Here is a 576,716-nt window from a genome sequence, read left to right as displayed (position 1 = left end):
CACATCTCTATCCTGGGACCGGCCCACCAGGCCAGCCAGTATATTAACCGAAAGGGCTACTTTTCAATGGTGCTGCAAGCACTTGTGGACCATAGGGGACGTTTTACCAACATCTACGTCGGGTGGCTGGGCAAGGTTCATGACGCGCGTGTGTTCAGGAACTCTGGTCTGTTTAGACGCCTCCAGGCAGGTAGTTTCTTCCCGGACCACAAAATAAGTGTTGGGGATGTGGAGATGCCTACAGTGATCCTCGGGGACCCAGCCTACCCGCTAATGCCCTGGCTCATGAAGCCCTATACAGGCGCCCTGGACAGTGACAAGGAGCTCTTCAACTACCGGCTGAGCAAGTGCAGAATGGTGATGGAGTGTGCTTTCGGACGTCTCAAGGGGAGATGGAGGAGCTTACTGACTCGCTCGGATCTCAGCGAAACCAATATCCCCATTGTTATTGCAGCTTGCTGTGTGCTCCACAATCTCTGTGAGAGCAAGGGGGAGACCTTTATGGCGGGATGGGAGGTTGAGGCAAATCGCCTGGCTGCTGATTATGCTCAGCCAGACACCCGTGCGATTAGAAGAGCCCAGCGGGAAGCACTGTGCATCTGGGAGGCTTTGAAAGCTAGGTTCCTCAGAGAGCAGGGTAACCTATGACTGTCCAGTCTCTTTACAGAGAAGCTGAACCTGCCCCTGTTTCACGTACTATTCACTTTTTTCAGCTGTTACATACCCCGTTCCCCAGGTTTCCCCCCTTCCAACAGACCTTTAAAAATAAATTTATTGGAACATTTTTAATTCACAAAGTTTTCTTTACTAACGAATTCGCGTTAAAGGGTTCAAACAGGGATGCAGACTGTGGTGGGTACGGTGTGCAGTGATGTACAGACCGCTTCTACACTCGAGGACTGACAGGCTCCTGCTCCTACAGCGGTCTCTGGGGGGAGGACGGTTACAGGAGGGTGTGCAGGAAGGGGTGGGTTTTCAGGGTGAGGGGTGTGTGGGAAGGGTGAGTAGGTGTAGGGGGATGATGGCTCTGGCTGGGGCTCAGGGCATCGGAGAGGTTCATGGCTACGGTGGAAGGGCATGGTATGGGCAGCCTGCCTTGCCATTTGTGGATGCCAGGCGCTCGGACCCTGGGGCAGCATACACCTCCCAGACTGACCTGGGGCAGCAGACACCTCCCACAGTGACCCGGGTGCCTAGTGACTGCACTCTGTGTGTGACTGCTGTTGATCCTGCCCCCATGTCTGTACCCTGTTAATGGTGGCTGTCCTATGCAATTAACAAACCCCTCCCCCCCCTTCACACAAAGTCTTCTGCAAAGAAACATGACGGAAACAGTAATGAATAGCAAACTATTTTTAATACTCAACTACACAGTTGGGAGATGAAACTGGGATTTGGGATCGGGTGAGCCAGGAAGGGAAGCAATTCTCATACTTTAGGGAATGAGAGCTGTTTGGTACATGAGCGCTCTGCTGGGGTGGAGTGACAGTTTTCACGGCCCCTACCGCCCCTCCTTCTTGTGATTTTGGGTGAGGGGGGGACAGGACTTTGTGGCGGGGGAGGGCAGTTGCAGATACAGTTCAGGGGGGCTCTCTGCTCCTGCCTGCGGTCCTGCAGAACATCCACAAGGCGCCGGAGCGTGTCCGTTTGCTCCCTCATTAGTCCAAGCAGCGTTTGAGTCACCTGCTGGTCTTCCTGCCGCCACCTGTCCTCCCGTTCACTGTGTGAGCGTTGCTGCTGAGAGAGGGTCTCCCTCCACTGGCTCTGCTGGGCCGCCTCGGCTCTGGAGCAGGCCATCAGTTCAGCGAACATCTCGCCCCGAGTCTTTTTCTTTCGCCGCCTAATCTGCGCCAGCCTCTGTGAGGGGGATGCCACGGCAGTTCGGGAAAGAGCCGCAGCTGTGTGATGGGAAAAAGGAAGTGATTTCCTTGCAAAGATACATGTTTGCGAACACTGAACACAGTCTACTCAATTTCTGTGAACAAGACCATACAGGGCACCTAATCTCATGTGCTCTCAGGACAAGTTCGAATTTTCGGCATTCGCTTTAATTGCCTGGGGTCTTGCACTGGAGATCGGACAAGCGGGGCAGGACAGCAGAATCCGTGTAGCAGCCAGGCCTGGTAAGCCGTAAACTTTAGGCTGCTTAACAGTTAACGGATAGCAGTGCCCTCCTGCTGCAGGCAATCTGGAAAGCATAAAGTCTGACCCTGTTCCAGCCCCTCGCGGCTGTCCCCGGGAAAGATCCCTGTATGCTTTTCCTCTGCAGCCTCCACCACGTGGCTGTTAAACGACGGTCATTGTTATGCAAAGGAAAAGTCAAGCATTCACAATAGTAACATTAAAGTAATTCCCCTAATTAGATGCAGCAGTCGCCGAGCGAGATCACCCTGACGCGGGTCAGCAGGAGAAACAGAGAGCGCATGCTGCATGAATCCCTGCACAGACCAGGGCCCTATGCTGCCATGCTGGTCGAGGCAATGCTCCCACTATACCTCAGGATGGCCTGGCACGGAAGAGTGTGCTTCCACGGAGCACCCAATAAGGCACCTCTCCCCAGGAACCTCCTGCGGAGGCTTTTCGAGTACCTCTCCGAGAGCTTCGTGGAACTGTCCCAAGAGGATTTCTATTCGATCCCTATATGCATTCACCTTCTTTTCATATAGTTTTTATTCCTGTTTTTTAAAAAATAAATGTTTACATGTTTATAGCACTTACCAACTGATCTTTCCCCTGATTCAGAGTCCGGGTTAACGGCCGGGGAGGGTTGGTAGGGGATCTCTGTGAGGGTGATGAAGAGATCCTGGCTGTTGGGGAAAGCAATATTGTAAGCGCTGTCGCCTGCCTCGTCCTCCACAAACCCTTCCTCATCTTCCCCATCGGCGAACATCGCCGAGGAACTGCCTGTCGACACTATCCCATCCTCAGAGTCCACGGTCACTGGTGGGGCAGTGGTGGCAGACCCACCGAGAATGGCATGCAGTGCCTCGTAGAAGCGGCATGTCTGGGGCTGGGCTCCGGAGCGTCCATTTGCCGCTTTGATTTTTTGGTAGCCTTGTCTCAGGTCCTTGATTTTCACACGGCACTGCGTTGCATCCCGGCTGTATCCTCTGAGTGCCGTGGCTTTGGAGACCTTCTCGTAGGTCTTTACATTCCGTTTTTTGGAGCGCAGCTCCGAAAGCACAGACTCATCGCCCCACACAGCGATCAGATCCAAGACTTCCCGGTCAGTCCATGCTGGGGCCCTCTTTCTACTCTCAGATTGCATGGACTCCTCTGCTGGAGAGCTCTGCATCGCTGCCAGTGCTGCTGAGCTCGCCCCGATGTCCAACCAGGAATTGAGATTCAAACTGGCCAGACAGGAAAAGGAATTCAAATTTTCCCAGGGCTTTTCCTGTATCAGAACATCTGAGCTCGGACTGCTGTCCAGAGCGTCAACACAGTGGTGCACTGTGGGATAGCTCCCGGAGCTACTAAGTTCGATTTGCATCCACACCTAGCCTAATTTGACATAGCCATGTCGAATTTAGCGCTACTCCCCTTGTCGGGGTGGAGTACCGAATTCGAACTAAAGAGCCCTCTAGGTCGAATTAAATGGCTTCCTGGTGGACGGGTGCTCAGTTAATTTGAATTAACGCTGCTAAATTCGAATTAAAGTCCTAGTGTAGACCAGGCCTTAGTATCGCCACTTCTTACTGTCTGCACTTTTTAAAAAAAGTTCTTACCTGAGTTATTTTTCTCTTAAATTCTTCTCTATAAGCATTATATTATTGATTCCCACTGTTTAAAATTGCTTACCACATATTCAGACATCTGATTATTTTTGTTGCGTCTTCCTAATCCCCTGGTCTATGTGTAAATTCCTCCATATTTCTGCCTCATGGCTCCACTCTGCTAATTTAAACATTCTGGCCACAGCTCTAAAGAGACAGATTAGGAGTCTGAATGCATGGCTGAAAAATTAATGTAGGTTAAACTGCTTTGGGCTGTTCTGGTTTTGGGAGGTCTTATTGGAACAGATAAGATATACATGAACTGGTAAGATGCTAGGATATTTTCGTAGACAGATGACTACCTAGACTTGTGCAAAATAGAGTAAATATTTCTGGAAATAAACCCCTCAAGAGACGGAGATTCAGCTTCATTTGGAATCATTTCTAATTTCTTAAGTCAGTACAGTGTATAGCTAGCTCTGAGGACACCTGCCAGAAATGTGTTGACCCATTATGTGAAGTCTTCTATCTAGGAATACACCTGGCCACAAATTATAGTCCAAATTTAGCCCTGGTATAACTCCAATCCATAGGAGGAATAAATCTGAAACTGTATATTCTGCTTCACATTTGCCGTGTCCCATTAATTGGGGTTGTCATAGGTTTATTCCCCACTTGGGACTTTAGCGTCCACAAGATGGGGACCTGCATGGGCTCCTCTAAACTTAAATCCTAGTTTAGATCTGATAATGCTGCCACCAGCTAGAAATTCCAGTGTCTAGCACACTCCCTGTTCCCCCAAAACCTTTCCCTGGGGAACACAGATCCAAACTCCTTGGATCTTAACACAAAGGGAAATAAACCATTCCCCCAACCTTCTTCCCCCTCCCTTAGTCGTTGGGAGAGATTACCTTGATTCAACTCCTTGAATCTAAACAAAGAGGGATCCACCTCCCCCACCCCCACCTGTCCCTGGTGAGTCAAACTAATCCCCTGAGGTTTCAAACAAGGGAAAAATCAAACAGGTTCTTAAAAAGAAAACTTTTAATTAAAGAAAAAAAAAAGTTAAAATTTTGCTCTGTAAAATCCGGATGGAAGTTTACAGGGTATACAGCTTATAAAAACTAGAGAAAGCTAGCATCAGTACAAATACAGCAACCAAAATTAAAATATTTCTCCAGCAAAACACACATTTGCAAATACAGAAATTAATTAGAAGACTAATCCGCCTTTCTAATACTCACTATATTGAATAGAAGAGAATACTTCAGGAAACTTGGAGAGCCTGGAGATACGTCTGGCCCCTCTTAGAGAACACCCCCCAAACAAAGAACACAAACAAAGACTTCCCTCCACAGAGATTTGAAATTATCTTGTCCCTTGATTGGTCCTCTGGTCAGGTGTCCGTCAGGTTACTGAGCTTGTTAACCCTTTACAGGTAAAAGAGACCTTAACCCTTAACTATGTGTTTATGACAGGGGTCAGTGGCTTTTGTTCTTCATCTACAAGCATTCCTATCGAGTGCATCTTCCAAGCTGACACTAACCTTCTTTGTGTCCTCCTTCAGCATCTTGAACCACATTTTTCCTCAATCCTCCTCATGGTCTTTTTCCTGTGGCTGCTAGGATATCCCACATCTTGTCATATCACATGACACAACCATCTCAGCTGATACTCCCTCAGAGTCATGACTCAGACCATTTCATCGCAAAGTCCATCAGCTCTCATCTTACCCAGCATCTACCTGAGCAGTCTCATTTCCTCACTATGAAGTAGCTGTTCTTCTTTCTTCTTCATTGGCCAGCATTCTGACCATATATCATGGCTGGCCTAATCATGGTCTTATATACTTTGTTCAGTTCGTGTAAAGCTTCTGCCCAGTGGAGTCAGCAGCAAATGGGCTGGGTTCAATATCCAGGGGTTCCTCTTAACAACATAAAACAAAACCAGCTCAAACCCCCATCCAGTAATCTGGGAAAATTTACCACCACCCCTAGGTACCTCCAAGAGGCAATATTCCCCACTTGAAAACACTGAGTCTGTGCATAACAAACAAAAAAAATTATTCAACGGAGAACAAGCATTAAACCACAACTACATTAAAAAGCATGTGACCATAAGCAAACCAGACCCCACAGTGCACTAGGCAGTGTCTTTTGCCTCAGTTTCCCACCTTGCAGTGGGAAAGTCTGACAAATGAATGTCCCCTTACCACATCACAGTCCCTCGCCCTCTGCTGCACCCCAATCACAGCTGGCTGTCCTTGCTTAGCAAAGACCTTGAGTTCAGAGATGTGTTTACAAGGAAATGTCTTTGCAACAGGCTCACAGCTGCATCTGCTGTTGTTTCACTGGCTGCTGCAGCCACTGTCTCTCTGCCACCACTAGCCACTGTCTTTCTGTCACTGCTCTTTACCACCACTAGCCACCACTGCTTTAGATACCTCAATAAGCACAGCATCTGTTCCCACTACCTTCCAACTTTTCATCATCTTTAGCGCTGTCTGCATCTCCATGCCGGTGATAGGTCTTGTTGCTTCCACATATTCACTTCAGCAGTTTCCTCAGATTCTCTTCACTGAGCAGTTTTTCACAAAACCACTGCCATCTCCTAATGATTTCACTATCTTCCACTAGTACTCTTCTGTTTTCAACTTTGACACACTTCACGGTTCCAAAGTCCTCAGCACTTTTTTGTCTGATCTTGGCTAATGTGCACATTTCTTTCCCCCCCTTTCTTTGTAAGTAGTGCTGCATACAAGGCTTTAAGTACCTGATCGTCTGCAATTGCTCGTTTCACCTTTTTCTTTATCAGCTTGTATTCCTCATACCTTTCCACAATCCACACTTTCTGCCATTGCTTGCTGTTGCTTCTTTACTACCTCCTGCACATTGCTGGACCACCACCACATATCCATGCCATGAAATTTCCGTCCTTTCGTTTGGCCACAGAAAACTTTTGCATTTTCTGTAATGTTTGAATATTTTCCTGTAAGCCTCACTGGCATCATTTTGGTTGGTTTGGTCATTGTCCGACCTCCACAGAAACTCATACTCAAATCTCAGAATAACTTCCCTATCCACAAGCCTCCACTACTTTATCCTTTGTTCCACAACTTGTCTTTTGTCCCCCGCTAGCCTGGTCACCCAGAAGTCTATTACAAGCAAGCTATGTAGCTCCACAATCTGCTCTCCCAGAATCACTTTACAGTTTCTCACATTTTTAGATGCATGCATACAGATAGGATGAATATATTCAGTAGAATATAGCCTTTGCAAATATATGTTACATGGCTTATCTAGCATAAAACATATTCCAGTTATGTCATATTTACACTCATAAGCATATTTCTATAAAACGTTATGGGGTGCAACATCACACACGTCTGTTGAGATCTGCGCCAATAATCAGGCACTTTGTTTGTGGTACTTCATTTATCACTTGGTCTAGCATTATCTGGAATGCCTCCTTCTCTTTTTGTTGAACAACCAGACTGTGACACATATCTGCATATAATCTGCATATGCATATATGCAAATTACAATGCATATTGAATATGTAAAATGTAAAATGAAAACTACTCATTAAACCATCATAATCTTAAATTACTGAGTTCAACACACTTACTACTAGAAGCCTTATTATTTTTAAGGGCAAGCTCTTTTCCAATGGCATGCATTTCTCGATGCTGCACGTTTTTATTAAGGAAAATAAATGGTAACTTTTTCTGGATGGTAACTTTTTTTTCAATTCAAACAAGAACTTGTTTCATGTTTCGGGGTCCACCCATACCCATAAGATGTTCTGTCCCTGCCTGCCCTGTAACTTTGAGACCCTTTGTTCTGTGCAGATATGGTTCACTTCCCTGACAGAAGCCAACAAGCATAAGGTGTCACACTGGCACTCACCAATTTAGTTACTCTTTGCAGGGTGACACCATCAATGCTTCCATTTCCAAGTCTCCCCAAATATATCATCCCGAGTTCTTAACTACCAACACTCAGACTGTTTCTTTCTAGTTCATCACCCCCAGAGGGTTGAAGCCAGCCTCCCACAGTTATTAGTTCACTTTTGCATACACTCGCCACACAGTTTGCACACCAGAGACCTGCTTAGGATAAAACTAACCAAAAAGTTTATTGACTACAAAAAACAGAGATTCAAAGATGACATAGTAAGGGGAATGCAAACATATACAAGTTACACACAAAATAAACATAAACCTCAGGCTTTACACTTTCACACTAGATACAATCCCTTTTTTCTAATGTATTTATTTAGTGTTTGCTTATTCACAGAGACAAGCAATAGCATTCTCAGTGGCCAAATGGAGCCCTCGAAGCCCACCCTTGAATTTGGTTAGTGGGCATTCCTCACCAATGTGTATCATTGTTTGATCTGCAACAACACCTGCATCTTGGATTATCTCTGTGACAGGTCTGGGCCCTTTGGGGTGTCACCTGATGTGCTGGGGTTTAACTGAGTTAGCCTATTCTACCAGCCTGGGTCACCTTTATCTGGCCTTGCTGGGTTAGGCTCACAAGTTTCTTCCAGCCAAACACACAGGAAGGGACACACTCAGCTTCACAGAGAGACAGAGATACATTCTAGAAAGATTTCAGCCTTATGGGCTTGCTCCAACATTCTGGTGCCCACTCCTTTTAAGGGTACAAACCCAAAGGTTTTATGAAATTCGCTCGTCCCTCAAAGTGGAGGGAGATATGCACAACTTCTCTCCCACCCACCCCCAGTTAGAAATTAAAGAAACTGGGTTTAATAATAAACTAAACAAATTTTATTAACTACAAAAGGTGAAATTTAAGTGTATATAAGAGATAACAGACAGAACAAAGCAGATTACTGATCAAATAAAGCAAAATACACAAGCGAGGCTCAATATACTTAAGAAACAGGTTACAAAATGTAATTTCTTACCCTAAATGTTATTTTAGGCAGGTTTCAAAGTTTCTGTGGTTCAGAGTTAGTGTTATACTTCTTTTCAGACTGGACCCCTGTCTCAGTCTGGACTCCCCACTCCCCTGCCTTCCCTTCAGATGGCTTTAGCAGTCTTTCTTCTTAGGCAAAGAGGAGGAGCCCTGTTTGCCTTCCATGCCTTGTGATGAAAAGCATGTAGCTGGTGAGCGAAAAAGGTCACTGAACAAGGGCAAGCTTGTGTTGACACATATCTTCTCAAGCAGTTGCTAGCTGCAATGTACTTCCTGATGTAAGGGGGGAGCAATATGGCTCAGAACTGGAAACCATGGAAGATGAGTCGATCAGTGAGTTCCTGTGATGATGTGCTTTATTGAGTTCAGTTGCACGTAAACAAGTGCTCCATACTGGCACACAGTTCTCTGCTATTGAGTACAAGATGGCAAGGGCTGAGGACCTTAGGGTTGGAGCATCCACTCCCCATAGAGAACATATCAGTTTGCTGAGAAGGCTGTTGCGTGTCTTGACCTTTGCTATCTTGTTCAGCTGGCTTTTGTTTGTCAATGTTCGGTTGAGGGTCACACCTAAGTAAACTGGGTATGTTTCATGCTACAGCCTTTACCATTCATTATGATGTTTAGTTCCCTTTTAGTATTGGCATGGCAGAGGAGGAATGTGCTAGAGACTGTCTTGCTGATGCTAGCCTGAAAGTGCCATGTCTTGCAGTAGTCGGCCAGCGTTGTAGCGTCATCACTCAGGGTCTTCTCCAGCTCAGAGGAACTGGGAGCCTGTAGCCCACAGCAAATTTGTCTGCATAGATGAACTTCCATGACTGGGTTGGTGACAGGTTCTTGATGTAAAGACTGACCAAGTTTGGGGCTAGAACAGACCCCTGGGGTAACCCATTCATCTATTTTTCCAAGCACTTGTTTTCTCATCCACATGCACCCTGAACCATCTCTCCCTCCGAGTAGCAATTGGATGGCACCAGAAACCCATGGTGGGAGGACACTTGATATTTTAGCAAGTGGACCCGTGTGCCATACCATATCATACTCTGCAGTGAGGTCAAGGAAAATAACTCCTGTTTTCAGGTTTCTTTGAAAACCGTTTTCAATTAATGTGGTCAGTGCAAGTATTTGGTCGTATGTGCTTCGACCTTGTTGAGAGTCTCCTTGTTTGACATTCAATATATTTTCCAACTCTGGTGTTATTTGCTGTAAAATTAAGTGCTCTAGAACTTTTTCTAATGACACACACTTTTCTAATAAGAGTTACCTACTGCATTAAAACAGTTTCCTAGCATACTCCCTAGTTATAGTACAGATTCAGTGTTTACGGATAGACTGTCTTCCAACTTCTGGATGATCTTCAGTTCAAACCCCTTCCATTTTAAAAGTTTCCAGGTTGTTTTTTTCTTCAGTCGCTATAGAAATTCAAAGTGGGGACAACTCCTTCCCTTCTTAGTTTTCAGAGCGTGGGCTTTTCTTTTCAGTTTCAAGCTGTTCCAATTTGCTTTGATGGTTCCTCATTGTTTTTTCCTGGGCTTGGTGCTTGAAGCCAGTCTCCTTTAGTTGGGGAGGTTGCCCTGCCCTGCCTGATTGCTTCGTCACCCTCTTGAGAGGGGATGCTGAAGTCACACCGCAGTTACAATTACAATTTTTTATACATATGCACACAAACCTTCATAATCATAACCTATATACATGCCTTATAATGAGTTCAGTGTGTTACAAGCTTTCATAAAGGATCTTACTCAATACACTCTTACAGTGAAATAACACAGTATACTTTCAGTGATTTAACTGCTTATTTGGGGGGGATTCAAATCTTCTGTTCTCCCCTTGAGATGTCTGTACCCTGATTGTCACAGTTGCTATACATGATATGCTAACCTTGCTTTGTGACTTTTAACATACCTTATACTTTTCCCCAAAAATCTATGTGAGGCTCTCTCCATGATGGCCAAATTTCCACTGTGATGTTATATACCCTATAGCTTTTAAGCATAACTACTTTACATACCAAATTAACCCTTTGCATAAACAGGTCACTTATATCAATGGAGTTGATATATCAATAAGTGTTGTTGTGCTCAGTAGTGCAAGGCCTAACTGATTTAGGTGCCTAAATGTCATTTTCAAAAGATATTTAGCTATTTAGGAGTTGAAATCCCATTGATACTCAATAGAATTCAGGCTCTAAGTGCTTACGTCACTTCTGAAAATGAGAGGCTCCTAAATCAGTTAGGGACAGCTACACTTAAATACCTTTCAAATCTGGGCATAATTGCCTAAACTATGAGCCTTTTATCTTCTTACTTTTGTATAGTGTGACAAGTTGACTCTCAAGATATGCTACTCATTTTGTTATCACGGTGCTGTATAAGCCAACACTACATTTACATATACTCTCCTTTGACTGTTTGTCCTGGAATTAACACATCCAGCACTGCTTACAAATCATATTACTCTCCATTATAGGAACACAATCCCTCAGATTTGCAATATCTTGAAGCCTGTATAAAAAGCTGAGACAAGAAAGATAAATACAATGTAAAAAGAACCAATGAGTCTGTATGCCCCACTGCCTATGCACAGATTCAGCTGCAGCCCAATTAAACGCAAGAGTTCACAGGTAACGTTACAGGACTGACCTTAACAGACAATTCTATTTACAACTCTTTGAATATGGTTTTAAAGCTTGTTTTTTACATCAGCAAAAGCAAACTAAGCCAAGATATAGTAGGTAACAGAAAAATGAGACAATAAAAAACCCACAATCAGCATCAACAAATTCAATAAGCCTCTGGTGATCATAGGAGATTAATTATTCCCCATCCACTCAAAGATTTTCACTTTCAAAACAAAAATGTCATTAATTTTTTAAGAAATCCTATTTCTTATTAGGGTCTGTTAGTATTATTTGACTTTTTTTTCTAAAATGTTATGCATAAAGAATATTGAATATATGCCAGTTTCAGCATCAGGAATGACCACCTCATCTTCCATGACAGAAAACTCAGACAAAACAGAAGTACAACTACTCTCCACTGAGTGGTACATCAAAAACTGATTTAAACACACACTTCATTAATGTTCTCATTAGTGTCTGTTCTCATAGACATTTCCCTTAGTTTCTTCTGAGTTTCCCTGATTTTGGTCTCTTTTCCAGTATCAATGACCATGCCAAATTCAGCATCATCACTTGAACATATCAATATTTACTTAACTCAAAAAGCCCTTTAGTTAGCTTGGGTTGGATTTTAAGGGTTTAGAACTCAGTCCAGAAGGCATGTAAAAGTTCAGGTTCTTTTCTTAAGCATCTTTGGAAAAAAATGGAGATTGTAAAACTGGGCTGGAAAGAGTTTTTCCTTATAAGGAAGAACCATGGAATGGAGGGCCAGCACAAGCCCTCTGTACCAAATAAACCCGAGGGTGCATTCGATGTACATGACTGCCTGCATTCTTGTCATGCCATGGAAGGGTATAAGGAAGGAGACACAAATCCATGCTGGCATGGGTCCAGCGGTCCCCTTACCTTTTTAACGCAGGCAGAGGAGATACAAATTCTATTCAAATCTATTGGCTGAAATACTGTCCACAGTGGAAAGCTTCATACTCTGATCCTGAGCTGAGAGATGATTTTCATCTCATTTGATTTACACTCCACCTGCATAAAAGCAGGATACTTGCCCTTTCTGAGTTGCAGTGGATTTCCCCACCAAGAACGCTTTTCACAAACGACTTTCAGCAGATCCGCTTCCATGCCTGAGCACTGAACATTGGAGATGTAGAAAAATAAAATTTAAGAGGAGGAAAAGAAAGTTAACCCCAAATCATAGCTAGTTAAGGTTCAGGACAAGTTTTGAGTGTAACAGGGCTGGACTTGCATGACAGTGAGATGTGCTGAGAAATTAAGCTCAAATGGGAGAGCTTTCAGACAAATGCATAATGAGAACCAATGCCTAGAAGCTGAAGTTAGACAAATTCAACCTTGAAATAAGATGCAACTTCCTAGCAATGAGGGTAATTAAACACTGGAATAGTTTATCAATGGGTTCAATATCACTTGGCGTCTTTAAAATGAGATTAAATATATTTCTAAAATATATGCTTTCATTCAGCTTCTGGGAAAAAAATTCCATGGTCTGTATTTGCAGGGGGTCTGGCTTCATGTTGTGGTGGTCTCTTCTTGCCTTAGACTCTATGAATCCATCTATACATTCCTTCTCTTCTTGGATCATGAAGAGAACAGGAAGCTGTGCATTGCCTTGCAACATGTACCTCGCTGCATTAAGACAATGACTATAATGAAATCTCATGTTTCAGGTCTAAAACCAGTCACCTAAAGGGGTCAGAAGGATTTTTTTCCCCTATGGACGGTTAGCAAGATATATTCTGGATTTTTCCCCCTTCCCCTGAACCATCAGGGATTGGCTACAGCTGAATATAGGACACTGGACTGGATAGACCATTGCTTTGCAGTAGTACAGAGAATCTTTATTATTAGATGTCTCTCTGGTGAGTCTTGCTCACATGCTCACATGCTGATCACTAGATTGAGGGTCAGGCATGAATTTCCCCCCAGGTCAGATTGGCAGAGACTTTGACGGGATTGGGGGTGGGAGGTGGACTTTCTTCTACACCAGGGGTAGGCAACCTGCGGCACACAAGCTGATTTTCAGTGGCACTCACACTGCCTGAGTCCTGGCCACCGGTCCTGGGGGCTCTGCATTTTAATTTAATTATAAATGAAGCATCTTTAACATTTTAAAAACTTTATTTACTTTACATACAACAATAGTTTAGTTATATATTATAGACTTATAGAAAGAGACTTTCTAAAAATGTTAATATGTATTACTGGCACGCGAAACCTTAAATTAGAGTGAATAAATGAAGACTTGGCACACCACTTCTGAAAGGTTGCCGATCCCTGTTCTACACCATGGAGCTTGGATCACCTACTAGGATCATCTGGGCATATCTCATGTAATCAATTCCCTTACACTGCAGAGGGATTGGACATTGGTGGCATTTCGCTCCCTCCTGTTCTCTGCCCATGACTGACCAAGTGATCTCTCTCCTGCCATCCATCTCCATCCTCTGACGAACAGAGGCTAGGGACACCATTCTTACCCATCCTAGCTAATAGCCATTTATGGACTTAGCCACCATGAATTTATCCAGTCCCCTTTTAAACATTGTTATAGTCCTAGCCTTCACAACCTCCTCAGGTAAGGAGTTCCACAAGTTGACTGTGCGCTGCGTGAAGAAGAACTTCCTTTTATTTGTTTTAAACCTGCTGCCTATTAATTTCATTTGGTGACCCCTAGTTCTTGTATTATGGGAATAAGTAAATAACTTTTCCTTATCCACTTTCTCAACATCACTCATGATTTTATATACCTCTATCATATCCCCCCCCTTAGTCTTCTCTTTTCCAAGCTGAAGAGTCCTAGCCTCTTTAATCTTTCCTCGTATGGGACCTTCTCTAACCCCCTAATCATTTTAGTTGCTCTTTTCTGAACCTTTTCTAGTGCTAGAATATCTTTTTTGAGGTGAGGAGACCACATCTGTACACAGTATTCGAGATGTGGGCATGCCATGGATTTATATAAGGGCAATAATATATTCTCAGTCTTATTCTCTATCCCCTTTTTAATGATTCCTAACATCCTGTTTGCTTTTTTGACCGCCTTTCCACACTGCGTGGATATCTTCAGAGAACTATCCACAATGACTCCAAGATCTTTTTCCTGACTCATTGTAGCTAAATTAGCCCCCATCGTCTCCAAACATGTGACATTTATAACAGTGATGTTATAAATTAAGTACCGAGGTTGAAAAAAACCCAGAATAAATAGCCCCAAACAATCTAGTTCAATCAAATCCTAAAAATACACTCAGTACTGATGAACCAATGACTTTTATAAGGTATAATTAAGCTTGAAGAAAGACTTGAAAACTATGATATATATATTTAAGTATTTCACTGGCTATAGAATTTAAAGAAAAACTTTTGTTTCTAAAATTTAAAATGATCTTCTTACTTGGAATTTAACAGCTAGGAAAAATAGAATCATTTCATACTAAGCAGTCCAGTCATTTAACAGAAAACATCCTATACGTAACATGTAGTCAGAATAAGTTGAACTATGTACTGAGATTTCATAACAACTACAAAGGGTAGGAATATTTATCCCCAGAGTTGCTCTCCTTTTAGATCAAATGTTCCAGGGATTGAACAAGTTCTTGAATCTTCTTCAATTTGTAATAGGTTTAAAATGTGTTCTTAGTACAAGAGATATTTCTCTACTATATTTCCTCAACTTGTATTATTTATTCAGAAGATGACTGCTGTCCATTTCTGTACCTGTGTAATACAAATATTTTCTAATGACTAGTTTTATTTCCTGAAATGCATTTGCAGAAAATTGTTGATATATTTCCTTTTTTTTTTAAATTAAGTGTAACATCTTTCAATGCACATCATCATATCAAGCTCTAAGCTTACAGTTGCTAGCAGTTAGGCCTTGGGTGAGACATTTAAACCAGCAGATACAGGATCTTGAGTCATTAAGAGATACATAGAGTTTAAGACCAGAAGGGACAATTAGATAATCTAGTCTGATCTTCATATTACAGGGCATTTAATTTCACTCACTTACCCCATAATGAGCCCAGTAACTTGTGTTTGGCTAAAGCATGTCTTCCAGAAGAGTATCAATCTTGATCTGAAAACACCAAGAAAGGGAAAAATCACCACTTCCTTTGGTAGCTTGTTTCAGTGGTTAATCACCCTCACTGTAAAAAATTGATGCCTAATTTCTAATTTGAATCTGTTAGGTTTCAGCTTCCAGCCATGGTTCTTGTTATGCCTTTCTTGGCTAGATGAAAGAGTCCTTTAGCACCTCCCTATTCCAACCCACAGCTCTCCTATTTATACAGCCAAGGATGCATTAGCCTTTTTTGTCATAGCATTGCACTGGGAGCTTATGTTGAGTTGCAGTTCATGAAAGCACTCCCTACCCCCAGTCTCCGATGTGCAAGATTACTACTACTCTGCATTATGGATCATAATATTACACTCAGGAAAGAAAAGTTATTGATTGGGGATGGAAAGTGGGCTTGTTAGTTACCATGAAAGGTTCTGTCTTCCATTTATCCACAAACAGGCCAGAAAAGGTAAAAGCAGTGAACCTTCTGTATATCAACCTGCCCCAACCGTGTCATGGAGGGATCACCTCTAGGATAAGAGAAAGGTTCAGTCTTCATGGTCCATCCAATCTTTGGCCTCGATGCAGAGATTAATAACAAAGGTGCATATTTGTAATATGGACACAGGTATTAGCAAAAAGACTAGCTACCCAATTACTGTTGACCTGAGCTATAGAATCATAGAATATTGGGGTTGGAAGAGACCTCAGGAGGTGATCTAGTCCAATCCCCTGCTCAAAGCAGGACCAACACCAACTAAATCATTCCAGCCAGGGCTTTGTCAAGCCGGGCCTTAAAAAGCTATACTAAGACGTTAAAGGCCCATAACCAATTCCTATTCCCTAGCCATATAAATCTGCAAATCCAACTCTTATGATGATTTTTCTCACAGCTTTTACCTATTATCTTTCCTTTTAGGATAAGAGTTTTGACAACTGGTAGCCAAACCTGACAGCAAACAGTGTAAAGTTTTCTTTGTACTAGGCTTCTGTGTGGAGGCAAGGATCTGTTCTTCAGTAAGTTCATTACTGTCACAATGGTATTTTGGAAAAGCTTTTGGAGAGCTGAAAACTGTTTGATCTTCTCAGTCACAGACTTTGGAGACATGACAACACAGCTAACATACGTATATAAGGCCTTGATTTCTAGCTTTGGACAATTTAATATGCAATACTCAGCTTTTATTTTGGCTGCCTTTAAGGATTAGTGAAACTCTTCCACCCAGGGTGGTACCCTGTTTCTGGTGGTGACCAATACCAGTACTTCAGAGGAACGTGCATGAACGTCATATTGTTCAGTTATGGAATACCCATGTTTCTTCCTAACACTTGTCAGTCAGAGGTTGGCTTATACCCTGAAACATATACCCCATCTGATTTGCCCTAAATTAAGCAACAGAGCCTTATAAGGCGGCCAGGGAAGCCAGGAGCGAAGAGTCTCTCTCTAGCTGTAGAGGAAGAAGGGCCTGGCTGCAGGGAGCTGGACACAAGGTACCTGAATGAAGCAGGGCTGGGGAAAGGCAGAGGAGCTGGGGAGCTCCAGCTTGGAAAGCCCCAGGGTGTGGCCTAGCAGAAGGCAACAGGTACTGGGGGTTGCAGTGGGCAGCCCAGGGGTAGGCCAAGGCAGCAGGTCCAAACTCAACCTTGCCAGTGATGAGTAGGCTGATACTGCAGTCTCCCCCAGGGCATGGGGGCTAGACAATGACTGGCAGTAGCCATTACTGAGGCAAGGTGGGGATAGAGGGTGAGGGTTCCCCTGGGAGGGGGAGACCCTAAGACTGAGGGGTTACTGCCAGGGGGCAGCATCCCAGGTAACAGGGCACTGGGGTCCATGGAGGGACATGGGGCCAGAGGACAGGTGGATCACCGGCTTGCAGAGAGTGCTCCGGATGCTGGAACGAGCTAAATCCCAGAGAGACCAGCAGGAGGCACCACAGGGGTGAGCCCGATCGTCTACAACACACATTTCTCACCACTTTTGACAGTATCGGATTACTTGCCAACATGGTAACAAAGCAAATACATTTTTGGGAACTGTTTATCTGAATAGTTATGGAATCATTTTGTTTAAACATAAGCCTCAACAAGTAGTGCCAAATACACATTGCTTTAGGATTGCTACAGCCATCTACACTCCACTATGGCTTTCTGTTGCACATAAATTCGGATTGGCAGAAGAAGGTACGGAAGGGATGTACACAAGTAATGACTACCAACACCGCACAGTTCCTCCCTTACATTTAATGGTCACATAGGGTGTGAAATGCTCAATTCTGGCAGTTTGTTTGTAGAGTTTTGTTAAGTCTGGCACTGCTCTGTTCAAATTTTGGGTGCTTGTGTACGTCATGTTCTGCAAAGCACTCTACTCAAGAAAGCATACAAGATTTCAATCACGTTTTTCCCCTTCATGAGATCAAAACCAGGAATATCTGATTTGGCCTAGCACCCACAAATGTTGATGGTTATCCAGACCTTTTTCAGACTTCTTGTGTTTGCAAGACTGAACTGGAATCGCCTAAGATTCAGTTCTCTTTCAAGTTTTCCATCATTTCTGCTTCCAGTTAGGCTACAAATATAATGAGCTGCATCTATTTTTATAGCATCATGGCCTTTCTGCTTCCGATTATGGCTGGAATCAAGAAGTATAGAAGTAAACAAAACAAAACTTTGATTAAAGCTATTTTTCATTTAACAAAACTTTTTCAAACTAGATGGAGCTGTGAACATTGTCCCAGTTGGTTATTTGTCCAAACCAGTTCACACACCCATAATAAACTCACTGGAGAGGAATTTCTAAATTTCTGTCAAAAATGACTAGTAGTGCTGTCTCATATATACGCAGAAAGACTATATCAAATACTAACCCTTCTCTGTGGTGCAATGGGCCTCAGACATAGTGGAACTGGTGTGATTTTTTGGCACATAATGGGAAAGGATTTGTATAGGCTGTATATAAGGTGTCTGCACTCCCTGTATCACAGATAACAATTCTGCTGGGTCCTCCCATACTCATTTTGCCCAGTGGAGATTTGCATCTGGGCTGGAGTCAGTTGGGAGATGAGTGTTAGGAAAGGAACATTGGAACATTGGAAACCTCTGTGGGGGACCACAAAATTTGAAACCTAGATATGAATTTGAATGTGAGCACAATCTTATATTCTAGAAAGTTTGAGAGATGTGTTAGGGAACAAACAATTCACTAATTATATTGAAAGGTAAAGTTATTTGCCTTTACTTTCCTGTTAGAGGTACCATAAGACAGTATATAACATTAGGCATGGGATTCTGGACTAATTTTGCTGGTGAAAGAACTGGCAAATGTAGAAGCTATAGTCTGCAACTAGGTAACACAGTGGTAGCATACACCAAACTGCACTGAGAAGGCATGCAAAATGTGTATTATTTAAACCCAATGCGCAGGTAATTAGAAACAGTGTTGCATGTTATCACTTGTTGATATTCAAGTGAGAATGAACAAAGATGTTGCATTTATTAGGTGGATCTAGCCATTCTAGCGTAACATTATGTCTCAAAGTGGGGCAAATCAAACATGCTAAATTCATAGAGAAGAGAGTTGTACAAAAAGTTGAGGTCTTTATTTTCCTATAATGAAATAGTGCTAAATTACTATTTTAAGGATGCCATAAAGAGGCATGTCAAAAATTTAGGGGCATTTGAGGTATTTCCTCCAAATATCAAAGAGGATATATTTAAGAGGGTCGGCTTCCCTGTCTATTTTTTCAGTGTGCTTCACACCCAGCAAGGCAGTCAGCAGTGAAAGTAATGGTTACATATGTCTTTGCCTACTAAAAACTCTACACAAGCCAAAGCAGGAGACACCTGATAAAATGGAATGCAACCAAGCTTCAGAGTTTGTGCCACCTGTGGAAATTCCCACCTGCTTATTGTTTGTAACATTTTTCAGGATGTCTGAGAATCTTCAGCCTTGGACTGTTTTCAAGGGAGTCCTACTTGTTATCTTAAGAGAAAAAATGCTAGGAACTTGCATATGGATTGTGCCATATACAGTGTATTTCACTGATTATCTCTATTGGCATAGGAGACAAGGTATGGGGGAAGAAAGGAATGAGCTGTTATCCTGTTTTATAATTCAGAAGCATAAGCAGCTGGTGAAAATATTATTTGGAGCAAGCAGAGTCCACCCCTCACCCGCCCCTGCAGTGGCAGCTCCTGTCCCATGGGGCTGGGTCCAGTTCACCACTCCGGCCCATTGTCGCTCACTGCTCACAGATTTGGAGGAGCCTACCGTAGTGTCACTTTGACACTCACATCTGCAGGCAGTCTCCCCACCCCGCAATGTGACAACAACCCATCCATTTTCTGGTCCTGGTGCCACTGGACACAGGGCCTCCCCGTTCCCCACCATCACCTCAAGATATCCCCACTTCCCCCAGTTAACTCTTTCCCCACAGCACCTCAGGATCTCCCCTGGGACTCCCTTGCCCCACTCAACCCCCTCAGGATCTCTCCCCCACCTCCTGGGACTCCCCTTCTCTCTCAATCCCCCCTGGACTCCCTTTCTTCTTACCCATATCTACTCAGGATCTTCCCCCTCCCCTTGCAATCCCCTTCTCCCCCCATCCCCTCAGGATCTCCCTCTTTCCCCCAGAAATCCTCTCCCCATCCCAGCAAACTCATCCTGATCCCCAATGTGGGGTGGGCTCTACTCTCTGCTCTGTCTCAGCCCCATCTCTTCCCCTGGAACCACCCCCTAGGATATCCACTCGGACAGGATTCTCCTGCTCACCTGCTGGGACTCCCAGGACACCACAGCTCCTCTTCCTCTGTGGCTTACTCCAGACGTGGTTACTGAGCCTCCGCGCCCAACAGAGCTTCCCACAACTGGCACTTTTCAAACTTCAACCTTCCCAAGAAGTGCCACTTATGAGCGCAGAGGCAGTGCCCTGTGCTGGGACTGAGGAATCTAGCTCCACCTGCCAGGAATCCAGCACACAGACAGGGCCCTTTCACCCCTATCCTCATTCCTGTCTCTGGTGCCGCTGGACATGGGGCTTTGCTTGCTGAGTTGACACATGGGCGTGTGGTATGATGGCTCAGACAATGACAAGGCAGAGACAGAATGGGGGAGGCGGAATTCTGAGCTCCCTCTACTCCTAACCCTGCTGCCTATGTTCAGAAGAATGAAATCACAGCCCTGATCTCCAGGAAAAGATCCTCAGTCAATTGACACAACGTGTAGGAATTCTTCACACTTACAACTGTGCCTGGCAACCCTCACTTAGAATGGAACATTACTCCCAGATGGAGAATTCTGCTTAGTAGATGGGTTCATGTTCATCTGGGTTGCATGACAATCATATGCAAATGAAACTACAACTTTTACTTTCCAATTATAGTTCATTATTAATATTACATTGGACAAGGAGGATGGGATTTGGACACCAGAGTTTAGTTGCTTACCAATCAAACATTTAACTGTAAAACAAAAATAAATGAAGGCATTGGAACCATCTTCTGTGGCCCATTGTTACGTGTAGAAATATCTTAGTCTGTCAATGTGATTTCATAGCAGGATGAAAAATGTCAAAAGTGAGGATGACAAATCAGTCTAGTGAGGAAAAATGACTCTCAGACAAGAGATGTCATTTGTCATGATTGCCATTTGACTGCACTTTCCCGTCTTCTCTTTCATATGAATGTTACTTTGCCATTAATTTTAAATTATTTTAAATCAACGATAGGCTGAACATGAAAAGGAAAAGTCTTTGAAAAGTTTTGTAATAAGTTGAAATATTTTAAAAGGCAAACCTACTGGAAGCTACACGAACATTATATAGGTGGTTATCATCATGAATTGTTAACTTAGAAAATATTATAGTTCTTCAGTTCAAAAGTCCATTTTTTCTAAAAATACAGGCAACAGCATGGCTTTTGTTCAAAACTGACACAGCTGAGCACAGCTCTCTGAGCCACAGCATAATACGGGTGGTAATTAAGCCACAGCTTCAAGGTTGCATGGGCACAAGACAATTCAGCCTAATGAAGTATCGATCGGCTGCAGTCGAGGTAAAACAAGTTGACATTCATTTAGAGGTAGCAATGCGAATATACCACAATGCCACCAAAGAAATAAGGAAAAAAACCCAATGAGACTGAATTTTAATCTTGCAAACACAATTAAGAATCTTATTTACAGCATATTGCTATCACTTAAACTAGAGCTAATTGCATACTTACTGCCCTGACATAGGATTCTTAAATCAGCAGAAATTATATTCATAGGCTGATGGCAGAAAAGCACACAAAGTTCACTGTTTCAGTAAAACCAATCTTAATACTTCAGAATCCCTACTGCTGAAAAATACTTAGCATTAAATTTAGTTATTGCACAATTGAGTTTATTTTAAGATGCTATGATAAACCACTCTGCAACAGAAGAGTTTAAATTACATTAGAAACTTTTGTAGACAATGGTTTTGTCTCATAACAAAATAATTAGACATTTCTGTATGCTAACTATATTATGCTAATATTCAATTTCTTTCATTTTTTAAGCTTAAAGAATTTTTATTATTTTGTAAAAGAGAAATAAAGAGAAATATATATATACATATATAATTGGTACATGCAAAGCCATGCAAATAATACACAAATGTACATATTTACATTATTGTAAGAATTTCATTCCTAACTGCGACATCCAATTTTCTGAAAAGACATTAGGTATTATTCACAAGTAACATAACATGATTGCAGAATTTTCAAGATTAATAGAAATACAATTCTCAGCGAAACAAAAGGATTTATTTTTGGTCCTATTACTGAATATTCATCAGTCTCAAGATGAAGATGTGGAACTAGACAGCTTTGCTGAAGTATGTTTAATTAAAAAAATCCTGAAATGATTCTTATACACGTCAATTGTTAGAATGGCATTAATAAGTACTTAAAAGAACCCAATGAATTATGTTATATGTAATAAAATCAGTTAAAAACAGGAGGTCCTTAAAAACCAAGATTGCTGACAAGTCCGATTATTGGTTGCAAAAGAAATACAAATGTATACTACAGCAGCTTTAACAATTTCTTTAATTTTATATGGTTTATTTTAGTTTTAAATAATTCATAAACCAGCATGGACAGTTGAAGATAGTCATTGACAATAATCAGAAACCCATTTTTAAATATTGTTTCTAAAAGTATTATTTTTGACAAAAAGAGAAACTTCATAAACTACTGTAGATATCGTCAGATTTAAGAAGACTAAAGCTTTAAATCTTGCAAACAGACATTGAGAAATTGTTACAAATGTGTATGTGAAACTTGCACATGTCATTCTACCAAAGCACTCTCTGTGTAGCTGAAATACAAATGTATGAGGACTTTTCATCTTCCAAAAGTGCAAACATTTTACAGCTTGCACCAATCACATTTTCTCATGAAAAATACCCCCCCAAATGACTAAGAAAGTGCTAATGTGCCTAATTGCATTGTTGACCCCCTCCGGCAGACAGACATTTCTTTAAAAAGTAACTCATTAAAACACTCTGATTGCCAGATGTTGGGATTCACATCAATTGCCCTACTTGTGTATTGAATGAAAACAGTATGATTATGGAAGTAAGTCTTTTAACATATTTTAGTAATTAATTGATTACCATACAAAAATGAGGGAAGTGACATCTGTAAATTGGAATGTATTTATTGCTTTTGGATTTTGAAAGGTGTTGTACATTTCCTTACTTAGAACATTCTATGGATGCTCAGGCAGTCTACAGCCCAATCTTGATTAAACAGTACTTTAATCTAAACAAATGAATTCCACAGAAACAAAACTACATTTTTTACTATAAAAAAAATCTAAGCATACTAGTGTACATCCTTACAGCAACACCTTGCACTGAAAGTTGTGTTATTTCCTGGTAATGGAGCACCGATCACAAATCTGATCACACCTTTTTTATCCAGCTATCATTGTCTCTTATGGAGGCAAGATAGATTCAAATTGGTGGAAAATTTTGTAGGAAGTCATATATAATCTTACTAAAGGTATGTTGTTAAGACATTTCATTAGAGTAAAGTAAAAGACTGTATTCTGATTAAATTTCATCTGGCCTTCTGAAAGAAGATTATCTCACTCCACAATGCCAGAAATAAAAACCCAGCTTCCCACTTGAAAGTTGTGTAGCTGCTCATATGTAAATTAGATTTCGCCTCTTTCCCCCACACAGCTCCTTATCTTAGCTGACCATCTCTAACATGTTGTATTAATTTAGATGGAATAAATGGGCCAGAGGTGTTAACATAACCCAGTCACTGTCCAACATTAAACAGTATTTAACAAGGTTCGGAGTTTGGCATACAGCGACCTCAGCCTGCTTAGTAACATGGCAAACACATCATTAAACATCCTTTTAACCTTTATTAAAGATAAAGGAAAGAAGAAAAAACAGTTAATACATTTGAAATGTAAAGTAGTAAATAAGGCTTTCGTTTTAACAACATCCCTAGTTCCCTTTTCCTTTAGATGGAGAGAGTTTTAGAAGGAAAAACCACCCTGTTTGACAGTCTCTTAGATGATTTCACAGATGGTAATAAATGTCCTTTCTGGGTAAAAGAGAAGTTTGTTGAGATGAGCTGGAGCTGTTGCTGTAGCAATTGTTAATGGTCCTTTTTGGGAAAAGAAAAGAAGTTAGTTGAGATAGTTGTTGTTCTTGCTGCTACTGTTGAAGTCTGATTCCACTTCACCTCAGGGGGTGTTTTGGATTCAGTAGGGAGGAAATATCATCTGGAGCTCTCTCTCTGGCTGCTCTGGTCAAGACATCACTCAGGATTAGGAGGATGAAGGCCTGGAGTCTGAGGAAATGGTGGGGGTTGCAGCCATGATGCAGAAGCTTGCTGCAGTAGCCTCTGACTTGTTCCTATTCAACCCCCCCAAAAAATATCTTTCTTTGAAGATCCAAAAGGGAAGTGATGGGTGGAATAGCCCATGCCTTCATTATTTTGTCCACCAAACGGGTCTAATATCCGAGACACCAAATTTGGTTCATTGCTTTCCACATCTTCTGTTTTTACCAGGCATGATTTCCATACAGTCCTTGAATCACATCAACACGACCTTTTTGTTTGGACTAATTTAATCTGTCTGATTCCCGTACACTTCTTTATAACATTCATTACTGAAAGCAACTTGATTTATTTTCCATTAACATTTGTTATTATAGGTGACTGTAACATCTTCTGAACTTTCATATATTTTTTATAATTGACCTCATAATTAGGGTACATTTGTAGCCCAATTATCACAATACCACTCACCACCTGCTAGAGCGACTCACCAAAGGGAAGTAGTGAATAGGACTTTTGCTCACTTGTCATTTTGTTAAAACAAGAAAACAAATATTTAATTGAAATGAAAACTCTTCCCACCCTGCCTCTCTATTGTGGAGCAGTGGTGAGAGGGGTTCAAACCATTATTACTGCAGCGAAGATACCATCTCTTTCCCCAACTGATCTCCTAAACAGAGTTCATCCCAAGGAGGCATCTATTTTGTGTTTCATGACTCCTTTACAATTCTTTCCTTGTTGGCATGCTATCACTAAGCTATTCTTATGTAAAGATATTGGGGAAAGCACTGATCACTCTCAAGGTAGTCTAACTATTTCCATTAGCCCAATTTCTATAATTGGTCTGGATGGAATAATAGATTCCACTTCAGGGAAGGGGTTTTGTTGGGGTAATTGCTTAAAGAACAACTAGCATCACATAGTACCTTTGAGATGTTTCTACCTCCTTCAGAACAAGGAGTAGCTTCCACGTGTTTATAGCTCAGATCCCATAGAGCTGATCTGGGCAGAGGTCATAGCCTCAGTTTTGGAACCAGATGGAATTAGGCAGGGTTACAGGACTATTTTGAGGATTTGAGCTCAAAGTAGCAAGTAGATTTTGATCAATAGTTCATATTCACACACCTATATTTCTACAACAGAGTGTTCCTAACTGCCTCCAGAAAAACCTCATATTTTCACTGCATTGTTTCATAGTATAGAAATAAATGGCTGATGAAGCACAACGTGTTGAAATATGTTTATTTCAACACATTGTGCATCATCAGCTATTTATTTCAATGCTTTGTAATGTCATCAGCATTTTGACTGATAGCCTTTTTTCAATTCTGCAGTTGTATAAACAGTAGATACCGTACAATAACTTAATTCTAGATAGGGTATTAATCTTCACTAGCGCAGGGATGAGTTGTCACAACGCACTTGTGTTTGTGCCATCTTTGTGTTATGATGTCATCTCTTCTGAAAATAAATGTAGATCAATGATAAAATCGGTTGCCAGTTTGAGCGTAATGTAATTTTATAGCCTAATTATGAACTTCATCAAAACAGTCAGAGATCAGTTATTAGGAAACTTGTGAAGTCTCAGTTACCAGGTACACTGTTGTCTCCATAGCTAACTCCTATTCACAACTCCATACCAGACTGTTTAGTCTTCACAATATCCCCTTTTAAAATGAAAACAAAATAAAAAACCTGACTCTTCAGAAAGAATACAATCACAAAAATATGAACAGTGATGAGTGACTGTTTATTTAGGAAACTTTTTTATTTTATTTTCAGCAAATTTACAAATTTACAATTTCTCTTCCCAATTTCAGCAATTTACAAATTTACAATCTCTCTTACTATGAAGTGTTCTTATTTCTTAAGAATATGACAGGATTCGATTTTCTATATAAAACCTGAAATTATTATACAACAAAACAATTATTTGGAAGTGCCTTTATTCTATTAAACAAATAGAATGTATTTCCTCTCTTTTGCTCACACAATGAATATATTTAGTATGCAAGATTGATTATAAATTAGGCCTACATTTTTAACAATTTACAAGCATTAGATTGTCACTCATTATCAGGTTTTACTTAACTAACTATGATTATTTCAGAAAAGTCTTTATACTCTTAATTTTTAATATTAATTACTCTTCTAAATTATCTAACATGAAAACGCCCTTGCTATTTGTAAATAATCAACCCATAGGCATTACTCTCTGAAAATAATCTAAATTAACTTCAGTGGTGATTTCTTCCAATCTGAAAATGTGAGGCAAAGTATTATTCTTTTCCAGAAATATTAATAATGGGGTCTTTCAAGTCCTTTGCTCAGAAAAGTAACACTAGTGTGTTTTATACTTATTCTCCCTAAATTACTTCCCTGCAAAATAAAGTGCTACAACTCAAATTTAAGTTTTTTGTTTTTTAAAGTGACAGTAGTGTAGGCTTATTTGGTTGCTAAAAGTTAAGCCATATCCTATCTATTATGTATACCATCCATTACAAATATAACTGACAGCTGGCGATTCTAGTGATGATGTATGTCACAGTATAGAATGCAGTTCAGTCTTCTGAAACTGTAACAGTGTTACTATTTATTTAAGATTCTTATATTCCCCCCCATTACCATAACATTTGAGTGCCTAACAACCTTAGTATTTATGTGAGATAGGAAAGTAATATTATCCCATGTAACAGCTGGAGGGCTGAATTACAAAGAGATTAAGTGATTTGACCAAGGTCAGAGGGGAAGTCTGTAGCAGAGCAGGATATTGACTCCGGGTTACCCAAGCCTCAGGCTCTCACCCTAACCAAAGGGTCATGTTTCTCAGATCTTACAGGGTTTGCACTAGAAAAAGTCACTATAAGTTAATCTTCAAACAGCAGTTTCCTGTGTGGTGTACAAAGCTGGTCTCCTAGGCTTTGACACCCATCAGGGGAGGTCTTCCTTCACCTATCCCCTTCCCTATTCCTTAGAACGAGGTCTGATACCAGACCCCATATAATTCTAGAAATCCAAACACAATTAAGAGGCACGTTAAACTGTGCATGACATGGAAATGCCCATCTCTATTTGCAAGGTAGGAACCAATTCAATTTATATCTTCATCCCAGGCCCTGTAGGTGGGTGTGGCAGTAAATAATAATACCACAACCTGTCTCTTATATAGCACTTTTCATCAGTAGATCTCAAAGTACAAAGGAGGTCCGTATTATTATCCCCAGTCGTCGCTTCACAACTTTTTGGTGAGCTATGTGAAATGAATTGATAGTTTCTGTTCAGATACTAGAGGACTAATGTCCAAATCACATAAGCCTTGATCAAAAACACAATTTGCCATCTTTGTTATAAGTTTTAATACTGGTAGTCAAGGAATAAATGGACCTGGATATGAATTACTTATTCACTCCAAGAGATTTGGGCTTTAGAACAGACTTGAGGCACAATCAAGGAGTAATGTGAGAAAGCTTGCATGGTGCCTTCCATGCAAACCACAAAACAATAGACTTCATTGTATTATCACTACATTAGTTTAAAAATTAGTTTGGCTGCTAGTTAGTCCTAAATGAAAACCTTTTTCGCTTTATGTTAGCATGATATTGAAAGAATGAAATATAGTTACCAAATATGGACAATATGAACTTAATTTTTTTTCTAATGTATAGTGCCAGCCTCACTCATGTGAATTTACAACTGTCACAAGTGCATCACAATGTGAACCCAAGTCTATGTCAAAATGCAACTGCAAAGACATTTATATTACGGTCTATGGTCAACACATTGCAATATCAAATTATGGTGAAAATTGTTTCAGTGTTTCCTCCATCACCAAGTTATAATATCAAGTTGATGACACAGTGAGGTAAATATAAATCTTCATAGACCTGATGTTCAGACAGTGGGAATAGAATCTTGCAATCCAACCTAATGGGACCCAACTACAAGTGTCAGGTCTCGGTAGAGTCAACTGGGAAAACAACCTTGGGCTCAAATCAGCTCCCCTCCTCCTGCCCATGTGATTGGCAGGTGCCCAACTTCTGCCAGCTGCCACCATCTCACTCCACTGGATGTGCTGTGGTTTGAGTGTGCCAAGAGATACCATGCCTCTCTCCCTGCAGCACACACACACAGCCCAGCATGAGCATCAACCATCAGAAGCAGGACATACAGCTACCACCATGCCAACCCCAAGAGCAAGAGGAGGAGAGCCGACCCCATGGGCAGGAGGTGGTGCTGACACTGACTCGGGTTCAGGTGGAAGGGTAGGGGTCAGGTTTGGTTGGATCATAGAATGATTTGACCTTCTTGGGCTCAGCTCTGGTAGGCTTGAAATCTGGGGATCAGGCTTAAAAATTAGCCCTGAGCAGACCTCTACATGGCAAGTGTTTGGAGACTCTGTTGTCAATATGATGGGCAAACAAAGTGGATGGAAAACCACTAAACTTTTATTAAGATGCCAAAACAATGGCTAAGATGACATCAGTGGAAAGCCTTTAAAGTATGTTTTCATGGCAAATGAATTAGAAAGCTTATCAATGAATTTTTCAGTAACATGAATAAACAACAACAAAAGAAATACTAAACAAAAAGCTACTCAATCCATCAGCCTCTCAGACATCGTTACAGCCTTTTCTTTTTCTTAGCCTCTCCTCCAACTGAAATCTGTTGCCTTAGAACTTGTCTACACAGGATCTTAGCGTGCAGCGAGCCAGGGCATGAAACTACAGTGCACTAGCTTGCCAGATAGTAATGTCCTGTGTAGAGAAGCCCGTAATAGTCCCCAACTTCAACTGCATTCTTTCCACTACACAATACCATGGAGTGCTCCTTCTATTGCTCAGTCCTTTCTCCCAATCCCAGGCTCTAGCTCTTCCCTTGCATCTATTTCTTTTACAGAGACTCAAAGAGTAATTATCAACTCTTTGCTCTCAAACTGGGGGACATATCTACAGGGGTCCTGCAAGGATCTGTCTTGGTCTAGTACTAGTCAATATTTTAATTACTGATTTGATAATGGAGTGGATGCTTATAAAATTTGCAGAAGACACCAAGCTTGGAGGGGATGTTAGCACTTTGTAGGAGGACAGGATTCTAATTCAAAATCACCTTGACAAATAAGAGAATTGGTCTGAAATCAACAAGATGAAATTAAATAAAGACAAATGCAAAGTCCTATACTTAGGAAGGACAACTCAAATGCACAGTTACAAAATGAGAAGCAACTGACTAGGCAGCAGCAGCACTGCTGAAAAGGATCTGGGGCTTTTAATTGATCACAAATTGAATATAAGTCAACAATGTGATGTAGTTGTGACAACAGCTAATATCATTATTGGATGATGGATCATTCTTTAGGAAAGTTATGGCTACATTGGAGAGAGTCCAGAAGAGAGCAACAAAAATGATAAAAGGTTTAGAAAACCTGGTCTATGAGGAAAGATTAAAAAACTGGTCATATTTATACTCCAAACATGGTGTCTATCTGCCAAAGCCTTCTTGATTCACTTGCTTTTATTGGGAATTTCAATATACTCTCTACCACCCAGGCTCACAACCTCCTTGTTTTTAAATATTTGCTCCTTCTTCATCTCTGACATAAGGCTGTTGTAAAATTCTACCACTTTTTCCTTCTTCTCATGCTCCCAAATTCATCTTTTCCTCTCCATCCCTATCACAAAAAATATAGTCCATGCAGTGGTCACTTCTTGACTACCTCCTTCTTGCTGACCTTCATGCATCTTAGCTCTGATTTCCTCCTGCACTGATTTCTACCTCCTATATTTCTTCCAAACTGCCATATTAAATGTGATTGCTTCCTTCTCCCATTTATGCCTTCTTCCAGGTTGCCCTTTAAACCTAAAATTCATTCCCCTTTGTTCATTTAAGTCCCTTTAAGAACAAACCTCTCCCACAAAGTTGTACATTTGAGTATCATTGAGCAACACTATTTAAAACAAAACAAAAACCAAACCCTATAACACTTTGGATAACCATATGGTGTTTTATGTGACTGAAATACACTACCTGGAATTATATTATATTGTGCATAGTAAATTGGAGTGGAAGGCCCTACCTCTAAGTTTGTACAACACTGTTCACACTGATGATATTCAGAAAATAATAACAAGAATTAGAATATTAAAGTTGAAGCCAAAACATACACAAAAATGAAATTTTGACTTACAACCAGTTAGAAATTCTTAATTCTACTTAACTCTGTGCCTATAAATTGTGGAACATGTACTTTATAAGAGCAGCATAATATTAACGTTACATAGTAGGATAATATTTCCAGTGATGATGTAGCCATGTTGGTCTCAGGATATTGGAGGGAAAAGGAGGGTGCAGTAATATCTTTTATTGGACCAACTCCTTCTGGTGAACAAGACAAGCTTTTGAGCTACACAGAGTTCTGTGTAGAAGAAGAGCTCTGTGTAGTTTGAGAATTTGTCTCTTTCAATAGTAGAAGTTGGTCCAATAAAAGATATTACCTCACCCACCTTTTCCCTATAGTAGGATAATGTTTATTTTAAAGATATGTGCAAATAAATATACTCTCCTCGTGTGAGGTATATTTTTAAAATGTATTTACAAAGAATCATCCATGGTCTTCAAAAGAGCTTAAGGAATGGATAAGCCACATGGGATCATCTGTTTGACTCAATACCAGTAAACGGGTACATCACTGAGAGACTTTCCTATTATGATGGCTACAGGGCATGTTCCTTTTCTCTTTTTTCACACATTTTAATCCTTCTCTTTTCTGAGTGGCCTTTTCTAAATTAAAAGCTGATATTTAAAATCATAACATTGTTACAGTTTTCTAAATTAAGAATTTACAAAGACTTATATTTTTCCACTTGTTTAAAGCTGGCATTCATCAGAACAGCGTGAACAACAATATTATCTTCACTGAAGCAGATCATTCACACTTGTTCTTAAATAATAAATTATATTGATGCAATTTATCCAGAACAAGTGTGATAAATATTTTAATCTAATGCTAATACCAATCAACAGGGATGTTGAATGCAAATGCAATGGAATATATTTATCATGATTTTCTCATTTTAGAACCTACTTCTCTCACTTCCCCAGAACTGGTATTTACATCTACACTGACAGATAAGAGCAATGGCAAAACACTATTGTGGACTCTCTTCCACCATGTCCACAATGCACCAGTTCAGTTGCACTAGGTCAATAAAGATTCCCCTCTTTGACTTTTTACCTCTTCAGTAGCCATAAAGAAAATACATAATTTTATTGGGTTATGGTAAGCCTTAAATTTACCAGTACACAGTTGTAACTCTCAGAAGTAAAAGAAACTTGAAATCAATGTTGTAAGAGCACTCAAGGAGGATTTTTGTTTGCAGTGTTTTTCAAAGCATAGCACAAAAACATTACCAAAGGCATTTCGATCTGCAATCCAAAGGAATGCTGCTATGATACCTGAATTTAGTATCACATATTATGGTTTATATAAATTATGCTTTGTTGCTTTCACCAACAAAGAAGCAACCACTAGTTTAAAAAAAAAGTTAATAAAGTTCCCTAAATTCACTTATTAAGAAAGAAATGCATGTGTGATTAAGTCCGTGTCCATATGATCAGCTTTGACACTTTGGGCTAATTTTTTAAAACATTTTGTACCAAAGGAACATCTCAAATTTAAACGAAATAATCACACACATATAGCCATGGCCCATGATGTTAGATGTGAACATCCTGGCACACAGTGAATAGATGAATGTATATGCATCCAAAATTAAAAGACAATATATGTTTAAAAAGGATGAAAGAGGTTTTTATTGTTTAATATCTATATACAATAAACGTCCATTGGTCTAGATTGGGGCTTTATTGTACAAGGTGCTGTACAAACAGAGCTTGACTGTGAGTAAGATTACATAGGTGAGAAAGGAGCAGTAAGAACCTGCTTTACAGCTTTGTGTGGGCTACCCAGACCTGGGGTATTCCCACTGACTTCATCCCCTGAAGCAGTGGGTAGGAAGTGGTCAGGGAGGACAGAGGAATAAATGGAGCCTTGCCTCCACTCCCTCATTACCCTGGCCAGCACAACAGAGTTGGTAAAGGGGCATTGTAATATTTTGTCAATATAGCAAATTACTGCCTCCTTCACACTCCCCACCACTTCAAGGCAGAAGCAGGGATAGAATTCTGCCTTTCAGGAGTGTCTCTGAGGCACAATAATGCTAAGAGATTCTCCTTGAGTGGTACAGTTTACTTATCATTCCTTGGTCAGGACTGTATCTAAAGGCACAATCTTGTCCATAAAGGAAAATAGGGTTGCCATCCTGAACAGTTTACAATCTAAGAAAAGACAATATATAATATTACAATTATAAAATATAATATTTAATACCATTATGTAATGGTCACATGTAGTATTTAATGCCCTGGAACATAACTGAGTTCAAGTACACTACATCCGATTAACAAGGCAAGGGTGTCAAAATCCTTGGGGCAAGAATTGAATGGTAGGGTTGGTAAATCATTTTCCTCCTGTTATCTCTTGTCAGTCTGTCAGTTCAACAATGACATTTTCATGGTCTTTCTTTTTGTGGATTCTGGGGTGACTCTGAAGTCCGAAGTGTGACACGCATGCTCATGAACAGATCGGGCAGACAAAGTAATTGCTGAGCATCTTGGTAGCTATAGCAGTAGTATGGTGCTTTTCCCTTGCAGCTAACAGTCGATTATTTGTGTCCTCTTGAAAGGCTCGGAGTGTTGTATGTCACCAAGCTGATCTATTTGATGCAGCCTTCTTGAGATCATCCGGTTTTATTGCACCAAAGTTTATGCATTGTTGATGCTGTCCTTGTAGCCTTGATCCGGCGTCCATGTACCCATTCTCCACAGAATATTTTTCTGGGGAGTCGATGTTCAAGCATCCTAATGATCTGTCCAACCTAGCGTAGCTGGGCTTTTATCAGCATGACTTCAATGCTTGTGATTTTTGACTTTTGGAGAACCTTCAGGTTGGCAACTTTGTCTTGTCAGTGGATCCCCATAATGGCACGCAGAGACCACATATGAAAGGTCTCTTGCTCTTTGATATGCCATTTGCATGGCGTCCGGGTCTCACAGCCATAGAGGAGAGATGTGAACACAAAAGCTTTGTAAAGTTTTATTTTTGTTAAGAGGGTTATGTTGTAGGATTTCAGGACTTGGTTGCATACCTTTCCTAGCGACTGAGAATACCTCCTGATATACCATTACTTACAATACTTTACAGATGTATTCACCTTCATCTGAAACATCTGAACTAAATGGACAACTGGTCGGTGTGATCCAGAGAACCCTGGGTACCAGCTGGCAGAGAGTACACAGAGTATAGGGCTTTACTGGGAGCCCCTGGGTCGGATATATGCATAATAGTTCACTGAAGGGTGGAGTATAAGATGTGTAACGAAGGCCAGTAGTCCAACGGTTAAAATAATCTTTGTAAACTGTATGCAATGGATAATATTTAAGGACTTATGTATCTACACTGAAAATTATGTTAAAGTTTTGGAGTTAAGGCAGGTCACCAGAAGGTGACATACCTCAAAAATTTTCCTTTGAGGCAGGAGGTAACAGACACCAACCTCCCTGTCTGGCCACTTGGATATAGTGCACTTTAAGCCTATTTTCATACTAAGCCAGTTGCAAAATGAGAGCGTTACAAGATGAATCAAACATCTACTAGCCCATGGCAAGTAGAGTTTGGGAGCTGACCCCTAGCAAGCACAGACAAGGCTTCCTCATGCTAAGGGTGGTGGTAGCTAAGGTTCCTCACAACCCTGAGTATCCCCAGGAAGTGTCACAGTCGGTTTCAATCATAAGGCAATTTTTACGCTCCCAAATACTTTAAGGTTCATAACACTTTTAGTAACAAGTTTAAAATATATCAAGCCACAAAAGTGTATACAGATAGTATTCCAAGAAAACCTCTGTCTTATTTAGCCATATAAAAACAAAAGAAAAATAGAAAAAAAATAGACAGAGAGACTCATCAGTCTACCTGAACTAGTCCTCTGGTCCAAGAAGAAATAATTGCTTTTCACTGGATATACTGATAAATATTAATACCCCCTTTTCCACATTCATCCACCCCAAACCCATTTGCCAGCTGCAGGTGGCTTTCCCTATTTAAAATCTCTGGGTATGTCTACACTGCAGCTGGGAGCCTGCTTCCTAGCATGGTTACACTCTGCTTGAACTAGCACACTAAAAATCACAATGTAGCTCAGGGTATTATGGGTGTCAGCTTGAGTAGCTGTCTGAATACCAACCCACCTGGACCTCCATGATATGAACTCAAGAAGCTAGCCTGAGCCGCCACCTGTGCTACCCCCGGTATTTTTATGTGCTATCTCAAGCAGAGCTAGCACGGGTACATCTACCCAAGCTGGGAATCACACCTCCCAGCTCAAATATAGCCAAAGCTGTTTACATACCCTTTGGGAAGCTCCAACCATGGTGCACTTAGATACCAACATAAAACACTATATAAATCCTAAGGTAGGTAGATAAAAGTCAGATGATATTAGTAAGATTTCGTTATTAGTTCAGGCTGTGATTTGCAAAACAGCACCAGGCAGTTAGGTGCCCACATCCCATTGGCTGTTAGTGGGAACTGGGCAACTAAAACCCTTACATGTTTTGAAAATCATAGCTTTAATTTAAAATTCTCATTGCCACTTTAAGAGTATGACAGGGGCATTTTCATTAGATTCAAAGGCAGCTACTCCACCCTCCACTGCAGTCAAATATACTCCTTTGTGAACGTAATGCAGGCACTGCAATACATTCCCGTCTGTGAATAATTAATGACTCTTGCTCTCACCACTTGATTTCAAATCATTTGACTTGTATGCAATACGCTGAGTCAGTTTCATATCTCCAAGTCTTAAATACAGGTGTCCAATCATCAAGTTGTTGTTGCTGGGCACGGGGGCTGGGTGGGAGTGATGGTGGGCTGTGTGTGTATGTGCGTGTGTGTTTAAGCCTGACTGGCGTTGTGTTTGGGAAGGTGTAGTTGTTACTCAAGTTAGTTATTTACAACATGCTCAATAAAGACTGAGTCTGTCAACTGGAAGTCAGCTAAGAGGTTGCCATTCAGTGACAATGCAGGCTTCTCTTGTCTAACATTCTGGAAAGGTAAACACGATAGCACTGAGCTAAACTGATTAGAAATTCTTCCGTGACAGGTTAGACCAAACTTTTTCCCATGAGAGAAAAAGTTGGACTAGATTGGAACTGTTCTGAAAGGAATGGTACAAAATGAGAGTGCCCAGGAAGGAGTCTATAGCGGGACTACACTAGACTCAACCAGGAAGAAGAAACTAAAGTAAACCAAAAACAGTTTTAAGAGAAGACCAGATTAAGAGGAGAATGGAAGAAAATAGCTCTAGGTCAACCCAGATAAACATTTTCTGGGTTACCTATACATCAATGGGTACACTATTTGGAGAAGTGTCCGTGCATTGTGTGCAAGCATGATACTGAGTTAAAAAGATTGCTCCTAAGGGTTCTAGTAAAATGTTTAAAGTCTATTTTGAAATTGTGTCTTGACGGATATTTACTGAATAAACATTTTATCGGTTATTAAACCTATAAAGGGGTTAGCTGAGTTTTTGGTTTCAGAAATATTTGTTCATTTTAGGGGGGTATGGCACCAGTATAAGATGTCTTCTTATATAAATGACATGCGGTGCAAAATGTCAGTCTGATTTACTCGCTGTATTTCAATCAACCAAACAGGGTTATTTAAGAGCCATTTGTGAACAAATGAAGGTCAGATTCTGATCTCAGTTACACCAGTGTAAAACTGGAGTCACTCTAGTGACTTTAGGGACTTCTATCCCCAGTATTTTTTTAAGTAAAATATTTTTGCAGAGCATCCTAAATTTTTAAATTATCTTTTACATTATCTCAACGTTTTTAGCATTACACTTTGTCATTCAGTAAACAGTTAAATCACTACAACTTGCAATTACTGTACTTGTCAGATATTGCTCTTACCAATACCAATTCCTTCTAAACCACTTACATTAACTTGTTGACATATAAAGTCTATTATACCTGAACCAAATAAAAGAATTAACAAAACGTATCAGCCATTATCTATAACACATTTTAAGCATCAGAGAAGGGAAAGATTCTATACATAGCAATATTAGGCTGGGGTAAAATTCAGCATTTGTTCAATTGCCTTTGTGAAAATATGGGCAAATATTACTAATAACTGAATAATAGTCATATTTAAGAGCCCTAACATTTTCATGACATTCAGATACCCTGGATATGAGTATCATTTGATATAAAAATGTGACTAACCAAGGATTTGTTCTAAAATCTTTGAAATGTGTGTTTTTAATCGAGTGTCATCTTAGAAAATAAATCTATTTATGTGTAAGTATAATTTGTTCATGTATATGTTTTATAATAAGTGGGAATTTTTGTAACCATAGGGTGGAATCCTAGCCCTACTGAAGTCTGAGAGAATTTTGCCAGTTATTTCAATGGGGCTAGGATTTCACCAATAGTGCCTTAGTTGTCAAGATAAAGTATTCTTTTCATTTTTGATGTTTAAGGATTATATAATTTGAACATTTCATATAGGGTGGAATTCTGCTCCCTTTACAAGTCTATTGTGCTACTTGTATGAGTAAACGAAGCAGAATTTCTCCATACTTTGTTTTAATTCTGATAATTTAGCATATAATGAAGTTAAGAGTGGGGTGTATATATATACATATATATATATATATGGGCTGTCAAGCGATTAAAAAATAATCGTGATTAATTTTGCAATTAAAAAAAATTAAGCATGATTAATTGCACTGTTAAACAATAATAGAATAATAGAATAATAGAATAATTGCACTATTAAACAATAATAGAATAATAGAATATTTATTTAAATATTTGTGGATGTTTCTACATTTCCAAATATATTGATTTCAAATAAAACACAGAATAAAAAGTGTGGCGTGCTCACTTTATATTTATTTTTTATTACAAGTAGTTGTACTGTAAAAAAAATAAAATAAATAGTACTTTTCAATTCACCTAATACAGGTAATGTAGTGTAATCTCTTTATCATGAAAGTTGAATTTACAAATGTAGAATTATGTAGAAAAAAACTGCATTCAAAAGTAGAAAATGTAAAATTTTAGAGCTTGCAAGTCCATTCAGTCCTACTTCTTGTTCAGCCAATCGCTCAGACAAACAAGTTTGTTTACATTTGCAGGAGATAATGCTGCCTGCTTCTTGTTTTCAATGTCACCATTCCAAGGGACATGCGTCCATGCTGATGGATTCTGCTCGATAACAATCCAAAGCAGTGTGGACCGACATATGTTCATTTTCATTATCTGAGTCAGATGCCACCAGCAGAAGGCTGATTTTCTTTGTTGGTGGCTTGGGTTCTGTAGTTTCTGCACTGGAGTGTTGCCCTTTTAAGACTTCTGAAAGCATGCTCCACACCTCATCCCTCTCTGATTTTGGAAGGCACTTCAGATTCTTTAGAAATCTCACATTGGTATCTTCTTTGCATTTTGTCAAATCTGCAGTGAAAATGTTCTTAAAATGATCAACATGTGCTGGGTCATCATCCGAGACAGTTATAATATGAAATATATGGCAAAATGCGGGTAAAACAGGACAGGGGACATACAGTTCTCCCCCAAGGAATTCAGTCACAAATTTAATTAACTAATTATTTTTTTAACAAGTGTCATCAGCATGGAAGCATGTCCTCTGGAATGGTGGCCGAAGCATGAAGGGGAATATGAATGTTTAGCATATCTGGCACTTAAATACCTTGCAATTCTGGCTACAAAAGTGCCATGCAAATGCCTGGTCTCACTTTCCGGTGACATTGTAAATAAGAAGAGGACAGCATTATCTCATCTAAATGTAAACAAATGTGTTTGTCTTAGTGATTGGCTGAACAAGAAGTAGGACCAAGTGGGCTTGTAGGCTCTGAAGTTTTACATTGTTTTGAGTGCAGTTATGTATCAACAAAAAAATCTACTTTTGTAAATTGCACTTTCCTGACAAAGAGATTGCACTATGGAACTTGTCTGAGGTGAATGGAAAATACTATTTCTTTTATCATTTTTACAGAGCATATATTTGTAATAAAAATAGTATACACTTTTATTTCAATTACAACACAAAATACAATATATATGAAAATGTAGAAAAGCATCCAAATGATTTAATAAATTTCAATTGGTATTAAAGTGTGATTGAAATGTGATTAATCACAATTAATTTTTGAGTTAATCACATGAGTTAACTAATTAATATATATATACATATAAAATAAAGCAGTTTTTGGTAAAAGGATAAAGTTATAAAAATGTTTCCATTGTGGTATATGAATAAAGAAGGTGCATACAGTGTAATTACCAAAATTTCGTAACTCAGATGCTAGTATCACAATTGCTGCTAATGCTCCTATTCATGTGTGTGTATGTTTCTGCCAGATTATAATGGCTGCCACATTTAATTCCTGTATTCACACTCTTTATTACTAATGAGTAATTAAACACAAGCTCTTTGGGATATCCATTTACATGAAATGGACCCCAGAGGTGCAAGTTGTTGCTGTTAAAGATCAACTGAAGAAACAGAACATGTGTAAGATTTTTGTCTTGGATGATTTTACTGCCTATGTTCTAGCTGCTTTTTTTCTTCACTAACTTCTCTAGAAATTAATGCCGTCCTAAATATATCACTCTTTTAGAATTTAAATTCAGACTTTTGCTTTCATCTAGAGTGATACATGTTTAACTTCAGAATTATATGAGAGGCTACATATAATTACCATCTTTGAAAATTTAATTTTTCTAATGTTCCTCTATAGACGGCTTTCTTGGTGATGAAAGGACACAGAAGATATGTACTTAACCAGTTTATTTAAACTTGAACAAGCATTGTCTTTGAATAACTTGCTTCACAGCAATCATCAATCAAAAAATGAACTTAACTGGTGTACGCAGCTCCAATACCATGAAAAAAAATTGTGGAGATTCAGTCACTAAAAGTATAGAACTTTGATTCAAAGCAAATGCATAAGATAGTGCATGCAGAAAAAGCATTTTTGTGAACGCTATGATTCTATTGTGTGCTTTTAATGATTTTTTCAGTTTTTCAAAGTCATTTTTGCAAAGTTACACTGTTCAAAGAAAAAATCATTAATTGCACAAATTAATTCAGAATAAATGAAATCTTCATACAAGCAACAGTGAATCTTAAAACATAACAAATGAAAGTCAACGACAATAGTAAGAAACTCATTGTCTGCATTATAGCATATAAATATTTTGACTAAAATTTTTCCGGTGCTGTGTTTGTGGCCTTCGAAAAGGAAGAAGAGACTTTAAATGTATTGCTCAGAATCCAGTCTCCACAACCTCAAAGCGGCTTTGTCTGAAATGATGGGGATGGAGGGGAAATGGTAATAGCTTCTTTAAAAGTACCCATTCACTCAGGAGTTGGGAGGAAGGTTGTGGGGGAGAGGGCAAGCACCACCTGAGCTGGTGAGCAGACACACTCAGCTAGTCATTCCTTAGGTTGTCTGATAAACTGGAACCAGAAGTGGACTTGGGGAAGGAATCCCCCAAAGAAACTGGGGAATGGACTGGGGCTTTTGATGTCTGATACAGTGAGGAGAAGACAACCCTTCCTCTTCAGCCTCTTAACACTCTCACTAAGGGGAGAGCAGTACGGTTCCAGTAATAGGCTAGGACCAGCTCTGGATGGATGGGGGCCTGAGAGCAGTGGAAGGAATTCTGACCTACACTGTCCAAATTATTACTGCTTAGGTCCCAGATGAGTTAAGTGATAAAACTGCAGTCTAATTAAACCATATTTTTTGCATCTTGTTTTGCTGGGACAAAGGCCCCCTTATCAGGACTGTAGCAAACTGATTGTTCTGCAGGGAGCTGTACACTGAATTCTACCTCATGATAGAGAATAAGGCACAAAGTTGGTGATTTGTGGCAGGGGATGAATTTGAATATAAAAAGAGGGAGAAATACTTCCTGAATGATTTGATTTAGGTCTGTGATTAACTAATAGAGCTATATGTATTATAAATCCCCCAAATTAAGGCTAATCATTTGGGAAAGTGGCAGAAGTGATACTACTACGTGGAGGAACAAAAAAGTGGCCATGAACACTTTAAAAGTCAGATAAATTACATGCTCATTTGTAACTTTTTTCTAAACACCAGAAGGAAGCCAATGGAAGGAATTATTACTTTTTGTGCTGAACATTTCTTTATATTTTTTCCTCCAAGGAGAATATTTATTATGGATAGAATATTATCATCCTATATAGTTCTCAACTAACAAGTGGTCTTGGGCTTTATGCAGGCAATGTTGACAAGTTTTATCCACAGGGACATCCTGTGTTACAGAAAAAAAATATTTCTAAAGGCCTTATCCTGCCATCAATCTAGGCATGGGGAACTCTGCATAAAGTTGAATGCAGGATACAGTGTAGGGTTATGCATTGAAATTCAAAAACCTTGAAATTAGAGAGTTCACATATTCTGAATTCATAAAATTTCTCATTTCATGTTGGGGGGGTTGCTCAAATTAGGGCCACTTCTAAGTGGATCAGAGGCTATTTTCATTCAAAAATGGTTCGATATCTGAGCAAACTTTTGGAAATTTTTATTTTGTAATTTGATTTACATGTAGATATGTCTTAGAATTAAAACATGGGAAATCTAAATTCACAAGTTTTAATACTAAATCAGCCATATAATACAAAGTTCTTGAAAGGGGACATTTCTGGACTATAAACTGCCTATGGAACAAAATAGCCACTTTTGTGGTGTGGGAGGGTTCCCCTTGGCTTTTTTGCAAATTAATAATATAGTCAAAATGTAAAGGGGCTGAATCTTTTTAATGCACATGATTTTAGGTTTCAAATAATAAGACTTCACAATCAATGAGTTTTCTGTCCTCTATTCTGAATGTACATTCTTTGTCTCATTATGAAGTATTAAGAAATGTTTGGATATGCAAATTGTTTGATTGAGTGGATATTTCTTATGCTCATTTTGACTGCATTTACAATAAAACAAGGGATGTTCACTAATATACTGAGCAGTCCAGGAGAGGTGATCAAAAGTTTACCAACTTAAAAGGAGGGGTTTTTTTCCTCTGAAATTCTCTAGCTGTCCATTTGAGTATGTGTATAAACGGTTCTATGAGTTTTCTCTATTGAATTTCATAGTTAAGGCATCAGAACAGCAGTTTTTCATGTTCATCTAGCCTGAAAGTGGTAACCTAGGAGCAGTTTATGAATTTTAAGCAAATTTGGAATCTTTAAGTCTCAACCTTCTGTAATCAAGTTTTGCCTGTACTGTACTGTAATCTCTTGCCTTTGTTTTGGTCAGCACAATACTCAACAGAAGAAAATATCTGTGTATGTAAATGCAGCTAAAGTCTCATGTATTTTAAAGCTATTTGTGAATTGTACATTGAGGTTATTCCACAATATACCTTGCCCACCCTCCCCCCACCCTGGCAGCTCTTCTTGCTTATTTTCTTTTTTAAAGTGCCTTTGTTCTTAATGTGTGTTTGTCTCCCTTTGGTTGTGACATTCCTTCTAACTATAAGTTTCCCTTAATTGGCAGGTTTGCATTTGAGTTTCCTATGTTGAATGACCCCTTGTTTCTCATTCTGCAGTGTCAGGAAGCAGAAATGTCATTGCTGATTAGGGGCCTGAACCCTCTGCTCCTCCTTTTCATACAGTAGGCAATCTTGTTCTCTACACACTCTAGCTGCAGGGTCAGCCTTAAGGGAACTCTAAACAAGTGTCCACATGGGACACCAAAGTGGAAGGGGCACTGATAGGGGCAAGTGTTCTTTGAGCTCATTTGTCTCTCACAAAAAGCCACTTCTGTCCCTTTAAATGTAAAATGTCCACTGGCATTGCTCAGGTGTCTACATTTTAACCACATGGAAACAGTTCTGTGCCTCTGGCTTACTGCACTTGTACATCAGTGACGATAATATCATCTCTGCCTAACAATGTGACACTGAGATGTACTTCTAATGGTATCTTTTCTCTGAACAGAAATACTAAAGCTTTCATTTTGGGGTTTGAAAAATCTCTGCTACAACAACTCTGACCCCATTCAGGGCACTATTACCTAGTCTTGCTTGGGGCACCAGAAGCTCTAAAAATGGTTTTGTGTAGTTGTGGTTGAAAATTTCTCTGCTGGATGTACAGATTGCATCCTATCTCACAATCATGTGGAAACCTCTGCTTCTTCCACTTTCACTCCTCAGCTAGGGAAGTAAAATAATAAACCAAGGGGTTGAGAGGAGAAGGGGGTAGGTTACAGAAAAGAAGAATAGCAGATAAGTCCTCCAAGTGACAATTTACACAAAATTCAAATTCCTCCCCAAACCAAAGACCAGTGCAAAATGGCCAGAAACTAAATAAGGAAAAAACGGCCATCCCCCAATTTTCACAGCCCAAAAGAAATCTAAGGTCAGAACAAAAATACATTCTCAGCAAAGTCAAACTTGAAGTACATAATTTGGTTAGAGGCTGTGGAATATAGATTTAGTGTTGATTCTAATTATCTACATTTCAACAAAAAATAAAATACATGCAATATAAAACCACAATTTTTTTAAAAAAGTTCCATTTGCATGTTTTATTATAGCTGTTTGTGTCTTTGTGTATATTTATATTCTTCTTCAAATCTGATGCTGATATTGAGAACATATAATACATTTAATTTAGACTTCAGGTGTCTGGCCTTGGACAGGGCAAAGAATTAACTTATAGTGAGAAAGTTTCTAAGCATGCCTTCAGGTCACCAGTCATACTCTAGTGCTTTTTTATGGTGGAGTTTTCTAAAGAACTAATAAAAATTACATGTTTTAGTGATCTAAAAAGCCTTCTCACTTCCTTCGGTGGTAAGATAAAAGAGATCAAGAGTGAAGTGAAAGGATTATCTATAGTTTATGCTATTTTAGCCAATATAAATGTAAACAGTTAATGGGTACAAACACTCTTAGTAAAAGTCAACAGAACTCTATCTCAGTTTCATGAACCAATCACATCTTTTGGAGGACACATAAAACTGAAGCCTTCCTGACAACTTGTCATTAAAGATCCCATGGCACTTTTCACAAGAGCAGGGCTATTAACCCTGGTATTCTGGCCAAATTCCAAATTACTTTCCGGCTACCTAATTGCCAACTGGAGAAATTATTCTCCATTCCCCTCACAATCCTGTTGCATAGTGTTTCTGGCACAGAACTGCTTGTACCCAAGAGATGGCAATATTTCAATGGAGCTTAAAGGATCTCCTTACATGGTAAGGTGATTTGGGATTAACAAAATGGTCCTTTGGAATAAATGCTAAAATAATGCAAAATCTATAACTATAAAGCAGCATGTCACAAAAGACATAGTAGTTTCCAAATCAAAAGACGTCAGTTATTTGCAGACCCTGCTTTTCATATGAATTTTGTTGCCATTTGGGATAAGTGGGCCTTATAAAGAAAGTTGTGATACTTACTACCAAAATTCATCATCAATGCATACGAAATGACATGAGTTAGGCAATTATAAAACATTCCCAATGGTATGCAAGAAAGTCTTGTTTTAGGTACTTAAATTATCAACGGAATAGTTTTCTAAAGAAAAGCATTAATATACTACACATTTCATTATGCGGTTTTCTAATGTAAGAAATAGTAGATTTTCAAAAATGTTGTTTTTTCCACTGAAGAATGGAGTTCAAATTCTAGTGCAGGTCAAAACTGAAAGTATATTGATGACCTATTGCTATTTAACAATCTTATTTTCATCCTGGATCTTCTTGGCGAAACAAGAAGAACATGTCTGAACATGGCTTGTTTGTCCATTAAACTCAGCCTGGTCGTGTCCCAGAATACAGTATCCTACATCTAATCAGTGGCTGGCTCTAGGTCAGGCTGATCTTCCTCTTGTAATATTCATTGTGGCTGATAGTCTCTGCTTAAAAGAGGTTCAGTATTGCCTTAACAAGTGGTATTAGAAACCAAGATCGGTTACTGGCAATTCAAAATTCCAACTGTTGAAGCTCTTTGTATGTCTTAAGCCAGTACTATTAGCAACTCACTTTCATGAAGTATTCTTTTTCTACTAATCATACATAATGGGGTACAATGTCATCAAAATTCATTGAGATTACATGGATTCAGAGCAGTGTAACTGACATCTAAAAAAAGTAATTGTCAATGGAGATTCATCATCAAATGGGGACGTTAGTGGGATTCCCCAGGGATCAGTATTAGGATATTCAATATCTTTATCAATAATCTGGACGTAACTATAAAATCACTGCTGATAAAATTTGCAGATGACACAAAGTGGTACATAATGATGAGGACAGGGCAGAGCAATCTGGATTGGTTAGTAAATTGGGCCCATTTAAACAAAACGCATTTGAGTACAGCCAAAAGCAAATTATACATCCAGGAACAAGGAAATCAGGACATACTACAGAATTGGGAACTGAAAGCAGTGACTCTGAAAATATTTAGGGGCCATAGCAAATATGCAGCTCAATATGAGCTCCCAGTGTGATGCTGCGGCAGCAAGGACTAACAGGATCCTTGGATGTATAAACTGGGGAGCAATCAGTTGGAGTAAGGAGGTAATTTTACCTGCGCAAGTGGCATTGGTGAGAATGATACCAGAGTAATGTGAATCATTTCTGTGGGTACTCTTGGGCTCAAGCACCCACGGAAAAGAAATAGGTTCTCAGCACCCAGCACACACAGCTGTTTGGTGGGGGGCACCAGGTGGTGCTTGTGGGGGAGGGTGAAGACCAGCTTTCTTGGCCCCTGAACCCGGCAGCTGAGGCAGCAGCAGTCCGCCCCGCACCTGGGCTCTGCTGCCCAGGATAGGGGCCGAGAGAGCTGGAGACCCCTCTGCCTCCTCAGCATGCTCAGCCCTTCCCCACCACTGCCTCACAGCCAGGCTCTCTCAGGCAGAAGCGGCTGCGTCCCATTTCCCACCTGGCTATCGGGGAGAGCAGCCAAACACGCCCGGGGGCAGGTGCAGAAACAGAAGGACAGAGACCCCCTCCCTCCCTGCCCCCAGCAGGACAATCGGGGGGGCACTTGACCCCCACACCCTTCCCACATGTCACCTCTGCCAGAGAGCAGTGAGCGGCCAGCGTGAGGAGGGCTTCAGGGTAGGGGGCAGAGCAGGGGCAGGAAAAGGCAGAGCGAGGGCTGGGCCTCAAGGGAAGGGACAGAGTGGGGGTGGGGCCTCAGAGGGAGTGGGGATGGAGCACCCATTGGGAAAAATAGAAGTCAGCACCTGTGCTGTGTATAGTAATTTTTTTAAAGAATGATGAAAATTTGGAGATGGTGCAGAAAAGAGGCATAAAAATGATTTTATGCCTTAAAGAGCTCAAACTGTTTAGCTTATCAGAAAGAAGATTGAGCTGTAACTTGATTAAAGTGTACAAGTATCTTCACAGGGGGAAAATACTGAGAACTAACAGGGACTTTAATCTAACAGCGAGCAGCATAATAAGAACAAATAGCTATAAATGAAAGCCAGATTCATTTAAATGAGAAATAAGGCTTTTTTTTTTATAAGTGAGGCTAATTACCTATTGGAATAAACTGCCAAATGAAGTGATGGATTCTCCACCCCTTGATGTTTTCAAGTCAAGACTGGATGCTTTTCTGGAAGATATGCTTTAGTCATATGTAAGTTGGTGGGCTCACTGCAGGGTGACTGGGTGAAATTAATTCTATAGCATATGTTATACAAGAAGTCAGACTAAATGAGCTAATGGTCCTTTCAGGCCTTAACAATCAATTAATTTAGTAGCAGATTTCTGATTAATGTCCCTAGCAATCTCCACCTGCTATATGACATCTTCAAATCATACCTATTCTGAGGTGTCTCCGGAGTAAGTGGGCAATCCCTTTGAGAAATCATTGATTTGGGAGATACCAAAATATGAGATTTAAAAACATCAGGGACTAGAAAACAGTTTTTTAAATGAAACCTCATTGATGAAATTTCAAAGAAGGGTGTGGATGGACAGAGTAATTGGGATGGCAGTATGGAATATGAAAAGGACATGTGTAGTCTGTGAGGGAGAAGGAGAAGAGATAGGAAAGATGAAAGAGAAAGACCTTTAAGAACAGCATCCAAACTTTTGGGAATTTCTCCAAAGTAAACTTCTGGCCCCTTTAAATTTTACCCATCAGGAGTTTGAACTGGTGTTAAAGAATCAGACCATGTGATTTAAATAACCCAGAGCTTTTAAAAAGTAATTTATGCTAATTATGTTTGTGGACTCATTTTTGTTGCATGTCTACATACTCACCATCTGTTTATCATTTAGGATGTGTTAGCAAGATATGAAAGCTCATTGTATAGTTTCCCACAGCATGTAACAGATCAGTGCAGTAAAGTACAATAGAAAAAAACTACTTGATCCCTCATTAGAAAATAAGTTATATTGCCCCCCTACATTTGCTTTACGCGTAAGATACTATAAGAGAGCTCATAAAAATGTACCCACACAAAAATCACATAGTTAAATGTGATCCAATACATACACTGCTACCTAAGGCTCCTTGCAATAATTCCGTTAGTCTGTAGATAGGATCTTTATAAATCCATCTCTGGCATTTCTCCAGCAGTGTCATAAAACTCCTGGAATCTCCCCTTTTCTGCATTTCCTTTAAGTGTTTCTTGTCATTTAAATGTTGGTCTTAAATCCTTCCAGGTACTATCAATAATTCACACAATAAGAAGTCATTTATATTCAGGTGAATATTCCCACTTGATGCATCTTTGTGAATTAGGTCGCTGTTTGTCTTATTGATAGTCTCTAAAACTGAGGGAAATGCAGACAACTTAAGTTTTAGCAAACTGATCATTTCTCAATTTGCAATCTATACGCTGAGATATTGGCACAGTGTTGACCATCTATTGTATTTATTATACTATGTATACTATTATTAGGTATTTATTTACCTTTCTCCTTGATTTTTTCTTTCTCTCTCCTCTAAATCTTAATTTCTCATTAGTAAGGCTGACACCAATATTCTATCTCACATTTTGTTTGACTTTCATAACCTTAACTACCCACGTCTTGGTATGTAAACAGTTTTGTAGCCATGATTCTGGATCTGAAAAGTATGGTAGCCATTATCTCCACAATTAAAATCTTTTGTTTAACATGCTTGTAAAATAAACTTGTGGCTAGTCTACATAGAGGACAACATTTTGTTATTGCTGTAAGTGAATGGAATTACTCCTTTAGCTCAAGAAGTAGAAGTCTGTACTCAGGTGCCACTGATGACTTGTGGAGAAGATTAATTTTGTTATATGGTGATTCTTTTTATATGTACTTTACCAAAAGCTACCAATAAAACAATTTGGTTTAAAAAATCCAGCTTTGTTCCGGTTTTGAAAAAAACCGCTTTGTTCCGGTTTTGAAAAAAACTGCTGCTCTGGGTCCAGCACCCAGTGCATTATCTTGCGCACCCCTAGTTAAAATGTTATAACTAATTGGAGGAGGATAGCTTGTTTTGAACAGATTAATAAAAAAATGTACAACACAAAACTCTCTCTCTCTCTCTCTCTCTCTGTGTATGGGTTATAAAATTTGTACAGATCTCTCCTTTTTGCAGAAAAAAAAGATCCACAAGTTCTACATACACAAGTTATTAGTTACATGCAGTCAGGTTAAACCATTCATCATTATGAATACTATTTCTCACACTACCACTTAGGTGACTAAAGACTGAGTAAAGGCCTTCAGGATTTGCTGCATCATTGTAAGTTTTATTTTCTGTACATGTTTCTAGCTCTTTTTGTTTAAAAAATAGGCTTCATAATGTAGATCATTGTATTTTTTGAGTTAGCAGCCAAAAATATTAAAATATTAGCAACAAGAGAGATGCAAATATCCTCCACTAATTTTAATGAGGGTCTTAACTTTGAAGCCTAATTGCAAGCACTTAAATACAAAGTACTATTAACCACTTCACTGCCAGACAATATATATCTCAGGCAAAGCTCGCCCAGTGTGTTTGGATTTTCTAGACACAAGGTGGGTGAGGTAATATTATTTTATTGGACCAACTTCTGTTGGTGAGAGACAAGCTTTTGATTTTCCAGCATATCTCAATAACCAAGTAATCTGAATGGGCATCACATAGAAATATGAAAAACTGATGCCATAACATATTCATGTCATACAACAAGCCAGAATTAACATGATCTGTTTCGGTTCTGACCTAAGACCAATTAAAAACCAACACACACATACAAAAACATACCTCACCATGGACTCACGTTGAAAAAATCAGAACTGTGTTTTCTAACCTACATCTACATATAAGATATCAGTTATTTGCAATAATGTCCAGTTAAACCTGTCTGCATTTAATTAGTAACTCTTACAAGGGTTAAAACTTATTTTTCTGCAAAACCAGTCTTTCCAATTAAGCTAATTGATGATTGACTGAATAGCACTGAGTAAAATCCTCAAGCCCAGTTCCGGTAACCTGACTCATATAGGGTCTGGATCCATATTCTACTCAATCCAATGGGCTTTATATCAGGCCCTTGGAACAGTAGCTCATTTCCAAAGTATCCATTGAAATTTATGATTTAGTATTAAGATTTTAAAAAGATACCCTGCAACCACCTGGAAAAAGATGCAGCTTATTGGGTAGTGTTGCTGAGGTGAGTGAGTGCATTTGGGGGGAAGGAAGAATTAGGGATCCCAGAAAATCAGAGCTCGATCACTACAAATATAAATTAATGTTCTTGTACATTTTAAATGATTTGTATTAATTTCCATTAATTGACTCTAAACACAGTCCTTCATCAAGAAGGATTTCAATGCACTTTACAAACTTTAAGAATTGTTTAATCCATCACTGAAATGATATCACTGATGGGGTGGAATGGAGATACAATTTAACTGCATACAGGATCATCACACACAGTGTAACACCGTTGTGATGGGGTTTACGAACCTCACACTGGAGAGCAAGGAGTTAAGGAACAGCTCAGGGCCCAGGTAGCCCCACCAAGACACAGCTGCATAGCCGGAACAAACTGGAGGCTGGGCTTTAAAAATGGGAGCAGAGCTGTTCAGAGGCAGGCAGTGGAAGAGAACAGACTGTTTCTCTGTGGGGAAAATACTGCCCAGGAACTCATTGCCTGGGACCTGACAACACAGACCTGTGCAAACCCAGAAAGGAGAATCAGGGGACAGAGTATGTGAGTCAGAGACTTGATTAGAGTGATCTACTCTGGGAAGCTGAAGGAGACTGGGGTAGGAAGCAGTTTCTGGGGGCAGAAGCTTAGCACTCCTAGGTATGGAGTGTAGCTGCTCACCATTAGCCCCTCGTCCAGAGTCCAGAGAAGAAGGTGGGTCCAGGCTCCCTTACCCACTCTGAGAGGACAATACAACAAGAGCCTTCACCTCCAGTGAGAGGCCAGCAAGAAAAGACTGTGTAGTAGGGTTCAGCCCTCAGAACCCCTATGCTGAAAGGGAGGAATGGAAATCCTTGGGGTAGAGTCGCTGACAGACAGGACTGTTCTTCATCGGGGAGACAATCCGCCAACCCCCTCCTGACCACTATGTAGCACTGTCTACACAGTGCACCCTCTACAAACTTATTAAAACTGAAGGGGGAATTAAGTGGGCAAAATATAATTAACCAGACTAGAATTGGCCAAGGACACCAGGAATAATACTTGAACTAACAGATTAGTGGTGGGGGGAATAAGTATTTGATCCTCCAGTGACTTGGGTGACAAATTTTAAAGCTTGAATATTGAATAATAATAGTGCACACTTTGCACACAATCAGCAGACTGCCATAATTTGTTCACCTGTGATATCTGCTGAATATTTTCATGTACTGAATGAATTAAGAAATGCTGTGAATGGTTTTGTGGATGCTTCATAAAGCCAAATTTCACTGAATTTTGTATTTAAGCCTGTATTATTCAGCCTGATTTAGCTAACACCTCTAATTTTCTGAAGAGTCCCTGAGGCTCTCTAATTGCCAGAACTGGTCAGGACCTTGCTTGGGAGACTTTTGTGAGATATGGGCAGGAAGAAGGCTGTTCATGGCAGACAAGGACAAGGCAGCACGAACAATACAAAATGCATTGAAAATGATAAAAAAAGAGAGGCAGATGTATCTAGGCAACCTTACATTAGTGAAAATAATGGTTGTAAAATAATAGAGATAATGGAAGGAGAGAAATGAAACACAGAGGGGCAAATATGGGTCCCTTATGCAAAAGCTAAGAAAACTGGCTTGATGTAGGGAATATCAAGGATGAAAGAAACAGTATTCTCTCCCCAACGCAGGCCAAAGAGCAGTAGCATAACTACTCCACAGTCGCAAATACAGCCTATGGGCTTCATCTCCTAGGAGAGTTTGCACGTCAGACCCACAGATCAACTCAAACCTCTGCTCTGGCCTGCCCCAATCTTCCTTCTTCCATTTTGCTGTAAAGAAAATAGTTGAATATTCTTCTGTGGCATACCAGGGAGGCTCACGCTTTGTCTTGACCATCTGTACAGCAGAACCATAGAAGTTCTGCTTCATAAAAGGCCTATTCCTGTTTTGGGAGCCACGAGGAAAGAATCACGATGAGTGGAAATTATACGAAATATGCAAGTCTGTTAATTAGTTCTGTGTTTTGTTAAATACTATCTAAAAGTATAAAATGTTAATAGGGTAACCTGAATTCTTATAGATAAATATCTATTCATTATTTGTATTTTAGTAGCACCCACTATATGCTGGGCACTGCTCAGACATATAAGTAGACAAGGGTCAGGAAGAGAGATAAAATTAAAAATGTCACCACACATATATTACATATTGAAGAATAAATACACACCAACTACAACAAATGGCCCCTCTCTGCCTTATTGGTTGGCTAATTTGTAAACATCACAAAAAGAAATATGTCATGAGGAGATAGAATATTAGAGTTGGAAGGGATCTCAGGAGGTCATCTAGTCCCCAGATTTTTACCCCAATTCCACAAATGGTCCCCTCAAGGATTGAACTCACAACTCTGGGCTTAGCAGACCAATGCTCAAACCACTGAGCAATCCCTCCCTAGCTGAAGTAGGAGAGGGTAGTGGCCTTTTGGATCAATTCAAGGAGAGCAATTTTTTCTTAAGGGACAACATGGAAGAAGGCACAAAGATGATTACCAAAGGAGCAGCAAGCTTTCAGCTGGCCAAGTGGAGAGATGATGCAATAAGAGATGAATAAATACGCGGGCTGGATGGGGGTGGGCAGAACTGGGAAGACGCTTGATGTTTACAAGAAACTGGAACTTTATATTGTGAAGAAGGGGGAGCCATTACAGGGGTAGTGCTACTTTTATATGATTCCATTGCAAATTTAGTTTCAGTCTAAGGTATTGTGACAGGATATCACAAATCCTGGCCAGTCAGAATGTAGTCTTTGCTAGTGCTATTAAAGTTATTTGCTATGCATGTACTCCATAGCTCATTCAGAGTAGTAACAGTTGAACTGATCTCCTTTTCTATATACCGGTACTTAAATTGCTCAATATATTTAGTATGCCTCTGCATATTGTAAAGTAACAACACTGTTTTTTTTCTGAGCTGTATGGTTTAAAGCAGGGGTGGGCAAACTTTATGGTCCAAGGGCCACATCTGGGTATGGAAATTGTATGGCAGGCCAAGAATACTCATGAAATTGGGGGTTGGGGTGTGGGAGAGGATGAGGGCTGGGGATGTGGGCTCTGGGTTGGGGCCAGAAATGAGGAGTTCAGGGTGTTGGTAGGGGGCTCCGGACTGGGGTAGCAGGTTGGGTGTGTGTGGGGGGGGTGAGGACTCTGGGTTGGGGCTGGGAATGAGGGGTTGTGAGTGTAGGAGGGTGCACCATGCTGGGACTGAGGGGTTCAGTGGGTGGGAGGAGGATCAGGGCTGAGGCAGGGGGTTGGGGCACAGGAGGAAGTCAGGGGTTCAGGCTCTGGGTGGCGCTTACCTCAAGCAGCTCCCAGAAGCAGCAGCATGTCCCCACTCCGACTCCTATGCGGAGGCACGGCCAGGTGGCTCTGTGCGCTGTCCTGTCTGCAGGCGCCATCCAGCAGCTTCCATTGGCCATGGTTCCTGGCCAATGGGAGCTGCGGGGGCAGCGCATGCAGCAGGGGCAGTGTGTGGAGACCTTGGCTGCCCCTACGCATAGGAGCGGGAGGAGGGACATGCTGCTGCTTCTGGGAGCTGCATGGAGTGGGGAAAGCCCCCGATCTCGCTCCCCAGCTGGAGTGCCAGATCGGGGCAAGCCCTGGACCCTGGCTCCCTGACAGGAGCTCGAAGGCTGGATTAAAATGTCTGAAGGGCCAGATGTGGCCCCCAGGCAATAGTTTGCCCACTTCTGGTTTAAAGCATATATAAAAGCAAAGGCTCTCACACATTGTCCCACAAATGATGACGAGTTGAGAGTGCTAATCCGGGAGCAAATGATTTTCTCTCAAATCAAAATTCCAATGTTTCACTTCTCTTTTAAACTCCTAATCTGATTTAAACAGCTTCACTGGCATTACTCTTTTCCTGCAAACATATGCCCTTAGAGCAACAAAGACTAACCCTGCTTTCTTACAGGGGACTGATCACATCACCTCTGTAATTTTCATAGCCTCTGCCCCAGAGAGGAGAAAACTAGCAATTTCTCCTAAACTCAGATCTCTCATGCTGTTTAGATGGGCTAACAAATACTATGTCTCGGATAATGAAGACATCACCCTGGATTTTCTACATTCAAGCAGCTGACCCCATCCCAAAAGGAAACAACATGAGAGGGAAAGTTCTGGGTCTGATTCTAAACTGCATTAATAACATATACAGTTTATTATTGAGCAGCTAAATATAATTCAAGACAAGGAATAATTCTGAATAATGAAAGTTTCAAATAATTTAGGGAATTTTCTGCGTAATTAATAAACAATGGAAGGCACGAACCAAGAATTGTACAAGTATACAGAAAAAACAAAATAATATACTGACTTTTATCTTCCTGCCTGTTTATCTATCTCAGAGTTTTGTATTATCTGAGCACCTTCCATGCAGCAGCAAAGTCCCAAGAGGACTTCTTGAAGTTTCTAGCTTTTTTCCTTCCCCTGTGCTCTCCCGACCTTGGTCTTTTACTCTTGATCGACTCGCTCTCTCCCTCATTATTACAAAAGTGTGATATCTTTTAAGTGTCCCACTGACTTTCAGTGAGATTTAAGTTCCTAAGTGCCTAAATCACTTTTGAAAATGAGACATGCTCCTAAGCCAGGTTGGCATTACAATGCTAAACAGAGCAACACCTACTAAAAATCTGCACCTTAGTCTCCCTGTGCCTGAGTTCCTCATCTAAAAGATTAGTCTAAAAGTACTTCCCAAGGAGTGCTGTCAGGATAAACACCTGAAGTGTGCGCAGTTACTACAGTAATGGGGGGCCAGTACCTAAGCAGATAGATTAGTGGGTTGTTAAACTTACATTAGCAATGGTTCCAACATGTCGGAATCTATCCTTTTACAGGACGGGGCTAGACAATCCCGGGGGCACTGGGTTTCTGGCAAGAGTTCTTTAGATGACATTTCCCCTCATTCAGAAACCCACCTATCCTGGGCTCTGTGTAGTGGGTCATCCGTTGGCCTCTGCCAGTTATTTCCTGTGAGCTCCATTGTGTCCAAAGTCCACATTAGCAATTCCAGGTAGAATTGGAGGCAGCTGGTCACAACTCTGCGTGGCAACTGTGATTTAGTCAGATCACCCATGAACATCTCTTGGTGGGAACACTGGACGCAACTCTTTTGGATAATTTATTTTAAAAAAAACTGAAGTTCAGCTATATTGATTTTCTTACAACTTTGCTACTTGCTACTCAGATTCATAGCTCTGACTTGACATCTTCCTTCAGACATGTAAAATATCCTTGCTAATCTTGACTGATAGGCCCAATTACAATGGTAAGATAACTCTATTATTAAGAAGAACTCTAATATAATAAATCAAACTATAAATAACCTTAAAGGACTTTTCAACACAGAGCTGTACTTAACATATGCTTTATTAAGCAGAGTTTATAAATTATACATTCTCTCTCTCATTCTCAACATCTCTATTCCACCTGATGAGCCCCATTTCAAACAATACTATAAAATCAAAAACCTCTTAGAATATATAAAAAACCGTAATAGATATTACATTCAAATTCCCTTTAGAAGTTTAAATTTTAATTACCTTCCAAATACTAAGTTATTCAATAATTCACACATTCCACATCATTCCCAGGTTTACCTAGCATATTATAACTAGTTTGTTTTCATTCCAGTTTATTTCCCCCTGCAACTAAATATGAGGTTAAAATCACTCATCCTTTTTCAATAGTAATTTGTATTTTTAAGAGTGTATGTCCTTTCTTGTGATTAAAAATTAGCTTTAACTAAAGCCTCAAATGTCATCCCCTCATCCATGCATGTCAAAGGAAAGAGAGGTTTCCATTCTGAATCCCTGGATCTGAATTACCCCTGTGGTTTTGACTCCTGCTTCCCAGATGAGGTCCTATCTATCTAGATTTTTATATCTGTCCCATTGCCATGGCATCAGAGCATCTTATGTATTTATTAAAGTGAACACAAAAAGTGCTGTTTATCCCTTTCTATCCCTCAGCCAGTGGGAATTGGTTGGTTTGGTTTCTGGCTTTGGTAAAGCTGAGGAAAGTGGGACTCAGTTTGTTCTAACAGCACTGAGATTCATGGTCATTCCAATCTATTCCAGATGTGAGTTTCAGTTGGGGCCAGCTGACAAGAAAACTTTGTCTGCTGTATAAATGCTTATGATCAGGCAAGAAAAAGCAGTCTGTCAGGTAACTTGGATCAGTCCTATGGAATTTGATGCAATATTCAGTGGAGAACAATTTGGTGAGGTGCTCTCCAAAGATTGATTTCAAGCTCTCAGACGGACCTCCAAGAGAAGACTGACAGAGTAGGTAGAGTAGCAAGGTGCGTAGGACTTAATATCCATGCCAGTAAGAGCAAAATAATGAAAGTAAAAACAGCCAGCTCGATGAAGACAGCGTTATGTGATGTAGAATTGGAGGAGGTGAACGACTTCAAATATCTTGGTAGTTACATATCGGCTGATGGCAATATTCAGAAGGAGATATCTACCAGAATCGGTCTTGCAGCAAATGCATTCTATAGACTTCAGAATATTTGGAGGTCAACCATCTTGCAAATGAAAACCAAGGTAGAGATCTACACGTTGAACGTCTGCTCTGTGTTGCTCTATGCGGTGGAAACATGGAGGACCAACAAGAAGATAGAAAGTCGGCTTCGGGGCTTTGAAGGAAGGTGTCTTAGGTGAATTCTTAACATACATTGGCCGCAGCGTATCACCAATGTTGAAGTGAGCCGATTAACGGGCATCAACAATATAGTGGATGAAGCCAAACAACGAAGTTGGAGGTGGCTGGGGCATGTGTTGAGAATGGATGCTGATAGACACCCTCGTATGGCCCTACGATGGACACCACAAGGAAGAAGGAGGAGAGGTAGACCATTGGGGACGTGGTGAAGGACCATTGAAGAGGAAATGAAAGGTATGGGAATGAAGTGGGATGAAATCTGCTGTCTCGCTCAAGAACAAAATGAATGGAGGAGAGTGGTTGGCGCCTTATGCTCCACAGGGAGTGAATAAGAAGAAGAAGAAGAAGCTCTTACAAGGCTTGTGTTGTTCAGCTGATGAGTTGCTGTGTACTTAACTAGTGGGCGCTTTTGTTAAGTTTGTCGAATTCATGCCTGATTATGGTTTCTTAGCATAGGATCAAGTCCAAAATGGCCAAAAAAAAATCTTACAAAATTTTCACCATGCAAGATGAAAATATTTTTGTGGAATCATCTTTTTTCTGGTCAAAATTTTGACAGTGACACTGAACTCTAGTCTAAGTATAAATCTGAACATTGCTTTCTTGTCCTTCTCTATTATTAGTGGCTCCTTTACAGAAACACCGTGTTTTGCTACAGATCCTATCTGTTCATACACTTACAGCATAGCAGTTATACATGCCAATGGAAGTTGAAGAACGGGCTCTGCTAATTATCAGAAGTCTGATGTATACAACATAAAAATAAGATTAAAGATGGGCAAACCTCCAACAGTGGGAATTTACTTATTTGGTAGCAATGAAAGGGTTTTGAGATGCAGAAGGACTGTTCCAGCACGGTTCACTGGGCATAACAAAGAACAATAAGCTTCCTCCATATAATTGCATATGCTGCTATTCAAAAATTGCTACTTTCTGATCTGGAGCATGGTAAATTATGGTGGAAGTGCAATGCTCTCTAGTACAGAAGCTGTATATTTTGCTGGATATGAGAGAGAATGATGTGGTTTTGCTGAGTGATTAAAGTAGATGAAAAGTCCTTGTGTGACAGTGGTGCCAACCAAGGGATGTCTGTTGGAAAGCAAGTTTCTAAAAGTAGTTGGAACCAAAGGTAGCCTTGACATTTTTTAAGACTGAAGACATTGGCTGTATTTGTGTTGTGAGTACAATGCAGTTACCCAAAGATAGACCAGAACATTAAATGAAATATACTCTACTAAACAGTTTTGAGTACCAGCATAAAACAGCATAACTAAAAAAAAAATTTAAACATCAAGAATAGTTTGTTTATTATTGGGAAAGTATTCTTGTCAATTCTTATTTAATATGAACAAGTTTTTATATCCCCAGTTAGAGCACCTTATGACAGGTGCTTGTCACCTGTTGCTAAATGGATTCTTAGCAGGGCTGGCCTTACCATGAGGCGAACTGAGGCAGCCACCTCAGGTGCCAGACTGTGGGAGGAGGGTGCCACTAGGACCCAGAGTGTAGAGAATTGTGTCTGCTGCTGGTGCATATGTATTCTTTCTGCTCTAGATGCACAGAGATGGTGGAGTGCTGTGCTGGAGGAAGGAGGGCACAAGAGACATAACAGGCAGGTGACAAGGTCAGAGGTAATAACAGAAAGCAGCAGGAGCTGCAGGGAGAGAGGAGGAGGAGGAGGAGCCTCTTATGTACCTCTCTAGCACCCCCAGGAGCCTGGACTGATTAACACCAGCTTCTCAGGGAGCTTCCTGTTTCCTGATGCTTCCCTGAACCCACTTGAGGAGAATGGGCAGTCAACTGAAGTAGTAGGAGCCATTTAGGCCCTTAAGATGCTGATATCTTCCCTCACTCAGGCCCTGCTACCTGCTTATTTGCCCCCTTCAACTGAGTGTTGAGAGCCACTATAGCTGGCACAGAACAGCAGTCATGGGTGAAAGAAGAAGATGACATTTTGATTATGAGGCACAAGATAATCCCATAAGAGACCCCAAACAACAATTCAAAGTTGAATTCTTTAATCATGTGCTAAATTGTGCAATACAGTTAGTTGAAGAATGTTTCATGCAGCTCAAGGAATGCAGCAGGATATTTGGGATGTTGTATGATATTCCAAAACTCCTCACTATACCTGAAGACGACCTACACACCAGCAATGCAGAGCACTAGAGACAGTGTTGACATATGATGACATGTGCAATATTGATGCGAATGATTTAGGTGATGAACTGAAAGCCCTTTCAAGGTACATTTCAGTGGGATCAACTCCAAAGTCTGTTCTGGAATATATGTGCACGAATAAGATGACCACCCTCTTTCCAAATGCTTTTGTTGCTCTGCGCATACTTCTAACACTTCCTGTAACAGTTGCCAGTGGAGAACGTAGCTTCTGCCAGGTGAAGTTAATAAAAACACATCTATGCTCCACAATGACCCAGGAGAGGCTGGTTGGGCTTGCAACCATCCCCATAGAGCATGAAGGTCCAAACGGTGGACCTTCAGCAGGAAGCAGTTCAAATCTTTACAACCAAGAAGGCATGGAAAGCACCACTTTGATTATTCAAACAGATAAAAATGCCAGTGTTTCCTATGCAAACAAGAAACCTTACATTTGCTGTTCAGGTGTTTGAAAGTTAAGAGTTACTTAAAGTTTTTGAACAAGGCATTTTAAGTTGTTAGTTCTCCTTTACTGGGATAGGTAGCAGAGCAGTACCATGAGAGGAGTATAACAAGAAGAAGGCAGAATTGAGACCTTTCAAATTTTTGGCCCAAGTGAGCGGGCATGAGGGCGTCATTTGAGCTCCCCGCCTCAGGTGCCAAAATGTTATGGGCCAGCCCTGAGTCCATACTAACTAAAGAACAAAAGTCAGCTGGATGAGGTAGTTGAGCCAGAGCATAAAGGAGAATACAGTGAACAAAAAGCACATAGAACTAGTATCACTACTTTCTTTTTGTCAACCAGAACTATTTTTCTCAGAACATACATGGATTGCACTGACTTCAAGTTACAGTTAAACTTTTGCAAATACATTAATTTTCTATAGAGATGGCAGATTTTGACATTTTTAAATAACTGACAGATAATATCAATGCTTATTTTAAGTTTTTGCCCAATTTTTGCCAATTTAATTTAAATGTCACATTTAAAGTTGTAGGTTTAATCTTTTTTTTTCAATTTTTATCTATTTAAATTTTCAGAATTATGGGGAGGTCTGACAGTAAAGGGGGTCATATAATAATAGTTTAATGAGATTCAAAAAGTTAAAGCTTTTTAACCATTAAAAGAGAAACTGTATATTTTCACGTGATAGGGACAAAGTAAATATGCTTAAATCAAACTAATAAGTTCTCAAGCAGCATTTTTCTTATAGCACAGCTACACTAGAGAGTTTACAGTGGTGCAGCTGCACCGAGGCTGCATCTGTAAGCTCTCTGAGGTAGCCACTCTAAGCCGACAGGAGAGAGCTCCAAACCAGCACTTATGTCGGTGTAACTTACATTGTTTTGGGCAGGTGATCTATTCACACCCCTGAGAGACATAAATTATGCTGACATAAGTTGTAGTGGAGATAATAGCCTATCTATAAATTTCACTTATCATTGATGGAAATATTTTTTCATCAGTTCATGTGTGTATGGTGAAATTGATGTTTACTGACATTTCCTGATTAAAATTGAATCCTTCCAAGGCTAATTATCCAGTTAAATAATTTACCATTATATGGTCCTGTGCAAACAAGATAATAAAAAAGACACTTGTATGTTTTCCTTGAGTGAAGGAACCTAATTCTTAACTAGAGACACCTTTTTAATTCAACAAAGAATCCATTCCACAAAAGAACTATTTTAAAAAAAAAAATCTGATTTATTTTTTGTAACGAAGGCTTTATTTGTAATGTGTGAAGGTTACAATTCTATCTATGGCACTTATATGGCCCATTACCCATAGTGCCTGAACTTGGTCCAGGTTCATCCTTTCTATAGCTCCTAGTCAGCCTATCACAGCTAGGGGGCAAGCTGCACTTTAGTCTCTCTGGAGTCCCCCTTCAGGCCTGGCTTCCTGTACCTCACTCTGGGTGGAATCGTGTGTTCCAACCACTCTTAGATCTGTTTACGAATCATGTTAATTCAGCAAGCCCAGCAAGTTTTGGTACCTGTAAGTCCTTCGTCTCCAGGGATCTGTGACAACAGCTATATAAAGTGACTCAAAAACAGTATCTCTAAAAGAAACTAGCATTTAATTCCTAAAGGGAATGCAGCATTTAGGAAAATGGGTTAACACAATAAAGAGTCCGATACACATATTTCCTCTTACCTACGCCTTGATCTTTCCTTGCAAACATTTCTATGTTCCCCTCAGCCCAGCTAATCCCCATCTCTGGCTAGAAGCAGACTGTCCTGTTCACAGCATTTGCTCCCTGTCTTTTCATGCAAACCTGTCAGCTCTGTCTCCCCAGGCAGACCTCTGGCCGCTCACTCATTTGCCACACTCTTCTATGCCCAGGGTTCCTTTAATGCTAGGTTTTGGTTGGTAATAATATATCTCACCAGATTAGCTGGAGCCAGACAGGGGTTATCCCCAATAATAGCTTCTACCTTGTTTCTTCAAAGACCCTTATCATTCCTTATGCTAGTATTGCCATGGTTTTATGTCCCCCTTGCAGCCTCCTTTGATTTAATTCTATTCATTCAGATAGGTAATATCACACAGAGACACTGAGGTGCATGTGACATTTCTAACAAATAATACACATAAGCTTCCTCATTCTCCACAGTGACCAGGAAAAAGAGAAGAAAGGTTCAAAAGTTAGAGTAAATTAAAACATTGAATTACTAACAGAGATATGAGGGTATCTGGGGAAGATCTCATAGAAGTTATGCAATCATAGAAAGAAGGCTCCCCTTGTGTATAAGTAAGTTGATAGAAAGTTGAATAGTATGAAAGAAGGATGTGCTCATACCCCTTCCACCATATCATAAGCAACATGTTTTTTAGACATTAGGGGGAGGACAGTACCCTGCCTCAAGGAACTCATTGTCTAAGGTAAGACTTTTGAGTCAACTGTAGATCAGAGTGGAAGGGCAGAGAATTTCAGGCTGATAATGGCTACATATATATGTGTCTGATTGTATTTTGATAGTAGACCAGGACTAGGAGACATATCAGCACCATTTCTCCCACAAATAGGATCAAAGTATGTGGGGCTGGAGAAAAGCCCTATGAGTCAGTTTTAGGGCTCCTAAGACACAGTACTTCCAAGAAGCTGTGAATCAGGTCACATCTGCAGGGCGCTTCAAGCTCACGTGTAGCTGAAGTAGTAGCTACAATTTCAAACACAGTTTGGCTGGTCAGATACATCAAACTATGCCAAATCTATTTTCAAAAAATCACATTTGAACCTAGATTATATGTAACAAATGTTCTGGGGTTGTTGTTTTTTTGAAAATGGGTTTAAAACATTAGGTTCTATCAATGGCAGTCAAGGCAGTCAAACTATGTTTGAGACCAGTTTAGCTGGACATACATTGCAAGAGTGTTCAAACTTGTTTTCTAAATATGGTTTAAAGTCCAATATACCAAAGGTGTTCCAAACTGTCCTGGACCAGCACTATTAGACATTTTCTTTAGAACTTATAAATGATGATGCTACAAGGGGACTTCACCACTTATTTTGAAACAGGAATCTATTTCATGCCATCAATGTTTTTCATTCCAGTGGAACAATTTAGCACTGTTCTCTCTTAGATCATTATTTTAGTCAAGGACTGTTTCTGGATTTTACAAGTGACCTGAATAAGGGGAGAGCAAAATATTGAGCACTGTACATAGAAAAGGCCATACTGGGTCAGACCAAAGGTCTATCTAGCCCAGTATCCTGGGCTAGATAGACCTTCAGACAGTGGCCAATGCCAGGTGCTTCAGTGAGAATGAATAGAACAGGTAATCATCAAGTGATCTATTCCCTATCACCCATTCCTAGCTTCTGGCAAACAGGTAGGCTAGGGACATCATCCCTGCCCATCCTGGCTAGTAGCCATTGATGGCCCTATCCTCCATAAATTTATCTAGTTTTTTTTTGTTGAACCCTGTTATAGTCTTGGCCTTTACAATAGCCTCCGGCAAAGAGTTCCACAGGTTGTCTGTGCATTGTGTGAAGAAATACTTCCTTCTGTTTGTTTTAAACCTGCTACCTATTAATTTCATTCAGTGACCCCTAGATCTTGTGTTATGAGAAGGGGTAAATAGTTATGAGAAGGAGTAAATAAACACACACCCTGCCCCCATACAGGTATGCATTCATGATGTTTACATTGATTGTTTTCAAGAACAGAATCTGTTTAGAGAGCTTTTATGATAATCCTGAAAAATCATAACATTTAAAAACTATCTGGAGATTTTTGTGGTGAGAATTTTAGAGAGCAGAATGTGCGCACATAGACAATGATAGTTGAAATAAATTCATTTCATTTGTCCTATTTCTGGAATGAAAGAGGTTTGCATTTTACACAATTTTACACCATTAGTCAGTGTCCATGATTTTATCCAAATGACAGTCTGTTAATAGAATCCTTTTTTGTAAATAAGTAATAAGAGTCAGATTACTGTATACAAGTTACTGGGCCCAAATCATGAAATCAAGAAATGTATTTGTGAAAAATGCAAACATAAGATCATTCTGATACTTAGTTTTGAAGAGCAGGTGTGCTACAGATTGCTTTTCCTTTACAAAGTGGACATGTTTGAGGAAGAGTGCACATTTAGTTTTTCTTCCATTAGAAAAAACAGTTCAGTGTACTGCCCTGCACAGGGTAAGCACTTACCTTCTATATTTGAATATAAATCAGGAAAGGAAAATAGTGTGATATTCAGAACTAGTGCAGAAATTATGGGACTTAATATAGGGTATGTCTACACTTCAGGCTTGATTAGAGCTAGTGTGGGTGTGTACCTTCAAGCTGGAATTTACATGCAAAGAGCAGCCCAGGATAGACAGGTATGGCAGAGCCTTGTTTGTGCCCTAAACAACGTTTAACAGAATAGGAGGGCATCCAATTCAGATTATACCACTTCCTAAAGCTCAATAGGAAAATGTTATCTCCTGACAGACAAGATGCCAAAACTCCATTTTAATCCTCAGAGACTGGACCTCTGTTATTCAGAAGAGCCAGTGATTGTTATTTAGTGCCAGAATCACAAAATGATTCTAGTAAGTCAGGTTCACCACACATACTGTGCAGAGAGAGTTAAAGTTGGATACTGAAATGATTAACAGCTGAGCAAACGTACTAAAATAAAGGAGAGAACCTAATTTATTTCAGAACTTTTATGAAAATAAAGGAGAAGACAGCAACTTGGTCTTATGCCTGTCAAAAACTTTGAGACTATTAGGAATATAAGCTAGATCCTCAGATGGTGTAAATCTGTGCAGTTCTATTGATTTCAACAAAGCTACATTGATTTACCCCAACAAAGTATCTGGCCCTATGTATTTTGCATGACTATGACAGGATAATATAACATTCAAGGATTACCTCCAGTTTGGAAACTCTGTTTCACAATTTCAGTATTCTTGTTCACAATGAGAAAGTTAATAATGGGTTCAGCACCGATACTTTCTTGTCTCATGCAAAGCTGCTCCTAGAATGCTGAGTCACTTTTTTGGCTGAGTTCTTGATGAATGCAATAGTTTCTGCAATTGTACCACAACAAATACAAACTGCAATAATCTCACCGAATTTACAATCATGAAGTTTAAACAGTGACTTGAACAATGATCTTATAGTGCAACTAGGTAGATAATGGCTGAACTCGAAAAATACATCCACTCATTACAGTAGTTCCATCAAAGCCTACACCTACAAGTCCACTGAGATCACCTCCTATGGTATGCACCTCATTCAATATTTTTGCTGTGTTGCCTGTTTCCACCATAATAGTAATTTCTGTAAACTGAAGAAATACATCAGCAATTTTGCAAACTGAATGCTGGTGAGGTTTTCATATGTGTCTGTTATTTCCTAACCACTCCAATGTATTGCACATTTTTGGGACCATATTTTACATGATTTTTCAATTCCTTGTTATCAATGTAGACACTTGCACGCGCACACACACATGCACACGCACACACACACAAAAACTCACACGGGATTCCATCTTTCTGAACTGATTCATTCTCTATGGCAGGACTATTATCTTTGTGATCACAAAATGGTGCTCCACAGCATGCGACAGAAACTATTGCCCATATGATTTTATGATGATCTTTCTATTCCACTCAATTTCTTAACAATTGATTTGGCTACGGTGACCAAAAATATAATTGATTAGTAACCATCAGAGGCAGTGCTAGCCCATTGAGGGCCCTAAGCAGGAATATTTTTGCCCCCTCCCCTCGTGACGGGGTGAACTCCCCCCACACTGGATGGGTTAATTCCTCACTGTGGGTAGAGGAAGCCACGCCCCCACATCCCTACTGGGCATGCTCCAGGTGTAGCACCAGTATAAGAGGGAGCAGCCCAGCTCAGTCTGGGCTGACTGCCGGAGAGGAAAGATGCTTCTTGACTACTCTAGCCCAGAAACCACTGGAGACCCGGACTGCGGAAGCCAGGGGTGCCGAGACCCAAGCAGACACCCAGCTACCTGTGGACGCCCCAGGGAGGTGTGAGCTACAGGGGAGTTGCATCGGCCGAGGAACCTGGAGACCCTGAAGACACACAGACCTCTACCACGAGTATGACATAGGAAGCAGCACGGGGGGGCTACCCATTGTCCCAATGATGGTCAGCGTGTTGCGGACGGATCCCCACTGACCCAGTGATGGACTCACTCGCCACTGATAGGGCTCTGGGCTGGGACCCAGTGGAGCAGGAAGACCTGGGTGCCCCTACCCTGGCCCTCCCCCACATGGTGGCTCACACATCCCAACAGGACAGTAAACCATACAGCTCCATCTCAAGGGGCTATTCTGTTGACTCCAGACACTAGGCCATACAACCCTGCCCCAGAGGGCAAGTCTATTGACTCTGGCCTCTACGCCATACTGCTCTGCAAATCCAGGGTGTCTCTAAAGACTCAGGCTGCTAGGCCTCATTGTCCCATGGAGACTAGCTACCCCATTGACGTAGGTCACGAGACCCTACTGACCTGTGGATCAGGGTGATTATATTGACTCTACATAGAAGCACTTGGAGGAGAGGAAGGTGATCAGGAACAGTCAACATGGATTCACCAAGGGCAAGTCATACCTGACCAACCTGATTGCCTTCTATGATGAGATAACTGTGGATATGAGGAAAGCAGAGGATGTGATATATCTTGACTTTAGCAAAGCTTTTGATATGGTCTCCCACAGTATTCTTGCCAGCAAGTTAAAAAAGTATGGATTGGATGAATGGACTATAAGGTGGATAGGAAGCTGTCTAGATTGTCAGGCTCAAAGGGTAGTGAGCAATTGCTCAATATATAGTTAGCAGCCAGTATCAATGGCGTGCCCGAGGTGCTGGTCCTGGGACCGGTTTTGTTCAACATCTTTATTAATGATCTGGATGATGGGATGGATTGCACCCTCAGCAAGTTTGCAGATGACACTAAGATGCGGGGAGTGGTAGATATGCTGGAAGGTAGGGATAGGGTCCATAGTGACATAGACAAATTGGAGGATTGGGCCAAAAGAAATCTGATGAGATTCAACAAGGACAAGTGCAGAGTCCTGCACTTAGGACAGAAGAATCCCATGCACCACTACAGGCTGGGGACCGACTGGCTAAGCAGCAGTTCTGCAGAAAAGGACCTGGGGATTACAGTGGATGAGAAGCTGGATATGAGTCAGCAGTGTGTCCTTGTTGCCAAGAAGGCTAACGGCATATTGGGCTGCATTAGTAGGAGCATTGCCAGCAGATCGAGGGAAGTGATTTTTCCCCTCTAGCTGGCACTGGTGAGGCCATATCTGGAGTATTGCATCCAGTTTTGGGCCCCCCACTACAGAAAGGATGTGGAGAAATAGGAAAGAGTCCAGCAGAGGGCAACGAAAATGAACAGGGGGCTGTGACTTATGAGGAGAGGCTGAGGGAACTGGGCTTGTTTAGTCTGCAGAAGAGAAGAGTAAGGGGGGATTTGATAGCAGCCTTCAACTACCTGAAGGGGAGTTCCAAAGAGAATGGAACTCGATGGTTCTCAATGGTGGCAGATGACAGAACAAGGAATAATGGTCCCAAGTTGCAGTGGGGGAGGTATAGGTTGGATATTAGGAAACACTATTTTACTAGGAGGGTGGTGAAGCACTAGAATGGGTTACCTAGGGAGGTGGTGGAATCTCCATCCTTAGAAGTTTTTAAGGCCCGGCTTGACAAACCCCTGGCTGGGATGGTTTAGTTGGTGTTAGTCCTGCTTTGAGCAGGGGGTTGGACTAGATGACCTCCTGAGGTCTCTTCCAACCCTAATCTTCTATGATTCTATGACTCTGGGCATTTGGCCTTACAGCCCGGCAGATCAGGGCAACTCTACTAACTTTAGCCCTTAGGTCTCACTGTCTAGAAACAGAGGGCAGCTCAAAGAACTGGTTGAGCTTACCCTGCCCTGGATGGGTTCTCCCCACCCCATCACAACCCCCGCTCCCTCAAAACATATTTAAAAAGTGGATAGGGGGACCCTTGAGCTGCTTGGGGCCCTGTGCAGTTGCTTAGTCTTCTTATGCCTAGCACCTGCTCTGATGACCACCATGAGTTTATTTGCTAGATCTTGTTCTTTTTGCGATGTTCTGCGCGGTTCTAATTCAGACACAGGGAGAACATAGAGGGAAACCCACAGGGTTTTTCAGTGACATACAGAAAGGGAAACAGGAGGTATAGAAATTCTTGTTTCTTATCCAGAAGCTACTAAGGTCCAGAGTTTGTGAGCCCTAACAGTAGAATAAAGCTCAATTATATTTTTCAAATATTGCAATATTTACTTACCGTACATCTCTAATTGCTCCCCATTGCCAATGGAAAATACAAAACGTGTAATAAATTTAGTAAACGACACTCAATACATCTCAATGGCAGTGGATTAAAAAGCATCATATTTTTCAACAATAAATGGTAGTGTAAAGGTATAGCAAATTTAGAAATTAGCATTAGGACTGAATATTGTGTTGCTAGAATCATTTCAGGTGTGCTGAGTGGTAGCTTTTTTTATGTGTGTATATATATACACACACACTCTAGCCTCATGAATTGGTTAGGTGACTAATTCAAGAGCATATTGACTGTACTGATAAATCTGTGCATTTAAAATATTTGTAATTAGAAATACAATTATTCTTTAGTGACAGGGATATATTTCTAGCTAATGCTGAGTATGTTATTTACCAGAGAACACTTCAGGTACTTTGTTAAATGGTTGTACATTTGGGATTTTTCCGACAGAGTTCTACACAAAAGTGAAACAATCCTGTTTAGAGTACCAAAGCATCAATGTCTAGCACAGCAGTTACAGTGTGTATATTACATTATTATGAAATGTATATTTAGCAGTTTATTAGATAACAATATTTCCACATCAAAAGATTAAGACCACTGGGTTATGTCCTTGCCATAACTTTTCCCTGAACTCCAAGAATCATAAGGAAGGGGAATAACATGTCATCACTTTACAATTCATATTGTAATTTGCCTTCTGGAAGAGACCTTTTTATTTTCTTGGGAAAAAAATCATACCACGTCATTTAGCCTGTAACAGTTACATGTCTGTTCTTCCCTGTGACAGTTGCCTGCAGGGTGAAGAGCCTCAATAGACCTAGGATTGAGAACACATTACTCATGGGAATAAAGAGAGGGGGGATGATCACAAAGAACTTAATCAAAAAAATTATTAATGTGCTGTTCCTAGCCAGTCTAGAATTGTAAATGTTAATATTTAAAGTTTAGAATTATAGTCAAACACAAACTTTACATCTAAAAAGGTATCAACAAACATAACCGTGGGAGAAGACATTATCACCAAGGCCCCTTGTACAATGTGTCACATTAAACCAAATTTATTCATCCAGCCACCCATTTGCAATTTATGCAGTAGAAAGGTGGTGCATTATGAGGCAATGTTAATTGATTGCAAAGTCATTCCATAAGCTGTGTAGCTTCAAAACTGAGGCACCTAGAATGAGAGACAATTGTCCTTCACACATTACCCCATCCCATATTAGATTCAGTTCAAGGTGTAGTCCTCATATTCAAAGTCTTTAATGCACTTTGGCCTGACTACCTACAGACTATTTCCCCTTCTGCATCAATCCAAGATTGATGGAAGCAGTGGAGTCCAAACTAAGTGTAATAGGAAGCTTGGACCTAGAAACCACAGCCACTTGAATTTAATATAGTAAATAAGGAATGGTTTAGAATAATAGAAATTGGAGCTGGAACAGACTCATTGGAAGAATGGAATGAAGCAGATGTGATAAATCTAGACTTTGGTAAAGCATTTGATACAGTCTCTGATGAAAAAAATTCTAATTGACTTAGATGTGGGCACTTTCATTCGTTGTGACCTAGACATAAGTTTATTTAGTAGCAGGCCCACCAACAGGAATTCCAGGCCCCAGGGCCGTCCTTGGGGGGAGGGGGAGGGCAGAGCCCAGGGCAGAAGTGACAAATCTGTCATTTCTGGAACCTCTGGTCTCTTCTGGGACCAACCCTGCACCAGCTCTCAGGGACCCCCAAAGCACAGGGCCCAGCCCCGGAGTGGCTGCGTGCGCCTAGGAGCCCTGCGACCCACCCAGGTGATTTAAAAGGGCCCAGGGCTCCTGGCCACCACTGCCACTACCGTGGCAGCGGCCGGGACCTCTGGCCCTTTTAAATCACCCGAGCCCCCTTGGCAATTGCCCCCCACCCCATCGGCAGCCCAGTTTCGTAGAAACCTAACCTAGTACATGCAGGAGATACCTAAGCTGGTACATGCACCAAAAAATCCCCATATTTTGGCCACCTTTCTGTGGATTGTGTGCCTGAAGCAGTGCAGCTGGGCTCTGCACAGCAATCAACGCAGCAGCATTCTGGAAGCAGTTGCTACTCCCTCTCAGTCAGACTCAGCTGAGCAGTGTGGAGGGTGACATGCCATCCGCTTCCCAATGAGAAGTGCAGATCATGCAGCAATGACAGTTCCTGACCACAACCTACCTCAGCATAATAGTCTGAGGAGAAACCTTGTCAGGGTGATCAAGGGTGCAGTGAGATGATTTTTGGACAGCCACTGGTGTGAGAGAGACAAGGTGTAAAAGTGATCCTAAGAGTCAACAACAGCAGAGAAGACATTGGAGGGAGAGAAGAGGAGATATTCAATAGTTTCATTTCAGTTTATTTCCCTCTGGTCCAGGAACCATCACTGAAAAGCAGTGTTGTACTGAGTGGTGGTGCTTCCCATTTTCTTGAAAATGTTTTAAAAATTATAGATATCTAGTAGGGTGGAATCAGATAAGGTGATAACACACAAACAGAAACAACTGATTCTATGAGAGCAATCAAAACTGGGATCTGACTCATCAATTGCAATTCATAAGTTATAAGGCAGCTTTGTGCAAGACCACCTAGTAGTCTGTCAAGCATAATTCTTGGACAGGAAATGTAAAAGCTGTAGGAACTCCTGTTTGAACACTCCTAGTCTAGTATTTAACTTTAAAATCTCATCTGATGACACTATGAACATAAACAATTTGCAGTAGGTAAATACCCATACATTCTATGTGATGTATGAATTATTTGTGTTTAACTAATCTTTTCTTTCATCTTTTTCAGTAATCTTAGATATTACTTGCAACACCAATGGGTCCACTCTTTCAAATGGAAGTATGATTTTCAGATTGTTGATACCCATTTGAACAGAGGGTGCTGAAGTGAAGAGCGTCACACACTATATAAGGGGGGGAAGGACCATGTATTCCTGGTCCACATCAGAGAAGCTGTCATGATGAAGAAAGCTATATCTGGCCTCCTCACCTCAAAACCACCCAGAGGAAGGAGGATAGCTTGAGGCCTTCTCATTAGGGGGAAGAAGGGTTAGAAGGGACATACAGCTAACCGGCTTCCTTCTAAGAAAGAGAGATTGAGATTGCAGTCAGGAGAGTTGGATTGCTTTCAAGTCAGATAAACAGCTAACATTTTGTATTATTGAAAAAATAACTTTATATGTTGTAAACAAACATGCATTTATCTATTTTACCAAGGACAGCTCTGATTATTAAAAGTGAAATAATATTAAATGTTCATTTTCTTGTCATTTATGCTCTTTTGGGGCAATCAATCAATGGAGTGGGTTTCTTTTCAGATTTTACAAATTTAAATTTTAGGCCACCTTGAAGATGACGTTAGCCCTTTAGTCAAACCCAGTCTTTTCTGGTCTCTCCCACAAATCTTCAAGATCTGGCAAAATAGCAACCAAGATTGGAGGGAAACCATGATGGTCAGTGCCACTTTGCAGTCTACCAACAAGGTCCACTGTAGAATACTGAAGAAAAAAAACAAAAACAAAAAAAAAACCCCACACAACCATCTCATGTTTCATGCTCTCTGGAGCGGCTGACGACCAAGAATGCCAACATGAGGGCAGACTGCCAAATAGGTGGCATATATTATAATTAAATTTCACCAACTCAGCAACAAATGTGAACTCCTGGACCTCTATAACAGTCTTACCATGGAGTCAAGACAGTCACTTTGGGGTCTCCAATCTTAACACCCAGGCAAGCTGGATTTAGTGATAAATGGTCACTTAGTGATAAATGAGGTCACCAAAAATCACAAAATATTCAGGTTGCTTCCAGGCCCAAGAGACCAGTTGCTTACCCACGATCAATTTGTACCTTAGATCTGACACCAAAGACAATGCCTGTAGCCAATCCTGTAATAAACTAACTAAAGGTTTATTAACTAGGAAACAGAAATATGCACAAAATGATTTACAGTCTGTAATTCAAAAGGTCAGAGAGATTTAGTAATCTGTCAGCAAGGAATGTCTTTTCAGTGCTTAAACTAGGTGGACCCTGGGGATCTTCTGCTTTTTTATTTCTTAGCTACACCCTTGCAGGAGTCCAAACAGCAGAGAGATGAAGAATCTTCATGTTAGCTCTTTTTATTTCCCTCTTCCAGCATTCAAACCAATTGGACAAGGCTTTCTGCAACTCATAGTTTTGTTTGACAAGGTAACAAACCTTACGAATAGGAGGGAAGTGGTAGATGTGGTATATTTTGACTTTAGTAAGGCTTTTGACACTATGTCGCAGGACCTTCTCATAAACAAACTGGGGAAATGCAACCTAGATGGAGCTATATAAGGTGGGTGCATAACTGGTTGGAAAATCATTCCCAGAGATTAGTTATCAGTGGTTCACCATCAAGCTGGAAGGGCATACTAAGTGGGGTCCAGCAGGGATCAGTTCTGGATCTGGTTCTGTTCTATATCTTCATAAATGATTTGGATAATGGCATAAAGAGTACACTTATTAAGTTTGCGGAAAATACCAAGCTGGGAGGGCTTGGCAAGTGCTTTGGAAAGTAGGATTAAAATTCAAAATGATCTGGATGAACTGGAGAAATGGCCTGAAGTAAATAGGATGAAATTCAATAAGGACAAATGCAAAATACTCCACTTAGGAAGGAACAATCAGTTGCACACATACAAAAAGGGAAATGACTGCCTAGGAAGGAGTACTGCACAAAGGGATCTGGGGTTTATAGTGGATCACAAGCTAAATACAACTCAACAGTGCAACACTGTTGCAAAAAAAGTAAACATAATTCTGGGATATATGAGCAGGAGTGTTGTTAGCAAGACAAGATAAGTAATTCTTCCGTTCTACTCCACTCTGATTAGTCCTCAAATGGAGTATTTTTTCCAGTTCTGGGTACCATATTTCAGGAAAGATGGGAACAAATTGGAGAAAGTCCAGAGAAGAGCAACAAAAATGATTAAAGATCTAGAAAATATGACTGATGAGGGAAGATTGACAAAATTGAGTTTGTTTAGTCTGGAGAAGAGAAGACTGAGATGGGACATGATAATAGTTTCAAGTACATAGAAGGTTGTTACAAAGAGGAGGAGGAGGGAGATACATTGTTGTCCTTAACCTCTGAGGATAGGACAAGAAGCAATGGGACAAGTTTAGATTGGACATTAGGAAAAACTTCCTAACTGTCAGAGTAGTTAAGCACTGGAATAAATTACCTAGGGAGTTCGTGGCAGGTTAGACAAACACCTGTCAGGGATGCTCTAGATAATACTTAGTCCTGCCATGAGTGCAGGGGACTGGACTAGATGACCTCTAGAGGTCCCTTCCAGTTCTACGATTCTATGATTCCATATACTTCTCCATGTTTGAATGTGGCAATTAAAGTTTTGTCCTATGATAGACCACTTAACTTATGATAGTCCTCCATTGTTGGGCAGGGGTGGAGAGGGGTACTCTTCCCATCTGAGTTCACCAGCTCAGAGCAGGCATTTTTACAATTATGAAACAAACATTTTACCTTGTAGTATGGATTACAGACATTACCAGTGAGATTAATGCATGCAGCAACTACCAAGCATTTCATAGAGTCTAAATTCTAAATACATTCTTATAAGACTAATACTGATTTTGAACAGAACTAACATAGGTGAGCTGGTTTGATTTCCGGCTAGTAGTTTGTCAGTTAGTTAGTTAGTTCTGAGTTAATGTGGCCTTGGCCAGAGCTGGCATTTGGTTTACTAGCATTACACCATGTTAAGCTCAAAGTGCTGCTTCACATACATCTCCTGCTGAACCGTGAGGTAAATACTGGCTGCAGGAATCAAAATAATAGCTGTGTAGAGAATTATTCACTTTGCCACTAGGCAAGATACTTAGATACATTCCTATATCCAATAGTTTTATGCTGTCTTCAATAAAAATATATCAAAATTAATCAAAGCTTTCCTGCTCTAACAGAAGACTCACAGCTTTTTCAAATCCCCAATATAAATTTCTTTGACACTTGACTTTTTTTTTTTTAAGACCAAAAGGCCATCACTATACTAAGCTGCTTAGAGATAAGGAGGTATTAAAAATAGAGTTCCATGACCTGTAGGTCATTAATTGATTGTTAGACCAAAAATGAATCTGTGAATAACTACTTTGATTCTCTGTATCATCACAAAAGCATCCTTCCCACATAACGAGTATATTGATAGGAAAGTTTTCATAGATGTTTTATCACTCTTTTTACCCAAGCACTACAGGTTTTGGTCTACCACGAGGTACAGTTCACTAACATATCTTGTATCAATGCTCTGACCTTTTACTGTGACTTCCAGCTCCAGGAAGAACTCAGACTTACAATACGTTTGAATTTGAGAGAGGTTATTTTCCAGATCTCTCTTGTTGCTGTTTGGAGGTCAATTGGTTGCAGTGGGGAGAGGTATAAGATGTTTCTAATCATGCTTAGAGCATTGTATGCTGTTAGAGGGCAGTGATATTAAAAAGGAATGTAGAGAAACAGATAAAATGTAATGAAAGTTGTACAGCATAAAGATTTTAACTAAATGTCTACTACTTCTGGACTATTGAAATGGCTTAACAAGCTATGGATTGACCTGTGGAAACTGATGTTCCAAAGGACTGAGATTGACAGTTGGGTTGGGAACGGTAACCCTGTTAACCCAATGAAATTCTGAATTCTGAAGCACACAGCAGAGAATCAGTCCTTCTCATTTTCCTGGGCGGAGGTAGGAAAAAAGAGAGCACCCATGTTTGAGCAACCTTGACCGTTAAGGCAACATATAAAATTGGTGCATAATGATTAACATTGCTGAAATCTACCACTGAGGAAAATCTACAGTAGATATAAGGTGTAATGGGATGATGCCCCTTACTATGAGCACTAGTGCTGAGCAGCTTATACAAGATGAAAAGCAATACGAAAAAATAGCTACACACAGATTTATACAGGAATTCGAGGCATGAAGATTTGTGGAGTGACAAGTTCAACAAAATAAATATTAACACTAGGTGAATAGTGCACAAAGTTTTCAGCAAATACTCATTTACTTTTAAGCACACTCACACTGATTGTGTTTTTCCCCGTTTTGTGTTTTGTTTTCATGAATGTTCTAACAAGTGTACTGGCAGGAATAGTGACAGTGAATTTGAAGTGAATTTTGAACTTGTCAATGCAAGCATTCACCCCAGCAATCAGATTAAACTCTTCTAAGCAGGGAGCCGATGTATACTATGTTACCTATCAGTCCAATCAAAACTAATTATCATTCAAATGTCAATATCAGTTATAGTGTGCTCTATGTATACAAACAAGAGACCAAGAGTTATTCACTAAAATTATTCAGGGATTGAATGTGACATTTAAGAACAGCCCACAGTAAGGAATCTCTCGAGGAGCACTGGGGAGAAGTTCAGGAAGTGGAAAGTAAGCTCTGCCCCAAAGAGGTGGAATAACAGATATGGGGCAGATCCTCCAATGGTGAAACCAATGGAGCTATGTCAATTTACACCAGCAGAGGATATGCCCCATGGAGTCTCTGTGTACCTCTGTGCACTTTAAAAGGCATTCTGATCTCAAATGCACAGAAGCTGTGCACCCATTACTTTACTCCTTTGGGTGGAGTTTACTCTCCCCAGCAGCTGGACAGCTCTGCTGGGTTGTGCATACATGTTAGGTGGAGGAGCCAGAACACAGGGCTTCATTTCTGCCTACTTTTATGTGGGGCATAACAGGTGCTAGAGGAGGAATAGAAGGCTCCTTACATCTTCCATCCATACTGCACACCTTCATAAAGGTCAGACACAATCTGGATCTTAGTGAATAATTTCAAACAAATACATCTGAGAAATTCATAAGATGTTCCCCAACAATTCACAATAGAAAAAAAGGGGCAAAATTTATCAGATAAATTATTAACTGATAATTTTTCACTTGGCTCTAACAACATATTTTAATTTATATTTTAAAAACATTGTTTAGAAAGAATTTTTCCTTGAAATTTAGTCCACAGTTCAATGCACTATAGAGATTATACTTTTCAAAGTCAACTTGACACCGTTAAGGGCCTTCTTTAAACTATGATAGATTTTATTCTTAGACTCATAGAATCACCTCCTGCCCTTTATTTTCTATGATAACTTTGCTAATCATCTGGTCATATGTTATTTTATGTATTAAAAGACTGAAAGAAAGTAGGCATTAAGCAGCTCCGCCTTCTTATCTTGCCAGCTCACTATCTCCATTGAGCAGTGGACCCAGACCATCCCTGATCTTTCTTTCATGTCTGACATATTTGTAGAACTTCTTCTTGCTGTCTCTAACATTTGTTGCCAGCTGTTACTCATTACTTGTCTTGGATTTCCTGATTTTTGTCCCTACACACTTGCACTATTCCCATGTGGACTTCCTTGGTGACATGTCCCTTCTTCCATTTCCTGTATGTATCCCTTTAGATTTTAGATAAATTCCTCGTGGAGCCACATTGGTCTCCTGTGGTGGTTCCTATCTTTACTCTGCATTGGAATAGCTTGATGTTGAACCTCTAGTATTCTTCAAGTTATATCATTACTGCAAAGAAAAACTGGAACTATTGACAGCTCTATCCATATCAGAGATCACAATTCTAATCTACATGGCAAAATATTTCTTTGATTTATTAATCTTTTATGAGCAATTTAGTTGTATTGCCATACACACAATTAAAACAAAACAAAAACAATCCATGTTAACTTAATATCTCTAAAAATGACATAAGTAACAGTTCCTTTATCTAATGGGGTGGAGGAACTAAACAGACCCTCCATACTCAACCCCTTCCTCAAAGAGAGCCTGAATAGAGTGATAAGTCTTTCATTATGCCCAAAAGTTTGGGCTCTTTTCACCAACCCCTGAAGGGAAGGTTGGCTCAATTGCCCCAGTTACCTCAACTGCTGGAAGACAATACTAAGAGCAGCAGTTTGTAAAATTTGCAGGGACAAACCATAAAGTTTTATAGATCAAAATCAAACCCTAAATTGCACCCCTAAATTAAATATGCAAGCAAGCAGCTGCATTCTACACCAGCAAAAGTTCACAAGTGGTCTTCAGGTACACAATCAACATAACATATTGCAAGAAGCTAATCTGGACAGATAAAGTACAGATAACTGTCCACATCTGAGAATAGTTTCCACCTCCTATCCATATAAAATAGGAATAAAGAAGATAAGAAAAGGAAAAAGACCCATAAGCAAATTAAGTTGGGGAGGACCTCAGGGATAGAGACAGCTGGAGGACTGAAGAGAGAAGTGTCACAATGTCATGAGAGTATCAGAGGGGTAGCCGTGTTAGTCTGGATCTGTAAAAGCAGAAAAGAGTCCTGTGGCACCTTATAGACTAACAGACATATAGAAGCATGTCTGGAGAGGAAGGCAGGTGGGCAGGAGATCAAGCAGGGGAGGCTGGTACAGGAAACCAAGCCATGGGGGCAGGCTGTGGTAGATAAGAAGTTGCTACTATATGCCAGATGGACAGTAGCCATGGTTACTCTGAAAGGGTACAAACTCTAGAATTAATTCTCCTGTTAAAATAATAGGGAGGGGAAATGGGCAACCTTCAACAATGTTTCTATTTATGCCTCAGTGGTTTCAGGTAAGCAATGTCCTGGTCAGACACTAGTATTTCAGATCATTCATACTGATACAGAGGTTCAGAATGAAAAACAAAGGAGACCAGAAGTTCAATATGCAAGACACAGGAGACCAAAAGCAGAAGAATTTGGTGAAAATGTTTGGAATGCCAAACCTAGAAGGAATGGTCTGCTTTTCCCCCTGGCACATTTTTTTTCCAATCCAGAACTATTTAAATTCCAAACAATATGACCTGACCCTTCCCTATTGAACAAAAGAAAAGAAAGAAAGAAAGCCTACCTTAGGTAATGGATGCCAGAAAGGGCCCTTGTTCAGGCAGCACTATCTACCTATGTTTGATTTTCCCCATCTCTTTTCTGTTTTTGCTCCTTTGTTATATCTCCTCCACTGTTTTTCTCCTCTGTCTCTCCACTGAACCCTAACTGGTCCCACTTTACAGCATCCACTACCCTCTCCTCCTTGCTTTTGCTATCTCTAATTCTACCCCACTCTCCAATATCTCTGCCTTTCTCCCCAACCTAGCCTCTAGCTTTTTCCCTTTATTCTCTCCTTTCCTCTGAACAGCTCCCTAGCAACCATAGGGAAAGGGAAGATTCCATCTCCTCTACTTTTCTTTTCCTCCAGAGGTTCTGGAGCTACCTACCCCTGCATTGTCTGTCACTTCCTCTGGCCTTTCAACTCTCTCCTCCTATCCATTTTTTCCTGTCGCCAGGTGGGTTTTGATCCCTCCCCATCCATCCTACCTCTCTTCCAGCAACTAGCCCAGGGGTCTGCAACCCGCGGCTCTGGAGCCGCATGCGGCTCTTCAGCCTCCTTGTTGTGGCTCCCTTCGGCCTTGTCAAAAGAAAAAAAAAATAATAATGGTTATTTATTAATTTAATTTTTATTTATATATTATTTTATTTTTGTTTATTTTGTTGCACAGTTATCTTGGAGTTCGAGGTGATACTTTAACACTGAATTTTTTAAAAAAAGTTTTTATAATTTGTCAATTAAAATATGCGTCACATCCACGTCTATAGCCCTTGCCTTTATCTGCAGGTGGCTTCTTGAGTGTGCGACCCCCGCGGTAAGCTAACCATGAATACATCCCAAAAAAGAAAAATCTCAGAAGAAAATAGAGAGTTTAATTCTGCATGGACAGATTCCTTTGCCTTCACTGCCAACAATGCTGACTTACCTGTGTGCTTGATATGTGGTGAGAAATTAGCAAACAAAAAATGTAACGTTGAAAGACATTTTCAAAACAAGCACTCAGCATTTTCTGAAAAGTACCCAACTGAAGATGGGCGAAAGAGAGCGATTTTGGAACTACTACGGAAAGTTGAGCAGAGCAAACATACTTTCAAGAAGTGGATCAACTCTCCAAACTCAACTACAGCTGCTAGTTTTGTGGCAGCTCATGAGATCGTAAGGAGGGGGAAGCCATTCACAGACGGAGAATACATGAAAGAATCGTTCATAAAAATATCAGAGCATCTATTCTCTGAATTCAAAAACAAACAGGAAATTATTCAGAAAATTAAAGAAATGCCTCTCTCTGCAAAGACCGTCAAGGACAGGACCATTAAAATGGCAACAAACATCACCAGTAAGCAAATTGATGACATCAATTCAGCTCAAGCATATTCAATTGCCTGTGAGAGTCAAGTGATGTAAACGATATTGAGCAGACAGCACTGTTATGCAGATATGTGAACTCTGATGGGCCGCAGGAAGAACTGATTGAACTCATACCGCTAAAGGGCCAAACGTGGGGACAGGACATTTGTGAGACTGTTTTGAGTAGTATAAAAGCCAAAGGAATAAACACCACTCACCTGGTGTCAGTGTCTACTGATGGTGCACCCAGTATGAGAGGAGCACAGAAGGGCTTTGTGAATTTACTTCAAAAGTCGCTGGATCGAGAGCTGATGACGTTTCACTGCATCTTGCACCAAGAAGCACTGTGCGCTCAAACATTCCCCCCTGAATGCGTGGAAGTGATGAACCTCGTTATTAAGATAGTGAACAAAATAATTGCAAACAGGTTAAACCGACAGTTTTGTTCATGGTTAGATGAAGTCGAGAGCACATATTTGGATCTCCTGCTGCACAACAGAGTTCGGTGGCTGTCAAGGGGAGATGTGCCGAAATGCTTCGCTGCTTGTCTGGAACATGTGAAAACTTTCTTGGAAAGCAAAGGCCTCAACTATCCCGGACTGGGAGATCTCGATTGGCTGGAAAAGTTTTATTTCATGGTGGATATGACAAGTCACTTAAACACGCTGAATAAAAATCTCCAGGGAAAGGGAAGCACGGCCCTGCAGTTGCTGGAGGATGTTCTGGCGTTTGAGTGCAAGATGACAGTGTTTGCCAGAGATGTACAGAGAGGTACGCTCTCTCACTTCCCCTCCCTGAGAGAGTTCAAAGAAGAGAACAATCACATAAATTGTGATTTACACCGTGCAATTATGGCAATGCAAGCTGCATTTGGAGAAAGATTCAGCGAGTTCAGAAAGGAAAAAAAAACACTCTGTCCTTCCCTATCACACTGCTGGACATCGACCCATCCCTGCTGAACATATCCGCATTCACAGGGATAAGTCAGCCCGATCTTGAAATTGAACTGGCCGACATAGCGGATAAAGACTTATGGGTGTCCAAGTTCAAAAGCCTGACAGCGGATCTCGAAGAAGTCGCCCGTCAGAAGGCCACTCTCGCTAAAGAGCACAAATGGAATGATATTGAAAACCTCCCCAAACCCGACAAACTTGTTTTTGAAACATGGAGTGCCATTCCCGACACGTATATGAACATGAAAAAGTATGCATTTGGAGTCCTGTCCATCTTTGGCTCAACATACTTATGCGAGCAAGTTTTCTCAAGCATGAACTTCATAAAGTCCAAATATCGCTCCCGCCTCACAAATGAGAGCCTACAGTCCTGTGTGAAGATCAAAGTCACATCTTACAACCCCGACATAGGGAAGCTCAGCATCAAGCTTCAGAAACAGAAGTCACATTAAACAGGTGAGAACACTAGCATTTAATAGGCTATTATTATTCAGAAAAAAACATTTATTTCAGACCCGGAGCTGATGTAGTTTTTTATTGTATGTTCAGGTGCTTCGGTTGATTGCTGGCCGAGAAAGAAACCCGAAGAAGATGAGAGCACACTGAAATGGACTTGTCAAAAAACGTTCCTAATTTTATGTTTACTTTTTTAAAACTGCTAAGCTGCAACTGTATTTTTTTATATTAAAGTGGGCTACGTTTTATTTTAATTTTACACAAATACGGGAAGGACTCAAAAAGGCCTGCATAGTTAAGTGTTTAATTTATTTCAAAGTAGGCCTACACATGCACACTGCACTTCTGTTTGTTATATTCTGTTGTTGTAACAGGTAAAATTAAAAAAAGATTAAAACTTTTAAAAGTTTATAAGCAGTGTTATGTTTTGCGGCTCCAGACTATTTTTCTTGAGTGGAAGAGGGGGCAAAATGGCTCTTTTGATAGTAAAGGTTGCCGACCCCTGAACTAGCTCCTACCAAACATCCTTAATCTACCAACTAGGTTCATCCCTCACCTCTCTTTTTCTGGAAGCTAGGGACACCCCTATTTCCCCATACAATCAGGGGCTACCCCAGCAATGCCTTCTTTCCTCTCCCCAAGTCCCAGTGATAGAACATGCATTCTTCTGTCTCTAGTCTTCATATGACCAAGAACCTTCCCCCTCCTCTCACAGGCCCCTTAACTCTTTGGTGCTGTGTGTTGCTGCTGTTGGACAGGAGACAGGAAGTTGACATCTGGGGGTAGGCTGCAGCTAAGAGAAGCATATGCTGCAAGCTTTCAGCCCTCCCAGCAACCGCTGGACTCTATCCCCTAAGCCCTGAACCCACCAAACCGTACTCCACCATGTGAGGGTCGTCCTAGCCCCATTATTCAGCCCGCTTATTCATGCCCATGACTATCTGTAACCCGTTTGTATGAGTGATGTACCCTCACTGTTTACTGTCTGTACCTTGAACTCACCCACCGTATACCCCGCATTGGGGACATGACAGACTGTATATGGTATATGCTGCCTAACACCAAAATGTTAACATCCCCCTACAACCTGTATGTTACCCCCAATGACACAAGAACTGATGCTTCAAACACTTTGTATCATTTATTTTTTAAATATTCTCTAGTGGAGGAGAGCTGAGGCAGGAAAGTTGCCCCCACTCCACCAGGTTTCTGTGATGTCTATTATAACAATATCCTCCTTTAACACAAGGCACTCTAGTTCACCCATCTTATTATTTAGATTTCTAGCATTTGTGTACAAGCACTTTTAAAACTTGTCATTGTTTATTTGTCTGCCCTTTTCTGATGTGTCAGATTCTTTTTTATGTGAATGTTTCTCATCTGATCTGGCCCTTACATTATCCTCTTCTATCCTCTGCTCCTAACTAGAACCTAGAGAATCTCTATCAATAGACTCTCCTCTAAGAGAAGTCTCTGTCCGATCCACGTGCTCTGCTGCAGTAATCGGCTTTCCCCCATCTCTTAGTTTAAAAACTGCTCTGCAACCTTTTTAATGGTTGATACCACAACCAGTGTTTTACCCAAAGACTGCAAAAATCAAAAAGTTCCAAATTTTAAGTCCTGACCTAATTGTCTCCACACACCTCTGAGACAACCAATAAAGAAACTAACCAAATCTAATTAGCCAAAATTTCACACTTCTCCTACAAAGTCACTCATGTACATAAATGTTTACAGGACTGAGCCCTGCATCATAATTATAATTAGTATTAATAACAATGGTGAGACAAGGTGGGTGAGGTAATATCTTTTATTGGATCAGCTTGTGTTGGTGAGAGACAGGGCCGGCTCCAGACCCCAGCGCGCCAAGCGCACACGTGGGGCGGCATTTTAACGGGAGGGCAGCAGGCAGGTCCAGCGGACCTTCCGCAGTCATGCCTGCGGGAGGTCCAACGGAGCCGCGGGACAACCGGACCTCCTGCAGGCATGACTGCGGCGGGTGCGCTGGTCCCGCGGCTCGTGTGGACCTCCCGCAGGCGTGCCTGCGGAAGCTCCACCGTAGGCACGGGACCAGCGGCACGTCTGCGGGAGGTCCCGCGAAGGCGCAGGACTGGCGCCCGGCCGCGCGAGCGGCGCGGCGCGCCGCCTTCTTGGGGCGGTGGAATTCGTAGAGCCGCCCCTGGTGAGAGAGACAAGCTTTCAAGCCACACAGAGCTCTTCTTCAGGTCTGTGAAACTTACTCAGAGTGTCACAGCTAAATACAAGATGGAACAGATTGTTTAGCATAATTTGACACATATTTTAACCCCTCCATCATAGGGAGGAAAGGAAAGAGGGGTGAAGCAGCTACGGGGGTTGTTAGTGGGTTATAGATTGTTGTAATAAGCCATAAATCCAGTGTCTCTATTCAGTCCATAATTTTTAAAAAGGAAAGATTTTTTTCAGAATGGGGTCCCCATTGAGGATTGGTTGTAGTATGATAATACCCCGTACGGATTCCAGCATAGGGTAGTCGGTGACAACTAGGAGTGTGTGTGGTCAGAGGGGGTTTTATTTATGTTCTCTTTAATCCTTATGGCAGTGATAGTCAGCATTAGAACTGGATGCATATTTTTAAATTAATTTGCTTCAGCCATGTTCACACATTTTGGGTTCATTTTACTGGAAAAAAGCAGAAAGCAAACTTCAAAGTTGCAGTGTGAATATTTGTAGAAACTGAATTTTAAATCTTGACACACAGCTATTCATGACATTAAGGGGACAGGAACAGCACCAGATGGGCACAATACATCATTGCAAGTCATTACAAATTTAGGCATACCAAATATTCATATTCCACATTTCATATTCCATTACTTTTTGCTTGGTCAAACACATAAGAAAAATAGCTTTGCTTGGTTTTTTGTGAAGCTATTACTATGAATAAAAGGGCTCACAAAACACTAAAAAGCCCAAACATTACTTTTAAGGATGTTTTATTTTCACTTGACAAAAATATTGCTTATACATTTTTGAAGTGGATTAACACATGACTTCATTCTGCTTCTACTCCTCTTTGGAGGGTAATCACAGGGTCCAGATGCCAAGCTATCTTTCAGTTTCCTTCTGAATTAAATTAGATTTTGATTTGAGAAACATGACATTATCTCTTTGAACATAAGGAACTGCACAAATCCTTCATAAGACCTATGTAAAACTCCTTTTATGATTAAGAAGGGGCAATTTTCTCCTGTCCATACTTCTTAGAGAGAAATGTGTGTTGCCCTTTGAGGAACTTGCATTCTGGTGCATATTCTGCTGCATTTGTGAATCAGTAGTGAAACATGTAATCGATTTGCTATTCAAAATAATAATTAATTTGAGTAAGTTTTGTGTAGGCGCCCATTGTAATAAAGACATGATGCAACTGTTACAGCCAAGGTGCCATAATAAGAATATGGTACATATGGCTAAGCCTGTGACATTCCTCGTAAGATAACCTAAGGTTCAAAAGCTAACATGAATTAATTTAACATTACTTTGGGGATGGGGGGGGGAGAAATTATATGAAAATGAATACTAAAGGTTACACAATGAAGCTATCCACAATTGGAAAAAAGAGAACAAAGGTAGGATGTGCATCCATAACTCCATCCCCTTGTGCATACACATTACAGTACAGACATTAATTACATAACATATTATTCCTCAAATGGATTGCTTTTCTACAACCATAGAAAGACATTTGAAATATCTTGTGGGTTTTTAATCATTCTTTCATATTTACACTAAGTTCACTATCATCCTTGTACAGCTTATCTTTTGTTTCCAACTTCTTAAGTGAAAAAAATCTACTTTTTAATAAAATATCATACATTTTACTTGTGGGCAGGGACTGTTTTCATTATTTGTATGTAAAGGGCCAAGCAGAATGGACTCCTAATCTTGGATTTGGGCCTCAAGGCACTACCACAATATACATAAATTAATAAAAATAATATAAGATTTTCCTCGACTGAATATAGATACATCTCAGTGATTGATTCTTGTAATAGGACAAATCTTAGCTCAGAGTAAAACTGTACCCTTGTAGAGTTGTATTTTATTTTTTCTTTGTTATACACCTTGTTTTGTTCTTATCTTTCATGTGAGCTGAGGTCAAACCTCTTTAATATAGTTCAAACACTGTTTCAAAGAATATTGTATATAATTGCCTTAAAATATTATTTATATTTTTAACTCAAGTTACCTAAATTGAACATTTACAATTTTCTGCATAGAAATCTAGATTTTTTTCCCTAACCATTACACCCTATTAGAACAATTTTTGGCTGTTAGACAGTTCTTTTCATCTGTTTTACAACTTTAGCTGATATGAAGGCAGTCAATGTGGGCTATAATTATGAATGTAAAACAATTATGAGATAGCTTTTAGCAGATCGCATCCTTCTAATAATGCCACATCCATTGCTCAATACAGCAGCAGTAGAGATGAGGGATGAAAACAAAAAGCAACACTGAGCACTGGACTTTGTTACTTATGATCCAGTAAAGGTGAAATAAGCTGAGAAGAGCAGGTCTCCAGATTTATCAGACAGCAGGCATGCTTCCAAGAATAGATTATGGGACATTGATTGTCTGTGAGACTTATTGTTTTCTTTGGGATCCTTGGACACACTTCTGGGTAGTGGCTGGCCCTGCTCACAGTTTCTTCCAAATACCCATCTCATTTGAGTGAAGCTCTTCTACTTGTTGCTAATAAGAGTAACTGAAAATCCTAGAAATCAGGAGGGGCTGCTGTTTAAGGAAAGACAGAGAGACGGAAAGGTAACCCTGAAGGGACTAGGAGCAGGGACAAGAGGGCGGGCTTCAGAGAAGTCCTGAAGACCAGAAGCACCTTTTGTGTCATTGGAACTTTTGTTTGGACTTGTTACCACAAAAGGAGATTGAACTCAGAGTGACCCATGAAACCCCCAGAGAGGCAGAAAGCCCTGGAGAGGAGGAAACTGGGGTAGGGAATGCCTACAGTGCCACACTCAGCCAGCAGGGAGGCACCACAGGGCAGTCATACCCTGTGACACCTATAAAGAGGAGTACTAAAATCTTTTTTATCAATGCAACTATTTCCTTTGGGGCAAATCAAGTCTCCCTTCTGTGATTGCAGAGTACCTGTGGCAACAGAACTGATGTAGTTTCAATGCACATGGGTGTGAGGAAAGCCAATATGGGGAATGTACCTCTTGTTTAACATGGACCCCAGCTGTGTATAAGCACACTGTATGGCAGTGTGGAGAATGGGATAGGTGGTGGCATGGTAGAGGCAGGACATGGGGCAAACAAGTATGTGTTGCTGTGTAGATCCTCCTGTCCTCTTGCCAGAGATGATGGAGCCCTGGAAAGCTACTTCAATAACTGGGCTGCAGCAGTTTTTTGTGAAGTAGCTCTGCAGCCTTGGGGACAATTCCTCCGTTCTTGATGTAACCCTTCTGCCCCTCTGAGTTGGCAGCAACAAGGGCCGGGTTCAGTATCCAGGGGTTCCATTTCAATAACACAATACAAAACCGGCTCGAGCCCCCACCTAGTGACCTGGGACAATTACATACCACCCCCCCGGGTGCCTCTAGGAGGCAATACTTCCCCACTCGCAAGCATGGAGTCCGAATGTAGCAAAATCCTTTTAATAAAGGAGGGAAACAATGCGGCATTACATTGGGGAAACACCACAAACAGGATTATAACACAAACCATGAGCAAAAGACCCACCTCCAAGTACGCTTGGCAATGTCCTTTTCCCCTCAGGGTCTTAAGTCCAAATCACCCCAAAGTCCAACAACCCAAAAGTCTCTGTCCCTGGTCAGTGCCACCCCAGTGTTCAAAAGTTCATCTGCAGAGTTTTAAACCCCCCCCCCAGCTTGGGTGGAATGGGGGGGGCACACAGGGTGTTAAGGGGCACCTTACGTGAGTGAGGCTGGCTGCCCCGCCTCTCCGTGGAGGTCTGCTGCAGCCTTCACCACGAATGGCTCTGCTCCACCAGCCGCTCCGCTCACTGTTCCATGGGCTGCTCCAACCATCCCACAAACTGCTCCGCTCTGCTAGCCATCCTATGAACCACTCCAGCTGTCCCTGCAAACTGCTCAGCTCCACTCCACTGCACTGGCTCACTGCTCCAACCGTCCTGCAAGCTGCTCTGCCAGCTGCTTAGCAGTATATCTTCAGGCTCCCCCACAAGTTAACACAGCACTCAGTGATCTCAGCTCAGTGGTTTTAGCTCTTTTCGTGATTTCAGCTTTTAGTAATTTCAGCTTGTAGTAGGGGAGCCCCAGTGCTGGTGCACTATTGGCCCAAAGTGAATTCACCTCAGCAGTCTCTAGCTAGACTCCTAATAGAATCAAAATTAGCTCTGCTATTTGACAGTGGAGAGAGAAAAGGAGGTGCAATTGGTGTGCTAGGCCCTCCAGAGGGGCCCATACCATCAGGTACACACACCTGTCCCCAACCTCTCTCAATTCACTGGGTTTTGGCACCCATGTCCCTTGTCTAGAGAGTGCTCTTTACTTGATGGTGAGATTCTCTGTCATAAGGCAGTTTCATGGTTCCTCATTCACATAATCAAGGTGACAACACTTTATTCCTCCTGCCCCAATAACAAAGAAATTGGGGATCCCACAGCTGTCAAAGTAACCATTTTAGGCTGCCATGGGCTATGCTAGGTGGAGTGGGCGTGCCTATGCAAACACTATCAGTCCCTGAAACTCTTTTCCACATTCACCATAATTCACCACCATATGTCAGGGTAGAGCTCATCCTGACTCTGCTTAAATTGACATCCTGTGGAGATACCCAGCTAACAGTCCACTACCTGGGCTAGGACTGGATCCCTGGATTTGTCATTGATATTCATTGTCAAATACCAATACATTGCACAGACTGTTCTTTTTCTGAGTGATAAATATCAGAACCCTGATTTAACAGGACTGCCAAAATATTCAGCACAATACATAATTTACAGTTTTAATATACCATTTGACTCCCACACCTCCTGGGCTACTAGCACATAAAAGCAACCATTTAAAGTTTTAAATTAAAAGCCAATTAATTCAGATAGGCAAGCGGCAATAATTTTGTTCTAGTATTTAGGTAATAAAATATAGTAAGTAGAGAACTGAAAATATTGGGCCAGATTAGAATATTGGATATCAGGCCACAGAATATGAAATCCAGTTCAAGGCCAAAGTCTTTATTTTTAAGGTGATCAGTGGCCTGGGCTCAAGATATCTAAAAGATTATCTAGAGCTCTGCGATGAAGATAGTGGTCAACTACTTCACTCTTCAAACACAATGAAATATTCTACAATAAGGGTGCAAAAGACAGAGCATCCCAGGTGGATGATGCCTTGGATATCCTGAATGACTTGATCTCTGCAGTAGATACCATCAAGTAACCATGGCACCAGAGGACCAGGAGATGATGGCATTTATCTGCCCCTTGGGGTTTTACCAATTTAATTGCCTACCCAAGGGAGTATCTGGGACTCTGGCCACATTTCAGTGACTCATAGAGTGAGTGGTAGGGAACATGCTCCTGTTAGAATGTTTGGTCTACCTGGATGACATCATGGTGTTGGGCGCATTTTAGAACACAAGGCTCCACAGTGTGAAGTCCTGAATTGTTTGTAGGAGGCTGGCCTCAAGTAATTCCTAGACAAGTGCATCTTCTTTCAGACGTCCATATGGTATGTGGGACACAGTGTCTGCAGATGGTATAACAAAGGACCTAGAGAAGGTGAAGGTGATAACCAACTGACCGAGGCCCATGACCCTCAAGGAATTACAGCTGTTTCTGGGATTCTGCAGTGATTACTGCAGGTTCATAAAGAATTTTCCACACATTGTGCTTGCGCTCACAGAGCTCACCAAGACCTACTCACCAACAAACAAGAAGAGGCGGAATCTACCCTACCAACAATACTTTAATGTGGATGAACCTTTCAGAAAGCAGTGGACTGTCGAGTGTGAAGAATCTTTCCATAAAATCATTCAGCAGCTCACACAAGAACTGGTGTACGCTGATCCCACCCAGCCATATGAGCTCTATGTCGATGCAAGCCACACTGGGCTAGGAACCATCCTTTATCAAGAGTGTGAGGGCAAACTCTGACCAGCAGCTTTTGCAAGTCGAGGCCTCATGCTCTTTGAGAGAAACTACCCTGCTCATCAAGTGGAGTTCCTGTCATTAAAGTGGGCTATGACAGAGATTCGATGACTACCTCTATGGGACCAAGTTCATTGTAAAGACTGATAACCCTTTGATGTATGTGAACACAACAGTGAAATTGTTCATAGAAGGTGGTTAGCACCATTCTGTGCCTATGATTTCATCCTGCAGTACCAACCCAAGCAAACAAACATGGAGGTGGATGCCTTGTCTCATTGGCTTCACACTAAGGACTTATCACCCAATCATGGGATGAATGTGGAGACCCTTGAATTAGAGCTTTATGCCAACAGGTATCCATGTGAAAGAAAAATCCACAGCCAACAGAGAGTGAGCGACTGAATGTCTAGGGAGACTACTAGAAGCCATACCCATAATCTATTCAAGTTTTACTAGAGTACAGGACCCTCAGCTGTCCAGATTAAAGGACTGAGAAGTGGAGCACACCCAGCGAGCCAATCCACAGTTGAATGATGTCCTTTAACATTGGAAAGGGGAAAGGACCCCAAAGATATCCGACCGAATCACCAAGAGGAGACCCTTTTACTAAAGGAATGGGACTGCCTATTGGTTCAGAATGAATGACTTTAATATGGCAGAAGCATCCCCAGATGCCTTACCCAAAGCAGTTTGTGCTACTGCAGAAGTACTAGCGAGATGTGTTGGAGGCCTGCCACGATCAAATGGGGCACCTGTGATTACAGTGGTTGGAGGCTCTAGATGGGGGATGGCATCACCCACTATGTTCACACCTGCACCAGATGTACCCGATGAAAGACTTTGTCTAAGCTGGCAGTTCCTCTCATCAGCATCACAACTTTGGCACCCGTGGAGCTTGTCCTTATGGACTTTCTGTCAGCGCCTGATCACCAGGGTATATTTGGTGGTTATTGACCATTTCACTCATTATGCCCAGGCTTATCCCACCAAAGATCAGAAAGTGTCCACAGTTTCCCAGAAGTTCTATGTTCACTATGGGTTGCCCACAAGACTGCACTCAGTTCAGGGATAGGATTTTGAGAGTTGATTAATAAAAGAACTGTGCAAGATCATGGGGATCAAAAAGTCATACCACACTTTATCATCCACATGGGGATCTGCTGCCAGAATGATTCAATCACATGCTGCTCGACACACTAGGAAACCTGGAGCCTCAGCAGAAGAAATACTAGAGCCAGCAGGTGGAGCCCTTGGTACGTGCTTATAACTGCACTCAACATGATGCATCGTACATGCTGATGGTCGGCTGAGAAGCTCGGCTGCTGGTCGATCTGTTTTGGAGTGTCTTCAGAGGAGGCACTCTCATAAACTTATTTGCTTAAGGGATCAACTGCAGGAGGCATATCAGATAGCAATGCAAGCCTCATGTCACCAGAATCAAAAGAACAAAACTCGATATGACCAGCAAGTGAGTCAACAGGACCTCCAAATTTGCAATTGAGTTTGGGAGGGATAGAGCCTGACTAGGGACACCCCACGACAGGAGCCAGGAGCACCATGCCAGGACAGGAGCAGCAATGTGCTAGGACTGAAGAAGCACTGTGTCAGAGAGGACTCACCCAAGAAGGATAAACCGGAGCTGGACCCAGTATCACTGTTGCCCAGAGCTGCATGGGGCCATGAGTACTGGGGCTTGTGACCTTGCATTGGGAATAAGGAAGAAGGCTGTAGTTAGCTAAGTGGGAAGGTTGTCACTCTGTGTGGGTTTGCAGAGAGTGGCAGAAGAGGGGACCAGATGGGTTTGTTGGGGAAAGTTCACTGGTGCCAAAGATGACCAGGAGCACTTAAGAGTCACTGCCAGACTGGAACTCTGCCCAGGATTTCTGAACTCTGAGTGTGGACACATTACTCAGTGTCCGCCCTTTCATATTATGGTAGCACTGGGCCTATGGGTCCTTGTGATGTAACTCTGTTTTATTGCTCCCCCTGTCTTGTCCCCTGTTGTTTTTCTCTATTCATCACTCTGTAAATAAATATTTCCCTTTCCTATATTCATTGTCCTATTCCGGTATGTGTGTGTTTACTCCAGGGGGTGTGGAACAGGTGCCACTGGGATGGAAGGGAGCTTTCCTGCTTCATCCTTCATATTTCTTTTCTTGGTCAGAGCTTCTTGCAGAGCAGACTCCATCCTGGCCATGAGGGTGCTAAAGTTACACGCATAAATAAACAAACAAAATATCCTACCAAAACAAAACACTCAGTGTGCACCCTTCTCCCTCTAGGAAGAAGATGAGAGAGCAAGCAACACATGACAGATGTTAGTCATTTTTTAATGTACTACTGGAAGGAACGCAGTACGGTGATGAGGATAGTATAAGAATAAGATTTAAGGAATAGATTTCCTGTAAAAGGGGGCAGGACATGGTATAGAGATTTAGAGCTCCCAAACTCTTCTCCACTTTGAGAATCTTGGTTACTCTCAGCTATAAAGTAGGTTTATAGTGCATGTTATAACCTAAGCTGATCTTTCACCGTAATAGGGGACATTAGGGCACAGGAGGCTTATGTAGTTGTCCTGGGCTTAGGACACACAGTACCCACATGCAGGAAGTTAAGTCACAACATGTGAAACTACAGAAATTGAGCACTCATCTTGAGTCCAATGATATCTATAAAATCAGTATGTAAATCTGAAAGAATCTAAGTGTTGGTGACCAAGAGGTTACACATAGTAGATCTTCCCAAGCTTCTATCTATACACAGTCCAACCGATTTATAATTCATTTCACCAGTTTTCTTTAACACTTGCTGCTACAGGATAACACAGTAGATTTAAGCAACTAGAACTAGTCAAAAATAAAAAATATATACTTTGTGAAAAATCAGAATTTGGGGGGGAGAGGGTAAGGGGGGATTGAAATTTTCAACATTTGCTGACCAAATATACAGCTGGCTGAAAAATGGAAAACCATTTTCACTGAAAATGTTCTCCAGTGCTGTTATTATTTCTATCACCATAGCGTCTAAAAGCCCCAGTCAACCTTTGGGCTCCATTTTAGTTTAGTTTCAAGACAGACTGCACTTTTAGCATATGGTCTGCTGCCAATGTTCAAGTGACTTCACTGTCTTGCCTTAAATAAAATACGTCATTAACCAGGCTTCTTTTTACTTTCTAAATGACCTAGAATACTACAAATACTATGGTAATGGTATTTAAGGGCTCGTCTATATGGAGAGTCATTGTGTGGCGAGCTGGGGTGTAAACGTGCAGCATGTTCACTTGCTGTGCGGACCCTGCTGCCGCGCACTAACAGTTCCACAGTGTGCTTTGATCTACTCCCTTTTCAAGGAACAGAATGGTTAGCGCACATTAAAACAGTTCATATGGTCACTTATTGTGTGACAGTCTAGTGAACTCTATATTCCAGCTTGTCATGCACTGTCTGTTTGACAAATCTTAAAGCAGTGGTGGGCAACCTGCGGACCACATGCGGCCTGTCAGGGTAATCCACTGGCAGGCCGCGAGAGAGTGTTTACATTGACCATCTGCAGGCACGGTCACCCGCAGTTCCCAGTGGCCGCAGTTCAACATTACCGGTCAATGGGAGCTGCGGGAAGCGGCAGCCACTACGTCCCTGTGGCCCGCGCCGCTTCCTGCAGCTCCCATTGGCTGGGAATGGAGAACCGTGGCCACTGGAAGCTGCGGGTGGCCATCCTGCAGACGGTTAATGTAAACACTTCTCGTGGCCTGCAATTGGATTACCCAATTCTGCCGCATGCGGCCCACGGGTTGCCCACCACTGCCTTAAAGCAATCAGCAGGTTTTCAGACCAACCAGACTATCACTCTTAATCTTAATTCATCATCATAAAAAAAAAACATCATGGCAACAAAAAGCTATTGTTTTAATTTTCACTCTACATTTAAGAATGAAGTATGCCCAGAATATTTTTTTCCATTTTAATTAGAAAGGTGGCTAATTTGATTTGTACATTCTATAGCACACCTTTCCAAACACAGACAAAAAGGATTTGTAGAATACTTTATAAAAAATGGCTTCATACCCATTGACTGTAGTTATTTGCCTATTGCCATAATTTTATATTTACCTCTGTTTCGAGAAAACATTTTGAATATTGGTTCTACCTGATCTACAATAAGCTCTTAAGAACTATTATCCCTAGAAAACTCCTCAAGTTATTTTTAGTTAAATTGACAGTGATTTATACAATAATTCAAAATGGCTATCATCTCTTCTCTTCCTCTTATTTAATTAGCTGAATGCTGAATATATTTAAAGAGGCCTGAAGAACTTTCTGTAATGTAGCACATGAATTAACTGAATTCATATTTTTTTGCAGAAACAGTTTAACAGAACTCTTGATCCTATTCAGAAAACCTGACTCCTACAGCACAGAAATACATGCAGGGCTGGATACTGTTCTCCATTACACTCCAGAGTTACTGCATGGACTTAAATCGGTACTTCAGTTGAGTTATTATTGATTTACAGGCGTTCAAAGCAGATCAAAACCTGTCCATAAAGCCTGTTATTGGATGGCTTCACATTTATTATAAATATACAAATAGAGATCAGAATTCTACTAAAAATTGGAAAATGGCTAAAAAGTTGTGTGTGTGGTTGAAAAAATCCCATAACTTCCACTGATGTGAATAATCCTTACTCACTTGAGTTGACCCATGGAAATCAATATGCCTATCTGAATGGATAACGGTTGCATAATCGGGCCCTAAAATTGTATGAGGACGGAGAGAAGACAGCAAGATCATATGCTATTTTGTATTGTTTACATGTATGTAACTTAATATTCCTGCATTTGTAATGTAACCTTTTAAGTTAGTTATTAATGTTATGGCCCGAATTAATTAACATAAACTTTGTACTTTTATTCTAGCAATAAAAAGCTTTAATCTAAAATAAATAAATACAAAATCTGAAAACGGAACGACCTACATCAGTACCATCTACACAAACTCACACCAGCACAACAGAAAGGAACAACATCAGTGAACAGGATATATTCACTGAAGAAAAAAACAATATAATCCCTAATTATTGGATTTCCAAGCCTTCATTAAATCTTTAAGTCTTAATGAGAATTAACTAAGTTGTTGTGCATTATCCAGTATATTTGAGGCTGAGCTGTCAGCAATGTATCAAGTGTATTTATTCCTCTCACCACCCAAGACAAATGATATTTTCTTTTATGTGAAAGGGATTGGAAGATTGTCTTTTGATTATTATTATTTCTTTAACTTTTACCACTTAGAGTGGAAATACCCATGAAGCTTAAATAAAATTCAGCATCTATTCTTACTACTTGTATTACCATGGCACCGAGGAGTGCCAGTCATGGACATGACCCTGGTGCACTAGGTGCTGTACAAATGCAGCACAAAATGAGAACCCCAGCCCCAAACCGCAGACAGTCTTTCTGGGGTGAAACCCTGGCACCATTGAAGTCAATAGCAAAGCTCCCACTAATTTCAATGGGGTAAGGATTTCATCCCTAGTGTTATGGCCAGAACACTTCCAAACTATCTACTTTTAAATACAAATGCAATCTTTTTGGATAGATGAGTGAGTATTATAGCAAAGCAATAGTTCCACTGAATTTCAACAGGAGCTGGGTATTTAAATCTCCCCTCTTCCTTTGGAAATCTATCCTCCACCCCTGGAGTCTTTAGAAGTGACTATTATTGTGGCCACTATCTTGGCTTTGTTCCTAAACTGTGATCCCACAGATGTTTTTAAAGCTTTGTTCTCATTTACCAAGGGATATTTGTGTACTTTCACTGACCAGAGATTGTAACAGGGACCTGAGAGAAAACAATGCCAGCACCTCCTAGTGGCAGATGTCCAGTGCAGGTGCTCCATAGGAAAGGTATACAGTGATCAGATAAATGGCTTGGACAAGGACTTAAAAAGATGTTCAGTAACGGAGCGAACAGGGGGTGGTTGTGCTCCTATGATTGGTATGGCAGGGAGCCAACCCCTCATTCTTATAGCCCACCTTAGCCCTCCTTCTTTGGGGGTGGGAGGGATGGTAAGGTCCCAACAATAAATTTGCTGGAGGGACTTGGATAGAAAAAGAGGGGGAGTTGGTAAAAGCCCCCTGGGTATGGTAAGATCTCAGCAATACATTTGCTGGAGGGACTTGGATGAAAAAAAAGGGGGGTCTGGTAACTCCCCCCCAGGTAATTACATAAAAAATGGGGTTACCTGCACTGTACACTTTTATCTGCCGGGTAGTCCCAGACATCTAATAATGAAGTTGCAGCCTGATTAAACCCATGTTAGATGTCTCCTGTCCTTCTTTTGGTACAGCCATACAATCTCCTTTGTGCCTTTGGAAATCTACCCGCCACCCCGTCAGGCTCCCTTCTTTTGACCCTCTGACCACACTCCTGTCCTTGTTCTTTTATTAGTTGTCCCCTGAACTCAGTTGGGTTTTGAGGTCCTGGAGATCCTCCCGTTAGGCTGGGGGTGGGGATCCTTTAGAAGTGGGTGGGCGCCCGCCCACTTCCTGGAACCCAATAGGTACAATGAACTATACGCCCAACTGGTGCTTTAACAATATTCAGAAGATACATGAGTGGGACCACTTAAGTCTTTAGACATGACTATTATGGTGGCCACTATCTTGGCTTTGCTCCTAAACTGTGAACCCACAGCTGCTTTTAAAGCTTTGTTCTCCTTTACAAAGGGATATTTGTTTACTTTCACTGATCAGAGATCGTAACTGGAACCTGAGAGAAAACAATGCCTTGCAAAAAAATATCAGTCGACCATTCTGGAAGGTATGGGACCAATACAAAAGTATACAATTCTTTCTAGGGCCTGAGATGCATCCAATTCATAGCACACATAGGCAGCTCCAAGAAACTGCTTTTCAGATCTTCAAAAAAATATGAATTTTATTCCTCAATGTCATTAATCTTTCTTTAGCAATGGAAGTTTCTTTCAATTGGTAATATCTTGGGCCTTCACATGCTCTGTTTTGGATAAAACTAGCAATTAGGAACCCTCACTTTTTATTCAACAATGTTTATTTACAGAGAAGACCAAATTCACTCTGTCATATGTAAGTTCAGATCCTATTAAATGAGCGGATGCCATATCTACTTATGCAAGTTCTACATACATATTATTTATTATTATTAGTGCCACAACCAACTCATTAGTCTGAACAGACTTGTGAAAGTTTCAACTGACAGTTGAAAGAGACTTTTCCCTTTAGCTGTATTGAGTTTGCCAGACAAAATATTACATATTAAGCATAAACTAAATTTCCTTCTCTATGAGATTGACAGCCCTTTAACAGTCACTGGAAACCTAAACTGTAATATATCACATCTTTCAAAAACTAAGAATTCAAAAGATAGGATTCCTTTCTTTCTTTAGATTGTATGCTCTGGAGCAGGGACTGTCGTTCTTTCATATGAATATGCAAAAACCTAGCACAATGGAATCTCTACACATTACCACAATACAAATAAATTAATAGTGAATTTTAAAAGATAATTTTGCCAAAAGTTTCTTAATAAGAAGAAAACTGATAAGATACACCAATTGCTTCTCTAAGCCAGAAACAAACCTTGGCTTCTATAGTATGCCATGTGAACCAGAGAAAAATATATCAAAGGAATAGCATGCCAAAAAACCAAACTCCATTTTTTACTCTAGTATTCAAGGCAGAAAGAAATTGATATCCTTACAAGTTGCCACAAAGAATTATCTCAAATCATGTTCTAAAAACACTTCCCTCCTTTTAAAGGTTCTCTTCAAAGCACAGCCAGATTTTCTATTTAAACATCCCATAGATATGATGTTACTCCAAATCAATTCTAATTCTTTATACCATATCCAGTCAATGCTATGTTTACCCTGGAGGTATATAACTTACTATATCTCCTTAGCCGGTAACCTATACACTTCAGAAAAGTCCTTATGTATGAAGATATTTTATTGGGTCTCTCAAACTATTTTCTCCATTGATTAATCATTCACTGAAAGCAATTTTTGGAAATATCTGCAGTAAAGGCACAAAGTCCCCAGTAAGTATTAAGTTTCCAACCTCTAATTGAGGAATTGAACAAATCTTTCATATTAAGTAGGATATAGTTTCTGACCTGAAAAACCCGTTAAGTCCTTCCTGCCTTCTCTTCTGAAATGCTCCCTTCTTTCGTATTAGAAAGTAGCATACACAAACTCCACAATTCCATTTTATAGTGAGAGTTATTTGGACATGAATGACCATCTTGATTGGGACTGACATCCAATAGTTCACTCTTGGACTTTTGAATTCTTTCTCTTAGTATGAGCTGCTCACATCTAGCCCACACTAGCAGCCCAATATTTTCTTGTAGTAACGCTGCTCTCTTCTCTTTATCCAGCATTACTGGGTTTGATCAATCTTAATATCAAGCAGAAAAAGAGAGAGAAAGGATAATGTTCCAATTCCAGATTCAGCGGTTTCTGAAAATGAAGTTGGCAAAGAAGCTATCTGCAATATTAGCTTCCACAGGAGGTGAGAAGTGTGAACACTTTCTGTAGCTGATTTTATCTTTTTGGGCCTTTGTGGTGTCCATTATAATGGGAGCTGATGGTGCTGGAAGAAAATAGCTTTTATTGCTGCAAGCTGACTTGCTGCCAGAAATTCTTCAACCTCTGGGCCCTGCAGTCAATCAGCCACTTGAATAGACTGGACTTACAATCTTAGGAAAATTTTGCCTGAAGGCACAATAAAAATAATACTAATAAAAACCCACCACCTCTGAAACAGTAAAAAGACTTTGGAATTGCTTCCCCTGCTGGAGACAGAAAAATTGAATAAAGCTTTCCAGCAAGCTTTTTGGACACAGTACAGACAGACTCTACCTCAACAACCCAGAGATGTTTGAACCTAGGTTTTGGTTACTGCCCTTTTCCAATACATTGTGAAAAGATGAGATAAATAGAGACCCTCTAGGATGGAAATCAGAGTAGGTGACCTAATCCACTGCCTTTACAAATGAGAGGATTATTCTCCTGCTTGTTGGATCTCAGTCAATAACTACTGTTTCTGAACTTCAACGTCTTTCTGCTCACACAACCGTTTTCTTCTCCCTACTCCCCAAAAATTCCTTTGCAGTCAGGGTCGGCTCCAGACCCCAGCGCGCCAAGCGCGTGCTTGGGGCGGCGTGCCGCGGGAGGGCGGCAGACGGCTCCGGTGGACCTCCCGCAGACGTGCCTGTGGATGGTCCGTTGGTCCCGCGGCTTCGGTGGAGCATCCGCAGGCGTGCCGCTGGACCAGCAGACCCTCCGCAGGCACGTCTGCAGGAGGTCCACCAGAGCCGTGGGACCAGCGATCGCCAGAGCGCCCCCCGCGGCGTGCTGCCCTGCTTGGGGCGGCGCAATTCCTAGAGCCGCCCCTGTTTGCAGTGTCTGTTTGGTCACCAAGGTGGATCTGGCAGCTGGACCCCATGTTTACCGTTTCTTGTGTTCTTCCATTGTCAGCATCTTTTCTTCCAGGGAGTGTTTCATCTGTCAGTGCACAAGCATTGTCAGAAGCATTCTGGATGTCCTCAAGAACTGGAGGGCCAGTTACCTTGGAAGTTTTGCTGTTGAGTTTCATTGGGGCAAAGATTATACCCCTCTGTATTTTGCTAGTAGTACTGGACTTGTCGATGTCAATGGGGTTACCCAGGTGCTGAAATTTAGGCATGTGCGAAAAGTACCTTGATGAATTTGGTGCTTCTACCTCTGGCAATATTGGGGTCATATTGTGTTTCATGTTTGAGTAGTTACTCAATGATGCTACTCTGAGCTGTTCTGACTATGAAGTGAATCAATCTCACTGGAATATAGTTTCATTTAAATAAATGTTTTAATGATCTATACCAGTGTGGTTCTCAACCTGCGACCTGTCAACCACTTGTGGCCCAATCAACACACAGCTGTAGCCCATGTGACATCCTCTGGGTTACACAGGCAGTATATATACTGCATGGATGAGGTCCACATAACATATAGAGAGCTGCATATGCAGCCCACAATGCTAAATAGGTTGAGAACCATATGCTTATTTTTAAAGAAAATAATGAAATATTTATTATTGCTATGAGCCTACAATAATTAGGGCCACTATTTAACTGCAGATTACAGTTAACACCAGAGGTGCCAGTTAAAGAGTATTCTGCTGTATTTTACTAATGTAGCACAGAAATATAACATACAGTATTTAGAAGCTAACTTCAAGGCACAGCCCACTACAAGCTACACGCAAACATCCCAGCACAAAAAGATTACATTGTAAAAACACTTGAAAAGAATGCTGATCAAATAATATAATCGTTCTTTTGGAAATTCTCATTCCGTACCACAGTTCCACGTAACTACGTGTGTGTGTGTGTGTGTGTGTGTGTGCGCGCGCGTGTGTGTGTGTGTGTGTGAGAGAGAGAGAGAGAGAGAGTGTGCGAGAGAGAGAAGAAAATGATTTAATGAGTAATTATTTCCTTCAACTACAGACAGTCTAGTAACTGCAAGGTAAATTACCTATTATGATATACAGAATACACTGCAGATTTTTTTCTAAGCAAGTTCTATTCTGTAAGACACCTCTCTCCTCTCAAACTTCAGTACACAACTACATTTTCAGAAGTAACATCATTATCTCAAAGCAACCCTGACAGGGCATTTTACCCAGTAAGGTCAATTATTTACAGTGAAGCTCAACTAATATAGCATACCATCTGCCATTATCTAATTTCAATGGAAAATAATTATTTTCTATTTTAATTTAATTAATGGATACAAAACCAACACATTCTTGGTTTATGCATAACTTGAAACATCCTTTTACAAACCTTATTTTCAAAATAATACAATTATCAAGAACTGGAGAAAATATATCAATGCTTATAGGAACCTTAATCACATATTAATATATGTTGTAAGAGTATTAAACATTTTGCATCAGGAGATATTTTGTGTTTTAAACACAAACCAAAGAAATATGGAGTTGCTTTGTAATAATGGAATATTTTGCACCTACTAAAGTAAAATACAGTTTCCCATTTATATTTTGTAATGACTTGACATGTTTGTATTGTTCCCAGATTTCATAATATATTTTCACTCAGGTGCTTTTAAAAACGATTCTTTTGAAATAAGCAAGACACCGATACGTCGTATATAGGTTTAATTCACAAAAGAAAGTAAGCATAAATAAAGACTGCCCTGTAGACCAGTCCCAGAATAGAATAATATGGGTGACAAATGTTTTACTCACCAGAAGCTGTGGAATAAAACACAACAGATCACAACAGAAAGATTCAGCTTGTTTAGGTGCTACATCAGCTTGGACCTCTCACCTGTCAGTGATTCAATGCACTGTCAGAAAAAGAGCTTCATGGCACATGACTTAAGCTGACAATGAATCCCTGTGTAACAACTTCAACTCTCTAAGAGCAAGCAAGAATGGGACTCTTATTTCCTACCTAAATATTCTACTCAATTAAAGATGAAGTCAAATACAGAGAACTCTGACTGCAAGACTACCTATTACTACACTCCTTCTATTATAAGCCATTATGCTTTGCTCAAAACTTACAAACATGAGCTTTAAAATGCACACAACTAATTTTAGCACATAAACTCCTTTAGTTCAAGGAGGCTTAAAAGTATATATATTCTGTGTGAAGCCTTCTGTACACTGAACTGTTTAATATATTTGCCAAAAGCAACAGCTGCTTTTATATATGCTTTTATTTCAGTCTGTTTTAGTCTGTCTCCTCTATTATTCTGTGCAAATTTGCCAGAATAGATTTCACTGGTCAGTTAACACAAAGTAAAAGTAATATTTGCATAAGGAGAAAAATTAGTGAAAGCATGAAAATCCAAAGATAACACAAGCACTCTGTCCTGAACTCCACTAATGTCAACTTTTACTCTACCTGACTGCATAATAAACTCCTCCCCCGCCCCTTTTTTTTTAAAAAGTTTTGAAGGTATGACACTGAAAATTGTTTCCAAAAGTCAGCTCAAGGTTTGGTAACCATGAAGGTTGTTTGCAGCACACCCTAAGGTGTATTGCTAATCAATTTGAAAGTATGATTAACCCATGTGACAAGTATAGTATTTTTCAGTGCCACTGAGACCTACCAGACAAAATCCTGAATCCTCCCTGCCACTTTCCACATTTAAGAACTTTGGGTTCTTAATGGACCGAATGGAGGCAAAATACTCAGTGACTTCATTGAGAATTTTGCTTGCTTATTGACTGTACCAAAAGAGTTGTGTTCAATTGTGCCAGTTGATTTCAGCTAGAGGCCAGTAGGATTAAATATAAAGTTATTTATAAATAAATGGATGCCTAAAGTTAGAATGCCTAAGTTCACATTGGGGCATCAGATATTCAGAAGTGCTGATTACTCACCAGTTCTTACTGAAAACCAGGCTACTTATTTAGGTGCTTAACTGCAGGCACTCATTCTTTGAAAACTAGGCCCCTGAAAGGCAGGTACAAGAATTTGCTCTGTTAGAGGAGTCAATCCAAGATAATGACCATAGACAATGTAGCAGGAATTCTTTGAGCTACACATGCCATGATCTCAAAGATTCACCAAATTGTCAGCGTATTCTGCAGAACATACTATATATTATTGCACCTGTGCAAGGGTGCAATTTTGACATAACTGATGACTGTGCAATTTTGACATAACTATTCAACCCTAGAGATCCAATTGTTGTTTCTGGGTCTCCATTGTGAGAAGTAAGAAACAGGGTGAAGTTTAAACACTGTTTTGTTGTGCTTTTATTAAGACAAAAATCTATAAAAAATGACCCATTTCTTTAAGGCTCAAACACAGGAAAAATAGTATTTTCTTTGGCTATGGTGTAAAGTAAAAGTATACCATATAGCTTCCTTCAGAACAAGTTAAAGAAAAGAGTAGCGTGTGACATTCTCCAGATTGTACAAAAGAATAAAGAAATCATATTATCTATTCTCATTCACTGGATTCAGCTCCAACACACTCCAGCTTCCCAAAGAAGTAAGAACATAGCTTCAACAACTCCTCACAATTTTGACCAACTCCATCCCAAACTCTGCTTTCTAAGCAAGAGAAAGAAAAATATCCATCTTGGAAGTATTTGCTCATTATTTCCTTTAGTGTTAACAATGGAGGGCTTTTTGTCCATAGCTGGCACCCCCACAATTTCTCCAACATGGGACAAGCCCTCTAGCTGTTTCCTCCTTGCAGATTCATAAATGGCTCCTGCTGGCTTCTTTGGGGATGGGGCACATTCACTCCATAACAGGCTCTTATATCAGAAGTTTCCTTAATTTGAGACAGGGCTCTTTTTAAAAACATATGAACTGCAGTAACATATGCAAGAAATTTCACACATTGCGGGTATGTTTCCAGTTATGTGACAGAGGGTGAATCTTTCAAAGGAATAAGAAATGCAAAAAAGTGTAGCAATTTCAAGAAAAAGATTACATAAAAGTAAAAAGGAAGTGCTTTTTGTAGAAAAAATAAGCATAACAAAGTTGACCCAGGGCACCTCTAATTTATGGAGTGAAAATGGGACTCACACAAACTATCTTATACAACCATAACACTGGAGACCCATACATACAGTTAGGGAATCAATAACAGCACTATGTACTGAACAGGTATTTTCATAACTATATTACATGTATATCTTGTTTCAGTTTAGCATTACTATACATACAACTGAGCAACATCAGTTCTAAAATATATATACATTGGATCAGGATATGGGAAGTGGAAGTGGAAACAGAAGATTGTGAAATTGCCTTGAAAACACTTCTTCAAAGTAAACTTGATACAGTGGGCTGCATTAGTGACATTACTTTTAAATATGTAAACACTGAGGCATTGGTACCTAACACCTCATCACTATTATTGAAAAATGCAATAAATATTCACAAACTTGCCCACACACACATATGTACACATATGCAAAATAACAGAAGAGAAATTTAAATAACATGATTAAGTTGCAAAAAGGACATAAAATTAGAAATTATTAATGGAATACTGTGTACTTTTTTATAGTATGAGAAGTATGGAATTAAACATAACAGTTCATCTCTTCTGAACCTAGCATGGGTAATTTAAACTTGTTTTTATGGATTGAAGTTCAGATTTGACTTGGTTCCTGATGAAATTTTCCTTCTAGCATAATGAAACAGTGTTCTGGTTTCCACTTGCATTTTGTGTTGAACAGATGGATTTTTTAAATTATGTGTGTCTTTTTTTTTTTAAATAAAAAGGAACGATTACTCTACAACCAACTATGAAATGGCTTTTAAAGTATGCTTGGGACAAAACCCCAGCTACAATACTCTCACTTTAAAACAACAACATTGTGGTTCAATGGGACCAAGTAGTTTATTTTTTCAAATACCATCAAGAGCTACAAAATCCTAACAAACACTGAGAATTTGCTTATGAGTTATGGGTCCCATGTCATTTTGTATTAGATACCATTTAAATATGCTTTGTTAATAAAAAACAAATCTGCCAACCAGTCATTGGCATACCTCAAAAAAATCAAATTCAAGATGGCCATCACAAGCTTGTTCAGTCACTTAAAAATAACCTAATTAAGTATAACACTAATACACTAATACACTTCAGATTTAACTCGTCCTTTTGAAGTCTCATTGAAGGATTTGATCCTGAGATCAAGTAAGTTCCTTCAGTGCCCTTTGACCTTATTCAAGTTCATTGTACTTCACTGGACCAGCCCTTTACTGTATAATGTTAGAGACAGTATGTTCTATTCTGAAGTTCAGTGAATACATGTACTTCCTTAGATATACTTCATTTTAACATAGCTAAGTAGGTGAATTCTCTGTGTGGTATTTCTCATGTATTAAATGTGACAACATAATGATATGACAGTGCTGTCATTCTAAAATTATGTTAGACCAACTCCTGTGGGAGCTGCAGCTTACCATACTAGCTTGTGGCCTTTTCCTTGCATTTATGCTCTTTCAACAAGATGAGTACCAGCAGCTGTTTTGTTCTGAAATTTTTAAGGTTTAGTTTCCTACAACAAAATATATTTATCATTATTCAAATGGACTTTTGTAACAGGATCAAAATTTGACCTGGGCATTGCTCTTCTTTTGGTGGGCTTTCAGACCTCTTGTGCTGTCCAGTCTTGTGCCAGCTCTGTATCTGCTATAATTTGAAACTGACTGCAGCATGCATGACCTCTCATTGCCACTCATTTTATACACAATATCAGCTATAACCGGTGAAGTATATTGTTATGGATTGAGGTAAATGTTGTTGTGGGTCAGGTGTATATAAATAAATGTAAAGAAGCCATTGTAATCAGGTGGCTGCGAGAACAGCAGTAGCACCCAAAACATAGGCAACATGGAAGAGCTGAAAAGAGGCTGAATCATGTGGTTTTACATGCAGGGGTTTGGTGAAATTGTTTTGGACTGTTTGAGACAGAGAGTTTATCTTCACTACAGAGGGTAAATCAACCTAAATTACACTAATCTAGCTATATGAATAATGTAGCTGGAATCAATGTAGTTTAGGTCGACTTACCCCGGTGTCTTCACTGCGCTGCGCCAATGAGAGATGCTCTCTGGTCGACTTACCTTAATCTTCTCAGGGAGGTGAAGTACCAGGGTCGACCGGAGAGCGCTCTGCCATCGATATAGTGAGTCCTCATTAGACCTCCTTGATCGACACTTGCTGCATTGATTGCAGCTGCATCAATCTCTCTGGTAGTGAAGAAAAGCCCAGAGAGACAGCACATGGTGAAGCACCAAAGGACAAACTGAAACAGTGAGAGAAAGCAAATCAGACAGTAACAGAAGGCTGGTAACATGGCCCAGAGAAAAAACTAAAAGAAAAAAGCTGTTTGAGTACAGAGTGCTGGCTGGAAAGGCAGGCTTGGAACACTGGATACAGGAACTGTCTCCTCCTGTTTGTTTCCTATTTTGTTCATGGAAATAGGATTTTGTACATTTTTTTGTAAATAAAAAAATTTCATCAAAGAAATGCCTGACTCCATCACCAGTGTCTCTTTTTAACTGGAACAACCAAAGAGACCCCAAATTTTTGGCTAGCTCATGTTAAAAGGGGTAACAATACAGTACCTGTTGGGATTGACCAAAGCCCATTAATTTCAGTGAAAGGATTTTCACTGACTTCAAAGGATATGGTTGATTCTTACCGAGCCACTTCAAACACATGTCCTTGTCAAAGGTACTACAGAATTATTTAAATTCACAATAAAATCCTAGTTAAATGAATTCCTCTTCCAATGTTGTAAAATATTTTTCTTGGTTAGGAACTATATATAGACAACTGTGTAATTAAAAAAACAAACAAACTAGAAATAGGAGGTTTACAATGAAAATTTGCATTGACATTTAATTCTAGACATTTAATTCTTAATTCTTGAATGGTGGTGCCATCAGTCACATACAGTATACTATAACATTCTTTATATAATTTCAGTCAAACAACATGAAGGTAAAGGTTTACACACATTTACAGTATCAAAGAAGCCATATTTTATTATAATTACATAGCTATAAAATAAATACATACAATTTAATAAGCACGGATTTTTCAAAATGTTTTCTTCAACTTGCTTGTTGAAACACATAATGTATGACTGTCTTTCACTGCATGACAAGGCAAACTTCATAACATCTTTGATACCATTTTAACTTCATTCTAATTCTGTTTGAAGCTAAATGTTGAGTCATGTTTGTTTCAGAGCTGAACTCTTTTTAAAGATGACTACCCTTTAACAGCTTACTGACATATCTGGCAGAATCACAGGGATTCACACAGCATTATCACTGGGTAGATGTATTTTAAATTAAGAAATCAGCATGGTTAAATGATAGGAAAATCATTTGTAAATTGGCTTCTCTTCCTCCACACGTAAATTACACAAATCTGACCTCACCATAAGAACAGCAGGCTGATAGAAGTGAACTAATTGTTTTATATTGGCCTACTAAGCTCATATACCAGATCCTGAACTAGCAGCATCCTCACACTAAGGTTCCATCAACAGCATGGGGGAAAATGATTTTATTAAACAGCTTTTTAAACACAGTTGCAGAGGGTGCAGACTAATATAGTTTAAACCTATTTTTCCTAGTCAGTATGGTTATCTCTCCATTGTGGAAAGGACTCCACCAGCTAAGTTTATTCTTTGAATAACGCTTGAACAACTCAGTACTTCTTTCAGAACTTATGAAAATGCTTTCATAGAAGAATCATAGAATCATAGAAGATTAGGGTTGGAAAAGACCTCAGGAGGTCACCTAGTTCAACCTCCTGCTCAAAGCAGGACCAATCCCCAACTAAATCATCCCAACCGGGGCTTTGTCAAGCTGGGCCTTAAAAACCTCTAAGGATGGAGATTCCACTACTTGCTTCGGTAGCCCATTCCAGTGCTTCATCATGCTCTTAGTGAAATAGTATTTCCTAATATCCAACCTAGACCTCCCCCACTGCAACTTGACACCATTGCTCTGTCATCTGCCACCACTGAGAACAGCCAAGCTCCATCCTCTTTGGAACCCCCCTTCAGGTAGTTGAAGGCTGCTATCAAATCTACCCTCACTCTTCTCTTCTGCAGACTAAACAATCCCAGTCAGGGGCAGCTCTAGGTATTTTGCTGCCCCAAGCACGGCAGGCAAGCTGTCTTTGGCGGCTTGCCTGAGGGAGGTCCCCAGTCCCGCGGATTCGGTGGCACGCCTGTGGGAGGTCCACCAAATCCGCGGGACCAGCGGACCCTCCGCAGGCATGCCACCAAAGGCAATCTGCCTGCCGCCCTCGCAGCGACCGGCAGAGCATCCCCCGTGGCTTGCCGTCCCAGGCACGCGCTTGGCGTGCTGGTGCCTGGAACCATCCCTGATCCCAGTTCCCTCAGCCTCTCCTCATAAGTCATGTGCCCCAGCCCCCTGATCATTTTCATTGCCCTCTGCTGGACTCTCCCCAATTTGTCAAAATCCTTTCTGTAGTGGGGGGCCCAAAACTGGATGCAGTATTCCAGATGTGGCCTCACCAGTGCCGAATAGAAGGGAAAATCACTTCCCTCGATCTGCTGGCAATGCTCCTACTAATGCAGCCCAATATGCCATTAGCCTTCTTGGCAACAAGAGTACACTGCTGACTCATATTCAGCTTCTCATCCACTGCAATCCCCAGGTCCTTTTCTGCATAACTGCTGCTTAGCCAGTCGGTCCCCAGCCTGTAGCAGTGCATGGGATTCTTCCATCCTAAGTGCAGGACTCTGCATGTGTCCCTGTTGAACCTCATCAGATTTATTTTGGTCCAATCCTCCAATTTGTCTAGGTCACACTGGACCCTCTCCCTATGCTCCAGTGTATCTACCTCTCCCCCCAGCTTAGTGTCATCTGCAAAATTGCTGAGGGTGCAATCCATCCCATCATCCAGCTCATTAATAAAGATGTTGAACAAAACCAGCCCAAGGACCAACACCTGGGGCACGCCACTTGATACTGGCTGCTAACTATACATTGAGCCATTGCTCACTACCCTTTGAGCCCGACAATCTAGACAGCTTCCTATCCACCTTATAGTCCATTCATCCAATCTATACTTTTTTAACTTGCTGGCAAGAATACTGTGGGAGACCATATCAAAAGCTTTGCTAAAGTCAAGATATATCACATCCACTGCTTTCCCCATATTGACAGAGCCAGTTATCTCATCATAGAAGACAATCAGGTTGGTCAGACATAACTTGCCCTTGGTGAATCCATGTTGACTGTTCCTGATCACCTTCCTCCCTTCCAAGTGCTTCAAAATGGTTTCCTTGAGGACCTGCTCCATGATTTTTTCAGGGACTGACATGAGGCTGACCAGTCTGTAGTTCTCCAGCTTCTCTTTCTTCCCTTTTTTAAAGATGGGCATTATATTTGGCACTATATAGGGGGACTTTACTATATGGGCACTTTACCGAAGGCCCTGACAACACAAAGGTTTGAATCATGCTAGCAACAAATGTGTTCAAAAATGGTTCTCAAATATTATTTGAAAACCATCATTACAGCCTTATTCCAACAGTGCGATTTCTACAATAGATTCCCTGTTCAGTATGGTCAGCAATTGTTCTAGATTAAAACTGAGCAGCTGATTTTAGTGTGTTTTCTGAATATGACATGTAACCACTGAGGTACATCTACACTAGGAAAATTAGTACCTGGTTTGCCTAAAGCAGTCATCAATGACAGCTGCACTGGTAGTAAATCAGGTGGCATAACATTCATATGAAACTCTGCTCAGACACCTCTACAGTAGCATTCAGCATGGCCCCACAAGACATTCAGGCAGTGAACAGGTTGAAAATAGCTTGTTCCACCATATAGAAGGATGAACTGAGGCAGTTCAAAATACCTGTGAATTTTCACCACGATCTAACTAATATTGTTAATGTATAGGTTTGACTGTTCCCAATTCCTCTTTTTGGATCTACAGCCACAGAATCTACTCATCAGCATACAGCAGGCAAATGAGCAGCAGGGTTTTGATGCTGCCGGATATGGTTTAACTGACATAGTGAGCAGGACCAGCTCACTCCAACACAGCCAAGTATGAAAGACTAGGTCTTTGCAAAGGTTTAATTATCAACAGGAAGGGTGACAATTTTATGGGGAACACAGGTTGTTTTGCTGATTCAAATAAAGAGAGACCTCTAGCTATTGTGGCCCAGGTACATGAGTATTGTCCTGGTATTGTCCAACTTGCTCCCACAAGTGTCAAGAAGTGCAGGCAAATCTGGCAAGCCAATATCATGGCAGCGGGTTAGGCTAGATGACCTTTGTATTCCCTTCTATGATTCTAAGGTAGGTATCTCCAAGAGCAGTTAATATGGAGGTAGCAAAGTTGTTGCTTGCTCACAAACACTAGTAAGATACTGAGTCACCACCAGGTTGTTTACAACCACCTACAGTTATTTAGAGAGTACGGTGCTCGTTAACGTCACAGCTGGACTGATTTTTTTAAGCACACTTGTACTTAGTTAAATAGTCTTGGATTACAAGTTAGATTTTGTAATGTTTTGATATTTCTGTGGCAGAAGTTCCATGTAGTAGAGGTTGCTGTCGTGTCCTGCTTTCCTATAACTTTTGCACAGGTTTGGGAACAGGACTACTAAACATGGCAGTGGAGCACATAAAGTCCAAACTAGTGCCCTGAGTGGGAATCTTTCAGTTGACTTTAATGGCCTTTGGATCAGGCTCAGAGTCTGAGAAAGGGTGTAATATCATCAGTATTGCCATCCCCAAGAGTTCAAAAATCACAAGTCAGGATGCAAAAAAGCATGAGATGGGCTTAAATAAAAGGTTTAAAAAATACATTTGGTGTATTTTCATTTGCCGTCTGGTTTCTGAGCCTTTATGGAGCACTCGCTTTCTGTTTTTAAGCTTTTCTCTGCATCCAGGTGGACTAGGAAAATTACTTTTTTTTTCATGAAAGCTGAGAGTCTCACGCAATCTCTTGATTCCAGCACCTTTATGAAAACCACAAAATATCATGATATTCCCTGAGAGTTGGCCATAAAGGTAAACAGCTCCCAATAATAAAGTATGTTTCTTCCCAATATTGGTATGGTTTGCAGCTCAGAGATCATATCTGCAGAGAATCTGAGGCACGTGCCTGATGCCCTCAGGCTTTATGGTTACTTACTACTGCAGGGATTAACAGCTGTTGAATAACATTGCTGTTTGAGCTATTATGTTTCAGTAAAAATTGCAACCTTGGTCTTTAAACCAATCGTTAGTGAATTGTGTTTTCTTTCTGCACCATCCAGAGTGGCATCAGCAAGCACACCGTACTTAGCATTTATAAAGTCCTTTACTGTTGTTTTCTAAAGCAGAACCTATACATACATTAACTAATTATATGATCTCTTTAAATGCACTAGCCCAAATTCCACCCTCAAATACACATGAAGAACTTCCATTGATTGCAATCTTTGTAGATTCAATGGGAGTTGAGCCCAATCCTTGTATCTGAGGGCAATATGTGACCCCCGGTATCCATTAAGTAAGCTCAGACTGTATAGCTCTTTATCCAGTTAAAAAAAAGAGAGAAGTGGATGGAAAAAGACAGAAAAAAATATTTCTGATGAGCAAATAAGGGACACATCAGAAGCCTGAAATACAATGTAAAGAAAGTACTCAACTATTACTGATTTAAAGTTATGCCAATAGTACAAATTGTCAACACTTTAAAATATAATCCTTACATGTCTTACATTTTAATACAAGAAACATGGGATAAAAGCAGGGGTTTAATTTCCTTTTTTTAAACAAAAGATAATGAATTGTCTTGATGCATTGAAGTCTGATTCTGTTTGTTCTGTATTATTAAACAATCTCATTGTAACTATTCAAAAATTAAAATCCAATGACAAATTTAACTGTTTCATATACAGTAAAACCTACCTTAAGTTTTCACTGAAGGGCCTGACAAAAATTGGTTGTTTAGCAGAGATGAGCCTCTAACAGAGGTGGAACTGAGTTTTACCCAGTACACTCAGGGACAGTTTGGGTGATTATTTAAGAGAGAAGATTACCTAATAAGCATGACTTTGGGTACAGGTTTCATTGGAACACAAGGGGTATGGTTTACATAACACAGTATAATAATCTAAAAAATTAAATAAACAGAGAATAACTACATTCTGAGCACTTCATTTGTGTTTCAAATACTGAAATATTTTGAGTTATACATAGATAATTAGAAACATGGACTTGGTCTTACAAACTGCTGGAAATATTCATTATTCACTTGCTTTAATTTAAAGAAGGTAGATGGTGTTTTGGTCCTCAGTTACTGTCACTTTGGCATAAGGTCACTCACAGAAAGAAGGTGGAAACCAAGTAGCTTGCCACACAGTGTTACAATCTAACAACAGTGCACATGGCAGCCTGCTGCTGTTCCTCCTGCATGGAAATGATAAGCCATTTATTTAATATTGCTGGGATTAGTAATACATGTAAAATTACATATATGCATACATATTTGCCAAACTGGATTTGGCTTTAAGTGGCTTAAAAATCTCCATGCAGGAAGAACAGTTCAGATCTGCCAAACCAACTTCCATGTACATTGTAATGTGTTACTTTAAGAAGAGATGGCCGTTATTAGCATGAAAACTTAACAGTGGTACTTAACATCGGCCCAAAAAATAAAGAAGGAGTGGGTCAGTTGATTCATCTATTGGAGTAGAGGTGCCTATCATCTCACTCCACTGGGCTCATAGGCATTAGACATGAAAAAATCATGATTAGGCTATGTAGTTCACTTTGATGACTATGCAAGATTGTTCCCTGTGATGCAATTTCTATAATTTGGAAAGTTTGGATATAAATATTGCATATAGAATTGGTCTCCAGTCACTTTCCTTGAGAAATGATTCCACTGTCAATTTTTTTTCCTAACTGTTCCCCTTTCTCAATTCATCTTCTCACACCTTGTTTATAACCCTGTTCATTGACTCAGACTTTAAGACTAGAAGGGACCATCATGATCATCTAATGACTAGATTCTAGTCTGACCTCTGGCACATTGCAGGACACAGAACCTCACCCATGTGCTCCTGTAGTATACCCATAACCTCCACTGAGTTACTGAAGTCCTCAAATCTTGATTTAAAGACTTCAAGTTACAGAGAATCCACCATTTGCTTTAGTTCAAACCAGCAAGTGACCCATGCCCCACACTGCAGAGGAAGGGAAAAAATAAACCCATCGTGTCTGCCACTCTAACCTGGGGGAAAATTCCTTCCCCACCCCAAATACAGCAATCAGTTACACCATGAACATATTGGTGAGACCTACCAGCCAGACTTCTGGGAAAGAATTCTCTGTTACTCAGAGCCATTCCTCATCTAGTGTCCCATCTCCTCTTATATAAAATAATGTATCTCCCTCAACTGTGTTTAAGCCCCCACCAATATTTGTAATTTTTAATGCAGAAAAATGTCAGTAGAACAAACCAAATATATAGCAGAGCAAATTTAATTATTTTCCATCATTTTTGTTTAGGAAAAATTATTTATAATTTAAAAGACCATAATATAATATATGTGGCCTTAGTTTAATATTTTATGTTTCCAAAGGCAAGTATGTATTTTCAAAGAAACATCCTTGTACTATAGTATTTTCAATAGAATTACTGTCTGAAGTTTGTTTTCACACAAAATATGTTATTCTTTTTGAGTTAATGGATAAGTTTGCTCATCTCTTTCTTTATTATAAGGCAAAGATAAATAAGTCTTTTTCACTCAATCTGCTGAGATAACTTGTGCCCATGCCGAAAGGTGATCTGTTCTAATCAACTTCGCGGAGTCTGATGGAATTACACTGAACATATTTCATACCTGACACAACTACAGAATGATACAGTTCAGGACAAACATTGGTGACCTGAATAATACATGACAGACAGATGACCGGGTGAGAAAAGTAATTTTTCACCTACACCACTTGAGTTTCTTTATTAAAGGCTGAGACATATTTGATGGAAAGAAGGCTGCTTTGCCAGCTAAAAGCTGGTGTGTTTTATTAATAGCTCAGTCAGTATTCCCTGGCCATTTTACTACTTGAAACATTATTTTGACAATAAAATACTACATGTATCTAGTTTGCATGGAAAGGCAACATTTAAAGACATTCCATAAGAATATTAAGTCACCAATAATCAAACGTTATAAATTCATCATAGAATATAAAAAATATTAAATACTAAACAGACAAAGATTGAGGAAATAGAGGTTTAATTAGTTAACAGTTTATTCTTAATAGCTGGATGATTTAACACTGGCATTATAAATTCTCATGGGGAAATGAAGGATCCTGGAAATAAAACATCTACATAATCATGATATAATACAATTAATAGCTATACATGGGTATAAATTATTTTTCCATGAGCTTACAACTAGTTATAATACATTAAAATGTATGTTAACTTTAATAAAAGGCAAGCAAATTTGGTCATAGCTATGAGATATTATTTTATGTCATTTTGTTAAACAGTATTTTGACAAAGAAGGTTAAGTATAGGACAAAATAATATCCTGGATGCTGACCTGTGTAAATGTGGATTGCTTCAAGGTATTTCTAGCCTCCTAAACCATACCAAGTTTTACTCTTGCTAAGATGTTTCCTCTGCAGACTGTGTCCAGGACAAATAGCTTTCTACAAATTCATAATATGTTACACCCATGAATCCAAGGCACAAAGAAAGAACATATGCTCATAATGTATTAATGCGACTTGTTCTATCAATTTAATAACAGAAACCCTTCCTTCAGCACAACAGCTACTAATACCTTTCAACAAGCTTATTTTCTTTCATGCAGAAAGAATTCTTAAAATTTATTTTACATGAGGTCTTAGCAGTTTGCTAAGACTTTCTACTCACAGCAACAGAAAAAGATACAGTATTTATCTGAACTATGTCTCTTCTCTTACTGAAGGCAGTTCAATCCACATGTTATATTGAAAATACTCTGAATACTGCTATAAGTTATAATTTGTGTATGATGAACATGTATATGGTTAGCAAGCATCATTACATGTTCACATGTTCATAATTATTATTTTTAATAAAGTCCCTTGATAGAGGGAAAATTTAGCAAGAATTTACCTGGGAAAAATAAATGTAGAAATTAGTATATTAAAAGTATTTTCGAGTGTGCACTGTCTGATATTGGATATCTCTTTGCTAACATTAGATGCTTCACAAATCTATACAATCATTTAGGTACAGCTTTAAAGGTATACTGCTTAATCAGCTTTACAAAAAAAATTAAACCCCACTGTAATCGAAAATTGTTCCAAATCTGCAAATGGCTTTAAAATCCTCTGCTTCACAAAGCATTAAAAATAAAAAATAATAATAATGCAAACACCATTTTTACTTAGGAAGATTAGCCTTTTAAGTCCCTGGGTCTTGGCTTTTCAGGCATTTCATCAATAGCGAGTAGAGCAACCACAAAGAAATGGGTTCCTATTGCATTATGAAACATGTTAATGGAATCTCTCTCATATCCCAACAACAATAGAGATTACCCTTTATGATGGGGAGCCTCCATATCTCTGATGGAGACCTGAGAATCCTTTAATGTGGATCAGACAGGGCTCCCTTTGGGCATAACGGCCCCTTCTTAATCAACAATAGGGATCTCTGTCGTAAGACACAGATATGTTCTCCCACATCTAGGGTCTGACCATACTTCTGCAATATTTGACATTCCAGGAAGATAGAAAGCAGTAATGGGACACAAAACTCTATTTCCTTCATGGCAGTAAAATTTTTTATTTTATTTTTAAGAGCATAAACTCTTTGGAGCAAGAACTGTGTTTGGATGAATGTCTGGCAACAACCTCGATACACAGCTCAGCCCCAATAGAGGGAAGACATATTGCAACACTGAGTGGGTATGGGTTACGTGGACACTACCAGAAACACAATATAATGGCAGAATAGATCATTGCTACTCAGGACTGCACTACTAAGGATTTGTTCCCCTACATGGGGAACACAAGTCTAGATATTGTTTATGGGAGTTAGACTTTCTCATTTCACGGTAAAAAATGTATTTTAGGCACCTCCCCCACCCATTTCTTCCTTGGAATCTGAACTCCCTCTGCTAGAGTGCTGCAGCAGCCCTGCTTGTTCTGCCTTTCAATAAAGCAGATTTAAGCTTGCTACTATTCCAAGTGTTGAGCTTTGGCCTGTAAGCATTTCCTCTCACAAACTGCTAGGAACTTCAAAAGAATTGGATTTCAGTACATGGAACCTGCTGACTTTCCTTTTAGGGCAACCTCAGGATCCTCATTCCTGCTGGCTCCCTCAGGCTGTGTGTCAAGGTGGCCTAGACCAACCTATTAAACCTTCCAGCGATTTCCCTCAGCAATGCAGCAAAGCAGTCTAGGCCTTATAACTACACTACCTGTACCAACAGATCATCTAAACAGTTATCTTGCAGAAAAAGTAAACCTGAATTTTTCTCCTCCATGTGTACAGAATAGCAGTTTAGCTTAACAAGCCTCATTAGCTGGTCTGCTAGCTGTTGTGTTGTGGTGCAAACCAGAACAAGGGCCACAGAGAGGCTATGTGGCTTCAACAAGACTAAATAGTTTATTAATAACTGGAAAGTGACACAATCAGTCGGTACTATTTCCGGGTGTAGTGAGACCTTCAATTAACTCTTTCAATGCCTCACAACACATCTTCCGTCTTTGAAAAGTCCAATGAGGCCTAGCCATAAATTCAAAGTGGAGGAAAACGTAGACTACATGAACCTCTGGGTCTATGCAGAGCATTCTTGTTTTTCATATTCAGTGGGCTCTCTACCAACCTATTATTTCTTACTTTTCTTTGATTTTAGACTTGTTCTTTCCCTCCTCAGTTTTAGATTTAGCCTCTCTCTTCCATTGGAAATTAGATATTTTTGCCCAAAGTCCAAATATTCATCAGCAAAATGTCAAGCAATGAATAAAGGAAGCCATTTGCAGTGCATAACAACAAGTTGAATTGGTCCTTCGGAACCCAGGAACTACACTACATATTCCTGAGTACCATCTATTGGCACGTTAACTATTAACTATTGATGTACAAAGACAGAGCTCTCTCATAACAAAAACTCCTTGGATGTGAAATGTCAACCATCTATATCAGACCAGTGGAGAAAATCAGATGCTCCTATTCTTCCTTTATGAGGGTTTTTTAAAAAAATGCTTGCCTCTCAACTGATACAATCCAACATGCCAACCAAGCAAGGCAGTCAATAAGAGCAGGTGCACAAGGAACACCAAAGTACATTCTGCAAGCAGTTCATCAAAATTCTGGGCCAAGAAGAATAATCCTTTGTTCAATCAGATTTAAAATTATTTCACTAAGAGCATCAAGAATGAAACTCTCTCCTTTGCTGATACAGCCTATGGTCTGTTGAGCTGCCCTCAATCTAAACAAAGCAAGCAAATAAAATTAAAATTACAAAAAGGAAGTGAATAAAGTAAATTCAATTTTCATTTCTCCTGCAGGGATTCATGTTACCTGTATTTGATGTTTCTTCCCTTCTAAGGAATTAGCTTTTCCTTTTTTCTCCTTCCCATGAGTAATGTCCAGACTAGTGGATGCCCATGTATGAGAAAGAAAATTAGTTTCCTCACCTGTAATTTAAACGTCTACAAGTGAAAGGTATCCACTGGTCTGGAAAAACTCTCCCTTCAGTACATATCAAAATGCTCTTGATAATATTTTTGCTACATGTTGTAACCTAAAATTCTAATAATGCTATCACCTGCACTGTTATTAAAGTATTCTTCCAAACTGTCATCATCTGATGACAGAATGGAGTACTTTAGACACCCAGCAGAGGGAGAGTCAACTCTAAGCAAGTGTTTTTCAACATTTTTTCATTTGCGGACCCCTAAAAATTTTTGAATGGAAGTGCAGACCCCTTTGGAAATCTTAGACATAGTCTGTGGACCCCAGGGGTCCATGGACCACAGGTTGAAAAGTACTGTTCTATGGGAATGACAATCTTTCGCAGACCACTTAGACACGGTCTGTGGACCTCCAGGCATCCGCAGATCACAAGTTGAAAACCACTGCCCTAAGGAGTACAGGGGAAAAGAGTCTTCTTTATTTTGGAATAAGCAGTTGTAACCCCCAAACCGGCATACCTAAAGTTAGCCCCCAATTCCACATTTACGGATCTAAAAGTGGCCTGGATTTTCAAAAGTGTTGAGGCTACATAATTCCCAGGGAAATCAAATGGAAGCAGTGGGTGCTCAGAACCTTGGAAAAAATCAAGATTTTTTATTTAGCTATCTAAATAGGAAATTAGATGACTAATCACACATGCTTCAGGCTAAATTGTGCTCTTTGATGCACTCATATTAAGCTCCCACTAAAATCAATATGAACCTTACAAATGTACCTAATGGAAAAATTTGGCCCTTTTAAAATACTACTATCTCTTGAACTACAGTTCAGAATGTTCTTTCTCCTTTTCACAACAATTAAAAATTCCAAAATGTATAACTATACTTTTTATATTTGTATTTCTAAATAAAAGTCATAGTGAAAAGGCAAAAGTGATAATTATTTATATTTCAATAGCACACCAAATGAAGGAGGCACAGTAAAAATATATAGAAAGAACAATCCCTTTTCTAAAGATTTTACACTCTAAAAAGGCAAAGACAGCTAACTTATCTTCCTCTGATCATGTCCTTCCTCTCTTCTTCTTCCTCGACTTTTCACAGTCTTCTGAGAGAATTCTTTTTCTTGTGTTAATCCCATCAAATGGGGTCCATCCTCTGAGTCCTCTCCCTCCAAAGTGCTCTGTTCAAAACTATATTCTCTATCACATCACATGCTAACATGTTTTCCTTTATGATATTCCACCACTTCTTGGGATCACCTCTCTTTTCCTTCCCTTCCCTTCCTTGATCAGTTGGACTCTTCACCCGCATAGTTGTCAGGACTGCACTTTACATGACCAAACCATCTGAGCCTGCACTCCCCCATTTTTTCTTTTATGGATGTTACTTTGAGTATGCCTCTAACATTCCTCAGATGACCGTTCTTGCTTACACCACTCATCCATCTCAACATTTACATTTCTGCAGAACAGGGCTTATGTATCCTCTCTGTTGCCCAGTACTCAGCGCCATACATTGAAATTGGATGGACCATCTTTTTATAGACTTTCTCTTTTAATCTTACTGGTATCTTCCTATCACAGACTACACCATCTCTCTATCTCTCTCCATTAGAGCAAGGTATTTGTTAGCCTAGCTCTAATTACATCCTTCACTTTCCAATTTTCCTTGATTCCGGAAGTTTGCATTTTCAGTATGGCCTGCCCATCTAGTTTCAAGGATAATTCTTCAGTGATCACACTATTAAAATTGCATACAACATTCTCTGTTTTCCCTCTGCTTATTTTGAGCCCATGTCTCTCCAACACATCTCTCCATTTATCAAGATCCACTTCTAGACTATCTTTTTCCTCACTGCATAGAACGACAGAATCTGAAAACACCATGCACCAAGGAGTCTCCTGTATGTTTCTTACCCTCAGAATACAAGCATGTCATGGTCTCCTCTGTACTTGAAAAAGCCACCCTTAAGCCCAACTGCATCTCACTTCTTCCCTTCAGAACTAAACTCACTAATATGGAGGTTAGACAGGGCTAAGTCTTTTGGCTGCTGACCTGTTTTTTCTTTATACTCTCTCTCTGGATAATCTCATCCACTCATATAGCTTTAAGATCTTTATACCTCTCCTGACCTCTCCCCTTCAACCATATCCCACATCTATGCCTGTCCTCTCTTAAACCTTTTTCTGGATGTCTCACTATCAACAAAATTAATGTAACCAAAATTTAGCTTCTGATCTTTCCTCCGAAAACCTCTTCACTTCCTTCAATCGCTGTCACAGTTAACCAGCAATTAACCAGGTTGCTGTCACAGTTAACCAGCAACCTCCCAATTACTCAGGCCCATACAGTGGATCATCTTCAATTCTGGCCTCCTTTCCCTGCACCTCAAAGCTGTGTCCCTCTTTTGCCATTTTTTCTCTATAACGTTTCTAAAATCATATTTTCTGTTGGGGAAACAGAACTACCTTACCTTAGTTCTCTCACTTTCTCCTGGTTAGTAAAGGGAATGCCCTATGTATATATTGGGGTGACAAATGTGCCATGCTCCTCTGACACTATTGGCGGGTTCATCTAGCACAGGGAATCCCAAAATGGCTCCCCTTCACTCCTCCTAGAGGTACCTATGGGGTTTTCTGGGCCTGGGACTGCCAGTATTTACAAGTACAAAGTACTTTTCAGCTGCCTCACCCACCCTTTTCTTTAGAAAAGGTCACTGGAATTCCTGGCACGCTGAAGGCTTATCCAATCACTGGAGTGGTCCTGTTGGCAACTGGTTCAGGGTGCTGTCCAGATCAACTTCAAATTTACGTGTGTATTTATAAATTTTATATATTTGGTTATATTCATCTCCCCAACCCTTCATACATTACGTAGCTCCTTAGATTGCAAACTCTTCAGGGCAGGAACAGCATGTTTAGACAGCATCTAACACAATATATTAAACATTTAATTTAAAGTATATAATTAAAATATTAAATTAAAAATAATAAATATGAGTGGGGAGTAGCAATCGGTATCGCCAGGGAAACCACCCTGGACATCCTCATTTCAGAACAAATTATTATTCTGAGCTATTTTACTGTTATCAGACAGGAGCAACATCAGGATTTTTATTTTTAAATTTATTTTAAATTTATTTTTATTTTTAGTCTTTAAAAAGAATCCTTTTAATTTCTGGTCAGATATTGTTTGACTACATGGGAACCTGCATTGCTATAGTACTTAAAATATAATTGTACACATAGTACAAGGGATTTTTCCCCACAGTATGGGAAAGATGGACAATGCCAACATTCATTCCACTCATGAACTGGTAATATTCCTGTTCAGGGAAATATTTTCTTAATTTTATGAGCTGTAGCAACATTGTTAATTCAGATCTGGTTCTTGAGTTTGCAGGATAAGTGGTCGCCTCAGACCAATACTGTATGCTGTAGGTTGAGTAAATGAGCAAACAGCCTTGATACCACACTATATGATACCTGCCAGTTTTCAGTTTTTCCATATGATACGTGGCTTGTAGGAGTATTTCTAGTCACAGTATAAAATCTTGTATTTATCTCAATTTGTGTTTATCACCTCCTTTTCTGCTGTCTCTTAATTTTCATGTACTTCCTGGATATCAAGCACACCCAGAAGAAATGCAAGCTCTTTAGCTTGCAGGAGTAAAGTTCTAATGGAGAGGTGTAAATCCTTCTGTTCCACATATTTTTTAAAGGGGTCAGCCAACACTCACAATTTTCCAAGAGCACTCCCTCCAACTACTGTGTACACTACATAAGGGAGTAGAGCCAGTTTTAGCCACTTATAAAACTAAATGTATTTGTGGAGAGGCCAACTACAATAATTAACTGTGTGAACTACAGGAACCTTCAGAAATCCAGTGGTGAAGCAGCTGGGTTTGTGCTGCTTTTCCACTTAAATGTAAGGAGAACTAGTATGACTATTATTATTTGCACCATGATCTTGCAGAACTTTCCTGTATATCTTTTCTTTATTTAAAAAGGTCCAAGGGTGAGTCAGTGGTCCCTGTTAAGAACAAGTATTCCCATCTTCCTTTTAGAAAAGTATTACTGGTTACAACATTTTTATAAGTGTTCTCCCTTTATCCTCTGATATTCTTTAGATTCCTGTGGAATGATGGCAACATATCTTTATCTTCAAATTGAAAGGACCACTGACTCTTTGGCAAAACCGCAAATATCTAGGGATGGCTCACCACAGTGTATTCTTATAGTTATCATAGTTTAAGTCAGCGAGAAAACAATAAGTAAAATCTTCTGACAAGGGCGATGGAAAAGAACTATATCAACACAGAAGGCACAGCTGCTATGTGATCACAGTCCCTTGAGGAGTCTAATTTATGCTGACATTATATGCCCTATCTTGGCCCTAATAAGTCTGAAAATGCTGCTATGCCCAGCTACTTAAAAGGCACTTTTCCCTCCACCAAAACTAGGCCAAATTCAGAGAAGATTAAGATGAGTCAGGGAAGATTAAGATCTCAGAGGGAATATACTGATGGTGAAAATGGTGACTTGGTGTGGGGTCCTTCCAAGAGTCAAAGAAGCTATTTCATAGGTCCAAAACACCAACGTGGGTGACTATAGTGGGGACCATGAACTACCTATAATCATTTGGAAATAACAGTGACCAATTTTCAGCATTTCCAGTGGGTTCCCATTTCCAACACTTTCTCCATAGGAAAGTTGCTGCTCACTCTGTTTTAATTTTAGGAAAAAATGTGTGATATTTGCCACAGTGACACCATAAAATCCAGGAGCCATAGTGGGAGTTGCTGAGGAAGGAACTCATGCCTAATTAGACATAGGAAAATGAACACCTTCTCTCCTTTTCCTCTTTGCAACAGACGTTAGCATAGCTTCCACACCACTGCATACAAGGGCAGTAAAAGGAGGCTCTTTTCCTGCCTTCCTCACTCCTCCATCACAAGGCTTAGGATGGTGACTACCTCTTTCCCCACCCTACATTCTTGCCTCTGCTGAGAACTGCTGAGTTAAGAGCAGTAGCTGCTTCTCTCTCCCCTTTTTCCCCTATTGTTTCTGACCTACCTCAGGTTAAGGGGAGCAGATCTTTCCCTTAATCTTCAAAATGCCCAAAGGAGAGAAAGAGAGAAGGGAGGGGGGTCAAACGAGGCATATTCATCATGTATGCAAATTAGGACACATTATTTGTATGCCCCTCCCACCCAGATATCTGGCTTTACAGCTTTAATAAGTGTGAGGATTGTAGCCATAGTGGCTTTTGCTGTATTTTTGGTTTGGTTTAGGAAGATAAAATTTCTCAGTAATGTTAGGAGCACATATAAGCACATCAGAAATAATTAAACTAAGACACTAATGTTGAAACTGACATTAGTTCAACATCAATACCTTGACCTGTGTTATGCAGGAGGTCAAACTAAATTATTTTAATGGTTCCTTCTGGTGTTAAAATCTATGAATCTATAAAAAAAATTGTTAGGAACAACATAGGGAACAAAGAATGTTGGAGCTCTTTATTCTAGTTACAGTGGTAAAAAAAATTACACAATTTGATATTTTTCTATTTTTCCTCCAGTTTAGTATTGTTTGGGAGTTCATCATCAAGAGCCAGATTTTCAAAAGAGCTCAGCACATAACAGCTGCTATTTAGGCAGCTAGATAAGTGGACGGATTTTCAAAATAGCTGGGGTCCTCTACTTTGGCACCTAAATGAAGTGACCAGATTTTCTAAACTACTCAGGACCCCATATAAAAGCTCTCATTGACCATGGATCCAGGACATAAACAAAACTATCAGGACTTGTGAGGGTATAATTTCTGTGTTTATCGGAAATGTGAGAGGAGGAGGTACAGACTAGGATTCAAACTCTCAGAGACTCCCAGAGACATGATGGGGAGGGAGGAATAGGAATTTATTGTGGACTAAAGAGACAAGTAGAGCTTGGGGACTTGTTGAGTGGCTTGGCTATACAATGACCACTATTAAATAGCCAAAATTACAACAGATCATAGAACCATAGAAACGCAACACTGGAAGGGACCTTGAGAGGTCATCTAGTGCAGCTCCTACTGCTGAGGCAGGACCAAGTATCCCTAGTCTCTCCCTGACAAGTGTTTTAAACCTGTTTTTTTAAAAAACCCTCCAATGATGGGGATCCACAATATTGATTGGTAGCCTATTCCAGTACTTAAATATAGTTACTAAGATTTTCCTCATATCTAACCTAAATCTCCCTTGCTGAAGATTAAGCCCATTACTTCTTGTCCTACCATCAGTGAACCCAGGGCAGTGGTTTTCAACCTTTTTTCATTTGCGGACCCCTACAAAATTTCGAAGGGAGGTGTGGACCTCTTTGGAAATCTTAGACATAGTCTGTGAATCTCCAGGCATCTGCAACCACAGGTTGAAAACCACTGACACAGAGAAAAATTGATCACAATCCACTTTATAAAAGCCTTTAACACAGAGGTCCCCAAAGCGGGCATAATGATCGGGGGGGGGGGGGGTTGCAAGGCCTGGGCCAGCCCCCATGGGTCGTAAAGGGAGCACCATCCAGCCCCAGCCTTGCTCTGGCCCCGCCCCCAGCCACAGCCCAGCTCCACACCTGGCCATGGGCCTGGCTGCTGGCCCCCACTGTGGCCTGTCTGCAGCTCTATTCCCAGGCCTGAACCCTGCCTTAGCCCCTGGCTCTGTTCCCAGCCCCAGACCCACCCCCAGCTGTGACCCCAGCCTCGGACTCCTTACCCTTGTCTGCAAATCATTTGTGGTCCTATCCTATGGACTTTCTTCAATTTGTCCACATCCTTCTTAAAGTATGGCACCCAGAACTGGACAGAGTACACCAGCTGAGGCCTCACTGGTGCTGAGTAGAGCAGGACAATTATCTCCAATATCTTAGGCTACGTCTATACTACCCGCCCAGGTCGGCGGGTAGCGTTCGACTTCTCGGAGTTCGATATATCGCGTCTCATCTAGACGCAATATATCGAACTCCGAACGCGCTCCCGTCGACTCCGGAACTCCACCACCGCGAACGGCGGTGGCGGAGTCGACGGGGGAGCTGCGGACTTCGATCCTGCGGCATCTGGACGGGTGAGTAGTTCGAACTAAGGTAGTTTGAGTTCAGCTACGCTATTCGCGTAGCTGAACTTGCGTACCTTAGTTCGACCCCACCCCCAGTGTAGACCAGGCCTTACATATGACACACCTATTAATATACCCCAGAATTATATCAGCAATTGCATCACATTGTTGACACATATCCAATTTGTGATTTCACTATAACCCCCAGATCCTTTTCAGCAGTAATACTGCTTAGCCAGTTATTTCCCATTTTGTAGCTGTGCATTTGTTTTTTCCTTCCTAAGTGTAGTACTTTGCACTTGTCTTTATTAAATTTCATCTTGTTGATTTCAGACCATTCTCCAATTTGTTGAGTGTTTTGAATTCTAATCTTGTCCTAGAAAATGTTTGCACTTTGTGTCATCCACAGATTTTATAAGTATACTCTCCACTTCTTTAGCCAAGTTATTAATGAAAATATTTAATAGTACCAGACCCAGGATAGACTCTTGTTGACCCAATTAGATACATCCTCCCAGTTTGACAGCGAACCATTGATAACTACTCTTTGGGTATGTTTTTTCAATCAGCTATGCACCCATTTTATAGTAATTTCATCTACCACATGTCCCTAGTTTATGAGAATGTCATGTAAGACATGTCAACAGCTTTGCGAAAATAAATATAAACATGACTACTGCTTCCCTACTGTCCATGGGGCTATAAAAGAAGGAAATTAGGTTGGTTTGGTATGATTTGTTCTTGACAAATCTGTGTTGGCTGCTACTTATCACTCTATTGTCCTCTAGGTGCTTATAAATTGATTGTTTAATAATTTGTTCCTACATCTCTCCACATACTGAAGTTATGCTGACTGGTGTATAATTCCCAGGGTCCTTTTTGTTCTCATTTTTAAAGAGAGGTACTATGTTTGTCCTTTTCTAGTCTTCTGGCACCTCACCCATCCTCCATGAGTCCATCCTCCAGGAATTCTCAAAGATAATCGCTAATGGTGCTGAGATTTCTTCAACTAGTTCCTTAGGGTGAATTTCTTTTGGCCCTGCTGACTTGAATACAGCTAACTTAGCTAAATATTTTTTAACGTATTCTTCCCCTGATCTGGTCTATGTTTCTTCCCTCTTGTTATTAATATCAATTGTGTTAAGCATCTGGTCACAACTGTTTTAGTGAAGATTGAGGCAAAATGGGCATTCACTACCTGAGTCCTCTTGATGTCATCCATTATTAACTCTCCTTCCCTGCTAAATAGTGGGGTTGCACTTTCCTTCATCTTTTTCTTGCTCCTAATGTATTTATTGCCTCTTCTTATTGCTTTTTATTTACTTGCTTGGAATAATTCATTTTGTGCTATAGTCCTTCTGATTTTGTCCCTACATACTTGTGCTATACTTTTGTACTCATCCTTAAAAATGTGTCCATGTTTCCACTTTTTGTAGGATTCTTTTTAATTTTATGGTAATTAGGGATGCCACAGAGTTATAACCATTATTCCTATTCCAATCGTCGGGTGAAATTGTAGCACCTCACTGTGATAACCTTTGACAAATACTGACTTTCAACAGTGGCCACTTCAAGCTATGTTAGTGATTGGGCTGAAGAACTACTATTTAGGGGACTTCTGGTGGAAGGGATGTGTCATACTAGCATGTAGAGGTTAGAATGGGAATGGTTTTGGAGCAGATCATTGGCTTTTCTGACTATAGTGTATATATTTCCAACTGAAGATCATTCATATCCCTGTTAGCAGTCAAAAACATACTTAACATTAGCAGGTTACAATACATTCTATCATTAACAATTACACCTTGGGAATCATAGCAGCAATTGATTAAAGGAGAGCAAGGAAATACATTATTTGAGCCTGATGAATGATGATAGCCCTATGATCACAGGGGAAGTGGAACCAGAAAGAAAAGAAGCTGCCGCTATACATTAAACTGAGTCATATATTTATGTACAGAATTCTAATAAAGTGCTTTCATGTAAATTTAAAAATCATTAAAATAAAAAAGAATACCTTCTAAATTTTTAAACTAAAACCACAGGCAAGGTGGGTGAGGTAATATATTTTACTTGACCAACTTCTGTTGGGAAGAGAAAGAAGCTTTCGAACCACATACAGCTCTTCTTCAGGTCTGGAATATTCCCTCACCCACCTTCTCTCTCTAGTATCCTGGGACCGATACCGCTAAAACACTACAAACTAAAACCAGTCAATGAAAGATTTAAAAAGGGGTAAAAGTGGTGTAGGAAGAAAAATAAAATAAAATAAAATAAAATACGACAGCTTCAGAATAAAAAAAACTGCAGATTTTTTTTTAAAGTAAGAAAAATTAAATGAAACAGATTTCAGAAGAGACTGAGCTCTAGGGCCTTGGTCCCACCACAGCAAAGGCCCAAATGACTATCAGCTGAAGACTTGATTTCAGGATCATTAAACAGTGGGCAGTGTTTGAACACAGATACCCATCAGGCAGAGGCCCCAGGAATAGGTCTCAAATCCAGACAGAGCCTGCACTGCTAAGTGCTTTAAAAATCAACAGTGACTTCTCAAAATGAATCCACCACTTTATAGTCAGCCAATGTAAAGAATGCAGGGCAGCTGTAATATGATCACAGCAGAGCCAGCTAGTGAGCAAACGTGCTGCTGCATTCAGAACAAGCTGCAAGCAGCAGAGAAGACAAAGATGAATTTGATTTGAAACCAAATTTCAGCTTTAAGATTTTAAGCTGTTACTGTAACAAAGTTAGTTAAGGAATTTAGATCATATGACACAGAATTGAACAGTGTCCCTTTAAGACTGATTACAAATTAACAACATGATGCATTTTGATTTTCTTCCTAAAGTCTGTCAGGGGTTAATGTAGAAAATTACATTGTGTAATGTCCTGGGTATAATATTTGTTCATAATAGTCTCCATATTACAAGCTCGATCCTATCTTTTTGTGTTGGTAGGGGAAAAGATAATATGGTGCCCCTTCCCTGTGAGCAGTAGGAAACAGGGCTGGCTGATGTACCAACTGGAATTGCCACAACCCAAAAGGAGAATGAACTTCCAAGTAGAGGTATGACCAGTCCCTTCGTTCGTATGATCTAGCTGGCAGCCAGCCATGCCACAGTCTCACACTGCTCCTTTTGAAACATAGAGTTACGTATGAAAAGCAATATATCTCCTGGGCATGCCTCATGGAATCCTAGCCTACATGATTCCCAGAGCAAAGGCTGTATCTGCTAGCAAACCTGGACCTGTGATTTAAATCCTTTACGGTGATGATCAGGAATGTCAGAATTTGATAGGAGTTGGTACTACTTTTTAATTGAATATGATCTCTCAAGTTGGCACCTGGGAAAAATTCACAAGGTGTTGGCATTGTAATGTCAGAGGTAGCTCTCACTTCTCCTTTTCTTTCCCTTTCTCCTTTTCACTTCACCACAGTGCTGTTACTCTACAAACAACTAATTGTTGAGGGATATGATTGAAATATCACCGGGGGGTGGGAGTGGTCAGGCAAACTAGACTATCACACTAGAAAAGAAGAGAGAGGCAGGCTGAGGGAGATTCTTTAGGAAGTGCTATATTGTTTGACTCTGAGATATAATAATATTATACTCTCTGGCTGAGAGGGCAATTGTTAATCTGTGATTTGTACTTTTTAATTAATTTTACTTTTATTGCCAGAAGAAAAGGATAGCCATTTTAAAAGTGATTTATATTAATTCTGTATGTTACAGAGGTTTCTCATGCACAAAAGATTTCACTCCTATGAATTATTGTTCTGCCCATTCCTCTCAAAAGATTCAGGATAAAAGTGGTAAATTAATAATATCCCACCTTCACTCATCATAAGGGACAGAGTGCTTTTGCTGGATCTTATATGACATATTAGGTTGGGGGAAGAGATTCAGAATAAACTAATATAAGGTAAAAAGCAACAGAGTCCTGTGGCACCTTATAGACTAACAGACGTATTGGAGCATAAGCTTTTGTGATAGTCTATAAGGTGCCACAGGACTCTTTGTTGCTTTTTACAGATCCAGACTAACACAGCTACCCCTCTGATACTTAATATAAGGTAAATCCTTCCTAACTTTATTTAACTTTTACCAATAGTCTTCAGTTTAGACAACCAAACCAGGCAAAAGTATACTCACACAAAAGTATTGTCATCAATAACAATAATAGCAACAATATTATCTTCAGACCTAAAAACTGTTGAAGGCAAAATAGCTCAAATGATTCTTAAAGCCTTTCAGGCACATCTGAATCAAATAAGGTAATTATTCTTTAAAATGCTTACACAAAGTCTGATTTGCATGCTAGTAATTGCTATGCCTTGTGGCATCTAGCAATTGACACAGCAATGATTTTAATTATTGTAATTTCATCAGTATAAATACTTCAAAGTTATGCAAATAGTACCTCATAATCCACATAGACAGTTCGGAGTATTTGATTTACTAGTCTTGTAAGTCTCTTTGTCTATGCAGTTTACTCTCAGATGTGACTATGCATTGCAATTGAAGCCTTTCACTCACATCAAAGCTCTAAATCATAACAAGATGAGCTAATTTTACAAAGACTGACACTTCAAACATTAACTTGCAAATACAATTATAAGATGAAATACAAAAAGGACTTTACTTGGATATCATCTGGCATGGATACCTGCAGCTAATCATGTCTAATGTTTTCTATGACACTGGTAAGCAATGATACCGCATGGTCAAATGTCTCAGAGTGAACAAGTGCAAAAGGCCACTCTTGCTTCTGAAATAAATGTCTACAAATACGGTAACATATTTGTGTTTTCTGCTGTTCAAATTTTGCTATATTTTCAATGTTAAAAAGGGTGGTAAGCTTTTTTTTTTAAACAACATAGGAAAAATGTTCTAAAGAATAACAGTTTCCTTCACTACCATAATATGATTTGGAAAAAATGCACTACAGATGACCCTATTTCCCAGTGGCAATGCAAGTGTACTTTACTGTAAATCTGTAATTTGTCAAAATTTTATGCTATCTCTGGGAGGAAAAAAAGCAGTATTATTATTTAATATTTAATAGCTATTAGTTGTGTAAGCTAAATTTTCATTTTTCATGCACAAAAAATATACAGAGCTATGTAGCTGGTGTTTTGTGCTAGATAGATGCTGTAAATTGATATAATGTCATTGACTTCTATGAAACTCTCACTGTTACCACCAGCTGAGACTCTGGCCCTTAAATATCAAGCCCTCATTGTGCAGGCAAATTAAAACACAACAGGTAATTGTAGCATAAAACTAAAATGCATAGCAAAATATCATTGATTAACAAATTTAAACTTTTTAGAATAGTGTTGCTGCTTCTGACCCAAGTGCCTAGCCAAAAATGCAGGATCTTTGTAGGTTGCTGCAGTTTGGAAGAGAAATTAGTGATGGTTTGTTATTTCGCTGATGCAGTTTTGTTTATTTACAAAGGACGTACAAAGACCTGTATCTCTGAATGCAGAAGGAATTGAACAGCAGGAAACAGCTTCTTTTGCACACAGCGCAAGGATCACTCTTTTCAGCTTGAACCTCTGGGTCAAAAACCTCTCCCCAGACTTCTCCCAATGTTAGCCACCAGGCATTTAGTGATTCCTTCAGGATTTCTCTCTCTCCTTCTGTCTTTCCTAGATTTTTGTCCGTTATGCCTTCACTCACACACACACACACACACACACACACACACACACACACCCCTTCCCAAAACAATATTCAGCAAAAGCTCTTGGAATGATTAACATACATTTTGTGTCTCCAGTGGGGGATTATTCTTACAGTTATGTTATGGGGCAAATTCATACCTATCAACCTTAGTGAGATTTTAGGTTTCTCCCCTCACTTACATTAATTTTACTAAAGCATCTCTATTGTGTTCAGCTATTTCTGATTTAGCCCACTGTTCAGTGAGAGGAAAGACAGGTCCGTTGTTTTTATTTGGTTTACTTTACAACCTTTTCTGAAGGGTGGAAATAGTGACAATCTGGATGAGACTGCCGACAAATATAATACTACAGAGGTGCCCAATATTCAGAGACACCATGGAGCAGCATGATGTCATTCCCTGTCTTCTGCTTTGGCAAACAGTCTAGGAAAAGGAACTCTGTACTAATGGCAGCAGATATGTTAACAAGGAAGGTTTAATGTAGCCTTTACAAACTAGGACTTTAGCTGTGGATCCAGAAGCATGCCAGGTGGGTACACCATATTAAAAATCCAAAGAGGCCCTTTGAGCATCTGTGGGCTGCCTACCAGGTGGCTTTTTCCCCCCTTTTGGTTAGGTCCCATAAATGTTAGACAGCCATTCAATGGTTGTACATTTCACAAAAGTCCTAATGTGTGCTATTAGAGAATATAAAAAAATCTTACTGAAAAACTACTGTACAGTATGCATATTTCCTAAGAATTTAGAAAGCAGTCTGTTTCTGGAATGCATTCATTTACACATTCAAATATAAATTGTGCTCTCACATATTTCTCAGGCAGAGTGAAGAGAAAGTTGACACAGGAAAAAACGATGTCAACATGAAGCCAACGTGTAGCCTACATAGCTTAAAGCAGGAAGACTTGCAAATCCATATAATACAAGGAAAGGAATCACTTGAAAGAAAACATACACTGCTAGAAAAGAAGACAGCAGCATGAACAGTGAAATAAATTCCATACAACAAACAATGAAATACAGAGAGATAGCATCAGTGAACCACATTGCACAGGAGCACAGTGACAGAAGTGACATAACAATGGAATCACATGCAGGAAACTGAAAACATTACAAAAAAAAGCAGAATTAGTTTTACATGTTCCACTAGCAAGGTTGTATTTTTTTTCCAAAATAATTTCTCTAAAGAAATGCTTCCATTTACCAGTAGCACATTTCTACCACTTTTGTGTTCTTCAAGTTGATGGGTGAATAAAAATGATTTAATATACACAGACTGATTTTAGTGACAAAAATAAATCCCCATGTTCCTTCCTGGCTGTTTGTCACATGCCATAAAATACTTACAAATGGTACAGATAGTTGATTGTCCAATTTTGTCCTATAAATGAGATATCTATTTAGATCCAAATTTCAAGCAGGCCTCCAATCTCTAAGAGAGAGCACCATATTTTGCACTTTCGCATGTGTAAATCCCCATTTGTATGTAGTGAATTTTGCACATGCATAAATCAGAGTACTGTTGAAAATTTGGTCTTTTAATCAAAACTTTAGAGGCACTTAGCACGTACAACCGCCACTAACTTTAGCTGGAACTTTGTGTCCCCAAAACTTCTGAATCCCAGATCACTTACTTGGAAGCCAAAATGTGGTTTGGTGCATAGCTTTCAACAGATAAGGTTTAAAATATTTGGTTCAAGAGTTGACATAGCAGAAACCACCACAATAATGTCAAAAATTGTAGAGGTGTAAAGATTGAACTATTTTTTTCATCTGTAGAGTGGACCTATCAAATTCTAATTTAATACACAATATGGGAATCTTGTACTATCACTGTCTTTGCAGTACTTCATGTTTCTAGGGCTGCCATCCTGGCACCTTTCCAAGACCTGGTTCAGTTAATATTTCTGAAATATTTTCAGCAAATGTGGTTGTTTTGAGAAATTCATATGTAGAATATAATGAGTAATTTAAGAATCTTAAATTAAGTCTACAAGATGCATACATATAACTTAAGATCATAGATACATAGGGCTGGAAGGGCCCTTTAGAAGTCATCAAGTCCAGTCCCCTGTGCTGCAGGCCCAAGTTAACTTAGACCATCCCTGACAGGTGTTTGTCCAACTGTAACACTGACATACCCTGGTCGTCGGTGGGCAAGATCGAACCTGGGGCCTTGGGAGCTTAGTGCATGAGCCTCTACTGTATGAGCTAAAAGCCATATGCATGTTAGTTAAGGCTGTAGAGCAGACTCATTAATTATCTCCTCCTCCTCCTCCACCATCATTCCCCACAGGTGTGTGAGTTACACAACCTGTTTTTAAAAACCTCCAATGATGGGGATTCCACAATCTTCTTGTAAGCCTATCCCAGAGCTTAAAGACCCTTACAGTTAGAAAGTGTTTCCTAATACCTAACCTAAATCTCCCTTGCTGCAGATTAAGCCCGTTACTCCTTGTCTTGCCTTCAGTGGACATGGAGAACAATTGATCATAGTCCTATTGATAACAGGTCTTAACATATTTGAAGACTTATCAGGTCCCTCCAATTTCTTCACGTCTTTCCTAAAGTCTGGTGCCCAGAACTGGACAGAGTATTCCAGTGCTGAGTAGAGAGGGGCAATTACCTCCCATGTCTGCTAATACGCCCCAGAATTATATTAGCCTTTTTCGCAGCTGCATCACCTTGATGACACATATCCAATTTGTGATTTCACTACAGCCCCCAGGTCCTTTTCTGCAGTACTACTACCGAGCTAGTTATTCCCCATTTTGTAGCTGTGCATTTGATTTTTACTTCCTAAGTGTAGTACTTTTCACTTGAATTTGTTGAATTTCATCTTGTTAAATTCAGATCAACTCTCCAACTTGTCAAGGTCATTTTGAATTCTAATCCTGTCTTCCAAAGTGCCTACGCTCCTCCCATCTTGGTATCATCTGCAAATTGTATAAGCACACTCTCCACTTCATTATCCAAGTTATTAATGAAAATACTGAATAGTATCGGACACAAGACTGATCCCTGAAGGTCCCCACTAGATACACTCTCCCAGTTTCATATAAAACCATTGATAACTACTCTGAATATTGTCTTTAAACCAGTGTTGCACCTATCTTATAGTAATTTAAACTAGAGCCCGTTTCCCTACTCTGCTTATGAGAATGACATGTGGGACTGTGTCAAAAGCATTATTAAAATCAAGAAATATCACATGTACTGCTCCATTCCCCACCCCACCCCCAGTCCATTAGGTCAGTAACCCTGTCAAAGAAGGAAATAAGGCTGGTTTGGCATGATTTGTTCTTACAAATCCATGCTGGCTCCCTATTATCCTCCAGGTGCTTACAAGCTGATTGTTTAATAATTTGTTCCAGTATCTTTCCAGATATCAAAGTTAGACTGACTGGTCTATAATTCCCTAGATTCTCTTTGTTCCCCTTTTTTAAAGATAGGTACTCTGTTTGACCTTCTCCAGACTTCTGGGACCTCACCCAATGTATGAATTGACAAGAGAGATAAAAATCCCAATAAAATTCATGTTTCATTTTTAACCTCCTGACTTCTCTTTCTGTTAATTAATGCTGGGACCCACTCCAAAACCATTTAGACAACTTTAATTTGGTAATAAATTAAATCATCTCTACTATTGCTGGGGACACAATATGTCTTTGTAGTCTGAGTACTTTATGTCTCAGAAATATAGTTAATTTTTCTCCTAACCATTAAAGGCAACTTGGAGTGTGATTAAAATAACATGTAACATTAAATTTGAATTAAACACAGGGGTAATTATATGGGCATGTGTTTGGAGCAACAAAATTAACTAGAGTGTGCACAAAAATGTTTATATTATAAAACTAGAGTAAACATAAAAATAAAACAATGTGTGGAAAACAGGATGCACCTCAAATCAGCATATTTCTCATGTTATACCATACAGTGCCTTGGAACTTGGGAGGGCAGTTAGAGTTATTTGGACTGCATGTGCATAACAATGCTTTACAGACACTTAAAAGACACTATCCTGCAGCAAGGGTGAGGACCTTGAATTCAAAGTGTAAATAATGACAGAGCTAAACATTGCAGCAGTATCTTATGAACAGGAACAGACAAAGAGGTTCAGACTAACTTAGGATCAGTGTAAACCAATTCATTTTAAAAATCAAAGAAATCTATTTGCCCCATTTTCTATTCCTTGACTCCCAACAAATCTTATGCCTTCACTGAAATCCACTCCAGTGTACAAAAAGATCAAGCAGTTTCTGCATGCCATTAAATCTTGTGATATTCTGGGGTTGACTTGGATCAGAAGTGGGCAATGCATTCTGGGGCATCTCTGACACTTACCAACCTATATATGTGAAGTGGATGATCACTATTTTAATATTAGAATATCATATCAAAAGCTATGGCAAGGTTAAAAAAGAAAAATGAGGAAAGGCAATTTTGTCTCACCTGAAAACCCAAACTGAGAAAGCAACAATACTCATGAGAAAAGCAAGTTGCAGTTCCACATGTGAATATTTTATAAAAGACACACTAACATGATTTAAATTTTTAAATTTTAAATCTCTGAAAAATATATATATATATATCAGCTGAAGAATTCCCTCCCCACTCTATCACCTGGAACAGGCAAGTATAAAAGTAACATTGCTTTGCTATCATGCATATAATGGACAAAGATATTACCATATTACCTTTAGGAGCTGAATCCCAGATTGAGTCTGTGACCATGGGATTATGAAAAGCTTGGGTTCCTGGAATTTTTCAGTCAGTAGTAGATTCTGTGGATAAAGGATAGGAGGCAATGACACAATATTACTGCTGCGGAATTTACTCAGATTGGCCATAGAATTAGCTTACTCTTGCCACAGAAATTGTTCAGGAATTCTGCACCCAAGTCAGTCAGTCAAGTATTCCAAATGTTCATATTAGAATATCTATTTCTCAGGATGTGTATGTGGCACATGACACAATATATTTACAATTGATTGTAATTAAAATATGTATGACTGAGCTTGATATTGACAGCTAGCTATCTCTGCCGAAAATTAAGGCAATTCATGGTATTAGGCTAAAAAAATCCATCATCATAGATTCCCCATGAAAAGACTAGGTGGTGTCAGTCCAGTTCCTAGCAAACTGGTATCACACTATTGCTATTTTTGTCACAGTCTCAGCAAAGGCAAGAAATCCTTAGCATCCATGAATTACTATTCACCCCAGCAGTGGCCTCCTTATTAAGGGACAATATGGGGAACGTGGCATTTCTCCTGCTGTACCTAGCTCCATTTCAAAGTTTAAAAAAATGCAAATTCAAACTGAAAAGTTTAGTTTCAAATGTATTTTCTTCAATGTATACAGCACACGGGCAGAAGTTTTTCTCACCATGCAAACTTTCAGACTGCTGTGTGGAGCTAAATGGGTGCAGCTTCCTCTTGAGTGCAGCAGAATTCAAAGGGCCTTGACTATATTGTACATGTATTTCATGTCATAAACATATGAAACATTTAAAGTCTAGTATTAAATATGAAACAACATTTCCTGGCACAGAAAGAACAAAGGTGCGGGAGAGCAGTTTCTAAAAAAAGCTTTTAAATAATGCTGTTAAGAAACGTCCCAACATTATTAAAAATCCTGTCTTAAAGTAGTTCCTCTCCATGATATTCTCTTTGTTGTAGATGTGCATTTATGGTTGAATCAGGGATTGTCGGCTGCTTCAAAAAAAAAAAAGTTGTAACTATTTAAGCTGCCACATTATTCCTTTAAAATATTCATGTGGATGGAAGAAATGGGGACAGTTTAAGGGTCAAACAGTTGCTAATGGATTTTAATGCTATTTTAAAATCACATAGTATTGTATACTGAAGTCGTATTAAGCGAGTTTAGATTTTCAAAGAGTTGAAAATATCATTCCTGTAAGAGTTACCTCCCCATTGTTTTAATTATATAGATTCAGAGGGAGAGGAGGAAAAGAAACACTCTCTCTCTCTCTCTAGCCCAGCAGGAAGAGCACTCCCTTGGCACATGGAAGATTCAGGTCATGTCCCTGCCCTGGGTTACTGGCAATTCTGGGTGTCTCTCTTAAAATTCCATCCTTGAGGTGAGAGATCTTCCCCAAAGTTTTGATGAAACCTATTTGTTTCCACAAAAACGTTTTTTCTTAATGAAAAAACATTTCCCTGAAAATTTCCTAACATCCACCTCGCAAACATTCAACACAATACCAACAGGCAGCCCATCTCCCCCAAACCAACCATTTCCCCACACAGCCTATAGCTTTGGATTGTAATGAGGAGAGAAAGAGATTCCTGACAAGGTCAACAATCTCTCAGGGATAAAGTGGATAATGTGCCCACTGAACATGCTGCAAAGCCTGGGAGGGAGAGGAATGGGCCTGCTGTCTTTCTCCTTAATAATCTGAGAGGTTCAAATTACATTTAAGTAGTAAATACATGACATACACTCAAATACAACTGTAAAAAACTGGTAATGAAAGTGAGGAAGAAACATGAATTCATGGTTTCCTTTTGAATTTCAGGCAGCAAAGATAGTTTTTCCACCTTTAATTTAAAAATAACATTCATTCAGACTCCAGTGACTCCTGGGAGTTGTAGTACAACTTCATTCCAGGCAAACCACTATTTCAAACCCCATCAGGGATTGTGGAGACTCCAGATGAACAAGGTAGGGCATAAGGTTCAGTGGAAGCATGTCCCCAGTGGAGTATTAAGTCCCATAGGAAGTGGTTTTCTTTTGTTTTTGTTTTTTCTTAGCAACAGCCTGTGAAATCAACAAAGCCTCCCCAGCCTGGTTGCATGCAATATTTCTCAGCATAGCAGAAATGGACTCTCAGACAAGAATTCACCATGTCAGAATTGCCCTGGGACAAATTCATAAGTTTCATTAAATTTTGCACATTCTCTTATTGTATACTTCCCTTTCTTTCTTTTTTTCCCTCCTCCAAAAGCCATGTTTGAGAGTGGGAGTGACACAAGTAAGTCTTCCCGTAAATTTATGAGTATACCTGAAAACTCAAAACAATATTATTGTTTTGTATCCTTTATTGGAGTATTAGCTCCTCTTCTGGATGTGTGTTGAATACCCATTAGCATTAAAAAGTTACACACGCTCAGTGAGAAGAGAACTGATCCTAATAAAGCTGTGCATTTATAAGGATGTGACAAATATCAGAAAGGAAAAAAAAAACCTGAATGATGTAATCGTCAATAAAATCTATTCCTGCCATGGTGACAAATATAAAGCCACTGAAAAGTATTCTTTGTAGTCATATTTTCAGTCAACAGCAACAGAAGCAATCCTCTGAAGTTTAAGGAAAAAGTAATACCTTTTAAAACTTTCCAAAAACTTTCCACACAACGTAGACTAGGGAAACTGAATGATGTCAGGTTGCCCTTCTCAAGCACCTCCTACACAAGCCCACATACACAGGGTTCAGGAGCAGTACTCTTTCACTTGATAGATAGGACTACCTAGAGATGGCAGCATGCAGCATTTTTCTACCAAATGCATCAGAGCATGCAGAACATCCCATCTCTAACATTGAGTGAATGTGCTCAGAAAGGACCACGTGGCCCCTTACAGAATTCTAAACAACAGACGTCTGCCTTCTCTGCTTACGACATTGAGATTGCTGTGATGGAATGTGCCTTCACTCCCATTGGTAGCTCTTTATCCTTCACTAAACATGCTTGCTTAATGAACTCTTTCAGCCAGTGAGAAATAGTTCCCTTGAAGGCTGTCATTCCCTTTTGGTAACCCCCTCAAACAAAACAAAGAAGTGATCTGACTTTGTGCTATCCAGAATTCACTTGGGATCCATTCTAACAACTCTGATAATGTCCAGATTAGGCAGCTTTTTCTCTTTCCTGTTAACAGGGTTACAACAAAAAATGAGCAAAGTCGATTGTTAATTCAAATAAAAATGAGAAGTCACCCTCAGGTAATTAGTAAGTTAATAAAATAACCACTGTATTCTGATGGAAAAAGAAAGTCCTCCAACCCTTCTTAGTGGGAAAACTGGTTTTAAGGAAAGATGCATCTCAGAACTGCAATGCTAGAATGGAGTTTCCAGAAAACTATTTTAAAATATTCAGCTCTCCAGGGACACAGGAGAGTGCACCTTGAGGTTAATCTTGACAACTGCCCAGAGGAAACAGGCAATTGCCTGCCTGACCACTGACCTAGACTATACTTCACACTGATCTGGACAGAAGCCTGAAGCATCAGGAATCTGACAACTATAGCCTTTGTCTAACCCGATCCAGCACCAAGAAACAAGATCTGACACCTATGGCTCCAAGGTTTTGAAGTTTCCTCTGAGGTAAGTGAAATGGAATAAATGCAGACACTAGAGTCTCTTGAATCAATCTGGAACTAACTACATCATGGTTACCTGTTCTGGAGTTAACTTATTTAGAATGTCATTGATAAGAGAAAGGCACTCAGCCCAGCAGTTTAGGACCCTCTCAGTATCAATGGATCTCAGTTTTACAGGACTCCAAGCAAAGTAGCCCATACAGATGACATCATGTCTTGCCATCTATGTCGGGCCCTCCCCACTCTCATCTGTGTGTTCTATACTCCTTAGCTACTTTATGATGTGAAGAATATCTTTTCCTCTATCTCACAACTACTCCTGTTTATGAGACTCTGCAGACATTTATGACCCACTTATATTCATTGGGAAGCTATTAGGTGGATTTGAAATGCAACTTTCTGAATTAGGGATGGCAGTTAGTGATTTCAACAATTTGAACATGAAAGTCCCGCCACTTTATTCTGGTGGGTATCCACACTGTCCCTAGAGCATCTGGACTGGACTTCCCTTGTCCATAACACCTCTGCCATTTTAGGTTAAAAAATAAATCAAACAGTTCTTAATGGACACATCCTAATAAATATCTTGCTGCTGTTTCATACTTACTTGATAAAACTCTGATATACTCAGCTGATAAATGAAGTACCTGTCCTACTTAAAATCATTTCAGTTTCAAAGCCCTGAAAACCCCCACATCGATTAGCTAATCACCATATCCCTGCATAAGGGACAGAGACTCCAAAGATTCCATGGAGCATAAGGCTACGGGTTTTTCAAAAAGAATATTTGAGAGTGCAGGCTGAATATGCTGATTATGTTATCAAAGATCACTTCACTACTGAGTGCTCATAATCACTCGTCTGAGGAGCAGGATCCACCTGCTAGATGAATGGGACACCTGAGAGTGAGACTAGCAAATGCATGGTGCAAGGGGAAAAATTGTAACAGATCCAATCTCATGATGGGCTAGGTTGCCAACCCTCCTGATTTCACTGTGAGTCTTCTGGAATTGGGCTTGATCTCCCTGAAGCCAAACCACGAGATTTTAGGCGCTAAATGTCCAGTGGTGCAGTGGGCTGAGTCAGGCTCCCTGCCTGCCCTGGCTCCACACCATTCTCTGAAGCAGCTGGCATGTCCCCACAGCCCCTGGTGGTGGCCAGGGAGCTCTGCACACTGCCACCACCCTGAGCGCCAACTCTGCAGCTCACATCGGTGGGGACCTGCAGCCAATGGGAGCTGCGGGGGCGGCACTCGGGGTGGGGGCAGCACATGGAGCCCCCTGGAGCTCCCTGCTCCTCCTCCCCAGGACTGCAGGGACAGCCAGACGCTTCTGGGAGCAGCACTGGGACAGGCCAGGCAGGGAGCCTGCCTTAGCTCTGCTGCGCTACCAACTGGGAGCTACCTGAGGTAAGCACCTGGCCAGAGCCTGCACCCTGCACCTCCTCCTGCATCCCAACTCCCTACCCCAGCTCGGAGCCTTCTCCTGCACCCTAACCCCCTCCCAGAGCCCACATCTCAAACCCCTTCCTGCACCCCAACCCTCTGCCCCAGCCCTAAGCACCCTGCCCCAGCCCTGAGCCCCCTCCTGCACCCAAACCCCCTCCCAGAGCCTGAACCCCATGCCCCCTCCTGCACCCAATCCACTACCACAGCGCAGAGTCCCCACCCATACCCAGACTCCCTCCCAGAGTTTGCACCCATCACCCCTCCTGCACCCCAACCCCCTGCCTGAGGCTCAGCCTGGAGCCCCCTCCCACACACCGAACCCCTCAGCCTCAGCCCAGAGCCTGCACCCCCACCCCCTGTCCCAGCCTGGTGAAATTGAGTGTGGAGGAGAACGAGCGATGGAGGGTGAGGGGATGGAGTGAGCAGGGTGGGGCCTTGGAGAAGGGGTTGGGTGGGGGAAGAGTGTTTGGATTTGTGTGATTAGACAGTTGGCAACCCTATGGTGGGCCACCCTGAGGAAGAACCAGCAGGAACTCATGTCCAGCAAAAGGACTTCAGAGTATTTCAAATAAAGGAAAGAAACAAGAACTGCTATCTAGGAAACATGCTAGCTAGATCAACCTCTCCTCAAAATTCTTGTTAAGTGGAAGTCAGAGGCCTGTTCCTCACCTTGCAGGATACAAGTAACTTCTCTTGACCATGACTCATATCATGCAAAGAAGAAAAAAGACAGCAGACAGAGAATTGGGCCCTATTAATCAACAAATTAAAAGGAAAAAAGCTTTAAAAAGAAACAATTTAATTTACATTAAGACTAAAATTTAATAGCTGCCTAGAATCAGCACCTACTGGAGAAAGAAAATAATTTAATGATGTGAGCTAGCAAAACTCTTATGGGGGAAGTGACATCAGAAGTATGGCATTATAGTATCTGTCCCTACTAGTACAAGATCCCACCAATGGGAGCTTGTATATGAGACAGAGCAATAGCAAGTTACCAGAATGAATGAAAGCCACTGAATGGAATACCAGGTGATTGAAAATTCCAGTGTGAATAACCAACCTGCAGCCAGATGGTCTCCAGTCACTCAATCCAAAAGGCCAACTAGCAATTTGTCTACATACTTCCCCCTACACACACACCCTCCCAGGATTTACAGATTATGCCAGACAGCAATTAGCAGAAGTATTATCAGCAAGAAGCTGGTTTCCTATCCCAGTGCGAGTAATCAAGAAACTGCCAGTTGGCTCCTAGCCATTCAGATCTGAAAGGCCAATTGGCAACTTTCTCTCCTCCTAGATTAATTCTTTCAAGCTGCTGCATAGTATAGGGATTGATTGGTTGATTTAAAGAGAGAGCGAGCACGCGCACAATGGAATAACTAGAAACCAATTTGGAAGACCATTAAAATCTAGTCTTCATAGGAATAACTTTTTACAACTGCTACAAAAAGTGGCCTCAGAATGTTTATGAAAGTGTTTACTTTAGACAGGTAAACCTGGCACATCAAGACTCAAAAGAGCATGAAGAATGATTCAGTATATAAGATTAAGCTAAAGTAATAGGCGAAAATATTTCTTCCATGTTAATTAGAGGTGATATACTCTTGTAGTTGGAATAGACAAGTTTGGGAGTAGCTTATCAACTTACATTTTCTTCACAGTCAACAGTAATGAGAGTAATTCATTCTCTAGTGGCTATAAGAATAATACTTTGCACTTCCGTAACACTTTTCAGTTGAGGTTCTCAAAATCAACAAGTATTATTTATTGAACAAATATTTATTTTACAAACGTTCAATAAGAAGCTAATGGTCTATGTCTCAAGTAGCCTCACAACAATCTTATGTACATAGTTATTGTTAATATATTACAATAATGAATCAAACCCAGCTCTCCAAAGTCCCATTCCAGTGCCTCAACCACAAGACCAATCATCATTTTCTGAGAAATACTTCAGAAAAAAAGTCTGAAGTAATTTAAAAAATAGAATTAAATGCTGTGGAGAACTTGAAAAAAAATTATATATTTTTCAAAAAATTTCTATAACTTCTCAATCATTTGACAAGTAGATGAAAAAACAATAAGGTCTGGAGCACTGTTAAACAGGCAGATCTCATACAGAAAAGATTTCCATGAGTACAGTATAATCTATTTATTATTCACCTGCCAAGAGGTACTAGTTATTTATAGATCTTTTACCTCAATTCCCTTTTTGGCAGGGGATAACCTATTACATTTCTCAAATACCTGGCCATAATGATTTTCAGATGTTTCAGACATGTTTTGGTGGAAACCAAAATCAATGTCTCTCAAGCTATGGAACTTCACCTTGGTCCATATTTACCCTCAGTACCTTAGAAGAGGTCAGTATCTGCTTATTATACTCATTTTAAAGATGGATAAATTGAGACCATAAAACAAGAAAAATAACTCAGGAGTCATGACGTCAATTAAGTCCTTTGTTTTAATGCAAAATTATGCTCCCTTTCTGCAGCAGATATATTTGGTGAGATACAATCTCTCTCAAAATCTATGGTTTTGGACAAGGCTGAGACATAATGTTACTGAAGTCATTTTTATAGGCCATTTACAAATGTATTACTTCCAAGATTCAAAGAATCATAGAATAATAGAATATCAGGGTTGGAAGAGACCTCAGGTGGTCATCTAGTCCAACCTCCTGCTCAAAGCAGGACCAATCCCCAACTAAATCATCCCAGCCAAGGCTTTGTCAAGCCTGACCTTAAAAACCTCTAAGGAAGGAGATTCCACTACCTTCCTAGGTAATCCATTCCAGTGCTTCACCACCTTCCTAGTGAAAAAGTTTTTCCTAATATCCAACCTAAACTTCCCCCACTGCAACTTGAGACCATTACTCCTTGTTCTGTCATCTGATATCACTGAGAATAGTCTAGATCCATCCTCTTTGGAACCCCCTTTCAGAGAGTTGAAAGCAGCTATCAAATCCCCCCTCATTCTTCTCTTCTGCAGACTAAACAATCCCAGTTCCCTCAGCTTCTTCTCATAAATTATGTGCTCCAGCCCCCTAATCATTTTTTTGCCCTCTGCTGGACTCTTTACAATTTTTCCACATCCTTCTTGTAGTGTGGGGCCCAAAAACTGGACACAGTACTACAGATGCGGCCTCACCAATGTCGAATAGAGGGGAATGATAACGTCCCTCGATCTGCTGGCAATGCCCCTACTTACACAGCCCAAAATGCTGTTAGCTTTCTTGGCAACAAGGGCACACTGTCGACTCATATCCAGCTTCTCATCCACTGTAACCCCTAGATCCTTTTTTGCAGAACTGCTACCTAGCCATTTGGTCTCTAGTCTGTAGCGGTGCATGAGATTCTTCCGTCCTAAGTGCAGGACTCTGCACTTGTCCTTGTTGAACCTCATCAGATTTCTTTTGGCTCAATCCTCTAATTTGTCTAGGTCCCTCTGTATGCTATCCCTACCCTCCAGTGTATCTAACACTCCTCCCAGTTTAGTGTCATCTGAAAACTTGCTGAGGGTGCAGTCCATGCCATTCTCCAGATCATTAATGAAGATACTGAAAAAAACCAGCCCCAGGACCGACCTTTGGGGCACTCTGCTTGATACCAGCTGCCAACTAGACATGGAGCCATTGATCACTACTCATTGAGCCCAACAATCTAGCCAGCTTTCTATCCACCTTATAGTCCATTCATCCAGCCCATACTTCTTTAACTTGCTGGCAAGAATACTGTGGGAGACCGTATCAAAAGCTTTGCTAAAGTAAAGGAATAATACATCCACTGCTTTCCCTTCATCCACAGAGCCAGTTATCTCATCCTAGAAGGCAGTTAGGTTAGTCAAGCATGACTTTCCCTTGGTGAATCCATGCTGACTGTTCCTGATCACTTTCCTCTCCTCTAAGTGCTTCAGAATTGATTCCTTGAGGACCTGCTCCATGATTTTTCCAGGGACTGAGGTGAGGCTGACTGGCCTGTAGTTCCCTGGATCCTCCTCCTTCCCTTTTTTAAAGATGGGCACTACATTAGCCTTTTTCCAGTCATCTGGGACCTCCCTGGATTGCCATGAGTTTTCAAAGATAATGGCCAATGGCTCTGCAATCACATCCACCAACTCCTTTAGCACCCTCAGATGCAGCACATCTGGCCCTATGGACTTGTGCTCGTACAGCTTTTCTAAATAGTCCCGAACCACTTCTTTCCCCACAGAGGGCTGGTCACCTCCTCCCCATTCTGTGCTGCCCAGTGCAGTAGTCTGGGAGCTGACCTTGTTCGTGAAGACAGAGGCAAAAAAAGCATTGAATACATTAGCTTTTTCCACAGCCTCTGTCATTAGGTTGTCTCCATCATGCAGTAAGGGGCCCACACTTTCCTTGACTTTCTTTTTGTTGCTAACATACCTGAAGAAACCCTTCTTCTTACTCTTAACATTTCTTGCTAGCTGCAACTCCAACTGTGATTTGGCCTTCCTGATTTCACTCCTGCATGCCTGAGCAATATTTTTATACTCCTCCCTGATCATTTGTCCAACATTACATTCACAGCATTACTTTTTGAACTATAAGCTTGAAGCAATTTGAAATTCCTTAATACTGATTAACGTCTATCTACTTGTTCATATTCTATTACTCCGAGACAATAAAGGCCTTGGTAATCTCTTCAAACCGTCCTCCTGAGCGAATATCAGAAACTATAACGTGACCAATCACAACTTGCCAACACAAGTATTGAGTAATGAATATTTGCACCAAATTTTTTGTAATCAATTTTAAAAATAAAACTTGCCAAAAATTTTAACATCAGCATACGGAATTAATCAATTCAGGAAATCGCAATCACCTCACAAACATTCTGTGTGATGAAAAACAGTCTAAATTAATTGATTGAATTATTTAGTGGAAAATATTAGCTCATCTTATTGACACCACCCAGACTTGGTACAAGTCATTATTTCACTATCCAGTATCAAATTCAATAAAGTCTATTCCATGTTCTTTTACTTTAAGTATATACAACACTGACAGAACACTACCTGCACCTTAGGCAGGGCTACAGAAAGTCTCTTTTGAAGGCAGTTGTGAAAAAGCTGTTAGATCAACTTCCTGGGACTGCAGAATCCACTATAGATTTTTCTAATGTTTCTGCTATCAGACTTATTAGGGAATGCTTTCCTTTCTCCTCCCAGTACCTGAACATAGTCAGGGCCATATTCACTCTATTATAAAAAGGGTTTCATCATGTTCACATGAATAGACTCAGTGTTGGTATCAGCCATATCCTGGACAAACCTCGTGGAATTAAGTTAAAATTTACTGAATTAAGGTTAAGTATTTTAGAAGTCCATTGTATTGAAAATGCAAATGTTTACGTACTATTGTGGGATTGCCTGGAACTTCTTTAGGAGGCAGCACATGATTAATGCAATCTCTGGAAGATATTAGGAACTTCAAAGGCCTTTTGGGGACAATACATGTGAAGTGGATTTCCTAGGAAAAACTTGGGGGGTGAGGGAAAATGCAAACGACTCACCTCAAATCCTTCCTTTTGAAGCTGCTCTTTGAGCAGAACCCTATTGTCGGGCTGATTACCTATTCGAGGTCAGTTCAAAGACCACCAAACTGTAGAAAGAATGGATTAACCCTCTCATGTGTGCTAATTCTGAGCTGAGGCTGTTACAAACTTGTGACCACCAAAGACACCCTTTCAGGGGATCTGAAGGACTCATCTGACAGACCCCATGTTGGAGAATGTTGGAGGAGATCTCTGGTAAACTTATTAATGTGTATGTAGATTCTTTTATTGTTTTAATATGTTTTCTCTTCAATGTTTTCACCCTAGGAATAAATATGCTTGCATAGGTAGTACTGTGTGGTAATTTAGAACTTTTGGCAATTACTCTGTTATTAGTCTCTGAAGAGAAAGCAAGAGAAGCCTGCTTAGGCAGCTTGTCTTTTGCTGAGAATAACACAATGAAGGCAGGGAACTGTTCAGCCTGGAGATACCCCAGTCAGAAGAGAGAGACTTGTCTCCACTCAAGAAAGGCACTGGTTAGGGAGCAGGAACCCTGAGAGCAGGTACCCTTTATGAACCATAAAAGAAGGAAGCCTGCCAAACAATCAATGGACCCCCCACAGGACTGAGGTGCTCAAGGAGTGCTCAAGGAAGACAAGGCCGCTGCAGAGAAGCTAAATGAATTCTTTGCATCCTTGTTCACTGCAGGAAATGCGAGGGAGATTCCCACACCTGAGCCATTATTTTAGGTGACAAATCTGAGGAACTGTCCCATATTGAGCTGTCAATAGAAGCAGTATTGGAACAAACCGATAAATTAAACAGTAATAAGTCACCAAGACCAGATGGTATTCACCCAATAGTTCTGAAAAAAATCAAATATAAAATTGAAAAACTACTAACTGTACCAACCTATTGCTTAAATCAGCTTCTGTACCAGATAACTGGAGAACAGCTAATGTAATACTGATTTTTCAAAAGGCTCCAGAGGTGACCCTGGCAATTACAGGCCAGTAAGCCTAACTGAAGTGCCAGGCAAATCGGTTGAAACTATAGTAAAGAACAGAATTATCAGACACATAGAATTATCAGACACTGTACGTTGGAAGAGTCAACATGACTTTTCTAAAGGTAAATCATGCCTCAATCTATTATAATTCTTTGAGGTGTTCAACAAATGTGTAGACAAGGGCAATCCAGTGGATATAATGTACTTTCACCTTCAGAAAGCCTGTGACAAAGTCTCTCACCAAAGGCTCTTAAGCAAAGCAACAGTCATGGGTTAAGCAGAAAGGCCCTCTCATGGATCAGTACCTGGTTAAAAGACAGGAAATACAGGATAGGAATAAACGGTCAGTTTTCACTGTGGAGAGAGGTAAATAACAGGGTTCCACAAGAATCTGTATTGGAACCAGTACTGTTCAACATATTCATAAATGATCGAAAAAAGGGGTAAACAGTGAGGTCACAAAGTTTACAGACAATACAAATTTATTCAAGATAGTTAAATCCAAAGTTCACTGTGAAGCATTACAAAAGTATCTCACAAAACTGGATGACTGGGCAACAAAATGGCACATAAAATTCAGTGTTGATAAATGCAAAATAATGCACATTAGAAAACAATCACAACTATACATACAAATTGATTGGGTCTAAATTAGTTATCACTCAAAAAAGAGATTTTGGAGTCATTGTGGATAGTTCTCTGGAAACATCTGCTCAATGTGAAGACACATTGAAAAAGGCTAACAGAATGTTAGAAACCATTAGGAAATGGCTAAATAATAAAGACAGAAAATATCATAATGCCACCATATAAATCCATGGTATGCCCACACCTTGAATACTGCATGCAGTCTGGCTGCTCCATCTCAAAAAAGATGTATTAGAATTTTTAAAAGTACAGAGAAGAGCAACAAAAATTATTAGGGGTATGCAACAGCTTCCATATGAGGAGAGATTAAAAGGCTGGGACTTTTCAGTTTGAAAAAGAGGTGACTAAGGGGAGATATGATAGAGGTCTATAAAATCATTAACGGTGTGAAAGAAACTGAATAAAGTAGTGTTATTTACCCCTTTCACATAAATACAAGAGCCAAAGGTCACCCAACAAAATTAATAGGCAGCAGATTTGAAACAAACATAAAGAAGTATTTCTTCACACAACACACAGCCAACCTGTGGAACTCCTTTCCAGGGGATGTTATGAAGGCCAAAAATTTAACTGGGTTAAAAAAAGAATTAGATAAATTCATGCACCAGTGGCTATTTGCCAAGATGTCAGGGATGCAGTCGCATGCTCAATGTATCCGTAAGCCTCTGACTGCCAGAAGCTGGGACTTGATTACAGGAGATGGATCACTTGATAATTGCCCTGTTCTGTCCATTCCCTCTGAACCATCTGGCACTGGCCACTGTCACAAGATAGGATTCTGGGCTAGATGGCCTATTGGTCTGACCCCATATGGCCATTTTTATGGTCTTGTTGGACATACAGGTGCTGTTACCCCGAACTGTGACACCTGCATCTTAGGCAGGACTACAGAAGATCCCCATTGAAGGCAAGAGTGAATGAGCCATTAAGTCAAATTCCTGGGACTTCAAAATCTACTATAGGTTTCTCTAATCATCTTTAAGTCATTTACAATAATTTCTTATGTTCCCTAGTACAGTGGTTCCCAACTAGGGTTTCATGTACCTCTGAGAGTATGCAGAGGTCTTTCAGGGGGTACATCAACTCATCTACATATTTGCTAGTTTTATAGCAGGCTACATAAAAAGCACTAGTGAAGTCAGGGCAAACAAACATTTCATACAGCCAATGACTTATTTATACTGTTCTATGTACTATACATTGAAATGTAAGTAAAATATTAATATTCCAATTGGATTTATTTTATAATTATATGAAAGTAAGTCATTTTTCAGCAATAGTGTGCTCTGACACTTTTGTATTTTTATGTCTAATTTTATAAGCAAGTCGTTTTTAAGTGAGGTGAAACTTGGGGGTATGCAAGACAAATCAGACTCCTGAATGGGGTACAGTAGCCACTGCCCTAGCATAATAGTCACACTTTTTTTCTTTATCCTTTCCTTACTCCTCTATGGTAATGCTTAGCTAGATGGACTCATGTTTGAATAAGCCTGCAGTAGAGGATAAAAGACAGACAAGGTTCTTACTGTGGCAAGATTACGGACCAATTCCCGATAATGTTGTGACTAAGTGCCTTGGATTCTCACCAAAATAGGTATGCTAGTTCCTGAACACTTGCAAGCACATATACCCAACGTGCATACCCACTCACTGCAACTTTACACTCAAAAATTAGGTTAGCAATTTCATATGCACACTTCTAAAAGTCAGGTGCTATGGACTGTATGAATGGCAGATTTTAATTTGTGTGTTTTCCCAGGAATAACTGTTTCAGACGTACCAAATGGATGCACATGTTACTACAGTATTATTAAGTAACTGCTTTTATTAATTACTGCACAATGGAATGTCACATCTCCCCATTTTCAAACACTTCATTTTTTAACATTTATTGTCAAATAAATACCGTCGTTTGGAAATGTGAGGTACATAGCCACTTTGAGATGGCTATCAGTGTCCTTGATGCAACTAAGAAAATAAAGCAAGTAACTACTGCAGGTTACACTGCATACATTTACCTTGGTACATTGCCCAGCTTTCTTACATTTATTTTAAAGTATATGGAAATTCAAGAAATATTATAATCACATAATGAAAAGGCAGCTTGTTTTGAATGTCAAACTGTATTGACATTTCATTAGTGAGTTCTATCCTTTGATATTGACTATGAACCACTAAATTTACTGTCCCTGAAGAATGTTTTATTCTGTAGCCTGCATACAATGTATGCGAGAATGTTCATACAGTTCTTTGTTTTCCTCATATGATTGCTTCCATTACTAATATTTCTGCTGATGTCATAAGAATGTAGTACAATAATGAGGGGGATAATACCAATAGCACTCCTGCTGAGAGCTCTTTAATGTGTGAATCTTCTTTTTTATCCAAAAGTAAGGGAAAACACTTTTTTTTTCAAATTGGGAGAATGTTGTCATTGTTATTTAGAAGAATTTTATTCAAATGAATTACAGGCGCAAACACATTTTTCCTGTGTGCTTATATTTCATATTTGTCTTTCAAAGTTGAAAAGTAGAAGCTGGGAACTTGTAGAAAGAGATTTCATTTATTATTACAACAAGAAAGTTCTGCCTCTGATAAATGCTAACATTGTAACCAATTTCTTTATAATATAGCCAGACCTATATAGCTCCAATCCACATAGATATCCTTTCATTCATCCCAGCAATTGTGTATTAAATAGTCACCTCACATTCCAAAATTACATAAACATGACATCTTTTTAAAAATAGTATAAATTATTATACATATATTTGTACCCCTCTTTGAACGTGAATTTCTGAAATCTATATAATTTATTTTCATTTCCCAGGCTTCAGAAAGGATATTACCTATTAGCATCACATTTATGTAAGAGGAAACAATTTAAAGTAAACCTAAAATGACACATTTGTAATGCTAGAAGATATTGACAGTATTTTCAGCTAGTTCATATTTTAAAGTTCTAACAGAGGAACACAAATATAAGAAGTGCCATATGTGAATTTTCAAAGAGCAGATCTTAAGCAACATGTATTATCAGTTATCTGTAAATGATGCTGTTCTAGGAGTCATATCTGATATAGTAATGACATGAAAATGAACGGAATATTTAGCTTGAGGACAAGGTAATATGTCTGTTTTGATATTTATAAACTGAGAAAACACAATCAGTATTTATTTGTTTTTTATAAAGCTATGATTGTGATATTTTGCAGTTACAGAAAATTGAATCCCTCTGCACAAATATTAAAAAATATAGATGAAGATAGGAATTAGAAATTTCTTCTCAGTCACTAATCTTAACTGATAATGTAACTGATCTCTTCAAGACTTGGATTAATGTGCACATACACATTATTATGAGTTGTAACCAATTAAATACACCAAGTATTATTTTGACCAAATGAAAATAAAAACACAGACTTTCTCTTTACAATCTAGGAAGAGGCAAATGGTTGAAGAAAAACATTTTAGAATGGAGATGAGGAAGGGAAATATAGATGTGAAATAAGCAAAGTTCATAAATGCAGTTTACTAAAACAAACAGCACTGTAGGGGATTAATTAATTCTGAAATGCACACCATAGAATACCTGTATAATACAAGTGGTTTCCTTCCAAGTGTAATAAATTCATCATACAGAAACAATGCATTGCAAAGTGATGCACTTACTGGTTTTTTCCTTCTTAAAATAAAGAACTATTATGATTCTCTTGCGTGGATGATAAATCCAGCTTTAAAAATCTACCCACTGAGTTCTGCCAAAACATAGTACTGAGGATGAGCTGTGAGAATATGAATTATGATGTACCTGTGGTGTTCAGTGTGTGTATTAAAGAGAGTGGGGAGGGGAGAGAGAAATAGCAAGCACAAACAAAACTCAGGAAAAGCCAGAAGCACTTCTACTAAAGTTAAAAAAAACCACACCAGATATTAAACTTAAACGTCAATAATTTGAAATATACATAACTTAAAAATAAATAGCATCCAAACCTAAGATTTTAAATGAGATGGACTACCCATATATGCATGCAGATAGATGTCAGCTTTCAGTACTAATGATTTTTTAGAACTATTCATCACTTGTTTTCTTCAGATAAATTTAATTGTCCTATTTAACAAAGATTCTTGGTGTCTGCAATCAAAGGAGTTCTCACTTTCCTCATTTGCGTTTCATAGGTCTAAAAGTTAAATATTTATAATAAAAAAACAAATAATGAAAGCAGAATTATGGGCACATATTCAACATTATAAAACACTGGAGACTTGAAAATTTTAAGAAGAGTATTCGAGTAGAAAAGACAAACTCTTTTAAAAACATGAACCACTTGAAGCACTCCAGTAATTTTCAATTGTTCTACAATGTGCAAGCAAAGAACCTCGATCACTTTCACAATGAAGCACTTAAGCTCTGATAATTTTACACCCTCTATATGCAGCATATTTCCAGAAACCAGTCATTTCCCAACTGAATGGTTTTAAAAATATGTGAAGTGTTCCAATAATTTTAAATTATTCTGTGCAATGCAAGCTCAGAACCCTGATAACCTCTAAATTTAAGAGCTTATAAAAATTTGGAGTAGCCCAATATTTCTAAATGATTGTGTATTGTAATTTCACTTGTTTTATAAAGCGTTTCCATTTGGAAGGAAGTCCAGAGACAATCCATAATATAGGTATTTTCAGGTGAACTTAGCCATGTAAAACCAGGATATTAAAAAAATTAAATCAGAAAACATATTCATACTCCTACAAAAAACAAAACATGCAATAAACTGCAGAATCTTCAGATTAATCAAAGAAGAAAGCACTTTCCCCAAAGTTACAGTAAATTACTATGGATACAGGAAGGACTAACATAGCTGAAGGAGATACAGTAAGCATAGCAAATCAACTTATGCATTGTTTCCAGGCAACTTCTCAGAGGTATCTACCTGAGTAATAGGTCTTTGAAAATATTTCTTGTGCTTCTACTATAAATATTATATATTATTCAGTCATTTTGTCAATCTGTGGGGAGCCAGCACATGTGTCACTTTAATTTGTGTAGGGTTTTGTTTGTGTTTCTTTCTTTTGATTTTTAAACTTGGCAGTCATTCCCTAAATTATAGTTGCAAATGAAAAATGTGTTCCATTGCATCTGGCTAGTTCTGTCATCCAATATATTGGTTTGTTGAAAATCTGTGCTCATTTTTCTTCTAGGAACCTGAATAGTTTGCTATTCTAATGCAGGCTTCCATACAGACAAAAATACCTCCTTGCATGAAGGTTGTGGTGAGCACATTGTCCGGCCACGTCAGAAGAAAGGCAGAAGACAATGGATGTGGTTTAATTAAGCCACAACTTTATTCACTTCAGATATCTGGGAGTAGCCAGAAACCAATTGTACAGTGCAGGTCATCATCCTTTCCTTCATCATTTCTAATAATCCCCAACCAGGTCCTAACTATTCTGTTGATATTTCTATTCCATAGGCTTCTGGGGCACAAATAATAGCTGCCACACAGACTCGCCTATACAGGGTAAAGTGGGCCTGTTGTGCAGCCTCACACCACTACCACCAGCCTTTAGAAAATATTATCCGCAGCAGGTATTTCAGAGTTGCCTGGGGGAGATGAGCTTGTGTTTAAATGAGCTCCCCACTTTACATCCTCCTTCTCTCCACCTTCCTTTTCCTACCCCATGCTCACATACAGCGGGATTAAGTTAAGAGGAGGAGAGGGTTTTTTTTTGTTTGTTTGTTTGTTGTTTGTTTTCTTGTTCATCTCTCTCAAACAAATCTTGAGTGGAAGTGGAAGCTCTTCAGTTTCTGATCACTGCTAAGGGGTGACATGGGAAAAGGCAGGCTTGCCTCAGATGACTGCAAGTGGAGAGCAGTCATCTGGGAGTGTTAAGGGGATCCCCTCGTTTTCTTTTATTTTGGAGATTCACCTTTTGAACTGGGCAAAGGGCTCATTTCTTACTGCCAAATCCAATTCAGAGGGACAATCTTCTACCTTGTGGGCTCCTCTCTCTTCCTTGGCTGTGCTGTTTGGGGTCTGTCAGTTTGGGAAGAGCCACGCTTTGGAAAAATATATACATATAAATGAAGTTTTATATGTATTTGTATTTTTATATGTCTAAAAATCAGGAGTAGATTTCTGGGCACCTTTCAAGTCATCCATTGACAGGGACTGTACATTCGTGGGACAGAGTTGCTGCTCCAGAGGTAGCTAGGGGGCAACAGGGCACTGAGGATGCCCCAATGGTCAGTCTTAAATATGATTATGCAGGGTTGACTGACCTGATGGGAGTTCACCTTCTGAGTACTACTAGGAATACAATTTTGAGAGGTGAATATGTAGACATGTTATCACTGTTTCATAGGGAAGTGCTGACAGGTCAGAGCAAGCAGGGCAATGAAATGGACAAGGATGGCAAGATCATGGGAAAATTGGGAGGCTGCCTTCCTGATCTATGAAGGAGTAATTGCAGAGGCTTACCCATATTGTTAGGCAATCTGTATCCAGCAGGAAGCAGCCAACAAAGGTATAGCAAGACGTCACCATTTTACTAGAGAGATAAAGGAGAATTTGGAGGTGTGGGAACCATATGTGAGCCATTTTAATAGTATCAGAGGGGTAGCCGTGTTAGTCTGGATCTGTAAAAGCAGCAAAGAGTCCTGTGGCACCTTATAGACTAACAGACGTTTTGGAGCATGAGCTTTCGTGGGTGAAAACCCACTTCGTCGGATGCATGTAGTGGAAATTTCCAGGGGCAGGTATATATATGCAAGCAAGAAGCAGGCTAGAGATAACGAGGTTAGTTCAATCAGGGAGGATGAGGCCCTCTTCTAGCAGCTGAGGTGTGAAAACCAAGGGAGGAGAAACTGGTTTTGTAGTTGGCAAGCCATTCACAGGAACCACCTGATCAGCATCCTATACAGCAAACAGGAAAACAGATTTTGAGAGCTGGTGCCAGGAGTCAGCAAGGAACTTGAGGAGATGCTGCTAACACTGTGGAAACTTGGCATATGTCTAGATGCTTATCCCAACATCATTATTCTCCAAGTTTCACTACAACATGCTCCTGTGTGAAATTTCTGCAACTACCTGTCTTACTGGCTGAAACCTAGCAGTGCAGGATCTCATAAAGCATGAATAATAATAATAATAATAATAGAGAAACACTCACTGTACATCTAAAGATAATTTCATTTCCAGTACTGGGTACATCAGGTGAAGCAAGACTTTTTTGTTTCCTATTTTATCCAGATGGGTTTGTACCTCCCTGATTTGTCTTGTGTGTTGACTTTAAGTGAGTGAGTGGAGAAATGCAAATAGTGAAACACCCAATTTTACCTAATGGAAATAACTGTGCTATTTCAGGCAAATGCACAGATAACAAATAAAAATAAGTAGGGAAAAAGCTCTTTTTTAAAAGTCTTAAACAATCACAGGTTTAAGTAAACCTGGTGAGTTGGAATATGCCACATTTGACATGCCATCAAATGACTCATCTTACTTAGATACATCAGTACATCATGTTTCATTAATGTTGCATAATGTGACATGTTGACACAACCACAAGTATTATCAAAATGCAGTGTCAAATCTGGGAAATTCAAAAGAAACAAAGTTTGTAAAAAAAAAGTTCTTAAAAGTGTTAATGCATTTTTAAATAATAATTTTACTTCATTTATTTTTAAAACAGGTGTTTATTTATTTATTTTTGCTGTGTAACAGCTGCAAAGAATGGCTATATCTTGTGTTTAGGATAGATTACCTACACAGCTGAAATGATCCACTGACTTCCAAACCTAGAAATTTGCATGGCAATCTGACCAAGATGCAGAGAACACTCTACCTACATAAATAAACTTATTCTCTGTAACAAGATGAGTTGGAAAGGAAAGTTCATGAAATGACCTCCCCACTTTCCATTCTATGCAATTCCCATAATCAAGGCTGCAAATCTTCCATGGAGGTCACGGAAGTCACGGATTCCATGACTTTCCAGGACCTCTGTGACTTCTGCAGCAGCCAGTGCAGCTGACCACAAGGCCTGGGGCCAGTCACACCAGTTGCTCTCAGGCAGCTCCCTCCATTGCAACAATGGTGGCATGCTGGAGCCCCCCCTCCCCGAGCAGCAGCAGCAGCATCCACTGGAGTCCCCTGACCCCCCAGAGCACCTAAGTTTTAGTCAGAGGTATTTATATAGTACAAGTATCAGAGGGGTAGCCCTGTTAGTCTGGATCTGTAAAAGCAACAAAGAATCCTGTGGCACCTTATAGACTAACAGACGTTTTGCAGCATGAGCTTTCGTGGGTGAATACCCACTTCTTGCATCCGAAGAAGTGGGTATTCACCCACGAAAGCTCATGCTGCAAAAAGTCTGTTAGTCTATAAGGTGCCACAGGATTCTTTGTTGCTTATATAGTACAAGTCATGGACAAGTCACAGGCCATGACTTTTTGTTTATTGCCTGTGACCTGTCTATGGTTTTTACTAAAAATACCCATGACTAAATCACAGCCTTACCTATAATTTCTCTCTTCATTCCTGCCACTGAGTCCATACAGATCACAAGAGCTGTGCCACAGTAACGACTCCTTCCTTTTTCTTGCCATCAGAATGAAATTTAGCTAGGGTTCTCCCCACTCTCTCAAATGAGTTCAATAGAATGGTGAGGGATTCACACTTCCTAAGAATAGGATGCGGCTTCAGCTCTGTATCTCATTGCGTATAGACCTTCTGCAGATCAGAGTCTAAGTACACTAGGCCTAATTCTAACTCCACTGAAAATCTGTGTGTGTTCAAGTTTTTTACTATGGCTTATAGGAGCTCCACAATGGTTTTATCTTTAAGGGTGTAAAATGGGAGCACAGGAGATCCTTCTGAGGATTGTCTTTGGATATTTCTGCCCCTCTCTGCCTGCAATTAGAAGCTACTGCAGCTCTGAGGCTGCAGGAACTCTTGCACAATTGTCAATGTGAATAAGGGTTCTAGGATTGAGGAAATAGACATTTTCCTGTGGGTAGGAAGTCTGGGGAAAGCTATGTAATTCCTCACCAACATCAGCTGAAGCTTTTATGGGAGGGGATCTTCAGCCAGGCCTGCTGTTTGGAACTGCACGGCCTCTCTAAGGACCTCCAAATAATCGGAGGTCGTGGAAAGTCATGGAAACCATGACCTCTGTGAAACACTCACAATAACTGGAGTCCATCTTCTTGAAATTAGAGAGTAGAGCCTTGCATTGAACTGTTTCTTATCCTAATCCCACCCACTCAAACTATTATGGCATTAGGTCCTGCAGGATCCATGGGATCCTGGTCCCGCTGCAGATCTCTATACTAATCCCGAGCTTGGCTCTATTAGAGCAGTGGTTCTCAAACTTACTTGATCGTGCCCTCCCTTCTTTGTGTCTGTAGTAGTTTACCCCCTTTGCCACACAAGTACATGTACGGATAAAAAAAATCAACATGCAACTCTCACTAAATATTAAAAACAGCAAATCATTGATTCAAACAAAGCAATTTAAATTTTAAGTGAGATACTGCTTACTGTCATCACACTGTTGTTACTAGTGTGATGGATGCACCTGTGTTTTGGAGCAGAGCAATTCCATCCTGGTTTGGATGCTTGAGACAGCTATCCGGAAATTGCCTTCTACCTGAATTAGAGATCGCTGTTTGTTTTTGATGTAAACTAGGGCAGAAAAGGCTGTTTCATGTAAGTAGGTAGATGGAAAAGGAATTAAGATACTAATTGCAGCTTCAGATAACACTGGATACTCCCCAGCAATTGACAGCCAGAACTCTCAAGGCAGAGCAGAGAGTGGTGGCTCCAGCCGGGCACCCAGCTCTAAAGCAGTGTTGCTGCCAGCAGCAGCGCAGAAGTAAAGGTGGCATGGAATATACAACTGTATGAACACATCCGCAAAATGTGCTCTTTGTGCCCTGACCAACCTGTGAAAAATGTGTGATTTCGCTGCGATTTAAGTAGATCCCTATTCTTTGCTGTGGGTAAAATGTGCATAGTACTTTTTTTCCCCCCAAAGCTTCACGCACCCCCCAGAATACATTCCATACCCCCCAGTTTGAGAACCTCTGTATTAGAGAGGCTCTTGTCATGCCAAGAGGTTTGCCAGTTCCAGTGGATATGTCTACAGTATAGTTAAAAAACCCAGCTCTCTCTCTCTCTCTCTCACACACACACACAGCAAGTCTCAGAGCCTGGGTCAACTGACTTGGTTTCCTGGGACTAGAATTAGCAGTGTGGACATTCCCACTTGGGCTGGAGTCTGGGGTCTCAAACCTGGTGAGGGAAGTGGATCTTTATAAGGCCAAGGACTAGCTGCTGTATAGCAGCTACATGGACACTCTTGGTGCTGAGGAGAATGTTTCCCCTCAGTCCTCCACACATGATGTGTTGCGACTGATTTCCTGCCAGCACTGTGCCATGGAACTGCCCCTGCAGGTTCAGAGGTAGTTTAGAACAGTACATCATTTATTCTGTACAGAGAAAGAAAACAACTATCTACTCCAACCATATTGTTAATATACTAGTTTAAACTATATTAGTATCAGACTCTCGCAAGGCTCACCCCCTGCAATGCTTTAAGAAAAAAAAGTGTGGTACATAAACCAGATAAAATATTTGGAGCCATTTTAGTTTGAACACATTTTGACATTTCATACATCTTTTACAAAGGATGCACAATATTTTAGCTCATAGCTAAACCATAACACAATGTCCATGCTAAAAGGCAAAACAAAACAAAAAATCCTACACTTGCATGCTACTAGTTAATTCAAAATCTCCCTGAAGCATGCCACACAGTAATAATGATGACAACATCTAGTCCAATAATACAAAATCAATGTAAGGCATTGAACTGCTATCTGAAGCAAATCTAGAATGCCATTTGGTTGATTATTAATAAAACTGACACTTGCCAAACTAAATTCAAACAATCTTTGTTTTACATTCAAAATTGAAGTAATTTCTCCTTGTCCATTAAAATGATTAACAAAAGTACAATTTATGGTGGTATTAGCAAAGAATTCCAACCGATTATTTTTTAAAACACTAGGCTTTGACATATTTAAAGAAAAAAAATCTGACTGTATAATTTCCAAAATATAGCTTTTACAAATGGTATTTCAACTCATATTGATCATGACCTTGGCATTCAAAGTCTAATTATACTAAAAACTGTGCTATGTCTCTAGCACACTGAAAAATCATTACCTGAAATTAATCAGTACTCCAAACACACCATTCCTAATTACAATGTGATTACAACTTTTGTTTACATTTTTTGTTCTTAGAAACAAATATGATAAAGCTGCAATAATCAAAAACACAGCCAAGAGATTAGTCCTAGTTCTACCGCACATTCTACATAGTGAAAGTATAATATAGTGCACCAAATCCCAATAACTAAAATGTACATGTCCCAGCACAGGTGGATTTCTTGCAGTCTTTTTAAAATGAAAATTCAGTGAGCTTCCACTTCTCTAACTCTAACACACAACTTCTTCAAGCAGAAAAGTGTAGCTTTCTGTAGCATATTTTTGAGTTGCATTCAAGAGTCATGGTAGTTAAGAATAAGTCCTGAAGTCACTACCTCTGGATGTTTTTGAGCTACATTGCTGCCTCTTGATCAGTAATGTTATATATCACACTTAGCTTAACACAATTTTTCATGCCAGTGAATGCATTTATTAATGAAATACATTGCCCTTTTTGAAATTCATTTTTCTGGTATTGTGATGACCAGGGGCGGCTCTAGGAATTTTGCCACCCCAAGCATGGCAGGCAGGCTGCCTTCAGTGGCTTGCCTGTGGACGGTCTCCTGGTCCCCTGGCTTCGGGGGACCTCCTGCAGGCACGCCTGCGGGAGGTCCCCCGAAGCCGCGGGACCAGCGGACCCTCCACAGGCAAGCCGCCAAGGGCAGCCTGCCTGCCACCCTCGTGGCGCTGGCAGAGCGACCCCCGTGGCTTGCCGCCCCAAGCACACACTTGGCGTGCTGGGGCCTGGAGCCGTCCCTGGTGACGACTTCCCCCTGGGGTGCCACCTGGAACTGGGGTATCACTGAGCCTCCCTAATCCACCAGCCTGGGCTCCCTTTTACACTGTATTGCTGTGACAAGCTACAAAGCCCTCTCTAGCCTGCACTTTCACCAGTATACATACAGGTAGGGACACACCCAGCTGCAGTTACATGTAGGTAGACTCTTTGACCAGCCCCTTCCTGGGAAGGCTTCAGCTAAGGCACCTCCCAGCTCCTTAGGCATGCACCCCCTCTAGAGTGTAAACCCAAAATTATACCATCTTGCGCTGCACAGGGAACCATACAGCATAAGCTCCTAAAATTCACCTCCTCCTCAATGTGGAGAGAAATATGCAACAGCCTTTTGCCCTGAGTTATGATTCTCACACACTGGTTTAGATAAAGCAAAAATAAGTTGATTAACTATAAAAGACAGATTGTAAGTGATAATAGATAGCAAACAGATCAAAGTCGATGACCTAGCAAATACACAAAAAATGGAAACTAAGCTTAACTACTAAATAGATAGGGTGAGAATCTGCTACTCATATCCAAAGTGATGAAACAAGCAGATTGCAGATTCTTAAGGGACAAGCTGCACTTGCTACAGCTTAGAATCCACAGGTGTTCCATTCACAGGCTAAAAATCCTTTTAGCCTGGATCCAGCACTTCCCCAGTTCAGCCTTTGTTCCTCAGGTGTTTCCAGGAGTCTTCTTGGGTGGGGAGTCAGTGAAGAACCAAGATGATGTTACTCCCCTGCCTGGGGGGAGGGATAGCTCAGTGGTTTGAGCATTGGCCTGCTAAACCCAGGGTTGTGAGTTCAATCCTTGAAGAGGCCCCTTAGGGATCTGGGGCAAAAATTGATCCTGCTAGTGAAAGCAGGGGGCTGGACTCAATGACCTTTCAAGGTCCCTTCCAGTTCTAGGAGATTGGTATGTCTCCAATTATTACCTGATATAGCTTTTGAATATGGCAGGAACACTTTGTTTTAAAGCTTGGCTCCCACACCAATCAGTGGAAAAATACTGACATCCCAAGATGGAGTCTAGCACCAGGTGACCTGGTCACATGTCCGTGTAGAGTCACAGCAGCCATCCTTCATGGGCTGTTTGGAGCATTTACAGGAAGGCTCACCAGGCGGGAGATAAGCCTCTCCTAGGGCCTATTGTTTCTTCCTAATGGCTCATTAACCTGAAAGGTCCCTTCCCAGCCAGCCATCTAGACAGAGCATTTTGCCTAGTGGCATTACCCAGAATAGCTACATGTGAAAAAGATACATAGTCAATATTCATAACTTTGGATAAAAAAAGATACATGCATACAAATAGGATAATGAGATTCAGCAAAACATAACATTTCCAATGACACCTCACATGCCTTATCTTGCATAAAATACATCATTATATGTCAATATCACCATGAAGAACATGGGGTGTATTGTCAGAGATCTATTTTGGTTAGATGGTCAAAATCTCTTAGGTATGGGTGTCTTAAAAATAAAAATTACTCAGAAAGTTACTTCCTGTACTACTTATGGATATTTTTGGATGAATTTAGTAATCACGAAAATAAGGGATTGACAGCACTAGCCAGAGTAATGCCAACTTACTTAAAATGCTCTAAAAAGGCTTCTCGGTTCTGACCTATGGAGCGCCAAGTATTCCAGGCCTAGGTCTCCTCTGAGCAGAAACTCATTTGTACAAAATTAAGTGGTTAATATTTAATTATATGGCACAGTGTTGACTAGGGCAGCAGTTATCAAACAGAGGTCTGCAGCTTCCTGGGGGCGAGGGAGTGGGGGCACAAGTAGGTTTTGGGGCTCCGGCAAATTAAACCAAAGAGTTGGGCTGCCGCACATGGCCAAAGTCCAAGCCTGAGCAACTTAACTTTGTAGGGCCCCCTGTGTCATGGGATCTGTTTGTTATCTCCTGGATATGCAGAAAAACAGTTCTTGTGGCACAGCTGGGCTGTGGAGTTTTTATAGCATGGTTCGGGAGTATCAGCAAGAAAAAGAATGAGAGCCCCTGGACTAGGAAATTGGTTGAAACCAAACATTTCAAGTATGCAGTATAATATATCTGATTTATATAGAGCTGTTCTTACACAGCATTTTATACTGCTTTGTATTATGTACGCCAGCTCATTAAATACATTTATCTAAACATGACAGACTAGTATAACCCTATGCAACACCTCTTCATTCTTATTTAAGACTAGTGACACAAAAATAAGAGGTAGGTGACCAACTCAGAAAAAAATAATCTTACTCTCACATCCTCTGTAAACAGGGAGGTTGGGTTCAGATAGTAAGAGCTTTGCATGTTTTGATCAGGAAATGAGGAAAAGCATGGTAGTAATCTAACCATGTTTAGAATGTGAAATCATAATAATCAAGATATGAAAGTTCATTATCATAAAGAATTGTCACCACTGACTTTTGAGTTGTCCTGCAGTCCCAAATGGAATGTGTTGTCCACAGTCCTGGTACATTTAGTGATACAAGAAATAATGTTCCTGAGATTCTTTGGTTGTGAAAGGGTCAGAGAGCTGGGCATCAGTGCCAAATTTAATGGGACCAAAGTGGTAGAGAACCTTAGGAAGTTTACCTGGCAGAGCCTGATCTTAGTCTATAAAAGCAATTTATTCTTGATCTTGCAGTTTATAGGGTTTGACAGAGTCTAGTTAATCAGCTGCTCCAGCCACTTCCCATACTAGAGATTTGCCTTTGGATGCTACTCAAGGCATAGACAAGACCAGTACTAAGACACTAAAGGCTAATAAACTGCATTCAACCAAATTTGCTTACTTTCAACGAAATAAAAAAATGGTTTTGTTAACCATGCTCGGTGCCACTTTGAAGAGCCCACTCTTGTTGTTAAAACATAAATTTGAACAAGTATAATTCCACAACCTGCTCAAGAAGACTACCATCAACTTTATGCATTTTGATGGAAATTGGACAGTCAGCTCTTACAACAATCAGTTGAATTTATATATATGTGAGAGTGTATTATCTTGTGCAGGTGCTTCATATTTCCTACAGGTACACCTTTTAAATGTTCACTGAAGTTTTCCTCACTACAGAATAATTTAGAAAAACAGCACATTGTAAATTCTCTTTCTAGTAGGCCAAGAAATAGTTGATGTCGTGAACTTCATGCTGTAAATTATAGATGTCCCACAGCAGATGTGTCTTTAATTGCCGAGTTCAGAATCTAGGTCACTGGAGTTGAAAACAATTGAGCCCAAATTTGTAAACACGTTAACTACTTAAAAACCTTGGTCATTCAGATTCAAAGTCGTATTTCTTGGAGCTTTGACAGCTGAGTCTTTGAATTACTTTTGACAATTGTTGTAGAAGATGCAAGAGTAAATTTAATCTTGTTTTCAGATTTGGCAAACAGAGCACTGTCATCAACATGGCCGGAGTCTGCCAAGATCTTTCACCCTTTCTTTGATTGTGTTGCTGTCCTAGAAAGATCAAGATAGGCATTGCATAATCTATCTCACACTTCAGAAAAAAACCCTCACCTTTTATCTCACTAGTCATCTAAAAAGCAACCATGAAATCTTCCTGTCACCACAAACAAGCCATTTTTACAGTCTTTAAACAATAATTTGAACTGTAGTATTTTCCTAGGAATTCTATGTCTAACAAGTGTGGTCCATTTTAATTTATAACTGATTGAAATGAAAGAAAAAACAACATGCAAAATTTCTGTGATTCAATCTTTAAAAAAAATTCTTTGGTTATGCTGCTGCCGAAATATAACCAAACCAGCTGTTCTAAGTGCTTTCAAAATATAGCTGAGCTCTTGTCCATAGAACAATTTAAAAATACTGCATATTGTTCTGATATTCCTGTATTACCACAAACATTTTATGCTAATTTTCTGCATCTGTTTTTTATTCAGAAAAAGAGTAATACCTCTACTAGCATAGTTAAGAGGCAGTTTTCTTAAACCTTGTGACTTTGATGACGTTTAGAATTTATTCTCACCCTTTAAAAAAAAAAGAAAAAGTTTTAACTGTTCAGAAGAGATGCCCCAGTCCTTTGTTCAGCGTACTGCAAGACCACGATAGCAAACTAAAGTGAAACGGTATTAAAAAAAAGCAAACAACAACAATAAGGGAAGAGATGGCTGCCAGTCAAACAACTGTTGGATCCGTGAAACCTGAATCCTTTTTCAATTGGTGATAAATATAACCCTTGTTTGCGGGTATAAATTCACATAAGCTTTGGCTGATATCACTGTTCTTTAAAGTCACTTGGCTGTCTAGGGTTGCTTGATCATTCCTAAATGCTTAATTTTACTGTGCTTCAACTTTCTCATTTAAATATCTTTTCCCATCAATCATTAGTGTTTTCCTTCCTGGGTCATTGAGAGCATAATACTTCATTTGTCAGCTGAAGGTGTGTTGACCTACTTTTCCTGGTTAATTTCAAGGGTAGGATCAGATGTTCCATTGCTTTTAGTAATTGATCTGACGATAGATCTTTACTAGAGCACCCATGACATGGTCTAGGGGGCATTTCCAGGCATCGCTGACTTCAAGGTCATTACTGAAATGAAAAATTCTCAAATCAGTTAGGCAACTCGACTACACAATCTGTTGTTGAAGATGGTTCTTTCAGCTTAACCAAACAAAGGCAATATGCTTTCTGATGTTCAAATACAATAGATCGCATCACAGTTCTCTCTCCTTTTTGGTGTTTATCTTTAATAAATTAGAGATTTGTGCAGTAAATGCTATTCTTTGTCATGCTGTTTTATCAATGAGCTAACACTGTTGGACCTAAACAAAAGTAGATGCTCTATCCAATGATATCTTCAGTCTTCCAAGATGCGAAAAACTGAAAGGCTGTTATCAATGGAAATGTGGCAGACTGGCCTATTCAACAGAAAGGGTAGCTTGCACAAAAGGCAAGGCACAAAAATTTCCCCTGAACAAAATCAACCCTCAGGAATAAGTTGCTAAGCTGACTAGGAGGGAGAGTAGGCAGTTTGTCTCTTGCACTCCACTAATTTTGATTTTTCAGGTCTCTGTCTGCAGTACTGTTGCATGCACTCTACAAGTTACATCAGTTAGAACAACACGCACACATGGCCCATGGTGGGGAAAAAAAAAGAGACATCTCCCAGCTAGGCTTCTGATCTGCCAAACTAAACATTTTTTTAAAAAATTCTCAGCATGTTGGAGCAAAACTTTCTGCTCCCAGTCACACATCAATATGTTTAGTAGGGTTCTGACTGCAAAGAGAGGGAGGGACTCCCTACCGATTTTGTAAGATGGGGCACGTAAAATGCAGTGGCTATGGTTATGTAGTGTTTATTTCCTTTCTTGTTTTTGAAAATTGCAGACATTTAATATCATGCAATGACACAATGGATTTTCTGTGTCAAATCTAATAGGTTTACTTAAATGCATAATTATCTGTGCAGCTATGTTGTTATATTTTACAATATGTTTGTGATTAAGAAAGGATAAGGTTTTCAAAAATGAATGCCTGTAGTTAGGCTCCTAAATCCAGGTTTAGCCACCTAAATAAGTGGCCTGATTTGCAGTGGAGCCGAGTGCAGCTAGATGCTCAGCACTTTTGAATTCATTACCATACACATTTTGAACAGAAACAGCAATCTAAAAGTTTTACTCATCCAGTCAGTTCACAGAAACACACAAAATGACCTATGTATTCAAGCAAAACAACTCAAATGTCTCATATTTCATGTGATAATTATAGCAATCAGTTCACAAACAATCCAGAGGCTGGAATATATTCGTAGAAAACATTAGTTGAATAATTTCAAACAAATATCGCTGACAAATCACTAACAGAAATAAAAGAGGAAAATCTGACACACACACTCTTCACTGTGAATAACTCACCTACCTCTACACTCAGTATATTGAATCTAAAACCTGTCACTGGTGAAAAACTAAATATTACCTATTCTGTGCATGAACACATTTTATGATGTATTACATAGGTGTTCACATACATACACACCGAAAATCATGAAGAGATGACAAAGGCCTTGATTCTGCAAAACCCTAACTCAGGGGGGCTTACACAAAAGTTTAATTTAATATTTAAGTCTTCAAATTATCAGTAATGGAAGCTGAGATTCTAAAAATAGCCTGTTAAAGTTGGACTTTTTTTTAAATTCTTGGCCATTGGTAATAAAATTATAGCTAATTTTTGTTTATAATTATTAAAATAAAATATTTTGTGAAAGTGAATTTATACTGCAGAGGAAGCTTAATCTGTCATGCGTAATCTTTAAATCATAGCCTTTTCCCCAAAATTATTAAATGTATTTTAGACATCAATTAAGTTACTACTTCTGTAATTTTAAGTTACACTACAATATCTTTAAATCATTATTTTATTCAGCAATAAATAATGTGGAGATCCAGGTACTAGGAAATCATGGAAACATTCAAGGTATATTCTTTATATTCTGATTGCAATATATTGGAATGAGTGCTGCTTGTTTTGATATTTCTTTTCAGACTGTACATTAAATTGTCTTCCTGGCATAAGTGATTCGGTATCTCAACAAGACGGGGGGGGGGGGAAATGGCATAACCAAAAATAAGAAATTATTTGTGAATAGAAAACCATCAGGTTCTGAGATTTGTTTAATACACTGAAACACCATAACATGAAGAGATATAATATTTAGTACTTCATGAAAGTTCTTGATATTTCACAATACAGCATCTTCTGTTAAAGAAATCCTTTAAGTCTACAATGTGTTAATTTTATGGAAAATTTTCAATAGTGGTCACTTAGATCTTCCCTGAGAAGTTAACAGCCAATTTAAAAGATGCCTTCAATACACATTATTATTGACATTATTGTTAATACAATTACAGTCAAGCCCAGAGATGTCATCAAATGAAGTAACACTTACTAAGTGCTTCACAGTATAGTTAAAAATTCATTCTAGCTCTTAAAGCTGGAGTGAGTTTGGTTAGCTACATGCTGTTCCTGGCAACCAGAAAATAGGTATCTACGACAAATCTTGTACAGGAACAGGCCAAGATTAACAAATTTCTCTAAACTGGTCCTGTGTGGCAGGTGTGTTGACTGGGGTATGTACATAGGAGGCAGACAGATGAAGATAAGGCTTCTTCTGCTTGTCTGCCACTATTACCGAGGCCAAACACAATTTTATTAGAGACTACCAATTCTCAAGTCAGCCAACTACAGTTATAGGCCTCTAGAATCAGCCATGAAATTGGCTGGTCACATACATTACAGCAGCTGGCTTCATAACCTGCTTTGTGCCCATCCACTGGTGATGTTGCATTTTTACCACCCGGTCCCCACAGTTAAGGAGACAGGAGTAGACAATTTCCCATAAAGTACTACTCACCAAGTATATGAACTGTGTGTCCAGGCTCAGCAAGGACCCACAGGTTTCATACTACCTTAAAGTTTTGGTGCCTCCAATCAATGCAGAGGTCATCATTCCAGAACATTCTCTCTGCATAGGAGCATCACTTCCACCCTTCTCACATTCAGTGAGAGCCAGCTGGTTATATCTTCCAAGCATCCGCACAACTTGATGTCCATGAAATTTTCAAGTGACAGAAATTATATTTTAAAACTAAGAAGATGTTGTCACAGATCCTAGGAAGTACTCTGTCCTGGCTACCCATTAGGACCGCTGTGAGGGGAATCCAAGACACTGCTGCTCTGGATTCCCAGGGTGTTTCAGGCTTGGGAGTCCTTGGGGAGTCATGTGTGTTCCATCAGGCAGAGTCCCCTGCCCTCTTTCCTACCCTGCCCCTGAAGCAGCCTTCCTTATCTTAATCTGGTGCAAAATGACTCTTCCCCCAACTCCCCCTCTGTGAATCCGTTTATAGACTCCTGCTGAGATCACCTGCTTCTTTTATTATGCATTTTGGTAACTGTCCACTACTCCCAAACCCTCATCCCTTCAGACAAGAGGAGGAAGTGTCTTCTCCCAGCTTCAGCATACCCATTACCCCAAGATGTTTTACTTTGAATAAACCATCCTCAAGTGCTGATCACTCACCATTGTCTCTGGCCTGGCAGAGACATGACACAACCCTGGGGGATGCACATACATATAGGCTATGACACAATAATTTCATGATACTATTTCATAAAACCAGTCACAATTTGGAAGTGGTACCAGATAGAACTCCCAGTTTGTCACACATGGAAAGCCACATTTTTAATATTTAAAAATGTAGCAAAAGAGAAAGAGGAAAATATTCAAGAAAAGCACATTGGAAGTATAAAATTTTGAACTATACGTTGTTGATTTCTATTCAGTCTTACATCCATAAAATAAATACCCTTTTAGAAAGATGTCTTAATGCTTGATGGTTTAACAGAGGATTGTTTTTGTTTTATTTTGTTCTTGTTAATTTTAAGTGGGGCCAAGTGCATTGTGTACAAGGGCTTTGAAGCAGATGCAGCAAGACAATATAGCAGGCCTCAGATTAAAAATAAAGATCTTGTGCAGAAAAGCCTGCTTCTAGCCAAACAGATTTCCGTCCTCACAGCCTGATGCAAGCTTTCCAGCCCAACCATTGACATAGTGTGTTTCACTGTTTATCTCAATGTGTAGCTTCTGAGTTTTCTTTTAAAAATAGATGAAGACATTACTGCAGACCTGATTCAATAAAAAGTATGTCCAGACTTCCATGCCCTGGAAGCTCAAACAATGTTGCAAAAGCTGTAGAAATGGGACATATTTTCTACTGAATTGGGTACTGAGAATGCTCATAAGTTTTTCGTATTGATTTTTGCAACAGCTAGCAATGAAAGACACATCCAATATTAGCTGCTACCACTGTAGGCGTGTGGATTTCACTTTCTGCATGCAACAGGGCACACAAAGAAATCAGAGCAACAAATTTAAAACAGATAAGAGGACATTTTTATGCAACATAAAATCAAATGTGTGCACCTGATTGCCACAAGAACGTTTTCAAGGCAAACAGCTTACTAAGAGTCACCAAAGGATAGGATATGACGTGCTGTGTAAGAACATAACTTTTTCTCATGTAACTTGCACTCTGTTTTGTTTTTTGATGGTTTGGAGGCAGCTTTCTCACTATATTCCTGAGATCCCTAGTTTACATAATATAGCCTTTAATAATAAAGTTAAATATCAAGTGCTGCAACTGTAAAAACAACTAACTTACCATAGGGCTAACTAATTCACTCTATACAACCTATCAATGGTAGTGAATCTACACCCGCCAAACAAATCCATAGCAGCAACAAACTAGCTACTGTTCTATGTTCCCTCTTGGAAAGATCATATTGAATTTTAAAAGTGTTAGCAGAATTTTATTAAAAATTAAGATGGTTCTAAAAATATTACTTTGCAAAACCTATAGAACTGAATTTAAGAATGTTAAATTTTCCATAGGTGTTTTCAGTCATCCAAGAGATTTCTATAACAGAAACAAAATTTTCTATTAAATTGTACAGGATGGTCTAAAAACCCTAGACAAAAATTATAATTGTCTATGACAGTCCATAATACTTTTCCAAAAAGGTTCAGATCTTGGATAGACTAAAATCTCAGCTGCCTTTTCTAAATTGGGTCTCAGAAAGGCTAAAACATGTATTTAAGGGCTCACCCAATACAAGGAGTTCCACAGTCAGAGACTAATACAGGCCCTAGCTCTAGAAGAGGAAAACTCAGGTCTTATTTAGGAGTGGTAATAAATGGACATATTCAAAGGGGATTAAAAAACCTACATATTCAGAGTCCCCAGCCCCACTGGGAGTTACCACTAGGTCTTAAATCTGAAATCCCTATATCTCTTCATGACTGCTTAGCAGTTTTACATGGACAATCTCAAAGACTTAAATGTAACTGTTTACAAAGGAGATTTCCATGCAAAATGAGACCAAACAAAGCCTCTCTCAGCATTCTCATGCATCCTTGAAATGAGCACTGTATCTGTAATAAATAATGATATTTGCCCTGTGTGTTGCCTCACAATTGTTTACTATGTTAACAAGGACCAGTTTCATCCACTAAGGTCTCTTGACATGAAAATACTTATTTAGGATACTTGATTACGGCAAAGAGTTCCTAAAACTGCACATCTCAGCCTCAATACATCTAGTAAAAACATTGGGGTTTTTTAATGAATATAAAATATTTTTTTCTAACTCCTTCTCTTCATCTGGATTTTCTGGAATTGAAAGTAGATGCAATAGGATGGATGCTAAATCTTCTCTAGTCCAAGAGAGAGACAACCTACTACAAACTTGTATCAGGCAGTGATCTCTGCTCTTTCATCCACTCAGAGGAACTCAAGTAATAGCTTTGCTCCCTGTGTTCCCAATGGTCATGCTATTGCATGGTCAAACAAGAATGCCTACTGGATGCAAGAAATAGGTGAACCAATTGCAAAGCAAGACCACACTTGCTGAAGGCTCCTTAGGCTACATGTCAGGTGAAAAGGGAACCTCATTTTAATAGAGCTTCACTTCCTCTATACTTGTCCACATTTTACCTTCATTTGGCTCTCAGAGTCTACCACCACCATGCAGTAGCAAACATAGAAAGTTTAGTTGAAAATTCCAGTTAATAAATTCTGATATTCTCTATTATTTATACCTTTGCTTTAAAATATTAGTGGGGAAAAATAAACTCATTTCTTTTGTAGTGTCAATCTAGATGTGCTGTAAAGAAAAGCAAATGCAAATATAATTAACTCATCAGAATTGTATGAGCAAGAAGAAAGATATTTGTCTGACACCTGTTTTATATGAACCATATTTGTAAAGTTATGTGTTTTTTGGAAACAAGTCTGTAATCTATATCATACTGAAACATATTTGCTTACAAAGAAAAAATGCTGTAGTGAAATATGAAAAGGACCCTCGATTTTTTTAATTAAAGTTCATTCCATAATGATATGTGCAGCTCAAATGTTCCAACAATATAAATCTGCCTTTTCAAATTTAATTCAACTGCTTGCTTGTGTAAAATTTAATTTATGTATCAATAACATATTTTCAGAGCATCTGCCTGAAAGCAGAATGAGAGAACAAATTCAGTCATGTTGTGTTCTGTAAATATACAATCAACATAAAAAGGTAATCCAAGAATTGTAAAATTTTTGATTACAAGCAGGTTTTATATTGCCAAACAAACAAAACAAAAAATCCCACCACAATGCGGGAAGGTTTAAGTCTAAATTAGAGCTAAAGTCCTTTGATTAACATTTTACGTTATATGATTATTACTTAAAATACATGCACACATGCTCATTGATATTTACTGTGGATTAAGTATTTATGGTCACTGTTTTTTAGTGTTGTAACATCACCATCATCCAGGCCCATTACTCTTTATTACATACAGTCAACTGATGCACTATATAGCCAGTGGTGCATGACAAAAATGGACTATATAATCAGAACAGTAAGAAAATCAACTGGATACAGCTAACAATTTCTGACATAGCTGATTTTGATGAAGAGGTGAATATACTCTTAAAAATTCTGTTTTAAAAATACATAAAGAAATTATTTCACCATTTATAGCTTGTATTTTTAATATTTATAGTTATAGTTTATTCTATATTTTGTAGGGGAATTCTATGTATAATAAAATTTGAGAGTGCTACTTTACGTCCTCTTGGACTTTATGTTGACCACACCACACTTGAAGCAGGGAGAACGTTGTCTGGGCTTGCTGAAGGTACGCAGCAGTGCTTTATAGCTGGGGTTGGGAGGGGAGAGATGAAAGGAGGTCAGAAACTGCTGCAAAAGGTGAGTGTCAGCTTTGTGGCGCTCACTCGCTCCCCAGGAATGTGATATCAGAAGGCTATAAAGTTGCAAGGCCTGAGCTTTGGAAGCCCTTTTCCCACAAAGCAGGCAAGGCAACAGCAGCTGCAGGGGGCAGAGGATCCAGGCTGGTTAGGCAGCATGGCTCTAGGTGCACGCAGGAGGGTAAGAGCGGGGAGAAAGGGGCTAACACCCCAGGTACATGTAAGAACAGGCAGTGTCAAAGTAAAAACAGTAAACAGGGAGGGTGAGTCAGCAAGTGAAATTGCTCAGCATCTGATAGAGCCACTAAGCATTGAGAGGGGAAGGGGAAAGCGAGGGAGCTTAACTCTCTCAGGTGGCAGCCATGCTGTGAGTAGAGGTATGGCGGATTGGGTTTCACTTTTTTCCTGCTATGAGCAGGTTAGGGCTGGGGTGAATGTACCTTCACTGGGAGGACAGAAGCAAATGCTGCACAGAGCAGTCTAAATGGAGTTCAAGGGCTAGAGGGGGACCCAATGGTAGAATCATTGCAGCAGGGGCAAGGGGTTGTTACCAGGATGGGGTTTGGTGGAGCCCAGGGTGTGTCGGATAATCCACGGCACCTCATGGGCTGAGGGATGGGGATGCTCATGGAGAAGCAGGTGGGCAGGCTATGCTTGCTAGTGGGAGAGTCAGCAGTGCTGTGCGGCAAGTGGACCACTTGCAGGGGCCTCAGCGAGGTGCAGGGTCTAGGCTCAAACTGTCCCTCTGAGTTTACTTGGTGGGGATGGGAGTGGGCCTGGCGGGGTAATAAATAGACTGGGCCTAGAAGTGGGAGTCTCAGAAGCCATAGCAGACCCGTCTCCTAGTGGAGACACTAATGGTGTTACATAGCTGCTGCAAGCTAATTTGCAATTGTTGCAAAACTTCACGCATCTGGGTGAGGGATCCAGATGGGGTGACAGGGCAGGCCCAGTATGGGCTCAAGTTTGGGAGGCAGGAGATGGGCAGGTGGTGGGGTGGGGGAGGCACCCAAGCTAATTTCTGGCACCTCCTTGTGGCGGCTGTCCAGTGCAGGTACTCCATAGGGAAGGCATCCAGTGACCAGATAAATAGCCTGGTAAAGAACTTAAAAGGAGGTGCTGGATAAAGGAACAGAACAGATTTGTACATCAGGGAGACAACCCCTCCCCATTCTTATAGACCACCTCCACCCTCCTACGTGGTGGGTAAGGTCCAAGCCATGGGTTGGCAGGAGGACCTGGATGGAAAATGAAGGGGGGCTTGGGGAGGCCCCAGGTAGTTATTTGAATAAACATGGATTTGCCTGCACCGTGCACTTTATTTGCCGGGTAGTCTCAGACATCTATATAATAAAGTTGCAACCTAATTAAAATCCATATCAAGTGTCTCCTGTCCTTTTTCAGAATAGCCAGATAATGTGTTTTTGGACAATTTAGAGTCACACACAGTCCTCCAAGGAAGATTGATGGCTGTGGGAAGAGGAGGGGTATCTATCCTCAACTGGAACAAGTCCCAAGAGGCAGCTACTACAACTTCTAACACTTTATTATTGGTTAATTTGGGGGCTTTTTTCACTCAGATGACATAGCTAGAAGGATGTCACTGCACAAATCAATACCTACTGCCTTGCCATTGATGTGTCTGCTACCTTAAACAACAACAGCTGTGTCTACAATCATCTCTGAGTTGTTCAGGATACTAATTATTGTAAGCACACTACTCTTACACCAGACTGTCCAGAAAAATTCTGACCTCCTAATACAAACTTGAAGATTTTGCTGCACATTCTCTAGCAGCCTTTGCTATTTCATTTTCTGACAGCTAAGTCTTTCTGTCTTTGCCATCAATGTCATGCAAATGGTTTCATTTATGTTTAAATTAAAATTCACATGGGCTTGCAGCTTAATGTAACAAGAACATCACATTTATTCAAAGCAGAAAATGTCTGAATTCCGATACCACATCATGGATTAAGCAGCAATATGTTTTACAAAGATTTACATTACTTTTTTCAGGATTTTTAAACTAGTATCATAATCTAACAGGTTTTATGCATTGTAGTTGAATTAAATTAAATGTATATTTTAAATTCCCTTAAAAGTGCTGCAAGGATTATGTAAGATTTGTGAATCTTTACATGCTTTCAAACCTCACAAGATGCAAAAGGTTGCATGCAGTTTTGCTTCAAAGGACGTCATAGTGCTGAACTATACTTTAATCCCACCTATTGCCAAGATTATTCAACAATCATATAGTATCATAGGAGTGCTGCTCTGTTATTATTGTATAACAGAGGATATAAAATTTCTTCTATTTTGAAGTGACATGTCACAAGGTGGTCTTACTTAAAAGACCACCTTGTGACAAGTCACTTTTCAAAATATGAGAATGTATGGGTCTCCTATCTGTAGTATTAGTGCCTTTTTGACAGGTGGCGGGTGAGTGCACCTGGGATTCAATATACGAGAGTGACTTTTATGGTGGATTATAAGGTTTGCTTGAGTTCACACAAGACCTGAAGAGTTTGGATGCATACCTGAAACTATGCAATTCTAAGTGTTCTTTTATCCCTTTCCAACCCTTCTCTTCTTACCCCCACTCTTCTCTCTGCAGGACCCTCTTTCCTTCTCTTCAGGATCGATCAGTCTCCCCAATTCCATCTTCTCGTAACCATCTCCAAGTTGTCCCAACTGATTCCGCATCCTCATCCATCTCTCTGACTCAGACTTTAGGTTTTACTAGCTTTGGTTATTCTGATTCTTGACATCATAAACACTAGGGCCCCAATCCTGCAAACACATATACATGTGCTTAACTTAACTACTATGAGCTGAAATAAATGGGGCTATTCCCAACACTAAAGTTAAGCAGGTGTTTGTTCATAGGCTCAGGGCCTAGTAATGTATTAAACAGAGAATTAGAACCCCTTTGATGTAATAATGACAGTAAAAAAACAGTGACAATAGCACACACGCACAAAGAATAGTAGCACATGTGTAAATACTAAATGCACCTTGTCTGAATATAGACATACAAACTAAAACTCTGTGCATGAGAGGATATTTGACCTTATCTGTACAAAAGGTCTAAAGGTGAGCAGAACAAAAGAAAGGCAAAGAAACCAGCACAAATTAAGACATTAATGTTCTTCCCCTTAATGTTCCAGAACATGCAAACAATGTGTGAGCACAGAAAACATTAGATCAAACAATAGCTAAAGTTGAGAGAAAAACTGAAGACACTAACCCTTCTTTGTTCCACTGAGAAAGCTATCTTCAGATAACCAAAGGAAGAAAACTGAAGTTGATACGTACCATCAGCATTGAAAGTAATTTAGCTGATTATGGATGAGACACATAATCATGTTAACTCTTGAGTGAAAAGGGAATAGAACTCACCAGTATTCTGTTTATTGAAATCTTTTGTTCCTCCACCCTAACAGGTGTAACACAGTAAAAGATCATCAGCATAATAGTGCCACCTATTGAGCAGCAAGGAGATGAACAAATTGTGAGCTCCAGCCTTTATAAATTGTATAGCTTCTAAACATGCACCTTCACCTCCATTAAGAGTCTTTAAAGAGTGAACAGGAAAGAGGGAACTGAGAAAGACAGAAGAGTACAAGGAAGCATCCTTCAGAGGAGAGAAAAGAAGATAAACTTTTCAACTGTTTCGAAGGGCTCAAAAGACAGCTCCAAGGCTGTCAAGACAAGAGATAAATTCTACTGCAATAGTCTCTGCAACAACAGAACAACAACAGTCTTTTAACATAGGAACGGGAGCCAAAATAGAAACAGAGGAATCAATCAGGAAAGCACAGTCTTTAAGACCTTCCATGGAGCCTGCTATTCCAAAACATTTCAAAGGTGTGGAAATGGCATTCCTGATTCTTGTGGACCACTATCTGAGGAAGTTCTTCAACATACAGGAGCATGTCTTAGAAGTACTAGACTCTGCTGTTCACCAGGCACTTGGCTTCCCCCATGGAGAATTTTTCCTTTAATTAGATGGCTTTTTCAATTTCCATGCAGTCCTAGTCGATGGCATATTCATTAAAGCAACTAGAAATGGAGACTCAACACAGCCCTCCCAAAGTTCTCAGGTATTCAGAACTGGTGTGCTAGTCTGAGCCTATCACTATTATACAGAGTGGTAGAAGTCATTAAATATTTTTACATGTTCAATTGAATAAATGGAAGAAAAGAAAGAGGAAAACCGGGCTGGTCCTTAAGTACAGTAGCTTCAGCCAAAGATGATACATCCTGACTTTAGGAGCATGAAATAATGAGTGAAATCCTGCCCGCAGTGAAGTTAATAGAAGTTTTGCCAGAAAAATGCAAAGATATCTGTGAATATGGATGGTAGATTAACCATTTGAGGGAAAGCAGTTGATGGGGGCTGCCAAAAGTCAAGTCTGGAGAAGAGAAACCTAATATCAGGAGAAACCCCATCTAAGGTCTTATGGAAGGATGGTGGTTCAGGGTGGGCCTTTCTGAAGCCAATGTAAGTTTTCCCACTGACTTCAAGGGAAACAGATTTAGGCCAATGTGATTGCTTCTAAAGACCTCAAAAAATAGGAATACTATTTCTTTTAAATGTAGGATTTATTCTGTTTTACTAAATTCCAAAACCAGGGAGCCATATCACAGGTTTCTTCAATCTGATTCTTAGAGATATTTTCTAAAAGATCTGAAACTTTTAAAATAATATGGTTGCAGATTGTAATTTCAAAACTGAAATGATGCCTCTCACTGGTCCTTGGGATGGCAATTTTTAAGTGGTAGCATATACATATTAAAAATTATTCTAAGCACAACCCACCACAGAAAACTGTCACATTTAAATAGTAATTTCCAGTGAAGCATCAATGACAAAAATACAAGAAAAAAATAGAATTCAGAAAGACTCTCTTTTAAATCATTATAGATTTAAAAATTATTATGCAACCATTCACATTTGGATGTTTTTATAGTTGCATGGGACCTACAGAGTTACACATTTTCCAGCTCTTGAGTAACTGCAGTACTCAGAAAGTGGGAACTGTTCCTGCCTGGTAGGTAGCTTGCTTTTATTTTCATTTCCTGTGCAAGAGTGAGATTACTGTTTGGGGAGAGTTAAATCTATTTCAAGCATAAGAATAATTTGTCCCTGGAGGTGTTGAGCTTCGATTAATAGCTTTTGGTTTCTTCTTATTCATCCTAAGTCTCCAATTTGTGCTGTTTGGCACTATGAGGTCCATTTTGTTCCTTTCCTCGTTTTAGTGTGTTTCTAGCTTGACAATTTTGTTTTCCATTTTTTTGGAATGCTACATTTCAGAAGTAGTTTTCTTGCCATTGTCTTAGTTTGGGTAATATTGTTGATTGCTCAGTATTTCTTTCAGGTGGAAAGTCATACTGATGATGTTACCTAACTTGTACATTTTGAGGGGGAAGAAGGGTAAAATATAGTATAAAATAAAATCCTAAGCAATTTTAAATCAGAAATAGATCAGATCAACATGTAATCTTTATTTATAACTAGCTATTCATATGTGACATCAACTTCAGTATTTGATATCCCTCGGTTTTAATTTTCATGCAATAAAATCTTAGTCCATCTGTCTGTATACAACCTCCATGCTTGGGCACAAGGTTGTATGGAACTGCTCTGGACTCAGCCAGCCCCACCCACCCTACTGCTCCACCCTTATAGGAAAGAGAGGAGAGTAGACCTGCAAGCTCCAGCAAAAGAGAGCTGAGGGCAAAGGCAGAATCTTTCCCTATGGCAACTGCTCAAAGGTCCCTCCCTGAGGGAAGGGAGGACATACTACAGAGACAACCTGAGAGGGAAGCAGTCCCCTCTCCCTCTCATATGAGCTCCTGACTTTCTGAATCCCATTTATTTTGTTTGGACTAACCTGGCAGGGAAATCCCCAAGAATGATCTGGCCCAAGAGGGTGTGCCATACCTCAGGAGGAGGCAACTGCTACCTGAGAAAGAGAGTGACCTCTCTATGTGCAGCCTCCAGAAGGTGCCTAGTGGTGAGCAGACACCATTCACACCGCCTTAACCCAGACAGAGACATTGGGACACTTACGGGTGGGGGAAGGGATAGGAAGTGGCCCAGGGAGGGCAGCCTTAAGCATCCTCGGCTGTCAGATCTCTGATAGCCCACAAAGGGCCATGGGTCAGAGCCCAGTGGAGTGGGAGGGCCTGGGCTATCTATCACCTTCCTGCAGATCATGAGCCTCAGTCCTTACCACTACCAGCAATGCTACCCTACCAGCCAGCCCCTGAATGAGGATCATCACACCTTGTTATAAATTAACCACCTGTAAAATTACAGTTTTGCATACTGAAACCATCTGAAGCTATAATACAAGTACAAATATGATCAAAAACTCATAACCGTCATTTATTTGTACAGTTCAAAATCATTCAAATCAATTTGCTGAAAATCTGGTTAGTACTTAGGACTAAAATCTACTCAGAATGTGCATCTCACACAAGAGGGCAAATTTGGGTTGTCTTCCATCTGACAGAAGCCTGCCCGAGAAATGCTTGGCTTGGCATTGTAGCCTGTTGCAATCAGTACAGATATTCATTGCCAACTGCCACCTCCACTGCTTTTTCACTGCCCTGAGATAAATATACTGACACTGATGTATAGTAAAAGCCAAAGGCCTCTGGCCATAACTTCATTTTAAACCAGTTTAAAAGACACCCATGAATTCAGACTGATTAATGGTGGTACCTGCCTACCCAGTGGTTAATCATTGCACATTTAGTTGATAAAGATGTGTCCACCTAAGCCAATGGAATTCTGTCTCTCCAAGACCACACATATATCACCAACCCCTTCTAAAAAGGAAAATTGGCACTCTTCAATGGTGCCCATTACCGGTGTAGAGTATTACGGCATTTGTTCCTGGTCTTCCAGTGCTTTTACAGTGGATTCCTCCTAATATATCCTGACCTAACATTCTTACTACCATAAGGGCTCCTCCAATATCCTTATCCCCACGGCTGTCAACCTCATCCTGTCACGAACCCACTGACAGCCTACCTGATAGGCACAAAGCATATCCATAAGTTTGAAAGAAAGAGACACAGTAGATAGGGGAGATAGAGCTGCTACAACAGGTATCTGAGGATTCCTCTAGCATAGGAGAATCCCTGGCTGGCATGGAACCAGCACAGTTGCTAAATCATTGTTGCCATTAAAGATCAACTGGTTAAGCACCAGCAATGTGTTTGGTGCCATACAAGACACAAAATGAAGATTGTGCCTGCCCCAAGAGAAGCTTACAATCCTTTCACAACATATATAAGAGAACAAATAAAGGAATAATTTTAACAGGTTTTGAGAATCAAATAATATGTGTGAAGGTAGATGGATCCACTGAAGAAAGAGTTTACTTGTGACTAAGGTAACAGAAAAAAAATCAAGCTGGTGACAATTAAAGAAGTTAAAAATTTTGAGAGAAATGAAACATGTGTTAGATGAAAATTAATGTGATGAAAGAGTAAAAAAAGGGACACAATTGAAAAAAGTGAAAAAGGAAAGTGTAAATTAATGTACAGCCATAGGTTGTGTGTGCAATCTAGCAATACATATATGAGGAGTAGAAGAGTCAATGGGGATGAGCAGGAAAGTCCAAAATGTAATCAAAGGTAAGGAAGGAAATACATGGCATGAAACATCAGCTACAGAGCAGTATTCAGAAGATTACAGAATGACGTTAAGAAAGAGTGCAAAAAAATGATAAGAAAATTAAGGGTAGAAAATGAAAAGCAGATTGCACGAGAGTTTGAGATAAATCAGAATTTTTTTCAAGAACACGGAGAAGAGGAGGTCAGAGTAGGACCTCTAAGAAATGGGAAGTGTAATTTATTCACAGAAGAGGTAGTTATTGCTATCAGTTTAAACAAATCTTCATATCAGTGTTCCGAAAATAGGATACGGAATGAGTACTAGAAAACAGACACACATTTTGTATTTCCTGAGGGAGGAAGAAAAAATAATGAAAGAAATCTTGATCACACAAAGCCAGATGATCAGGCAATTGTACACTATTGTGTTAAATTATATTGTCTGTGTCTGATTTAGAATGAAAGCTCCTTGGAACAGAATCCATGTTTGTACAGCACTGAGCACAATAACGGTCTACAATAAATAAGTCATCAAGTTGGAAGATTAATCAAACTCGGGGGCCAGATGAGATTGTGGAGAAAGTGCCAAAACAAACAAAGGAATCTTTTGCAATTATTTAAAAACCTCTTTCGGCACAATATTTTTAACCTCTTTGGAAACAAGAAAGTTATTTTACATAAAACTTACAGTATATTTAAGAAAGGATCTTGGATGATCCAGGACCTATGGGAATTTAATGTACCCAGTTATGCATCAGCAGAAATGAGACTCAAAATACTAATTCAGACAACTTGAAGAAGTTTCAGATTTAGTCAAGACTATATGGCATAAATTAGGAAAAAAGGTATCATGCCCAGTGATACAAATATGTAGGATTTTCTATCAAAGTGTGTAGATATTGTAGCTGCTGAAATTTTTCCAAAATTTGTGGAAGATTTCCTTTTCTTTTCTATTTCTTCTATTATTTTCTATTACTTTCCAAACCAATGGAAAAGTCAGACTGAATATCAAATAAGTAGAACTCTCCCCTCTCCCCCACCCTCTTTCAGTATACAGGATGGATGATGTGTAGTGAATGAGGCAAGAGTCCACTCACTGAACAGTGATTAAGAATGAACACTGATCAGCTGCCTCATTCACAATGAGGAATGCAACGTTCCTTCCCCATATGCTTTCCTGAAGTGGCAGGCAGTGATCAGACAACAATTATTTCATGTATCTAGAGGACAAGAAATAACAAATACTGTGGCCTAACTCCTTTGACAAACCAATAAAGCTTAAGAAGAGAGATTTACACCGCAAGATAGCCCAAGTAATGCAAAAGATGTTGAAATTGCAATGTTATAGCCTATGAGCGTTTTTGAAGACACTATATGTGATATTGTCTCACTAGAGTTTGTTTTTCCTCATGGCATCTGTAGAATTGTGTAGGATCCTAACCAAGAACTATTTAGTAGTTAATACTGTAGATGTTACAAGTTACATAGCAGGGCCTGCCTTTGTTGGCACCAAAAGACCAATACGGAGGAAAGACTGTAAAAGATAATCATTTTTTAAGCTTCTAGTCCTCTTCTTTGTGAAGATAGCTTTGAAAATGTAAATTGATGCAAACCGATCACTTGGGTTGAAAGTCTGACACTTTTAGGCCTGGTCTACACTAAGGGCGGGGGGGGGGGTCGAACTAGGGTATGCAAGTTCAGCTATGCGAATAGCATAGCTGAACTCGAAGTACCCTAGTTCGACTGACTTACCCGTCCAGACGCGGCGGGGTCGAACTCCGCGGCTTCAAGGTCGACTCCGCCACCGCCGTTCGCAGTGGTGGAGTTCCGGAGTCGACCGGAGCGTGCGGGGAGTTCGAACTATCGCGTCTTGTTTAGACGCGATAGTTCAAACTCCAAGAAGTCGAACTCACCGCATCGACCCGGAACCGTCCGGGTATAGACCTACCCTTACTAAGTTATTCACAGCCCCACCACTGCCACACAACACTGAAGTAACCAAACACATAGGGTATGGCTACGCTTGTGAGTTAGAGTGCATTAAAGCAACCCAGTGCGCTCTAACTCACGACGCGTTCACACTGGCAAGGCACATAGAGCACTCTGACTCCGCAGCTAGAGCGCTCCTGATAATCCACCTTAGCGAGTGGAATAACACTTGATGCACCCCCGCTGGAGTGCAGTGGTGCCAGTGTGGATGCGCTGGTCTATTAATGCACTTTGATCGGCCTCCAGAAGTGTTTCACAATGCCTGTTCTAGCCACTCTGGTCATCACTTTGAACTCTACTGCCCTGCCCTCAGCTGACCAACCCATCAGACCCGCCCTTTAAATTCTCTTGGAATTTTGAAAATTCCCTTCCTGTTTGCTCAGCCAGGCATGGAGTGCTCTCAGCAAATCTTTCCAGGTGACCATGCCGCCACGTGCCAGGCGATCCCCAGTATGGAGCAATGGTGAGGTGCTGGACCTCATCAGTGTTTGGGGGAGGAAGCTGTCCAGTAGCTGTGCTCCAGCAGTAGGAATTACGATACCTTCAGGCAGATTTCAAGGGACATGATGGGAAAGGGGCCATGACCGGTATGTACTGCAGGGTTAAAGTGAAGGAGCTGCGGAATGCCTACCGCAAAGCCCGCAAGGCGAACCACCACTCCAGTGCTGCCCCCATGACCTGCCGTTTCTACAAAGAGCTGGACACAATACTTGGGGGCGACCCCACCTTCACTCCAAGTACCACCATGGACACTTCAGAGCCCAGTTCAACAAGGCAGGAGGAGGGGGAGGAGGAAAGCAGGAGCAAGGGTGCTGAGGAGGAGGAAGACACCCCGGCATCCCTAGATGCATGCAGTCAGGAGCTGTTTCAAGCCAGGAGGAAGGTAGCCAGTCATGGCGGCCGGTGCTTGGGGAAGGACAAACACCAGATGACGTGCCCAGTAAGTGGCTTTTATTTGGGGAAGGAAGTTATTTGGTGTGGGCTCTTGGGGTGAGGAGGGTTAGGGCTGAATGCATGCCTACATGCAGAACAGAGCGTTGATGTACTCTCTCACATCGTGGTAATTGACCTCAGTGATCTCTTCAAAGGTCTCATCCAGAACTTGGGTAATGCGCTTGTGCAGGTTTCTTGGGAGAGTCACTGTGGTCCTTGTCCCAGTCAGGCTAACATGTCCGTGCCACTGTGCCGTGAGGGGCGGAGGGACCATTGCTGCACACAGACAAGCTGCATATGGGCCAGGGCGGAAGCCGCATTGTAGTAGAAGACCCTCCCTTGCTTCTCAGGTCACCCTCAGCAGCGAGATATCTTCCAGGACAAACTCCTCTGGAAAATGTGGGGACAGTGTTCAGTATAGTGGCCCCCTGCAGCTGTTGGCTCTCCCCAAGGCACAGAAACCCAGAGGACAGTACAGCCGTGAACAATCAGTCCCTCTTGACCCAGTGCTTACTCACCATTTTGGGGCTCCCATGGGTTGTGTGTGCTCACTTTGGGATGGGCAAATTATGCTATTGCGTAGTCTGTGCTTGCCATTAAATACTGGGGAATCATTGCTCTGTCTGGTGTGAACAATACTGCCTCTGTTAAGTGTTGCATTTTGCCTTTACAAATGCAATCTTGAGATCTCAGCCGTCCATGTTATCACCAGCCGAAGGACTGAAAAGAATTAGGAAGTGGCCATGTAGAAGAAAAGAAGACATGCTGCATGAAGTAATTCAGCAGTCACTTAACAAGAATCTAAAAGTACAGGAGTGGAGGGAGAGTGAAAGGAGGATCCGCCAGCAGAATGAGAAGCGCCAGCACAAAAGCCTGGAGCTCTGGCAGCAAAGCACAGATCAGCTGATAAGCATCACAGAGCACCAACCAGACTTGATCCAGGTGCTCGTAGCCATGTAGGTGGAGCACTACCATGCCTGCACGCCCTCCCCCGCAGCTCTTGTCCCAAAACTCTTTCCCTTGTACCCCCATGTCACCTCCAACCCACTTTCCCCAACATCCGGGTTCTTATAGCCACCAGCTGCCTCCAACATCTGTAGTTTCACCATCCAGCCCTGAAAACTATGACCCTTACCCACTGCACTCAACCCTCATCCCCCTGCAGTATAGGCATCCTGAAGTGCAGCACTCATTGCACAGCACTCCCGACAGGAAGGCTGAGTATGATAATAGGACATATGCAAATCTGTGATTGTACCATTCCCCACCTCACCCCCTTGCCCTTTCTGTTTCCCAAGCAGTTGTGTTTCTTTTCAATAAATTAATTTTTTTGGCTTTGAAAACATTCTTTATTATTGCATAAAGTAAAAGATACCTTAGCCCAGGAAAGCAACAGGCACTGCAAGTCAGCGTAGTAAACACAGATTCCTACTAACATTGGAACCACTGCACTTCACTCCCATGCAGGGCACCAAACATTCCTGCTGGTTTTCAGCCTCAAATTGCTCCCTCAAGGCATCCCTAACCCTTGCAGCCCCATGCTGGGCCCCTCTAATAGCCCTGCTCTCTGGCTGTTCAAATTCAGCCTCCAGGTGTTGAACCTCCAAGTTCTATGCCTGAGTGAATCTTTCACCCTTCCCTTCACAAATGTTATGGAGGGCAAAGCATGTGGATAAACCGCGGGGATGCTGTGTTCGGCCAGGTCCAGCTTCCCATACAGAGAGTGCCAGCGGCCCTTTAAACGGCCAAAAGCACACTCCACAGTCATTCTGCACCGACTCAGCCTGTTGTTGAACCACTTCTTGCTGCTGTCAAGGCTTCCTGTGTAGGGTTTCATGAGCCACAGCATTGAAGGGTAAGTGGGCTCTCCAAGGATCACATTGGGCATTTCGACTTCCCCTACTGTGATCTCATGGTCTGGGAAAAAAGTCCCGGCTTGCAGCTTCCTGAACAGGCCAGTGTTCCAAAAGATGCGTGCGTCATGCACCTTTCCTGGCCAGCTTGCATTAATGTCAATGAAACACCCACAGTAATCCACAAGTGCCCAGACAACCATAGAGAAATACCCTTTCTGATTAACGTACTCGGAGGCTAGGTGGGCTGGTGCCAGAATTGGAATATGCGTCCCATCTATCGCCCCTCTGCATTTAGGGAAACCCATTTGTGCAAAGCCAGCCACAATGTCATGCACATTACCCAGAGTCACGGTTCTTCTGAGCAGGATGCGATTAATGGCCCTGAAAACTTGCATAAACACGATTCCAACGGTCGACTTTCCCACTCCAAACTGGTTAGCAACTGATTGGTAGCTGTCTGGAGTTGCCAGATTCCAGATTGCAATAGTCACCCGCTTCTCCACCGGCAGGGCAGCTCTCAATCTCGTGTCCTTGCACCGCAGGATGGGGGCGAGCTCCTCACACAGTCCCATGAACGTGGCTTTTCTCATTCAAAAATTCTGAAGCCACTACTCATCATCCCAGACTTGCATGACAATGTGATCCCACCACTCAGTGCTTGTTTCCCGAGCCCAGAAACAGCGTTCCACAATGATGAGCATCTAGTGTTGTATGCATTACTCCAGTCGATATCATCGTTGGAGTCCTCACTGTCAGTTTGGATCTTAAGGAGTAACTCAACTGCCAAACATGACGTGCTGGTGAGACTCATCAGCATATTCCTCAGCAGTTCGGGCTCCATTTCCGCAGACCGAAAGGGAAGACAGAGTGCACAGTACAAAAAACATTGAAAGATGGTGCCAAATATGGACGGAAACACAGGGATTGCTGGGATGTGAACCGATGCATCACAGGGCATTGGGACAGGACCCAGAATGCTCTGCATCCCCCGCACCCTTCCCACCAGCCACAGTGCCAGAATGGGAAGAGGTGCTCTGTGGGATAGCTGCCCATAATGCACCGCTCCCAATGCCATTGCAAGTGCCGCAAATGTGGCCATGCTAGTGTGCTTGCAGCTGTAAGTGTGGATAGACTGTGCTCTCCGAAGTCTGGTTTAACTCAAAGCACTCTACATCTGCAAGTGTAGCCATGCCCATAGGCATAGCAGCCTTCACTTGTGGGAAGACTCCAAATCAGTTCACAGCTGAAGGGAGTGCTAAGCTTCCAATCAGGCCACTATTAATTGCAAGATTCCTACCAGCTGTCTGTCTATGACTGAGCCAGTTCCTCTATTAAAAAACCAGTGTGTACACTGGCCAGATGGAGGGGCGGCATGGTCTAATGGACTATGAAAGTGATGCATCACTCTGACACAAGTTCCCATTGTGACTTTGGTCAAGTCCTGCAGGTTCTGGTGTGCAACCTTCAAAGCATTACTAACAAACAAAACAATCATTATGAATTTGCTAAATAGGACAAGATAGAGGGATCACAAAATCTTGCAGAAATTGTACAGACTACATCTTCATCAGAACTAGAAAACCGTAATTTTGTTGTGAAGATTACTGTGTTATAAGTATATTTTCTTGACTGTCCCTATTACTGTGCCTTTGGAACTGAACTGATCAAGAACAACTTGAGGCTTTCAATGAGTGAAAAAAGATTCATTATTTGTGATATCAGCAGAATAGGAAGTCTCAAAACCCCTAAAATGCAACAATCTAATAGATGAATTTGTACACAGAAATGTTGTCGTCTCTCTGAAATGCTGAATTGCCTGAGTTTGAGTTGCTGCAAAGTTTACAGATAGTCTCAAGATGGAAGTTTGGAATACTACAGCGATACAAGTATTTACACTGAAACTATTTAGATGTCTGGCCAGTTGACTAAGCTATGAAATGCCTTTATTGTGTTTTCCAAGACAATATCCAGACATCGCTATTTAATAGAATGCAGACACATGCTAACTTATTGGCTTGGTAAGTCTAATACCTCTAGGATTACTTATTGCACACCTTCCCTCTTGCTCAGTTGCTTTGGTTTCCTCAACTTCCTACTAAAAATATTGTTTATTAAGCTCCCAATGAGGCATGTGTGTTTATATACTACAACATATGTATATATTATTTGTATTATGTCAGACTTTTTTGTTTAATTTTCATTTGTAGAATATAATGAAATTATTATTTTAAAGTATTGGCTAGCTTGACTTGAAATGAGTCTAATATTACGTTTATGTGTAGTTTTGTAATGGCTGCCAGGAAAGAAAAAAATCAAACATATGGGAAGTTTTGAAAAAAAAGCTAGAGATTCATGACTCCCTTTTACTAACATTTTATTTTCTTAAATAGTATTTGGGAAAAGGAAGAGTAAAAGCGGGTACAAACCCATCACCACTTTCATCTTCATAACGCTCACGAGGGTAATTGCAAAGATAGCCCAAATAAAATAGTGATGATATAAACAATTTTGTGTTTACAGAGGTTCTGTTAAGCAATCAGCTTCCTGGATAGCTGATAAATATCCCCTAGTAAAGCTGGCAGAGAAAGCAGAATTAACCAATCATAAAATAGCTTATTAAAAAAAAAACTACAGAAAGGACCTCACCACCCAACTGTCGGAAAAACAGTGCTGTTTACCATCATGGTTTCTGATTTGCTAAAGAACAGAAAAAAATCCAATCTCTAAATTAAGGCATACTTTTCCTTAACGGAGTAATTAGCTACCAAATTACTGCACACACTTACATTGCACAAAATGACAGCATCTTAAATTAAAAAGAATTAAATTCATTGACATAAATGCAAGTAAACAATTCTTTAATAATGTATGAATCCTCTATTGCTCATGTCTCATTGCTCGTTCTTCAGTTTTATGGCAATAACATTGTTATGCTGAGACTGTTTTAAAACTCCCCCAGGATTATATTTTTAAATTTTGTTATAAATTGGCAGCTGCCTCTCCAGTGAGGAGGGAGTCTGGTAGATGGGAGAATCAGGCACAGCACTCAGATCAGATACAGCAGAGAAAGGTTTTATGGTCCAATGCCATATCTGTGGCAGAAGCCAAAACATTACAGAACGCCATCACAGCACACTTGAGTTTTGACTAGTGGTATTGCTCACGAAGAGGCATGCCTGAATTCTGAGAGCGCCCCGGATGCCACAGGGTTTGATATCATTACCTGCTTCCACTCAATGTATATACAAGACATCTGAGAGATATTGGGACGCATGGAGGGCTGCTCATGAGGGCTCCCCTTTATCATACCTGAATTTATGTCTCCAATACACTGGGCTGCTTCAAAGGAGCACAGAGAAACTTCAGCTGGTACAGAATGCAGTGGCCCATCTTCTGGGTGAAGTGTCATTAAAAGCATATAACACCTGTGGCTCTGCAATATACACTGGCAATATATTTGATTCCAAGTGCAACTGAGAGCTTCAGGTGAGGCTCTGAGCTTTATAAGTGGGACAGGCTTTTGATTGAATTTTTAATGTAGTTATTGTTTCAGCACACAGATACTAGTGGAGAGGGAAGGACTTTGCTAGATATTACTGGGTCAGTATTTTATTAGGGCTATTTTTAATATTTGTATGTTTTTAATATTACTGGAAAGGGCCCAGTTAAACTGTTATAGGCAATCTATAATTTAATAAATATGTAATAGAAAAAGTGTTAATGGAATCAGAGTTTCTGACCCAATGTTGGTTTGCTGCTTCTAAAAAAAAAAAAAAAAAAGACAGACATTGAGGCTATACCTCAATGTTTATGCCTCAGCCACAGGCCAGAAGCTTACGTCTCATTAATTAACATAACAAACAATACAGTTCATGCTGTTATAAGTAAACTAGGGAAGATAATGATGACTGGCAGCATGTCACTCATTACAGAAGGCAGGCTGTGGACTAGACCACTTACACCCAATGTTATGTATTTTATGTCTACATATCTTAGACAAGCAAAACACAAAGAAAATCTGTCTGAAACAAGCAAACTGAAGCACTGTTAGAAAACCTTAGTCATTTGTAGGATTGAACAGCCGTAAAGACAGTGGATGAATATGCTTAACTTAGAAAACGTTTATGGCCCAAGAACAAGAGGCATGATCTCAACACATGTGGCAATCTTCAGTTGAAACCATCCCTGCAGGGCAGAGTTGCACTATTTGCCAAAGAAAGTGCTTGTAAGAACTGAGTGAAAACTGCTGGAGCAGATTGGAAACAATTGTCAAGGCATTCAGGGTATCACACCAGTGTCAATAGTGATGTATGCACAGTTCAATAGTAGTGGAGGCAACTGTGATTAATGCTAGACAAAACAAATAGAGAAACAGATTACAGAGATGTGGTCCCCAGATACCAAAATGCAGAACGATGTGTGTCAAATTTGAGAACAAAAGTTAGGAGTCTGGGAAGGCAGCATTACAGAATCATTTTTGGTTTTTGCTGATTTTCCAGTGAGGAACTGAGTGTTATTGGGAAGACAGTCATTTTAGTCAATATCTGATAGAATTCAATTGAAATGATGCAGAGTAAATAGAGGATAGAAGCAAGGAACACCAAATAAAAGCTTAGCTGTTGAACATCTCAGCACTCACACAGAACTGCTCATGAGCAAGTGCACACAAAGTACACACAAAGACAATCACAATCTCTTCATGGAAAATTTTCAAGGAGAAAATGAGGTAAGGTAACAATCGTCAAACAATTCATTATGAATTATTAGCCAAGTTCTGCTCTTCAACAACATAATTATAACATTGGCTGAATATGTACCTCTCCAGAAAACAAACTCCACTGATGAGGGCAGACCCACCAATGCTTCCTATTGAGCATGGTACTTACTATCATAAGTATTCCCACTGATGCCAATGGATGCACTAACGGTAGCAAGAACTATGGTCACTCGTAATTAGCACGACTGTGCCCTTAATTCAAAACATGTGCTCATTTTAACATAAAAACAAACTGCCAAAAAGATCAAGTGTGGCTATGATGTTTTTAATAAACAAAATAATTTTCCAGTATGTATGAAAAAATATTTTACTAGCCATTGGATTATAAACAGTGCTGTATATTCAGTACTCAGAGAAAGATACTTATGTTTACATATTTTAATATTTTTGCAACTTTGAAAACTAAACAGTGGTTTCCTTTTTGCAGAAACATTAGACACTGTTTTTCAACTGAACCAAATCATTCACTTGTGTATTTTAAGTTAAAATAGACTCAACTTGATGAAGTATGTAATTTGGAATTCTTAAATTTGTAATTTGAATGATTACTTTGTCTCACTATAAGCTGCTTAGGCTTTTTCATTTATAAAGCTAAAACATTTGGCCACAAAAACATGGCATCAACATAACTTGTCATACAATCCTTTGTTTTTTAATCATCTTCTACTGATAATCTAAATGATGATTAGTCTTGTCTCAGTGATTTCTTTGCTCTTCTAATACACATTTGTATTAATCCCTACTACATATTTTGATTTATTCTTAATTTTTTGTAGAACAGGACCACATTAAAATCCTTTTTAAAAACTAAAATGATTAGAAAAACAACATTTTAAATGTACATGGAATTGTGACAAAGATTCTGGGAAATGCCAGCTGTTATACTTAACACAAAAATGCAAATTTAAAAGTAAAATGTGCTCTGGTGCCATTAACTGGAAGGACTGAAATTAAATTAAATCTCTGAAGGCTGCAGTAGAATTAGTTTATACATTGTAAACATTTTCTGAGTACATGCAGTATATGTAATATTGTCTTGCTTCAGTGAATATAAAAGTTTTCATATATCTTCTTTCCCTGGGACTCACCCACTTTCCCCAATTCCTCAGAGTTCTGCTTTCATAAGGCTCTGGAATTCAGTGGAAAGAACTCAAGTGAGGTTTAATGTTCTGGCTCACCTGAACTAGCCTGTGCTCAACATTTAGAACAATGGCTTTGGGTCGAGGAGTTTTCTACCCATGCACATGAGGGGTGCACAAGTTGCTGAAAGCAAAGACACATACCAAGAGTCAGAGGAGGAGCTGCTTTTCAGCTACAATGCTAGACAACTGGCTCCTGGAGGTTGTGGGTCCAGCCAAGAACCAAAACTTTGGCTAATCTCTCATAGTATATACAAATTAGTAAACTAGGGCAACAAAAATGACCAATCAAACTAGAAATGAACAAATAAAAAAAATCAGTTTACAGAATGAAATTATGAATATATGTTAACTCCTCATTTTAATGAGCGGATGAAAGGCAGAGTGTTATATTGATGACAATGAGTAAGCAAAATTCCAAGATTAGTCTAAAACTGGTATCACTGACTAAGTAAAGACATGAACAGCTTCAATCTGTGGAAAAGTCCAATATAGTGTAAAACATGTTATTTGAAAAGCAGAGTGAAGAAGCTGGGCTATATTGTACTGGAAATTCTATTGACAGATACAAAAGCCAGAGAGTTCTGTAGCAAGTATTCAAAGAACGAGACTGAAGTCAGTTGCCTGTGGCAGAAGTAGATTTTGTACAGTTGATGACAGAAAATATAAGATTACTAGGGAGAGCTGGTGAGGAGCCTGTTGTGGTCATTAGACATTAGACAGAGAAGGTCAGGGGATTTATTTTGAAGAGGAGATTTCTAGAATAGACACTGAGGCTCAATAGTAAGAGATACAGGTATATTGTCAATTAGAGGAGCAGGAAAATTAAGTACAAGGTTGAAAGAAAGGGTTAAAATGTTAGAGCTAAAAAAGGAATAGTTTGGTTTTGGAAGGCTGTCTAGCAAAGAAAGACTTATTTAGGAGAGATGATTGCTAATAAATCGGAGGGGAGTTAATACAAAGAGAGGCCAAAATGAGGGATTTAAAAGGACTCTCTCAAAGTTGGTATTCCAAGTTTTTAGTTTCACGATCCCTTGAATTTTTTCCCCAAGAGTGATTGGACTGAGAAAACTATCCTCAAGCACACAAATCATTATGCAGGTACCTGGCAGGGACTCCATCATTGGGACTGCATTCTAAGATGGGCTTAAAATATGGAGTATAAATGCCTGCGTTTCTGTCCATCTAAGTTGCCCACTGGGTTTGCAGTTTCACACAGAAGCAGTTTTTATGTCCTCTGAATATTCCATATAGTTTTTGTTTGGTTTTCTTTCGTACATTTTTAATAGGAAGTCTTTGAATTTGGGCTCTTGCTGACATTTGTCTTTGGCAGTCCTACTTTTCGCTGTTGACTGATGTCTCTTTAAAAAAATTGCCTGTCTACATAAAACTTAGTGTAAAGGTGAACCCTGAGAAGAACTGGTAGAATGGGGAGTTTTGTTTTTGATGGTGGATTTAGGGTCATTTTTATGCATTTTTCATGCTTTAACTAGAAGTGTATGTGCTTTGCACACAAACCTGAACAATTCACTGGGGGAGGAGAGGAAGCCTGATCTGGTTGATGGAGAGAAAGTAAATGGGTGCATAGAAGGTTGACTGGCTGATTGGGGGTGAGGAGGAGGACAGAGAACACAGAAGCTTGATTGATGGGAAGGAGGGTGGGGCTGGCCACAAACTTGATTCATGGGGATTGGGCACACCTAAAACCTTCGTTGTCATGAATCATAATCTTCTGTTACAACAGAGACATGTTTACTCTCAGGTGCTGAGCAAGGAAATATTTTCCTCCCTGAACTTCTACACACACAAGTCAATTTCCATTTCTCTTCATCCAGTGCCCACCCCCAGCTAAGCGCCACAAAATCCTTGGAAATTAAGACACAAAAACTTCACCCTGAGGCAATTCAGGATGCTACACACACAACATGCCTGACACAAACCCACAGATGCCTCTGCTCTGTTCTCTAGGGATGCAAGCCTTCCGTCATCCCCTTCAACCACTCCTACTCCTTGTCCCAGTCTTCATCCCATGCACCTTTCCCTGTCTCTCCACCCTTCACACCTCCAGCCCTTACTCCTCTGCATTCAAGTCAGGCTGCCTTCCTCCTCCTCCTCCTCACTGCATGGAAGGAGCAGGAGAGAGTGTCCACAGTTGCCCCTCCCTGCTAGGACGAGCAATCACAGGGAAAATCCTGTTCAGCCGCTGCAGAGCCAGACTGAACGTGCTCAGTGCAGATGGAATCCTCAGAGAATTTATCTCTGAAACTCTAACAAATCTCTACTGAACATGTGCAAACTGAGATTTTTCAGACACTTGTAACTATATCAGATTTGAGAGGATTTACATGGGGACAGCAAAAAATGACACATTGCGGACAAAATATTGCCAGGCTCAAGAGTTCAAAAGCAACAAGTTTGTCCCCCTCAAGAGATCTCAAATCATGAGACAGATCCCCAAAATCATGAATCTTATGATTTTGGGGGCCAGATTATATTGTGTTCTTTTTAGTTTGTTGATTTTTTAACTTCCCCTATCCATCCCTAGTGTGTGTGGGTGATGATTAGCATTTCCCACTCTCCCAAATGTAATGAGTAAGGTTATTTTGACCCTACTGCAGAAGCTTTCTCCTCCACATTTGCCCTTCCCCTACCCAGCAATTAATTGTGTCCCCACCCTCCAAATAAATCCTGTTCCTAGTTCACCATCAGTGCCCCACCTCTCTTCAGTTCAGCTCCTCAGCCTCACGTATGTTCTGCCTATAATTCTTCACCCCTTCTTCCATACTGCTGCTAAGTGGTCCCCTCTCCCTTTCCAGGCTGGAGGGGTACCTTCTAGAGGTTCTCCATCCCCTCTCTGTCCCACCCCGGCTGGTGGATGCAGAGGGTATAGGGGAAGAATCAGATACTCTCTTCCTGTTGCTCACAGGAGAGGTGGGGGGCAGGGAGTGGAGTCGCCCTGAGCTGTTAGACTCTTCAGCACCCTTCTTCCCACTTCCCTTCTGTGAGAATGGCTTGGAGTTGCTGCGGGGAGAGAGAGGAGGGAGAGAGAAAGCATGCATTCTTCCTGTAGCAGCTCTGATTGGTTGCTCAGCCTCAGGAGGCTGGCATGTGGGGCAGACAGCAAATCACAAATTCACTGAGACCTGGATGTGGTGCAGAGACTACCCCACATGGAGCTTCTCTGTCTCTTGAGGGGAAAAAATTGAATCCCTTTACACAAGGAGGCAGGCTCTTTCTGTCTTTCTATTTCCTGAGCACGCACATAAGAGCCAACGGCCATACAGCCCTGAATGGTTTAGAAAACGTCAAGGACAGGTACAGGTTTAATAAAATACAGGAACTGGTACAGCCTCCTTAAATGGAAATTAAAAAAAAATCAAAACAAGGTATTGTGATAAAGTTCCTCCTCTACCTTGATGGTCCTGCGCTTATTGGCAGATTTTGTTAGCCTCAGAGATCTTCCTGTGTTGGATCAGAAGTTGGGAGGTTTTGGGGGGAACCCGAGCCCGCCCTCTACCCCAGGTTCCAGCAGGGCCCTGTGGACTGCAGCTGTCTAGAGTGCCTTCTGGAACAGCTACACAACAGCTACAATTCCCTGGGCTACTTCCCCATGGCCTCCTCCCAACACCTTCTTTGTCCTCACCACAGGACCTTCCTCCTGATGTCTGTTAACGCTTGTACTCCTCAGTCCTCCAGCAGCACGTCCTCTCACTCCCAACTCCTTATGCACACCTCACTAACTGGAGTGAGGGCCTTTTTATACCAGGTGTCTTGATGAGCCTTAATTAATTCTAGTAACTTCCCAATTGGCTACAGGTGTCCTAATTAGCCTGCCTGGCTTAATTAGTTCTAGAAAGTTCCTGAGTATTCTGGAATAGTCCCTGTTATCTTACCCAGGGAAAAGGGACCTGCTTAACCTGGAGCTAATGTATCTACCTTCGACCACTCTCTTGGATACTGTGACAGGGTCAGGCCAGATGGCTACAAGAAGTCAACAAATGTAAATGCACAGAAATACTCCTCGAACACTGTTACTGAGGCAAGTCCTTGCTAGAGATAAGTCAAACCCATAGGGCCTGATTCTCATTCACATTAAGGCCACTTACACAGCTTGGGAAATGTACAGAGGTCCTAAAGTGGGAGTAAATAATATTTAAGCCCTTTTAGATCACTAGAGAAGTGTAAAGTGACCTTAGCATAAATGAGAATCGGATCTTAGATTTATCAATGTGTTATGTGAGGGGTTTTTTTGGTAAGGAACATTTTATTTTTGAACAGAAAAATATGCTCAGAACTGCATCTCTACAGAACATTTGTGACACAAAATGGTCAATTAGACACTTTGGCATGTAGATGCTGTCATAGGTTCCACCCCCACTCTGAACTTTAGGGTACAGATGTGGGGACCTGCATGAGAAACCCTAAGCTTAATTACCAGCTTGGATCAGTATGCTGCCACCACCCAAATATTTGAGTCATTTGGGAAACTCTGTCTTCCCCCCAAAACCTTTCCCTCCCTGGATAGCCTTGAGAGACTCCTCCACCAATTCTCTGGTGAACACCAATCCAAACCCCTTGGATCTTAAAACAAGGAAGAGTTACTCATTCCCCTCTTTTCCCCCCACCAATCCCTGGTGAGTTCAGATCCAATCCCCTTTGATTTTTCCTTGTTTTTAGATCCATCAGGTTCTTTATAAAAAGGCTTTTAATTAAAGAAAAGAAAGGTAAAAGAAAAAACCTCTGGGAGAGATTAGCATACCAGCTACTCTCACAGACAACAGATTCAAAACACAGAGGATGTTCCCCTGGGCAAAAACTTAGTACGTAAAAGAATCCCCAATTTGATTATTCCTCTAATTGCACAAAGACAAAGTCACAAAAGAAAATAAACATAAACCTATTTATTCATTTCTAATACTCACTACTCTGATAAGAGGCTGGTTCCTTAACCTTTTCCACTCTGTCTGAAACTGACCAAAACAAAGAGAACTTCCCTCCTTCCTTTTGAAACATCCTGTCTCCCCATTGGTTTCTCTGGTCAGGTGTCAGCTAGGCTAGGTGAACTTCTTAACCCTTTACAGGTAAAAGGCATTAACCCTTAACTATCTGTTTATGACAGATGCTTTCAGCACTAACATCCCAATCTAAGAAAACACTTAAGCATACACTTAACTTTGGTGTCAATATTAAGGTTAAGCATGTGCTTAAGAGATCTGCTGGATCAGGGCTTACATCAACTCATTACTGCTATTTTTTAAAGGCAGTGGTCAGAATAGTTGATTAAACCTTCCAAATGTAGGTCATCTCAGGCCCTAATCATTCAAAAAAGAACAACAGGGAATCCTGGAGGATGGTGTATGATCAAATAATCTCTCTTATACCAAGTATCCTCATTATTTCATCACCAAACTTCATTAAATTCTATATGAAAATGGACTTCTCCTTACCCCCTCAAAAAAACTATACAGTATTTAGGTAATGTTAAAGGTCTAAGAAAAACCACAAAAAGCAAGGAAATTCAGTTAAGAGTGTAACTTTGGGTTCATGATGAACCTTTAATTCATAGTGCTGTGCACACTGTTTTATAGGGAAAAAAGTACAAAAGCATAAGTTAAGAAATATTATAGATTCAGATTTCAAGCCATACTGCTAAATTCCTTTGCTTTTTATTCTAAAAAAGCTAAATTTAAAGCACTAACCTCCCTCCCAAATTTAGCTGTTTTAATGGAAATTAAAAGTTAATACCTGGCATGGCTGCAGATAAAGATTTCAGTCATTTGTTGAAGTGGAACAATCAATATAAAAGCAAGTGACTGGAGTCATAACAAAGACCACAGTATGGGGCTACCAAGAAGATGATATCTTGAATTATCATAAAAAATGTTCCATAATAGAAACTGATCCTTTGAACGGCTAGGAGTCCATTACACCTCTTGGATAATGTACCTTAATTGGATACAGGGGAAAAAATCTTACATACCTTAAGATTTTTTCAAAATTTCAGGTTTAACATTTAAATATATCTTTTCATAGGATTTAATACCATATTGAATTGTGATAAAAAGAATTAGAACACGTCCAAAACTTTTGACTTCTGCAGCAAATGGTCTGCAAATAGGTACAGGTGGGATATAGCTGTAAAGTGGCATTAAGGATATCTTTACACAAACCCCAGTGACAATTAAGAACCCACCAATTTGAAAAGTAACCAATCAGCATTGCAAGGAAACAAAAATTTAGTAGTTATCACAGCATCATCTTAACATAATCTTCATAAACAATAGCAGCTACCTTTATGAGACAACATTTTAAGAATATTACCAAATATATCCTGTTGATTAACTAGTGTTGTAGTGAGGCTCAGGATACAATTCCAACAAGTCCATGCCTATATGATTGACATTAACTTGAATCTTTGAACAATGGCAAAAATATGGTTCTTGACTCAGGATAAAGTATAATGCAGAAGTGTGCAATTGTGCAATCCCTTTCTTCATACTATCACTAAATAATGTAAGGACTGACATAAAGAAAAGGCCAGCTCTTAAAATCCAATATAATTTTAATTGTACATGCAAAATAAGAACTGTAAATATTTCCTTTTTAAAATACATATTGTATGCACTCATGGTAGATACAATAGAGATGACTTTTAGCAAATAAAACATTTTTTCTTAAAAAGGCATCAGACCAAGATGCTTAAAATTCAGCCATATAAAATTAGATGGAGCAAATGATAGATAGACAGATAGATAGACAGACACACACACACACGTAGTCTCAGTATAAACTTTAGTTACAAAAAAAAAAAGGAAAAATTATTTCCACTGACAATATACCATCTGTCTCTAAACCATGTGAAAGGAAAAGCTTTTAAAATCTAGCCACTGCTAATGTGACATGTTGAAACATTAATCACCCCCTAAGGCCAATATAATTGTAGCTCCATGTTAATTACCTAACAATTAACAGCAGTAATTTCCAAGGGGCAATCAATGAATTAGCTTGTGATTTTCCCACAGACTTCAGTCCCACACTGCCAATCTGAATGCATTTCAAACTCTGCACCATGGTTCATCAATGACACTTCTGGTGTATGAAATAAAAATTCATTTGCACCCTCACTAATTAGGCCCAATTATATCCCTATGTGTATTACAAACTCTATTCACTTGCACAAAATCTCTGCCACAGGCATTTTTCTCCATTTAAAAATTCATTTTCTATTAAATTAGAAGGTCACCTAGCAGGAAAACGTACTAATCAAGATTTTATCACTATCATATTAAAGGGTTTTAATAAGCAAGTTTAATTAAGTTATCCTAACAAGTGATAACAGCTATCTACAGCCTATCTGTATGTTTATGCAAGTAAGTGTGTATATTTATAAACACACATCATATTGGTGAATGGTGTGTAATCCTAAACTTGAACGTTCTTCAAGAATTTTTTCCTGGTTTCTTTTTCTTTTTCTCTTTTTCTTTATTAAGTTATTAACTCAAATCTTACTCAAGCTAGGGTTTCCGTCTGCTAGTTTCTTTGAGAACCATCTGACACTTGGTCACATAATCCTATGATAGACGCAAATGTGGCTTGATTGAATAGAATGTTATCACCTCCTACTGTCCAGATACAAAGTAGCTCTTGCTATGTGTACGTTTTACTCTGTGGTTGATTAACCATTAATGTCAATGGACTGAGTTTCAGTATGCTTAATTTGTTATTGATTTATTAAATTTTATTCTTTAACAAATAAAAAGAATTAGGCACTGGTTTTACATTAAGTATCATTATGAATTTCTTTTAGCTATGTTTATGTTTTGCAAGCATGAAGAAGGGGAAATTTTACAGCTAATCTGTTCAAGAACCCAGGGCAGAATGAATGAATACATTACACCTTCCCTTATTAGACTTAATCAAAATTCTAGCAGCATCACTGTTGTTTATGCAGTGAAAAAAAATTGTGAATCAAACACTATCCTATTTAGTTTTGGTTCTTTAGTTACAGGAAAAAATACCCATTAAATACTTAATGTAGGCATATTATGTGACTTGTACACCTCCAGTATTGTATGTTAGGTGGTGTGGGAAGCACATGATAAATATATTGCCAAATTATGGCTCCTGAAACAGGGCAGTCAGTGAAAGGAGAGTGGAGAAATAATGCACCCTACATCTCCTAAGTATTGCAGAGGGAGGCAGCATGCTTTAGAAAGTTTTTTGCCTTCAGATGATTGGTTCACATTTGACCAGGGTCAATAATGACCACAAGTCGTGTCCAGTGATTGCTCTCTAACCTGTGTGAAATGGTGGTTGCCATATTTCAGCTCTTATTGGACCTCACAAAAACCACTATGGGACTTGTCACTTTGTTGGCAGTCTCAGCAGAGAGGCCAAGGATTCAATGAGAATGGAAACCCACATACTCAGAGGGAAACTTGCAGCCTCAGCAAGGGAAACTCCAGCTTTCTTCACCTGTTCTGTATGTGTTCAGTGGACAAACAGTCTGACCTTTTTCCTCAGTAACGGAACCTCCCCGCTTCTGCTGCTGAGCTGCTAGAAGACAGAGTAAAAAGCCTTCCCTCCAGCGCAGGCAGTAAGACTCACTGCTGTTAAAGTCACATCAAACGTCTTTAAATCATGATTTAAGGACTTCAGTAACTCAGCCAGAGGTTATGGGTCTGTTACAGGAGTGGGTGGGTGAGGTTCTGTGGCCTGCAATGTGCAGGAGGTCGGACTAGATGATCATGATGGCCCTTTCTGGCCATAAAGTCCATGAGACCATGAAATCTCACCAAATTGGATGTATTGAAAAGAAAACAGTAGTATTCCTTATACCAGGCCAGTTATAACCCTATGAGGCTGCAACTTATGCCCCTCTGTATCCACTGAAGCTCCCTGCCTTGGGGGAAGGCAGATAACAGTATGGGAACCCTCCTGCCTCATTCTGCTGGGACAGAGGAGCTTCATTTATGCCTGGGGCTCCATCAGAGGAGCTCTGCTGGGGGCTGCAATCCCCAAGTCAGCCATGCTTGTAGATGTGCTGAATCAGCACATTTGAGGGCACCTGTGTCTGCTCCCTTCTGGCCAGCAGCAATCCCATTCCGAGGGTATAACTGCCCCCAGAAACCTGCAGCCTCAGTTGTCTCAGCCCCCAGTGAGTGGAGCTCTACAGTCTAAAACTAAATCCTGGACCGTAAACAACCGAGATTGGTGGAAGTTCACTATGGGACACAGAGAACTCAAGGCTGCAGTAATCTTCTGCAGCTGATGCATATGCACCTCATAAGGAGTAAAAGGGGATTTTTTTTGCTGGTGTATCTGTCTAGCTTCAGATCCATCAGCCTTGCTTCATCCCTTTCTTGGTGCCTGGTAAAGCCCTCATAGAACACTGCTCTGCAGGATTCAGACCTACCCACTCCCTCTTCACCCTCCACAAAGCCCCTCATAAAAGCACATCCACCCACCCACCACCCCCATTCAGCAGAGCTGTACTGGGACTCTGTGACCTGCATGCTCTTCCACATCTCATTTACTTGGTCTTTTGACTTTTCCAAACTCTGTTTGCTCACTGCAGCCAGATGATAATACAACTTGAGTAGAGCGGACACCTCTGACTGTGTCCCTTGACTGAGATTGGCGGGGGGATGGGGGGGAGGTGTGTAGTTTCCAGGAAATTTTTACCTTCCAGCATCTCTCCCTAGAAGTGAAAGTGTTCTTTTCTCTTTGGGGATGTCTGTGTAAAATTACCCATACAACAATAATCTTAATAAAAATAAGAAGCATTAAAAATACAGAGAAAGTGGAACTAAATCAAAAGAAATGTTTTGCTCAACATATATAGATCTCATACAAAACTAGGTAAGGCATTCTCAGCTTAAATACAGAGAAACGGAAAAAAGGGAAAGATGAACAGCTTGTATCTCTTGAAAGCAATCCCCTCTATCCCCCCTCTGGTCAGACTGGCAGCCCCGCTCTTGCTGTCCACATACCAGCTCCTCCCTTGTCCTCCCCCAAGACATGCACATCAAATCCCCTCAGTCAGTTTCCCCAAAGAGCTTTCTGAAGAAACGGACACAATAGGGGTTGGTAAAACATTTTCATTCTCCACCTTCTGAGAGAGGAAAAGAAAACCCTTAATGATGAATAATGGCCATCTTTCAAAGACTTAATGACCTCTGAATACTGCCTTTCACAAACCACAGTGGCTAGCTGTGCCCTTTTTCAGTCAGATAACTTGGTCAAACCTGGTCTGCCAACTCTTGCGATTTTATTGTGAGTCTTGCAATACTTGGTGTTTTCCTTAGAGTCCAAGCTATTGGAATCAAAAGGTGCAGAAGTTTACTTTTTTAAAATGTAAGTTTTTAGTCCTCATAGTTGCAACAAAAGGCTAGAAAAGGTGAAGTGATTGTACCTTAAAGGTTCAAAAGCAGAGGGCAAATAAAAAGAACCCCCACATTTATTTTTATTTTTTTTAATCTCGTTATTTTAAAGCAAATCTTGTAATTTTTATAGCCCGAATCATGAGTTTTTAATGCTTCAGGTTGGGAATATTGTAAATCGCACCAAAGGCATCTTTCTTTTGTCAAGAAATATGGGCAGATCCCCATACTTTCTGTGACAATCTCTCCCTTGTTGCACCCTTCTGTGCTTTGGAAGGGAGATGAGTTTACTCCCATCTCGAGAATAAACAGAACTTCAATGACTCATAGAAGTGACTTTCTATATCATTTAGTCCTTCCCCCAGCTTGTGAGGACAGTTCCTTAGAATAAGTTTCCTAAGGCTTCGAAGAGTCTAATTTTAAGTGTTCCAGGCTATGGGGTTTCTAATACTTCCCTTTGGAGAAGATTCTTCAGCCTAGATCTCACTCTCATGTGCAGCCTTCCCTTCCAATGGAGAAAAAGGGTATTGCTGGGAGGAAGCCAGAAACCCCCAAATAGGGAGGCTGGACCCCAGGTGACTGGGAGTGTGGGGGAGGATAAGGTATGTAGGGGCAGTGGCAGTGGAAAGTCACAGAGGAACACAGTGTTGGTTTGGGAGGGGAGACAGAGCTGGAGGACGCAATATTGAAGGAACACAGAGCAGTACACACAGGCACAGTCATCCATGCACATTTACAATTTTACATATAAATGGTGTTAGTGGAAGGAGGGAGGAGGGGAACTGTGATAAATCGGTGGAGCCTTGCAACTTCCGGGCTCCAACCCAATGTTTGTGTGGTTGCACCTATGCATAGTTTTCTCCATGCTGTCTTGGCTCATGCTTTCATTTTCCATGACTATTACTCACACACTGAATGCCTTTCTGCACATGATCTATATGTTTATTACACTGTCTTTCTTCAAATCCCTCATCAAGACCCACCTCTGCGGTCATACCTTAAATAAATTGACTCCTTAATGAAAGCCAGGTAGAATAACAGTTGCTTCATCTATTGTAACAAACTGAAAATGTATATGTGGATATAAAATTGTACATCATTCAGTTTCCCTCCCATCCCTTCAGTCTAACTTCTTAGACTAAGTGCCTTGTGGCAAGGACCATCTCTTACTAGGCATGTATCTGTTTGGAGTGGGAGGAAGCAACATGAAAAAGTTAGAAGATGCTAGAGATGGAAAGAACAACAGTGAGTTCAGAGAAGCATCCAAACATTCTGAGATAGGAAATAGATCCAAAACCAAAGTTCAGACCTATTTCCTCTTACTTACAGTATGGTGCGGAGAAGGGAAAATAATAAAGGCTTGACCTGCAAAACTAATCTTTTTCTTTCTTTCTTTTTTTTTTAATATTTCCAACTTTGATTCAAGGCAACACTTTACTGTTTTGGCCTTTAAACACAGCTTTAATAATCAGTCACCACAAGGCAAATCATTAATGTTCATGAATTTGTCCCATTGGAAACTTCGAATAAGTAGTATAGGCATACTCTTGGTAGGTGCGTAGAAAAGTAAATGGATATAAGATAAACAAACATTCCCCTTATGAATTTGAAACCACTGAACTTCAAATACAACAAATACTTGCAGAATTATGTTGGGAGGATATACTTTTAGCACCACAAGATTTCTCTCCCTTTACCCCCAGAACCACTTTATTATTATTTATTATTATTAATTATTATTATTAGAACCACTTTTTCTTTAGTCAGGCCATCAAAAAACAAAACCATAAACACCAAACAAACATAAGAACAAAAAACCACAATCTTTAGTGATTTCTCAGGTGGCCCACTTTTGTCTCAAACTGTCAATTCATCTTAAAGGAATGCTTGCTTCCTACCAGCTTAGTTTACTGAGGTAAAAAGATTCTCTCAGAAAGATTCCTTTTGGACATCTATCTATTGCACACACAGTGATTAGAATAAGCATTGATTGACTCCCCTTGTTTGATTATAAGAAACATTGTTATCAATTATTAATTATTATTATTTCCCCCCTTCATCACCATTTGCAATAAAATTCTGTTTCATTGCCTCAAAATATTACCGTCCCCTCTGGTAAAGAACTTGTTAGGTAATGACATTAGGCCTTGTACTGCTCTGAATTTATCTGGATCGGCTTGATGATAGCTTCTGAAACCAGTGCTTTACTCCTTTAACCATTTAGCTATGATGATGATTACATTTGTTACTCCTTTCTAAGTTTACACTCATTGGCATTCTGCTGTTTTGTTTTGTTTTTTTTCCATAATATACTTGTGAGGTTCAGGCTTACACTTGCTTGTGACTCAAATAAATCAAAAATGGTGCTACTTAGTACAAGCACCTACAGTACTTGGCAATGTTTCATTTGCCATAATCCTTTTATCAAGGACTCTTGTTAACTTTCTTCTCCCATCAGATACCAAGGAGTTATTTTCACTATATGCCTACTGATAATCACCTAAAGTGCCTCTTGAGAACTTAATGTTAGTATCTCAAGAACACCAGTAGGCTCATATCTTCTATCTAATTCATAATTTTCATAGTAGTACATCACTTCTTATCTAGATTATTCAAATATCTTTGGTGCAGATTTATTTGAGGCCATTTACAGTCCAGCAAATGCAGAGCCACTCATGTCCAAAATTGCACTTCTGCAAATCAGCATGTTACTGCCTTACTGCAAACCCTTTTTTCACTTGTTGATTCAGCTTGGCATTGATGTTGAAAAGCCTCTTTGGTCAACCAGGTGGATAACCATGGTGCACTTGAGGACCTGCTTCAAGGCAAAAGTCATACTCCAGTTACGATTAATACCTTTCAGGGTGGGTGTGGGTATCACAAAAGTGATGCTTCATTTTTCCAAAGGGGCGGAGACTGCTATACAGTTCCCAAGTTTATCCTGGCAAGATTACAGATATGGAAGAGACTAGCAAGTGTCTCTAAGGTGGAAGGAAAGGAGTGAAATAAAGATTTAATAGGAAGAAAAGGAAAAGGAAATCTAAAATCCCCAAGATCGTACTAGATTTAATGAAATCTCAGCATTGTCAAATGACCCAAAAAACTCCAGCAGGGTAAGTTAAAGTTCGTTTGCTCAGATGACTGAAGCCATACCAGCCAAATAAAGTATGCACTCACAAACAGGGGCTGATCTTTATCTCCTTAAATTTCTTCTTAAAACCTACATTTTGCCTCTAGTCCTACAAATTACTACCCTCTGGCATTGGTTAGACTAGTAGCCATATCTTACCACTTAGACCCTTATGACTATTATGCACATACACCTGACTCTTGTTACCTTCTTCTCTCCTCCCCACTTCTGTCAGTTTTTTCACCTAATGTGCATTATCTAAAATCCTAGATTGTGAGCTCTCTGGGGTGGGACACATTTGTGGGTTTTGTATGTACACTGCTTAGCACAAGAAGGCCCTAATCCTTCTTTGGGGGTTCATAGGTATTACCTCAATAGAAATAATACATAGCTATAACAACAACTATCACGTAATGAGCAGCCAGGTTGGGAGATAACTAGCCCTGGCTTCCACTGGGTAAACAAAGAGCTATAGTGCTCAAGGCTGCAATCCTGTAATACACACACACTTCTGGTAAGCTGGGGAGACTTATGCTTGAATATCTGCTGACCAAACTACTTGTAAATGGGCAATATAGCCCCGAGCTAATTGGGTAGGATGGTCATATCAACTGAAGGAACCCTCAACTGAGAGAGAAAAGGGATTTCTTTGTCCACAGAGCTGCAGCTGGTTCCAATCTGTCTCTCTGGTTGTTCCAGATCTCCCTTACCATCAAACCCATGGTGGGCCTTCACAGTTCATCTCTGTCCACTAGGCCCTTATCTTTAGAACTGTCCCAACCCATTTCCAAGCATGGCTTTGCTACTTAGCACTATTGTCACATTCTCATACACACATTTAAGAATGAATGCGAATCTGCTCCGAATTCCTGAAGTTCATGCAGGAAAACGGTGTTCGCTCACATGCGTTCTCTGAAGTTTTCCTCTTCCTGCTCTGTGTGATTGCCTTTGGTGCTTCAAATCCAAACTCTCTTAAAAAGTTTGCATGTGCACTGATTCCTTCTCTATTGCTGTTTGTTTTTGTTTTGGGCACCTGGCAAATTGTTGGTTACTACAGTAAATGTACATGATGACTTGCCTGTAAATTAGATTTGGGTGTGTAAAACCAATGCTTATTTACACTCTGGAATGATGCCAAATGATGCCCGCTCCAATGAAACAAAATGTTTATGAATTGGACAAACAGTAGAATTCACATCCTCACAGACATAGGGTGTGTTCATTATGGAATCCAGATATAATTCCACAGGTCTTTCTGGGGGGAAGAGGGGCAATTTTCTTATTAAGGACTACCTCAATAAATATTATATTAGAAATGGAACAGGTACAGAGAAGGGCAACAAAAACAATTAAGAATATGGAACAACTTCCATGTAAGGAAAGATTAAAAAGACTGACTATTCAGCTTGGGAAAAGGACAGCTAAAGGGGGATATGATAGAGGTCTATAAAATCATGAGTGGTGTGGAGAAAGTAAGTGTTATTTTCCCCTCCACATAACAAAAGAACCAGGGGTCACACAATGAAAAAAATAGGCAGCAGGTTTAAAACAAGCAAAAGGAAGTACTTCTTCACACAGCGCAGAGTTAACCTGTGGAATTCATTGCCGGGTTTGTTGCGAAGGCCAAAACTATAACTGGATTTTAAAAAAGAGTTAGATAAATTAATGGAGGATAGGTCCATCAATGGCTATTAGCCAAGATGGTCAGGGATGCAATCCCATGCTTTGGGTGTTCCTAAACCTGTGACTGGATGGATTACTTGATGATTGCCCTGCTCTGTTCATTCCCTTTGAAGCATCTGGCATCAGCTACCGTCAGGAGAGAGTAGTGGGCTAAATGTACCATTGCTCTGATCCAGCATGGCCATTTTTATGTTATGAGAAATATCCTATGTGCAAAAAGGGCTACATTTTAGTTTATATTCAATAATGAAAAAAGCATTAAAATGAATCTTTATGAAATAGGTGATCCTAAATATTGGGATTCATGTGAATTTAATTGCACTGATTTTTTAAAACTAATTTTAAATTTGCTTTAAGAGAAGTTTGGGTTTCTCTATGGTAATAAAATAACTTGTTTTATACATAGCTATAGAAGAATATAATTTGATCATTTCTTCTGTTAGCCTTTGTTATATAGATTTTTACATAATCATTACTCATAATGTTCTGACAGATAATGCTATTACTGGTGTTACTATCTTTGCTATTATTACAAAAATCTTCTGGCTTTGTAAAAATTTTAATTTATCAAAATGTAATAAAAGCACATCTAACATGAACCATAATTTATGAAAATTTTAGATGTGCTGCTTGACATTCATGTCACTGGGCTTCAAAAGTTTCACATCTGAAATGTAAAATTACACAGATTTATAAAGATTCTGTTTCAGCATGTTAACTGGCACTATCTTCTGTAAAATGTATATATTTAGTTTTAAAGAGACAGGCGTATGCAATTTTAATGTCAACACTAGCATCTCCAAAAACTGCCCTGGCAATCAGTGGAAAGGTTTAATAGGTTTCCTGTCTTGTTCTTAATTTGCTGAAATTACAAAATCAATACTTTCAGTTGTAGCTGCAGCTACCTGTTTTACTGCTTTAAGATAAAGTCTACAAGAAAGTAACCTTCACTTTCAATTTGTAATACAGAACATCAGGGTGTTCTCGGCCACTAACTAACTAGTCTGTTTTCTCTTATCCAGAATGAGACATTCTGGATGTGCTATGTTGTCCCTTAAAGGGGAAGATACATATTGATGTGAGTTTTGATTAATAGAAAACAAAGTATTGTTTATTTTGTTTGTTTTTAAGATCTCTTCCCTCTGTTTCTTTGGACTAAAGTCACGTCTATGTAGATTGCTCATTATCACTATGTGTTTCTATTGTGCACTTTGGGCTTATACTATGCACACACAAGCAGGCCTAAGATTTGTTTTGCCTATATCAGTATCCCTTATTACAAAGGAACACAATCTTTTCCGCCAAAGGAGACAATTCTCCATACATAAATATTTTTTTAAATAAGGAAAATGACTCAGGATAAAATAAAGTCAAAGAGGACTAGGAAGAGTATGACCAGACTAATGCATCCAGGAGAGAAGTCCAGCTGTTATGCAACAGCAATAAGAAAAAAAAAAAAACACCATATGGCATGAAGTTACAGAGGTCCTTTACAGGAGCTCTTTGCCCTGTCTGCACTGTGACTCCCTTATGCTGAATCCAATCTTGCCACAATCCCTTTTGAAACCACAACTGTGAGACGATCATACCCTTCAAGTTGCCTGGGAATCAGTAGTGACTGGTCAGTCTTATCTCCCATCTGGAGTCATATGGAAAGATTCTCTTCCACCCCAGACCTGACAGGTAAGATGAGCTGAGGAAGTATGGAAAGGAGATTCTTCCCATCCTGTCCCCCTCCTCCAGCAAAGCAAATGTTTTCTGGTCAAAGAATGCTGAAAATCTTTTTAGCTAATGGTTCCATAACCTAGCTGAGCAACATTTTGCAACTGTTAGGAAGGGAAAGGTGCTTTGGCCTGCGTGGTCCTTTTAAACTTCTTTTGTTAAGTAACATGAATAATGTTAAGTTACTGTTTCCAAAAGATTACAGTGTAAGATTTCCCAGTGCTATCTACCAATACAAAATGTATTCACAGCATGCAAAAAGAGCTCTAAAACCTGCCACCACAAATGCTAATGAACACACACACACACACACCTGAGATACTTAGTACTACTTTTCAGCTGCAGCAAACTTATTTTGGAAGTTACACTTGACTGCATGTGATGGAAATGGTGTACTGTAAATAGAATATATAGGTTGAGTAAGTATGGCAAATGGTTAATCACATAAGGAAAACCCAATGGTACCACATACTAAGGCTTCCTTGCTTACATGCTATGTACAGCTTACTTTTTAACTTCTACAAAAGCTGCTTGAGCTAAAAGTCTGCTATTTATCCTGTGATAAACTCTCTTTGTATTTAGTCAGATTTTTAATTTATAAACAATGTTCTGTGACAGGAAACAAAAGGTGTTCATCCATAAAAGAGTCAAGAGCAACGCCAAATGATTCAGTGAAGATCACTTGTGTCACTCGTGTTTGTTTTGATTGGTCCTACAATGTTTACAGCACTCAACTCAGCAGGCTCAGAACCCCAAATCTATATTTAATTTAAAACATTGCACCATCACTCAGAAACCTTTCAACAACCTCACTCCAGTCTAAAGAACAAGGGCAGAGGGACCTGTTTACAAGGAACACCTTTTATGTGTTTGAAGGGATCACAGAAGAGTTTTAAGTATATTTTGTCAAAAAAGAATATTCCCTGAAAGGGTTCTACAAACACAATATCGTGAAGTAAAGCATGTTGTACTGCTTCTAAGATTTTATTTACATTAGCTGTTCTTTTTAAGTACATATCCCCAAAGCAACATAATAAATAAAATAAAATAAAATAATAAATAAGCCAGAAATGTAATTTTTAATTCTGTAAAATAACAATTCTCCTTAGTCTTAATTTTTTTCATACTTGTATGACTTAGACTGTACATATAACTTAGTATAAAAAAAACTATATAGCAAAAGCTTTGTATGGCTTTCTCATCAGTTTATATAGTTTAAATAAAATGGTAGTACAATTACAATTCTTCAAACATGAGTGACTAATGTGATATACCTAAATCTCTATAGACACATTTACTGGTAAATTTTAAAACAAGATGTGGCATGATTTTTAAGGATTCTGAGCAGTCACCGTTTCTATTAACTTCACTGGGTTACTCAATACCTTGCAGAATCAGACCTGATGCAAATGGGTGATTACCAATGTTGTCAACATCATGTTTTAAACAATAGCTAATATTCAGAAGGTAACATTGAAGGTAACGTGCATCAATGTAACAGTATCAGCAGCAGTTTTCAACCTCAAGCTGCTGACTCTCACAGCAGTTGTTTCAATAAAAATATAGAGAACACTGGAAAAATCAAAGTAGAAGAAAAACAACTTTGAAAATTGTACACAGTTCATCCAATTTACTATTTGGTGGGAGGGATTTGGTCTTTTGCAGGTGCTCTGAGATTCAGGGGGAAATCTGGTTCCCATAGATCTAAGAGCTTCTGTATACATATTCAAATTCATAACTGACCAGTCTCCAGGCAGCATAACTGTTTCAGGAGCTGTGCTGTAATTGGTGTCCCTGTCCATGGCTGGGCCATACCTGATATGGATTTGAAGTTGCTGCTGATCTAATAGCATCATCTTCGGATTCAAAGCCTGCCAAACTCAGTGTGGACTTCTTAGGATATAATGTACCCTGTGATAATGAGCTCTCTCTTTGATGTCCCACCCAAACTTTATGAGAGCTCTGATCATAGAGTTTAAGGCCAGAAGGGACCACCAGATCATCTTCTCTGACTTCCTGTATATCACAGACCACCAGCACCACCCAGGGCCCTCACACTATGCTTAACAACCAAAATTAGACCAAAGCATTACAACCCACAGAAGACTTGACAATTATGTGCCACAGGCAATGAATAGAGGGACCCAGGTGCACCAGTGTCAGAGGCCCCTGCCATGGCATGGAGATGATTAAGTGAGATATACCCAGATAATCTTGGAAAATGAGACACACCCACATGCTGCCGAAGAAGGTGAAAAAACCAAAGGTTCCTGCTGGTCTGACTTCGGGGAAAATTCCTTCCAGACCCCACATATGGCCAATAGGTAGACCATGAGCATGGGAGCAAGAACCAGTCAGCCAAGCACCTGACAGACAGAATGCTCGGTGCCACCTCAGAGCTCTGCCCCTCCCCATCTCCAGTCATGACCATCCCCGGTACTTCATAGAAAGGAGATTAAAAACAACAACAACAAAAACAGAATACACTGTCAGAGGGTTGGGGGGTGGGGAGAAGAGGAGGGGAATCCCTTCCTGACCCCTGCAGACGGGATAGCTGAAACCCTGAAAAAATGATTTTTTATGAACACAAGACATGTGTTCACACAGAGGGGCTGATTCTGACCACCACTCCAACACCTATATGGGGCTCAGGGTGTCTATAAGGTCAAAAGGTACCAGGGGAGAATTGCTCCTGTGCAGGACAAGCACAAGGCCGATGTGAACAGCCCAATGTCATTGCAGGCACCAGAGGAGGAAGCAGGCTGGGGAGGGGCTGTCCATAGCCTTCAGCACTACAGAGATTCTGTGATACAGTGAAGCCCATAGGCAGCCCTGGGGAGGCTGCTGTTAGTTAAAACAACCCTTGGGGCTGCTCTAACTAGGCCAGATATTGTTTCAGTCTCCATAGCAGCCTATAATGTGGAGGAGCCGCGGCAGCGCTTTACCATCGACCGTGTACCGGGCCATACCGGCAGCTGCTTTCTTACCGGTACATCGTACCAGCCTGTACCAGCTTACTTTCACCTCTGCTGATTTGGCTCAGAGGATGTTGGCTAGTTATACCTTTTATACATTTTGCAAGTTTTTCTATGGGGCTCACTACTGTAGTGTCTGATTACTGGATTTCCAAAGGTAGGCCCCAAAGTGTACCCACAACAAATGCACTGGTTATGTTCAGTTCAAGGTGCACAGTTTCAGAAGCTCAGTTTAGGCTTCCATGTCGGACTGTCTGGCCCTATCACATCACTGTGGGTTTAGCTCAGAAATGCAATGTTACTTTTAAGGGATTTCTTAGCTCAACTAACAAAAATTATTCAAACTTCAGTTTTATTTTAGCTTACTAGTACAGAGCTATGTTTAAGTTATAGTGATTGTCTTTAAAGTTGTTTATAGCAGATTTAACTCAGCATATTTTAGGTCTTGCAGGTTTGAGACCATTTCCATAAAAAGCAAAACAGCATCATTACATTGTGATAACTCATAAATACAAAAAAGGAATTATTTAGCATAGAAAAAAGGGTATAACTAGGAGTAACGGGACAAAATTAATAAAGGGAATATTTGGGCTAAATATCAGAGGGGGAAACAAAACCGTGACAATGAGATATATTAGGCAGTAGAATAAGCTCCCTTGAGAATCAGAGAATGGTACATTGCTAGGCACATTTAAAAGCTGGAACAAAACATTAGCAAATATACAGTGGGGAAACAATTCTGCATTGGCAGAGAGTACGGACTAGATGACCTTTCAGTCTTTTCCGCCTCTAGATTTTATGGAAGTGAACAAGTAGATTGAGCTTCTTGATCGACAAATGTGGTGAAATTCAGAATGATGGCTGCTCTGAGGTGATTGTGCTGCTTTTCTCTTTGCCAGTATCATCAAGGAAGTATTCCTTTTTTGACTTACAATTATTGTGTTGCTCTGGATGATTAATTATATTTAAAAGTGTTTAATAATAATCTGTTCACTCACAGAAAACTCAGCAAAGTTAATAATATGACAAAAAAGTTGCAGCATCTAAACAAAGTTTAAAAATATTGAACAATGAGCCCTATTAAAGCTTTTCAAATGCAATAACAGACGTACAACTTGATAAAATAAAGAAAAGGGAAATTAAAGTGTTCTTAAATGTAAACAATATTAAGGACATGACAAAAAAAAATACTAAGCATGTTCAGAACCAAGACTTGCACCCTGTCAAATTTGATACAAGGCTACCCAGTTAATAGAAAAATGTATGAAATAAAATATTGGTAAAAAAAACAACAAAAAAACACAAAAAACAAACAGCCTTAACTTATTAGTTTTGCATTTTTGTAAGTAGGATTTGTATCTGTTTTATATACTCTTTATGTTCAAGTTAAAGCTAGTTCACAAATATCAAACAAACACAGAGCATCCGCTATAAGATACCAAAACTTGCTCATCAAAAGGGACCAGAGTCATCTACCTTAGGAGGGCCTTTAAGTAAGGGTTAAATAAAACCATACAAGAAACTTTAGGAATATTTAATGACTGATTAATACAGTAGATAGCTTATTGGAGGTAGTCTGTAATGCAGGTTTCATTGAACACGTAGAATAAAAAGTTGGCTACCACAGCAACTAGAAACTTTATTCACTAAAACATAGTTAAAACAAAAACATCAGTCCTCTGCATAGCACACAGACTTGTGTTAAAATCAGTGAGGAGTCCAATGGCACCTTAAAGACTACCACATTGATTTGGGCATAAGCTTTCGTGGGTAAAAAACCCACTTCTTCAGATGCATGGTCCACTCCATTCTTCTGAAGTGGGTTTTTTACCAATGAAAGCTTATGCCCAAATCAATCTGGTAGTCTTCAAGGTGCCACCAGACTCCTTGTTGTTTTTGTGGATATAGACTAACACAGCTACCCCTCTGATACTTGTTAAAATCAGTGTGAATTTCCAAAGTAAGAAATATAGTATTATACAGCAAAAATTATTTCCAATGTGTGCACATGCTAAAACATCATCAGAAGTAATTTTAAAAATCTTTTAGCCATTGGTTTGCTTTTAAAAATATTTCAATAGTTCATACTACATTCTGGACTTATACTAATTCTCTCTTTCCATTTTAAAAATTAAGTTATTTTTCACCAATAGATGCACAAGAAAGTATACAAAACTCCACAAATAATTATTTTTGCAAATCTGTTAAAAAAAACTGAACTGATTTGATTTTTGTTTTGTTTCTAAACTGTACCTGTGCTGATGATTTCTGTGTCAAATTTCAGCCTGATCCGAACTGAAACTGCAAAGTTACAAACCTCTGAAAAAAGGGGTTTCCAATGGTAACTCTGACAGGCCCTGTCATTAGTAGCAGCATCATGCATCACTATAAATTTATAGAATTTAATATGATTCAGTTTACATTGTTTTGGCCAAAGCAGTGTAACTTTTGGCTTGACATGACTACATTGCAGGTTTGATAGGCTGATGTTAAGCAAAATTTTCCTTGCTGCGTATTATAAATGTTTAGGATATTGTGATATATGTTGAAGCTAATAAGAAGCTAAAGGTATATTTGTATGCCATAATAGTCAACTTTATAAGTGACATGATAGTAAAATTCCTAAGCAAATGAAGTATAATCAGACTGTGATACTACAACAACATGTATTTTGTTGTGAATAGCAGGGCCATTAGTATGACTGTTCTAAATATTATTTTAACATATACAATTCTTACATTTAAGATTTTGATATTTTCCTGAGAGGATTAATTTACTGGCTACCGATTTTTACAAGACCATGATTTCCTTTCTGAAACAATATTGTGATGTGCATTAATTTCCTTTTTATATTGAAAACAAAATAATTACAATGCTTTTTATATCTTATGACTATATTATGTATAACATGGAATTGTGAGGTTTTTAATAGCATGATATATAAATATGCTGATATAAGCAGCAAAGGAATTGAAATTATTAAAAAGACCAATGTATATTTAAAACAGATTGCATTGTTATGCTCACTATTAAATAGATTTTTTTTCTTACAGGGTCATCACCAATACACTTGCCAATTGCACAGCTGTAATATAAAAACTACAAAAAATACCCACCCCAGAATATATATATATTCCTATAGTACATACAAGGTTATGGTTGTCTCACATGTAAAATACTTTAAGGTAATACAACAATTAAATAATCCATTATATGCTTCCTCACTGTTGCTTGAACATTTTAGAATAAACCAAATACAATCAATAAAATAATCTCAATTTAGCTAATCATTTGTGATGAGCCATGCAATGTTGTTTTTACATATTGTTTTTACATATTGATTCACTTGTGTAAAAGTATTTAGGGGGAAATGGAAGTTCAGGGGATCCTTGAAACATAGTACCGCTTTGGTCTCCAACTGGCACGGTTTGCTAACCAACATATCCTATGCATGTATGTGTGCATGCATGCAAGGAAATTTCAATATCCATCTTTACTCTTTTTGAATTTTGTTACCATCACCTCTGGAGATTAAACACTTGTTATGTATTCTGCTGCTTATGTCATAAGAATACCAAATTCTATACAATATACAAACATTTCAAGTGTGGTACCTGTTACCTAAAGTTGAAAACTTCTATTTTCTAAGACTAAGTAGTGTTAATATACATACCATCCTATATCCTGCTTTAGATCAAGATACCATATCAAAGCATACCTATTTTCCATTGATATCGTCCTGACATTTGTACAATAAAGTATCAGTATAATTCCTGGAAACTGCATTTTAATTTTCATTGTCTAGAATTTAAAGTGGCATTTATTCTAACTTAATATAAAATTGGTAATATATATGAACATAAAATTTGTGCAGATATATTTTAGATATTTGTGTATATATATATATATTTCTTTTAAATGTCAATTACATCACAATTATATATAGATGAAATTAAGCTTAATTTAAAACATATTTTATCAATGTTTGACAATACCAGCTACCTATTTCATTTCAATTATAAAAATAAAACATTCCCTATATTACCCTTCAGAGTGTCCAGAACGTGTCACCTCTTGATTTATTCCTTTCTCCTTTTCTTTTTGTTTACCAGTGTTCTTTTTTTAATATATGTGGTTACTAAATCAGTTTTATTAGTCACATTCTAGCTCCCTTCTATTTTATAAAGTAGTTCTATGAAAAACAATTAGTATTACCACAAGCCATGACAAGGTGAGTGGTTACTATGCTCATAATGCCACAGCACCATACCCTCTAACCAGGAAGATAGATAAGGGGACAATGCTGTTGTCACTCTATGTACCTGTCAACCCTGGGACTGTAGGAACAGTAGCAGCAGAAAGCTAAGTTTGGGAACTCTCTCTCAAATTCTTCTTGAGTTTTACCACTAATTAGACTTTCTTGAAAATAAAGACTTTAGGCTGTACACAGCAAAATACCAAAAATGTTTGCAACCAGCTACTACAGGTTTCTGCTGTGCAAGATAAGAAAAGAACTCTGAAATTTAGTTATTCACTTAATGAAAATCTTCTGCTTTACTTTCAACAATAAGAAAACATCTTCCAATCTGATTCATTTTTGTTTTATTATTGTCCATGTACATGGGAATTCCCATATAATTTTGCTACTGAGCTTTTACCTTTTTTCGTATTATTGCTAGTTTCAGAAGGAAAACCTGACACACTCATTTCTACAAGGAAATATAAAAGGGGCATAGGGAGGTAGCAATTTAGATTCTATAGAAAGGTTACTATAAAATTTACATTTTCCATAAAATATAAGTATCCACCATTTTGCTGTAATCCCAGAGCAGCAACGAAATGGTGGTACAGAAGAAAACTACCCTATCAGACACATTTCATCATTGCTTCTATCCATCACTATCTTCTTTCCTCAGTATGATTATCATTTACCTTTCTTCTTCTTACAAGTAACATGCCATTTTTTAGATTAAAAGGGGGGTACAAAATAAGAAATAGTTAATGGTTAATTATCAAACTGAGATATAAATCCTATAGAAAATCCATCGTCTTTTAAAAAACTGCAAAAATACAGCATGGTGTTGCTAGCATACACTGACGAACCTGTTTCTTGGAGCAGTACTATATGAAAGCTGTATCCTAGAAGTAGAGCACATGGTATGGAATATGTCAGCTGCATTGGTCAGTATGGTATTTTAATTATTATATGATGAAATGGGCATATGAATTAAACATTCAAATAACCAAAACAATTTTAACTAATTAAAAATGTTCTTAATTTGTACTATATTTGTATTTTCTGAAATCTTTTGTGTTTGAAATTAATAAGCATATTGGTATATTTGAAAATATCTGTTTATATATCTGTTTTTCTAAGTGATGCCACTCCTATTTTGGTTTATGTATTCCTTTCTGGAAGATGTGCATAGGAAGCATTTTTGTATGCAGAGGGGAAATAAGATTTTTATACTAGTTTAAGCATATACCGGTGATACTGTTCTGTACATACTAAACAAACTCTTAAGGTGTATATAGTAAGTTCTATGGAAGTGCTATACTCTAAATCTTGTATTAAGTAGATCCTACATTTTTAAATTGGAAATGTCCAGAAAAATAATGTATTTCACATACTTTATAATATTGTAGTTGTTTACCACCATAGTTAATGAAGTTGAAAATGATGTCACTTTTGAATAAAGTATGCTATAGAAAATGTTGTTCACTTATTTTCCAGCTATAAGATAAATATTTTGGACTCCAATATAATATTCTAATTAATAACCATTGAAGAACAAAAAACTTAAGGTAATGTAAAGGATGGATACTTAAATTAAACTTTGTTAGGAAAAGTTTTCTAAAACATCCTGTACTGTGTTAAATTAGTTTATACATATCTGCAATTATGCACAAGTAAAACACATGTCATGTTCCTCTTAAGTACTCCCATCCTTTTTAAATTCAAAGAAAAGAGCATTAAGGTAACACTGCCACCTATTGCTTAAATATTATAGTACCTACATTTGTTGCTATTTTTTGTCACTCATCCTTGCTGCTCTGACTATACTTGTATGATTTCTGATCATCATCTCTGCTTTCCATGTTCAAAGATGCGTAAAGATGTAAATATTTACTTTAAAGTAGCCAAGCCACAATTTACCTAACACTTGATGATGTCAATGACCTGTGAAGTCTAAAAGTAAAATTATTTGAATGAGTACTACCTTTTTTATTTAAAACATCATCGTTCCAGAAAAATTATAAGATACGTCAGAATATAACACATCAGATCAGAAGTCTATATTTTAAAATAGCAAATAGCTAAACTAAAAACACCCTATGCTATGCAGACATTAGGAGATTTTTTTTATTTCAGTTTTTCAGGTGCTAACTTAAATGTTCAGACTAGGGACCCACCCCTGCAACTATTTCACAGACACAAATAATGCCATTTAAGTCAGTCATTGCAGGACTGGGGCCAAGTCTTTTTAGTAAATAATTGTAATGTTTTCATGACAACCTGCAGCAAATCACCAGTTCTACATCTAAGCAAAAAATTACACCAACACCATAACTTCAGCTGGCCTGAAAAGAGGAAGAAAGAAATATTTCCATTCATTTTAAAAAACGTAGAAAATTACATAATCTTACTTTTCTTAAATATTTATGCTCAGGTATCAGTACATAATTTCTTTAATATAAAATATGTATCAAATATGTGTTATATGTATTTATGTACTATAAAGTACCATCTAAATTCATTGCCGGATGTATAGAAACACCTGCAGTAGCATACAAATAAAATGTACTGAAATGTTTATAGTGTACAGAGAAATCTTCAGATCAGTTTTATATTTCTAAGAGTCTAGGTGTAAAATAAGTTTACTTTACCTCATCCACTACAGCAGTGGTTCTTAACCTGGGGTGCACGCACCCCCTGTGGGTGCGAGATGCCCTTTCTGGGAGTGCGAGACATGCCAGATTTTTTTTGGAAGGTAAATCATCGAAAACACAAATTAAGCACAGGCACGTAAGTATAACTTTGTTTCATCAACCCTATGTATTTATTAACATTATACATTTTTTAACAATTACTGTAATATACATACAAAAAATATATCTAGGCTTAAGGGGTGTGAGAACATATTTTTAGGTTTAAGGGGTGCGAGAACATATTTTGAGAACCAAAGGGGTGCAGACTGCAGTAAAGGTTAAGAACCACTGCACTACAGGGATAGTAACTAGACATAGTACAGTATGCCGTGCAGGTCTCTTATTACTGTTATGTTAAAGTCTACAAAATAATGGTGGGTGTGCCTAAAAATGTTCAAGGTCATCTAAGTGTGGAATGTTAAATCATATTTTTCTTTATTTTTTCAGTTTATGTTTCTAGTCCTATTTCAAAGACTGGTGGCACACTAGGCAGATCCAAGTATCCAACCCGACGAGTACAAATGGGATTTATTTAAAAGAAACAGTTTAAAATAGCTTTTTAGTACATACATTGCTATAAAACTTACTTTCAAAAAGTAATTAAAACCTTCAAAATAGCACAAGGAAACTGAGTTTATAAAGCAGTTTTGGTAAGGCAGGCACAAGAAATCCATAGGTTTTGAGATGTCATAACCTATCTAGTATGTATACCCGTCTCCAAAATTAAAATTACTGCAAGTAATATACAGTTATTACAGGATAACCCTGGAAGTTTAGGGATTGCTCAAAAATATCTTTAATTTGTACATATTTATTCTGTGGCTTTTTTAACTGTTTCACTGCTACAAGGTTACTTATCAAAGGCAGTCACCTATCAAAACCAAGTACTGTACAGATACAATGCAGCAATGTGTTTGTGGTAAGCTCCACAACTACTGGTGTTAGAAAAGCAATGGATATATGCTATTTTTAACTCTCTCCTTTTTCTGCATAACAACATATAGGTTTATATTGTGCAGGTAGAAAACTGATGATACATTGAATATTTTTTTAAATAAATGGAATACGTGATGCCTAAAAACATACAGTATTAAATACTAGAAGAAAGAAGGATATTTTTCAGATTATATTAAACATTAATGTACTTAAAACAATTTGGCATTAGTGTGTTCAACCTTAAATTCACTCAGCTTAGTACAGTAGGATAAATTATTAATGACCTAATTGGTAAACACTGATTTGTAATGTAATTATTTGTTTAATGCACCAATTTATGTAAATATCAGACCAGGGCCTAAAAATCTAGGGTTTTGTAAATGGAGAACCACAATGGAATAGAATATTCTTTGATGTAAAAGACACTTGTTAGAGATACAGAAAGAGAAGTCTCATCGTTTGCTAGTTTAAGAAACAAACTTTCTTCATGAAACTATAATCCTCTTCCTTCTCAAATTATTTGTAGCTACAAACTTCTGATGTCACTCTTTACTACTCCTGTAAATTATTTAAATTATAATATTCATAAGCACGGTAGCCATTTAAGATCTCTGAAAATGCATAAATTCAAATACCAAAGTAATCTGCAAATAAACAAATGGGTAAGTGAGAACACAGCATAATATGAAGCATACTTATTGAACAATAATTTAAAGAGCATAAAATCCAAAATAGACTTGGGATACAATACATGAAAAATCAGATATATAGTACAGTGCATAAATAATTTCTTAATTTTCCTAGTTTCTAAAAATGTAACATTTATATTTAGAACAACACATTTTCAGTAGTCCAGTGCACTTTGGCCTAGTCTATATGATTAACAAAAAATACATATATGTATATTAAATTCTCATGAGAATACTGACATGTTTTGAATGTCAACATTTTGCATGTTAAAATACACATACACCAGACAAAGATAGAAGTTAATACATGAAAAGAGTACTTTGTAGGTGAAAAAAATAGGAAGTCTTTTTCTTGGTTATTCTCTGTAATTGGCTACATACACAATGTTAGGATGCATGTTAAAATGCAAAGATAAGATGGTTATATTTCAACAGCTAACATCATCATTACTTTTATATCTTGGCTTTGTTAGATCATTGTTTTAAATGAGCATCACAAAACCAATGGAGCTTTAGTCTCCACATTACATTTTCTTCATAATCATTTTCAATTTATTTTTTTCCTGCATGTCATCATTTTAATGTAAATCTTTCTTTTTCTTTTCAATAAAATGAAATGATTAAGTAATCCTGCTTTTTGCATGATTAAAGATGACGGATAAGCTTGGGTGGATAAAAATCAAGGCTACTAACAGAATCTGTGCACCTCGCATGTCAGAATCCTTCCAGCTTGCTCAGTGTTAATGACAGGAAAAATTAGCATGTCTGTGAATCGCCTAAAAAGAATAACAACTTATCTTTAAAGGACCTACCATATATCTACCCTAAATTTTAAATACTTGCAATAATTTTCTGTAATTAAGTTCTGATTGTTTTGTAAATAGACAAAATCTTTGTTTAGAACAATAAGATATGTTCATCTAAAGGCATTTGATCAGTGAATATTACTCTGCTGTTTAATAAGCATGCTTGTATCACCAAATCTAACACATTTAGAGACAAAAATGTAAGGAATAAAAAGACCAGTGAGTATAGCATAAAATTGGTGAAAAAAATGCAATATTTTTATTTCTTTGTCAGATATGACTGTTTTAAAAGAACCTATTGATATTTACCAGTGTGTCTTTCCTTTCCTTTCAACAGCCCTATGCAATATGCGTTCATCCTTTTTTGACTCAGACAAGTAAACTAGAAAGGGGATATTACAATACAGCACATACATACTGCCATCGCCTCTAGACATATGACCCAAAATGATGCTAAGAAGTCTCTCTCTGACCTCCTGCTAACCAGCCTCTTGTGATTAATTCAGCATGTCCTTGAAAGTATCTGCTAGAGATCCTTGTGTTGTTGTTGTTGTTGTTGTTTTGGTTGTTTTAATTTAAGAGTTTCTAAAGCCTACCTATAGTTTCACCGATGGATATTTTTATTTATTTTTTTATCAGAGGAAAACCATTAATCTATGAACTGAGGTCTGCGGTAACAGAAAAGCACCACCTGCCTCAGCATTTGCCAAATAGGACCATAAATACCACAACATTTCCTGACCTAAGTTTCGTAGACATCTGTATCATGGTAGCACTGCATTTCCCTTCTTTGACAGATGAAATTACTATTCTTTGATTTCTCTCTCTCTCTCTCTCTCTCTCTCTTTTCTGATTATGTTCTGGATGGCAAAATTTGGGCCACAAAATGCTAATTTCTAACCTAACACCATGACAGCAATCACAGCCATCACAAGGATGGAATAAAGAGAGCAATCTAACATCCAGGGATATGAATTTCTGATCAGTGGCTGGCAGACTGCCGTGAAAGCTTACAGTAATCCCATTGGACAGCTAGGGTTGATGAAGCCTGGGAACAGGCAGCCACAATGTAGGTAGTTCACAATTGCAAGCATTTGTCCATAATTTAAAGCTATATGAGAAGTGGAGAGTATTCATCTGAACAACAAGCTGTAATTTAACTAGAGTAACATTTACACAGTTTTTAACCCATTAAATCCACCTATTCTCACTGACATTCCTTCTTTTTAATGCCATTTTGAACAAAAAAAACCTACACACTAAATATGTGTGTGTGGTGTGTGTATATGATTTGAGGGGGAGTTTGTGAGTAATTTAGTGTTTGAGAAGCCCAGTATAATTCAGTGCTATTAACTTTTATTGTGTAATTTTGGAAAAATTAATTACTTCTTTTAAAATCTACGCCTGATCCTGCAAACCTTCCCTCAAGTGAGTAATCCCATTGAAGTCAATGGACCCCACTCATCCATCCTTCCTCACTGAGTAATACCGTACCTATGGGCGACTCACATGAGTAATGTACTACTCTGTGGGATTTGTGGCTCAATTCTACAATCAAATTCTTGGAGGAGGACCGCTGTGCCTGTGCAGAGCTGGAGACATATTTAAGTCAATGAGGCTATGCCAAGGTCTGACCGGGGATGCAAAACGGAGGCATAAGTGTGGCAGAATTGAACCTCATGTCAGTAAGGGTTTTCTGAATCAGACCCTACAACTTTGTAGCTTGTGGAGTGAAATATTGTTTTGTGCTTGAAATACATCTTTCCATGCGACCCATAATACAGCCACCCTCTAAACTAATCTGTCTGTCATTTTTACATTTTGTCACTAGCTCTTTACTGTATAGGCAAAGCTGCTGCCAAGACTTGAAAGGCACCAAACAACATGTTGGAGCCACTCCCAGAAAACATGGTACAGCAAGACAATGATGACTGGTGCCAACTGAAAGTGGGTAGGTGAAACTGACGCTGCTGTACTTAGAGCCTAACACAAGGAGTAAAGATCATATTGTAAGTCATCGAAGGGTTTAGAGGCACACACTCGTGGACACATTTTTGGGGGGTTCTATGGAAACCCCAGAAAAGGAAAATAGATCCAGGAACTCTAATGTATTTAGGTATAAAGGGTGAAAAACCTTGCCCCGTTGAAGTCAATGGTTTTTTTGCCATTGATTTAAATAGGGCCAGGATTTCACCATAAACCTTAAAGAGGTAATTATCACAACATATATGAAAATGGAGGGAGAGGAACCACCTGTGATGAGATAACAGGTACAGGATATGATTTATTGAAACAAGTAAAACCAAAATGAATGTTATTACATTAATGGAGAAAAAGAGCAACAGACCCAAACCCCTTTTGTGAAGCTCAGACAGAGAAAGCTTTTTCTGTAATTTTAACCTTTCAGAGAGGCATCAAATATAAGCAAATACAATAAGATGCCAGATGGACATGCCTCATAGTATTGCTCATAATTCATATAATACCATTAAAATGGATGTGTGTGCTAAGTCTGCAACATGGCCGTTGTATTTAGAGTGGTCAGAATTAAAAAGTTTCATCTGTTTTGAAACATTCTACTGTTCTAAGAGATATTCTGCATAATTCAAATGGAGAATTACCACTAGAGCCAAGTGCGAAAGGGAGACAGTGTTGAGGGGCAATTAACTAAGCATTGTCTCCCTTATTTTTCGTTCACTCTTTTCTATTTTCTCTCCAATCTACTTTTTTTCTCTCTCCTATCTAGCAGTTTCCTTTTCACAGTCCCTTTGTTGTGTTTTCTCTTCAAATTACCTTTTCTTGTCTCCCTACCCCACCCCAAAAATAACCCCAGAAACCCTCTCAATGTGCTTCCCTTTCTTATTCAATCACACACTTTTTTCTTGACATCTATATGCTATAATTATATGGCTCGCATCACTGCAGTATCCCAGCACCTCACACTCTTTAGTGTATTTATCCACACCCTTGCTCCTCTGAGGTAGGGAAGCATTATTATCCTCATTTTACAGATGGGGGAAATTGAGGCACAGAGTGGCTGACATGCCCAAGGTCACAGAGGAAACTTGTGGTAGAGCAGAGACTTGAACCTAGGTCTTCTAAGGCACAAGCTAGCACTCTAACCAGCACTCTAACCCTCCCCATTCTCTCAAGTATCTCTTCCTGTGGTGTTTCCACTGGCAGACACAGACCTCCACTGACTCCCCTCCTAAACAGGATTCAGTGGAATGCATGTAGAGCAGCTCTCTGGTCCTGACTGCAGCCTGTCTAACAGCAGCACTCTGCTGTGTCTTGGGTATCTCACTCCTGCTGAATTCCATTCTCCTTGTACAGGTGATGGCTGAATAGCAGCCGGTGCCCAAGAGCAGCCACACAATGACTACAGAGCTCAACCCCTGTTTAGACTCTAACCAGCAGAATCATGGATGCGGTGAGGGAGAGATCGACCACCTACAATGTCTAAGCTCAGGTACCAGAGTCAGGCCTAACTCCTTCAGTAGTGGTCCAGGGGCAATACTGCACACCAGTTTGAAGTAGGATCTAGAAGCATCCAAAATTAGAATGGAATTATAACTGAACTGCATTGCAGAGAAAGCAATCCCACTTATAACAGTCTTGAAGTGTATTTTTGGCACCAAACAAATCCCACGGGAATATGTTTGTTTTCCTTTTCTGTCAAATGGCACTTGACATTGGTTCCTACATATGTAAGATTAAAACAGGTCAATAAAAATGACTAACTTTGCATCACCTAAAAAGGAATGATATGTGGCACTGGGAAAGAAGTTGCAGGGGACCCTGGCCAACAAAGCAGAGGAAGGAGAAGAAATATCTCAGCTATTCCTGCCACAAAGCATTCCCTTCATTTAAAAAAATAGGTGTTAGGTTGAATCAAATGTACAGGCAAATGTTGTCTTCTGTAATCATCAGCAGGTCCCCTCTGACCTTGCTAGCATCATGTTTCCAAAGCAGGAACTACTTTTCTTCGTTCTTTGATGTGCAAAGAGATTTTTCTTTACCTGAGACATGCATGTTCTATTTCCACTATGTTGTTTCTGGAACTACAATTTATTGGTGGCCTTTGCATGGTAAATGTTAAATTAATATTAATGTTCGAGATCCCTTTATTCCCTTCAGTGATTTTGGATCTTGAGCCAGATTCTCTAGTGATTTTATGGTGCTTTTCATGTTGCTCAGATAGGAGGTAAATAGATCTTAACTTAGTCACAAATACGCAGCAAAGAAATTCTCCCGGCGTGGGGGAAATATCTAAGTCTGTGTGTCAGCTCCTTCTCTCTCCCCATCCCACCTGGAGTAGGGACTGTGACAGAGCTCTGTGACACTTATCCTCCACCGGGAAAAGGGTACTGCATCAGTGTTGGAACTGAAAGCTGACTGTCCCTGCATCAAGTTTGGGGCTGCCCCTAAGTGTCAGGGAGGTAGAAAGGCTCCCTCCCTGTTACTTCGGCCATCTTGCACTGAGTAGAGCACATGATGGGCTGTGAATAGCAGTAAATCTGGGGCATCAGAAGAGGCTGTATTAGGAGTCTCTTCAAGGGTATGCCACAAATCAGTGGTGCACCACTCATTTCTAGGAACTTGAACAGTTGCCGTGTATTGCCTCTTGTTGGAGCATGTGCCTCTCCTGTACATGGCAGAGTACCATGCAACATGTTGATTGTATAAAATGACTTTTGCGGCTCCATTGAACTGAGTGAAATGTGAGTGGCTATGGGGCAAATCATTGACCACTCATATGCCTCAGTCCAATTGGGGCAGGGGAGTAAAATGTCGGTTCTCACTAAGAACTACATTCCACCAATCTTAAGCTTTACTGTGTAAATACACTGAAAAAAAATAGCAAAATGCAGTGTCATGTACCTTCATATTTCCTTGCTCTTTGGCCACCGTACAATGTAGCAATGCACTCAACCCTCAGAGAGGGCAGGTGAGGCACAAGGGAAGCGGAAGACCTGTGTACGTATATTAAGTCCAAAACACTGAACTTGTAAAAGAGCGGACTTAAAACATGTTCAGTGGTTTATTCTCTGAGCCCTCATGCAACCCACAAATGTGTATTTCTGACTGACGTTGTTTATGTATTGTTTCTTCCTGAACATAGTACTGTATGCAAGTACACATATTGGAACAGTTTGTGCTATACAGCCATAGTCCTTCAGGATTTCAAGGCAGTGTTCACATAATCAGATAATAAAACAAAACTATGTGCATAGTATTGAAAACAATCTTGACTAGGGTTGCCAACTTTCTATTCGCACAAAACCGAACCTTGCTCTGCCCCGGCCCCGCCCCTCCTGTGAAGCCTCGCCCCTGCCCTGAGGCCCCGCCCCTGCTCACTCCATTCCCCTCTCCCTCTGTCGCTCACTCATTTTCACTGGGCTAGCTCAGGGGCTTGGGATGTGGGTGAAGGCTCTGGTTGGGGGTGCAGGCTCCAGGGTGGGATCATGATGAGGGGTTTGGGGTGCAGGATGGGGCTCCAGCTGGGGCTGCAAGCTCTGTTGTAGGGCAGGGGATGAGAGATTTGAGGTGCAGGAGGGGGCTTCAGAGTGTGGGAGGGAGATACAGGCTGGCGCGGGGGGGGTGCAGAAGGGGGCTCCGGACTGGGGCCGAGGGGTTTGGAGGGCAGGAGGGGGATCAGGGCTGGGGCAGGGAGTTGGGGTGCAGGAAGGGGTCAGAGTGAAGCAGCTCCCAGAAACAGCAGCATGCCCCTCCGCCTCCGGCTCCTACGTGGAGGCGTGGGCAGGTGGCCCTGCATGCTGCCCTGTACGCTGTCCCTGCCGCAAGCGCTGGCTCGGCAGCTCCCATTGGCAAGGAACTGCAGCCAATGAGAGCTGCACAGTGGCACCAGTGCCCCTACACCTAGGGGCTAGAGGGGGGGACATGCTGCTGCTTATGGGAGTCACGCAGAGCCACAGCAAGCAGGAAGCCCTGCCCTGCCCCCACTCCTGGCGCCACACACACATTTAATGGCAGCAGTGTGGTGTGGTGTGAGCTGCCAGAGGCCCTTTTTGACCCAGGCATTCCGTCAAAAAAACCTGATACAACAACTGTAAATTTCTCAAAAACTGAACTGAATACAGCAAACAAAAACAAAAAAAAAAAACAAATTGTCTATACAAAAACAAGCATTAATTTAATATTGAGTTGTTACCATTGGATATTACCTGACTTCTGAGAGGTTAAGATTCCAAATCCTTCTCCCAGTTACACCCATGAAACCCCATTGTCCCTATTGCATGGGGACAGTTGTATCAAGCCAAAGGGATCTGTCAGTGAAGGTATACACATCTCTTTACAAGATAAAAACAAGGGTCTTGTGGGCAAGACACTGGACAGGAATTCAGGCAATCTATCTCCAATACCCAGTACTGACACATGCCTTCTGTAAAAGAGGAGTCTGGTGGCACCTTAAACACTAACAGATTTATTTCAGCATAAGCTTTCGTGGGTAAAAAACCCACTCCTTCAGATGCATGGAGGGAAAATTACAGATACAGGCATAAATATATTGGCACATGAAGAGAAGGGAGTTACCTTACAAGTGGAGAACCAGTGCTGACAAGGCCAATTCAGTCAGGGTGGATGTGGTCTACTCCCAATAATTGGTGAGGAGGTGTCAATACCAAGAGAGGAAAAATTGCTTTTCTAGTGAGCCAGCCACTCTCAGTCCCTATTCAAGCCAAATTAATGGTGTTAAATTTGCAAATGAATTGTAGCTCTGCAGTTTCTCTTTGAAGTCTGTTTTTCAAGTTTTTTTTTGTTGAAGGATGGCTACTTTTAAATCTGTTATTGAATTTCCAGGGAGATTGGCGTGTTCTCCTACTGGCTTTTTTATGTTACCATTCCTGATGTTTGATTTATGTCCATTTATTCTTTTACACAGAGACTGTCCAGTTTGGCCAATGTACATGGCAGAGGGGCATTGCTGGCACATGATGGCATATATCAAATTAGTAGATGTGCAGGTGAATGAGCCCCTGATGGTGTGGCTGATGTGGTTGGGTCCTATGATGGTGTCGCTAGAGTAGATATAGGGACAGAGTAGGCAACGAGGTTTGCTACAGGGATTGGTTCCTGGGTTAGTGTTTCTGTGGTGTGGTGTGTAGTTGCTGGTGAGTTTTTGCTTCAGGTTGGGGGGCTGTCTGTAAGCAAGGACCGGCCTGCCTCCCAAGGTCTGTGAGAGTGAGGGAGCATTTTCCAGGATAGGTTGTAGATCGTTGATGATGTGCTGGAGAGGTTTTAGCTGGGGGCTGTACGTGATGGCCAGTGGTGTTCTGTTATTTTCCTTTTGGGGCCTGTCCTATAGTAAGTGACATCTCACTCTGTCAATCTGTTTCCTCACTTCCACAGGTGGGTATTGTAGTTTTAAGAATGCTTGATAAAGATCTTGTAGGTGTTTCTCTGTCTGAGGGATTGAAGCAAATGTGGTTGTATCTTAAGGCTAGGCTGTAGACAATGGATCATGTGATGTGTCCTGGATGGAAGCTGGAGGCATGTAGGTAAGTATAACAGTCAGTAGGTTTCTGGTATAGGGTGGTGTTTATGAGGCCATCACTTATTTGCACTGTAGTGTCAAGGAAGTGGATCTCTTGTGTGGACTAGTCCAGGCTGAGGTTGATAGTGAGATGGAAATTGTTGAAATCCAGGTGGAATTCTTCAAGGGCCTCCTTCCCATGGGTCCATATGATGAAGATGTCATCAGTGTAGCACAAGTAGAGGAGAGGCGCTAGGGGATAACCTAAGGATGAATTGTTCTAAGTCAGCCATAAAAATGTTGGCATTCTCTGGGGCCATGCGGGTACCCATAACAGTGCCGCTGACTTGAAGGTATAAATTGTCCCCAAATACGAAATGGTTGCGGGTGAGGACAAAGTCACAAAGCTCAGCCACCAGGTGTGCCTTGGCCTCATCAGGGATACTGTTCCTGACAGCTTGTAGTCCATCCTCGTGTGGAATATTGGTGTAAAGAGCTTCTTGGTGTAAAAATACCTTCTGTGTGACTTTGGACAAGTCTTAATCTCTCCCCATCAGTTAAATGGGGAAAATAACACTCGCTTAGCTCACAGCTGTGTTTTGACACTACGTACATTAATGTTTGTGAAGAGCTTGGATATTGTGGTGCTTGGAGCAATACAAGTGTCCAGATAAATACATATAGGATTGTTAAGCAAGCATGTAAAATTGCATCACAAAGGAATTTGCTTAAGCATTTTCTAAGCTAATGAATTGTGGCTAGAATGGATGTTTGAATTCTACTTTAACTGCAGCAGTTGCTATTGGTGACCACTATAATATATGTCTGCTATTAACCTTCCAAATGCCTACAAATCTGAAAAAGCACAACTCTCTAAATTCCATATTTATCCATCAATTGTCCAAAAGTCCTACAATGATTAACTCCAAATTCCTTTATATATATATATATATATATATATATATATATATATATATATATATATATATATATATATATATATATATGATATGTATCCCCTGCATTTTCATTTCTCACTACAAGAAGATTTCCCATTAACTCTAAATCTAAAACCACTGTATAATGGTAAATATTTTGACTCAAAGCTGAAAACTCCCAATACATTTATCATCCAAATACAACTGTGTAAGTCTATATGTTCCTTCATATAATATTGGCACTCCATCACTCCATTAGCCTGAGGCTCTCCAAATGTTAATGAACAATTAAGTTTTACAACATCCCTCTGAGGTAGGAAAGTATTATTTCCATTTTACAGATGGGTAAACAAAAGCAGTTAAAAATGGTTTGCCCCAGACCACATGGCCTCCCTAAGAAAATCTTGCAAGTTTGATGACAAAACAATAATCTTTGAAGAAATTCCATTTAAATGGAAAAGACCTACTACTTCTGATCAGGCCTCAAGATTATATCATCACTCTAAGGCACACAGTAAAATAATATTTGTGTCCAATTTATTGGCTGAACAACCAACACTAATTTATGACAATTTATTTTTTTAAATAACAGTCTTCTAATCTGCTTCAAATTACTCTAAACCCTGTTAGACTTCCAACCAGTGTCAGTAAGAGACAATAATGCAAAATTAAGTCATTGTTAGCACTCTGGGTCTAATTCACCAATAGCCTCAGCAGGTACAGCTAAATTGAAGTGAACAATGTTCACTAGATCATGCCAATGGTGATTTTAGCCCTAGAGTTCTATAAATAGTATGCTCAGTTTCTGTTAGTATACATTTTACCCTCCTCTCTCTCACAGGAATCTTAATTTCTTCACATTTATATTTTATCCACAATTCAACACCAGACATGCTAATGCTATGTGTAAAGTGATCATAAACACAGGAGAAATATAGAGGTGAAATACTAAATAACTGTATGTGAAGATACATGAATACAGGATGAATTCAGTGGCTAAAAATGTTCGTTAATAAGACAAATCTCTCATGTAAAAGCATGAGGACAAAAAGCATTTACATGTTGATATTTAATAAATGAACTTAGATTGGATTCACTTCTATTTTCTGCTAAAGAAAATCTCAAGCTGCTCACAAATATTCTTTTATTTCATATTTCTTTGGAAAACAATATATAAATATCCATTTCTGAAAGAAAAGGCATCATCACAATTATCTGCTTAATTGTCTGTATGTTATTTTCTTTATTGTATAGAATCCTCTGCACATCTTGTCACTGTACTTAGTTATTTGTTGCAACTAACAGCTTTAGCTACCGATGTCTGGCACTCTTAAATGCTATGGAAAGCTCTACAAACCACAAGAATTAACTTTGAAAAAGAGAGGCTGGGGGAAGAGAGAAAGAGGTTTAAACATCTTATGAACAAAATATTTCCTTGCAAAGAGGAAAATTTGCTCATACCCCTTCAAAACCTAAACAGTTGATTCCTTGAAGAATTCTGTTTCTTCAAACCATGGTCAACAAATCTATGCAGAAAATCCTAAATCGAGCTTACTGATATTTGATAGTCCAAAGTCTTACCATTAATTTTCTTCAGTTTCCTCCTGTAACATGTCTCCGACATCTGCAAAAGGAACACAAGGGCAATGTTATTACTAGCATCAGTTACTCAATTGTACAATTAGCACCTATGTAAGACAAATATTTCATTTTTATTTTAGGTAAAGTCCTGAAAATTTCTACTCATGACTAGCAGGATAAGTGTAGAATGTTGTTTCTCCTGGCATTTTACTAGCTACCATTTTAAGGGCTAGAGCCTGTAGCCTGCTAAACTTCAGGACACTTCAACTCCTGGGTGCCATTGGGCAGGTCATGAAGTAGCAGACTTGTGAGTGGTGAGTTTCTGGATTTCAACACTAGAAAAGGAAGTGTTCTTGAAGCTGTTGTCTCCTTGATAGGTGTTCAAATGATCTTTCAGCACTGGGCTGTCACAAAATGATGGTCAAAAACAGTGGTTTGCTGTAGGGAAGCCTTCCACTCTGTCACCATAGTTTCCAGCACTGAGAAGCCCATAAAAATAAATTGCAGCAAATGGGGCAAAAATCAGAGGGTGGATGTAAATAATCTTTGGCCTGTATATATTAAAGACATGTCAATCTTCAATATACACAATGAAGTTCTACGTTAAAGCTAAAACCAAAATGCATATCCTAGCATGTACTTTCTTAAGTTTAAATAAGCACCATGAAATCCATGTTTTTATACTGTTTTAGGGTATCTATAGTATTATTGTAATTTATTCTAAACAATATAACAGGAATGTCACAGTTGACTAAATTCCTATCAATTATGAACTTAATTTTTACACACATTTAATACTTATCTCATTTCAGACTTTTCTATAGTGAGAAATTTTCTTTTAAAGAAAAATGGTTTATACAGTTCACTTCCTGCCATAATCAAGGTCTTTCTAACCTGATATCTGAAGGTTATGCTTCAGTGAATAATTCAGTAGGTTAGTGAAACTGTGGCAGCAAAGAAAGTGCTAATCTTAGATGGAAGCTGTGAGGGATATTAAGAAACAATTGCAAAAAGTGACATATTTAATAGAGAAAGATTACTCTGTGCTACATCTATTTAATTTGAATTGAATAAATTTTGCCAGTATTTTATGAGATGCAGTCTGCAAATTATGTGAAACTTCATAGTGTCACTGAGTCTATGGGAAAGAATAAAGGGTTTTTTTTTCCCTCAACCATTTTATGAGTATTGTGATTTTTGAGGACTTCTCACTCTTTCAAAAGAATTTTCAAAGGAACTGGAGAATCATTCACTGCAGGACTTTATTAATTTGAATTAAGAAAGAAGAAGGGGTAGTAAAAGGTGATAGTACTGAAAGATAAATAACAAGAGGCAATAGAAGGATCTCGCGTAATGAGACTTCTTGAAATAACTGAATTCCTTCTGGACTGTGACTGACTGCGGCTGGATACGTTTTCAATCTTTCAGGGGAAATTTAGTTGATCTAGCTGAGACAAGTCTGAAAGTATGAGTAAATGCAAGTGTGAAAAATGATAGGGGGCAGTTTTTGGCCTTAATCACAAAACCGATTCTTAAGCTGAACACAGTCATGACGGAAATAATTTATTCTAAGTTTATGTTCCTATAATACCTTCCATGAGTAAGTAGAGGGGGAAATATGGTGCTACTACTAAGAATATTAACCTCATCAGAATATTTTACTGCAGATTTAGAGATTACCAAAAGCTAATTACTCTTGTCTCTGCTAAACAAACATTCATATTTTTGCTTTAAAATATTATTTAAATTACTGGTTTTCTTGTAGAATGTAGACCGTATACATAAACTGTACAGTGAGAGTGGCACTTCGACAATTCACATCTGAAAAAATAAAATTGTTAGTAACATTTGGTGGAAGACACAGGAAATCTAAGTGTATAGCACTCTTTATCTTTAATAAAATAGTTCAACCTTGACTAGCATAGGTGAATGTATATCTTTGAAAAGGTGCAAAGATAAAAATTGTGAAGAATTTGCATAGTACAGCTGTACAATTCATATGATGCTGTATTATTATTTAATATTGATATTACCATAGCATCCATAGGTTCCAGTCAAGATTGGGGCCTCATTTTATTAGGTAACATATATAACATATGTAGGCACAGTTTCTGCCCAAAATTTTTCTCAGCAGGTTCCCTTTTCAGGGCCAAGTAACTTAATCATCACATTATTTTTCCCTTTGAAGCTTGACACAGAATAGCTAGCCTTGAAGGTTTGGGGGGAATGAGGAGGAGAAGTTAGATAGCAAAAATTTATTTAAATTGGTTTGACTATTATTTTGCAATCAGGAATGGATTATTTTGCAATCAGGAATGTTAAAATGAATCTGACCACCTTTAGGGGGAGTTTTGTGCTCTAACCTCAGAATAGCTAGACATTTAAAAAAATGAAATTTTGCAAGCCATACGCCCAGAAAGTGGTCTGTTTTGGTAATCCGTGTCTTTCTAAATAGTCACATTATTCTACTTGGGAAAAAAATTGTCTGCTTTCAAATTAAGAGTGGTAAAACTATTAAACTCCATACTACAAGCTAAATTCTGCTCTCTGATCTGCCTGGTGGATCTGGACTCCAATATTCCCAGTGGGAATTCTGTGGTATGTGAATCAAGAGCAGAATTTTGTTAATACTATGCAACAATAATTTTTACCATGTACCCACTCTCTGTTAGTACTATGGTCTCCCGTCTACTTATTCCTAATTTCTACTGCTGTGTCTCTGAGAACAAAATTTTCTTCCTGTTTGCATCATTAACCATATAGTGAACAAATTCATATATTAGCAGGAATGGATATTGGATATGCAGCCTTTTACCTCCGCTATAGATCACCAGGTCAAGTCTGGTTCAGGTCACTTGGTAACTTAAAGACATTACAGCCTAATGGCTATTTTGTCACCTACATTAAATGAGCTACTGTTATCTAAATTCATAGTAAGCAGGAGTCCACATAACAAAACCACCACCAAACTGGTGTCCTTTCTGGTAATGTTAGCAGCGTGGCCAAGTAATGAATGGCAATCTATGAGCCCTGCAGATGCTTGGTGGAAAGGAGTTTGAGAGACAGTGGTGGGGGAAGTGATGAAGCTTTCACTGTGTCTTTCTATGTGTTGTCTGTTATGTATTTAAACAGAATACGTCGGTCTCCAGGCCTGTCAGTTCAGCACCTTTCACAGGCACAAAAAAGTGTCATGTACTACACACACAAGAAATAAAAGACAAAGGTGTCAAAGGCACCATTACAATATATCATAGCAATGATCGGAGGATCAACAGCTCCCTTCTATATTCATACTATATTAAGTCATTCCAGCATATTGGGCCTGAATCTCTTCTTACCTACAATGGTGTAATTTTATTCACTGTCGTGGAGTCGCTCCTGATTCACATTGTGTAAAGGGTGCAGGAAATCAGACCCACTGTGTACTGTATTGCCTTTCCAAATTACTTTAGGTTATTTATTAAAAGGAACATATGACATTATGCTTGGATATATATTAAGAGACATTGTTTACTTGTGACTTCAGAAATAAAGGATATTAAGAGCCAAAGTTGTCCTTCCATCCTTAACCTTTCCACTTGTGCCCCCAGGATGCATTGCAGCACTTACTGTCTGCAAGATAATGCATTGCTCTTTGGCCCTGTACCCAAAAGAGTTATGCAGCATAAGTTATGTATATGACGCACTAGAGTCTTAATGCTGGGTTGTCCTGCATTTGTGGGCATACTACAGAATTTTATTACACCAATACAGTTTTGTATAAGCTGCACATCTGAACTGTCATGAATTGTGTTGGCCTTGTAGATAACATACTGTATTATCCTCTGCAGTATTCTACCCAAAGTAGATAATACACACTGAGTATTCTCTGTGAGACTAAACATTTGGAAGATGGTCAGTACTACTAGTTCTTACTTTAAATGGGTGATTTTAACTTATCTAATTGTCAGTCCAATTAAAAATCTGTATTTTAACTACTGAACTCGATTAATAATTTTGGAGTAATAGTATTTAGTAATAATTTATTTTAGCCATAACAGTGGTCTTTACAGTAATAACTGCCACCGTCAGAAAGTGACCATTTACTGTGTTAGATTATCATGCTCTATAGTGAGAAATTAGACTAACTGTTTTGGAAAATCTGGATACTTGCTTTCAGTATTTTACTAGCTCATTCACCACATAAAGCTGATTATTCTGTGAATCTAAATTCCTTACTTAGTAATCTCCCTATGTTATGCATAAAGCCATTAATACAAACTTGCTAACTTTCAAATAGTCCCGAATATAGATTTTACAGGACTCTGTATGAAGTAATATGGGGGGCCCTATCAGTCTCTCTCTCCTGTCAGTCTGCTGTCCATTCCCAATCAACTCCAGTCTGTCAGAGAATTTAGGCTCCAGTTCTGCAAGGAGTTTCCACAGGAGCAGACCCCTGCACGTGAGCAAAGAAACTTGCAGGATTGGGGCCTTAAAATGGGGCCAGATCCTCAATCTACAAAGCCATTCTTCTCCAGATGCAAGGCAAGGTCTTCAGAAGCCCTAAGAGACTCTAAGGGGTTGTTCAGTTGAAAGTACCTGATATCAGAGGAGACCTCTAATTTATGGGGCTAGAAGCGGTTGCCCTTGCCTAGGGCTAGCCCTACCTTAAACAAACGAAACCCACCACTCACTAGTGTTACATTTATATACATCCTACAATGTTCACTACTGTTACTCAGAATTAGTGTTTCTCATCAGTGTGAGATGGCACAACACGAATATCTCATTACTAACTTTTCCCCTTTTATTATGTTTTATGTACAAATGCTCACCTGCTTGAATATATCTAAAGTTAATAGTTAATCTATACACACATTGGATATTATGTATACAGTACCCACGACAATCGTATTTTAAGCTGTTCATATGGCCTGCACCAGTCTTATTGGTAATGTACTTAGTTGCAGTGTAAGAGTCTAAGGTTCACAAACAGATTTCTATTTTTCTTTGTCATTTTCTGTGGACTACTTTTGACATTTTCCTCCCATTTTCTGTCATCATGATACCAGCAGCAGCTTAGAAACCTGCTTCGCTTTCTGATATGCAACCAGAAGTGGCCTAGGGCAGAAAACTCTTTTGATGTCCTTTCCCACTCCCCCCACCCTAAGCAGTTCAGCCAAAAAGAGGTGACTGGGGGTAGATCCATACATACCCGCCGGGTCGACGCGGAGAGTTCGACTTCTCAGGCAGTCTCAGGCAGTCTAGATTAGACGCGATAGTTCGAACTCCGAACACGCTCCTGTCGACTCCGGAACTCCACCACCACGAACGGCGGTGGCGGAGTCGATGGGGGAGCTGCGGAGTTCGATCCCGCGGCGTCTGGACAGGTAGGAAATTCGAACTAAGGTAGTTCGACTTCAGCTACGCTATTTCCCCCCCCCCCCCCCGTAGTGTAGACCAGGCCTGGCACAGGCAATTGCCCTGATCACCCACCCCTGGAACCAGCCCCATGTGCATCAGTTCATCTGCCTTGAGCCTCGAGTTTAAAATAAACAAGGAGAGAAAGGTCTAAATGGATCACTAGGAATTTTCATAGGGGATCAGCACAAAGACATTTTAAGCCCCACTTCTTGCTATAATTGCCATATACTGGGACAAAGGTACAATGCAGACTCCCATTTGCAGTGTGGTAAGTATACTGGGGGTTGCCATTTGGTTCACACGAAGGAAACCTGAAACCTTCACCAAAAACCCAGTCCCAAACTTTGACCACACTTGTAGATGTAGGTAAACACACAAAAGAACATTTCTTGGTTCTGGTTATCTCTAGAAGTGGAGGCATTTGAACAGCCTGAGATGTAGTATTTCTGAAACAAGGACATACTACTGTCAGTGCCAGGATAGAAACATGATCTTGCAGCATTTCGAGCTCAATGTTTGGATACATTTGGATACTTATCTGTCAATGAAATCTCTGAAACATTTGAGATTTGCATTTTACCAAGAAGAACTAGTGAATCTCAGAAGAAGGTTTTGTGCTTACAGTCAATGGTGTTGCATTCTTCTTGAAATTCTGATGGGATATGGTGCACATATAAGACGGAGACAGGGCATCTCTGACAGTAAAATCTCACAGTCCTTACTGAGCTTTGTCTTGGGCCAAAAAAAAAGCAGGCTTGGGCCCTATGTAGGTGAGAAGATATGTAATTGGGAGACACAAATTATTTATTCCATTTATCCAGGATGCACCCGTCAGACTGTGCAAGAAAAGTGACAAGACACCATGACGGACAACTATCATTAACCAATCCTCCTTTCCTCTCTCCATGCCTTTCACCCAACCTTCCACACATACATACACAACCGCTCAGATTTCAGCTTATCAGAAACACCTTGAACTCTGCCCTGAAAGTCAAACTTGGCTACATCAGACTGAGGAAGAAGCGAATTCCAGCCGGGCGGGATCTCCACCGAGAACACTTTGCACCCAGGTTATATACAGTAACACACAAAGGCCCCAGTCAGGATGGCAGAATCCATTGTGCTGGGACCTGTACAACACAGATGGAGATTGTTCCTGCCTTAGATGTATGCATACAGGTTGAGATTTTCCAAGCAGGATTCCAAATACATGTCCAAATCCCCCAGACAGCTTAGAAAATCTCAACCATAAGGACTACAAGTTTGAGCCTCCGATCAGCATCAAGAGAGAGGTAATCTAATTTACAAAGGGTCTAACTTAAAAAGCGCTTTATAAATCAAACCAACATATTAACTTTAATCTGGACGCAAATCTGAGGCCAGCACAATCTTTGGAGAACAGGTATAAATTGCTCCCACCACTAAGTAAACATGCCACCACATGCTACATTGGCTGAACTCCAAGAGGTCTCAGGCATTGCCCAAGCAGAGCACTCTGCAGCCATGCAATCCAGAGATGACAAAGGCTTATGTAACTGTGACAAGGTCCAGAGTCTGACAGAAAATTTTGCAACCTCCTTGCCAAGCACAGACCGGAAGAAATGCTGTAGTCTGCTGATCATCCAGAAACAGCCAAAGATCTACAGGACCTTCAGGTTGAGAACTGAAATAAAACACAGACACTCTCACTTAGATAACGGCCGTTTTGAGTCTATACTACACTCAACTCTGAGGGTGAAAGCACACTTGTACATCTACCCTATTTTTTTCTCAGTGTTAGAAACATCTACCATGGGGAACATCTTACCCTGTTAAAGATCACAAATGAGAAACGTTAACTAGGAACTATACAGTGACACGGGAGCATTGCGGAGTTCCCACTGAAAGTAAGCTACATAGGAGGTATACACATGGAACAGGAGCTTCCTTAATGGTTAGCACTGTTCCCAATGTCTCTGTTTTGGATACTGAACACTGGGTTTTACGTAGGAAATCAGTCAAGTACACAGTCTTGGCCAGTTGCTAAATAATGCATGGTATTGCACATGCACTAGGCCTAGCACTGCATGGTACCATTTCAATCCATTCAGGAGAATAGCAAATGCAAAGAAGATAGCTGATCCTGTTTTTTATGTATACATTCAGAGAGATGCACACATATAAACACAAACATGTACATATATCCACATAAAAATTCATAGTAAGACACAGTCAAACAGGAAATTTGAAAAAGTGTTCTAAATGTAACATGCAGGCTAACTAGACATACAACAAAAGACTTCTGAATCTTTATCAAATACAAATTAATAGGAATACATTTGAATTGTTAAGATGAACATTGCCTTTCAGATTGGTTCATAACTATTTTCATGTTAGCATAAGCATAGAAAAAATATTGTTGCAGCTCCACCTAGTGGACACGTAGGATAATTACAACATGGAATTGAAGTCTCAGGAGCTCAGCCCTTTCTGATAAATTTCAGTGAAGAAAGGACCAGACTTTGTAAATCTTGGAAATGAACTCTACTTTGTTTACAGCTCCAAAGGGACGACAGAGGTGAACCCTCAACCTCGTGTTTGTATTCAGTACCTAATGTTATACATACTACTGAATTCTACCCTCCAACCCTCAAGCACTTTTCTCATCAGAATGAATCATAGATTTGTCTTTTGTAACACTCTGTGAAACAGAGGTTGATTTTTTTTTATAGTGCATACAATATTTGCTCAAAGAAATTAACAGCCATGAATGTTTGCCAAAATCTTAGGAGACAACTTTGCAAAAGGTAAAAACTGTTAAAAATTTGTACTCAAAAAAAGTATGTTTGGTTTTATTTTTAAAATAAAATTGTGAATTTGTCTATGACTTCAGACCAAGTTAAAGCATAATGTTAACAGTAATTTGCAAATCTATTGCACATCTAAGGGCCTAGCAGTTCTTAATATTTATTGATTTAGCCTCTGTACCATCCCCATTTTACAGATGGGGAAACCGAGGCACAGAACGAGCTCAGCAATTTCCCAAGGTGACACAATATGTCAGAGAGAGAATGGGAACAGAACCTTGATCTTCTGACAACCGTTCCTCTCCTGATGGTGTCATGGTGAACTTTGGGGACAAGACAGGCTGTTGACAGAAGGAATCCTTAGTGTGTAGATTGGCATTGTGTATTGTACAGTAGTTTTGCTACTGCTGAATGGAAGAAAACAAAATGGAACAGTCTCAGCTGATGCCTTTACCTTGACTTTATTTGATTTGCTTTTGCATTTTAAACACACCCAAAAATGCTTAGTTCACAAACAATATTCCATCTTGGCCTCTCCTCTGTCCCTTTTTTTAATTCAGAACAATCTTTAAAAACCCATAGTAGAAGAAACTGCATAATTTGCCTTGCTATCTGTTTTCAGTGTGTTTCTCCAGAACCCAACTATCTGCTATTCATATAAGAGCCCAGCTGAACTCACATTTTGAAAGGCTCTAAGCTTCTGGAGCTAAAAACCAGGCCTTGAGTTACCTACCCTCCAGTCCTGCTCAGGGTGCTGGAATAATTTTTATAGTGGGGGTGCTGAGAGCCATTGAACTGAACTGGAAACCCTGTATATGATGGAAACCACTTCAAGCCAGGGGGTGCTGCAGCACCCCCAGCACCACTAGCAGCACTTATCTTCCTGCTGCCAGATAAGTAGTCAGACAATGAGTTGTTTCCTCCTGCTGGTGGAGGAGATATGAAAGACAGGTAGAGATTTTATGGGATGACAGACCCCCTGAAAGAGCAGGGCTGCTTCGGCTATATATAGATATATATTTATATTTCTGATAGCACTAAAGCTTACATAAATAATTTTAATTCTGTATATAGTGTAAGTACCAACAATGAGCTCGATATTGTGACAAAAGGCCCTGCCACAAGGAATTTACCATGAAAGGCTCAATTCTGCAAACATTTACTAATGTGCTTAAATTTAAACATGTGAGCAGTCCTGCTGCGGTTAATGAGACAACACACGTGCTTACAAATTAAATATGTGAATAAATGTTACCAGGAGCCAGGCTTGGTGGATGAAACTGGCAAGGCGAAGCCTGTTGGAATGATCAGTTGTGATATTTTGTTTATACATATATATATATTCGAGTTTATTTCTTATTGACTTGTAAACATATTTCACAAGGAAAAGATATGAAAGGACATAATGGTTGCAACTAAATTTGTGTTAACTATGCACAGTAAATTAAGCAGAAAAAAAGACTAAATACTGTACACAATAATTAAGCTCACTGTTACAGGGCTGTACTGTAATAATTACAGCCAATATTACATGCACATGCTGATAATTCAGTTAAACTGCCTTAAGCATATATCAGCAAAATCTCCTTTACACATGCAGTGCTCTGAAAATATTTCTAAAAATCAGCAAGTTTGAACTTTTCATTTTGAAAACTACCATTTTTCCTTTCCCTGTCTTGTCTCTTCTGAAAAACAAAACAAAAACCCAAATATAAAGAGAGCATTCACTCGGCTTCCTACTAAAGCTTTTACATTTAAGAAATAATAGATGCCTGTCTAGACAACCCTAAAATTGTTTTAGTTACTGATGTATGGATGACTGATAAATGTCATCTTTGCTGCCTGCAGTACATTTTGCATCCAGTCTACTGACATTTGTCTATAGCTGACCTGAGTCTGCATTTTTCATTTGCATGAAGTATTTAAATTTTACAGCTAGGAAGCTTCAGGATTCACTGTTTACAGGAAAATACAAAATGACCCCCCCCCCCAACAAAACCCACAAAACTTTATCTTCTCGTCACATAGACATTTTTAATGAAACAAGTAGGGAAAATTTTAATCAGACAAGAGGCACTGGAATTCACTTCATACCTTTCCAGGTAAAATAATTATTAATTCCTAGCTTCACATTTCTCACAGAGAAAATGATATCTGAAGCATGGATACCAAAAAGGAGAATTTAATTACACACACACTCAGGTCTTCAAAAACAATGCGAATATGTGTTTGCCACTTACTAAAAAATGTTTGTTTAAGTCTATGGATGTAAAAAATTTATAGGTTTTTCACTTGCTTTTAAAATATTTTTACATTTATTGCCCTATCAAGATCTTTAGGAATGTGACTGAGGAATAGTGGGGATTTTAATGGTAAAATAGATCACTATGTTTTCACTCTTCTACTGAGAAACATGCTTATTGTCTCCTGTCACATATTACTGTAGAATACAGATGGTTGCGAACAGGGGCTGCTAACAGGGAGTTTCGCAAGGGAGTTTGGAAGGGGAGCAGGAAGGAAGTGGGGGTCCCTTGTCGGTCCTATCCGCACCCCTTTAGTCCCCTTAAAATCTATAAACCAAACTTGCTTTAAACAACCCTTTCATTAACTAGGAGACAATGCAGGCAGAAGCCCAGCAGCAGAGTGGGGGCTATCCAGTTTATTGCACAGAGTGTAGCATATATGATTACCTGCCCTGTGGGCGGGTGGCGTATGTCTGCAGTCGGTGCAAGGAGCTCCTGGCCCTCAGGGACCACGTACGGACTTTGGAGGCCAGGATGGCGGAACTGGAGGAGCTAAGAGAGACAGAGAGGTATGTTGATGAGGCTTTCCGGGACACTGTAGAATTGTCCCACCTCCAGTCAGACAGCCCCTGCGCTGTTGAGAAGGAAGAAAAGCCCAGGGAAGCAGACCAGTCAATGGGAGCAGAGGGAAACCTTCCCATAGTTGGGACCCTCCTTCCAGATGGTGCTGGGGTTGCCTCTCGCACTGAGGTTACCTCCCGTGGGAGGGAACTCCAGTTTCTAGGAAAAGGCAGGTGTTAGTAATGGGAGAGTCGATCATTAGAAACGTAGATAGCTGGGTTTGTGATGACCGGGAGAACCGTATGGTGACTTGCCTGCCTGGTGCGAAGGTTGCGGATCTCTCGAGGCATCTAGACAGACTTATGTGTAGTGCTGGGGAGGAGCCGGTGGTCGTGGTACATGTAGGTACCAATGACATAGGGAAGGGTAGGAGAGATGTCCTGGAAGCCAAATTTAGGCTGCTAGGGAAGAGACTGAAATCCAGGACCTCTATGGTGGCATTTTCAGAAATGCTCCCAGTTCCACGCGCAGGGCCAGGTAGGCAGGCAGAGCTTCAGAGTCTCAATGCGTGGATGAGACGATGGTGTAGAGAGGAGGGGTTTATGTTCATTAGGAACTGGGGAAACTTTTGGGATGGGGAGAGCCTATACAGGAGAGATGGGTTCCACCTAAACCAAAGTGGAACCAGACTGCTGGCACTAAACATTAAAAAGGTTGTAGAGCAGTTTTTAAACTAGGAGATGGGGGAAACCTGGTGGACTGAGAGCAATCAATGGGACACAATCATTCCGGGGTACAAAATATATCGGAAGGACAGAACAGGGCGTGCAGGGGGAGGAGTGGCACTATATGTGAAAGAAAGTGTAGATTCAAATGAAGTAAAAATCTTAAGCGAATCCACATGTTCCATAGAATCTCTATGGATAGAAATTTCATGCTCTAGTAAAAATATAACATTAGGGATCTATTATCAACCACCTGACCAGGACAGTAATAGTGATGATGAAATGCTAAGGGAAATTAGAGAGGCTATCAAAATTAAGAACCCAATAACAGTGGGAGATTTCAATTATCCTCATATTGACTGGGAACATTTCACTTCAGGACGAAATGCAGAGATAAAATTTCTCGATACTTTAAATGACTGCTTCGTGGAGCAGCTGGTACGGGAACCCACAAGGGGAGAGGCAACTCTAGATTTAATCCTGAGTGGAGTGCAGGAGCTGGTCCAAGAGGTAACTATAACAGGACCGCTTGGAAATAGTGACCATAATATAACAACATTTAACATCCCTGTGTGGAAAGAACATCTCAACAGCCCAACACTATGGCATTTAATTTCAAAAGGGGGAACTATACAAAAATGAGGGGGTTAGTTAAACAAAAGTTAAAAGGTACAGTGACTAAAGTGAAATCCCTGCAAGCTGCATGGGTGCTTTTTAAAGACACCATAATAGAGGCCCAACTTCAATGTATACCCCAAATTAAGAAAGTAAAAGAACTAAAAAAGAGCCACCATGGCTCAACAACCATGTAAAAGAAGCAGTGAGAGATAAAAAGACTTCCTTTAAAAAGTGGAAGTCAAATCCTAGTGAGGCAAATAGAAAGGAGCATAAACACTGCCAAATTAAGTGCAAGAGTGTAATAGGAAAATCCAAAGAGGAGTTTGAAGAACGGCTAGCCAAAAACTCCAAAGGTAATAACAAAATGTTTTTTAAGTACATCAGAAGCAGGAAGCCTGCTAAACAACCAGTGGGGCCCCTTGACGATCGAAATACAAAAGGAGTGCTTAAAGACGATAAAGTCATTGTGGAAAAACTAAATGGATTCTTTGCTTCAGTCTTCACGGCTGAGGATGTTAGGGAGATTCCCAAACCTGAGCTGGCTTTTGTAGGTGACAAATCTGAGGAACTGTCACAGATTGAAGTGTCACTAGAGGAGGTTTTGGAATTAATTGATAAACTCAACATTAACAAGTCACCACGATCTGATGGCATTCACCCAAGAGTTCTGAAAGAACTCAAATGTGAAGTTGCGGAACTATTAACTAAGGTTTGTAACCTGTCGTTTAAATCGGCTTCGGTACCCAATGACTGGAAGTTAGCTAATGTAACGCCAATATTTAAAAAGGGCTCTAGAGGTGATCCCGGCAATTACAGACCGGTAAGTCTAACATCGGTACCGGGCAAATTAGTCGAAACAATAATTAAGAATAAAATTGTCAGACACATAGAAAAACAAACTGTTGAGCAATAGTCAACATGGTTTCTGTAAAGGGAAATCATGTCTTACTAATCTATTAGAGTTCTTTGAAGGGGTCAACAAACATGTGGACAAGGGGGATCCAGTGGACATAGTGTACTTAGATTTCCAGAAAGCCTTTGACAAGGTCCCTCACCAAAGGCTGTTACGTAAATTAAGCTGTCATGGGATAAAAGGGAAGGATGGATTGAGAACTGGTTAAAAGACAGGGAACAAAGGGTAGGAATTAATGGTAAATTCTCAGAATGGAGAGGGGTAACTAGTAGTGTTCCCCAAGGATCAGTCCTAGGACCAATCCTATGCAATTTATTCATAAATGATCTGGAAAAAGGGGTAAACAGTGAGGTGGCAAAGTTTGCAGATGATACTAAACTACTCAAGATAGTTAAGACCAAAGCAGATTGTGAAGAACTTCAAAAAGTTCTCACAAAACCTAAGTGATTGGGCAACAAAATGGCAAATGAAATTTAATGTGGATAAATGTAAAGTAATGCACATTGGAAAAAATAACCACAACTATACATACAGTATGATGGGGGCTAATTTAGCTACAACGAGTCAGGAAAAAGATCTTGGAGTCATCGTGGATAGTTCTCTGAAGATGTCCACGCAGTGTGCAGAGGCGGTCAAAAAAGCAAACAGGATGTTAGGAATTATTAAAAAGGGGATAGAGAATAAGACTGAGAATATATTATTGCCCTTATATAAATCCATGGTATGCCCACATCTTGAATACTGTGTACAGATGTGGTCTCCTCACCTCAAAAAAGATATTCTAGCACTAGAAAAGGTTCAGAAAAGGGCAACTAAAATGATTAGGGGTTTGGCGAGGGTCCCATATGAGGAAAGATTAAAGAGGCTAGGACTCTTCAGCTTGGAAAAGAGAAGACTAAGGGGGGATATGATAGAGGTATATAAAATCATGAGAGATGTTGAGAAAGTGGATAAGGAAAAGTTATTTACTTATTCCCATAATACAAGAACTAGGGGTCACCAAATGAAATTAATAGGCAGCAGGTTTAAAGCAAATAAAAGGAAGTTCTTCTTCACGCAGCGCACAGTCAACTTGTGGAACTCCTTACCTGAGGAGGTTGTGAAGGCTAGGACTATAACAGTGTTTAAAAGAGAACTGGATAAATTCATGGTGGTTAAGTCCATAAATGGCTATTAGCCAGGATGGGTAAAGAATGGTGTCCCTAGCCTCTGTCAGAGGATGGAGATGGATGGCAGGAGAGAGATCACTTGATCATTGCCTGTTGGGTTCACTCCCTCCGGGGCACCTGGCATTGGCCACTGTCGGTAGACAGATACTGGGCTAGGTGGACCTTTGGTCTGACCCGGTACGGCCGTTCTTATGTTCTTATGAATATGACCATAAAACTTATTCACCAAGAAACTATAAGCTACCATTGCTAAGGCGTAGAGATGATTCTCTATACTACTGCATTAGCCAACTTGCCTGAGAAGATAGGGAATTTCAGGATTGGGACCAATGTCCAACAAATAGTCCTTCAGCAAAACAGTCCCATTGATTTCAAGTGAATGAGACATCTATCAGAATGAGTTCTAGGGGGACTTATAGGTTTGCAACAGGATCTTGCCCTCTAGAATTGTGGGAAATATCTGCTTTATATTTTTTTAAATGCTTTCACCAAACTTGGATTTTTTATTTATCTTTTTTTTTAATTCTATAGCAGAAATGTAACAATGTGCAGTTAAAATCTTCAGTGAAATCCCATTGCAAATTTTCCACAAAACAATTAGATTTCCCAAATTCTATCAAAATCAACAAAAACTATAAGTATTTTGCTTTCCTATTGGGCAGACAGGCCAAAGGTTCTTGGGTTGTAAGTATACATGGAGTTGAATACCTTCCTGAAGTGGAGCCTACAGCATGTACCTAACTTTAGATCAGTAGTCTGTGCCACTTCCTGCAGCTCCCATTGGCCAGGAACTGAGAGCTGCGGGCAGCAATGCAAATGTAAACAAACGGTCTGGTGGCCCGCCAACAGATTACTCTGACGGGCCGCAGGTTGCCCACCACTGGATTAGACTGTTTGCACCAGTGAAGCAACACCAATGTATCTGCAGTGAAAATTCATAGTGTAGATGTTTTGCACCAGTGTTGCTCATCCCAGCTTCAGGTAAATCTCATTTGTGCAAGGCATTTTTCTCATGATTACAATGTGTCCACATTAGGGGTTTGCTTTGTGCAACTGCATCAGTTCGGTTACACTGGCAAAAAAAATGGACAAACCCTGTTGGTGTGAATGTAGTGTTCACTTGTAGTGCTAGAAGGTCAGAGAAATAAAAATGTGAGCAAACAAAGGGAGTGAAAGACCCAAGGTAACCAAATCCCACCTCCTGCTGCAGGAGGGCTGGGTTCCACCCTATTCCTTGATCTAAGCATTATTTACTCCCAGCAGTTTTTTGGCAAGCTGCACCATTTGCCCCTCATTTTACAGGGTTTATTTTAATATTTTCCCCTCTGCTGCACACATGATGATGAAAAACTCTCATTCACACACCAACCTAATCAGCCACAGTCACAACATGGGGGAAATAGTCTGTGCCTTTCATTTTTCGTTAAAGCCCTACACTAAACAAACCACTATGGAGAAGCAAAGAGATGGGCGATTTCTGTGTATTTCTAACACATACTTTGCAATTCTTAAATAGGGCTGTTTGTCACATTCTATTAAGGCAAACTTATAACGAACACACCAGAGGAAGCCATGTACCTCTTTTTCTTTGGTTTATTAGAGAGAAAGTGATTGGGAGGGAGGGATATCATGGGAGCTCAGAGAGAAAGCAGTACTCAGTTGCAGGGAAAGAAGAACAGACAATAACCTCCCCCCCACCACCACCACCACCTCTGTGTTAGGAATCAGGGCTCCAGATGTAAAATCAAGTATACATTTAGGGGCCTACTTGTATCACGATCAGTGTAGTCAGAGAGCCCAGTTTCCTTAGAGGGTGTGTTATTGACAAGACATCAGGAAAACAGGGAACTCAGGCACTTAAGGTGAAAGCAAGGCAGCCATGTGGACAGAGCAGTGCATAGGGTTTAATAAAGTTCCACTTGTTCAACTTAACCTGCACTCAGCTTCACTCTTTGCAAATGAAACACTCCTGCACTGAAAACCAGCTTTGAACTTTTACCTTCTCACCACTCCGTTTGATGCTCTGCTGTGATTTCTTTGCTCACAAAATGACACTGTGCAAGAAGACAGATTGTTTTGTACATTTGCAGGACACAAGATACACCTTTCAATAGTTTCACTTAAACTACTTCCTTGTTTTGCACTGCTTTATAGAACACCACCAAAATACCCACTAGTAGTCTAGTAATCTAAGCTACCTAGTACTCCCAAATGTATGGATCAGGCATTCCCATAGTTGAAGCTGCCAGAAAAGTAACTTTATAGGGCCAGACTAGGTATTGTGTCATCAACATTCAGCACCCGTATAATAGCACGGAGATGAGGGAGGGGAGAGAAAGCATGCTTAGACACGTGAAACATATAGAAAATAAAAGGACAGAGTGAAGAAAAAACATGTTATTTCTTAACTGAGCTGAGGATAGGGAGAAAAAAAGGGACAATGACATGGCCTGCAGCTCTTTGTTTATGAGAATACCCTATCAGTGATCTACCACATCAAATGGAAGAAGGGCACTACTCAGTGTATTTTCACTAATCTGGTTCTGGTGCAAATTTAAAAAGGGTGCAAAGTGATGTATAGCTGCTTTTAAAGGCCTAAGGACAGATTTTATTTCAACACCATATGCCAAATCCTTAGATTCAAGACTGGGTAGCATGATGGGAATGTATGGTACAATGCTAGTCTCTGATCAGAACAGCAGCTTTGGCCAACAAAGCAATAATCAGCAAGCTCTTTTGCTCCAGTTAACTTTGCAGCAGCTCATTGAACATCCCAATCCTGCAAATGTATCTCTGCAGGTGCATCCAGGGAGCCCTACTGAAGTTTGTGGTCTACTTGTATAATCCAGTTGTAGGATTGGGACCAACTGAAGGACTAACACCAAAACAAGCAGAGGTTAAACACTCCTCTTGTTTTCTGAGACAGTAGCCCTATGTAAAATAAGTAAATATTTTGTTTGTTTGTTGGAATTTAACAGTAATATCGGTGAAGCCACTAACCTTTTTTATTCTAGTCTTTTGATTAAAAGCAACTTCTGTTTTGTGCTTTCCTTTCTGAAGGCGAGGCAGCCACTTTTCACTAAGAGTTTGGTGCTTTCTACAGTGGGAACCAGGGCCTCATTAGTTTGCCAGAATTTGAAGTCATTCTTTTTAGCAAACATTATTTTTATTCCTCCTCAGGATTTTAATTCTTCTTTTTGCTGTTTTAAATTCTCTTTGAATATTTATGAGGCTTCTTATTTGTAGGACCTGAATCTACTCACTTGTTTAGAAAGTTTGTCTTTCTCTGTAGCTTCCTTGTGTGGCTCCTTCCTGTCACCAGATGGCTTGGTTTAAGTAGACAGCAGCGTGTACCTGATTGGAGGAAGTGCCACAGTAAAAATGAACACAGAGGAAATGCTCTAGGGCTTTAGGGGTTGGGCTCTGGTCTCAGATCACTGGTTCAAATCAAGACTAACTCTACTGAAATCAATTGAGTTACATCAGTGTGAAGCTGGTGCAAGTGAGATCAGAATCAGACTCCTAGGACTCTAAAAGAGGGATTTCAATTAAGTTGTCTCCTTATATAAAAGGGCAGGCATATTTTCCAGGGTGCTTTTATTATTGGTCTGATTTCTTAAGGAGACCATTGTTAGGAGTTGGCCTCATACATCCCTCATTTTATCATATTTGTGTATTTTCTACTTCTCAAACCCTGCTTTTATCCCATGTACTTTTATAATAAGAGCCAGCTTCATATTACACCTGAAATCCTAACCTATTGGGATTTTTTTTCACAAATTCTGCATATCATGCATCTATTTATTAATAGAACAGTATTTAAATACAGAAATAATGCCATACTCTTTGGGAGAAGACTGTATCCACCAAATGTTTGCCTGGCAGAGATGTGAGGCTAGACAGGGGGAAGTTTGGAAATGGCAGTAAGGGGAGGGTTGCAAATTACCTGATCAATAGAGTGGAGCAAGGGAGAGAAGTGAAAAAGCCTATATCCTATAGGGATAAGACGGAAGATGGGTCAGCTATGAGAATTCAATTGCCAGAATAAAAGAGATGGAAATGAAAAAGCACAACTTCCATGCAGGGGCAATAATTGCCTTTGCATCCAATGCCTAGTGCTTGAAATAAAAAACAAAGCTATAAAAGCAGAAAAATAACATGAATAACAATAATAAACAGTTGGGTCTTGCTGAGACTGTCTGGCCTCTCTGTGCCAATTCTGTCTCTACAAATCTCATTCTGTGCCCAAACATGTTTCTGGAGCCAGTCCATGCAGTGTCTACAACCGAGTTCTAACAGCTATAATTATTAATATTCTTTTGCACGCAAACAGTGTTTTCTATCCAGCTTTCTGAATGTGCACTACCAAATGGGTAAATACTATTATTCCCACTTTGCAAATGGGGAAACTGAGGCCCAGAATGGGCAAGGGCTAGATTCACAAAGGTATTTAGGCATTGCAACCTGGATGCCTAATGAAATTCTCAGCCTAGAGTTGGGTGCTCAGGCTCCCCATGCATTGTATGGGGAGAGTTAGGCTCCTAAGAAAGGGACTCTCAGAAGCTAGCTGGCTAGCTAAGCAGAAACCCACTTATACTAGCCAGGAGTGAAATGCAGAGAAAAGGGGTGGAGTTTAGGCCCAGATTCACAAAATATTTAGGTATCTAACTCCCATTGAACAGGGCCTGAAGCACATGATTGTTGGGCCAGAGGGAGGCACCTAGCTTGAGATTCGTACCTAAGCCAGGCCAGCCCAATCTTGTGGAGAGATTGTTAGAGCACTTCTGTGGTAAATGAGAGACGCAGATTCAAATCTCTGCTCTGCCTCATTTGGAACAGAGACTTGAACCCAGGTCTCTGCCCTAAACACTGAGTTATACAGCCAATCTCTCTCCCACCTAATGAATACTTAATTATTTATACAAGAAGAACAGCTCCAACAAGCCAAGCAAGAGCAACCTCAGAATAGCCAGGTGTTTAGGGGACCCCACTGGGTGTAAATTCCTGCTCTAAATCAGGCAGAATGGAGATTTAAACCTAGATCTCCTACATGAGCAGCTTAACCACCAGGCATTGGGCCTCACAGCAAAGACTAGCAGGGGAATACATATCACAGCCGCCAACGCTGTTTCTTTGGGGCCACCGGTCACAGGGCTGCCAGGGCTTGTTCTAGGGATCCAAGTAGCTCATTACTTGTGGGGTAACAACAGGACTTAGGCAGCTTTTGCCTGGGGTGAGATGGCAGCTGAGTGGTGTTTTTGAGACTGTCAATGATGCCTAAATGATGGATTTAGGTGCCTACAGAGACAGTTAGGCACCTAAATGCCTTTGTGAATCTGACCCTTGGACTACTCCTACTCACTGGTTCAACCTACAAGTGGGGTTTGGTGGATGAGTGAGGTGTGCAGCTAAGGGTATATTACCTGTGGAACATTCCCACCCACTGTGGGAAAATAGTTAAACTGACTACAACCAAAGTTACCAGAAGTGTATGTGTGTGGGGGGGGGGGGAGGCATTTTACTCTATACGTATATATGTTCTGTTGCTGTGCTTTCCCTAGTTTATGACTGTGATCTCTTTATTTTAATAAATATGTTCTTGTTTGTACACAGTTTTGGAGCGCTTGCTGCTAAAATTGCTACTTCTGCCTAATCTCTTTGAGCCCGATTTTCCATTGCCCTCCACTTTGTGTGATCACTTACACCAGTGCAAAGTGGATGCAAAATGAGTGTAAAATGCTACTAAATCAGTGACACACTTACTTTGCAGTTGTGTAAATGTCTGCACAAGATGCACCACAACAAAGAATAAGGACTGCTCTTTCCATGTGTAACATCACATGACCAGGTGCCTGGTGACACCAAATATTCATCTACTTTGGGCCCACTGTGAAAGATGAGGCCAAAGGTCAAGTGACATGAGCCACCCAAGAAATATGATTGCCCAATACAACTACACTCTGTATTATTGTTTCTATCCTCTTTGTTTATTTCCTTTCTTGCTCAATTAGTCAATGGTGCCTGACTACAGCTGTGCAAAACCTAGTGGTTTTGGTTTGCATTGCTTCTACCTCTTAGTATTGTTGATAGATGTTGTTAGATGTTGGGTGCATGTGTGTGTTCTCTGTGTGATGTTCCAGCTCTGTGCAGATAGTTGGCACAGCAGACATCAACTGAACCTCCCAATAACCACAGACTCAGTTTGTAGCGAAGGCACTTGGTCAGGTTTATTGTCAATAGTTACAGGGACACTACATAGGTATACCTGTTGCAATGGACTAGCTCAGTTAATGGTGGGACTTTCCATTATCACCTACACCAGCCAAAGACACTTCCTCTGAGATATATTTTTATTAGGGTTGTCAAGTGATTAAAAAAATTAATCATGATTAACCATGCAATTAAAACAATTAATACCGATTATTCATGTGATTAATCGTGCTGTTAAACAATAATAGAATACCATTTATTTAAATATTTGTGGATTTTTTCTACATTTTCAAATACATTGATTTCAATTACACACAGAATACAAAGTGTACAGTGCTCACTTTATATTTATTTTTTATTACAAATATTTGCTCTGTAAAAAATAAATAGTATTTTTCAGTTCTCCTAATACAAGTATTGTTGTGCAATCTCTTTATCATGAAAGTTGAACTTAGAAATTTAGAATTATGTGAAAAAAATAACTAAACTCAAAAATAAAACAATATAAAACTTTAGATACTACAAGTTTAGTCAGTCCTATTCAGCCAGTCGCTCAGACAAGCAAGTTTGTTTACATTTGCAGGAAATAATGCTGCCCACTTTTTATTTACAATGTCACCTGAAAGTGAGAACAGGTGTTGTCAGGGCACTGTTGTAGACAGCGTTGCAAGATATTTAGATGCCAGATGCGCTAAAGATTCATATGTCCCATCATGCTTCAACCACCATTCCAGAGGACATGTGTCCATGCTGATTACAGGTTATGCTCGATAACGATCCAAAGCAGTGAGGACTGACACACATTCATTTTCATCATCTGAGTCAGATGCCACCAACAAAAAGTTGATTTTCTTTTTTGGTAGTTCGGGTTTTATAGTTTCTGCATTAGAGTGTTGCTCTTTTAAGACTTCCGAAAACATGCTCCAGACCTCGTCCCACTCAGATTTTGGAAGGCACTTCAGAGTCTTAAACTGTGGGTCGAGTGCTGTAGCTATCTTTAGAAATCTCACATTGGTACCTTCTTTGCATTTTGTCATATCTGCAGTGAAAGCATTCTTAAATCAAACAACATGTGCTGGGTCATCATCCGAGACTGCCATAACACGAAATATATGGCAGAATGAAGGTAAAACAGAGCAGGAAACATACAATTCTCCCCCAAGGAGTTCAGTCACAAATTTAATTAATGCGTTTTCTGTTTTTTTTTAATGAGCGTCATTGTCATGGAAGTATGTCCTCTGGAATGGTGGCCAAAGCATGAAGGCGTATACAAATGTTTAGTATCCGACGAAGTGGGTATTCACCCACGAAAGCTCATGCTTCAATGCATCTGTTAGTCTATAAGGTGCCACAGGACTCTTTGCTGCTTTTACAAATGTTTAGGATATCTGGCATGTAAATACCTAGCAATGCCGGCTACAACAGTGCCATGCGAACACCTGTTCTCATTTTCAGGTGACATTGTCAATAAGAAGCGGGCAGCATTATCTCCCATATGTGTAAACAAATTTGTTTGTCTTAGTGATTGGCTGAAAAAAGAAGTAGGACTAAGTGGACTTGTAGGATCTAAAGTTTTACATCCTTTTGGTTTTGAGTGCAGTTATGTAACAAAAAATCTACATTTGTAAGTTGCATTTTCACAATAGAGATTGCATTACAGTATTGTACGAGGTGAATTGAAAAATACTATTTCTTTTGTTTATCATTTTTACAGTGCAAATATTTGTAATAAAAATAACAATAAAGTGAACACTATGTGCTTTGTATTCTGTGTTGTTAATTGAAATCAAATATTTGAAACTGTAAAAAAAATCTAAAATATTTAATAAATTTCAATTGGTATTCTAGAGTTTAACAGTACAAATAAAACTGTGATTAATCACGATTAATGTTTGTGAGTTAATCGCGTGAGTTAACTGCGATTAATTGACAGCCCAACTTTTCATACACTGATACAAACAAGTTACGTATTTCCCCTCTGACATATCTAGGTGCCCCATTACCTTGTACAAGTTGGTTTGATCAAAATATCTTTATCGATCATGCTGTCATGCTGACCTTGTCTTTAGGATGGGCCAGCATGTTCCTCTTATCTTTGGGGGATGTGTTGGTATTGAGGTGTTCTGGTACCACCTATCTGGAATGTGTTTGGGTGAGTGCTTTGTGCCTAGCAACTTATAGCCCAGTGGGTTGGCTTACCTCTATTCTATTCTCTGCTTTGCATTATATTCTGCTTTATTATATTCAGTAGTAATGCAAGGAACCTACAGGCTTGTATCCTGTAAGACATTGGCTTCAGCAGTTAGCATGAGGCTTGAGGCCTACGAACTTTGGCATAGATAAACTTAGGTAACTCATAAGTTTCGGGAAACTGGAAGTAGAGTACAGGAGGGAATTTTGTCCATAATGACATCAGCCACCCACAGAACATGAACTGCCACCAGCTTCTGGAAAGTTTTAGATGGAACATCTGACCACAAGAGTGCCATGGCAACAAATTGACTTATATGATAATGGGGTGAAATCATAAATACACTAAACTATAGAAGAAGGACACCTCAACATTAGTAAGGGGAGGAAATACAAATAAGGAAGAGGGGAGAAACCCCTGTTGAATATGCATTAGACATGGTAACATCAGCATAACATATTATAAAAGTGGCATCCCAGCCTGTGGGCAGTAGGGAAGAGAGAGGTAGCCCTTGTGAGAGGCCAGGATGATGGCTACTGGTGAAGATGAGGAAAGTGACCATGATGAGGGAGATGGCGGCTAACATTTCAGGTTCTGCAAGGGATGGTGTGAGTATGGATGTTCAGATGTACTTTCTATATTATCTCTATGTACCTTACTGAGTTAGAGTGTGTGTGACTTTGCTAATTATATTAATAAATTATTTCTTTGTAACTATAAAAGAGTTCCTATAGTGTGAGTGTTGCACCTGTGCACATCGGTGTTCGCACTATATAATCATCTCAATAATACTGGGCCTGATCTTGGGACAAGAACCTGTCAACCCTCAAAGTGATAACTGGGAATTTTTATTTATAATCTATAGACCAAGCAACAACCTCTTAGGAGTGTGTGTTTTTGCAATATCAGCCCTGTTCTTGCAAGATTCTGTGAGCAGGGCCTGCCTCTTGCTCGCAACTTTACTTTGCTTTATGTCAGCAAAGGTTTGACCCCTACTTTAGCTCAGGCCTCAGACCAGGCTTCTGGTAAAAGCACTTGATGTTTCCAGTTTGTACCATGCCAAAAAACCTCACCAATTTTATTATAAAAACAATGTGTTTACCACCACATTCCTCTTATGAGTATCCATCTCCACCGCTAGGCCCTCAGATCCCCTCACCTTATTTTGGTTTTGGGTCACTGTGGAGAGGGCAGCCATAACGCCTCACTCTAGGTGATATTTTAGGCACAGCACAAGAGGCTGGCCTCTTCCTCATATGCTGTTTTCAACAAACTGCCAAGGAACCCCACTGCCCCCTCCTTCTCATATGTCAGGTCATCTAATAGCTCAATCCCATTCAGCAGCAATGGAGGAGGGAGGTTTCTGGCGCTAGAGTCTTATGAAATAATCAGTAAAGGCAATGGGAATCTTTCCATTGACTCCAAGGAGCTTCGGATCAGCCACCTCAGTCTGGGCTCTTAAACACCCCGGAGGGCATTGCATGGTAACAAGAAAAACCCTGGAGTAGTAAGATTTGATTATATTTTGTTCAGTGAGAAGTATGCAGCCTGCTTACAACTCAAATTCGAGTTAATGCCACTTCAGGAAAAAAGAGAGAAACCAGATCATTTGAATTACAAGATTGTTGATGGATTATTTTGTGACAGAAGAAAGTGAAAGTGAGGTGGTGACAAGGGGATTAGTTAACAAGATGCAGAAAGGATTCTAGAAGAGCTGCTCTTGCTTTACAAATACACTAGACTTTTTGAAGATATTGCTAGCATGACAGATAAAGGGAATGTAGCTGCATTATATATTTAAATTTTCCAAAGGCATTTGAAAAGGTACCACACAAACGGCTTATTTTGAAAATAAAGACCCATGTGATGAAGAGAAAGCAACAAAGTGAATTAAAAAGTAGAGAAGAGACAGGGGAAAAGGGAATAATGAATATAATACGATTAAAATGGAAGGTATTCTCCTGAGAAGTCTCACAGATAGATCTGCAGGTTTGAGTCAGTGCAGCTGCACCTTTTTATTTAGGCTCAATAACACCTTACATATAAACTCGTATATGACTGAAAGAGCAAACATGTTTTGTGACAATACAAATGTAAAGATATTTTCTTGCCATAATATTAAGAGTATGCAGTGCCTTTTAATTACCAGGAAGATGGAGATTAGCAATAGTCTTGTACTATATTTACACAAACTCATGTTTAATGTTTTTTTCAGTTCCTTTATCCACTCAGGTATGGGAAAATCTTATTGGACAGTACCTCACTTATGGCTCAGGGTTAGGCTTGTATTGGAGGCCTAGACCCTCTAGAAAAGTGGTGGGCAAGAAAACAACATCTTACAGCAGATTTAAGTTGAGTTCCTTGATCTAATTTAGCAGTTCTGTCTCTATGAATGACTAATCAAAGATGAGAGTGGTTTCCCATGTGCATAGCTCCCACACCCATTCCGGTGGTATTAGATAGCTATCTTTTGTATTTATATGGACCATGTTAGCATCGAATATGAGTACCTCACAGTCTTTACTGTATTTGTCCCCCCATGCCTTCTGAAGTAGGGCAGCATTATTATCCCCATTATACTGAGGGGGAATTGAAGCACAGAGAGACACACTAACTTGCTCAAGGTCATCCAGGTATCCTGCCACAGAGCAGGAAGTTGAACACAGATCTCCCACTCCTAAACTAGTGCCCTAACCACAGAACCATCTGTGTTCACAAGAGAAAGGGAGGAAAAGAGAATGTTATGGTATTCGTTTTCATTAATCATAATGGAGTTTGCCTCTAATTCAAAAAATTGTCTTGTTATCACTCCTTCACACTTTCCAGGTTGTTCAATATTTATATTTTTGAAGACAATATTTTGTATTTGAGAGAAGTGATTAGTTATTTTCTGTTATGGTTAGTTTTTGTACCCAATCCAGATCCCATTGACATCAGCAAGAGCAGGATCTCTCCCTGTATGGACTCTTAAATGGCCTGGAATCATTCCAACTGAGGGCCATTCCCTCCTTCCAACTCATAGCGCTGCAGCTGAGATGAGCAGAAGTGTTCAATCTGCAGCTTCCTTGGAGCCTGATCTACTACTCACTGACATCCATAGAAAAGCTCCCACTGAGTATGTTGTGACAGACCGAGACCAGTGGGGTACAAGAGTCTGGTAGAGGGCAAATATACAGGTCACTTGATGAGTAGTTTTCTGTTCCTTGAGTGACCAGAGCAGGGGCTGCACTAGAGTAATCAGGAACCTGCTAGAACTAATTAAGACAGGCAGGATAATTAAGACACCTGGAGCCAATTATGAAACTGCTAGAATCAATTAGGACAGGCTAGCTAATCAGGGCACCTGAGTTTAAAAAGGACCTCACTTCAGTTCGTGGTGTGCATGTGAGGAGCTGAGAGTGAGAAGACATATTGCTGGAAGACTGAGGTGTACAAGCATTATCAGGCACCAGGAGAAAGGTCCTGTGGTGAGGATAAAGAAGGTGTTGGGAGGAGGCCGTGGGGAAGTAGCCCAGGGAATTGTAGCTGTCGCGCAGCTGTACCAGGAGACACTCTAGACAGCTGTAGTCCGCAGGGACCTGGGCTGGAACCTGGAGTAAAGGGTGGGCCTGGGTTCCCCCCAAACCTCCCAACTCCTGATGAGACACAGGAGGAATTGACCTGGACTGTGGCCTTCTACCAGAGGGGAAGGTCTCTGGGCTGTTTTCTGACCCACCTGGTGAATCTGTGAGGTGAGCAAATCTGTCAATAAGTGCAGGACCTACCAAGTTAGAGGAGGAACTTTGTCACAATGTCTACACATCAAGTATGTATCCACAGTTGAACCGAGCCAGCTGACTGGGTCTGGTGGGGCTCAAGGCTGCGGGGCTGTTTCACTGCTGTGTAGACATATGAGCTCGGGCTGGAGCCCAGGCTCTAGGTCCTGTGAGTTGGAAGGGTCCCAGTGCTCAGGCTCCAGCCCAAACCTGGAAGTCTACACAGCAATGAAACAGGCCCACAGCCCAAGCCCCGCAAGCCTGAGTCAGCTATCATGAGCTAGTTGTAGATTTTTCTTTGCTATGTAGACATAATCTCTGACTTCAATGGAGCTGCATCAGGCCCATGATGTGTAAGAAAGAGAGCTTCTGGCAAGGATGACTTCTGGCCCTGATTCAGGAAAGCATTTAGCTCAGGTTTATCTTTAAGATTCTGCTTAATCCCATTTGAAGCAACAGGAGTGTTTGTAGGTATAAACTCTTCAGTGGGTGTTGGATCAGGCCCCAAGGGAGCAGCATTGACTTCAGTGTGCTTTACACACATGCTTAAAGCTAAGTGTGTTTTTGAGTGTTTCCCTGAACTCCTGAAGCTTTCCTAAAGCCATGGCAAGGGCTTCTTGACTCAAGAATCTCTCTCTACCATGGATCAAAATACACCTCTCCCTCAATATAACGTGACCCGCTATAACACAAACTCAGATATAACGCGGTAAAGCAGTGCTCCTGGTGGGGGGGTGTGCGCAATCCGGTGGATCAAAGCAAGTTCGATATAATGTGGTTTCACCTATAACGCGGTAAGATTTTTTTTTGGCTCCCGAGGACAGCGTTATATTGAGGTAGAGGTGTAGTTCCTTTTCTGTTAACTTTCCAACCAGAAATGTGCTGCTCTTGTGGTTTGTTAATTATTTTTGTCCTAAATTTTTTAAATCAGTGGTCAGGGAACCAAGCTCCCATGATAGGAATTTTCATATGTTCTTAACAGATAAATGAATAACATTAAATATATGTATGCATGAGAGAGAGAATGCTAACACAAGCATGTCGGTCTCTAGTGATTGGTTGCAGCTTAGAATGTTAGGGTTATTTTTGGATAGCCAACAGAGATCTGCTTCAAGCTCAGGCAGTTGAGGCCTGGGATTTTGGAGGTAAAGAATCATGGTTCTAGTGCTGTGCTGGTAAATATATTAAATAACATATTTTCCATTTAACAGCATCCCTCAAAAAAACACACCAAAAAACCCATTTTAAATAACAAAGTCAAGCTAATAAAAATACAGTAAAACCCAGCAACAATCAGTGGGTCAGAGATAAGGTTGTTGTGTAATGATAAAATCTTTATATTTGAAAAGAAACATACAACACTTACGTCCTTGACTTTAAGTGTTTATGTGCCATAAATGATGTGATAGGTAACTGTCATGTAGCAAAGTTAACTGATTTTTTTAAATGTCAACACTTTAAAAATATATCTGGAAACTAATCTGAATTCAGTGAATTCTAGGTGTAACTTGCAAGAAATGCTCTTAGATCACTGGCAATTGAATTCTGCACTAACTGAAGTTGCTGAATGGTCTTCAAGGGTAGTCCTATGTAGAGAGCATTGCAGCAATCCATACCTGTTGGTGAGAGAGGCCTGGATGACTGTGGTGAGGCTCACATCTAAAGGGACATCACAACATCATTGCAAAATGAAGATGGAAAAAGAACATTCTTGACTACCACTCCTGCCTAGAAATCCAGGAGCAGCAAAAGAATCTGACAGGACTTAGAATTGCAAATCTAATTAGCAGATAGCAAACTCCAGGCTGCATGACCTTTTTCAATAGCCTGCCCCCACCCAAGACTTAATTACTTTACACACACACACACACACACACACACACACACACACACACACACACACAAATCTTGCAATCAACCCTCTGGGGCAGCATGACTTCAATGGAATTCTACTGTAGTGGGAAGAACTGCAGACGGATTGCAGGTAGCCCTGACCTCTGATGTACTCCAGGAGATCCATAGAATTTGGGGGCTGAACTCTGTAGGAAGGTGAAGCAAACCTTGACCTCTGGATGAAGGAATTGCTTATAGGGAAACTTGCAGTTTCCATCCACCCAGAAACTCTCCCATGGGTTTTACTGCAAGAATGAGGCAAGTCAGGTCACAATATTTTGTACTGTGCTAGGCTGTTTGGCTACACATTTGATGCTATTGACCACAAGATCCTCCCTAATAGTCTGTTACAGTCCATTGGTGTCTTAGCCATGATTTCACTGGATTTCCTTTCCTATCAGAGCCTATCTGTAATGTACAATAACTGTAGGCTGGAGGTGGGATGTACACCAAATTGCTTATCTTTTATTTTGGAGTTTGGGGTAGTGGAGGTGGGGTTTTATGGTTTAAAAAAAACACTAATTAATATCTAATGATAGGAATGGGATTTGCTAATTTTCACATCAGTGTTGATGCAAAAATTTCTGATGCTTGTTTGTTGCTATAGGGAGTCATGTTCTGTTGATTTTAGCTCAGATGCTTTAATTATCCAATCCCATTTCAGTGAGGATGTGATAAAGCATCATAAAATTAGTTAGTCCACATTTACCATAGTCATATTTCTATGTTAACATCTCTTCCATTTCAAAAAGCAGCGTTTTCTAAATTGCTAGAGGCACTAATACCAAAGAGACAGCCAGATTATTTGGTTTAAGAATCAAACTAGACTCCTAAGTCCAGTTATCATCTTTTTGACAGATTCTGAAACAGACCACCAGAGCTACACTCAAAACTGTCAAAAAAGTTGTGTTTCAATACTGTTGCTTCCCCAAGGCCTGATTACTGTTTGGTATTCTTAACTCACTTATTGAATTTTCCCTCAAGAAGTCTTTGTGCTTGAAAATTGTTGAGCTGTTCCATTACATTAGCAAGAAGTGCTTGTTTCCAGTGTAGTACAGCCAGGATAACAAAGCTCAACTAGTGCTCTGTCACTTCATTCATTTTTCACCTCTCTTCACTGCTGCATTTCATCTCTGACAAGATCTTCTGCGCCTTTTATGATCAAAGTCAGGAAAGTTAGTTTTTGGTACACTGAATACGGTTCAAAGGTTTTTTTATCTGAAAAACTTGCATTTGTTAAAATCAATATGCATATTTCATAAAATGTTGCCGTTTAGTCTTAGCTACTGTTTGGGTCATTTTCCCAAATAGGGAAAATAGTAAGTTGGCCACCCAATAAGCAGCATAAGTGTATATTTGTCCAAATGACTATGGAAGTTCTCCAAAACTACTCCTTTGAGAGCAGTAAACATCTTTTCTTTTCTTTTTTTCTTATTTTAAAAAAGAAAAATGACGAATATTCATGAAAGGTACCAGAGAGCACTAGAAATCAGAACCTTTGCAATCCATGGAAGAAATATGTCAGAAAGTTTTCACTGTACAATATACCTCAGCTGTGACCCTGATTGCTTTTATAGGTGAGAAAATCACCACATTCATTCAGTCCTTGTTCTTTGCTGATCCTGCTAACAAGGATGTCAGTTTCTGTTAGCTATGTCCATGGGTTTTAAGATGTGAATAACTAGAACTGGTGCTGAGCTATAAGTACCTAGGTAGAACTGGACTGAGACCACCACTAACTCGTTTCACACATCAGACAGCAATCTGCGGTAATGAAGTTCAGTCACTGACAGCTTATGCCAGGTTCAAACCAGTGACCTAGAAATGAATGGCTCCAGATTTCCTTACCTCTTTATACAATTTCATGTCCTTTTCAGAAAATAAAAAAGTGTAAATAAAAGAGCATGTGAACTGGTAGTGTACCACGTTTACTAAGTTCATACACCAAATCTGGTTCTTTGATCCTCATCTGTGTGAGGCCTAGCGTATGTAGCGTGCTCAGTTCCTGCACTTGAATAAAAAACCTTACCAGCTAGTTTGTAAGCAACATTCCAAAGGGAGTTTTATGTAGCCTCCTGCAATGTAAGGTTTCTTATTAGGTGATGACAGGGTCTTAAATAATCCTCCAGAGATTCCTTATGACCTATATCCTGGATACTGTGATCCTGACCACATTAACTGCTTTCAGAACAATTCTGCTACTGGAGGTAACTTCTAGAAGAAATACTCACATAGTTATCTGAGGTCCAATACTGAGAGTAAGAAATATTGAATCAAATCAACACCCTGCTTTTACTGTGTTCTATTATCTTTAAAAGTAATAACAGGCTAGCACGATCGTAATGAAAGCATGCCAAAGGTAATAGATACCATGTAATGTGCAGTACTTGCCAGGACATGGAACACAACATTGTGTCATTAAGATGTGAAGATATGAATGTTGGACCAACTATTACCATAAAAATTGCCTCAATTTCTTAATCCATAAAGTAAATATAATACATACTTACTTGTCAGGGATATTGGGAGAATCAGTTATTTCATGCTGGAATATTTATGTATGCAATGTTTGAACATCATCAGTGTTTCAATCATGGAATAGTAAAAGTGTTATATAAGTGCTGGTATTTATTACTGTTTTATATAAATATTGAATCACTGGCATGACCTTAGCCAAGGCACTGGAAGTAAAATTTTCAGAAGCATCCTCTGATTTTGTCTGCCTCAATTTGTGGGCATTCTACTTGAGACACAGTCACCTTTATTTTTAGAGGTTCAGAGTAGCTGCTGTTTTCATTGGGTTTGGCTGGAGGGGTGGGGGGAACATAGTAGCCACTCATCATGAAACACAACGGTGTAAGCGCCAAAGTAGTTCAGTTATTGTGTCATGCTTCTGCTTTGTGAGTGGCAAGGAAGTACAATTCTTGAGCAAACCTCCTTACCACAAATAGCCCTGAAATATTGCACAGAACCAAAGGATGAAGTTGTTGCACTACTGTCACTTGAGGCCTGCTGCACTTTCCTCTTCACTTTCTTCTTTCTCTTCAGCCTCTTTGACTCCCTGGTGCAGTGCAGCCCTCCATTGTGGCCTGTTGCTAGCTGCATTTTTCCACATTCTAATGTCAATGGTAAAAGTTTTCAAATCCCTCTTGAAAACATCCTTGAATCTGAGCCAAGGTTAGTCCAGTGGCTTTGGAGCATCCATAAGTTTTCTGTACAGAAGAGCCTTCAGAATCTGTCCATCATCCATTCAGTGCAGATGGCCAAGCCAATGGAGATGTCTGAGAACAGTGATTAGGCTTGGCCGTTTTGTTTTCTCAAGTACCTCAATGTCAGGAATTTGTTTCTTGCTTAATATTTATAATATGGTGAAGACAGCAAGGGTGGAAGTTGTTTATCGTTCTCTTATGCCTGCTGTTGGTGGCCTAGGTCTCACCACCATACAGCAGTGTGGTCAGAACACACATTTGGTAGACCCATACCTTGATGTTCAGATTCCTGTTAGTTTCCTGTTATTGCACACACACTTGTTCAGTTGGCCTAAAGTAGTAGCTGCCTTTCCATTGTGATTATTAAGCTCATCATTTTGAGCAATGGTCCCCAAACTGTGGGGTGCAGTCCCATATGGGGGTGCAGAGGAACATCCCAAGGGGTGTGGCAGGGCTAGGCCAGACTTGTTGGGGTTGGAAGATAGGGAGGGAGTGCCACCCAGTTCCGCTCTGCCCACAGCTCCATTTCAGCCCTAACCCAGCCCCAGCCTCATCTGCCGCTCTCCACGCAGCCACAGTTTAGGATTGCCAGGTTACCCACAGTAACCGGCCTCTGCCACCAGGGGGGTGCGAAGAGCAGCAGCTGCTGCTGGTGCCTGGATGAGCACTCAGCAATGGCTCTGGCGGAGAAAAGTACCGGCGGCTCCCCCATCCTGTCCCACTCACCCCCACCCCTGGAGCACAGTGCTGCCTCCCCTGTCCTGCCCCCCAGGGGCTGTGATCAAAAAATTTGGGGACCACTGATCTAGAGATAAGAGATCCAATACAATTGATCCTAGATGTCCCAACTTCTTGCATAATATTAACTATTGAAAATTCAGGCATAGTCAACATACCTTGTGCTATAATAATAGTTTTCTTTAGACTAATGGTTAGTCCAAATTTATCACAATCTAGTGCAAAACTATTGTAAAATTGCTGAAGCACCTCTTCACTGTGTGCATGTTGCTGTTACATTCCAAACAGAATATTTACATATTTTATATAGTGCTATTGCCTCAGAAAACCAGAGGTGCTTGACTTTGCTTTTTGCTCTTAGATGTGCAATGGTGAAAGTTTTCAATCTGATCTCATTTGGAGGTGTACACGTTTGGGGCTAGATGAGAAAGCATGATGAAGTGGCAGAGAGAATAATATACAGAAGAGTGTAGGTGCCAAAACACATCCCTGTTTGACACCACTGGACTGTAGCCTTCATGCCATCATGGAAAGAGTGAATGAGACTGAGGATTGTGGAGTAAACGATTCTTTCTAACACTTGGAAAAGGCCCATTCTGCTTACCAGGTCAAAAGCCTTTGTGAGATCCATGAAGGCCATGAAAAGAGAGTTTCCTTGCTCCTGGCACTTTTCCTGTAGTTGCCTTAGCATGAAGTCCACATAGATAGTTGATCTACTGACTCTCTGGATGTACACGTTCAACAAGAGCATAGTCTTTTGAGAATGACATATGTGAATGCCTTGCCAGCAACTCTAAGGAGATAAATTCCTCTGTAGTTGTTGCAGTCACTCAGATCTCCTTTACTTTTGTACAAGTTATGATGCTGGTATCCTTCATGTCTCATGGTATTTCTCTATCCCTCCAGCAGATAAGTATGACATTGTGCAGATGTTTAAGCACAGCATGTCATTGTTTCAGTACTTCAGCTCAAATTCCATCTTTTCCTACAGCTTTTCCTGGTGCTAGGGGTTTGATTGCCTTTTCAGGGTCATTTATAGAAGGTTCTGTATCAAGACTTTGATGGTCAGGAGCCTGCATTAGCACTACTTCAGAAACAATGGTTTCATGTAAATAGAGTTTGTGATAGTATTCTACCCAAAGATGCATCTGTTTCCTTCTGTTAATGATGATTGTCTCCATTGAGAGATTTGAACAAGGAATCCTCTTGGCTGAAGGACCTATTGGTTTCTTGATTCCATTATACATACCTATTAGATCTCCATTCTCAAAATTCATTTGTCTTCCTGCACAGATCAAGCCAATATGACTGAGCACATTGCCTTGTTGTTCATTGTGATGAACTCTTGGCAACTCTGAGGATATTAAATGTCTCCGGAGAGAGGTTCATATTCTAGTAGAGATGTGCTGTGTGTTTGCTTCAGTAACTGGAAGCATTTCCTTATACTGTCTTTTTTATCAAAAAACTAAGGTCACAGTTATGTGGATATTTATTGTGAGTGTGTTCCATGCTGCATCAGCATTCAGGAAAGGTGCAATGGATGACATAGCTTTCCTGAGATTTGCAGTGAATTGGAGACACCTTCCTTGAGTACTTTGTGGTGTTATGTTAGTGAATGGGCAACAGCTTTGTTTGGTATGACAGAATTTCCCTAGTAAAATCCTTATTTTAGAGCAAGCACAAGGTCTATGTGACATGCACTGTGAAAGCTGTGAATATGGAAGACAACCTATAGGATAGGTGTTTTCTGGGGGTGATAATTAAATCCAGTTGGTGCTAATGTACAGATTTGGAGTGTCTTCACTGGACCTTCCGGTGGTGACCACCTTGGAAGTAGGTGTTGGTAATATACCTGGTGGCTGCAGAGCTCCAGTAGTCTTTGCCCTTTGTCATTCATTTTTCCCACTCCATGGTGGCCAATACCTAGCAGTCACATCTCATAATCTGAGCCAACTCTCATATTAAAGTCTCCCTGTACCTATAGAGTTGCTCACCTTGTTGTAGCTTGCTGATGATGCTGTTGAGTTGCTGATAGAACAATTCCTTCACTTCAGAGGTCGAGGAAAATGTTGCAGCACATGTAGCAAAGACACCCGTGGTAGATATTTTAAATGATGGTTCTGATGTTGCAATGGGACATTCACCTGTAGATGCTAGTGAATTTTTGACTGCTAAACTCAACCCATGTTTGCACTGGTCCTGTTTTCTTTTTCTATGCCAGAAGAAGGTGTGATGCATCTTATATAGAGAGACTATCAACTAATCTGCTTTCAGAGGACTGCTACATTGATATTCATATTCTCCATCTCTCTACCAATGACAGTCTTTCTAGGGCCACTGACCGCCTCTAGATTTGGTTTGACATACCCACACACATTGTCCTCGCATTCCTACAAGCAAGTTTAAAAATGGTTAATTTCAAGCCTGACAGGGCTGCTTAGTCACTCGGGCTGCTGCCGCCAGAGTCCCAGCATGCACTGTATGACTGTTGTATCCATATCTTCAGCACATACACCTACGCAGAAAAATAAGGAGGCAGAAGCTTGCCTTAGGAGCAAATCCCCCCTCTCAGTGGTACTGACTCGGTCCAAGGCTTGGAGGATCAAGACATGAGTTGCAGTGCCAACTGCCTAATGCTTTCTCTGCAGTGTATTTGGTTCATGGTTACTTCCCTAGCCTTTGTTCAACCAAGAATTGTCTGGAAAGCAGTAGCAACAGAGTTACTCCTTTGTGGATATTTTTTCATTCCAGTGGATATCTGGCAAAGCCCTAACTACTTGGTGAGTGGTAGGGTTCCCGGTTTAGTTACCGAGCACCTGATCTGTAGTTGGTTGTGCTGGTTTGTGTGTTACCACTAACAAGCCTTACATGCCTGACCTGACATCAGGGTGGAGGAATAGATGTTTCTCAGAAGAGATGAAAAGAGGAAATATCTCAAGAAAATTCAGCTGCAGTTCTGAGCAAAATCCAAGTGAATTAAATCTGTTTGGGATGTTACCATTTGTGCACAGAAAGTGTTGGTTTTTTTTTTTAATTTATGACAATTTGTACAAAAGTAACTTTTTAGCCATATTGTATCTATGTGCTCTCTCTTCTACCTCAGACTTTTTTTTTTTCCAGGAGATCTTGAATCTTCCCCTGATTTTTCTGAACGTTCAATATTGATTGCTCCACAAAATCTAGAACTTCAATCTGTGTCTACTGGCTACAAAAATCAACTATACTAAAAAAAGCAATTATTCAGAGTGGTGTGTGGCTACTGTTTTAATATTCCTTGTCATCTAGTTTTTATTCAGCTGCACGAGTGAAGTGTAATATGGATAATTAGATATTCACCGATAATGTGACTATTCTAATTCAAGTGTGTAAGGTCAGATAACCAGGATCTTTTGCCATTTTCTTTTGAAAATAAAGATTGTCCTTTAATACCAGTATTTATGATTAAATTTATTACAGAAATGAAAGTGAATCTGCCATCGCATCCTGTTAGCTTGGCCAGAAATAGCTATTGGAGTGTCACTTCAAGGATGTTTATTGTATGATTACTAAGTAAAGGCCAAATCATTCTCCTATTAAAGTCAATGGGAGTTTTGACATTGATTTCAAAGGGTGCAGGAACAGACCATAGAACCTTACTTTGGATAAGGGAAGCATCTGCTCCACTGCCTTCTTACAGAATTTGATAGCAGCATAGTTGGAACTGCTAAATGTCCATGTTTATCTTGAGAGAATGGAAGGGAGAGCCTGTTAAGAGCTCATGTAAAGAATATATACACACACATAGATACAAATGTACACGTCTCCTACAGCAGGACTTTTTCCATGAAGGAGCTATAATTCGGAATGCTCTGCATATCGATACATTCCATAGTTCATCTGTGACATTCTTCCAAGTAAATCGGAAGTGGCTTTTATTTCCCTTTTAGTTTGTTTTGGTCTACCCTAAAATGGGTATGGGCTGTGGGGCACTTTTTGTGTAGATGAGCATTAGTCTTATTCTCATACATAAAACTCACAAGTTATATTTTTATGCAACTCTCCAGTCAGTGAAAGTATTAAGGTTTGTAAATAGATTATTAATATCCAATCTGAATCATGTGATGGGAAATTCAATGCACAAAAGCCACCATTCAGGAAGGTTAAGGTACAAAAGCCTCCCTCTTCACTTTGTTTTAGAGATTAAAAAGCTTTAAAGAGAATAGCAAAGCGTTTTTTCCTCGTAAATGACACTAAGCTAGAGAATTGTGCAAAGCCATAGTCTCATCACAAAGCACCATCATGCTACAGCACAGATTCTTAAAATGCCCTAATTCTTATTTTGATCTGAGCACCTTCCAGTGTGAATTAATCACCATGACTATAACATCTGCCATGTGTGGCTCATCTTCTTTCTGAGGGAGAACTGTGGGGGGAGTGTATTTTGTTATGGCAGGATTTAAAAACAAACAAACATGGACTCTCTAGTAGGTGTTTATATTAGAGAGGCAAGGTCAAAAAAGTGCCAACTTGCTGTTCACCCCTTTTACAGATAAATATAGCAAACATCCCTAGTACAGAACCTTAGGGCACCACACTGTTATCCTTTAGCTTTGTTGAAAGTCAACCACTCATTCCTACTTTTCTGTTTTCTATCCCCCAGGCAGTTTCTACTCTATGGCTCTTCTCTGACCTCATGACTACTTAGTTACCTTAGTAGACTAGTGAAGGACTTCGACAAAGGATTTTTAAAGTCCAAACAAGTTATGTCAGACAATCCCTTTTACTACTACTTTGTTGACATGCTCAAGAGAAGTCTAGTAGATTAGGCCCCAGTTCAGCAGAGCACTTAAGCATGTTTAAATCCCACTGAAGCACATACTTATGTGCTTCTTTGAGTAGGGCCTTTAGAAAGGCATGATTTCCTTTTACAGAAGTTATGCTGATTTAGCCTTGTAATACAATGTTCATCTAGTTTGTTTATAATTCTCTTTTTAATAATTGTTTCATCCAGTTAGCCCAGTAATTCTAATTGGCCTGGGTCACACCTAGCATCTGTAATCCTTTTGCCAAATGGTTAACAAATAGCATTAAAACTAAGAAATACCTCTGTCTCCAGCCCCTTCCCAGCTTGCAAGCACATAGTCTTGTATGAAACAGAGCTATTACATGTCTAACCATGATCCAAAACCCTCTTCACCAGGTACTGTGACCTCATCCCCAGATAATACTCCTTAACTTTCAATAGGGGCTGATTTAGGATGAGGTTGTACAGCCTTCTCTAATGATGGACAGGGCCCTGGCTCACATAAAGCAACACAGCAGCACCAATGGGTGGGGATGGCAGATTAGGAACTAATCAGGTTGGGATGTCAGCCATAGTCTTTCCCTTTTTCACTAAAACGGCTGAGATCTTTTTCTAAAAAGTCATCATTTGACGCACGGGTAGGGTTGAATTCCAGAGGCAAGCAGTTTGCACAAGCCACCTTGCACCGCTATTTCATTTGTAACTTCTGAGGCTTCCGTTTCAATTAGCAGCACCCATAATGCTGCATAGGCATCATTCTCTCTCCTAAATACAAACTGCCACGCCGGGCACCTGCTCAGACATTCCACGCAGTTTTGCTTGAGCCCTCATAGTATGCCTCAGATATCCCTGTTATTAAATGCAATTTCTTGGGGGCTATAGGCATTTAGTGCACCAATCCTCCAACATATTTATTGCCATTTTGCAAATTATATTTTTCAAAAATATGTTGCTTTCCCAAATTAATAGTTTACTCAGGATATACCTGCAATGGGTACTAACCCAGACTATCTTGAACAAGCCCCCCACATCTAAATCTTTTATCACAAGTTTCTGGCAAAGGCCAGGTTCAATTAGCTCACGGTCCTTCTTAAAAGTAAGACACACCTCTGGCCCCACCCAGAATTTCTGGGATCACTAGATACATTCCTGGGCACCCTTAATAGGCAATACTTCCCCACTTACAATAATGGAGTCTGTGTATGAAACAAGGAAAGTTTTGTGCGGGGAAAGGGACACAGCCTCAACTTGGGAAAACCCAGCAACAATCTATCTATATGAATAATAAATAAAACATTCCCCTGTGGTAACTTTTATAGCAACCATTAATTTAGCTCCCCACCCACCAATAGGCAAGTGTCCCTTTACCACATCACTTCCCCCATATCCATCCACTAAATCCCACTCATGGTTTGGTGTCCGTAGGTATGGTGCAGTCCAAGAGTCCTGAAGCACAATCATGCAGACCTCTCTCCACTCCTCTGGGAAGTGCTGCTTGGTCCTGTTCTGAGGCGCCACCATTTAACTCAGCTATAATGATTTTAGCTTTGTTTAGTGGCTGAGTTGGAAAGGCCTCACCAGGCTTCATTCAGCTCTGCTACTGTCCTCTGTGTTGTCTCCCATCAAAAGCCCTCCCAACAGCACGGCATTCTCAGCACTGGGGAGCCAGTAGCATACTATGGTGTACTATCATGTGATGCTTGATCATATCACCCAGGCAACAGTCCAGACTTAATCCTGGGAGGTGGATAATTAGGCACAGGATATTTCCTGATGCCAACTCCATTAATGGGCCAGTCCACATTATGACTCTGAGAAATATGGTTTAAAAAATGCAAGTGCCCAGCTTATTTTAGACTCAGAATAAAAATCAGTGGCAGAAAAGGATGGATACTTCCAGTAAAAATATCAACACGGGCAACGGAAAAGTAAACCAACTAGTGGACTGTTTTATGTTGTTGGTTTTTTTTAAGTCCTACAAGCCTTCACAGTGTGCCTTTAAATCACTTCCCTGTTGCTTTGTTAACTCACCTTTAAGGCATTTTTGGTTTTAGTAAATCATTGTGAAGGAGACTATAGTTTTTTTTCCTGTTACTTTTTCGTTACTAGCATGAGCCAGGGCATTTGAACGTGCAACCCACTGAGGAGCATTGTTTCCAGAATAGATTGTGCTAGGTCCTGATTTCTGCTTATTTGCATTGGTGCCCTGCAGCATCTCTTTGTTCTGTCACTTGAAAAGACCAACTACAGTGCTCTATTTACCTGTTCACTTCAGCACAGCAAATTCAATCAGCTGAACTCGTTTTGGAAACACTAGCTTCTGGTTAGTATGGCTGATAATTATGCAGAAGACTGCATGGGGTTGTAATCCCTGACATGGAGGACAAAGTTACATTTCTCCTGGCAAGTGGCTGAAGCTCAATTAATACACTAATAATCTGAAACCAGATTGAACAAAGCACCCTACAACATTCTGTTGGAAATAATCTTGCATTTGCAGAAGGATCTATCTGCTTAGCTAGGTAGCTTTAGGTCTGTTTTAACCTATGCCTGAGGACTGTCTCTGCACACAATAGCCCTAGGATCAGGGGAGTGCTTGGGTGAGTACCTTTGTATTCCCTCCCACCCCAGCTTGCACTAGCCATACTAGAGGATCTGGCCCACATAGATACCTATACCAATGCTTAGCCTCCCAGTTGTTTAAGTCTAATGCACTAGAAATATAGAATCATATAGATATCTTGACTTTAGTAAGGCTTTTGATACTGTCTCACATGACCTTCTCATAAACAAACTAGGGAAATACAACCTATTATAAGGTGGGGGCATAACTGTTGGAAAGCCATTCCCAGAGAGTAGTTGTTGGCGGGAGGCGGGGTCACAGTCAAGCTGGAATGGCATATCAAGTGGTGTACTGCAGGGATCAGTTCTGGGTCTGGTCCTGTTTAATATCTTCAGTGATTTAGATAATGGCACAAAGAGTATACTTACAAAGTTAGTGGATGATACCAAGCTGGGAGGGGTTGCAAGTGCTTTGGAGGATAGGATTATAATTCAAAATGATCTGAACAAACTGGAGAAATGGTCTGAAGTAAATAGGATGAAATTCAATAATGACAAATGTAAAATACTCCACTTAGGAAGGAACAATCATTTGCACACATACAAAATGGGAAATGACTGCCTAGGAAGGAGTACTGGGGAAAGGGATCTGAGGTCATAGTGGATCACAAGCTAAATATGAGTCAATAGTGTAACACTGTTGCAAAAAAAAAGCATGCATCATTCTGGGAGGTATTAGCAGGAGTGTTGTAAGCAAGACATTATATATATATATATATATATATATATATATATATATATATATATACACACACACACATATACCTATTATATACCTATAATGTAGACTATGTGTTAATAGCACCTGGTAAATATTAGATGTGATGTGGAATAAAGGAAAGGAAAAGGGAAAAAAAAACTTTTCCATTTTTTTTTCTGGAAAATGATACGTCATTACTACTATAAAGAGTTCAACTTACTTTTTTCAATGATTTATAAACTGCCACTGTATGAACCTTTTTTTGTCCATATACAAACTATAAATGGTAGACACGATTTTTTTCAGATATGACAGTCTCATGAAGTAAGTTATATTTTCCATTAGAACTCATGCCATTAAATCCTTTATCCATTCTTGGTTCTTTTGTTGTTGTTGTTTTTTTGTCAGTACAAATTCTCTTTGCTTTGCCACTATTAATTAATATTTTCCTTAGTTTGTCCCTCATACACTTTTAAAGTAAATGCAGAGCTTGTGTATGTTGGCAGCTCCTGAGAACAAAGCACTTATCCACAAAACAGGTATAGTAAAAGTAGTGGCAGTGCGAAGTTCTCATTAGTGTGGCCTGTTTTGAGAGGGACTATGCCCAAGGTCTGAGGGCATAGTTCAGTCTTCATTCAGTCCTTGGCCTCACTGAGAGGATGTCAGATCAATGCCAGTTTGAGATGGGTGTATGATGGCTATTCACTAAGAACTGAACTGACAGCATTTCAGATAAGAAAAAAAAAAAGAAACAAAAAAACCTCTGACCACCACTAACCAGTTCTATATTTGAAATGGTGAATGATGACCTGGAGATGAAAGGCTCTATATGCTATTGCCAGTCACTCGAGTCTTATAGCTAGAGTTTCTCACATTTGTGATATATCAATAAACATAGAGACAGTGACTACATCAAAACTATCTTTCATATTTTCCCAATATTCTGTATTTCTAGCTGTCATTATGCATGGATACCTTGTTATCAAAATATTCCATCTTGTAACCTACATCGATTAGAGCATCAAGACATAGCCTTACTATTTTACTTTATAGGCTGTATATTTAGTGTTCGGTTTTCTTCCAATACATTTTAAGTTTGGATATGTATATATCTTGAACAAAACTGAGTAGATATTAAGGAAACATCAAAGGGCTAAATTCTGAGGCAACAGGCAAGGAGTCATGGTGATAGTAGTGGAAATATTACCAGCATAGCAAGGCAGGATGGCTCAGAGTGGACAAATGCAATGCATGGAAGTTGTTAATGCTGTTTTTTGTCTGTTTGTTTATTTTGAGAAGAGAACAATTTATGCATGGATTCTTCTATAGTGTAGTCACTGCAACTGATGGTACTGTGAGCTCCATTCTGACTTTGATCCAATCCAATAAAGAAATCAATGGGACTATTCATGTTCTTAAATTTAAACGTGCTTAAGTGCTCTATTGGATCAGAGTCAGAGTGCTCAACACTTGGCAGGATATGAGACCCAAATGTGTTAGTCAGCATGAGGGTAGCTCCAATAGGCCTATTTCCTTTGGGATGTGTTGTTCACCCGACACATTACCTGGGCATAACTCCTAATGCACTTCTGTGAACTATGCAGTGATCCATCCTTTACTGTACATGCAGGGATAAAAGGGACCTTACCTCTTTCCTCCACTCTTGCTTATGACATTGCAGAATTTAATTTAACCCCACATGAGTTGTATATCTTTCCATAGCAGTTTTTCTCCCCAAAATACTTTTCTCTCTCTCTCTCTCTCTCTCTCATGTAAATCAATATCTAATTTGTAAATGAGACTGTCTATGGGAAAGTTGCATAGTGGGTGCTGGGCTCCACAAACTGCTGAGTTCTTCAGCTAAGGAGAAAGTAAACCTAGTTAGGTGATTGTGAGGGTGAATTAGCCACTCACTAGCAATAACAGAATGGCAGAGAAGGCATTTTACTCCTACTATATATTCTCCTTCCTTACAGCCAGACTCCACTTAGTCCAATTGCCACATAGGACAGCAAGGGTACTCACTGAGCATTCTCATTTGAATCCCTGAACATCTTAAACTAAAGAATATTAAAGGAACTTGACATTCTATTTTAAAGGTCAACAAATAACTGTCAATGGGTTCTACCCATACAGCAAACTATATTAGAGACAGGGCACAGCTTTGTCTCTTGCTCCTGTTGTAGTGTAACTCTATGTGCCATGAAATAATGGAGTTTAAAGTGGTGCATTGCTTTGTGTATACTGTGGATTAACCTGTAATACACATTGCACCAAAATAAACCTTTACACAACTTCAGACAAGAATGGTGATGGGTTGTAGTTATACTTGTTTGCCTTCTAAATGATACCATTACTGCAGTGTTTCCATTCCATTTTACCTTGACATAATCCACTATCACCTTCATAAATTAAAACAATAGGCCATGTGATAATAAAATTGCATGGTACTACTGGATTAAATCTCTATTTAATAATGTGATTTTATAGGGTCAGATGTTGATTTACATCAGCTGAGGATGTGACCCACAGACAATATTTTAATCAATATTTTAGCAGATACATTTATAAATTCAGTGAATCTACAAGAGATATAGGTTAATTAATTCATTTCTAGTTTTAAAACAAATAGTTCTCTAGAAAGACTGTGATAATTATCTGCTTGCAAAGATGAATTATACATATGGTAAAATCCCAATTCCCCAGTCAAACCTGAGTCCATGGTCTTTGCACTAGTGAGGTGATGTTAGTCCTTGCAACACAAGGACCCGTCCCGTAGCTGCTACCATGCTCCCAAACCTGCAATAGTCCCTGTAACCAGTGTTTGGCAGCAAGTATCAGCAATTACAGGTAAAGCTGTATAGTTGCATATCCACTGCCCTCCTCTCTTCCCTTACCCTGATGAACTTTCCAACTATTGTAACTAATCCTGTCTTGCCCTAGCAGGCCCTGAGCCTCAGCCTGTGTGAGCAGTGGTGCAAGAAATTGGTTAGCGCTGGTAGCTCATACTCATGGGTCACAAAATAAACAGACCCATTTACTCTCAGTCTGGCAGAGATAAGGTAAGACATAGGTGAGAGAGAATACAGGGTAGTTCCATTAAAGATGTTACACTAAACAACATTAAAAATAGCAAATGACATTTTTAGGACATAACAACAATAGTTATGAATGCTAGAAATTTACCTTTTTAAATTATGAAAGTTGAGAGTCTCACATAATCACATGACTCCAGAAAGTGGAGCTTTAAGAAAAACATCACAAGATTCACAATAAAATCACAAGAGTTGGCATCAGTTCTGCAACAGTCCCTTGGGTGAAGCTTCACTCCTTGGACTCCACAAACCTTGTTGAGCACCCACCTGGCCTCTTGGCTATCTTTAGCTGATAATAGGGTTTCCAAGAGACTTTCTTGCAATTCTCCCCTTTCAAGCAGTTTTTTTCCTTTATTCTTGGCCCCCCTGTTTTCAAAGTGAAAAGTTCTTTACTCAGGCTTTTCCATCATAGGGACAGATGATTTGTTCCACTGAGGGAAAGGGACTCTGCTGTCAATCTCTGACAGTTCCCAGTGCTGCAGCAGCTCATGTCCTAGGTGGACAGAGCAGAGGCAGTAGTGATCCTTTAAGGGTATATTAGAGTATTTCTAAGCCACCCATCACTGAGATATATAAGAACTCGCCTTCTGGTCACCTTCATCTTACATATTATCTCTCCATGGTAATACCAAAAAGGGAGACGCTTGAAATACATATCTGCCATAGAGGGGTAGGAAATATCTAAATTCCCTTCACATGCTCCTGGCATCCTGTCTCCCCAGTGCATCAGAACTGCACCACTTCCACTTTTCTAAAAGCCCCATGTGCCAGTTAAGGATCTTTATTTCTGTGAAAAGGACAGGTTCTAAATTAAACTTCTAACAAGAATTCTCCCAAGTAAACTTATCTACCATTCCTAGCTACAGGATCACTACTAGATACGGCGGCACTATTTACAGTAACAATTTATTTGACTAATTATCCATGAACAGATTTATTTTTGTTTGTTATCTGAAACAACCTTTTCTCACCGCGAACACTACAGGTACAGTAGTCTGCCTTATTACCCTTTTGTAATCTACCTAATTGATTTGTTTATAGAGTCTCTGTCTTTTTCAATTGGCAGTTTCTTCTTTCTTTTTCTATATAGCTTTCAGATTTACATGACTTTTATAACATTCAAAATATTTTCTTCTGATTGTTTAATAATGTTCCATCCTCAATTTCATCTTTTTAAGGAGTCTGTGGGGGTTTATATATCTATCTCTACAACCCTATAGTAAAAAAGGGTAATTCCCTCCAATTTCACTCTGTGCTGCCCACCCTCCCAACCTTCCACTTCACCTTCCTCTTCAGGGGCCCCTCTCATGAGAAACTGCTAGTAGATGACATTTTATCCCTCCTCCAAACAAGAATCATAGAAAAGGTCCCACATAAATACAGCAGGAAGGGTCACTACTCATGTTACTTCCTCAAATTAAAAAGAAAAGGTGGTTACATTGCATAATGGATCACAGACATCTGACCAAATCTATTAGTGGATTACAATTTCATGTGGTGATATCAGCAACCATAATAACTTCTGTGTCTCCAGAAGGGGTTCACAGCATATCCCAGATCCCTCAGTGTCTGTAGATGAGACCAACACTATCAGTACTAGGTTCTGCCACTTGAACTCTTCACAGTCCCAAAAGAGAAGACTGGGTATTCATTATTTTGACAACTGGCTGTTTATTTCAAGGCAAATTCAGACATGCAGAATCATGGAACGTACAGGGCCCTGTTAATGGCTGACCCCTGCACATCCTGTCCGTAAAGCTAAGATGATATCCCAAATTCTTATTAAAGTTGAGTTGTGATTTCTACTTATAACACAAACCTGCCTGTATTTCCCCCCAAGACCTATTCATTACCAGAGGAGGGGAAGCTGCGGGACTGGGGACCTAACATACAGGAAGAGACAATCCAACCCCTTATGGAATCGGCCAGTCATAGCATGGGAGAATACTGTGTGGCCCTGCACTAGTGGATGGAAGGCCGATATGGCTGCCAGGTGCACCTTTACTGATGAGAGTGCCAGGCCCTGGGCTCTAAGGTGAAGGAGGTAGACCAGAATAAACTGGATCGGGGCATCCACCGGGGAAATGCCCCACTCGTCCGCCCATCTGGAAAACCGAGACCACTTTGCCAAGTAGGCTCGGCACGTAGAGGGCCGCCTGCTTTCTGGGAGGATGCACTGAACCCCTTTCGAGCATGTCTTTTTCTCACTACCTAACCATTGAACAGCCACACTGTGAGGTGAAGTGCTGCTAGGTTGGAGTAGAGGAGGTGGCACTGATCCTGGGAGAGCAGGTCCAAGTGGGATGGCAACGGCCATGGCAGGGCGATCACCAGGCCCGTGAGGGTCCAGTACCAATGCTGCCTGGGCCATGCCGGGGCAATCAGAAGGACCCGGGCCTTGTCCATCTTTATCTTTACCAAGACCTTACTGATCAGCGGGAACAGAGGAAAAGCATAGAGAAACTGGCATGACCAGTACAGGAGGAAGGCATTGGAGATAGCACCCTGTCCTAGCCCCCCGGAGCAGAACCGGGGACAGCAACGGTTCTGCTGTGTCGCGAATAGATCCACCTGGGGAGTTGCCCACACTTGGAAAAGTCTGTGCACCACCTCTGGGTGGAGAGACCACTTGTGCTGAGAGGAGAAGTCCCTGGTCAAGCGATCCGCCCGTGCGTTCCATGCGCCTGGCAGATGGAAGGCCTGTAGGCAGATGTTGTGGGCTATACAAAAGTCCCACAGCCTGAAGACTTTGCGGCGGAGGATTGGGCCCCGCCTTGCCTGTTGATGTAGAACATCGAGGATGTGTTGTCCATGAGGACCCTGACCACCTGGCCCTCCAGGTGCAAGCAGAAGGCCATGCACGCCAGCCATACCGCCCTGAACTTCTTGACGTTTATGTGGAGGGTCACATCCTAAGCCAGCCACAGACCTTGCATCTGAACGTTCCCCACATGGGTCTCCCATCCCAGGTCCGACGCGTCGGACACCAATTCCGGTGACGAGGCCATGCCCCTGAACAGGACCCCTTGGACCATGTTTCTCGGGGAGGACCACCAGCGTAGGGCGGGGGTGGTTGGGGGGGAGGAAGTAAACTGGTGGGTGTAGCTCTGGGAGATGGTGTTGACGACCCATCAGCCTGAGGTCAGTTGCGACCACTCTGGGAGGAAGATTGGAGAAGGGAAGCTTTATTGAGGGTGGATCCCTGATGAGAACTGGCACGGTGCCCCAGGGCGTCCCATCAAAACGGCCTTTTCCCCACTTGCTGGTCCTTGGAGGACCCAGGCTAGGGGGCAGGCTGAGACCGCCTCTGTGGACACCGGTTGTAGTCCCACGGCTTCTTATAAGTGGTCACGTATTTTGAATTGGTGGCCTGAGCATGTCTGCTGTGGCTTGAATTTAGGTTTAGCTGGACCTGGAACATAGAGAGTCATGTGGGAGTCTTTCATGCCATGCAGCTTTGCATCCATTTGTTCTGCAAACAGAGCTTTGCTGTCAAATGGGAGGTCCTGCAGGGAGGTCTGCACCTCGCTGGACAGCCCAAAGAGCAGGAGCCATGGTGCCCTTCTCATGGACACCACGGAGGCCATGGACCACATGGCTGTGTCTGCTGCATCTGAAGCTGCCTGCAGGGTTGCCCTGGCAGCCTCTGTGCCCTCCTCCACCAGTGCTTTGAACTCCTTCCTGTCGCATTCCTGGAGGGAGTTCTCAAAGTTGGCCAGGGAGCCCCACAGATTAAACTCATACCGGCCCAGGAGAGCCTGGTGGTTCACCACCAGTAACTGGAAGCTTGAGGACAAATACATTTTTCTTCCAAATGAGTCCAGCCTCCTTGAATCTTTATTTTTTGGGGTAGGGGCTGGTTGGCCCTGCCATTCCCTGTGGTTGACCAATTCGGCCACCAGGGAGTTAAGAGCAGGGTGAGTGTGTATAAGTATTCATGCCTCTTGGCAGGTACAAAATACTTCTGTTCTACTCTCCTAGAGATGGGGGCCAATGAGGCTGGGGTTTTCCACAGGGCATTTGAAATTTTTGTCACCCCTTCATGGAGAGGCAAGGCCACCCTGCCCGGAGCCATGGAGGACAGTACATTCAACAGGGAGTCTGAGGGCTCCTCCATCTCCTCTGCTTGGAGGTGGAGGCTTGATGCCACCCTTGTAAAGAGTTCTTGGTGGGCCCTAAAGTCCTCCTGTGGGACAGAGGGAGGAGGGACCATAATTGCCTCATCCCGGGAGGATGAGCAGGCCGGTGTGGTACTTTGTGTGTCCACTGGCACCGGTGTGGTACTTTGTGTGTCCACCACCTGGTCGGTCTCTGGGCACGGTGCTGAGGATGTACATCCCACTGACTCCTTCCTTGGAGGTCTGGAGAAGGAGGCCGATGGTCCTTCTGAGGCTCCGGCCACCAAGTGAGCCTGGCACCAGCAGAGCCAGCTGTTCAGCCAGGCTGGCCTGGCCCATCGATGAATGACTACAAAGGGAGGCTTGGCTGACATATGACCGGCCGCTGTTCCTGGACCAGGAGGACTGGTGGTGCTGGGAGCGATGCCAACCACGGGACTGTGATCCTGATGTGGAGGACTGGTACCATTGGTAACAGCTGCTCTGTGGTCGGCTCCAGCGGGTGGACCTGCACTGGCGAGACACTGGTGATTGATGCCCAAGGCTGCAGAGGCGGTGCCGTGGCAGGGTCCTGGAGTGGGACAATGAATGGGAATGACATCATAGTTCGTGCTGTGATCGGCTGTGATAGCCCCTCCGAAATGAGGACCTTTGGCGTCATCTGCCTCAGTCCTGTTGGAGTTCGCTCCTCGAGGCTCAGCGGTGCAGAGTCTCGGTCAGACGGAACCCAACCAGACAGCCTGGTGGGCGTCGAGGGTGATCCACGTGGACTTTGCCATGGACAGCGAATGGCATCGGGAACATTCCCTCGACTGAGACCGGTATCGAGGCAGGGGTGAATGCAGAGATCCCACTGGTGGGTTGCCTCTGGAGTGCAGGGCCAACATCAGCAGTGCTCCTGGTACCATCATGGACGTAACATCCCGGGGTGCCTGCAGGGCCTCTAGTGTGGCGGGCATCCGGGGAGGCCTGCTCCGAATGGGCCGGGCTACTCTGCTCGACTTGAGTCAGAGGCCTAGAGGCTGATGGGGATCGAGGACTGCCCAACATGGGTCTAGCGTCTGTCCCAGGTTTACATTGGTGCCGCAGCAAAGAAGGCCTTTTCCTAGCCTTCTTGGCAAGCCCCATGGATGGGGAGCAGTGCTGACTAGTCGATGGCGCCGAAGGGTTGCTGCACACCGCCACCGCAGTGCCCGGTGCCGACTCGGAGCTGCACGCTAGAGCTGGGGTGAGTGCCGACTTCATCAGAATAGCCCAGAGCCTAACGTGCCTTTCTCTCTTGGTCCGAGGCTTAAAAGACTTGCAAATCTTGCAGTGATCACTGAGATGGGTTCCCCCAAACAGCGTAAACAGTCTACGTGCAGATCACTCACTGGCATAGATCACCTACAAGTGTCGCACGACTAAAAACCTGGGGCCCGGGGCACGCTCCGGCCCGGGCGCTCTAGCTAAACTAAACTAACTAAAAACTAACTAACTACAGGTACCATACACTGAACGAACAAGCGGTTTTGGGGACAAGCTACAGCAAAGCTGGAGCAGAGCAGTTCCCAAGCACTTTCACTGGCGGCAAGAAGGAACTGAGGGTGGGGGAAGAGCACAGCACCCCTTATACTGTGCCATGGAGGCACCACTTCAGGGGTCACTAGGGCGCTCCCCTATGGGTACTGCTAGGAGGAAAACTTCTGGCACCGGTGCATATGGCGAGCACACACACTTATTGTGGAATACACATGAGCAATCACCCGAAGAAGAAATGGAGTATCTGGCTCAATTTATTTAGTCATATGATGAAATTTAACCAAGATGCAAAAAAGGGGGGTTAACAGGGAACCCAGATTATGAAGTAGTTAAATTATAATTTTGCTACCGAGATAAAATATAGATCATTAATTTGCCTATTGCAAGAGAAAAATCTGCTCCAAAGTACAGTATATAAATTAAGCATATAAGTATGGTTTATTTTATAGTACATCTGTCTGCATATTTTAGATTACTGTTCTTTATACTGCATTTCAGATCAAGACTAATTTCATTACAAAAATTTTAATAGGACAATGAAAAATTCTATATGGCAATTCTTTATAGACTATTACTATTGCTATCCACTCCACTTTTTGGAAACCACAGCAATTTAGTCTCTAACCCTGGTAATCTTAAGTATATCTTAGAATAGATGAGGTTGGAAATATATTGAATAAACTCTGTTGGAAAAACTGCCATTGCCTCTTAATGCAAAATCTCTATGTTCAGATGCTCATATTATTTAAATTACAAAAAGGCAGGCATCAGAAAAATGGAATTCTTTGTTGGACAGTCATTTCCATGAAAATTCATTCAATTGTGAAAGGGGTCAACGAAATAGAAAGGAAGAAAAACTGCACGCTGTTAAAATATAAGCATAGGCTTCATCGTTCTAGTCATGCAATAAGATGCATGGGCTAAATTAAAGAAATGCTTTGAAATGTTCTAAAAGCTGAAGGCTTTCTATATATTTAGAAAAATTTCTAGCTAGATTTCAGTTATAACCCTTTTCTTTTTAGTTATGTTATTCAAACAAGAAAAAAGTGGTCATTATAACAGAAGACAACAGTATTCTGCAACGTTAAATAAAAAAAATACGTAACTATTGCTAATATTGTTTTTTGGTTTGATAGGTCAGTATAAAGGTGCCAGCCTTAGGGCTTGTCTTCGCTGAAAAGATAAGTTGTATTGCCCCTAAATTGAGTCCCATCCGCACACAAAAGCTCTCAGCTGGAGCATGCTGCTGCTTTTAACTCGGGTTGACTGTCCTGCCAGAGGTATAGGCTAAAGTTGGAGCAAACACAGCTCATTAGCTGCTGACATGACCACTCTACAGTGTGGACTGAGGCTAACTCCACTTGGGCGCCTTTAGTCCTCCAACATCTTTCCACAATTCCCTGGGTGCCCAGAAAGGACAGTCAAGCGCTCCCGCCATCACTGGGAAAGAATTCAAAGAAAGGCTCAGCTTAATGCAGCACAAAGAAATGTGAGATGTACTTCCCAAAACTTACAGTGCCACACACAAGTGAATGGAGTGCCAGTGTGGCCACAGCAACTTGGGTGTGATTTTGCAGGGTGGCTCCTCTCACTTGAGCTAGGCTAACTCAAGAGGAGTAACTCAAGTGTACAAAACTCTACTTAACTCTGCAGTGAAGACATACCCTGAGAGAGAAAATTTCACCACACATGACCCTGGTTAAACGATTGCTCCCTTTTGAGAGTCCTCAAGAAGAACTCTAGAGCACAGGTTCTCAAACTGTAGTCTGCGACCTCCATTCAGTTGGTCCGGGGATAGCTCCCTCTAAGTGGCATGCCTGGGCGGTTGCACACGAGAGAATGAAGGGTTACCCACCTAATTAGTGGAGCCAGGCAGGGGGTAAGTGGGAGGGGCAGTGGGGTGAGAAGTCGGGGGTGGGGGGATTTGGGATGTGCAGGGCTGCTGAGGCCAGAGAAAGAGGCAACTTTCCCCAGCTCCAGGGCTGTGACTGCCGGGGAGAAACAGCCTGCTTTCCCAGCCTCAGCTCTGTGGATGCTGTGGTGGGGGAGAGACCCCCCTCCTTCCCAGCCTCAGCTTGGGGCTTCTGTGGTGGGGGAGAGAGGGAGAGACCCCCCCCTTCTTCCCAGCCCCAGCTCGGGGGCTGCCACATTAATCCATCACATTAGAAAGGTAAGACTACTGATATTAAAATATGAGTTGTGTGCTTTTATTTGTAGAACAAAAACATTTTATTATTATTACTTTTTTTAATGTTGTACTTTTATCCAAATCGCTTTACAATAGTTAGCTAACGGTACAAACAACATTTGGAAAGATCATTAAGTGGTCTGCTGAGACTCTCAGCAATTTTCAAGTGGTCCGCAAAAAAAAAAAAGTTTGAGAATCACTGCTCTAGAGGGTGAAAATTATCAGACAGAGGGAAGCATAAAAGCTGGCTGACTTGAAAGATGAAAGAAAGAGAAGCAGGCTTCACTATCATGGCTGCCATCCTCACCATCTTTTGGTAACCCAGGATCCAGCCTGACACCACTGTGCCTTCATCATCCTTATCCTGAGATGTGTCTTGACCAGACTGGGTCAGAGAGAGGGACCCTGATGACACTGCCACCTCCATTGGCTCCAGCAGAATCCTGAACACCCACCTGGGGTGTGAGACTTTGTCCCCCTCTCCATGGGTCCTTTTCCTTCTCTACCCTATTTCTTCTCTTTCCTATCTCTTCTCCTTTTTCCTTCTGTCTAATAAGAGTCTGGGTTAGTTTACCAAGACTGCATATTTTACAACTTTTCTTTGAGCCTGTGACCAGAAAGAGGCAGCAAAAGCAATGCCCTGAACAGACCAATGTTTGCCAGGACTTGGGGTGGCTGATAAGACTATGTGCTGTGCCTTGGATTTTCCAGCAGTGACGTTGCAAGTGAGAGTCAACGCCAGAGAGAAGCTGCATTTTCTATATTTGCTGTTCTTTTCTTTCTCTTTTTGTGTGTGTCTGTCTTGTTTCACTGTCTAGGAAATGGGATCAGACTTAAACAGTGAAAACAACTGTTCCAGCCCATCTGTCAGGGTTCCCTCCCCACTCTGAACTCTAGGGTACAGACATGGGGACCTGCATGAAAGACCCCCTACGCTTATTTCTACCAGCTTAGGTTAAAACTTCCCCAAGGCACAAATCCTTTCCCTGTCCTTGGACGGTATTGCTGCCACCACCAAGTGATTTAGACAAAAATTCAGGAGAAAGAGCCACTTGAAGTGTCTATTTCCCCAAAATATTCCCCCAAATCCCTTCACCCCTTTTCCTGGGGAGGTTTGAGAATAATATACCAACCAATTGGTTACAGTGTGAGCACAGACCAAACCCCTGGGTTTTTAGGACACTGAAAATCAATCAGGTTCTTAAAAGAAGAACTTTATTATAAAGAAAGTAAAAGAATTGCCTCTGGAAAATCAGGATGGAAGGTAACTTTACAGGGTAAAAAAAGATTTAAAACACAGAAGATTCCCTTCTAGGCTCAGCTTCAAAGTTACAAAAACAGGAATAAAACTCCCTCTTAGCATAGGAAAAATTCACATGCTAAAACAAAAGATAATATAACACATTTCCTTGCCCTTATTTACAATTTTTGTAATCTTAGATGCTCATTTCAGCTGTTTTCAGAAGATGTTTTTCCTGCCTGATTTCCCTCTCCATCCAGAGAGGGAACAAAACAAAGAGAGCACAAATAAAACCTTCCTCCCCCTCCCCCCTCCCAGATTTGTAAGTATCTTCTTTCCCCATTGGTTCTTCTGGTCAGATGTCAACTCGGTTAATTGAACTGATTAACCCCTTACAGGTATGGCAATTCAGTACAGCTGCCCTGTGTATATTTATGACACCATCTCAACTGACTTCTTTTGTTTCCCCCAAAAGACAGTTATTACGATCTAAGAGACTGTCAGACCAGGCAGTTTCTTTCCAGAAACTCTCTCCAGCTAAAGGGAAAGGGAACAAGAGATTAAAATGAAATCCTTATTTAACACTTTACATTTCAAATGTTTTTACTGTCTTTTCTTATTTTTCTGTATCTTTAATAAAAGGTTAAAAAGAATGTTTATGGTGTGTTTGCCATGGTATTAACAGGCTGAGGTCACTGTATACCAAACCCTGAAGATCGTTTAAACTTATGTAGGAAAGTTTCAGGGTCATGGTAACACATTTGAGTCTTTTGGTCCATTTATTCCTTTGAATTAATACAACAGAACCCTACAGGAGCCTGACTGAAAGGCCATTAAAGTCAATGGGATGCTTTTTATTGATGTAACCCATGCCTATGTGGGGTGGCACTCTGTCCCCCTCTAGTGATGGTTATATGGCTAGTGATTGATGAGCCTGCTAGAGCTTTGGCTAAGAGATTTGTGTCTTTTAGTTCATGCAGTAGTGGCTCATGCATTAAGCTCTAATGGTCTCAGGTTTGATCCTGGCTGCTGGAATCTGTCAGCATTACAAGTGAGGGTTCATCTGGGCTATCAACTGTGATGTCTCTGAATCTTGAGATGTGCTTCCTCAGCTAGAGGAAGTATGTAACCCGTGCCTGCTTGGTATGGCACTCTGTTCCCGAGTGGTGGCTACACCAGCTAGAGATAAGTCTGCTACAGCCTTGGCTAAGAGAGAAGTGTGTCTTTTAGCTCATGCAGTAGCAGCTCATGCATTAAGCTCCAGAGATCCCAGGTTTGATCTCAGCTGTTGACGGCCGGGGTCTGTTGGCATTACATTAACTTCAGTGGAGTTTGGATCAGGCCCTATAGTAGTGTTTCCAGCTATACACAAAGGATGAAAATCTCTCTTGTCCAAATTACTCCTCTTTTCATCCAATTCAGCATTGCAAGTAAAGGGCACAGAGATTCCTAAACTGGAATCATCAATTGCAGACACAGGTTGCTCAAAAGGCCTAAAAATCAACAACATCAGTCAATATCCACCCACCATACAACCTATAAAGAGAGACACAGTTGAATATTTGGCCCAACGCAGAACAGATGCTGATAACATGATAAAATACATTGCAAGGAATCTTAAGGGGAAAAAAAGAAAGAAAAAATTTACCTCTAAACATTCAAGTATTACCAAGTTTCTACTAAATTCAACTGTTTAAATAATTTGAAATCTACAGCTTACAAAGGCCATGATTCAGGAAACTATCCCTATCCAAGAACAGTAGTTACTTACATGCTTAATATTAAGCACAGACCTACAGTTAAGCATGGGTTTAAGTGCTTTCCTCAATAGGGATTGAGCTAAGCATGTGCTTGAATGATTTACTGGGTCAGGATCAAAAACTGAAAAGTATTGCTATATAGTACTAAAGCAATGCTACAGCAGTGGCAAGTAATGTGTTGCTATCATATATTTCCCATGTGATTTTAATATCGTGAAGATGCAGATTTGTAACTTTTTTGTACTTATTTATATGACAAACAATATAAAATGACATCAGTGTTTTCATGCAATTATGTAAATTGTCAAAAAGTTACCACAGGGCAGGTTTGACATACACATAGTTTATATATCTGTTTATTGAGCACTGATAATTATGATGATTGATGGTTATTTCCAGCAACCATTTTTATCCTGAATGCTCAACATACAAACAAGACATCACAATTGAGACGTATAGGAGATTTCATTTTAATATAATTTAAGGTTTAACAAAGCTAATCATTTTTGATTTTTGCATAATTAAGTTTACAAAAATAATGTTACATTTATAAAATAAATCAGCATATCCCAATAAATTACAGTAGTGTTTTCCTTATTTGAAAAAAATGCAATGTACTGTATAAAATAGAGAACATCCTTTAGTAAGATAAAATACTACAGTATATGTTTTTATCCAGTACATTCTGGCAGTTTGTGAAAATATTCTATTGTACATTCTCTGGTTCTTACACTGTATTTTAGACAGACACAATAAGCTGTGCTCTGTGTCAGTTATAGAGGCATTCACAAAGCGTCCCTGGGAAAATTACAGAATGAACCCAAACAGGGTGAGACCTTAATCATGAAATATTTGGCACATTCAGGTCAGTAGGCCCGAACCTGTTCCCACTGACCTCAATGGAGCTTTGCCATGGACTTCAGTGGGAGTAGGACTAGGTATGGTCACTTAAATGGGAGTTGCATATGCTCAGCACATATCAGCACCTAAAAGCTACATTATAGTTTCAAAAAAGACTCAGTTCCATACAGAGGTGCCGACTTTGTGATTTTCCCAGAAGTGCTGGCCCCCCACTCCACCCCAGGTACTGCCCCCACTCTACGCCTTCCCTCAAGCCCCTCCCCACCCCCTCCTACCCCTACTCCCTCTCCTCCTGCATGCCACTGAACAGTTGATCACTGGCAGGCGGGAGGTACTGCGGAGGAAGGGGAGGAGCTGATCCTCGGGATCCACCGGTGGGCAGGAGGAGGAGCTCATCTGTGGGGCTGTTGGTAGGTGCTGAGCACCCACTATTTTTTTTCCTCTGGGTGCTCCAGCCCTGGAGCACCCACTGGGTCGGCGTCTATGGTCCCATTTGTGTACAAGGGACACAACCCTGCTTCCACTGAAATTAATTGCAAACCTCCCCTAGGCATCAAAGAGAGTACAATCAAGATCATCAAAAAGTGAATCATACATATCATAAAGGAGATGAGAAAGGAGATGTTATTGCTCCACAGAGCAATGCAATATATGCTTATTCATACAAAATACAAAACAACCAATAAAAAAGAAAACACTTTTTAAAAAGCAAAAGATGAACATTAAGAGCTATTGTATGCAGATTTAACTACAAATACAACTATTGCAGAATACCCTAAAGGAAAACACATACTGCTTGGTGTTATGTGAATTCTCATTAAAGCATTCCAAGTTTACAAGTCAGAACTCCAACTTTTTCTAATTGTTTTACATGGTTTTGTGGCTTTATGTTTGCAAAAAAGGACGAAAAGTTCTTTTAGCTGAGTGTATACCGCTTTAAGAGTCAGGGAGTTAGCTGCTCCATGATGATTGTATGAACTTATGATGTTGTAATAAACCAAGGTATTTGGGCCAGGTCACATCTCTTTGCTGAATCTCTGACTCCAATGTGTTATTTCATTAAAATAACCCAACAGACCACATTATTTGGCACTTTTTAACAGCTTTTTGGGGGAAAGTCTCCATTAAAGGAAACATCATTTCTCTTATGAACAACCAGACTGTGCGAAGTAGCAATTTTCTTGTGATGTCAATAATTCATGAATGAAAGCGTAGCATGAAAACCTCTCTCTGAGTCAGTAAATAGATCATCATAACAAATTCCAACTGTGAGCAAACACAGTGTGTGTGCATGATCAAAGTCATTCCCTATACCCATGTTTCATTTTTAGCATGCAGCTGCACGTTGCGGGTTCTCTCATTTTACCATATTCACATAAACTGATAGGTAAACATGACAGCTATCATTCAACACATTTAACTCTCGTGGTATAGTCATACTTCAAGATCCTGGTATCCGCACATTAGGATTTATTTTAATGAAACAGACCCTCCTATCCATTATGTATTTTCACTGTAAATGTAATACGTCTTTTTTATTTAACAACCTGCTCTTTTATTATTTATGAACTCTTGGCTTGTGTTAATCCATGTCTTAAGTTCTACCATTCATAGCTAAACAAGCACAATTAGTTCCAAGTGACATTTCAATGAAGAAATTACTTACAGATCTAAAATAAACAATATTAAGATGACAACTACAAATGGGAAATACAAATGAACCCGTTCAATTCAATGATCCAAAGGCATTACCAAAATATACATATGCTGTAAGACTACCAGTATCCCCAAGTGAACAACAAATTCATCATTCATAATAGTGTATCTTGCTTTCTGAGTTTTGAAACAGAAGAATTATAAGAACAGCCCCCTGTACTTGCTTGGGTCAAGGGGTGGCCTAATTTGCTATCCTGAGGTTTCCACGATCCAGGTGTCCTAACAATTTATATAGTGCATGTAAAAGAAAAGAAAACAAAAACAAAAAATAAAAATAAAAAAAAAATTATCACAATGTTTTTTGTTTTAAAATTGATTGCTGTGTTATGACTGTAGCCTGGTTTGTAGACATTTTGTATTCTTGTCCAGAGCCTTGCGGAGGGGAAGGTAATGGAGTTTCTGGAGTTGCTGAAAAAGAATTGAGAGGAAACTATGCATTATTATGTTCTTAACCAATCTAAACACATATTTATGACATCATACTACTGTACCCTAAAAAAGTATCAGCGTTAGTCGCTAAAGGTAAATATTCATTTTAAAATATCAGAATCCCTGTGTATTGTTCACCTTTAAAAATCCACATTTGTAACCAATGGTAATATCAAAACAGTGTCATGTGTTTTAAATTAAACTCACACCAGAATGTATTGCTTAGGAGGTTGCCTGTGTGCTTTTTTTTAAAAAAATTCAGTACTATTTAAATCTCAGAAATTATGATGAAAGAAGTATACACTAGCTTTGACAGGTCACCATTTTAATGAATTTGCCAGTTAACATCTGACTGTTACGGTTAGTTATGATAGAAAGATAATGTGCAATTGCTTACAGATCTGTTCTGTATGTACAGGAGCAGACATTGAACTTATGAGAATAGTTTGGCCAGTTAATGGATCCTGAGCTAAATGAGGATGTACTGGATGATGAAGATGACTGGCATCATTAGATGTACCTGCAAAAATTACAAGAGCACATATCAATTCGAATGAACATGTTGCTGCTAGCGATTTACACAGCAATAATTACATTCCCTTAGAGCAAATATTTTGATTGGCAATTTGAATAATTGCCTTTTGCGTATTCATTAAACAATTTAACAAGACTTCAACCATAATAAGTATGACATTTGTTTTCTGCTTGGGTTGCATTAACAATGGATTTCATCCTTACAATATTTATAAGGATTTCCTGGTCTGTCTCTTTGGGGAATTGTATGTCCAGGTACTCAGCTATGGCTGAGGAACATACAATACACATTGGAAGTGAGGAGACAGGACAGTTAGCCATGTTATCTTGACTTTAACACTCCCCCCAAATTAGCACTGATCCAGTCCCCTGGAGTAAGTCTGAGCAGCCTGGTGAGGTGGGGAGGAGGATACTTTTTCTGAAGTGCTTATCAGGTTGATATGGTGGAATATCACAGAAAAAGAATGACACACTTACCCCCTAGTAACATTTCCTGAAGCAAACTGTCAATTTTAACCATTCCAAACAGTTTGACCAACTGTATTTGTTCAATCATTTGCCAAGTGATGCTCTGAAGGGTAGGCAATAGAAGCAGAAGTTCTCCAAACCTCCCCCTGGAGTCATACTGACGGTCATTAATGTAATCCTCTAAACTGATTTGGACCTGGAACCGCATGTTCTTAATCTTTAATGGGTCGCTCAATCCCTTTGCATCTTGAAAAAATGAAAAAATTCTTCAAGTCAAAGCATATTCTTTTAGTGAATAATTCTTAGTGCAAATATGTAGACTGTTAATGAATGTTACATCACCAAAGGTGAATTTCAGTGTATTCATACAGTAAATCTGAAAGACTTTTTGGAAAACGTACCTGGATCAAAAAACACAATTGCTTTCAAGCAAGCATACTCATTGTCATCTATTTGAATTTCCTGGAATGGTCGGACTAGTTCATCTAGAATCCGGTTTGCCACTCGGCTGATCTCGACTTCAGAACTGTTGCGATGGATGATGTAATCGTTACCTTGAGGAGAAAAAATACCAGAATATTGACTGATGTTACACAAAGGTTTAAATTTACAGACCCAGGTGAACCAAACCATTTTTAATTTTGCAGATTTTTTTCATGTTGAATTTCTCATACAGTAAAATTCCCTCCTGCAAAACTAAGTTTCTTTACAAGGAAAGCATATGTGCAAAACAAAGTCCTGACCCTGTAGGTACTTAGGCATATAAGTATTCCCATATGCGTAGTTATGATTAGTGTGTCTGCAGGTTCGAGGCCTATTTGTGATCACAAACTGGGGAGTTACCCAATTAGCCATCTAACTATATAGTTTTGGCCCACAAGTCCATTTTGACACATTAGATTTGGCACAGGCAATTAATCTTAGGAAAATGCAGTGTTCTATTTTAGAGGCTTTAAAGAGGCCACGCTGAAAACGTGGTCCTCATAATTATTTACATTTATTGTAAAAAATATAAGTCTCCACTTCTAATTTATTTGGTTTAGAATTCTAAACCTTTCTAAGAGAATGAGAGGAACAACATGCAACTTCCTAACAGACTGCTACTATTTATCGTAGCATAATCGTATGTACTTTATTATATATATGTACTACTGTAAACCCTGGGAATCCCAGTCATGGATCACGACCCAACTGTGCAAAACACTATATAAACACAGAACAAAGACACAGTCTCTGCCCTGAAGAATTTACAATCTTCAACTGGTTCAGTCACTACAGATGCTACTGAGCTTATTCTGGTAAGAAAAAGTTAATAGGTGAAATCATTGCCCCACTGAAGTTAATAGGAGTAAATGGTTGAATAGAAACAAAATAAGATGTAGCTTTTGAATGATGAAGTAATGTAGTAGCAGATGCTTTTGTTGTATTGATATGGGGTAGTATGTAGTGCACATTGATTTAAAGGAATAACAGATCCATTTTGTTGGCTAAGATATTTTAGATATTCATATAAATTTACACAAAATTAATATTTCTTTCCATCATTTTACCCAAGCAGGGAATTCTTTGGAGGCTTGCCAGACAGAATATTTGGAGTAAGTAGGGGAATTATGTTTATAAAGAAAATTGATAAGGTATTAAATGGGGTGAACTTGTTGCAAAACCTTCTGCCCCCAACAAGAGTCATATTCTGGGCTAGATTGTCAAAATCATCAGTAGAGGGACAGTAGTTCTTCCTTCAGAGAAGGTTGATGGAGGCCATCCTTACTGGGAGGCAAGTGCTTCTGCTACATCTAGTAGGGGCAAAACCCAGAAACTTCCCATCCAAGAAACACCTGCTTCCACGGCTTCCACTTCGGATACTTCTTGCCTGACAAGTCCTCAACTCACCAGCTGAGGAGAAGCAGAGAAAGCCTCACCTAAACAAGGGAGAGAAGGGGAAACTCTCCTGCTTTTAGCAGAGACAGAAAACCAGCCCACACCGGCAATCCATCTTACTTTAACTTCTGGCCAAAAGTTATCTGTATACTAAAATGACCTGTGAGAATAACATACAAGGGCAAGAGTTTTGTCAAGAACAAAAGCTGATAATTTTCTGCTAGGTCAATGAATCATCAGCTATACAGAATTCATTCTTATAGAGCTAGAGTAGCTGGGGGTAGTAATTTGGTCTTAAATTGTTCCTTTCTGTGGCATATAATTACCTTCATCATGCTAACCACCATTTTCATTTACACCAGTTCTGCTCATTACCTAAGTGTCCCAAGAATACAGCAAATATTTATATCTTTAGTAATTTAATGGGTACGATGGGTCAGTTTTACACTTAACTAGGCAGTTTATTTCAGTAAAACTGCACTCAGGAAAAAAAATTGGATCGGGAACAGGAAGGAGCCTCTAATGTGAGTAGCATCTCTAAAGCAAGCGCTCTCCATTCCCTGGATGCTAGGGTTGGTACAATAATACTCAGAATGAGTCATATTGGGCCACAGATAGCCAGACCCCAAGAGTGGGCATAGCAGACAGTGGAAAGTCCCCTACACATAATGGCACAAAGTTTATGAAGAAAGGCTGATAGACTGTCCCAATTCCTTACACACTTTATACCCCTGGCTTGCATTAGGTGCTTCTGTCCATAGACACCTAGACAGTTCCTTGAAACAAGGCCAAAGTACTGGCACAGATGGAGCCCGCTGGTGGGTTGTGACATGGGTCAATGTTGCCACACAGGATACCAAAGTAAGTAGATCCATTTGGCAAGGACTTCCTATGTGGGTGTAGGTTTATGGTATCAGTAGGACTGCATCCATTTTAAGGGACTTTACATCTGCTTTTGCTGAAACTGGCATGTGACAATATAGTAGGCATACCATAAGTACAGTGTTTAGGTATGTCATCAGTGCAGTGTTTAAAGACAGTAGAGTGCATGGCACTCATTGTGCTGTGGCAACTGTCTGAGTTAAATGAGGACACCGTTAATCAAGATACTGATTATATGGTTGTTAGTGAACTATAACATGGTAATTATTAATTAAAACAAAATAAATGTTTACCTAAAAGTAAAATGTCCTTATACACCATGGACCGTTTTGCTGCTCCAAGTAAGAGGTGTTCCCCAGCATGCGCTCTTAGCAGGGCAACCTTAAAAAGAGGAACCCCCATAAAATAACAACATGGATTATAACATCTATGTAAATATGTGATTATCTGTAGTGGGTAAGATGAATCAGCTGCAGCAGGCATCAGAGTGCTGTTGCTTGCAATTACACCACTCAGACAACTACAAGTAATTTTTAAGGTACATGGTTCATTTTATAACAACACCTTACTATTTCAATGTAGTTGAGTTAAACTGTGTAACTTTTGTCACTGTTATCACTTAGCAATACGTACAAACTGAATTTTGAACACAATATGATTTTGCAAATAGTTTATCATTGTATACATTTATGTGCACTTCATAGTTTCCACTTCCTTTTACATAAAGCTTGTTCTTGGATTTTAAGTCAACATGGAAGGAACCAGTGGCAGGAAGGCTATCATAACTTCTTATCCTGAATTTTGCAACATCCAGTACAGTATTTTCTTCAGCCTGATCCAGTAAAACACAAAGATATTTGAGATGGCTCTTTCCCCCACAAAGCCAGCCTTCTGGAATTTTTTTTTTTTGGCTTAGAACAATTTTCCTAGTGCCATACCAGGCCCACCTATCAGCTTTCAGAAGATAGTGCATTACTGGGTAATTCAACCAATTTTGCTAAAAATATTTCTCTTCTAATAACTGAAATAAAAGAAAAAACACCATGCTCAAAATTGAAAATAAAACAACAGAGAAGTACTCCATTTTGCTGTCAAACAGGCCAGTTTCACTACGAAATACAGACAATGATATTATTGCAAAATATATAGAACAAGATCTCTTTATGATAGTCAATAAAGAAGAAACCTGATGCATACCAGGAAAGCAGTTAAACAATTTACTCACTAGTTTATCATTTTTATTTACATTCCATTGTTTATAATGCCCTCTTAGAAGCTTGGCAATTAAATCTATTTTCTTCGGGGGGTTGTTTGTTTCCATTGTGCAAACATTAATTTTTCTCTTGTGATTTTTATGCTGGGATTTTCAAAGCCAGCTAAGGGAACTGAGCAACCAAATTAGAAAGCTTTCAGAATCTCAGCCTTAACAGAGCTAACACATTTTTTTGTTTACCTTGTTGTTCATAAACCAGGTTGACTCTGAGGTCAGGAAGAAAGTGTACAAAACAAGGAAGCTTATTTGATAAGTAAATGCTAGTTGCCAATTAGCAAGAGGTTATCATACAAAAGTAGTAACCATTAGTTTTAACTTCTCAGTAACAAAGTATCAGGTTTTCCTTGGAGTTTGCGCAATATTTCTCACTTTATATTCTAAATACTGTAGGTCAAATTTTCAGCATAAAATTATTGGCTAGTGACCCTCTAAAGTGCACTTATACTCTGAAAAGTGTAAAGTTGGTATGTTCTTAGTCAGCAGGTCTGTTCTTTTTCCTGTTCCATCATATCAGCTTAAGTGATGAAAGCAAGCTTTATGGCTTCTTACATCTGTGGCCCCTAGAATGCCAACACAACTAAAGACTGATTTGATTCCATTCTCCCTTCTATATCATCAACGGAATTGTTTGCTACATTTGTGCAAACCCAGTGTAAGCACAGGTGTCACTGAAGCAATAATTTGAAAGGTTATGCAGCACCTTTACTACTGGAATGATGCAGGAGGAGGAATGTCCCCAGCTTCACTCTCAGATACAAGGCTGGGTTTGCAGTGCTGAGAGAACCCCCTCATGTATTTTTTACTACAAACAGAGAATGTTTGACACTGAGGAGACAGTAAAGAGGAATTCCACAATGACATTTTATAGGGTCACTTTCGGAATAGAACTACAGTTTAAAAGACCAAAATCAGGGCATTCTTAGCAGTGAGTTAACCTCCCAACCAGCTGCTTGGTGACAGTAATATCCAGGGACATACACAAGGGGGGGGCAAGCACTGATAATCAGCGGAGGGCACAGAACTCCTCTGGCCCCAGGGATGGGGCCAGGAGAGAGAGCTCCTCTGGCCCTGGGGCCATGGCGGGAGCTGACAGCTCCTCCAGTCCTGGAGCCATGGTGAGAAGAAAGACCTCCTCCAGCCCTGGGGGTGCAGAGGAGAAAGCAAGCTTCTCCAGTCCTGGGGCCATGGCGGGAGCTGACAGCTCCTCCGGCCTCAGAGCTGTGGCAGCGAGAGAGCGCTCCTCTGGCCCTGGGGCTGGAGAAGCTCCCTCTCCCTGCTGCAGCCCCAGGGCAGGAGGATTTCTGTGACCCCATTGCAGCCAAGTACTTGTTGATACATTTATTCAGATGGCTTCAAGGCACACGGATTTTTGTTGAAATGGTGAGTGTACTTCTGTTTATATCTATGCATATGATATAAATGTATGTGTTGATATTAATCTGTATAATATGTGTGTGTTTAACATGCCCCTCCAAAAGTGGTCAAATTTAAATTCCTACATACGCCCCTGGTAATGTCTATTACAACATGATGATCTGGGGTTTAAATTCACTTTAGACATCTCACTCAAAGCTAACAGATATCTGGCATGGCACCAAGGTGATGATATTTTGTCCCTAAAGAGAACTCAAGCACTGTTTACATGTCAATTTAGAATAAAATTTACATAAGCACATTATAAATGTAATTTTGGATATTTTATTATATTATATTCAACAGCAAATTATTGTCTATGGTTTGGCATCAATATAGGTTTGATTTCTTCTCGAGGCTGTAAAACTTATATTTCTTGCAAGGATAAGGAAACTGCTTCAAATTAAGTAACAAGCCACCTCAGTCTTCACAAACAGTTGCAGCTGAACATGAACCAACTGTTCTGAAAGGTTGGATGGTTTTTTTAACTGTTGTTATTAATTTTGGCATGCCTTTAAAGTTTCTGGTTCCAACAGTTGCAAAATATTGTTTCTGAAATTTCCAGTTCGTGGATCTGCATCCTTTTTTCCAACACATGAAGCACCCTTCAACCTCTACTATCTCTTTATGTGATGTCTCAAGATCTGCTTCAAAGCTGAGATCTAGCATACAGGGCAGACAATGAATTGTTACACAATATTTCTACATGACTGTAACAGGAGGAGAATAATCATTATTCTCCAGTTCATTTGCTTTGTACCTGATCGTCCAATGGTAGTTCACAGAAGGCTGGAATATATTTAGCCCACTCTACAAGGACCAAGAGCTGTTGCTTCATAGATTCACACACATCGCTAATACTGGCAATTTTCTTTACATTTATGTCAGTACTAGCACCAGGGCTCGAGACGGGGATCTAGCCATGTTAAGCAAAAACAAAAAACAAAACAAAAAAAATACACCATGTTAGTATTCCATATTTGTTACTATGTTTCCACTGGCTAGAAGTATATTTAAGCAAAACACATGGAAGCCAGCATGCACATTATTGCCAAACTCCCTGACAATATAACGACAACCAATATGCATGTAAATGATAATTTTTGTCCCTCATTGTTACTAGTATGGTGTACTTTACCTTGATAGTGGGGTTCTTATTGTTATATTTTCAGAAGATCTTCTCGTTCCAAGAGATGACTATTATTTATAACATTTTTAATTCAATTAAATTTTTTTGGCCTTTAAAATGGATGACATTTACCTCACTTTAGAAAGAAAGGGGTAGGAAGGGAATGTAATACAGTTCTAGGCACACAAAGATAAAAGGGAAATATGTATTTTCAGTGAAAAGATAAGTATCATTAACTCTAGAAGATGAAACAGGCTTTTTAAATGCCTAAAGCAGAAAGATTTGTAACGATGAGAACCAGTATGGATAGAAGCTGGGGATGTTTCAGAAAATGTACTAATAGGAGTGTATATAAGGCCACCTGCAGTGCACAGTGTTCTGTGAAACACAGAGAGAGGAATCTTTCTGGGCCTGGTGCTAGAAAGCTTTTGCATGATCACTGAGCCAAATCGTGAAATCCTTAATTACTTTCTAAGGAAAGGAACAATACTAAACTTGCTATTAAGCAATACAGGCAAGATGGCTGAAGACAAAAGTAGGGCTGAAACTAGGAAAAATATCTCACTTAGACCTATGGCATCCATCACGCCAGAAAAACCTGCACAAGAACCAGGCAACTGAGTTTCAAAACGCAGAGTCTCCCGCTACTCTCCCCCTTTGGAGGTTGGGGGCAGTGTGGTTTCACTACCAAGGAGGAAGTAAAGGATTTGGGTCTCTAACACTGCAAGTACCAAAACCCCATGGTGAAATCCCACTATGTTGCAGAGCTCACAAGAGGTTGGGTTTATGAGCTAAGGCCCAGTGCTACCACATAACTTGGTATCCTGAAATACAATGAAACTGAATAGGACTACAGTGTAGCGATAGATAACTAAGCATACAAGGATTATAACACTATTTGTATTTTAAAAGTTATAAAGCTTTAACTTTTTGAATTTCAGTGTCTACTGACATTCAGTAATTATTAGTGGAACAATCCCTCCACCCCGTCCCCACCCCCATTATCTGACTCCTCCAAAATTTCCTGCAACTGTAAATCAATAAAAAAGGAAAGAATGCTGAAAAATAAACATTGATCTTCTATTGCATTTTTTTAAATGAATTCTGTCAAGCCTATAGATAATCAACTTAATATCAGCTCCCAGTCCAACGCTGTAGCTGAGAGGGTGAATACAATTCTTGCATGCATCATCTGGGAATATCAGTTAGGATTAGGAAGGTAACCTCTGCATATGGCCTTAGTGAGACCATTGCTGGAATACTGAGTCTAGTTCTGGCGTCCTAACTTCAAAAAGAATGTTGAAAAATTGGAAAGGGTTCAGAAAAGAACCACAAGAAGGTTGCAAAGTCTGGAAAACATGCTTTATAGTGAGAGATTTAAGAAGCTCAATCTATTTAGTTTGTCCAAGAGAAGGTTAAGATGTGTTTTGATAGTGTTCTACAAACAGGTAAATGGGAAAGAGATTTCCAGCAGAAGATGGTTCTTTAATCTAGCAGAAAAAGGCATTAGCAAGACCCAATGGTTGGATGCTGAAGCTAGACTAGAAATAAGCTGCAAATTTTAAAGTGAGGATAATTAACAGTCAAAATTATTTATTTAGGGACATAGTACATTCTCCATCATTCTACATCTTTAAATAAAAGACTGGATGTCTGTGTAAATGATACACTATAGCGCAAAGAAAAGTTATGGGCTTGCTGCAAAAATTACTGGGTCAAGTTCTAAGACCTGTGTTATGCTGGAGGTCAGATCAGATGATCACAATGGTTCCTTATGACCTTAAAGTATATGAATCTTTGCACTCCCAGAGGTGTCACAGCTCCTGGCTATGCTACCATGACCTTCCCTCTCTCCATTGTCCACTGTCCCAACCTCCTCCTCTTTTAGCATACAGTATGGAGGGGTAAGTAGGGAAAATAATGCTGACAGGGTGAGCATTATCTTGTAGTACTGTATCCCTGATGGTTTGAGGGAAGGCAGATGCTACTCAGTCTCACTCCTACCTGGATCTTCCACAATGGTAGAGCTTTAACCCTGCAGATTTGGGGCACAGGGGCTCTTATGGGATTGGGACAAAGGAGACATGCTCTTCTCTGCTCCTCCTGGAACTATTTACTGTATAAGTAATGGAATCATTAAAGTTAAAAGGAGAAGGATTGAAACTTCTTTGTGCCTTCCTCATTGCTTCTTCCATGTGAAAACTCTCCCTCAACTAACCTGCTACCCTACCCTCTTCTCCTTCAAATCTCTCTCTGAAGCCCATATTAAATTTGCCACATGTTTGACTGAGGGTCACATGAGGCTATCTGGCACTTTATTCTCACACCTTATGTGTGTAACTTTTTAGCTCTTTGGGGCAGGATTGTGTCTTCAGATGTGCTTAGCACATTGTGGAGCTGATCCTCTTAGAGACCTCAAGCTACTATGGAAATATAGATATCAAATAATCAAAATACAATATTTAATCTTTAGAGGGGAAAATTCTAGATGGGGAATATATGCTGAAGACAGACAATTATCTCCCAGTTTTGTGGGAGAAAAGAATACAGAATGGATATTTAGCAGGAGCCCATTTAAGAAAACACTTTTATTCATGAACTGTATGTACCACTTGTCAATGATTAAAAGACTATAACAACACATAAGTGTATGTACTATAAACAAAGTTCAAAGAATTACTAAGGAAAACAGCTTATTCGTAGATTTTAAGATCAGAAGAGACCATTATGATCACCTACTCTGATCTCTTGCCCAACACAGGCCACAAGATTTCATCCAGAAACTCCTGCAGCAAGATCTTAACATACTGGTAGTTGAGATGCCTAGGATGACAGCTAAAAGTTAGAGCCCAAACAGAAAGTTAACCATTAATTAGGTTGATATAATTGGAAGTCTGTCACAAATAGAGATGGGCATGAGGCTGCAAAATTTGGACCCAAACTTTCCAAAGTGAAGGGTATTTGGATTTAGGGCTTTTGTTCAGAACATTATGGAGAAAGGAGAAGCCATGAGGTATGGGTTAGATGAAGTGAGAACTTTTCCCTGAGTTTGGGGTTGTTAACATAGTTGCTCCAGGCCTATCTGTAATTATTCAGCTCAACATCTACCAAAGAAGGAGAAAGCATATCCTTAAATATTTATCTTTGTTTACTTGTTTGTCTGCCTATGTATTTTTAAGGTGCCCATCACCGTGGCTTCTGAACATAAGCCTGAGGTGAAATATTAGTTTATTTGTTTGTAAACATGAGTTTGAAATATGAATTAATTTGTACAATAAGAAAACAATAAATGACCAGGCCTGGCTAAAAGTTACTTAAAGCCTAACATTCTACAAAATAATAAGGGAAATGCAAATACCTTTGAAGAGGCTTTTTCATTGACTACTAGAGTCAGGTGTAGTACCAAAGTACCAAGTAGGCCATTCATACCAGCCTAGTAGTATTAGGTGGGTAATTTAATTCTTTCATTTAATAAGGAACAAAGAAGGATCCAAGAAATTTTACAGCTTATGGGTATTTCTTAGAGACAGCTCCATCATACGCAAGCTGCTGAACAAAGGACAAGATTACAAAACTTTTGGGGATGTATCACTCAGTATAAAACAGTCAGCATGAAATCATGAAGTAAAGATGGCAGCAGTTACCCTCCGAGTAAGTTACTAAGAGGTAAGGGAGTGTGAAATCAATTATTAGGATTTATTTGAGTTACAGGAAACCAGTGGATACTGTTCTACTCAACAATTGATTGGATAAAAAAGAAACTAGAGGAAAATGTAGTTCAAACCAGACAAAGAGAGTTCAAAGGCACAACGTGAATAGGTTCAGCATTTGGACCCCTTTTGTTAACCTTATTAGATTTTATGAAATCCAAACATTAAAGCTGTGATTTTCAAAGGAGCCTAACTAAGGGAGTTAGGCACCCATTGGCATTTATTGGATGTCAGACATTTATCTCTGTTAAGCTCCATTGAAAATCCAGCCTCAAGGACCAGACAGATTCCACTAACTGCTTCAGACAGTACTTAATTTGAAAGTAAGGGGATCATAAAGCAATATTAAGGAAGAAAACTGGGACATATTGTACCTAACACAAGATGAATTTTCTTAAGTGACCTTCTTTACTGGCTTCACCATCAGAAATAGATGTATGTTCTTTATTATTGATCCTTATATTAGGAAGAAGCAGTTGGATTGCATTTTTGGAAGCAGATAGAACGTTGGTCTCAATAATTATGCTTTATACAATGAAAAATAGGAACTATTTAACTATGAAAAAAAATCTAAAAGGATGTTAAATAACTTCATGGTGGATCACTATACCTGCCGAGAAAGAGCCTCAGCTTGTGACAATGTGTTAATAGAGGGAATGTTGCTGCCATCAAATGTGCTTCTTCTTGTGCTTATCCTGTCCCGTTCATTTTGCACAGCTAGAAAAGAATAATCATGTCATTTATTTGCTGGTAGGCAGTGTGGTTGAACATAATTTCAAAGGGCTGTTATATAACTATATGAATCACAAGGTATGACATCCAAAGAGGACCTTGAAGTTTCAGCTCTGAGAGAGTCATGAGAAAGAGTGACAAGCAATCTTGTACATTTCTTATTCATATAATATTGTTTGTCACTAAAATTATTCATTTCTAATTGTTGTTAGACACAGCATTTTTATGATTGGCTTTATTACAGTAGATTTGCATACTTTCTACTTTGAACGCAACAATACTCTGTAATTTGACTGGCTGGCCTCTCCTCCCTCCTTAATTAATGAAGCCTAATGATATAGAAATCCCAGTCCTGTTGAGTTAGGTGAAAGGGTTTACAGAACAATCACTGACAGAATGTCTGAGTCATAGAAATTCTGATACCTCTGCTCATGCTTTCCTGTGAGAAACACTGAAACAAGAGTGAATACTGAACTTAATCCATTAGTAAGGTAATTTTGAGCCTGTAATATTGGGCTCCTCCTTAGGGACATTCAATTCCTCCCACTTTATAGAACATTAACTAAGCAAAAATATTCCAAGCAGGTGGGTTGTGTCTCATGAGGCCTAAGAAAAGTGTATAAAGGGCTTTGGATAAGGAACCTTAATGAGCACAGACAGGGCTTATTAAGTAACAAGGCTTACTTTTTAATTCAGGAAAGAAGAGGATAAATAAAACTATCAATCAGATTTCTCAAAATCTCAATTGTATCCAAGGTTAGGCCAAGGAGAGAACAAGCATTGTGTTGATCAACATCTTTCTTTATTGCACTAGGAATCTCATCATCTTTTAAGAGTAGCAGTTTTATTTCCAATCATGTGTTTGTTATTTTGAGGGGGGGAAATCTGCATTACATTGGTTCAGTTGCAGCATGAAAGGCTTCAGTAAAATATTCTCTCTCTACACTGCACAATATCCTGTAGTTTCTATGATGAATGAACACACTTTATTCCAGAGGTACACTAGCTTTTTTGCCAAGGACATTTACTGATGGGCCTCATATTAAGTCATAATAAGAAATGTCTTGCAATGATAAACACTAAGTATTAAATGTTCATGTACAGATGAAACAAGAAACAGGATTTTTTTTTTAAGTGAAGGAACACAATGCCCATTCACTTAGTATTTCAAAAAGTAGAGTACTAAATACAAAATTAATTAAAATAATGTCAACATCACATGAGACCAGAAGAAGCAAGACACTGATGGTCAAATACTAAAATTAGATGTTAACATGCCACCTGCTGGCTGAGCATAGCACTACCAGTACTCCCTGCCTCAGTTTCCTTCCCCAAGATGGGTCTCCTCAGCATCCCCACACAAGTCTGTGTTGGAAGTGCGGCTTACCTCACCACCCTGTCCACAAATAAATATAACCCCTTCAATGGTAACAAAAGTCCAAACTAAAAAGTCCTAAACAAACCAAAACGGTTTCTCTGCCTTCCAGGGCTTCACTTCAGCCTGCCCTTTGGGCCCTGTTTTCAGCCTCTTTGTAAGCTACCTTTGAATCTTTCCCCACTCTACTATAGAGCACTCGGCAGCCCCCAAGGCTGGTTCCCCTGCAGTACCTAGCCTCCTGTAGATGCTGGCTCAGGGCCTTCCACAAGAGCCTTCCCACTCCCTGTGGTTCTAACACCCTGACAGATCTCTCTTAGTCCTTTTATAAGGCCCAGGTGTCCTTATTAAGGTATCACCTGGCTGTCCAGTCCTGCCCCCTCAGGCTGGGAAGCAGCAAATTAATTATAGCACAAGTATGACTGGCCCCATCTCCTCTTACAAGGGCCAGTCACTGGGTGACAGGGCCACTTGCAGAATCAAAGGGAAATACCTTTGCATTGCATATGTACAGGATTCAATGGGCTGAATTCGCCAGTCCAATAGAGCTTCTTTGCTTACTTAGGCTAAAGCATCCTTAAGCAGGCTGGAGATTCCAAGCAGAAAATTCCCTCTGTAGGGGAAATCTTTAATGGTGAAGGACTGGCATAGCCTCCATCAGCTGATTATCCCCACCTCTGGCATAATGAGGGGAAGGGGACATGTTGAGGGCAGGCTGGGGATGACTAAACTGATCTCTGCTCTGCTCTGCTCAATCCTCCTATGATGGGCGGGACCATATACCACCAGCACACACAGTGTCATTTAGAATAGGATCCCTCCAGTTCTGATTTATGCTGCGGTTGGGCAGTTCTGACTCAGCATAGCTCAGATGTAGTGGGCCAATATGTTTTATAGGAAAAATGGTGTAAAAATCGGTGAAAAAAGTTATGTACATTTTTTAATCTATTCATTTTATAAGGTTTGAGTGTCCTTGAAATTCTGCCTTTTGCAAAATGTTGAGGACCACAACAGACAATTCAACATTTTTCTTACAAAGATCCCACGGTATATTCAAAGCACTACTGATTTTAATGGTCTGAATGCTAGAGGCCAAGTTCTGCACCATTATACCTATGTAAATAGAGAGCAGCTTCACAGACTTAATGGAGTTATTTTAGATTTATGACTGTAAATAAGAGCAGAATTTCGCCACCTGACAGCAAGAAGAAAATACATTTAATCCTCTCCTATCTCTCGCCTACAAAAATGTTTGCCATTAGCAAAGCCAAAAACATATAAGACCACACAGTAAACCACTCTTACCCTAATAAGGTACTTGCAGAAGCATACTCTAAACCCACTTCACTACAGTAAAGTTACAGAGTCGTGCTGTGAACTGGCCTTATGATGGATAAAAAAAAAATGCCAAAAAAGGTTGTAAAACAGTTTCACCACAATAAACGTAAGTCTAGTAATGTGGGAACCACAAAAGGCTCCATTTTTAGCTGCTTATTTGAACATATACGGGATCCCAACCAAGCCATGTGCTCTTTTGTCCCTACACAATGATCCCTTCCCAACCAGGACCTGAGATAGACTCTCTCATGGCACTCCAAACTAGTATGTTTTTTCTTGCTAGTGTTGTCTTCTTGCAGTTGTTGGCTACCTTCACTTTGATACAAGGACCATTCACCTCTCCAGCTTGGAAACTGCACACAGGGTCACTGTACCCCATCAGTTCCTGGATGGTCCGTAAGGGACAATCCCACACTCCCATTACAGAGGAGAATAGCACTGAATTGCTCGCTGCTGCTGTCGCCAGAACTTTATTATCTGACTGACTCAATAAAAGCACAGAAACTGCAGCCACCCCATCTGAGAAAATGAGTCACAAAGAGCTTCTGTCAATCCTCTTGACCACATGGGGTAGACTCAGAGCCCATAATCAGTTCCACCTGACTTGTATGAGCAATAACAAGCAACCAACTTTGAAATGTGAAAATCTGGGCAGCAACATTTTTTTTGCAGTCAGTAAATTGCTTGAATTTCACTAACATTTCACAAACTTAAAGAGGTCTATTTTGAAAAAAAATGTTCTCGTAGTTTAGCCATCTGTTGTTAGAGCATATTTGGTATCTTAGGTGAACAAATATCATGAACTTTTAATTTATATCATTTTATCTCATTGAATAAGCAGAGTGTGTCTTTAATAATTGCAAAAATTTCCTGTCACCTTAAAGACCTCAAAACCAGAGAACTTCTTTCTCTCTCTCTCTCACACACACACACACACACCCCTTTTTCTGATTTATGCACCTCCAACATTTAAACTAAATTAAGGAGTTAGCAGATTGATACTGAAAAATATTACTAGAGGCAGTCACCAACCAAAACCCTGGACACAAATTTCATATCTTTATAACGAGTAGAACCAAAACTCCAAATCTGAATATTCCTGAATTTATGGATTCCAAACTCAGGTCTGATTTCAGATTTTCACAATGTTTGAAGTGTTGGGACTTTAAGCTAGGATTCACATACTATAAAAATAAATTTAATCTTTAAACTCAGTTCTGAATCTGTTAAGTTGTTATAGGCACAAAAAACTATAACTTCAAAATTTACTAACTTAAAAAAGTAAATGAAGTATATAATAGTAAAACCACTCTTCCTTTGTGATAGCACTGGAGTTATCTATTCATTGAGTTATTCTAATGTGATATTCTCTTAGTTTTAAACTAAGATTTAACACTCATTTAGATTAAGTGTTTATTTTTCTTTGTATGTCAAGTAATAAATCAATCTATTACCTTCTTTTTTCATTCCTGCTCGAAAACACTTTTTTAAACGACAGTATCTGCATTGATTCCTCTTGTCCTTGTCAACAACACATTGTCGGCTGAATCTATCAGATACAAGAAAGAGTAAATATATTAGAGCATTAATAAAGCACAGTCCTTATTAGCAAGAGGGACAACAATTAATGTGGGCTGTCAAAAACCATGTCTCAAACTATCAGCCTTTACCGATCTTTTTCTCGAAAAATGTTTTCCACCTGTACATCTGGCAAGAATAATTTCTTATAATGGGCAAGATATCATTAGTTTTTTCATCATCACAGCAAATATTTTGCATGAATAATAGTATTTAATAGTCAATATTTGGTTTAAATAAAAAAAAACCCATAATTTATGCCAGAAGCCTTAGGACACAAGACGTTGATAAAAAGGGCTTTAAACAAATTATAGCATGAGTAGCAGAGATCTCTGTATTCTGGAGAGGGGTTCTAGGCAGCCTTGTTGAGGATAGAGAAAGAAAGAAAAGAGTGCCAGAGAGCAGTCAGTAGTAAAGATCTGACAGCCCTTTAAAAAGAACAGTGGGGAACTATGATTAAAACAGGGAGCATAAAGACAATGAGGGGTCTGGAAGCAAATGTTTATTTGAGTCTGATGGTCCTCAAGACAGGACAAAATAATTTTGGAAAGCAATATTTGTAGAACAAGAACCAAGCTGCTGTCATTGCAAATGAAAACAGAAAATTTTGGTCCCAGAATTTCAAAAGTTCAAGACTGCTGGAAGGTGTAGTTCAACTAAGTACTGGGCAGACAACCACCCAAGTGGAGGTCAGAGGATGTCTCCCTATTAGTCTATATACATTAAAGGAAAGGTACGGTGTGATTAGAAGAACAGTAGAACACCATTTCTAGCAGCACAAAGCTCCTTACAGATAAGTTTTCTCTTGTATGTTCTTCGGATCAGGATTTAATGAGTCTTAAGCACTCTTTAGAAACTGTCTTTCATCAGAGAAAAACAAATGTTTAGTGAGAAATCTCCAAAATGTTGCTTATCACAAACCCAGCAAAAAAAATTTTTTTTTAGGAAATTCTCTATATGTTCACATACAAAAAATGGTGAACCAGTTCCTTAGCTGGTATAAATTAGTCTAGCACTAATGACTTTGATAGCTCTATTCCAATGTAATCCATCTGAGCATCTGTCCTGCTGTATTTCACTTGGTGCTGGTAACTGGAACAGTCAATACCAAAAAGTAATCGTGATAAAACTTGCCTCTAGTGGAGAATCAAGGTAGGTCATTCTAAAAGATACTATCTTAAAGGTGATTATCTAGATGCTTATTAAATACCTTGTAATATTTATTTTTATTGTTTTGCCTACACATCATTTAAATGTAACAAAGAGTTTCATAGCAATGAGTATGACTTTCCTCATGTGAGACAGGTAAACAGGGGTGTGCGTGTTGGCTGTAGACAATTCTTTTCAGTGATTTGTAGGAAAGTGATTTTTTTCCATTACATTAACAAACCAACAATCATACATTTTGTCCACTGTATTGTGTATTCAGTTTGAAAAAGAAAGAAAATATCCACTGTATTAATTACATATGAATTAAGGTCCCCAAGCTGAATATTTCGAATACCTGCAGGTATAGACATGACTCTTCCGTATGCTGCGTCTAAAGAAGCCCTTGCACCCATCACAACTGGAGGCACCATAATGTTTGCCAGTTGCTCTATCTCCACATATTGCACAAAGACCACTGACTCCATTGTCCGCAGTGTTCATGTTGAGTGGTTCTGCTGAAGAACTGTCTGATGAGGGACAAGAACAACATATGCAGTTATGGTTAAAACCTGAAACGAATACAACACCATGACTAATTTACACTCACATGGAGATTTAACTGGCCTTTTCGCTTTTAATTAGCATTTACCATTTAGAGATCATACAAAGACAGCATGTCTAATTACATCTGGTTGTTATTCTAATTAATCTTTTCAAACCCATCACATCTGGTTATCAGAATTTATGATGCTTATAACAAGAAACACTTTTTGTCCAAACTATTGCAGATTCAAAGAAGTGGTTTGAAAGTTAAAGTGTACATGAAATACCTAACTTTCTATTTGTGTGTAACTATTTAAATATCCTTGCTAACAGAAATCAGTAAGAGGGACATTGGTACAAAACAACATTTTTCAGTCAGTTGTAAAACATCCATAAATTAATTCACATGACATAGCAATAGTTGGCTATCATCATTGCTTTCCTGAAAAGAATCTCAGTTATTATTGGCACAGGTCTTTTTAAAAAAGTTCTGAATTAAATTTCATGAAAAAATTATTGGAGAGGGTTGGCATAGTGTTATTTCCATACAGGAAGAGTTTCATGCAATGTTGATGTAGACAAGTGGGTATCAAACTTTTTTACTGATGACCCCTTCACATCGCAAGCCTCTGAGTGTGATCCTCCTAATAAATTAAACACCCTCTTTAATATATTTAACACCATTATAAATGCTGGAGGCAAGCGGCACTTGGGGTGGAGGTTGACAGCTCACGAGCTGCCATGTAATGACCTTGTGACCCCGAGGGGTCCTGACCCCCAGTTTGAGAACCCCTGATGTAGAAATTCTGTGTGCACACAGACATGCCACCTGAAGTGGGAGGAGGGGAGGAATAGCTCAGTGGTTTGAGCATTAGCCTCCTAAACTTAGGGTTGTGAATTCAATCCCTGAGGGGGCCGCTTAGGAAACCTGGGCAAAATCAGTACTTGGTCCTGCTAGTGAAGGCAGGGGGCTAGACTCAATGACCTTTCAGGGTCCCTTCCAGATCTATGAGATAGGTATATCTCCATATATTATAATTTGAGACAGCTGAATACCAGAGAGAACTTGCAGATGTTCACTGTAATTCAGAACAGACATATGGTTTTACCACATTCATTCTCTTTTTATTCACTATTTGGGAGAAGTTTTTTGTTCAGATGAATATTTGCAAAATTGCTATTCTTTGTATATGTGTGTAGTTATACAAAAAGAAGATTCTCCTGTCTACATTTTCAATCATCCAGTCAAGAAGAAGAAACATTGTTATGTGAGTTCAACATTCAATCATATATCACAAATAGTTACAGAATACTTTATGAACAACCCATAGGATATTTTTTTAGCAAACTATTATTAATATTAATTATTTATATGATGGTAGCATCTACAGGCTCCAACTAAGACAGAAGCCCCATTGTGCTAGATACTGCACATACATCTAGTAAAATATAGACCCCATCCCAAAGAGCTTACATTCTAAATAGACAAATAGCCAAGAACACAAGCAAGGAAGCATTATTTCTATTGTATAGCCAGGGAATTGAGACAGAGAGATTAAGAGTGGAACTGAGCGGAGGTTGGAAGTTACAGTTTGCAAAGGATTTCAGGATTTCAGAATCTGGCTTTGTTCTGATTTGGAATGAAAAACAAATATGTCAAAATTCTCTGCAAGCCAAAATTAAACAAAATCATTTTGGGTCAATCAAAACATTTAGTTTATGCAAAATCAAAGTGTTTCATATCAATTTTGACTTTTTATTTTGTATCATAATGAGTAATGCAAAATTTTGGAAATGCTTTATTCCAAAGATGTTGAAATAATTAGTTTCAACGTTGTCAAAACTGTCTTCTGCCCCCCCTCCCCCCGGGCTTTCATCTGAAATAAAATTCTGGTGAAATCAACTCAATTTTGTGAAGCATTTCAATGTTGACAGAAGGGCATGTGCCAACAGAATGTGGCTCTGGTGAAGCGTCTATGACCAGCTCTGATTAAGATACTTGCTCAAGTTCACAGAGGAAATATACAGCAGAGCTGCGAATTGAAACCAGATCTCCTGAGTCCCCATCAGTGCATTATCCACAAGACCATTCTTTTAAACTGATTCTTACAGTTACTTAAAATAAGCTCATAAATGAATTGCAATCAGAATAAGACTACATTTAATAAATATGAATTAAAATTTGCCAACTAATAATTTTCACTGAATAATTCAACCACCTGTATTACTAATATAAACTTCCCTGGCCTAACTCTGTGTGTGTGTGTGTGTGTGTGTGTGTGTGTGTGTGTGTGTGTGTGTGTGTGTGTGTGTGTGTGTGTGTGTGTGTGCGCGCGCACCTTTAACAGATCCTTAAGAGTTATTTTAAGAAAAAATAATTAATTACCAAGAAAATCCCCCTTCTTAAACCAAGTAAGTGGAGAAACCATCTAAAGATCAAGTAACCATTTTTAAAGCCTCATAATCACTTAAGAGGAAATTTTTCTTTCATGTTATTTTTTCTTCTTCTAGGCAGAATCAGTAATTAAATCTACATTTCTGTTCACTAGTCTGGCTGCAAAGAAGTTGTAATGGAAACATCCAAAATCTAAACAAAAGTTTCAAGACACACCTATACAGGCCAACTTAAGCTCTATACTATATTTGTGAGATATGCAGAATGAACATTTTTCACATCAAAGACATTATATGGAACAAAATACAAATACAAATGAATTTTTCCACAAATGCTGAAATATTTGCACTGCCTTTTAAAAAACAAACTACAAACAGCAGCAATGGGTATATAGTTTTAGAATAGATAAAAATAATTGTTGTGCTAGTGCTAAATATGCTTTCTCTATCTTTAATGAATTTCAGTTCTAAATTTTAAAGTAATTACTTTAAATTAAAACATTCACTTTCAAAGACTAAAATTTCCTTTATGTCTGTAGTAGAATATTCAGTTATGGTAAAGTTAAATACAGCATGCTACATGTTTGAGGCAATATTTTAATGAATTGAATGTCACAAAAACCCATAGCATAACAACCCATATCATAAACAATTCTAACCTAAGTTAAAATGTTACACTCATCAAATACCAAGCGCCTCTCCCAGCTAAACATTAGCTTGTACAGAGTCAACGTGATTAAAAACTCCAGATTTTATATATATATGTGAAACAGAGAGAAAGACTGGATTACATTATACAAATAAAATATGAGCCCAATCAATTGGAAACTAGACAGCAAGAGCAAGGAGATCATTTTCTGCATAATCGGTAAAATTTCCCAAACTTCTGGATAATTTTGTTCTATCTATCATTTTAAATGTTATGTACAAAATCTACCTTCATGCCCAAACTGTCAATACTACTTATTCATTTGTTTTACAGTAAAAAAAAAAACTGCTGAAAGCACCCTTTTCTTCCTTTGATTAATTGACTGATGACAGTGGAGTTCAGTTATTTTCTTTAACATAAAAAAGTTATCATGTTATTAACTTAGATTTAGTGATGAAGTGTAAAAGAGCAGATCTGTTGCCATAACTCCCCCGCCCAAATGCTCTATTAATAAAACATTTAACTAGCACCTTACAGCATTACTTAGTTTTACTTTTTTTCTGTTAACCCATAGCTTGATTTTGCATCACTGAGCAGATGAGAACTCACCATTGCCATTATACAGAATCTGCATAGTTTCAAACTCCAAAGTAGTGTAAGTTGGATCTAAGACTTCACTGTAGTTTGCCATATCCATGTCCAATACTGGTTCCGACAGCCTCATCATTGAATGGGAAAACAGTAAACGAAAGCTTCTCAAGAGTACAAATGCAGAATGATGAGATCTACTCTGTTTTGCTAGCAATCAGTGATTGATAATCCAAAGTTAACTGTAAACGGTGTCACTTATGTGCAGCGATGGGAGGAGCTGTAAAACTGCTTCTGCATGCCATATTCTGCCTATATCTTTTTTTTCTTTTATGGTACACCAAAGCAATCCTTGTGATAATCTTGGAATGTTCCATAAACTAGTCTTATCAGGAGTCATATTGACTTGAATTTTCGAGGAAATTGAAAAGGGTGTCCAGCAGCTGATTCTGCTCATTTTAATAAAAAGGTGCCAAATGCTGTCCATTCCTGGATCCCTGCTACACAGCCTCTGTGAACATGGAAGGCCCTAAACACATGCAGAACCACAGGGGGTCTTCAGGCAGGAAGACCCCATACCTACATTCCCAATTGCTATCACAACCAATGTTCTGCACAAGTGGTAGTGAACTGACTGCATAGACATGTTATACCAAGAGACTATCTTAAAGGGAAGATTCCTTCTCAACCCCGATATAAAGCCACTTTATGCAGGTTTTGCAGAGAGGAAGGAGGGCAGCAGAATTTGGTCCATACACAAGCTGCTCTTAAATGCTGTTTTACAGGATTCCATACATTTATGATGATCCCAGGAGTTAATTATGGGAACCCACTCTTTGTACAATACAGTTACATTAAAGATTACCACCAGAGACCTGTAAAACTAACTAGCAGGTGTTTAATTAGCTACATTCAATGACTGGTTACATACTATCTATCACAAGTTGGCGCTGTAAGCATAGCCTGCGATCAGAGAACTATCCACCGCTGAGTGTGATGGACACTTAATTATAATGATGACTCAGCTATGGGAAATCAGGGAGAGGACTTCTTAAACAAATTGGGAACTCAGTCTAAGGGAGGCGACCCACAAAAGAGGAGCAAGGGGAGTTCCCTTCTGGGAAGGGACTGGGAAAGTCAGGCATGATGAGACCCACAGAGAGCAGGTTAGGCTCCTGTGGCAAAGGGCTCTAAAAAAAGGGCCTGTAAGGAAAAAGGAGGGTCCCTGAGGAAAGCTGCCAGAGTCCCTAACATGGGGAAGTACAATAGAACCTCAGGATTATGAACACCAGAGTTATGAACTAACTGGTCAGCCACACACCTCATGCTGAACTGGAAGTATGCGATCAGGCAGCAGAGATAAAAAAAAAAGAAAAAGAAAAAAAATGCTGTACAGTACAGTGCTGTGTTAAATTTAAACGACTAAAAAAAAGGTTAAGTTAAAAAAAAATCTTTGACAAGGTAAGGAAACTGTTTCTGTGCTTGTTTCATTTAAATTAAGATGGTTACAAGCAACATTTTTCTTCTGCATAGTAAAGTTTCAAAGCTGTATTAAGTCAATGTCCAGTTGTAAACTTTTGAAAGAACAACCATAATGCTTTGTTCAGAGTTATACATATTTCAGGGTTACGAACCCATTGCCGAAGGGTTCGTAACTCTAAGGTTCTATTGTAGAGGGAAAACCCTGCTGGGAGGAACCAACATAGGGGAACACTCTACAGGGACCAGGAGAGGGGATCAAGAAGCAGATAACTTCAGCGTGGCCCAAGATGGGCGGAAGAATCAATTGTTTAGATGTTTATTTGGAATTTCAGATGGACTTTTTGTTATCCTGGCAGAGGATTGAACCTTTAGGTGACCTGGCCAGAGGGTGAAGCCATGGAAAACTCAAACACATACAGGCTAATGGGGCCATTGAAATGGCTACTCAGGGTACAAGAGGTGAAGTTTCCTGCAACAGCACAACCTGATGCCAGAGACACTACAGCAGTATGATCTACCATTCACAATATAACAATGTTTATTTGAATGAAAAGCTATTTGGAGGTGGCTGTTCTTGCAAAAATAGCCACCAAACAATTCCTTTAAAAGCCCCTTTAATTACAACAGCATATAAAAACAATAGGGGAGAGGAAATGCCACCATCTCCAGTGGAAAAAACCAACAAGCAAGGGAGGAGAACTCCAGGAGGAACCTTTCAAAACATCCTCAAAATTCATCCATCCAACCCCAAAATCCTATGGATATACCAGAGGCACTGGTCCATTCACACAGAGCCCTGTGTCTCCTCAGGCAAAGGTATAACACAAGGCAATGCCTGCAAGTTGAAACGAGACAAATTCAGACTGGAAATAAGGCATAAGTTTTAACAGTCAGGGCCATTAACCACTGGAACAATTTACCAAGGGTCATGGCAGATTCTCCATCAGTAGCATTTTTTAAATCAAGATTGGATATTTTTCTAAAAGATATGCTATAGGAATTACTTTGGGGAAATTCTATGGCTTGTTCTCTACAGGAGCTCAGATTAGAGGATCACAATGGTCCCTTCTGGCTAAGGAATCCATGAATCCTCCTGTCTGTATCCCAGCAAGCATGGCTCCATTGGAGCCACATTGCAGGGTATCCCACAGAGCAGCATGCCTCTTGAACCCATTTTCATAGGGGTTCCCGTAGAGATGTTTTCCTACTTATACAGATTCTCTGCATTATTTGGCAGAGGTGCACCATGCATGTCCTCTATCGTCCCAGCACTTCCTCTTCTTCATCTTGTTACATGGATCCTGGAGCTTGCTGAGAGATCTGTATTTTCTTAGGAATGGCAGGGAAAGTGAAACAGCATAGCAGAAACAACTGATCCTATCATATCAGAAATTTTTGCATAGGAACATTCCATATCAAACATCTAAACTATTAGCTTGACTCAGAAGACAGCCAGTGCAGCCAGATCTTTAGAAAAAGGCACAAGAACCCACAGTGGAAAAGTATGGAATAATTTGCCCAAAGTGGAAAAATTTTCCCCCCAACGAGCAGTTAGTGGCTGCATTATTCCCTGAAGCAACTTCTCTGTTAGATGGACCATATGTGGCTCTCTTCAGACCAGTAACCTGCCATAGATGGGACAGTACCAAAAAAAAAAAAAAAAAAGGCTGGTCCTTGATTCTCAGAAGCTGATAATACCTATTTTCCTCAACCCAAGACCATGCTGCAATGTGTGAGTGCCCTGTACTACATAGTGTTGCCAGGCCAATCCAGTTGCATTATGTAGTCTGTAGGGGCCTGATACAAAGCTTATCAAAGCCAGAGGGAGCCTATTAACTTCAGTAGTCCTTGAATCAGGCCTTTTGAGCACAAGCAAAACAAAGCTTCATTGCATCTATCGGACAAACTATATAATGTGGTGCCTTTTATTTGACTTCTCCCACTTTCACTCAAGAATCCATATGACTTTCTGAACTCCACGAACCAGAAGAGAAGACTATTATGATATCTGGGAATTCTACCAAATTCTTGGGTTTGGGATCCCAGGCATTAAAATGTTATGTGTCTAGAAACATGAAAGACCTTCTCTCCTAAGGGTCAGATTTTTAAAGGCATTTAGGTGCATATAGATACAGGTAAGTGCTTTTGAAAATCCCAGTAGGCACCTAGGTGCCTAACTTCCATTGAAATTTCCTATCTGTATCTGCAAGTACTTAAATACCTTAAAAAATTAGGCCCTACGAAAACTGTTCTATATTTCTGATATGGTACACAGATTTCTGCCTTTAACCATCCTTACTTTTCCAACAAAGCCTAACTTTTTAAATAGCAGATATAGGATTATCTTCAAAGATTTGGAGGGGAAAAAATCTGTAGCTGAAATACCACATTTGTTTAGCAAAATTCTTTGAATTGTTTTCATCATGCACTAAAATCATCTGATGTTTTCTAAGCTTTTCAATTTGAAAGTGATTTTCAATAGCTGTAATTTTGCAGTGGGATAATTGCTAATAATCTAATTATGCACCAAACTGGTAGAATAAACATGCTACTTTAAATAGTACATAAAGGTTTGAATGTTAACTAAAATGATTTTTCAGTTCTGACACCTAAACTTTTGAGAAGATTATAAATGAAGATGTGATATTTCTATAAATGGCCACTAGCTTTTTCAAACAACATTTTAAATTGCCCAAGAATCAAAAAAGGATACAACACTAAGCAAGTTTTTGGCCATACAATAATTGTATACAGCTAGATTACATGCTCAGAGCCCCAGGCTTACAAGACGTGGGTACACGCTTAACTTTAAAGTGGGGAGGGAAAAGAATCCTACTCCTCCACTTCTATCAGAATGGCAGGAGTCATAAGAACAGAACGGCCATACTGGGTCAGATCAAAGTATCTAGTATCCAGTCTTCTGACAGTGGCCAATGCCAAGTGCCCCAGAGGGAATGAACAGAACAGGTAATCATCAAGTGAACCATCCTCTGTCATCCTTTCCCAACTACTGGAAAGCAGAGGCTAGGAACATCATCCCTGCCCATCCTGGTTAATAGCCATTGATGGACTTATCTTCCATTAACTTATCTAGTTCTTTTTTGATCTCTGTTATAGTCTTGGTCTTCATAATGTCCTCTGACAAAGAGTTCCATGGGTTTACTGTGCATAGGGTTAAGAAATACTTCCTTTTATTTGTTTTAAACCTGCTGCCAATTAATTTCACTTGGTGACCCCTAGTTCTTGTGTTATGAGCAGGAGTAAATAACACTTCCTTATTTACTTTCTCCACACTCCAGTCACGATTTTATAGATCTCTTTCATATTCCCCCTTAGTCGTCTCTTTTCCAAGCTGAAAAGTCCCAGTCTTATTAATCTTTCTTTGTACCTCATATGGAAGCTGTTCCACATCCCTAATCATTTTTGTTGCCCTTTTCTGTACCTTTTCCAATTCCAATATATATATTTGGATGGGGCAACCACATCTGCACACAGTATTCAAGATGTGGGCGTACCATGGATTTATATAGAGGCAATCTGATATTTTCTGTCTTATCTATCTCTTTCCTAATGATTCCCAACTTTCTGTTCACTTTTTTGACTGCTGCTGCCATTGACTGGGTATTTCAGAGAACTATCCACAGTGACTCCAAAATCTCTTTCTTAAGTGGTAACAGCTAATTTAAACACCATCATTTTATACACCTCTACCTCGATATAATGCGACCCGATTTAACACGAATTAGGATATAATGCGGTAAAGCAGTGCTCCAGGGGAACGGGGCTGCGCACTCCAGTGGATCAAAGCAAGTTCAATATAATGTGGTTTCACCTATACCGCAGTAAGATTTTTTGGCTCCCGAGGACAGCGTTATATTGGGGTAGAGGTGTATGTATAATTGGGATTATGTTTTTCAATGTGCATTACTTTGCATTGCAAACATGACATTGTCCAACATGACATCTGTTATTGAAGCCTCAGGTCTGCACATCCAGCTGGTGCATTTGTCCTCTTCAAGGAGAATTGTCAGTATCTCTCTGTACCTGAAGACCCTGCTCCTTCTATGCTCACTCTCTCTCCCATAATCCCCCTCACAGGCTGGGGCACAGGGAACACTTCTTGAACAGAGCTCTACAAGATGAAAGATGTATAAAATGACCAGACCCTGCCTTCCCCAGCAGAATCTCATCCATTTTGGTTCATCAGAGTCTTCATGGACTACAAAGGAGCAGGAAGCACTTGATTCTTTGTAGTGATGACATTTTAAACCCCATTAAATATATTCCTTTTATATAAAAAAAAAAGTACAGCCCAAAGTAGGGCCGTTATTTTTATAGTGTCCTTTTTTATGTTTTTGTTGACATAAATTACAATAAATTAAGTCATATATTCGTGAAATTTTACATAAATGTGGATTTAGGCATTTAGGAGAGACATGACCTTTACAGTCAAGATACAATTAGGGCTAAATTATTCTCCCATCCAAGGTTCATATATTCGTACATGGGATCAATGCAAGCTAGCATTAATTCTACCCTGTTTCTTGTAATTTGACTAGTTTCATCAGATAATCTGGATGTGATTCTGGGAGCTTTGCCTGATTAAGGAGAGGAATTTATAATGGAGCCTCCTTTGTCATTTGCTAGAACTCAGCTGTCCACCCTGGGTTAAGTGATAAAGTGTTTTAAAAAATAGCATAGTATATATCTGGTTGAAATTATGGGGTGAGATTCCATATTCACATTGAATAGCACTTTAGGCCTCAAAGTTACACTACTTAAATGTCTAAAATTAAGTATGAGCATAAATCTTTACAGGATGAAGACCTCACTATGTAAGTAGCCCTACTGATCTGGAGGGAAAGGAAAGATTAACTCCACTGGGGCTACTTGCAGAGAAAGGCACTACTCATTGTCAGAAACAGTGACAAAACCTGACCATGGTGTAATCCCAAACACTATCAAAACAACCAAAATTGACTCAAATTATTCACTCAGAAAGAACTTTGAGGGTTTTTTTTAGTGTAGTTGCAATACTACAGTTGTTAATTTTTCAGCCATAGAAAATGACTAGATTTTGTCACAGACAATTAATACAATCTAATATTGTGAATACAAAAATGTGAAAAGGGAATCACTCTGTTTTGGGCTAGCTTCAAATATGGACCTGGAACCAAAGGTGCTGAGGATCAATGCATAGCTCCAGATAGATTTCAACCTTCAATCCACTGTCAGTCCAAGCTTTATAAAGTTTACTAGCATTCAGACCCAGGCACAGTGATATTCTTTTCACATTATTAGACACCTGTATTGTTTTTCAAATTCTTTATGACCTTGCAACTTGTAGCCTGAGATGCTCTTTCACATTCTGAGCTAAGTCATGTACCTCTGACAGCAGGGAAATACTAGCCTCAGATAAGCAGAAGTTTAAAAATGGCATGACTAGCCCAGCTAAAAAATGTTCCTTTGAGATGTTTACTTTGATTCTGTAAACCAGAGTAAGAAATGCGATTTTAAAAAAAAACCTGCATAATTCTGAAGGAAGAAAAAGAAGGTACATTTAAAAAAAAATCTGAACTCATTATCAACTGATACAGGCACTAGCAGAAAGCAATCCTATCTTATCTGTAAGACTATTAAGCCTCTTAATTGTCCTTCTGCCTGTATTAGATTTAATCATTCTTTCCAGTTATGGTGTAAAATAGAACACAAGCTAATAAAATCAAGGTTATTTCAAATCAAACACAATTGATAGTGAAAGCATGTCTTTAGAAGCTGATGTTGGAAAAGTGCATATACGATTATATCCTCTTGTATGCTTACTCCAGATTGACAAAGTTAGATCTCTAAAATAGTGTCAGTTCTGGGGCTCGCTTGTGATTTATCCATTTGCTGTAAGTCAGAGGCAGAGAGTCACAGTCTCCCTCCCACTGGGCCCCGCTGCTATGGAGAAGGAATAAACTGCACTGGGTCTACACCCGATGCCTCATGTCTGCCAATGCTGCGGCACACCTCTGTTGCCTGGTGTGTTGGTGGGGATGGATGCTTCACTCTGCCCCTTTCCATTCACATGTGTGAGGGGTGAGACACAGTGATTCTGCATAGCCTGCTTTCCCCCAGTGCTGTGAGCAGCTTTATGCACGTCTTGTGCAGCCATGTAAGTGGGGCCACAAACTTGTTCTAAAATAATATATTAATTCAGTGAAAGATGCCGGATCACAGTGACTCTATTTATCTGCCTAACAGTTACTGTACAGAAAGCAGCAGCGCAAATTTCCCCGCCCCACCAGTGTGTCTCAACCCTGTCTTGGAGGGACAGCCCAAGCAGATGTAGGAGAGAGTAGTCCAGTGTTTTGCCCATGCAACTATTTGCCTCTCAGCTGAAAGACAACAGGGTGCTAGTTAATGGTGGTTGGTAATGTGGACACTTGCCCACTAGGAACGGGATTCAAATCACCAGCTCATTTTACCTAGGGAAACAGCCAAGGAGATAATGTCTTTTGGTCACAACTGACCTGGGCTATATTAAGAGAGGTGACATAGCAGTGAAAGACTCTACATCTCATGACCCATCTTCCCATGGATAACTCAGCTTCCTTATTGCTGTGTGTTTTGCAATAAATGGATACAGCACAGGACCTTCATCATGGGTGTCACAGTGCCACTTTGCCAGCATTTCAGTTCCAATTACAATGTTTAGGGAGAGTGTTTCCATCAAGGTTAAGCATCTTGCATGTGCCAACACACACATTCAACAGGCATAAAAACTAACAATGTGTGAAATTCCACACCAGTAGGGCCACCTACTGTAAAGAAAAATAGGAATCTGTGCCTCATTTTAAGCCCATTTTAGAATGGAACTGTAAATACGAGGCTGTTACCACCCATTTATTAACTTCAAATCTGGCCTCAGGACTTGTACCTCAAACATAGTCATCATAACATGATACTGTTTTATAATAAAATAGTGAGAAAATCAATTAGCCACTTCGGAACCCAATGAGGAGCAACGGGTTCATGTTTATGACAATGAGAGTGATACCTCTAGATACCAGCAATCCACCAGCACTGAAGGCACAGGAAGGCTGCAACTCCCAATTTCCGGCCACGTTTTGTAATGGGGACCTATATTTAGCATGTGTTGAACCAAGACCATAGATGCTATTTCTGAACTTTGGTGACTGAAATCTAGATTTGTGGCTCAGGTCCACCCCTAATAATTACATAATTAATCAAAGGGAAAAAGACTGGGTAGAAAATTATTAATTTGTACTACATATTAGGGTTGAGTGTGTAGCACCCTGATTTGATGCAGAGTTACAACCTGTTTTGTAATTAATAATTCAAATATCAAAAGGTGACTCTTAGGTCTTAAACGAACTGTACATCCAAGACATTACAGTATTAAATTTATTAGATTTGTGCAAAATAAATGTATTTCTTGTGCATGAAACTACTATAAGGACTTCTGTTTTATGGCAGGAAAATGTCCACAGGCTTCTCTCTGTTCTGAAACATTACTGAAAATCTGCAACACTACAATGCAAAAATAAATGTTCCAGAGCCAAACAAGGACAAGGCTGGCTTCTGAACTGGTTAATGTTAAAAGAATTTGCAAACCAATTTGTGACTCATGGGATTAAATACGGAACTGCTCCCACTAAACTGATCTAAGGTAGTAAAAACAATGCAAGCTTCTCTATATAGTACCACCACTAGCTTAGTTTAGAGAGCATACAAGAACAGACGTATCCCATTTCATGCTGTATCTTAATTGTGAATTTGTCCTAAAAGTTGGGGGGGGGGCGGGGGAGTTAAAAGAAAAAAAACACCAAAAATCAGAGCTAGTCACTGAATTTAATGAAATATTTTCACAGTTCACCTATTAGGCTAGGCTGTAAGATTAGCTGTAGCAACCATGCCAGGTGAAACATAAGTACAAATCGTTGTGGGAAATAAATCTATGCTGAGCCTGTTTCCATTACATACATTTTTAGACACTTAGACCACCCTCATGCATTCTGCAAATGCTAGACTCTTGCAGGTGTTGAACTTACTCCTATTTTCATCAGAACCGGTGATTCATTACATAAAGCTCTACTGTATCACATGATAAAAATAAATAACTGTTAATGCAGTACGATGAGCCTTTTCGTTTTTAAGGTAACTGGGAACAGACTAACGTTGCATGTTTCTTAACTAGACACCGAAATTGTCTTCACATTTCTACCTTTGGCTTAATGAAAAATCCATTTTTGAGCTCTTTCAGCTGTAACCTCCACAGTCATTAGTAAAAATCTCTGGAAACCAAAGAATCTGTATGACCTCTGTTAAATCACATTTTGTTAACCCTTTGGAGATTGCAGACAAGCCCTACTGAGCACTAATGTGGCTGACAGTCTGGAAAATGTTGCCAGCTAAGTTCAGGGAATGGTAATATATGTGGGTTCCATGAGATTTTTCAAAACTGACTATGAGATTTGGCCACACAATGCCCTTTAATTTCATTTTACAATTTTCAACTGATGCCAGCTGAGGGGCTAGTCCTATGTGTAGTTGAGAGACCACATTAAAAGAATATGATCCAGGTTTTTATGCTCCAAAGAATTTTCTGGCCAGATCTGGATAGATACAACATATTCTAAAAGTGTAAAAGTTTTAGAAATTTTATACCAAATTGTTGATTATCTTGTTACTGTTTGTGACTGACCTAGAGTTTTGGCAACAGCAGTATATAATAGTAACATTATATAGATATATATGGAAAATGTTACACCCTCTAGGTAAGGTCAAGATAAACAAAGCTATCTGTTTTACCTGATTTTATTGATCACTTACACACACAAAGCAGTACATAGAATGTCTGTTAAGCAACAACTTGAAAAGTACAAGTCATGTTTTGGACTGCATGACCTTTTTGGCTGCTATCTTGCTGGAGTTTTCTAAACGTTTGAATCATTCATGATTATGGACTGTTTTGGTTTTCACCCAAAGTTCTATAGAAGCCAAAACTGTGAAAATAAACCCTTTTGCTGCTGCTCATTCACTGACCCATATGCTCTCCTACCTTCGTCAACCCTTCATTGAAATCAGTTGACTGTTAAGAGTGAACCAGTTACATTCTATAGTCTAGCAGTTGCCTGAATCTCTCTAGAACACTTGGCATTGTAACACTGCCTGCTGTTGGACAATACACTTGTGTGGCTTTTTTTAATTCCCCAGAAACTTCTTTTCCACAGTACCAAGATGTGCAGTAATATAACTATCTGTATTTAAGATGAAAAGGTAGGAGTGATGTCTCTACTATCTCCATGGTAAGGACTGGTCAGAGGCATCCCCTGACTACCTACCATAGTCTTGGAAGTTTTTCTTGGAGGTAAGCGGGGGGAGGTATTATTTCTTTATCACCCTCATGTTTCAGTGACTCTCTTCAGTCAAAAAGATTCAGTCAACTCCCACCAGAGCCTATTACTGCACACCCTGCTTTAGCAAGAGGGGAACAGACAGGGGTGCAAGGTGCTCTCTCTTTCCCAGGGCTAACAGAACCTGCTAGTAAGGGACCAAGCTCAATATTCAAACCCTTTATATTACCACTTGACAACAGGTTAAGCTCCAGTGTCATACTCTCCTCAAATTTTAACCCAATTCATCACTAAGCACATTACCATTTCTTCAGAGTGCACAGAACACCAGACATTTCCTTTGGAAATTTATGTAAAGTATTTACTACAACATTGTTTGCAGCATTAGCACATCCTTTTGTGTTTCACTTAGCAGCTAGATTATATACTATGAATCAAATTATCCCTTAAATGTTTATATCACCATAAAGATAGGAATAGGTTCTCTTGAATATAATGGAAGGTGGATCATTATTGCATTGACTACACCATGATCTGATGAGCTCAGCAACCAGCACTCAATGAGATATTAACATTTTAAGTCTGTGACAAGAAGGGAATGTGAGGGATTGGGAGAGAGAGAATTCCAGTTAACTGTTGAAACTGAGAAACTTTTACCTGAGAATACTCATCTCCATCGCAGTAAATGGGGCAGGACAGGACAGGCAAGACAAGCTTGACAATGCCCACACCAGGGGTCTCTCTGTGAAGGGAGGACATAGCCATCTGATGACAGCATCCTGTCCATCCCACTCACATGGTCCATATGGGGAGTGGGGAGAAGCAAGGGGAGGCAGGACATAAGTCTTCTCCTCCTACCGCTGCTCACAGGTCGGTCTGGTGGAGGTGACTGATAACTGGTTCCCTCTTCCCTTTCCCCCTATTTGTAAGGCCATCTCAGGTATGTGGCTGCCATTGCAGGCATTTGCAGCTCCCACCATACACACACCTTATCCTACCCAATAAGTTCTAATAGTTTTTAGGACTGGGTTTCCAGATTGCTGTAGGACTGGACAGATCACTTTTTATGGGGGTCAGGAAGAAATTTTCCCCTCTGGATGAGATTAGCTGTGTGTGTGTGTCCCTGTCTCATCAGTTCACCGAGGCCAGGTTTGTTAGGACAAAAAGGATACCAACATTTGGGAATTGAATGGTACTAAAAACAAAACAAAAACAAACACCTGGACGGAGGAGGTAAGCATCAGGATAAACGAAGATACTGCTGTTGTCACAATTTGTAGCCTGTCTCCACAGCAGGCAAGAGTGATTTTAGGGGGTCAGCTCCTTGGGTAATACTAAAAGGCAGCTGGCATAGCTGCCTCTTCCATAGATTGACCACATACCCCTCAATTATATCTACATTTCTCTTTATGCATGCTGTGAAAGGCTATTGGATTCAGCAGTGGGGCTTAACCCTGTGTATGGGTATGGGAGGATTAGACTGAATGAACTGATCTGTCTTGTCCTAGAGGCCGTCTCACCTTAAGCAGGTTAACCTTGCCCTAGACCCAATTGATTTGTCCATCCCTCACCCCAGTAGTGGTTAATGTTAGTAAAGTTGCACCCTGACACTTCATTCTATCTTGTGTCTTCATTCTCATGTGTATCCTGATCAATCATAAATTTGCTAACCCTATCTATTGAGCCAGGCACTGGTAGATAATTATAGATTGGAGGGGAGGGGCCCTTAGAGGAACTTGATTATATTTCCCTTTACATTTGATAATAGACAACAGTTTATGTATGTCTTGGTATATAATATTAAAATACCTGCCCTTTAACATCTTTGTTTTTATGTAATCCATAAAGTATTTTCTGTCTGGAAGTGGCCAAGGAGTTTGTGCGTGATATAATTTTGCAGTGAGCCGGGGATAGATTGCTGAGTTATAGTTAAATGACATGTGATTGGTGAGTTTGTTAATTATTTGCTTAGATCAAGTAACTTATTCTTTTCTGATACACATTGAAAAAATTAATCAGAGACTCACTCTAGAGAGTAGAGTGAAAAGAGGGGAGAGTTCAAAAGCAAGATTAAAAACAACTACATCATGGTATTTATAAGCAAGATAAAAAATCCTAGTTTAAGAATATCTAGGTAATTAGTAGTTTGATAATAATCCTTCTCAGCAGGCTTTTACTCATATCAGCTCATAAACAAAGTTTTATATACATGGCTAGATAACATTTACATGCATCTTATCCACATTTACCTTGAGAAAAACAATGTAAGAATGTAATATCATAATGGGACACATTTTCCTTTTTTCACCATAGATAAGTAAAAGAACTTGCTTTTGCTCGACAAAACAAAACAGATCTAAAAAGGTGAAAGCAGGGAAAGGTGGTTTTATTAGCCTTTCTAGATGCTTTCTTTCCTGTGTAATAAATCAATCATATCAAGTTGTATGATTTCTGTAATCATCCTTTGCAAAATGTGTTAAAATCTGTTTAAAGTAATGTTCCAAAACAAATTCAATAGAATTCTATTCAATGTTAGTAACTATATAACTCTGGGTCTTATAGGACAGTCAGCTTAAGTCACTGAATAGTCAACAGGATCCATTAGTTCCAGTTACTCTGCTTAAAATTTTTAAATTTTAACTAGTGCCTAAACTGACGCATCACATTCTTGCTTAAAGAATTTAATCTCACCACTGACCACTTAACTCTTACAAAGACCAACTGAAGTGCAGTTGTCAATCATTTCAGAGCTTGTCCTTAGCTGGATAACTTCTCTTAGTTTTTTTATTATCAAGAAGATTAATAATGAGAAGCTTACAGTATTACTCAGACTATAAGTGAAAGTACTGTAAAGGAATAGAAAATTCAGAAGTTTCTCACTTGAACAAAGGAACAACATGAAAGCAGGATGGAATCCAGGCATAAATTTCATAAATGTTTAGGACTAGATTTTCAAAACCATCCAGTAGTTTCCATGTAAGCACCCTAAATAAGTGCCCATATTTTCAAAAGAGCTCATTTCCCAAGTTAGGCAGGTAAATACAGTGGCCTGATTTTCAAAAGAGTGCTGAACCAAGCAGCTTCCAGTGCAATGAGAGCTCAGCATTTTTGAAAATCTGGCTCTTAAAGCACTGCAGTTCTCCCTAAGTAGTAAATGCACTATTGCCATCCCCAAATGTTCAAAAATCATAAATCAGGCTCCAAAGTACCAGGAGATCAAAACCAATTAATAGTCATAGAAAATGTACATTATTTACCCATAGCTAATATATATGTAACAAAGTAATTTTTGTTTTCATCAGACATGTAACCTCATCAAATCTATATCCTCTTCAATGTTCAGAGAAATCCTGTTACCTTTAATGGATGTTATGCATGCACTTAGAAAGAACAGAACCTATAATGCTCAACTTTACATTGTAAATCTTTAGAAATCTCAATATGCATTTAAATTTAGCTGATCCCAATAAACAACATTAATGTTCATTTTAGTTAGTTCAAAATCAGCAAAAAAGTTTCTCTTTAAATGTTGGTGGGGATGTGTTAGAAATTAAGATGACCTACATGACAGATTAATAAACCACAGGCTGAGAAATCTCACACTGAGCTACAAGCCTGGGAACTTCACTGATGTGGAAACTGTGGTGAGAACAGCGGAGCAGAGAAATTAACCAAAATCTACTCAGGGGAAATATGTCAAAGCTTCACTGTGACAATAAAAGAGTCAAACATAGTGTTAATCACTGAGTTACTATCTATGTTCATGCTTAAATAGCCAGTGGTGAAGGCAAACAGGTCAATTCTCCCCTAGATGGAACATGTCACCCTTCTGTCTGGTATGATGTTTTGGACAATAGAAAGGGACACATCCAGATGTTGGCATCTGGTCATACGCCATCTAAGATACTCATGTGGCCCCCATTACCACAGTGAGGGAGGGATAGCTCAGTGGGTTGAGCATTGGCCTTCTAAACCCAGGATTGTGAACTCAATCCTTGAGGGGGCCATCTGGGGCAACAAAAAACTGTCAGGGACAGTACTTGGTCCTGCTAGTGAAGGCAGGGGACTGGACTCAATGACCTTTCAAGGTCCCTTCGAGCTCTATGAGATAGGTATATTTCCATATTTATTTGAGGACCTCACAATCTTTATTCTAATACCAATGTGCAGTAGGGAAGAACAATGATCCTTATATTAGGGATTAGAACTAAGGCACAGAGAGATAAAGTGTCTTGCCCAAAGCCACATAAGAAGTCTATGGCAGAGCATGGACTTGAAGCCTTGTCTCCTGAGTCCCAGGCTAGTGAACATCCTGCCTCAGTTTTCCTTGAATACTTCCTAACTGACAATATATGCTCTGCCTAAAGACACTTGCTCCAAAAAACTTGAGCTTTGGAAAAAGAGTTTGCCTAACAAACATGGTTCTTCAGTTCAACCAAAAGTGGACACAGTGTCAAGTAATTTGTAATAAAAATCAGAGAGTGACGTCTCAGAATAAGTTTAATAAAAACCCAAGAGAAGCAAGATGATGCACATCAGCAGTTACAATAAGAGACGGGATATACACAGACTGAAATGTGGACACAGTGACATATGTATTTAACAGGACCAGTTTTCATCTAGAAAATAAAGCTATCCTGTTAAATGTACCTTCCATCTGTAGCAAAGGGGGAAAAAAATCAAACATAGCTAGTTTAAAGTGCCTCTGGCTGGACACCCAAAAACTGTAGCACCCTACATTTTGGCAACTTTTGAAACTGTGGCTGTACAGATGTACGAGTAATCTATGCTGTATAGAAGCCACACAGTTAAAGAGAAGGGGCTGGTGTAAGCTGTATTCTCAGTCCACTAGCTGCCTTCTTAACTATTTCTAACTAAAAATTATGATTTCCTCTGAATAACAAACCCCAGCTTTAACCTGACATTTGAGCAAGTATCCATTGTAACATAACACATCAAGGGCATTTACTTCTGTAAATGCACAGGCATTTAAATACTCCAGATCTGTTTTGGGGGGATTGTAAAATATCCTACTTTGAAAAAAAAACTGTATGTTTTAACTCTCAATAATAAGAAAAGGAGCACAGGCAAGAATGGTCTAATCAGCAAGAACAGCAAAACTAATTTGTTTGCTTAGCAATCAGGAAGAGATGAGTGAGTAGGGTCTGAGTGCAAGAAAACTGAGATCATTGAGCCTAGTTAGGTGAAAGGAGGGTCACTAATGGGTGGGTTAGTTCATGCTGATGTTTTATTACAAAACCAACATACTAATCATCCAAATAGTCTTAGAAGCTGGAGCTAGACAGAGGGACAGAGAGAGCAGGGACAGTAGGATTTTCTTCTTTTCTTATGTTTTTTTTTTTTGTTTTGGACATAGTACAGACAATTTGGAGGGGGCACCATGACGTGTTTTATAAATTAAGAAATACTGAAGCTAGCGCCAGTCTAGATTTGGCTTATCTAATTGGTTTTGTAATACATAGTTGAAAGGCAGGTTTTGCTCTCAACAAACTGTGACATGACTGCTGGTTTTGGTGACCCTTCCACCATCACAGAAATGTAGCCTGCAGAAAGAATTAAATAAAAATATGCCACTTTGGTGGTTATTCAGAGGCTGACTGCAAGAAAAAGTTAAAACTAATCTAAGGGCAATTTCTAAATTATTCTTATTAAATATTTACATTATGTTCGGCCCCAATCCGGATCAAAACAGATCTTGGAACAGAAGTTATAAGAAGACACGAAGACACAATCCCTACCATGTAGAGCTTAAAGTCTGATGAAGTGTATAAAGTCTGAGAAATATTTTTGTTTGTTACTAAAGAAAGCAGTAAAGAGATAGTCGGGTGGCGCTGAGGGATGCCCAGGCTCCTCCTACTTGTTGGCTTGATGCTGAATGGAAGGAGAAAATGACAGCCTTTAAAGTAACTGTAAAAGTCAGGTTGGCATGCTGTATTATGTCACAGGCATATAAAATAAGTTATTCATTTGACATGGCATGTGGAGTGTATGTTTTCCTCAGGATCCCAAAGTAAAACCCAATCAAAAAGAAGAGATCTGAAACTGCATTTTAGTTTTTAGAGACTGAAGATAGTATTCAAGCAGTCTCTTTTGGAGTTCCAAGCACCTATCATGACTCCTACATCTTGAATGGACCCAAAAGTTGGTGTTCACCAACCTGGAATCCACAAATCTTCTGTGTCCAGCTAAATCAAGTGTTCATGGCAAAAAAATAGACAGCTAATAACATGTTAGATTTGTATTAAACAGTGATAACGGATGTAGAATTTTTCTGCTTCGATATGGCACTGTGGTTGTGGATGATGCATTAACTCTTTGCTAGGATCCTGTTTTGTCTCTAAAAATCATGCCATTCTAACCCGCTCCAGATTATGGCTCCACTGGCTATTTGTGAAAACTTTCCAAGCATATGCACGTAAGATATGTAAATTATCAGGATGGTCCAGATTTGGACGGACTGTCCTGGGTCTCAGATAGTTTTAATCTTTCACTAATTCTTCTGTGTGTGCCTCACACAGCCACCACAACTTACCCACCAACTCATGCCTGTCAGCTGTCTTTCACCTGACCAGCTGGAAGTGGAAGTTATGTCTACTTCCAGCTCAGCAGAGTGTTGCAAAGACTGCAGCTGTAGCAGGAACTCAAGAGTAGCAATGGCTCCCAGCTCAGTGAGAAGATGTTCTTCAGACCTGTGTGTAGGCCTTGATCGGAGGAATTAGAATGAGAGGAGACATGGATCAATCTAAGCATGGGGAGAGGAGGCCTATAGGAGAATAAGACTGGGGATGGAACAAAAACACAATACGGGATGGGAAAAAGGAGTGGGGGGGCTGGAAGGAAATAAGCCTTGAGGGACCTCATAAAAGGAAGGAAGGAAGGAAGGAAGGAAGGAAGGAAGGAAGGAAGAGGGGGGAATAAAACAAACCAAACCAACAAAATACAACAGAAGACACAGGAAGAGGATAGAGGCAGAATAATACACACGGAAGAGGATACAGACCAAAAGGGAAGAGCAAGAAATGAAACTTATTAGATATGTGGGGGAAGGAGGAGATGGAGGGAAAGGAAGTAAAATGACCAGGACTTATAGGAGACGGGGTCAGAAACATCACAATAAACAAGGGTGTGTGATGGAGAAATTAACAGGGATGTAAGGATAGATACATGAAACATCAACAAAGGGTAGTGAAGAGGCAGGGATAAATATTTTGTCCAGTAGGAAATATGATGACGCTAGTAATTACCCAAAGCTATTCACTGAGGAAGACTGAATGGTTGCGGACTCACAAGATTTGCATGTTTGTAAGATGTTGCATGTTCTTATCATGAAAGGAATTACTTTAATGTCACAGCCATGATTTTATCTTTAAACATCCCAGTGATAGTTTCCATTTTTGTGTAATATAGGTTGAAAGCTGATTTTTTAAAAATAGTGAATAAAATCTTTTGTGAATATTCACAATTGCCAATTAATCTGGAATGACTCACAAATTGGCAGCATAATGACCTCAGTTTGATTTGCAATTAACCAAAATGATGCTGTTATTGTAGCTGATAAGTAATGAACCAGCGTAGCAAGATATGCTATCTAATGAGCCTAGATTGGGGCTGCGTTATTCTTATGCATATTTAGCAGATTCTGCAGTTAAGCAGCGTGCACTTCACTGGAGTACACTCTCCTTGTACATTCAACTTCAGAAAAACACTTATTAGAACTGCAAATAAAATATGTACCAGAAACACTTCCTACTTTAATCATTTCCTCCTCTTCAGAGCCACCTTCAAAAGAAAAATCAAACTGCAACAAGTCCAAAGAATGTTGTACAAACAGAGTTAAAGGATAATAGACAGTAGTTATACAAAGTTACATGCATATTTGGACAGAAGCTGGCATATTTCAAACTAAATACTTAAGAGACACATATACTGCCAGCACAACTGAGTGCAGCTCTGCCGATGTCAATAAATAGATATTTAAAGCCCTGAACCAGCAAGATTCTGGTCACTCAACTCCCATTAACATTGGGCACTCAGCACCTCTCAGGATTGGTCCTTAAAGAAAGCAAGAGTGAGTGCAATGCAACTCATGGTTGCAAAGTCCTCAGCAACTGAAAAGCAGCAAGTTAAATAAAGCTAGATAAATAGTGAAGACTGAATTTTGGAGAAGCTAATCACTTCTGGGTTCTGGGTTGAACTTTCTCTGAGGAGTGGCGAAGGATTTTGGCAGCAGGAGGAGGAAAGGACTAATGCTAAGCGAGCAGGTGGCTCAGTGGGAACCCTTGTGTGGCAAAGGGTTGTTGGGAGACAGTAACTGAGTTCACATTCCTTCAGCCAGTCTGTTACCAATCTCACCAGCTGAGATCACCAGCAGCTCCTTCACATGGCTTGTCCAAGGGCTTTCAAAAAATTTGAGAGAAAACACCATTAGTATCAAACTGAGAAAACGGAACAGGACTTTGAATGGGGATATTCATGGTTTTCAGGAATGCATGGTGAGCCTAACTGCATCCTGACTTCAGCCTTCACACTAAATGCTCATTATCTTTAGCGGGAGAGCCACACGTGGGTCCATGGCAGGAATGACAGTAAGTTGTCTAGCTTCTAGTAAGCTTATTGAAGCTATACAGCAAATAATCAGGGTTCATATAGTCAAGAAAAAAACAAAACAGAGGGCACTAGATTCAGTTCAGTATGCACTGATTATGGAGGGCTGATATAGTTTTCTAAGGCCCACCTTGAAAGCTAATACCGGTAGCCAATTATAGTAACAAATGCTAAACTACAATTTTTCCATGCTACACAGACCAATTATGCTGCTAATGTAAAATCCTGCTATTTCATTTGGATTACAGAAGCTAAGAATGCAGCATTTCCACTCTGGTATCAAGTTATAAAGGCACTGCAGAAGATTAATAGAGAAATGTAAAGAAAATGGTTAAGTCATCACACAATGTTGTCAGATTTTCTTCCACTTGGGGAAAAAATGGTACAGAACTTCTGCCATGCCTTGAAATACTATCTGGAAGGATTATATGTAGTGAAGAAGAGGCAAAATATTTTTTAAACCGCAGAACTGTTGACACAGAGAAGAATATGAAAAAAGAACCCCTGCTCTTTTGAAGACTGTAATACTTAGATGCTAGGTAATCTACATTCTGAAACAGGATTTTCAGTAGTAAACACTCAACAAAAAACAGGTTTAATTTATATCATGTACAGGAAGTTCTGAAATTTATAAAGTTATCAAGTTAAATCATAAAACCATATCCCTTCCTTTCAAAGACAAAGGGCCATTTTGTGATACCTCTGAGTAGTACTGTACAGCTTGTGTAGTCCCACTGGCTTCAATGGGGCTGCTTCTGGTGTAAATTAATATTCAGCATGAGCAAAGGCATCACAACTTGGCCCTATGTGGAAAAAACATTTTGAAGCAGTAGTATTGTGTATTTATCTGCATTTTTTAACAGAGACAAAGGACACACAGATTACTTCTAAATTTCTGAATAATCAATTCTCTTTTACATATTGAAACAACCATCATACTTTCTACTAATAACCAAATCAGAATAAGTCTGTTTGGGGCTTCCCTGGTAATAACAATCCTCTAGGTTCAGCTAATACAACATCCTTGCTTAAGTATTTAAAAACTTTTATTTCACTAGAAATCTTATGCACCATTCATCATTCTCTCCCCCTGGGAAGTCAATGACACCAGAGAAAATCACATCTGGATGTTAGGGACAAATATAACTCCCATTACTTAGGTAGAACAGGACTTCAGTCAGGAACGGATATTTTTACAGTCTAAATTGTAGGGGGGCCGCTGAGACACTATATTCTTTATTGATCTGCTAAATTGTACTGCATGCAAAATAGAAAGCAGTAAAATTATTAGCCCATCAGTGCTCTCTGTCCTCAGAAGTGAAGCTACTACACCAACATCCCAGATTGATTTGAGCAATATCAGAGATGAGAGGAGTTTTATTTAAGGAGTTAAAATATAAAGTTAATTCTTTGCTGCGTATGTTCATACACAGAGCATGTACCGTTTGGGTAATTGTGGGGAAAAAAAGTAGTAGTTGTAATAACACAGTCTCTCCCACTGGAGCCACTATAAAGTCACATAAAAATCATCAGCTGTACCAAAATGAAGATAAAACCTAGAAATGGATTTGCTCTTTAAGTCCCTCTGGACCTCCTTCCTGCACCCCCTCTTATCAATGCAAGGTAAATTAGTCTCTCCATCATCCATGGTTAGGAGAAGTTAGAATCTCTGTGGGAAGCATGCACTTTTTACGTGCCTATTTGGTTTGTACATTTTGAGAACTCTCTTACACACCTAATCCTATAGCCATTAGTAGGGCAATAAAAGGCATAAAATGAATGAACAGCAATAAAGTGATCATATCCCAGCATGTTTATTTAGTTGTGGTTCTTAATGACGGAGACCTTCGTACCTGGTGATACCTGGAGCTCAGCATCACTGCTAATAATTTTCCCCTGTCTCAGATTCTAGTATTTTTGCTAGGACTTCCAATGTCATTAGAGGCCCAATACTTCAAACACTCACACAAATCAGGCAAATGGGATGACTCACATATACATATCATATATCTAATGGTAGATTTTGGAATAATATCACAGTGAATACAACAAATGGTACCAACTATTTTTGTTTAAAACTTGGAAGTCAATTGTCCTTAAAATATCTTGAGAAGGGAAAAACTAATTGTTCATCTGATTCAGAAATACACCTAATGATCTGAAGTACTCCACTTACCAGTAAGCGATGGAGGGGCGGGGGAGAAAGACACTTAGATATCTCTACACTGAAAATCCATATTGCCTGAACTTGTGTGAGGAAGGGCTTGCAAGTTCAGGCAGAACAGATTTTCTGCAGCGCTAGGTCTCTCTCTCCCTTTTTCTTTTTTATTTCTGTTTTTTTACTGGTCAGTGGAGTACTTCAAACCACAAGGTGTAGTTCTGAATCAGGTGAACAATTTATTTTTCCCTTCTCAAAATATTTTAAGGACAGTCTAATTCAGGGGTAGGCAACCTATGGCACGTGAGCTGATTTTCAGTGGCACTCACACTGCCTGGGTCCTGGCCACCAGTCTGGGGTGCTCTGCATTTTAATTTAATTTTCAATGAAGCTTCTTAAACATTTTCAGCAGCAAAGAATCCTGTGGCACCTTATAGACTAACAGACGTTTTGGAGCATGAGCTTTCGTGGGTGAATACCCACTGCGTCGGATACATGTAGTGCAGGTATATATTTGCAAGCAAGAAGCAAGCTAGAGATAAACCTCATTATCTCTAGCTTGCTTCTTGCTTGCATATATATACCTGCCCCTGGAAATTTCCACTACATGCATCCAACGAAGTGGGTATTCACCCACGAAAGCTCATGCTCCAAAACGTCTGTTAGTCTATAAGGTGCCACAGGATTCTTTGCTGCTTTTACAGATCCAGACTAACATGGCTACCCCTCTGATACTTAAACATTTTAAAAACCTTATTTACTTTACATACAACAATAGTTTAGTTATATGTTATAGACTTATAGAAAGAGACCTTCTAAAAACATTAAAATATATTACCGGCACGCAAAACCTTAAATTAGAGTGACTAAATGAAGACTCGGCACACCACTTCGGAAAGGTTGCTGACCCCTGGTCTAATTCAAGTTTTAAACAAAAATAGTTGGTTCTGTTATGTTCACTGTGATGTTGTTCCAAAATCTATCATTAACATAATATCCATTGTTCTCTGATTTAAAGGGCCATATTCAGCTATTAACTATTTAGGTTCAATTTCACCACCCGCATTTCACTGTTCATAATATTCACCAAAGCACTTTAATTTAAAGTTCTTTCCTTCCCAATTCTTTCTTAACAATTTGTCAGACATTGATATCCTAGATTAATTAAGATCAGAAGGGACCACTATGATAATCTAGTCTGACCTCCTGCATAAGATAGGCCATACAATTTTACCTAGTAATTCCTGTGTTGAGCCCATTAACTTGTGGTGGTACTACTGTATATCTTTTAGAAAGATCTCCAATCTTGATTTAAAGACAAGTGACAGAAAATCTACCAAAAATTCTATATCCTTTGGTGAGCTGTTCCACTTTTTTAAATTACTCTCACAACTAAAAACTTGCACCTTATTCCAGTTTGAATATTTCCAGCTTCAGTTTTTGGCCTTAGTCTCTTTTCCCATATCAGTTATAATGAACATAGTTCATCTTTTTCTGGAATCCGTCTTTCCTCACCAATATTACTCGTGATATAATATTCCTGCAAAATCATTTCACTTCAACCTCATTCCACCTTCCCTTAATGATCCCTTCTTTCCTTCCCTACCTCTTTCTTTCCTGCCCTATCCCCTTGCCTTCCTTTTGTCTTTCTGTTTATTTTTAATGGGGTTTTGTAAAGTCTAGTCATGGAGCTAGCATGAAATTCAAACCATCACACATTCATTCTACTTGTATGTTATATCCCTTTTTGGGGAGCTCTTTGGAGCAGAAACCATGTTAAAATATGTTTGTATAGCACCTAGCACAGTTGGGGCCTCTAGGTACCACTGTAATTCAAAGAAGTAGCAACAACACATATAACAATATTTGGGAATCAGTTTGAATTCTGGCCTTCTCTTGCATGTGTTTCTGACCAGGCATGGAACTTTTGTACCCCTTTTCCCACACAGTGGAATTCACCCTCCACAGGTTCTCTGTGGCCAAACCTTCCAAGTATATTTTCCAAAGTAGGGCCTGTGGTCAAGGGGTCTGGTCCACATTTTTTAGCACACACACGCTAACTTCTTTATGTAATCTCCCCTGCTGAGAGGATCCAGGCTTCTAGCATGACTATACTTCCCTGAGACCTGTGCCTAGGTTGTATGTGCACTCCCAGGATGGCCTGAAGCTGCTCTTTCTAACACGCTTCATCAGCTTTAATTATCAGTATTTATACAAAATCTGTTATCAGACACGCAAACCCTTCCAAAGTCCCATAGATAGGCCAGATTATCTGGATAAAGCCTGCAGAAGATGCTGGTGGATATGGAGATGTTTTAAGAGCCTGCTTCTACCGCCCTTACTCATGCTGAGTAGCATGTTACTCTGTCAATATATACACTACTCAGTATACTTGAACAGATCTTGATCAGTTCTAGAGCTGGGCAAATACTAAACTAAAAAGAAATGTTGAATATGTTACTCAACATATAAGGTTTCAGAGTAGCAGCTGTGTTTGTCTGTATCCACAAAAAGAACAGAAGTACTTGTGGCACCTTAGAGACTAACAAATTTATTTGAGCATAAGTTTTCATGGGCTACAGCCCACTTCTTCAGATTCTTCTTCAAAGATATAAGAGTTTCAAAGAAATCAAATAATATATTCACTATACACAATTCACCCAGACCTACTGTGGATTGTTTTAAAGTTAGATGGTTTCTTGAGTGGAACCAACTTTCAGGCTTATAAATTTCATACTATCCCTGTGCTAGAAGAGAATCATGTGGTTCCGTAATACAGCCAACGTGTTGCAGAGCTGGTCAAAAATTATTTTGCAAAAAATCAAGTCCATTTTTCATCCAAATATTCAACTTTTCAAAGTTTTCCAACTAGCCCTACCCTGGAGTATATTACTGTGCATATAACATGGCTTGTTGAAATAATAATTAATACTAAATAAACAATCATAATAAACCTACCCCCACTTCTCCCTGTGAGCTGAATATGTCATTTATGCAGAGCCCAAAATAAAGTGTTGTACACAATTTGGTGCACCACCCAAGGACAGAATGCTTCAAAGGAGGAGAGAATGAAAGATGGAATAAGAGAATTGAAGGGGCATTGTGTGATTGGTTTTATTTTACTGAAACTCAGGTTTCAAAGGTTTGGGAAGCACTGGGCTGGTCAAAATCAATGTTCTTTTTGTCAATATTCCTTGTGTAGACACAGTTGACTTACTCTCTAACTTGCACCCTTTTGTAATAAAAATAACAATCAAGTATGTGTTCGATCCAAAATATGGATCTAGTTTTCTTTAGTAGTCTCCACTGCCAGTTACAACATGCAGCATGACAATAGGCCAGATTTTGTGCTATGTCTTTCAAGAGGTGCAGACACATAGGCTGAAGTGGGATCATGTGTGTAATTCTGTCATCTTTGTCCCTCTCTAATTCTGGACTGCTCAGGAGAATCAGGATGAAGTGGCTAAGGAGCAATGAGGAGAACCAGAACAAAGTGTATGGATAATGGAATTGAAACACTTGATCAAAACCTAATTAAAAGCAGTCTTAAATTTAAATATATTATTCATAATGTTAATAATGTGAATGAAGTTTGACTGGCAACAAAAAAAATGAAATAGATTTTGTTTTGCAGCTCACCACCATAAAAATGAATTTTTTTAAAAAAAGACAATGTGCATACATACAGTAGCTTTACGTTTGCCTACATATTTGCCCTATTAAAAAACATTCACAGTTAAAATGAAATGCTGGCAACATATACCGCAGCTAATCTTAACAGCAAATATTGGCACTGGATTCTTGGGTAGGCAGATGTATTCACATAAATACTACATGATTTTGTGACTAACAACTTGGAGTTATGTATTTACATCTGCTGCAATTTCCTTGGGTATTAAAACAATAGTACTGAAGTATATATAAGAATAAGTGCTTCAAAGTTTATAGTAGGACTATTTATTTTTAACAATCTATGTGGTTGTACAATTTGGGTTTGTGAATATTTTATGAGGGAATCATGCTTTAAATGTTGTGCACAATTCTTTTTAAAGGGAACACAGTTTTTATCAGCATAAATGGGAAAGTGTGATATCCAGAATTATATAAAGTTAATATATGTACTTCTGGGCTATCTATTCATACAAGTGTGCAGGTAAGCAGGGAAGTTCTCTGGTATTCATTGAATTTTTAAAACACTAATTTCATTGGTCAGCAAAGTATTATTGCCATGGGTTTAGGGAACTATGCCTAGATTGAAGAAAGAAACACTGGCAATCAATTTATATAATGAGTGATTTCATTAACATTTTATTAATATTTATTGGTCAAAATAGAAATAAACCATAAACTGTTGGACGCCACCGTGCAAAGCACTGACTAGTCTTTAGAAAATGAATATGAAACGCAAAGAGTATTCTTTATGTCTGAAATGCAGGCCTGGTAAGGAGCATCTTATACAGAACATTATTTCACTACAATTATAGATACTGAAATATGAAATATAATATAAAATTAAAATAGTGAAATTTGACCTAAATTTGACTCAAGTTCTATCCAAAATTTGACAAGAAATGTCTATGGACTGGAAGTCACTAACACATTTGTAAAAACTGGTGTGGACATTCCTTACGGCTCAGGTAGGATAAAGAAAAAAATATCTGCATTCTGGAACAAACATTTGGGAAGCCTCCACCCTAGTCTTTACAACATCACTCAATTAACTGGATGTAAAAATATCAAATGTAGATATACTCTATGAAAAGAGCCAGTTATCTTTTTCTGGCCATGTGTGGATGTTTCCTTCAAAGATACTGTATCCAATTAATAAATCTACAATAAATATAGGAAAGGGAATTCAAAAGATTCACTGTTGGTCCAAGCCTGGTTCAGACCTATTTGAATTAAACAGGAAAGATTTTATTTTCTTACTGGACCAGCTCTTATGTCTTTTTAACTGAGTTATTGTACAACATATCAAGTAGCAATGGAAATACCACATTGTAAAAGGCCATTTGTTCACCATGGAATTCCAGATGAGTTAACGATAGATAATGGCCCACAATTCATTTGTGACTTACTTTAGCAATTCTATTTTATATAGAAATTCAAGCACACCACATCAAGCTCTTGCTATGCATGAGCAAATGAGTTAATTGAAAAAAAAATCAGTACAATTAGAAAAGCACTTGATGAAAAAGGAAATAGCATGCTTATGATACCCTGATATAGCACTGATCATTGCAACACATCTGTTTTACTAGGCTCTCCACTTCAGAGTATGGGCAGCAGAACCAAAACCTCAGTGCTAAAATTTAACAAGGTTCTTGAGCTAAAGACAATTAACCTTGGAGTAGTTACAAAAGAATTCTATATCATTATGATGGTGGCCATTTTGGCTAATACCAAGGACTGAACCAGTGATCTCCCAAACTGAAAGCATAAGCAGAGACTACTTGAGCTGGAGAGACAGTCTAGCTGCTACAGCAGACTTTACATCCTCTATGGATTGGGCACAGAGGCATACACATAAACATATTATGGATTATATGTTGTGGATTATGCCAGGCACTTAGAACTAGGGTGAGAAAACTGACCAAATACCCTCAAAATATTTTTTCTGCTTGCGGAGTAGCTGGCAAAGTACTAAACAAAAAGCTACATCCTCTTTGCCGAGGCTGCATGTCACGATCTCCTGAGGGACAGACTGACAGGGAGGTCAGGGAGAACATTGGCTCTCTGATTCTTGAACACAGGCAGAATATTCCTGCATTGACAAGTAACACCCACCCAATCCCTCATAATGGAGAACATGAAGAACAGCAACCTTGGCTCCTGGTGGTGGATCCACCTCAGCACTCAAACAAGCCAGGGCACAACAAACTTGGAAGCAAAAAGTGGGTATGTGACCAAAAAGCCACTCTTACAAATGTCCAGTAAAATAAGCAGAAACAATCCTCTTATGGGTCACAAACCTTGGCCTCCTTCCTAGGTGTCTCTCCTTCTGTGTTTTACTAATTGCCTGCATGTGTTTGTAGCTGCTATGTTGAGATGGTATGTGTAATTTCAGTTTGCTATTTTTGCATAGAAAGAAAGGCAATTGGAAGGACTTCAGGCTTGTGCTAAGAAAAGTTAAAGTTATTTCATACTTCAATGGCTTAAAAATTGCCTAACTTCACACTGAAGAAATTTTTTTTCACTGTGCAAACCAATTAGACATATGTGATGATAGCAAAGCAGAAATTCTGCTGAAAATGGCCTTTCTAGCTCTTTGCAAAAGCCATTACATTTTAAATGTTTTTCTTTAGTTATGTTGGCAGCAGCAGTGCAGGCTTCTCTTCACTACCCACCATCAATTGCATTAACTAACTTCCTGTAAGTGCAAGAGGATAAATTTAGGCAGTGAACAAGGATGCCAGTTGTAAAGGTGGTAAATCCACTAGGAACTAGATTGAGACCACAAATTAATTTCACATACACCAAGAAGCAGCAATCAGATGGTAACAAATTTATGTGCGTCGATTATGCAAAAATAAGATAGGTGAGAAAACTAAACAGTAAAAAAGTAAATGCTTTAGATTATGTTTTGATGTGTAAACAGGCTACCAGCTTTCTGGAGAGCATCTCACTCTTACGACTTTAGGCATGATCTTGTGTCTCCTGGATTGTATATATGTGTTTTTCCCAGCAAAATATGTTTCAAGTTCTGTATTTTCCACGTAGGTCTTCAGCGTGTATTTTTCCTTTTCACTGTCAAAATACAGAAATTTTGAATTTCTTGTCTGTTTTCAAGCAAGAGTGCATAGCAGACCAACATTAGCACAAACTAAACATTTGTTTCAGCAACACATATGTCATAAAAATATGCAAGACAGAGGAGTGTTGGTTGGTTGTGAGAACTGGTAATGGGTCACTTGTTTGTTTCAACCCATGTCAGTAGTGACTAATGTTCAGTGGTGGACAATCTGCGGCCTGTCAGGGCAATCCACCAGCAGGCCGCAAGGCAGTTTGTTTACATTAACCGTCCGCAGGCACAGCCGCCCTCAGCTCCCAGTGGCTGTGGTTCACCATTCCTAGCCAATGGGAGATGCAGGAAGCAGTGGCCAACACATCCCTGCGGCCCATGCCGCTTCCCGCAGCTCCCATTGGCTGGGAATGGCGAACTGCAGCCACTGGGAGCTTCAGGCAGCCGTGCTTGCCAACAGTCAATGTAAATTAACTGCCTCATGGCCCACCAGTGGATTACCCTGATGGGGTGCATGTGGCCCATAGGCCGCAGGTTGCCCACCACTGGGTTAGACAAACACCGGTTAGGAATAGTCGAGGTACACACGGTCCTGCCTCAGTATTTGAGGGACATACTAGAACGTCCCTTTCAGCCCTATAGTTTTATGATTCTAGGCCCTTTGATGAACTGCTGCAGATTTCATGGTTTTCAGGCTGGTTTCCTGTTAGAGGAGAAATTAATTACATGGAATCTGGGCATTTTCTTAGCATAATTTGTTTTATTTATATATATACACACAGTCTTGGAACAGAGATGGTCCCTCTTCCAGGAATCTCAGCCCCAACAGCAAAGGTCAATTCTCGGGAACTGCCCCTAAAATTGACTTTATCTTGGTAGAGATATTAGGGCAGAGTTCCAACTACCTTGGTGTTTGCAACAGCTTCCCTGAATGAAATATGCATCACAAATCTAACAATACAGCATTTCTTCAAAGACTGAACACTGCTTGCACCCCAAGAAAAATAACTTGTAGGACTTTATGTAACAGTGCCATCTGCTGACTGCCCACCATAACAATATCACAGGTGGTTTCAATATTAAGGTAGGGTGCACAGGTAGATTTCGTGCCAGGGCTTATAAGTGTCATAACAATCTTGAAGGCTGAATTATAATCTTATTTTAAAAACTGGTATAGGGGAAATGATTTATTTTGAGATTAAAACTATTTTATGTAATACATTCATGCAGTATTTTTATATTCAAGATTGCATGAGGAAGAGACAGTAGCCTTGACTGGCTGAAGATTTATGAGTGCTATAGATAGCATAGCTACTTTTATGGCTGAGAATGTAATAGATCCTAAGCAAACACTGATAAGTCCTCTATTCTTCTGAGAAGTCTCCACCCACACAAGTATCCTGACATTGGAAAGCCCCACAGTTGTGATAAGAATGAAGACAAGCTAACTGTAGAAAACAGTTTCGCTTCTAAAGTCAGTTGAAAAGAGAGAAACATTTATCATATCGAAGGCTCTTTGGGACAAAGCCTGTGTCTTCCTGTATGTTTGAATAATAGCCAGCACAGTGAGTGCCACCACAATACATAAAATACATTTTTAAGAGAAAGTTGTAAAGAAAATTATTAAACCATAGAGTAAAATCCTGCTTTCAAAATGTTTATTCATATCTAATAAAAACCAGTGCACTTTCATAAAGAAAACCTAAGTTTATAGTGAATTGTTATTGTCAATTGACCATTTGCTACCAAAATACTGAGAAAATATTGGATGATGCAACCTAAACTATAGCAGTTTGTGTTTGACAGCACAACCTAACAGTAGAAAGACTCTCAGAAGTTATCAAGGCTGTTTGTCTCTCTGATGTTTGTACAGGATACCAATAAGAAAGTGTTTCACTAACTGCTTAATACAAATACTGCCATAATCAAGTTATAAATCTCCTATAATGATCACTACTTTCACTCATACTAAACAGGCCTCATCACCCAGTTGTGCTACTCATGATCACTAATTAACTTCTCAAGTACACTGCTCTACAGCCAAAATGCTTCTGAAATAAATGTAGTCAAACTTTACTAATTCTGGGTCACTGAGAACGAAAATGATGCTTAAAATTGTTGACTGGCTCTGGTTTTAAGATATGCTATTGGGTCAGTATATATGACTCTTGACTTGGGAATAGCGGAGGATAAGTGAGTTATAAAGGGAAGGGATCTCAGTTTAAACCAGAAATGACTAAAATACATCTTTGACTGGATCTATGTATAAATCTATGACTGGGTTTGGACAGTACTTGCTTTTTAGGCAAAACAATGAATGATGCAATCTGAAGCTGGTATTGCATCATACATGATATGAATTGCATCATGTTATTCCTAGAAGTCATGGATGATGCAATCATAACGAAGCTTACATCACTCTGCTGAACAAATTGCCCTATATCAGCTCTAGAAATCATACAGTGTCGTGCTCTCTTATTTGTCAGTGTTTGATTTTGCAAAGGGACACATTTCTGTTTAGCCAAAGTGAGCAGAGATGCCTCGTACTTATGTGAACAGTGCAGATAACTTCTGCTATGTTTGTGGTGAAGTGACTTTTGCATCACAAAAGCGCAATATAACCACTATGGTTAAGAAAGCCTATCACCTTTATTTTGGCTGCAAAATTGGAGATCAGGACAATAGATGGGCCCCACACATATGCTGCAACACTTGTGCAACAAATCTTCGCCAGTGGTTGAACAGGAAAAGGAAATCTATGCCTTTTGCAGTGCCAATGATTTGGAGAGAGCCAACAGATCATACCAGCAATTGTTACTTCTGCATGGTGCCTCCAGTTGGGAAAGGTGTATCAAAGAAGAAAAAGTGGACTGTGCATTATCCAAACATTCCATCAGCTGCACGCCCAGTACCCCACGGAGAAGGACTGCCGATTCCTGATGCACCAGAATCATTCTCACTTGAGTCAGATGAGGAAGAGGAAGAGGATGAAACTTCTGGTCCTGAACCATCAATGTCACAAGACCCACATTTTTTCCCATCCTCCTCCTCTGAACCACACCTCATAACACAAGGTGAACTGAATGACCTTGTCAGGGATTTGGAACTACCCAAGAGTAAGGCAGAGCTGTTGGGCTCCAGACTACAGCAGTGGAATCTCCTGACAGGTGATGTTAGGGTTTCCATGTTCCGTGACCGTCAAAAGGATTTTGTCCCATTCTTCTTCATGGAAGGTGATCTTGTAGCCTGCAACAACATCGATGGTGTGATGGCAGCCCTCAACATCGTTCACGATCCAGATGAGTGGAGACTGTTCATTGATTCATTGAAGACGAGTCTTAAAGCTGTTTTACTGCATAATGGCAATGTTTTGCCATCAATTCCAGTTGGTCATGCAGTCCATATGAAGGAAACCTATGACAACATGAAACAACTTTTGAGGTGCATGAACTATGACCAACATCAGTGGCAGCTTTGTGGCGATTTGAAGGTTGTTGCTCTCTTGCTTGGTCTGCAGACTGGATACACAAAGTACTGCTGTTTTCTCTGCGAATGGGATAGTCGTGCAAGAGATTCCCACTACATCAAGAAAGATTGGCCACTCCGACAGTCATTGGAGCCTGGGAGGAAAAGTGTTCAGCATCCACCACTTGTTGAATCAAGGAAGATTTTGTTACCACCCTTACACATCAAGCTGGGTCTGATGAAGAACTTTGTCAAGGCCATTGACAAAACACAAGCAGCTTTCAAGTACCTCCGTGGAAAATTTCCAAGGTTAAGTGAAGCTAAGATAAAGGAGGGTGTCTTTGTTGGTCCTCAGATTCGTAAACTTCTTCGAGATGATGCATTTGACCATGCACTGTGTGGCAAGGAAAAGACGGCATGGAAAGCCTTCCAGTTAGTGGCAATAAATTTTCTCGGAAACAACAAGGCAGACAACTACAGGTTGTTGATGGAAAACCTCCTCAAGGCATACAAAAGCCTTGGTTGCAACATGTCACTAAAGATACATTTTTTGCACTCTCATCTAGATTTTTTTCCACCGAACTGCAGAGCAGTGAGCGACGAGCACGGCGAGCGATTTCACCAGAACACTGCAACAATGGAGAAATGCTATCAGGGCAGATGGAGCCCATCAATGCTTGCAGACTATTGCTGGACAGTGACAAGAGATGCTCCATTTAATGAATACAAGAGACTAGCCAAGAAGCGCCGAGTAGACACTGAATAGGACTAAACTATGTACATAATAGTTTTTTGCCTTTTGTTTCATAATACATTTTATTTATATAACCCTTTTGCTGATTTTTAAAGTGTTACAGAAACAGGACAGGTGAAATATTATCATGTAAAGCAACCATAAACACATGAAAAGACCTAGGTTTACAATTTATGATTAAAACTCTACTATCTACACAATATACATAGACATAAAATGTAAAAACTTAAATATCTTAGAAACAGTAGCCAATCAGTTGTTTTAATTGTCATATTTGAATTCAGCACATCAAAATACATAATAAATAGCACGTTTTATCTCTGAAGCAGACGACGTCTCAAAAATTGTAGACCAGTGGTATCAGACGGGTAGCTGTGTTAGTCTGGATCTGTAAAAAGCGACAAATAGTCCTGTGGCACCTTCTAGACTATCAGACGTACTGGAATATAAGCTTTCGTGGGTGAATACCCACTTTGTCAGATGCATGCGTCTGACAATGTGTGTATTCACCCACAAAAGCTTATGCTCCAGTAGTCTGTTAGTCTAGAAGGTGTCACAGGACTCTTTGTCGCTAATTAACTTCTGCGATATCATGGTTTTCAAGGAAGAAACTTGGCTGTCTTGTGACTAGGGGCCAGATAGCTCACTGGTTTGAGCATTGGCCTGCTAAATCCAGGGTTGCGAGTTCAATCCTTGAGGGAGCCATTTGGGGATCGGTCCTGCTTTGAGCAGAGGGTTGGACTAGTTGATCTCCTGAGGTCCCTTCCAACCCTACTAATCTATGAAAGGCAAGAGACAAAGTGGGTGAAGTAATATCTTGTATTTTACCAACTTCTTTGGGTGGAAGAGACAAGCTTTCGAGCACCATAGAGCTCATCTTCAGGTCTGGAGAAGGAAACCAGAGTGTTCAAGCTAAATACAAGCTGGAACAGATTGTTAAGCAAAAAGGCTTCACACATGTTGTATGAGACCACTTAAAATGTTGCAGGAGACCACTACAGTCATAGAACAATGGAAGGTTAGTAGGCAGCAAGGTGTGTTACAAGTTCTTGTAATGGGCTATAAAAACCTGTGTATCTGTAAAGTCCATGTTTTAGTGTCCAGCAAAGTTATGAATTTAAGTTCCCAGGCTTGTCTTTTGAAGATGTCATATGATGCACTGGATGAGGTACACCACCTGTTGTAATAGATATATGTAGGACTCATGGAACTTGAAAGATGGAGGGTACTGATCATTGTATCAGTGGAGATATGTCTGCAGGTTTTGCATCTGTTGTTCTGGCAGGGTCTGGTGCTGCTTAGGAGTTGGTGTGTCCTGCTCTGTGGGGAACTTGCTTCTGATGATGAACTTGGTGAGGCTGGGGGCGGAGGGTTTGAAGGCCAGAAGACAGGGTTCAGGAAAGATTTTTCAGGATGTGGTTCCTATCAAATATAGATTGTAATTGTTTGATGATACCACACATGGGTTCCAGTGTGGGGCCGTAGATGACAACCAGTGATGTGCAGTTGGTGTTTGTGCTATTTTTTTTCTTGTGTTGAAGCAGGTTCTCTTGGGGTATTTAAGTGGCTCATTCCATGATATAATATATTTCTTTAGTGGAGCATCCTTGTTTGCTGAAGGCAGTTTTACATGCGTTAAGGTGTGTATCCTAGACTTTCTCATTGGAACATATTCTATGGCAGATCTCTTGGTGATTACTAGTGGTGTGGTGATCCATGGGTTTCTGGTACATAGTTGTCAGTAGGGTTCCATTGTTGACGCCTATTTTTGTGTCCAGGAAGCTGATGCAGGTGAAAGAGTGTTCTAGGGTTAGAGTTTGATGGATGCATGGTGGTTGTTGAAGTTATGGTGGAAATCTACGAGGGAGTTTAGGTCATCTATTCAGGAGGATGAAAATATCATTGATGTGTCTCAGGTATATAGAATCTGTTGCTTAACTACATAATAGATAAACAAAGTGTCCATTGTGGACTCAAAATAGTCATTTCCTGACAGATACCTAGTGGGCAGGTACCAACATCATAAAAACAAATCTTCATGTGATACTTGTCAAAGCAAAGAGCAAGGATTCAGTAAGAAGTCACCAGAGTGCCCCAAATCTGCAATGCCCAGTAAAGTTACTATGGACATTGTTGTGGCCACATTGGACCAGGCTGATATCAAAAGATCTGGAGTATACAGACCTCCAAAAATATGCATAAACCTCATCTAATACATCTACCTAATGTCTAATATATTTACAAAACATCTATGCACCAGCTTTTCCTGAGCAGAGGCACTTGTCCTTTTCCTGGCCAACAAATTAACCCCCAATTTTGAGTGTTCATATCAAACCATATGATTTGCTATGTGACCAAATGAGTTAGAGCAATTTTCAAAATCTCTCATTTTCCAAACTGTCATTAGTTAACTAAGATTTTCAAAAATCCAATCCCACTCTGGCAAAAGAACTCAAATGTTAAATGTGAGACAGATTTGATTTGTTTTGGTAAATAAAGCAGGGGAGAAGCTGTGAAAGTCAGGCTGACAATGGAAATCTTAATTTTGCAAATAGTACCTCACTCACTAAAGCTCTTTGAGGCAGGGACTGCCTTTTCATTCGGTGTATACAACATCGATTCTTGACTGGAGCCTCAAGACAGTAGTGTAAAACAAATAAAGAAAGAATAACAACAGCCCTATTCTGTGCTGCTCCAAGTTCTGTTTGGTGTATGGGTGGAAGGAGAAAGCAGCAGTCAAGTCCAGTCAAATAACCCAGTGTAAGCAGTGCTTAATTTGTTGTAATGAAAGAGGTGCTGGGGCTCAAGCAATTTTTTTACTTTCATAATTAAGGCTACGATTTAGTCACAGAGGTCAGGACAGTCATGGATTCCGTGACTTTACCAGACCTCTGTGACTTCTTTGGCTTCAGCTGTGTGGCCCCCTTGCAGCTTCCCAGAGCCATCCCTCTTCACCCCCCACCCCCAGGTGCAGCCGGGGCTTGGGAGGATCTGCAGTCGGGGCTTGGCGTCCCTGTCTCACAGCTGCGGCCAGCTCTGGAGCTGGGGCTATGCGTCCCCCTGGCTGCACCCCCAGCTGCAGCTGCTGTGGCTGTGCCCCCAATCATGGTGGGGGGCTCGGCCTGTCAGTCCCCACCCATGGGACTCCAGCTTTCATTCCTCCCCCTGCTCCCACCTAAACCTGCCCTCTGATTATTTTTAATAAAGTCATGGACAGGTCATGGGCTCCTGTAAATTTCTGTTTATTGCCCGTGACCTGTCCATGACTTTTACTAAAAATAACCATGACAGAATCTTAGCCTTGTTCATAACTGATGCAGTAAGCCCAGAGGTGCCAGGACTATGACCTGCCAAGCCTAGGGGTGCCAGGGTTAAGCCCTGGCACAAATTAACTACTGAGTGTAAGTTAAAGCCACCCATGACAGAGTGCAGCAACTAAACCAGCACTCTGGTTTAGCCAACTAAGCCCCTGGGAAGGGAGAGGAGCTCCTGATTACCAGATCAGACTGGGGCTGGGTAGCTAATGAGTTAATTATCCCATTAAGGAGGAGATGGGATAGAAGAGCACAGGAAGAAAGTGCAAGGAGAGAAGCAGGAGAGAGAGAGAGAGAGAGAGAGAGACCAACTGAGAAGGCTAGCTGGGCCTGATAACAGGAAGTCTCTACGAGGAGAGACTTTTCCCATCCCCATTCTTTGGGAGGAGGGTAGTTAAGCTGAAAGACTCTGTAAATAGCATGGCTGCATGATTATCTAAAACAGTGGTGGGCAACCTGTGGCCTGTCAGGGTAATCCACTGGTGGGCTGTGAGACAGTTTGTTTACATTGACCGTCTGCAGGCACATGCCGCTTACCACAGCTCCCATTGGCCAGGAACGGTGAACTGCAGCCACTGGAGCTGCGAGCAGGCGTGCCTGCGTACGGTCAGTGTAAACAAACTGTATCGCAGCTCGCCAGCAAACTACCCTGATGGGCTGCGTGCGACCCATGGGCCACAGGGTGCCCACCACTGGTCTAAAAGGTGGTGAGGTGAAGTTTTGAAAATAAACTACACAGTGGCATCTACAAAAGGAAGGTCTCTGAGTAATCTGTGTGAGAGCAAAGAAGATGGGAGCAGAGGTTGCCCCATCACAAGCCTGAAGACTGATCTAACTTACAACAGTGTGTTATAGCCACAACTGGCATATTGTCCTTTGGGGAAGTGGCATAGTGAACTCTGCCATGCCCCAGGACACCCCCCATGTCTGTGTGGGTAGGAAATTGGGGTAGGAACTAGCTACCTCATTTTTATGCCATTGGCGTGCTCCTGAATGCTGGAACAATTCTCAACCGGATAGTTGGGAGTGAAATTCTGGCTATTTCATGTCAGCTGAGCCGTGATGGGAAAAGTAAAGAGAATCTGGCCCAGTGTGGTTTTGAAGACATGGCTACAAAGGGAACTAAAGGAGGAAATGCAAGTGAATTTTAAAAGTAAACAGAACAAAACTAAAAAGTACATCTTTTCGGGTGCAAACCATTGGAATAACTTAGTAGAAAAACAGTTGCCGTCAACAAGGTCTTTTTCCTCAAAAACTAAACTTTATGGGTCTGATACTAAGCCCAAAGTCAATGAGAATCTTTCCATGGACTTCAGTAGGCTTTGGATCAAGTCCTGAAACAAGACTCCCCAGCTAGGATTCAGGCCAAGGTTCCCAAAGGTATTCTCCATCTGCCCCCAAGCCATCACACTTACAGCTTCCCCCTGAGTACTTGAGCAAGAGGAGGAGGAAGCTGCACTGAAGCTAATCCCTTGCTGACTGACAACTAAGTAGCTCCCCTGCTCCTAGTCAGACTGGAGTGGGGATAGACAGCTAACTTTGAGACGTGCAAGCTCTGTCAGCATTTCTAGCTATTTTAGCTCAATATGGTATGTCGGTGTCATTGCTAGAGCACAGCAATGTTTACTCCAAGCTGACTTTATTCTTCTAGTCACAAAGAGGTACTTTAAATTGCTAAGATCAGTCACAACTTGCCTCAGTGATTCCAAAGGGTAAAGGAAGAAAAATTAATACATTATTATTCTCATTAAAAAACTGGCAAGAGACATTGATTTCTCAGTGTATTCATGATTTTTCTGTGCATTCCAACATCAAAAACTGTGGTACCATAGTAAACAAAGGAAATTATATATATACATATATACACACATATACATACACACACACATATATATAAATATATACATATTATATATATTTGCTTCCTTAAATTCTCTGTACACACATTGGATAGTAGTTTTATTTTCATTGGGCTGAGGATCACAAAATTGCAGATTCTTAAGCACAAAATAATGAAAGAAAGGGTGACAAGTATTTATTTCTATTTTCATGAAGTTGTATGATGTTTATGCTTTCTACATCAACTATTGCAGTTCAAGCTAAAGCTAGTTCAGAAAAAAAAAATCCCAACCTCATTTCCCTGAGAATCTAGTTATTTTATCTACCTCAACAACCAAGCCATTCTACCTTGCCATTTCAATTTTCACATATTTTCTGTTTCTGTATTAGTTTGATGATTCAGTGAAATCTCATCTCTTCAGCCCACTGCCATAAGTTGCTGTCCAGAATAAAGCTCTCTCTCAAATTCAAATCTCAAACAAAATGAAAAAGAAAAAAAAATCAAAAACGAGACAGTGGACCACAACCAATCCTGGGATCTAAAGGAGGATTATGCCATCTTTGCCATTGCTGAGAGGGAAAGTGTTAATAAAAATCAGACATTCTAAGGAATAGTGTGGCATCAATGCTAGCTGCAACTTGGCACAGTTGAACAATGCTGCTTGCCATGAAATCTGCAAAGAGCAATTTCCATCTGAGATAGACTTAGCACGGATTCTTTTAATTTGAATCGGTGAAGAAGCATCCTTTTGCTCACCTGGCAAAACTGTTGCCACTGGACCACGATGATCATTAGTGGTAGTTATTTGTATTATGGTAACATTGAGAGTCCAGAGCCCCATTGTGCTAGCCTGAGTTTTGTTTGTTATAAAGTGCATCAGATACAAAACAACTCCAGTAACCAGAAAGGGGACTGCCAATAAAAAGCATTCACTCTTAGGACTTACTCATGTGGGTTTCCTTTAAAGAGAATCTTATGGTTAGCTGTAAACCACTAAAAATAAAACACTTACGTGCCAAACACTTATGAACTGGATGTGTGCCACTGCATGTGTACATGCTTAAGAAGTTTTGAGCAAAGGATCCATTAAAGTCCACATTACAATTACATTACAATCAGTAAATATTTGACTTGACAGTGGTGCCTGCCATTAAGTACAGTAAAGGTCAAGTCGTTGACTCTACACCAGTGTTTCTTAACAACTACTCCATGGACCTCCTTGTCAGTCCTTGATATTTCCCTGACACAGGATATTAATATTTAAAATATTTTGTATGTAACCCTTCAGCCAGGTTTGAGCCAGCCACAACCAAGTCTAGGTTCAATATAGAGGGGTTCCTTTTCAACAGTACAACACAGAACTGGCTCAAGCCCCCACCCAGTACCCTGGGAAAGTTACACACCACCCCTGGGCACCTCTGAGAGGCAATACATCCCCACTCGCAAGAACAGTGTTTGAGTGTAGAAAAGAAACTTTTAATGAAAGAAGGGAAGTGACCTGACATTAATTGGGGAAAGTGCCACAAGCAGGATTCATAATCATAAAACTGTGAGCAGGACACCCACCCCAAAGTGCATATGGCAGAGTCTTCTGCCTCATGTTCTTGAGTTCTACCACCAAAAGTTCCTTTTCTGTGCTCCCCCTGCTCCCTCACCACCCCCCACTCACAGTGGTTGTCCTTGGGCAGTGCGGACCCAGGGTTCACAGGTGCATCTGTGTGAGTTCACCTCCCACCTGAGGAAGAAGGCACCTTGCTTGCTCCGCCATATGAGCACTTGCTCTGGCTGGCCACCCTGCCAGCTGTGGTTCCTCTCTGCTGGCCGCGCCACCAGCTATTTGTTCTGTTCCTGTCAGCCACCTGCTTGCTGCTCCTGCTGGCCGACTGATCGCTGCTCCTGCTGGCCGACTGTCAGTTACCTTCTGCTGCTATCTGCCTTTCTGCTGTGACCTCCACACATCAGTCTCTTAGTGATTGTCAGCTTTTAGTGATGTTCAGCTTTTAACAGGCTAGGCAGAAATGCTGTCCCACCACAAGTAATTTCAGCTCTCATTTAAGCACTTAAAATAACAAATTAATAAATAACTATTTAGCTCTATCTTTCAACAGTGGGGAGGAACTGGTTAAACCAGACCGGAGGATCCTTAGGGAAAGTCCACATCTCGTGGCTGGGACACCTGTCCCCACCCTTCTTCATTCATCAAAAGGTCTTGGCAGCCAAGAAATTGTCTCGAGAGCTTAATGATGTCCTCTGTATAATTGTTAAAATTATGAATTTGGTGAAAGCAAATGGACTCAATTCTCACATCTTTGCTACAATGTGTGAAGAAATGGGGTCCAAATACCATCATTTACTCTTATACGCTGAAGTGCAGTGGTTATCCCATGGCAAAGTATTAAATTGAGGGTATGAACTGCAATGTGAACTGGAAGTCTTTCTGTCTCAAAAGAAATCTCCTCTGGCAGCATACTTTCAGGACTTACAATGGCTCGCCAAGCTTGCATATTTGGCAGATATATTTGTTCACTTCAATCAGCTCAATCTCTCTATGCAGGAAAGTATGTTGAGTGTCTTTGTATTGGCTGACAAGCTCACATCCTTTAAAAAAAAAGCACCAACTCTGGTAAGAGAGAGTTGGGTGCAACTGTTATGACATGTTTCCATCTTTTGCATTTCTGGCTATTGATGAAGACTTGGATCTGCCTCTTCATTATGAAATAATTGCATCCCATCTAAAATCAACTCTCCAAAAGTTCAAGGACTATTTCCCATCAGACTCTGATCCCCGGAAAGGAAAGCAATGAGCACCTTGTGATCCATTCTTCTCTCTAGAAACTGAGACCTCTCTATCACCATCATTGGAGGACAAGTTGCTGGAACTGTCAAGTGATGAGGATCTGAAGTTACAGTTTCATGAAGTGACTCTACCTATTTTCAGGCTCACAGTCAGAAGTGAATACCCACAACTCAGTGAACTTGCTGTCAAAAAACTTTGCTCCTGTTCCCCGCCACAGATGTCTATGAAACTGGATTTTCAGTGATGACTGCAATGAAAACAAAATACCGCCCATGATTGCGTATTGGAAAGACGCTCCAAGTATCCTTCTTACACACCTGCCCCTGGAAATTTCCACTGCTTGCATCCGAAGAAGTGGGTATTCACCCACGAAAGCTCATGCTGCAAAACATCTGTTAGTCTATAAGGTGCCACAGGATTCTTTGCTGCTTCTTCTCAAACATTCATCCCAAGATTAAAAGACTTGTGTCTACAAGACAGGCACAAATATCTCATTAACAGAATGGTGAGTGACCCCATCTGATTTTTTAAAATTAAATCAACTGAATTATCTCTAATGTACAAAATGAGATATACAGTTGTAGACAAAATTATTGGTACCCTTCATTTAAAACAATGTTTAAAAATCAGGTTAACAATATCACATAACTGGTTGAACTGGACTTTATTTTAACAAATAAACAGAACTGGAGTAGTGCCCTGTGTTGGTAAGCAAGTAAGATATGCCTTACATGCAGATAGTACAAAAAAAGAATGCCTGGCAATACTGAAAAAACCAGTAAGAAATACCAGTGAAATACTGGGTTTTTTTTCCCCTCTCAAACTGTCCATGATAGTTTTGGAAAGCAGCCAGACAGTTCCTAGTATCAAAAAGGATGAGAAACACTGCTCTACACAATATATGCTTCATATCAAATTCAGTGCTGATGTACGCTGTTCAATCCCAGCCAAATATTTTAATTGCACAGTATGAAAGTTAGCAGTGAATTAAACTCACTGTTCTGCACACTGATTATGAGTTAATGGCAAATGAAGGGCCTGATTCCTCACACTGTTGTACTGTTTTACAGTGGCATATCTCTATTGACACCAGTGGATTTATGTCAGCCTAAAATCAGTGTAACGGAGTTGAGAATCAGGCTCAGTGATCCTCACATGATGATAAATATTAACAATAGCAACATATTTTCGCTTAACACAGATGTTCATACAAAGGAAAAAATATGATTTACTAACCAAGAGCAGAGGTCTCTGACACAGTTAAAATGGCAGACTACTTTCCACTTTTTGAAAAACTCAGCTCAAAATACAGTACTTAGAACAAAATTCTTTATTTTTCCACAACTGAGAGATTTTATTAATAAGGTTATTTCTATTAAGTTTTTCCAAAAGCTCATATTAGATCACAATAGAAAACACCAGTATTCTATAGTGAATATTTAGGGTAATTTTCCACTCTTATACCAGTTTTACACTGGTGTGACGCCACTGGTGTAACCCAATGGAGAATCAAGGCCGGCAGACTTAGCAGTATGCTACATATTGATGGTGTCACACTTCCACACAAATGCAGACTTCCATCTCTTTGTATTGTGTAGATTTTTCTCAATTTTACAGCATACATTCTTTGTTACTGCTTCCTCATCAGGAAATTGGCAATTGTTCATTGCTGGGTATTTGGTTTTCATCTGGTGGTGATTCCTCCTCCACTATGGAGCCCTGCAAGGGATTCTCAGTCCTTTTCTCTTGCATATGTACAGTGGCAGATTAGCCACTAGGCTAACAGGGCCTGTGCCTAGGTGCCCTGGTCAATTGGGGGGCCCCTAGAAAAATGGGCGCCCCTGCAGCCCAACCCGTTCTGCCCACCTGCCTGGCACTCCTGCCAGGGAGCAGTGTCGGGGGCAGGCTTGTCCCCTCCAACTGCCACTCCAGTTGGGGAGCAGGGGAAGCCCCCGCATCCCAACCCCACTCCCCAGCAGGAGCGCTGGGCAGGTGGGGGAAGCCCCCATGCCCCAACCCAGCTCTCTGGCAGGAGTGCCGGGGGGACTGCAGGCGGAAGGGGTGGGGAGCCTCCCTCCCACACTTGCTTTTGCCCAGGGCCCTACAAACCCGTAATCTGCCTCTGCCTATGTACCTTGTCTCTTCTGATCATTATCTTACTAACTTTTCTTGGGCATTTCAACTGCAGCCATCAATACTCTCCCTATAATTTTAACCATTGCTTTTGCTCTGATGACTATCAACTATACATATGTTTAATACCCTTTAGGACTTCTCTCTCTCTCTCTCCACCCTCTTCTTGTCCAATTCAAATAAATGTATGGCTTCCTTTCAGCTTTGTGTGACAAAATGTATCAGATGTGTGTCCCAAAACAGTTTCATCTCCTTTATTTCTCTTATCTTCTTTTTGATTTGCTTCCACTCTCTGAAATGTTAGTGTCATGCTTGACCTTTTCTTCTCTTCTCACATCTCCCCTGCTTGCAAATCTGCTTTCTGCATTCCTGGAACATTGCACTTGAACACCAATTGCCTCCATCTCTGTTCACCCTGACTATTGTAATTCTGTGGCCTCCAAATCCAAGCTCCCCCACTTCAGCATGAACAGACTGCTGTTAGTCACCCTTTCACGTGTACAAAGAATCACAACCACATCACTGCCATGCTAAAATGACTCCACTGGCTCCCCATTCATTTCAAGATCCAGGTTAAAAAGGTCTTCCTGATTTTTAAAACACTCAATAGGCTTGCTCCAGTCTCTGATCTGATTTCTCTCTAATTCCTCTCTGTTTCCTATACTTCTCTGGTCTACCACTGGTCTTCTTGGGTCCCCTCACACTATCACAGACACAGTATGGCCCCTGCTACACCCTTGGAAAGGGTACAATGCACGCACTTCTGCTCACAAGACCCACTCTTGCCCATTCAGTTATGGACAGGCTACAGCAAATGCTGGCAGGAGCCTTGAACAAACCTTGCATTCAAAGGGCAGGGAATGAGGTTGTGACTGGAACCAGGAGACAAAACATGGAAAGAATTCTCCTCCAGCATTCCTCCTGGATCCCTTCCCTTCCTTTTCTAAAGTGAGCATTTAGCAGCAGTTCTAGTGCAGCTGACAGCAGCACAGTTCTGCCAGAATAGGAACAACGTGGCATTCTGCAGTTTCTCATGCTGCTGCTAACAAGTTGCTACTTTCTCCATCTTCCCTGCAAAGGCTGACTGACTGCTCAAAAACAGTCAGGTATCTATGACCAGCTTATGCCACACAAAAAAGCTGTACACCTTACCTATTTCTTAATACCAATTCCTAAAGTGACTGTCAAACACGTACAGCTTGAGTCAACTATGACAAGACTATTTAGGTATGATTGTAGCTATGTCAGTCAATGGAAAAATATTTGTAGAAAAATCAAGAGTTAATATCACATTAATTAAGGGTGTTTTTTTTTAAATTATAACTCTGTAGATTTGTCTTCCTCTTTGGGAGGTGCATGTGAACTGTCGAAAGCTCAACACTGCTTGGAACACTCAAGTGTACTATGGCCCAGATGTGGGATGCAATGTGTGACAAAATAAGGAAACACAACAACAGGCAGGAAACTTAAAATGCTGCAGGATTTGTTCCTTCAATAACTCTGCCACTTCGGCTTTATGATTCTTAATTGTCGATGTAAATAATTGTCAACAATGAAAATCATGGGATATCTAATTTATGTTGAACATAGATCATTTTGGGATTAAAATAAATGATGTCCCTAGAAATGAGGTAAAAGTGAGAGGTATGTTACCATGTACCAGATTATCCAACCAGCTCACCCAATTTACTTATTTTAAACCCTGATTTAAGAGTCCCAGAATACGAGATTTTTATTGTCTCCATTCTCATTTTGGTGGAGACTCATTCTTAAAAATAAAAATCAGTTGGGTAAATAAAAAATAGGGTTTTAATGGATTAAATTAAATTCCTTAAGATAAAACATGGCATTTTACTGACTCTAGTAGAGCACAGACATGCATATAATTCAAAAATGCATCAGTTTTAAGTAACTTTGTGGTAATAAACATTTACTAAAAATAATATCTTTTTTCTTATAAGCATAACTAGATATTCCTTCATATGGTATCGCTGCACATCTCATCACATTGAAAAAACAGACATCACCATATTTATAAAGCATAATTAAGCCCGTTTGTTTTCTGTTTAAATCCGGGGTTTTAGAAAAAGTATTATTTGTTTTTTTTTCCAATTTTCATCCTACCTTTCTATCATTCAAGTATATAAAAATAACTTGTTTTATTAGGAAAATACAATACATTTCATGAGATATATGTATTACAATAATACATTAGTGAGTATAGATATGCAAATCTGCCTGTTGAAGTAAGGCTATGTATTAGTCTAGAAGATACACACAATAAACAAACAGGCATGCATGCAAGCTCTGAACGTACTGATGAATCTCACACCCACAACATAGACATTTCAAGCTGCTAGCAGATAACGATTTAAAAATCTGCCACACTAAAATGGGAAGAAAACGAAAATTAGTATCAGAATACATTTCAGAACACAAGGAAGTATTCAGAAGTTTAAAAAAAACAGGAGAAAGGATGAAGTTGTTGAATGTATGCTTTGCCAGTGGTGTGGCCCAATTATTAAATGTAAATGTTTACAGGGTAATAGTTCTATAAGTCTACAACAGTGAACTGTTTATTCAAATGAAAAGTTTTATTTGGGGATTATAGATACATTGTTTTATTAAACTCAGAGGTGGCATTGTGTTTTAAGTTCTGGTTTCAAGTTCTGCAGCAAACCACATTGAATTCTATTCATCAAAGCATTAAACTACTGAACACTTTCCTCCTGTCCATCTGTCCACCAAAATAAACTCCAATATTTACCCAGAAAACTTATTAATATTTTTCCACCAATTTTCACCTATTTTTGTTGTTATAGTTATAAACACCAATAAATTCCAGGAAAAAATAAATAAATTAAACCGAAAACAAAGGACCTCAAGCATACTGAACTTTATTTCTTAACACACTTATTACATGCGACACTCAAGACTTTTCTAACTCAGATAATGCCTATCTTCAGGTTTCTTGTAAGCCAAAATCAAACCTTTCCCATTTATTTCATTTAGTATAATTCCCCACGGTTATGGAAAGGAATTTCAAAGATTTTGCACCACTACAGATTGAAAATATGAATAAAAACAAAGACACTTTAACCTACCTTTGCTGTACACATAGAAGTTGCAATGAACTGACTGGAAGTTTTGCACAAAAATCAATGGCACTTTATCATGTCAATTGGTATTATCTTTGGGGGCTATAAATTTTTCATAGTGTGAACCATGTTTTAATAAAGAGATTGTCTGGTGAATGACTTTCCCACCCATACTTTCTTCACACATACAGACCACCTACCTTCTCGTGTACAATTGCATAACATCCCTGTGACAACTAAGGTAGCTGCTTGCATGGAAAAGTAAAATAATTATTTTTACCTTCTGCTAATACAACTTAGTTCTTGCTGCTAAGGAAGAGGAGGCAGTACGTTACCCACCAGCACTCTACAGACCACCGCCATGAGCTCCATGGACCTCAGTTTGAGAACCTTTGCTGTATTTACTATGTAAACGCAAATGTTTATAGACTACCAGGTGCAAGTAGTGTTATCAACATCTCTTATGGCTGGAAAAACAAAAATAAATAAACTGAATACACTAACAATAGATTGTAGAGCGGGTTTTTCCCCCTTAAATTACATGACTAATGAGGCATATAAAATGGTTCTAAATGGGTTTAGGTCAAGATCTAAGGTTCCTGCTATAAGCAGGTTATTGATTTTCAACAGGGATCTGACTATGTCAGATACAAAACATTTAATTCTGATATTGGTATCAGTGAGAGAAGGCAAGCCACTAGCAATTTCATATTACCCACCAGTTTTACCCCCAACTACATATAATGCAGAATTCAAACACTGACTCTCATACTTTATCTACACTAGGAAAAATTGTCATTGTTTTTCAGCACCAGTGGAATTACATTATTGCTATTAACTATGTAACTGTAACCTATGTGCAGGAACAGTTACATGCTGGTAAAAATGCTTGTGCTGAGCCTACACCAGTGTCCCAACTCTAGTGCCAAAAAAAAAAAATACATATCCTCGCAAAAATGCATTCTTACTGGCAGGCATTTCTGGTCCCTTTAGTGTTTTCACATACACCTAGCTCCTTTGGTCTTCTCAAAATCTACATACATGCAACTTCTTTCTTAATATGGCCCATCAGCCTGGATTGTTTCTTAAGGTTCCTAATTCCCTCCCAAAACTGAAGGATGAGCCTGTATATACAGCCAGTTCCTCAGACAATGCTTGTTCTCTGCAAACTACAACCCCTTTATAGTAACTGCCACTACAAAAGACTTGCATTGGGCCTGTGTCCATCTTAGGGGCCAATCCTGTTCCCACTGAAGTCACTTAGAGTTTGGACTTTAATGGCAATAGGATCAGACCATAGGTAAGTCATGAACCAAGAGAATGTGGTCCCTTAAAGACACCATAATCCTCGTTTGATGAGGAGGAAATCACAATTGAAAACTAAGAAATCCTAAATAGTTATTGTGGAAAGTAAAGTTATTATCAAGTAAGACAGCTTCCCCAATGCCTAAGAAAATGCCCTCTCTCTCACTGAAGGACTACAGGGTAAGTCAGGTTCTTCATCTAGGTGATGATAATGGGGCTACTGTGCTCATCCACAGTTAAATGAACTGTAGTTGTGGGACAGGGCTTAATCCTACAGATATAGTCTGTATACAAAAGTGTACCACACAACCCTCCTTTGGGGCTCTTTGTTATTGGACTGTTTGGTCAGACCTAGAGATGACTAGGGCTTTCCCCCTCAATCACATCGACCTGAGTGGGAGAAGACTTTTTCCACAGACTGATGATAAAATATAAAAGCTATTACTTTGATTACTCTCAGAGATCACAGCCATTGAATAAGAAAATGCCATTTTTATAGTCACTCTTCAGAGCAAAGCCACTGTTGGTACCAAACGGTCAACAACCTTTGCATGTCCATTTACCTACATGGTCTTGACTGACTGCTGAATCACCTTAACATCATGAGGGTTTTAACAATTAGGCACATAGTTGGCTACAGCTGTTATATGATGCACCCTGATCAGCTACTACCTTGGTGGGAAATAATGGGTCTAGCCTAAAAAGAGAAGTAATTAAAGGTGTAGCATGCCAAGGGTTAAACTATTTGCTGCAGTAGGCTGTTATTATTCTCTGAACCAGTCTGAGCTGTGCTCAGTTTCTTCCTGCCAAGGATTTTGCTACATTATATAACTTAATTTTAAAACATTCATTTGACTCTGTGTGATACCATACATACTTGGAGTGATCTTTGCCAGGATACTGGCAGCGTATTTCATTTTCGAGCTTATTTTTTTCAACTTCAAATACATCTCAGGAAATAAATTACTTGACCTATTAGAGTAAAAGGAGATAAAAACTCTTATTAAATTGTATACGTACAAAACTCATGGTGAAATTTTTGTTACAATTTGAATTCCTTTTTCAGCTGCTTCCTGCTTTTCGTAACCCACTTAGTGCCTCCTTGTCCTTGGGCTATAAATTTACTGATTTAAAGTTTCCCATATTTCTTCATTTTTTAAAAGGGCCTTTATTGCCTTCCTATTGAAAGAAACAATACTAGAGTAGAATTGCTTGTTCTCAAATTTTGCCATTAGCCAACATATTGTTGAAAATTTAAATTGAGTTGCTGATCTCAGTCAAGTTTCTTGTGGACAAGTGTCCAAATCATAAAATGCACCATTACAATTTCCTTTGTTGGCAGTTACAGCAGGGTGAAGAAGGACTGACAGCATGAAGATTGAATTACCTTCTTGGCCTTTCCAGCTGAGGACTGGGGCATAGTTTGGAGCAGTATGAAGAAACTTACACTGTTCCTGCCTATGCTGTATCTACCTTACAAATAGAGGTTCTCATTCTCCAAGGCTGCATTTGCCATTTCCCCACAAATACTAAAATTTACCAAAGAAACTACCAACCATTAAAAAAATACCCTTTAGTTCTATGGGGTGCTCATCCTCTTAATAAGGCCTGATCCTGTGAAGTGCTGAATGCCCTCAACTCCTGTTTCTAATCTAGATTAGATCATTCCTCAGGGCAAGGATAATGGCTTTATAATCTATGGTGCTATCTTCAATATTAATAAATTGATAAAAGATAGCAGAATATCAAGTCAGTTTGTTTTAAATATGTTGTGAATAATTTAAGAGTAGGCCCTAATTCTACCACACTAAAAAATAAAAAAAGTTCACTCCAAAATATTTTTCATCCAGAAGCTAGGTCGAACAAATAAATTGAATTCCACGTTTTCACATCAGTAAATTCTTCACCCCATCCTTAACCCTCATCCCCCTATTTTTCCAGTCATTTCTCATCTGTATCATCTTCTGTGCAAATTCTAATACAGGACCTTCTGTTCCACTTTTGTGCATATTCCTTTTCCTTTCGATATAATGACTAGATTTTCCTTGTATTGACTTAAATCTAAGTACACCTTTTTGATGGGGTTATTTATCTATCTACAAGATTCTAAAACAATAAGCAGAATCTGATGCTGAAGCTGATGGTATCTCTTGTCTTTGTTCTTTTTATTTCTTTTGTCAACAACATTGTCATTGCCAAAATTATTCCTGTTATGATACTCTAGTGCTGTGGTTTGAATGTATGTTAGAACAAGTTCTGGCAGTTCAAATCTGTTTGAGGCTAAAAAATGTGTCTCCAAGTTCACCTAAACCACGTGTTACAGTTATATGTTTAACATTAATACAGAAACTCACTGAAGCTCAAAGGAAAGAGAAAGAATAATAGAAAAATATATGAAAGTCAAAAGCAACAACAGAAGAGTAAGAACAATGTTAAAAGTGAACTGTGACAAGACACTCAGAAGATAGTGAAAGCTTCTTAAAAATATAGTTCTTTATGAAAGAATGCAATGAATTTTGGGATCTAAACATCCAAAACAGAAACTAGTAACTGATACCCTAAATAGCAACAGAGAAAAAATACATACATATTACATAGGCATCAGCTATCAGCAATGTCTGCTCAACAATTAAAAACAACCACTGTATTTGCATAGTTCAAAAGATTATTAATTCAGTTTTCCTGGTGACATGCTCAAAAGTGCAGACTGAAGAGCAACTGAACATCATAAAAAATTACTGAACTGGTAGCCAACCCAAAAGATATCAAATCAATCTAACAGAATCATTGTATGTCTGTCTGACCAAAGCCTCCAAAAGGGAAGTCCATTTCCATTAAGAGATTTTATGAAACCACTCAGTTCGATGGCCAGTACTGAAATGGGATCGTAAATGATTTATGTGATTGTAAGGAATTATGGAGGCTTTCCTCTAGGCTACCAGTTCAAATCTAGCCCAAGATAACAGCAAATTAATGTCTGGCAACTAATGCCCATTTGGCAGCCTGTATGAAATCAGTTGTTACCAGTATAGTTCTCAACAGATGAACCGCCACATTCCAAAAATAAACACCCCTGGAATCCTTGTCAGCAGTCTTAGCAAAGATGCAATGGACATGAATTTCTCTCCCCTTCATCCCTAGAATGAAGTGTGTTGGTGAGGCAGTGTAGGCAAATCTGTACTGTTGCTCTACCCCACTTTACCTGTTCTGTGAACTAGAGGACTTTAATCTCTCCAGGCAGTTGTCAGTTTGGTATATTTCACATAAGAAATAAAACAATCAATACTGACATACCAAAAGCCATATCAGAAAGACTTGGACAGTGAATGCCTTTGTTCCCCTGTCCACTTACAGGGCAGTTTAGGCAGAGCTCAGAAACAGACGATTCAATATCATGTAAGAAAGGAAAGGGAGGATCACAGATCTGCACAATTTACTGGGTGATGGATCATTTTAGTGCCACAAGCGGGGTGGTGTTTGGAAGATACCACTGTTCCCCCCCCCCCCCCGCAGTCAAGAATGAGCCAAACCCAATGAGCCTAGCAGAGTCCAAGGGTATATTCAACCCTCACCAAGGGGGTGCAAGCTCAAGAAGCCCAGTGGAGCAAGTGGCAAGACAATCATATTTTAACACTGCACAAACTACTGTGGACATGGAGTAGGGCATATGTGGCTGAATATTCAGGAAGCACCTCTGGCTAGTGGATGCTGCTGCCTGTGTTAGCTGTCTGGAAAGCTCTGGTGAATTACCAAACCTGAGTTCCAGACCCCTTTTTAGAATTGCTGTAACCTTCTCTGTTACCTCATGGGAGATTGGGGCAGAGGATCTCGACTAAGACTCTAGACTCTTCCCAATGGTGTGCCACAGAGGGAAGGATCTAGCCCTGAGAATTTTAAAATCTTGTGGGCTGCCATGTCATATTGTGAACTAAATCTCATACAATTCATCACCCAAGTTGCAGAAAAATAGTTCAGGAGCTCAGAATAATGAATTCTGTCATTTCCAATAGAAGTGTGAAGGGAGAATTATGAATGAACCTTTTAAAAATACCTATGTGGTGGGAGATTGCCCTTCTACAAAATGAAAGCAGCATGCTTGCATTTCAATGGCCCAATCCTGAAACCAAGACCTTTCATTTTCAATTAACTTAAATTGACAATTGAAAAAGGTTTGAAAATGTATCCTGGGCCTTTCAGTTTGATAGATTTCAGCTATGACATTATATACACTATTCCAACCTGATTTTTAGTTGTTTTTTAACTGAAATTTTGAAATGAAGAATAATTGATTGAATCAAAGCTGTTGAAGGATGCATTAAAACATCTCTTACATGTCAAAAATGCTCTCATTAAGCACATTTTCTGGTGGTGATGCAAATCATCCCAACTTTACAATGATAAGGATACTTTAAAAAGGTAAAACATGTAGGAGTGATTCAGAATAATGCATACCCCAAACAAGTTGTGTGTAATGTGTGTACCTTTGTTAATATAACATATAGTATGTTACAAATACCATTTGCTTATGGAATGCTTTTTTATAACAGATATAAAAAAAATCACCATCTATGTTAAGAACTCACAATCTATCACAAAATAGTATCAATCTTTACGTTCCAATACAGTCTATATAAACAGTGGAACAATGTAGCCATCAAACACTATGTATCAGACAGCAACAAGAATCAGTGCTGTGTAAGATACAACATATGCAACTCTGCCTACATTTTCCTTCTTAACGTCACTGTAAACAGGATCTCTTCACCTGCTTTTGAACTTACTTAGGAAGCAAAATTTGGCCTTCCATACAGATGAGTTGCTTAATTAAATAACAGGTGAAAAGAAATTAATCAAGAGATCTTTAAAACCTTATAAACTGTAAATCTAGCTAGCAAAGGGCCCTTACTACCACTGAAAATTAATATTGTGTGATCCCTAAATAGCCTAACCAGTAAGGTATCAAATAGCCGATACATACGCTCTATTACTGTATGGTATTGTGCACAGAGGGAGTGAAAGAGTGGGAAAGGGTATGAAATACACAGTCTAGAGCATGGTGCAGAAATTAACAAATGGAGTGCAGTTGTCCCTTTTACTTTAAAGAGGTCCAAACCAAAATCTATTTGGCTCAGAATGACAGCATCATACCAGTGATTGATTCTTAACTATCTGCATATCATACTTATCCTTATTCTTGACATAACAGATTTTTGTCATAAAAGCAGCAAATCACAATGTTTTAATGACTACTCAGAAATTCCCCAGATGGAACCACCTTTTTGTAGTGCTATTAATAAAAATTCCAGTTACTGTGTTACTAATTTTTGGAAGCCTTAAAGAAAAGTTTTATTTTACTGGTGATCTTACATGTTATAAAAGAATTAATAAAAGCCTAAGACATCTTTTTGTTTTCTCCATATCTAACAAAAAAGCAATGTAGAAGAACATAGAATACTGGATATATAAATATGCAACATCAAAAATATGTATTGGCCCTCTTTTTCAGGCCCAATACTGAAAAATCTGAGTGCCTGCTGAGAGAGGCAATGGGAGCTGACTGTACTCAAACCATTACAGGATCAGGCTCTTATACACCAAGTCAGTAGAAGATTAAAGTAGCCATTGGTTTTGTAGCTAAACAAATATATTCACCAAAATTCTGAACAAGTCACTTCAAGCAAACTGACATCCAAATTCTCATTTACATTGGTGCACAGCTCAACTGAAATCAAGAAAGAAAGGTGGGTGGAATAGCCTAGACATAGGACCTGAGGAAGCACGGGGGCAAAGATGTCTTTACGCTACCTTGAGACACCCTCACTCTGGTCAGGATCCAAATCAATCTCCAGTAGAAATTAGAGCAGCCTCAGGGTTGATATAATTTATGTCTAACTGTGCACATCCGTAAGGGACTGGTCAAGTAATTGCCAGGTCTCACACACACACACACTAATCATGATTCCTTTTCTCCAGCCACACCTTCTATACTGGGGATTACCTTGTGAGGGTGGCATAGAGCTGCTATGTTGGCTCCCATTACCTGAGATTCCTCCTATGCTGAAGAGTATAGTTAGCAAGATGGCTTTATGGCACAAAAGAGCTGTAGCAAAACAGTGAATTAGGCCTATTAGTTACTCTGGATTTACACTAATGTAACAAAATGGAATTTGGCCCAGAATGTCCCCTTTCTTATAAAGAATAAGTTTTAGGTAAAGTTATGCTTTGTGCTAAGGAGCCAGTGGAGGAAACTGTATATTCCATATGTGTGAGTTGCTAAAATGAAAGATAACATTCTGAACAAGATAACTGCATTACGATCTTGTCCAACACCTTATATTTTGTATGTGTATGAGGTGAGCCACAGTGAGGGCTGGTATGCATCAGTGAGAAAGGAGGAGAGGGACAGGGAACTGAGTACCAGACAATGAATAGCCTTTTAAAATGCTTTTTTCCTGTCAAACCTTCAGAGACAGAGAAATTATGAGAAGTGTAGATTGTTACAAAAGACCATTTTAAAGGTTTTCCATCATTTCTCTCATAATAAAAAGGAAAAATCAACAATTTCTTGTTCATAATATTCTATCAACACCTGGATATAATTGAAAGTTTCAGATTTCTCTTAGGCAGGGGTTCTCAAACTGGGGTCCTGGTTATTATCTGGGGGGTCACGAGCTGTCAGCCTCCACCCCAAACCTCGCTTTGCTTCCAGCATTTATAATGGTGTTAAATATATTAAAAAAAAAAATTTAATTTATTGGGGGGGCTCACACTCAGAGCCTAGCTATGTAAAAGGGGTCACCAGTACAAAAGTTTGAGAACCACTGTTCTTAGGCATGTTGCATAAACTCCAAAATAGTACTTTTAATGGGCATAGGAATTATTTAGTGCTTTATATTTTTCTCCAATCACTCTTAAGTGAATCCTAAAATCAAGAAATTCAGGAACCTGGAAAACTGTTTAATACAATCAATCTGACTCACACAATGAGTTTTCAGAAACTCAATAATATGGATGACACTTTAAAATAATGTAGTAGGGAAATGACAGTAACTCAAAAATACATATTATACAATCAACAGTACAAAAAAAGACAATGATAGCTATATAATGAAATTTTCCACATTAGCATGGAGATGGAATATTATTGACCATAGTCATGTGAAAACTAACTTGAAGAATGGTGTTATTTTTGCTGCACAGTATATGTTGAATAAAATATTTGAACCTATTTCCCATGCCAACTACTGGAAGCGAGTATCATAGACTGCACCATAAATTGTTCTGTCATTTCGACTGCACACACTGGTAGGCCTTAAAACTTGACCATATATCTGTGTGTGAAATCCAGATAATTCTTTGCTCTTCCCCTTCTCTCCCGCCTATGTGACAATGTTTTTACCTTTGAAAAACAATCGGCGTGCTTTAGCATGCCCTGATAAGGCCCTCCGTCATTCCCAAGTGTCATTCTGATCACCAACCCTACAATAATAAATCAGCCCACTTCACGTGTGATCACGAGGTTCAGGCCCGGAACTCAGCAAGGTAACACATTTCCTTTGTACAGCTTGGTTCCCCTCTCTTGTTATCAGGGCAAGTCTAGTGCGGAGTCTTGAACGGGAATGCGTTGCCCGTTCTCTCCACAGCCCAGTGCCCTGCTTTCTCCCTGCGCGCCACGTTAAACGCCTTGCGGGCCTCCCGCGGCCCAGCCCCCGCAACCTGCAGCTGCACCCTCCCAACATGGATTTCTTCAGCTCACCCAGAGGCACGTGACCCCCCGGAAACCATTGTTCTCCCTCCCGCAGCCAGAGCCACTCTTCGCGTTTGCACTTGGCCCGGGCCCGAGCCACCCGGCGGCGGCGGCGGTGGCAGCGGCTCTCGGGGCGCTGGGCCGGGAACCCGGCTGCAATGTGCGAAGCGGGGGCAGCGGCGTGGCGGGGGAGGGGCGCTCAGTTAGTCCCTGCTCACAAGTGAAACTTACCTGCTGGGCACAGCCGCGGCTCCGTTGCCTCTCGCGTCGCAGCTCGGCAAGTCAGGGCAGCGGCTGCAGCAGCATCCCCCGGGAACGGCTCCCGCCACCCCCCGGGGGGGCCCTGGTCCTGCTCGGGCCGCGGGAGCTGGGCTGGTTTCGCTGGCAAAGCCTTTACCATATGCTCGAGCGGGGGATATTAACTTTGCTCAATGGCGACAGGGCACCAGGCTGAGCCCGAGCATCAGATCGATTTACTAAACAAACTGAAACGTGGGTGGGGATGTTAAACAGTAACCAGCCGCCTCAAGGAAAACTGAAAGCGGCTCCTGCTGGCTCGGCTGCTCCCACGGCCCGGGCCCTTTCCGCGGGCGGGGCAGCACCAGCGCCTTGGGGAAGCGGCTTCCTCGGCCCCAGGTGCTGCTCCTGGCCAGGAGGCCGAGCGAGAGGCTAGAAGCGCGGCACGAAAACCCCGAGCAGGGCCAGTTCCCCGGCTCACGTGCCGGGCGTGCACCTGCCAAGCTCCAGCCGGACCGAGGGGTAGCCCGGCAGGCGTGGGGTGGGGTCTGAGAGGACAGCCCCCAACGCAGCCATTCACCCCACTGGCAACTGAAGCTCCCGTCACACACCACAGAGCCGTGCAGTGGGGCTAGAAAGCGAGTGGGTGATTGGATTTAAAGGCCATGCTCGAGCCTCGAAGGCTGCACTTTTCCCGTCCTCCGATCTGCACATGCTCAGCAGCCTTGCTGGGGAGAATCCCACTGCGCCCTCCAACACCTAGTCAATAAGATCAATACGATCCCCTTTACAAATTTAAGGTAGCAGTACTGAAGGGGGCTGTAAGCCAGCGCTTCCTGCTGCGCTGGCAGGGCAGGATTCCCCATCATGGCAGCGTGATCACTTGGAGACCCAGGATAGGCTGAGTGACATCCTGCCTGGCATACAGAAAAGGGATGGAGACTATTTTCTACTTTCATCATCCCTATAAGGATAATATAGGGAAGTTTGACAGACAAAGGTGCTAGAGGACCTCAGTGAAGAGAAAGAGAGGTATATGTTTCCCCAGCCCAACACACAAATAACTCATCAGTCATTTCGAGATATTTTCTCCCTTGGGTGTTTGTTTGCACTGAAATAAATACTTTTATTCTGCCTGGCAACCCTGGCGTAGGAGGAGAACATTCCTACTATCACTAGTGTTTAGCACTGGGACCCAAGACATCTAGCCGACGTTTCTCTCTACAATGCTCTCTGGTGTCTTTCAAGCCACCGATGTGATTTTTATAGATAAGACACAAACACACGCAAGCACAAACTCCTAAATAAGAGTGTGATCCTCGGAAATAATCAGAACAAGTCAGACATGTTATTAACCCCGTGCTGTCATTTAATCTCCTTAAAATTTTCCCCTCCCCGATTGTTCTGCAGTAACAATGTCATTGTAGATCAAAGGGCTGGATCTTTCTCTCTTGGATCAAAAGTTTACTCAGTTTACTTCCCTCTGTTTCATTTAATCTCTTTTTGAATGCATCCGTTTTTAAAGAAACCTGGATAACAGTGAAGTGTCATAACTAAAACATCTCAATTCCCTCTACCTAGGATACTAGTTAGATGGAACTTCAGCTGCCTACCCAGAGCACCTGGGAGAGACTGTGGCACAAGGAAGTAGCCATTAAATAACAAGACATTGTTCTGCGAAATTACAATTTTGCAGATTTCAAATAATAATTAACGGCTAGCCTATCGTGGAACCAAATTCTCCCTTCATTCACACCCGTTATGGCTGCGTTGACATCAAGAAGATAGATACACATAATAATTTTGATGCGAAATATCGAAGGTTTTCTATATCATCGTTCACGAGTGTGGCTGAAGAAAACAGGATTTGGAAGTTGTTACCAGGCAAGGAAGAGGTCTTCTTACTGAGTTTCTGGGGGGAAAGGTCTTCCTAACAGAGGAAGATTCGGGGTGTTCCTTTACCTTGTCTTTGTTAGCACTTTTGTATCCCATCACAATAAATATGAATGTACCAGTGATTTACTGGCACTGTCACAACAGAGAAAACAACCAGTTTCGAGTAAAAGCGTGAAAATATGGTTCTTTCCGCACCCTTTCTCTTGTATTTGAATGCGATCGAGGATTATTGGTTTACTCAGTGAGAAAATCGGCAAGTTTGCTCTACTTTCTTACTGTTAAGATGGCGCCACGCCTTTATTCTCGTTCCGATTACTAATTCATTTATAGCGTTCTGCGTGAAAATCCTGAATCAAAATATTAGAGGCATTCGACTTTTACTTTGAATGCATTAGACGTTATACGGCGATTTAAGCATTTAGTAACTTATATTAATAACCAGAAATAATTGTCCAGATATGCAACAAGGAAAATGTAAATAGCTCCCAAGAACTCGAGTGTCATTTTAAAGGGCATTTTTAAAAGGCCAGTAAAACTCACTCAGGAAGATTTTAGGGGGGTGTATGCTGTCCATATCCTGCCGCAGACAAAATGCTAGGGATTCTGCATGCCAGGGCAACACTAACAATGAAATAAATGCAAGTGCTGCTGGTCTGAATGCAGTTTGTGGTAATTTGCAGAAGCAAGTGGCCAGTTTGAAAAGCATCTGCTACTGACTGAAAGCTGCAAACCAGATCTGATAATCTAAACTAGTCTTGTGGTGCCAATTATTAATGGTCATTTATATTATATGAATAAAGCCAGCGAATATGATTTGTTTTCTCTCCAAATTAGCACGGAATGTTTACAGTGAAGCCACTTGGTCACCAGAGGCAAATCGTTATCACAAGAAAGCGATGCAAATTGACTTAATAATTGTTACAAAGTTGTAAATGAATCGAACAATTCAGGAGATACAAACTTCCAAGGTAAATCACTCTGTTGGGAAAAAAACAATGGGAATGGCTGCTACTTTGTATCAAAACTAAATGACTTGTAGAAGATGAGATGGAATGTCTTTGATATGCTGTGAATATTTGTGTATAGTGAATATTTCTCGACCCACAAGGCCACATTTGATGTCAACTTAATGTCACTCGTGGTTTTCATTTCTCCTTTAGTTTCTTCTCAGAGTAGTTTTACGATCTGCTGCCTATTTTCGTTACCATTCCGTTAAGAAGCTATAGGAGAAAAGTGGCATCTTGAAGGTAACCTCGCTGGCCAAGCTACCTTTAAAAAGTTATTTTCACGTGTCACCTTCAAAATAAAATCCTTGTGATCGCAAAAGAGCCAACCGTGCCTAGAAACAGGAGCAGATCGCTTCCTTTGGTGCATTCCCTGTGCAGCCTTTTTGATTTTCCTCAAAGGCCAGGCACCTGCAGATTGTACTTATGTCGAACTTGGAGAAGTTTGTTGTGGAGAGGAGGCTATCGTGAGTGGAGTAGGAGAGTAAAAGTGATGATGGCACGATATGGCCCTATAGCTCTATCATCTCCTCAAGTGGAATCCACGATCCCTCTCCCCTCCCCACTCTCTCTAACTACATCACCCAGCCAGGTACGGAGGGCTTGGGAGGTTGGACTGAACGTAGGGAGCAAAGCCGCAGTAGCCCTTTGCGGTGTTACACACGCTAATGAGGATTTCCAGGTTCGGACCCTTGGCAGCACTGCCCACGGTAGAACCCTTTCCTAGCGAATCCCCCAAGCGTCCTGCTGCCGGGGGCTCTGGGTGTAGATAGACACTTGTAGGCGAGCCGGGAATGAATGTGCCGCTCCCCGGCATCCCCTGTCCAGCAACTCACTCCATCATCGCCCCGACCGCCCCTTAACAGGGCGGCGGCCATCCACTTTTTCAAACGATCGTTTATTTTCGCAGGTCTGCCGCGGAACGTGGCTGTTTTCCTGCCCGGACAAGCGCTCGCATTTTGCTTGTGACCTCAACTGGGGGAGCATATTGAGCTCATCAGAAAGGGGGCAGGAGTCAGCCCTGCTCACCTATCGGACTGCCCCCGATCCGAATTGCCTTTGCATGGGTGTTTAGCCGCTTCTTTTGTTTTAACTCCAGGATCATTAAGCTCCAGGTGAAGCAACTGTCGGTGCACTGATCCTTCCGCTTCCCTGGGCTGTTTTTTTTCCTGTTACCGATCCATCCCTTGGAAGTAATTCATCGGGGCTGTGCACTGTTTATCTCAGCGTAGGAGATTCTCTTACAAAACCTTGAATTCTTCACAGGAGCCCCTACAATTTGTTAACACAGAGAGCTGTGAAAGGAGCCCCAAGTGCCATGTAAACGGCTGACAAGAACCGCAGCCACCTAGGGTCACGGATTGCCGCTGGCTTAAAAAGTGAAATACAGGAAATGATCAGGATCAAACCTGTTCAAAGAGACAACTATTTTTGTTTAGTTAGTTGAAACCATAAATAGAAACCCTTGTCTAACCTAGTAGGTTCTTTTGGGCATCCAGTTTTGCTGATTCCAGAGCACTTGGGATCCTGATACAAGCCCTTCTGTGTTTTCTTACCCAGGAAAAAAATAAGTCTGAGCTATTTGTACAAATGCTATAAACCTTTTTAAAATATAAATCTTAGGATTATGCAGCCCCTAAACCGCTTTGAGCTGTTTTCAAATACTACATTAGAAACGCTGTTTTCTGTAAAGGTCTCTTACTAAAGTATTAATTGCCATGGTCCATGAAAGATTTGCAGACTTTACGATCATTTATGGTACGTGCAATAAAAACCAGGTGATAGGAGCAGACTGGTTCAAGGTGTAATGCAAAGATGTATTAGGTGCCCTTGGCAACTATCTGTGGGTGCTGTTTGTATTTGCAGAACACACCCTTCTCTGCAATGAACACTTCTGCAACCTTACCTGGGGTTTGGGTTGTTCATTTCCAGAGCCCTGGACAGCTACACAATGGAGCCATAGATTTCCGGCAAAGGGAATCAGATGATTCGAAACCAATTCCAGTCCCCAGAATATTTCAAATTCAAGTTAGATCATTAAATCAAATTTGAAGAAAAGGAACCTTCAGCATGACTTATAGGATTCCCCCTTGTCGTTTAATAAACAAGCTGTGTGTAGTAACTCTTCACTTCAGTGCTCCCTTGCCCCCTTTTAATACCGAAATTGCATTATTGCACCGCTACCAAAAAAAAATACCCCGATTATGAACCCCTCAAAGCCTAGGAGCAAACTCCCCAAAGGACAGGACAATACTAGAATGATCTTGTTCTTAAGAGTCTCACAAGAAAGGACGCTGGGGATCTTAAATGCATTTTTTGAAGATTATGCTAATACCTGCAGATTACAAGAGTTTATTGTACTAACACCGAAACAAAACAGTCTCAGGGCTGTTTCTTATGGTAATTGGTATCCGTATTGTTTAAGATTAATTTAGAATCCCTATTTTCCAGCACTAGCAGCAGCTATGGAGGGGGAATCAGCCATTCCCTTCTCACCCACCCTATTTTCTAACGTTATGAACTTTGAAAGTCGTAATTGTCACAAGACAGTTAATTAACTCCACTTCAACGCAGTGCAGTTAGTTAAAGTGTGACAAAGAACCAAATGTACCAGAGCACGCACACTTCAAGGTATTCAGAAACCTATACATGCCATCTAGTGGGCATAATAGAAAACGATATGCCAGCTTTCTCAAGCTCCCCCGATACTGTTCTGTAGCTCCTCTTCCAGGCACACACACCAATGGCATTCTATCTAAGGGGAGTTAAATACCTGCTTAAAAGGGCACGTCTTTATCGTACCTTGCCATTGATTTCATTCTAGGATCAAAAAGCCCCAATTCACAGTTTTCTCCATAGGAGAGTGAGGGGAGCAGAAAGGAAGAAGGGAGGGGTCTCTATCTCTAGAGATAGATACAGATAGAAATAGAAATGTACAAAGTCACACTCTATCTATATCTATCTATAGATAAATTTACAGTCACAATGTGTGGGAAAGCTATACACTGTGACCTACAATGTAACAGAACCACTGAATCCTGTAATTTCCTGTAATAGCAGTTACAACCGTTAAAAAAGAAAGCAAACCCCTGCCATAGTGTAACAATGTTACACCATTCTCCAGGGGCTGCAGAAGGAAACAGATTGTTGATCATTTACGGTAGATACTCTCTCATAAATAGAATATAAAGCAGACTGAGGCCTCAGACCTGAAAGCATTTAAGTGCGTGCCTAACTTCACTAACTTCAGTACTTCTGTTAATTTCTTCCCCTGAAAAAAAGTGTGGCTTCAGATGATGCAAATAATGGGGTCAAATTCTCATCTAGCAAAATTATCATTAATATTAATAGCAGTGAAGTGCTTGTGTGGAGAATATATCCATCATTTTTTATTAGATACCCCAGAATGCCAAATACTGTCCCTTGGAATAGTATTAATGAAGTAACATACCCAGATAGTTTTATATAGAGAAGGACTATGGTGGAAGCAATTCTTCAAATAAAAACAACTGCAAATAATATTTAGATATAATCTGTTGATAGTGTGGCTTCATCCAAGGAAGTCAATACAAACCAAATGGTCTGGAGTATTTTATATAGCTGTGTGAACAATAAAATCCACAACATTAATTCAAAACACTTAGCAAAAAGTATATATATGAATTAAAATATTTGAATAGGTTTTTTCAAATTGCAAAATTCCACTCTGATGTTCAATTATTCTTATTTTAAATGCTTCAATATTTGATTTCCGAAAACACTGGCAATGCATCTGACAGAGATTATGTATTGTTTAGCCAATCTAAGGACTTGTAGCTTTGTGTACACTTGAGCAAGCTGTAAAACACCTCATGCCCACACACAAAAGCGATCCAAAGAGCATGCCAAATATCTTTTGGATTCGACTGAAGTAGTTTATTTAATTCCCCCACTACTGTCCTACTCTGCACTGGTTGCTTTTCAAACCTCCCAGGATCTACAGCTCATAGGAGTTGTGCTAGGAACTGTGGAATTCCAACCCAGAGAACACTGCAACTGAAACAGACAAAACAAAACAAACAAACAAAACAAAACAAAACCCTGCACTTGCATAGAAGCATGGCAAAACTGCAACAGTCTAGAACAAATATTGTCAAAGATAGTGTTCACACACTGAACTATTTGTGCTTAAACTGGTTCCATCTCACTGGCTCAATTAGGCATAGTTCCTTATGTAGTGTAGACATGCCTTAGAAAATTACTCTTTACAGTCAAATCTGGCTTTGTCTACACTAGAGACCCTAGTGAAAGACCCTAGACATTTTGTAGAAGATTTTGGGTCAACATACAAAAATTGCCCAAATGGTCTAGTAACCATTTAAAACAGACTGCCATTCAGTTAAAGCTTCACTGGTTCATATGAACCATTTTACTGCCAGTATGGATGCAGCAAGTTGAAACAGTTCAATTTGTCTTCCCTAGCACTGTCTCACAGCACATTATGAAGTCTCCCAGAATGCACTGCTTCTGGGAGCTGAGCTGGGAATTGTGGGATAGGCTTTACAAGTGAACTGTTTAGAATAATACTGGTGTGGACATGGTACAAAACAGACTGAGCATGACTGGCATAGATGCACTAAGCTGTTTGTAATTAAACTGGTTCAGTACAACCTGTGTAATTACAATGGGTTCAATTCTTTAGTACAGATCAGGCCTGAGTGTCAGCAATGGGCTTCATTATTGCAGAATGTGAATTAACTGCAGACATAGACTAGGAAAATTGTAGTGCATAATAACTGAGTAGTGTCCCTTATAGTTTTGGAGCCTTCCAGTGGACCTCCCATTCTATTCTTATTGCAGAAGCCACCAAATCCTAACAGAGCAACTGTATATAATGATTACATCTACACTGCACATGTATTTTGGCACTGTGTAGAGCAAATACTTGTGTAGCCCCCTAGCATGGGTATAAACAGCAGTACAGACAGTGAGGCTTAACTTAGGTGAGCAGAGTGAAGACATGCCTGGAGGGTATGGGTATGTACATGAGTGTATACTCTACAAGGCTCTCTAGTTGCCCAAGCCATGTCTCCCTATTTATACTGCTACTTTTAGTTGTGTAGTGTTTCAATGCGTTCCCACTACTGGAGCCTTTTCCTGCCACAGGAAAAGACTCGGACAGCAGGGAAAGGCTCTGGCAGCGAGGAGTCAGCAAGGGAAGCAGTGTGAAAAGGCTTAATCTTTCCCTGATGCTTCCTCCTGCCAGAGCCTGTCCTCACCACAGTACAAGGCTCTGCCAGCTCCCCATATCTAGAGCACTTCCCCACTGCAGGTAAGGACTCTGGCAATGGGGGAAAGACTCTGGTAGGGTGGTTGTAGGCAGCCAGGGAAGCAGTAGAGAAAGACTCAAATCTTTCACTGCTGCTCCCTACTGGCAGAGCCTTTCCTTGCCACAGTGAAGCCTTTTCCTGCTGCTTCCCACCCACCAGAGCACTTCAGTGACATGTGTGGATGTGGTGTGTTTTTCACTGCGGCATGTAGCTACACATACCCTGTAAGTACTGTGTAGTGTACACATAGCCTATATGTAGCTAGGCCTTGTATGTTTGTATAGTTAGCAAACAATTATTTGGAACTCAATTGTGTCCCTGGGGTTTCCTCATATTCTTAATGTTGTGTAGAGAGCAAAGACACACAACACCCTGTTCAGCAACATTTCAGAAACCACAGTTAAGCTCTGTAGTATTATAATCTTCTACTACCATTAGTAGTATAAAACTTTTTTAATTACTAGTGTGGATGGGAAAACACAGTACTATATAGGGGAAAGATCAGTATTTTCACAGCAGTGTCTTGGTTTAATATTATTCTTTAACACAGATTGATGGGGAGCACACTCCCAGGTACATAGTCTGCTCCTCAGGACTAGCCCAGGAATGTAGGTAAGCACTTGGGGCTGAGGTTGGGGTCTATGTGTGGAAATAAATTCTGACATATCTTTTCAGGGGCCTGAAACGGAGACCTTTTGAGACCTATTATTCGTGCAACCTGTATGTATACAGCTGACCCACTGGAATAGAATGCAATCCCAAATTCTTCATCTGTTATCCTGCCTGACTCTAATGACAGAAGGTTGCAGTAAGAAATGAATCATAGAATCATAGAATTCAAGATCAGAAGGGACCATTCTGATCATCTAGTCTGACCTCCTGCAAGATGCAGGCCACATAAGCCGATCCACCCACTCCTGAACTAATTCTCTCCCTTGACTCTGCTGTTGAATGCTCCAAATCATGATTTAAAGACTTCAAGTAGCAGATAATTCACCAGCAAGCGACCCCTGCCCCATGCTTCGGAGGAAGGCGAAAAACCTCCAGGGCCACTGCCAATCTCCCCTGGAGGAAAATTCCTTCCCGACCCCAAATATGGCGATCAGCTGAACCCCGAGCATGCGGGCAAGACTCTCCAGCCAGACCCTCTGGAAAAGGCTAACAATATCCCAACATTGACCCTTTGTACTAATTACCAGCGTGGCACGTTATTGACCTATTGACTAAACCCGTTATCCTATCATACCATCCTATGATACTGTAGTGAGGCGGCCTGGCTCCCGACCGGCCCAGAGAGAGAGGAACCAGAACAGCCACCTCAGTGGGCGGAGCCGCCAGGGCGGAGCTCCCGCCCCGGAGTCAAAGGGGCGGGACAGGAAAAAAAGCCGGCCTCTCAAACTCTCAGTAGCAGCCGGAGGGAGAGAGGAGGGCGCTCAGGCTCCAGGGCTCCTGACCCCGCCTGCCCCGAGCCAGGTACCCGGGCGCGGACCAAGCCTCCTCGAGCAAGGTACCCGGACGCGACGGGGACCGCCTCCTCGAGCCAGGTACCCCGAGGTGGACTGGCCGCCCCTGCCCCGCCCCGGTACGAGGAGGCCCGAGCGTTGCTGTGACCCGAGTCAGAGGAGCAGCCCGACTGCCGCTTCCAGCTCACCGAGGAGCCCATGATATGGGGAGCCCAGCGCGAGCAGGTACCCCGAGGGGGGCCGAATGCTGCCGCTGGCTGAGGGCACTGACGGCTGAGTGCTGTGCGTGCCCATGTCGGTAGGATCCCCACTGACTGCAGCGGATCCACGCCGCTGTTAGGGCCGGCTGGGACACAGTGGAGTGGGTGGGCCTGTGTCCCCTGCCACCCCACTCATGGTGGCAGCCTCCCCCCTACCAGCGTTCAGGCAGAGAAGCCTGCACTTACCTGGGCTTCTTGAACTGCTGCCATAGCTCAGTTCCGTTACAAGGGCCTGAGCCTTGAGCTATTGTTTGTTGCCCTGCCTGACTGAGGGCCTGGGCCTCCTGAGACTGATGCCGCTGCTGGCTCTGCTACAAGGACCTGAGCCTTGAACTATAGTTTATTGCCCCACCTTGGGGCTTACTGATCTTGTGGCTCAGCTCCTGAGACAAGGACCTGAGCCCCTGGGACTATTGTTTGTTGCCCCACCTGACCTAGGGCTGGGGATTACTGAACTATTGTTATTACTCAGCTCCTGATGCAAGGACCTGAGCCCTGAACTACTTTGTATTGCCCTGCCCTGATTAAGGGCCTGGGCTTCTAAGACTATTATCGTTGCTCAGTTCCTGAGACAAGGACCTGAGCCCCTGGGACTATTGGTTTGTGCTCAGCCCTGCTGTGAGGAGCTGAGCTAGAACTGCTGTGTTGCTGCCCGCCCTGACTGAGGGCTTGGGCTTAAACTAGTGACTTTTGTGTGCTCAGCCCTGCTGTGAGGAGCTGAGCTAGAACTGCTGTGTTGCTGCCCCGCCCTGAGCTAGGGCTTGGGCTTCACAGACTTAGACTGCTGCTCAGCCCTGTAGTGGGATCTGAGCTCCCTGGATTCTGGTGTGCTGCCCCGCCCTGACCTAGGGCTTGGGGCTTACTGACTCTATAACTGCTCAGCTCCGGCTGCCAGGACCGGAGCCTAGACCTAGTGTCTGCTGTCCCGCCCTGACTGAGGGCTGAGACTCCTAGCAGGAACTGTGCCTCTGCCTTCTGCCCCTGCTTGAGGGGCAGAACCCCAAAAACCCTTCAGAACCCGGAGACTGATAGGGCCGTGTAGTGAGGTGGCCTGGCTCCCGACGGCCCCTGAGACGGCACGGCCCCTACCGCGGACTATTACAGATACTATCCTATCATACCATCCCATGAATTCCATTCCTCCCTTCCCCTGCTTCCCCCTTGGAAAGCTGAATATCACAGCATCATCTCCTGGTTCCCCACTCCATGTAGCCTTGCATAACGTAGGGAATGGAAAAAGTGAAGCATGTGACCCATTAACTGTAGCTGCCTTTCATGCTACTGAAGCTAAACCTTGGATGTGATCCAGTGAAATCTACTTTTGATTAAGCTTTTCAAGGAATTTTCTATTTTTGAAAGTCTAATGTCCTAAATAGTAAACAAAAGAGACCTACAAGTTACTGATCAGATTGAAATGGAAAGAAAAAATATGAGGGAAAGACAAATTGTATTCATAGTTTAGTAAGAGTGTCACTTATGATGCAAATAAGTACCTTTTGACTAGTATTGCTATATCATTCATGCATCTTTTGCTGCCTGAGATAATTGATTGTTTTTCAATAATAGAGAACATGTGCAACAAATTTTGAAATAAATATATAAGACCTTGTGTGGGTCTAAATTAAAATGATGACCATAGTCACAGAGTTAGGACACTTCAGAAAGCCATTGACTATTGGTGGGAATTGATCAATGAAGCAGATAAGACACTCTTCATCTCTCTGCCCAAAAAAGGTAAAATTAAATATAGGTTCATTTGGTGGACTTAAGTAGAAGAAACTACAGGAAGAGAAAATACAAATTTTCCTAACATCATCCCTTTATATGCAGTAGCTTTGACAATGAAAAGTGACTTACTGTACCATAATTTTCATATCTTATATTTTGCTATAGAGTATGTATATTATAAACTCTATTTTATTTCTCTGTAAATGTCAGGAGAGCATAAATCAATAATAGAGTGGTAACTATGCAATTAACTCACATCTCTTCTGTACCTTCATATTAGCATCACTGAGAGTGGTATCACCTTTTCAGTGACCTCAATGTAAGCAATAACATCCTTTTCTGTTGAAATTAATTTTTTTAAGTGAACTTAATGCTCCTGAAAGGTGATGGATTGACAGCCCTGGGAACTGAAGTTCTCTAGCCACAGACAAGATACAGCATGGGCAGTAGTAGTACACACTTCTCCAAGCTGTCCACTCAACTCTGTCTCAGAGAGCTGCAAATGATGTTTACCATCCATTTTCCTTCAGTGAGACATAGAAGCATCACTGGCATCTTTGTTATGATATATCTATAGTCAAATAGTAACTAGAGTAAGAACTTTTAGATAAGCTCCCACATTCCTTTAATTAGTAGTGACATAAGTAATATTTGAACCATAGCCCCAGAGGTGAAAGAGTCTGTATCCCATTTCCAATCCCCTGAGCCACACAATTTGTAAGAAAGTGTTGTTTAACTAATACCTTGAAATATCGAAACAATTAAGGAAGTTATATGGTAAATATAATGAGATGCCTCTAACAGAGCTGTGAGATCCTAGAAGAGTTATGATTTCTGTGGAAAGTGGAGGAAAAACAGTCTCTACGCAAAAGAATAAATGGACACAAATCTGACATCAGGAATCATAACATTCAAAAACCAGTGGGAGAACACTTCAACCTCTCTAACCACTCAGTGACAGACTTGAAGGTGGCAATTTTGCAACAAAAAAAACTTCAAAAACAGACTCCAAAGAGAAACTGCTGAACTTGAATTAATATGCAAACTAGATACTATTAACTGTGGGTTAAACAAAGACTGGGAATGGTTGGGTCATTACACCAATTGAATCTATTTCCCTATGTTAAGTTCTCCTCACACCTTCTATGGGCCATCTTAATTATCACTTCAAAAAGTTTTTTTCCTCCTGCTAATGATAGCTCATCTCAATTGATTAGACTCTACCTGTTGGTATGCATACTTCCACCTTTTCATGTTCTCTGTATGTATAAATATCCCCTGTCTGTGTGATCCATTCTATGCATCCGAAGAAGTGAGCTGTAGCTCACGAAAGCTCATGCTTAAATAAATTTGTTAGTCTTTAAGGTGCCACAAGTACTCCTGTTTTTTTTAGTTAAAATAGAGTTTCTTGAAAATGTACTTGTAATATAATAATATTATTTTTTATGTGTGTGTTTTTCAACATGGTACAGTACAAATGGAGTCACAGTGGGTCTAGCGGGGAAAGGATGGTCCAGGGATAGCCTATGACTCAAGAGATTTGGGTTTAAATACCTCCTTTATCACAGATTTGCCATCTGCCCTTGGGCAAGTGCCTCTGTGCCTCAATCCCCCCCAGCAAGCGGAGGGTTAATAGTACTTCTTTCTGTCACAGGGGTGTTCTGAAGATAAAGACTGTGAGATGCTTGGACACAATGGTAACAGGGGAGCCATACAAATACCTAAGATACGGTTGTTCCAGGATATATTCCCCTAAGCATAAATCTTTATAGGGTGCTTCCTTCTTCAAATATGGCTGCAGAAAAATGTTGGGCAATTTCTTAGAGGCGGGCTCCTATTCTTACTGTGATTTTTGATGCAGATGATATACTATGGCATCTACTGTAGGTCCTGATCCTACTTCCACTGAAGTAATGGCAAGAGCAAGTGGGGGGCAGTGAGACATTTCCCCTTCTCCCTCTGCTTTGGGTACAGTGCTCCCCTGTATATCCTCCTTTGCATTTACTGGCACAAGGAAGGCACCCCCTCCCATTTCAGTGTATTCTAAAACCAGGCAAAACTGTTGCAGACTTGAACAGGAGCAGGGTTGAGTCCATAGGCATTTGTAATGCTCCCCTCACAATCATTTTAAAAAGATGGTCTGCAAGTAGATTGTTAACTCCCATTCTCCCATGGCTGATACAGGATATTTTGGAATGTATTGGGAGTACATAGTTAAATGACAGGAACAGGGATTAACATTTTCAATGCTGTTTCGGGGATTTAGACACATATCCTTCATTAAAGCAATTGGGAGATGTGTGGCTGAATGGCTTTGGAAACCTCAGTTTGTCTTTGTTTTGATGTAACCTCCTTGTCACAGGGTGACATCCCACTCCTGTCTTCTTCTCTGTCTACACAGACTCAAAGACCTTCAGTTGTTAGACACCCCAGTGCAGTTTTTTTACCTTGGCTCCTCCCACCACCTTATTGAACCATACACCATAATTATTTACAGTTTCAGTTTTACCGCGGTTCTCTGCCAAGAGGAGAGGAAAGGAAAGAGCTGTCTCTACCTAGCGATCTGTGCTGGCTCTGGCTCTAAAAGCCTGCCTGCCTCTCCCCTGCACTTCCTTCCTTTGTAGGGTGGGGCAATCCCCTTTTTGGCTGGGGCAATCCCCTTTTTAATCTCTATCCTGGGTGGCCAATTTTTTTGGCAATGCCCAGTTTTGCCAAAAAAGTGGGGCATGCCCCCTTAGTGGGGCACAGAGAAACATTCAGGAGGGGGAAGAGTTGGAAGCACCAGCCTTGCATGGTGGGGCTTGGGCAACTCATGACACCAGGTGGCTCGTGTGTGTGTGTGGGTCCCCTAAGGTCAGCCCCACATGTTGGAGGGGGCTCAGGCGAGCAGCTTGGGCTAGCACCATGCATGGGGGGTGGGAGGATTGGGCAAACAGCTTGGGCTGAGGAAGGCAGGGACTAGGGTGAGCCTCACGTGGTGGCCCATTTTCCCTTTGGGAAACCCTATTCCTGGGTTTTCTTATACCTCCATTGTTAATGGGACAATTTGCTCATTGGTCCTGCCCCACCCCATTCTAATCCTCTAGTCAGGCCCTGTCAGGTCCACCCCAGGCAGCATTAATTGGTGTTTAAGTGACCAGAGTGGTGGCTCAGCTGTTGGTTCCCAGCACTTTGCCACACACCTCTATTTGGGAGAGGGATAAAGTCTCTGTAAAGAAAGTCCTCTCTAAAATATACACGTTTCTTATACCCACTTTTCCATCCAAGGTAAGAACAGCCTACCGCATGAAGACCAAACCATTGTTATGTCTCCAGGTCTGACTCAACTCACCTTTCTGTACACCCAGATAATTGATCACATCCTGCAAAGCTCACTAGCACCAGAGTCTAAAGTCAATATGCCATTAGCTATTAGTATTCCAGGCTACATCCAGTCAGGTCACTCTTTTGCTATGCCACCTGTATTTCCCCATTGTGGTCCAGCAAGGGAACCACTCTGAGGCTTTCAGTTCCCCAGCCGTTACCTCTCCTGGATGGAGACATGTAGCTCTCCCTCCTGATTGTGTTATTTCTAGGCTGAACAGTTCCCCTCCAACACTGATATTCCACAGCAAGACAGACTTTCTAAGCTGACCTGCTTTGCCTTCTCTTCAGAGGCACTATACAGCATACTTACCTACACTTATAGGTTAGCACACAGCCCATTCTAAGCAAGCACATTTATTCTTAGGGTAAAGCATTTCAGAGACATCATATTAAAACAATAAAGAGACACAGGCATGCTAATAAGCTTACCAGAGATCAGCTCAACTCCAAAAAGGGCTCTGGCAGGTGAACAGTCCTTTAGAACCCACAAAGGGATATTTGTGTGGTTACAAGTACATAACTGCTTTGGCTCAGAACAAGCACCCCCCTACCAGAGAATCTGTGGGCTTGGCTACACTTACAAGTTGCAGCGCTGGTGGAGGCTTTCCAGCGCTGCAATTACACCCCGTCCACACTTGCAGGGCACAACCAGCGCTGCAACTCCCTGGTTGCAGCGCTGGCTGAAAACCCATCCCGGCAGGGGTATAAGGAGTGCAGCGCTGGTGATCCAGCGCTGCTCAGCAGGTGTGGACACTCAGCAGCGCTTTAATTGTCCTCCAGGGAATAAGGAGTTATCCCAGAATTCCTGTTCAGCCACTCTGCTCATCAGTTTGCACTCTACTGCTCTTGCCTCAGGTGACCCGCCCTTTAAATGCCCCGGGAATTTTAAAAATCTCCTTCCTGTTTGCTGCAGCCAGGTGTGTGTGGAGTGCAATCAGTTAATCTTTCCAGGTGACCATGCCTCCACGCGGCAAACGAGCCCCAGCATGGAGCAATGGCGAGCTGATGGACCTCATCAGTGTTTGGGGGGAGGAATCTGTGCAGGCACAGCTGCGCTCCAGCCGTAGGAATTACGATATCTTTGAGCAGGTATCAAGGTCCATGCTGGATAGGGGCCATGATCGGGACGCACTACAATGCAGGGTGAAAGTTAAAGAGCTGCGGAGTGCCTATTACAAAGCCCGCGAGGGCAATCGCCGATCCGGAGCTGCCCCCACGACCTGCCGTTTTTACAGGGAGATGGACGCGATACTTGGGGGTGACCCCACTGCCAATCCCAGGACAACGATGGACACTTCTGAGCAGGCTGGGGGACAGGAGGAGGAGGAGGCGGAGGCGGCGGCGGGGGGGGAGGAAACCGCGAGTGAAGCTCCTGGGATGGGGGAAGACACCCCAGAGTGGGCATGCAGCCAGGAGCTCTTCTCAAGCCAGGAGGAAAGTACCCAATCGCAGCAGCCAGCAGTTGCAGAAGGACAAGCAGAGGAGCGGGTTACCGGTAAGCGGCTTTTATTTTCTGGGTGGAAATGTTTCTGGAGAGGAAGGGGGGTTATGGCTGCATGCATGCCAGACTAGTAGATGTGGAATAGCCCGTTGATGTGGTCTATCACGTCGCGGTAATCTGCTTCAGTTATCTCAGCAAAAGTTTCATCCAGAGCGTGGGCAATATGCCTGCGCAGGTTTATAGGCAGAGCCACTGTGTTCCTTGTCCCAGTCACGCTGACGCGTCCGCGCCACTGTGCTGCGAGTGGTGGGGGGACCATTTCTGAACACAGGCAAGCCGCATAGGGTCCCGGGCGGAATCCACATTGCTCTAAAAGAGCCTCCCGCTGTTCCCTAGTGACTCGTAGCAGGGAGACATCTTCCAGGATTAACTCCTGTGAAAAATGTTGGGAGACTCTTTAGTGAAGAGATAGGGAGATAGTGAAGATCACCCCTGCAGCTGCATCTTCACTCAACCCCTCTATCACTCCAGATTACCCGAAGCAACCAGCTCCCCTCTATCAATCAAGCCCCACTTCTCCCTCTATAAGCACCCCTCACTCACCATTTTGTGGCTTCTGTCGTGTTATGCGTGTGGTAAAAGAATGCTAAAGTGAGAACTCCCTCAGTGTGACAATTCATGTCTGGAGATAGTGGATACAATGCTGCCCCTGTTAAATGTTGTCATTTCTGGGTTTCTACAGTGACCTTGACTACTGGACTGAGCAGATGTTCCACAGCACAAAGGCTTCAAAATTTGAGAAAAAATCCCCGAAAGAGCAAAGAGGACATGCTGAAAACTGTTCTTCATCACTCTGCTAGAGAGAGTAAGGAATTGAAAGAGTGGCGAGAGAAAGAAAGCAGGATCCGCAAGAGAAATGCAGTGGCCAAGAGGAAAAGCACAGAGCGGCTGCTAAGCATCCTGTCGCGCCAAGCGGACTCTATCAAGTCACTCGTTGCCATGCAAGCAGAGCACTACCGTGGTACTCCCCCACCCCCCCCGTCCCAAAGCTTTTTGCCTTGTGCCCCAATGTCAGCTCAAACCACCTTTCCCCAGCATTCAGGTTCTTACCACTACCAGCTGCCTCCAACACCTGTACGTTCCCCAACCAGCCCTGATACCTACCACCACCCTTACCCTCTGCACTCAACCCCCATCACCATGCAGTATATGCACCCTGAAGTGCAGGATTCATTAAACAGCACTCCAGACAGGACATATGCAAACTTGTGACTGTACAGTTCACCAACCCACACCCCTGCCCTCTTGTGTTCATGAAATGTTGTGTGTCTGTCTGTCAAGGAAGTTTTTTTCTTTTCAATAAAACAATTCTTGGCTTTGAAAACAGTCTTTATTATAGAAGATAGTGAAAGATACCTTAGCCCAGTAAAGAAAGAGGCACTGCAAATCATTTTAGGGATAATAGAATAACAGTGTAAACAGTGCAATTCACTCCCATGCAAGGCAGCAAACATTACTGTTGGCTTTCAGCCTCAAATTCTTCCCTCAAGGCATCCGTAATCCTTGAAGCCCTGTGCTGGGCCTCTCTATTAGCCCTGCTCTCTGGCTGTGCATATTCAGCCTCCAGGACTTGAACCTCGGTGGTCCATGCCTGACTGAATGTTTCACCCTTCCCTTCACAAATATTATGGAGGGTACAGCAAGCGGATATAACCGCGGGGATGCTGCTTTCCCCCAAGTCTAGCTTCCCATACAAGGAACGCCAGCGTGCCTTTAAACGGCCAAAAGCACACTCCACAGTCATTCGGCACCGGCTCAGCCTGTAGTTGAACCTGTCCTTGCTCCTGTCAAGCTTCCCTGTATAGGGTTTCATGAGCCAAGGCAGTAATGGGTAAGCGGGGTCTCCAAGGATCACAATGGGCATTTCGACGTCCCCTACTGTGATCTTCCTGTCTGGGAAAAAAGTCCCTGCCTGCATCTTCCTGAACAGGCCACTGTTCCGAAAGATGCGTGCATCATGCACCTTTCCAGGCCAGCCTGTGTAAATGTCAATGAAACGCCCGCGGTGATCCACAAGCGCCTGGAGATCCATAGCGAAATACCCCTTACGATTAACGTACTCTGATGCCAGGTGGGGGGGGGGCAGAATAGGAATATGCGTCCCATCTATCGCCCCTTCACAGTTAGGGAAACCCATTTGTGCAAAGCCATCCACAATGTCCTGCACGCTCCCCAGAGTCACGGTCTTTCTTAGCAGGATGCGATTAATTGCCTTGCAAACTTGCATCAAAATGATTCCAACGGTCGACTTTCCCACTCCAAACTGGTTCCCGACCGACCGGTAGCTGTCTGGAGTTGCCAGCTTCCAGATTGCAATATCCACCCGCTTTTCCACCGTCAGGGCAGCTCTCAATCTTGTGTCCAAGTTCTGCAGCCACTGCTCGTCATCCCAGACTTCCATGACGATGTGATCCCACCACTCAGTGCTTGTTTCCCGAGCCCAAAAGCGGCGTTCAACGGTGCTGAGCATTTCTGTGAATGCCACAAGCACTTTAGTGTCACACGCGGCAGGAGAATGGATATCGATATCATCGTCAGACTCCTCACTGTCACTTTGGAGCTGAAGGAATAGCTCGACTGCCAAACGTGTAGTGCTGGCGACACTCATCAGCACAGTCCTCAGCAGCTCGGGCTCCATTTGCCACAGAAATCGCGATTCACACAGAGAGTAAAACAGAAAGACACTCACAATGGCGCCAAACGTTGCCGGAAAGAGTGAATGCTGGGATGTGAAGCGATGCACCACGGGGCGTTGGCACACAGGAAGCGGAATGACCCGCACACTTCCTTCCCCTTCCCACAATACTCAGCGCCAAAATGGGACGAGGTGCTCTGTGGGATAGCTGCCCACAATGCACCTCTCAATACAGCGCTGGAAAGTGCTGCAAGTGTGGCCACACTGAAGCGCTGGTAGCTGTCAGTGTGGCCACACTCCAGCGCTGGCCCTACACAGCTGCATGACCAGCGCTGTAACTCCCAGCGCTGCAACTTGTAAGTGTAGCCAAGCCCTGTGTGTTCCTTCTTTATACAGTGGTGGGATGTGTGTGGGTGTGTGGAGAGGTGTTGATCTGTCTTCATGTAACAGGTGATCAGCAGAGAAAAGGTCCCCTCCTCACCCCCACTTTACTTTAAAAAGTTCACTTTGCTTAAAATAGTCCTTTTAAGCTGTTAACACTTCTCAGGGTTTACATTATTCAGGTCACCTCCCTAGAATGGTTACATACCATTCCATAATAATACATACACATTTGCACTCTTAATATAGAGAATTCCTGAGATACTTAAACTTAATTCAATAAGGTTTAATTTAAATCAATAAGGTTTGTTCAGGATATTACAGGGCATTGCCATATCTGTCAAACTGATTTCCTCCAAGGTATTCTCATGAGTCGCTATCTCCTCTTTCTTTTAAGTCTAACTACTGCTGAGTGTGTCATCTAACTAACAACATACAGGAAAACAGGGTATGTCTACACAGCAGCTGGACATCCATGGCTTGCCCATGCCTGCTGACTCAGGCTTGGGCTGTGGGGTTGTTTCATTGCTATATAGACTTCTGGGCTCAGGTTGAAGCCTGAGCTCTGGGGCCCTCCCACCTCACAGGGTCCTAGAGCCAGGGCTCCAGCCTGAGCCTGGAAGTCTACACAGCAATGAAACACCCAAGCTCTGTGCGCCCAAGTCAGCTGGCATGGTCTAGCTGCAGGCATCTAGTTGCTAGGTAGACATACCCAGAGAAGTAACAGCATAGTGACCTTTGTATGCTTTTTACACTATTTAGTGATCACCTGGGAGATGACTCAATGAGCTAACGCTCCTCAGATGTTTCTACTACCTTTTGAATAGTCCTCTGGATTCCACATCCTGCGACAGCTGCTGGGTCTGTCTGGCGGTCCCATTTCATTTAACTTCATTCATCCTTATGTTAGAAACACTCCCACTCAAACTTTGAGTTCATATACATTCTGATACCCTAACTGATAAATGTGACATATGTAGGTCAGGTAGGAGCACAAAGTGGGTCCATAGCAATGGCAGACAACATAATATCTTATTAAAAGACAGAAAGTTAGGGAACTCATTGGCAAAATCTCCTATAGGGACAAATGTAATGCTGGCTAAACCTCAATAAGTTTAGAGGTTCAATTCTGACGAGCACCCACAACTTCTCTGAGGCTCTTGGGGTCATCAAATGTTTTAAAAGCATGCTCTCTTGTGAAATTTCTGCTCTTTTTGCTTCCAGTCAGTCCAGAAATGCCACAAGAGGTGCTGTCTCTCTCATCAGAACATCTGCTTCTGTCTGTAACCCAGAAGTGCAGAGGGGAACAGAAACATAATAATGAAAATAATAATGGGGTAATTTAATATACATTTTTGAATCTGCAGAAAAGATCTCGTTCAAGTTTCAGGTGAGGATATAGATTGAATGACTCTTACTATATTTAAACACATTTGCATCTACCTAATTAAAATCTCAAGATTCCAAAAAATTGATAAGCATTGTGGCAAATCTGGGCCTAGTTCCTACTCCCACTAAAGTCAATGGCAAAACTCTTATTGGTTGTATGGGGAGCAGGATCAATTCCTTTTTTTCTGTGTGGCAGAACCTGAACTTGTCACATTGAATGCACTTACAAATTGTTTGCAGGTATATATTTCAACACATCAACTATTAGTTTTTATAACCCAACCCTGAGGAGTACTGAGTGCCCTCAATCTTCACTAATTCTAGGGAGCTGCAGTGAATGGAAGATGAATGCTAACAGAACCTTGGAGAATTATGCTTGCTATAGTCCAGCTCCAGTACATTTTACCCATGTGAAAAGTCCTTATTGGTTTCAGTGGGAATTTACATGTGAATAAATCAAGATGATTTTGGGCCTAAATAAAAATATTGGAGAATATGAGAATGTAGGATGGGATTTTTAATGTAGCCAAAGAGGGTTAGGCACCCAACTCCCATTGAAATTCAATGTAGTCTCCTAACTCCCTTAAATCTCTGCTGTAAGGTATCAATAGCCATATTTCAAAAGCATTCAGAGACCATAATGGTGAGTGTGGTCTGAAAGTCTAGACAGAGAGAGACATAGGAATAGAAATAACTGAAGCTATTAAATAAACTTGTTTTCTATGAATTTCAGTGTTACAGTCAGGATGGTAGAAATATCAGGCACCATTAAAATGTAGTCACAGTTATAGAAAAGCTATGAAAACACTATCAAATGGTAAATCATATTAGTGAAAAGAAATTGCTGAGCTGTATTTCTCACAGTAAACACTAGATGGCCATATGGGATTTTTCTTGTTTTTGTCATGTTGGAGAAGATCATGATTAGCAAGTCTTCAGGACAACCATAAATAATGTTGTATTAGGAAATTCCTCTCTGGAAATGTAATGCCTCTTGTGCTGATTGGCGTTATAGTTAGAATTACACAATTGTATATTGGAGCTGAGTATTGTGTACTGTGTCCCACATGAAAACTAGCAGAAATAATTCTTACAAATATCCTAACATGAAGGCAGAAAAATGTTTAAAGAAATGTCTATAATTAACCTTCCAAGCTACATCTTGGGCTGCAATCTAGCTTGTTTTGATGACTAAGAGATAGTTTTATGGCATGAACAAATGTCCATAGCATATTGGTAATCTCTCTCCTGAAAGGCATCATAGAACATTAACTCCATATCAGGAGCATGGATGCACTATGGTCAGTTTAGTTCAAAATTAAGGACATCCTTAACTGGTTTCATTATGCCTTATAACATTAAGCAGCCTGCATAATGTAATCAGCTTGTCCAACAACTGACAATACAAATTGGTTTTAATTTGAACCTCTTTTTTTTTACAAAGACTGAATTCAATTATTTTAAATATTTTGAGCGTCTCACATGATTATGTATTAGTTTGGATGATCTTAAATGTAGTTTTTAAAGTTAATTAGCTTAAGATTAATTTAACCTAACAAGCTGAAATCAATGTCCTACTACTGTATCTAGAATTTCTCATAATGTTCAGTAAAAAGAAAACTGTTCCCTTGAGCACAAGAAAAAAGGTATCTATTCTGACATTTGACCTACTGTTACTTAACTAATAAAAACCAAATGCAAATAAACTCCAAATAAAAATGGAGTTAAAAATAAGGATGTATATCTACGAGGAGAGGAAATTAATGAAACGTGTTTTAAAAAATTTCTAACACTCTGAGGGCCAACAGGGAGAAAACCACCATAAGCTAACCTCCTGCTCCACAGGGTTTAAACAAGTCCTCAAGACATTAAGAAAGCACACTCAGTGTTACAGTTGATGGTTTATTTTTTCATGGGGTAACTGAGCTGTAGGGAATCCTCATGGGATGAAATTGGTTCTGCTGCACTTGTTGTTTCTTTTATAATCAGGAAAAGAAGCATCATAAAATGCCATAACTTTGACCTTAGACTGGTCAGAAGCTTGGCTGCTCTAATTAAAAAGTGAATGTTCCCAATGTTTTACCGAATAAAGCCCTTTTATAACAAATAACCTTTTGGTGGGGAAACCACACTGTTTGTACACCAAAAAGTAATTTCAAGGCTTATCTTGAGTCAGTGCCATGATAAACACATGTTGGAGCTTCTTGCCCTTCCTCTCTCTTTACCAAAGAATCAAAACAGATATATTTCAACAACTAGCTTGTACAAATACTCTACTGTACAGTTAATTATCATTTGGAGAGACAACATCTCTTCTAATGACACATTTTTAGAAGTACCACACACATGCTTACATTCTGGTGCAATAGTTAAGACTCCATAAGTAAGGTTGTGACACATTTACTACTATTAACCCATTTTTTTCACCTCTTTGTGTTTAAATTTCACAGAAAAGCTCCTTTAGGCCTGAAATTTTTCATGTTTATTCTTAAATCAGAGAGAAGCAATTTTTTGAAAGTTTGAGGTTCCTCAGTGGAGTTATTTTTGAGTTAAGGAACTCAAACAATACATGGCTATAATCATTTTTGAAGAAACAAACACACACAACTAATGGTAGTTATGGCTCCAATCCTGCTCCTATGGAAGCTAATGGAAAAATCCAAACAGTATCAGTTCCTAGATGCTGCTGTATTTCTCCCAGTAACCACAACAGAGCCAGTGTGTTGTAACAGAGATTTCAATCCTCTGTACCACAGAAACTGCAGCATAGCAACTTGCAAGCCTTAGTAATGTAATTTATATTATATTGCATATATTAAATATAATGAACAAGCAAACCTCTTTGAAATGTCTAGCCATCACTCTAGGTATTTTATACCATTAAAACATATTAAAATATATTTTAATTATATAAAGTTCTGTCTATAGTTTATTGTAATGGATATGTAACCCACACACTTCCTGGGTGTGGTGTACTGTCCCATCTAGTGGCACCCAGACCACTTAGAGCTTAATGAATGTGCTCTACAGCCTTAGCTAAAGGCCATATGGCTTTTAGTTCATGCATAGAGGCTCGTGTATTTTGCTCCAGAGGTCCCAGGTTCAATCCTGCCATCCAACAACAGAGGTCTGTTGATGTTACAAGTGAGGGCTGGTCCATGTTAGATTCAGCCCTGAGTTACACCAGAAGGAGCAAATACATCTCTCCTGTCATAGGTCTCACCCCCACTTAGAGCTGTTGGGTTCCAAAATGGGGACCTGCATGGACTCCTCTAAACTAAAATCCTAGTTTAGATCTGGTAAATGCTGCCACCACCCAATAATGTACGTGTATTGGGACACAGTCCTTCCCCAAAATCCTTGGGGATCCCAAGAGCCCCAAATCCATGGAGTTCTTACACCCAGGAGAAATAAACCATTCCTCCCTGCTTCCTCCCCCTCCCTTTTCCTAGGAGAGATACCGGGATTTCTACAGAGGGATGCCTTCCTTCTCCCTCCTCCCCTTTCCCTGAGAATTCACCCAAGGAAAGATCAACCAAGTCCTTAACAGAAAAGATTTATTAAAGAATAAAAAGAAAGTAACTGTCTCTGTAATACCAAGATGGAACAATACACAGGGTCTAAACTTATCAATCTCTGGAGAGAATTCCCCCTCCCTTCTTTCTCAGTAAAAGCAATAACAGTACAGAATTAAAGAAATTCTACAGCAAAACACAGAATTGCAAATACTGAAATAAAAGTATAAGAATACTAGTTCCTTGCTAATACTCACTAGCTTGAATAGAAGAATTTATTGCAGAAACCTGGGAGGACTTGATTAAGATGTCTGGACTCCCTTAACTCCCAAGAGAGACTCTCTAAAAAAAAAAAGAACAGAAAAAAAACTTCCCTCCACAGGGATTTGAAAATATCTTGTCCCTGATTGGTCCTCTGGTCAGGTGTTCACAGGTACTGCTTGTTAACCCTTTACAGGTAGAAAAAAACCTTAACCCTTAACTAACTGTTTATGACATCTCCATACCAGCACAGCTCCATCAGCTTTTTTGGAAGCACTCGATTCCTTTGTACCACATTTGAGGAGATGCTGGGATCTCCTGCACCTTGTGCTCTGGGAGGGCAATAACCAAGGACTGGGATTATGGGATTATAGTTAACCTCTGTACACAGGTGCCAGGGAACTAAAGGGTAAAACTGCATGTGTTCTTTCTCTAGGCATGTGCTCCTTTGCAGTGCATGGCAAAGTATGACATTTCAAGCCTTATTCCACAGACATTCACCCATGTGAATTGCATGAGACTACACTTGTGTGTAAAGTTATGGACAAGTTATGGGTAAGCATTTGCAGGACAGGACTATAACACAGCATTGTCGTGATCATGTAATTAAAGACTATTGTAGTACTTACAGGCAAGGAACTATTATTACACATGGAATGATAACTGTGCTCCTAAACTCCACTCAGTGGTAGGATGTCAGCCTCTCAGCCTGTAGTCCTCATTCATTGTAGATGTTGACATAATACACTGGGGATGCTTGCAGACTTGTACTTTCACTGGGATCAGAAAGACCCAGAAAAAAATGAACCGGAAAATAACTAAAGAACAAGAAGGTTTGTCACTGATTTTTTTTTCTTTCATGATAAAGTTCTCATCCCCTAGCAAAGGAAACTGAACACAAACTAAATGTGCTAAAATAACAGTAAGGACCTTACTTAAACATACACACATATGCATAAAAATCAGAGTTAAGAAATTGGAGACCTTGCTGTTTGACCTTACATATTATGTTATATGTAATCTTATTTTAATACTTGGAACAATAGTGTCAGTTAGGGGCAGCTTGGGAAAATGTAACTACATTTCCTGTCTTATGGAGGACTTAAAATCAAATTCAATATTCTTTCAGCTTTGTTTGTCTGTGCATGCACTTAAGCTTAATTGATAGAAATGGTACTTTATGGGTTTTGTATATGAAAAGTTTGTACAAAGTAATGTAGTGGGTCACTGAAATACAAATATTTTAGTTACAGGCAGTTGCTAATGAGTACAGACATACTGTATAAACATACACAGAGATTGCAATTATAGAGACTTAACATAAGTAATTATTCACTAATTAGACTTTTATTATCATTTTAGGGCTCAATTCTGCTCACTTTATGTACATCGAATAGTCTCATCGGCCAGATTTCTAAAGGTATTTAGCACCTAAATATGGAGATAAGAGCCTAGTGGGGTTTTCAGACATTAGAGCCTAACTCCCACTGAAATCAATGTTGCACCAATGCCCTTCTAGGTGCATTTCAAAAGCCCACTAGGCACCTATCTGCATCACTAGGTGCCTAAGTACCTTTCAAAATCTGGCCCTTAAACTTCATTTATTTCAATGAAATTTGTGCTCATAAGTCTTTTGGGCCAAATTTTTAGATGTATTTAGGCACCTATTGATGTGGATAGGCACCTACCTCCCATTGAAATTGATAGAACTTATATGCTAGGGTTTTGTTTGTTTGGTTTTTTTTTAAATCTAGGCCTATCTGTATCACTAGGTGCCTAAACACCTTTAAAAATCTAGCCCTTAGGAATTTATGATAATTTCACCTCTATTCACCTAAATATGGATTTTGGAGCCTAAGTTTATGCTCCTATTTTTGAAAAATTCGACCAGTATCAGGAAAAATCTCCTGAGAGTGAAATCAATAAGACAGTGGAATAGTTTCCCAGCAGAAGTTATGGAAGCACCATTCCAGAGAATATTTAAAATTATACTGGGCAAAGCACTGTTTTGTAAGGAACAACCCTTCATCGTTAGGGGAATGGACTAACTCCAGAATTTAGAGATGGAAAAGACTGATGAGAGTGGGATAGGAAGATATCATGGCCAACATCTCTCTTGAATGTTTACATTTGATATCCTCAATATTCTATGTCTCAGTTAGCTGGATATTATATTCTTTGTCCTTACAAGTTAGCAAAAGTGTAAGGGTCCAGTCAAGGGACTGACAGCCTCCTTGAGGTCAATGGCAGGGCCGCTGAGAGAGGGTTTGGGCCCTGGTGAAAAAAAAATTTGGGGCCCTCCCAGCAAGGGCGGACCGGCTAAACAGGGCCAACGAAGCTGGGGAAGCCAGTCCCCAGGCCCCCTTCCGGACCGCTGGGCCCTGGTAATTTGTACCGGCTTCCCCCCCATCTCGTCGGTCATGGTCAATGGAAGTCAAGGACGCTCATCATCTTTTAAGATGCACTCAGCACCTTACAAGATTGAACCCTAGGTTAATTAAGGAGAGCAATGGTCATACCACTAAAACAGATTATTGCCAGTGTCAAGTAGTACATCATTTCTAATTTGGTACGTAGGGGATAGACTACGAAGGTTTGGGTAAACCCAGATTTAGAGGTAGCCCACAACTCATAATATTTTTTGACTTCTCACCTTTCTGAAGAAGATGTCTATTTCTCTTTCAGAGCTGTAATGTAATTCCCAGAAACAAAAATGCAGTAGGCAATAGTGCCAGTGATGTTGATTTGGCAGCCTGGTGAGTACATGGGTAGAAGGGAAAAGGTTGCTGCAGCAAGTATTTTAATATCCACACATCTTTATATACTATTGTATTTCACAGGCTATACTGCACATTGAACTTCTGATGTCTTATTATCATGACAAGACAAAAACTGAAAATAGCACAGAACTGCAGGTAATCCATTTTCATGACAAGTTTGCAATATGAATGAGGAATAGCAAACATAAGCCATTCTCATTACTGTCCCAAGTCTGTAATCTCATTGTCCTCCATAGATGTCATACCTGGGGCAATCAGCTCAGTTATTTTTTTTAAAGGATCATATTTCATATTTCTAGATGTTCTTGAGCAGTCCAGTTATCAGTTCCAGCTACTTCAAAAATGAATGTAAATTATTCTTGCCCAGACTGTTCAAGAAATGCTTGTCAACAGTGAATAATAGTTATGAATATTTATGAAACATCTAAGTACATCAGAAAAATTAAAGCTATTCTGTAAAAGTTAGATTATTCAGATCACATTTTGATGGACATGTAAATAAGTATATACTGATGCTGTTATAAAGCATGTTTTTTTAATGTATTTCAGAATATACATATAAGCCATAATTAGAACTCTTGAGAGCTTTAATACCTAAATCTAATTTGCTGACATGCCAACCATAAGGTCAAATGAGTCTTTAAAAAAAGCCTCAAGTAACTTGAGATCAGAGACTTGAATATTTTTTTTTAAATTTAATACAATTACATATTCATGTATGTATCCAATGAGACTTTGAGAAAGAAACTTATCACTTTTTTAAAATGACAGTTGGCTGCAAACACAGGTAAAACCACTGGCTGATGAGGGGTTTCTTATAAATTAATAGATATTTTAAATGTGGTCTTGAAGTTATCTTTGTCAAAACCCTAAAGAAAAATCCATTTCAGGATTAGAGAGAGAAACCTATAAATTGCTAGCTAGGCCCTGCTTCCGATCACTCTTCTGCACTGACAGTTATGAAGTAAATAATTCTCAAGGACATTTCTCATGAAGCTCTATTCAGTTAAAAAAAACAGAACTCATTTCCTTCTCCTTGTGGTTGCTGTTTATACAGCTTTGTGTATTGTTTTTGTTGATAGTGATAACAACTATGGCTATTGAGTATGTAAATGCCTATGGCTATACTGTACAGTTGCCACTTTTTGGCAGAGTTGCTTTTTCTTCTGATTGTAGGATCTCTTACTTCAGAAAACAAAACTTTGCAATGTAATTTTCCTTGATTTCCTGTGTGTTTTGCCTAACAAGTCTCTAGGTAAAGTCTGGAAAAGTCTCTTTAGGAAAACATTAAGGAATCTAGGTCAAAAGTCTTTAAAAAAAAACATATGGAATTTTCCACAAACAATACCACAGAGGGTTATAGTTCAATTTAGCAGCTGAAAAGGGAGCTCTGAGGTAAAGCATAGAATGCAATTACACAGAAATACTTCATGTTAACATTCCAATTGCACAACCAATAATTATGCTGAGAAATGCTGAGCTGGCTAAAGTCTAAAAAGATGTCAATAATAAAACTTTAAGATTTAGGATTAACAATAGTTCCAGATAGTGATAGTGAATAAAAATAATGGACCCTTATGTTCTGTTGATGAGTTATTCACAGCAGAGGATGTTCTTGATAACACATAGAATCAATTGGGTTTACCATTAATTAATTCATCTGGAATATACCGTGTAAATATCTGACATTCAGGATTCATTCAAATTCATTCATTTTGAATTTGGCAGTTGTGACCCGGTTAGAACCTTAGTTTAATAGTTTTATTTTTAGCAATATTTTTTTGTTTTACAAGAATGCCCATAGGGTCCAACCAAGATCAAGTTCCCATTGTGTAGGGACTGTACAAACACACAGTAAGAGAGAATCCCTATCTCAAAGAGCTTACAATTTAAATAGGCAAGACAGACAATGGATGGAAGAAAGGAAGGTTGTAATACTCCATTTTACAGGTGGGCAACTGAAGCCCAGAGAGATTAGGTGATTTACCTAAGACCACATAAGAAACCTGTGGCAGAGGGGAGGCTGAAATGTGGAGACTAGCTCAGAGGTTTGAGAATCCAGCAAAGCGCCCCACAGAGAACACAAACAGCTTGGCAAATTCTGTAAGGGATGTCTATTGTTCATATTTTAAGTTTCATGGCTGAACATGTCAGCCTGTTGGGATAAAGACATTGTGAGCACTGTAGTCTTCCCCATGTGGTCTTGCAAAACCCATGCATTATTTCATCTTTATTCGAAGGATTTTCTGTGTTGTACTGTGAATGGTTTTTATTGTGAAAAAAAACCACAATAAAAAGTCAATTATAACGTTTTAATGAAACCAATGAAAAATAATTATCTTTATAACTGGAAATACATTTAACTAACCAATTGTGATGGATAATCCTGCTTCACACGCGGAAATCTAAAGACCTGTGGGCATGCTCCAAATGGAATCACAGTATAAAAGGGAGCAGCTCAGCTCAGTCTGCCCTGACTGGAGGGGAGAGAGAACATATGTTGCAGGCTGCTGTCTGGGAGCTGTCAGAGCCCTAGAACACAAAGACCAGGCACGCTGACACCCAGGTGAATACCCGACTGTCCCTGGAAACCCATGAGTGGAATGAGTCGTCAGGCACTTCACCTTGCAACTACCCCAGAGAACAAGAGGACCTGCAGACTATGGAGCAGGAAGGCAAGGTAGGAAGTTGCCCACGGGAACCAGACATTGATCCAGTTGTGGTACTGGGTACAGAGTCAGTGTGTTTCGGAGGGATCCCTGCTGACCCAGTGGCAGTCCACTCCCTTTTTGGCCACTAGGCCATACTGCCCAGTGCTGAAGGACTGGCCTACTGAATCTGGCCACTGTACCATACCGGCCAGCGCTGAAGGGTGGGCCTATTGATTCTGGCCGCTAGGCCAGAATGCCTGGTGCTAAAGGGCCACCATACAGATGTAGGCCATTAAGCCTTGCTGCCCTGACTCTAAGGACAACCCCTCTGACTCTGCAAATTTAACACCATCTGCTTAGGACTAAACAAAGACTGTGAATGGCTTGCCAATTACAGAACCAGTTTCTCCTCCCTTGGCTTTCACACCTCAGCTGCTGGAACAGGGCCCCATCCTCCCTGATTGATCTAACCTCGTTATCTCTAGCTTGCTTCTTGCTTGCTTATATATACACACCTGTCCCTGGAAATTTCCACTGCTTGCATCCGAAGAAGTGGGTATTCACCCACGAAAGCTCATGCTGCAAAACTTCTGTTAGTCTATAAGGTGCCACAGGATTCTTTGCTGCTTCTACAGAACCAGACTAACACGGCTACACGGCCCTCTGATACTTGACACCCTCTGACTCTGATCATTGTTCCATACTACCCTGAGCTAGAGGGGCTCCTCAAAAATGTAGGCCACTAGGCCGCACTGCCTTGAATCTAAGGACAGCCCCATTGACCATTAGGTCATACCACGCTGAGGAGAAGAGCAGTTATTTGGAGTTGGCTCAAAATTGTCAGGGGCACTGCAGAGCTCAAAAGAGCTGGACTCCAAAATGCAAGTGTTCTCAGTGCCCAGAGGCTGGATCTGAGAGGTGAATGGGAGCCACTGCTGGGTGGATGTGGCAGTTAGTGGTTGTTGCTGGTTCCAGTAGCCAGCATTGATCAGGAGCTGAAAGATATGTCTGGGCCCCAAATTACAGGGCGTTCTGGCCTTGCAGGAGCGTGTTTTGCAGGAGGGCATTCTGACTGAGGGTGGCATCCATGAGCTGCCTCTGCATCTCTCTCCTTTTCTATGCACTCCTTCACCATGATGATGATGTTCTTAGCCACTGCCATGCTTTCCCTGTCCATCTAAAATTTTGGATACAGACCAATAAAGGATCACTGTAATAAACAGACCATGCTGAAGAATTCCCTAGCCTCCCTAAAATTAATCACATTACAATATCACTCAAGCAACTCACATTTTGCAAGCTGACTTTTACTTTGCTACCCCTGTAGCTATAGATCTAAGGGCAAAGTGTTTCAATGGTTAAGGCCCTCATCCAAAGCAGATTGGAATGAATGGGAGACTTTCCATTGTCATCAGTGAGCTTCAGGAAGCCCCATGTTCTAATTGTCCTGCCTTCTATTTCAGTGTTTCATTTAACACTCTCACAACTTCTTGAATGAAGTGCAGTTCCTTACTTTAATGTGCAGAAATATATTTTCAAATCATGGAAATATATAGAAGATGAGACACAACAGCCGTATAAAAAGTTTTGATGATCAAGAAGAAATAGTTTGTAGATGGAAATAGTTTGCTATCCCCCAAACAGTATGGCAGCCTGATGAATTCCTTAAGAGTAATTCTGATGGATTCAATTTGATTAAAACCAGCATTGTGAAACTAGCCACATTGCTGAGATAATCACAGTGGTTGAAAGCTGCAGGCTTCCTGTTAAATTACTGTTAAATATTGTTACATAAAATATTTAGAAAAGGAATGCTGCTGTGCCACAGCATTGACCTGGGAATTCTTTGCAAAGCAAAGGTAAAATTCACCACACCAACCCACAAATCTCCACCACCGTACTCTTCATTTCTTTATTCCAGAAGTATTTACATTAGCTGCATTATATTTACTGGACTTGGGTACAATTAGGTATTTTAAAAATGGGCAGGGGCTCTTCAACTAAAGGAAAAACTGACAAAACTCCTAGCAAGACAATCGGGACACTTTTCCATTTCGCTCCTCCTCCCCCTTTGCCATCAGCATAACCGCTTTTTACACATGGTTTCAGGAGCATTAGAAAATTCTCCTAGCATAACTCCTGGCAATTGGATTCTCTGGTTGGTAGCATGGATAATTCTATTTGGATTGTGAACTCTCAGGAACTCAAGAAGATACTTGTGAGGTGCTGTCAGAAGAATCTAAGGGAGATCTGGTTCTCAAAGAGAAAGTGGGGTGAATGCCTGACATAGTAGCTGTGATAGGACTGATATGGAAATCTATATCTCTCAAAGAAATATGGTGGGAGGAATAGTTCTCTAGGGGTATTTCAGAGATTCCTTGTAGCATTGCTATAAGTTTGGTTTATGCTTTACAGCAAGGGTGGTGGAGGTGGGAAATAAACTTTCTGCAGTTCTTTTTTGTAAAAACTTATGGAAAAGAGAATTAGGGGCCATATCTACTTAACTTGCCTACTGTGAACAGTCCCTTTACCCATGTAATCTGTGGGAGTAGAGAGTGTGTATTAAGAAGGAAGAATCTGGCCTTCAGTTAGTATTATTGCAATGACATAATTGAAAAATGGCTATATCTTTAACACCGACCTCTCTGGCTTTTGTTTATGTCATTTTTTTTATGGTCCAGTACCACCTCAAGGTTGCAGCAACAACCCATGCATGACTTTCCTGGAAAACAGAAGAAAGGTCCCAGATTTGTAGTCCTGTAGGCCAGCTATCTGAGGTGAGGGTCAGGTTAAGTATATTGTTTTCACAGCTTTAGTCAGAGAGAATTGTTTTATTAATAAACACAAAAATAGAAGCTTTTAGCAATTAAAAATGAGAATATTTCTGAAAAACAATTCTTATTCAGCAAAGAAAATACACTATCAGTTATACATGGCATATAACCTCAGGAAGGACACTGTCATCTCAGGCCTGGCAAAATATAGTTTATTATTCTTATTTGTTAGATGCCAACACTATGCTTTTGATAGAACAAACAAAAAGGATACATGAAAAGCTTACAGTCTAAACATGCAGACAAGATCAATCAATCCCAAAATGCACTGGGTTATCCACAAGAAAGATCTATCAAAGTATGCTAGTTATTATTTGAGTGGATGACAGGATTTTTAATGACATGAATTAGCATTAATGGACTTCCTGACGTGAGTTTTAAGGAGGTCACTGAATGAAGAGAAGCAAAATGGCACATAGGACTAATTCTAGTGGCAGATGGCTGAATGGAGGATGCAAAGAAGATTATGCAAGCCACTGGCTTGCACAGAGATATTAAGTCAAGTCTGCAATTGTACCCTTGCATGCAAAATGGCATCCTCTGTACAGCGTGACCTTATATGCCAGATCATGCTGTGTGGAGGACGCCGTTTTGTTTGTGCATTCAGGGGCCAAACAGCATCATTGCATGGGCACAGCTAGTCCTGGGGCATGAATGCATGCCTTGCATATGACTACAGCACGCCACTGATGCAAGGTTGGTTAGGATTCATTGATGAAACAAAGGAGCTGAGATGAGTTACAAGGGAACAACAATGGAGAACAGGGTTGAAGATGAGGCTGAGAAGCTTGAGCTTGATGTGAAAGGCAAGAGGAAGCCAGTGAAGGGAATCCAAGTGGGGAGTGACAAGGGCCTAGATTCACAAAGACACTTAGGGTTGTGACACTCAGGAACATACTGTGATTCACAAAGCCTGAGTTGGGCACCCAAAACGAATTTGGAGAGACAGATATCTTAAATTGTGATTCATGGATGCCATCATGCTTAGGGAGCCACCTAAGCTAGCTAATGGGAACGGTATTACCTAAGCCCCACTCCTGTCAGAGCTAGGTGCCTAAATCTGAGCACTTATCTCTGCTAGCAATTCTCAGCTGTAAACCCTCTTTGTAATGGGCACCTAAAGTATATTTTGCAAGAAGTCAGTGGGGAGGAGAAACTCCATCATCACTTGGGAGGTGGGAGCCCCTCCGGTTAAAGTCACCCCTCCACCTGATGAGAAGGGTGCTCTGCCATCTCTGAGATAAGAGCCCTTGCCATTAGGCTATGGGATATTCTGATGTGGGATTTCCTCAGACTCTCTCGCTGAAGCTGTTCCACTGTGGATAAATCACTGTAATAAGTTAATGGAGCAGGGAGACTGGATCCTGGTCCCAGGTGAGTACTCAAACCATCAGGCTACAGAGTCATTCTTATGCTTGTTCTCTCTCTGGCCCAAAGGGCCAGTATTTGTCCTCAGTGGAACAGCTTCAATAGGAGAGAGTGAAGGGCAGGGCCGGCTCCAGACCCCAGCGTGCCAAGCGCGTGCTTGGGGCAGCATTTTGCTGGCAGGGCGGCAGCCGGCTCTGGCGGACCTTCTGCAGTCATGCCTGCGGGAGGTCCACCAGACCCGCGGCTTCGGGGGACCTCCCGCAGGCATGACTGCGGAGGGTTCGCTGGTCCTGCGGCTCGGGTGGACCTCCCGTGGGACCAGTGGAACCTCCGCAGGCACGTCTGCCAGAGGTCCCCCGGAGCCATGGGACCGGCACCGCCAGAGCGCGCCCCGCGGCACGCCGCCCTGCTTGGGGCGGCGGGATTCTTAGAGCCGCCCCTGGTGAAGGAGCCCCACATCAAAATATCCCATAGTTCAGTAGCTAGTGCACTCACTAGTGAGGGAGCAGAACTCTGTTCAAATCCCCCTCAAGAGGAAGGGGGAGTTGAGCCAGAGGCTTCGCACATCCCAAGTGAGTTCCCAAATGTTTGGGCTAAAAGTTCTGATGGAGGGCCGCTGTCTTCTCCTTCCCACTTCCCTCAGCTGTTTTGTGTGAACCGAGGGGCCTGATATGGTAGACGGTCTCTGAGAACACCTTCTGGATTTCCACCCTCCCCCACTCCCAGTTAGGTGGCCATACACCTATCTTTCTCTGGTTCCTCTGGTTCGTGCTGGCAGGTGATAGGTGTTTAGACACCTGGAGTAAGGCAGAAGTGCACATGCCCAGAGGCAGAAACATAAGCACATACAAAAATTTAGGAGCGAGTTTAGGCACCTACTGTGTTCAGCAAAGAGGAGCAGTGGCTCTGTTTGGGGTTCTTGCTCAGTGTTCCCTGTTTTTCAACCTTTGACCTCACTCCCATTCCTATTTTCTCCTCTGTTGTGCCCAGTAAACAATCTGGGATTAGTGGTTCCTTTCTCTTAATTGAGGGGGCAGGACTTTAGTCTTGGGTAGGCCTAGATTCACCTGACACAGTACTTCAAATAGTATAGAGTGCAGCAGGAGTTTGGGCTTAGCCACCCAAGTCTGGGGTTCAAGTGAATGCAGGCCATAGTCTTTGTGCTGGATGAGAGATCTGATTTTAGCCACTGGATTCTGGATAGACTCAAGGGGAAGTTTCTGGGAGAGAGAGAAGAAAGAAAGAGTAATCCTTGTAGATGTTACCAAAATTCTCTGTCGATTTTGATAATCTTTGGAAATGATCAAGTTATTTGAAGAATCATGACAGTATAATATAGTTACAGGATAGTTAGCAGATGAAATATGGTTTCTGTGTCAACAAGGAAGTAAAGTATTTGTATTGTGTACCCTGTACAATAAAATAATGCCAAGATATCTAACCTACAGCCACAACATTACTTAGGTAATGTTAGAAAAATGGCAGGGGGTTGTTTTTATTGGCTCCTATCATGGAGTGGCTCATGAAGTTATAATAAGTTCTATCCCCAAATGCCTTGAAAAACTGAACTGTGGCTTAATCTAGTTTAAGGCCATTTTTCACTCTGGTACATGAATTAAAACATTCTTCCAATTAGACAAATCCATTCCTTTTACTTTTCTTATGGAATAAGAAGTTATAAACCTCCACTGGTTTTAAAAATTAATAGCATCTTTGAAAAGCTGCAGGTGAGCAGTCAAATAAAGCCAGTTTTATTAAGAAGAGAATTAATGATCAGTGATTACCACTGTTATAAACTATATGCCTGGGTCTATGCCATAACATCTATCATGTATTAAGTTTCTGTGGTATGACTAAGGCATCTAGTTTAGAAAACAGATTGTTCCCTAGCTATTAATAAACCTGGGGCCACTTTAATTGTTTTTGACTGTCATTCCTGAAGTACTGAATGCCTGCTGTGTTACAGTCAATTTCATTTTAAGAACAAAACTGCAATAATTGCTTAACTGAAACCCAAAAAGAAAATAGCTGTTTCAGGCTGAATCTTTGTCCTTAAAAAGTGGAATAAAAGGAAATAACATGACATTGCACCACAATGGTGTAACAACATGATGAGTTTACATCTATGTTGTCATGACAGATGAAAAGGATTTTCCCTGTCCAAATTAATGGGGCCAAACAAACTAACCCTTGCTCATCTGAGTAGTCTAACTGAAGTCAACAAAGCTACTTGTGTAAAGATTAAATCATGTGAGTAACTGTTGGATTAGGGTCTAAATTTGGGGTTTAACAGTTTGCAAGCTTCATTCTAGGAGACTGAAAATAGATCAAAGTATTGTAGTGGGCACCCAGTAGTGCCTGTTACATTTCATGTTACAGAACAGTTTTTCATTGTAACCCTTTATATGAAACTTTCAGATTAAGGGCCAAATTCTGATTTCACTTACTGATGACTTGAATCAACACAGCTGCTTCAGATCTGTGGTCATGTAACTGAGATCACAATCTAGCTTTGCTCTCTGGTGGAAGGGGAACTGGCCTCATCCCTGTACAGATGTTTATGTTTCAGGCTAGGCTAGGCTATCTGAACCATTTTTGAATGTATATTTGTATAGTGTTTATCATTGATTTCATTGCTGTCTTCTTTTGATTGTCAAATAAGATTTGTTTTATTAAGGTGCTTTTGGACCATTCCCTCTCCCTGGAGTGGAAGACACACTTTTGTGGAAGCCACCAGCAGCCTACTTCTCCACTTCCTGTGCTGTGGGATGTCAGTGGCAAACATCTTTTGTGCTGTGAACCAGGTTTCTTGCTGCGAGATGCTTCCTGTAAATGTTCCAGTTAGAATGCTGCATTTGATTTCATTTTGTAACAGGACATTTTTAGTGTGATTTAATATTTATTAATTTTATCATCCTACAGTTTAAGTGAATGCAGGCCATAGTCTTTGTGCTGGATGAGAGATCTGATTTTAGCCACTGGATTCTGGATAGACTCAAGGGGAAGTATTGGTATTGGTTTCATCAGTTCTTTGAATGTCTGTATGTGAAATATACTTAAGGAAATCATCAAGTCCTGTGTATATTCTGGATGCAAAGGGGAGGATAGAGAAGGTATGAGTTTTTTGATAGAATGTAAGTACTAAACTTATATCAAACTTATATCAAAGTATAAAATAGAGAGCCAAAAAAGACTACTTGGATCAACTGTGTTCATCACTTGCATTTAGCAGTATTAAGTCCCTTTATAATTCCTTCTAATGTTTTCTAGGATCATGTGTACTAAGGCAAAATATCTCTTATGTCTTTGAAGTCCTGGCAGGACTTTTATGCTAGTTTAACTACCAAACTTCATTTTGTATTTGTTGCTATAGCTACATTTGCAACTAAAGCTAAAAGCTTGCTTTGTCCACCTGATGTTTAAGGGTTGTGTTATCCTTAAGTGTGTGACCATTGCCCTACATAGTTTGTTTAAAAGAGTTTTTACATATGGCGCACATCTGAATCATCTGTTTACAGAGGTTTCACAGTTTAACCTACTTAAACCCAAGAGAAACAGAGAGGTATTGTGGTGATGTGTGGCACAGTGTTATCAATTGAAATTTTAATTGAATCAAAGGTCATAGAGTTTCATTCCCTTATACATATTAATTTATTTGGAAAGGGTGATGTCAGTGCTACGGAGCATGACTGCAGTGTTTAAAAGAAATGTAGATTGAGTGAAATATAATAAACCAGCTATGCAACTTCAATATTTACAAATTAAGGGTGAATTTTCAAAGGCACATGATGTTGGCTTAACTCTGATCTCATTGATGGCAATGGTCAAAACCTGCTTGATTTCAATGAGAGCACAGTTAGGATCAAAGCTGAGTACTTTTGAAATCCCTATGCTTAGGAATAATTACTACAGTTACTGTATAAATTCAAGCTTTCTGCCTTCCTAATTATTAAATTTTTAGTTATTTAGTGGCTAGTTGCCCACAATTCAGTTGGTTACTCCTTTTCCATCTTCACTCTCATGTAACTAAGGGATAAGTCTGCAAATAGCAATCCACTATTTTCAGTTTTTTAATTTGGGGCTGAAATTTCCCATGCTTGAACTCAACCCGAAGGAGATATTTTGTCAAAAAAAGGGTAGTATATTTTGAGGCAATATTAAATCATGCTGTTAAAGATCACACTGTAATGCACACATGCAGGGGGCCAGTGTAAAGACTGAACAAATATTCATGCTGAAATCCGTGTTTGACTTTTGTACGTTCAACTGTACAACCTTAATTTTATGTTGTCTCTGGGCTCTGATCTTGCTGCTATTTAAGTCAACGGAAACCTTATCCATTGATTTCCAGGAGAGTCAGTGGATTTAACTGAAGGAAATATTTGGCCTAATGGGTTTGAGTGTTGGCGACAGTAATCAAATGAATTAGTACTGTGAAACGTGCCTAGCATTTTCAGTTCTGTGTATATATTAGAAAGAAGTCTGTTTATATTTCAACACCCAAATATTAAACACACATAAAAAGATTGCTGCTTTTCTTAGAAGATGACATGTCATTTATTTTCAAAGTCGGTGCCTACACATTTTTATGAGGCACTATTTGGGACAAGTCACATTTTATTTTTTAGCTACCCTCATTTAGTGGAACCATTCTTGGTGTCCAATAGAACACAGAATGATGGGGTACCAAACTAATATTTATCTTTCTCCAACATAGTTTTTAAAAAAATCCTCACAATATTATTTTACAACCTATCCCATGTAAAATAAATATTAGGTAACGAGCTACATTGTGGGGTACAGCTAACCAAGTTTTATACTAACAATATATATCTTGTGTCAAGAACTTCATTATAAGGACACCATATGTCAGTAGAAGATTTATTATCGCTTTCATGTTAGGAAAGGTTGCAAATCAAGGTCCATCCCAAAAACTTGTTCTCACTTGCTCAAAATTTTCTTCAAAATTTTCCTTTTAGAAAAAAAGTTTCCATGGTTGATGTTAGCCCAAAGATGACCATTTGAAAGTTTGAGCAAAATGGAATTAGCTAGTTTTAGTTAGCTGGAACAGTACATTTTTCCAAATACATTTTTTCCTCCCACAAGGCTTAAAATTAGTCCACATAAATAACACTAAAGCAGCTGAATTTAACATCTCAAACTTTGTATGTGGCCTGCCAGCAGTGAAGAATAATCATATTCAAACTTTGAAAAAAATCCATCCATCAATTCCAATAGGGCCTGATCCTGCATCACCCAGTGGAAGGCAATGGGAGTTTTGCCATTGTTTTCAGGGGAAGCAGGTACTCTGTTGTACGACCTTTCAAGTGGATGGTCGTTACTCTCAGATAAGACCTGATCCTGCTAACTCTTAAACAAGTGCTTAACTTTAAGCATGTGTGTTTTCACTGAAGTCAACTTTAAGTACTCTAAAAGTCCTATTGATTTCAGTGGGACAACTTGTGTGCTTAAAGTTAAGTACCTATGTAAGTGTTCACAGTATTGGAGCCTACATTTGCATACAAGAGCTCTCTTTGTTGTCAAAAAGGGAGGCTATGACACACAGTAAAGTGGAATGAATGCTCAAAATGCTTCAATGCCAGATTCTCTAGATACTACAGACCTTGTAAATGCAGGTGTATCTGGGGGATGTGGTTAAAGTATTTTGTTCCCAACATTGTGCTGCCAGCAGATATCAACATTTTTTCCCCTTTAGCTTATATAAAAACTCATGTACCATCTTCACATTCTCAGAAAAGTGGAGTACAAGACTACTCAGTCAATCTATTAATTTTCTTTCCTATTTAAACAAAAAGCACTCTCATAACTCTGACCCAGGAAGTAGGTTCCTTAAAAATTATAGAGTTTATTGACAGGACAGTGCAATGGTCAGGTTATGTAATTTGAAATGGAGGGTGGAGGTGTAGATCTTTTAGGGGATCAGACTGTACTCTTCCCCCAGATATTTTTGATAATATCATTCGGTAAAATCCGGTGCATTCCAAAGGCAAAAAAAACCCCCAAAACTTTTTAGAAGAGTTTTTATGAGTATCAGGGACCAATTGCCAGTAAGAATGGTTTTTACTATCAAGAAGTATAAATTCTACTGAAGGCAGTAAAATTGTCCCCATTTTTTATTTCAATTTAGTGGCAGAATTTTAACAAGTTGCTTCCAGGAAACCCTGCAAGCTCCCTTCAGCCCACCATTCTGTTAAAGCCTTGGATGTATCCAAGCATGGACCACTGAATTTAAAAGAAAGTTATAAGCAATTTAAAATTGTCCTTGGTGCATCCTCAATGTAAAATTTCTATTAGTTTTTGAGTTATGTAATTGCCCTGTAGCACCATGGAGTTGCTTAATAATAAATTTGCCATTCTACTGTGCACAGGAAGGGGATAAGGTTGAGAATAGTAATATATTCTCAAACTATATTCAGTTGCTTGTTACTTTCTTAGAAAGTTTCCTTTCTGGCCGGTGTTGTTTTTCACATTAAGAACAATCAGTGCTTAATAGATAGTCTTTTTAGTCAAACATCATATAAATTTAACCCCATGGAAACCAGAGCTACCTGGGAGTTGCAGCTCTCTATTCTGCCTCTCCTGCATGCAGCTCCCTCTTCTAATATGGAGGATGATCTTTCTGTCTTCATGTTCAAGGGCCTTCATGGCTATCCCCATGCTACCTGTTATCGCTCACTGTGGAGATGCTGACATGTGCCTCTGATTGGTCAATTATGCCAGCTTTCATTATCCACTTAGTACATTTTCCCACAAGCACCTTTGTGCTTTCTCTCATGCGTGGGAGAAGTTCCAGTAAATTTACATAGGGCCACCTCACTGTCCTCCTATAAATCCCTCCTTAAAACTTTCCATTGCTGTGATACCAATAGAAAGGTTTGACGGTGGTTAGGCAATTGATGTGCTGAGACCACTGCAGATCATTCTGACCAACATCGTTTCCTTGTGCTCTGCTACCTGTTTGTATCCTCCTGTTGTCATATCTCAAACTTAGATTGTAAACAGAGCTGTGCAGAGAAAGAGAATGTTGTTTCAGATTTTGACACTTTTGTTCAGCATCTGAATGAAAACCCAAAATTTCAACTTTTCCAGGAAAGAGAATAGAGCCCTGGCTCCAGAATGGTCCACTTACTGAACTACCCAAAGTCACAGCCCTTGGAAGCTCTGGAATTCCTAACTCTGGGGCAGTCCAAATACTGGACTGCGTAAGACTTATGGATCCTGGAAGCCCTGAGGTCTCTGAATCCAAGGCAGTCTGAGGGCTTCCATGGGCTGGATAGAGGAGCTGGCAGGAAACAAGGCAGGTTTCCAATGATAACCACCTGGATTCCAGAGGAACTTTGTTGAAAACGAATCACCTCTGCAAAAACTTTAGATTTTAAACAGATCAGCACATTTTGACAATGTTTAGGCAGAATTTCTCTGAGCAGCTCTTGCAGTAGGCACTGTGTTTTGTGTTTGTGTAGTGCGTTGCAAAGTAGGGTCTTGGTTCATGACTGAAGCTTCTAGCCACTACCTGTCATATCTCAAATACATAATTTTAACCTCTGCAGCCATGCCCCACATCCTTACACAATAACAGCTGCTCCCAACACAACCTAAAAGTGACATTTCCTGGGAAGTTTGAGAAGGATTTTTTGTATACTTTTTGCATGTTGCAGTGATACATCGTGTGTGCGCATGCACAAGTAAGAGAAAATACAAGGGAGTAACTGGCAGGTATTGAATGGGAGCTGGAGCTATGCTGCTCAATTCTGAGGCACTTTAAATTAGGAATCTTAATGTCTGCCTCATTTATAAGCCGCGGATAAGAGGTACCTCATAGGCATGTTGAGACACTTGGCTTATTAATGTCTAAGATGCTTTGAAGCCCTTGGAGGAAAAGTGCAAGAGAGGACAGATGACTATTATCATGCCTAGCTATGTAGATAAAATGTTTCCTTTGCTCAGAGAAGGATTGCTTAGAAAGGGAAATACCTCTTACCTACCAAGTAAAATGCAAAAGAAAACACTGGGAGCAGATTGGCAATTGGGAAGGAGGTATATACTGACTCTATATGGGGATTCCTCTAGGCTGGAGAAACCCCCAGCAGATGCTTGAGGGTGGCTTTCATTTCAAGTGGAGAGAAATGAGGCAGAGAATTTTCTTCATCAACTATTCCCACTGTACAGTCATGGAGACATTATAAATAGCCTGGGTATATAGCCCTTCAGATGTACTGTAGTGGTCTAATGTTCTCAAGTTGTGGACCTTTCCCAGGTGGATGTCTTACTGTTTCTTAATCTTTCACTGGTCTGAGTAATAGTAAGAGCACACATAATTTTTTAGTTTAAGAGTTGTATTAGTGTCAGGATCAGACCTGCATTCCTTGTGCAGTTAAAACTTACATTTAATTCATGGTACTTCAGTGCTGAAGGAATACCATATTAGCTCCAATGAGGATACAATTTGGACAGCTGGCAGATAAGGTTGAGGGCACAGAATTATATACCGATAGGTTAGAGAAAGATATGAACTGAGGGAGTGGCAAGAAGAGGAATTACAGGCCAAGGAAGCAAACATTGAGAAGGCCTTGACAAATGTTAAATGCATACTAAAAGAAAAGAAAAATCATCAAGTCAGACTGGAAGTCCTGAGGAAAAAAACAGATTCAGGCTTATATGTATGTAGAGTAGTCCTTCTGCAGGGTGAAGAAGTTGCAAATCCATACAATTGGTGAGATCAAGGGAAGAAAGAATGGCTTCCAAAGCTGGTGCATTTCAATGTGATTATAGATACACTATTTGTAGAGTAGGTAAGAACTGGTTATTTGAAAGGATCAGAAAGGAGCTAGCAGATCTATTATGTTTTGACTGTCAGATCTGAAGAATAAAGACAGCTCTTTCTAAAGCTCAAAAAAAAGGGAGTCAGTCAAGTGTAAGAGGAAATCAGATCTTTTTTTCCTGCACTCTGGCCAAACATCCAGTTGAAGGGGCAGACCTTTATTCCAGTAAAGCTTTTTTTCCTGCCAAAACTGGAGGTGGCTACCTTGCTCCCAGCCAAACTGAGAACGAATTATGAAAATGAAAAGACAGTATATCTTCTGGTACTCTGTAAGTCATTTGAAGATCTGTTGTAACATGTTGAAAGCAACTGAATTCAGGAAGATCTGGTTTCTAATTCATGCTTAGAAGAAACCTGAAGACTTTATGGTTTCCTTTCCCACTGACTCCCAATCAAGTTTTATAGCCCCTATTCCTAGTAAAACAATGTTGTTTGAAGTTTGTATGTTTCATGGGAGTGGTGCCTTTAAGAAGCTATTTCAGTTAAATGGCAGTAGACAGTGTTCAGTTTGTGACAGGACTCCATTGTTTAGTTTGAAATTGTGTTCTTCATTTGATGGCTTTATGGTATCAAGAACTATTCAGCAGGCGTATCTTCTTGTTTTCCCCCTCAAAAAAAAAGCAGGCAAAATGCATCTTGAATTGATTTTACAATTTACTAATGTTAGATGTCAACATGAAGAGTTTCGTCAACATGAAGAGTTTCTTCAACCTGATGTTTATTATTGTGTACAAGGGTATGACTTTGGACCCCTAACTGTGCAAACATTGGCTGGCTGGGTCCTTTTGACTATATCACAGCCATACACAAACTTCAAAGGTGCAGGGGTAGAACCTCATCACAAAAAAGGCTACATTTTATGAAGTACTTATAGTGTAACAATTTGGGACACCTGTTAATTTATGAATTTTTATGTTTTATGAAATATAATTTATGATTGTAGCCCTAATTTTTACTAACATTTCCATTATGTAGCAGGAACAGATTATGGCTGAAGCTGAAATGGGGCCATCTACATTGAATAGTTCTACCTTGGAGGGACAGTGGGGGTGCTATCAGTAGAACCATTGACTTAACAACTCTCTGCTCAACAGCTGATGGGGGGTTGGGGCATGGAAAATCCCTAATGGAAAATGAGAAACAGAAAAGGTGTTAGACTGCTTTTAAAAGTAATATGCTCTAAAAGGAAGAGGCAATCAATCATGAGACCCATAAGACACTGCTGAAGGAGTTTGTTTTGTATATTTTTGTAACTTGCTTGTGCTGTCGAAGAATAAAGTATGTGTTTAAGAAGTTCCTTTGTAAATCCATGTGACATAAGAACGACCATACTGGTTCAGACCAACTGTCCACCTAACCCAGAATCTTGCTTTGACAGTGGCCAGTGCCAGATGCTTCAAAGGAATGAACAGAACAGGACAATTAGCTAATAATCCACTCCCCGTCAACCAGTCGCAGCAACTGGCAGTGAGAGGCTTAGGGATGCCTAGAGCACGTGGTTGCCTTCCTGACCATCTTGGCTAATAGTCATTGATGGGCCTATCCTCCATGAACATATCAAGTTCTTTTTTGAACCCTGTTATCATTTTGGCTTTCAGAACATCCCCTAACAATTTGTTTCACAGGTTGACTTTATCATGTGACGAAGTGCTTCCTTGTTTGTTTAATTTCATTAGGTGACCCGTGGTTCTTGTGGTATACAAAAGGGTAAATTACACTTCCTTATTTACTTTCTCCACACCATTCATGATTTCATAGACCTCTATCATATCCCCTTTAGTCTTCTCTTTTCTAATATGAACAATACCAATCTTTTTAGTCTCTCCTCATATGGAAGTTGTCCCATAACCCTAATCATTTTTGTTGCCCTTCGATATACCTTTTCAAAGTCTAATATAGCTTTTTTGAGATAAGGCAACCAGAACTGCACACAGTATTCCAGGTGTGGGAATACCATGGATTTATATAGTGGCATTATAATATTTTCTCTTATTTTCTATCCCTCTCCTAATGTTTCCTAGTATTCAGATAGTTATTTTGACTGCAACTGCACATGGAGCAGATGTTTTCAGAGAACTATCCACCATGACTCCAAGCTCTTTCTTGAGTGGTAACAGGTAGTTTTGTACGTATAGTTGGGATTATGCTTTCCAATGTACACTAATCAACATTGAATGTTATCTGCCATTTTGTTGCCCAGTCACCCAGTTTTGTGAGATTCCCCTTGTAATTTTTCACAGTCTGCTTTAGAAAGACAGCTAAAGCAAGGCATGTAGGTCCCTGAGGTGCTAAACTGTTTAATCAGAGAAGCTATCATTAGGTGTGACTTGGGGAGGGTGCACAAAAGCAGCTGGAGAGGCTTGGGAGGTCTCAGCATTAGCTTTGGGGACTACAGCAGATGGAATGGCAAATCCCTCATTCCAGAAAGAGTGCTAGACAGGGGGTCTGACCCTAGGACAGTGCCTTAGGAATCCCACAACTGGAAGCAGTATCTGGACCAGGGCCGCCCAGAGAATTCCGGGGGCCCGGGGTCTTCGGCGGCGGGGGGCCCCCGCTCAGGGGCGGCTCTAGACCCCAGCGCGCGCGTCTTCCCGCGGCTCCGGAGCCCGGGACTAGCGGACCTGCCGCAGGCATGACTGCGGCAGGTGCCGTGGTCCCGCGGTTCCGGTTGACCTGCCGCAGTGATGGTCCACCCGACCCGCGGGACGAGCGCCCCCTCCGCAGTCATGCCTGCGGCAGATCCACTCGTCCCGGGCTCCGGTTGACCTGCCGGAGCTCCAGGGGCCCCGGAAAACACTCGTGGGGGCCCCTGCGGGACGCGGGGCCTGGGGAAAATTGCCCCTCTTGCCCCCCCCTCTGGGCGGCCCTGATCTGGACTCTGTCAAGACCGAGCTGGCTTGGATACATGGGGAACACAGAGGTTGGGACTGTTCAAAACAGTATGATGACTGTCCACTAGGGGGACTCAGGCAGGACTCTGGCACTTGTACTTCAGAATAGAGCCCTGCAGCAGTACTGGGATCCCACCGGTCCCGCAGGAGCCCCTGCCATAATAACAGGAGCGGGTGAAATGTACTTTGTTTTGGGCAGGATTGGGTAAGGGGGAAAAATCAGACTGTGGTAATTTGTGGGAAAACACTAATTTTTTTTTAAATAAAGGTATTCATACTTAAATTTAAGGGAGAGATAAAAAGATTTCGTGTCTATTATAACAGGAATTAAAGTATTTTTACATGGTTTAAGCAAGATTTGTTTTATTATTTTAGTGGTAAAAATTATGTCTGATTTCCATTACTATATATAATATATTAACCAACTGGTGGTTTGTTTGTTTTTTAGTAGCATGGGGGAATCTGTCTCTCTTGTGAGATTTGTGGATCTAAGGTTTTTGCAGGTGGGAGCAGGATAGAAATGCACGTAACAATGGGGGAGTGGGTATTGCAGGGAGGGATGGGAGCAGAGGGCTCTGTGTCAGAATGCTTTTCCAATATAAAGCAACCCTCACAACTCCTTCTTTGCTGTAGAGAACTATTATTCATCCTATTTTACAGACAGAGAAGATGAAGAATAATGGTTAAGTTATTTACATCTCCAAAGTCACAGAGACAAGATTGGAATTTAAGAGACCTTGTCTTCCAGTTCTGGAAGTGCTTCACTTAGACAGATGAGGTTGAAAAGCTAATAGATTCTCCCTCACCCACCCCCATTGATTTCAGTAGAAGTTAGGCACTTAAATATCCTTCATGATCTGGGTCTTTTGCCTTGCAATGCTGAACAGAGCAATGCCTAAATACCTTTAAAAAAATCTGGGCCTAAGCCCTTTTAGCCAATTTGAAAGTTCTACCTTAAAGTATTTAGGGCTTTTTTGAACAAAAAATAAAATTTTGTTTTGCAAGCAGAAACAAATTTGGCACAAGAAGCACTCTGAACCAAGTATCAGAGGGGTAGCCGTGTTAATCTGGATCTGTAAAAAGCGACAGAGTCCTGTGGCACCTTATAGACTAACAGATGTATTGGAGCATAAGCTTTCGTGGGTGAATGCATCCGACGCAGTGGGTATTCACCCACAAAAGCTTATGCTCCAATACGTTTGTTAGTCTATAAGGTGCCACAGGACTCTTTGTCACTCTGAACCAAGTAAGCCACTGCATTCAGCAGTAGTTTAGCTCAAGTTTCCAAGTAGTTTTCAAGTGTGGCCCAATGTAGAGAGCACTATTTATACGAATGTATGACCGAGTTGTTGAAGTAGTTAACTAGTTTCTTCTCACCTGGGTAAGAGTACTAGAGTGACCTTTGTTATGTCTGTATTGCAATGAAGTGGTTTTAGAATGAATTGATTGCCACCTAACCTTTATTTTTGGTAGCATGCTTTATTAGACTCATCACTTTCAGCTAAGGGGGAAAAAATGGCTTCAGATTATGTTGTGAGCGACAAAGAATTGATGCTGCAATGAAGTGATGTTGTTAAGAATCAGCTGAATAAAGAGCTAATATTTTCAAAAGGCTTAGTATCCTCCAAAGTCTGTTGTAAAATAGTCTACTCTACTCTTGAAATTAAGAGTCATACTAGTGGCAGTGTAGAGAAAAAGCCTACAGATTTCTAATACGACCACTGCTCAAAATACTTTGTATTCATGATTCTAGGACAAGCTTAAAATAAAGCAAATATGTATTTTTACATTTATCTAGAGCTCTGGCAGGTTAGCATAAAAATAGACAGTGTAATTATTTATGTAGCGCTTCTTATGTCAAAGATCCCAAAGTGTGTTACAAGCTTAATTTGCGCACAAAGATTGTTCCACCCACCACTGACATTTCTACAGTTTTTATCTCATGACAGCTATCACATTCCAGGGTGCAATCCAGACCAGTGTGTCACCACCTGCTCTGCAACCTTGTGTGTTTCACAACACTTTGCAGATGTAGCTCCCAACCCCAGTTGTTCACAAACTGTCTACCACCATGCAGGTCATATCCTGAGTCTCTGTGTATACCTGCAGTCCTGGTCCAGCAACTCTCACCCCAGCACCCTGTCAGCAACACACCAGCTACCCTCTGGCTTACAGCAGCCTAGGTTACTATTTGCAGGGTGACCCCAACACACTCCCAGTCCCAAATGTCCCCAAAATGTGTGTTTTGCACTGTCCAGCCTTTTCCTGGACAGTTTAGATGATATAGACAGTGTAGCAATGTCAAGACTCACCAGTGCAGTGCCTCCTGCTGGTCGTTTGGGAATTAGCTCATCCAGCACTCACAGCGCCTCCTGGTGGCCAGTGTCTCGCCTGCCTCAGGCCCCTGTCTCCCTCCTGGACCCTGATGCCCATTACCCCGGGGTTCTGCCCACCACAGTACCCACATGCTGGGTCTCCCCTCCCAGGGAACCCCCAACCCTCTATACCCACCTTGCCTCAGTGGCTACTGCCAATCATCACCTAGCCCCCTCTCACTGGGGCAAACTGCAGTCTGTACAGACCACTCATCATTGGCAAGGGAGTCAGACCAGCTTCCTCTGCCTATTCCTGGGCTGCACCTCCCAGCTCCAGTACCTGCATAGGCCTTTAGCAAGGCCTCAGCCTGGGGAGTTGCCATATAATGTTGCTACATACATCTCACTATGATATTATTGACTGAGTTATTAGTTGTCAAATGATACTTCACAAGGCATGTTTTGCACAAAGATAGTTACAATAGTGTGTAGGGTGTGAATACATGAGTGCATTGGGTCACAATATCCTGTCTTTTTACAGGTGTCCCTTAGCAAACCTACAAGAATCCTTATTGCAATGAAATATCATGGGAAAGATCTCCATGGGAAAACATCACAGTCTATATAATATTCTAGACCAGTAGTTCTCAAAAGTTCTTTAGGGGGAGCACATTTTTATTGTGAGATTGTGCCGTCATGAATGAGAGGGAGGCTTGCCCCGTCATTCACTCTCACATAGTATCCCTGTAATAACTACAGCAACTGCTCACATGAGCATGGGCAATTAGGTTTCGGAAAGTATTTAGCATATTTTAAACTATTGTTAAATGCAATTTAAGAGCTGGAAACAAAGAAGGAGCCACCACCCTGTGACAACCTGCTGTAACCATGAGGAAGTGCTCCATGAATTACCAGTGGTTCAGAGACCACAGTTTGAAAACCATTGTATTAAATCAAGTCTAAGTTTTCCCAGCTATCTTAGCATTAGCTCTTTCTGTTCAGATAGGAACCTCAATCTATTAGTGATTTATTTTTAAAGTTATAGGATTTTTTTTAACCAATCTTTATCACTCCTATTTGCTTGATTCTCGGCCATTCACCTGCATTGCATTCTGTTGTTTTCTGGTCCTGGAACTATGCACTGGTCCTGTACTGCTTTCAACATTTTCTGGTTTAGGTCCTGACAGCCTTCCCTATCTATCTGGTTCTGGGAGTGTCCTTTCACCATGAGGAGGTACTGAGGCGTTCTAAGATGTTCTTTAAAGTCAGGCCCCTTATAGTGTTACATCAGCATCTACATGATAGCCATATACAGTACTATGTAGGTAAATGAAAACAGTGGAACTAGAACAAATAGCACTGCTTATTTTATTTATTATTTACCATTTCCTCTTTTAATATCTCAGCTGTTTTTCCTCTTTCTTACAACATAAGTAATCACCTTTCCCCATCTGAAACAAATTAACTCCTGGGGAGGGGATGTTTTGAGAGCTTTCCTATGATCCCTGTTACCAGGGAAACTACTACTTTTGTCAGTATGTGTTCTGTAGCTCACAGACAATGTAGATTGCTTTGTTACATCAGATGACAAGAGACAGCAAGAGCCAACTAGTTTGCATGTGGTTTTTGAGTGAAAAATATAATTAGAGGATCCCACCTCACAGAACATTACTTATCCCAGATAACTCTTCAAAACAAAGAGGTGTGCAAAACAGTGTGATTTGTCTATGTATTCTGCTTACTGCAGGTTGGGGAAATAAATGTTTTCCGAGTGGTATGGTGTGAAAAACATTGCCCAGTGCTGTGGGACTTCAGCTGGAGGACCATGTGTCATGAAAATCTTGGGCACAACAGGGTGGAACTAAGGGTGCTTTGGCAGCCATCCCTTCCTCCCCAACAGAAAATTATTTCAGTTTGGGAGTTTACATGGGTGTGTGGTTATATCTTGTCCTTAATGATGTGTATTACTTTGCTTTGTGTTCCCCCACCAAGCAAAAAGTTAACTCGTCATGTCTTTTCTAAGACGTTGAAGCCAAGTACTTCCATATCCCAGAGGAACATAGTATCTGATGCAAACACAGATATTTTTTCTGCCCAAAATAGTCATTTTGTAAATGTTTGGTGTATTTTTACATTTCAGAAAACAAAACCAATCTGTATGGTAGGGGAGGAATATCAGAAGTATTATTGTGGCAGAAGTATAATAAGTGAAGTGTCAGAAGTTCTTATAGTCTATTTTTCTAACCTTTTTTTCTCACTATTGAAATACTACAGTCTTTAAGGCACTGTGCTATCCTGTAGTCTTTAACAGCCTTTGTTTCGTGCATGCAGTTCATATATTTAGCTAAAGCCATCCTGCCCTCAACTTGGGAGTATTTTTGAATTTCAAATTAGTAGTAGCTGGGGTGCAAAGGACAACCCAGTCTGACTAATATTGTACAAGTGAACACAATAGCTAGCTTCTGCAAATCTTAGACAGATTTCCTTTCTCAAAACACAATCACTAAGAGGACTCATGAAATTCAAGGCCAACTTTTATCAATTAGTTTTCCAGAGTTAATTTTGCCTAGAATGTATATCGATATGTTGTACTTTGGTTTGAAAGTAAAGGCTAGGTTAATGGAGCTAGATTTTTTTTTAAATTATAAATATCCATCTGGCCAATCCATTTTCATATGTTGAAAGGCAAAAATAGTAAAACCAGGGACACTGGCATTCAGAACAGGAATATCAACTCAATTTTAACCATAATCTTTCTACCCTCATTGCAACAGTAATACTGAGTAGAGGTTTATCCTTATCTGGATGCCATATACAGATGTAACTCATATTCATGTCAGTGGGAGCTATACATGAGTGCTGATGGGAGAAGAGATCCCTAAAAGATCAACTTATTGATGCTATACGTTTAATTTTTATAGAATCTTTTATACCAGCCCGAGAGTATCACCTTCAATACCAGACTGCCAAGTAAGGGATACTCAATAAAACAAATAAAATTAACAACAACAGCAAGCAATAGAGGGTGGGTCCAAAGAAAATAAATGAGGATCACAAAAGTAGGAAGAGAAGTGCTGAAAGCCACAAAGATTATTTGTATAGCACCACCATTTAGCTAGATGCATTGAATACAGCTATGAAGACAAGGTCTCAGACCCCAAGAGTTTACAATCTATACAGGATAATAAGCAAAGGTTGGATTACAACAAAAACAGCATGATTGGATTGTGATACTGTGCACGTGTCTTTTGTTCCACAGTTAAGTTTGGATTCCCCTGTTCTCCATTTGCATTTGTGGTTTTCAACGCGTATTAACATGTCCCTGCAACAATCACAGGTTTAGAGTCCTTTTGAAAAGGACACATTTAAAGGCCCTGATTCAGCAAAGAATTCAAGCAGATGCTTAAATCCATCCATATTCAGCAAAGCATTTAGGCACCCACTTAATTTTAAGCACATATTCAAGTCCTATTGATATCAGTGGGTCTTAAACATGAGCTTTAGTGTTTTGCTGAATAGTGATGGGATTACCCACATGCTTAAAAGGGCTTTTCTGAATCAGGGGGACCAGCAGGAAAAGAGATGGAGGCAGCAAAGAGGAATAGGTCAGAGGGATTTCTAGGCATTTGGGCCCACAGGAAAAAAGTCCTGCAAGTAGGGGTGGCAGAAGGACAGGGAGTCTGTTAGTTATGGAGCCAGTTTTGTACTAAAATAAGTTGAAAATAAAGTACAAGTGAGCTTCAAGTGAAACCCCAAAACACAGTACACCTCTACTTCGATATAACGCTGTCCTTGGGAGCCAAAAAATCTTACCGCATTATAGGTGAAACCATGTTATATTGAACTTGCTTTGATCCACCGGAGTGTGCAGCCCCGCCCCCCCGGAGCACTGCTTTACTCTGTTATATCCAAATTCGTGCTATATCGGGTGGCGTTATATCGAGGTAGCAGTATATGTGTGGCCTACTCAGATAGGCTCTTCGCTGCCTTTAGAGAATCTGTATTTCCAGGCCTGGTTTTTAGCTGGCAGGGGCTGGAGGAGTATTATGAAAGCAGCATACCCAGATCCTGGGGGAAGATGGAGTGCCTCATCTCATTCAGTAGCAGCCTTCCTTGCCAGTTACCATTTACTGCTAGCTAGGAATGTTCTGTCAAGCCCTGGCAGTAAGGTGTCTTAAGGGTGGTGCAGATTAAAGAGATTGGGCGGTGGGGGAGGTGCATGAAGAAAAAAAGACAGATGTTAGTGTATGAACTTGATGTATTGAATTCACTCAAGGACTTCTGCCTTGATGGGTTTAATTTCAGAATTCTTTGCTGTTATCATTATGATTAAACCCCACTCTTATACATCTATACACCAGTTTTCAAAAAGAAAAAGTTGCCATATTGGGCTGGTAGAACCAGCCAGATTTTCTGATCTGAGCTATCAGTTTAAATCCAGGAGGACCGTTAGATCATCTTATCTGACCTCCTGTGTAACACAGGCCATTATATAGGGGTATCTAGGTGAAATCTTAATCTAATAAAAGTCTTTGAACTTAAAGCATTTCAGTCCTCATAAGACTGCACTGTGTGCCTCAGGCAGAGAACAAGAGAGAGCAAGGTGTCACACTGTCCATGCAATGGCAAGGAATTAGATGTCTTGTCTATATGAAATATGTAAAACATTGCTTTTTAAAGTTCTGAACTATTCAGCAGAAATTACATACTCAAGGTCAAGTGGTTGAAGCCCAGAACTAGAGATTAGGAAATCTGGATTTTGTTTCCACAGACACAGACAGCAGTGTTGGTATTGACTTGAATGCAACCAGGATTTCACCCTTGCTGTGCAACTTGGGGCTAGTCAATTAGCCCTACATTTTCAAAAGGGGCCCTCACCTGTGCATCTTGAGGACACAGAAATGGAGGCACCCAAAGTTAGCTGACTCTTTTTCAAATGTAGGGCTTAGTAACTCTTTGCCTCAGATTTCCCATGTGTGAAATGGGCATATCTACTTCGTAGTGAGAAGTTTTTTTTGTTAATATTTGGTAATCAATAGGCAATCATTGAATGGATAGGCCTAGTGACATACAAGGTATAGATCATATATAACTATGATATATAAATATAAATAAAATATGATTTAAAAGGCCATAGCTCAAACAGGATGGATCAAAATTTTCCATTTTGCAGGCAATTCCACAATATTTGTGTGTCAGAAAAACCTTGGAGTTTCCTGTGAAACAAAATGGTGGGGGTGGTGAGGAAATAATTTTAGATCAAAGTGGTTTGTTTCAATAAAAATTTTAAAAATATTTTATATATTATAATATGCAAAATAAAAAGTAAATTAAAAAAGTTGTTTTGAAGTGGAAAAGTTGAGATGTATCTATGTGAATGGAACATTTTGACCGTATCAAAATGCTCTATTCAGGTTTTTGTTTTAATTATAGGGATGTCATGTTTCACAAAAAGTTTTGCTTTTGATGAAATAGTGTTTTCCAAGAAAAAACAAACAAACATTCCATCAGACAATTTCCAATCAGCTCAAATGGAACAAGAAACATGAAAATGAACAACCCATGTCTCAAGTTCTAACCATTAGAACATACCTAAAGAAAAAGAAAGTTAGAATTTGTTTCATATGCAGAAATGTTGAAGCACAACAAATATAGATAAAGAGTTCAAACTTGCTCCCAAATTCAAACCTTGGAACAGTGCCAGTTCCTTTTCAAACTTTGAACCATGTCAAGATGTATTCATTCCTGTGATTCAGGACTGAAAACATCCATTCCTGTGGAGCTATTCTACATCAAGGAGGTTAAAATTTTTGGAGGGCTTTTGATTAGACCTCAACAAGCCAGAAATTAAATCATGACTCAGACAGCCTGAAGAGACTGAAGGAAAAGAATATAGTTAGAACCACAGTTATTCATGTCTGTAGTGTAAATATCAGCATAAAAGTCTGGCACCACAAAATATTCTATCATCCAAGTTGAATTGAATTGTTATGCTATTCAGTTTTCCATAGAGCCGAGCAAATAATTTGTAACTGACAATTGCCATCTTATGTCCAAAAATAGTTTGTCATTCAAAATTATCTGAATGGTTTCTGTAGATAGTTCCTGAGCAGAACCTGAAATCTGACTTTTTGATACAAAAGTCACATGAGTTCAGATTCTCAAAGAGCGCAGCATTTCCATTTAGTTGCCTAAGTAAATGGCCTAATTTTTAAGAGCTCAGCTGTCATTTAGACATCTAAGTGAAGTGGCCAGATTTTCAGAAGGTCTCAGCGCCCAGTACTAGTACTGAAACCACTGGAGCTGCTCAGTGTTGAGCACTTTTGAAAGTCATTTAGAAGCCTAAGTAGCAGGTAAGCTCTTTTGAGAATTTAATCCCCGTTGTGGGTGTTGAGAACTTTTGAAAAATCTGACCCATGATTTTTTCCATTCTATGACTGGGTGATCATAACTTTCTGCATCAGATCACATGTATTTGCACAGGCACTTAAGAAATTAATATTATCTATGTTGGTCAACATTATTACCAGCAAACCCATTTTCTAAGATATTCATGGAGAGTTGAACACAATAGGGTGATGAACACAGTCAAAGTATATTCAGTTTGGGTATTCCATTTTATCCCCTATGTAATTTGAAAGTGAGTCACCAACCAGTGTGTCCCCTGGTGGCTGGGCTTGGCATTGAGCGTCTTCTTGTGCTACTTCTCATGATAGCCAGGTCATGTGCAGTCCCACCCCTTCTGTGGTAACAGAGTCCCACAGAACAATAGCCCAGTGACCCAATGCCACACCCACAGCCCAGTTCTGGGATAAATGGTCCTTATGCTCATACTTTCATGACACCTTCCTTGGTAGCAGGTAAGGGAACCCATGGCCTCTCTCTACCACAAGGGACTCTATAACAAGTAATTAAGGTCTGCTCCCTCAGGCTTCTTGCTATCTCCCTGAACTACTTCCTACCTCAGCCTGCCTCGAGGCCTTTTTCTCCAGCTGCTTCCTAGGCTTACTCCTCCACAGACTCTTTAACTCTTCCTAGACTCTAAAGAGTTTCTTTCTGCTCTTGAACTGAGTAACACCTCCCAGGGCTTTCTCCCTGGAAACTCAGCTCCTATCTGCCTCTCCCCAGGTTCTCTGCATGTCTCTTTCCTCCAAAAACCCAACCTTGAGCTGCATCCCTGTGGTTTTATCCTGATATCAAGGGTGCTCAATCCACTCCTGTGCTCAATCAATCAGGTAGTCAATCCACTCCTGTGGCTTCCCAGTGTCTCTCCAAGGCCTTTGCCAACACTCCCTTTGTGAGAGAAGACCCTCCCCTGGCATACTATTCCCCTGAGCCTCCTAATAAGGCTCTGCAATTTTTTTTTTAAACAAGAGAAAGTAACACCCTCTAAACCCTTGCTAAAGATACAAACTTACCTAATTTCCAAAATATTTCCTCTTCATAGCCCAGTATTTTTGTCACTTTAGACTGCCAACATCCTTGCACATTTGAACAATTTTCAGAGGCTGTATCCACAAAAAGATTAACTTCAGTGAAGTAATGTAAATGCCCATTTATTGTATAAGCTATTTCACCACTGGTTCTATTTGTACAGTCCATACTGTATTCACAATTCTTTGTAAGCTTCATCATTCTACCTCCCAGCCCTTTGTGAACTTTCTAGAATATGACTGTTGGTTTCACTTACTCACTATGGGTAGTGAACATGGCCATCCCAACACCCTTGCAGGCAATTGTTAGGTCAGACATCCCAAAGATATTTTGTTGATGTTTTCTTAGGTATGTGGTCTAAAATTCCACTACCTGCCCATCTTTACTGTACCACTGCAGTCTAACCACTAACACTAGGTGTCAGTATCGGGCCATGCATAGCAATTATATCAAGTGTGACAATGCAGTAATTAAGCAAATATTTTTAAAATTGTTTTTCTTTTCCCTTGTAATGCCTGTGCACCATTTTCTTATTGTTCTCCTGCCATCCCCAGTCTTCTTTATTTTCAGTATCTAGTACTGATGCAACGTGGCACCCATTGTGTTTCTCTGTGTCAGATATGTTGTCAGAGGCAAAAGCCAAGTTGCCAGTGATCAGACTTTCCTTTCACTTGAACTGTATTTTATTACATAAAACTTTCAGCAGTAAGACATGAAAAGTAGAGGAGTTAAGTAGATACAAAGAATCCCACTGAAACATATTTCCTGAAAAATATAGGAATACATTATTCTTTTTTGATTTGGTGTAATAATCTGTTATCTTTTGTCATGCATGTTAAAATGATTTTATGCATGAGTGGAAAGGCTAGATGATTTATTAGGGGAGCTCCATTCATCTTGCAGAGCAGGCTTTGGTTTGAAATTGACATGTTTTTTAAAGAAATACAATATTTCAGATCACAGTTGTGAAAATATCTTCCAGGTTGTAGCTTTATTAATGGTACTCTTTTAAGAAAACAACTACAAAAGACCACTTAGTGCTGTTTTAGTCACATACTACATAAAAGATTACACTAATGAATGATTCAACCAGGATCATTTTCTGTAGCTCCTGTTCCAGCCTTTGTATTGATTTCCATTATTCAACTGTAATTATGGTACAGAGCATTATAAAACAGGATTTGATTTTGAAACATTGCCTGGAACTGTCTACCCTTCAAAGTTTGAAAAAGTGAGAGTCGTCAATTTAATTACATCAAGCTGTCATCAAACTTTTTTGTGGATATTTTTGTAGATTTTTTTAACTCATTAAAATATGACTATATTGTGACACCTATGGTTCTGCTCTAATTAACTCCCTTTGCAGTAATGATAAATCACCATTCAATGCAGTGGTGAGGATATTTCTAAATTGTTAGCACTGAGTAATTTGAATGCTGCTGCCAAGATACAGCCACACATATTAATGGAAAGCTGATTAATGATGCTTGCTCTGAACAGAAGGGGTGAGAGTAGTGGCGCAAACATCTGTGAGTTAATGAGATGGCCTATCTTATTTCATAAAAGTCTTACAATACCAAAGTCAGAGGTTTTCTCAAGGAACTGGTTAAACTGAAATAGTGTGTTCCTCTTAAAGAATAGGTCACTGTAAGATGCTAAAACTTAATCCAGCTGCTTTTCTTTTCCTTTTTTAATATTGGGTAGATTTCAGAACAACATGAGTATGAACTGGAAGCTAAAGTGGAAAGGCTGGGTGGTAGTTATGACTCACCCAACCTATACACTTAATTTGTCTCCGTGGGTGGCTGGAAATCCTCAATCCTCACCCCTACTGCTGTGAAATACAACAGTTGAACTGAGGAAAAGAAACTGCTTTTCATTATTCTATATATTGGACATAGGATGTCAAACCCATTTTTGCAAATTTCAAACCCATTTTTGCAAAAAAACAAAACCAAAAATTGTTTTTTTCCCCTTTCAGTCCATCTAAATTAATCCACAAAGATTTCAACATTTGGCAAGTTTTTGAAAAAAGGACATTTAAGCCAAAGGCAAAACACAAAAATTCTAGGGTCCTAGAGTATGAACTTTCTAGGGTTCCAAAACCCACATGAGAGCTCTGAGAGTGAACGAAGTGGAATAACTGTAAACAACAACAACAGTAATAAATCTAGTATCTAATCAAGTTTTATGAAATATCACTTTATATAACTGAGTTCTTTTTCTAACTTGACTGTTCAGATGTAAGAAATGTTTAATTTATATTCAATTCACTAAATTTTATGGGCACCCATTTAAAGCATCAACATGCCTTTCATCATTAAATATGATCAGTTCTAAAATAGATAAATATAAGCCTTCAATTTTAAAGGCTTTATAACTCCACCTCATCTTATACACACACACAAACCTCTTATCCCAACAATTAAATGGATCTACAAGACATTCAAAAGCCTTTCCAAGCACATACACCTGGAGCATGCCAAGTGTGAGTCTCAGCAGACTGCTGGAGGGAGCAGAGGCATGGGTCCTGCTCCACTGAGAATATCATGCCACCAGCCCTGGAGAAGTCTGTCCGAACTTGCAGCAATAGTGATCCAGTGGTTCCTAACTCCTGCAATGGGACAGAGTCAGAGATGCACTTTTATATAACTGGCAATCAGACAACTGGGGGTTTTAATAACCAGCATCTTGAATTGCAGTTGGACATATAGAGGTGCCAAGAACACCTGTGTTTTACACTCAGAGTGAATTGCCCCAGTGAAGAGAAGAGTCACTACATTCTGTGCTAGTGGAAGCTTTTAGATACTTTTCATGACTAGTCTGCAAAAAGAAAGGGTGTTTTGCAGTCATCTGCCCTTGAGGATATAAAATCCTGGATCCAAGTGAGGTCAGCATTGGAAAGATATGGTTGAAGTCCCTATACCAATGATACATTAAAGAAGAGACACTGTGCCACAAGCTGATTCTTGAAGTTTCATTCTGACCTCAAGGTGGCAAGCTGAACTGACAAAGGCTGAATATATCCTATAATAGAAGGTGCATGCACCACTGCATGCAGGTATAAAGGGTGTAACCGCTCCCAACCTCCTTCAGTTCCTTCTTATTGGATAGACTCCAGCAGAGAGGGGAAGGAGGGAGAGTCATAGAATGGACATGTGCAACACTCCTCAAAGAGCAACAGTTACAGAAAGGTAGGTAACCATTTCTTCTCCTCAAGTGATTGCACATGTTCATGCCACTGTAGGTGACTCAGAAGCAGATTGATCTGGAGGTGGGCCCTTTGTCTATTTGAACAACATGCCCAAATCTGGCATCATCCCTTGATTGATGGGCTATAGTGTAAAGAGAAACAAACGTGTGCACTGACAACTAAATGGGTGCTTCACAAATGTCCAGAACAGGAAAACTGCAGATGCTGAATGTACACTACCCGAATGGGCTAGCACTCTAGCTGCTGGAGTGACATTACCCAACTGGTAACACAAACTAATACATGAAATCCAGGAGGTATACCAGGTGGCCTTTCATTCTCTCTGCCACCACAACGAACAATTATGATGAAGACCTAAATTATTTAGTCTGGTTCAGATAAAAGGCTAAGTTAATGGGCCTTCTGACATCTAAAAAGTGGTGCTTTTCTTCATCTCTTTGAGTGTGAGGTTTCGTGAAGAAAATCAGTAAATAGATTCAAATTAATCAGGCAAAGTTGAAACCACTTTTCTCATGAACTCTGGGTGAGGGCAAAGGTAAACCCTGTCCTCATAGAAAACCATATATGGAGCCTCTCTTACCAGAGTTCTCAACTCACCCATTCTCCTCATCTGGGTCATTGTGATAAAAAATTCCACCTTTGCAGAGAGGTGGAATAAAGAACAAGTCATAAGTGGTTCAGAGGGTGGCCCCATTAACTTTGCTAATACCAGGTTGAGATCCCACAGGAGTAAAGGTTCTTGCACTTCTGAGTATATTCTGTCCAGCCCCTTCAAAAACCTGATAGTGATGAGGTTGCAAAAAAGAGATATGTTATTCACTGATGAATGGAAAACAGAGAGCTGCCAAATGAACCTGGATATAGCTCACCTTGATATTTTCAGTACAGGAGATAGTCCAACATGTGAAGGATGGGGGCTTGCTCTGGATGAACACCTTTCTGACAGGATCAGGTGGGAAAAGGCTTCCATTTAGCCAGGTATATATTCTCTACTATTTAGAAATACTTCTTGCTTGTCCTATTAGCCAGGATGGGCAGAGATGGTGTCCCTAGCCTCGGTTTTGCCAGAAGCTGAGAATGAGCAACAGGGAATGGATCACTTGATGATTACCTGTTCTGTTCATTCCCTCTGAAGCACCTGGCATTGGCCACTGTTGGAAGACAGGATTCTGGGCTAGATGGACCTTTGGTCTGACCCAGTATGGCCATTATAATATCCTTATTTTCCTTGGAGCAAGCCTTTTCTAATGGTGTTAGCCGAGAGGCATCCCTGCTGTCAGTTGGAGGGACTACAGGCTGAGGTGGAGGAGGCAGCCATGGTCCTGGGAAATTACATCTGGATCCAGCATGAGAGACAGTGGAGGTCTGACTGACAGGCTAGGAGGGTTAAGATCCAGTGCTGCTAAGGCCATGCTGATGCTGTAAGTATGAGGTGAACATGATCTTGATTGATCTTGGATAAGACTCTGGGGAGCAACAGGATCAGAAGGAAAGCTTAGAGTAGTATTCTTCCAGGGAAGCAGGAATTCTTTTTTCAGTGAACATGGGGTGACTTTCTGTTCATCCTTGTTGCAAACAGGTCCACTCGGGGAATCCCCCACAGTTGGAAGATTAATCTGGCCATATCCGGATGTAGTGACCATTCATGGTGATTGGTGAAGGACCTGCTCAACTGATCTTCATATTTTGTGCCCCTGAAAGGTAAGCAGCTCTGAGGTGAATGAAGTTGACTGTGCAGAACTCCCATAGGAGAATCATCCCCGGCACAACTGAGTGGAACACACTCCTCCTTGTCTGTTTACATAAAACATAGTTGCTGTGCTGTCTGTTAACACTGGCAGATTTTTTTTTTTTACTCAATATGTGGAAGAAAGGCTGAACACACAATATGGACAGCTCTCAATTCTCTGACATTTATATGAGCCTTCAGATCTTGGGAAGACCAAAGACTGAGTCTGCAGTGACCTCATGTGTGCACCCCAACCAAAGGAAGGAGGATGCATCTGTGACTAAAACGAACATTGGTTGCATGGGAGTGAAGGGAACCCCCATACACTTTCAGAGGGTCTGTCCACCAGTCAAGGGAGGACAAGACTCGCATTGGTACTTGAATCACCATGTCTAGGAGATGTCAGCATGGGGAATACACCTAAACTAACTAACCTAGTAGCCTTTTGAGGTGCAGTCTGGCATGCTGCACTATATAGGTGCATGCTCCCATGTGCTAGGTGCTTGAGGCAGTTACATTCTGTGATGTCAGGATGTGCTTTTTGTTCCTGAATTAAGCCCCACAGTATTTCGAACCTCGATTGTGGCAGAAATACTATAATCTTTGTAGATGCCAGGACCACCCCAATAAATTCTATTCTCTGTGTTGGTTTCAGAATTGATTTGTACACATTGACTAGGACAGGGGCAGTCAATAGGCAGACCGTGGGCCAAATCCAGATCACCACACACTTTTGAACGGACCGTGAAATCTTTTTATTTACTTATTATTATTCTTATTGTGGTGTGCAAAATGTTTCTCTGGAGTCTGGACCTTTGTTATACCTTGACCAAGAAATAAGGACTTGACAAAAAATAATTGACTACACCTGGAATAGAAGCCTGAAGCAGGGTGGTCATCCGCTCCTTCCCTGAAGGGCTTGAAATCAGCCCTGGGAGAGGGCTGAGACTGTGAGAGGGCTGTTGCTAGGAAAGCAGCAAGCCTAGGCTGATTGGGGAAAGCAGCCTCAGCTGGGGGTCACACCCCAATCAGGCTGAAGCTGGCTTAATAAGGACCCAGCTGACCCTTATAAGAGGGCAGTGGGCCAGAAGCACACACAGTCTCCCTCCGCTTGTAGAGGGAGAAGGGCCTGGCTGCAGGGACCTAAGCAAGACACCTAGATTGGGAGCAGGGCTGGGGAAGGGCCAGAGGAGCTGGGAGCTCCGGCCTGGAAAGCCCCAGGCTGCAGGCCTGACTATAGGCCGAATAGGTGCATGGTTGCAACGGGCAGCCCACGGGGAGGCAGAAGCAGCAAGTCCAAACCCCTTTGCCTGTGATGAGTGGCTTATACCAGTCTGCCCCAGTGAACGGGGGCTAGATGGAGACTGGGCAGTAGCCAAGATTGAGGCAAAGCGGGGATAGTGGGTGGGGGTTCCCCTGGGAGGGGAAGACTCAGAACTGAGGGTGGGGGGTACTGCCAGGGGGAAGCACCCCAGATAAAGGGTCACCAAAGTCCAGGGAGGGACACAGGGGCCAAGCGGCAGTGGGATACCGGCCTGCAGAGGGTGCGCCAAGGCTGGGAGAGCTAATTCCCGAGACAACCAGTAGGAGGCCTGCAGGGGTGAGTCCTGCACCGCTACAAAGCCCCAGATTGTAGAAGGTAGACTGGATCATGGCTACACTTGACAGTATCTGAGACTTGGACCAGCCTCTCACCAGCCAGTCGTCAGGCAAGGAAGCACATGGACCCCTGACACTTGAAGGAACACTGTGACCCCTGACACTTGAAGGAACACTGTGACCCCTGACATTTGAAGGAACACTGTGACCACCACCATGCACTTGGTGAAAATATAAGGAACTGCTGACAGGCCCAATGGAAGCACTGTAAATTGGTTGCAGATCGCATTGACCACAACCCTGAGAAACTTCCAGTGGTTCTGGTGGATTGCCATGTGAAAGTAAGCATCTTTTAAGCTGAGGGCAGCAAACCATTCCTCTTGCTCCGGGAAATGAATAATAGAATCTAGGGTAACCATGAGCAGTTCTATTTTCTTCAGGAATTTGTTTCACTCTTTTACATCAAAGATAGACCTGAAATTCCCTTTTGCTTTCAGAATAAGGATCCCCTTCCCCCAGAAGAACAGAGGAACTTCCGCTATGGCCCCCACATGAAGGAGCAATTGGCCCTCCCAATAATGGATGGTCTCATGAGATTGGTCCCTGAGGAAGGACAGGGAAGAGGAAGTGGGAAAGAGGAAAAGAAACAAACTGGAGTCTGTATCCCAAATCCACCATACATAAGACCCACTAATCTGACATGATGTGAGACCAAGCACTTAGAAACTGGGATGAATAGGGGAGTAGGAGCAGATACTAATCTGGGGACTGGTAGATTGGATTTGACCTATGCATCAAAACTTTTGTTTGGATCAAGTCACTGGATGGGAGGAATCTGTGGTTACAGAAGAGGAGGGAGGTGGTGGTGACCTCCTGTAATTTCTGCCCCTTTTCTCAACAGATCTTGGGATTGAGGTCTAAAACCAGGTATCAGTGGGTCTGCTATGGCTGGAACTTCTTCTCTTTTGTCAATGGTGTATAGATTCCAAGCACTTGAGCATTTCCCTGGCATCCTTTAGGCTATGGTGACTATCAATTGTCTTGTCTGAAATAAGAAACATCTTCAAATGGGAGGTCTTGGATGATCTGCTGGACCTTTGGAGGTAGACTGGACAACTGCGGCTGTGAAAATCTTCTCATTGTTATGGCTTGAGCTGCTGACTCAGCTGCATCCAAGCTGGCCTGAAGAGCTGTTCTGGCCACTAGCTTGTCCTCCTCCCGCAGTGCAGTGAATTTCAGTCTGCAGTCATCCAGTAATCTGTCCCTGAACTTCAATGTTATTGCACAAAGGGAAGTCATAGTGACCAACAAGTTCCTACTGATTTGCAATCAAAAAATACAATTCCCATGTAGAACAGTTTTCTACCGAAAAGTTCCAGCTTCTTTGAGTCCTGTTCTCTTGGTGCCAATGCCTGGTGCCCCTGCCTTTCCTGCTCATTAGCTGTGGCAACTGCTCAGGAGCCCAGAGGGGACTCAAAACCCCTAGAGGAGACATAGTATCTCCTCTCGCCTTTTGCGCTGTGGTGGGGAGGGAAGATGGGATTCCAGTACCAAAAGCTGAACCAGTCTGAGAGCAAAAAACTGAACCTTATAACTACTATTACCTTAACTACAGACTGTCTAAAACTCTACCTATGGGACTACTCTAAGTAAAACAGAGTATATTTTACAAGGAATGAGGAAAGACCTTGCAGTAACAAGGCTGTAATTGCTCCAACAACTGTTCCAGGCAGTAAGAACGAACTAAGGGGGAGCAGCATGGGGTGGCTCCACCCTTTATATCTGCACACAATGGACACAGAAGATGACAGCACTCAAACCATCCTGACGGGTACTTCTGAGAGAAAAAATTCTCTGACTACTATCCACCGGACATGCACTCACGTGCAGTGGAATGGACATCAATCAACGAAGAATCTGATATTCACTGGGAAGCCATGGCAGTGTGTGGAGCACTGTGCTGATATGTTCACCTAGACAGGTGTTGCTTTCCAGGAAGACCACAATCCTCTTTGAAACCTCTTCAGGGACATCACATTCATTCCAAGATATACATTAAGCCTGAAGATCACAGAAGTGTTAGTATCTGTGACCAGGTCAGAGTCTGTCAGGATGAGGTGCTGTCTTTTAGCTAGCCTTAAGTAGAAGGCATTTTTGACAGCTTTTGCCATGTGTGTACAGTGAAGAGTTCAGAAGGACCCTAACTGCACCCTATCTTGAAAATTGAGGGAGTCTGTCTGTTAATCAAGGTTGATATCATAGTGTTTTCCTTTGCCTACCAACAGCACCTTTGTTCTCACCATGTTTAGCTCAGCCAGCTGTTCCTAGTCCTAGTATGAATCTCTCTCAGGCTCTTAGACAGCTGAAATGATACTATATTATCATTTGAGAAGTAGATGTAGAGCTGAGTGCCATTGTGTGTTGCTAGTATTTCACAATCTCCCACAGCAGTTTCCCATAAATAATGAGAGGGAAGACAGAGCCTTGCAGATTTCCACATGTGAAAGCTCTAGTGATGTTTCTGTATTTCCACTCCACCATCTTGGAACTGATGGGCACCAGTTGTGGCTATACTTCTGGCAGACAGTGATGACTAATACATGCCAAAAATCTTGCCAATCTGCCTCATCTGGTCCTAGAGAAGTTTCATATGCTGTAGCATTATTTAATTAATTATCTTTCAGTTTTTGCTATTACATTGATAACTAGAATGTATAATATAATTACAGTAAAATAGGACTTCTTAAATTTCCCTCTATAAACACAACTTAATGAAAGAGCATTCTCTAGATGGCACACCAAGTCTATAGAGGTTTAGTGCCAGGGAAGTTTAGAATCCTCACTAAGAATGCTTTCTTCATCCACAGATGCAATAAATTCAGAATTAACAGGAGATGAATTGCAATTCCTTCACATGACATCTAAATTACTTCATCAGCTTAGGTTTGTCCTCTCTTGGCCCAGGAAGAGGTCTGAACCCAAGCAGAGTAATCTTTAAACATAACAGAGCCAAGAATTCCCCCCATGGTGTAAGATTCAGTAGCACTCTCAGAATACCCTGGAGCTGAAACTGCCTTAAAGATGGGTTGCACTTATCTTGCTATGAAGGCTGATTTCTGTGAAGGAATCTTGGTGCTATGACAAACAGTATAATATATCTCTGCCAACTCTATGTTATTGAAACCTTTTACCTAGTTGTTAAATTGTATTGCCTGTGCAAGTGTACTGACTGAACCAGGTCACTGACTTACACTGATTACCAAATGAAAACACTCCATGGAGTTGCTGCCTCTTCTATTAGAGAACACTTTAAGTCACTGTGCATTCTTTGTTTAGCTTTGTTCTTCTCTTCAAATTATGCATGAAATGTAAAGCTGCTATGCAAGCAGATATATTCTGCAAGACAGTGTCCTGCTTATAGCTATGTGCAACCCAGCAGGATGATGTAATGTTGTTGGACTGTCTCATTTCACTAGAGTGAGACAGGCTGGAACTGCCCCAGCTTTCAAAGATTTTTGGCCCTTTGAAATGCACAGACAGGACAGACTTATTTGGAGATCAACTGCCAGTGCCTCAGTGTTGTCTGGAACAATTTGTTTCAGTTGTTTGATGAGCAAAAATTAATAGCTCCCCAAATTTTAAGTGTAACCAATGACTCCAAACTATATGATAGTCTGTAATAGCAGAAGAAAATACTGAATAAGGGACAGTGCACATCTGCACTGCCCAGGGGTTAAAGTAACTTAAAGGACTTACCCATACGCCAGAGTCCTGAGCAGGCAGGAGGGACCTCAACCAGAAGGGGTGTGGCCTCCACCAGAAGAGGCGGTCCTTTAAATCGGCAGCAGCACCAGGGAGCCCCGGGCCCTTTAAATCACCGTCAGAGCTTCCCCCTGCAGAGGCAGCTGGGAACCCCAGGACTTGGGGGCAATTTAAAGGGACCAGGGCTCCGGCCGCCACTACTGCAGCAGAGCCCTGGGCCCTTTAAATCACTGATGGAGCCCTGGGAGCTCCTGCTGCCGCCGTTACCCCATGGCTCAGGCAGAAACTTAAAGGGCCCAGGGCTCTGCTGCGGTAGCAGCACCTGGAGCCCTTGGCCCTTTAAATCACTGCCGGAGCCCCACTGCCGCTACTCTGCTACTATCCTGCTGCTGCCAGAAGCCCCAGGTCCTTTAAATCACTGTACCAGCTTACTTTCACCTCTGGCACTGCCTCAAGAGTGGACTAAGGTGAGGAAGGTATTGTGGCTCTGAAAGTAGAGGAAATAATTTGCTACTGATCTTTACCAGTAACAGATTCTTTCCCCTTTGGTGCTGGCTCAGCACTTTTTGGTCCCACCCCTTAGCTGCCCACTCCAAATCCACTTCTGTGGGTCAGAGAGTAAAGGCCCCACAGAGGCTGCTCTCCCTTTCTGCCTGTGCTACGACCTACAGTGAACCTTTCCCCCCTTACTCCCCTCCAGGTGAATAGGTCAATCAACAACTTTGCCCTTAGACACTGAATATATGAAACCACTATCCACTTCTCATCTCCAAAGGGAACAAGGCATGTGGATGGGAATTCTATGAAATAGTATTTTCAGAGAAGCAGGTAAGTAAGTATTCCTCTCAAAGATACCATATCAACTGGATTCAGATTGATGGAGGCTAAAACCTCAAGGGGAGATTCCACAAACCCACCGATTCTCCAGTCCTGGAGGGAGACAAAGTTACTGCAGAAATATGAAGTTTATGCTAAAAAGACTTTATATAAACAAATGATTAGGATCTTCAGAAAAAAACTAGGAGCCACGGGCTGTGTTCCATTCTCTAGTCCTGAGTGTTCCATTTCCAGGTGTCCAAAGCCAGCCTGCCAAATATCAGGAGACATAAGAGAGAGGCCCTATCAGAGATTTGACAGGACTGAGACACAACTTCAATATCGTACTCAGAAGAATTTGCCTGTCTGGTCAGTCTAAAGGGAAGATTCCAGCTTTCTCTCTGGATCCCAACAATAATGTTCGTAATAGTACACTGTGAGTATATGTTAACTTTCTCAGTCTGTCTCTCGAAGAATGGAGACAGGGGTTTGTGTCAGCAACAAAAATGAACTGAATTTGCTAGAATAAGTACATTTTTAATAATCGAAAGAAAGGCTGTGTAGAACAGTTTGTGCTATTGTTTTGAAACTCAACAGCATCTTATCTATGTTTACATTTAGGGAGAATAATGGCTAGCTGCTAGTCAGCTGAAAAATCAGTCCATCAGCATAGCCTACTGGATTTTAGAGAAATTGCACTTGAAGTAATTGATTTTTAAAAGATTTTTGGTATATAGACACTGATATGAAGTGTTATTTATTTCCCCTCTTGATTCATTTTTCATGTAATCCTAATATGAAATCAGAAATGAGCTGCCGAACACCCAATTAGCAAGCCAGCTCCATCAATAATAACTATATCTTTAAAAAAACCCTTAAGTGTAGTTTAAATGAAATTTGCTTATTTTATTTCAATGAATAGCATGATTTGAGTAATGCATTTGTACCAAAGTGTCTTCTGATGACCCTATGAGCTCAAAGGTCAACTCAATTGTTCTGTCACAGTGCCCATTAAAAATAAACTAAGAATGATAGAGTGATCCACAAACAAAGATTCAGGATGGGAGCAGTAAAAGTTAGACCAATATAATCTAAATAAATTCATTATTAAAAGGAAGTGAAATTGTTAAAGGAATCCTCTATTATGTGGCCTAGACGGGTAACTAAATTCACTGTCTATGATACTTAAATACAAGCAGAGAGTATGGAATATAGTGATTGATGTTAGTTCAAGGATCAGTTAGTTAGGGATCTGCCAGGATCAGCCTTTGATTTAGGAAGACCCCTTTCTTCTTCTGTGCGTGCTTTCTGGGATCCTTCAACTTTCGGCATTTCTTAGTTCATCTCTAGGGTGAAGCTTGCACTCAGGTAGAGCAAGCTTAGACATTAGCAGGGAAAGGAACTTCCTCTGCTTCTGAGATGCAGTTTGACCCATCTTGCCTTTGTGGTCACGGGTTCTTGTGTTACCCACTATTACCTCTCAGTAACTCCTTGTTTCTATCTAAACAAACACAATTTCAGGGCCCTCTTATCTGTAAGAGATTTCATTGTCTGTCTTAACACATCTGGTAATCTCTCAGCTGCATCTCAGCTATTATTTAATAAAAATATTGTGTACTGTGGTGGGCACCGTGTACTGTGGGAAGCACAGCCTCAGAAGGCATGCAAATGAAAAAGCAATGGAGGCAGGGGAGATGTGGGCCTCACTGCACCAAATGCTAAGAAGACTGTGCAGGCCGAGGGAGCCAGGCACATCAGGTATGCTTGAAAGGAGGTATGCTTGAAAAGGGAGACTCATTATATGCGTGGGGGGTTATCAAAAAGCTTGAATAGCTCATCTAAACACCTAGATGTTTGGGGTAGTTATCTGAATTGAGCTTGTTTACCATATGACGTTTTGTACAGTTACTAATGCTTATGCCTAAGAGCTATAGTGAATTTTATTTCATTCACGGAGTACTTACTTGAACCATAAAGTTGTTCATATACTTATAAATGTAAGGTCATATGCTTACAAAAGTAAACTGTCTCTAGATGTTAAGGGACAGAATTATATACTAACCAAAGGACATTCACAGCTGTTATCAAATCTCTCAGATTGGATGGGAGGCTGATAACATGCTGGTTGTCTCTGGCTTGTTTTAGTTTCCTTAGTTTCAATCTTGTCGCTGATCTCCAGCAGCTTCTCTGCTTGCAATTCTTATTTGACCTTTTTGTTGCAAAGTTTTTGTGGAGGCTTTAAATAGTTCTTTATGAGATCTCAGTGGGCATTTCAATCTGAAATTCAGGAAGAGTTCTTGTTATAATCCTAAGAATCAGCATATACAAGCTGACCTGCAGCTTAGTGTTCATTTCAGTCCCAAATGTCTTTTGTCTCTCACAGCAGGTATAGAAGAACACAGTATATGGAAGAAAACTGTTTATTAAAACTGCTGTGAAACAAGAATTAGGGGTTTAGCATGAAACTTCAAATTCTTAAACCAAGATGTCCTTGCCATCATTTTAAACTTTTCAGCTAGTACTAATGCTGTAAAGATGAGGATTGTTTCTTTCAAACCTTTTGCCTATCTCAAACAACATGATATATTTTAAATCTTTTATGCAATTGTTTCTAAATCCTTGCAATTTTGGTAGCAGATAAACATGAATGGATCCTTATTTTGCTTATAGAATAGGGATTACAGTATTCTGTATATTGAAAATGAATTTATGCTACAAGAGACTAAAGGTGAACTAAACATATCCCCAAATACCTACTAAGAATCCTGCTTTTGTTTTATTTTGCTCATAGTGGGCCAGATTCTGTCCCTCGTACTCACATTGAATAGTATTTTGGCTTGATTCTGAGATTTTTACTCATGTTGAGTAACACCTTACTCTGTCCTGATCAATGTGAACAAGGTTATTAGAATCTGGTCCACTGATTTCAGTGGGCCTACTCATAAAGAAAGGTATTACTCATCATAAGTAACAATATCAAATATTAGTCAAAGAAAATGAAAAGACACACAAAGACCCAGATATTGGTCTACATTTTCAATGGAGACTGCTTAAATTAGCATATACTGTGAGAGTTTGTTCTTTTAGCAGAAAGATTCTGAAAACCCATATTTCTGCACAGCAAGGTAGATGAGATCTGTTATACAAATAATTGTTGCTGTTGTCACTCACCATGTTCCCACTTTATTTTTATTTTTAAATTGACACCTTTGCTTTTATGTTTCATTCTGTTTAATCTACAGCTCATAATTGCTTCCAATTTCACAGAAAGAGAGAAAGAAAAAAATGGTGGTTCATAACAAAAAGTTAAGCTACAGAGATTTGTACTTCTGTTTTGCTCGGTATTGCTTAGGCAGAGGCTCAAAGAAATAAAACACAATTTGTATAGAAACATGTATTAGCTCAGTATCAGGATGCGATGCAGTAAATATGCTTTCTTAAAGAGCCTTTAGTTCCAGCAGCAACAATGTGAGGATTTCCTTTGCTTTAAAGACCTTCTGCTCTAAGTTTTTCTTTTAGAATTTCTCCCACATATTAACTTAGAAGAGTAAAAACCTTTATTTAATCACCTCTCCAAGGCAATGATTTGCAGTGATACAGTGGCAGTGACCCAGGTGCATTGCCCATCAGCTGTGAAATCTCAAATGATTTCAGGCAGGATGATGTAATAGGTTGTATTAGCAATGGTCCTTTTTTCCCTGCTATTTCATGCTATCACACTTCAAATAGCATTGGATTATCTAATGACAGCCACACCCTTAATCTCCACTGTTTTAGCTGGTACAAGTAGATGTTCTATAACTTTATCAACCATTTCACTTTGTGTTCAAAGAATTCACAGCACTCATCTCATAGTTAAGACACCAAGTTATAGATCAGAGTGCCAAGTAGTTTGAAATTGAAATGCATGCTGCACCGCTCCCCACACTGTCTTCCTTTCTCCAAATGAGATTGACTTTGTGACTTTCTCATTTCTAGCTCCAGACCTGAATTTCCTGAATAGCAGTGCATAATATTTTCCAATAGACTGACAGGACAGATTTTATGTAGTCTTTAAAATCACTGTACTTTTCTGTTCATTTCTACAGTGATGACCAAAGGGCTCAAAACAGTCTTTGTATACATTAAATTAGCACAAGCTGCCCAAGTTTTGGTGCAGAAATGTATGACTAGCAGTACTGTTTAAACTGAATGACAAATCACTGGGGATGAGCTTATCAAAACAGGACCATGCGTTCTGCATTATTAACTAAGGGCTGTTTACTCTGATAAGTCAATAGGTAGAAAAAATTCTAAGAGAACATTTTGTACCATTAAAAAGACTTGAACTGAAAATATATTCAAGCTTTTGCTTTCATATTGGTCAACCTTTTGTTTTCATCTCGCATACCAGCAGGGTAGTGAAAATCCCATTTCCCAGATAGCACAAGCTGACTGAGAGAAATCATTTTCTTCATTTCATTTAATTTCTTGTGCAGAGTGGGCTAAGGATATAGCCTGGAGGCACCCTAGGGTTCAATGTACTAAGATGCCAAAGCACAAAATTGAACAGGAAATTCAAAATGAAAACAAATAACCACAAAAAAACTATGTGAAATGCACAGACAGTAATTCAGGTATCTTGGAGTATTCAGTATTATCTTCTTCCTACCTGATAATAATGTACATGAAGAAAATATTTCAGCAGCGTGAAGGTGGTGACAGTTATACCAATCAAAATAATTGAGGATAGTCAAAGGTTATGCTGACACTCACTCCTTGCTCTGTTATATCTACATATTCCCCTATACATCACATAAAATCTCCTACTGCTTGGAGATCTCAGCAATCATAGAATCATAAAAATGTGGGGATGGAAGGGACCTTGAGAGATCTAGTCCAGTCCCCTATGCTAAGTCGGGACCAAGTATACCTAGATCATTCCTGGCAGCTGTTTGTCTAACCTGTTATTTAAAACCTCCAGTGATGGGGATTCCACAGCCTCCCTTGGGAGTCCAGGGCTGCCCAGAGGATTCAGGGGGCCTGGGGCAGGGCCGGGTCTTTGGCGGCAAGTCAGCAGCGGGTCCCTCTCGGAGGGAAAGACCTGCGGCAATTCAGTAGCAGAAGAATGAAGCGGTGGTGGTAGAGCAGCCCAAGTGCCACCAATTGCGGCTTTTTTTTCTTCTTCTTTTTTCCCCGCCACTTGCGGCGCTTGTACTCACCGGGTGGCGCTCCGAGGCTTTGGCAGCACTTCAGCAGCGGGTCCTTCACTCGCTCCGAGTCTTCCGCTGCACTGAAGACTTGGAGGGAGTGACGGGCCCACCACTGAAAACCCGGAGCAGCTCGCGGGGCCCCTGTGGAGCCTGGGGCAAATTGCCCCACTTTCCCCCCACCCGGGCAGCCCGGTGGGAGTCTATTCCAGTGCTTATAGTTTGAAAGTTTTTCCTAATATCAAACCTAAATCTCCCTTACTGCAGATTATTTCTTGTCCTACCTTCAGTGGACATGGAGAACAATTGATCACAGTCCTCTTTATAACAGCCTGTAAAATATTTGAAGATTGTTTTCAAGTCCCTCCTTTTTTTCTCAAGACTAAACATACCCTTTTTTTAATCTTTCTTCATAGGTCAGGTTTTCTAAACCTTTTATCATTTTTGTTGCTCTCCTCTTGACTCTCTAATTTTTCCACATCTTTCCTACAGTGTAGTACCCAGAAATTGACACAGCACTCCAGCTGAGGCCACACCTTGGGTGGAGGGGGAAGTAAGAAGGCACGTTACTCACACTGCTGCCCAGGCACTCGCTCATCAGCTCCTTTCCACCAACCGCCCTACTGGCCAATCACCCTGCTGGCAATTGCCAGGATGTCTTCAGGTTCCACCACTTAAAACTTCAGCTGTTAGTGGGGAGCCTCACTGCTGTGCACACTAGGCAGTCTCTTGCCTCAGAGACACTGTCCCAAAGCAGATCCAACACTTAGACCTAGGTATCAGTGATTTCATTTCTGCAGTGTGTAACAAGACTCTCAATTGAGTCTAAATTAGCTCTTATATTATATAGTGGAGAGTGAAAAGGTCAAATAGTACATATCCCCACCCTCTCTCAACTCCCGAGGCTTTGGAACCCATGATCCCTGACTGGCGAGTGCTATTAAGTTGTGGGTGAGTCCCTCAATAAGTGTATGCCAAGTACAGTTCTGTTGCCCTTGGTTCACACAACAAGGATAACAACCCTTTATAACTCCTGCCCCAATAACAAGGAGACTGGGGGTGCAACACCAGCCAAAAGTGATCATTTGGGCAAGCAATCTCATCATGCTGAGCATGCAAGCAGGGTGGGTGTGCCCATGCAAATTATATCAGTTCCTGAAGATCTCTTCCATAGCTCATCACCCTGGTTACACTTATCACTCCATTATATAAGTCATTAATAAAGATATTCATAGAATCATAGAATTTTAGAGTTGGAAGAGACCTCAGGATGTCATCTAGTCTAATCCCCTGCTCAGAGCAGGACCAACACCAATACTGAATAATACCAGACCCAGGACAGAGTCCTCCCAGATCCTACTTGATATGTCTCCCCAGTTTGACAGGAACCAATCAGTAACTACGCTTTGAGTATTGTCTTCCAAACTGTTTTGCATCCACTTTATAGTAATTTCATTTAGACCATATTTCCCTAGATGCTTACAAGAATATCATGTGGGACCATGTCAAAAGCCTTTCAAAAATCAATATATCACATCTACAGCTTCCCCCATCCACTTGACATGATTTATTCTTGACCAACCTATGTTGGCTATTATTTATAACCCTGTTATGATTTAGATGCTTTCAAACTGATTGTTTCCAGTATCTTTCCAGGTATCTAAATTAGGCTGACTGGCCTATAATTCCTTAGGTCCTCTTTGTTCCCCTTTTTAAACATAGGTACTATATTTGCCCTTCTCCAGTCAGCTGGGACCTCACCCATTCTCTATGAGTTTTCAAAGATAATTGCTAATATTTCCAAGATTGTTTCAGCTAGTTCCTTAAGTACTCTAAGGTGAATTTCATCAGGCCCTGCCAACTTGAAAACAATCTGAATTATTTAAATATTTTAACCTGTTCTTTCCCTAATCTATCTTCTGTTCCTTCCCCCTTTTTGTTAATATTAATTGCACTAAGCATCTGATCTAAAGGTTTAGCAAAGTCAGGGTTTGTGATAGTAAGTACATCCAGGTAATTTTCAGACAACCATTGCACAAGCTTCATCACACAGCTGTATTTTAATGTACATCTACCCTCAACACCACCCTGTTTTACTTCTACACTGGTGAGCAGTTTGTCACAGGAGTAAATGGAACTATGCTTCTGAGTAACTGCTCACCAAACCGATAAATGTCCTAGTGCTGTGGTGGTGACAAGTTCTGTACAAAAGCCACCTTAATTCTGAATTCCCTGGTGCAATATTCAAAGTTGTTTCATAAAATTTTCTACAAAGTTTGCTTTTCTTTTTCTTGGAAGAATTTTAAATAATACATTTTGTGGCAATTTGTTTTTTCCCTCTGTTATTACAGAGGAATATCTGAAGACAAAATTTTGTTGTTTTATCAGTGAGGAAGGGAGCAGATCTAATGGCAAAATGAAAACCAGTGGTGGTTTTCATCACCCTTCTTGCTTATCTTCAATCTCTCAGCATTATTCTAATAATAAACACTCGCCTAGTCCCTCGTCCATGTGGAATATACATTTCAACAAATAGTGGATATGAGTGTCTCTTTGTTTCTGTCAAGTTTTTGTTTCTTGATGTTTAATTTTCCAGTACGTTATAATTTATTACCGTGGTCACGATTGTACAAAGCATTCATCAACTAAGGAAGTCCTATTTATCATAACAAGAATGAATGTTGAGGTAGTTATGAATGGTAAAGATGAGAAGAATTTTTAGAAAGCATGGAAAATAAATTGATTACATCTTATATACCTGACTACTCTAAGGGTATCCGATGAGGAAAGCAAAAATTGAGACACAACAGGGATTTGCATAGGGTTGTAATGGAAGACATGATTAACTAGCTCCACTCTGTAAGGAGACTATGGAATATGACACTTTCTTACTCATCACATCTCTTGCCTGTGTGTATGCAAAGTCACATCTGCTATCTTTAGTGATAATTATCCATTTTTTGCTCCTCTTAGCCCCATAGACCCAACATAGCCATGACAGTGTGAACAGGACACAGAATCAATTCACTAAGTAGTTATTTACTGTTCGCTGAATGCACTGGGAAGCCTTCTCGGGATGCAAAGTCCTATATAATTGACAAACAATGCTTTCAAAACTTAAAAAAAGTGCGTATTAGTAACAGTATTCATTTAATTAATAGCCCTGTGATGTGATTTCATATAACCAAGCTGTGTCCCCTGCCATCTATACTCAGTGTAAGGAAGTTAAATTAGAAAGAGCTGACACTGGGACAGACTAGTGTTGTTTTCCCCCTGCTGATTTGCTGTGCTTATCTGAGCTAAGGGCAATATGGCTCAAATAGCAGATGTAGCCAAGAATGGCTTTATTCAAAGCACTCTCAGTTCTCATAGCCACATGAGAAGCCATTCAGGGAGAAGAATGAAATCATGGGCAATAACAAGTGTGCTGTGCTGCTTTGAAGTCTTAGGGAAATAGAGGACTTTTTAACTTCAAGTTTCCTTGTTTGATTTTTTTTTTAATTCCTCCCCATCCTCCCTACAGAAAGGCTTCATAAAGTAAACATTTGAAACATTTCTATGATTTCCAGCCTAAATCAATGCTAACACTAACCGTAAAGTATTATTTCAAGCAAATGCTTTCTAACATCCTTTAAAATTTCTAGAACTCAGGTGATATGCTGTCCTCCTCCCACACCCCGCCGTCTTAGAGAGGGAGGTTGGGAAATACGTACAAGGTGACTGCCCAATGACAGCTTGACTCCTGAAGAAGCTGTGCTGCCACAGGACAGGGGAGGGCAGAGAGAGTGCAGAAGGGCCAGCCTCTCTTGGGGAAGAGGAATCCATTTCCCAGAGGCCTCCACAGATACCAGTCACACAGAGAACACATACTGCACCACCTTTTTTTAAGCAGGAACTTTTATTGTATGTCTGTGTAACCCTTCTGCCCCTCTGAGTTGGCAGCAACAAGGGCCGGGTTCAGTATCCAGGGGTTCCGTTTCAATAACACAATGCAAAACCGGCTCGAGCCCCCACCCAGTGACCTGGGACAATTACCTACCACCCCCCCGGGCGCCTCTAGGAGGCAATACTTCCCCACCCACGAAAGCTGAGTCTGTCTGAAAAAAGCAAAATATAAGAGGGAAACAATGTGGCATCACGTGGGACACCACAAACAGAGACACCACATACACATAAGCAAACCAAAAACCCCCTCCAAGAATTACATGGCACTGTCTGTCCGGGTCTTAAGGTCTTAAGTCCCCCAACAACCCCAAAAGTCAGTCTCAGTCTCAGTGCCACCCCCCAGAGTTCAAAGTTTAGTTTTAGAGTTTACCCCCTGAGGGTGGGAAATGGGGGCACACGGAGGGTGGGGGGGGACACCCCTTCCGGGCCCTCTGGCCACGGCTTCGGCTTGTCCTGTTCCGTCCTTGACTGCTGCCACCCACAGACCCAGACCCCAGCAGCAGTCTCTCCCAGCCACCCACCGCGCCCTCACTGTCCCCACCCACACATCTCACTGTTGCTCACTGCTTCCCCACGCTGCGCTGCGCTGCCCTGCTCTGCTCTCTCCTGCTGCTTGCTGTGAGATGATCTTCACTTTCTCAGTGACAACACACTACTCACAGCAGTTTGTGGTAGGCTCTTTAGCTTTTTAGTGATTTCAACTTGTAGAGCCCCATGGCCCAATTCCATTGCGTGAATTCAGGTCAGCCTCTAGATGGACTCCTAAAGGATTCAAAATTAGCTCTGCTCTTTAACAGTGGAGGGAGGAGGAAGTGCAATTGGTCAGGCCCCCAAGGCCAGGGCACATCACCCATACACACAGTCCCCACACACACTCCTTTCCCTTCTCCCTTCACTGTCCCCCTGTGTACTGTACTATGTAATGTAGGTTGAGTCATTTCATTTTAAATCAGTCTCATAGTTCTCATTCACATAAAATAAATAACACAACCCCTTTTTTTTCCTGCCCCAATAACAAAACAAAGGGGATTCCAAAACAGTGTGAAAATGCATGTGTGCTGCTGTTGTGTATGCTAGTGGAGTGGAGTGGGTTATGCACACCAATGCAAATTCATTCCTTCAATTCCTTTGCCCCACATGTCAATGTACACCCTCATGTCCTCATCCTGACTCATCCCCCCCTCTGCTGAATTCCTCCCCAGCCGATCATTTTCCATTCCCTACAATACCAACATACTGGTCCCAAAAGCCTCAGATAGCCACTTGCCCACTTTAAACCTTATGTGGGCCCTGTCACCCTCACTAATCACCACACTAAACACCAGTGCTGCATAAATTTAGTTCTGTCTTTCCTATGACTCTGTCCTATCTGCTCTGTTGCTGTGGTCTGGGACATCCTCTGGAGGGGAGGAGGATGGGATCTTCCTGAGAGGTAGTGGATATCCCTTGTTCCTCCCTGTTCCCCTCATTATAGGGCATAGGCCCCTTGGGTGCTTGGATCATCTTCATCTTTCTGCTGTCTGTCCATCTGCTCATCTGTATGTCCAATCTGTCCAGGGTTCTTACATGGGTCAGGAAGTGGCCTAATAGTGTCAAATAATGGGCCCATAGAATGGGGGTTTGGAGTGTTTGGGTCGAGGTCAGCTGATAGAGACTTTGTTGTCTTCTCATTGGACTGCAATCTTCTCTTGTGTCTGTCTCCTCAGATTCACTCACTTTCTCCTGTGATCTACCTCAGATCACCTAGGAGGCTGGCTGTGTTGGTTTTGGGAGGGCTGTGTGCAGGGTGGCTGGCTGGCCACCCAATTGCCTGTTGTGGCCCATCCTGTTAGGGCTGCCCTCCCAGTTTTGCCCCTAAGGTCTGCCTACTCATGCTGCGGTCTCTGTCTCTCTGCACCTGGATCTGAGGTTTCTTGGCTCTGGTCTTTCTTCAGGCCCCCAGAGGTAGACCCCATTACCAAGTAAGGTGTGCCATCATCACCCAAATGTCAGTGTTCCATCTGTCCAATTGCCAATGCAGGAGCTCAATCTGTCTCTGCAGACAGCTCATGGACGCATTTCTGCATGCTTGCGATTCTTAGCTCTAGCTGCATTCTTCTGAGCTATGTTTCTGCAGCTTCTGCTTTTCGCGTGCTAGCTATGCTATTAAGTACATATTGCATGCTATAGTCTGATACTGATATGGGGCTGGTTTCATGGGTTTCATTAACTTCATCCTGATCTTCTCGCCAGGGGTGACTCAGAACTGGGGTGTAGCATCAGCATCATTCTCAGTGCACAGAAATGTGTGCGGCCATGGCATGGGGTTGCAGGGTGTTGTCTTGGCGTCTGGCTGCAACATCTTCTAAGTTTTGGACAGGGTTCTGGAGAAGGGTTCTGGGTGAGTCTCTGCCTCTCCTCGACTTTGGCCTTGTCCTCGTTGTGACTCCTCCTTTACCTGACTCTTCCTCCCTCGTCCCGACTCTCTCCTCCTGAGAAAGGCTCCTCCATCTCGGCTGGGAATCCCGGAACTGAAATCGGTTTGGTCCGTATCTGGATAAAATATTGTGGCGACATCACGTGCTATGATATACTGTGGTGGCATGCTAATAGTAATGTGGGATATGCCTCATGTGTCTACCCATAATAGTCCTTGTCCCAATCTAAAGCATTCAATGTTCTAAAGAACCATAATCAATATGCTGGTGCTGTTGAGGTTTGTTGCTGTTTGCAGATTGGCGCAGGTCTCACATTTCAGCGCGTCATCTTCACATTTCCATCCCTACAACAAGTTTCCTTCCTCCATCCTCATCCCTGATCACTCTCAAGTCCATCCAATCCTTCCCAATCTCATGCCCACAGATCCAAGGCCCTCCTCCAAAGTCCCCAACCAAGAAAGCATCAACGCCCTCCATGTTAGATTTGTAACAAAACTACCTTATGTTTTTGTTGCCAACTACCAGACAATTGTAAAAAAAAATACTAATTTAGATTGGATCAAAGGAATGATCAAAGGCCTCTAAAAAGAGAGGAACCAATCCTAAGACTAGAATCAGTGGCTTGGCCTTGAGAGATGTGAAACCATGGGGCCACGGTGACCACTGAGCCATGATGGAATTTGAGTGAAATTGCCAGGAAATCATTATTTGCTTTGCAGATTTTTGCCAGTGGCAGTTCCCTGCAGGTTGCTGGGCCCATGAGGATGCCTTTTACGAGGGCAGGTTTGGGAGGGCTGGCGCCAAGGCCAGCACTAGGGTCTGGGAGCAGTACTGAGCCTGGCAAGAGACTGGCTGTGAGCAGGCTGAGTTCTTCGCCACACTACTGTGTGCCTTGACTGTCATTCTTGGCCACAACTGAGAAATTTCGACTGAAATTGTGGGACTGACTGGAACTGACAGACTTATGGACTAGATGGGTGCACGGCTGGATGCAGCTAACAAAAGCTATGCAAACTTTGGCTAGTGGGGCAGGTGGCTAGACTGGATGCTAGGGGTTCAGCAGAACACCAGAGATTGCAGTGCATACCCAATGCAGAGATGAGAGCAGGGATGCAGAATGGTCAGGAGTGATAGATGTAACCACGAGAGCAGGAGCGGGCCTCAGGCCTGAGCGGCCAGAGGAAGAGCCATGCTGAGCCTTGAACGCTGCTGAAGCTGCTTGGCGACCACTTCCCGTGCCGCTATTGCTCGATGACTCTGCTCACTGCCCCTAATCTGGCTGATTCCTGCTGCGCCCAGCTGCGCCATTGAGGCTTTGCCACTACCCGCCAAAGGAAGCACGCCCAGAGGAGGCCCAACCCAACCTACCCAGAGGCACAAACTACTATTGAGAGAATGGACCACTACAAAACTGAAGCAGGACCCAGTACAGGACCAACTGAGAGACCCAAAAACCTGGCAACAAACAGCACCTGGAGTGCCAAAAAAGAGCACAGAGATGCTGGGATGGGGCCCTGTGACTGACTTTGGACATTTAGGGATGGAGATGGCTTGGGCTATTAGGAGGGGGATGGGACCCTGGATGGAAGATGTTCTTGAAGAAAAATGTGAGACCTGCCTGATGTATGCATCGAAGAAGATGCAACCCATGGCTGCATATCTGAAGAACACTCTGCCCACATTACCTCTGGAGCTGGTTTGCATTGATTTCTTGTGGCTATTGGACACATTGAGACATTATGGACATTCTGGTCGTGACCGTGACCACCCATTTAATTGATAACCCAAAAATGTAACCCCTCTCCCAAAAAAAATGTTCTGCAGCCCTCCTCGTTGGGCCCAACAGAGGGCGCCCAACAATCCTCTGTTCGTTCCGAAAAACAATGCAAACCAGTATCAGCCCCCACCCAGTGACTGGCAACAATGGGACACACCCCCCTCCCAAAACCAAGGCAACTAACCCCCTGTGCACCACACACCCCTGAAAATCAAGAGGAAATCACAATTAATTTAATAGAAAAAAATTGGCATCACGTTGGAGACACACATCACAACAAAAACCCCAACAAATAAAACCACCCCCCAAACCAATTGTCCACAGGGTCCACCCCAAAGTCCAACAACCCAAAACCCCCCCAAAGTCCAAGCCACCCAAGTTCAAAACCCCCAACAGTGCCAACCCAGGTTCAGGTTGGCCCCCAGCCTGACCTGGGGTGGTGCCACACACCAAAGGTGCACACCCCGACTGCCCGGGGCCTCCGGGGGGGGGCCTGCTGCCCTCTTCAGCCACCCCGTCCAGCCCCACCTGCTCCTCCTCCGCCGCACTCCACCCGCTCCTCCCAGCCCACCGTCCACGCCGTCCACTGCCCCTGCCGCTCCACACTGCTCTGCGCTCTGCTCCACCGCCTGCCCCTGCTGCTCTCTGCTGCTGCTCAGGCCCAGCTGGCTGCTGATCTCCTTGCACCAGTCTCCTACCACTTAGCTGCTCTCTGATAGATCTTTCAACTTGTAGCTCTTTTAGTGACTTCAAGTGCTTGCCCAGGTGCACATCTCCCAAAGTGAATTCAGGTTCTGCCAGGGGGCCAGCCTCCTCAAGGATAGGATTAAAGGAGGAAGGAAACAGTGGATCCTCTCTCCAGGGAAGAGGGAGGCCAAACATTCAGGGGCTGGGCCCATCAGGTACCATCACATCACCTCACCACAGCCTCCCCCCTCAGGTGTCCTATGGAATCCCTGACCCTTGTTAATGCCCTCTGGAGTTTTAATGTAGGTTCCATCATCATTCATCATTTTCTACAATAAGTAAGCACCTCTCATTCCTCATTCACACCCTTCATTTTTCCTTCCCCTTTTAATTCCTCCCATTGGGATTCAAAAAATGGGGAAAACCATGTGAAATAACCTTGGTGTGTTGCTGTTGTGTGTTATGCTGGGTGGAGTGGCAAATGCAATGCCCTATCCTCATTTTGCCTCCTCCTCTGATGTTGTACATCTGTACAGCACAATGGAGTCCTGACCTGGTTGGAACTTCAAGGCCCTACAGTAATACAAGTAACAATAGTGAGGCATGCACACTCTCATTACACTCCCTGGAAGTAGTTGAGGGATTGTGACTTGGAAGCACTAATCCTTCCACTGGGGAGGACCTATAACCTGCTGGTACATCTGCACTGGCATAATTCCTTCTGAACTGACCGTATACAGTAAACTGTATATTGCACACACAATACTGATAACAGAGAAATAGATTCACACAGTGAAAAGACTTACAGGATTGCCATTAACATGTGAGGGTTTTGCTTTTTGCTGCTTTTGACTAAGATTATGTTGTATTTACCTTAAATGATAGTGGAGTAACAGCTGTCCAGAGTGTGCCCACACATGTCATAGAAGAGGAGGATTCTTGGTAGGATTCTAACCAAGACTTTTTTTTTTTAATATTTGCAGTTTAAGGCCTTTAATACCTTCCTTGTAAAAACAAAATGACATTTTGTGTAATTTTAAAAGATATAAAGGAACTCACAAGTGGATATTTTTTCTTGGATGTGAGAACATTTCAGAAGGAAGAAGATTTCTTGATAGCCATACCCATGACACTTGTATTCATTATAGCTGCAGAGATTCAAACTGTGGTGAACAAGGTTTCCATGATTTTCCATCTTTTTCCTTGATTTCTTTCCCATTTCCTTTTAAACCCCATCAGGATCAGGGAAAACACTGCCCTCCAAAAAAATGCACCTTCTTTCCCTCTCCTTCCTGGTACAAGGGGTAAAAAGAATATTCTGTCTCTGTGTGTCTAACCCTTGTAAAATGTGTGTGTGTGTGAAGGTTCTGCCTTGACATGCAGTTACCACCATTAAAAATAAATCAGCATTTGATGACAGAGACCAAATCATCCTATTGAGAATAACTAGTGTGACAAAGTTCCTCCTCTACCTTGGTGGGTCCTGTGCTTATTGGCAGATTTGCACACCTCAGTGATCTTCCTCTCTGGTGGAACCCACAGTCTGGGTCAACTCCTCCTGTGTCTGATCAGGAGTTGGGAGGTTTGGGGGGAACCCAGGCCCACCCTCTACTCCAGGTTCCAGCCCAGGGCCCTGTGGATTTGCAGCGGTCTATAGTGCCTCTTGTAACAGCTACATGCCAGCTACAACTCCCTGGGCTACTTCCCCATGGCCTCCTCCAAACACCTTCTTTATCCTCACCACAGACCTTCCTCCTGGTTTCTGATAATGCTTGTACTCCTTAGCCCTCCAGCCGCACACCCTCTCATTCTCAGCTCCTTGCACCTCTTGCTCCCAGCTCCTCACACGCCCACCACAAACTGAAGTGAGCTCCTTTTTAAACCCAGATGCCCTGATTAGCCTGCCTTGATTGTCTGCAGGTGTTCTAATCAGCCTGTCTGCCTTAATTGGTTCTAGCAGGTTCCTGTTTACTCTAGTGCAGCCCCTGCTCTGGTCACTCAGGGAACAGAAACCTCTGTCTCCAGTGGCTAGAAGATCTCCCTTTGCCTTCTCTGCTGTAGAGGGTAGGAGGGAGAGGGCTGCTGCTACTGTTGCTGTTCCTGCTCCTGCTGGGCCCTCATTGCTGCTACTGCTCCGGCTGCTCCCCTGGCTGGGCTAGACACCACCATCCACTCCCTTTCTCTGGTATCTGCTTGCTGGCTGGCTAGTAGATTTCCCCCCCACCGCCCAGTTGCTGCTGTTACTCCACCCACAGCCCCTTGGGGGGGGGGGGCTGCTGGCCTGCTCCCCAGAGGAGGGGAGTGAGGGACCCTAGCTCCAGCCCTTGTTGCTGAGGGCTCCACCACCGCCATCTTCTGAGCGGTGTCCCTCCTGCCTGGCCACCAGACCACCACCTGGAGCTGCTGTGTTTGCTGCTGGGGAGCTGCTGGAGCCCCGAGGAGGAGGAGGAGAGTGCTGCCTGCTGCTGGAGGACCTCCTGGAGACTCTGAAGACCACCGTGGAGGGGGCACTTAAGGACTGAGTATTTTTTGGACTGTGCTCTTGTGGTGGGGGTTTGGACTGTGTCTGTTGGGACACCGGGGGTGTGGCGTGGAGCCCGCCCCTGGTCCATCCGTGTCCCCCTTCGCCCCCACCACCATCGATGCCCCCTCCACCACCCCCGCTGGCTGTTTTCCTTCTGCTTTGGCCTCCTGCCTCTGGGACTGAGCTGCTCACCTGGCTTGCCACGCCCACTTCCACCGTTTGGGCCTGCAACAGCAGCAGCCACCACTGACTTTTTGCACAAGTGCCCGTGGGCGCACCCCCCCCACCCTTGGCCTGGCCCCCTCTCCTTTGCCTCATTTGTCTGCCCCACCCATTTCCCTCTGCGGCCCTGCTTGTCCTGCCCCAGCCCTGCAGCTAGCCCCGTGGTCCCTCTGCCCCGTTCCTAGCTCGACCTTCCCCGCCCCCCAGCCCTGTGATCCCCCAGCCCTGATTGGTCCCTCCCCTCGTGCGCCCATGCCCCCTCCCATGCGCTTGTGCCCTTCCCCCTTTTGAGTTTGCCCTTGTTCATTGCACCCCTATGCTGTTAGCCCCCCTGATCCCCTAGTGCAACTAGAGGAGCCGGAATTCCCCTCTGGGTCGGTGGCCTGCCACCATCCCGCCCCTGGGTCCTTGATTGCTCCCCTCACCCCTTTAGCCTTCCCTTTCTGGCACCCTCCTCCCCTGCCTGCAGCCTAGCGGGGAGGGGTGATTGCCGCCTCTTCTTCCCCTCCCCTCGCTGTTTGTCCCCCTCCCTGCTCTCGTTATGGTGGGGGACGCGGCGGGGGAGACCCCTCGTGATGCTCCCTCAGCCCCTCCTCTAGAAGCCCCCATGTCCATTCCCCGAGCCACTACCTCGACCGCCGCTGCCAGTCCATCTGTCACTGCCCCTGCTGGGGCACCTGCAGCGGCAAGTGCCAGGGAGACGTCCACTGCTGCCACGTCCCTCGCCCCTTCCGATTTGGGGGGAGCCCCCCCAGCCGGTGGGAAAGGTCGGGGTGGGAAGAAGGGTAAGGGCCCCTCTAAAAAGACCAAGCCCTCCATGGCGGGGCCTCCCCCCGCTGCCGTGGCCCCACTACTGGCCGCAGCATCCCTCCCCGCTGTTCCCTCTACCAGCTCCGTGGGTGTCCCTCCCTCAGCCCCCAGGGTGTATGCCCAGGTGACGGCGGCCCCCCCGCCTGCCACTGCATCTCCGACTGCCACTTCCTCTACCGTCTATAGCGGCCGGGGCCCCTTCCCCACCTTGACCGGGAAGCACGGCGTCCGTTGCCTCCTGGTGCCCGCCTCGCCCCACGTGGAGACCTACGTGTGGGCGTTGGCGAGGGTGGTGGGGCCCACGGCAATCATGGCGGCCTCCAAGATGTACGGGAAGGTAGTCTTCTTCCTGGCGTCGGAGGCCGCCGCCCAGGAGGCGGTAGAGACGGGTCTGGCGGTGGGGGGCGTGTTCGTGCCCCTTGAGCCCTTGGAAGACCTGGGGGTCCGCTTGATCCTGACCTCTGTCCCTCCCTTCCTGCCCAATGCCGCCCTGCTGCCCGCCCTTTCTGCCCTGGGGCGCCCTATCTCCATCATCAGCCCTCTCCCGTTAGGCTGCAAGGACCCCGCCCTCCGTCACGTCCTCTCGTTCCGCCGGCAAGTGCAGCTTCAACTGCCGCCGGCGGCGCGTGACGGAGAGGCGCTCGAGGGGTCCTTTGTGGTCCCCTACCAGGGAGCCCGCTACCGGGTGCATTACTCAACGGGGGAGGCCCGGTGCTACCTCTGCCGGGCGATGGGGCACGTCCGGAGGGACTGCCCCTTGGCCCGGCACGGAGGAGCGTCCGGAACCCCCGAGCCCCGGGAAGGCGCCGGCCCTGTCACCACCAGTGCCTCTGGCTACCCAGCATCTGAAGCTGTGGAAGAGGGTGCGGCGGAGATAACGCCGGGCGTGGGAGAGGGCCCGCCCCAGGGAGACTCCTCCCTCGTTCCTGTTGCCCCTCCGTTGCTTCCCCGACTCTCTGAGCCATTGCCCTTGCCCCCAGACCCGACCCCTGTTAGCCAGCCCCCGGATGATGCCATGGAGGGCTGGTCCTTAGTACAGGGGAAGCGGGGCAAGTGGAAGGCTCAGGCCCCATTACGTCTTTCGGATTCGGAGACCCCCCGAAAGAGCAGGAAGGGGGTCTTTGATGACGAGCCTTCCGCCTTGCCCCCTGACGATGCCCGTTTTGTGGTGCCGGCTGGGGACGACGTGGCAGCACCGGACGGTGACGCTGCCCCTCCTCCGGGGTCCCTTCCTGAGGAAGCCCCCGAGGGAGCCCCTCTTGCCCCCTTGCCATCCGAAGCCCCCGCGAGCGCTGAGGTGGGCGTTGCTTCGGGTGTTGGTGGGGAGGGCCCCGGGGTGGCGGACGGCGATCTCCCCTCCATCTATGAGGAGATCGAGGCCCTGGGTCTGACCCCAGTTACACAGGGGGAGGACGACCCTTTGCAAACGGGCCTCGATCTGAGCAACCTCACTACTGTCCCCGGGTTCCCTAACCCTGACTGATGCTTCTGCTCCCGCCTCCGAGGGTCCCCTGGGGTCTTCCATCAGCCCGGCTGCAGGTGGCACCTCACTGACAGCCGCCGAGCCCATTGAGGCGACGGTCGGTGCCCCGCTACCCGGACCCGATTCCCAGGGGGTGTCCCTCTTGGGTGTGGGCCAACCAACCCCTGGTCCCACCCTTGTCCCCTCCACCTCCCGTGATGCCATTGCCGCCCCTGGGGATACTCCCCAGGGCGCGGACTTAGTTGTTTTTCCCTGCCCTGACCCATCAGGGGCTGCTGTTCTCCTTCCGCCGCCCCCTGTTGAACTGGGGAGCAGGGCGGACCGCGTGGCGTCGGCCCATCAAACGCCACGTTGAGGGTCTGCCCCCTGCCTGGCCGCCTCGGTGGGCCACGGGGCTGTGACAGGGGCCCCTCGGGGGGACGGTCATCGATCCGTTACCCCGCCCCCCCATACGCTGAGGGAGGAGCTTCGGGAGTTCCTTGAGGACATCCGTGGCTCCCGTAACAAAATCCCACTTGCGCTCCAGCGGTGGGGGGATTTCCACCTGATCCTCCGGGCCACTAAGGCCCTCATGGGGGAGGGTAAGGGGACCGGGAAGCAGGCCGCCGCCGCCTACCGGCGGGTCCGCCTCTTCTGTGACTCTCTACTCACCTACGGGTTTGGTCACGGTTTGCTGCGTGGCCCGACGGAGGCCGTGGGCGTGTCTGCCGGTGAGGATCCCCCCCAGCACTCCTCATGGCACCGATCATCTTTGCCACTTTGAACGCCCAAGGCTGTAGGATGGGTCTCCGAAGGAGCCAGGTGCTCTCCTTCCTTTGGGACGGGGGATACTCTGGTTTTCCTGCAGGAGACCCATACGGATCCGGCCGCTGAAGCTAGCTGGCGGCTGGAGTGGGGGGACAGGGTCTACTTTAGCCACCTCTCGGTTCGCTTGGCAGGGGTGGTGACCCTGTTCTCCCCTGACCTATGGCCCGAGGTGCTGGGGGTCATCGAGGCTGTGCCGGGCCGCCTGCTGCACCTCCTGGTCCGCATGGAGGGGCTTGTGGTTAATCTCGCCAACGTCTATGCCCCGACATCGGGCCTGGAGAAGTTGCGTTTTTATCAGCAGGCGTCCGCCTTCCTCGGCTCTCTGGATCCTCGTGAGTGCCTGGTCCTGGGCGGGGACTTTAACACCACCCTCGAGGAACGGGACCGCTCGGGGACCGAGCAGTGCCCGGCCGCAGTGGACGTCCTCCGGGAGATTGTTGAACGACACTCCCTGGTGGACGTCTGGCGCGACCACCACCCGGACGACGTCTCGACGTTCACCTTCGTCCGGGTGGAGGCCCATCGGTCGCGCCACTCCCGGCTGGACCGCATTTACCTGTCTCGTTTCCACCTTTCACGTGCCCACTCCTCCAGCGTTCGGCCAGCCCCCTTTTCGGATCACCACCTTGCCACCGTGACGGCCTCTTTCTGCGCGGAGAGGCCGGGGCCGGCCTATTGGCACTTTAATAATAGTTTGCTGGAGGACGCGGGCTTCGTGGCGTCCTTCTGGGAGTTCTGGCTGGCCTGGCGAGGGCAGAGGCGCGCCTTTCCCTCGGCGCGGCGATGGTGGGACCTGGGGAAGGTGCGCGCCCGGCTCTTCTGCCGCGACTACGCCCGGGGTGCCAGCCGACGGAGGGATGCGGCGATAGAGCAGTTGGAACGAGAGGTTTTGAAGCTGGAGAGGCGTCTGGCCGCCAGCCCCGAGGATCCATCCCTCTGCGGAGCGTGCCGGGAGAAGTGGGAGGAGCTCCGGGCCCTCGAGGATCATCGAGCCCGGGGTGCCTTTGTTCGATCCCGCAGCCGCCTCCTTCGGGAGATGGATCGGGGCTCCCGCTTCTTCTACGCCCTGGAGAAAAGGAGGGGGGCCAAAAAGCACGTCACCTGCCTTCTGGCGGAGGACTGCACCCCCCTCACGGATCCGGTGGAGATATGTGGGAGGGCCAGGGCCTTTTACGTGGCTCTTTTCTCCCCGGATCCGACCGATCCTAATGCTTGCAAAGTGCTCTGGGACGGACTTCCGACGGTCAGCACGGGCGACCGGGACCGGCTAGAGCTGCCTCTCACTCTGGCCAAATTCTCGGAAGCCCTCTGTCACATGCCCACCAATAAGTCTCCGGGCATGGACGGGCTGACCGTGGAGTTCTACCGCGTGTTCTGGGACGTCCTCGGCCCAGACCTAGTCACCGTCTGGGCCGAGTCTTTGCGGGGTGGGGTCCTCCCTCTCTCGTGCAGGCGAACCGTGCTCGCCTTATTGCCGAAGAGGGGGGACCTCCGCGATTTACGGAATTGGCGTCCCATCTCGCTCCTCAGCACGGACTACAAAATCATTGCGAAGGCCATCTCGATGCGGCTAGGGTCCGTGCTGGCGGACGTGGTCCACCCAGCTGTACGCTCTGGCGATCGAGCCCTTCCTCTGTCTCCTCCGTCGGAGGCTGACAGGGTTGGTGCTCCGGGAGCCGGAGCTGCGGCTGGTCCTGTCGGCGTACGCCGACGATGTGCTCCTCGTGGTCCAGGACCCGGGCGACTTGGCGCGGGTGGAGGCTTGCCAGGCCATTTATTCGGCAGCCTCCTCCGCCCGGGTCAACTGGGTCAAGAGCTCCGGCCTGGTGGTAGGGGACGGGTGGCAGGCGAGCTCCCTCCCACCCGCGCTTCAGGCCATCCGGTGGAGCGCGGGTCCGCTGCTCTATCTTGGCGTTTACCTTTCTGCCACGCATCCGTCTCTGCCGGAGAACTGGCATGGTTTAGAGGGCAGGGTGAGGGCGCGGCTCTGGAAATGGACAGGACTACTCCGGTGCCTCTCTCTCCGAGGGAGGGCGCTGGTGCTGAATCAACTAGTCCTGTCCATGCTCTGGTACCGGCTCAACACCCTGGTCCCAGCCCCAGATTTCCTGGTCAACCTCCGGACGGCGGTTCTGGAGTTCTTTTGGCCAGGAACGCACTGGGTCTCTGCAGGGGTCCTCCACCTGCCCCTGGAGGAGGGGGGGCAGGGCCTGAAGTGCCTGCGCACTCAGGTCCGCGTCTTCCGCCTCCAGGCCCTGCAGAGGCTCCTGTATGCTGCGGGTAGTCCGGCGTGGAGCATATTGGTGCACGCCTTCCTCCGCCGCTTCTGAGGGCTCCGATACGACCGGCAGCTCTTTTATCTCCATCCGAGAGGTCTTCCGCGAGACCTCTCCGGGCTGCCGGTCTTCTACCAAGACCTCCTCCGGACCTGGAAGCTCTTTTCAACGACCAGGTCCGTGGCGGCCACCGTGGGGGTCGATCTCCTCGCGGAGCCCCTGCTACACAACCCCCACCTCCGTGTGCAGGTGGCGGAGTCCCCCGCGGTGTGCCAGAGGCTAGTCTTGGCAGGAGTCACCAGGGTCGGAGACCTCCTGGACTACGACTGGGGAGACTGGCTGGATCCCCTGACGCTCGCTCAGCGCATAGGGCTCTCCAGCCCTCGTACTCCCCGGCGCGTACTTCAGGAGGTGAAGGCCGCTTTACTGCCCGCTGCTCGGGCCTACCTCAACCGGGTCCTGCGAGAGGGCACGCCCCGCCCACCTTCCACCCCGGGCCCCATGGACCTTTTTATCGGGCCCCTGCCCCGTGGACCCAATTGACCCCCTCGCCCTTTCACTGCGAGCCGGCTGCCCGATCTGCAGCCGGTTCTGTTCCAGACCGCGCCAAGAAAACATCTGTACACGCTCGTGCTCCACACTCTTCACTACCTCACCCTCGCGTCCCGCCCCGATACAAAATGGCGGGACCTCCTGCCACCTCTCGAGGGTGAGGAGCCCTGGTGGGCCAGCCTGTATTCTGCCCTGGTCCCGAGGCCCGCCGGGGATGTCAGTTGGCGGCTCCTTCACGGGGCCATGAGCACGGGCGTGTACTTGGCGTGGTTTACCCTTGTCCCCAACACCTGCCCCTTTTGTGGCATGAAGGAGACCCTGGCGCATGTTTATTTAGAGTGCATCAGGTTGCAGCCCCTGTTCCGGCTCCTCTTGGCTCTCCTCTTGCGTTTTTGGTTGCACTTTTCCCCTCACTGTTCATCTATGCACTCCCCATCCGTGGCCCCACGAAGTCGCGGGATCTCCTTGTCAGCCTCCTCTTGGCCCTGGCCAAACTAGCCATCTACAAGACCAGGGAGAGGAGGTTGGCTGACGGGATTTCCTGTGACTGTGGGGCCTATTTCCGCTCCTCCGTCCGTTCACGCATCCGGGCAGGTTCCTCTGGGCGGCGTCCACTGGCTCCCTTGACGCCTTCGAGGAGCAGTGGGCGTTGTCCGGGGTTCTCTGCTCGGTGTCCCCATCAGGTTCCCTTCATTTAGTCCTCTGACCTCACTCCCGGTCCTGTTTTTTTTCATTTGTTGTCCCCCGTAATTAGTTGGTATCCCAGACCTGTGGATCCTCCCCTCTAGGCTGGGGGGGGTCCTTTAGCAAAGCCCGCCCACTTCCTGGATGCCAAATAGGACCAGACTCCTGTACCCCCTCTCTGGGGCTGTCACACTAGGTTATATCAGATATCACTTGGCGGTTAGCTGTTAGAAAGTACTGATTATTTTTTATTTTTTTTTAAGTAACTACACTGCAGATTCTGCCACTGGAAAAGAAGCACAACACCATTTACTCTATGCTACCTCTGAGGGGAGCAAAGAGGATAAGACTTAAGACAAAGCTGCTGCTGAAAGGCAGTGGCTTTGGGCTCACTGCCTTGGACTTACAGGCAAGGGGTGAGGAAGAGTCTTTTCTCTGAATGCCTCTCCAGTGCAACAAAGTAGGCATGCCTCTCCTGGGCCCTTTGCTTGGGACCTACAAATGCCGTCCAACTTCAGACCTACTTCATTGGGAAAAGTACAAAGTAGCAGCAGTGGCCAAGTGACTTGGAGTGTGGGAGTGCTGACAGCTTCTCCCTGTGGTTATGTGTGGGAGTTAAATCAGTCATATAATCGTTGCCAGGGAGTATACAAAGAGTTTTAAGTTTATACAAAATTAGAGTTTTGTTTTTGTTTTAATAAAAGATATTTTAAAGCTATAGGTGCACTGAAAAAAAAAGGATGGTATCTTGTTAACATTTTAATCTACGCTATATTTACTTACCTCTGCCACAAACATTTTTAAACCAATTTCCTTCAAACTGGAGGGAAAAAAAATCACCTTGAATTCAAGAATGCCAATTTTCAGTCCAAAAGGAGAATTCTTGCCAAAGCTATACAGGATGGCTGATGTAGGCTTTCTAAATAGGAGTTGAGCTGCCACCTTAACTTTGTTGTTGCAACTGGAGTCTTTATTACTTTGGGCTAGATTGTGCTTTTAGCTTTTATGCACAGCCCTGAGCAAGAGATGGTGTCTAAGTTGCACCCCGCAAGGAGGTAGCCCTTTGAGGCTTTGTGACTCAGAGACAATTCCTCGTCCCCCTCCAATCTCCCTACCTTGCCTTGTCTGCAGATTTCATCCCCATCCACTTGCTCAACCTCAGCTCTGGGAAATATTCAGTAGAAATTTAACCCATCATCCAAGCTTTTCTTTTCACCAGTTTTAATTTTCCATAGATACCAACTTGTAAAAACAATTAGCAGGGGGTAAAACTACCAGAGCTGGCGGGAGGACATGACAAGTCTGTTTCGCAGCAACTTTCGCAGCTTCAAATTGGTTTTATTTACATACGGCACCAAAACCAATGCCTATGAATGTTGTGACAAAAACAGAATTGTGTTGAAATGTCCATTTTTGGACCTAAACCTATGTGCGTGCGTGCCCCTGTGATGTGGAAGATCCAGGTTCAAATCCCTGCTCTGCCTCATTCAAAGCAAAATTTAGCATGTGGAACAATTTTTTCCCTCTTCCTCTTTTTTCCTGATTAAAACTTTGTTGAAGCAGATGTGTCTCAGCAAAATGTTTTGGCTTCAGTGAAACAGTATATTTCAAACTAGCTCCAAGAACTACAGACAACCTTTTAACCTTCTTGAGCTGCAATGAACTATTTGCAGGGGCGGCTCTAGCCATTCCGCCACCCCAAGCACGGTGGCACGCCGCAGGGGGTGCTCTGCCGGTCGCCGGTCCCGCGGCTCCGGTGGACCTCCCGCAGACGTGCCTGCGGATGCTCCACCGAACCCACGGGACCAGCGGACCCTCTGCAGGTACGTCTGCGGGAGGTCCACTGGAGCCACGGGATCAGCAGACCCTCCACAGGCATGCCTGTGGGAGGTCCGCTGGAGCCGCCTGCGGCCCTCCCGGCAACCGGCAGAGCGCCCCCCGTGGCATGCCGCCCCGAGCACGCGCTTGGCTTGCTGGGGCCTGGAGCAGCCCCTGACTATTTGAGCCTTTTGTGAATCAACATTTTGACTTAAAAATAGGGAACATGCCTCCTGTTTGGTATGCATCAACTGTACCTTCGGAGTAGGATTAGACCAGATTGTTCAGTGATTAAGCAGTGTCACTGTTGTCACACTTCTGTTAAAATAAGATAAATATAGCTAAAAAGTCCAAAAATGAGCCTTGCTTTATCATGAAGTCTTCCAAGGGCTTCTTCAGTAGAGGTCAAAAATCTAGTCTTTTTTTTTTTGTTTTGCTACTTGTAATCTGCCTTGTCTAATCTATACCTTGCTTGTTTCAGTGGCATGTGAGTGGACTACCAATATAGTAATATTTATCACCTTTACCACTTATTTATCACTTTCATCCAGGAATCTCAGCGTTTTAATAAACATAAATTAAGACTCACCTGTTATTTTTGGTTATGTATCTAAATGATGCATAAATTGAGGAATAGAAAAGTTTGCAGGGTTGAGATTTATAAAGCCAAATACAAGAGGATGGGAGTTGTATAGAAAAATTCCCATATCGGCTTTGAAAATCTCAGCCTGGATCACTTGCCCAAAGTGGCACAGCAAATAACTGGTATACAACCAGAGCCAGGAATAGTCCCTACCTCGAATTCACTATTCTACCCCCCAGAAAAAATTAACTCCTCATACAAAGTAGAGGGTCAGATTTCATAGTTTACACCAGGAGTAGGCAACCTTTGGCACGTGAGCTGATTTTCAGTGGCACTCACACTACCCAGGTCCTGGCCACCGGTCCGGGGGAAGGGGCTCTGCATTTTAATTTAATTTTAAATGAAGCTTGTTAAACATTTTAAAAACCTTATTTACTTTATAATATATAACAAAACTATTGTTGTATGTAGACTTATAGAAAGAGACTGTCTAAAAACATTAAAATGTATTACTGGTATGCGAAACCTTAAATTAGAGTGAATAAATGAAGACTCGGCACACCACTTCTGAAAGGTTGCTGTCCTCTGGTTTACCCTTTACTGCCTTTTATAGGGTTGCAAAGGGTGTAATTCAGCATGGAATTTAGCCTGGTATATTTTACTGAATTATAGAGTTCAAATTTAATGCCAGAAGGGGCCACCAGATGATCTAGTCTGACTTCCTGTATATTACTGGCCACCAACACCACCCAGCACCCACACACTAAAGCCAACAACCAAACTGTACCAAAGTACTACAGCCCACAGGATGGAAGGATGGCACACATACATAATTCATATTGTACTAGGCTAGTGAGGTCAAAGCACAAAATAGAAGGATATTTTTTCTACTAAAAGCAGGCAAAGCAGATAATTGTGTGTGAAATATTTTTACACTCCTCAGAGGCTGCTGCTATCACTTACCACTAATTAGGCTATAATGACCAATGAACTAGCAACGGACACATAATAAAGTGGCATATGAGCATGTTTGTTGAGTTTCTTAGCAATCACATTGAAATAGAAATTATGAGGTGACACATGGAAAAGATTCAAAATACATAACTTATTGGCCAAACTAGCATACGCTTAGTGTTTACTTGACAGGTTAGCACACACTGTTATATCAGAAAATATATCAAACCCAAGCTAGCAGTACAGAGTCTAATTTGTTTTGACTAAGCAGTAATGCATAATGCTGTCAGGGAAATCTAAAACTTAACCAAAATACACCTCTACCCTGATATAACGCTGTCCTCGGGAGCCAAAAAAATCTTACCACGTTATAAGTGAAACCGCATTATATTGAACTTGCTTTGATCCACTGGAGTGCGCACCCCCCCCCCCGAGCACTGCTTTACTGCGTTGTATATGAATTAGTGTTATATTGGGTCGTGTTATATTGGGGTAGAGGTGTACCACTACTAATACAAGTCTCCAGTGTCTTTCAGGAGAAGTTGAATGAATACAAATGTGAGATACAAGATTCCATTTTTGTTTAGGTTTCAGAGTAGCAGCCGTGTTAGTCTGTATCCGTAAAAAGAACAGGAGTACTTGTGGCACCTTAGAGACTAACAAATTTATTTGAGCATAAGCTTTCATGGGCTACAGCCCACTTCATCAGATCTTGGGAGACAGACCAGTCCTCACTTACAGACAGCTCCCCAACCTGAAGCAAATACTTACCAGCAACCACACACCACACAACAAAAACACTAACCCAAGAAACTATCCTTGCAACAAAGCCTGATGCCAACTCTGTCCACATATCTATTCAAGTGACACCATCATAGGACCTAATCACATCAGCTAGGCCATCAGGGGCTCATTCACCTGCACATCTACCAATGTGATATATGCCATCATGTGCTAGCAATGTTCCTCTGTCATGTACATTGGCCAAACCGAACAGTCTCTACGCAAAAGAATAAATGAACACAAACCTTACATCAGGAATCATAACATTCAAAAACTAGTAGGAGAACACTTCAATCTCTCTGGTCACTCAGTAACAGACTTAAAGGTGGCAATTTTGCAACAGAAAAGCTTCAAAAACAGACTCCAATGAGAAACTGCTGAACTGGAATTAATTTGCAAACTAGATACCATTAACTTGGGCTTGAATAGAGACTGGGAGAGGCTGGGTCATTACACAAATTGAATCTATTTCCCCATATTAAGTATCCTCACATCTTCTTGTCAACTGTCTGAAATGGGCCATCTTGATCATCACTACAAAAGGTTTTCTCCTGCTGATAACAGCTCATCTTAATTAATTAGCCTCTTGGAGTTGGTTGGGCAACTCCCACCTTTTCATGTTCTTACTATATGTTCCATTCTATGCATCTGATGCAGTGGGCTATAGCCCACGAAAGCTTATGCTCAAATAAATGTGTTAGTCTCTAAAGTGCCACAAGTATTCTTGTTCTTTTTTGTTTAGTTTCCAGTAGCGAAGATAGGTTGAGAAAAATATATCTTAAAATATTGTGTTTATTATTCAGAGGTAGTGGCTTTGAATCTCTTTTCATCCAGGCAAGATTCCAGATGAATTTCTGCCTTTTAATCTGCTCCGTTTTAGAAACCAAAAAGTTTAAGTACTGAATTGCTTTAGTACCCAGATTTATTTGATAAACATGCCTTGTAAATACAGAGTATACTATCACGTTTCTAAGCAATACTTGTTAGTTACTGAGAAGAGTCCTATAGTAATTAAGATGTAGTCATGCAGTTTTAAGAAAAATGAATTGGTCATATAATATATGACCTTTTGTACGGAAAGGAGCTGATTCTGTATCTATATTTATAAGCCACATATAATAGTGTACTTTCTTCTAGAGTATACGTTCTTTGGGCCAGTGTCTCTCATTTACTATATGTTTTAAGAACATTTAACACAACGGGGCCCAAGACCTGGTTGGCCAGTAGGTACTACCGCAATATAAATATTAAAGAACAAAAACAACAGTAAGAAAATACATATTTTTTGTGAATATTTTCCTTCATTTATAATGAATTTCAGTTCTGGTGCTGTTTGGCCTTGACACTGCAGTCCTTCTACAGACTGACTGGAATGTGAGTCCCGCATTCAGCAAATGCAGGATGGGCCCTAGTGGATTTTGGATTCATGAACAGATGCGCTGCAGGGTACCAATGAAAGTAGAAAATCATCTTCAAAATGGATACTGGAGATTCCATAAAATAAAATATTCTACTTCAGCTCTACACTGAGCAAGGACACCATTTCAAGTAAACCATACCTAAGCAGAATTCTATCTGGAAGAGGCTAATATGATTTTCTAGTCCAGTATTGATAGGACTATAATGGCTGGCAGTATTTAGTGGCCATGTGTCCTAGTGTGGGAATTGAAGATGATTTTTGATACCTTTGCAAGTAGAGTCAGTGTGTCTCTTGCCTGTCACCTGAGAATGTGCTATAGCTAATTATATGGGAAATACACAGAAGTGGGTGAATATTTGTGACATTACCCAGGGTGTAATCTGGACTGATGGACAGCTGTGTCCCCTCAATTCTCCAACCTAGGATGCCTTTTACACGGCTCTGCTGTGAGATCTACGACTCCTGGTCTGCTCTCACACAGCCTCCAGCATTTAAATCACTCCCAGCTATACTGTATGAGTGCTATAACCAGCCACTCATGAATTACACAGCAGGGCAACACCACTCAGCTCCCAGTCCCAGACTTTCCCCCAGAAATGTGCATCAGGTATTGCCCAGAGCCCTTATGTACAATACAAGCTCATATAAAATCCATCATTTATTAATAGAAAATGATATGCACAAATATTGTTATTCCAATCCAAACACACTGGTTTATATGAAATCATGAAACACATTTATAACTACAGAAAGAGTAATGAAACATATAAGTCAGAACTGGTTACAAAGGAATAAAAACTAAAATGCAACCAACACCTAATTTAACAAGCTAAGTGAATACAAAACAAAGGTCTCTCTCACCACATATTTCAGCAGTCTTACTGGCTGAACCTCTTTCAGTCAGGATCTCCCCACTAGTCCAATGCTGCTTCCTTTGTCCTTCAGATGCTGATGATGCCATGAGCAGAAAGCAAGGGAGAGCTGATTTGGAGCATCTGTATTCTCCTCTTATAGCCCTTTCTTTTGTGTAATAATCATCTCCAGTTGATGTTCAGAAGACAAGGTCTGTGTGGATAGGAACCTTATGCTGCCTCTTTGTCAAAATGTAGGGTTTTTTTGCCCACACCCTCTCTCCTGTAGAAGAGTGGCCACTTAGTCAGGTGATGGTCCATTTGATCTTGTTGACACCTGGCTGAGACGTTGGCTAGCCTTTCGTCTCTGGGGAACTTGTTTGTGACTGCCCTCCAGAACATGTTGGAATAGGTCTTGATAATATTATACCATGGAATCATACCTTTACATACCCTGTTGCCACACATATTTTACCAGGACAATAACGATCAGCAAATCATGAGTTTTCAAATGATGCCTTACACAGTATGCTTTGCACAAAATTTAACAAAGGGGTGAACATGGTGGTACCGACTGTCACAATATTGCAAAATGTTTTCAATTATTATCAGTTTGAAATGGAAGCATTTCCATGTATGCATTTTCAATACATACAATAGAAAAATAATCAGGTCTGTGTCCAATGCTTCTAGATTCCATCATGTCTCACATCCACTAAATCAGCCCCTCTGCTATCTAGTGCTGGTATAGATTGGGTATGCAGTGACTCAGAAGCATGCTCTTTATTTTAGGGGATAATATTAGTCAGTGTTTTTAGAGTTATCAATGTTTAAAATCAACAATTTGACTATTTAATTAAGGGGTTTAGATCAGTTCAAAGCTAGTCTGGGATTGTCTCCAATTTTGGACTATTCAATATTTAATCTTTATACTTTTTTATATCCTTTAAACTACTGATATGATTTTCTTCAAACTTGGACTATTCTATAGATCTTTATCATTCTGAAACTCACCTCTTATCTGTGGTCTTTAGACATTTTGTGTACTCTGGGCTGACTAATGCCATAGCACCTATATCACCTTATTTAGGGAGCTCCAGCTTGAGCCCAAACATCTACACTGCAGTTTCTTAGCTTCACAGCCAGAGCCCTGCAAGACTGTCACCTGACACATGTCAGCCAGGGGTGTTTTATTGCAGTGTAGTCATACTCTATGTTACATGCCTTTGGGTAAGAATTCAAGACTGGATTAGGCATAGAACCTCCCCTAGAGGCAAAGATATTGTTCAGGATGGACTGTAGAGACTTACACTTTTGGGATCAGTCTATTTCTGTAGAATTAAATGAAATTGGTTTCTTAAAAATGGAGAGAATGTCAAGTTTGCTCCAAAAACAAATGGAACAAAAATTACCCCAAAGCTTATGACTTTCTAGTTCTCATGTGGCAGACCCATATATTGGAAGATACAGAAGACAGATCAGAAAAAAAAATCATAGAATCATAGAATATCAGGGTTGAAAGGGACCTCACGAGGTCATCTAGTCCAACCCCCTGCTCAAAGCAGGACGAATCCCCAACTAAATCATCCCAGCCAGGGCTTTGTCAAGCCTGACCTTAAAAACCTCTAAGGATGAAGATTCCACCACCTCCCTAGGTAACCCATTCCAGTACTTCACCATCCTCCTAGTGAAATAGTTTTTCCTAATATCCAACCTAGACCTCCCCAACTGCAACTTGACACCATTGCTCCTTGTTCTATCATCTGCTACCACTGAGAACAGCCTAGCTCCATCCTCTTTGGAACCCCCTTTCAGGTAGTTGAACGCTGCTATCAAATCCCCCCTCACTCTTCTCTTCTGCAGACTAAGTAAGCCCAGTTCCTTCAGCCTGTCCTCACAAGTCATGTGCCCCAGCCCCCTAATCATTTTCACTGCCCTCCACTGGACTCTTTCGAATTTGTCAACATCCTTTCTGTAGTGGGGGGCCCGAAACTGTATGCAATACTCCAGATGTGGCCTCACCAGTACCAAATAGAGGGGAATAATCACTTCCCTTGATCTGCTGGCAATTCTCCTACTAATGCTGCCCAATATGCCATTAGTCTTCTTGGCAACAAGGGCACACTGTTGACTCATTTTCAGCTCCTTGTCCACTGTAATCCCCAGGTCCTTTTCTGCTTAGTTGATCCCCAGCCTGTAGCAGTGCATGGGATTCTTCGTTGAGGACCTGGCTTCATGATTTTTCTGGGTACAGAGGTGAGGCTGACTGGTCTGTAGTTCCCCAGATTCTCCTTCTTCCCTTTTTAAAATATGGGCACTATATTTGCCTTTTTCCAATTGTCCAGGACCTCCCCCAATCATCATGAGTTTTCAAAGATAATTGCCAATGACTCTGCAATCACATCAGCCAACTCCTTCAGCATCCTCAGATGCATTGCATCCAGCCTCATGAACTTGTGCATGTCCGGCTTTTATAAATAGTCCTTAACCTCTTCTTTCATCACTGAGGGCTGCTCACCTCCTCCCCATACTGTGCTGCCCAGTTCAACAGTCTGGGAGCTGACCTTGTCTGTGAAGACTGAGGCAAAAAAAGCATTGAGTGCTTCAGCTTTTTCCACATCATCTGTCACTAGGTTGCCTCCCCCATTCAGTAAGGGTCCCAGACTTTCCATGACCACCCTCTTGTCGCTAACATACCTGTAGAAACCCTTCTTTTTACCCTTCACATCCCCAACTAGCTGCAACTCCAGCTGTGCTTTGGCCTTCCTGATTATATCCCTGCATGCAAGAGCAATAATTTTATACTCCTGCTTAGTCATCTGTCCAAGTTTCCACTTCTTGTAAGCTTCTTTTTTGTGTTTAAGCTCACCGAAAATTTCACCGTTAAGCCAAGCTCGTTGCCTGCCATATTTGCTATTCTGCACATCGGGATGGTTTGTTCCTGCATTCCCAATAAGGCTTCTTTAAAATACAGCCAGCTCTGCTGGACTCCTTTCCCCCTCATATTAGCCTCCCAGGGGATCCTGCCCATCAGTTCCCTGAGGGAGCCAAAGTCTGCTTTCCTGAAGTCCAGGGTCCATATTCTGCTGCTCTCCTTTCTTCCTTTTGTCAGGATCCTGAATTCAACCATCTCATGGTCACTGCTGCCCAGGTTGCCACCCACTTCTACTTCCCCTACCAATTCTCCCCTGCTTGTGAGCAGCAGGTCAAGAGGAGCATGGCCCCTAGTTGGTTCCTTCAGCACTTGCACCAGGAAGTTGTACCCAACACTCTCCAAAAACTTCCTAGGTTGTCTGTGCACTGCTGTATTGCTCTCCCAGCAGATGTCAGGGTGATTGAAGTCCCCCATGAGAACCAGGGACTGTGATCTGGAAACTTCTGTTAGTTGTCCAAAGAAAGCCTTGTCTACCTCATCCTCCTGATTTGGTGGTCTATAGCAGATGCCCACCATGACACCACCCTTGTTTATCTCACCTCTAAACTTAACCCAAAGACTCTCAACAGGCTTTTCTCCAGTTTCATATAGGAGCTTTGATGCTCACTTCTCTAGAGTTCTGTGCCTGTCATTTTTTCTCGGCATCTATTCCTGACAAGTCTCACATCAGCCCCCTGCATCATATTCCCTTCTCCACTGGAGGCTGCTCAGGCTATATCTACAGCCGGATTGACGCTCTGACAATCAATGCACCGGGGGTTGATTTAGTGGGTCTAGTGAAGACCCGCCAAATTGACCCCAGATTTCTCTCTGGTCGACCCCAATTCTCCACCCTGAATGAAAAGAATAAGGTAAGCCGACAAGAGAGTGTCTCCCTAAGACCCAGCGCAGTGTAGACACTGTAGTAAGTCGACCTAAGCTACACCAGCTCCAGCTACTTTATTTATGTAGCTGGAGTAACGTAACTTGGGTTGACTTACTGCAGTAGTGTAGACATAACCTCAGCTACTCCTTCAGGTTCTTTTTCTGTGGTCAGGTATCAACTTGTTCATAAAAGCAGGAAAGCTATAGTTAGCATTATTGTATAAAGAATAATGTTTATGCAGGAGTACATTTAGGGTAGTGGACTAATCTATGTTCCTATCCTGGCACAATTGTAACTTGAGATCTAGTAGAATGATAGGCTACCTTCCAAATTTTACCTAGTCTTTAAAACTTTCCTGTAATCTTGTTGTATGTGGTTGGTTGCCTTCCCTAAAGAATGGTTTCTTGCCTGCTGGATCTGGTTTAACAAATATTACTTAACCTAGATGGAAGTTTGTTTCTGTTTTTTTTCCCATCCCTCCCAAGGCAACTGCCTTCCTACTTGGCTAACAGTCCTTTCAAATGCTAATTAGGTGTTCTCTGTCCTGGCTTAAGTATAAAACAAGAAACAATTGGTCAGTATCTCTCTCTGTGGGTCATAGTTTTATAAAGGACTATTACTTACTTAACAATTGTAGACTATCAATTTTCCAAGCCAGGGTGAACTATAATTCCTGGGTGGATGACATTTTATCCATCCTCTGTGACTTAAAAAAATCAAGCCCGACTCTGATGTTGTAATAACTGGGCCTACAAATTTACCCTAACTATAAATTCAACTGTAAAAAGTATGTTTAAGTTCATAAAATGCCCCAATAACTAATAACAAATGTTAATGGAAAAAAGTACAAAAAATCCCCCAAAAAAGCAAACCCCCCTCCAAATTAAATTAGTTTAAAGGACAAAGCCTATTAATAACTCAATGTTAAAATCATGCTTAGTGATTTTTGGTTTTACTCTTTTGTTTACTAAACCAAAATTAGCATGCCAGAAATTAAGCCTAATTTATGAACAAAATAATAAGGGGATGGGCTATTCCAGTGATTATCAAGCAGGAGTATGAGTAGGATTGCCAACCCTCCAGGATTGTCCTGGAGTCTCCAGGAAATTGAAGATCAAGCTCTAATTAAAGATTATGTCAGGTGATGAAACTTCCAGGAACACGTCCAACCAAAATTAGCAATCCTAGGTACGAGTACCTGGGAGTATGCAGGGGGTCTTCCAAGGGATACATCAACTCATTTAGTTTCCCAACCTGGGAGTTGCAATATGGGTAGGGGGGGTGTCACAAGTGCAGGGATGCCATTAGGGGATGGCAAGCAGGGCTATTGCCTGGAGCCCCACACCACAGGTGGCCCCCTGCATCTAAGTTACATGCTTCAGCCCTGGGCAGCGGGGCTTCGGCTTCAGAATCCTGAAAGAGGTACAGTAGTCTGGAAAGGTTGAGAACCACTGGGCTATCACACCCACCATTCCCTTTGTGGGTCTTTGAAGAAAGACTTCAGGGAGAAAAACTGGCTCCTGGAGCTAGTTTCAGCATCATAGCTGCCACCCCCACCATCTCCTGGAATCTTGGGACTTTGTCATCCTGACCAGACCAGGCCAGAGAGGGACCCAAATGACATCAACTAATGTCTATTTTCTCCCCAAAGGACAATTACCATCTTTAGTATAATCTAAAAAGACTACCAGAGAAGGGAGTTTTTCCTTTTAAAAACTCTCTCTAGCTAAAAAGAAAACAAACAAGGGAATGTTGGTGTCATTAGGAATAACCCTCGGTAACTCAGGAGGGTGGAAAACCATAAGTGTCAATAAAGCCTTCCTGTACTAGGCCTGAATGAACTAAAGTCACTCCATGTCTGACCAAAGTCTTTCCATGTTTGAACTTTAATCGACCTAACAGGCCAGCAACAGAGAATGGTTATCAGTTGCAACACCTGTACCAGAAGGTAATAATGAGGCCTGCTATAATGAGGCCTGCTTGCTCCTGGCTAAGGGGCAAAATAACAGATCAAAAGAAATAAAACAAGATAACTGTTCACAGAAGAGTTACTAATGACCTAAAGTATCAGAGGGGTAGCCGTGTTAGTCTGGTTCTGTAGAAGCAGCAAAGAATCCTGTGGCACCTTATAGACTAACAGATGTTTTGCAGCATGAGCTTTCGTGGGTGAATACCCACTTCTTCGGATGCAAGCAGTGGAAATTGCAAGCCCCATGAGTGATCTATATAAGCAAATCTAAGCAGGCTAGAGATAATATATACATATACACACATGCCAGTGAGAACCACTGAATGCAGAAGTACACCTACCCCCCACCAAGGTAATAATGCTGCCTGCTAATATGGCCTGCTGCTCTTTTCTAAGCTCAAAAAATAATAAAAAAAAAAAATCTAATGAGCTAAAGTGGTTGTTGCCAAGTATGACTTAACTGCTTAATGTAATTGCTACTTGCATGATGTATCTGCTATAGAAAAACAGACGGGAGGGGGAAGAAGGGCGGGTAGTGGGGGTAATAGGAATGCTTAGCTGAAGTTATGTATAAAGAGGGAAAAACTGCTTGTAGGTGTGTGCTTGATCTGAGACAAGTCTGTCTCCTGGCACTGCTTTGAGATCTCAAATAAACTTTGTCTGCTTCTCCACCTTGGTGTGTTTATTAGAGCGAAGCACACCGGGCAACGAACCGCTGTTGCTGTCCTCGGGCATTCTGTGCCGGCAACAGGAACAAATGCCTTATTTAATATTTTAAATGTCAAACGATTAACTGTTTTTTCCTTGTTAAGAAGGGTGAGATCTCTGCATACCAAACCCCAAATCTTGTTAATACCTTTGGCCTGTTTACTCCATCTAAACTGCATACTATTTCTGGTGGCCAATGAAAAAGGAGCAGTCCTGTATTGTGACTTACTGTATGTAAAGCTAATATATATATTAGATGTCAAATAATTTATGACATAAAGAGAAACTATATTTTAAGGCATAATCAGAAGAGGGTAGTCTGAAGGTTAAAAACTCACCTTAATGATATTTGAGTACTTGATTTCTCAATTGTTAAGTTGTTATTTCTAGGGGTTTTTTTGTATGATCAATTTTTTGTGTTGACAATAATTAGAAAAGGAATAAGATTTTGGCTAGTCTCATCTTCTCACTCATCTGTATTATGTATACCATTCCTAATTTGGATGTATTTTGTTAATGGTATTCTTAGTTTGTTAGTTTGTTATTGTGGTTCATTTTATTATTTAGTCAAAAAATAAACTTATTTATAATTTGCAGGGCTCCTATTTTTGCATGCCACAATCTGTTTTGTTATAGTTAGGCTATATTTCCATTTACACATTAATCAATGGAAAGTTCATTAACCAGTTTAAAAGAGTATGTATATAATGAAACCATCAAGATATGTATTCCACCATATTGGGAAAACACCATTGTCTTATTACACTTAACCCTTTTCTTTTTTCTTCTTTTACCAGCCCCTCTCTTTTTACTTGTTTCTCTCTTATCAAACCCACAATTGCATTATAATCTCTTAGGGACAAATACTTTGGATCTGTTTGCCCTGTGCACCTATTCAAAACTGGTGTAACTTCACTGAGTGTGTATTTTGTTTACATCATTATACGTGAGATAAGAATGAAACAGCTGGTCTTTTATTGATACTGTAAATTGACTAACATTGTTGGCTGCTATAACAAAAGAATATTATTACTTGTAATATTTTGAAGGACAAGCACTGGGCAAATCTGAAATAACTCCAAGGTTCATACTGGACAATTATTCAAATTTCTTAAATTTGAAAACTGGCTTAACATTTCACAAGAACAAGCTCTGTCATGAGATTACTGGTATTTCCTGATTACATTTGGGCAGCCTTTCTCAGCATGTTCTATGAACGAAAGAGTTCTGGGATCATGATTTACAAATATTGTAAGAGAGCCACCTGTTCATTCCACATCTCACTGTTGTGCTGCTGCTGGAGACATGATGAAGACCCTATCATTGCTGAGAAAGACACCTATAAGTTAGTCTTTTCTTATTCCATAGATCTAAAGAATTTCAGCAGCAAAATCATTATTCAACATGTGAGCTACACTGAATTAAGCCCTTTTTCTTAAGATGAATTCAGTTACAATTAACATCTGTATTAAAAATACACAGTACATTTTAATGGTTAGTTCACCCACAAAAAGAGTGCAGGCTTCCACACTAAATAAGTCAATGGAAGAAACTTTATTTGGCTTCTACAATCTCTGTGGTGCAGATATTAGGGATTTTCCCCCCAACTCAGTTCCTAAGAAATTAAATAGCCCTCAAAAATTTAGACTCACTTAACTTGTTACTATAAAATTGACATAAAATGCCACCCAAATTACTCTCCTGTTGCAGAGCATTCAGCAAAAATCAGCAACATTTTCCTCATAAACATTACTGAATATTTTCATAAAGGAGCACATTTGCTTTTGATGTGAATTCTTAAACCTGAATGATAGGGTTTTTTGGCAGAACAAGTGATTTACCTCAAATATAAGCAAAGAACATAGAAACTTGACGTGATCATTTAGAAAGTTTGCCCTAAGAAACTTAAACCAGCCCAGAAGTTATGGGCTCGATGCAAGAATCATTGGGTGAAATTCTATGGCTTCTGTTATGCATGGGATCAGACTGGAAAATCATAACATTGTAACATCTGGTCTTAACATCTTAAAATCTATGAATCTATAAACTTTCAGAAATGCTGGGTGACAAGGTTGGTGAAAGGGGTATTGAGACAGGTATTTTACATGCTGCTTGATGAGGTTAAAACCCTCTCCTGAAATAAGGGCTTGATCCTGAAACATTCTGAGCACTCTGACCCTGATCCAGCAAAAACCTTAAGCATATAAACAGCCACACTGAAGTCAATGTGTTCTTAATGGTTTCGGTACATGTGCCATTCTAACCTACAGATCAGCTGAAAGCTACTCTTTGCTCCTGCCAGGCAAGGAGAAGAAAACTAGTTGCTCATTTGACTGAAGACTTGCCATTCTCATCCTATATTAAAGTCAAACCAAGGAGGAGAGAAGCTTCCCACTCTTCCCTTGACTTTGCAGTTATGTGGGGGAGAGGCCCACATCTAGATACGAAGAGGTTCTGAAGCACATGCTGAAATTTTAGGTATATTAGCTGTCCCACTGGCTTTAGTTTAGGCAAAAGTGCCTTATGGAGTCAGGGCTCTAGCAATCAAGGCAAGGAACTCACCTTTCAATTGGCCTCTGCTCTTTAAAGTATTACAAAAACCAAAGACCTTTGAATTAATCTGCTAATAGTTCAGGCTTGAAGTGTTTCTTTACCTTTAAGACTTGCCATGGGAATTACTTCCACCTTTGGGCTGTACAAACTCACTTAGGCTACAGAGTCCTTCTATACGGATATTGACTGAACCAGAATAGGGGCCTGAGGGTCATCATGACATAAGGCAGAGACAAGAGTTCTTTTCAAGAACAACTCAGCGACTCCCAGCCATGAACACTCTTTCTTTCTCCCCTTCCCATTCTCCTTGGGCACACTTTGCAGCCAGCATCCATGGCCTTCCAGGGTTTAAATGACATGAAGGCCACAGATATTTTTTGTTGGACTGAGCCCAACATTTTGAAATGTATTTTAAAAAGGGTATCGATCATATAATTCAACAGAGAGCAAATACCTTGGAACTTTTTTCTTTTTCATTTAATTGATTTTTTTTCTAAATTTGCTAAATCCCTCATTCCAACATCCAGTACCATGCTACAGTATTAAGGCCATCTGTATTTGTTTATATTCCATATGAAAGAATGTCAAGTTCACAGAGTTAAACAGTCAACAGTCAGGAAATGCCAAGTTAAAGTTCCATGCATAAACCAATATGTCTATACATTATGTTTGTCTTTAATTTCATGGTCTCACACAATATTTTTTCAAATACAGTATCATATTTTATCTATATCCTTAGATAAACATGTATAGTGAGGTGAAGCTTTTTTCATTGTTTTATGTTTACACTAATTTCATTGTCATAATACCAGATATATCTTTATAGACTTAGGTCAAAATTTCCAAAGTTGGGTGCCTAAAGTTAGACACCTAAATGTGTTTTAAGGAACCTACATGAAAGTGCCTGATTTCCAAAGCTCTGAGCATCCACAGGTTATACTGGAATGGTCTTAGACTAGGCTGTGCACATATACACATTTAAAATTCATGAATACTTGTGTATGGAGTTTTGAAATTTGCAGAATCAATAGGGTCATGAACACGGCTGAAGCAAGTTCATTAACTTCACAAGGATATCACAATTTTCACTGAAAAAGTCATCCAGGTTCTGTAAAAGCAGCAAAGAGTCCTGAGGCACCTTATAGACTAACAGACGTACTGGAGCATGAGCTTTTGTGGGTGAATACCCACTTCGTCGGATGCAGGTCATCCAGTTCTGGTTATTATGCAGCTGTTTTAAATCACACTTTTATCCCATGTATCTACATGTATTAGTATCAAAGCAAAAAAGTCTGTACAGAAAGGCTGCATTGGTAGTTTACCTATTTATGCCTGCCTGTGCTTCATAGTTAAAAGTGCTCAGTGTTTTATGTCTCCAGCTGAAAGGGCCCTCTCATATATTTGCATATTGAATCATTCTGTCCAATTACAAGTTCAGGAAGGTCAATTGTTCTTAGCAATAAAATATGAGGGAAAGAAAGAAAACTATACCAAGCAAAATTCTTTCTACATAAGATTTTATATTAGTCATCAGCAACTTTTTAAAGTTCACTCCAGGTTAAAACTCGTAAAGTTCCCTTAAAGTGTTCAAAGAAGGGGAATCCCTCTGCCAGGGTAGAAATTACAGACTCAGGTATATAATTCACTTATCTCCACCCAAATTCCAGTAGCTAGAGGTTTATTGGAAATGTTCTTTTTTGTTGAATATTGTGCAGTCAATGCACTCATCCAGCTATAAAGAAAAATTACCTGTCAGTGGCAAGATGTTCACAAAGGTCAAATAGCTGTGAGGCAAATCCTAACCCCCCACTCTGCTCTGTGGCATGGAGCTGGCTGGAGCTCTGTGGTCCAGTCTAGCTCTCTGTTCTCGGCCTGTGTCACATAACAGTTTAGTCTCCCAAGAGCTATGATACTTTGGTCTAATTCTGGCTGTTGGGTTGGCTGTGGAGGTAGCCAGAGGATTTTAGTGGCCTGTGATATACAGGAGGTCAGTCTAGATCATCTGGTGGTCCCTTCTGGTCCCACTTCTATGACTAACTCTGCATGTAAGGCCCCATCTATACAACAAACTGGTATCATCTTTCTGACACAGCTAGAGGACAACTATACAATGCCATATTGCACATGTGCAGTAATTTGCTAACTTATGAGAGATGCACATGCAAATTAATTGGACAAACGTATCCAGTAATATTTTAAATAAGTGGTTCCAACCTTTCTAAAATGCCATTGAGCAGATCATAGATTGTATTAATCTCACACTGGTATGAAAGAGTGTTTGTATTTCTTGATTTACTTTTCCTCGTTTAGCTGTATCTAATTATAAGATTTTCTAAAATGGACTCAAGGGGGCTGATCCAAAGCCTATCAGAGTCAGCTGGAGTCTCTCTATTGACTTCAATGGGCTTCACATCAGGCTTTAGGTGAATTAAGTTTGATTTTAGTAGAATGTGGCCCCTTTAAAAATTCTCTTATAAAATAGATTACTATTAACTATTTAATTAGTAAATAATGGTAAAACATGAAGTTACTCCATTTCTTTCCCCTTGCCTTCAGGCATAATTACTTTAAATCAGTGTTCAAATCTAGGATGCCAACTCAAGTCTACTGGCATGTACCTCTTAAATCTCACTTAAATCTTTAAAATAGGGTATAAGTGGGATTTACTCGATGGCCCTCTGCCCAAGGATGAATTTAATTTCTAACAGTTAAGATATTGTAATATATCTTCATAAGAAAACAACCACCTCCCCCTCCTCCCCCAAAGAACTGAGAGAAAGCTCCTAAAACCTCACACACTCCAGTTTAAGTTATTGGAATTTTTTAACCAGAACATTTTTCAAGAGAACTTATCAATTTATCACAATTTGGAAAAAAAAATCACATAATCTTAGTTCAAAATCTCTTCCATTCTAGGAAAAGCCATTCCTTTTAGAGCATTTCTTGTAAGCATGATGGCAAAGCTGAACGGCAACTGGCAGCTTGATACAGTTCCTTACATGTGGAAATATTTCTGAATCAGCTTTTTTCTTTTTAAACTGAAAAGCAAGCCTTTTGAGCTATAGTTTAACATTGCGCAAACAAGAGATAACAAAAGTTAACTTTGAAAAAACAGCTGCAAATAAATGTAATATATTTAAAAGAAACATGATTATATATGGAAAAAGATGATATGCTAAGACTTCTTTAAAACCTAAGGGCCTGATGCTCTTCTGAATTATGCCATGCTGACTCAGGAATAGTCAATGGAGGAATCAGTGTAGAAGTGGTGTAAATAAGAGGAGAATCAAGCTCAAAATGTGGTACGTTTGCCAACTTCTGATGTCCTACGTTAGTAGCAACAAAAGCAACATGCTTATAAACTGTTAAAGAAGTCAGTTTCCTTTATCTACTTGATGTTTCCCTCCAGATGAAGTAGTCCTAAGAATCCCCAAACCTGAGTCTTTCTTTTGATCTTCTCAGAGAGGTAGAATAGGTTTGTTGTAGGCTTTTCTGTTGCAGAGCTCAAACAACAAACCAAAATAGTCTCCAGTCTCTGTTTTTGTAATTAAAGAACTCTGGAAGCTAGGCAAACAAGGTATCATTTCTGAGGTAAATGATTTCCTCATTAAGAGGAAAGCCCCCATGCCAGCAGTACTGAGGTGAGAAATTCTCCTTGGAATAATGTTCTGATTCTGCCGGCACTCAAACCATGGCCCCCAGGAGGGAATCACAGGCCTGGCAGTTTCTTATAGGAACAACAAAGATGCTTGTCCAACTCACATGTATTAAAAAACAGTCTGTTTGAGAAGCAGGAGGAAGAAGGGAAGTAAAAGAGAAAGCCCCACCCTGGATGCAAAGGTTGCCATGAGAATGGATACATTTTCCAGACTTTTCTGTATTGGCAACTTTTTCCCACAAGAATGAAATCAAGTTTTGGATACATATTAAGCTGACAGAGTGCACAATGCAATCTTTCTCCTTTTCATAGATAGTGTTTACATTGGCTGCTGTTTTTCCACTTCTGTGTTACAAGTTCTTGACACTGTACTGCAGTTTTGAGTGGAAAGGTCAATCAAATGCAGAGTATTGTAAGGCTAACATAGCATTGCACATTATAGTGATACAGTGGGGATCTGGCAGGAAATTCAATTCCTGTATCCGATTCTTAGTTCTTTTAGTACAAATCCTAAGGACAAATCGGAAAATCTGTAGACTTAACTGACTCCTGTAAGAAATTTCTGAACTGAGGGCCTTATCCTCCTCCCATGGAAATCTTTGGGAAAAAACAACCGACTTCAGTGGTTTAAGACTAAACCCTCAATGTTACTGGTCTTTCTTTCTTGGATGACCATCTCCTGGGTTAAGTTCTTTATGCAAATAGGAGATGTCCTGTTACAAGAACATGGCAAATGAAATTGTTTTGATTACAGATAGGTTCAAACTTTTCCATCCCAGAGTTTGGCATGGAAGCAGGACTGGTGGTCACATCAGTGAGTTTTGACTTGATTCAATTACAGATGGGGGCCAGATCAAGATGCAACATATTCCTAAATTTGGGCAATTTAGACTTGGGTTTTTGGTTGGACCCACTCTCAAAATCCTCATGATCAAGGGGAAAAATTAAGGAATACTTTAACCTCACTATTGGCCCCCCCACTCTTCCTATCTTAACCTGGGCAACCTGCAGTTTTCCAGTTCTGCTGTCTCATATTTTTTTAGAGGATGTGTGAGAATCTCCTTGTGAGTCCTTTTTTCCCAGTACTTTAGCTTGCCTCCCACAACAGGAAGCTGCCGCCTTTCATCCTTCTTTCCACAGAGGCTGCTGTTTCTTCTCTCCCTCTCATCCTTCACTCCACACATTTTAGAGCCTCAGTGTTTTGGCTATTGTGGAACAGTCAGAAGTAATAGATTATGATGATCATTTATCCATACTCCCAGCTTTATAAATTTCAGTGGTCTCATACAAACTACTCAAGTGCTTAAAGTTAAGCATGTATCTTATAGTAGGATTGGGGCTTAGAACAGAAGCTAGCAATGTGGCATTTTCAGAAGCCGTTCTGTGTGCAGGTCCATTGCTTTTGAAGTAAGAGATGCAATATATTTAGGAATAAAAGCTTTGGAAAACAAGCAAAAAACAGGGAAGATGTTCTGAATATTTTCCTGGTTCTATAGATTGCTTTGTGCATTCAGTTACAGCACAGAAGCTACAGTTTCTTATGCTACTGTAAAGTAAAGAATAATGGTTGTAGCTATTTAGAGTAGATCAAAAAATATACATTGACAGACTGGAACTGTTTCCAGTGAAGGACAAATGGCAATTTATGCCAGAGTTACTGCACCTACTGTAGGTTATTAATGGGGGAAAAGAAATAACTTCTACCCTATTTTCCTTCACTTCTTGTTAATTTTCTATTTTTTTTAAAATCTATTTGGAAGCAAGTAAAACAAACAAGTTGATCAGCCAAGAGAGGTTCAGTTTCCTGCTGACACTGGCACATGGAGGAAAAATGATGGAAAAACTAAAAAGGCTAAATGCTGTCCAAAGCAGCACAGAGAAAATAATATGGACAACTGACATACTTCATGTAGTTATTTAACATGTGCACCAGTGGTAAGTGTATCAGTGTCAATTAATACTACAAAGAGAGAAGTGTTCAGATGCTATTGATTTTTATGTGGAGGGTGCTCACGTATTGTGGTGATAGGTGACAGTATAAAACCAATAGATAACATCTAGAACTTTTTATCAGAGGATCTCAAAGTGCTTTACAAAAGGAGCTCAGTATCAGTACCCCCGAAATGTAGATGGGGAAACTGAGATAGAGAGAGGGGAAGGCCAGCCTGCAGGCCAGTGGCAGAATCCCAGTCCTGATTTAGCCAGTTGCCACACTGTCTATATTGATCAATAGTTAATTTTGGTGATATTCATAATGAAGACGATGGCTTCACTCATAGCAAAAAGTTCAACAAGAATCTCCACTCTTACTTATTAAGAAAGTGAGACATGACAGTTGTGTCCACCATGGAGCTATTCCTGTCTGAAAAGGAAAATGTTATTATAAAGGTACTATTTGGTATTTTCATTAGTTATTTGGAAAATGCAGTGTATCATATGCTTACAAAATTTGCAGATGACATCATGCTGGAAGGAGTGTCAAACACTTTGGAGAGCAGGAATAGAATTCAAAATGACCTTGACAAATAGGAGAATTGTTCTGGAATCAACAAGATGGAATTCAATAAAGAAGTGCAAAGTACTGCATTTAGGAAGGAAAAGTCAAATGCATAACTACAAAATGGGGAATAACTGGCTAGGAAGTAGTAGTCCTGAAAAGGCTCTAGGAGTCATAGTAGATCACAAATTGAACATGAGTCAACAATGTGATGTAGTTGCTGAAAAGGCTAATATCATGCTGGGGTGTATTAACAGGAGCATCCTTTGTAAGACACGCTTTATTCAGCACTGGTGAGGTCTCAGATGGAGTATTGTGTCCAGTTGTGGATGCCACACTTGACGAAAGATGTGGACAAATTGGAGAGAGCCCAGAGGAGAGTAACAAAGATGATAAAAGCCTGACCTATGAGGAAAGGTTAAAAAAAAAACCTTCAAGACTAAACATGCCAAGAAGACTGAGGAGGAAATCTCATAAGACTCTTCAAATATGTTAATGGCTGTGAAGAGGACTGTGGTCAATTGTTCTCCATGTCCACTGAAAGTAGAAGTAGTAATGCATTGGCTTAATGCATAGGAAGAGAGATTCAGGTTTGATATCAGGAAACTTTCCAACTATAAAGGATAGTTTAGTTCTGGAATTAGGCTTCCAGGGGAGGCTGTGGAATCCACCGTCATTGGAAGTTTTTAAGAACAGGTTGGACAAACACTTATCAGGGATGGTCTAGGTTTACTTAGTCCCACCTCAGCAAAGGGGTCTGGATTACAGACCTCTCATGGTCCTGATCAGCCCTATCATTCTATAGGTTTTATATGTTTGTTTGAATTTGGCCTTCAGCCATACCACTTTGAGCTCAGGTTGCATCCATTCTAAAAAGCTGAATAGGGTGGTTCTTATGTTTGGACTGAAGATCTCCAAGGAAAATACAGGTGCTGATGGTGATTCAGTAGGTGGCACCTTTCTTTTGAGCCACTACTGAATCAATACCCCAACATGGCATTACAGACACAGTTCTTGCTACAAAACCCTATATTTTAAAGGCTAACTTAGCAAGGAAGTGAGCTATCAACTCTCTCCTCCACCCAAAAAAAAAGAGTATACTAAGATTAGAACTTAGAAAGAGGGGGAAAAGGGTCAGGGGCAAGTTTTCAAAATTGGCCTTTACATCTATCTTACTTTTTGGGTGCCCAAGGCCTGATTCCCTAAGCATCCACATGTGGCCTTGATTTCACTGGAATTGTGGATGCTCTGAACCTCTGAAAAATTAGGCCATTGTCATAGGTTTATTCCCCACTTTGAACTTTAGCGTTCACAAGATGGGGACCTGCATGGACTCCTCTAAACTAAAATCCTAGTTTAGATCTGGTTCTCGCTGCCACCAGTCAGTTTTTAAGTGTCTGACCCACTCCCTGTTCCCCCAAAACTTTCCCTGGGAACACAGATTCAAACTTGAATCTCAACACAAAGGGAAACAAACCATTTTCCCCCTCCCCTCTCCTAGTGTTTAGGAGAGATACTTGGATTCAAATTCCTTGAATCAAACCAAAGAGGGATTCACTTTCCCCCCTCCCCTTCCCCTGAAAATCCAAACAAGGGAAGAAATCAATCAAGTTCTAAAAGGAAAAGATTTTATTAAAAGAAAGAAAGAAAGTACACTATCTCTGTAATACCAGGATGGAAAATATCACAGGGTCTGACTTATAAACCTGGAGAGACTTCCCCCTCCTTCCTCCTCAGAATAATCATTAACAGCAAACAGAAATAAAGAATTTTCTCCAGCAACCACACAATTGCAGATGCAGAAATTAATTAGAAGATTAATTCGCCTTTCTAATACTCACTATACTGGATAGTAGGAAATACTCCAGGAGAACTTGGAGATATGTCTGGCCTCTCTTAGGGTATGTCTACACTACAAGACTATTTCGAATCAACTTAAGTCGAATTTGTGGAATCGACGTTATGAAGTCGAATTTGTGTATCCACACTAAATACACTAATTCGACTGTGTGAGTCCACAGTAATGGGGCCAGCATCGACTTTGGAAGCGGTGCACTGTGGGAAGCTATCCCACAGTTCCCACACTCCCCGCTGCCCATTGGAATTCTGGGATTTCCCCCCAATGCATGCTGGGGGAAAAATGTGTCAAGGGTGGTTTTGGGTAACTGTCATCATTGAACCGTCAATCACGCCCTCCCTCCCTCCCTGAAAGCGCCTGCGGGCAATCTGTTCATGCACTTTTCTGCTCAGTGACAGCATGGGCGCCACAGCACTGCGAGCACGGAGCCCGCTGCAGTTATGGCCGTTGTCAACTCCTCGCACCTTATCGTCCACCTCTTCCACAGTCAGCTGCTGAGAAATAGGGCTACTTTTCAATGGTGCTGCGAGCACTGGTGGACCATGGGGGACGTTTTACCAACATCAACGTCGGGTGGCCAGGCAAAGTTCATGACGCGCGTGTTTTCAGGAACTCTGGTCTGTTTAGACGCCTGCAGGAAGGTAGTTTCTTCCTGGACCACAAAATAGCTCTTGGGGATGTGCAGATGCCTATAGTGATCGTCGGGGACCCAGCCTACCCGCTAATGCCCTGGCTTGTGAAGCCCTATGCAGGCGCCTTGCACAGCGACAAGGAACTCTTCAAGTACCAGCAAGCAGTGAGCAGCGTGACCTGTGACTGTTCAGTTTCTTTACAGAGAAGCTGAACCTGCCCCTGTTTCTTTACCAAGTTATTGTTGACTAGCATCTGCAGTTACATACCCCATCCACCCCACTTCCCCCACTTCCAACACACGTTTAAAAATAAAATACATGTTCCACTGTAACTTTACAAAGGTTTCTTTATTTTTGACTTTGCGTTAAAGGGTTGAAACTGGGACACGGACTGTGCTGCGTAGGGTGTGCGGTGATGTAAAGACCGCCTCTAAACTCGAGGAATGACAGGCTCCTGCTCCCAGAGTGGTCTGCAGTGCCGGACTGGTTGTTTCAACGGAGCCTGCCATCCCTCCTTTTTGGGACTCTGTGTGCGGGGGCTATGCGGCCTTGTGGCGGGGGAGGATGGATACAGATTCCTCTGCTGTGTGGCTCTGTGGTCCAGGACAGGGACCGTTGCATGAGATCTGTAACCCCCCTCCCCCGCTACAAAGTCACGTACCCCCCCCACACACACAGAACCTGCAAACCACCTCCCATACCGACCAGGGTGCCTACTGACTGCACTGTGTGTGTGACCTGCTGCTGATCCTGCCCCCGTGTCTGTACCCTGGTAAAGGTGATTGTCCTGTCCAATTACCAACCCCCTTCCCCCCCTTCAAACACAGTCTCCTCTAAAAGAACATGACGGAAACAGTAATTAACAGAAAAGTATTTTTTATTATCAACTAGACAGTTAGGGGATGAAACTGGGACGGGGGCTTGGGTGAGGTGGGAAGGAAAGGACTTCTCAAAATTTAGGGTATGAGAGCTTTTGGGTACTTGAGCACTCTGCTGGGGTGCAGTGACAGTTTTCATGGCCCCTGGCGCCCCTCCTTCTGGTTATTTTGGGTGAGAGGGGTATGGGACTTTGTGGCGGGGGAGGGCGGTTGCAGATACACTGCAGGGGGGCTCTGTCCTCCTGCCTGCGGTCCTGCAGAACATGCACAAGGCGCCGGAGCGTGTCCGTTTGCTCCCTCATTAGTCCAAGCAGCGTTTGAGTCGCCTGCTTGTCTTCCTCATGCCACCTCTCCTCCCGTTCGCTGTGTGAGCGCTGGTACAGAGAAAGGGTCTCCCTCCACTGGCTCTGCTGGTCCGCCTCATCTCGGGAGCAGCCCATAAGTTCAGCAAACATCTTGTCCTGTGTCTTTTTCTTTCGCCGCCTAATCTTTGCCAGCCTCTGTGAGGGGGATGCTGTGGCAGGTCTGGAGACAGTCGAAGCTGTGTGATGGGAAAAAGGGAGTGAATTCCTTGCAAAGATACATTTTTGCGAACAATGAACACAGTCTAGTCTGTGTCTGTGAACAAGAGCATGCACAGCACCTATCTCGTGCACACTCCTGCTGCAGGCAATCCGGAAAGCATAAACTCTGCCCCTGTTCCACCCCATCGCAGTGTCCCCCGACCCTTGGAATTCCGGGTTGAGATCCCAGTGCCTGATGGTGCAAATTTCATTGTCGCGGGTGGTTCTGGGTACATGTAGTCACTCATTCCTTCCTCCGGGACAGCAACGGCAGACAATCATTTCGAGCCCGTTTTCCCTGGATTACCCTGGCAGACGCCATAGCGTGGCAACCATGGAGCCTGTTTTGCCTTTTGTCACTGTCACTGTATTTGTACTAGATGCCGTGGACAGAGGCGATTCTGCAGTGTTACACAGCAGCATTCATTTGCTTTTGCATGACAGCACAGATGGTTATCAGCCATATTGTACCATCTACCATGCCATTGTAAATTGGCAAGGTGATGATGGTTACCAGCCGTATTGCATTATACCTTCTGCTGCTGTCATAGGTGCCCCTGGCCGAGATCAGCCGGGGGCGCAAAAGACAAAACTGGGAGTGACTCCCCGAGTCAATCCCTCCTTTATGGTATCTAAAAATAGAATAATTCCTGCATAGAAGATGGGGCTAGTGTAGTAGAGATCCAGTGTTTCAGAGAACTAGAGAGCACAGCCGCTCCATGTCAGATTATGCAGGAATGATGAGCTGCATGGCATTCACAGGGGGTGCTCCTGCAACAACCCCACCTGTTGCTTCCCTCCCCACCCAGCCTTCCCGGGCTACCGTTGCAGTGTCCCCTGATTTGTGTGCTGAAGTAATAAAGAATGCAGGAATAAGAAACAGTGACTTGTTACTGAAATGAAATGAGGGGAAGGCAGCCTCCAGCTGCTATGATTGTCCAGAGAGGACATTAAGCAGTGTGGTGGGAGAGGAAAACAGCATCCTGCTGCTATGACTGTCCTGGCAGTACAGAATCTTTTCTTTACACATGAAGGGCGGGGGCTGATGGAGCTCAGCCCCCTGTTGCTATGATGAAGACGGTTAGCAGGCCGTCTACTTATGGGCTGATGACGAGGACGGGTACCAGTCATATTGCACTAACCATCTACAGCAAGGCTGATGATGATGACGACGGATATCAGTCATGTTGCACTGTCAGCCACCCATGGGGGGGGGGAGGATGCTACAGTACAGTGCCGCAGCATCGCGTCTACCAGCAGCATTCAGTACACATGGGGTGACATTTAAAAGAGTCAAGAGACAATTTCTTTTCCTTTTACTTCTGGGGGTGAGGGAGGGGGGTACATTGATGAGCTATGCCCTGAACCGCCGCGGACAATGTGTTTGACCGTACAGGTATTGGGAGATCAGCCAAGAATGCAAATGCTTTTCGGAGACTGCAGGAACTGTGGGATACCTTGCGTCCTCAGTCCCCCCTCCCTCCATGAGCGTCCATTTGATTCTTTGGCTTTCCGTTACGCTTGTCACGCAGCAGCGTGCTGACTCTCTGCTACGCCGTCTGTCCGGAGATTTTTTAAAAATACTTTGGACCAGGCGTAACATTATGGTAATTTTCCTAATTAGATGCAGGAGTCGCCGAGCGAGATCGCCCTGAGGAGGGTCACTGAAGGAGATAGAGAGCGCATGCTGCGTGAAAGCCAGCACAAAGCAGGGGCCTATGCTGCCAGTATTATGGAGGCAATGCTCCCAGAAAACCTCAATAAAGCCTGGCGCGGAAAATTGTGCTACCACGGAGCACCCAGTAAGGCAGCTCTCCCCAGGAACCTCCTGCGGAGGCTTTTCGATTTCCTCCTGGAGAGCTTCGTGGAGATCTCCCTGGATGATTTCTGTTCTATCCCCATATATATAGAGACCTCCTTTACACATACTTCAGATTCCTGTTATATTAAGAATAAAAGTTTACATGTTTAAAGCACTTACCGACTGCTCCTTCCCCTGATTCAGGGTCCGGGTTCACGGCCGGGGAGGGTTGGTAGGGGATCTCCGTGAGGGTGATGAAGAGATCCTGGCTGTCAGGGAAACCAGCGTTGTAAGCGCTGTCGCCTGCCTCGACCTCCACAAACCCTTCCTCATCTTCCCCGTCCGCGAACATTGCCAAGGAACTGGCCGTCGACACTGTCCCATCGTCAGAGTCCATGGTCACTGGTGGGGCAGTGGTGGCAGGCTCCGTAGCGTCCATTTGCCGCTTTGATTTTTTGGTAGCCTTGTCTGGGTTCCTTGATTTTCACGCAGCGCTGCGTTGCATCCCGCCTGTATCCTCTGTCTCTCATGGCTTTGGAGACCTTCCCGTAGGTCTTTGCATTCCGTTTTTTGGAGCGCAGCTCCGAAAGCACAGACTCCTCGCCCCACACACCGATCAGATCCAAGACTTCCCGGTCACTCTATGCTGGGTCCCTCTTTCTATTCAGAGATTACATGAACTCCTCTGCTGGAGAGCTCTGCATTGCTGCCGGTGCTGCTGAGCTCGTCCCGATGTCCAACCACGAAATGAGATTAACTGTCCAGACAGAAAAAGGAATTCAAATTTTCCCGGGACTTTTCCTGTGTGGCTGGTCAGAGCATCCAAGCTCGGACTGCTGTCCAGAGCGTCAACAGAGTGGTGCACTGTGGGATAGCTCCCGGAGCTACTAAGTTCGATTTGCATCCACACCTAGCCTAATTCGACATAGCCATGTCGAATTTAGCGCTACTCCCCTCGTCGGGGAGGAGTACAGAATTCGAACTAAAGAGCCCTCTATGTCGAATTAAATGGCTTCCTGGTGTGGACGGGTGCACGGTTAATTCGAATTAACGCTGCTAAATTCAAATTAAAGTCCTAGTGTAGACCAGGCCTTAGATCCAAAGAGAGCACGGCAAATCAAACAAAGGACACAGACAAAGCCTTCCCTCCACAGAGATTTGAAATTATCCTGTCCCTTGATTGGTCCTCTGGTCAGGTGTTCATCAGGTTACTGAGCTTGTTAACCCTTTACAGGTAAAAGAGACCTTAACCCTGATCTGTTTATTTATGACAGCCATAGAAGTCAAAGGTTGGACACTCAAACATTGACACACTCAACTGACTAGTTTCCCCACTGGAGCTGCTCATATTGAACGAGTGGTTTTACAAGAAAATCTTTAATAACCTTCTAATTTTTAGAGCAGTCAGCAGACTATGTTTTTTGAGACAGGGACTGTACTCATTTAATGCTTTGTGCAGCCATAAGCATATTGTCAACACTTAATAATGAAATAATATTACTATGTTTTTGTTCAAAACAAGTCTATATACTATTTGGGGGGGTGGGATTATATGTATTTGAAAAGACTTAACTCAGAAAACCAACCTCTCTTTTGAGTTATAGAACCTCCCTTCAAAAAGTCAGAACTATTTGCAGAAATCCATAATAGGTTACACTTTCACTGCCCTGTAATTCAAAACTATCTGGGCAGATTTGCTTGTGGAAATAAATCCAAGTATACACATTCACAAGGAGATAACAATTTCATACTTTTTTATTAGCAGAATTCCAACAATTTGCTCCACATTCCAACAGTTGTTTTTCTAGAGCCATTTTCCATAGTTCTGAATTCTCAGGTAACAATGTTCAGATAGACTTACATGGACATATCAGTATATTCCTTCTGGAATGCTTTCCAAATCCATCAAAGGCTAACAAGCCACCACAGTCTTGTCATCATAACAAAAAAATAATAAAAAAATAAACCACCACCATCAGGTTTTAGTGTTTTGTAAACCTTCCTCACTGGTCATCTTCTTACTGTGATTACATATCCTCTTTTATCTTAAGTAAAGTTAAGGAAGCCTGCTTTTTGAAAGTTTCTAATGGACTGCTATGACTTGAGAATATTTTTAATATCAGCACTGTCCCTGGAATTTTGGTGTATCTATATGAAAAGATCGAGAAGGTAAGATGTATTTGTCTTTTCTCCTTTGTTATACTGTCAATGTGCATCTGGAGTTCCTCTGACAAGTTTCATTTCTTCTTTGCCTGTGTTTTTGCCACCAAAATTCCACTTGCTATTTGAGTTTCACAGTTTTTACTCCTTCCTTCTGTAAATCCATCAGTTTGTTCCTGTGCCTTTTTAAAACCTCTTTCAGTCACTTCCTTTTCAGTCTCAACTGCTTGAAGTCTTGATTCTGCTTTTGCAGCATGTGTTCCAGATTCTTCATTTTGGCTGTTGGCTACCTCTTCACAGCATCATATTTTGTACAGTATTGCACAATTTGCAGGTTGATTTTATGATCCATGTCATCCAATTCAGATCTGAGTGCCAGCTGGGATAATCTTGCGTTACAGCTAGTCAGTGTTTCACCTAATTCCTGCACCAGTTTTCTGAAGACCAACGTTTCATTTATCACATTTTTCTAAAAACAAAAATAGTCAGGTGGGGTTTTCTTAGGGGAGGGGGGCAGTGAATCAGAAGCATAATTTACTTTCTCATCCATAGTGTAGCTGAACAGCAACTTGTCATTTTAAGTTTCCAGTTTCAAATACAGCCAAAAGATTTCTGACTCTCCTTGACCATTTTTGCCCCCCATTAAATACCTTATCCATCTTCATGGATACTCCCTCACTGGGCATACATGTAATGCAAATACCCTTTGCACTTGCACGTGTGTGCTCTTTTTTAGCTGTGTCTTTTTAAATTGTAAATTTTTTTACTAGCTTTTCCTATATATTGTTTTATTTCAATTTTTTATCTAAGTTATTGGTGCTTTTTCCCCTCTTTCTCTATGTACCTTTAGTCCAGCAGATTTTATTATCTATTCTCCTTTAACTGTTTCCAGTAACTTTAGTATATGCACTACTATCCACAAAGATGGCTGCCTCACATTTCCTGTTAGTTTCTCTTATTCTCAGTAATGATGGCCACTGCACTTTCAGCTCTGCAGTTAGAGACATACAGCAAGGAGCTTTTATTTGATATCACAAATATAACAAGCTCCGTGTAGTTCAAAAGCTTGGCTCTCACATCAACAGAAGTTGATCCAATAAAAGATATTAGCTCACCCACCTTGTCACTCTAGAAAATGTACATACTGCGCACAACAGGGAGGAATAATCAGTGCAGTTAAACCAATGCTGAGCACTGCATAGTTGGAAATCCAGGCTAGGCCAAAATGCATTCAAAGATTGTTTCAGAAAAGGTGCTTGTTTTCTCTCAGACTTTTACTTAAGTAATGGATGTTTTTTTCATTTTAGTTCTGGGAGCCTGTGTCACCACAGTTTTGAAATGGTGCTGAACATGATTTGTCCTGGGCTATGCATGTGGCGCTTCACCCAAACCACTGCTAATTTTCCTGCTCTAGGCACCCACTCACCCCCCACACTCACCTACCAATTGCCCAGGGGCAGCTCCAGGCCTCAGCATGCCAAGCGCGTGCTTGGGGCGGCATACCGCGGGGGGCGCTCTGCCGGTCGCCGGGAGGGCGGCAGGCGGCTCTGGTGGACCTCCCGCAGGCATGCCTGCGGAGGGTCCTGTGGTCCCGCAGCTCCGGTGGAGCCGCCGGCCGCCCTCCCGGCGACCGGCAGAGCGACCCCACGGCATGCTTGGGGCGGCGAAATGTCTAGAGCCGCCCCGCAATTGCCCAAGGCAACCTCTTTCCCAGTCCTGCTAATTCTCCAGTTCAGCAATCTCGGACACTCCTTCCTTCATGCAGCTGCGCCAGGCACCTTGTTTCCACCACTCTTCCTAGAGATAAGTTCTCTGTGGGCATAGCAGCCCTCCCACTGGAGGGAATAGACTGCTGTGTCTCACGGTCATCTGTACTTGCTTCCAGTGTTCTGGGGAGAAAGGGAGGGTAAAGCCATTTTTGTGCCCTCTCTGTGTTGGCTGAGAGTTTTCTGCTGCACAAAATCTCATCTATAGACAGTTCCCCCTCTGAGGTAGGTAAATATTAAGGACTTAAATATTATGTTATTTATGTAATAGTCAGACACAAGAAAAACTCCTATTCACTTTAATGGGCATTTTGTTTGAGAACAGGCTAAGGAATATTACCATTAATTTCAATGGGGCCAGGATTTCACCCTGAGTGAGTACGTCAGGATTCAGCCTATAATGCCTTTCAGGGCCGGCTCTACAGTTTTCGCCGCCCCAAGCAGCGCACCGAATTGCCGCTGCGGGCAGTGGGGGCAGTCCGTGTGCCCTTAGGGTGGCAGGCGCGTTTCCGCGGTGGCGGCATTTCAGCTGCAGCTTCTATGTTTAGCTGAAGCCTCCCCGGACAGCTAAACATAGAAGCTGACGCCGAATTGCCGCCACCGCGGAAATGCGCTTGCCGCCCTAAGTGCACATGGACTGCCCCTGCCGTCCACGGCAGCAATTCCGCGCGCTGCTTGGGGGCAAAACAACAGGGACTGCCACCTTTCAGGGACTGCCCCTTGCAGATTGCTGCCCCAAGCACCAGCTTGGAATGCTGGTGCCTGGAGCCGGCCCTGATGCCTTTGATCCAAAGCACTGATTATGCTTGACCCAAAGTGATGAGTATGTGAAGAACACAATCAAACCAATCATGAACAATAAGTAATCAATAATTCAACAACTAGTGGTCCCAAATAAGAACAAAAGCTGATATGTCAAAAAAGAAGCATCATATTATTATAAGAACGTAACAGGAGGAAGCATGTTATCCTTTCCCGAGTACAATATACTTATTGAGAGCAAAGTGCACCCCCAATGAAACAACTCTAGGGATAAATATATATATATATATATTTATATATATATATTAATATTAATATATTAATATATATATATTTAATGGGTATTCTCACTTTGTCATAACTCTGACACTCAAAGGTCTGATCTGAGAAGTGCACAACTAGCCAAAGGAATTACACAAGTGTAATCGGGAGGGGATCCTGGACCACTCGCTATAATTATTTAAGAATGATAAAAAAAGAGCAGTTTTATTAAGCTCAGTTATTCCTTGGAAGTTGTATCATCACTTCACATTGGATTCTTTAATTTTGTTTTTCAGTCAAACCTGAAGTCCCTAAGGTAGGTCATTTTTGTTTGGTCAGAACTTGGCAATTTTTGCAGCTTTATTGTTCCAATGCATGTGGCAATGCACCAAAACAAAACTATTTTTATGAGATAGTTAACTAAATAGCGAATCTTCATCAATAACGTGAATTACTATATGTGCAGAAAGCCATTTGTTTGCATAAGCAAGAAATAGTCTTTTGAGTTCAGCACTGTCCAGAGTACAAGCCACCTAATTACACATGAAGCCAATTCCTACAGGTCAGTTTAAATTTTTGCCTTTTTAAAATATGTGAAATGTCTGGCTCTAGTACAAACTTCTAAAACTAAATTTAAAACGGCTGAAAAACAGCATGAAATTTTGTCTCTTCATTTTATATTTCTTGTCCCAGAGTAATGATTGAGTAGAAGGTCGTGAGGGCTAATGAACACATGGTGGGACTTTATACAGGATATCAAAGTTGAAATGACCCACATACATCTCACTGTAGTACTGTAAGTAAGACCAGCAAAGATATTTGATGCTGTCTTGTTCAACAGCTATAAACGTTAAACTCAAAAGCAGTCAGTGAAAGACCTCCTTCTGCTCTCTAACAAAACAGCCTTTCTGTACAGATGACTGTGCATCTGGAAATGTCAGACTATCTGTGGGAGATTCAGATAACTCTAGTCATAGGAAATATGGAGTATCAATATGATCTTCACACTATTATAATGTGACAACTCTTTCCACAGCAGGTCACAGTAGGTATGTTAAAAGATTAAAACTTTGTTTCAAAATAATGTAAGTTTTCTCATCCATTTGACTATCTACCGTATAATTTTGAATTTTGTACTAATGGTTAGCATTCATCTTCCTTAGAAGAAGCTTTTAATCCCAGCGAGGAGTGCTTCCACTATCTTCAGGTAATGGTGGGTTTCTACCTACAGAAGATGGGTGTGTGTCATAGCAGCTTGCATAGGACAAAGCCCAGTTTGTTAACACATAACACATTAGGGTCTAATCTAAGTCCAGTGATTGCAATGGGAGTCTTTGCACTGTCTTTAATGGAACTTCCTGAGGCCCTCAGTTCTTGGGAGCACTCTTATTAGTCATCATCTCAGTGTTTTTCTGTATCACCATTAGTTGATGCAGACTGCAGTATATTTGTATGACCTTCTTCAAAAGCAGTTGCTGTTTCTAGCTGAAGTTAAGGTAATGAAGAGACAGCTTCTCCATTTTCCAGTAGAAAATGTTTCATGGGAAAAAGGTTTGGCTACATTCAGAGAGAAACTTGGAGAAGAGGGACATGCATCAGAAATGTAAGGCTGGTTGAGATGTCATCAAGTCCAGCCCCTGAAGCTGAGGCAGGACCAAGTAAGCCTGGACCATCCCTGAAAGGCATTTGTCTAACCTGTTCTTAAAAACCTCCAATGATTGGGATTCCAGAGCCTCCCTTGGAAGCTCTCCTCTGGACTCTTCCAATTTGTTCACATCTTTCCTGGAGTGTGGTGCCCAGAACTGGACATAGTACTCACCAGTGCTGAATAGAGCAGGACAATTATCTCCTGTGTCTTACATACAACATTCCTGTTCATAATCCTCAGAATGCAGTTTTTGCAACTGTATCACATTGTTGATTCATATTTAAGGCTATGAATCTGTCATGGAGGTCACGGATTCTGTGACTGTATGAGACCTCTGTGACTTCTTGAAAATTCCAATAATTCAGCCTTGAGTGGCAGGACTCGGTCTTTGGCTTCAGTAGATCCATGATTTATTGTTTGTTGCCCGCATCCTGTCTGTGACTTTTAATAAAAATAGCCATGGCAAAATCATAGCCTTACTCATATTCAGTTTGTGATCCACTATAGCCCCCAGATCCTTTTCAGCAGTGCTACTGCCAAGCCAGTTATTCTCCATTTTGTAGCTGTGCATTTGATTTTTTTTCTTCCTAAGTGAAGGACTTTGCATTTGTCTTTATTTAATTTCATCTTGTTGAATTCAGACTAATTCTCCAATTTGTCAAGGTCATTTTGAACTCTAATCCTGTCCTCCGAAGTGCTTGCAACCCCTCCCAGCCTGTAGTCATCTGCAAATTTTATATACATACTCTCACTCCATTATCTGTTTCATTAGTATATGTAATGAAAAATATTGAATAGTACCAAACCCAGAAGTGACCCCTGTAGAAGCCCACAAGATATGTTCTCCCAATTTGATAACAAACCATTGATAACCACTCTGAGTATGGTCTTTCAACCAGTTGTGCACGCACCTTCTAGTAAAATCATTCAGACTGTATTTCCCTAGTTTGCTCATGAGAATGTCATGTGGGACTGTGTCAAAAGCCTTACTAAAATTAAGATATGTCTACTGCTTCCCCCATCTGCTAGATCAGTAATATTATCAAACCTCTCCTCTGAGGGAGGGATCTCAAAGTTTCTTTCAAATTCTTCTGTTGGAAGTGTGAATTGACCACATGGCTCTTACATGCAGGGATTTGACTATTCAAACTCAGCAGATCTTCAAAGAGACTGGTGGAGGAGCCAGCTGGAGGCTTCCTCCCCCCCACAAAAAAATAAAAACCAAACAAACCAAAACACAAATTAAACAAGACAGAATTTTGTGTAAAATGCTGTACAGCCTATAAGGACCAGTCCTGAGTCTGGAAAGCTTTCATTGGCATTGGGAAGTCTTTCCTTCATGTAGACTGCAGGATTGGATCCTAAGGCACACTCATAGACTTTAAGATCAGAAGAGACCATAATAATCATCTAGTCTGACCTCCTGCACAGTGTAGGCCACAGAGATTCACTGACCCCTCCTTTAATAGACCCCTAACTTCTAGCAGATTTAGAGACTTCAAGCTACAGAGAATCCACCATTTACATTAGTTTAAACTTGAAAGTGACCCATGCTGCAGAGAAGGGGAAAAAAAACCACCCAGGGTCTCTGCCAATCTGACATGGGGGAAAAATTCCTTCCCGATCCCAAATATGGCAATCGGTTAGACCTTGAGCATGTGGGCAAAACCCAGCCAGACAGACACCTGGGAAAGAATTCTCTATAGTAACTCAGAGCCCTCCCCCATCTAGTGTCCTATCATCAGCCATTGGAGAGATTTGCTACTAGCAGCTGCAGATCAAATACATACCATTGTAGGCAGTCTCATCATCTCATCCACTCTATAAACTTATCAAGCTCAGTCTTGAAGCCAGTTAGGTTGTTTGCTCCCACTACTCCCCTTGGGAGGCTGTTCCAGAACTTCCACTCCTCTAATGGTTAGAAACATTTGTCTAATTTCAAGCCTAAACTTGTTGATGGCCAGTTTATATCCATTTGTTCTTGTGTCCACATTGGCACTTAATTTAAATAAATCTTCTCTCTCCCTGGTATATATCCCTCTAATGCATTTATAGAGAGCAATCATATCGCCCCTCTGCCTTCTTCTGGTTACATAGATGCCAACTCCAGGGTGCTCTGGGGCTGAAGCACCCATGGCTAAAAAATTGTGGGTGCTCAGCACCCACCAGCCACAGCCGTTCAGCGGCTGCTGCCTACCAGCCGTTCAGCAGTTGTGGAAAGTGCTTGGGGAGGGTAGAGAGCAGTGAGTGGGCAGGACCCTGTGGGAGAGGTTGGAGCGGGGTGGAAAGAGGCAGAGTGAGGGCAGAGCCTCAGGGTGGAGCGGGACTGGAGCACCCCTGGGAAAAAATAAAACTCAGCGCCTATGTTTGGTTAGGCTAAATAGGCCAAGCTCTTTGAATCTCCTCTCCTAAGGTAAGTTTTCCATTCCTTGAATCATCCTCGTAGCCCTTCTCTGCACCTGTTCCAGTTTGAATATATCTTTCTTACACACAAGAGGCCAGAACTGCACACAGTATTCCAAATGAGGTCTCACCGGTGTCTTGTATAATGGTATTAAACACTTCCCTGTCTCTACTACTCCTAGGACTGCATTAGCCTTTTTCATAGCCACATCACACTGGCAGCTCATCATCATCCTGTGATCAACCAATACACCCAGGTCTTTCTCTTTCTCCATCCTTTCCAACTGATACATCCCTAACTTATAGCAAACAGTCCCTAAATGCATGCAAGAACAACAACATTATCTTGCACCATTAAATTTCATCCCATTTCTATTACTCCAGTTTACAAGGTCATCCAGATCATTTTGTGTGATATTCAATACCTCCCAACTTTGTGTCATCCTCAAATTTTATTAACACACTCCCAATTTTTGTGGGAAGGTAAGTAATAAATGTTAAATAAGATTGGTACCAAGACCAATTCCTGAGGAACTCCACTAGTAACCTCCCCTCCAGCCTGTTGACCTTTCAGTATGACTTGTTGTAGTCTCCCCTATCCACCTTTCAATTCTCAGATTAATCCCCATGTTCCCCAATTTAACTAATAATTTCCCATGTGTACCTGTATCAAATGCTTTACTGAAATCCACGTAGATTGGTTTTTTAAAAAAAGGAAATGCAGTAGATCTAGTTATCATCCAGGTTGTTGGTTTGGTTTTTGTTTCTTTTCTGCCATGAATAGATGGCTGATTATTGATTTACACTTGTTTCTTCCCATCCCCGTAGTTCTATAACCTCAAATATAAATCTCCCTGCTCTCAAAACAATAGGGTTTATTTTCTTAGAAAACTATTAAATTATTATTATGGCCTCACTAACTGTCAAAATACTTGTATGTGTAAGTGGGATTTTGGTTCCTCTCATCCCTGTGCTGGCATAGGCTAATAGAAAGCTGTCTGATAATTCATAACCTAGATCACTTAAGCTTTGAATTGTGTGCAAGAAAAACTAAGATGAGTCTGCAAATATTAACAGGATAGTGTAGAATCAAGTCCCTGTTTTGATCTGAATTGAGGCTAGATCATGGCTGGTCCCTGTGCAGTTCCACAAGGAGAAGTGGAAAGATACAATGAACATCCACACATCTTCTGTTGCCTCCCACATATGGGCTGGCCACAACTGTGGCCCTCTGACCCCCTGATTGTAAGGATGGCTCGTAACTAGCAGCACTAGTTAGGTGAGCTATGGACTTTCTCTCCACACACACTACATTGTCAGTGGTAGAAGAGGTAATTAGTGGATAGAAACCTCAGATGGGATTTAAGAGACCTGCATTCAGTTCCTGCTTCCATTACAGATGTGGTGTGACTAAGCAAATCACAAGATAAGGAAAAGTTATTTACTTATTCCCATAATACAAGAACTAGGGGCCACCAAATGAAATTAATGGGCAGCAGGTTTAAAACAAATAAAAGGAAGTTAAGAACATAACATAAGAACATAAGAACGGCTATACCGGGTCAGACCAAAGGTCCATCTAGCCCAGTATCTGTCTACTGACAGTGGCCAATGCCAGGTGCCCCAGAGGGACTGAACCTATCAGGCAATGATCAAGTGATCTTTCTCCTGCCATCCATCTCCGTCCTCTGACAAACAGAGGCTAGGGACACCATTCCTTACCCATCCTGGCTAATAGCCATTTATGGACTTACCACCATGAATTTATCCAGTTCTCTTTTAAATGCTGTTATAGTCCTAGCCTTCACAAACTCCTCAGGTAAGGAGTTCCACAAGTTGACTGTGCACTGCGTGAAGAAGAACTTCCTTTTATTTGTTTTAAACCTGCTGCCTATTAATTTCATTGGGTGACCCCTAGTTCTTGTATTATGGGAATAAGTAAATAACTTTTCCTTATCCACTTTCTCCACATCACTCATGATTTTATATACCTCTATCATATCCCCCCTTAGTCTCCTCTTTTCCAAGCTGAAGAGTCCTAGCCTCTTTAATCTTTCCTCATATGGGACCCTCTCCAAACCCCTAATCATTTTAGTTGCCCTTTTCTGAACCTTTTCTAGTGCCAGTATATCTTTTTTGAGGTGAGGAGACCACATCTGAACACAGTATTTGAGATGTGGGCGTACCATGGATTTATATAAGGGCAATAATATATTCTCAGTCTTATTCTCTATCCCCTTTTTAATGATTCCTAACATCCTGTTTGCTTTTTTGACCACTTCTGCACACTGCATGGACATCTTCAGAGAACTGTCCACGATGACTCCAAGATCTTTTTCCTGACTCGTTGTAGCTAAATTAGCCCCATCATATTGTATGTATAGTTGGGGTTATTTTTTCCAATGTGCATTACTTTACATTTATCCACATTAAATTTCATTTGCCATTTTGTTGCCCAATCACTCAGTTTTGTGAGATCTTTTTTAAGTTCTTCACAGTCTGCTTTGGTCTTAACTATCTTGAGCAGTTTAGTATCATCTGCAAACTTTGCCACCTCACTGTTTACCCCTTTCTCCAGATCATTTATGAATAAATTGAATAGGATTGGTCCTAGGACTGACCCTTGGGGAACACCACTAGTTACCCCTCTCCATTCTGAGAATTTACCATTAATTCCTACCCTTTGTTTCCTGTCTTTTAACCAGTTCTCAGTCCATGAAAGGACCTTCCCTTTTATCCCATGACAGCTTAATTTACGTAACAGCCTTTGGTGAGGGACCTTGTCAAAGGCTTTCTGGAAATCTAAGTATACCTTGTCCACCGGATCTCCCTTGTCCACATGTTTGTTGACCCCTTCAGAACTCTAATAGATTAGTAAGACATGATTTCCCTTTACAGAAACCATGTTGACTATTGCTCAACAGTTTATGTTTTTCTCTGTGTCTGATAATTTTATTCTTAACTATTGTTTCGACTAATTTGCCCGGTACCGACGTTAGACTTACTGTTCTGTAATTGCCGGGATCACCTCTAGAGCCCTTTTTAAATATTGGTGTTACATTAGCTAACGTCAGTCATTGGGTACCAAAGCCAATTTAAAGGACAGGTTACAAATCTGAGTTAATAGTTCTGCAACTTCACATTTGAGTTCTTTCAGAACTCTTGGGTGAATGCCATCTGGTCCCGGTGACTTGTTAATGTTGAGTTTATCAATTAATTCCAAAACCTCCTCTAGTGACACTTTAATCTGTGACAGTTCCTCAGATTTGTCACCTACAAAAGCCAGCTCATGTTTGGTAATCTCCCTAACATCCTCAGCCGTGAAGACTGAAGCAAAGAATCCATTTAGTTTCTCCGCAATAACTTTATCATCTTTAAGTGCTCCTTTTGTATCTCGATCATCAAGGGGACCCACTGATTGTTTAGCAGGATTCCTGCTTCTGATGTACTTAAAAAACATTTTGTTATTACTTTTGGAGTTTTTGGCTAGCCGTTCTTCAAACTTCTCTTTGGCTTTTCTTATTATACTCTTGCACTTAACTTGGCAGTGTTTATGCGCCTTTCTATTTGCCTCACTAGTTCTTCTTCACACAGCGTACAGTCAACTTGTGGAACACCTTGCCTGAGGAGGTTGTGAAGGCTAGGACTATAACAGCGTTTAAAAGAGAACTGGATAAATTCATGGAGGTTAAGTCCATTAATGGCTATTAGCCAGGATGGGTAAAGAATGGTGTCCCTAGCCTCTGTTTGTCAGAGGGTGGGGATGGATGGCAGGAGAGAGAGAGAGAGAGAGAGAGAGAGAGAGATCACTTGATCATTACTTGTTAGGTTCACTCTCTCTGGGGCACCTGGCATTGGCCAATGTCGGTAGACAGGATACTGGGCTAGATGAACCATTGGTCTGACCCAGTACGGCTGTTCTTATGTTCTTATGATAGATAGGCTCAGGAGAAAAGAAAAGGCCAACAACTGAGCTTAAGACACAACTTCAAATTATATAAATGTGAAACTGCTAAAGCGATGGTTGAGTGGAAGAGTATATACAGTATTAGAGTGCAATTTGCCATTGAGCTCTCTCCATTGCATGAAATACTTAAGAGGGACAATATGATGCCAAAAAGTAAAAGGAATGATAGAAAATAACTCTGTTTTTTCAAAATTTAAAACCCTTTCAGGGAAAACTCTTAATCTTTTTCTCTTGAATAAATAATGCAATATGGCAAAGGAAGTTCAAAACTGAAGTAAAACTATAGCCAACCAGAAAACACATCCTGCCCCATCAAAGATACCCACCCACAGACGGCAATAGTAACAATCTGTAAACCAAAGCTTGGGCTTATAAAACATAATTTCAGTCACAATTAGCTATAGAAGTTGAAACAGAAAAAAGGCTTGTATCAGGGCAGGGAGAACTTCCATTCCCTCTCAACATATTTGCTATAAAAGGCTCCCACATACTAATTAAATGCAGTATTTCTGTGGTTATTTTCCATACAGGAGAGGATGATTTCTTTTGTAAGCTTGGAACAGAACCTGTATTTGGTCCCTTTGGTTCAGCAGTCATATCAATGAGCCAATTTACCAGGTACCCCTTCACTGCCACAGTAGTCCAGCATATTGTTTATTATTTTATATTTTCATCTAGCAACATGGTGTGGGTGGCATAATACAGAGGGAATAAAGACTCAGAGCTAGTTTCAGATGCAAGTCTAAGAAACACTAAAGCTGATGTAATTTACAACTTCCCCAGCCCTTACATGTGCCACACATTATAACTTTGTCTTCTTCCCTTAGACTTAGACTCACACTCACTTACAAACCACCTCAGAGTGCAATTGAGGCTAATGGAGCCTAAGATGTGATCATTCACATGTCAAAGGGACAGAATAGAGGAGTGCTGTAAGAAAAGGAACTAAGAGGAAGGTGTAAGAATGTGAAAGTAGCTTCACTTCCTACTTTACTCCTCCTCCTCTAAACTCACACCAGTTTAGAGCCAGATCATGACCCTGGCTGTGCACTCATGCAGGACACTAATAAGGAGCTCCCTTACTCTTCTGTGTGTTTGTTACCTGCATATAGCAGCACAGGGGGTTGGGCGTGATCAACCACCACAGGGTTGATACTCACCATCCTCATAGATGGGTGGGGACAGTGGTGGTGAATGGGTGGAGCTTTGACTGCTCCCTAAATGCACTGATCAGCACAGCTAAGCTGGCACTAATGCTGAGGGGGAGAAAGTAAGCTGCACCAGGAAAAGGGCTGGCACAGCTCACTCCTCCATTGAGCAGTGGGGAACCAAGAACCAAACTGACTCTACATCACAGTTTGGTCCTTGCTTAACTACAGATTGCCCCTTACTCAGGGCAGACTAAGTTTCCATTGCCTTGCACATTATACCATCTCTGAATTCAGGGCATGGTTCCTGCCTCTTACCATCCTGGAGCTCATGGGAGTTGTCCCTAGTGTGCTACATGAATGAAAGTCCACTTCATATCTTAAAATAGGGGTATACCACTTTAAATTTTCCACCAGGAGTTATAGCATTCAGTTATTAAAATGCATTCCATTGTTCCATTAAGCATTGAAAATAAGATCCCTATTAGCACAGTAGATGGAGTATTCCAAAGTAAACTTTTTTTAAAAAATTGAGACTTGCAGTATATTTTGTAAAGTCTGCTTATCCTGGCTTTCACTAAATGGAGAAAACAGTTGATGTAGCAGTGGCATGCCATCCATGGTTTGAGCTTGTTACACAAGAAGCTTGAATTAAAACCATGCAACTGCCACTAAACCTAACTAGAATCAAAGCAATTAAATATATTATGCACAAGAAACTTACCATGTTGGTTATTCTTCCTCCTTTCATGTTGCTTATTCCTCTTTGCCATTCTATTTCCCTTACTCCATTTCTAAAGGAAAGCAATCAAGTCCTAGACAGTAACTGGGGATTCCTGTATACGCAAATGTAAAAAACTCTCCACCTCTTCCAGAGCTAGCAGGGTTAAGTGATATGAACATGGAAATGTGAGACAGATTTTATGAAGAGAACTTTTTTCATGAAATCAAGAACACCAGAAATTTGCTTGCCTCAAAATTTTTCACAGCAGCATAATGGTATGTTTACCCTTTGAGCTTCGGGTTGATTCCCAGATCAAGGAGACGTACTTGTCCTAGATCTGATCAAGCTAGCACATTATAAATAGAAAGGGTAGTCATGGCAGCACAAGCAAGGGGTTGGGGTGGGGGAGCCTGGCTGCCCAGACTACCTATTGTTGCAATGCTAGGCACCTCCTTTGGCAGCTAGACAGGACACCCATTTCAGACTGGGGTAGGGCAACTTTAGCCATGATTCCAGGGGCTATTTTCTATTGCGTCAATAGTCCACAGTCACTTAAAAACTAGCCCAAAAGTAGCCCAATCTATTTAAACAATTTTCTTTATTAACAGTATGGTCTATACCAGGGGTGGCCAACCGGAGCCTGAGAAGGAGACAGAATTTACCAATGTACTTTGTCAAAGAGCCATAGTAATACGTCAGCAGCCCGCCCCCCCGCCACATCAGTTTCCCCGTGCCCAGCACCACCCGCCCACCGGCAGCCCTGCCAATCAGCGCCTCCCCGTCCCTCCCTGCACCTCCCAACCAGCTGTTTCGTGGCATGCAGGAGGCTGCGGGGGGAAGGAGCGAGGGCATGGCAGGCTCAGGGGAGGGGGCGGGAAGGGGTGGAGTGGGGGCAGGGCCTGTGGCAGAGCCAGGGGTTGAGCAGTGAGCACCCCTGGCACATTGGAAAGTTGGCGCCTGTAGCTCCAGCCCCAGAGTCAGTGCCTATACAAGGAGCCGCATATTAACTTCTGAAGCGCCACATGTGGCTCCAGAGCCACAGGTTGGCCACCTCAGTCTATACTTTTAAAAGTAATCACTATTTAGAGTATAATTAAATGATGGATGTTAGCAGCATAGATCTATAACAAACAATTTTTGGCATCCAAATCATACAAATTGTTCAGATTGGCTTAGGTTTATGTTCACTGAAGGGTATGATAAATACAAAGGATTAAGTTGGAAGGAGGTTTCTAGTGTGTTGCTGTAAGGATTTGATAGAGTAAACATCATCTCCATGAAATTCACTAATCGTACTCAAGTTTGTGATTCTCTGCCACACTCAGAAAAGTTAAACAGTAAGTACCACGGGAGATAAGAATATTTACCAGCTGGAAGAGGAGATACAGCAGAAAGCTGCAAAATGGCTGCTTGAGTGGAGCAGTTGAGGGGTAGCAGCTCCTCGAAAGATATCTGGGAAAAAGGTCCTGTCGCAACCCTATGCTCAAACATGGCGTCTGTATGGCCAATTGTCGGTCAAAAGGTCACATTGGTGTTGTGTGCAACACAGTGGTGCCGTGTGCTACCCTAAGGTGCGGTGTGAAACATTATAGTGCCGTGTGCCTATTCTCTAACCTTCTGTCTGGTCAATTGTTTACCTGTAATTCTTCTCAATCGGATCATTTTGAGACCCCTAGCACCTCTATTTCAGTGTATAACTCCATGTCTCCAGCCAGCCCCTGTTTTGTGTTCCTGGGTCCTGACTCTCTCCGTTCTTGGGGAAAATATTCCAACTGCTCTCATATCTATATGCCCCCACCACTCTGTCAGTGGTGTGGTAAACAATATAATTGTAGTGATCAACACAATTGGCAGCGGTCAACTTCCCCTAATTGGTATTGCCAGGCATTTGAGTCCACCTTAGCCATTCTTAATCAGTCTAATGTCCCTGTTACTGTTTTCAATGCCACCTCATGGTTACCCTCTTTCAGCCTCGTATTTTCTACTAAAAGGCAAACAGTTGGCCTTAGGGCCGTTGATTGGGCACATCGCTATTGGATTACAGTTGTACACGACCCCACAGCTATAAACAAAAGGAACTTGCTCCTTAAATGGGCCAATACTTCTGGCCTGTATTCTCCTTCAGGAATTTACTGGCTGTGTGGTTATGGCATTGCCCACAGTCATCTCCACTTCCCCAAGGGCATCTGCGCCCTCGGACAAGTTTTTATTAAAGGAGGAGGTGTCTTTCACAGACCTCCCCCCGTGTTCGGTCCACAAAAGCGTGAATTCACATGGTGGACTCATCTAAAATCCGCTACTGAAACCCTTTTTTGGGGTTATGTACAGTTTAATCCCCTTAGTTATACCTTTACTCTCAACCAACTTCGCAGTCTTTCAACGAATTTAGAGACGCTTACTAACCTTACAGCTCTTGTATTCCAACAGGTTGATAATTCCCTCACTGTGCTAGCTGAATACACCGAACAGAATCGCCTGATGATACAAACTTTGCTGCATCAGGACTTTTACGAAGCCCTAGAGAATCTTGATTCTTGCTTCAAAGGACAATGTTGCCTTCGCTTACGCCCCGGATGGAACAACATCTCCGCCATCACCCAGCAGTTATCATCACTGGCCGTCCGCATCCGCGAGGAACGTCAACCGTGGGACTGGTGGCAAACTACTTTATCAGGCTGGGGATTAGGACAATGGGCACAATCTCTTGAACAATGGTTAATTGTTGCAGGAGTCGTTATTATTGCCTTTTGTTTAGGTCTTGCTATCACCAAGGCTTTAATTGTTAAGACTGTGTCTGCATTACCTGTTCAAGTTGAGTACTCCCCCCTCCAGCCAGCTGACGACCAATCAGACACTGAGTCCCCAGTCTAAATTTTGTCCCTTCCCTAGGCTCGACCCGCTTCCTGGACGTGAGCTGTCCCTCTCGTGATGGACCGCCAATCGGCCACGGGGGCATGTCGCAACCCTATGCTCAAACATGGCATCTGTATGGCCAATTGTCAGTCAAAAGGTCACATTGGTGTCGTGTGCAACACCGTGGTGCCGTGTGCTACCCTAAGGTGCGGTGTGCAACATTATAGTGCTGTGTGCCTATTCTCGAACCTTCTGTCTGGTCAATTGTAGGTCACATTGGCACCGTGTGCTACAATACCAGCGTGTTGTGTGCATAAACTTAGTGTGCCGGGTGCAGTACCTGTTGACGTAGAGGGCACCAGCTCGGAACCCAGTTGGTGTAGGAGCTGGGGACCAATCAGATGCTGACACGAGTAAGGGTCTTCGAATAAAACTATGTCCCGCACCAAAAAACTGCAGGAGTATCCGCGTGTTTGCTGAAAGGCCTGATCACCCTTTCAGCCAGGGTCTCCTCCGGATTTTGCCGGCTCGTGTCATGTTGTTTTTGGATTAACCTCCCTCCCGCCCCCGAATTCGTCATGCACTTGGTGTCTGTACTGCTGGTCAGCTGCGCCTGGAGTGTGGTATGTGCATTTTAATTTCTGTAAATATTCTGTTGGTTTAGCTTCTTTCCCTTTTTCCCTTTCCTTATTTGATGCAGAGTTGTGTACACAGTATATGAGAGCCATATTGCTGTATTAATTGCTATTGTAGTTAGTTGGTGTATTTTCCAATATTCGGTTAATACGTGTACAGTTTACTCAGTTTGCGTGTCCATTCCAGATTTTAGTGAGCGGTTAATTACAGATTATTTAGTTTCTTGTTGTTGGATGTAAATAGACTGTTTTAAGTTGTATATATTGCTGCTCTGGTGATATTTTTTGATTGGTGACTTGTTTTTCTCTTGATTCGAGTTGTGTGTGTATTCCTGTTCTGATAATATTGGTGGTTGGTAAAATCGCTCCTCTCCAGCCCAAGTTGCAATTTACCCTTGTTAATAAACGGCCACATGGTTTGAAATTTCAATTTGTCACGTCTTGATTTTCCTCTCTCACTCAAATATTTCACTCGAACCTGCACTGGTCTCAGTCAGGTCCTAGAAAAGTGCAACTCACTCTGCAGAGATTTGGTAAAAATCCAGGCATTCATAAAGGAATTGGTGTTTCTGTGTCACAGGTTATGAACCTGACCCAAAGCCCACTGTTGGCAAAAGAAAGACTCCCAGCGACAAGTGGGACTAAATGGTAGAATAAATGGCCACACTGGGTATTGCCATTCACTGCAAAATTAGAGAGTTGGAAAAAATTGGAAAGATTTAAGTGTAATTTAAACAATATTTGTGGTGGTGGTGGCAGCAGGAAAAAGATTACAGGTTTTCTATTCTGCAGCGCTGCTCTTGTAGCCTGGCTGTGCTTTACTTTCTCCATTTATCTAAGTGTAGACACTGACAAAAATAATCAGTTCTACAACTTTTAATTCATTTCAGTTTCAATGTCCTAGTGCTCCAATGTTTGGTTTTCAAACATTGCCCAGGAATCTTGGTCTAAGAGCTATTTTCAGTCAGATACATAGCCTTTAAAAAAAGGCTTTGGAACCTTTTTTGTAGTCTATGGTTTTATAACTTAGTTTTTTTTAAATAAGTTATAAATCCTGGAACTAGGGATGCTGGGGGTGCAGCACCCCCGGGCTTGAAGCGGTTTCCATAATATACAGGACCAGCACAGTGGCTGCATGATCTAGATTATTCTTGGGCATGATATTTTTGGAGATTGTTCTAATTCATCATGAAAGAAATTTTCAGATTATGTGTTGTAACTTGATCTGTCACCACTAACACAAATGAGCTGATGCTAAACTATAGGGGTTAAGATGAACATTTAAAAGTTTGTCAAGGAGGAAAGTAGTATTATAGACAAAGTATGTGCATAAATTCACAAATGAAGGGGGGAGGGATGAAATTAATGATGGCTCAAAAGTAGCTGAGATACCAACATTTAAAAAAAATCTTAAAAAGTCACTATATAGAGTGTAATTAAGGGATGGATGTTAGCAGCATGGATCTATAATAAATTGTGGGTTACAAATTGTTCAGATTGGTTTGGGTTTATGTGCACTGAAGGGTTTAAACAAATAGTTATGATAAATACAAAGGATTAAGTTGGAAGAATTTTGAGAGTGTAAACATCACTTCAATGAAATTCACAGATGATACTCAATTTTGTGAGACTCTGCCACCCTCAGAAATATTAAAGAGTAAGTAAACAGGGGCTAAGATTGCTTACCAGTGGGAAGAGAAGATACAGCCCAGCAGAACACAGCTATAAAATGGTTGCTTAAGGGAAGCAGTGCAGAATGATACAAGCAACATGTAAAGGAGCAGCAGCTCCTCAAAAGGTATTCTAGGAAAAAAGGTCCTAGAAAAGTGCAACCCTCCTGGGGAGATTTGGCAAGGTCAAGACATTCCCAGAGGAATCAGCATTTGTGTGTAAACAGCCTATATGGCCCTACCTGGTAACCTGACCCAAAACCCATTACAGGCAAAGGAAAGACTCACAAACAGGTGGGAGTAGATGGTAAAATAAATTGTCACACTGAGATACTGTCATTCCCCCCCCAAAAATTGGAAAAAATAGAAAAGTTTTAAGCTTAATTTAAACAATATTTGTGGTGTGACAACATATGTTTGTTTTTTCACAGCAGGGGAAATGCTCAGGTGGTCAGTCATTCTTCAGCACTGCTCTTGCAGCCTGAAACTTCTACAGCTGGGCTATCTGTGGGGATAATTATCCCCTGAATGTGTCTGGGGCAGCAGCAGCAGACCCCCTCCCCTTCCGAGCAGCCCTGTATCTACTGGTGTCACAGGGGGCTTGCTCCTGTCTTTGTAAAATGTCACCATTTGAAAGTGAATGGCAGATCATGATGAAATCTGCAGCAGGCATCTTCTGACCTAAGCCCCAGAGCTTCTACCCCCACCCCCTGAGCCTGTTTGTTTAAGAAAAAATGAATTTGAAAAGAAAAAAAATGCTGCAGAAGCTCCCAGACCTGCTATTGGCTCTGCCAGATACACCTCTGCATTCCTATTGGCTGAGCAAAAAAAAAAAAAAAGTCAGCCCAGGGAGGTGAGGGAGGAGAAGAGTGAGCCACATTGCTTCCAGCTGGCCGAGGGGAGGAGGTAGAGGAGCAAGCAGTGATGCTGCCAGCTAGCTGTACTTAACTGGTGGCTGCTGCAGCCCTCCCCTAAGTGGTGCCCTTGCAGCTAGCGTCCCCCCCCCACACACACACACTGCTCCTGGGCTGCACTCTATTTTTAGCACAGTAACTCAATCAGACTTAGCACAGGTAGCTGGAGCTAGAATTCACATCTCCCAGCTCAAAGTGCAGACATACCCTATGTCCTGCTGAAGTTTGACAGTTAATTAACTTTCCCCTCTGAATATCAGCAAAAATCATTTATATTCTCTTCCTCAGCTTCCCAATTTATAGTATAGCCACTGTAGTCTCACAGGATTAATTAGTTGAAGTGGGCAAAGTTAGAAGCATAATTATTGTGGAACTAGGTTTAGTACTGTTTTCTTTTAATTTATTTTAAAAAACACAGATGAACCAGATAAGAACATGCAATGGTCAGTCTAGTTCAGTATCCTGTCTGACAGTGGCCACAACCAGTTGCTTCAGATGAAGATAAGAAAGCCTACAGTGAGAGACTATGGAATAAACTGTTTATACAGGTAATTCCTTTTTAAGGTCAATCAGCTAGAGGTTGTCTTATACATTGAAGCACAAGAGCTTATATCCTTTCTTATTGTTTTCAAAAAAATCTTAATTGGTTTACAGAAAGCTTCCACTATATGCAGATGGATTCTACAGTTAAGAAGTTTGAGAAAATAAACTTAAAATTCACTATATCTGATAACTTGTTGCTTTATTTGGAGAATTAGCCCTTGAAAAAAATGCAGATGCTGGCAACTAAGCATGTATGCCATATAGATTGAGTAAGTCATGCTAGCTGGTATACATTACCCCAAAGATCTCTTTTTTAAAATACATCTCCAGGAATGTTTAGGGAATATCACAGTTAGAACATACCACCTTCCCAGAATACACCACCTCCCCAGTAATAAGAAAAAAAAAGCATAGCAGATTCCAAGTGGAAGAGACAAAGATACAGCTAGCCAATGCAAGTTCCAAAATTGTCATTTTAGCACCACAGCTGCTTGGCTCTTCTAAATTTAAATGGAAAACCCCAGAATGGCATGCAGGATGAAAAGTTCCTATAAGAGGGAAACCTGCACTGGAGAGAGTTAGTCGGTACCAAGAATTCACCACATGCTCCTGGGGAAGGAGCTGGTTTAGTGTTGTGTCTATCATGATTGTATCACATTTGTATTTCCCTGAGAAGAAAACATTTCTCCAACTGTTTGTAAAACTGAACTGAAAAAAAGAAAGGATGTCACACAACTTTCCACAAAAACTCTCATTAAATTTGAACACTTTCTGCTCTCTGAACTATCTTTAGAAAGATATAGAGGAGATGAATCTCTTAAGTTATTTATAGTTCAGTTTCTTCCTTTCCTACAAACATACCCTTTAAACCAACAATGCCAGGAACATAAACCCAAACATGATCTTTCTTAATCCTAACATGATCTTTTTTTAATTTAAAGTGTCTGCTAAAGGAAGGGCTCAGCATTTCTGACTGAAGCTTCAACATGAGAAAACAGATATTGTGTTAGAAACATATGGTTAGCTTCACCCATGACTGAAATTCTTTGCTTTCATTGTTCTTTGTCAGAACCTTAACATTCTTTTCAAGTTGTGTGTGCATGTGTATGCAGATTTCTTTTTTTCCTTCCCTTTCTAACCAAAAGGATTCATTTTAACAGAAGAAAAGAAAGGTCAAACTACAGCCTGTCCAAACATTATCCTACTTCTCAGTGTGGACTATATATATAATTGAAAAATGGCATACAGGATGATTCTGAGGGTTATTAATAGATAAAGAGCTTTTCCCTACTGGCTCAAAAGCTAAACTTCTACTCCAGATTAGCAACCAAGAGTTGTTACCATTTAACAGATGTCAAATGGACTACATAAAGTTGGCACCAACTCATTTCCTGGTAGACTAGTGTCCATATCACCAGAGCTGGCAAGAACTGACATTTTAATACAAAACCCAAGGACTGAATAGATGTTAATTGAATTAATTACCCTGAAACTCCTAAATATGAGGCTTTTCCCCTCTCTTCCTTCCCAGAAGCACACCCTTGCATCACTGGAAGCCTCAGCTGCTTTATGGTTTTCCCGTTGGTTTTCCCGTTCGTGAGGCTCAGCCATTGTCTTCACTGTCTAGTAACCTAGCAGGCACAGCTATCAGTTCCCCTTTCCAGACTCAATACATCAAGCTTGCTGGAGTTTTCCTCTCAGCCTAGGAAAAAAAGATTTAAATCCCTCCTGGTCCAGTGAGACATAGGGGATACACACCATATTACAGGAAGCAAACTGGTTAAGTAACTAGGGCCTGAAAGTGGGTGGAGGGGGAAGCATTTTCAATGAGGCCAATTCTTAACTGAAGCCTAAATCTAATTGAAAAGGAGAGAAAAATACTTGCCATGCTCTCAAGGAAATCAGAGTTCATTGCAGTTACCAGGGGGTGGGGCACAGCATTAGTTTATTAAAACTAAAGAGTCCTTAAGTTCAACTTCTATAGAATCTATTGTAACCTGACCTCTAGACATATTTAAAGAAGTAAATGCTTAACTGTGTTCTGGAATCTTTCTGTGCGTGAACCTCTTGAGACAGAGGTTATTTAAAAAAAAAGTGAAGTGGGGATTTAAATTGAAATCTGATGAGGGCCTCTAGCTTGGTTCTAAGGGCCTGAGTATACTGACATATTCTGACCAAATTGCTGGGGTAAAACTTGTTATCTGGTGTGACAGAAAGTGATTGGTATAGATCCAAGTCTACATAGCATTCAAACTAACAGGCAAAATACTTGATATATTTATCTGACCACTTGAGCCACAACAGCTTTCATTCACTAGCCACATTATTTCCAAATAACTTGGCCTATTTGACTAAAATAGTTGGTGAGATTAAAGTAGTAAATCTTTGGTCTTGAAAGATCTAGGTGAAGCTGACAAATGCTCTTTGCATATGGAGCTACATATTGTCCTTTCTAACACAGAAAACTGAGTTTGCAATACTTCACGAATCAGGAAATAAAAACACCTGGTTACAATTTACTGCCATTTTCTTTGGCTAGGCTAAACTGCTAGTCTTGTGATCTTTTATTACTCTTGAATTCCCTCATTAACTCTTTCAAATATAATTTTTATTGCATTTTTTGAAATCATGACAATATACGATGTCTAATATTATCACTGATTTATAAGAGCAATGTTTACTATGGGGGACCAGACACCCTAGTTTTCCCATAACAATATCCTAACCAAAAACAATATTTCAAGTAAATCAGGTCAAGGCTGTGGATTGTCCAGGGTTGTTTCTTACTGGGAGATTATGTACAATGGGATTGTGTTTTTTGAATACCAGGGGCAAAAGAGTGAGGGCCTACAGGAAACCTTGAGAAGCAGAGCATAAGTTAAAGCAGACCTGAAGCTACTAAAATTTACATTGGGCATTAGGCAGACCCCTGGCTACTACAGAATATTGGGAAATGTAAAGGTGGCTTAACACCACCTTGCCCACCCACCACCCCCTCTCGTTCCTGCTCCAGTTTCAGAATTGGACCAATGGCATACTGGACGGACAGTCAGTCTAACCTAGTTCAGTATCAGCTGCTTTCAGGTGAAAGAGCAAGAGAACCCAAAATGGACAAACATGGAATTGTAATATCTTATGGATGAGCAGACTGCTTTCATGATAAGCCTTTGCTGAGATGGAAGTTACGTACAGAAGTAAGGTAACAGAACTTCCTACTGTTCTCTAGCTGTAGCATCTGACTACCCTGTTTCTATCCCAGCATGCACCACCCGCCAGGAAACAAATGACTACATAAAAAGAGTACAGGAAATGTGACATCTCTACACTTACTCTATAGCACAGGAATGACCAGCCCATAGGAGTACTTTCTTTCTAACTTCATCATTTAGCAATTGGCTTATGCTCTGAAGCCTAAAGTTTCATAATCTTGTCTGTTCTAATGTAACTGTAGATCCTCTCATTATTTATAGACCATATATACACTTGTTCATAAGCCGAATTTTTTTGGTAAAAAAGTGAAGCATCAAAGAGTTGAGGCTGGCTTATCAATGGGTCTACACCAAAATTTGACGATTTTAAGCTCTATTGAATTGAATAACTAGTACATTGTCATTGTAGACCAGGGAACGGCAAACTTTGGCTCCCAGCCCATCAGGGTAAGCCTCTAGTGGGCTGGGACATTTTGTTTACCTGGAGCGATCACAGGCACGGAGCCCCTCAGCTCTGAGTGGCAGCGGTTTGCCGTTCTCAGCCAAGGGGTGCTGTGGGAAGCATGTGGGGCAAGGGATTTGCTGGCTGCCACTTCCTGCAGCTCTCATTGGCTGGGAATGGCAAACCGCTGCCACTCAGAGCTGAGGGGCTCCGTGTCTTCAAACGCTCCAGATAAACAAAACATCCCATCCCGCCAGTGGCTTACCCTGATGGGCCGGGAGACAAAGTTTGCTAACCCCTGAAATACAAGGTTGGCTTATGAAAGGGTCATCCAGTTTTTGCCATTTTTACCTATCCATCTTGCGGGGTGGGGGGGGGTTGGCTTATAAATTAACAGGCTAATGAACGAGTATATACGGTAAATATCACATCCTTTTATTAATCTTATTAAGCTCTCAGCCTCAATATAAATCCAATGAGTTCCACAGGTTAAATATGTGTTGTATAAAAACTATTTCCATTTTTTCCCTTCATATATCACTGAATATGCCTTCCTTCTTGCATTATGAGAGAGTAAATATGGAAGCAACTGTTTATCTTTCCTACACAATTCATTATTCTGTATAACTGTTATGTTCCGTGTCATTTAGTTCCTGTGTACACTAAACAGTTCCAACCTTTTCAATTTTTCCATTATTTTTATCATCCATCTCTGGACTCCTATTTCTCCTATATTCTTTTAGAGATAGGAATATTAGAACTGAATACAGTAGTCCAGGTGAAAGCAGACCATTGATTATAGAATGGCATAAGAGTATTTTCAGCATTTTCTACCTGATTTTTCATATGTACATAGAGCTGTCCACAATATATCCTTGTTCTTTTCCCTGAAATATTATAGATAATTTAGAATCCAGCAGTGTGGAGGCTAATTCAAATTATTCTCCTCAATGTGCACAATCTTGCATTTCTCAGCAATGACACTGAATTACATCTGCCTTTATGCTATTTGTTCACCTAACTTTTTCCCTCTGCAGTTCCTCACAATTAGTTCTGACTCTTATCATGTAAATACATTTGGGTAATTGACAAGTGTTGTCAAATGTCTGCTCTCCTTGTTTTCCAGGTCATAAATAAATCTATTAAACAACCTCAGTCCAAGTACAGAATCTTGTGGCACTGCACTGTTAACGTTTTGCCATATTGAAATTTGACTATTTATTCCTCCCCTTTGTCTTTTCTTCCTTAGTTTCTAATCTTAGACATTACTTTGCCTATCACCCCATGACCCTGATTTATTAACAGACTTCTATGAGGATTTTATAACACCTCCCTCCACCCCCAAAAAGACTAAATAAATTGCACCAACCAGTTTACCATTATCAACTCTTTTGTTTAACTCCTGAAAGGATTCTAATAGATTACAGAAACTGTGATGGTTTGTCCCTATCATATCATGTTCACATTGGTGTTTTAGATCTATAATATTAGTATATAAGTATAGCTAGTATATTATTGCACCAACAGGGTGCAGTGCACATTATAGCATTTTAATTTCTTTAAATATCTAAGTTTATATCAAATAATATTTTTCCTCAAGAGTAACAGAAAAATAATGCACCTTGCAATGAAGTTAGTCTGAATACAAGCCACTGACATATTCCTTACAGTTATATTTTCCCTTACATATGACATGCACTGAAGCCAGCCAGTAATGCACTTATTTGCTATGGGGGACTCTGAAGTTCAAAGTTAGCTTTGGATGTTTCTCCACAATGGAAGTTCTCTCCCACTTCTATCTAGATCTTATAATTACCAGTGTATCATTTCAAAACCTATAAGCTCCTTATTAAGGAGACAGAGAGTTCTCCTACCAATAATGATCCTCTGAGTGAGTTATCTACCAAATGATGAATGGAAAAAAAGTGGCCTTCTCTTACAGAAATAATTGGAAGTACATATAATGCTGTTTGGCCACTTATGGTAAAGTTGCATTCCATAAATATTTTGCTGCATATGCTCTATTCCCTTTCTTTCCCATTTTGTTCCTGAGGCCCGACTTACCTATTTTTTTAAATGGACGTTGCTTCAGAGAGTCCCTAAATAATGCTTAATAAATTATTTTCAATAAGCCTAATTTGTTTTTGTCAATGGGAAACCGATTTGATATTGTGAAACTATTTAATGCTCACTTGATTTTCACCAGCAGAATGGTTTCTGGTGTAACCCTTCTGCCAGGTGGAGCCAGCAGCAACCAGGGCTGGATTAAATATCTAGAGGTTCCTTTTCAACAAAACAACACAGAACCGGCTCAAGTCCCCACCCAGTAAGTTGGGAAAATTACACACCACCCCTGGGTGCTTCTGAGAGGCAATGCGTCCCCTCTCACCAGCAGAGTCTGAGTGTAGAAAAGAAACTTTTAATGAAAGAAGGGAAGTCACCCAACATAAATTATGGAAAATGCCACAAGCAGGATTCATAAACATAAAACCGTGAGCAGGACACCCATACCAGAGTGCCTGGGGCAGAGTCTTCTACCTCATGTTCCTGAGTTCCACAACCAAAAGTTCCTTTACTGTTCCCCCCTCTGCTCCCTCACCACACCCCATTCACTGTGGTTTTCCTTGGTCAGTAAGGATCCAAGAGGTGCATCTGTGTGAGTTCACCTCCCACCTGGGGAAGAAGGCACCTTGTTTGCTCTGCCATCTGAGCACTTGCTCTGGCTGGTCGTCCCACCAGCCACTGTTCCTTGCCACCTGGCCGTCCTGCCAGCTGCTGTTGTTCACCGCCTGACCTCTCCACCAACCGACTGCTTGCCAGTTTTGCCACCTGCCTCTCTGCTGTGACCTCTGTATATCAGTCCCTTATTGATTTTTAGCTCTCAGCAGGCTGGGCAGAAACACTGCCCCACCACATGTGAAATCAGCTCTTACTGAGTACTTGAAATAACAAAGGGGTAAAGCCTTTAGCTCTGTCTTTGAACAGTGGGGAGGAACAGGTTAAACCAGCCCACGGACTCTTAGGGAGATTCCACACCTCCAGGCTGGGGCATGGACTTCTCTTCTCTTCTCTTCCCCCTTACTTTCACAGGGGTCTGGCATTCGAGCCCCTGGCTTAACAAGGTCCTTTCAGCTGAGCGTGACCCCCTCATTTGGCACAGGTTAAGCACAGTTCTGCTCCCCTTTTACAATAAAGACAACAACATTGATAAAATTTCACTACCCCTGCATTCAGTAATTTGTAACCCAACACCAGCCAAAGTTGATCAATTTGAGCAACACAGCTCTATCTACTGGATATCTTGGCAGAGCAGGAGCAAACTATATTTACATGAACACACCTAAAGTCTCTCCCCATCCCCAACCAGCTGTTAGAGGAGAGTTTATTCAGACCCTACTTACACTGGTTTGGTAGCAAAGGTTACAGTTCAAAGGCATAGTTCCCCTCTAAGAAGCTCAGCAAAAGCATCTGTGCTTGAACAATGTCAGCCACCCAAGCCGACTTTTTTCACTCTGTGGTTTCTCTCAAGATACTGTTGTCAAAATTACAGTGTATCCCTGTCTCTTATCATCACCCACAAATGTAAGATCCTTTATGTTAAAGCGGTCACTCAGTCACTACGCTTATCACATGCCCTGAGGGGGCTCAAAAACATCTCAGTGCAGGGCCTGATTCTCTGTTGCCTTGCACCTGGTATAGATGTTTGCACAAGTGCAAAGTGGAAACAAAACATGTTTAACAACTATGGTGGGAATGCCCTAAGATAACAGCATTTTGGATGAAAATAATAAACAGTATAATAAAGGTTATTGTCTTGGGGAAGGAACCATTGATATCACAACTCCTAATCTCACCCCTCCTGAATCCCTGTCTCAGTTTCCTCCCACTCCAGTCTCTTTGCCCAGCTAGTCCCAGTTCCCCTCTTCCCAGCTCATGATTTGATTTGTCTTTCCCCTAACCTGGCTTCCAGCCTCTTCCTCTCCCATCTACGTTTCCCATCCCCATTGGGTCCTAGTCTCAATCTCAGTGTCCATTCAAGATCTTTATCCCAGTCTCAACTTTTTGCCTGTACCCCGACTTCTCATCAAATGTATCCCCCTTCTTCCTACTCTCCCCTTTCCTCACTAGACCTCAGTCCTAGTCTCCTTTCCCAGTTAGTCTAGGCTCTCCCTCCTCAGCTCCTTATCCAATCTCAATCTCCCTCCCCCCTCACCAATTGTCTCCCAATCTACCCCATTTCCCTTAACTTTCAGTCCCACTTTCCCCCACCTCCATCTCCTTGTCCCAATCTTCTCTCCCATAGATCCATATGTTTCTCTACCCTTTTTCTCAGAAAGGGCTGAACTCTTTTGACTGAAATTTTGCAAGCAAGCAAGCGAAATATTCAGCCTATGGCAGACCACCAAGCATGAAAAGTTTCAGCTCAAACAGTTAAAGATTGGCAGAGTTATATGCAACTGAAAACAGAGCCTTACCATGGGAAGAGTCAGGCACCATTTATAATAGGCAGTGATACTAGCCCCAACTATAACCACTTATGAGAACACTTACTGGACCGGATCCTCAGTTTATATAAATCAGTGTAGCAACATTGACTTCATTAGCTGAGAATCTGACTCGTTAAATATAAAAAAAAATATTCTTTGAGATCTTTATTTGAAATATATCCTGTAAAATTTATTCTTGTACTTTCTGAAAGTGCCAGTAGGCTTACTAAAGATAATACTCATAGCAATTCTCTTAAAGCAAGTCTCACAAAAGGCATCATAATCCACGTCATTATTGTAGCACTCAGTCCTGCCATGGTGTAGCCATTAAAATCTAAAATAGTGAAATATAATTTTATATACTACAGCCTGCACATGGAGAATGTTTGAAAAACAGACTAAAGAAATTCTCCAGAATGAGCTTCTTAGATCTATGTATGGTTATTTTTATGAAAATTAGACCCGTAAGGCCAAGAGTACAAAAGCTGAACTGAAAATATTCAGTTTTTAAATCTGAGCAAGAGAGTACAATAGACTTTCTCTTGCTGAGGGCATATAGTCTTTTATATAAAATATACAGAAAAAACATCCAAAACAAAAAGAAGATTTAAAAAAATTCACACATTTTGATCTAGTAACTTTTGTACAAAAGATGTTCAAAGGATTAAATGTATGGACACAGTCCTACAAGTATTCATACCCAAATGGAGTGCTCACTTGCTACCTTCAATAGTCCCAATGAAGTCATTGGGCTCAGGAGCTGAACCAATAAAACCACAAGTGAATGAGTTGAGGCCCAAAACTCTTAAGCAGACCAATCATCCATTACTAATGTAGTAATTACATATTATTCACATTTCTAAGGTAATAGCTAGATGCTGTAAGGGAGCTGAGGGGACAGCAGTTAGTTAGGGGTCAGGAATGGCAGTTTCCTACTAAATATCACAATTTAATATGTTCTAAGAACTTTTTCCTGTCATTGTTTATATTTTCCTTTCTTCAGTTCTCTCTCATTGTTCAGTTATACTCCCTAAGCAATTCCCATTCCTCTATATTGTTTACACCTTTCAAATAATTGTAAACAGATTATGACACACCTATATTGGTAGCTCCTAGAGGCCCTATCCCCATTCTACTAAGCACTGTACAAACGAAGTGATGGCCCCTGCCTTGAATTGCTTGCAGTCAAAGTATAAGACAGGATATCTAACCAAGATTTACTTGTTGTATACAATTATATTTATCATTTCCTGTTTTAACATAAATGACTATTTTTGAGGGGGAAGGCAGAGTTTTCATGACACTGGACTATCTCTGAAAATTCTAAACAAAATGCAAAACTTGTTTTCACGCTTCAACTATCCACTTAGTGTTGTTAGCAAAGAACTGGTTGCTTGTGAGCGTCCCTCCTCTATTTGGATTGAGGACGAGGCCATCATAGGTCAGCGTTTCTTGACATAGCTTGTCTTCTGGAATGATATAGAAAAATTCTGGAGAGAATAGTTCCACATCAGCTCTACACTGCTTAGGATCAGAGCTTTACATTGAAATAAAATGCATAGGAGCAGTTATAGAGCATGCAATTACTCTTTTCCACTGAGTAAATCCCTGTGAAGGTGACCTTATATAAACTGGATGTTTTGTTTATTGTCCTCCTTTACATTACTATCTCCATCTGAGATGGCTATACATCATTCAAATCCTTCACTCTTAAGTGTGTCTTGAACAAGAATGGCTTTGTACATGTGTAGGACATCCTCGCGCATGGATGGGACTGATGCTCACACTACAGATATCAAGACCACTGCATGTGTCTTTTGGGTGGAGGTATCATAAGCTCCAGAAGCTGCTTCTCTGGATCATCACTATTGAGTCTCTAGATTATCATGATTTTCTTCTTTCTCAGCACACCTGTTTTTGTCATGAGGTATCAACTTGTCACAGTACTGAAGGCATAAGAACAATCAGCAGAATGTTAAGATTACTGCCAAAATTATTCAAAACATATTTTACATGATTTCACTTCAGATATGATAACACTTCTTCGGTGTTTGGTTTCTCTGAGCATTTGTGCAATCATCTGATAAAACATGAAGAGTGAATTTTAAGTCTGTGCTCAAATACTCCTGTTTTCCACAAATAGTCACAGCAACAATCTTGTTGGAATGATGCTCATCCAGTCAGAGAACAGAAAAAATGCTATACGAGTTATGTAACTGTCCCCTAAACCCATCACCAACTCTCAATTCTTTCTGGTCATGCTGGCATCTGTCCAGGTGTTTGCCCTTTTGTAACACATCTCATTGCACATGCATTCCTTTACCCATGTCTCATTGGCTGAGATGAGTTGGGGTGTCTAGGTCCAGAATTCTTTACACTTTAGGTCTCTCTTTGAAGTCACCTGGCTGCTTTTCAGTTCTAAGATAGGACTACATAAAACTTCTACATTCACAGCTAGTCTTACAATAAAAGAAGCATAATTAAAAAGTAGAGAAAAATATTTAAAACAAAATAAATGGTTGTTTCAGCACACTTGGTTAAAGCTAAAGTGGGTAAAATACAGAAAAGAAAACTTGTGTTTTCTTAAATGCAAATTCTCTCTTTCACACTAGTCCCAGTTCTGAGCAACTGAAGTTGTCAAGGGAGTTAGGCCTTGTCTACACAAAAGGTGTACCACTTCAACTATACAACCCCACTAATGTGGATGCAGTTATTCTGGTATAAAGATGCTTATACACTAGTGCTTTCCTAAACAGGAAAGGAAATAAGCTATACCAGTATAAGCATATTTATGCTGGTACACCTACATCTACACTAGGGGTTGTACCAGTATAACTGCATCTGTAAAATATTGCATCCTGAACCAAAATAGTTATAGTAGTACAAAAACTGTGTGTAAACTAGAGCTGAGTGAAATTAGGAATCTCCATCCCAGGGGAAATTCTGATACTTCAACATTTTTTATCCTAAATTAGGATGAAAAGTTGAAGTATCAAAATTTTTCATGGATTAAAATTGTCACCAGGCAGGGCTTCTCCACAGCTTCCAAATGCTCACTGACACACCAAGTCTCCTTTAAGGAGGTTTATTCTCTTAAAACAGGCAGGTAAACAAAGAGAAGAGAGTCTTTAAACTCACCCCTTTTCTCCTAGGCTTCATGGCCACCCCTCCCTTGGGTCTTTGGCACTCTTACTCCTGGCAACTTCCCAGTTCTAATCAGCTCTGCTCTCTTCCTAGAGCAGTAGACCCAGGACTGCTTCCCTGAGCACCTGGTCTCTTGCTCCAGGGAACCATCGGAGGAGTTAGCTTCACTGCACCCTGGCTTCTCTTCCTCAGGCACAGCCTGTCCCAATCACTTCCTTCCATTTCCCATTTCCTACCCTCTGGCAGTCTGTTATAGGCCCAGGAATAGGCCCCCTTCAATTGGCTAGATCAGGCTAACTTACTCTGACTTAGGGGCCCATAACTTGCTTTGACTGGGTCCAGTTCTACTTACAAGGACCAGCTCCCCTTAAGGTTGCCAATTTTCTAATCACACAAAACTGAACACCGTTGCCCTGCCCCCTTAGAAGGTTCAGCCTTACTCTAGAACCAGATTTTTTCCCTTTAGGTGTATACATAAGCAGATGTTTAGAGGAATAAGTGTAAACAGTATCCATAAAGTTGGAAGGTATCAGAGCATTTAATCTTCGTTGCCTAAGCTACCGGAATTGCAGCAGTGATTTTTTACATTTAAGTTCACAAGCAGTGTGATGTTACCTTGGCTTTTACAATGTGAGTGTGAAAGCATAAACTTAACATATAGAGTCAGTTTAGAATATCATTTTACTGGCTCATTTGTTCAATACTTCCAATACTTTCCTCTAGAGATTACAATATACTTTGCAAAAACGATGCTCATAGGATAAGATGAATGAAAAGATAGAAGGAGAAGTGACACCGTGATGTGCAGCATACAGTAGAGCATTATCTATTCAGTGCTAATTAAATAGGGCTAATAAGACACTCTCCTCAATGACTAAGTCTGAAGAGGAACACTATCAGAAAACAGGATTCTCTATCATATCCTGTGCACTTTGGGAGGCTTCCCTTTCATAATTACTTTCTTGACTAAAATTCAGAGTACAATGTATGCTTTTAAGCCTTTTGGTGTGAGCCTTTCAGTCTCTTTTGCAAACATTAAGCTTCCTTTTTCTGATATGTGAAGATAATACAGCTTGAGATATTGCAAATAGAGCAGATGTTGAAACTTTAACAGTAATAGAAGTCACATATATGGTTATCAGGAGGAAAAGAAATAATTGAGACCAAATTATCTTCTCAGTTATAGCAGTGCAGCCCATAAGACCCACTGTCTTTGAAGAGCATGAGTATACACAAATGGTGAGCACATAAATTTCAAGCATGCATTTTTAGAACACTATTTGAAAATTTGGCCACAATTACACTGCTTGGGAAGGAAAGACAATGGCAATTATTATGAAGATAGAATTTTCTTTAACATATTAAACTGATGGGTTTTTTATGTATTTTAACAGTTGGAACATTTTCTACCCATCTAAGAACAGGCTCCTCCTTCCCCTCCAGGAAGGTCCTAGCTGGTAAACCCTCTTGGCGAATTAAGCAGCATACAGGTCCACCAAGGTATCTTCACCACATGTGTTTATTGTTTGTCTCTTTCTTAAGCTTCAGGTACAAAACAATCATATAACAGCAGTTATAACAACCACTTTTCTGCTCCCTGCATCAGCATTTTACTCCTGAAGAAATTCTGCTTAAAAAAAAATGCTGTGAATATTTTAAAATTCTGCATATTTTATTTGTCAATAAATAAATGTGGACACTCCAGCATGGCAGTAGGGAGCACAGGCCACTGGCTGCACGGAGGTGGGAGATTCCCCTTCAGCCTACCCCCCAGGACACGGACTTGGCAGTGAGGCTGCACGTGACCCTGACACAGCACAAGGGCCAGGACTGCCCCAGAAACAACCCAGGGCCCTGCCCCTCCATGCCAGGCACATCAGGATAGGAAGTTAGAGGGACAGAGTCTTGCATGCATGCCCAGCCCTGGCCCCTGATCCAGGTGTCGGGCAAGCAGGCTCAGCCCAGCAGAATCCAAGTGTGGAGGGGCTTAGTGTGTTGGGGGTGGGATCCAGGCATGGGGTGAGAGGGTTCTGTGTGAGGCAACATGAGTGCGGGTGGCTCAGTGTGCGGCTTGGGGGGCATCTGGATGCACAGCGGTTCATTGGAGGGTTGTGAGTATAGGGGAAATGGGACTCTGCAGTGGGGTCCAGGTGAAAGTGTTTGGGACTTGGTGCTGGGGTTGCCTCTCACACTGAGGTTGCCTCTCCGGGGGAGGGAACTCCAGTTTCTAGGAAAAGGCAGGTGTTAGTAACGGGAGATTCGATTATTAGAAACGTAGATAGCTGGGTCTGTGATGACCGGGAGAACCGTATGGTGACTTGCCTGCCTGGTGCGAAGGTTGCGGATCTCTCGAGGCATCTAAACAGACTTATGTGTAGTGCTGGGGAGGAGCCGGTGGTCGTGGTACATGTAGGTACCAATGACATAGGGAAGGGTAGGAGAGATGTCCTGGAAGCCAGATTTAGGCTGCTAGGGAAGAGACTGAAATCCAGGACCTCTATGGTGGCATTCTCAGAAATGCTTCCAGTTCCACGCGCAGGGCCAGGTAGGCAGGCAGAGCTTCAGAGTCTCAATGCGTGGATGAGACGATGGTGTAGAGAGGAGGGGTTCACGTTCATTAGGAACTGGGGAAACTTCTGGGATGGGAGGAGCCTATACAGGAGAGATGGGCTCCACCTAAACCAAAGTGGAACCAGACTGCTGGCACTAAACATTAAAAAGGTTGTAGAGCAGTTCTTACACTAGGAGATGGGGGAAAGCCGACTGCTGCAGAGGAGCGTGTGGATTGGACACAGACTTTTCTTAGGGGAGAGTCTGATGATAGAGAATCTCCAGGTTATAGTCAGGAGCAGAGGATTGAAGAGTATAATGTAAGGGCCGGATCAGATGATAAACAGTCACATAAAGAATCTGGCACATCAGAAAAAGGCAGGCTAATAAACAGGGACAAGTTTTTAAAGTGCTTGTACACAAATGCCAGAAGTCTAAATAATAAGATGGGTGAACTAGAGTGCCTTGTGATAAAGGAGGATATTGATATAATAGGCATCACAGAAACCTGGTGGACTGAGAGCAATCAATGGGACACAATCATTCCGGGGTACAAAATATATCGGAAGGACAGAACAGGTCATGCAGGGGGAGGAGTGGCACTATATGTGAAAGAAAGTGTAGATTCAAATGAAGTAAAAATCGTAAGCGAATCCACATGTTCCATAGAATCTCTATGGATAGAAATTTCATGCTCTAGTAAAAATATAACATTAGGGATCTATTATCGACCACCTGACCAGGACAGTAATAGTGATGATGAAATGCTAAGGGAAATTAGAGAGGCTATCAAAATTAAGAACCCAATAATAGTGGGGGATTTCAATTATCCCCATATTGACTGGGAACATTTCACTTCAGGACGAAATGCAGAGATAAAATTTCTCGATACTTTAAATGACTGCTTCATGGAGCAGCTGGTACGGGAACCCACAAGGGGAGAGGCAACTCTAGATTTAATCCTGAGTGGAGCGCAGGAGCTGGTCCAAGAGGTAACCATAGCAGGACCGCTTGGAAATAGTGACCATAATGCAATAGCATTCAACATCCCTGTGGTGGGAAGAACACCTCAACTGCCCAACACTGTGGCATTTAATTTCAAAAGGGGGAACTATACAAAAATGAGGGGGTTAGTTAGACAAAAGTTAAAAGGTACAGTGACTAAAGTGAAATCCCTGCAAGTTGCATGGGCCCTTTTTAAAGACACCATAATAGAGGCCCAACTTCAATGTATACCCCAAATTAAGAAAAACAGTAAAAGATCTAAAAAAGAGCCACCATGGCATAACAACCATGTAAAAGAAGCAGTGAGAGACAAAAAGACTTCCTTTAAAAATTGGAAGTCAAATCCTAGTGAGGCAAATAGAAAGGAGCACAAACACTGCCAACTTAAGTGCAAGAGTGTAATAAGAAAAGCCAAAGAGGAGTTTGAAGAACGGCTAGCCAAAAACTCCAAAGGTAATAACAAAATGTTTTTAAGTACATCAGAAGCAGGAAGCGTGATAAACAACCAGTGGGGCCCCTTGATGATCAAAATACAAAAGGAGCGCTTAAAGACGATAAAGTCATTGCGGAGAAACTAAATGGATTCTTTGCTTCAGTCTTCACAGCTGAGGATGTTAGGGAGATTACCAAACCTGAGCTGGCTTTTGTAGGTGACAAATCTGAGGAACTGTCACAGATTGAAGTGTCACTAGAGGAGGTTTTGGAATTAATTGATAAACTCAAAATTAACAAGTCACTGGGACCAGACCCAAGAGTTCTGAAAGAACTCAAATGTGAAGTTGCAGAACTATTAACTAAGGTTTGTCCTTTAAATCGGCTTCAGTACCCAATGACTGGAAGTTAGCTAATGTAATGCCAATATTTAAAAAGGGCTCTAGAGGTGATCCCGGCAATTACAGACCGGTAAGTCTAACGTCAGTACCGGGCAAATTAGTCAAAACAATAGTTAAGAATAAAATTGTCAGACACATAGAAAAACATAAACTGTTGAGCAATAGTCAACATGGTTTCTGTAATGGGAAATCGTGTCTTACTAATCTATTAGAGTTCTTTGAAGGGGTCAACAAACATGTGGACAAGGGGGATCCGGTGGACGTAGTGTACTTGGATTTCCAGAAAGCCTTTGACAAGGTCCCTCACCAAAGGCTGTTATGTAAATTAAGCTGTCATGGGATAAAAGGGAAGGTCCTTTCATGGATTGAGAACTGGTTAAAGGACAGGGAACAAAGGGTAGGAATTAATGGTAAATTCTCAGAATGGAGAGGGGTAACTAGTGGTGTTCCCCAAGGGTCAGTCCTCGGACCAATCCTATTCAATTTATTCATAAATGATTTGGAGAAAGGGGTAAACAGTGAGGTGGCAAAGTTTGCAGATGATACTAAACTTCTCAAGATAGTTAAGACCAAAGCAGATTGTGAAGAACTTCAAAAAGATCTCACAAAACTAAGTGATTGGGCAACAAAATGGCAAATGAAATTTAATGTGGATAAATGTAAAGTAATGCACATTGGAAAAAATAACCCCAACTATACATACAACATGATGGGGGCTAATTTAGCTACAGCGAGTCAGGAAAAAGATCTTGGAGTCATCGTGGATAGTTCTCTGAAGATGTCCACGCAGTGTGCCGAGGTGGTCAAAAAAGCAAACAGGATGATAGGAATCATTAAAAAGGGGATAGAGAATAAGACTGAGAATATATTATTGCCCTTATATAAATCCATGGTACGCCCACATCTCGAATACTGTGTACAGATGTGGTCTCCTCACCTCAAAAAAGATATTCTAGCACTAGAAAAGGTTCAGAAAAGGGCAACTAAAATGATTAGGGGGTTAGAGAGGGTCCCATACGAGGAAAGATTAAAGAGGCTAGGACTCTTCAGCTTGGAAAAGAGAAGACTAAGGGGGGATATGATAGAGGTATATAAAATCATGAGTGATGTTGAGAAAGTGGATAAGGAAAAGTTATTTACTTATTCCCATAATACAAGAACTAGGGGTCACCCAATGAAATTAATAGGCAGCAGGTTTAAAACAAATAAAAGGAAGTTCTTCTTCACGCAGCGCACAGTCAACTTGTGGAACTTCTTACCTGAGGAGGTTGTGAAGGCTAGGACTATAACAATGTTTAATAGGGGACTGGATAAATTCATGGTGGCTAAGTCCATAAATGGCTATTAGCTAGGATGGGTAAGTATGGTGTCCCTAGCCTCTGTTTGTCAGAGGATGGAGATGGATGGCAGGAGAGAGATCACTTGATCATTGCCTGTTAGGTTCACTCCCTCTGGGACACCTGGCATTGGCCACTGTCGGTAGACAGATACTGGGCTAGATGGACCTTTGGTCTGACCCGGTACGGCCGTTCTTATGTTCTTATAGACTTATCAGGGGGGTCTCGGTGTAGGGATCTGGGTCTCAGTGGGGAGTGATCTGGATGCAAGGGTGGGGGACCAGATGAGCAGGAGGGTCTCAGCAGGGAGGTCTGGGTACAGGGGAACCTGATGCCGGGGGTGAGGCTCAGCAGGGTAGGGTTCAGGTGTGTATGGGGGGGTCCGGGTGCACAGGGGTTGGGCGGTTGGGGGAGCAGCTCCCCATACATTGAGACCTCTCCCCATGGCTGAGGAGCAATGGGGGCAGGAAGCAGTGTTGTGGGGTGGTGTGGAGTTTCCTGCAGTTGGGGGAGGTTTCTGGAGGTAGGTCTGATTCAGCCCTGGCCACTCCTTGCAGGGTAAGAGGAGCTGAGCCCGCACAGGGTAGAAGCCACCAGCCGGGGCATTCCCAGCAGTGATTTACTGCTGTGCCTATTGCTCTGGGTGCCCGAAACGACATGCCCATCCTACTGGGAAGGGGCACATGACTGCTCTTGCAGCTTCTCTTTGCTTCCCCATCAGAAAGTCATTTTCTGGGGGCTGGGGGCAGGGCAAAGAAATCTGCAGGGGACATGAATTCGGCACATGAAGTAGTGGTGTAGAATTCCCCCAGGAGTAGCCTTTTATACTGCTAGCTTTCATCTCAGAGTTATCCAGCTGGTGAGCTAATGACCTTATTAACGCATCAGGCTCTCTACAGGTGCAAGTGATCCCTTCTACCCTTCCAAACCCCAACTACCTATGTCCCTCCTACTCTAAGTACACCCAGTGCCCTGGGTGTTCTAAGTGACCAGGGTGCTGGCTTCCATAGGGCTCAACTTATAGCTGCTAACTGCACCCTGGCACAGAAACCAACTCTTAAATTGCATAAAACATGGGGACACCTGAGCACCAGCAAATTTGACCCATTTGTCTGATTATAATTCATTTATTGGCAAAGGCCACCATTTTCAAACCTGAGTACAGTGACCCTGGGAGCCCATCAATGCCCACTGGCAGAGGGCCCACCATTTTGTAAATCATATCAGCCCTGACACACTCATTATCCCCAACACACTGTTGTCATAATATGTATCTAAAAGGTGTCATGTAACGTATGATACGTAAACTGATGACACGCTGTCCTGAAAATCATTATGTGACGCATGTATGAGCTGAGTAAAGAGAGTTGCAGACTTTTGCTGGAAAGATGTTCTTAAAATGGATTTGGGAGGCAGTACGTACACCCAGCCTGGTCTAGATAAAGGAATGTGTATTTACCTATCTGACCATTTTGATTACTGGCAGAGGACAATGGAAGCTCATTTACATATACAACAATAAACATATAAACAGAGCTATTAAGCTAACAAGCAGCAGCTTAGTGAGCACAGAATCTTCACCCCAGGGGACAGAATCTTCACCCCACGAAGCCTTGAGGTGGAGACAGTGGACTTTCGGTAATATAAGGGGAGCAAAAAGGCATTTTAATTATCCATCACTTAAAGGGAACAAAGGAAACAGCACCTTTTTATTCTCTGCGGAACTTGGGAATTGGGGTGCACTGATTGTTACCCGTAAGGCAAGGTTTAGACTGGCAGAGTCTTGAAGAGTTTGGTAGGAAGGCAGACAGGGTGGTGTGTCAGGAAGCTGACACACTGCTCAGCAGCAGCAAAGCTCTTGCTCTTGCTATGCCAGAGGGCAACACAGCAGTTCACAGGTCTGGGCATTCTGAGCAGGATGTCACAAGTACCTATAATTAGCCTCCTACATTTTCAGCATTTTCCCAAATTCCACGGGGGAAGCTGTGGTTGTCCACAGGGCCAGCTCCAGGTACCAGCGCAGCAAGCAGGTGCCTGGGGCGGCACGTCTGGCTCTTCGGCGGCAGGTCCCTCAGTCCCTCTCGGAGGGAAGGACCAGCTGCCAAATTGCCACCAAAGAATGAAGCGGCAGTGGTAGAGCTGCTGCCAATCGCAGCTTTTATTTTTATTTTTATTTTTTTTGCCATTTGGGGCAGCAAAAATGCTGGAGCCGGCCCTGGTTGTCCAGTTCCTCTGAAAAATCAGGCCACTTCTCTTTAGGTGCCTAAATATAGATTTAAGAGCTTAACTTTAGGCATCAGATTTGAAATTTTGAGACCAAGTGTCCACATGCCAAGCTAGTCTAAGTACTTTTGGAAAGGTACATGAAATTAGTCTACTTAAAAATGTCAGTAGACTGTAAAGCAATTGATATAATATGTTCCTGAAAAGTGAATGGCCAGCTGTCATAAACAGATAGTTAAAGGTTAAAGTCTGTTTTACCTGTAAAGGGTTAACATGCAGTACCTGGTAACCACCTGACCAAAGGACCAATCAGAGACGAGATAATTTCAAATCTCTGTGGAGGGAAGCCTTTGTCTGTGTTCTTTGTGAGAACTCTTTTTGAATCTAAGAGAGGACAGTCATGTCTCCAAGTTCTCCTGGAGTAGGTTCTACTAATTAATAGTGAGTATTAATTAGAAAGGCGAATTAGTCTTATGATTTGTTTCTACATTTGCAATTGTGTGTTTGCTAAAGGAAATGCTTTATTCCTGTTTGCTGATTTTGCTTTGACTGAGAAAGGGGGGAGGGGGAATTCTCTCCAGAGATTGATAAGCTTAGACCCTATGAGTGTCCAGCTTGGGCTCATAGAGATTCTGTATTTTCTTTTTAGTCTTTAATAAATTCTTTTCTATTAAGGACTTGTTTGGTCTTTCCTTGGGTGGATTCTCAGGGAAAGAGAAGGGGGAGGTATCCCTCTGTAGTTAGATCCCGGTATCTCTCCTAGGAAAAGGGAGGGGGGAGGAAGCAGGGGGAATGGTTTATTTCTCCTGGGTGTAAGAACTCCATGGATTTGGGGCTCTTGGAATCCCCTAGGATTTTGGGGAAGGACTGTGTCTCAATCCACATTCCCTGATTGAGTGGTGGCAGCTTACTAGATCTAAACTAGGATTTTAGTTTAGAGGGAAACCAAGTCGGGTCCCCATCTTTGAACCCACAAGCTCAAAGTGGGGGTGAGATCCCAGGACACCAGCTCAAGAAATGGGATTTTTCAAAAAAATTCATGAGCTCCAAATAAAAGTGTAATTGAATTTGTTTCCTCAATTGGTTGTAAAAATATTTGCATTGTACATGGGTATGTTAATATTAGCCATATATCCTGAAGGTGAAGTTTGGGCCATACAGTATACCAAATTATTAGTTAAAAGAGTAGAAACTCACCAGCTACAGCTTAACAAAGAAAAACAAAACAAAAAATCCTCTGCATTTATTGAATCTGTCTTTGAGATTTCACTTTTGGGACAAGTCTTATGTTAATGAACTTCACCTCTTTCCAGCTGCAACATAGCTGGGGCCCATTTGCATAAACTAAAACCATTTTATGAATGCCAGAATTGGGTAACACATTCATTCATTTTCATGCTCTTTTGACACTTTGCAGAAATCTTCAAGTAAGGGATAATAGCCCGAAATTACCAACCAACAACGTCCTTTAAAAGCAAGTTTGTTTGCATACTTTGGCTTTATGATGGTGATTTTTAAAAGGTTTACAGAACAAAAGCAACATGAGCTACTGTGCAGGAAGATATACCAGATTGCAGATATGTTTTCTTCAGCAATATATTTAATTCTCATTCAAGAGGTATTGCTGATGGATATGTCAAAGATCAGCACTTCTTGGATATTTGAGTGGACAGAGAAGTTTAGAAGTAGTGAAACTGGAACATTGTGATGATTTTGATGCCAAATCAAGTGTTATATTTAGAGGTGTGCAAGGGATGGCTACATAGGGTTCTGGAAAGGTTTGATATTTAATTAAGGGCTTTGATAGTTAACCCCCTGTGCTGTTCTACCTTTCTGGAATGAATGTAGGAAACCTTATAACATAAATATTGACCATTTATTTAATGTAGGAATTCTGTTTGTGAGCAATGACCACAAGCCAAAAAATATCAAAGCAGTGGATTTTGGCACTCAAAAGGTAGGAAGTATGTCTGATTCATGACTGACAGGTCAAGATTCAAGGCGGGGAAACGTACTTTGAAGAAGCACAAAGAATATTGTATTTCTAGATATTGATGTACACTAAATGCTTCTGATTTTATGTGAAAACAGGAAAATAAAACAGAATGATCCAATCTGTAACCTTATGATGAAGCTGCATAAATGACAAATGGTACTGCTGATGTAGAACAGAGGTTCTCAACCAGGGATCCGGGGCCCCTTAGGAACCTCACCACTTCTATGAATGAACAGCATATACAGGCCCCACCGTAGTGACACATACACCTGCTCTGAAATTTTTCATCAATTTTTTTACCAACCATGAAATGGCCTATTTTTCAAACAAAACTTTTGCAAAAAATTTTCATTTTGTTCAAATTTTCCAGTTTCTCAATGGAACCCCCCCCCCCAATTTTATTTATTTTATATGTGTGTGTTTGAAATGTTTTGTCCACCAATGATCAGATTTTAAATAATTTTATTTACTTCAAAAAAAATACTGATTTTTAAATGTCCAGGATTCAATACCACAGTGACCTTGAATCCAACCCCAGAAGTGAGGTCACAGTATATCCCAGGACTCTAATTATTACCCCTATTTTATACATGTGGAAACTGGGAAAGAAAGAGATTGAATAATTTACCCAAGGGACACACAGCAAGTAGGTGATAGATCTGGGATTAGAATTTAAGTGTTCCTGGCTCCTAGTCCCATACTTATTCCTCTAGACCACACTGTCTCTCTCAGTGGGCTACTAGTATCAGGAGACTGACATTAATATCTTGGCCTTACTACTCTTCCTGTTCAACTTTTTATTTTCTTAGCATGTAATAGGTAGTTTCTAAGTATAAACCCTGGTAGAATTCCAGCAATTGAACTCACAGAGGACAGCATGTTTTCCTTTTTATTAATGCTCCTTTCATAATTCATATAACTGCAAATCCAAATGCAGATGATCCTGTGTGACTCTTGCTTCAATAATACAAGCTATCTTCAGTTGCAGTTTGGTTAATGCAAGTGTGGTTTAAAAATAAACTGATTTTAAAGAGAAACGATAGAGAAAATGTTTTATGGCACAAGTTCAAACCAGAGTGCTCTACACTCTGAACCTTCTGCACATTTTTTTAGATGCTTCAAAATGGAGCAGGCTTTTTAATTTAAATCCAGGGATTTAGCAACACTTTCTTCTGAATTTTAATGTATGTTTAAAATAATTGTTTTCCATGACCAGTATTAAACGGTGAGATTTATAAACAAGAGTTTGTGTAGTGGCTCCTCCTTTTGCTTTGTTAGGGGGCTAGAGTTATGCTATTGCACCACTAGGGAAATGAGATGCTGTTTATAATTCAGTCTGGGATTTTATTATTATTTTTGTTTCAGTGGCGCCTTTGTTATGCTTTCAGCCATGATCCTTATATAATATGCTATGACTGGCTCAATTATTTTTCTTCCAATCTATATCCCAAATATAAAATACATTAATAAAATAATTAGTTTACGTAAACATACTCTTACTTTCTTTCAGGAAAGAGAGCCACAAGTGCACACCAATGAAATGCAGGTGTTGAATAAAAATCCCACCACTGTATGCATGAGCAATCTGTTTTCTGATGCTGGGACCTGGGTCACAATCCACAGAGTGAATATCTCCGGCATTTCTTCTCTAGGTAAACAATCAGTATTCGCTTCATTATTTTATTAGTTTTAGGCCACCTTGTGACTTTAGGCACAACTTTGAGCAAGGGGTGCTGCATAAATTGCTCCATGGTGGAGACATGCCTTTCTAGATTTCTCCTTGCTCTGGAGAGGTAGTAATTTAGGATGTTTTACACCAGCAGTAAAATTACTAACTTGCCCTTCTTCTCTCCTCCCCCCATCCCCCACACTGGCTCAGCAAATTTGGTCAATGTGTAGTAGGGCTCCATGGCTTCATCTATTCCCTACCCAACTGCTCCATGGAGAAGTAAACTAGAGAGGCGCTTTATTAATTCCTATCTCTAAACCTCAGGTGTGGCTAGCCTATGTATGGGCAAGGTGGCGGGGGGTGGGGGTGGTGAGGGGAGATGTTCTTACTCATTCTTATCCCTTGCCCAGGTTTTCATTCTGTGTCAAATCTAACCTTTCGTGTTTAGCTTTGCAGGGATGCCAACAGGACAACTATGAGGTGAAATACATAGTGACTTCCCCATTTTAACTGCAATTTTGGCCAGACTGCCAGGGGTACAGACAGGGAGAGTTTCCAAAGATCATAGGCCTTAAAGGGTCTTTGACTGCATGTGATACTTTTTTGCACCTGGTAATATATGCTGACCATGGTCCTACATGAAGTATTATAATAGCACCAAACCTCTCCTCCACTGCTTCCTGGGATTACCTGTATCCCTAGTTGTAAATGAGTGAGTCATTCACAACTGGAGACCCTACTTTGATAACTTCACAGATATATAAGTTATAGATAGCACACACCAGCAGTACAGTTTTGCCTTGTTTTACCAAGTCCCCTGGCAATATAGAGCAACAGCAGTAGGTTATTGAGAAACACCTGAACCATCAAAGAACATTATTTTCCACATTTATGTTCCACTCAACATCATAAATCAATAAAAACAGTTAATACACAACTTTCCTGTCCCCTAAATATAAGAGACTGAAGCATTTTACATAGTAAAGCAACTAAGTTGCTCCATGCATTAAAGTAAATCCTCTACCACTCGGTTCAAAGTGGCCTTACACTGTTAGTTAAATGGGTTTCCTTGGCCCTAGTGAAATCGTTCACCTTCCTAAAAACATTTTGCAGCTCAGTGCAGTTCCGCACAGCTGGCGATCTTAACATCTTCCTTCTCCTTCCGCTTCTTTCCTCCCTGTCTTCATCACTACAAGCACAGGAACAAAAGCATGTATGTAATACATCTCCAGAGAGAGAGAGAGAGAGAGCAGGGCAGGATGAAAACAGCCACAGGCTTCTCCATAGTGGTTGTGTACCTTCAGAATGTGCCAGGAAGAAGTACACATTCAAAGAATATAAATGTACTCTACATTAGAGCCGTGTCGGCTTTTGAAGCTTCCTGAGATCTGAAGTGCTATTTTAATTAGAAACCCTGCAGGTAGAGTTCCCTCCCCAACACACAGATTTCTTGCATTATCTGTGAGTTTTCCTGCAAGATGATTTATTGTGCATACAATTTTGCTTTATGTCTAATGTAAATTACTCTAGCTAAATGCCAGCGACCCTCCAAAACTCAGTCCTTTGGATCCAATAAGCCCCACAGTCCAAATGTCTCACTGTTTGTCAAGGAGTCAGGTTTTACGAAAGCACAGATTTAGATTTGTGAAAATACAGAGTAATTAATATTGGCTCATGGTTTTGTAAGAAGAAATTCACATTTGACAGAGGACACTAAGAGTTTGCCGTATTTTAATATTAATGTTTATCAATTGTTGGATAACGTAGTGAAATGTACATTTACTATTTGCCCCAATAAAGCTTGACATATCCATCGATCTCTATTCATGTTAACTGCTAGTACAATACAAGCTTGTGGTGGAACTAGAGCACCAAATAAATAAAAATTCCAAGAAGTTATTCAAACAATAAAATGAAACAAAAAAATCGATTAAAGAAGCAGTACTGAATCAATGCAATTATAAATGTACACATCAATCACACTCCACATAACAGCGAAGAATAGAATTTTCTTAATCACAAAAGATGGCTACAGAAAACAGGATTAAGCCATCCAGCAATCCTGCTCTTGAGACAATTAGTGCTGAAAAGTCTGTGGTATTCCTGCTGGTCATCCTGCTGTGATGGAAAGCAGTGACAGAAACGGAGTTTGTGGGCGTCTCAGCAAAAATTGATAATTCCTCTCCAGGATGACTAGTTCTGAAATTACCTCTTCAAATAAAAAACCTAAGAATAAAAGGAATATGTACAACACAATACTATACAGGCAGTAAGGCTGCTGGCATTCAGGACTGCACCAATATCTCATACGACATATGCCTAAAATACAAATCAAAACATATAGGGTTAGATCCTCAGCCAATGTCAACTGGCTTAGGTCTATTAATGTCAGCGGAACTATATCAGTTGACACCAGCTGAGGATCTGGCCCTTATTCTCTTCTTAGAAGTTAGGATCTATGGGGGAAAAGTGTATGCAAGCACCTGAAGCATGACAGTCAATGTTACTTTCTACATGAGGTGTTGTATTTGCTTAAGGCCCTAGTAGTTGCCACGTCTCCAAAATATGAGGCCCCAAAGTACCCATCAAGGGTTTGGAAAAGAAAAGCTTTTGCCAGAGGCATACAGTGTTTCATGTCTGGAGTACAGTGTCCAGTTTGGAGACATTTCAATATAGGGCAGCAAAAATAAAAGGAAAAAAAGAACAAAATTAGGGTTTAGTCTTTTAGAAGGCTATTAAGGAGGAATTGCACTGATCTAAATGACAGCAGAATCTGACCTAAAGTTTAGAACTGGATCTTTGAGAAAAATGTCCATAGATATAACCATCATATCTCTTCTCTTAGAATTGGGGCTCTGGCTGTTGCAGCCTCTGCTACAAAGCGCTTGTGGGGAAAGCAGAAGAAATAGCTTGCTGTGTTGCAGCAGTCAATCCTGGATAAGTTTTAACAGTCAATTCAGGTCCTAGGCAACTTTAATAATCTTTGTTTATCTTGCCTTCCAACCAGAAGGGAGCGATGGGAGGAATATACAGAAACAGAAACACATAAAAAGCTGAACATAATTGTATTGCAATAAGACTAAGTCACCTACAGTAACTTCTCCTGGTTCATCCTTTACGTCCCTGGCTCTGCTTGACTCTCCTTGATGTCTAGAGCACTTCCAAGCTCTGATTTGCATACTCCAAAGTGGGACTGCTCTGATCATCCAACAGTTTACCCAATAAAGGAGAAAAGTCTGCCAAGTCAGGTTAAAAGCTCAGCCATCTTTCCATTCCTATACTAGCCCATTTGTCTCACTTCCTCCTGCCCCTGCCCCCAGCAGATTTCTCATCCCCACTCACCATCTTGTGTCCCAGTGCGGTGCAGCTGATTGTCCAGATAGCAGCCAGAATGAGTATCTTCCCACAATGGTCTAGCCTCGAACTATATCACCATTTTAATTATCCTTCTAGGATATGAATATTCCAAACCTCTGTGTATACAAACACCAGTACTGAAAAGATGATTCCATTCTTCCTCAGCAGCTACTGTTACCTTCCAGCAGCTGGTTAAGTAAGGACACAATTACAGAGGAAAGACTAAGGTGACATAGCTTGCTCCAGACTTTCCGCATTTTTAAAATGTCAAGGTGATTTGTACCTGCCAATAACTCAAACCAAAAAGAACAGAATGATTTGATGAAAGCGTGAGCATGAAAGCAAATGGATAGAATGGGGCAGGCACAAAAGAAATAAAATACCGAAATATGTTGAATTTAGTTGACCTCAACTGTAAAGAAACTAGATGGATTTTGTGTGCTAAACATTACAGTACATATTAGTGTGTTACTGGAAAGGTCCAGGGTTTATTTGTCATGAAACAAGTTTCTATTCTGATCTTTCTGTCCTCCAGCATTTTTGGGCATTCTGTAATGTTATTCTTTATTGCAACTTTAATTTAAACATTGCTTCCTTAATTAAAATGTCAAAACATATTTTTGCAGCACCTAAAATAGTCTTTATATCCCCCTCCCCTCTCTGGATGTAGACCTTATTTGGAAAGTTAGCAGGTGTTCTTCAGCTGCACAGCATATTTCATTTTGTTTTATTTCTAAACTATATTTTTGGGTTGACAAAAACAAATAAGCAATCTAGTCTCTTAAATTTTTGCTTAGCTTTTCCTTCATATTATCATTGCTCTTTCATCACTGAATATGCCATCTAAAGTACAGTTTAGACAGTCATGACCCATTCACTACAATTCTGTTTACTAAGGGCTTGATCCAAAGCCACTGAAGTCACTAGAAAGACTCCTATTTGACATCAATGGTTTGTACAGTGCTACTGTAATTCAAACAATGAAGACATCATTACTTCTATTATTATTTCGTATGACGACTGTGTTGATGGTTGTACATTTGCTACTTTAGAATATTTTATCCAACTAAACAATTCACTTTTTCAGATGGCATACATATATCAACACTGGCTTGCCATGGTTTTTCATTGAAAATGGCAATTACATATCTCCTAAACTTATGGTTTTGATGGACTATTAAAGTTTATCCACCGAGCAGGCTGATGACAACTATTTTCTTTGCTTTAATTGTTCTGAAAATAAAAGCTTTAAGTAAGTAGATAGAAAGACAAGTCAGTTGTAAGACATTCTTTGCAGGGTGGTGTTGGGATGATATAAAATTCTTGCCAATTGCCCAGCTTAAGTTTCCTACTGGAAATTGTGAAGCTTGCTATGTTCCAGTGACAATGTTTATACTACATACATAAATTACATGGTAAATTTCACATAGTGCTACTGAATTTAACTTTAGAAGCAGTATTATCTACCAGAGTATTTAGAATGAGAAAGGATATGTTGTGTATAACTGCTACTGCACTAGCCACTCTATAAATAAATAAATTAATGTTCTAGGAAAATAATATCTCTTGCAGTTTCCTTGGTAGGGGTAACTGAATATAGACAAATTAAGGTTCTGAAAAAAATAAATACATGTAGATGCAAATATGCCCATTCCTTTGCAGTTGCTGATAATCTCTTGGGAGTAGAAACCAGCATGATTCCACTGCACTGGGAAAGGCAGGATTTCAGGAAGCCATGCAAGCAATGTTCACCTCCTACGAATACCAGAACTCAGCTCCATGTCTGATTGCTATACAGCAGATCATAGGAGACAGCTGGAGGTAGAGACTGCGGGATGCTGTGCAGGATGGGACTGGAATCCTTCTATTGTTCTTCAGTATGACCTCTTCTGGGATATGCACCTCCTTCCTGGTGTCACTGAGTTTTATTCTCAAAAAATAGTGCCCACTGAGTTCTCCTGAGCATCACTTCACAGCACTGAACATTTCAGACCATGTGGTTCCAATCACCTCTTTTACTGGACTGGCTGGGAATTGAGGGCACTCAGCATCTACCAGGAACAGGTCCTTAGAAAGGATGGCTTCTGGGAGAAATTGTTCTGTATACGTGTTGAAAAGTTGACTCTGTGTTCTTACTACTTAACATATTAATCAATTAATGAAAAAGCATGTAAATATTACAATTTTCTGCTGAATTTTTTTGCAAAAATGTAAGGATATGATATTGATATTCCTGAATAATAAATCTTAGTTATCAATGAACACAAGATTGTCCAGTTGCTTTAAGAATAAGTGGATCATGTTATTACTGATTTTTAATCTTGCTGACTTCAAGTGGAAGGAAGGTTGAGGTTTTCCATTATCCAAACTTTATCCTTAAGCTTTCTTCCACAGAAGAACTTGTAGAGTTAGAAGAGTGAAAGCTTTAAATATTCATTAGTAAAAGGAATTTGTTAATTTTGCTTAAGAAACAAAAAGGTCAAAATGTATCCTGTGTGTAACTCCACTGAAGCCAACAGATTTACATCCAGAATGAATGTATCTTTTTTAATACAATTTACCCAACGTCTTTAAAGACATTATTGAACAAGTATATGTGTATTAATCTTGCATTTTCTTCAAATAAATGAATTGAGTCTAAAACAATTTCCATGACATCTGTATTAATCATCCAGCTAGCAACCTGCTGTTCAGCTAAGATTGTCTGATGTGTAAAGTCAGGTGAGAATGGAACATTATTTGGAATGAGAGAATGAAGCCTTCCTGACTGCAGATGATGGGAGTGTAGTGAGACTTTAAACTTTGTGCCTGCCTAGGATTATTTGGGGAAACAGCCATTATAAAAGACCACATTGCATTTGGGATTTTATGATTGTTAAACAATTTTGTTATTTCTGCTACTTCTACAGAGGGAAAGGACACAAACATGGAGATCTCAGCTCTGTCACAGCTGCTCTTCTATTTTACTTGCAACCCAGTAATGCAGGACTACAGTACTCTAGCAGAGATCAGCACAAGTGCAAAACTTGCTGGGCCATAAGTAGAACAAAATTCTGATCCCATGAATTGGAACTTGCAATACTGGCAAAGGGTATCTGACAACTGGGAACAGGAAGGGGGACTGCTGAGGGAGTAACAAGACCATTTGTTTTCTTCAGATTACTCACCTATGAGTGGAGAGACAAAATTACTAGGAGAACTTACAAACATAGTCACGAGAACGAATGGGCCAAATTCAGCTCCTACATTCATCCCGAGCAACCCACTGATGTCAAATGGGAAACTATCTGAATTTAAATTGCTATATTGGAGAGAAACTTAAATTCAGATGGTTTTTTAATAGTACTTAAATGGCAGAAGCTTAGTTATTTACATCTAGAACACAAGGGGAAACTCCAGGTTGTTCTACTTCCCTCATTTTCCATGACATGATGAAACAATAATCCAAAAATATACAAGACGGACAGTTTTATATGCATTTTTTGGCACATTGGTTTAAAATCACATCATACAAAATGTTACATGAAAGAATCTGACAAATTATGGTCTTCCACTTTGAAAAAAAATATTTTTGTTAACTAAAGTACTGTACAATGGATAGCATTACACAATAGCTATGCTGCACTATGAAAATTTCACCTACCCTGGTATTTATGATATTCTTTATTCTCAGAATGGGAAACATCAAAGAATATTTAGCAGTCAAAAAGCTGCAAATGTCTGGCTTTTTAATGGTGCCCACTCTGCATTTTCAGAGTCAACTGTGGTACTCCATAGTTTAAGCTAATTTGTATGCTTACTTCTGTGTCCCTATCAGATGCTTTACAGTAGGTATATCAGCATAGAAACTACAAGACTACAATGCCTGGAAGAAAATTCTGCAAAATAGGGTAGCTTCAGTTTGCAGTAGTTTTTTTTGGTTTTGATTCACATGGAACCATATCTGCTGGGATTTTATTTTGAGTTTTAACTGGGAACACAGTCCAACTCATTCAAATCCACTTCTTTCACCTAGTTTCTTTGTGAAATCACAGATCACCCCAGGTTTGCTCAGGCCCACTTTCACTTGAAAAGATTTTCCAAAATTTAGTGAACCTGTGTAAGCTGTCAAGTATGTAATGAAGCCAGGCAAGTTTCCAGTGGCTTGGGGATTCTCTCATTATGACATCCCTGGAGGAGCTGGGAAGACTAGACAAGGGGCAACTTGCTGTTCTTTTGGATTTTTTGAACCTTCTAGATTTTTTTTTCAAGTTTTCAATGGTGCAAACTTTGACAGTTTGCAAAATATCCCCCTCTCACCCCTTAATCTGAAGGATTGTTTTTTCAAAGGAAATTTTCATCATCATCATCTTCTATGGACCTCTGTAGCATCTTTTATCCAATATAGATCTCAAAACACTTTATAAGCATTACTCTAAGTGTCATTAGAAAACTAAGCGCAGATTTTCCATTGCAATTCTCTGCATGTAGTCGTTTACACAAGGGTAAATTGGATGCAAGGTAAAAACCCACTACGATTAAGTTTATTCAAAATTTAACTAAAGCAGTGTTGCATAGTTGTGAATGGTTATGTAAGTCCCATGATATTCTCATTCCTGTTTATCTCATTCCTCTGTCTTTGATACACTCTAGCTCCTTCTGTAAGCAGGGATATCTTGCTCTTTTCAATCTCTGTTTCACTCTGATATCAACAGATATAATCCAAGTCCCTTCCATGTTAAACCTGCTGTATGACATGATGGAACACTTCTGGAGTAGAAGATTGTTCGAACGTCAGGCATTTGCACCTGTACAAGCACTTAGGGAACACAAATATAGGGATTGCCTTGGATGGGGGTGATGGGTCAATCTGGTGAAAATGCCATTTTAAATTAAATCTACTAAAAACAATTATTGCATTCACATTTGGAAGGAAGTCTTAAAATGTAGGAATCAGGTGTCACTCCCAGATTATTGCTTCATTAGCCTAATGTACAAATGCTCATAATGTACAACTGCTCTCTGACCCTTCTAGGACTAGCTAGTATTTTAATCTCTTCATTGGTTCCAGGGAAACTCTCTCCTCAAGTCAGTCAATTTGTTTTCTACAGTTTCTTTATCCTGCAAGGAATCCTGCATATGCTCTGTGGTACTAGTTTTATACTGGAACCCACATGGATTTCAAAAGGAACGTCTTGTAGTGTTGCTAATCCCTCAAATAACTCATAGAGGAATTTAAATTATAGCACTTGAGTTTCCTACTTTAATTTTCAACTTTCCCTACTTTGAAGAGCTCTCTTTTGCACTGCTGTTTCCTGTCCCAGAAAAGCTATTATTTTCCTTTGCAGTACAAGGAAATGTGCCTCACATGGAATATCTTTGTTTCCAAAGCCTGTTATTTGTTTGAAATTCCCCTAGCATAGGCTTTTTATATACAACTGCCAGGTGTTGTCAGCAATGACAAGGGCAAGGTTCAAGTAGATAGGGGTCTCTCTGAAAATAATGAAGCACCATTGGATTGAGCCCCTACCCAGAATTTCTGGGACCTCCATTAAGGAAACATTCCTTTACCACATCACTTCGCCCTTCCCCATTCGCTAAACCCCACTCTCACTTCAGTGTCAGTGGGTAGCACAGTCGCCGAGTCCTGAGGTGCAATCAGGCAGGCTTGTGTCCAGTTCTTGGGAAGTGGTACATGGTTCTGTCCTGATGCTCCACTACCTAATCCAGCTATACTGATTTGAGTTTTATTTAGGAGACTTGGTATGAGGACCCTCACTAGACCACCCTCAGCATCTTTAGGAAAAGCCTTCTTTGCTTTGCATCCCATCAAAGAGTCCTCCAAATGCCATAGGCTCCTCAGTGGAGGGGAAACAGTAGCATACAGGACCTTTGAGCAAAGTCTTTACCACAAAGTGCTTCCATTTCCCCCGCCCCCTTTCAGTTTAATTGCACTATCAAACCAATTCTGAGTTTGTAAAACAGTTATGGGTGACTCCCAAAATGTCACTGAGGGAATTCTGGGTACAAACTTATGCAAATGAAGCCTCCTCGGTGGCAATACTTTCTCCTGTTCACCAAAAGATGGAGGCAGAGGGCTCCTTCCCTTCTAGAGCATCTGTCCATCTGGAGTTCTGGAAAAACAGCTTAGGTAGATGAAGCAGCTCTTTGGCCATTCTTTCCCCCTATTTACCAACAGATGAAAGCCAAGAGCTCCTTATGCTCTAAAGCTTCGGGTTGTAAGGCTTACATGTGTACACATTTCTTCTGTGCGAGATCTCAGCTGCAATTTTTGGCACCTTTATGGTATCCTGTGATTACTTGTCTATATGACAGCCTCACTGATCTATAAGACACAATGTTCTTGAAACATTTTATATCAGAGCATCCCCCTAATATGAATGGGTTTTTTGTCATTTGACTCCACTATCACATCATATCAATTTACTTTTCTTCTTCCTCTCCCAATTCTCTGGCTCTGAATTTTCTTTTGCTTTTCACCAGTTTTTCTGCAAACCATTGCAAACTGCCCTGTCTTTCCAATGGCATTACAAAATTGCCTTTGTGCAATTTTGACTTGCGTGCCTTTTAAGCCGTATTTGTAACAATTCTGTCATCGTGGGATAGACAGATCACACTGAACCTTATTATACCCTTGAGCTCTTGACTGCTGACCCACATTCCTTTTTAAAGCATTCACTGAGATCACCTTTTTGATTCGTGAGGCTTGGTGCTCATAAAACTCTAGCCCTTGCAATCTGGAAAAAGTGAAGTTGTTCTGCTAGTAATTATTGTCTTAACTGGGATGAGCTACAATTACCCATTATTTGATTTGCAATTATATCTTCTGTAAGTGTCCCATAATCACATTTTTTAACCTTTTAATTTTGTCTCAAAGGCATCTAGGAACTTTTCCTCTCCGTAAATTGCCTCTCTAAAGGGTATACTTTTCAAATGCAACCTTCCTTTATGTCAGAATTGGCCCTCCTCCCCAAGTCTCTTCCACTGTTTGAAAAAAAAATCTGCACTTCTGAACCAAACACAATAAGAGGGCCAGTTCTCTTCAGGTTTCTACTCTCCAGTAGCTGTAACACAAAAAAAGAAGCTCTGTCTCAATTTTACCAGTGCTTGGCTGATACTAGTTTGAGCTCTAGAAACAAAGGGCCCAGTGCAAGGTAAACCCAGGAGTTTGGCTACCTTTATTACCAATGCAGGATTTATAGCTCAGAAATGACTGCACACACATGCATAAAAAATTGTGCCTAGCCTCTGCTTTAGTCTAAGCTTGGTGTAGCCAGGATCAGGTTGCAAAAGAGCAGAAAAGCACTTAAGTCTTCGGTATCTAGTACTCTACAGGAGTCCTGTGGCTCTTCCAGCAGCACCAGAACAACCCTGTTGTATGCAGAACTTGCCCTGCAAGAAGTAGGCAATGGAATCATGCAATTTAGGAGGAACTCTACTGTAGCTCCACAACAGGGGTGGAATTAAGAGCAGAATTTGACCCAGAGTCTTCTTGTGAAGAGTCTATAAATCATGCAAAAGCCTAAACTTTTCCGGGGGGGTCGGTATTTTGTTTGTTTGTTTTGGCATACAAATGTCAAAGATTGTGGATCACCATGCAAACATCCAAACAGCAAGCTACCAGCCTCCATATATAGTTAGGTAGAGCAGACACAAATGGGTAAAGCCAACTTAATCCAAAGGCTATTTCTTTGGGAAAAAAATATGCCATGTGTATTTTCCTCAACTTAGTCAGCAATAGGTACCACTGTCAATAGTATGCTAGCCAGTTTTGCATAAGTTGCTTTCAAAAGAGGACCGTCCATTAAAAGGGCTATTTGTTTCCATTTTGGAGGCAGCTATATAAGCATTCTTTTAATAGTATTTACTTATTAATGAAAAGATACAGTCATCTCAAAATGGACTTTTATATATATATATAAAAATGTTGCTGGGCAAAGCTAATTTTCAAACACAGAAGGCCAAGGGCCAAAACACCTTAGATCCTGAACTTGGAAAATTTGTGTTACCTTATTATTAGCTGCCATAAAATTAGCAACCTGTATTTTCCAGTCTGGCTTCCGAGAAATAGAAATGCTGCCTTGTAGCTGAACAAGTCAGCCGCAAATATATATATATGCCAATGAAAGTTAGTGGAGATGTTGTTGATCTCCACAATAGCATTGGGATTTACTAAATTCTTTATATCATGATCCAAAATGCCCAGATCCAGTGATGGAAGATTTCAAATTTTGATCTGGGTTTTCTTATTTTTAAATTCAAGGTTTTGAGCTTTAAAAAAGAAAGAAAGAAAAAATTGGAACATGGTGGGGAAACAGAATCTGGCTAGCACTAAAAAAGGTGTCCTAAGTGCCAATTGAAACAGGGAAAGTTTTTTAAACTTATGTTAAAAACATTTCCTTCCTCATTAAAATTTTTAAATTTGTACCAAAGCAAAACACTACTTCTAGAATGGGTTAAAAATTAAATTAGTATCTGTTATTACAGATTGCAACTTTGTTCCCCAAGACAGTTTTCAGATTAGCTGCAATCAAAGGCCCTACACATTCCAAAGACAATATTTTCACTTGTACATTTCTTTAGCAGTTTGCAAAAATGTCTAGACTTATATTTCAAATATACTACTTACGTTCCAGCTACATGAACAAGCAGAATTTTTTGCTTGTACCAAACATTTTCCAGCAAATTAGGCATGTAGGAATGTACAGTGTTCCACACTGACAATAAATATCCCATTCATAACTTTCTAATATAGTAATCACACTAATAGTGTATTGCAATCCTTGCTTAATATCAGATTATACACACAGACAGAGATAAACACTTCAAGTCATTAAAAACAGGCAGAAGAAAAAGCCCCCAGAAGGAATGTGTACTTTTTACACCAACATTAATCTATGTACACAGGACAATAGAATAGACACCATTAGAAGGTGAAGCCTCATTCACCACTCTAAATACCTGCAGTATTCCGCTATACTTAATTAGGGAAATACTGCAGTCACTACAGAGTGGTGAACATCATACCCAGAGCCCTTTGAATCCCAGCCCCCGGCCGCTGATTTGCCCCCCCCCCCCCCCCCCCCCCCCCCCCCCCACAAACACCCCCCCCTCATCCCAGCCCCCCTTGTGGGACCTCAGCCCCTATCTAAGCCTCCTTCTCCTTGTCCCCAACTGCCACCCCAAACTGCTTACTGTGCCACTCAGACCAGCGTATCTGGCTCTCCATGCAGCAGAGAGTGCTGCTGCATGCCCCCATGGAGCCCCAGCCCCTCCTCCCCCCAGCACCTGCCTTCAGATTTGAACACCTCAAAAAATCAGGCTGCAAGGTGCCAACTGAAGGTGTTGGAGAACAGAGAGATCAGGTGGGCCTCTAAATGCCTGAAAAGAGACAAAGGCCGGAGGAAGGGGATGCTGTGATCTTTGGAACATCTCATACAAAGCCAGTCAGGACTCTGGGGCAGGTACTGTCTCCAGGGCAAGAAGCTACACCTTCCTGGGTCTGACTCGGCATTCAGCATGCCCTCCCACGTCATGCACTTTTCAAAAGTGTGTCCCAGGCCAGGCTGGGGGGGGGGCAGCCAGAGGGCGCTGCACCCCCCCTCTCTGCAGTCAGATGACTCCAGCCAGACAAAAAAAAAAAGGGTTTATTAGATGACAGAACACAGTTTAAACAGAGCTTGCTTGTACAGAAAGAAAACCCCCCTCCCTCTGGCCTCTGTGTCTCTTCTGGACAAGGAGGCCACCATCTCTCTTGTCCCCAAACACCTTCAGTTTGGCATGCAGCAGGGAAACTGAGGCACCCACACAGTATTCAGAAAATATTAAGAACATTCCCACTCATCATCACAATGCAACACAAATATAATACTGTATATAGTAGTAGGCAAGTGCTGCTTCTGACTTTCCACTTTTAAATGATTGGGTTGTGTCTTGTGGCACTGATGCATTATTGGTGAACATAGGTATAGCACAAATGGAACAATGACCTCATAACCACCAGGATGAGATTCAAGCGCCTAAACCATACTTGTAGCTTATTAAGATAGGCCCCTGAAAAGAGAGACAAGGTACTCCTGATATGTTGCGTTCTCCACAACCTAGCTTTACCCTACAACCGAGGAGAAAGATGCGGGAGAAGTGGGATGAAGAGGAACAGGCAGGAATAATTAGACCAAGGGGAGTTAAGACAATGGTCATCTGACCTGTGCCCCAGGACTGTCAGGGAGTAGCTTTCTAGATGGGCTGTATAGAATGTTCTTTGCAGAAAGTGCAGCAGTAATGGGAAGGTGCAAACCCATGGACACAGCGAGTACTGTCCATGTCTATTAGGGTATGTCTACACTACAAGAGTAGTTCAATTCAACTTAATTCGAATTTGTGGAATCGACCTTACGAAGTCGAATTTGTGTATCCACACTAAGGACACTAATTCGACTTTGTGAGTCCATACTAACGGGGCCAGCGTCGACTTTGGAAGCTGTGCACTGTGGGAAGCTATCCCACAGTTCCCGCAGTCCCCGCTGTCCATTGGAATGCTGGGTAGAGCCCCCAATGCCTGCTGGGGGAAAAAATGTGTTGAGGGTGGTTTTGGGTAACTGTCATCATTGAACCGTCAATCACGCCCTCCCTCCCCGAAAGTGCCTGCGGGCAATCTGTTCGTGCACTTTTCTGGTCAGTGACAGCGCGGACGCCACAGCACTGCGAGCATGGAGCCCGCTGCAGTTATGGCCGTTTTCTCCTCCTCGCACCTTATCGTCCACCTCTTCCACAGTCAGCTGCTGAGAAATTGGGCTACTTTTCAATGGTGCTGCAAGCACTGGTGGACCATAGGGGACGTTTTACCAACATCAACGTCGGGTGGCCAGGCAAGATTCATGACGCGCGTGTTTTCAGGAACTGTGGTCTGTTTAGACACCTGCAGGAAGGTAGTTTCTTCCCGGACCACAAAATAAATGTTGGGGATGTGCAGATGCCTATAGTGATCCTCGGGGACCCAGCCTACCCGCTAATGCCCTGGCTCATGAAGCCCTATACAGGCGCCTTGGACAGAGACAGGGAACTCTTCAAGTACCAGCGAGCAGCGAGCAGCGTGACCTGTGACTGTTCAGTTTCTTTACAGAGAAGCTGAACCTGCTCCTGTTTCTTTACCCAGTTACTGTTGACTAGCATCTGCAGTTACATACCCCGCCCACCCCGCTTCCCCAACTTCCAACACACGTGTAAAAATAAAATACATGTTCCATTGTTACTTAACAAACGTTTCTTTATTAATGACTTTGCGTTAAAGGGTTGAAACTGGGACACAGACTGTGCTGCGTAGGATGTGCAGTGATGTAAAGACCGCCTCTAAACTTGAGGAATGACAGGCTCCTGCTCCTAGAGCGGTCCGCAGTGCCAGACTGGTTGTTTCAATGGAGCCTGCCATCCCTCCTTTTTGGGATTCTGTGTGCGGGGGCTATGTGACCTTGTGGCGGAGGAGGACGGATACAGATTCCTCTGCTGCGTGACTCTGCGGTCCAGGACAAGGACCGCTGCATAAGATCTGTAACCGCCCTCCCCCGCTACAAAGTCACGCCCCCCCCCGAACCTGGAAACCACCTCCCATACTGACCAGGGTGCCTACTGACTGCACTGTGTGTGTGACCTGCTGCTGATCCTGCCCCCTTGTCTGTACCCTGGTAAAGGTGACTGTCCTATGCAATTACCAACCCCCTTCCCCACCCCCACCCCTTCAAACACAGTCTTCTGTAAAAAAACATGACGGAAACAGTAATTAACAGCAAAGTATTTTTAATAATTAACTAGACAGTTAGGGGATGAAACTGGGATTTGGGCTTGGGTGAGTCAGGAAGGGAAGGACTTCTCAAAATTTAGGGTATGAGAGCTTTCGGGTACTTGAGCACTCTGCTGGGGTGCAGTGACAGTTTTCACGGCCCCTGGCGTCCCTCCTTCTGGTTATTTAGGGTGAGGGGGGTATGGGACTTTGTGGCGCGGGAGGGTGGTTGCAGATACACTGAAGGGGGGCTCTGTCCTCCTGCCTGCGGTCCTGCAGAACATCCACAAGGCACCGGAGCGTGTCCGTTTGCTCCCTCATTAGTCCAAGCAGTGTTTGAGTCGCCTGCTGGTCCTCTTGACACCACCTGTCCTCCCGTTCGCTGTGTGAGTGCTGGTACTGAGAGAGGTTCTCCCTCCTGGGGCATTTCCTGTGTGGCTGGTCAGAGCATCCAAGCTCGGACTGCTGTCCAGAGTGTCAACAGAGTGGTGCACTGTGGGATAGCTCCCGGAGCTACTAAGGTCAATTTCCGTCCACACCTAGCCTAATTCGACATAGCCATGTCGAATTTAGTGCTACTCCCCTCGTCGGGGAGGAGTATAGAAGTCGAACTAAAGAGCCCTCTATGTCGAATTAAATAGCTTCGTGGTGTGGACGGGTGCACAGTTAATTCGAATTAACACTGCTAAATTCGAATTAAAGTCCTAGTGTGGACCAGGCCTTAGAGAAGCGAAACACTGATCTAAAGCTGATCATCCTGAGTGTCTGTGAAAAGTGAATGGCTTTGGGTTGGTAGGTCAGGATAGCTCTACCCTGATTGGTAATGTCATTATATTAGAGCTGGGTGAATAACTGATGTTTTTGGGGCACTGGCAAATGCAATTAAAAAAAAAGTTTGTTCATGTCAAACCAAATCCAAAAATTGTGAAAAAAATAGCGAATGCCAAAAATCCATTGCAGGTCAAATAAAATGGTTCATTTGACTGAAAATGGATTTTTCCAGGTAGAAGTGGAGGAGAACGACTCCCTCTTGTAACCTTTAGCTTATGGCACACAGTTGGGATGTGGGAGCCTTGGGTTTAGATACTTCCCTCTACCTAATGTGGAGAAGGGATTTGAACTTGAGTCTCCCACGTTGTAGGAGAGTGAGTGCCATGTGGTATTTGGAATAGGTCTCAATTGCTTCTGTTGATGCTGTTCTACTTTGTTGAATTAAATAGTAATTGGAGCAGGGACTTGAACTAGGTGAACACCCTAACTACCAAGCTATAAAGTTACCCACTGCCTTTCATCATTATTATGAATTGCCACTGTGAGAAGTTCTCATGACCACAATCCACTAGAAAGCATGTCCTTACCTACAACTCCATTCATGTATTCCTACTGACTCCTTTGTTTCCTGTGTTCTTTCTAAACCTTTCATTTTACAGGTCCTTGTCTTCTACTTGCAGCCTCCCTCCTTCTCTCTATCATTAAGGCATCATATGAGTGCTACCTTCTCACATAATAAATTATAGAATATCAAGGATGGAAGGGACCTCAGGAGGTCATCTAGTCCAACCCCCTGCTCAAAGCAGGACTAATCACCAGACAGATTTTTGCCTCAGAACCTCACAGATTGAACTCACAACCCTGGGTTTAGGAGGCCAATGCTCAAACCACTGAGCTAGCCCTCATACAAACACTAGAACAATCCTCAACTCTTTATTCAAACCACCTCTCTCTCTTCCTTCAGATCCTTCCTTAAATGAGTAGCAATTCTTCTAGTCAATCTCGTCACCCTCTCCTCCTCACTAAGAGTCTTCACACTGTGCTGTGTATGAAATGTAGTCCTATGTCTTGTCTGTGTTTGTCTTGTCTCTCTCTTTAGTCCCTGCTCAGGCAAAACTCCCACTGTTATCAGAATTTTCCCTCAGTAAAGTTAGAATAAGCACTGCAGGCCTTGGTGTAATAATAACAAATAAGTGATTATTTAAAGTGAACCATTTGATGGTTTGTTAAAAGACAAAATCCCAAAATCAGTCCTGCAAAGTTCATAAATGGACAGTTTTTACAGTATTCATTTAAGGTGAAACATGGTAATGGTAGGAAATTATTCTCTACACACAGAACTGTGTGTATTGCTACAATAGGTCAAAATAATATATTCCTCAAATGGAATTTTAAACCCTTGGGAACATGTCAGGTAGCACGGGTTTTACTGTATAAGGGAAATATCAGTTTTCACAAGTAGGGTGAACATGGAATTTTTATTGTGTACCAATATGGAGAGGGAATATATATATCCTAGTAGAAAATTTTTTAACACCACAATAGTGCCCCCACCCACTATTTCTTTCCAAAGCTTATTAATTAGTTTTGACTTGCTATTTATTTTCTGACATTTATGTGGTTATTGGTGGCTGGAGCACCTCTGCAGCACTCAACAGAAGGAACACAGCAAACACATTTTCTGAGTGCGGTTCTAAAAAATTCAAGACTTGTGCAGATTTTTAAAGTATTAGTTACTCTATAATTTCTTCCTTCCTCCCCCACCCCCATTCCAACCCTTTGTCTAGAATGTATCCATGCCAGACCTAATTTTCAGTAAAGAAAGCATAGAATTCGCTATAGGAATAACTGCACAAGAATAGACTATATATTGCATTTAATTGGCCAAATATTTAGTGAGAAGCTGAGGATCACTTGCAAAAATATTGGTCAGTTACTCAAGTAAATATTGTGCAGAAAATTATTCAGTTTGCACATGCAGTGAGAGTTCACGTATATTTTCTTCATACAAAGCTTTATCTCTGCATTTACAAAGTGTGGTCCGATAATAACCAGTAATACAGTTAAAGAACTCATATTTGTAAAGTGCTAAGCTTTTTTAAGAAATGTGCTGAGCATGCTCATTTTCCACTGACACATTCAATACCTGGCAGGATTGGTCTCTGAGCAATAGGGATTAATCAGGGCTAAGTCCCACCAGTAATGTTTCAGATAGGTGGTGTAGTAAGAGGCAGTACCACTTACTACCAAAGGGGATTATTGGTGAGGATGGGACTGGTCCAACCCCTGCAAGTTAATAAATTCATATCGTTTAATGCCAGAAGGAATCATTAGAGCATCTAATCTACATTTCACCCACTCACAGAAGGATCTGGGATCAATATAGGGGTCTGACTAAAAGCATAATCTTCCAGAAAGGCATCCAGTTTTGATTTGAGGACATAAAGAAATGGAGAATCCATCACTTCCTTTGGTAGTTTGTTCCAATGGTTAGTCACCCTCAGCATTACAAATCAGCCCTTATTTCTAATTTGAATTTATCTGAGTTCAGCTCCCTGCTGTTGATTCTCATTAGGCCTTTCTCCACAAGATTAGAGAGACCTTTAGTACCTGGCATTTCTTCCCCATTCAGACACAAATCAAAGTCACCTCTCAATTTTTTTTAAATTTATTTCTGTATTTATTTATTTATTTTTCGTGATCAGCCTAACAGATTGAGCTCTTTCAGTCTCTCACAGGGAGGTATTTTCTCCAGCCCTCAAATAACTCTGGCTCTTTTCTGCACCCTCTTCAGTTTTTCAACATCCTTTCTAAAATGTGGACATCAGAACCATATACAGTATTCCAGTAAAGGTCTCACCTCCAATTCCGCATACAGGGTAAAAATCACCTCCCTACGACTACTTGTTGATCCCATTTATACATCCAAGCATCACATTAGCCCTTTTGCCACAGCATCACAGTGGAAGTGCATCTTAAGTTGCTTGTCCACTATCATCCCTACATTTTTTTAAGAGTCGCTGCTTCCCAGGTACCTAAAAATGGGGGACTATGTCCTGCATTCCTTGCTCCTAGACGTGTAACTTTGCATTTGGCTGTATTAAAACACATTAAGTTTGGATGGTTCCAGCTTAGTCAAGTGATCCAGGTATATCCAGAGCCAGGGTATGATGGCTCTGTCCTTATCATTATTTACCACTCCACCAATCTTTGTTTCATTTGCAAATTTTTTTTATCAGCAGTGATCTTACATTTACTTCAAAATCATTGATGAAAATGTTGAATGAAAATGATGAAAATGCTTAATAGAACTGAAGGCATGCGAGTGCCCGTTGAGTTTAAATCAGTGAGAGGAGTATGAAGCAGATGTGACTGGTTCAGATATACTGACCTCCATAGTGCTAATGAGAGGGGACACATCAGTGTGAATTAATTTATTAAGAATATTCTGATTATTTTCTTCAACATTTATGTTTACTTTTGAAATACCATTTTTTTAAGAATGAAACATCCTTGTTATAGTGGATTGTTCTACCATCTCACTGTTTCAGATTCCCTGGTGTTTTCATAATACATTGGTACGTAGCAGGCCATACTTAGCAAAACTGGAGTAATTCTGAACTCTGGGGATGCTTGAAGGCCAAAGAATGGGTGGAAAATGTATAACTAGGACCTTACCAGACTTCCAAATTGCTTTCAATGAAATAACACAATGAACCTGAAACAGGATTTTTTTATTTTAATACTACTCTACTGTACAAAGTTATCAGAGACTACAAAGAAAATGTACTTTCATGTGTGGGATTAATGATCATTTTAAAACTGAATGGCAAAGAGCAGAATTATTTTTGGTTTGTTTCAAGTGACTAGTCTGGGATTAGTGTTTGGAAAAAATGTAATTGGACCAGAAAGTTTTTGGTGATCCAAGAGAGCTTTTACTTCTAGTTCTGGAAGGTCAAATGCTACTTTTTCTTACAAGAAAACCCACATTATTCTGATAAGTAAGGTTTGATATTTTATAACCAGGGAGGACTAGAAATACAGTTACTAGCACTTAGAAGCCAAGAAGCCCAGATATCAATTGATATAACACATTCACAGAGCCCCTATGATTTGAGAGCCATTAGAGTCCCCCCCCACCTTGATACAGCAAGGGGGGAAACTCGAATGTTTGGCACACTGAAGCCCTCAAATCCTCCTCCTGCACCCTTCCCCAACCTCTCCAGAAATGAGGGGATTAAAACAGTTGGTAGCCCCTTGGTCCTACAGTATTTTCTGGCACTAGTCCAAGGCTGAATGTAGCGAGTCTTTGACAAGTGTAATGTTCACCTCTAATAGAAGTTTAACCTAAACTCAGCATTTTCTATCACGAAGCAGTCTAGTTCACAGGGATTTCTGTGAATGTTTTATTCTAGACTCATGAAACTGTGAGTGTGTCAGAGGAATTACAAAGCATATTCCATGTTACACAACATTGTGGAGGGGGGAAGGGTTATTAGAATAAAAAAGTTCATGACTCCCTAGTCAACTGTAAATTAGGACCTTTCAAACTGAAATGTTTTTCTGGAGGACCCCAAAATTCAAACTATTTCCCCTTATGAGAAGGGGACTGCTATTGTACTAGCCAGCAGTCATCTGAAATGCAATTCTATTTTTTTTCTTTGATGTATGTGCATGAAGTTATATGAAAGTAGAATATCATGAGATAAAATGGTTCCTTATATTGCTGTTATTTGCCTCTAATATAGCTAGTTAGTTATGTAATAGCACATTAGAAAGCAAATTTATCAATTGTATAGTTTCTTTCATGTTCCACTTTCTTGATGTAAATCATCCAGAGCTAGGTTATGTTATTTTCAATACGAACCCAAAAAACAAACCAAACAAAAAGGTTAAAATATTCAAAGGGAACAAGAAAGCAGGGGAGGGTGTGTGGAGAGGAGATAGCAAATAGTAAAGCTAATGCAGCAATTCTGCAGCTAGAGGTAAATTTATGGTCCAGCTTGGTGTAGATTAGGTTAGGAACAAGGCAGCTTTATTTTCAATACTGCCTACATTAATCCAGCATGGGTGGCCTCCTGGAGAGTTAAAAACATGTTTTTGTACAGGCGCATGTGTCTTATCCTTATAGTCAGGTACACTAAGCTAGCTTGTATAATGTTTTTCCAAAAATATGACACATTATAGACATTTGTTTCTGTAAAACTGCTTCAATGTTACAAAATTTTCATGCATTTTCAATGTTTAACTGTTGAACAAATCTGCTTTTTGGATTTTTGTTGTGGGGTTTGCTGATGAAAGTGTTAATATTCAAAACCTTTATGAATATGGATTAAAGGGGCTTTATTTGCCTCCTCTACCAAAGTAAATCATTATAACTATACTGAATTCAGTGGAGTTACACAGCTGAAAATTAGTACAAGTCAAAGGAGAATCACATCCAAATTTCATGAATGTTCACAAACTCCTCCCCGCCCCCAATTTTTGTACAAGCCACTTTTACAAGTAAGGTACTTAGAAAAATTGTATGGTTCCCTCCCCTTTGGTTGTGCAAAATAAAAGGGAATGGGGGGATCTGAGGTTATACATTTTACTCACAGTATAGCTCACAGAAGAGCAGAAATTAAAGTAGTAGGGGAAAGTCAAGGCAATGATGATTTATGAGGGTGTGTCACAGTTCCCACAGAGGCTGAAATCCCCATCACCCTCTAGAAACACCATTAGGTTCATGAGAGTCAGAAAAAGGTTACCACAGACCAGCCACTGAGGGAAATTGAATGCATTATTCATTATGAGCCTGATCCAAAGCCCAGTGAAGTCAATGGAAGTCTTTCCTTTGCCTTCAGTGGGTTTTGTATCTAGCCCTAACTTACGTAGCTGGGACCAGTTGACAAAGAAGAAAACAGAATAGGTTAGCAGCAGTTGGAGCTCTGTGCATGTATAGAAATTGGATATGAGCTAGACTCATTATGTCATCTAATCCACACCTGTAATAGGGTAGGCTTCTTACTACATCTTCTAGTGCTTTGTTCTAGCCTCGTTTAAAATGTCAAAAACAATAGGGCTTCCACTATTTCCTTTGAGAGACTGTTCCACAGTGTAATACATCTTACTGATAGGAATTGATTCCTTCTTAATTTCATCAAATTACTTATTTCTCCTTGTGCCACCATAAACAATTTCTCTCCATCCTAGGAGTGAAATCCCAGCCCCATGGAAATGATGGGAGTTTTGTCTTTGACTTCAATAGGGCCAGCCTTTCATCCTTGGTTTTATATGCTTGAGATACTTTTAAGTTACTATCAGTTATCATTCAGCTAGGTGCTACCTGTTTATCTATTTTAATCAATTGCTGAAGAACGGATACAAGAGCTATGAGAATTGAAATGTTAAGTCAGAGCAACTGATGGGAAAGGCAGAAACATCCATGCAATTTCCTGTCCTGTTGTCACATGTGATTAAACAAGTGAGCAAGAAAGGATCACCCTGCAGGTAAAGGCAAAAGAAGGCACTGGCCCTTCATTATAAACTATCTCTCTCACACACACACCTCAGAGAATGAAATTCAACCCTATGCTAAGGGACTATACAATGCCTGGGCACCACTTATGTACCTCTTAAGCCCTGACAATAGGGCAAAGAAAGATGGGTTAAAAAGAAAAACATTTAAAAGTGGAATGGAAGAGAAGAGAAAGAGAAACTAAGTCCCAAATTTTTCTCTTCATGGCCCTAATCCTGCTCCATTAAAGTTAATGGGAGCTTCTCCAATGGTTTCAGTAAGCAGAGAATCAAGCCTCAGAACAGGAACAAAGGAAAAGGAAGCAAGTTACAGAAAGGGAAGGCAGGTTTTTCCCCCCCTTTTAAGTCCCCAAAGCTCATAATTTCTCCCTCACTGTCTTTCTCCTTCCCCTGCTCCTATCCTCAAAGAGAAACATTTGGTTCTAAACATTTATAAAAAAAGCAGAAAAAGTGAGAAGTCACTTTTTTTTTAAGGTTTCACTTGTGACACCTGCATTTCCTGCTTGCCTACTCCTTATTGGGGCACATTGAGTACGATTTATACTAAGACCATGTAATATTGTAAGTTGAATTTAGTGTTGGACCTTCACTACCACCACTACCATTAACCCAATGCACACACTTCAATTTACTGTGAACATTTACAAAACCACCATAAAATTGTTTACCTAGGTGAAATCCTCTTCTGTGCCGAGGCCCTACTCTTGAGGGCCTAAGTGGTTCATAAGCCTTCTTCTGATTCTCACCATTAGTTCTTAACACTTTTCTCAGTCTGTTCTTTTTCTAGGCTTTCAAACAAGGAGTTCTACCATCATGAAACATGGATTACATGAGGTAACACAAAGTAGATGGGGATTGCCTTAAAATCTGCTGATCAAACTCTTTCCTAGATGATGATGATGACCTAGAAGAGCAGAACATCTATGTCAGAAGAACTTCTTGGGTATATCTTAAAAATAGGCTGCTTTGGAATTGAAATTCAGTAAAACTCAGATCCATGATCATGTTTTCAAATCTTTTTCTACGACTAAAGGCTAATGAGAACATTTATATAAACAGCTGGATAAACTCAGAAATCACTGAAGACCTACTGTATTCAGCTTTTGTTTTTTCTTTATTACGCGACTAAGTCATTCTAAGAGCTTCAGGTAAAATGAGTATATCTGATCTATTTCCTTGGAGTACTTCCCAGTTGCTAGAGCCAAGCAAATCTGGAAATTTAAAGTTTGGCAGAAAAAAAGGTAAATATGCCATCATTCAATATTATGATGCAAACAGATAAAATTACACAAAACTTGGTAGACTAGCCTGCCAATTTACAACCACTGCCAACCACAATAAGTAAAAACTAACTGTATGCCAATATGCCAAGGTATACAGATGAAGATATTACAAGGTTTCTATTCAATATTTTTATATGAGTCATCTCTACCCTTGTCCCTATATAAACAACTCATTTTTTTCAGATCATGAAGAACTTTAAATTCAGGCAATTGAATTGGTCAGGCAGTCATTGGTTTGGGAATGCAATATTTTGTGTTCTGTTTTTAGACCTGTTTATGTTGTGTGACACTTTTACTGACAGTTATTTTTTCTCTATCCACTTTTTAATTAAGTTGAGTGAAACTGATTGAAAAGTTTCCATTTCCTGGACACTACTGTGCTAATAAGCGATGGTCACATAAACACCACCCTAGACCAGAAACCTACTGACCACTATCCTTACCTTCATGCCTCCAGCTTCCATCCAGGACACACCACACGATCCATTGTCTACAGCCAAACTCTAAGATACAACCGCATTTGCTCCAATCCCTCAGACAGAGACAAACACCTACAAGATCTCTAGCAAGCATTCTTAAAACTACAATACCCACCTGCTGAAGTGAAAAAACAGATTGACAGCACCAGAAGAGTACCCAGAAGTCACCTTCTACAGGACAGGCCCAACAAAGAAAATAACAGAACGTCACTAGCCGTCACCTACTAAACCCCCACTAAAACCTCTCCAGCACATCATCAAAGATCTACAACCTATCCTGAAAGATGAACCCTCAGTCTCACAGATCTTGGGAGATAGACCAGTCCTCGCTTACAGACAGCCCCCCAACCTGAGGCAAATACTCACTGAAAACCACACAACAAAAACACTAACCCAGGAACCTATCCTTGCAACAAAGCCTGATGCCAACTCTGTCCACATATTTATTCAAATGACACCATCATAGGACCTAATCACATTAGCCATGCCATCAGGGGCTCGTTCACCTGCACATCTACCAATGTGATATATGCCATCATGTGCCAGCAATGCCCCTCTGCCATGTACATTGGCCAAACCGGACAGTCTCTACGCAAAAGAATAGATGGATACAAATCTGACATCAGAAATCATAACATTCAAAAACCAGTAGGAGAACACTTCAACCTCTCTGGTCACTCAGTAACAGACTTAAAGGTGGCAATTTTGCAACAGAGAAGCTTCAAAATAGACTCCAATGAGAAACTGCTGAGCTTGAATTGATATGCAAACTAGATACCATTAACTTGGGTTTGAATAGAGACTGGCAGTGACTGGGTCATTACACATATTGAATCTATTGCCCCATGTTAAGTATCCTCACACCTTCTTGTCAACTTTCTAAAATGGGCATCTTGATTATCACTACAAAAGTTTTTTTTCTCCTGATGATAATAGCTCATCTTAATTAATTAGCCTCTTACAGTTGGTATGACTACTTCCACCTTTTCATGTTCTCTGTATATATATTTCTTACTATATGTTCCATTCTATGCATCTGATGAAGTGGGCTATAGCACACGAAAGCTTATGCTCAAATAAATTTGTTAGTCTCTAAGATACCACAAGTACTCCTGTTCTTTTTGATTGAAAAATGACATTGTGAAGTTACATATTTGTTATCTCCCTATATTACAATCACTATTTATTTGTACTTCAGTAGTGCCTAGTGGGATCTAAAGGTCCCAACCAAGTTCAGGGCTCCTCTGTGCAAACAGAGTGAGAAACACACTAGACAAGACAGCCAAAGGCTGGGAGAGTAAACAGAGGTAGCAACTATCTGAAGATCATGTACCAGATTAGAGGTAGACTCTAGAATGATACCCCAAGCCCAATCTACTAGTCTCTACCTCCCAGGTGGGTGCTCTAACCAGTAGGCTACAGAGTCATTCTTACTCATTCTCTGGCCAAATGACTGCTCCATTGTGAGGTGGGGTGGGGAGAAGGGAGGAGAGAGAGAGAAAACATGAGTGACACATTTGGAGTCAAGGACATAGCATCCTGCAGGAGGGGCTTTACCCTTTTCAAGAATGGCCCAGAATCTGTTGGTGCTACATTAGCAGCCTGAGACCCCAATCAAGGCCTCCCAATATGCTAGATACTGTACAAACTTGTAAAGGGACAGTCCCTGGCCATAACATTAGCAGTGACCATTATTTAACAAAAAAAACAAACCACAAAAGAAGTGGTTAAGGAGTTAAATTCTCAGGCTACTCTCATCTTCCAGAATAGCCAGCTCTGTATATGGTTTTAAATCTACCCTTAACAACAAGTTGAATTTCAATTTAACTATGTTCTAAAACACTGAAGCCTTTGGACATTCTTACCTCACAGACCCAACCCAGTGGTCCTCCTGCAGAACTTCCTTGACTATCTTTTCCAGCCTTTTAAAAGATATTCTAGCTATATCAGTGGCCAACATTAACAACGATAGAAAATAATGAAATTATTTAATCTTCAAGTTCTTACAGTACACCCAAGAGGGAATTGCAACTGTTTCTATATCATGAAGTCCCTCTGAATATTGATAGCAGTGAAAACTACTTGTTTCATCATGCCCCCAACATGAGACTTTAGTCATAGTCTGAAATACTGAATCTTCCCTGGACATAATGGAAGTCAATAGGCAGATTCCCACTGATTTAATGGAAGCTGGATCAGGTCCCACAAAATGATTCCAGCCAAGAAGTGTGTATTTCAAGAATTACAATGAAATGCATTTCAGACTAACAGATTTCGATCATGGTCTATAAGAGTTCTTTTCAACTGAGACATACAAGTATGTTTTTATATGAAGTTAAGATGTAGTGTAAAACACATGTAAGCTTGAATTTTAATTATTCCCAATTAATGTTAATTGGTTAAAGCTAAGATTGCAGTAAACCAAACCTAGTTTTCAGGTTCAAGCCTCTAGTCTGGTTACAGACAATTTATTTTACTGGATGACACTTTAAATGATAGAACCAAATTTTAAGAGAAAATTGATGAATTAAGCAAACAGGCATACAATTACCATTGACCCCAGTACTACAATGATATTCACATATATAGATGGAATGGGGTTTCAGTGGGTGATCAGTCCACTGCCAACAGATTGAAGTCTAGTTTTGTTACCCTGTAACCTAACAATACCCTTTTGGTGGTAATTCAAGCTCTCCTGCTATAAAAGGAGTAGCCTTGATAAATTGCCTCTTATAGTACTCATTAACATTAAACCTACCTATTATTATAGTCACAATTCAACCACCTTCTTTACATTACACCTTATATAAATGTACACCCACACCAGTGGACTTCCTATGCTATCAAAAAGAGCATTTTACCAAAATATTCCAAATACATTAATTTAAAATTCTGCTAAAAATCAATTATAATCAAAACATAGCCTGGGTCATGACTTAGCTAAATTCAATTTTCCCATCTTACTGCCTCCAAATTATCTTTAACTTTTGCTCACACTAACTCATTCAATTTCCCCTACTCCTCTGCACTTACATAACTGAGGATAAAACCCTGTTTCTACTTGCACTTGAACATAATTCTACATAACATAACTAAACAACCATCCTATAGGCCACACACATCACCAAGTTAAATTATTTTGTGTGTGTGTTTTATGAAAGCATTCACCCAGTGCCAGCCTTAGGGCAAGGTGGTCTGGGAGCCTGCCCAGGGACAGCATAGTCAGGGGGAGCCGTGGTGCAGCAGAAGCAAGAGGCTCAAGCTCCCCCTTGCTGCCTGCAGTGTGCAGCCCGGAGCAGCAGGAGCATCCACTTCCCTGTTGGGTGAGGAGGCCCTCTTCTTGCCACTCCACATGGTTTCCCAGCCCGGCTCCAAGTCCCACCTCTGCACTCTGTGAGCCGGCAAGCTCTTCCCCCGCCCCCTCCCCGGGACAGTCCCAGCCTGGTCATTCCTCCTTCCATGTGCAGTCTGAATGAAATGCGTTGCTGCCCAATGGAAGACAAGTGTGGGATCTCGGTTGGCCAATGGGAGCTGGCAGTTGCCAGCATCTTCTGGGTTGGGAGGGGAAAGAAACTAAAACTGAAGGACAAAGAGACCAGTAAGTCTGGGGGGGGTCCTGACCCCAAGTCCTAGCTCCTGGAGGGGTGTCCCTGTGCCCCCAGCTCCCAGGTTCCCAATTCCCAAGGCCCCCATTCTCCTCAGTTATCAGGGTGTCCTCCACATCTTCAAGGTCCCCCCCCACACACACACCACACTCTGACCCTCCAGTTCCCCATGCGCCTCAGCTCTCAGTGGCTCCCTTTCTGTTGCTTATCCCAAAGGGAGGTGTCAGTGCAGGGAGTTTGGGATATGAGTTTCGGGAGTGAACTTTCCACCATCACCACCTGCCCTAGATACCTTCAGTGCGCTGGAGCATTTATATTTTAACCTCCCTCAATAACCCACCTTCACTGTGACACTTGAATATTGGGGATACTCTGTATTGGGGTGGGGAGAGATCTGCTCTTCTGGAGCCCCCATGTCACCTCCTGCCCACCCTGCATCCCCACACCAGTGGGGCTCTCTATACTCCTTAGGTTTCCTCCCTCTTTTGGGGGCTCTCAGGTCACTATGCTGCTCTGTCATCATAACCCTCTGGTGCCCTCCTGTCACTATGCCTTGGGTTGATGACCCTCTGGGGCTCTGGCAGAGAAGCTGGATGCTGTGTTGAGTGGGAGAGTTTGAGAGGTGCAGGAGAGGTATGACTGTGCCCCAGTGCCTGCTCACTCTGTCAAAGTGCAGAAGACCACCTACTACATTGTCTTGGCTGTCCTGCTCAACGACCAGATGAGGGGTCCCTGTAGCACTGGCTGGGGGAGTCAAAGTGACTGTTGTGGGGTTTCCTATGATGCCCATCACCATGGCATCCAGATGTGAATCACTGCAGGGCAGAGCCGGCCCTACAGGTGGGTGATATGGTCAGGGGAGTGCCATGATTAAGAGGCAAGAAGTAGGGTAAGCCTGGAGTGCAAGGTCACAGAAGGGAGTTCGGGGAAATGGGGGGAGAGGCAGCAGAGGCTGGGACAATGGGGGTGGGGTGGGAAGCCTGGGAGGCAGCTAGTGACAGGGGAACCATAATACAAGGTTGCCCAGGGTGCTATATTCCCTATGGCCAGCCCTGCAGCATTCAGAAAGGAAAGTGTAGGAATTAGAAGAAGGATGATATATTTTTATTTTAGTTTGAATCAAAGTGGTGACAGTCATTTTACTAGATCACTTTTCTAGGTGTCTTTTCTTCAGGATAAAAAGTAATGAAATCTAGCTTAATGTTCCTTTCTAGGATAAGGAATTAAGTTGACATTACAAATTATGAAGCAAATTACCAGTACAAAGATATATAAGCCAACATCTCTTCTGTCCAGGGGGAGGAAGAGACAACTTTAGCAGCAAAGTTTAGCACATTTCTACACTTGAAAACCCTTTTGATTAGGAGCAGCATAAAAGTAACCCAAGAATATGAAATAAATCTTGACCCCAGTGCCAATGTCATCCTCCCAGAGCATTTGACATGTCTTGCATATTCCTTGGCCTCTCCACCCCCGACACTGGCAGCAAAAAAGACTCAGTAACCATTGTTTGTCCCCATGCCATGCCTATAGACACTTACCCATTCAAGGGGTTTGGGAGGAGCCATTAACTTGCCATTCTTTTTAACTGTAAAATGCAGTGATTTGTTGTAGTTCTATTTTACAGTGTTTGTGTGTGTGTGGGGGGGAATCAATGATAAAGCATGACACATCTGCAACCCACTCAGTGTTGTGAACAGTTCATATCTAGAAGTCGATGAGTCTTTTGAGGTGTGGCTAGTTCTTCCAGCTCAAGGAGTCAAGGTTCATGCATTGAGATCTAGAAGTTCAAGATTCAATCTCCACTGCTGTACTCCTGGGGGAGTTCTGCGCCACTGCACAATGCAGACTTTTGCAGAAATTAATGTTGGGTGTGCAGAATTTCCTTTCCTCCTTCCCCCCACCCGCCCCAGAAATCGGCTGCAGATATGTTGGCCACCACCCAATGGAGCCCAGCTTGCAAATAGAAGACAAGGCTGGGGTGGGGAGGGAGGGAACTGGAGGGTTCTCAGCAGCTGCAGTTCCCCTCACGCCCTGAAGGAAGGAGACAGCAATGTGCAGGAAACTCCATGCAAGCCCGGGACCCAGCATCAGGTTGTTTCTCCCTCTGGATCCCTGGGCTCTAGGAGGGTACGGTCTGTGAGTGTCTGGGCCGGGGAGGACCTGCAGTTGGACTCTGGGGGGTAGAGGTTGTGAATGTCTGGACCGGGAAGGCTCTACAGCTGGGCTCTGGGTGTGTGGCTGATGACTGGGTTCAGGGTTGTCAGAGGAGGCAGAGAAGCAGGTACTGGGTTGTCGTAGGGGTTTCTTTAACTTTCTACTTCTGGGGGCATTGTATGTGTGTCTGAATTGTTACAGACAAACTTGCTGACAGGTATTTTGAAATAAATTACCAAAATAATTGCAACTGGCATGATTATATAGTGTTATTTTGACAAATAAAATTTGCAGAGTTTTAAAATACTGTGTGCAAAATTTTTAATTTTGGGGCATAGAACTCCCCCAGCAGTAACTGCTGACAACCCACCTAGGAGTGAGGCAATACAGAAAGTATATGTTCACCAGTGACATCCCATCTCTGTCCTACCCCTTGAATTTTTACAGAACCCCAATTTAACATGATTTGCATAGGAATGGCAGTGTCTATCTATGAAAGAAAGGGCATGACAAACAATGTATTTCACTTCCTTGTCTCATGTCACAAAATTAGTCACCATAGCCTCCTGTCACACTATGCAGCAGAGGGGAGGCAAAGGCCCATATCACTTAGCTACATAGCTCAGGGTATGAGAGATGTAGTTAAGCTCCCCTAAGAGATGTAGTTAAGTTGTAGACACTGCTAGACCTAGCTAATGCCTCTCAGAAGAGCTGAATTTACCACAGCAACACAGCAAGAATGGAAGGTTCTTACCCCTTCTCTCACTGTAGTGAATGTCTATACTACAATAGCACTGTGCTGCTGTAGCATTTCTAGGTCAGACATACTGTTACAGGGCTGACTCACCACCGTGGCACCTCCTTCTGGTTGTGCTGGGAATTAGCTCTGTGGGACCACCAGGGTGCCTTTTACTAGCGGTGTCGGTGTCTCACTTTCTGTTACTTCCACTTCCTCCACCATCTCCCAGACCACAACATCCTCTTCAGGACATGGCCCTCTGGCTGTGCCCCAGCCCACTGTCTCCCCCCTTTCAGGGGGCAGGCAGTCCTCAGTCCCTCCACTTGCCTCAGCAGCCAACTACCGTCTCGAGTCTTGCCCCTGGCTTCAAGGGCAAACTGCAGTCTGGATTTAGACCACTCTCCTCATGGGCAAGTAGGGGTAAAAAGGGGAGGGGGAACCAAGGCCCTCCCTCTACTTTGGGTCCCAGCCCAGGACCCTATAACTGGCACCACTTACTACCCTGCCTCCCATTCCTGCTGCCTACTTTCCCTGGGCCACTTCCCCTGTAGCCCCTTCCCCACCCTTGCTTAAGGGCCTCAGTCTGGCCATGGTCAGCCAAAAGCTCCCCTATTGCTCACTGCCATACCCAGCACTGCAGTATCGCCAGTGATCCTTGGCAGCCAGTCCTTCCCCCTTGCCCTCCAGGGAGGGACTGCCCCTTACTCTCCTGAGCAGCCCTTTATATATGGGTTGCTCCAGCAAGCCTTCTCCTGATTGGCTCTCCCAATAAACCCTTTCCTGATTGGCTGGATTCTGCGCAGCCTCTCTAAGGCTGCCTTAACCCTTCTTCTGCCTGTGTGGGGCAGCCGTCCCACCACACAGACCCTTAATGTAGTCATTTCCCAATGTCTTTTTGGGCCGAGGGTCACATCTGGGTGGGGAAATTGTATGCAGGGCCGGGACAGGGGGTTGGGGAGCATGAGGGAGTGTGGGGTGTGGGAGGGGATGTGGTGTGCAGGAAGGGGCTCAGGGCAAGGGATGGGGCAGAGGAAGGGTGCAGGAGGGGGGTCAGGGAAGGGGTGCAGGAGGGGTGCAGACTGCGGGAGGGGGCTCAGGGCAGGGGGTTGGGGTGCAGGAGGGGGCTCAGGGCAGGGGGTTGAGGTGCACAAGGGGTGCGAGGTGCAGGCAGGGGCCTTAGGGCAGGGAGTTGGGGGTGCGATGCAGGAGGGGTTCAGGCTCTGGGGTGGCAGCGGCGCACACCGGGGCCAGGGCAGGCTCCCTGCCTGCCTGCCTGCCTGCCCTGTCCTTGTCCCTGGCCCTGTGCTGCTCCAGGAAGCACTGTGGCCCCTGGGGTAGGGAGGGGGCGGAGAGTTCCACGTGCACTGCCCTTGCCACGCCTCCAGGTACCTCCTCTGGAACTCCCATTGGCCGTTCCCAGCCAATGGGAGTTGCTGGGGGCAGTGCCTGGAGGCAAGGGTAATATACGGAGCCCTCTGCCCCCACCCCCCTGCCCAGAGGCCACAGGGACGTGGTGCCAGCCGCTTCTGCAGAGCGGCGAGGGGCCCACAGCACCATGGGGGGAATTAAGCGGGCCAGATCCAAAGCCCATGGGCCATAGTTTGTCCACCCCTGCACTAGACAATAGTAGAAGAAACCCAAAAGAAGTTGAGTTCTAAGTTGCTGCAGAACGAGACATGACTTAACAATGCAATGCAAGTATTTTAAAAGAGTGAATGACTCCTGCTTTTGTGCTCAACTCTTTTATTGTTCATCCTTCCATCCCATTTGTTTCCTTCACCTAGTGTATGCTGTCCGGCATTTACATTCATTGTCCGATCTGTGAGGCAGGGACTGGTTTTTATTACTTGCCTGTACAGTGCCTTCCACAATGTGGCCCTACTCATTGACCATAATATTAATAAATAATACAAACTTGCAGTATGAAAAAGAATAAGTAGCATTGTACCTTCAGCTAGATACATTTTATACGGGTCAACAGATGCCTGTTGTACTTGTCTCTTGTAAGTAAATATAACTAAGGCCAGTTATGTTAGGCAAATGGCTACATCATCTTTATCAGAGAATGTTAATGTATCACCAGGAATGTATAGGAAAATTGTACTTAATTAAGTTTTCCAGGGATTCTGAGCCACCCATCTACCCATCTACCCAGCACTGTGTTCTCTGGCAAAACAGGTATTATTTCTGGCATGGAATTGCTACATGACATCATTCTCAAGTTAATATACTTTTCTGACCAAAACATTTTAGTAGCAAGGATGCTGACTGAACATCTGAATTCAGTACTTGGGTAGAAGAGCTGTATTAGTGGACAACAGAATCAGAGATAATTTCAGAGGTGGATAAGAAAGGTCCTAGAAAGAAAGATTTTCTGCTTCTTAATATACATTCAAAGGTAGTAGAGGAGCAGGGTTTGTCACACAAGGGTGAAGGTGAGTCCAAATATAATGTAGCATTTCCTTCTGAAAACAGAGATGATTTAAGAGTCACAGGGAAATAGATGACATACCACCTCCAGATAGAATCTCGGTAGTTTTAAAAGTTATGAAAGATTAGGCTTGCTCTGTATCTGGAGGTGAGAATGCCAATGAAAACACAAGGAATTGCAGAAAATGGTTTTAGTGACTCTGGGGGTATGTACATACTGCAAACACCTGCGGCTGGCCCTCAGACTCATAGGGCTTAGGCCAAAGGGCTGTTTAACTGCAGTGTAGATTTCTGGGCTAGACCTGGAATCTGGGTTCTAGAACCCTGAGAGATGGGAGGCTCCCAGAGCTCAAGCTGCTGCCCAAACCTGGAAGTCTACACTGCAGTTAAACAGCCTCGCAGCCCAAGTCAGCTGGCATGGGCCAGCCACAGGTTTTTATTTGCCACCTAGGGTACGCCTACACTGCACTCAACTTCCTTATTGACTCGGAGAGCAGTGTGCTTGTATTGGAAGTGCTGGCTTTCAGCTGAGACATATAGCTGAGGTCATTTCCTCTTGTGATTCTCTAAGCTGAAGTGGTGCTTATTGCAAGGAAAAGAGGTTAGCCTGGGAGCCTGAGTACATATTTGAGTTGCTAGCCCACAGTGAAGCCCCTGCTGCCACATCTACACTACTATTGTTACCCATGCTACAGTCACACTTGTACTTTGCACTATAGACACACCCAAAGTTGTTTAGCTTCAGATCTGGGCCAGGCACGACAGAAGCCCATGTTCTGTTATCAGGGGCGGCTCTACAAAGTAGGCTGCCCCAAGCAGCAGCGCGCGCGCCGCCCGCCCCCCCCCCCCGCGGGCGGTCCCCTTCCCCCTCCGGCATCCTGGGGGGGGGGGATTTGCTCGTCGGAGCTCCGCCGCGGCCATGCCCATGCCAGCGCGTGCCTAGAAGCCCATGTTCTGTTATGCAGTTGAAACTGGTGATTGAAGAGGATCTTTCAAGCACCGCAGGCCCAGAGCAATGGCTGAACACGGTATACTCTAGCAGCCCAACAGACTCCTCCCACCTACCACAGATACAACTGCCATGGCTTAGGCTAAGGTGCATTGGCCATAAGCTGAAGTTTATGGTCATATGATCCACAACTGTACAAAATAGTTCATTATAAAATGTGCATAAAAGATCACACACAGAGTTTAAGAAAAATTGCAGGTGTGGTGTGTGTATATTACACATTTTGTTTGCTGTATATAAGGCACTTTGCCTGTTTGTCTGCTCTGTGTAGAAGTAAGATGCATTTGAGAGGTAGAGCTGATCCAGCAGGTTATAGAGGCAACTTACACTATGCCTTCTTCCCCGACTGCTCTGTGGAGACTTAACTTTTGTCTTTGTGGTCAGAATCTTTGTCAGAATCTAACATAAATCAGACTGACGCTATAGGATTGTTTATGGGAAAGTACCATCTCCTCAGGCATAAGAAAAGGGAAACTGGAATGAAACACAGTAGTACTTACCAGCTCCAGGCAGCAAACACTTGCAAAATGGCTCTGGGGTCTGCATGTGTTTGGCTCTGCCAAATTTAAAAGTGCCAGCTCCAGAAAGCAATGCCGAGTTAAAAAAAAAATCTGTAACTCTGCATGCGGGAGAGTAAATAGGGACCAGGAAGTCAACAAAGAGTATGCTCCTGCCTGGGGTGCACTGTACACACCACCACTGTATCACCTTGATTTTTGTATATGAAAAATATAGCATTTACAGTTAGGATACAGTACTTTTCCACAGTCTTTAGCTGTCTTAGGACTTCCTCTAGCTCCATCACTGTTGGATATAAGTACTGACTGGAACTGTTGTGTAGTGCTACTGTGCCCAGTTAAACAGCTCTGGGGTTTCACCTGACTGGCAGCTGCTCCCTAGTGATGGGTGAAGTGGTACCCAAATACAGATTTGGCAAAGACCGTTGGGTTACATTATATAAGTGTAAAATATCATATTCTTCTAAAGCAGGAAAAGTGGTAACAGAGTAACCCCGGCGGCATGAATAAGTTTTTGTTTTTATTTGCAGTGGAAAAGTAACTGAAGCTGAAAATAAAATATGGTTCCTGGATAGTCAGCCTACTGTATGCAGAGAATGGGGAACCTGAATGAAGTCCATTCACAGTAGCTAAAGTTGGCCACAGGAGCAGCTGATATTGGAACCTTACTAGAGAGACTATGTTGTTGTGAGTTTATTGACTGCTTCCCAAACAGCCGAAATAAACAGAGCACTGGGTTTTAATTTTAGGGTATATTTGCACCCTATTAAACTAGAGACCCCAAATGACATCTATCGAAAGTACCGTAACTCCTGGCACCATCTCTTTTTTTACAAAAAACTGGTTGATAAAGGATGATTCAGCACGAAAGAGGCACACAGTGCAGTATGTGTTATCCTCTGAGTCATCAGCAGCAAGCAGTACTTTCAGATGCTAGTATAGTAGTTTTACCTACTCTAAATCACATTTAAGAATAATTACTTTTAAAAACAACAGATGCTCTGCATTTCCTGATAGCAGCCTGGATAACTATTGAATGGGAAATGGGTTTTACTTCTCAGGCAATCAGACTCTTGTAATGTGTATTATTTTGATTGGCTTTCTATAAATAAAGAAGACAAATGGATTGCGGCCATCCAACACTCATACTAATAAAACCATTATAGGACACAACACTACCATGTATATAATGCACTGAAACCTGTTTGGAGCAAGAGATGGAGTAAAATAGTTTGCTTAATAGATATAACCTTCTAATAAAGTGGGGCCTTCTAATAAAGACGTACTCAGTTGTGAGCTATATCAGATAGTCTCCTCAGAAGTTAGGTTCCCTGAGCACATAATTTGCCATGAGTAATTTACTAAAAGCATTTGTCTATTAATAACATGTCCACAAGTTGATTGACATTTCCTTGGCTTTGTCACTATTCAGATATCGTTTATAATGATTTGCCGACTATTGCCCCTTACGGATTGATGATGAGTAGTTCAATGTGTATTCAGTTCCTGATAGTCTAAAGCAGGGGTGGCCAACCTGTGGCTCCGGAGCCACATGCGGCTCTTCAGAAGTTAATATGCAGCTTCTTGTATAGACATTGACTCTGGGGCTGGAGCTACAGGCACCAACTTTCCAATGTGCCGGGGGGCTGCTCACTGCTCAACCCTTGGCTCTGCCACAGGCCTTGCCCCCACTCCACCCCTTCCTGCCCCCTCCCCTGAGCCTGTTGTGCCCTTGCTCCTTCCCCCCCTCCAAGCCTCCTGCATGCCACAAAACTGCTGATCAGGAGGTGTGGGGAGGGAGGAGGCGGTTTTGATTGGCGGGGCTGCCGGTGGGTAGGAGGCACTGGGAGCGGGGTGGGGGAGCTGATGGGGCACCGCTGACATATTACTGTGGCTCTTTGGCAATGTACATTGGTAAATTCTGGCTCCTTCTCAGGCTCAGGTTGGCCACCCCTCATCTAAAGTAAAGCTATGTTGGTTCATTATGATTATTCATATTTGTCACATGGTATTTTCTCTCACTGAATATAGTCATTATAATCAGGACAAGGGCTTGAAGAGGTCAGCGGAGTTTGAGTGTCCCAGGAGGAGATAGTTTAGGTAGCAGTAATATATACTTACAGTTGCTGCCCCGGAGAACAATATATTAAAGATCCATATGGAATGGAGCTGGGCTGTTTCCATCCTGCACACAGAGAGGAAAATTTCACCCATGGGTAAAGTGTTAGTTCAATGTCCATGCAGACTCAAAATAGAGCTTCAGTACATGCATTATTTACGCCTCACCTTTTACTGGTCCTTTGCATATTGACAAACTTCCTCTTGAAGGGGGCAGGAGTCCGGAGGAATAATGGTATAAGATCATTAACATTATCTTAATGCATATGCACAAGGGAGCAGAGTTAAGGTTATGAAAGCAACTTTCTCATTTCCTGTCTTTTGAGTGTGTCACTTTGCAACTTTAACATTCTTTTAATATATGTTGAATTTAATTGAATATGTGTCATTGGAATGCTGGCACACAGTAAAAATATACTTAGAGCACATCTTGGATCATCATTTTATTTTCAGACAGATTACTTCTTTCTCTAAAGAGACAGGATGTTCAGAATACTGGGAGAGTAACCAAAATTGTTGGAATTTTTTTGGCAGCTGAAGCCACAAGCTGTACCTGTCATTAACCTTTCAGAAACCCAAACTGTAATGATAGAACAATGTGCAAGGGAGACCACACATTTGAACTTCCTATCCTCAGGCACTTCTAAAATATTAGCAATACAGTAGATTTGGGCTAAATACTTGAAAAAACACTTCCTATTTTCTCCTATTCAAGTTCCCAGCATGAGCATTCAAAATGTAGGCTTTGGCACCTTTGCCCCCATATAGTCTAAACTTCTTTGGTATTGCACATCCTTAACTCTATCTTAACTGCTGCTCCACTCCCACTCCCTCTTACCCACAAAATGATTAGCACAGAAAAGGCTTCTTACATGGGTCTTCTCTGACCTGAACAAAGAAGATATCTCAAAACACATGTGTGGCACCATCTTCTTTTTCCCCACAGCCTGTAGAGAACCCTCTCTGGGTTTGGAACATCATATATAGGAAGAAGATAGGAGAGGTAATACTACAGGCAGGGCTGGGATACACACACATCATTGCTGGGGGAGGCAAAATAAATTCAGCCTGAGATACCTATGTTTAAGGAGGATCTGGTGGCATTTCCAGCCAGGGTGAGATCATGTAGCATGACTCCAGTAGACAGAGCGGGATGGGTGTGAAAGGCCCCACCATGCTGATGAAGGGACAGAGGGTATCTGAATGGATGGCCTAGTTCTCCTGAAGATCTTCTGGAATACACTGGGTAGGGGAGCAGACCCAATGGTCATTTATGGGAGTCAGAAAACATCATTACCCTACAGAATAGTTCATTCAAACTCCTTGATCTTCATGAAGTTTTTTCTCCCTGCAGAGCTCCCCCTTGAGGGATTTCCCGAAGAAGGGTGGTGACTAGATCCTATGTTTCTGCCTGGGAAGGCCATCTTTTATCCAAAGAACTTTAAGTGGTTCATGTGCTGATGTGGACAGCGTGAAACTTGCATCGCTCGCGGTGGGGGGATTTTCACACCCCTGGGCAACGCAAGTTATAGCGACTTAGGCTGTAGTGTAGATCTGTCCTATGCTTCACAACAGCCCTGTGAGTACATTATTAGACCTCATCAGATTATTACTTTTTTTTTAATTTCAAGGAAAATGTTTGCTAAAGTTTTGAATTGCTTTAAAAAAAGGGAAAAAATTCAACAACATTTTTGTGAAGTTTTCCCTCTTCATTTTCTCACCAGCTCTAATAAATACATTCAGTTAAAGCTAGGTAAACTATAGCACAGAGATGTTAAATGATTTGCCTCCAGTCATGTCAGATTTGAGGGCAGAACCGAACACAATAGTCAGACTCTCAGTCTCCAGCTCTAACTGTGTGTCTCTCACCTCATACTTCTTCCTGGAGCTCCTACTGTTTTCTGCTTTCCAGAATCCCAGATTTCCCTGCCACCCTCAGGTTTGCTCTGCACTTGCTTTTTCTTGTCCTATGAAAGGAGCACGTTCTACAGCTATAAAAAAAATCTACAAATAAAAAAATTAAACTACTAAGTCTTTCCGGCCTCTTATTCTCTTATCTCCATAAAGTACAAGGCTAATGTTGTGGTCTCATTTTTGTGCAAAACAAGTATTTCCCCTCCCTTCTCTATGGAAAGGCATGATGTTCTTTCATCAGAAGAACAGCCAAACCATCTTCTCAAATGCCTTCTTTTAAAAAGTCTTTGAATGGCATGACCTATATGCCAATAAAGAATACTTGCCAACAAGACTTGTATCTGTATATTTGTTATTTATTTTACAATTTATAAAATGCACCTATCATCTTTAAATGCATAATTAGCAATAAAAACGCATACATTAGCCCAAATTAATCTGGCACAAAGTCACTGAAAAGGCTATTAAAAATTGACTGCAGGTCCTATCTATATTCAGTGTGCATGTAAGGATAATAATTTTGGGCTCAGACCATTGAGGTAGCAAATACCCGCTTCAAAGGTCCTTTCTGGAGAACACCCTGCCTCAGTCTCTGCATGTAGAATCTTGGGTCTGTTAGCAAGAATGTTTGAAGTAATCTTAAATGCCAGTTTGGAGCAATTATTAAGATATCCATTATGGATTTATAAATCAAATTTAACATCCTGGAAAGAAAATGAAATCCTGTGTAGCCCAAGGATTAATATGCTCCATGCCAGAAACATTCCTAAGTAGATAGGCCATTGCATTCTGCACTAGCTGAAGTCTAAGTATTCTTCAGTGGAAAACCCTAGTAGAATCAGGGGCGGCTCTAGCCATTTCGCCGCCCCAAGCATGGCGGCACGCCGTGGGGGGCGCTCTGCCAGTCGCCGTTCCTGCGGCTCCGGTGGACCTCCCGCAGATGTGCCTGTGGAGGGTCCACTGGTCCCGCGGCTCTGGTGGACCTCCCGCAGGTGTGCCTGCGGATGCTCCACCAGAGCTGCAGGACCAGCAGACCCTCCTCAGGGACTCCTGCAGGAGGTCCACCGGAGCCACCTGCCGCCCTCCCGGTGACCGGCAGAGCGCCCCCTGCGGCATGCCGCCCCAAGCACGCGCTTGGCATGCTGGGGCCTGGAGCTGCCCCTGAGTAGAATGCACTGTGGTGATCCCATCCAAGAGACAAATGACAGTACTCTTTTCTAGAAGGAATGGTCATGCTCATTTGCCAACAGGTGATACACTCTTGACTAGGGTTAGTATCTGGAAAAGCAAGGATTAGGATTCCTTTGGACTCCTTGATTCTGAATCCTGTTAACAAAAATGCCATGCATATCACAGCCACTAAAGGATATCACCTCCACCATCTCTCCTAGCTCTTTCACCATTTAAGCTAATATTATCTGAACTGAGTTTCAGCCATCTAGCTCTAATCCAAACTCCTGCCTTGGGCAAACATTGGGAAAACCAAGGACACCTCCTGGGCTATACTAAAAAATCATTTAATTCCTGATGAAATTGCACCCTAAACCAGATCACTATCTCCCTAGTGGTTTCCCATACATTGAGAATGGAGAGATGACAATCAAATGCTGTGGTATCACACATGAGAAAATCCTTGGGGCAGAGGGGTCCAACACCTTCTTCTGGGATATTCTTCAGAGGAAGAATGGGGACTACTCTGCCTCTACCCCATCAGGGCCTGCAAATGTAAAGTTACCTCATGGTCAACAGTACCAAAGGCTAGTGGTATATAGAAAAAAGTTCAATACGCTCATCTGACAATTGTCCATCATCTGAAGAAGCTCACCAGCCAAGACAACTCAAGTTCACAGTCATTCTGAAATAAATCAAGGAAATCTGAGGACTCCAGATGCTGATTTACCATAAACTTCTTAAACCTCTTTCCCCCATAAGCGGAGGTTATAGACAGGGCAATAAATGGTAAGTTTATCATCAAGCAATATTCTCCGAGTATGAGCTTATTAAGAGATACTGACCCTCATCCTCCTAAAAGGAGGCACATTTTTTAACAGTCACCAGGCCAGCGTCCTCACCCTAGATTTTGCCAGCCATGAAGGACATGGGTTCAACACATATGCTTCTTCTTGAAATTCAAGCAGCACTTACATAAATTTGTTGAGCAAAACTGGCTAAAACTTTACCAGAGATTACTTTACATTTGGCATTGTCATCCTCTGACATGGGACTGCTACTATAGAGACAACCAATCTGTCTGAATTAATACAGTCTGGTGATTGGAGAAGGAAGACTTCTCACAGCAAGAAACAACTCCATTCTTCAGTGAGGACAGCTGAGATTCACCATCTTGTCTACCAACCAGAACAGTCCCATGGTTTAAAGACTTTGCAGAAACTATGGGGAAGGACAAGAAAAGGTTCTTTGCCTCCAACCCAGTTATGGGATAGTACTTCAAATCATAAATCTTTATAAATGCTTTCTATCATGACTGGACAAACTTAAGAGTATAATTGCTGTCATCAGTACTCTGCCCACCTCTATGCTTCCTTCATTTGTCACAGGCCATCTTCACATACCTTGGTCAACCAATGGTGCAAAAGGTATGAGCTACTGTATTAATAGCCTTGGGAAAAGATTATTGTGATGCCCCACCAGACCATCAATAAAGTGGTCTTCAGGCTGTGGAACATTCTGCCTCATAACAAACTCTTATTTCTCAGCTTTCCTTCCGCCCCCTCTAATTTTGTGCCTTTTCATCTACTTCCAAAAGAAACCATAATTGGATCAGGAGTTATCTATTCCAACATTAAAAACTATACACATAATTTTACTTTCAATTGAGAAGCAAAGAGTCCAGCACATAAATTTTACTATCTTGGCATCTATTCAATGATATATTTTTAAAATTTCAAAGTTTGTGAAAGAAATACAATGACTTACTTAGCAGTATTAAGAAAAATAGTGGAAGAGTGCTTTTGTAGGATGCCTACAGCCCTGCCTGAAGCCTATAATATCTCACTAAAGAGTCCTAGAAGTCTCTGCAGAATTGTATTGTAAGACAAGAAACACATTTTTATAGCCATATTGCTTAAAATACAGTGAACTAATAATTGTCAAAAAAGGGTGATAGGGTGGAGTAATGGCATGGATTTTATTATACAAACTTAATATTCCAAGTAAATGCCCAGTCCTGCAAATCCTGCTCAGGCAAAGCTGTTGTTGATTGAATGGAGTTTTTTCTTTGTAAGGATTATATTATTGGGCTCTCATATTGACACAAAACAAATATATTGTTCTTAGTTTGGAGTTTTGTTTTTTTTAATTCACTACAGGTAAACAGATCAGGGGCCATACAATACAATATTCACATGTAGTTAGTAAAAGCATGAACTCTCTTACAACTGAAAAACATGAGCTTTACTAGAACAACATTTTCTGTGGATAGGAAATCTTTTACTTTTGAAAAATAAATATTTCTTTAAATCACACAGATGTTTTGACCACAGTTTTTTTGAACAGCACATTTGTTCCTATGTCCCACAGTGACGCATTATGTGGTGATATGTCCCATCTGTTTATGGGATGTCGGCCATGTTACAACAGCTAGACATCATATTTAACACAATAGGGAATTCTTAGAGGTATATTTGTCTCTCTGTATAGACAGAACTGGATGCGATAGCTAGGTTTGTATGCATGCAACAAGAAAGGAATCGATATTCATTTTTTAAAAAGGGTTGTTTTGCCTCGTTAGGAGTTCAGCATGCAGTCCTGTAGTAGCTACTTCGTTTCTTTAATTATAGTACAGCAAGTGGAAAACACCTAGTTATAGGTGGGCATTTGTCTCTCTATAGTTATTGAAGCTAGCTTTCCATTATATGTCTGATTCAAATACCCACACTCATCTAGCTTTGATGAGAATACTGCAGTCTGCTTGAGGTTTTCCATATGTGATCTGAGGCTGGAATTATTTGCTTATTGGTATTCTATTGAAGATATTGCAATTTTAAAAAATGAGAAATTTGTGTTTTCTTGGAAATTTTCCTAATTTTTTGCCTCAAAAATGATAGTGGCCTAAAAAGTCACAGTATTTTGTATCCTGTCAGCTTCTGAGAAGACTAGTGCCATTAGAAGGTTTACGAGAATTTGCTGTGTTACTAGTTTAAGGCTAGGAATCAGCACATTCAAAATTACGATTACAATTACTAAAAAAACCAATTATTTGAAAATATAGAAATGAACAGTTAAGCTCAGCCAAACAAATTTAACTCTGTCTCCACCCCAGCCAAAATTAACAAATAACCCTACACCTGAACACCATACAAGATCTCTCATCCATTCATCTTCTACTTGAAAGAACAAATCACAAATCAAATGCACATTACAGTGCAATTCATACAAATCTAAAGAAACAGGCAAAGAGGTTCTCACTTTTCCAGCTGAGGTGCATGGCCATAAACTGAGAATTTAAATCTTCATAACTTTTTATGACTGCAGCTGTCCATGCTGTAGCTGTAGATGCAGTCCTCTTAAATCATGTATAGCCTCCTGAATGTGCTGGATACACCTTGCTGTGGTAGCTGAAATGGAATGCAATGAACTTTCGATAGCTGCAGCTACATGTTCCAGTCTTCACTATGTACATAAATTAGCATCCTGTTAGATACAGTTGATAGAAAACTTAAAGTCCTTAGGTGAAAAGACTATAGTCAGGAGAAAAAAGCCTTGGCATATCAAGTGTAATATGCAAAGCTACTGACACACTGTGAGGGTAAGCATTGGCAACCATTTTATTCCATATAGACATGTCTTTACTATGAACATAATCCAGCCCTTGTAGAGTTCATAAGTGAATTTTGAAAAGATACATAATTTAAGAAATTAAATTTGCCAAGGTTAAATCCTTGTCAAAATGTTTCTAGTTTACATACCAAGTGTGCTAGAGCAAATATGCAAGATTGTAAGACCTCCTTAAAGTGTCTTAATCCCACACCTCAGGTCTCATTTTCTGTTGCTTTGTGTACTGGTGTAAGTGACTAAAAAGTGAGTGCAAAATGCTAGCATTCTCTTCTAGTGGTATTTTACATCTACCTTGCACCGGTGTAAGTGACTATACAAGGGTAATGATTGATGGAAGCAGATAATAGTTGGTTTGGGTGACCCTAAATTTGTATTTCTATATTTCCACAGGCTTTTTTAAGCATAATCTTGTTTTTTAAATGACATTGTGCTATTATAGCATTTCCCCTAGAGTTACTGCTGTGGGAAGTATTTTCAACCTTAACTCAAACTTGACTAAGTCTTTGGTTTTATAATTTGCCAGTAAATCAGCAAGTAATTCTATACTTGGAGTTACTCAACTTTGTCACAAAGAGTTTGGAAAATCTCTAAAGTGAGTCTTCTACTTCCTCATTTCCTAACTCCACAAGCTGCCTTTTAAATATTCTATTTTTCAAATTTTAAACAGGTATAAGGTTGGCTCTTGTGATTAGGAAATTGGTATAGAAAAGATCCATTCCCACCCAGCCATAGAAGGATCTGCATTGTACCACAGAAACCTGATACAGATGGTAGCTGTGTTAGTCTGTATCAGCAAAAACTACGAGGAGTCCTTGTGGCACCTTAGAGACTAACAAATTTATTTGGGCATAAGCTTTTGTGGGCTAGAACCCACTTCATAAGCTGCATGGAGTGGAAAATACAGGAGCAGATATAAATACATGAAAAGATGGGAGTTGCCTTACCAAGTGTGAGGTCAGTCTAACAAGACAATTCAATTAACACCAGGATACCAAAGGAGGAAAAAAACCATATGTAGTGGTAATGAGAGTCGCCCATTTCAAACAGTTGACAAGAAGAAGGTTTGAGTAACAGTAGGGGGAAATTAGTATTGGGGAAATTAGGTTTAGGTTTTGTAATGACCCAACTGCTCCCAGTCTTTATTCAGGCCTAATCTGATGGTGTCCAGTTTGCAAATTAATTCCAGTTCTGCAGTTTCACGTTGGAGTCTGTTTTTGAATTTTTTTTGTGGAAGAATTACCACTTTTAGGTTTGTTATTGAGTGACCAGGGAGGTTGAAGTGTTCTCCTACTGGTTTTTGAATGTTATGATTCCTGATGTGAGATTTGAGTCCATTTATTCTTTTGCATAGAGACTGTGCGGTTTGGCCAATGTACATGGCAGAGGGGCATTGCTAATTTCCCCAATTCTAATACTCCTTTTTGCAAATTTAGTGTTCACTTCAGGATTTTAGGACCTGGCATTTTTTTCAAGCACCTGGGATCTGGGTATTTCCCTTTTAAACCAAATAATCCTGAAAGGCTTTGTTTAAATGTATGTCTACATTTACTTCTTCTCTGCGAGTTACGTTAAATTAAACCAGCTGAATTAGCAGTGGCCTGTGTGAACAGTCACTGAACTTTAAACCAATTGTGTTTTAAAGAAAAATATCTACCCCTTATCAGAACTAGTCTATTTTAAAATATTGTTATTTAGAAGACAAACCAGAATTATTTTCTTAGGGACTAACAAATATTGCACAGTAAACAGAAACACAGCCATAATCAAAACAATAGTAGACTATTAAATAATGAAACAAATTCTCTCAAGACTGCCTTAGGCATAATTCATAAGAATGGCCATACTGGGTCAGACCAAAGGTCCATCCAGCCCAGTATCCTGTCTACCGACAGTGGCCAATGCCAGGTGCCCCCAAAGGAGTGAACCTAACAGGTAGTGATTAAGTGATCTCTCTCCTGCCATCCATCCCCACCCTATGACAAACAGAGGCTAGGGACACCATTCCTTACCCATCCTGGCTAACAGCCATTAATGGACTTCACCTCCATGAATTTATCTAGTTCTCTTTTAAACCCTGTTATAGTTCTAGGCTTCACAGCCTCCTCAGGCAAGGAGTTCCACAGGTTGACTGTGCGCTGTGTGAAGAACTTCCTTTTATTTGTTTTCAACCTGCTGCCCATTAATTTCGTTTGGTGGCCCTTAGTTCTTATATAATGGGAACAAGTAAATATATTCAGAATATATGTACTCAGTTTATTGGTTATTTTGATGGGGAAAAGAAATTTACCAATCTCAGTAATGTTACCATAGTATATTTAAGAAGTGGGCTAAAACCAGAATCTTAAGTCTAAATATCCTTAAATTCAAGTCCATAGGTCTGAACCTGCCTCTACATCTTTAATGCTGGGTTGGATTTGAAAACCAGCAGTAATCTATTTTCAAGTTCCAGTGCAAACATGCCTGAATTTCACTTCATCACCAATTCTGAAGAGATTTGAATTACAATGGCACAAGTCTTGCACAAAATGGTATCTGGAGATCTTCACCATTCAAAACAGCAGAAATCTCACAAGATTTGCACCCTTATCAACCAGAACATTGCAACAGCAGCTCGTGAGATTTTGGTATTGCTGAATCCAAACCCTAATCCTAGTCTAACTCAAATCCAGATTGAGATCAGAACTACATCTTCATCCTAGATCTACTATATTGCAACTGATGGTAGTTACTTTAAAAATCGATGACCAAGCTGACAAAATATAACTCAAGTTATTGAGCAGCTTTATAACTTGAGTATGAAAAAGAAAAGCATAATGTCCAACATGCTAACACGAACAAAATCCAAGAAGAAAAACAGTACTACTATATGTTATCAATATATCCTGGAAACAATGAATTGACAGTATGTATGTAGACACATTAATTACACCCTGCTACATTTGCTGTTACTGAATTACTTGAAGCAAAGGTGATTTCTCAACCATCTCTGATGTTCAGGACTCTGCTATCACTTTGCTACTCTTCTCTTTACTTTTCTCCTCAGCAACTCTCAAATAAATCTGGGTTACAGATAATAACCCCCCTCCTATTTCTCTAACTTAAATCTGCTTGTCATCACCTTCTGTACGTTACTAACACATGACTTCAGCTCCTCTGAAATCCTGGTTCATGATTTAACAGTTTCCCTTTCTAGCTATTGCAATTCTATCATGTAGTTTCTGCATTCCTATGGGCTAAATTTTAGGGGTCAAGATCAGAAGCACACTCCAAGAAGTGGAATCAGTCCTAAATCAACTTTAATATAGTCCACTGAATTTGTGACACATCTTCTCACAGATGGTTACTGTAATATAAATTCTCACCATATACAATTCTAACTTCAAGTTTTCATTTTCATTTGATGCTTCATAATAACTTCAACTGTTACAGTCCACCTCACTTTCCTATATGGAAGTTTGATTCATGGTTGTCTTGTTTAACCTTATTTAGTGCCATGGACGTATTCTCCAAAAGGAAGATATATTACAGAGGGAACTTCCTTTAACAATAAATGTACCATTGGCCCAAGCAGCTAAACAAAATTTGGGACCTTGAAGTGTTGTTTCCACTAGGCTGAGAAATAAATGATAAAAGGCAGATACATTATTGGTGTAATCTTGTTTATTTACAAATATGCACATGGAATCCTGTTTCCCTGAACACAGTAGATGCAAACAGCAGCAGGAAGTGTCCTTGCTCAGAAATCCCCAAGTGTGCCAGTCCAGTGAGCTCTGTGCCTAGAAAGCTCTGTCTCCCTGCTTCCTGCCCAGAAGACCTAAGAAGCTAAATAAAGCTATGTCTACACTTACAGCAGGTAGAGTACATACCGCGGCATGCCCCACTAGCATAGATATCAATAGCAATGAAGCCTGAGGCACTGCTTAGGTGAGTAGAGTAGACACACATACCAGAACCGTAGGGTATATACCCTACAGGCTCACTACATGCCCAAGTTTTGTCTCTCACATCTACACTGCTATTTTATGCAGTACAGTGTCCCACTGCCTCCCTGCTGCATGTAACTACACACCACAGCGTGTACACAGTCTGCTTTTCATTGTGGCATGTAGTGACACATACCCTACCCACCACCTCCAGCATAGACAAGGCCAATGGGTGAATGACAGGCTTCACTTGTTGACATGTAAAGCTCTAAATGCACTACAATCCACCTATCTGAAATATCTATGGTCGGTTTCTTTTCCTTCCTGCACTCCTCAAATCAAGAGTTGCTGTTATCACCTTACTTTAAGACAGTGAGCAAACATGCCTTTGCAGCAGAAACCCCAATGATGCGTAATGGGTTATATTAGAGATCTTAACCACCTCTTTAAAGAGGTATTACAGGCTGCTTTATTTTGCATGTGCAGTGACATTTGAGGAACCTTTGAGATTTTGTCTCTTTTATCTGTGTCTCATTCATAGATGCTAGAACTAGAGGTCTGGGGGTGGCTTGAAGTGGTTTCCATTATATTCTGGGTTTACAGTTTGGTTCAATGACTGTCAGCACCCCCAGTATGAAAGTTGTTCCCGCACCTCTCGTCCCATTGCATTTTTAATAGCTACTCAGTGACCTCAAGTATTCAGCAGGAGGTGTTCCAATACACATTGTGGATTATCTTTATGTGTCACCACAAATAGTTTCAGATAAACTTGAAATATATAGTCGTTGAAAAAACTGGAATACTATGGTTGAGAACGTAAGCATGCAATAATCTGAAATTTCAAAGTTATGGTTCCCTCAGCAGCTGTAACAAATCCAGGATGAGTTACAATTTCTTCAGGAGTCATCCCCTTATACATATGTAGTATTTTATGCCACTGTAAACTGTATCTTGTTTGATTTATTCTTCATGGATATATATTTAATGTGCTGAGTTAATGTTGCTGTGGGAACCATAATTTGGTTGAGAAGGTTCTGACTTGGATTCTTTAAATTCTCATCCCTAATGTTGTATTACCATTTCTTTGCATTGAATTCCCTTGCCTTTAAAAAGTGTGAGTAATTGCACATAAAATGTACAAACATCCTGGGACTGATTTGTGTGCATGCAACAGTCAAATGATAAAAAAAATAGTAAATCCAGCTAAAAGGAAAAAGCTTACTTGATTGGAAATTGATATAAATGCATGCAGTCATTTATTTCAATGTGCAACGTGAGAGTCAAGTGTGGCAGTGTGCATATATCTACTATGCTGCAATGGTGTTTATTGAAATGATCACACATTAAACTAAACATAATAAATTTCAATCCAAAAGGTAACCTTTTCCGGAAAGTTACAAGTCTGAAAATAGCAGTTTAGAATGAAGATACCACCTAAATCATAACTATAGAACTGCTCTTACTAAGGCCTGGTCTACACTAGTCTGTTATTTTGGAATTAGCTGAATTAATTAAAAAAATGATTCCATCCACATGACCAAACCGTTTTTTTTATTTAAAGGGCTCTTTAATCCGATTTCTGTACTCCACCTCCGCAAGTGGAGTAGCGCTTAAATCAAGATTGCAATCCCGGGTTAAAGGTATTGTGGACGCAATTCAACATTATTGGCCCCTGGGAGCTATCCCAGAATACTCCCTTGTGACCACTCTGGATAACACTCTCAACTCCGATGCACTAGCCAGGTAGGCAGGAAAAGCCCCAGGAACTTTTGAATTTCATTTCCTGTTTGGTCACCATTAGCACAGGTGACCATCAGCACAGTCCATCATCACAGGTGACCATGCAGAGTCCACCATCACAAGAGATCACGTAGTCCCGGATTCACAGATGAGCTCCAGCATGGTCCTAACAGGAGGTACTGGATCTCATCGCATGTTGGGGAGATGAGTCTCTTATGGCAGAACTACGTTCCAAAAAAAGGAATGCAAATACATATGCTAAAGTCTCCAGGACCATGATGGAAAGAGGCTACTCCAGGGACACAGAGCAGTGTCATACAAAAATCAAGGAGCTCGGGCAAGCATACCAAAAAGCCAGGGAGGCAAACGGGCGCTCTGGGTCACAGCCCCATACATTCTGCTTCTACTGTGAGCTGCATGCAATTATGGGGGGTGACGCCACCACTACCCCGCCACTGTCCGTGGACACCTGCAAGGAGGGAGTTGCATAGAGCAAGGAGGAAGAATCATTGGAGGATGAAGAGGAGGAGGAGGAGGAGGGGGACAATACACAGGCAGCAAGTGGGGAATCCATTTCCCCCCTAGACAGGAACTATTCTTAACCCTGGGCCAATAGCCTCCCCCCACCCAAGGTGGGCTCCCAGACCATGACCCTGGAGAAGGTACTTCTGGTGAGTGAGAGCCTGATCGGAGCCACATGGTGGGTGCGGAGGTGGAGGGGTGAAGTGATCAGCCCAGAGAGCCCGCAGGCCCTCCTTTTATATGGCAAACCCCCCAGGCATTGCTTGCTATGGGAAAGGGGGCCCAGCAGTTTGAAAGCGTTGAAATGAATGTAGAAGAAGCAGAACCCCGCGTGCCCCTAGACTGCCTGCAAGCTGAATTCTGTTGCCCGGCTGTGTGTGATGGTTTACGCACACCAAAGTGTCCCCTTTGTTCTCTGAAATGTAACTTTTAAAATACTACCCTCCCTTTTTCTCCTCCTGCAGGTGCAAATGTTTTAACACAGCCCATATCTACTCCATCCCAGAGGTTGGTCCAGATTAGAAGGTGGAAAAAATGAACTCGGAGTCGGGACGACATGTTCACCAAGCTCATGCAGTCCTCCCGCACTGATAGGGCCCAGCTGAATGCATGGAGGCAAACAATTGCGGAGTCTCGTAAAGCATTACATAAAAAGAGGAGGGACGCGTGCGATGAGAGCAGGCAGGACGCTATGGTCAAGCTCATGGGGGAGCAAACTGAAATGCTGCGCTGTATGGTGGATCTAATGCAGGAAAGGCAGGAAGATCACAGATTGCCGCTGCAGCCCCTGTATAACTGCCTTCCCTCCTCCCCAAGTTCCATAGCCTCCTCACCCAGATGCCCAAGAACACGACGGGGAAGGCTACAGGGCCCCACACACTCAACCCCAGAGGATTGCCCAAGCAGCAGAAAGCTGGCATATGAGAACTTTTGATTTGGTTTCTGGACTTGTCCTTCCCTCCTCCTCCACCCTACTAACCCAATACCCCTTCCCCCAGTCTACCTTCTGATTTCTCTCAATGTGTTGTGCAACAAATAATAAAGAACAGTTTTTAAACAATTTTGACTTTATTTCCTTTCATATATATAGGGGGCAGGTAACTTCAATAGAAACAAACACAACTGTCACACTGTACCCTGGCCAGTCATGAAACTGGCTTTCAAAGCTTCTCTGATGCGCAGCACACCCTGCTTCACTCTTCTAATCGCCCTGCTGTCTGGCTGTGTGAAATTGGCTGCCAGGCGAGTTGCCTCAGCCTCCCAACCTGCCATAAACATCTCCCCCTTACTCTCACAGATATTGTGGAGCACACAACAAGCATAAGAACATAAGAACATAAGAAAGGCCGTACCGGGTCAGACCAAAGGTCCATCTAGCCCAGTATCTGTCTACAGACAGTGGCCAACGCCAGGTGCCCCAGAGGGAGTGAATCTAACAGGCAATGATCAAGTGATCTCTCTCCTGCCATCCATCTCCATCCTCTGACGAACAGAGGCTAGGGACACCATTCTTACCCATTCTGGCTAATAGCCATTTATGGACTTAGCCACCATGAATTTATCCAGTCCCCTTTTAAACATTGTTATAGTCCTAGCCTTCACAACCTCCTCAGGTAAGGAGTTCCACAAGTTGACTGTGCGCTGCGTGAAGAAGAACTTCCTTTTATTTGTTTTAAACCTGCTGCCTATTAATTTCATTTGGTGACCCCTAGTTCTTGTATTATGGGAATAAGTAAATAACTTTTTATCCACTTTCTCGACATCATCATGATTTTTTATATACTCTCTATGTCCCCCCCCCTCTTCTCTTTTTTTTCCAAGCTGAAGAGTCCTAACTTCTTTAATCTTTCTCTCGACCTCCTCTAAAACCCTAATCATTTTTTTTTTTTTTCTGAACCTTTTCTAGTGCTAGAATATCTTTTTTTTTTTTTGAGAGACCACACTACACAGTAGTATTCGAGATGTGGTAGATGTGGGATATATAGGGCAATAATATATTCTCAGTCTTATTCTCTATCCCCTTTTTAATGATTCCTATCATCCTGTTTGCTTTTTTGACCGCCTCGGCACACTGCGTGGACATCTTCAGAGAACTATCCACGATGACGTCAAGATCTTTTTCCTGACTCGTTGTAGCTAAATTAGCCCCCATCATGTTGTATGTATAGTTGGGGTTATTTTTTCCAATGTGCATTACTTTACATTTATCCACATTAAATTTCATTTGCCATTTTGTTGCCCAATCACTTAGTATTGTGAGATCTTTTTGAAGTTCTTCACAATCTGCTTTGGTCTTAACTATCTTGAGAAGTTTAGTATCATCTGCAAACTTGGCCACCTCACTGTTTACCCCTTTCTCGAAATCATTTATGAATAAATTGAATAGGATTGGTCCTAGGACTGACCCTTGGGGAACACCACTAGTTACCCCTCTCCATTCTGAGAATTTACCATTAATTCCTACCCTTTGTTCCCTGTCCTTTAACCAGTTCTCAATCCATGAAAGGACCTTCCCTTTTATCCCATGACAGCTTAATTTACGTAAGAGCCTTTGATGAGGGACCTTGTCAAAGGCTTTCTGGAAATCCAAGTACACTATGTCCACCAGATCCCCCTTGTCCACATGTTTGTTGACCCCTTCAAAGAATTCTAATAGATTAGTAAGACACGATTTCCCATTACAGAAACCATGTTGACTATTGCTCAAGAGTTTATGTTTTTCTATGTGTCTGACAATTTTATTCTTTATTATTGTTTCAACTAATTTGCCCGGTACCGATGTTAGACTTACCGGTCTGTAATTGCAGGGATCACCCCTAGAGCCCTTTTTAAATATTGGCATTACATTAGCTAACTTCCAGTCATTGGGTACTGAAGCCGATTTAAAGGACAAACCTTAGTTAATAGTTCTGCAACTTCACATTTGAGTTCTTTCAGAACTCTTGGGTCTGGTCCCGGTGACTTGTTAATTTTGAGTTTATCAATTATTTCCAAAACCTCCTCTAGTGACACTTCAATCTGTGACAGTTCCTCAGATTTGTCACCTACAAAAGCCAGCTCAGGTTTGGGAATCTCCCTAACATCCTCAGCCGTGAAGACTGAAGCAAAGAATCCATTTAGTTTCTCCGCAATGATTTTATTGTCTTTAAGCGCTCCTTTTGTATTTTGATCATCAAGGGGCCCCACTGGTTGTTTAGCAGGCTTCCTGCTTCTGATGTACTTAAAAAACATTTTGTTATTACCTTTGGAGTTTTTGGCTAGCCGTTCTTCAAACTCCTCTTTGGCTTTTCTTCTTACACTCTTGCACTTAAGTTGGCAGTGTTTGCGCTCCTTTCTATTTGCCTCACTAGGATTTGACTTCCACTTTTTAAAGGAAGTCTTTTTATCTCTCACTGCTTCTTTTACATGGTTGTTAAGCCATGGTGGCTCTTTTTTAGTTCTTTTACTGTTTTTCTTAATTTGGGGTATACATTGAAGTTGGGCCTCTATTATGGTGTCTTTAAAAAGGGCCCATGCAACTTGCAGGGATTTCACTTTAGTCACTGTACCTTTTAACTTTTGTCTAACTAACCTCCTCATTTTTGTATAGTTCCCCCTTTTGAAATTAAATGCCACAGTGTTGTGCAGTTGTGTTCTTCCCACCACAGGGATGTTGAATGCTATTGTATTATGGTCACTATTTCCAAGCAGTCCTGCTATGGTTACCTCTTGGACCAGCTCCTGCGCGCCACTCAGGATTAAATCTAGAGTTGCCTCTCCCCTTGTGGGTTCCCGTACCAGCTGCTCCAGGAAGCAGTCATTTAAAGTATCGAGAAATTTTATCTCTGCATTTTGTCCTGAAGTGAAATGTTCCCAGTCAATATGGGGATAATTGAAATCCCCCACTATTATTGGGTTCTTAATTTTGATAGCCTCTCTAATTTCCCTTAGCATTTCATCATCACTATTACTGTCCTGGTCAGGTGGTCGATAATAGATCCCTAATGTTATATTTTTACTAGAGCATGAAATTTCTATCCATAGAGATTCTATGGAACACGTGGATTCGCTTACGATTTTTACTTCATTTGAATCTACACTTTCTTTCACATATAGTGCCACTCCTCCCCCTGCACGACCTGTTCTGTCCTTCCGATATATTTTGTACCCCGGAATGATTGTGTCCCATTGGTTGCTCTCAGTCCACCAGGTTTCTGTGATGCCTATTATATCAATATCCTCCTTTATCACAAGGCACTCTAGTTCACCCATCTTATTATTTAGACTTCTGGCATTTGTGTACAAGCACTTTAAAAACTTGTCCCTGTTTATTAGCCTGCCTTTTTCTGATGTGCCAGATTCTTTATGTGACTGTTTATCATCTGTTCCGGCCCTTACATTTTACTTTTCAGTCCTCTGCTCCTGACTATAACCTGGAGATTCTCTATCATCAGACTCTCCCCTAAGAGAAGTCTGTGTCCGATCCACACGCTCCTCCGCAGCAGTCGGCTTTCCCCCATCTCCTAGTTTAAAAACTGCTCTACAACCTTTTTAATGTTTAGTGCCAGCAGTCTGGTTCCACTTTGGTTTAGGTGGAGCCCATCTCTCCTGTATAGGCTCCTCCCATCCCAGAAGTTTCCCCAGTTCCTAATGAACGTGAACCCCTCCTCTCTACACCATCGTCTCATCCACGCATTGAGACTCTGAAGCTCTGCCTGCCTACCTGGCCCTGCGCGTGGAACTGGGAGCATTTCTGAAAATGCCACCATAGAGGTCCTGGATTTCAGTCTCTTCCCTAGCAGCCTAAATTTGGCTTCCAGGACATCTCTCCTACCCTTCCTTATGTCATTGGTACCTACATGTACCACGACCACCGGCTCCTCCCCAGCACTACACATAAGTCTGTCTAGATGCCTCGAGAGATCCGCAACCTTCGCACCAGGCAGGCAAGTCACCATACAGTTCTCCCGATCATCACAGACCCAGCTATCTACATTTCTAATAATCGAATCTCCCATTACTAACACCTGCCTTTTCCTAGAAACTGGAGTTCCCTCCCCCGGAGAGGCAACCTCAGTGCGAGAGGCAACCCCAGCACCATCTGGAAGGAGGGTCCCAACTATGGTAAGGTTTCCCTC

At 41.1% G+C, this 576,716-nt stretch overlaps 1 protein-coding gene and 1 long non-coding RNA gene across 7 annotated transcripts; one reads left to right on the top strand and one right to left on the bottom strand.

The window, feature by feature from the left end:
* Window positions 1-281,797: 281,797 nt before the first annotated feature.
* On the bottom strand, window positions 281,798-558,730 carry HNF4G (hepatocyte nuclear factor 4 gamma). 6 transcript variants are annotated; one of them, XM_039527146.1, is made up of 11 exons: window positions 359,946-360,011; window positions 359,367-359,446; window positions 301,074-301,245; window positions 299,446-299,540; window positions 295,157-295,263; window positions 290,468-290,623; window positions 287,315-287,402; window positions 284,663-284,815; window positions 284,271-284,507; window positions 283,657-283,779; window positions 281,798-283,238 (listed from the first exon to the last, which is right to left on the bottom strand). In XM_039527146.1, exons 3-11 carry the CDS (start codon window positions 301,217-301,219, stop codon window positions 283,120-283,122), a joined length of 1,224 nt encoding a protein of 407 aa, XP_039383080.1. In that variant the 5' UTR covers window positions 301,220-301,245; window positions 359,367-359,446; window positions 359,946-360,011; the 3' UTR covers window positions 281,798-283,119. The 6 variants fall into 6 exon arrangements, with proteins under 6 accessions (XP_039383080.1, XP_039383081.1, XP_039383077.1 ...); XM_039527147.1 differs by lacking the exons at window positions 359,367-359,446; window positions 359,946-360,011 and adding an exon at window positions 558,707-558,730; XM_039527143.1 differs by lacking the exon at window positions 359,367-359,446 and having other exon boundaries at window positions 359,946-360,559.
* LOC120399162 lies at window positions 498,981-527,076 on the top strand. The gene is made up of 3 exons (XR_005594998.1): window positions 498,981-499,052; window positions 521,784-521,925; window positions 526,962-527,076. It is a non-coding gene; the product is annotated as an uncharacterized LOC120399162 (long non-coding RNA).
* Window positions 558,731-576,716: the final 17,986 nt, after the last annotated feature.

This window comes from Mauremys reevesii, linkage group 2 (assembly GCF_016161935.1).
Source record: "Mauremys reevesii isolate NIE-2019 linkage group 2, ASM1616193v1, whole genome shotgun sequence".
NCBI lineage: Eukaryota > Metazoa > Chordata > Testudines > Geoemydidae > Mauremys > Mauremys reevesii.
Note: the sequence above shows the minus strand (reverse complement) of the source record. Positions and strands in the feature narration are given on the sequence as shown.

Bases quoted from the DNA above. Each gene is read 5' to 3' on its own strand.
- HNF4G (XM_039527143.1), bottom strand. From the start codon at position 360,114: ATGGTAAAGGCTTTGCCAGCGAAACCAGCCCAGCTCCCGCGGCCCGAG. The intron at 299,541-301,073 runs GTATTCGAAATA...TGTATCTGATAG, and splicing joins AGTCATGTCTATACCTGCAG to ATTCAGCCGACAATGTGTTG. The intron at 287,403-290,467 runs GTACAAAGCAAA...CCTCTTTTTAAG, and splicing joins AACTACCATTGGACGATCAG to GTTGCCCTGCTAAGAGCGCA.